At 36.0% G+C, this 508,164-nt stretch overlaps 1 protein-coding gene, 7 long non-coding RNA genes and 2 pseudogenes across 27 annotated transcripts, besides 6 other annotated features; 6 read left to right on the top strand and 4 right to left on the bottom strand.

Annotated features, from left to right (window-relative positions):
- Positions 1-22,139: 22,139 nt before the first annotated feature.
- On the bottom strand, positions 22,140-238,758 carry LOC107984685 (uncharacterized). Of its 8 annotated transcripts, XR_007064101.1 has the most exons (11): positions 238,700-238,758; positions 237,708-237,849; positions 223,511-223,647; positions 190,960-191,094; positions 188,695-188,767; positions 172,357-172,546; positions 148,125-148,251; positions 146,877-147,166; positions 112,796-112,886; positions 44,446-44,543; positions 42,465-42,601 (listed from the first exon to the last, which is right to left on the bottom strand). It is a non-coding gene; the product is annotated as an uncharacterized LOC107984685 (long non-coding RNA). The 8 variants fall into 8 exon arrangements; XR_001750699.2 differs by lacking the exons at positions 223,511-223,647; positions 237,708-237,849; positions 238,700-238,758 and adding an exon at positions 202,193-202,360 and having other exon boundaries at positions 146,877-147,001; positions 147,124-147,166; XR_001750697.1 differs by lacking the exons at positions 42,465-42,601; positions 223,511-223,647; positions 237,708-237,849; positions 238,700-238,758 and adding exons at positions 22,140-22,251; positions 202,193-202,360.
- Positions 41,530-41,824: a silencer, noted in NCBI's record as "tiled region #1682; HepG2 Repressive DNase unmatched - State 12:CtcfO". NCBI's record gives its function as "represses a minimal TATA promoter and a strong SV40 promoter by Sharpr-MPRA in HepG2 cells {active_cell/tissue: HepG2}" and the evidence as "EXISTENCE:reporter gene assay evidence [ECO:0000049][PMID:27701403]".
- Positions 144,992-234,398, top strand: LINC02326 (long intergenic non-protein coding RNA 2326). 2 transcript variants are annotated; one of them, NR_184205.1, is made up of 7 exons: positions 144,992-145,110; positions 146,901-147,017; positions 177,270-177,311; positions 180,549-180,607; positions 231,029-231,154; positions 232,806-232,910; positions 233,809-234,398. It is a non-coding gene; the product is annotated as a long intergenic non-protein coding RNA 2326 (long non-coding RNA). The 2 variants fall into 2 exon arrangements; NR_184206.1 differs by lacking the exons at positions 177,270-177,311; positions 180,549-180,607.
- RNU6-864P (RNA, U6 small nuclear 864, pseudogene) lies at positions 227,637-227,744 on the top strand (annotated as a pseudogene).
- Positions 232,179-233,378: an enhancer, noted in NCBI's record as "MED14-independent group 3 enhancer chr14:29445875-29447074 (GRCh37/hg19 assembly coordinates)". NCBI's record gives its function as "activates an origin of replication core promoter dependent on BRD2, BRD4, P300/CBP and CDK7 cofactors, and independent of MED14, by STARR-seq in HCT116 cells {active_cell/tissue: HCT116}" and the evidence as "EXISTENCE:reporter gene assay evidence [ECO:0000049][PMID:35650434]".
- Positions 238,759-241,650: 2,892 nt separating the features above from the next.
- LINC02327 (long intergenic non-protein coding RNA 2327) lies at positions 241,651-379,812 on the bottom strand. 11 transcript variants are annotated; one of them, NR_184195.1, is made up of 7 exons: positions 379,545-379,812; positions 377,987-378,041; positions 375,143-375,250; positions 372,717-372,794; positions 328,906-328,956; positions 280,053-280,107; positions 241,651-241,974 (listed from the first exon to the last, which is right to left on the bottom strand). It is a non-coding gene; the product is annotated as a long intergenic non-protein coding RNA 2327 (long non-coding RNA). The 11 variants fall into 11 exon arrangements; NR_184194.1 differs by lacking the exons at positions 328,906-328,956; positions 375,143-375,250 and adding an exon at positions 339,631-339,744; NR_184190.1 differs by lacking the exon at positions 375,143-375,250.
- Positions 333,331-333,832: an enhancer, noted in NCBI's record as "NANOG hESC enhancer chr14:29345421-29345922 (GRCh37/hg19 assembly coordinates)". NCBI's record gives its function as "activates a minimal SCP1, AML or CMV promoter by ChIP-STARR-seq in primed H9 embryonic stem cells {active_cell/tissue: H9 hESC(primed)}" and the evidence as "EXISTENCE:reporter gene assay evidence [ECO:0000049][PMID:30033119]".
- LOC100420424 (Vac14, PIKFYVE complex component pseudogene) lies at positions 351,346-352,663 on the top strand (annotated as a pseudogene).
- An 81-nt stretch (positions 379,813-379,893) lies between the features above and the next one.
- On the top strand, positions 379,894-409,963 carry LINC02281 (long intergenic non-protein coding RNA 2281). The gene is made up of 4 exons (NR_187181.1): positions 379,894-379,973; positions 385,100-385,191; positions 390,370-390,447; positions 409,838-409,963. It is a non-coding gene; the product is annotated as a long intergenic non-protein coding RNA 2281 (long non-coding RNA).
- A 5,289-nt stretch (positions 409,964-415,252) lies between these two features.
- Positions 415,253-437,343, bottom strand: LINC01551 (long intergenic non-protein coding RNA 1551). 2 transcript variants are annotated; one of them, NR_026732.1, is made up of 4 exons: positions 437,192-437,343; positions 436,614-436,687; positions 432,056-432,189; positions 431,487-431,941 (listed from the first exon to the last, which is right to left on the bottom strand). It is a non-coding gene; the product is annotated as a long intergenic non-protein coding RNA 1551 (long non-coding RNA). The 2 variants fall into 2 exon arrangements; NR_026731.1 differs by lacking the exons at positions 431,487-431,941; positions 432,056-432,189 and adding an exon at positions 415,253-418,167.
- Positions 424,260-426,556, top strand: LINC02282 (long intergenic non-protein coding RNA 2282). The gene is made up of 2 exons (NR_135255.1): positions 424,260-424,437; positions 425,080-426,556. It is a non-coding gene; the product is annotated as a long intergenic non-protein coding RNA 2282 (long non-coding RNA).
- Positions 435,257-435,756: an enhancer, noted in NCBI's record as "H3K4me1 hESC enhancer chr14:29243497-29243996 (GRCh37/hg19 assembly coordinates)". NCBI's record gives its function as "activates a minimal SCP1, AML or CMV promoter by ChIP-STARR-seq in naive H9 embryonic stem cells {active_cell/tissue: H9 hESC(naive)}" and the evidence as "EXISTENCE:reporter gene assay evidence [ECO:0000049][PMID:30033119]".
- FOXG1 (forkhead box G1) lies at positions 439,770-443,260 on the bottom strand. Its single transcript, NM_005249.5, has one exon. The coding sequence runs from the start codon at positions 442,765-442,767 to the stop codon at positions 441,298-441,300; it is 1,470 nt and encodes a 489-aa protein (NP_005240.3). The 5' UTR covers positions 442,768-443,260; the 3' UTR covers positions 439,770-441,297.
- Positions 443,605-444,129: an enhancer, noted in NCBI's record as "H3K4me1 hESC enhancer chr14:29235124-29235648 (GRCh37/hg19 assembly coordinates)". NCBI's record gives its function as "activates a minimal SCP1, AML or CMV promoter by ChIP-STARR-seq in primed H9 embryonic stem cells {active_cell/tissue: H9 hESC(primed)}" and the evidence as "EXISTENCE:reporter gene assay evidence [ECO:0000049][PMID:30033119]".
- On the top strand, positions 444,728-484,805 carry FOXG1-AS1 (FOXG1 antisense RNA 1). The gene is made up of 7 exons (NR_125758.1): positions 444,728-444,887; positions 447,573-447,715; positions 468,088-468,213; positions 471,203-471,320; positions 480,491-480,645; positions 480,796-480,872; positions 484,680-484,805. It is a non-coding gene; the product is annotated as an FOXG1 antisense RNA 1 (long non-coding RNA).
- Positions 451,580-453,178: an enhancer, noted in NCBI's record as "VISTA enhancer hs1064". NCBI's record gives its function as "enhancer in: hindbrain (rhombencephalon)[3/5] | forebrain[3/5]" and the evidence as "EXISTENCE:transgenic organism evidence [ECO:0001131][PMID:17130149]".
- Positions 484,806-508,164: the final 23,359 nt, after the last annotated feature.

Raw genomic sequence — 508,164 nt, 5'->3', positions numbered from 1 at the left:
CTCTCCCTTCAGCATGTAATGATCTAGGTTTTCCCGGTTCTTATTATCTGTCACTTAAGAAATATATATATATTTTTTTCTGCAGCTACCTCCCACAGGCCAGCTGTCTTTAGTGTTTCATCTTTTCCTTTCTTATTTGAAATGCTTTTTCTGGGTAATCTCATTGTATGACATGGCTTTATTGACCACTTAAATCTTAAAGTCTCCCAGATTTCTTTTTTTGGCCTGCACAACTTCAATATTTCAAACCCACTTCTAACTAAACCAGTACCAGATAACACCCATTATCTCTCCATCTCTACCCTCTTATCTCTTCCACATGAGTCAGTAATTAAGGAGTCATTTTAATATTCCCCTTTCTTCATTCCACATCCAAGTGAATGGCCACATCCTACATTACTTTATCTTATAAATATCTTCAAACGATGCCATTTTATAGCTATTCTGATCACTAGTGAGTAGTGGTATTTTTTTGGATACGGAGTCTCGCTCTGTCACCCAGGCTGGAGTGCAGTGGCACAATCTCGGCTCACTGCAACCTCGGTCTCCTGGGTTCAAGCAATTCTACTGCCTCAGTGTCCCAAATAGCTGGGAGTACATGTGAGCGCCACCATGCCTGGCTAATTTTTGTATTTTTAGTAGAGATGGAGTTTCGCCATGTTGGCCAGGCTAGTCTCAAACTCCTGACCTCAGGTGATCTGCCTGCCTTGGCTTCCCAAAGTGCTGCGATTACAGGTGTGAGCAACCGCAGTCGGCCACTATTGAGAAGTTTTTGACTCTCACTAGAAACTTTGCTTTGTAATTGTTCTACTCCCCACCATCATCATCGTCATCCCTTCAAAGCCATTATTTATGTTGCTGCCATCATAATCTGTTGTAAACTATGTCACTTTTCTGCTAAAATTCTTTCAATAATCCCCTACTATCAAGAAAATAAAAATAAAATTCTTCTGTGATTGCTTGAGGAAACAGCTGGAAAATGCAGAACTTTGGAGTCTATTTTGTAAGAAAAAAATATGGGTAGTCTTTAAACATAGTGGTGATCTAGACTGCTTGAGAGATGAGAGGAATGCAATAGTGGGACCACAGAATGCCTCTGCCAAGGGAAAAAGCGCAGAAATCTGAAGATTAGCCCCAACAATGACCAAGAAGAGGGGTAGTGACTAGCGTCCCCACCAACACCCAAACTGAATGGGGAGAGAAAGCCTTGCTCCCTGGAATGTCATAGTCACATACAAAGTAAGTGATTTTTTAAAATTTCAGCTGCCTTTGTTAAAGTGCATCTTAGGATTATTTTCTTATAAGTTCCATAAAAAGAATAACCAAAACTTCACTGTGACCTTTTAGAACCGCTATCCCAGAAATTGAGGGTGAAACCGACACTTAACAATGTGGACTAGTGCAGCATGTGGTCCAGGAAAAAGATGCATGACTGTTAAAAATTGCACATGGATGAAGCTGAAAAACCATCATTCTCAGCAAACTGTCACAAGAACAGAAAACCAAACACCGCATGTTCTCACTCATAAGTAGGAGTTGAACAATGAGAACACATGGACATAGGGAGGGGAACATCACACACTGGGGCCTGTTGGGGGGTAGGGGGGGCTAGGGGAGAGATAACATTAGGAGAAATACCCAATGTAGATGATGACGGGTTGATGAGTGCAGCAAACCATCATGGCACATGTATACCTATATAACAAAACTGCACGTTCTGCAAGGTACCCCAGAACTTAAAGTATAATAATAAAACAAATAAAACAACAACAACAACAACAACAACAAAATTGCACTAGCCATCAGAAATCATTTATTTGACAACCTATTCAGTTCATAAGAGAAATACAAAGAAACAATGAGATAATAAGTGAAAGGCCATGAATAGTTGTGATATATGTTTCAAGACAATGCAGTAAGGTCATGGCATACAACTAATCAGAGCCTCTCAAAGACTATTTTAACTTATTGTATTCATAATAATTCTACATCTATTTTCACAGCTCATAGAATAATAACAGTAGATCACTAGAGGGAAAAACTCTGAGGCAGGTTGCAGCAAGAAGTGACATTAGAGAACAAAGGCTAGGATAGAAAACTAATTAGACATAGGAACTCAAGCATTAAAAACTGAGGATGTTAGTGTAGAGGCAAATAGCATCAGTAATAGCCCTGAGGGTCTTGTATTTGCAAGTAGAGTTTCCAAAATGTGTAACAGAAAAAGCAATGGATTAGAGTTAGAAAGGTCTCTGTTCTAGGCCTGACTCCATCACTTACTGGTGGTGAGGTCTGGACACAATCTCTCAGTCCTCAATTTTTCCATCTACGCAGTGGTAAAAATGACTTGTCTGAATGCTTAATACATTTAATTTTGGGTATTATGGATGTGACATAATACCAAAAACCTTTGTAAATAAGTGTAAAAATGTGGCATTTTATTTCCTTACCAAAATTACTCTTAATCATCTAGTGCATTTTAAATTAACTACATTGTTTATTAAAGTCTGTAGTCCTTTTCTTTTTCCTATCAATATTTTCTCCATCAGTCATCTCAATCAGTCCCATGGATTTAAATATTAACTATTTGTAATTGACTCAAAAATTGGTCTTTATTATCCTGTCTTTCTAAACATCATGGCCAGCTACCTACTTAACATCTTCACTTGGAGATACTCTAAAATTTAATTAGCCTAAAACAAAACTCTTAATTGCACCTTTAACCCAGTTCTTCCTCTTGGCTTTCCAATTGACATAATAGCAATGCCACACTTTGTTGTTCAAACTAATAATCCAGGAGTCATCCTTGAGTTCTCTCTTAGGCACATACCCTGTATACAATCTGCCAGCAACACTTGTTAGCTCCATGTGCAAAAGTTATTTTGAGTCCATCAGCTTCTGTCCATTTCCATTGTTACTACCCTAGCCCAAGTCAGCATCATTTTTCACAAACACTATTGTCATAGCCTCCAAAATGCTTGCTCAGTCCCTCAATCCTTTCTGATTTAGCAGCTTGAGTGATCTTTTATAAACATAAATTAGATCATGTCACACTTCTGCCTAACCCCAAGTTTTCTAACACACTTCTTAGATAAATTCCATTTTTTTGACTCTGGCTCAGAAGGCCTTATGCACCCTGGCTTTTACCTACTTCCCCAGCTTCATTTCCTATCACCTCACACCAATTAGGTGCCATTCACACTAGCTTTCCTTCTCTTTTTCAAACACAATGTGACCTGGGATTATTCTGATTGGCCAGCCTGAGTGACATATCCACCTGTGTGGAGGGAAGATGAAGCCAAACCATTAACAGAGCCACTCAAATCAAATGGAATGAGAGAAACAAGAAACAATTATTAAAGAAGGGATATAAGCCCCATACTTAAAAAACCAGATGTCTATTGCAGTGCTAATCTGCTGGATTTTTCGTCATTAATATAACTTGTACCAACAAATACTGCTTAAATATTCCAGTAAAATTGATCCAATAAAAACCTACCTGGTTAAAATTACGTTTTGATTCAAAATCAATAAACACAGACACAGACAACATAAGCTTCTAATTAGGTATGTAAGTAGGCTAATACAGTCCTGTGGAGTTAGAGTACTTAATTATGTCAAAGGACCATCTAATTATTGTTGACCAGTAAAACATGTCTGTTTCCTTTCGGATTAATCTTTGTGAAAAGTTTCCAGGATCACAGTCCTGTAGTTCTGAAACACGAAAAGAAGTGTCAGAGTTGTTTATAGCACTTGAGCTTTCAAATCCTTTTAATGGCTATTTCAAGGGATTTAGCTACTTGTTCCTTGACTTTTACTATTTGATTATTAATCTTTTTATGATTCATATGGGCTGCCCTAAGGATTAGATATCCCTGAATTTCACCAAGATTATTTTCTTTAAATGAAAATTGCCACGAATCTTTCTTTTCATAGAAAGCTACATTGATGTCTTGAATTTCAAACATTTGAAATCCAAGTAATAAATAGGAAAAGCTACTAATGAAAAGTGTTATTTTTTAAATGATAAATTCAAAGATCAAAATAAAATGATTATTCATTGTACTTTACAAATAGCCCATCTTTGTACCAAAAAAAAAAAAATTCCTTTCATCTTCACAACTAAATTGACTAAAAGGCATGGTTTCCTAGCAACATTCATTGTGTTTATGACCTTTCCTCCAATCTGAGCACACAGATGTGATTCTGAAGCTAATAAATATACATCATCCAACCTAGACTATTCCACTTTCCCTAGAGCAGGTTGAGAGAAATAGCCAACTACAGATGAGAGCTAAGAAAATAAATATATATTCAAAACAGTTCTGAACATTTTCATATGAATGAGTTTATTTAACGGAGGTTAATATATCAAAGTATAATCACGTACTATTTTATTGCAGCACTCGGACATAGAGTTAGAAGGCAACATTTTTAGAACAATTTATGATACAATGGAGAGGTTTTCCTGATATTAGAAACAATTATATCTATACTCCATTCACAAATATATGCAACTATAATTTAGAATTATAAGTGATTTGTAGTCTTTTGAGAATTTATATGTTTGTGCATCATTAGATTTTGGAAAATTTTTGATAAAACAATACATTAAATATGTTTTAAGCATTCTTCCAAGAAAATTGTACCAAAATAAGACCCATAGCTTCAAAGAAGCAAAAATTCTAGGTAATGCCTCTTATTCATTTTATATTTGATATCTGTATTATCTTATTGCCCATATCTTCTATAGAAAACCAGGGATAGCAAAAACATATAGAAAAAGTACTGACATCTTTGTAACTTTGGTATATGTCAATTTCTATGAAATAAACACTCTCCAGCAGAAACAAGTCAAGAAGCACTGTGTAGTCTTTTGAAGAGAAAACGGCCTTCACTGCTGGCTAATTCACCATGAGAGCAGGAGTTAAATGACATTGAGCCATTGGTGCGTTTTCTTTGGCATTATCTAATGAATCCCTCCAAATTTATATGTTTTGTATATCACCACCACAGATGCAGGGTTTAGTGAGTTTTGCTTATGCAAAATGAAAATAATTACAGGGAAGCTTTTAAGCCAGATGTTGAAAATTGCTAGAGACGTGTTTGGGTCAGCATGTTTGACAGAGTTTACACAAGTGGCTACTCTAACTGGCAATTGACTGCCTAGTGGACAATTAGTAATATATCTTCCTTGTTTTCTAAGTATATATTTATTTCATTTTAAATAATTGTGTCTGAGGTTAAGATGGCAGTAAGAGTGATAAATACTGTACCTTAAATCTCTTAATAGGTATGATAAGTACAGTTTTGCCAAAACAGTAACTGCTTAAAAAAGAAACACTTTATTTATTCTGACATCCATATAAGATTTGTTTTGTTTACAAGTCAAAAGGATGATTTTTCTAACTGCCAAATCTTTGATCTCAATGTAAGAGTTAAGATTCCAGCTGTGTTCTTTGCGATTCTCATTTTCATTGTCAACAGTAATGAAAAGTCTATGCGTAGGACACAGCTGAGGGTTGTTTTCTTTCTTTCTGCTTTTAAAAAAATTTGTTATGATCAACTTAGAGTCAGCTCAATTTTTCTTTGATGATAAAGTCCTTAGTTAATAGGTGAATAAATTATTCTTAGGCTTATTAGTAGTTACGGTTAGCAAAGTCATCCTAGAATTAAAGGTTATAATTTTAGAAACATAATTAGGTAATGAACTTTTCTGGGTTATTTTACTGGTCACTTACAAATTAATTTCATAATGAAGTTTGTCGTTATTAATGATCTGAATAATCTCTTTCATTCTTTTCAGGCCCCAAACATCCTGTGGGATTTCAACCATCAAAATTGGAAAGGTTAGTTAATTGACTTTTATTCAGAAAACCAAAGAGGAAAGAGTACTTGGCTGCCTGATTTGTCAGTGCTGTTTTCGTATTCAGATGCCTTACACAGTGTTTTTCCTTTCCCTCATCTTACTGAGCTCACTTCTCCACTCCAACCACGACCATCTATCACTTATTCTAAAAGGAGAAAGTTGAAGCTCAGTAGGGCTGGAAGTTCAAGCTCAGTTAGGGCTCCCATGTGGAACTAAAGAAGCCTTAATTTTGGGCTAATTTATGCTCTTGATCTGGATCTCAGTCTTTTTACTTGTAAATCTGAAGAGTTGAACAACATAGTTTCCCAAATTCCATCTAGTTCAAAACTATTACAACCCTTAGAGTAAAATAAAATTTCATTATCTTAATGATGAACAGTTTACCATCTCAATAAACTTTAAGAGATTTCTTTTTAAGCTTAATTCCTTTTCTCCTCTTTCCTACTCATGCAAAGGCCTTCACACTCTAGCTCTGGCCTCTCCAGTTTAACCAATTCTCATGAAAATATCATCCATGAAGTCTATGCTTCTGACCTACATCACTTCTCACTCCTCCTAGAACATGTCAGAGAAGCTATTATATATGGAAACAGCAGGTGTCTTTGAAGAAAAATAAAACAAAAATAAACAATAAAAAATTTAGCTCTTGGCCAGGCACGGCGGCTCACAACTGTAATCCCAGCACTTTGGGAGGCCGAGGTAGGTGGATCACCTGAGGTCAGGAGTTCGAGACCAGCCTGGCCAATGTGGTGAAACCCCGTCTCTACTAAAAATGCAAAAATTAACCAGGCCTAGTGGCATGCGCCGGTAACCCCAGCTACTCGGGAGGCTGAGGCAGGAGAATTGCTTGAACCTGGGAGGCGGAGGTTGCAGTGAGCTGAGATTGTGCCATTGCACTCCAGCCTGGGTGACAAGAGCAAAATTCCATTAAAAAAAAAAATCTAGCTCTTTTACTTACAACTTCGGGAATTTGAATAAACGTCTTAACCTCTCTGAGCCTCCAATTCTGCATCTTTTACTTATAACTTTGGGAACTTGAGTGAATGACTTAATCTCTCTAAGCCTCCAATTCTGCACCTATAAAATAGAAATATTGGCAGTTGTGCAGATTTAATAAATCAGAGGACAATTATACCTATGACATATATAACACTAAATAATAGCTAATATTGTTATTTGATATGTAGTAGATATTAATATTATTAACTATTCTATACTTTTTTACTTCTCCTTTTCTCCCAAAATCTTCAGCTAGAAAAAAAATAAATTTATTCTTTAAGATTTATTTCAAATGTCATCTGTTCAAGGACATTTCTTGACTTCTCCCAGCTTAGTTTGTGGAATCTCTACATTTCCATATTTTAAAAAATTACCTGGTGTAGTATTTTTTAGAGTTTCAATTTTATCTGTTTATCTTTCACACAACTAGACCTTAGAGTTTCTGATGTTTTATTGGTATCTTAACACTTTTGTGCCCTGCTTAGTTCAGTGCCTTGCATATAGGAGGGCCTCACTAAGTGTAAATGTTTGATTGAAAAAATTCTTAATGAATAAAGTAAGAAATGTGTTCTTTATACTGTACTCCTAACATTCCTCCATCTGGAGCAAATTACCCTCTATAGGGAGCCCCAAATCTACCCTAAAATATGGAATTCTTCTTTTCCTATGTCGGTGGAAAGTAAAGGAATTCTAGTTCAGCAAATTTGTCTCAAGTAGTCCAGCTTCCTGTTGATTCCCTCTAATAATGTTAGTCAATTCCAGTTTCCCTTATTCCTGTGACCTAGTCCTCATCTTAAACTTCAAGTCCAATGGTAAAGTGCCTGCACTATTTTAGCTAAGATGTAGCCTAAGATCTCGTATTGATAACCTGCATTATACTGCATTGCTTCTATTTCTAGAGCTCTGTTTAATTGTCTTTATTCTAACTTGGAATGGAATCCCAGCAACTCTAGAATTTCAGCCCAGTGTCTAGGTCCTATCTGCCTATAGATATTTTTGTACATTACTTATGCCTGAATTTCTGCCCTGTACTCTTTTTGTCTGGCAGAACCTTACTGTAAATGTGGCTGTTCAACTGTACTGCCACATATATCTCCAGACGTCTGACCAGCTCCTAGAATTCAGTTTGTTTCCAATCACCTGTTTTATCTCAATAAATATGTTTGGTTTCCAGTCAAGAGTTCCTGGACTGATTGTTTCCCTGGTTCTTCTATTACCTCTCCTAGTTCAGTCAATTCTGCTTTTTGAAATGTCTTTCTTGGGCATGTTCACACATCCTATCTTTCTTCATTCCCTTTTTTCTTCCAATCTAAGGCCACTTAGGTCAGGAAAACTTCTTTTTCTTTTTTCTCCCCTTTCATACCAGAGTCAAAAGAGATGGTAAAAATGCCTGCTGAATACCTATTGAAACATCGAAAGTGAAATTAAACATACAGATTAATCCTTTCACTTGCTATCTATTTAAATGCTTGCGGATGTGCCAAGAAGTCCCTTCTCGAATCTCCAGAGGTAGTTTATCTTTATAGTTAAAGTTTTCAATTAAACCCACTTTTTATTAAATATTAGAAGAAGACTTTTTACTAAAGATTAGAAGACTTTATCTAAATTCCAAGTACATTCTTGTTTATCTCAAACTCCTCAAGACGAATCTAAAAATGAATAGCTGTATCATTTTATCAGAGATATGTCTGTCTTCTAATCTCTAGATGCCAGACTGAGATCTCCTCATTAGTAACTCTTGGAAAGATTGTGCAAAGAGCTTTTGACTTCTTCTACTAGGAGAGGAGAAACCATGGACAATTATTTTTTCCTTGGTAATCTTTCATTCACTCCTGGATGAAGATCAGCTGCAACAGGTATGGCCAGAAAGTTATTAAGTAAATGAAGATACACATGGTTAAAAAGAAGATGCAGAAATGAAGAGTACAGTATAAGTGATGAGGTCAAATTGCTGGAGTAGGGAGAATAAAGACACTCTGTGTAGGAAAACCTAGCAAAATAAATGAGAGATGAGATCCTGCTTTGGACTGTGAAGACAATAGTTACCATTCACATCACCTATTTGAAGGGGGCAAAAGCAGCAACAATGAACTGTCTTGGTTTGGAGTATTTAGCCATCTTATCAGGAACTCCTGCTAAATAAACATTCCAACACTTGGGAAGTTGATTTAAATTCATCATGTACTTGGACCATAGGTATTTTACTTATTATTGCATATTTAGCTCAGCACCATATAGAGACAGTTTTTGAGGCTCTTCAAATGATAATGTGAATTATTTAAAGTTGCTAGGGAATATTATTTGGTTTCTGCAAAATCAGACCATAAATTACTTTTGCAAAAATATTTAGTGAAAAAGATTTCACCTAATCTTGAAGAATTAAAGAGTTTGATTAGGTGTAAAACAAACTCAAAATAGATATATTGATCCTAGCCTCCAAAAACCAGTTTTGTGTTTGTTATTTAATTAAGTCATATTATGGGCCCATAGAGAGTAGGAGTGAGGTATTCCACCATTTTACTTGTACACACATGGGCATGTGTCTTTATGGCAGAATGATTTATATTCCTTTGGGTATATTCTTAATAATGTGATTGCTATGTTGAATGGTAATTCTGTTTTAATTTTTTTGAGAAATTTTGATTCTCAAAAATTTAAACAGCCTTCCACAATGGCTGAACTAATTTACATTCCCACCAGCAGTGCATAAGTGTTCCCTTTACTCTGCAACTTCCCCAGCATTTACTATTTTTTTACTTTTTAATAATCGCCATTCTGACTGCTGTGAGAGGCATTTCATTGTGGTTTTGATTTGCATTTCTCTAATGGTTAGTGATAATTGAGCATTTTTCCATATGCTTATTGGCTGTGCATATGTCTTCTTTTGAAATGTGTCTGTTCATGCCTTTTGTCCCATGTTTTAATGGGGTTGTTTGACTTTTGCTTGTAAATTTAAGTTCCTTATAGATTCTGGATATCAGACCTTTGTCAATTCATAGTTTGCAAAGGTTTTCTCCTATTTTGTAGGTGGTCTGTTTACTATGTTGATAGTTTTTTTCTTTTTTTACTGTGCAGAACTTTAGTTGAATTAGGTCCGACTTGTACATTTTTGTTTATGTGATCATTTTTATGGGGCCAAACTGTAGATATACTTGTTCTGGTAAGTTCCAAATGTTCATTTCCAAGTGTCTGTGGAACATCTCCATTTGGATATCCCCAACACCTCTAATTATATATGGCCAGGATTCAATTTATTATTTTCCATCCCACACATTTTCCCTACTCTTTTGTTCTCCATTTACCTTAATGGAATCACCTTACTCAATATATTAAAGCTCAGAATATAGTATGATCCATCAGTGATGAAATATCTTCCATGGCTATTTTTACCTGTTCTTAGACAATGACAACATTGTCTATTATATTAAGCTCTTACTTCGTCATATTAACACAATTGCGTTTTCCTATCAGCATGTCCCTGGTTCAACTCATCTTCCACCTTGCTGTGATATTACGCTCCCTGAAGTACAGCTCTGATCAATTCACTGTACTGTTCAAAGACCTTCAACGTCTCTCCAGAGTAGGTAACTTTTGAGATTGTGCTTGGAAGATGATGTTCTCTTAGAGAAGGTGAGGGCATACTAGTATGAACATGAGTAGAACTTTAAAAGAACTAGTATATAGTCTGATGTCCCTAGAGAGTAGACGAGAGAGAGAGAGAGAGAGAGATTGAGAGAGAAATGTTTTATACTTCATATCCGTGTGTCCAATCTAGCTCAAATACCACCATCTCCAAAACATTTTCTCTGGTGCTACAAGTGGAAATTGTTCCTTCCTCCAAGTACAACCTGGATCCCTGCACATCCTGCATTGTATTAAAGGTATTTGTGTACATGTTTTATGTTCATTAAGGTGCAATAATATATCTGTATGGAGAGTGTGTGTCAGGTTCATGTTATTCATCCCCCAAAGCACCTTTTTAAATGAAAAACTAAAAGATGCAGTTATTATGAATAATGGAGTGAATGACAGCTATTCTTGCAGGAAAGAAAATAATAAATATTAGTCTGTCCTAAGATAGAACTGATACTTTCAAAAATTCCAAAATATTTTAAGAAAAATTACCAAAAATTATGTAAACATTACACAGAAGAAAACTTTACAGAAATCATAAATTTCAGTAATAAAACCATTAGAAGCTTTTTAGGTTTCCACTGGTCATCAACTATTATATGATTGTTGAATGAACCTTAAAGGAATTAAATTCAAATTAGAAAAATGAAACAGTTCTGAATACTGAATTCAATCTAATGTAATAATGATTATCATTATGTACAAATTATGAAATTTTATCCTTTTGCATTCTTGCCATTCCATTTTTGCATTTGGGTTTGCCCAATGTAATAAGTTGGTTTCAATTTTTGAATTGCTTTATAATAGAATGTTCTTGCTGTGTTAAAATAGTCCTCTCATTATGCTATGGAGGAATTCAGTGTCAGGGATCTTGATTGGGAGTATGAAGGTATAACTTATCTTGCATATAGGAGTAACCTTTGGTTAGCTCAGACTGGACTATCCATACTGTAGGAAATTGTGCTTTAACACTTATCAACAAAACTGCAGTATATATTCTGCTGAAAGCACATGTTCTTCTTTATTGTTTTTTTGGTTGATTCAATCTCTCAGTCTAATTTTACTTTACATTCAGGCTGCACCACATTAGGAATATAATATAATGACTTAACCACATGTTCTTTCTTGAGAGAAAGTAGCTCTGATTTTGAGTGCTACTCGGCTTTATATAGTCAGTTTAACAAAGTGAAGGCTGCCAAGAACAGCTAAAGAAATCGAGATGGGAAACCTAGATAGCATACATATCCTGCTGCCTTCTCAAGTGACCCAACATGTATGAAAATGCTGTACAAATCTTAAATAACCATCCCAATATATTCCACAAAATAACCATAAACTTTCTCCTCAATCAAGTGAAACAATGGTGTAGTGGAACAAGCACTTGACTAACAATTGTCAGATCTAGGTCTGTAGGCATCTCCTGTAACAACTTATGTACCCTGGGAAATGTACTCACCATCTCAAAGCATTATTATACTCAACATCTCTTTTTAACTTTTGGTTAGCTTCCTTTTCTCCTTCTTTTGGTACAACATTCTGACCTTCGTTGAGGAATTCCTCCTCCCTTGAGTCCATGGGTTTATAAGGTGGAGTTGACTACACTTCCTTTGCACAGTTGATGGGCTTGGGACCCAGGCTGGTCATCTAATCTCAAGGACTTTTTAGCCCAGTATTACAGCTGACATTATTGGAAAAATGATATTATATGTTTGGAGTTGATAGAAGTTATGATGTTTGCTCATTGTGGGTATACCTACATTAGAACAAAGCAAACAGAACAGATAAGGCATGATCAGTCAGCTGAGTCAGTGCCCTGAGGTTGCCATTTGATGCACAGTTGTAACTGGGAAACATGCTTTGCACTTTCCAGTAGGTAAATCAATAAAATACATTTTATGTTTAACATATTTCAAATGTCTGAAGTTAGACTTTTGCTTTCCTCAAATGTTAAATAAGAATAATGCTGCGTTCTAGTGTATAATAGTGCAGCATTTTTGAAGTAGTTTTAAAAATTAATTAAATTAATAAAGAGAAAATAAAAGTAAGCAAAATAGTGTTATCATAGCATTTAGTATAAGGGACATAAATGAATATATCTTTAATGTTTAGTAAAGTTTAAGGCATCAGTTAAATAAAAACTAATATCAAAAATAATTTGATCTTCCAGGCTGATTTTATTATTATCCATGCACTGGGATATAATTGCTTTCAAATTTAAGTTAAAAATAGCGGTTTTCTTTCATTGTAATAATGGTAAATTAGGTGTTGCCTCTTGAATTAGATGATCTCTTTAAGAGGGTGGACAACTATCTTCAGGGTAGATTATTATGAAGTTAGGCATTTCTACAAGTTACAATTTTTTATTAAAGCATTGAGAAAATGTGAATTTTGTTCAGCATTTTCCATATCTAAAAACCCAACAAGGCAGCAGTAAGCCCTCCCTTCTTCTACATATTTTTTTAAAATGTCTTTTAATCTCTCCTTATTGTACAGTCTAGATTCTGGAAGTACTAGAGTGCACAATAGGTTTTTGTTTGATTAATTTCAAATTACTTTATAATCCAGTAAAATTTGGCTCCTGTTTTCACCACTACAGTGAATTTGTTGCCAAGTTGCCCAGGGACCTTCTATTTACAAAATTAAATGAACAGTTTTAATCTTCATTGGAACAGAACTCTTTGCTTCACCTGACATGCTTCTTAAATTTCTTGGTGTCTCTTGCTCCCTTGCTGCTTTTGAAGAGTCAGGCAGCCATATTGGGGAATCCAGTGGAGCTAAGAATTATGAATGGCCTCCTGAAACTAAGGCCAGAAAGAAAGCTTATAAGCAAATGTGTCTATGTATAAAAATTAAGTATTCAGTACAGGTGAAGCCACAAATCAACAGAGGTCATAGATTATTGAGTATATAATATTTAATGCATGAAAAAAGCATAACCAGATCCCTTATCAACATCCTATACAAAGATCAACTTGGATACATTAAAAACCTATATGTGTTACAAAACATTGAAGAGAGAAATAAAAAGCATCTAAATAAATGCATAGATGTTCCATGTTTAGAGATGGATGATTCAATATTGTTAAGACGCCAGTTTTTCCAAACTCAATCTGCAAAATCAATACAATTTAATCAAAATCTCAGCAAGCTAGTTTGTAGATTTCAACAAGCTGATTCTAAAATTTATATGGGAAAGCAAAAGGCCTAGAATAGCCAACACAATAATGAAGAAAAACAGAGTTGGAGGATTCACATCACCCAATTTCAAGATTTACTATAAAGCTACAGAAATCTAGAAATCTACCATCTGGTGGACGAATAGGCACAAAGATCAATGAAACAGAATAGGGAACCGATAAATAGACCCACACAAATATAGTCAACTGATATTTAGCAAAGATTCAAAGGCATTCAATGGCTAAAGGATAATCTTTTCAACAAATTGGATAATTTGTTGAACAAAATGACACTAGAAAGGGACTTACACATTTTTTACAAAATTTAAATTATAATAAACATAGACTTATATGTAAAACACAATATAAAACTTCCAGAAGAAAATTTTTAAAACGAAATATATACGTATATTATATATAACCTTTCGGTTGGTGATGAGCTTTTAGATGAAACACCAAAAACATCATCCATGAAAGAAAAAATATATGTTGAACTTTAATAAATTAAAAACTCCTGCTTTCTGAAGAATACTGTCAAGAAAATGAAAAGATAAGCCATGAACTGGGAAAAAATATTTGCCAAACACATATCTGATAGAGGATTTGTATCCATAATATACAAAGATTTCTTGAAACTCAAGAATAAGAAAAATAGCCCAATTTAAAAGGGGTAAAATATTTGAACAAACACTTCACTAAGAAGATATACAAATAGAAAATAAGGATGTAAAAATATTTTCAACATAATTGTCTTTAGGGAAATGCATATTAAAACAAGACACAACTACACAGGCATTAGAATGGCTAAAATCCAAATAAGACTGACAATAGCAATTGCTAGCAAAGATGCTAGGTAATGGAAATTCATTCATTGCTGGTGGGAGTACAGACTGGTAGCCTAGAAGACAATCTGGTGGTTTGTTACAAAGCAAAACACTGTCTTACCATATCATTGAGCAATTGCTGAATTTGCTTGGAAAAAGCTGTCCACACAAAAAAAACAATTCAGTTCATAAACAATCACCGAAAACTGGAACCAAACTTCCTTCAGCAGATAAATGGTTAAAATAACTGACACATTCACACAATGGAAAACTACTCAGCAATAAAAGGAATGAGCTATCAAACCATACAAACATACATATACATCTTAGGTGCTTACTGAAAAGTAAAAGAAACCGGTCTGAAAAGGCTCTTTCCTGCATGATTCTATGTAGTTGGCCTTCTGAAAAAGCAAAATACAGAGATGACAAACTGGTCTGTTGTTGTCAAAAGTTTGGGAATGGGTGATAGGGTGGGCGGTGGTGGTGGATGGTTTGGGGATGAAACTATTCCATCTCAGATCATCAGGCATTAGTTAGATTCTCATAAGGAGCACGCATCCTAGATCCCCCGCATGCACAGTTCACAATAGGCTTCCTGTTTCTATGAGAATCTAATGCTACTGTTGATCTGACGGGAGGTGGAGATCAGGTGGTAGTGCCACTCCAGGGGTGTCTAACAGACCACGGACAGGTACAGGTTCTCCGCCAGGGGTTTGGGGACCCCTGATATGGGAATTCTTTGTATTATTTTCATATTTTTTTCTGTAAATTTAAAACAATTCTAAAAATTTTAGAAGTTTATTAAAGATATATATTTGAAAGGAAAAATTATGTGTGCGTTGTGTGTATATTTATATTTTAGACCCAAGATTAGAAAATAACTTTAAAAAAAACTTCCAAAGCACAACCATAGGGGGAAAAAAGAGATTAATTTTATTAAACCAATATTTACGCTTTCTGTCAATGAAGGCAATTTTGGTCAAAGTTAAATAGAGAAGACAAAATAAGAGAAGGTATTTTGTAAGGCATAACATTTACAAAGGGATGATATATAATGATAAGGATTTCTTACAAACCAACCAGAAAGAGATAGCAGCTATAATGGAAGAGCTGGTAAAGACCATGACCAGGCAATTTGCAAAAAAGAAAACCCCCAAATCCAACACCCACATAAAAAATGTTCAAAACCATGAATAATCCAATAAACACAAATTTAAATTACAACATGTTATTTCCTAAAGAAAACACTAACAAACTAGAAAGCTGGATGATACAAACATTGGTGCTCATGAAACTAGGGTACATTCAGTGGAGATTGCTGATATATTTTAGTCAAATATAGGAGATGAATACCCTATAAGTCTGACTTCTTGCTCCATAGTGCATATCCCAAAGAAATCACTCACATGCCCATACATCCTTAGACAAATAGTTATATGTTTTTCTTTTTGAAGATGTTCCTGTAGCACCATTTGCATGGCGGAAAGTTGGAGGTAACTCGGGTCTGCATCGTAGGAGACTGACATCATTGGGAGAATTAAAATGTGTTGGAAGAGTGCAAGTAGAACAATGTGGACAGAGCTTAAAAACAGAGTGCTTGATGAAAAACAAGCAAAGAAACAACAACAACAAAAAAAAAAAAAAAACAAAAACAGAATGAGGTACACAACTCTGTGTTCTTTACTTGATTTAAAAATACCTAGCAAGCAATACTCATTTAGCATGAACACATACAAACAAAACACACCAATAAAAGCAAGAGATGTGTCCTGTATGCATCAGTAATGACAAGGAACCATTAATTAAGAAAGGTAATAGCTCGAAATAGTGAAACCTAATGAGCAACAGGGACATGTGAGTAGAAGTCATTATTTTAGACGGAAAAACTAGTCTATACTCAGTTAAGCAAAGCATAAACTGAGTATATGGTTAATATAGTTTTATTTTAAAATTTCAGTAGAAATTTTAAGAATGTCATTGAAACTTAATACTATCTGGACTTTTGAAATATTCTTATCGATCATCCTTATCAATATGAAATATGCTAATTAGCTTACAAGAGTTTGATTAGGGAGATAAAGAGAGCTTATATTTCATCCCTGTCTTTGTAAGTTATATATAGAAACAAAAAAAGTCTTGGGCTTATGAAGGGAATGCAAGTTGCAGATAAATGAAAAAATAAAAGATTAAAACAAAGGGATTTTAAGGATGTAGATGTCCAATAGCCTAATTATACAGTGACCTAACCAAGCAGAGGATTTGATGTGAATATAAAAGACACTAATATGACGAGCCATCCTCACAAAGACAAAGACACAGCAAATTAATTAGGTGAATACTTTCTTCTGGTGTTTTCTTAACAATATTTTTCAAAAATATCATTAAGCTTCCAGTTTTAAGAATGATTTCTCATTGTAAGTCATCTTTTTGGTAATTATTGTTATTTTGTAAATGACCACTTGCATAGACAAATTGTTATTTATGTTAGACCAGCAACCAAGAAGTTTGATGTAATTTAATTTATTAGCTACTTTTTCGGTAGATGTTTGCTAAGTAACAAAACTACTTCTAATAATTACCTCAGTCCTGGTAGCTACCCTTTTCCCAACAAAATAAATATAACTTATTCTCTATCCAGCTAGGGGGATCAAGATATACAAGACCTTTGATCATCTATCCAGTCTTTGCCTACTTCTAGTCTAGGGTTTCTCAACCTTGACACAATGGATATTTTGGGCTACATAATACTTTGTTGTAGGGGACTGTTCTACACATTATAGGATTTTAGTAGCATCCCTGGACTTTACCCACTAGAAGCCAGTGGCAAACCCTCCACCTCTGGTTGTGACCAAAAAAGTCTCTAGGCCTTGCCAAATGTCTCCTGGGATGCCATATCACACCTAATTGAGAATCACTGCTTTTAGACTCGTATTTCACAATTACTCTTGTTTTACTGCTGCCTTAAAAATGATCACAATTTAGTACCTTAAAACAACACTAAATTGTAATCTCAGAATCTATAGGTCAGGAGTTCAAAATGGCGAGGCTAGTTTTTCTGTTCCTGGTTTCACAAGGATGAAAACAAGGTCTCGGCTAGTTGGCTCTTATCAGAAGGGTCTGAAAGGAATCAGCTTCCAAGCTCATTGAAATTGTTGGCTGACTCCAGTTCCTTACATCTGCAGAAATGAGGTCCTCATTTTCTTGCTGGCCTTCAGCTGGGGGTCAGTTGTAGCTTCTAGAAGGCATCTACATGGCTTATTCCTGCCCCCCTTTCATTTTCAAAGCTATTTAGAGTGGGTCAATTCCTTCTCATGCTTCAAATCATTCTAACTTCTGCTTCATTCTCCTCTCTTGGCTGCAGCTTTCTTACTCCAGCTGGAGAAATTTCCCTGCTTTTAATGGTTCAGACAATTAGATCTGGCCCTCCCAGATAACCCAGGACACTTTCTTTATTTTCAGAAATGTAATTACCCCTGCAAAGTCTCTTTGAGTAGCACCTAAACGCGTGCCTGATTGAATAATCAAGGTATACAATTTTGGGAGGACATCTTAAGAATACAGCCCATCCCAACTCCCCACCTTAAATACTAAAAGTCAACTGAATGATCTACAGTGATACGAACATGTTTTCTCAAAGCTTCTGAGTTGTCATACCTTCTGGTCCAAGGCCCTATCTTTGCTTGACTCATCTTTAAATGTTCTGCTAAGATAAAGGCTTCAGGGAGCCTCTTCTGACCGTAACATTAGGTGATGATCCTATGCACATCCGGAGAATTCTGTTCTTATCTGAATTATAGCACTTGACTCATTACATTGAACTTATCTACTTAATTAGAACATAGTGGAAATTCAATAAATGGTTGTTGAGTTAATAAAAAGAGCCTATCTACTTGAATTTTTGCCAGAAATGCAGAGCATTTAAAGGATAAATGGAATATTTAAAAATTTCTATGCATTTTAAAGAGCATTTCAGTACTTTTACCTATTAACAAGTATCATAAGTTTTATTTACTTTAATCTAAAACTATTGTTAATATGCATTTTATCCCCATATATGAAATCTGAAGAATCTAAAGCTATTTTGAACCTATATAGGCCTCAAGATTTAGGCCACTAGAATTGGACAATCTAGCCTTTCACACCTTCTGTTGACAACTATAGATCTTGTCTTTATTTTTCTGGGTGCCCTTTAACCATAAAGGTTATTTAATTGAAACAAGACTCTTCTCTATCTGCTTTACTTTGGTGCAACCTGAAACTGCAACTGAAAGGCAATATTGTTTTAGTACTGTATTCCAACTCTGCTGATTGTTTTGTTTGTATTTTAAAACTGTAATAGTGGAACAGGTTGAAGCATGCATTTCTGCAGAAGACTTGTCCTCAAAGGACCAATTTTAAAAATTATTCTGAATACCTATTATAAATAATTTTAATATGTAGAACAATTAATAATTAATAACTTGTTTCCCTTTCTTTGTTTTCCTTTCTTCCCTCTTGTTATTCCTTTTCTTTCCCTTCCTAAAAAGCGAAGTCCAAAAGCCATTAGGTAGGGCTGAAGGGTGAAGAGTTGGGGGCTGATCAGTATAGGGCATCTAGATGAAGTAGGGTAAGGTGGCGACCCTACAGGGTGCAAACCACAGTGACATGTCAGAGCCCAATCAGGGTAGGGAGGATATCCATACAACCCACTAGCCTAGCACAAAGTGTTGGTGCCATTTTTGCTACTATAAATACACAAATCAGGTTTAAAATAATTGCAGTGAAATAAATAAGTCATACAAAAGCAACTCACAAGTTTAGTATCAGTGAGTAAAACAGTTTCATTTGCCTGATAATTGAGAAAGATTTGTAGATGTATCCAAGCCTTGAGTCCTCCCAGAACAAAGTCCCTAAATTGTTTCCTAACTCTACATGGTGACTACTTGCCCGAGAAAACACTTAGCCCAAGGCAGGTATGAAAGAACTGCCTACATTGGCATTACTCTGGAGAGGACTCTAAGTATCTTTCAACTTATCTCCCATGAAAAAAATTATGCCAACTCTTCCACCAAGACATTCAAAATTTCCTCTCCTTCAAGGTTTAATATGTCATCTGATTATTCCAAAAGTATATTATGCCATAAAACAGAAATAAGGGAGCCAGTGTGCCTATTCTAGATAATTCAACAATACATAATTCATATGTCTTCAGATCTACCTAATCTCCTACAATTTTCTGACCTTTTCTCAGAATTTAAATCATTTAAAGAAAGCGTTCATGACAATATCTCAGAATCACTCAGAAGACCTGTAATGTTCTTTTCTGAGTTTCACCTAGAAAACAAGAATATCTCTTGAAGAATTAAAAACGTGTTCCTCAGAATAGCTAAGCAGCGTTAATGACATAGAAGACTCTCAACAAGTGGCTGTTACATTAATTGAAGTAAACTGAACTGAAGCTTTTAAAAACATTTTATTATGAAAGTACAGCTATTTAGCTTATAAGAGGAAAGAATCATCTTGTGTATCTTATAAAATGGACACTATTGTTATTTGTACCTCAAACTTAATCTTGGGAAAGCATAACCAGTTGTAGAACCTTATTCCTCTTCTGCTATATTGTATCATATAATACAAGTTTCCAAAGGTGAAAAGTGGCTTCTTCTCTTATTTATTTATTAATATTATTAGATTGACACTGACATGAATGATACCCTCAAAAATCATACTGTATAAACCAGAGTTTTGCCTCATTTGGAAGCCAGATTGTCTTGGTAAAATAACAACATGCACATAATAGATGGTTTATGCATCTGAAGAAAATAAAAACTTAGATATTTTAATATCTTAGTTGAATTTATAAATGTGGCAGTTTTTACTGCACATTATCAGTCAATAGGAACAACAGCAGATTCTGGAAGTGAATTCTACAGAGTGGTATGACAATTACTGTTATATATCTCAGCAATCTTCTAATAAATAATATGAGTCTTGTTTGCATTTATCAGAGTGATCCTTAAGCAAATACCCATGTGAGAAAGCAAGCTTGCATATTTATAAGACTTAATTTACATATAACTACACATAAAATATTCTATTCCTTTGTAAAATACTTCTTTATAATTTCCATTAAAATCATCATGTAATTATACCAGAGATACAAACCTAACAAAAATTATGCCAAGCATTATTAGAGGGAGTGCTTTTCAATTGCAAGGGCATCTGTTCTGTGAGAATTTTCTGGTTTCAATTTCTGTTACATCCAAAAAAATGAGATAAATAAGGACTTTGTCCCTTACAAAGGATTATGTCCAAAAGGTCATCCACAAAATTATTTTTTAAACTGGAATAAAAATGATTGTAATAAATTATTAACATGGATATTATAAACAATAAACAGGGCTATAAAGAAAGATGGAGTTTCTATTTCAGCCTTGGAGTATAAAAAACTGTTATTAGAAATACATAGCATCACTGGTGCTTCGACAACTACTCAGTCGTTCATTTAGCAAGGCTTCTTACTGTGTTTCAAAACCTGTGCTAGGCACGGGGGAGATGGAGATGAATGCCCGAATTCTGTAGAGCCTATCCCAAGTAAATTGCATGGACAAAACCAAAAAATAAATAAATATTTGTTTCACAATATAGGGTACTGAGCCCAGTGACTTTGTCAAAGAAAGACTGAGTCTTGAAGGATTAATGAGAAGCGTCTAAAAAATAATAGAGGAGTATATTTTAAGCAGAGGGAAAAATGTGTTAGAAAGTTGCCACAGAGAATAGAATATTATCAGAGAAATATATCAGTTGAAGATGTTGGGAAAATAGAGCCCACAAAAAATATATATATATGAGAGAAGCAGATATAGACGCTATTCTAAGGAGACTGGTGTTTGTTTTGAAGGGTCTGGGACAGTACTAATGTATTTTAATTGGATGAGTGTTATATTAATATTTATGTTTCGGAGAATTATTCTGCAGAGCTGTGGTTCTCAAAGTGTGGTCCCTGCATCATCAGCATCAGCATCAATTGGAAACTTGTCAGAAGAGAGAATTCTCAGGTGCCACAGACCTCCTGTATTAGTCATGGCTGTTCAGAGGCACAGAACCAATAGGATATATGTACGTATGAGAGGGAGTTTATTAGGGGGAACTGGCTCACACAATTACAAGGTGAAGTCCCATGATAGGCTGTCTGCAAGCTGGGGAAGAGAGAAGCTGGTAGTGGCCCAGTCCAACTCCGAAGGCCTCAAAACCATGGAAGCAGACAGTGCAGCCTTCTGTCTGTGGCGGAGGGTCCCTAGAGCTACCAGTAGGCTGCTGGTGCAAGTCCCAGAGTCCAAAGACCAAAGAACCTGGAGTGTGATTGATATTCAAGGGCAGAAGAAGTGGAAGGAAGCATCCAGCATGGGGAAAAAAGAGACTCAGCAAGCAAAGTTATGCCACCTTCTTCTGCCTGCTTTGTTCTAGCCACAGTAGCAGTTGATTGGGTGGTACCCACCCACATTGAGGGTGGGTCTCCCTCTCTCAGTCCACCGACTCCAATGTCAATCTCCTCTGGCAACACCCTCATAGAAGCACCTAGAAACAATACTTTACCAGGCATTTAGGCATCCTTCAATCAAGTTGACACCTAATATTAACCATCCCACTCACCTTTGACACAGCAATCCATGTTTTAGCAAGTCCTTCATGCGATCTCATTCACTCTCTAATCTGAGAACCGCTAGTGTAGAGAATGGAATGGTGCAGGCTGTTTCAGCAGGAATATTTTCAGCTACCGGAAATTAAAAACATGATCAATAATAGCTTAAACAAGAAAGGGGTTTGTTTGCATTTAACAAGCAGCATTCCCAAGAACGGCAGTCCAGGGACGGCATGGTGGCCAGACAATGCCACTAAGAACATAGACTCCTTCTACTAAAACCTTCCTACTTCATTGTTATCAGAAGGGGTTGTTCTCAGAGTTATGCAATGGGTTCCAATTCTGGGATCTATGACTGCTATGTTCACAGAAAAAGAAGCTGGGAAAGGGTTTTGTCTCCCGTGGCTTTGCTTTTGTGACAATGAAACAAAAGTAGAAGCCTCTTAATGCACTTCTGCCCATATCTGATTGGTAAAAACCATACCTAGTGCCTCTCTAGCTACAAAGTTGCAACTTTGGTAAAAGGAAAATGGCTATTCAGTTAGTAAGCTCTCAATTTTCTCAATTACTGGGTACACACTTTTTCCTAAGCTAAATACCTCTGTGAAGTATATGTATTTTAAGTTGTCTTTTTTAATAGTGCATCCGGAATTGGTTTCTTTCGATGGGTTCTTGGTCTTGCTGACTTCAAGAATGAAGCCGCGGACCTTCACGGTAAATGTTACTGCTCTTAAAGATGGCGTGTCCGGAGTTTGTTCCTTCAGATGTTTCCAGAGTTTCTTCCTTTTGGTGGGTTCATGGTGTCGCTGACTTCAGGAGTGAAGCCACAGACCTTCGCAGTGAGTGTTACAGCTCTTAAAGGTGGCACGTCCAGAGTTCTTTGTTCCTCCTGGTGGGTTTGTGGTCTTGCTGACTTCAGCAATGAAGCTACAGACCCTTGTGGTGAGTGTTACAGCTCATAAAGGTAGTGTGGACCCAAAGAGTGAGCAGCAGCAAGATTTATTGTGAAGAGCGAAAGAACAAAGCTTCCACAGCAGATTGCGGCTGCTAGCTCATTTGGCCCCGTCCACATCCTGCTGATTGGTCCATTTTACAGAGTGCTGATTGGTGCGTTTAAAATCCTTTATCCAGACACAGAGTGCTGATTGGTGCGTTTTTACAGAGTGCTGATTGGTGTGTTTACAATCCTTTAGCTAGACACAGAGTGCTGATCGCTGCATTTTTACAGAGTGCTGATTGGTGCATTTGCAATCCTTTAGCTAGACACAGAGTGCTGATTGGTGCGTTTTTACAGAGTGCTGATTGGTGTGTTTACAATCCTTTAGCTAGACAGAAAAGTTCTCCAAGTCCCCACTCAACCCAGGAAGTCCAGCTCCCTTCACGTCTCAAGAGGACAGAAGCAAAACTTGAATAGTGAAGCCCTATTCTCCTTGCCAGATCCTTAGTAATTCTTAACTATTAGCCACCTAATAATGCCAGGATTCTCCTAACAGATTCCTATGAGGGGATATTAGAGAACTCCTGAATATGTCTATGATGATTCATAAAAACACTGTAGACTGTGTGGATTAATTCTCAAAAACCTGAGATGACAACCTAGAATTACTATCAGCGTCCCAGCAACTATCTCTGGGGTGATTCATGGAGAACCACCTAATGTAAAAATTCTCCCTTTGAATCACTTTGTTTCTCACTGAAATCTGGCAATTTCTGCTAATCAAAATGAGCTGTCCTGCTTTTGTCCTGAGAGTTGACAAATGCATGCAACAATGAACACACATTTGATTTAATAATCTTTCTTCATATGCTTCTCTATAGCCTTTTCCATGATCGGAGGTATTGGTTTCAAGTATGAAACAAGTACAATTATCTTCATGTATTAGCTAGCAAAGCTCTTGTGATGAAAATGAAAATCATTCACTCCTAGAATCTGACATTTGCAAACTGCTAAACAATTTGCATATTGGTAGAAAGTAAGAATCCCAGCTCTTTTTTCCCGCAAATTCCCTATAACGCTTAACATGAGCATTAAGAATTTAAGTTACTTAACAATCTTTGAGAGATCCTAGAAATAAAACCCCCAAGTCCTATGGGTTCATGCTGAACTCTATCACTGGCTATGATGACGAGTGGGCCTGAGTTAGTAATTAAGAACAGAGAAATAGGAGACTGTGAGCAAACACTATTTAATCAAGAAAACAAGCAGCATCATTCAGTCTCCACTGAACAAATGCAAATACCTTAAGAAATATGTTGTCCTGGATAAAATTCAAAAACATTTGGGAGACTAAAACCTTACATGTTATAATTACACACATACACTGACAGGAGGGATGAACATAAACAACAGCACTAACCATTGCTCTTTAATTGAAATTAAAGACAATTTTAAAACTTCATATCACTGAGCAAAAGGCAAGAGTATCAACTTTAATTTCAAAATCATTATCAATAGTGTATAACACATTGTCAAACAAACGCAATTCTCTTGCTGTGCAGTCTGCTCCTATTGGCATTTGGCAGTCTGAACACACAGTCATGCTATCTAACACTCATATTTCCAAACATAACAAAAGGAGAAAAAACTCTGCAGATTATTAGAAAATATTAGCCAGCATGATTATCTGTGGATACATTTAAGTGAATTTGGACAAGGGACAAACTCTAAGCCTACTTTCTTCTTTAATCATATTTTTATGATTATATGTATATCCAATGAGATGTACTTTGATCAGATAATTATAATTTATGGAAAGATGAAGAGTTTTTGAAAGAATATATTTACAGACATACCTCATTTTATTGTGCTTTGCTTTATTGTGCTTTGCAGATATTGTGATTTTTACAAATTGAAGGCTTGTGGCATCCCTGTGTCGAGCAAGTCCATCAGTACTGTGATTCCAACAGCATGTGCTGTCTTCATGTCTCTGTGTCACATTTTAATAATTCTTGCAATATTTTAAACTTTATTATTATTAATATATCTTTTATGTGATCTGTGATCAGTGATCTTTAATGTTACTATTGTAATTGTTTGGGGGCGCTACATACTACATCCACATAAGACAGTCAATGTACTCTATAAATGTTGCTCATGTTCTGAATGATCCATGGACCCACAATTCCCTGTTTCTCTTTCTCTCTCTCTCTCTCTCTCGTTCTCTCTCTCTATGGTCCTTCCTATTTCCTGAGAAACAATAATATTGAAATTAGGTCAATTAATAACCTTATAGTTATTAAGTAAGGTTATTAATAACTAAGGTTATTATTAAGTGTGGAAGTGTGGCATCTAAGTTTCTAAGTGTGGAAGTGAAAAAGAGTAATGTGACTCTCTAAATCAAAACCTAGAGATGATTAAGCTTAGTGAGGAAGACATGTCAAAAGCTGAGAAAGGCCAAAAGCTAGGCCTCTTGGATAAAACAGCCAAGATGTGAATGCAAAGGAAACACTCTTGAAGGAAATGAAAAGTGCTACTCCAGTGAACAAATCAATGATAAGAAAAGGAAATACCTTATTGCTGACATAGAGAACGTTTTAGTGATCAAGGTTGACGATCAAACTGGCTACAACATTCCCTTAAGCCAAAGCCTATTCCAGAAAAAGACTCTAACTTACTTCAATTCTGTGAAGGCGAGAGAGGTGAGGAAGTTGCAGAAGAAAAGTTGGAAGCTAGCCAAGGTTGGTTTATGATGTATAGGGAAAGAAGCCATCTCCATAACATAAAAGTATAGTGTAAAGCAACGAATGCTGATGTAGAAGCTGCAGCAAGTTATCCAGAAGATCTAGGTAAGATCACTAATGAAATTGGCTCTACTAAACAACAGATTTTCAATGAAGACACAACAGTCTCCTATTGGAAGAAGATGCCATCTAGGACATTCATAACTAGAGAGGAAAAGTTGCCTGGTTTCAAAGCTTCAAAGGACAGGCTGACTCTCTTCTTAGTGGCTAATGCAGCTGGTCACTTTAAGTTGAAGCCAAAGCTCATTTCCCATTCTAAATATCCTAGGGCCCTTAAGAATTATGCTAAATATACTCTGCCTGTGCTATATAAATGGAAAAATGAGTCTGGATGACAGCATATGTGTTTGAGGCATGGCTTACTTAATAGTTTAAGTTCTACTCCTCAGAAAAAAAAGATTCTTTCCAAAATATAATTGATTATTAACAATGGACTGGGTTTTCCAAAAGCTCTGATAAAGATATACAAGGATATTAATGTTATTTTTATGCCTGCTAACATAACAGCAATTTTTGACATGTCTTCCTCACTAAGTGTAATCATCTCTAGCTTTTGATTTAGAGAGTCACATTACTCACATACTCTCTATGGCAGTTGTAGTCTTATAATATGCATGTCTTAAATAATAAGATTTGAAAGTTGAAACAACTCCTTGGTTCATGGGCTGCCATAGAGAGTAATTCCTCTGATGAAGTTTGGCAAAGTAAATCGGAAATCTTCTAGAAAAGAATTCACCCTTCCAGATGCCATTGGGAAGAGGTCAAAATATCAACAGGAACAGGAGTTTGGAAGAAGTTGATTTCAACCCTCATGGATGACTTTGAGGGGCTCAAGGCTTAAGTGGAGGAAGTAATTGCAGATGTTATAGAAATGGCAAGAGGACTAGAATTAGAACTGGAGCCTAAAGATATGACTGAATTGCTGCAATCTCATGATAAACTTCAAAGGATGAAGAGTTGCTTCTTATGGATTAGCAGAGAAAGTGGTTTCTTCAGATAGAATCTACTACTGGTGAATATGCTGCAAACATTGTTGAAATGACAACAAAGGATTTAGAATATTACATAAACTGAGTTGATAAAATAGCAGCAGGGATTGAAAGGATTGACTCTAGTTTACAAAAAAGTTCTACTGTGAGTGAAATGTTATCTAACAGCATCACATACTGCAGAGAAATCTTTAGTGAAGGGTCAATCAATGCAGCAAACTTCATTGTTGTCTTATTTTAACAAATTGCCGCGGACATTTCAACCTTCAGCAACCACCACCCTGATCAGTCAGCAGCTGAATCCACATTGAGGCAAGACCCTTCACCAGCAAAGCCATTACAACTTGCTGAAGGCTCACATGATTGTTAGAGTTTTTTTAGCAATAAGATGTTTTTAATTAAGGCGCATATTTTTTAGGTATAATGGCATTGCATGCCCAAAGAGCTATAGTATAGTATAAATATAACTTTTGAATGCACTGGGAAACCAAAATATTCATGACACGTTATTGTGATATTTACTTTATAGCTGTAGTCTAGAACTGGACTCGCAATATATCTGAAGTATGCTTGTATGTGCAAATAAATTTAAGAAGAAAACAAAAGACAAAGAAAGAAGAAAGCATTTTGGATTTTACCTAATACAATTTGAGCCTTTCTTATATATTAGAAATCATTTAAATTTGCTGATATTTAACCATTTTTGGCCTTCCCTGCTATTTTGTTGCTCCATCTGCTATTAGGTGCATTCACACTAGTTTACTAACCGAAATATATATTATTATCACTAGCTTTGTGGATGAGGAAACTGAACTTGGTTAAAATCACAGAATTTTTACACAGAGATGTCAGGTTTAAATTACAGACTATTTCATCTAAAGCGCACCCTCTCTTATTTTTATTCTGGCAGACTTCTCCCAAAGAATCTAAACCTTTCCTAAACAATTCTCAGAAACAAAATGATGAGCTATTTACCTTATCTATTAGCACACTCCTGGTTTTTATTCTTAAGAAGATAAAAATGAGCCTCTCATACATGGTCAGACACTAGTTATTATGTTACATTTTCTCTACCAAGTTAGAAACAATAATAGATTTTCTCTCAGCATTCACGTGAGACTAAAAAGAAAAAAAAAGGTGTTTAAACATGAGGCAGGAAGCATCACTTAGATAAATTCAAAAGTAAAAGGACTCATGTGTCCAAATTCTTAAGAAGAGAAAAAAAAAAAACTAAATATTCTGAAATGTTCCTCTGTGCATACTACTTTCCATGAATTTCAGTTGAGAGTTACTATATGCTATTAAACACCATTTTAAGCAGCAGGTTATACTCCTTGGTATGACAGGGAGCACAGAAATAAAAAGTGAGGAAGAAAAAAACCGTGAAAACATAAAACTCTGAGAGCATTATTTGTCTAGTGTTGTTCATCTACTTACGGACATTAGTAAAAAGCAATTTCAAAAATCTGTGCACTGCCGATCTGGGAACTGAAAAGACATATGGATTTCCCTGGCCTGGGCCGTGCTTCATAGTGATTAGTAAAGTCCTGTTATGTGAACGTTTGAAATGATTCAATCTTGACATTAAACTAATTGACAAAAAAGAAGTTTCATTTGGCAGTATTACCACCCTTGTTGCTATTATTTAGCATTTGTGTGGCATGTTGTTCTTGCATATTTCTCCACAAAATCCTTATATAGTGAGAGCAGTTCTTTTTTTTCTTCATTTACAGATTAAGATTTAAATGATTTCCTTAAGTTAAAAAACTCAAGTATTTTATCAAATCAGGATTCGAATTTAGCATTTTCAGAAATCCAGCCATTTGTTCAGTTTCTTATTTTAATAACAAGCTAAAATGACTAGTTCATTCAACTTTACTCTTTTTAAATCTATACCTCTTGAAGTCTACGTATCTGCTTTGCTAAATATGCCATGCTTTTTATCATTCCAAGTCTTTCTTTTCGTGCTTTGTGACTTATGTATAAGGGAAAGACTAAATGAGTAGTATTTCCCAGATATTAACCAAACTACTCCTTATGGTTGAAGACTACCTGTTTCAGAATGGCATTTACAATACTTGCTTCCATATGCCCCCAGATTCAGATGATCTCTAACAAGCCAGTATTATATTTCATCTCTGTTAAAAAAAATACAAAAAAAGTGCAAACCTTCTCCCACTTCAACATTTTCTCAACATTTTTTCTTGTGAAAATTCTGAGAGCCTTCTTGTCTCATAATTGCCTTCATTTTTCTGATACATAAACTGCACCTCAATATTTCCATTCTGTTAAGGGGAAATCTTTGTGTTATTTTTTGACTGAAATTTCAAAAGCTGATTAGATTATAATTAGCTTGCTATATGCTCCATTTCTTGGTTTCTATTTTGGTTTGGAAAATAAGATTAACAATCTAGATTGGACAGTCAGGTTCCTGTTCTGAAGCTGCTGTATAAGACTTGCCCCATAGGGTAGAGGCAGAAATGTGAAGAGACTTGCCAAAGAGCAAGTCATTTCCACTGTCTCAAAGCTTTATTCTGAGTATCTACAGCCAGACAAAGAGCTTCAGTGACACTGAAGGATTTTGTCAGCTCTGGAGAAGCAATTTTGTTTGTTTGTTTGTTTTTTGAGACGCAGTCTCACTCTGTTGCCTAGGCTGGAGTGCTGTGGCGTGATCTCGGCTCACTGCAAGCTCTGCCTCCCGGGTTCACGCCATTCCCCTGCCTCAGCCTCCCGAGCAGCTGGGACTACAGTCGCCCATCACCACGCCCGGCTAATTTTCTTGTATTTTTTTTAGTAGAGACGGGGTTTCACCTTGTTGGCCAGGATGGTCTCCATCTCCTGATCTCGTGATCCACCCGCATCGGCCTCCCAGCGTGCTGGGATTACAGGCGTGAGCCACCGCGCCTGGCCGGCAATCTTTATTCTAACGAAAAGACTGAACTCTTGTCACAGCCTCAACCATAAATTCATCATCTCATTAAAAGAAACATTACAAACACCAGAATTCCAATAAAACAAACAGATTCCTTAGGAAACCTCTTTTTAACAGAGCAATGTGCCCTACAACACAGTATGAATATCAGAACAATTTGTACTTGGCAATCACATAAATAGTTTAGGGCATATAGCCCTAAAAGTAAATTGTGGATAGCTATTTGGGGGAACAGCACTAAAAGAGTGAACTCTGTCGATGAGATAATCTAGCAATCTTTCCGTTTCAGTGGTAGCTTATTATATGCCTCAATAGAGATTCCACAATTTCTAAATGATTACCAGTAGATGTTATTAAGAAAAAGTGTCTTCAATATGCCATCTCATGTATACCAGAAGGATAAGCTTATTTGTTAGCATCAAAAAGCCTCTTAAAAAAAAAAAGAAAACAACTGTATTTTCCTTTCCAAAATAATGTGAGGAATGTATTCAAAATATGTAAGAAGCTATGAAGAAATTAGTAAGTAAAATGACAATTCAACAACATATTTTATTATGGATTTCAGTTTCTTGTTAACCTAAACTGAATTGAATGGTTTATAGAATCTCCCTAAAGTGGACATATTTGTTTAATTTTGCTTTAAAAATAAAAATGTAGCCCAACTAATGTGTGGAAAAAATGTTAAAAATTTAAATATGCTTCTTGGCCTCTTCCTCTAGAAGATAAGAAAACTATTTGAAACTCAGTAGTTTTAATGATTTCTGGTTAATAATCTTTGACCTTAAGATATGACATTATTTCTACTACTGAAGAGAAAATCACAGATGTAGAATTTATCAATTTACTGCATCTATCCGATTCACATTCTGATTTTGAAAATGAAACAGTATATTATAGTGTCAAAATGAAAGAAAATAAAAAGGCAGCTTTAAGAGCATTTGGATAACTTAACTATAAGTCGCTACAGGCAAAGCTGCTAAGATTTTGTAATTTTTTTTAGTTGGTAGATTTTTTTTTTGCACTTTACTATCTTTCCTAGTTTCACATAAGTACATAAGTGAGAAAAAAGAACTATCCATTACAGAGCCTCTCAAAAAATCATGTTTTGTTCATCTGCCAGACTTTTTCAGCAAATGTGTCTATGATGAATTTTACTCTTCCCCATCCCTCTCTTTTATTCCATCACCATTTGAGAAAATACAGTTGCAGGATTGGACTTAAATAATTTTTTTTGTGGGGGGTGTTCACTGAGAAACCTGGAAGGCCAGATGAAACATACTTATTGCTATTGAAACTATGTAGGAAGAGAAAAATTCAGGAGAAGATGGCATTTATTAAGACCAAATAGTAAATTACTTTCCATTATTTTTTCTCCTCATTCTTTGTAATGAATGATCTGTTTTCCAAATTTCTTTTATAAGATTTGTGTGTGTGAGTGTGTGTGCCTGTGTGTGTTGACATTTTTGATAGTCTTCTATGTAGATTTATGAAAATAATAATGTTTAAAACTAGATTTGTAAACCCAGGAATTATGCTCTTGGACCATGATCTATGATTATGCATTACTCCAACTGGACTGTTCTTCACCAAGAACTTGCCTGCAAATCTCCTCTATTCTCTTAATGTAATAAAAGCCTCTGTTTTCTTCCCCTGTTGCTTCTATAGCCTGAAATCATGCCTACTAATCTTTCTGAGCTTATTTTAACTTTTAAGTCTTGTATTATTTTCCCTATATTTCAATCCCCGGCTCTGCAACAGTCTAAACGCTTTCTTCTCTCCCCACCCTTGGTTACTTTGTGGTGATCAAAGAAAACTGTGTAAGATAATTCACAATATTTCAATAAATACCAACATTATATGTCTTTTTAGTCACTTACTAAAACCTTTCCTTCCAGTTTCAAATGAGCAGATAAAGTAGTCTCCAAATCTCTACTTGACATACTTACCACATTTTGACTACAAATCAAAATGACCAAGACAAACATATATACCCTGTCAAATAAAAGATACTACTAAATTTCTTCTCACATTTCATCTCTGATTGTACCTTCACCATCCGCAAGTTCTCATCGGAGTCCTTTTAAATTTTGACCTCATCCACCACCTTCCAAGATAACTAAAACTCTAGCTCTCCCTTTACAGAGATCAGGGAAACTTGCAAACAATCATCTAAAATACAAAGCAGAAAGAACAATGAGATGTCTCACCTGGAAACTTTGGAATTACTTCCCAACATCTCGTTCTTATTCAGTTTTCAAACCAAATCTGTAACCCAAAAATTATTGTTGAATTATTGTTGAATTTATTTCAACAATTAAATTGATCTCCCAAAGCATGTTCTTTTGATTTCTTGCCTGAAATATTGCAGCAAGTGCATGCTTCCAGCATCTCCTTTGTTTTCATCGGACACCCACATTACCACCACTTGTTTTTTTATAACCTATTCAGTTAATTTTTTTACAAATTTTAATTTTCTAAAACGAGGGTCTACAATTTTGACTGTGTATCTCATTATTTTTAAAAAGTAGAATAGGCAATGTAAACACATATGGAGATATTTATAAGTTGCATATGTTGATGAAAATAGTCAATCTCTGTATTTATTTATTTATTGAAGAGATTTATTCTGAGCCAAATACGAGTGACCAATGGCCCATTATACAACCCCAGGAGATCCTGAGAACATGTGCCACGGTGGTCAGGCTACAGCTTGGTTTTATGTATATATATACATACATACATATATATAACATATAATATATATTTTTATATATTATGTATATTTTATATATTATATATATATTAGTGAGACATAAGACATCAATCCATACACATAAAATGTACATTGGTTATGTCTGGAAAGGCGAGACAAGTCGAAGGTGGGGAGGGGAGTGGAAGAGGGGCCTTCCAGGTCGTAAGTCATAGGTTTTCTGATTCGCAATTGGTTAAAAGGGTTATTATCTAAGACCTGTAATCATTAGAATAGAATATCTGTGTTAAAGGTTTTATCACGCACTTGAAGCCTCCAGGTAGCAGGCTTCAGAGCTCTTTCAGGCCTAACATGATGCCAGACTTTGGTTAATTCTCTCCTGGATCAGAGAAAAGACCTGGAAAGGAATGGGTATTCTCTGTATAATCCAGGTTTTTCTCACAAGAGAAAGCTTTGCAGGGTCATTTCAAAATATGCCAAGTAAGTATATTTTTAGGTAAAATAATTCAAATTTGTTAAGGGTTCACTGTCTGTCATGTGATGCTACACTGGAGTCAAGCTGGAATTTGGTGTTTTATTGCTACAAAAACAAATCTGTTTCAACAGTTTCAACAGTCTTAAGAGTTCTGTTTTAATGTGAATGCTGGTCAGCTGTGCCTGAATTCCAAAGGGAGGCGTATATAATGGGGCATGTCCAATACTGACTCCCCATCACGGCGTGGACTATATTTTTAGGTTTATTTTGAAGTGCCCTTGGCCAAGAGGAAGCATCCATGCCGTTGGTTGGGGGTCTTAGAATTTTATTTTTTGTTTACACATACATGCTGTATTAGTCAGGATTCTCTAGAGGGAAAGAACTAATCATATATATATATATATATATATATTGTGTATATGTGTATATATAGACATACATACACACACACACACAGGGGAGTTTATTAAGTATTATCTCACACAACCACAAGGTCCCACAATAGGCCGTCTGCAGGCTGAGGAGCAAGGAGAGCCAGTCTGAGCTCCAAAACTGAAGAACCTGGAGTCTGATGTTCGAGGGCAGGAAGCACCCAGCATAGGAGAAAGATGTAGGATGGGAGGCTAGGCCAGTCTCTTTTTTCACATTTTTCTGCCTATTTATATTCTAGCTGTGGTGGCAGCTGATTAGATGGTGCCCACCCAAATTAAGGGTGGGTCTGCCTTTCCCAGACTACTGACTCGAATGTTAATCTCCTTTGGCAACAACCTCACAGACACCCAGGATCAATACTTTGTATCCTTCAATCCAATCAAATTGACACTCAGTATTAACCATCACAAGTCGACCCCTTGTCAACTTGAACCCATATACATCTCCTGAGATCATACATAGTCTTCAAATAAAGACAATAAGGTCATAATTACACCTAACGTAATATAACTCTGCTTCATACAATCGGAATCACACCAATCCCCAACCCAAATACTATTACATAAAGTGAACAATACTTAAATGCTGATGTGAGGTCAATAAATCTCATGTCACATGATAAAAGAGAAAGGAAATAAAATGAAGATATTTTCTTGGTACAAGTGTATACATGCACAAACATGTTTTCAACAAAAGGAGGAAATACTCATGGTAGTTACATTCCTCGTTTCTGCAGCTGGTCACCTGGTCATAGCTGTTATCGATGACTACCTTCTTCTACTACCCAGTCTGTATTTCCTTTGTCTTCAGCAAGCACCTCAGCAGGTTGTGGTTTCTTTCCTGGTGGAGTGACCCAAACCTTCATTCCTGAAGGGGCTGGGTCTTTTATACTCCTGCCTGGATTGGACTGTTGTAGTTTCCCATTGACCTTAATCACAGGGCATGGTAATACTAAGAGACACTCTAATAGATCTCTTGTATTCCATGCATACTCTTCCTTACCTCTGTTGTGGAATAGTAGATTGATTTCATCTTCATAGTCTAGGTCAGTTACCCCAGTCAACACTGTATCTCCCTTCTTAGCCTGTTGACTTAAAGGTAGGAGGAGCCCAAGTGTCCAGGTGGCAATCTTAACTTTCACTTTAATGGAATTGTTTCTATCTCTCCTGGTGGCAGCATTCCTCCTTCTGGAACTAAGACCTCTAGGCCAGCAGAACAGAATGTTGCAGGAACAGGAGGCAAAAATTTTGCTAGTGGATCACTAGGGGTGATGGTGAGTGGTGCCACTTCCACTTCTACCCCTTGATTCCTGGACCCATGAATCCTGGCTATGGGAGAAACAGTACCATATATTGGACTGTGATTCAGAGTATACACAGCTCTCTGGAGAACTTTGCTCCAGCCCTGCAAAATATTGTCACCTAGTTGGTGTTGTAATCGTGACTTCAAAAGGCCATTCCACCGTTCTATCTATCCAGCTGCTTCAGGATGATGGAGAACATGGTAAGACCAGTGAATTCCATCAGCATGAGCCCACTGCCACACTTCTTTAGCCATAAAGTGAGTACCTTGGTCAGGAGAAATGCTGGATGGAGTACATGATGGTGGAGAAGGCATTCTGTGAGTCCACGGATGGTAGTCTTGGCAGAAGCATTGTGTGCAGGATAGGCAACCCCATATCTGGAGTAAATGTCTATTTTATGAGGACAAACCTCTGCCCTTTCCATGATGGATGAGGTCAAATAGAATCAACCTGCTACCAGGTAGCTGGCTGATCACCCTGAAGAATGGTGCTATAATGAGGGCTCAGTGTTGGTCTCTGCTGCTGACAAATCGGGCACTCAGTAGTGGCGGTAGCCAAGTCAGCCCTGGTGAGTCACAGTTCATGTTGCTGAGCCCATGCATAACCTCCATCCCTGCCACCATCGTCACTTTGTTCATGGGCCTATTGTGCGATGACAGGGATGGCTGGGGAAAGAGGCTGAATGGTGTCCACAGGACGGCTCATCTGATTATTAAAATCCTCCTCTGCTGAGGTCACCCACTGATGAGCACTCACATGGGATACAAATATTTTCACAGTTTTTGACCACTCAGAGAGGTCCATCCACATATGTCTTCCCAAATTTCTTTGTCACCAGTTTTCCAGTCATGCTTCTTCCAAGTCCCTGACCATCCAGCCAAACCATTGGCTAGCACATGAATCAGTACATAATCTCACATCTGGCCATTTCTCCTTCCATGCAAAGTGCACAACCAGGTGCACTGCTCAAAGTTCTGCCCACTGGGAAGATTTCCCTTCACTGCTGTCCTTCAGGGATGTCGTAGAAAGGGGCTGTAGTGCTGCAGCTGTCCACTTTTGGGTGGTGCCTGCACATCGTGCAGAACCACCTGTAAACTAGGCCCTAGTGTTCCCTTCCTCTGTCAACTGCTCATAGGGAACTCCCTATGAAGCCATCGGTGCAGGCTAGAAGAGAGAAGTCAGGGTGGTAGGAGTGGAGACACTGGGCGTTTGAGCCACTTCCTCATGTAATTTACTTGTGTCTTTAGGACCTGCTCGAGCCCGATCACATACATACCACTTCTATTTGATGATGGAATGCTGCTGTGCACAACCCACTTTATGGCTAGATGGGACAGAAAGCACCCAGTTCATGATAGGCAGACATGGTGACTTGATGCTTGATGACCCATAGTCAAACGTTCAGTTTCCACCAAAGCCCAGTTACAAGCCAAGAGCTGTCTCTCAAAAGGAGAGTAGTTATCTGCAGAAGATGACAGGGCCTTGCTCCAAAACCCTAGAAGCCTCCGCTGTGATTCACCTATGGGAGCCTGCCAAAGGTTCCAAATAGCATCCCTATCTGCCACCGACACCTCAAGCACCGTTGGATCTGCTGGGTTATGTTGTCCAAGTGGCAGAGCAGCTTGCACAGCAGCCTGGACCTGTTGCACAGCCTTCTCCTGTTCTGGACCCCACTCATAATTGGCAGCCTTTAGGGTCACTTGATAAATGGGCTGGAGTAACACACCCCAATGAAGAATGTGTTGCCTCCAAAATCCAAGTAAGCCCCCTAGGTGTTGTGCCTCTTTCTTGGTTGTAGGAGGGGCCAAATGCAGCAATTTATCTTTCACCTTAGAAGGAATACCTCGACAGGCCCCACACCACTGCACCCCTAGAAATTTTACTGAGGTAGAAGGTCTCTAAATTTTAATCGGATTTATTCCCATCCTCTGGCCTGCAAATGTCTTACCAATAAGTCCAATGTGTTTGCTACTTCTTTCTCACTGGATCCAATTAGCATAATGTCATCAATGTAATGGACCAATGTGATATCTTGTGGATATGAAAAGTGACCAGGGTCTCTCCGAATAAGATTATGACAAAGAGTTGGAGAGTTGATATACCCCTGAGGTAGGACAGTAAAGGTATATTGCTGGCCTTGCCAGCTGAAGGCAAATCCCTTCTGGTGGGCGTTATGGACAGGCACGGAGAAAAAGGCATTTTCCAAGTCAATGACTGCATACCAGGTACCAGGATAGGTATTAATTTGCTCAAGTAATGAAACCACATCTGGTACAGCAGCTGCAGTTGGAGTCACCACTTGGTTAAGCTTATGATAATCCACTGTCTTCAAGATACATCTGTCTTTTGCACAGGTCAAATGGGAGAGTTGAACAGGGATGTGATGGGAATCACCATCCCTGCATCTTTTAAGTCCTTGATGGTGGCAGTAATCTCTGCAATCCCTCCAGGGATGTGATATTGTCTTTGATTTACTATTTTTCTAGATAGAGGTAGCTCTAATGGCTTCCATTTGGCCTTTTCCACAATAACAGCCCTCACCCTACGAGTCAGGGATCCAATGTGGGGGTTCTGCCAACTGGTAAGTATTTCTGTGCCAATTATGCATCTGGCACTGGGGAAATGACCACAGGATGAGTCTGGGGACCCACTGTAAGTCAGACATGAGCTAAAAATCCATTAATTACCTGACCTCCATAAGCCCCTACTTTAACTGGAGGACCTCAATGACATTTTGGGTCACCCGGAATCAATGTCAGCTCAGAGCCAGTATCTAGTAGTCCCCAAAATGTCTGATCATTTTCCTTTCCCCAATGCACACTTACTCTGGTAGAAGACTGGAGGTCTTCTTGGGGAAGGATGGGAGAAAGATTCACTGCATAAATTGTTGGTAATGTAGCGGGGTCCTTCCTCAAGGGGACCCGGCCTTCCCTTCATTCAAGAGGTTCTGTTTCTGTAAACTGGCTCAAGTCTGGAAATTGAGGGGCAGTGATTCTCTGTTTTCATAATTCAAATTAATCTTTTGTCCATTTGACCTAGTAGTTTTCTGCTTGTATAAATTAAGTAGGAATGCAGTAGGCTTCCTATCAATTTCACTTCTAGGAACACTATGATTAATTAGCCAATGCCAGAGCTCTACATGTGTCAGACTATTCTGATTGCTGCTTTGCCTCTGCTGTCCATTAAGGTAGCTACACCCACCTTGCCTTTGATGGTTGAGTGCCACCACTTGGCCCCTGACACCTCGGGATCCAATTACTCCCATTGTATTTAAATTTTGTAATTGAGTGACTATTGTTCCCACTGTTAGATCTGACATACAAGAAGAGCAATTACAGGGCTTTTCAAAGATGCAGGAGCTGCCCTCAGAAATCTATTTCACAAGGCATTGGTCAAGGATATATCTTCTGGACCCTCCCAGCTAGGATTAGTAGGTCAAAGTAACTAATCCACTCCACCATCCCAATCTCCCTAAGCCTTTGGATCCCTTCCTCTATATTAAACTAAGGAAGATCAGACATTTCCAGCTCACTCACAGTTGGCCATCTTTTAATCCATATTTCAGATAACCAAGCAAATAAACTATTAGAACCTTTTTGAACTCCCCGATCTGCAACATTAAATGCACAGTTTCTACTTAGCTGGCCCAAATCAATAAATAAACCCTGATGCAGCTCTATGTTGAGGCTCAGTATCTGCTTCTGAAGCAAGTGGGTAGAACCCCTGAGTTCATCATTTTCTTTCATCACTTTGTCCACTGAACTTAGGAGCAACCAACCAGCTTCCTCATGTTCCTTCTTTTTCCACATATGGTCAAAGGTATTATGCATAGACTCACCAAACTCCTTGCCGCTAACAAGCAATGAATCAAGAGTGTCAAATACATTTATTTTGCGTAACTCTCTAAACAGTTTATGCCAAGACTATCAGTGTTCTCCATACTATTAGAAGTAGATTCCTTAGCATCTTTGGGTCTAATCATATTAAGTAGCCAACTCTAGAAATCCCAAAACCAAAGAATGAAGTCCATCCTTATTATTTTGTTTCTCCAGAACCACTCCTGGCAATAAAATGTGTATTGGGGTTTTCTAGAGGGACAGAACTAATGGAAAAAAAAATATATATATATATATGGAATATATATATATATGGAGTTTATGTTAAGTATTAACTCACATGATCACAAGGTCCCACAATAGGCCATCTGCAGGCCGAGGAGCAAGGAGAACCAGTCTGAGTCCCAAAACCGAAAAATCTGGAGTCCGATGTTCAAGGGCAGGAAGCATCCAGCATGGGAGAAAGATGTAGGCTGGGAGGCTAGGCCAGTCTCTCTTTTCACATTTTTGTGCCTGCTTATATTCTAGTTGTGCTGGCAGCTGATTAGATGGTGCTCACCCAAATTAAGGGTGGGTCTGCCTTTCCCAGACCACTGACTCAAATGTTAATCTCCTTTCGACCATCCAGGATCAATATTTCGTATCTTTCAATCCAATCAAGTTGACACTCGTATTAACCATCACACATGCATTACAAATGTATATTTTGTATGCTACAAAATCTACCTTCAGAAAGAGTTTTTAAAAGGAGATGAACTATAAAATTGTACTGCTTTATTTCTGAACCTTCAGGTATTCTTTCATCACCTGTCAGGTTCAAATACCTCATTTTGGAGACGATTGGTCTACTCCAAGGGTTCTTATTCTTGGACTGTTGAAATTTTGGGTTGGAAAATTATTTTGGGAGTGGGGAGGGTGCTGTCCTGTTTATCACAGGATGTTTAGCAGAATCCCTGGATACTCACTTCTATGCCAGGGCACCCCATTCCTGACATACTTGCTTTCATACATTGCAGTGTCCCACAGGGACAAAATTGCCTCTAGTTGAGAACCACTAGTCTACAAAGAGGATAAAATAGAGAAAGATAAGTCCTATTTTTCACCCATGTAGTGTCTCAACATACCTATCCTGCTTTGTTTCACATTATACACTACAGATATGCACCCTCCAGTGTACCTGTTTACACTTCTCAGTTTTCATTCCTGTTATTACCTCTATGAAGAATCCATTTCCATCCTTCTTTCCATGAACAAAAGACAACTCAAATAACACAATTCTTCTGCACAAAATGTTACTTCCATTCCACTTGGGGTAAAAAATTGTGTTTATTATGTATATATTATATATATATAATAATAATAATATACAATCTTTATTTCCAACTAGGCTGAGAACACTTTGAAGTTAACAGAACATGCCTGGCTGTGTGCATTAGATAGTACCTGCTTTTCAGCTGATCAATGACGTTGTGCATTGTTAATCCTTTCAAGTTACATCGTCTCTCTCAATTGCATAGAGTTACATTTTTTTCTTTCTGAGCTATTCTCTCTATATACATACTTGGTTTTTTTTCCTGTGCCAATATTCAACTTTGGAAATTAGCCTCTTAATTTTACCTATGGAACCATTTTCTCTAGACAAACATGACAAGATGTTCTGTATCTGAATTATTTAGTTTAAATGAGTAAATAATTGTCAGCACTTCCCTTTATTTGGTGTGATACTGTCGCAGGATCCTTTGGGTGTCACTGGTTTCCAGCCAGAAACCTCTATGGCCGGTGGCGTCTTTGCCCAAGTTTTGCTCAGGCCTACTGGGCTTGTTCTGTCCAATCAGCCTAGCATGATGCACTCAGCTCCTGCTACCAGCCTGGATCCCACACCTGCCAAGTGTGAGCTAGGCATGAAGCAGTGAGGGGTGTGTGAGCAGGTAAGCGTGGGGCCTGGCCACTGTGCACAGCCAGGCATGCCAGCTGTGATGGACAGGCAGCTCCAGGTGCTGGCACAGGTGCCAACTCCATGCAAGGCTGCAGCTGTACCAGATGTACTGCAGGTGACTTCTGCTGTGGGCACCAACATCTGGACAAGGGGAATGCAGTGGCGCCCGAAATCTTGGAGATCCCAGAAACTGCAGAGCCTCAAAGAGGTTGTTACAGCATGTCACAGTCCTGGCTTAAAGAGCCCTGAGGTCTGGGTTCCCAGACATAGGCTGCAGGACTTCTCTCCTTTTCGTCACCCACAAAATGGCAAACGGGTGGGTGTGTTTCAGTACTGTTTGTGTTACAGCTGTTTTAGTCTTGCCATTTAGTGGGTACTGAGTTCTTGTCCCGTATCCAGGAAGAATGAGGTATGCAGACAACCTGGAGGGTAAGCAAAGTGGAGACTAGCTTCATTGAGCGACAGAACAGCTTCTAGGAGACCAGAAGTGGTTAGATCCTTTCTGCGGGCAGGTTGTCCCAGCTAGTGTCCAGCTCTCAGTAGAGAGGAGACCTGCAGTGGGCAGCTCCTTCCTGCAGCTGATAATCCCTACCTCTGTGTCAGTCTGGCTGAGTCCCGGGATTTTTACGGGCTCAGGAGGGAGGAACTGTCTGCTGATTGGTCTATGGGCAGCCATGGGCAGGCCTGGAAAATGCACCATAAGTTCTCACTCCACGCTATGGACTGCACCCAGAACCGGCAGCCCAGCCCCCAGGCTTCAGGCTGTTCCTGGCTTGAAGGTGGAGTTTCACTGCAGACCCAACCCTTTCTGCCCAGGAACCTGTCTGCCTCCTGCCACAAACATGCTGTTCACAGTACTCAGTCTGTTTGTGCCCAAGGGGCATCTGCAGGCCTGTGCTGAGCCACCTCCAACCCCCTTCACCCTCTCTCCCTGAGCTCCTCAGTGCCCAAAGTTTCAGAGTGGGCAGAGGTTGCAGGAGGAGGTGACCTGTCAGTGCCATAATCTACACATACCCAATGGGTCATGAGAGCACCCAGGCTCAGCTTCAACTTTGCTCCGAAATTGGAGCCAGTGCTGGAAGTGGAGAGAAGCCAGGGAGACGGAGCAGGCACTTCCAAGCCTGTGCGAGCAGTGGGACTTCCTGGGCCCCTGAGAGCACAGGTATTCCCTGGTCCAGAGCTGCAGCTGGGAGGCTGCCGCTGCATCCGGGAGCATGGGGCTGTTGCCCCTTTAACCCGGTAGGGGGCAGGGCTCCTGCCTGTTCCCGGCCCCTACCTGCTCCACTGAGTGGACAACCCTGTCTACACCTCCTGTGCTGCAGCCAGCATCTTCACAGTGGACACTCCAGAAGGCTGCCTCTGCCATAATAACAAACATGTTTTACTGCAGGTAGCATCACAGCTTCATTGAACATGATCTCAAATTCCACTGTACCCATCAGATCGAGGGAAATGAATTGGACTGGACCCTTTTCTTTTTAAAAATTTTAAACATTTTTATTTTTTTTTTCTGAGACAGTGTCTCACTCTGTCACCCAGGCTGGTGTGCAGTGGCACGATCTTGTCTACTTGCAACCTCTGCCTCCCAGGTTCAAGCAATTCTAGTGCCTCAGCCTCTGGAGTAGCTGGGACTACCAGGCATCTGCCACCGCGCCTGGCTAATTTTTTGTTTTAGGAGAGATGGGGTTTCACCACGTTGCCCAGGGTGGTCTCAAACTCCTGAGCTCAGGCAATGCGCTCGCCTCAGCCTCCCAAAGTGCTAGGATTACAGGCATGAGCCACCATGCCTGTCCAAGGCTGGACCAATTTCTTTCATAGGTAGAGTTGACAACTGGCTACATTGTATTTTGGAGGTATGGTACAGTTGATCTATTGCTGCGTATTGATGTTTTATATTCCTTTAACAAATACCATAACTATGAAATAGTATTAAATTAGAGGATATACAGAAAAAAATTATGCGAATTGAAAAATTAAGCAGGATGTGTAACGATGTTCATAAAGTTATTTTTATTTCTTCAGCAAATATTCATGAATCACCTAGTTGTCAGGAACTATGCTAGGAAGCATTTATATAGCAGCCACAACTCTTGCCCTCATAATAGAATGTAGAAGTGCGGTTATAAACCTGAAATAAGTATACACATAATTATTTAATTATATTGTGATCTGAATTCTGAGAAAGAGGTATGGATTCTGATTTATTTAGAAAGATTTCTCTTTGTACAAATAAAAAAAGATATTATGTAACTATGTCTATTTGGATATAAATAAATATACATATGAATATACAGATATGGCTATATCTCCATATATGTGGGTATATATATGTGAATGTGAATAAAATAGATACAGATAAAATGTAGATAAAACCTATTAGAAAGTAACTAAACTTAAATATTAGCTATTTATGAGTTTGTTGAGGAATTTTTTCCTAAATTTTTTGTATATTCAGTAAGTTCAACATCACCATATATTATTTCTGAAAATAACTGAAAACTACATATTTAAAATAAAACTCCATTAACATACAATTCTCTAATAAGAGAGCACAAAGGCTTTAGGGAGGGTTTTACAAGATTTAAAGACAATTTTGGTGGTGGAACACAGCACAACAACACTTGGATAGGTGAGATGTAGAACTCTTTGTTACCATTAGCGCCAAAGGAGAAAAGGCTGCAGTGCCACATAAGGTGTTGTATCCAGAGACAGAGTAACAGCAAGGTGGAGCTGGATGGGGCAGCTTAGGTGTGGCAAGAGTTAGTTAGGCCCTCAGGTTCCTTGTGGATTGGCTAATTTGGGTAATTTCCAGGACTCCAAGACACAAGAGAAGTCCCTAGTTATCTATTATCTGGCCCTGGGACAGTTAGGGCAGGTGGATAGTGCCCCTAGTGTGTGGTTGGGATGTGAAATTAATCAGCTACTCATGAAGGGAAACTGACCGGCTGTTAGCCAGGGCCTCAAACTAGATCAAGACAGCATTTCCAAACAAACAAAAACACCAAAAATTATCACAGGGAGGTAACATTGACTTAAGATATAAATGCAAGTATTTTGCTACTGAAAAAAAGGAACACCTGAAAAAATATGTTATTCTGATTGGGAAAAGAGAAAAACAGTATCAAGGATATGAAAATATCAGAAATGGAAAGCTGAATGACTCAAGAAAAATTTTTTTCTCAGTATTACCTATAATTAACTGAAATCACGAGTTTTTTCATAAATTAATAAAATATTACTATATTGCACTAAAATATTTGAAATGATCTTTCCTTCAAGTCTATGACCTATTAGTTTGAAAAATGATTATTGTTTTTAATAAAAAAGAATCCTTAACATTTATTGAACATTTACTATATGTCAAGTAATATGCTAGGCCCTTTGCTTGGATTATCTTTTAATCTTCATAATATCTTAAATGAATGTTTTTATTAATAAGCCAATTAGTCTTAGAGAGGTTAATTTGCCTAAAGCCACTTAGCTAATAAGAAATGGACCCTGCCTTTAAACTCAGATATAACCGAGTCCAAAGCCCATATTCTTAAATACTATGCCACGAAGTACAGATTGATAAATTATAGATGATTAACAGATGAATAGATTATAGATGGTTAATAGACAGATTGATATATATATGATTAATTAGTGGATTAAATATGGAGATATTAAAGAGAGGAAGCACATTATGCAATCTTGTGTTCAGTTCCACCCAACCATTCAATGCCGTGTTGGGAGGGGAGTGGTAAGCAAATACTTGTCTCCCAGCTACTGTGAACATTCAGAAAAAGAAAAAAGAAACACTTATGATTTAAAATAAATTCCTAAAAATCATCTGCATGTGTTATATTTGGTTCATCAACAGGGAAAAAAATAGACACATGCATTGAAAATGAAATATCTATGCTAAATGTCTTTGATATCCTGCCAGATTTACCCACAGAAGGTCTCGACTATAAACAAACAGCTACTTACACATGTATGACCCTGGAAAGAAGACTGAGTGGGCACAAAATGGTGTCTGTTTTAATCTTGGGTTTTTGCTTCATTTTGAGCTGTCAGATTTTCACCTCCTTTCAAGGAAAAGAAAAACAGGAACTGTGATTCTGCTTTTAGTATTAAAGAGTTGCATAACCATATCCAAGTAGCTGAATTATACCTTTACTAATGAAGGGAGTTGTTTTCAAGGGTGAAATAACATTTTTGTGGCAGAAATGGCAATGTGACAACCACCGCTTCAATGAATATAGACACTTCCTACACTTGGTTTTAATCACATCTCAGTCAGATCATAATATTTATTAACTGTTCAGAACACCTCCTAAATCTTTGTGTTCGAACTCTTCTTGGTTTCTCCTTTACTTTGGGAGGGATTGCGTTTTCTTAAGAACTATTTTTAAAAGTTGAGTATCCATTGTTAGAGGGTTGCTAATAGAAGTTAGGTTTTAGTTTCTTTAAAAGCATCCTCAAAACAAAAACCACTAGTTTAGTGTTAAGAATATAATAGTCAATACATATTTACTGACTGGTTATGCTCAAAATGAATTTTCTCAATTAATCTCTATATATTTAAAAATGTTAACACAAATATCCAGCTCTAATACAATATTATCAATATTCTTTAAACCACTTCCAGTAGAAATATTTGTTTTTGCACTATTTTTACATGGAAATTGAAAAACAAACAAGCTGCTTATGTTTAGAAAAATACTGATCTTTAATATTTTCTCTTACCCCAAATGATTGTTTCATTTGAACACATTTACATTGATTATTCAGAAATACATACTAAATAGAATTTATTTCAATAAAATTTAAAAGGTGAAAGTATTAAATATTCTAATTTCACCTCTTCTGGTTGTTGTTTATGTAGCGTTCTGTTAATTTCAATAGGGGCTGTTTTTTTTTTCATGAGTGTAATTGATTTTTACTTTTGTAGGCTTCTTGGGGGAAAAGAAACAAGGAAGGAATTAAGACAGGCATTTTAACATATACTTATTAGGACTTTATTATATTTTATATGGACATCATATTTCAAAATAAGCCCTGTTATATTTGGGGCAAAAGTAAAACATTTAAAAATTAATTAAAACTGTTTTTCAAGGTAACCTTGGGGGCACATTTCTAAAATATGATTAGATTAAATGTCCTTATTTACCACAATGTGAAATATATTTTAAAAGCTAAGAAACATTATGTACACTAGCAAAATTCATTTTCTAAGTAGGTAATTAATTTGGATGAAGCAAATTCTAATGTGACTTACAAAGGGCCAAGGGAAGTAATATGTACATAAAGGACTCAATTTAGAAACTTAATGTCTTTGATTTAACACTGAAAGTTCATTAAGGCTCTCTGATTGACAGTTATTTAGGGTTCAGTGACTGCTGTACTAGAATAGTTATGGAAATAGAAGAGATCAATATTCTACATTTCTGTCACTATGAGATTTGTGACCATCCATATAAAAAAGCAGAGTTATTTAAAGCTATTGCCGATTTTGATTCAATTGTTACAAATATAGATATTAAAAAATCAACTAGCCAGCAAATATGAAGTGTGTATGCCTAGCACTGCACCTTCAATTCTTGGCTTAACATTCACTAAACTCTTCTTTTCCTTTACCACCTCAATTTTGCTTTTGTGAAATGAAAATAATAAAATGTTTCATATCTAAATGAGAATATTATAAGACAAAATAATATCATCTTATTTATTGATGATATGACTGCACTGTCACTTAAAAGAGACATAAAAAACAACTGTTCCCATTATCTTTGTTGGAAAGAATGACAAACTATTAAAAAATTATACCATATTTTTGAAAAATACTACTTAAATGAATGCAGTTTATTTTCAGTAACCCTACATAACCGTCTACCTTTTGGGCTAGTCAGTGACACTTCAGAAATTATTTTTTTTCTGACACGTTCAATAGGGCAATATATTACCCCAATTTGGACATTCCATAATATCTTTATAAGTTGTATTATTATTAATTTGTATTAGCTACAAGTAAATATGTGTTTTTAAAATCTTCCAACCTCCAACCATTTTAGTCAGCTTTCTGTGGTAAAATGTAGGGACCAAAGAAACCATTACATTGTGTCAGAGAGAACCCTAAGTGATTTATTGAGAAAATTTCCTGAATTTTTTAATATATCCCTCTGAAATTCACTTATAGGTAGAAGTGTGATTTTTCTATGTTTAAGGAAATATTTTTAAAAGGCTTCTAAGTTTTCCCCAAAGGATGCCAACCTTTACACTTACTCATCAAATTTCCACAGCCTATATATTCACTCACTTTCAAGCATCAACTCAGTAAGAGACTTAAAAACGAAGCCTTTAGTGATAATGCCCAGTGTCCTCATGGTCACCTATGACAGCTCAACAGGCAGTCATACCTACACATATGGACTGGCTTGCCTGGCCCACGGCCAGCTCCAGGCTTGGGCTTCTGCTTTCATTTACAGTTTTTCCCACTAGCCCTACTTCTTTACCTTGTTTATATTGCATTATTATTATGTTACATTTGTAATCTGTTTTAAATCATTTGTGAAAAGAAGGCTGAGTATAAACAAACAAGACCCAGTGATGTTACACATGGAGATATTTGAATCCTTCTGAGAAAAGGTGCAATTTAAAGTTCACGATATTACAGGCAGGCTGCATTATAGGTGGGAAGTGTTCCCAGCCATGTTTTTATGCAGTGGATTGAGATTCAGACTATTTTCCCAGTAAAAACAATGCTATATAAATAATGCAAACAATTGCCAGCTATCACACAACCTATTTAACCCATGATATAACTTCAGTAAACTTTATTTGCTCTGAAAAAATAATGAAACAAAGTAGTATTATTGTCAGCAAGATTGAAAATTAGTCACATTGAAAATGAGTTATTAAATGCATTGATTTTCTATTTTTTGGTCAGGAATCTTACCTTAGTCATTATGATATTGTCACTGAGTAACTCAATGTGAGTGCACAGGGCTTAAGAAATGTTTACTGAGTGAGAGGAAGGAGAATGAATGACAGCAAGGACAAGAGAGATACCTGAGGCATGCAAAAGAGACTTCTGGGGATAGCCAAGGTGACAGGAGTCAATGGCAATGGTTCTCTATTTTGTCTCATTATAGTGAAACACTTTGGGTTTCTATTTCCTTGACACCAGAAGGCTTATATGCATTATCAGACTAGATTAGATTTGTTTGGGCAAGGAGAAAAAGAAGAGAAAGCATCAGCAGCAGCAGCAGCAGCACCAGCAGAAGGGAAGGCTACAGAGAAAGGGAAAAGGGACTTTTCTTAGGTGAGTATTCAAGGCCTAGGGAAAAAAGGAGTAAAGAAGATACAGATGCTCCTCAACTTACGATGAGGTTATACCCTTATAAGCCCATCATAAATCAAAAATATAGTAAGTTGAAAATGCATTTTAGACTTAATGGTATTTCCTGTTTATGATAGGTTTATCAGGATATAACCTAATCGTTAAGTTGAGGAACATATTGAATTCATGTCTTTTTGGCACCACTGTAAACTTAAAAAATCATAAGTCGAAACATCATTAAGTCAGAAACCTCTGTAGTTATAGAGGTATATATGTCCATGTGATAAAAGGACTTCAGAAATGGAATTACTTACTTTAGGATTAAAGTGAAGAATAAATGAGAGCACATCATTTGTCTGATTTTCTTTTCTCTGAGAGAGTAGAAAGACAACAGTAGTGAGGGTTTTGGTCATATAGTATCCTATACCGGCCACAACCAGATGGTACCATCATCACGGCAACTCTTGGTTGCATACTTTTTAAAATAAAGACATTACATCATTTTCCTAAAATACACTGGCAGTGACAGCCAGGGCTAGTACTGTGGGTTCTCTAAAATCGTATTTAACACTTCTAAAATTACAAATAATTGGTAAACTACCGTACAGTAAATAAATATTGGAACAGTTTTTCAAATGAGATGATTTTTAAATTGTCATTTTTAGTAATTTGCCTGCCTTGTGAAGTTAGCTACTTACAAAGTCAGTTGTTCATTTAACATTCTATGCCAAAAGTTAAAAATATTTATAACGAAAGACATATGAGTGAAAGAGATAGGCTCTCCACATACTTTCTACTTAATTGTGAAAATGTGAAAATTTTAACTCAAGCAATTATTGAATGTTGTTTAATGTTGGAAATTAAAATCGTTTAACACAATATGGAATTAAAGTAAGTGTAGAAAATTTACAATAAGAAAACTTTTAAACTTTGATATATATTAAAATGATTAATTCAGAGAAATGAAGATAAAATTTCATCCAGTCTTCAAAATATTTCAGAAGAGATTATATTTCTATAAATACCACCTAAAGATATTATGCACCTCTTTTTATATCTATTGCATTTGTATTTACCAGTTTGGAGTTTTTTTATTTTTAATTTACATTCCTCCATGACAAGCCATTGCATTTTTCAATGTTTTCAAACAATTTAACTCTCTTTCCTGATGTAATATTATTCAAGATTGTAATAATACTTTTTGCACACCTGAAATGGGAGAAATAGCACCTGTGCTATAAATGGAGAAGGCCAGATTAGTGTTTCCCTTTTGGTTTGATAATAAAACAAAAGAACAGAGAACAGTAGTTGACATCATGGATGATATTGAGGTGGTAAGAGTCACAATGTCTTCATTTGTGTTACTAGTGAAGAACAATTATTTTTGGCAAAACATAAAGGCAAAGACATCTAAAATAATATACAGCATAGATAAAAATAACAGATAACGTGCTTTTTTGAATATACAATTACATTAAATTGAAAGAAAGGCAATAATGAGAAGCAATAGTTCTATGTTCTAAACATCTGAGTTATACATCAGTGTCTGTAATGTCTGTAACATAATGATGGCACACTACCAAAGCTATCACTGATTTAGCATTTTAAAAAGTCAGCCATTTGCTATTACAATCATTTCAAGATACTTGAAGGATGATATCTGAATAGAATAGATAATACAGAGAATATTATGCATACAGGCCTTTGAACAGTTAGGAAGGTAGGGTAGGAGAAATTGTTTAGGATAAAACTCGTCTAGAATATTGAGTTAATGTGATAGCATTTGCTAGCATATGCATGCTGAAGCATCCTATGCTTTATTCAGAGCACTTGTGAAAACTCCTTATTTTGGTTCATTTCTTTCTCATTTCCTAAATGTGTCTCTTCTAAGCAGAGAGAAATGCCTATGTGGTCTATATCTTTATTCCTCAAGTACTCATTTTGAAAAACATATCATAAAAAGAGAGAAACATGGGAGGAAAAATTTACAATTATGCTTTATATGTGAAAATAAAATTTTTACTAACTTAACTTTCAGTTACAGAGTTGAATATTAAGTACAGGTTAAATGCAAACATGTTTTAATAATTTCTCAGTGCTTTAATATATAGAAATTTTACATAGACTTGTATGGAAAGTATATACTTTCATTTCATATTCTATTTTTGAATTACCTTACATTGTGCAAAAATACACAAAACTACTAAATGACAAGAAGTAATAAAAATAACTGTAACAAAGAAGAAGATTTGGTTTCATTTCCCTTCCAATATACCCAGAAAATATTCTACATTTATGTGGCTTTTCAATAGATGTGAAACCCTGATATTTTGTAAGTTCTTGTAATTGTCTTAATTTACCCTCGATATCTTTCTGCTCTGCAAAAGAAGAAGAACGAACTGATTTGTAAGGAATATTTAAAAGTTCATATAGTGTCCTAGAGTGTTAAAACACAATCATGTACTTCTTTGAATTATGTTTAAATGATGGTATAAAGAACATAATATGAGGCCGGGCATGGTGGCTCATGCCTGTAACTCCAGCGCTTTAGGACACCAAGGCGGGCGGATCACCTAAGGTCAGGAGTTCAAGACCAGCCTCGCCAACATGGTGAAACCCCATCTCTACTAAAAATACAAAAATTAGCTGGGTGTGGTGGCGCATGCCTGTAATCCCAGCTTCTCAGGAGACTGAGGCAAAAGAATCGTTTGAACCTGGGAGGCAGAGGATGCAGTCTGCAGTGAGCCGAGATTGCGCCACTGCACTCCAGCCTGGGCAACAGAGTGAGACTCCATCTCAAAAAGAAAAAAACATAATATGATCATTGGGTGCTAGTGCTAGTTGGTAATGCCAAATGAGACAGCAATTTGGCCATTTCTAGAGAAACTGAAATAGCCTGTGCCTTATGATTCAGAAAGTTTAAAACTGGATATACAAATATAATGTAAAGAAACAGCTTCAGATCAGGTAGAAGAGTATTCATTTGTAGCCATTTTATAATAGTGAAAATTGCCAACATCTAAATTTACATTAATAGAACAATAAATAAATTTGCTCAAAGGAATATTATGCAGCATGTAAAATGAATAAATTTATGCTGTGTAAATTGGAAAAATCTTACTTGGATGAATCATAATATAAAGTAGAGTGGTAGGATACCATGTGTATACATTTTAAAAACATATATTTATGTGATTCATGTTTTAAAATTACCAAATGTAAAGGTATAAAAATATGTCTGCTGATGATAAACACTAAATTTAAGATAGTAGTTACCTTTGTGGGAGAGATTAGAGATAACTGGATGAGAAAAGGTATATAAGACCTTTCAAATATCTCTGTAAGATGCAAAGAGACACGAAGAGAAACAAGGGAGGCACATTATAGCACTATTTTGAGACTTGAGAAAGGAACACGGGTTATGTGGTTTTTCATTCTATTGTTTTCTTCCATTGTTTTTGTATTTTATAGATTTTTACAATAGCCTTTAGCTTTTTTAGAAGTGTATGAGATTTTATTTGGAGTCAGATAAATTAGTTTTAGTTCACAGTTAACTGGCTATATAAACTAGGTAATTATTAATTTTTTGTATAGAAAAAGAGGCTAATGATACAAGTTTTAATGAGGATTGGTTTGATATATGTGAATGTCCCCTATCAACTGGAGAGCATGAGTTTAAAATGTTATACATGCATATAAATAGGTAAGGATAGATTTGGACCTAGATGTTTATTCTAAAGTTCTAGATAGTGATAGAGACACCTTTGCTGTCACAGGAATGTCAGCAAATACAATGCTGTTCAGTCCCTGACTAACTTATGAATATAAATACATATATCGGCTGGGCACAGTGGCTCACACCTGTAATCACAGCACTTTGGGTGGCCGAGGCGGGTGGATCATGAGGTCAGGAGATCGAGACCATCCTGGCTAATACAGTGAAACCCCGTCTCTACTAAAAATACAAAAAATTAGCCGGGTGTGGTGGTGGGTGCCTGTAGTCCCAGCTACTCAGGAGGCTGAGGCAGGAAAATGGCGTGAACCTGGGAGGTGGAGCTTGCAGTGAGACGAGATCGCGCCACTGCACTCCAGCCTGGGTGACAGAGCAAGACTCCATCTCAAAAAAATAAATAAATAAATACAAAATACATACAAAATACATACATACATACATACATATATCTATTGCAAGCGTTACTTTACAGTATAAAAGCATTTGTAAAGTTTTATGAAGTCAGAGTCAGTACTTGTTATAATTGTGTGTTTTTTACTCTAAAAGTACAGTTTTTATTTAAATAAACATAAAGCCAATATCTAACAGCAGTTACTTGGCAAATGGTGGTACAATTGAAAATGGTGGTACTGTCTCTTGAATCTTTCCTATTTTCTATTTTTGAAGTTTTTAAACTTTTTCACCTTCTATGTCTTTTAAGGCACACTATCAGTTTTATTTAATTATTTTTGTGTTCTTTCTAGTTTAGTCTTTATTTTAAGGGCAATTTTTTTCTTTTATGTCTAATTATGTTTGGAGTTCATTCATACATTTCTGAGCATTTCTAATACTGATTTATGTCTTTCCATTAGAGAGGGTACACTTTCAATTGTACCACCATTTGCCAAGTAACTACTGTTAGGTATTGACTTTATGGGTCATTGGCTAAATGAAATTTAAAAAGGTGTTTTAGTCAATCTTAAGCTATATATAAGTCCTACAATTTTGGAAGAAATAAACATGATCTTAGCATTAATTAAGGCAACTGTTACATAATTTGGGGACTTGAATTCTTATTCCCACTCTATTGTTACATAGATACCAGCCTTTGTGCAAGTTGCTTGACTCTGGCTCTCCATATATTAGCCTGTAAAACGAGGGTTGCAAGAGTAAGGGTTGAATTGGATGTTTTATTGTCCCTAAAATATTTTCTGACTCTAACATTGTAATATTCTATTAAAAGTATAGTGTCAAGATTATAAGAATTGATAGTGTGCTGTGTTCTGTACTGTTCAGAGTTCAAGTTTTGTATTCAATTACAAATGTTACATTTTTAAGAAACATTAAAAATGAGATTGCATTCAAAAGAGAACCATCAAGATAGTCTGAAAATACATCAAATAATTTCAACCCAGTACCACAGTCCTTCTTCTTGTTCTCTCCTTGCCCCTCTTTCCATCTGCCATTGTCTTTTGCCATCCTTTGAGTATGGACCTAAGCCTGACTGGCAGTCAGTATATGCTCTGTCAGTTTCCACTACTGGATAGGGACTGGAGAATGACACATGAAGAGTTAAACAGAGGTCTTTGCAGTCTTTATAGCACTATAGCATCAATTTGCAATATTTGACAATCATATCTTTCACATTTTTGATTGGATCTCCTACTAGTATATCTCCTATACTGAATTATTGCAGGAAAATATCTATTTTTTTCTGCTTTGAGATATAGTTCAAAAGTCTTTCTTCCCAAACTCTAGCTTGAGAAGGCACCAGGCTCCAGGGAAGAGACGGGGGTGCGAACTGTAAGAAAAAGCTAGTCTACTATACTTACTCCCTATAACAACCTTCAGGTCCTCTCATAATAAGGTGCTGCTCCTTTTCCATGACTTACAATTGTAAAGACAACATGAGTGTCTAAGCCGATGCTACTCACAAAAACAGCACCCTCTAACCCCATGTGAGCCCAATTTTATGAGATGAGACAAATTCTTACCATGCCTTCAAGTCCAACTACATGTCTCTCTCCCAAAGACAGAGGGCCCACCTCCTCTTGAATACTGCTGGACAGAGGCAGAGGAGTTCTATTTTAATCATGGGGTTTGAAAATGCCCTTTGATCTCAGCTTCACTTAGCATACCACCTACTCTTCAATTAAATCATCTGTTTCTATACCATAGATGCCAATCAGGTCCAAACAGTTCAAGGATCACAACTTTCTCTATCATGTCTTTTTCCCAATGTCAGCTTATTTCATGCACCCTTATTACTGGTGCTGAGTCAAATTTCATTCTTCCCCACTCTTCTGCTAAGAGGTGGCTGCCATGCTGAGGTGCCATTTGGTTCAGTGCTGCAGTGTAGTTTGAATTGGGGGTAACTGGCTCCTGCTACCATCCAATAATCTCTTATAGCCCAAGTGCTAGGCCTTAATCATATAAAGATCAGCAGTATATGAGCTAGAATATGTGTTCAGCAGTTTCAATAGAGGCCAAAATAATAGTGGCTTTTACAAAAGAGAATATTATTAATCCCTCACTGAAAACTTTGACCTGGCAGGTGGCCGAGTGAAGTAGAATGACTCCACAGATCATTTATATTACTTCCCTGTCACTTTCTTAAGTCCTACCTGCTCTGTGCCCAAGTCTGTAGCAAGGATGAAATATAAAGTGGGGGGCAAGAAGCTTCTTTTAAAGGCATAGCTAAGAAGTCACACGTTTCTTTGCTCACATCTCATGGGGCAGAACTTAGTCACATGGCCATTGCTTGCTGCAAAGGAGGCAGGGAAGTATCATCTTATCCTGGACAGCAATGTGCCCTGTTAAAACTTAATTTATGTTAAAACGTATTTTATTACTAAGAATAAGGAATGACTACAGGGGATATTATTAGTGTTCTTCGACACTACCTGCAAAAAAAAAAAAAAATGCATTCTCACTTAGTTGGTCAAGCATACCCAAAGAGCCCAAAAGAAGTTTTCATCATTCTTCATTAGATTTTATTCTAATAAAGACTTCATTAGTAGATACCAGAAAGGTATGGAAGGTCATCGTAGAATATTTACTTTATTAAATTTAGCCCTGTGCCTCAAGCCATGGAGAATGGGACAGTTCTCTCTGAACTCTTGCGTTCTCCCTAAGTGTGTCCTTTGGGACTTTTCTCTTGTTTTCTTCTCTTCCTTCTTCCCCTTCCTTAGAACACTTTGAAACTGTTAGACACTTTCACTATCCCTTATCCTAAGTTCCACTTCCTTTCCTGGTTTGTGGCATGAAAAATTTTATGCTCTGCTATACTCTCCTGCTAAATAACAAGTGGAGTGCTTTGTATTCTGAAAGTAGAAGAGGAAAAATGAGGCACTCATGATAGTTTGTCCTTAACTTACTAAGACAAGCCAATCTTTGCACTGCAAAGACTTTCCTTCATGCCTATTTTTGGTATCTTATTACTAATATATATATGTATATATATTTAACTGATAAATTATAATCGTACATATTTATAGGGTGCAATGTTATGTTTTGATATATGTGTACAATGTAGAATGATTAAATTAAGCTAATTAACGTATCAATCACCCCATTTATCATTTGAAATATACTCTCTTAGCAATATTTAAATATACAATACATTACTGTTAATTATAGGCACCACACTGTGCCATACGTCTCAAAAATATGTTCTTCCTGTCTAACTGAAACTTTGTACCCTTTAAACAGCATCTCCCTATTCCCCTACTTCCCAGCCTCTGGTATCCACCATTCTACTCACTGTTTCTATGAGTTTGACATTTTTAGATTCCACAGTACTTTTTGTGTTAAAAGGCTGCGTGTGCTCCAATAGTCTTGAGTTCTTTCAAAAGGCCCATTTCTATTACATTAGCCTGTATATGTATGAGCATTCAGAAAGAGAGTGGGGAATTTTAATCTCAGGTCTTCACTAGTCAAATGACCTCAAGAATATTTGTTCCCAATTTGTTTTATAAGCCCGCAGCTTAGACTTGAGATTGTCAGATTATACAAGAGTTACCTTATAAATTTTTTGTGCGTTTTCACCTCTTCAATATTTATTACTGTCCCTTGATTATTTCTTTTATTTCTATTTAATTTTTTTCATTTTTCACCTTCTATGTTTTTAAGACACACTATCAGTTGCATTTAATTATTCTGTGTTCTTCCTAGTTCCATCTTTATTTTAAAAGTGATTTTTTGTTTTACTTCCAATTATTTCTGGAGTTCATTCATACATTTCTGAACATTTCTAATACTGATTTATGTCTTTGCATTTATTAGATCATTTTCTTTGTCTTTTAGTTCATTTTCAAATATTAGTTTCAGGTTGATTCTGTTTTGTGACTTTGTCTTTTTGATGCGGGTTATTTTTCTGCTCTTTATTATCTTTCTTTATATAATAATTTTGTATGGGATTTGACCTAGATTTTTATATGTTACAAATTACATGAAATTAATTTTGCCAAACTTCTAAAGTGAAGTGGGGTTTAGGGAAGTTTTTCTAATTTCCAAGAGCTTTCTTTTTTACTGTTTTTGTATAGTATTTGGAAATAGGTTGGCTTACTTTTTATTTTTTTATTTTTTTTGAGACAGAGTCTTGCCCAGTCGCCCAGGCTGAAGTGCAGTGGCTCGATCTCGACTCACTGCAAGCTCCACCTCCCGGGTTCACGCCATTCTCCTGCCTCAGCCTCCCCAGTAGTTGGGACTACAGGCGCCCGCCACCACGCTCGGCTAATTTTTTTGTATTTTTAGTAGAGACGGGGTTTCATCATGTTAGCCAGGATCGTCTCGATCTCCTGACCTGGTGATCCGCCCGCCTCGGCCTCCCAAAGTGCTGGGATTACAGGTGTGAGCCACCGCACCTGGCCGGTTGGCTTACTTTTTGAGATTTTCTGGCTGTTTTCTTCCTCCACTTGTTTATACCAGAGGTCGGCAAACTTTCTGTAAAAGGCCATATAGTAAATAATTTAGGCTTTACAAACCATACAGTCTCTGACACAAATACTCAACTCTGCCCTTTTACAGCCACAGGAGACACTTAAACGAATTAGAATGGTTATGTTCTAATAGACATTATTTAAAAAAAAAACAACAGGTTGGATTTGGCCCACAAGCTATAGTTTGCTTACCTCTCTGATTTAGACCAATTTGTCCAACAGAAATATAATAAGATCCAAAAATATAAGGCACATATGTTGTTTAAAATTTTTAATAGTCACATTGAAAAAAATGGAAAAAGATGAAATTAATATATTTTATATAATCCAGTATATTCAAAATACCATCATTTTAACACGTAATCAAGTATTTTAAAAATATTAATAAGATACTTTGCATTTTTTATTCTAAGTCTTTCATATATGATGTGTATTTTATACTTACAGCACATCTCAATTCAGACAAGTGTCAACTGAAGTGCTCAGTAGTGACTTGGTGCTACTGGCTACTTTACTGGCATCACAGTTCTGGACCTTCCCTTTCCTCATCTGTACCTCTTGCCCCTATTCCTCCTCATTTTTTATTCCATCTCTTAAATTTCTCTCCTGTGTGGTACCTGGTTCTGAAATGGAAGCTTGAAGGGTCAGTTTGATAATTCACAGATGCTGTCCTGCCTCAGCCTTGTACACCCACTTACCACCAGCCCCTGCTTCACCTGGTACTGGGAAGCACACATCCCTCCTGTTCTCAGCTGCTCTTCTCCGCCTGCTTCCCACTGAAGACTCGATGGCTGTTTCTAGGTTCTCCCATCCTCAAGTCCACTATACACCCAGTTTCGTTCTCTCCTTCCTCTTGCACAAACACGACTATCATGCCTCGTAACTGTCAACTGTTGGTCTCTGCCCACTTGTTTAAAGTTTGTGGACTATTTTTCTGTCTCATTTCATTCACCTTTCTTCTTTCTTATTACTTCCCCTGCAATCCTTGTACACCATTTCTAGTTCTTATCCTCTTGCTCTCCTTACTATAACCTCTTTAAATCTTGGAAAACAGAAATAAAAAACAAATAATATGAACCCTACCAGTATGGTAAACATCACATGGAATTATGTCTATGAAAGCACTAGGCAAACTCCAAATTATTAGGTAGATTGAATAAATAAATTTATGGAATTTCTGGAGGAAAAAAGGGTGCCAGAGAAGAAGGGCTTTCTATACTTTTGATGTCAGTTTTCTTTTGCCCTACAATTTTTGTATTTGTAAAAGAAAACAATGGTTAAATACAGAATGTTGCAAATTTTGTAAGTTCTTGAAGGTGACACTTAAATTTCTGTCTCTTCACACACACACACACACACACACACACTGCATTTAGTGAAATAAAAGGGACCCTTTTTCCAAGGGCAGTGAGTAAACAGGCATTATAGTAAATTGGCATTGAAGGCACCTGGAAAGTTTGACATAATAAATATTTTATTTTTTCTTTTCTTTTTTTTTTTTTTGAGACAGAGTCTAGCTCTGTCGCCCAGGCTGGAGTGCAGTGGCGCAATCTTGGCTCGCTGCAAACTCTGTCTCCTGGGTTCATGCCATTCTCCTGCCTCAACCTCCCAAGTAACTGGGACTATGGGCACCCACCACCACACCTGGCTAATTTTTTTTTTTTTTGTATTTTTAGTACTGACGGGGTTTCACCATGATAGCCAGGATGGTCTTGATCTCCTGACCTCATGATCTGCCCACAACAGCCTCCCAAAGTTCTGGGATTACAGGCGTGAGCCACCACACCCAGCAATATTTTCTTATTCTTACTGATTCCTGACCTTGGTTTTGCAATAATGAAGGGTATACATGATTCATTTAAATATGCCATTAAATTGTTATAACAGTAACTTACATAGTTTCATTAAAAATTAAATGTTATAAAGCTCTTCCTTTTTCATAGAAAAGTCAAAAAAATCAAACAAAAAAGTTGCCCAATTCAAAACCACTGGGCATCTATGATGATTAAAATTATTTAATAATTTGTGAAATTTTTTAAATTTTCTTCATTGTAGTTCCTGTTTGGGGAAGAGAGGAAGTTAACCATAATTCAGTTAAGTTACATTCTTATTAAAAGGGTCCTATGAGCAACCTGGGGGTCCAAGCCTTCTTACATACCTGGTAAGATTTTTCAGAGAATAATCTCCCCTTGAGTTTTTCCACAGTAAGCCAAGGAGACACTGTGGCCGGAATTGGTTTCTTCTGGTGGGTTCTTGGTCTTGCTGACTTCAAGAATGAAGCTGCAGACCCTCACGGTGAGTGTTACAGTTCTTGAAGATGGAGTGTCGGGAGTTTGTTCCTTCAGATGTTCACATGTGTGGGGAGTTTCTTCCTTCTGGTGCGTTCGTGGTCTCGCTGACTTCAGGAGTGAAGCCGCAGACCTTCACAGTGAGTGTTACAGCTCTTTAAGGTGGCGGGTCAGGAGTTGTTCATGCCTCCCAGAGGATTCGTGGTCTTGCTGGCTTCAGGAGTTAAGCTAAAGACCTTCGCAGTGAGTGTTACAGTTCATAAAAGTAGTGTGGACCCAAAAAGTGAGCATTAGCAAGATTTACTGTGAAGAGCAAAAGAACATACTCTCCACAGCGCGGAAGCGTACCCCAGTGGATTACTGCTGCTGTCTCTGGTGGCCAGCTTTTATTCCCTTATTTGGCCCTGCCCACGTTCTGCTGATTGGTCCATTTTACAGAGTGCTGATTGGTCCATTTTACAGAACGCTGATTGGTGCGTTTTTACAGAGTGCTGATTGGTGTATTTACAAACATTTAGCTAGACACAGAGCGTTGATTGGTGCGTTTACAATCCTTCAGCTAGACGGAAAAGTTCTCCAAGTCCCCACCTGACCCAGAAGTGCAGCCGGCTTCACCCCTCAACATGACAAAACATCAATCAATTCTCCTTCTAAGCTCCAGCTAAATAAACTGGTGGGACATGGGTTTCTATTCCCAAGACTTTCTAAGGCTTAGGTTCACCAGAGGGGTGCATACCATTTTGTCTAAATAAAACCTGTGAACAAATGTTGCACTTCTCTATTGCTTAAGGTGTCTCATAAATGGAACTTGCATTAAATATAACAGGAGCATAAAATACTTGAAAACATTATATTGATCAACTTCTAATACAAACTTGTTTATTTTTAATTTATGAAAGTATAAACAGTATGTTTTCTAATAGAAAAAAATTTTTACAAAAAATTGGAACTCAATTTCACATTCTTTAAGGAAAAATTACGTCTTATGTATTTCTGTAGAGCTCAGGGAAAGTCAATTGTCAGTCATTGAGAAATTTGGGATGTTGATTCTAATTTTACAATTTTCAGATTTAATACACATGGTTATATATTCAGACTATAGCTAAAATGCAAAAATGTTAAAATTGAAGGTATAGTTGATGTCAGAGCTAAGGGAATTAAACATGGTAAATATGTATATCAGCAATGGGTATGTTTGAAGGCATTTCAACACATTTAATACCAGAACCTAGATGATATATTACTCATGTCTTTATTATAAAAAGTGATCATAGAGGTAGCATACATACTATGAGATTTGGTAGTTGCCATGGTTACTATATTTTTTTTACTGAACACAAGAATAAATAGCTATACACATTCTTTGTCATTATTAAGCTGGTAATTTACAGTAGCTTTAAAGATAGTGTGCCTGTTCATCTTAAAAAATGCAAATTGGAATATACCCATTTTCATTTTTCTGAGTCTAATGAAAGAAAAATTTTAAAAGTAATTTGCTGTGTATCCTTTTAATTTTGTGATTGTTGTAAAGCATTAGGCAAAGTATAATATTTACAAATTACTTTCTGGTACTTAGTCCTAAGGAGTTGATTTTTAAGGATGGTTTATGCAATCTGTTAGGCTACTCAAAAGTAGAGTATTTATATAACAAAGGTTTGAATAACACTTATTCTGTGGCAGATAATTCTCTAAATTTTATGAATATGTATTTATTTAATTTCATTTATGAAATCTTAATATCTTTCTTGAAGTGTGAATCTCTCCAGACGTGAGGTCAACAGCAATAGCCAAACGGAGTGAAGGAAGCAAAGAAAAATAAAACCCTTTTATCCTCTTCTCTGTCTGCCCAGATAATAAAGTATTCAATATCTGGTAGTAGAACATTAAATTTGAATAATGTAGAAATGTGTTTGGGTAAAAAATAATTTTTTTCCTCTGAAAAACACACTTGTTTTTATCTTTCTTCCCAACTAACTCATTATCCTTCTCAGAACCCATTAACTGCATTTTAAATATTTGTACATATTTTTGTTTCTACACAACTTTTATTTCTACACAACTTTTGTTCTCCCTCCTTCATCCAGCTCAATTGTAAAAGTTTCTAATAGGTCTTACACACTTTTTCCTGCAGTTAGTGTTTTGTAAACTCAGAATTATTTTTCTTTGCTGGTCATTAATCTTTTATTTAGTTACTTTTATTTTGCTTTGCTTTTATTTTAAAAATCTTGAAAATATAGGAAAGTTGAAAGGGTAAGTGGTACCCACAGTAACGTTACCTAGCAAAAGTGTTGCCATCAAACTTGTAATTTCATTTTAAATAAATGCTTTTATTTATATACTTTTTATTATACTGTGGTATAACATATCTTGCTTTGTTCTATTAAAATTGTGTTACTTAATTTTAGATGTGACTACCAGTATTTTTAATGGCTGCATGGTATATGTCTACCATCATTTGATTATCCATTTCCTTATGATTGAAAATGTAGGTTTCTTCCAATTCTGTTCCTTTATAAATAATATTGCTTTGGTTGTCTTTATTCATAGGACTTGTTTTATTTTTCTTATTTTTAGTGTAGATTCCAAGAAATAGAATTTAAGGACCAAGCATTTTGATTCCAAGTCCAGAGTTCTTTGAGACCTTAAATTAGGTTATTCAGAATATTAACTAAAACAGAGAGAAGTATTATAACAAAATTTTCACCTCAGACTTTACGTCCCTTTACCTTCCCCATAGCATGGGTTCTGTATAGAAGGCTCAGAAATAGGAGACACCATCAGGGAATCTCAGAGAATTATTTGCTTATTTGGTCCACCCTCTGCCACATAATACCCAGCTACAAATGGAAAACTTGACTTGAGCAGGAAGTTGCTATGCACATAAGTAAGATAACAAATACGAAACTTGCACAAGAATTCTACAATACATTCAGAGGTTAGGTAGGCAGCAGAACTGAAGGAGAACTAAAGAGTGGAAAGTGTGATTAACAGAGAATGCAAACCCAGGATAAAATCATCAAAATAAACATATGCCATATGTTTCAGAAATCTTCTCAACTACTTTATTTCCATTTTGCATCCTCTTTTTCTCATCTTCTGCCCTGTTTGCCTTCCTTCCTTTTGTTTCTTGCCTTTAAACTTCCTAATTAAATTGGCTGTCTTCATTTTCCTCCGCTTATTTTAATATTCCATCTCTTTTAAATGGAACTGAACTTGAGGTGTTACTATTATAGGGATAAGAGTAACAGAGTAAAAAGAGGCCAATACTGCCAAATTCAGAATTTCTGAAATAACTATGAATTTTGATTTTCAATGCATTAAAAATATCAACAAATCTATATCCATCTTTAGTTCTTTAAGTTTTTTAAAGCTATTATTCTTGCATTTCTAGATTCTACTTACACATCTTTCCTTTAGGTAAATATCTCCAATATTAGTTACATTTTTCATAGCTAGATTTTATTATTTCAAACCAAAATTTGTGTAAGAGAATGTCTACGAATTGGCCCTGTCTATTAGCCTAGATGTGAAATTAAAACAAAAGATAAGTGAGCAAACAAGAAATAAAAGGGAAAAGAGAGAAGAAGAAGAGTAAAAATCTCCCTTCTAGGACAAGGTATGGTTTCTTTAGCAGATATCTTGTAGACTGGTGAATTTCAAATTTGACTATCAAGATTCAATTATCTTTGGGACAATGTGGATTTCTGCCTTATAACAATAAAAACATGGATTCATCACCACCCACATTACCACTGAACTACTAACAGATGCAGCCTTCAGAATAGTGCTTCTCAACTGGGAGAATTTTGTAACCCAGGAGACATTTGGCAATTTCTGGAGACATATTTGGTTGTCACAACTTGGGTTGGGGTAGGCACTACTGTCTTCTAGTGGGTAGAGGCCAGAGGTGCTGCTAAACAGATGCTCAGGACAGCTACTAATAACAAACAATTGTCTGGCTCTAATGTCAACGGTACCCAGGATAAGGGGTCATGCTTTAAAACGAGGCATTGATCCTATGGTTATAGAAATGTTACAGGATATTAGAAGATATTTGAAAAATTGAAAGCGTTTTTCTGTGGATAGCAAGTTTATAAAACTGTTTTGTAAGACCATAATTGCAAAGTGAATAAAGTTATTGGAGAGTTATGAGTTAGGTCTGTATCAGCTAACACTTAACATGCTTTATTATCTTTCTCCTGTCACTTGAATGTAAGATTTTAAAGGGTGGTGCTTTTTTGTTATTGTTATATTTCATTGATGGCACATCATAGGCACTTAATAAGTATTTACTTTTAAAATAAGTGAATATCTAGGTAGGGTTAAGTTAACCAGTTTTTACAAATTATTTACAGGTCAATTTTTCCTTCTTTCCTTCCTCCATTGTTCCTTTAAAAAAAAATCGTAGACTTCTTGGTAAATCAGACAATTGTTAGAATTCCTGTCTCCATCAACAATATAAACGTGTCCACATACAGAAATAATCTTACTCAATTTTTAAAATTTCATAGACGTCATGAAAATCATCCATAGAATCCATGGATTCTCAGCATCTTTGGGTCCTATGTGGAAAACTGTAAAGCCAAAAATGGTATAGTCAAACAAATACCCAGCTTCCTCAAAGTGGAAACCTGTGAAATAAAAAATGACCCTCACCAAAGCCCATTGATAAGCTCTCCAAGTATGAAATTTTGTAACTATGGAAAAGAGACGACCAAGTTTGAAAATCACTTCTGGAGGTGTTGAATAAATTTCATGTGGTGGGTACTGGTACTATTTCTGAAGTCTGAAGTACTTTATAAATTGAGAAATGCAAACTTTCATTTAATATCTTTATTCAAAACAAAGAAATATCTTAGTTAAGTTATTATATTAAGTCAGTTAATCACAAAGGTTTAACCAGGATTTCCTTATTTATGACTTATTTGCAAAGAAAAGGCAAAAGGAGTGTAATATGTCTGCAGGGGGATTATTTTCTATTGATGGATGTCTGTTGACAGAATCCTCATCATTTCTTGCCAATTTTCTCAAAGAACATTATGACAACTGCTCACAGCAGGCAGAGTCAGACTCCAGAATTGATTTTGGCAATCTATATTGATCATATTGTTGATGATCTTTAAAACATCTTGCTGTCCCAGGCTTGACTTACGTCAAAGAGAGCTAACCAATCTATCTGATATCAGTATGCTCATGCCTTTACCAAATCTTGAATTCTGAAAATAAAAGCATTGAAAGTAACTTGTAGTTGTCATCAATATTTAAGAGTCATCTTTAGCCAAAAAGCATCAGCAAGCTAACAGAACATTTTATAAAGATGCTGTTCCCACTTTACTCAGCTGCATAATGACTTCAGAGATCCATAAAAGGAAAACAAGAGTGGAGCCTATTATCTCTGAGGTTCTTATTTCACTTTTGTTCTTTGTGCAGGAAAACAGAAAAAAATTGAGGGCTGCAACAGAAGAAAAGGAAAAGGAAAGGAAAAGAAGGAAAGAGGAGGCAAAAAAATAGAATAGGGAATTTTCAACTGTTTGCCACTTTTCCTGGTAAAATATTTTTTAAAAAGATATAAGAAGACTAATAACAGAAAAATGGGAAATTTGAAGCCAAAATGACATTGATGGAAATAAATACATACATCTATCTGTATGTTTGTATGTGTATGTATATGCATATCTGTACATGTGTACGTATATACGCAAATATAGGTATATTAACGTATCTGATTTATTCAGTGTTCCTTCAAGAGCACAAGGAAACATGTTTGCATATATTTTCTTAAGTCTTATTGCATATTGCCCACCTTGCAGAAGGAAAAAATAAAGCACAGAAAGAATAGATGAATATAAAGTCACCAAGTCAGTGAAAGAACAGAGAGAATTTAGTTCCTTTGAGGTTGAATCAATGAACTACCCATTAAATTATATCGTTTTCTAAGGCACGAGAGATATGACATGTACTGCAACATAAGACAGTGCCAGGAGTCTGATGGTTTTATTTCACTTAAAAACAAATTAACCTAAAAGGATTACTTGACTTTGAAATCCAGATTCCATGGCTAAATGCCTTACACTGGTGTGCATTTCCAAGACAGATAGGGCCTAGATTTAGGACTAAGGGCTCATTTGTCCATTCTCTAGATATGCTAGTTTGAGTCAAGAATGTCTTCAGCATGTGTACATCAAGTCAGACTTGTAGAGTATATCTCAAACATAAGAGTTTTATGTTATTTCTTTTTTTTTTTTCAAATGAATTTGGACTAAAATGTTAACAAAATTGGAAACAGCTGTGTTAAGAAACTACTTTCTTTTCCATTTATAGTCTTGTCGACCAATATAAACTTCATCATTTTAGTGGAGCTTCTCCCCCACATCCAGATGTTATGGATTTCTCAATAATCTTCAGCAAAATTGCCAAAACCAACAAGAAGTTTTAACATGTAAATTCAACACATTGTTTCATGCTCATCATGGCCTTTTCTCCATCAACCCCATCCTCATCAGATTTCAGATGCTCGGCAGTTGACACAGCTACAGCAAAGGACTCTGAGTCATCATCTCATTGTGGGATGGGTTCCTTTTAAATTTTTTTTGTCTGATTCATGAACTGCTTTTTGAAAATCTAAAAATGGTTCATGAATTGCTTGGGAGTTGGCAAAAATTAATAATAATGAGCCCATTTTGAGTACACTGAAATGAACTGATTATCATTGCAAGCTGTTGCTAATTTGGATTCTTGATGGCAAGAAAGGGTTCTACAGGAGACTTTTCACTTGCAAGTAGGACAGATTTCATGGTGTGGCAGATAAAACATTTTTGTAACCTTTACCTCTATGTTTCCTTTTAGGGTTATGGTGGGATATGTAGAAATAATAGACCAGTTATCAAGACTTAAAAAATTAGTCATACTGGGAAAATGATAGAACCAACAGCCCTTTATAAACTAGTGGTAAAATGCAGGCATGTCATGTAATCCCAGAATAAGGCTTGGGTGTTTTCGCAAATGTTAGGAGATTATGTTCTGCAGAATAAGCATGGATATATCTGGTTATTTTATCCTAATTTATTAGCCACATATTGTTAGTTTTGCTCATATCAGTTTCTAATCATTTTCTCCTAAACTTTCAAAGCTATTAGCTTTAGCATCATCCTTCAGTTGAGATTTTCACAGGGTAAAGTATATGTTACGCATGAAGTAAGAATTCCTCTTGCTTTTGTTTCATGAGAAAAAAGTAGGGTAAAGGTTGGTGGGCCACACATGTTACTGGAATATATGAAATATCAGAAATGACATTTATTGAAATATCAGAAAATGTTTTTGGCATAATTTGGGGAAAAACAAAACAAATATAAAGCAAAAATAAATCCTTTTTGCCTTCTTGAACTTCTGAAATCAAATATTTTGAAACCTTGTTTTCATAGTAATCATGTACCTGGAAGATTGTTTTATGTTTTGAAACTAAGTAAATTATCTTTGAAAGCAAAAACCTATGCCTGCAAAATAATCGTGAAAGATATAATTTGACCTCATGTGGTTGAATACACAATGAGATGAGTTACTTTAATTTGGAGTTGAATTACCATGTATAAAATATCATGAAATAATTAAACTTAGCACTTAGAGAAATCATACTATCCCTCACCATATTATAGCCATGGGAAAAGTAAACCTTTTGACTAAACTATTCTTAATCCAACTACATAGAAAGGGCAATGAAAATCTCTTACAGTGCTGGAAATTTCTATTTTATGTTGCATGTGGAGCTCTGCTTCATTCTGCAATAACACAAATATTATCGAAATTTTCATTCTTGAGGTTTTATTTAGATTATTTATATTCTTTTTTTATTATTATACTTTAAGTTCTAGGGTACGTGTGCACAATTTGCAGGTTTGTTACATAGGTATACATGTGCCATGTTGGTTTGCTGCACTCATCAACTCGTCATTTACTTTATTTATATTCTTAATCAAAGGTGACAAGTAAAACAAAGCTTTGAAAATAGTCAATGCACCTTTGACAACTTGCAGGATAGCAAAAATTAACCATAATTTAGCATTTTAAATACTTTCTTTGCAAAAGAAATGTCCTTATCCTATTAAGGAAAAAAAGAAATAAAAAACATGAGAAATGCCTGTGGAAAATGTCAGCGTGATGGAAGACAGCAGAGAGAAGTTCTTGGATTAGAAATGCTACCTTTATTTGGTGTTGAGTAAAAATAGACATATGAATCTTAGCCTTGGCAAAGCAATTTCAAAATCCTTATTTATTTATTTATTTTTTGGTATCTGAGGTTTTACTAAATCCAGAAACCCTCCTAGAAATCACAATTTAAAACAGGTAGTGTTTCACTCTCTCCTACAGGATATATAAATGCCAAATCATGTTACAGTTTAATGCAGAAAACTGTTTTATTCTCAACGAGAGTTTTAAGTGTGAAAGAGAACCAGAAATATCACACAGCACACACCAAATTTTAAATACTTCTATAGTATTTCTAAAAAATTGATTTAATAGTGTTTAAAAACCCTCTAGGGTCATGAGCATAGCTGTTAATTTGAAAAACCTGAATACATTGCTCCATTATACCTAAAGGTCAAAGCATTTCATCTTCAATTTAATGTGTTAGACTTTGCCGTAAGACAACGTGGTGGGGGGCAAAGATAGAAAGAGAAGATTCTGGTAATTTTGGTCTCTTTACTCTCTACCACCTGCTAGATACAACACTCCAAATCTTTTTCCTTCAACTAATTTTTTTTTCTCCCTTAGATTTCCTTTCCAAAAAAGTAGCAGGGGAAAAAAGACTATAGGAGAATTGAGGGATTATATAAAGAGAAGCACATTAATTAAAATTAAAAGAAAATTCTACTTTAATATCTGACTTAAAAATATCAGGATGCTGAAGGTCTAGGTTCTGTGAAAAATAAAAAGATCCTTTCAAACTTTGAAAGCTAAGACTTAACAGCTTTTAGAACTATCTCTAGTTGATTTTGATAGCTAAGAGGCTGCTGAAAGGAAATATGAAGCTAACTATAATATTTAGTCTTCAAATCACACAGGGTAAGTCGGCAGATTCCTGGAGCTCATGACAAAGTGTTTCTCAGAGCAGAGGTTGAGATGTCTAGGAAGCAACAGAAAGGTATGGTTCTACAGAAACCTCATTTTAATGTTCTAAGTTACTGTTTTATAGGGAGAACAATATATACCTGCAACAAATTCTTGTACTTGACTTCATTCCTTTCTGTTATCTTTCTCTCTTCATAATCTTTCTGCCTCTGATTCTGATACCACCTCCATTCCTCAGGGTATGGACATTTCTTTTATGAAGGGATTAACTTGCCATTCCAGTGCAGGAGTCAGCAAACATACTGAAGCCAAATCTGACATGAGCCAAATCTGACCCACCACTTGTTTTTGCATGGCCTTGAGTTAAGAATGAGTTAGACATTTTAAGTGTCTAAAAAAATAAAAAAAGATTAATATTTTCTTGCCTGTGAAAATTGTAGGATATTCAAATCTGTGTCCACAAAGTTTTATTGGAACCCAGCCATGATCATTCCCTTAGGTATTGTCTATGGCTGCTTTTGCACTACAGTGGCAAAGTTGAGTAGTTGCTGCAGTCTGTATGGTCTGCATCTCTACAATATTTATTATCTGGCTCTTTGCACAGAAAATAAATTGTTAACTACTACAGGAGTCAAAACAGAAGACACTACAGTTTCCATTACCTCTCTTCAACAACACTGCCTTCAGATTGCAATTATTTCAGGAAATGGTAACAACAGTCTTCCACTAATAATTTATGATGAAAATCTTGCAGTCTCTTTCTTTCTCTCTCTCTCTTTCTCTCTCATTTTATTGGGGACATGGTCTTGCTGTGTCACCTAGGCTGAAGTGCAGTGATGCAATCATAGCTCACTGCAGTCTTGAATTCCTGGGTTCAAGCAATACTCCTGCCTTGGATTCCTAAGGTGCTGAGATTATAGCTGTGAGCCACCATGCCCACCTCTTTCTCTTTATTAGAATTTTTTAAACAATGTGCCTCCAGTGGGTTATAGTCTGTCCAGATTCACCCAAAGGAAGGAGGGGATCAACAAAACAATCATTTTTCCTTTAGCATGCTATGCTTTTAAAACGTTGAGAAACACTTAACACATATTATTTTCCTGCTCCCCCAAAAAACTCTTACAGGTTTAAATATGAATTTACAACCCTTATTTGTAATTCTGAAATCCAAAAAGCTTTTCCCTGAACTTCTTTTAGGTTAGAATCTGACTTGAACTGATTTGAGCTATTTATTATCTTAATTCATCCCATTTAAGGATGAGTATTTCTGCAGCAGATTTTAATGTGCTTGATGAAGGGATTAAGACATAGTGTCCCAGACTCTGTTAGGGATGGTATGTGATATGAATTACATGAATAATATTACCATCCTAAATTCTGAAAAAAATCTGATTCCTATTCACATATTGTCTCAAGGGTTTCAGATCAAGGACAGTCCTCTCAAAATTATCATGACCATGCAGAATTCTTTCTTCCCATCCATACCGTGCCTATGCCAGTAAATGACATACCACTCACCCAGTTGTGCTAATTGCAAAATATACCTGGAACAACTTCTTGCCAGCTCTGTTATTATCACACTATCCCAAGTTCTGATCATTTCTGCTGTGTTATTTCAGTATCTTAAAGACTATTGATCTTTCCAGCCTTGGTTTCTCCATAGTGAGTTCTCCATAGATAGTAAAAGTGATCTTTGTAAAAAGTGTATCTTTCATGTCACAATCCTGAGCAAAGCCTTCCAGTTACTTTGCATTACACTTAAACTGCAAGCTTCTTCATGTGGCTTGCAAAGCCCCAGGAGATTCCCCATGACCTGGCTTGTGCCTACGGACCTCACCTTGTACCATGTTACCTTTCCTTACAAGCTAAGGCATCACAGCCCTCATGCTCATTTCTGTCTCAAGGATTGGGAACTGCTGTATATCCGCTTTGAACTTTCTTCCTCTAGTTTTCACGTGACACCTGTCACTAACATCATAATTCTGTTCAAGCATATCACCTAAATGAGGCCTTCTGTGACTAGCTTATATAAATAATATCTCCCTTAAGGCCGCTGTTATTCTGCACTCTGACACTTAAGTTTATTTTCTTGAGTCCAATGGTTATCTCCTCCTTTAGAATCTTATCACTTCCTGCTTAGCCTGACACAGTAGCCTTTTAACAATAAAACAGAGCTGCAGATGAAACACTAGCTTAGAAGGCAGGAGACCTGGGTTTTACTGAAGCTACATCACACAAGCTCTGTGACTTCTCTTGACTTCAATTTCTTCATCCCTAAATGAAAAATCTTAAACTGCAATTTTTGAGGTCTTTAATAATCCTCAAATTCTAAGGTAATTTTCTACCTCTATTCTTTTTCTACTCTAGTCCAATATGTAATAGCTGTCAAATTAAACTTTAGAAAGTTCTCTTTTAACCATTTTATTTTCCATGATTCTCCACTGGCTGTATGTTAAAGTATAAAATATCCTCCTTAGTTTATTTTAAAGTATGTTCTCAGATCAAGTGCTCGCCTTTTCAAGTTGAATTTCTCACCACTCCTATATAAAGACGTTCTAGCTCTCAAATTGTTCTACACACAAAAATGTTTTGTTTTGTTTTCATAAAATTCCTTTTGCTAACAATGTCTATATCCTGTCTAGCCATCAGAATCTTCCTCACCCTTGAAGGCCCAGCTAATATTCCACCCTTTTATGAAATGTTATAAACACCAAAGCCACCACTTAAAAATGAAGCAATGGGTTGTAGCTAATAAGCAAATGAAGTAGACAAAATGGAGCAATAAAATAATTTTTAAACCAAAAGGAAACAAAGAAGAGAGAGAACAAAAAGAATATACTTGGTAGAAAGGTAAATTTAAACCAAGAAGATCGTTAACAACACTAAATGTATAGTTTAAACATACTAAGTAAAAAGTAAAAATTGTCAGAATGGATTGAAAAACAAGACCCGACTACCAGTTACTTACAAAAGACTTGCCTTTATTTATGTATTTATTTATTGAGACAGTATTGCTGTGTCACTCAGGCTTGAGTGCAGTGGTGCAATCTCAGCTCACTGAAACCTCCGCCTCCAAGGTTCAAGCGACTCTTCTGCCTTAGCCTCCTGAGTGCTGGGACTAAAGGCGTGCACCACCATGCCCGGCTAACTTTTGTATTTTTACTAGAGATGGGGTTTCACCCGGGTGGCCAGGCTGGTCTCAAACTCCTACACTTAAGTGATCCGCCTCGCTTTGCCTCCCAAAGTGCTGGGATTATAAGCATGAGCCACTGCACCAGTCCAAAAACTCACTTTAAATATAAAGACACAAATAGTAGAAAAAAAAAAGAGGAAATATAGGAAATATATGCTATATGACTACTAAACAAAGTAAAGCTGAAGTGTCTATATTAGTATTAGTCAAGACATATGTCAGAATATGGAATGGGGCAAAGATAGTCATTTTGTAATGGTAAAATGATTAATTTATTCAGATAACAATCTATAGTCTCTGTACCTAACAACTGAATTTTGAAATGCATGAAGTCATACTTAACAGAATTCAAAATGAAATAGACAAATCCACAATTACAATCAGGAATTTAAGAACTCTCTCAATTGCTATAAGAAGTAGACGGAAATCAAGTATAAAGAATGCTTGAACAATGCTGTCAACCAACCAGAACTAACTGGTGTTTATAAAACACTACACCCAACAATAGAAGAATTTTTCAAGTACTCATGGAGCATTTACTAAGATTGTTCATATTCTGGGTCATGAAGTAGGTCTCAATACATTTAAGAGGAGTCAGATTATACAAAGTATGTTCTGTGACCATAATGTTATGAAATTAGAAATCAATAAGAGACAGATATTCAGAAAATTCCCAAATATTTGGAAACTATATAAAGCACTTCTAAATAACCCATTGGTCAAAGAAAAAGCTAGAAGATATTTTGAACGAAATGAAAATGAAAACAACATGTCAGAATTGGTGGGATGCAGTTAAAGCAGTACTCAGAAGAAAAGAATTGTCTAAAGCCAATTACCTAAATTTCACTTTTTGAAACTAGAAAAAGAAGAGGAAATTAAACTCCAGATAAGCAGAAGAAATAAAATTTAAAAAAATAAGAGATGAAGTAAAGGAAATAGTAAACAGAAAAGACAATGGAAAATCAATGAGATCTAATGTTGCTTTACTGAGGTGATCAATAAAATTATTTATCATGAAAAATAACCAATCAGGAAGAAAGACAAAAGCCACAAATTACCAATATCAAGAATGAGAAAGGTAAGATATATAACTGTAGATATTAAAGAATAATAGGAGGATATTATTAACAAAACTTTATGCCAATAAATTTACAAACTTGTATGGAATGAACAGATTGCCTTAAAGACACACTAACAAAGTTCCTTCAAGATGAAATATGTAACCCAAGTAGCCCTATATCTATCTTTAAAAATTAATCTTCTAGATCCATACCTTCAAAATAAATAAATAAAATAGAAGCCTGGCACAAATGGCTTTACTTTTGGGTTCTGCCAAGGAAGGAAGAAATAATACCCATTCTATACAAATGCCTCTGGAAAATAAGAGAGATAAATACTTCCAACCTAATTCTATGTGCCAACATTATGCTAATATCAAAAATGAAGAAATTTATCACAGGAAAGCAAGCCACATTCCCATGTTCTTCAGGAACATAGACATAAAAAGAATTTAAAATCTTAGCAAATGGAATCCAACAGGATACATAAGGGATAATAAATGACTAAATGGGGTTTATCTCAGGAATATAAGTGACTTGAAAATCAATTAATGCAGTTAACTACATTAAATAGTAAAAAAGCAAAACTATATGATAATCTTAAGAGAATCAGAAAAAGCATTTGACAAAATCAATATCCATTTCTGATTTAAAAAACAGCAACAAAATCTTTCAGCAAACCAGGAACAGAAAGAGACTTCTTCCACCTAATAGTGGACATCCATCATACCTGATGAATAAATGACTACTCTTCCCCCTAAATTAGGAACAAGGCCAGTGTATCACTCTCATCACTTCTATTCAACATTGTACTCTTCACTGTAGCCAGTTCAGCCTAAGAAAAGAAACAAAATACATCCAGATGGGAAAAGAAGTAAAAAGTGCCTTCATTCATATATGACATGTGGGAAATATGTGACTTGATGAGGCCAGATGATGGTCTGTGGTAGGTCATATTTTCCAAAGTGAGTAAAAATACCTCCTATGATATATGCTTTCCTACAAGGCTATCTTGGCACTTTTCTCATCAAAAGATGGTATCTATGTCCCCTTCCATTATAGCTAGATGAGCTCATACCTAAAAGATTGTAGCAGAAATGATGCTTCTTGACTTTCAAGGCTAGATTAGAAAAGGTGATACAGCTTTCACCTAGGTTCCTAGAGCAATTGTGCTTAGATCCCTGAGCTACCTTGTTGGAATTTCAGTTACTCTGAGATTGCCATACTGGAAAGCATCAGGTAGATGTTCCTGTTGACGGTCCAGTTGATCTTCCAGCTTACCGCCAGTGTCAGCTGTCATGTGAGTTGGCCATTTATTTCCAGGCCAGTTCAGCCTTTCAGATGACTGAAGTTCCAACGAACATTTGGCTCAAATAGCATGCAAGAATCTAAGCAAGCACTGTCTAGCTGAGTTTTTCCTGAATTTAAGATAAAATTGAAAGCAAAATGAAATCATTGTTTTAAGCTGCTAATTTTGGGTAATTTGTTGGTAGCAATATAAATCGCAACGCTTCTGTCTAGAATACATGGAGTCAGATGACTTTTCTTTTTAGTACATTATTCTATGCACTGATAAAATTCTTAGAATAAAAGCAGGCTGTCTTTTCATTTTTTATTATACTTCAAGCTTTGGGACACATGTGCAGAACGTGCAGGTTTGTTACATAGGTATACACTTCCCATGGTAGTTTGCTGCATCCATCAACCCGTCATCTACATTAGGTATTTCTCTAATGCTATCCCTACCCTAGCCCCCCACGCCCCGACAGGCCCCAGTGTGTGATGTTCCCCTCCCTGTGTCCATGTGTTCTCATTGCATTCAACTCCTACTTATGAGTGAGAACATGCGGTGTTTGGTTTTTTGTTCCTGTCTTAGTTTGCTGAGAATGATGGTTTCCAGCTTCATCCATGTTCCTGCAAAGGACATTAACTCATCCTTTTTATGGCTGCCTGGTATTCCATGGTGTATATGTCCCACATTTTCTTATCCAGTCTATCATTGATGGGCATTTGGGTTAGTTTCAAGTCTTTGCTATTGTGAATAGTGCTGCAATAAACATATGTGTGCATGTGTCTTTATACTCGATTTATAATCCTTTGGGTATATACCCAGTAATGGGATTGCTGGATCAAATGATATTTCTGGCTCTAGTTCCTTGAGGAATCACCACACTGTTTTCCACAATGGTTGAACTAATTTACACTCCCACCAACAGTGTAAAAGCTTTCCTATTTCTGCACATCCTCTCCAGCATCTGTTGTTTCCTGACTTTTTAATGATCAACATTCTAACTGGTATGAGATGGTATCTCACTGTGGTTTTGGTTTGCATTTCTACAATGATCAGTGATGATGAGCTTTTTTTCCCATATGTTTGTTGGCTGCATAAATGTCTTCTTTTGAAAAGTGTCTGTTCATATTTTTTGCCCCATATTGATGGGGTTGTTTTTTTCTTGTAAATTTGTTTGAGTTCCTTGTAGATTCTGGATATTAGCCCTTTGTCAGATGGATAGATTACAAACATTTTCTCCCATTCTGGAGGTTGCCTGTTCACTCGATATTAGAATCTTTTACTGTGCAGAACCTCTTTAGTTGAATTAGATCCCATTTGTCAATTTTGGCTTTTGTTGCCATTGCTTTTGATGTTTTAGTCATGAAGTCTTGGGGATATAACCATCAATCCCAAGAAATACAAACTACCATGGAAGAATACTATAAATACCTCTACACAAATAAACTAGAAAATCTAGAAAAAATGGATAAATTCCTGGACACACACCCCTCCCAAGACTAAACCAGGAAGAAGTCAAATCCCTGAATTGATCAATAACAAGTTCTGAAATTAAGGCAGTAATTAACAGCCTACCAACCAAAAAAAAAAAAGTGCAGGACCAGACAGATTCACAGCCGAATTCTACCAGAGGTACAAGGAGGAGCTGGTACCATTCCTTCTGAAAGTATTCCAAACTATCGGAAAAGAGGGACTCCTCCCTAACTCATTTTATGAGGCCAGCATCATCCTGATACCAAAACCTGGCAGAGACACAACGAAAAAAGAAAACTTCAGGCCAATATCCCTGGTGAAAATCAATGTGAAATCCTTAATAAAATACTGGCATACCGAATCCAGCAGCATATTAAAAAGCTTATCCACCATGATCAGTTTGGCTCATTCATCCCTGGGATGCAAGGCTGGTTCAACATACGCAAATCAATAAATGTAATCCACCACATAAACAGAACCAATGACAAAAACCATGTGATTATCTCAATAGATGCAGAAAAAGCCTTTGATAAAATTCAACACCCCTTCATGCTAAAAACTCTCAATAAACTAGATATTGATGAAATGTATCTTGAAATAATAAGAGCTATTTATGACAAACCCACAGCCAATATCATACTGAATGGGCAAAGCTGGAAAGCATTCCCTTTGAAAACCAGCACAAGACAAGGATGCCCTCTCTCACCACTCTTATTCAACATAGTATCAGAAGATCAGGCCAGGGCAATCAGGCAAGAGAAAGAAATAAAGGTATTCAAATAGGAAGAGAGAAAGTCAAATTGCCTCTGTTTGCAGATGACATGATTGTATATTTAGACAACCCCATTGTCTCAGCCCAAAATCTCCTTAAACTACAAGCAACTTCAGCAAAGTCTCAGGATATAAAATCAATGTGCAAAAATTACAAGCATTTCTATACACCAATAATAGACAGAAAGCCAAATCATGAGTGAACTCCCATTCACAATTGCTACAAAGAGAATAAAATACCTAGGAATCCAACTTACAAGGGATGTGAAGGGCCTCTTCAAAGAGAACTACAAACCACCGCTCAAGGAAATAAGAGAGGACACAAACAAATGAAAAAACATTCCATGCTCATGGATAGGAAGAATCAACACTGTGGAAATACTGCCCAAAGTAATTTATAGACTCAATGCTATCCCCATCAAGCTACCATTGACTTTCTTCACAGAATTAGAAAAAACTACTTTAAATTTCATATGGAACAAAAAAAGAGCCAATATAGCCAAGACAATACTAAGCAAAAATAACAATGCTGAAGGCATCATGCTTCCTGACTTCAAACTATAAAACAAGGCTACAGTAACCAAAACAGTATGGTACTGGTACCAAAACAGATATATTGACCAATGAGACAGAACAGAGGCCTCAGAAATAATGCCACACATCTACAACCATTGGATCTTTGACAAACCTGACAAATACAAGCAATGGGTAAAAGATTCCCTATTTAATAAATGGTATTGGGAAAACCGGCTAGCCATATGCAGTAAATTGAAACTGGACCCCTTCCTTACACCTTGTACAAAAATTAACTCAAGGTGGGTTAAAGACTTAAACGTGAGACCTAAAAGCATAAAAACTCTAGAATGAAACCTAGGCAATACCATTCAAGACACAGGCATGGGCGAAGACTTCATGTCTTTTCATTTTTAAAAGTACATAGGAGCAAGATGAAATACTGTAAAGAGACAGCCACATAGACCCTCTAGTTAATAGTCCAGCCGAGCCTTCAGACAACATCCAGCAGCAGTTGCCATGTAAGATGATAGCCATTTTTGACTTCCATGATAGTCAATCTTTCAACTTTCCAAGTTCTTACTGTGGCAACATGAATGAAGATATATCATTTAACCTCAGGAAATTTCAGTTATTTTAATTACTAAGATGAGTACTCTGGTATTTTCTTTCTTATTGGGACATATATAGCCCATATAGGAAGGGCTAAAGAAAGAATGCATATGTTAAACATTCCAAATTTGATGCAATGAAGAAATATTACTTGTCTTCTCATAGCCTAGTCTATTTTTAATATCTTTTGATTACTTTACAACTGCATTTCTCAGTTGAGAAATCAGAGTAGTGAAGTGGGTTAGGTAAATCGTCCATTTGTTTTACAAATAATGATTAAATAGTTATATCAGATATCATGAAAAGCCCTAGGAATACATTAGTGAACTCAAATAACATTATATCTTCCTTTATAAAGTTTACAATTTAGTGGAGAAAATACATTTGTAAACTGAAAAATTTAATATACTATGATAATTAAGGAAATATTAGGCTTCTGTGTGAATACAGACAAAGTACCCATAAAAGAAAGCATGACCAGAGAAGCTTCCTAAAAGAATTAATAACTAAAAATTTTCCAAGTGATGAGAAATAATACCACACAAGGTAAACAAAGACAAGAGAGAAAAAAATAGCCAGGCAGTGAGATGATCAAATCAGTATTGATTGGTCATTTGTATTGATTGTATTTGTACTGATTGCAATAGAGAGATGGATAGTTGAAACATCATTAGAGAAAAAGAGAAAAAATTAGATCTCCAGTCTCAACCCCAAACCTCCTGAACTGTAATACCTGGGGTGGAGTCAGCTGATGTAGTTAGTTTTGTAATCTACTGCTTGGGAAAACATTGGAAATGACCTTTTTTTTTTTTTTTATTCTTTTACTTCAAGTTCTGGGATACATGTGCTGAATGTGCAGGTTTGTTACATAGGTATACATGTGCCATGGTGGTTTGCTTCTCCTAACAAACCATCATCTAGATTTTAAGCCCCACATGTATTAGGTATTTGTCCTAATGCTGTCCCTCCCCTTTCCCCCAACCCCCTGACAGGCCCTGGTGTGTGATGTTCCCTTCCCTGTGTCCATGTGTTCTCACTGTTCAACTCCCACTTATGAGTGAGAATATGCAGTGATGGGTTTTCTGTTCCTATCTTAGTTTGTTGAGAATGATTGTTTCCAGCTTCATCCATGTCCCTGTAAAGAAGGGACATGAACTCATTCTTTTTTATGGCTGCATCGTATTCCATGGCATACATGTGCCACATTTTCTTTATCCGGTCTATCATTGATGGGCATTTGGGTTGGTTCCATGTCTTTGCTATTGTAAATAGTACTGCAATAAAGATATGTTTTGCATGCGTCTTTATAGTAGAATGATTTATATTCCTTTGGGTATACACCCAGTAATGGGATTGCTGGGTCAAATGGTATTCTGGTTCTAGATCCTTGAGAAATCGCCACACTGGGAAATGACCATTTTCTTTGTTTGTTGGTATAGGTTTGATGAAATGGAGAAATTACCAATTTATTTATAATCATGTACTGCTTTGCTATGTCCAATTACAGTTTTAGAATCTTTAGGGCTTTCTTCGCACTTCTAGGACAATTTCTCCCAAGGAATTTATGACATTGAAGGCCTATTTAATATTTTCCAGAAAAGAAACTTGTCTTACTGATTTTAAGAAGACAAAAAGTATTTTTAAAACCAATAAATCACATTTATAATTATTGTAGAGAGGATGTGAAAGATTTTTTTCACTCAGTATAATGCCATTGAGAGCCACCAAAGTTTTTGTGTGCATAATAATTTGTTCCTTTTTATTGCTAAATGGCATTTCATTATATAGATATACCACCCTTTGTTTATCCATTTACCCATTGAGGGATATTTGGGCTCTTTTCATTTTTTGCCTATTACAAATAACGTTTCTATGAACATTTGTAAACAGGTTTTTGTGTGGTCCTGAGTTTTTACCTCTCTAAGATAAATACCCAAGAACGTGATCACTGAGTCTTATAGGAAGAATTTGTTTAACTTTCTAAGAATTTGCCAACCTTTTCCAGAGTAGCTGTACTATCTTACATTCCTGCCAGCAATGTATGAGAGACATGGCTGCTTCACATCCTTGTCCATATCTTCGCTTAATGAAGAGGAACATTCCCTGGATATGGTGGCTCAGCGAATGGCTAATTCTTTCCAGTTCATCAGTCAGACGGTCATTCTACCTCTCACTTAATGAAAAGGTAAGAGCTACTGCTTCTTCTCCAAGTCCGTTTCTGTTCAAATATATTGCCTATATTTCTTAGAAGTACTGAGTGGGAGACCCATACTTTATTGCGTTACGTTAAAAAAACACTAAGGGGGATAAAAATCTATTATTTTGCCTCTAAATAAAAACAAGATTTTTTAAGTGATGTGGAAAGACAGAATACACATTCTGAATTGTTCAAAACAATAAAGATGGAATTAAAAACAAAATAAGCCACCTACTGGTGAAAGGCACAGAATTTGTACCGTATAGGTAAAGATGCTGCCCAGCATACCGAGGAAAGCTCCATCTCTAACAATAGGTAAGTTTGAAAAAAAAAATCACCTCCTCCATTTAATCACGCAGGAAATTATGGCTTGAACATCAAAGAAAGATTCCCTACTTGGTTAATTTTGAGCTTCAGATTCCATGTTAGAAAAACCCATACCAAGTTGTCTTTGCAGAGTCAAGGGTCAATGAGAGTAATTTACAGGCATTTTTAACTGTGAAAAAGTAGAAACAATCTAAATGTAACATAAAAAAAGTGTTACTATGTTGATTGGGAATACACAGATTTATAATTTAATTTGGAAAAGAAATTATAAAATAATGAGCATTTTAAAATAATGAGCCTTCCAATTTAAGCAATAATAGGCCTTGTTGCTCCTATTTTAAAAATTTGAAATTATGTAATATTTGAAAAAAAGTAGTTATGTTAATTACATATTTATTAAATATAATATATGAATTCTTACTGTAAAACATAAGATCTATACACATTCAATGAAAGCGCCATTGAATCCCATGCTGTTCTAGTCTCTTCCTTAGAGATAAACACTGTTATCTGAATGAAATGTATCATCTCAAAACTCTGCCTATATGTCCACCTATGTATATCTTCATACGTATCAATATACAGTTTTGTTTTTGATAAATGGGATTATACCTTGCACATTGTTTTGTAATTTGACTTTTTAACTTAATACGTCTTGAAGAGCATTCCATGTGTGAATGCACAGGCTATATAACACACCAAATTATTTTTAACTGCTTCATATTTTATAACATAGATGCAGCATGATACTTTTATTTAGGTCACCATTCTCATATTGATACAATTTCTTCCCTTCATTTTTGTTGTTTTTGTTTGTTTATGGCTCTTAACAAATAATAGTACCATTAACAGAGATGGCCCAGAGCTGGATTTAGATTTTTACCCTCCATGAAAGTCTTTGTCTTTTCATTGTTGTAGCTGATATGTTTTATTTTAGTACCTTATCTTGGGTTTTCTATTTATAATGCTTCTTGATATCGTCTGTATTTTGCCAATAAAGATCATGCTTCTTTTATTTTTCCAGCAAAAAGTATGCATCCTTTTTTCTAGCAGTTCTATAACCACAAGCTTAAAACTGTATTCTGTAATTATCAATGCAAATAAAATATCTTCATCCCAGTATTATTTATAATGACAAAAATAATTGTGATACCTTACATTTTCTGGAATTTGTTATATTAGATAAAACAAGAGCCTTTATTTTTATAGTTTATTAGGGAAAAGAGAAAATATCACCTCTTAATCACATTATCAAAGCAGACTTGGATTCCAAATAGGTTTGGAATTTTTTAAATTCCAAATTTTTTAAATAAGGGATTTTTTAAAGTTACATATAATCTTTGAGGACTATAAAAGCAGATGTGTTTTAAACATGAGCTCTGGCAAAGACTTCCACTGGTAACACTGGGCTCAGTAAAGGAAATCTCATTAGAAACCTGCAAGTTGTGTGTGTGTGTGTGTGTGTGTGTGTGTGTGTGTGATTTTTGAAAGGTCTAAATAGAAATCTGCAAGTTGTGTGTGTATGTGTGTGTAGGGGGGTGATTTTTAAAGGTCTAAATTCAAATCAATACCTACTTGGTAAGAATATTTTTACTGCCTGGGAAAAATAATTAATTGAAACAGTAGCTAGGCCAAAAGAGGGCAGGGGGAGATAAAATGCTACTTTTGAGTGGCAAGATTGAAAAATAAATTATAAACTGCTTTATGATTGGAGGAACTAATGAATAATAAACAAATACTAAAGAATAGGTTTTTTCAGGTATCGAAAACACTGCTAATTCATATTTTGATTTCCTGGATTCAAATGAGAAGTGAGACGGTGGCTGAGACTTGAAACTTGAAAAGTGAGAAGAGATTTTAGGTCAATATCTGTGATGGGAAGATTCTCAGCAACACAGGGCCAAGCCTAGGATGCCAGTCCTATGTTGGAATTGGGTAATGAAATTTCAGAAGTGATATCTATGTGCATTCTAGATTTTCCTTTTTGTGTTGTTGTTCCTTTATGATACTACCACATCCTTAGTAAGGGAAATAAAGAAATTGATTATATCCCGGTTTTGAAATAAATCAAACCACAAAAATCTGGGGTGGTATGTAGATGTAGTATAGAGATGGCATAAGATGTGTAGAGAAACAGGAGTTATAGTTCATAGGGAAAAATATAATAAAACAGATCCTTCAGATATTAAGGTGTATTTAGGAGAGCATTGTCTTTTCTTCCAAGCTATTTGGATTAGGTCTCCAACAATAATTATTTGAGCTTTAAATGGAAGGGTAGCCTTAGTGCTCAGAGGCCTTTGGAGTTACTGAGTATCTTCAGGCTGGCTGAATTGCAGTTTTAAAAATTCTTTTAGGAAATCTATAGTTAGTTTTCTGAGTCCTATACATAGCAGTGTATGTTTATGTTGACTTCACATACTAATCTCAACTTGACTGGGTGTAAGAATCTTGGACCATGGCCTATCTATCCCCTCAAAACTATCTATACATTTTCCTCTTGTTTTCTTGCATTTATTATTGAAGATAAAAAATCTGAGTCTAATTGGATTTTGCTTCCATTAAAGATAATCTGTTTTCTTCTGATTTGATGCTTATGTAATTCTTTATTCCTGAGATATAAAATATCACCAGTTTATTTCAGATGCTAATCTATTTTACTAACTCTTCCTATAATTTGACACATTAAAAAAAATAATGTAGGGTTTTTTTTCTTCTGTTTAGAATATTTTAGATTATTGTTAGAGTCTAAGTGTTCTGGTCTCTTTTGAATAAATACATCATAAATATACTAGGTTTCTATTCTCTTTCCTCTGTATCAGTTTTCCTCTCTCTTACTGTTTTAAACTTGCATCATTTTATTTCTTTGCATCTGCAGATAGCACGTTGAGTTTGTTCACATTATTGATTTGTATTGTCTGGCTTGTAGATTTTCTTTAACAATTTTAAGGTAGTTGCTGATTATGTATGTTACATAATTTTAGCTCCTCAAAGTATTTTCAAAATATTTTAGTTCCATTTTAAAATTATATCCAATATATCTGTTTTCATCTCAGTCTTGTATAAATGAACATATAAGAGATAACAAATGACAGAAAGCCCTACTCAGTTTCAAATAAAGATTCATTGACTTATTTACTCTTCCATTCAATGGGTATTTATTGGTCTTATTCAAAGATTCAACAACGTCATCAAGGGCCTGGTTTGTTTCCCGCCCTTCAATTTGCTTCATACTGTCACCTTCATTCAAAGGTTAACCATTAATATGGTTTCAATATTATCAATATTCCTATATTACATGTTCAGGGAGAGAAAAGTTGAGTCTCTTTTAGAACCAGAAAGCAAAGGACCATTTTTCCTTGTGGCTCGTAGCAAACATTATCATCAATCTTACTGTCCCAAATCAGATTACATGGTCCGCCATCTAAGGCTAGATATGTAATTTGTAGGGCTAAATGCAAAATGAAAATGAAAAGCCTTTTTGCTTTAGATTTACTATTTAATGCCATTCTAAGCAAACAAAAATTTAAAAAATTAAATTGGTAACAAGTGTTTACCATTCATGTTCATATTGTGCAATGAATGCCAGCTTTAAATACAAATACAAGCACACTTAACTAGTGCAACATTACTGAAACTGCACAGTTCATAGCTAGTACTTGTATGTATGTTTCATTCTTACCATTACAGTCAAAACCTGCATAAAACCAACTCAAATGTTTTTATTTTACGTTTTGCTGTGCTTGCATTCCACCGACATTCTCTATCTTTGGCTTACTCATAAAGGTGGGCTGAAAGGAAAAGGAGATATGGGTTATCCTGTCTTTCCCTTTCTATGCCATCATTTTCATTAAAAGTGGTTGGTTAATACAGACAAGTTACATAAGTAAGAAAGAAAATGATAGGATTCTTTGATTATGCTTTTTTTTACTGTAAATTTTAGAAATGTTTATTTTAGAAACACACAAAGCTAAAATGCATATTTCAGTCCAACAACCTAGAGAGAAAACATAGGGAGCTACATGTTTTTGTTTAGTCTTGTTTTTTCCTCAAAATCCATCCCTAAGAGTCAAGAGCTACTTCTTAAAACACTGCCTTCTTTCATTTGACCCAAATTCCGTTTCTGAGGGAAAGCTCAGCTTCTCAGAGCTGCCAGTGCCCTCACTCAGTCATAGATGCAAAACACTTTGTACTAACTTTGAGTCTTGCTAAACTCTCATGTGATATGGGACCACTGGAATTCTGTATATAGTTCATGAGACACTGGAAATGCTATGTGTGACCATGCAGCAAGGAATGGCAATGAACACACATATGGCACATACCGCTACTGCTCACTCATGTATTATATTGTCTCACTGAACTTCACCTACGAATTACAAATTCCAAGATAAAATAATTATGGTCTTCAAGATGGAACAACAAAGCGTTAAACCAAGTGCAAGGCCTTTCTGAAACCAAATGGCTTTTCACAGCACCCTCCTTAGTTTTACTACTCACCATACTCTGTGCTTTCTCCTTCAGGTAACCCATGTGTGGATATTGAGCAAGACTTTTGATGTGCTACTGATACATAACAGCAACAAACAAACAAACAAACAAAACCTATACAGTGTGCTCTCCTTCTGCCTCTTTGCCCGCTCTCACTTTTAATTCTACCTTTATGCATTATATAATGCTGGAGGTCTGCAAGTGAGTAGCCCTTTGCTGTCTTTTTAATGCAGATAGCTGCTAAGTGACCTCAGGTAGGTTTATTGCTGGTTTCATAAGAGCATATTTGCAGGGGCAGAGAAGAATCCAGGTGAAATTTGCATGTTACCATTGTCCCCAATTATTGCTTCTCCTAATCGATGGATTTTATTTTATTTTTCCCAAGGCAGCCCTCACTCTTAGCCTAATGAATTAGATAACTTGTAGAAAGTGAAGATATGAAAGGTTCTCAATAATCACATTGTAACTAGACCCATGTGTGTTAGATTGTTAGATTTGAAATGACTTTTTTTTTTTTTTTTTTTGAGGAGTCTTGCTCTGTCACCCAGGCTGGCAAGCAGTGGCGCGATCTCAGCTCACTGCAACATCTGCCTCCTGGGTTCAAGCGATTCTCCTGCCTCAGCCTTCTGAGTAGCTGGGACCACAGACATGTGCCACCATGCTCTGCTAATTTTTTGCATTTTTAGTAGAGACGGGGTTTCACTGTGTTAGCCAGGCTGGTCTGGATCTCCTAACCTCATGAACCACCCACCTCGGCCTCCCAAAGTGTTGGGATTACACTGAAATAATTTTTTAATTATCTGTGTTGAAGTTGGCACTCTTTCCTATTCGAACTCTGTAATATATTTTCTTCTACTTTAATATTCTGTGGGGCCAGGCTTGGTGGCTCATGCCTGTAATCCCAGCTACTTGGGAGGCTAAGGCAGGAGAATCACTTGAACCCAAGAGGCGGAGGTTGCAGCAGTGAGCCGAGATGGTACCATTGCACTCCAGCCTGGGTGACAGAGTGAGAGACTCCGTTTCAAAAAAAAAAAAAAAAAAAAAAAGAAAAGAAAAGAAAAAAGAAAAAAAATTCTATAGATAATTTCAATGGAAAAGGAAGGATCAATTATGTGCCTTTATCACTATGGTCCCTGAAGTATTCTCATTTGTTTAGAGAAAAAAATAATAAATAAGTCTAAGATGAAATGAAATGCATTCATTTTTGTAAATAATCTTAAATATCTTTGGGAAGTAAAGAAAGGAAAATAATGAATACACCTTATGATATGAGAAAAAGCTTATTTACCAATTTTTACTATAAGCAGAATGTGACTAATTCAACAAGAAAGTCAACAAATGTTATTAGCATTTAAATTTAACTCATTTTGCTTACTCTCCATTTCAACCTCTAATTTGCAAAAAAAAAATCATGTGTGGGCCTAGGGAAAGTATCAAAATACTGTAAAGATAAACTTGTAGGTATATCTGAAGTAAAACTCTTGACAGTTTAGCATGATGAAATTTTCTGGAAAATGGAACAGCATTAAAAAGACAAATAATCAAGAAACTAGAGTGTGTTTTAGTAGCCATATGGTTTGGCTGCGTCCCCACCCAAATTTCTTCTTGAATTATAGCTCCCATAATTCCCACATCATGGGAGAAACCCAGTGGGAGGTACTTGAATCATGGGGGCGGATCTTTCCCGTGCTGTTCTCGTGATACTGAATGAGTCTCACAAGATCTGATGGTTTTTTAAAGGGGAGTTCCCCTGCACATGCTCTGTTTGCCGGCTGCCATGAAAGATGTGACTTTTCTCCTCCTTTGTCTTCTGCCATGATTGTGAGACCTCTCCAACCACGTGGAACTGTGAGTCAATTAAATCTCTTGACTTTATAAATTACCCAGTCTTGAGTGTGTCTTTATTAACAGCATGAGAAGGGACTAATACAAAAAAAAAAAAAAAAGTCTGACTGGAACTAGGTTTAGTGGAGTTGAAGATGGAAGGGAAGATCATATTCATGACTCAGTATCTTGCTTAAAAGTTTGGACTTCATTGGGCAGGTTGTAAGCAGCCTCTGAATTTTTTTTTTATTTCAAATGGCACAAGTCTATGCTACAAATGTGCCTATGAATGCACTGTTCTCCCTTTTTCCTTGTGCATTTACTGATTCTCACTCTTGACCCCTTTTAACCAAATCCTATCCAACAATTTTCTTGTGTGTGAGTTAATGAAGTGGCTTAATGGTCATAGTGAGAAAAAAAAGTATTTTTATATAATGCCTAGAATGTTTCAAATGAAATCCATCCATAAATAAAAAATCCATCCATACATAAAAATAGATATGTAGATATAACACGCATGGCAATCTGAATGTCTAAGATGTCCAGTAAGCAAAATGCACTCTAGGGCAAAGAAAACAAAGTGTTAACAAGAGTAATTAGAATTGGATGAATATAGAGAGTGTCTAAGACTGTGGTCATGCACTAGGGAGCAGTCATGCATGATGGTAGAAGAGTTTTATAATGAAGTTAAAACATATTTAAGATAAAGATTAGAAGTGTGAAAGCTAAAAGGACATTTTAAAAATCAAAATAAGAGTGATAAAATTGACAATGTTAAAGTTATAGCACAATTGAATTATGTTCCAGAGTTCAATACACATAATAGAATAAAAAGTTTGTAACTAAATAGAAGAAATTAGAAAAGTGGTTTCAATCTAGAGATAGTTTTTTAAGAAATTGAAAAGATTTAAGGAGGACTAGTTAATTTTAGTCAAATGAGTTCTAGAAATCTGCTTGAAGTTTAAATATTTATAAACATAAATGTACATACAGAGAAGAGTGATGAAAGAGAATAAAACATAAAGTGCAATTAATGTGTCATAGTTTTTTTCATTATTTTTCAATTTTAAGTAGAATGTAAGCCAACAAGATAACCAATCTATGAGAATATAAAATGAATGTGACTGCTTTGAATATAGTCAACTGAGAGACTCTACAGTTAATCCAGTTATGTTGCCAGTGTTTGGTTTGTTTTTAAATAAAGATCTCCTCTTTCCTAGGATAGCTGATTAGTATCATACTACTTCCTTTGAGATTGAGTTTGGATTTGACAAACAGCAAAACCACCTAGAGCAAAGGCAGCTGAAGGCACGGAGCCAATGTGTCATTGGAAATCATCTAGCCAACTTCCATTTGAACAATGGAAGGAACTCTAGAGTTTAATGTTTAGTTAAGACACTTTACAAGCAAGAAACAGTAGCAGAGCATAAATTAATTTTAACACTCAGAGAATTTATTGATTTATTGGAAAGAAACTGAAATACATTGAAAGCTCAAAAAATAGTAGTCAAAACCAGGTCAATTTTGGGGACTTCTGGGATCTATAGTGGGGTCTCTATGCTAGGAACCTTCACTTTTTGAGTTTTTCCAAGTGGTGCAGACATGGACATGGCAGATTTGTGGTGGTGATATTATAGCTTCAATAATAGGGAAGGAAAAAGGCACTCTTCCCTATTGGCTCTAGTAGGAAAATTAGCAGGGAAAGACACTAAATGGGTTTGCTTGGATCAATGTCCATTTTGAAAATGTTTGGGTGTGGGAATGAGCTCTTTAGATTATTTCAATTCATTGTGTGCTTACCCAATAAGCAGAGAAGTTAGCTCTGTTACCAGAAGAGGGCAAAGAAGTTTGACAACCCAAAAACAATAGCCACCACAATCATGTATGCCAAACACATACCCACAAGACATATCAAAGGTGGTTGGAAATGTTTGGATATCTTAACAGCATGTCCAAAACTAAGCTCATAATTTTTTTCTCTCCTCTTTTCACACAAGGTGCCACTTTCCTCTATATTCTATATAGTGACTTTTCAATTCAACAAACGAAGCCTTAGCAAGTTATTTAATCTTTGTGCTTCAATTTTTCTCTTTTCAAAACAGGAATAATTCCCCATTAATAATGGTTTCCCCATTAACAGTGTTATAGTGGATTGAGGTCAATGAGTGAAAAGCATCTAATTGATGCCTGTATAGAACAGGAATTAACTGTAATTTAATTCCCTTATACTCCTTTCCCCACTTAAAAACTCAATCCTTTTTAATCTACACTTTCTAGCTTGCCTACACTTTCTTTACTCTCTTGAATTTATTTGGAACTCCTTGCAGTTCCCCTAAATGCAGCATGTTTCCATTTCTTTGTTTTTTTTTTAATGTTTTTCTTATTTATTTATTTTTTTGGAAACAGTTTTGCTCTTGTCACCTAGGCTGGAGTGCAGTGGTGTAATCTTGGCTCACTGCAACCTCCACCTCCCGGGTTCAAGTGATTCTCCTGCCTCAGCCTCTCGAGTAACTGGGATTACAGGTGCCCGATACCACGCCCAACTAGTTTTTATATTTTTAGTAGAGATGTGGTTTTGCCATGTTGGCCAGGCTGGTCTCGAACTCCTGACCTCAGGTGATCTGCCCACCTTGGCCTCCCAAAGTGCTGGGAGTACAGGTGTGAGCCACCATGCCCAGTCAAGATTTAATGTTTCTAATTCTCCGATTTCCTTAGTTGTCTGTCCCCAGCAGCCTATCTCTGACACCACTTTTTTTTTATTATACTTTAAGTTCTAGGGTACATGTGCACAACGTGCAGGTTTGTTACATATGTATACGTGTGCCATGTTGGTGTGCTGCACCCACCAACTCGTCATTTACATTAGGTATATCTCCCAATGCCATCCCTCCCCGCTCCTCCTACCCCACGACAGGCCCCTGTGTGTGATGTTCCCCTTCCTGTGTCCAAGTGTTCTCATTGTTCAATTCCCACCTATGAGTGAGAACAAGCAATGTTTGTTTTTTTCTCTGCGATAGTTTGCTGAGAATGATGGTTTCCATCTTATCCATGTCCCTACAAAGGACATGAACTCAACCTTTTTTATGGCTGCATAGTATTCCATGGTTTATATGTGCCACATTTTCTTTTTCTTTTTTTTTTTTTTTTTTTGAGATGGTGTCACACTGTGTCTCCCAGGCTGAAGTGCAGTGGCGCGATCTCGGCTCACTACAAGCTCCGCCTCCTGGGTTCACGCCATTCTCCTGCCTCAACCTCCTGAGTAGCTGGGACTACAGGTGCCCGCCACCACGCCCGGCTAATTTTTTTATTTTTATTTTTTTATTTTTAGTAGAGACAGGGTTTCACCGTGTTAGCCAGGATGGTCTCGATCTCCTGACCTCATGATCCACCCACCTTGGCCTCCCAAAGTGCTGGGATTACAGGCGTGAGCCACCACACCTGGCCTGTGTGCCACATTTTCTTAACCCAGTCTATCATTGATGGACATTTGGGTGTTTCCATTTCTTTGTAGCTGGCATCTCCTCTGCCTGGAATGTCCTCCCTGCCAGACTTCCCTATCCCTTCTTTAATCCTTATTCATTTGGCAAACCTGTATTGAACAGAGCTCAAATACCATAATCTTTGTGAAGCACTCTCTGACTCACTCAGTAAGTCAAAGTTAAACCTTTGTGCTCTCTATTCTCATAGTATCATCTGCATAGTATTAATATTGACTTATTATTGTATGCGTCCTTACTGTTTATCACTTAGCCTCCAACATTAAACTGTGGGCTTCCTGAGGGACAACATTTTATAGCAAGTGTTGCATCCCACGGTAGGAGTACCAAGATATTTTGCAGTGTGGGTCACAACTCTTGGCATATAGTTGCTACCCAATAAATATTTAATGAATGCTTGAAATTTGTATACCTGTCATTTATTGTCTGGATTTAAGTAGAAAATGGTATGTTCATTTTAAAAAATATATGTACTATGTTAAAAATCAGTTAATTTTCCTTCTACTAAAGTGTTTAAAGGTACTAACTCTATCATTTGTTGGATTTGCTCTTCTATCAACTTGTTATCTATAGCATCATCTAACTCATTGATATAGACATATACCATTAATAAAGAAGGCCCATCTTGAGCCCAACATGCCATAGGAGATGCTTGTTTCTAATTATGAATCTACTAACTTCATTATTCTTTTATGCAAATTTATTCATTCTTTTATCAAGGTTGGTATGATAAAAACTGCCCAACACCTTGCTGAAATGCAAGTTTGATCAATTAAGCTAGTAACCTTATCAGGAAAGGAAATGAGATTTGTTTGATATAATTTGTTCTAAGTTAATCTTCTCTGACTCCTAGTACATAGTTGTTGGAAGGTATCTGTTTAATAATACAATCTGGATCTGATCAATTATGAATATCAAATTCATGGTCCATATTCTGTAACACCACCTTCGCTATTGAAAAAAATATTGTAGTATTGCCCGGCCTCAGTCTTTTGGCGCTTCCCAATTTTCAGTGGGATTCAAAGAATCCCAACAGTTGCTCAGCAATTTTTCTGCAAAGTGTTTTCACTATACTAAATTGCAAAAAGCTTCTGTCACTGGTAACTACAAAAGATAATTCTTATAATATTTTGAGATATGTTTCCTCTGTTGAGTGATGTTGCCATATCTCCAGAGTAATCAGATGGTCTCCCAGGGTGAGCACTTTGAAAGACAATATTCATCTGAAATCTAAGTTGTTGCATTTATATTTTTAAGAAGGTAATCACTGTATCTCTACATTTAAGAGTTAAATTTAGTATCCATTTTCTCAGAGCTGAAGAGTACCTTAAAAAATCTACTATGTAATTTTATGGATCAAGAATTATATTCAGAGATAAAGTAGATTATTGATCATGTACTCATTAATATTCATCTAGGATTAGATGCCTGATCTCCTAATTCCCACATATATTAGAGTTATACATATGAAATCCATGTATGACTTTAGAGAAGCTTTGAACAATCTATGCTGTGTGGAAAATTCTGTTTCCACAAACAATACATTTCTTATTGTTGAGTGATTTACAGCTTTCATTATATTCTCAAAGGAGTTCATGAACCAAAACTGTTAAGAACCATTAAACTAGATCAGACTGGTGGCTATAGTTTCAAAGATTAAACGGAATACTGAAGTATAAAATTAATTTAAATATGAGTCTTACAAATGTATTCTTCTTCTTATAAGCTACAGAGAGAAACAATATTAAAAAAATTTAAGTTTTCACCATATTAGCATTAGGTCATACTCTTAAAATCTTATGCATTCATCAGAATTTCTCCTGAATATAATGATAGCCTAATTATCACTAGAGTGTAAGTTGGTTTATGAGGATTTGCATATTTGTTTTGTAAATGTTTCATGGGAAAAATTATTAATTAGCATCTAATTAATATTTGGGTTGCTGAGAACATATTTTTTAAACTTTAGAAACAAGAAAATAGAGAATAGTTAATTATCCATCTCTGATCTCCTTTAAAATTTCTCATTGCTAAACTCAACAGCACAAAGGAGAGATTAATAAAAATAAATCTGAAGTAACTTAATCGCACTCTTTTCATTTTGCCCAATTACTGAGATTCTCTCTGTCTTTATCCATTCAAAAGCGTTATTAAATAAATATTTTGTAAGCATTAATAATCTTAGAAAAGATAATAATTGTTAATACTTGAGAATTACACTGAAGAATTTCCCCAAAATGTTGAAATGATAAAGATGTAATTGAAACTATAAAACCAACACCTAGGTGAAATACGACAAGCCCCAAAAGCACTGAGTTAAGAGAATATAATGAAAAATAATTATTTCTTTTAATCAGGTGATCTGGTCAGTTAGTACATTGTAAGTGTATTTAACAAGCAGCTATCAGTATTAAGGCTGTGGTTCACACAAGAGTATAAAAGTATACAGCTAAAGAGAAAGAAATGAAGCTCTCTATAGAAGATAAACAGTGGAGTACACACACAAAAGGGATCAGATAAAGAACTTTGCCATCACACAATTTACGGTCTCCAGAGGAGAGTCTTGGCCAAAGGGTTATTTCCATTCAGTGGCTACATGAGCAACGTTCCTCTGGCTATCCTCACTAACGACTTTGGGGAAGGTCTTCTAAATTTCTTCTGTTTGTAATTTGGCTTTCCAGATAGTTGTCCTCATTAGAAGAGAAGATGCTAATTATGTTGAACTGAATACTCTGGGCTTTGTGACAGATGAAATTTCTCATGGTGAAGTAGTAGTACTTTGGCATTCTGGAGTCAATGTCAATCTCAAGACTTGGGCCCATTTTAGTCAGTCTCTGGTCACCTCTGGAATCTAACAAGAGCAAGTCTTAGTCACAGTCCCATTAAGGGTCTATCAGCTTCCCCAGTGTCTTAATCCAGAGCATCTGACATCGTAACATGCACACAAACCATCTGGCAACTCTGTGAACATGCTGATTCAGATTCAGTAAGTCTATTATAAGGCCTCAGTTATTGCACTTCTAACAAGCTTCCAGGTGAGACACTTGCTGCTAAACTGTAGGCCACATTTTGAATAACCAGTGCCTGAAAGTAACCACCTGAACAAAGTCCTAAATACGACATATTTTAGAAATCACCTCCTACCTACCAAACTGGAATCAAAAAGGTTGGGGGCTGTAGTTTTAAATAATACCCAGGTGATTCTAATGAACCACCGGTTTCAGGACCCACGGTCTTAATTGACTTTTTAAACAAACTTTCTCTTTCAAATTTCTACAAAAGTAACCAGAAAACTGAATGCATTATACCATACCTTATTTAAACCCTTGAGATACTATTCTGGACTCTTTTTATAAGAGTTGTGCATATGAACTCTCTATTCCCATACTATTCACATGGTATCATGTGCATGCTATTAATATGACTCACTATTTTGCGCATTCTTACTGTTTATCACTTCGCCTCCAACATTGAACTGTGGGCTTCCTGAGGGACAAAATTTCATAGCAAGTGTTGTATCCCATGGTGAGAGTATATATATCAAACAAATTATAATTGATAAAATTTAGCATATTATATAAAACAAATCTCATTTCCTTTCCTGATAAGGTTACTGGGTTAATTGATCAAACTTGCATTTCATCAAGGTGTTGGGCACTTTCTACCATACCAACCTTGATGAAAGAATGAATAAATTTGCATAAAATAATGATGAATTTAGTAGATTCATAATTAAAAACAAGCGTCTCCTATGGCATGTTGGGCTCAAGTTGGACCTTCTTTAGTAATGACATATGTATATGTCAGTGAGTTAGATGATACTACAGATAACAATAAGAATGCTGTTACGACTCTTAATGAGAAACATGTTGGTGTCTACTGAAAATAATGTTGCTTTTATTTCCACCCTATGGTTTGCTATTTATTTTTACAGTTCATTGGTAGTGTTAGGCACTGTGGTATGGAGAGACAGAAAAAAAAATTTAAAAATGACAACTATTTAATATAACATAAATGAATAGTATATTGAAGAGAACATTGGATATAGTATTATAATGTAAATTATGTATTACCAATGTTTATTAGTTTGGAATCTCTATGCCAGGGATAAAAATGGGTGGCCTTTGGGTCCAAATTGAAACTACAAATATGTTTTGTTTGGCTTAAATATTGTGGTTGCCATATTGTCTCACCAGCTGTTTTGACTTGAATGCATTTAGTCAGAGCATGTACCCACAGACTCTACTAACGTCTCTTATTTTATACCAGTATTATATTACTGGCTATCTCATAGGCATTTGAGATTTTATTCCATATATATTTCTATTTCTTTTCTTCTGCAAACAAATACTACGTTTTCATATCATATTAGTAGGGGCTGAGAGGTAATTTGTAGCAATGAATACATAAAGAAGAGAAAGAAGGTAACTATAATTTTTACAGGTTAAATAAAAATATATAGTTTAATAGTTTTAAAGAAAATTTTTATTTGAGGATCTAAATTAAAATAAACTACGTGAATTACACTTGAAAAAGAAATGATTAAGCTTCAGAGTCCTTGATAATTTTTACTGATTCTATATTCTTTAAAGTTTCAAGTAACATTTCCTATCTACTCAAACACATGTATCAAAAATCAATACTGAAACATGGCAATGCCTCATTTCTTCTGAAAACTCGGTTTTGCAAAATATATTATTTTTTTCAGTGGCAATATATGATCTTTTAAGTAGCCATGTTTGATGAACCAACCTGGAAATAATCGCTTATTCATGCTTGAACTTTCTCCTATCCAACCTAATCTAGAAAACTATATATATTAAGATCACAATGCTTCCTTTTTGCTCAATATAAACATCAATTAGACCTTATGTACATGTACAAAAATCATTGTGTCATAAAGTCAGTCTTTGGTTTTTCATAGGCCAGGTAAAAAGGCAAATTCTGATACTAATTGTTCCAAGATGTATGTGTTCTTTCAGAATAGCTACACTTGTCATTTTTTGAACTTGTCATTTTCAAGGCAACTTGATGCATTAAAAATATGATTTTGGTGAAATTATAGTTTTTATTTGGTGTTTACAGCTCAGACAAGGACTTTTTAAGCTTATTATTATTGTTGTTGTTAATGAAACAGGTGTCACTTCAAGAAGCTTTTGAAAATGGCATATAAACTTTGTTTAGTTTATGATGAAATGATAGTTATAACAACGCATACAACCTTCTACTGACAAGAAAATTGTGCACAAAAATTCCCAAACTACAATGTCAGCTTCCTAAAAATGTTTTGTACTTAAACCTGAAATATTGAGAGAAATGTTGCTTATAACATATGCAGAATAAAAGCATTCTTAATTTTTAAAATGACAAGACTTTTTAGTTAAACCATGTCACATTTATGACAAGAGAAAAACTACTTATTTTGGCAGCTTGTGACTTAATGAAGCATTTAAGTATCAATACAAGGCTTCATTAAATGGAAACATATGGCAAACCATATCATTATTTAGTTATTCAAATGTTGAAGAACTGTTAGAGTTTAACAATGTAAATAATACCTTGTAAATGTATCACTTCATTGCTAAGCTTCAGAAAATATTTTAATAGATCATTATATATCTTGCCACTATATTTACAACTACAATAAAAGTTAATGTTAGTGGTCATCATATCTCATTCAAAAAATTAATATATGGCCTGTAATCCCAGCACTTCGGGAGGCCAAGGCAGGCGGATCACGAGGTCAGGAGATCGAGACCATCTTGGCTTACACGGTGAAACCCCGTCTCTACTAAAAATAGGAAAAAGTAGCCAGGCGCGGTGGCGGGTGCCTGTAATCCCAGCTACTCAGGAGGCTGAGGCAGGAGAATGGCATGAACCCGGGAGGCGGAGCTTGCAGTGCGCTGATGTAGCTAGCGCCACTGCAGTCCGGCCTGGGCGAAAGAGCAAGACTCCGTCTCAAAAAAAAAAAAAATTAAAAAAATAAAATAAAATAAAATAATAATAATAATATATGAACAACAGATTTAAAAAGATAACGTCTTTGCAGAAAGTAGGTTTTTCTGGACTTTCTGTAACTGGAATAAATTAAACACTGTGATCAAATTTATCATTGGTAAAATTATGTCTTTTAGATTTAATAGAAAAATCTTTACATTTCTAAACTCTGTTTTAAATGAATTTTCATAAAGAAATAACAATTTTCATAAAGAAATAAATGAATTTCTTTTTCATAAAGAAAAAATAAAATAATTTCTAATACAATATCAGAGAAGATATGTTTTATATTTTCAAACTAAGATCACCTACTCTATCTCTATTTACTTGTCAAATGGCAATTATAAATCATATATTGTGGTTCTTCAAAGAGAAAAACAGGTAGTCCAAATCAGAGCAATAAATAACTGGGTTGTTTGAGAACATTTGAACAGCTCTGATAACTGTGCTCTATTCCAGTTTTTTCACTCTCTTGGGCATCACAGTTTCCAAGGCTTAATTTTTAAAAATTTCCTTAAATGTTTTGTTTTGCCCACAATAAACTCTTTAGATAGATTCCGAAATATCTATAAGTGACAGCTTTTTACATACACGATATCAAAATGTCAACAAAAGTTCTTCATTATTCCACAAACACTTATTAAATCTTAATGAAGGAATGCTATATGATACAGTCATTAATATAGCTGAGTTGCTTTTAGATAATTTATATGAAAAATGGAAGCAAACTTGGATGGAGTCCGGAGGCAAATGATTATGCTCTACACAGTGTCATTGAAAAGAGAACAATTTTATTTCATATTGAATATTTAAGTGCCTTAAAAAATAACTGTAAGTAATTCAAGGAAAGAATTAAACAATGGATAACAGGAGAGGAAAAATAAAAATTAAAAGTATAATGAAATGAAAAATCATATTTCCAGCTAAGAATTGAAATGAGAATAAAAGCATTGATGTTTAAAATGAGATACAGGATAGCTGCTCTTTCCAGTGAAAGATGCATGATAGCATTGGAGTATCACGCTGGGACGAGAGGTGATTGAGAATGGCACGAAATACAGCCAACAACAGTCCATGATCACTAATATTGAGTGGTTTCAGAGCCTGTACACCCATTTTCATTTTGCAGTACAAATATCTTAAAATATGTATAGAATGAAATAGCTGTAATGGAGAAACAAATATCAAATTCAACAGTTGCTTGGGAATAATCATCCTTTTTTAGATTTTTGGCTAAATCAATATGTAGAAAATTTAAATGTATACAATTGCCTTCCTGAAGAGTGATTGATAGACATAAAGGGATGTTTGAGGGGCTGAACTGTTTGCCTGACTAGCAACAAAGCACAGCACAGGGACTAAGGGTATGGGTTTGGAATGTAGATTGGAAAGCTCAAGCCTTGATCACTCAGTAGATGTGCTGCTTCAAACATTTTCCCTAATATTTCAACTGCATAGTTTTCCCATCTAAGTATGGAGATGATGATAATGGTCTCCACCTCACAGGTTTGTTTAATATATGTAAGAATAATTAACATATTCCAAGCATTTAGTGGATAACTACTCAAAATTTCTCTGGAGACATTTGCCTTCAAATGGGGCCTTATATGATTTAGAAACCATGAAGCTTAAAAAAAAAAAAAAGAAAGAAAAGAAAAGAAAGAAAATAAGGCTAGTAGTGCCTTGGCCAATTTAGCAGAAGAAAATAAAAATGCAAAACTCCAGATGGACATTCTCACAACTCAGCCTGGAAGGAAGTCTCACACATAAAGGAAGAAACAAACAGAAAATAATCCATCCTGAAAAAGAAACAATGTCAAGCATACACACACCAAATGGGACTAGAGACCAATAACTTCATATGCTGGAGCAATCTGATGAAGATTTTAAAATAAGATTTTTTGCAATTATGAAAGATTTTAAAAAGAAAAACCTTAATAAAAGAACAAGATGATGAAAAAAGAACAAGATCATCTGAAAAAGAAAAAAAAAATCACTTTGAGAAATGAGAAATACAGCAATCAAAATGTAAATTGTAAAGGATGTGTCATGGAAAATATTGGACACAGCTGAAGGGCTAATTAGCAAATTGGAAAATGTCTCTGAAGAAATTAATCAAACAAAACATAGATATATGATTTATAGAAATTATCAAAGAAGTTAAGTGACATGAGTGATAGAAGGAAAAGATATATAGATATATGAAGTTTTAGAATACAATACAGAGTTAGGGAGAAATAATGAAAAGACAATGTCTTAAGAATTTTGCAGATGTGATAGATGACAAGTATTCTCAGACTCAGGAAGAACAAAAAGTCTCCAGTAGATAGATTAACACATATTTAGACTTCCTAAGTTAAAAAATAGAGGTAAGATCTTAATATCAAAGAGAAAGTACAAATATAAAGGACTGATTTTGAAAGCAATCAGATTTAGAAGGCAGATTGCTTACAAAAGAAAAATCATCAAACAATAGACCTCCAAATTTTAAAAATAGAGTAAAAGATCTATGCAAAACAGCCAAATGCTTAATTGTTAAGAGAGCAGTAATGAGTACAACTTAAACATATGCCCCTAATAGATCCTTGCTGTATGAATATGTAAACAATAATTCAAGAGGGAACGTGAATCCGGAAGTACAGCTAGGAATGTGGAAATCAAGAGTAAAGAATTTACTGTGCGGTTAAGTCTAAAAGAGCATGAACTTTATGAAATAATAATAATACTACTAATTTTCAACTTTGGTGGGCATGAAACAAAGTAGAACTAAAATATAGGCAACAAAACTTACAGAAAATGAGAGAAATGATTGCAGATAAAATGTTCTAAGTTTATATTATTCTTGGGATAAGGCTACAGATAGTAATGAATTTCAGACTTGTTGAGTCAAGAACTTTGTAAAAGTTAAAATTATCCACTAAAAAAAAAAGCAAAATGTAGAGCTTCCAAACTTCACAGAGAAAGAGAGAATTTATGAAATATAATTAATTTGGTATAAGGTAAGCCAAAAGAAAAAATAATGCAAAAATACAGTACATAAGGGAAATATCTTTCTAACTTAAAGGAAGCAATGTTTCCTCAGCACAGAGATAACAGTGATCATAAAAGGAAAATAGGCCTTATTTGGAAATAATGTCATGAGAGATGTAACTAATTAAGATGAGGTCATACTGAAAGAGGATAGATAGGCCCCTAATCCTTTGTGACCCATGTCCTTAAGATGACAATTATGAGAAGCAACAAACAAACCGAGAGAATGGCATGTGAAGACGGAAGCAGAGATTGTTGTGATACCTCTGTAAGCCAAAGAATGCCAAGCAATGCTGGCAGTCACCAGAAAGTAGGAGAGAGGCGTGGAGCAGATTCTCCCTCAGATAGATCCCTCAGAAAAAAGGAACCTTGCCAACACCTTGATTTGCAGCTTTTTGCCTCCAGACTGTGAGATAATATCTTTTGTTGTTTTAACCACTTAGTTTGTAGTGCTTTGTAATGGCAGGCTTAGAAAATTAATTCGACTTCTTGAAATTAAAAACTTCCACTCACTAAAATTCATGATTTAAGAAAATTAATAGGGAACTCACAAACTGGGAGAAATATTGGCAGAACATGCACCTGAAAAAGGATTTGTATACAGGATATATAAAAAATACCCACCGCCCAAAAATAAAAAGACAAACCACCCAATTAAAATATAACCAAAAGATTTGAACAGACATATGAAAAATATCCACATTATGAGCCATTGAGAAAATGCTTATTAAGACTATGATGAGATATCATTATATGACCACTGGAATAGAAAGAAAAAAAAAGGAAGAGTGAGAGAAAAAAATGACAATATCAAATGTTGAAGGGACAAGGAGCAACCAGAACTCTATTTTTTTCCTGATAGGAATATAAAATAATATAAACCTTTTGTAAAAATTTGGCAGTTTCACAAATGCCTCCCCTTTAATCTGACATTTCCACTCTTGGATATCATTCTAATTGAATTCAAAGTATATACCCACAAACAGAGTTGTACAAGAATGTTTATCAAAGCTTTATTCATGATAGCCCAAAACTGAAAGCAGCCCAAATGTCCATCAAATGGAGAAAGAATAGAACTGAAGCATATTCATACATCATAATACTACTCAGCAACCAAAACTGAACACACTCCCAATAGGTAAAACAACATGAATACATCCAAAATATATTATGCTGAGTAAAGAAAATATTTCATAAGAGTACATACTGGCCGGGCGTGGTGGCTCACGCCTGTAATCCCAGCACTTTGAGAGGCCAAGGCAGGTGGATCACCTGAGGTCAGGAGTTCGAGACCAGCCTGGCCAACATGGTGAAACCCTGTTTCTACTAAAAATACAAAAATTAGCTAGGTGTAGTGGTGGGTGCCTGTAATCCCAGCTACTTGGGAGGCTGAGGCAGGAGAATGGCTGGCGTTAACCCGGGAGGCCGAGGCTGCAGTCAGCCGAGATCGCGCCACTGCACTCCAGCCTGGGTGACAAGAGCAAAACTCCGTCTCAAAAAAAAAAGTACATGCTATAATTCCACTTATAGGAAGTTCTACAAAATGCTAAAATAATCCATTATGGAAAAAAATCAGAAGAGTATTTAAATTTGAGAGGATTAATTGAAAAAGAACAAAAGGGAAATTTCTAAGATGATAATATTGTATATAATGATAGGGTTTGGGTTCACAGGTGTAAGCATCAGTTAAAACTCACAGAATGGTAATTTTTTTGCATTTCAATGTGTATAATGTTATTTTTTAAAAAGTAGTTACTAAACTCCAGTTAATACCATGCATGCTGAGGTTTTAAGGATGCAAGTTATTTTGAACTGCATTAAAAAAGAGGCATAGAAATGGATATAGGTATGAATACATGGCTAAATACACGATATGGCAAATACAGCAAAATTTAGCTGTAGAATCTAGTTGGTGAGTATATGGTGTTCACTGTACTATTCTTTCAACTTTTCTGTATGTTTGAAATATCCATAATGAAGCATTGTGGGGGACATGGATAATAGGAGTAATAGGAACAAAAGTGTAAGAAACTCAGGGAATGAATATAGTATAAGATAAACTAGAAAATAAGAAATGTATAAAATATAAAACTACAAAAGTAAAAACAGAGGTGGCATTACAAATCAGTGGCAAAAGAATAGATCAGCCAATAAATGGTGCCAGAACAACTGGCTATCCATACAGAAAAATGCTGACTCAAAAATAAAATCTAAATGGATTAAAAATCTAGATGCATTACTTTTAGAAAAAAAAAATGAATTCTTATTTTCATTCCTGATATTGGCAAGAGTTTTCTAAAATAGCTACAGGATATAAACACATGCACACAAAATCCAATCCTGCATTAAAATTAAAATAACTTTTTTTACGACAAAGACCATTATAATAAAAATGAAAAGACCTGTTATAAACTGAAAATTATGTTTTTTGCCCATATAACTTGCAATCTGTTAATATTCCACATAAAATAAAATTCCTACAAATTTAAAAGGACAACCCAATTGAAAAAGGGACATCAGGAAATTCACAGAAGCACAATAGAAAATGACAAATAATCACATAAAAATGTGTTAAGCCTCACTAGTATTTGTGAAATGATCAATTAGATGACAGTAGGAAACCATTCACAATAGCCTGTCACACAAACTGTTGAGAAGATGTGGGGAAAACAGAACCTCTATACATCCTGATGGAAAGGCAAATCAACATAATTAAAAACATACATACCCTAGATCTGACAACCACCAATACCTATGTCTTTCTTACTTTTCTTCCTTTCTTTTCTTCCGATCTCTCTCTCTTTCTTTTCTTTCTTTCCTTTCTTTCTCTTTGTTTCTTTCTTCCTTTCTTCCCTTCCTTTCCTTTCCTTCTTTCTCTTTCTCTGTTTCTTTTTCTTTCCTTCCTTCTTTCTCCCTTTTCTCTTTTTTCTTTCTTCTCTCTCCTTCCTCCCTCCCTCCTTCCCTCTCTTTCTTTCTTTCCCTTTCTCTTTCTCTTTCTTTCCTTCTTTCTCTTTCTTTCCTTCTTTCTCTTTCTTTCTCTTTGTTTCCTTCTTTCTCTTTCTTTCTCTGTTTCCTTCTTTCTCTTTCTTTCTCTCTTTCTCTCTCTCTCTCTCCTCCCTCCCTCCTTTCCTACTTCCCTCCCTCCCTCTTTTTTCTTTCTTTTTCTTTCTCTCTCTTTCTTCTTTTTTTCTTTCTTTCTCTCTTTCTTCTTTTTTTTTTTTTTTGACAGAGTCTCATTGTGTCGCCCAAGCAGTAGTCTCAACCTCCCAGCCTCAACACCCACCTTAGTCTCCTGAGTAGCTTGGACTACAGGCATGTGGTCTTTCTTGAGAAACTCTCGCATATGTGTAACTAAAGACAAATCCATGGTGTTCATTGCAAGACTGTTTTTAACGTGACAGAATAGAAACAAATTTATTGTCTCAGATTTATGCATACAGGGAAATAGAGGAATCTAGAAGTTAAAATGAGTAACTTTATCTACATGTTGCAACATCTATACACCTCAAAATGCAACGTAAAAAAATAATAAAATTACAAAATATAAAATTTAGAAACACACCACTTATGAATAATATTAAACACAAAACTAGAATATATGGTTTATAGATACATACATATACAGAAAATATTTTAAAAATGTTTTGGAATCATATCAGTTTTATGACAACATTTGTCTCTTGGAAGAGAGGGAAGGTAGTGGATTGGAAGAAATTAGTCTATAACTTTATTTGTGTCCCTTTATTTCCTTTTTTAAGAAAACAATAAGAGATCAAGTGCAATGAATCATGCCTGTTTTCCCAGCACTTTGGGAGGCTGAGGCAGGAGTAAACATGGCAAAATATTAACATTCATATCTGGCATATGACTTTTAGTAGTTTTCTTATTGTTTGAAATATTAGAGAAGGAAATTTTAAAAATTTTTAAAGGAAAGACATTTCTTTCATAATTTATCTGGCTATTATACAAGGGAAATAATACAGAGTCTTGAATAGCAAAAATATATGCTTGATTTTAATTATTTATATCTTAAAATGAGCAATTTATTTATTTTTTGAGAAATTCTACAATGTCTTCATCAGAATTATTTGTCTTTTGCACAATATTGCTAGAAGATGCTGGAAAATGATAAGTAAAAAGCAGCAGTACTCAAATTTCAAGCAATAGCAAAAGTTGACAGCTTGGAAAGATTTAGCAAAAGGCAAAGCTCCTACTGAAAAAGCAATACTCTTTCATTCTCTTACAGTCCACCTAGAGATAGAGAAAACTAGTATGTTTGTTCTATACATTTCTTATCCAATGTTGGTTTTCATTTTTGCCTTTGTATCAAAAAATGTCCAATTAGATGGCCCACAAGTAATACTCAAGGCTTCTGATTTCAGTTTTCATCAAAAATGGTAAACTTTAAGTTCTCTAGCCATCCAATTATGTTGTAATTAGTTTGTAAATACTAGTTTTTTAAATAAATTTTAAAAATTGCTAGCCAATGTTGTTTCAGTTTTGGAATTCTTTGTATGTAGATTCCATGATGTAACCATAGAATTAAAATCTTCTTGGAAAACTGAAGGCATTTCCATATTCTCACGGCCTTTTTGAGTATCGGATGCTGTGCTTTAATTATACATCTTTTCTTACAATCATGCATAACATTTTGTAACTGAGGATATTAAGTAATTGCCCAGGGTACATATCTAGTATGCAGAACATTATCCTTTCAAATCTAGCAAGTGGCACAGCATGTAACTGTGGTCATTGAATATTCAGTGTGTTTGTTGAATGAAAAGAGGAGTGCAGGATTGATGGGTAGATGGGTAGAGGGATGGTTGAATACCTATCTTCAAATCATGGACCTTTTTACTGGACCACATTGTTTTTCTCATATATAATTGCTCATTAATGAGTATGGTATGCTGATGATGTGTTAACTTTCTAAAAGCCTAATTAAATTATGAGGAGTGCATTTTTAATCAGATTTTAAACTGTATGAGAATCTTAGTGGGTGAACAGGCACCTCTATATACCTCAGACTGAAAAGCCTCCTATCAACTTATTGCTCAATTAATTTCATATAAAATAAAACATAAGATGCCCTCTTATTTCCAACTAAGGCATTTAACTGTTAGCATAAACGTCTTATTTTATTCCATAGATATTTTGCTTTTGATAGTATATTCCAAAAATCACATACGGTCATGGTTGCTTAATAAAATTTTAAGTTGATATGTTGAAAATTAAATACACAGCTGGAGATGTATTATCTCCAACTCTATTAGTCCATTCTTGCATTGCTATAAAAAATTACCTGAGACTGGATAATGTATAAAGAAGAGGTTTAATTTACCCACAGTTCCACAGACTGTACAGGAAGCCTGGCTGGGGAGGCCTCAGGAAACTGACAATCATGGTAGAAGGCAAAGGGGAAACAGGTACCTCTTAAATGTCCAGACAAGGAGGAAGAGAGTGAAGAGGGACGTACTACACACTGTTAAACAACCAGATCTCATGAGAACTCACTCAGGATTATGAGAACAGTAAGGGGGAAATCCACCTTCATGATCCATTCACCTACCACCAGGGCCCTCCTCCAACATTGGGGATTATAATTCAACAACATGAGATTTGGGTGGGGACACAGACCCAAACCATATCACCAACATATGCCATTCTACACAATGTATTTGTTCCTTCATTTATTGAACAAATACATTTTAAATATCAAGACATTCTAAAGATGTATTATCTAGAATATGGTAGCAATCCAAAAGTTACCATTTTTGTACCCACACAACTTAAAGGTTAGTGAGAGAAACAAACAAACAAAAAAGCAACTAATGATTACAAATGATGCTTAGTTCTATGAAGAAAATAAGCATTGTGTAATAAAAGGCAAGACACTAAGAGAACGCTTACTCAGACAAGGTGGTCAGGGAAGGCTTTTCTGAGGAGCTGCCATTGAGACTGAGATGGAAGAATAGTGGACCCACTCACCTGGGTAGCAATAAAACACTGGATTATCATTCATAGGGTGGATGGCTAATAACCTGAGAGAGAGTTTCACGGACTTATTGGTGGAGACTTTAAAGGCTGTTCTCAATCCAAAATCTGAAATACATCTGCCCAAATGCCATATTCATAAAATAAAATGGAGAGATGAAGCGATCTAGCCGGTGTCTTATAAGAACATATACTGGAGAAGAATAAAAATCCTTGTAAGTATAATGCAACATCCTTGTAAATTTAATCATGAATTGAGCAACTGCAATTAGAGAGATTCAAAATATTTGGACAACTAATGTAAGAACCAAATATGATATAGCAAGTTCTCTGCAGGAAGTATGTGAAGCACATGAGGAGGAGCCAGAGACCCTGAAACTGGAATAATAAGGGGAGAAGGGATCTGAAGGAGATCAAGAAGAGCCATGTCCATAGTTTTATCTGGCTAATTGAGGGGAAACTTAACTTGAATTCTAGAATATTGTTTAGTTTGCATTAATCTGTAGGAAATATATTTTAATTTACTTCTCTGCAATGTTAAGTCATTTTGCTGACTTATGGAGTCCTAAATTGAACCTATCAGGTTTGATATAGTAAAATAGTTGAACATCTCCAGGTAAAATGACAATGCCTGTTCTAATAATCCCTCTTTCACGTTTTCTTGGAAATAATCTATAGGATGAAATTTTAATAACGTAAAAATGTGTACCATCATTGGAAACTAGTAGAGTGTGACCCACATGCTAGAAATTCTGATGGATTTCTTCTAGTACTGCAAGACTAACTCAAAAGGAAGAGATGAGAAATCTACAGATTTATCTCCTAAGAAAGCAGTGTTTCACTAAAGATGACACTCAGGCTTAAGACTTAAAGGAATCTCTACTAGGAGATGTGACGCCTGAGGGCAAGAGCAACCATTGATAGAATGAGCAGTGCCCAAAATTATGCCTTTCACAACTGCAGAAAAAAATACTCAAAGCTTCCACCCAAGAAGATGTTGGAGTTCTCACATGGGTGTCAATGGGAGAAAGCCTGCAGTGTGGTAAGACATCTGCTTAACACAGCAAGATTTTTTGGTGGACATCAGTGCGAAGAAGCAGGCCAGGCACAGCCATGCTTTGTTACGAGTATGTAGTTCAAGACAATTAGGAGGGTATACATGTATTTTAACTGATAATAGTCTATCAAAATACATTCCATATAGAAACATTTAACACTTCTGATCCCTTTATAATTGCTGAAATCTATTTTGTGATATCCATGCCATCCCACTTTTCTGGCATGGTGTCACCCAAATCGGTCTTCTTTGATCACCCTTAAATTGCAGCCTGTCCCTCCCATCTTGGTGTCCCCTTCTAGAATATCAACCTTCTTGTTCCCCAGATTATTCTGGGTGATTAATATCAACGTGGTTTCAACATGCAGGTATCTCAATGGCTCTCCCGAGCCACAGTGTGTGTGTGCACACACACAAGCACACACACCTTTTAATATCAATAAATCTGAATAGGAAATTATTCAGCCTCCATGGTATTTCCACTCTCCTGCTTCTTGAAATGAATTCTTCATTCAGAATTACTTTAATTCTCTAAAATTCTATGTGCTCTGGCTTCTGGGCCTTTGAACATATTTTTCTCACTACTTAACCCAGAACTTCTACCATCCTCTGTTGTAAAACACTTACTAATTCCTGAGGACTTAGCTTAGATATCACCTCCCTATGAAACCTCTTCTACCCCTTGACCACTCACCACTCAAGCAGATGTTGTGTATGACTTCCATTGACAAGCATGCCAGCTCTCATTATGCATTGTTCACAATGTATTGTCCTTGCTTCAAGCACTTTCTTTCCCCTTTGAGAGTGAGTTTCATCAACACAGTGATGCTGTCTGGCTTGTTTATAGTTGTTCCATCAGTGCCCAGCCAATTTGTTATGTTGAAGGTGCTCAATATATATTTTCTGGGCAAATGAATGGATGAATAAAAATAAAGAAATATAACAGAAACAAAATCACAATGAAACCCTCAGGAAAAACTGGTTAAAACTGTTTGCCTCTAGGGAAGACTGAGATAGAAAGACAGAACAGATGACTTGCTTATCATTAAATAGCCATCAGTACTATTTTTTAAAACTATCTTCATTTGGTATTTTATTTTTTATATCATAAGGATATCAGGCGGAAATCGCAGTTGCATATATGCACACTACTGTGGTACTCAGATTAGAGGGACTCAATAAAAAGATTCCCCTACAAAATGACACTTTATAAAGGTGCATTCCTAGGCATGCTGCCACACATTATGCTTCCTCAAACATTCACAAGGTCCGTGAGAATAAAGAGTTAAAAATGACCTTAGAGCAGCAGGTTTGCAATCACGAGGGAAATCATAGAATAGCAATTTAACAACCCTCTAAGAGCAGAGCTCAAAGCAAACAATGGATTAGGGCTGTATAATGCTATTATTCAATTGTTTTGCTAGAACTAAAATGTGACAAAGATGGGAAGCTGGAGAAACAAGAACAGAAAAAAGAAAGTTTAATAATGAGTTGAACACTGCAGTTTAAGATAGTATAGAAAAAAAAACAATAACCCCAAAAATTTATTTTCTCTTTTTACTTAAGAACAGGTCACGTCAGATAAACAAAGGCTTAAATCAATGCCCATATGACTGACTCACAGGAGGACTGAACATAAATTACAGTCTCTCATCTCCAGCTTTTAGTGACACCTCCATATGGTTTATCCTTTAGTGAGACCATGGAGTTCTGTTAATGAGCTTGAAAGAGTTGGCTGGTTAGCTGGCAAGAGTTACCTGCCATTAGCTATTTAGAGTTTTGTAAATCAAATGGCAGTTTCTGAGAGACCCCTCCCTCTTCACCCCAAAATGTGAGTCATTCTCTCATTAGTGGCCTGCTTTCTGCAATTTGTAATTACAGATTGTGTCTCTGTTAATCGCTTGACAAATGATACTTCTCTGCCAACAGGTTTACTGAACTTAGTTTATCTTGAAATCGTGTCAAATGAATCTGATGTAAAAGTTTGATTTTGATTGCCTACTTTGGTCTTCCAGATATATAACCTAAATTTTAACTTTTATTTTCTTCTCCAAAAGGAATCAAAATGTAACTTGCATTTCACAAATAATTTCACTCCAGGAACATAGTCTTCAACGTATGCATGGATAATATATTAGAATACACTAGTATATGTCCGTGTTTTCTGGCTAAGAGGACATCTGAAAAGATTCTGTACATAAATTGCTTTAATGTGCTTTCAGTTTCATAATTTACATCCTTCTCAAACCTTGTGCCCTTCCCCCTACACCCGAGAGTTGGGGGTATGGGGAATAGCGGAGTAAAGAATATAGTGTGCTACAAAATATGTCTTTTAGTAAGCCTGGCAGCACCCTCAATTTTTCCAGGCAGGCCTTCATTTCAAACAAAAGACCGGAAATTATGGCTGTCTGAAAATCTAAGAACAAGAGCAATAGAACGTATGCTCCAGTTTTATAAATACGGAAAGCACTATACAGTACATAAGCAACTGCACTCACAAAGCTCTAGCCTCTTCCTTATGCTGGGGTCTATGTAACATCGTATGATTCCAACACCTAATTTGCCTCACTACCCCACCCATATATGGTAGTTACTTGGATGCTGAAACAGTGCGTTTAAATTAAGCACATGCTCTAACTTTGCAAAGAAAGTATCATGGTTCTAGTATGTATCCTAGCAAATAAATAGACACACACTTAAAATCTTTCGTCTTAGTCTAGGTTGTCAGCTTTGAAATCTTTTTCTCCCTCGGCTTTTGGTTCCATTTGTATTGTTTATCTCAGAGCATTCTAATACTTAGGACCCGGGTCCTTCCAATGACAAAATCCCATAGGGCATTATTATTCTGGAGAAGAAAATAAATGTCTATGCTTTTCGTTCCCTTTCACTACAGAGCATTCTTCCTGAAATTCGCATTGAACAGAAACACCGCTAATATTAAAATAATAGAAGGTCCAGCCACTTGCACCTAAAAATGTACAACGACATCCTTTTTTACATAAATAATGACATGCAGTTTGGAGCCATCTTCACTTAATGTGGTCCCAAATGAAACACAAACTTGTAAGGTATAGGGGAGAAAGTTGGTAACATTTAAAGACTAAAACTTCAGTTTCTTAAAATAATCTGATATCTGACAGTTATTGAATCATAATATAGGAAGAATTTCCCTAGTTTTAGTGTGCAGTGTTAGAAAATAGATAGCTGATTGCTCGACAAAGTACAAGGTGGGAGGAAATAAAAAAAGAATGAGTGACTCTTCTGAAAAGCAGAATTAATCTAGAGTGCATGTTAAAAACACATGCATTAATAAATTAACACTTTTATTTTTTTCCCTTGGTCATACAGATTTTCCATACTCACATGTGAAATGACCAGCAATGACAGGTATGACAAACACCCAGGTCTAGAATTCTTAAATATTTTCATAAGTTGAATATAATAACCTGTAGCATCTGATCAAAACATTATATTTCCCAAAGTTGGACCATTTATTAAAATACTTCTTAGCCATCAGGCCCCACCAAATCCTATTATTTGAAAACCAAATTGAACAAGTGTTTTGAAATAGGTGTGATATAGTTCACCTCTAAGATTTCTAATTATTTTTCTAATTGTCTTCCTTTTGATGGTCAGTGTAGGCTTTTGGATTTTTACTAGACTAAATTAATCACACCACTCTACAGACTGTTGCTGGATTGGTGGGTATCAAATTTACCCCATTCTTTGTCTTCATTTGCTTATATTCAGGCCTCCAAAAAATTTGTATTTACCACTAATAAAGGAACATATCAGGAAGAAAGGATGATTTACAGAACAAATCATCAAATACATTTTTTCTCTATTGCCTGAAGTTACACAAATAAGTGATAACATTTCATCTGGATTTCCAGCTGGAATAATTAAGGAAAAAGTAGAAAACAGTCTCTGATATCTTTTTTGACTCAGGTCTCTGTTTAGTTATTATCTTTTCAGAGAGATATTTCCTAACCATATTTTCTAAAAGAGAGTCCCCCTTTCCCTAGTTATTCTTTATCCTCATAATGTTTTATTTAATTTCTAGCTGTTAACCCCACCTGACATTATCATTTGTTTATCATTTGCCTCTTCATCTAGAACTTAAGCTCCATGAGGGCAATATGATGAACCAAAAGGGGAACGATACCTTTTTTTGGTTCATCACTGAGTCATTAGGACCTAGAATAACACCTGACACACTGTAGAGGTTCAACGTCTATTTGTTGAATGATTGGATGTCTACTGTCCATTTAGATATGTAAAATCAGTGCATATCATTTTGTATAGTCATATATACTTTTACAAAGTGTTTGTCCTGAAACCCACTATTCCTAGCTGCTTAAATACCTAGGTCTGCTATTTGGATAGGTGAACACTTGGATGGTTGAATAAAGGAACAATTTAATGCACCATTGTCTTCTATGAACCGCATAGGATAAAAAAATTCAGGTTTTGTTATCAAGAATAACCTCCTGAGTAACTGATTTGCTTTTGTTTCATCATTTAACTAACGAATTGATAAAGTTTATCTCTTAAATTGGATTATGAATAATAAAATGTGTATAGGGCATTACAATATGCCTTTTTAATTAGCCTAATTAAGAGTTTGTTTGTGACCTCAGCTGTTTATTTCGTATCACTTTCTCCTATTTTTGTCTCCTTGCTACATTAGGCATTCAGGTAGTCAGAGTCATGGTCAAGAATACTGCCTCTGGAACCAACTAACCTCTGGCTGAGGCCAACCCAAATTTTGCTCTTCCCTAGCTGGCTGACCATGGGCAAGTTAGCCCAAATCTCTGCACCTCTATTTCCTCACTTTCAAAATAGGGATAACATTAATACCTACATCGCAAACTTGCTCATCCTCAGTGCCGTTATGAGCACCAAATGAGTTAAAACATGCGAAGCACTTGGAACAGTGCCTGGCACATGTTAAAGGCTTGGTAATGTTAGCTATTATTTTATCAAACACTTTAATTCTTCTCTGGAACAAAGTAAGACAAAATAAATGTTTTATATGCTAAACATCTCCTATGAGCCAGGCACTTTGTGGAGTGCTGAGGTGAAGATTAATAAACACATAAAGATATTTTGCATCTGGTATAGGACACAGAGGGAGACATTAATATAAACTGAGATGTCACAGAAAGGGTGACCTCGGTACTGAAGAATGAAGGGAAGATTTGGGAAAAGTAACAGCAACATGCGTACAGATTGGGAGGGGCGTCAATCATGTCTGAACAGTCGGAATATGCCTGGAGAATAGGGAGGAAGGGTGGTGGAAAGAGGTCTGAGATGTGGCTAAAATGGTAAGCCTTCACCAGATCTCAAACCAATTGCTGAGTTTCAGTTCCTGCATATTCAGACATTATTCCCCTCTTTCTGGATTGAGAAGAATCTTCCAGCATTTACTTCCTTTAGTGAAATCCAGTGACCAGCCCCTTTAGAAAGGTAGCTCCTGTGACTTAGTCTGACTTGTTCCCAGTGTATTCGAGAAGTCTTTCCCTAATAGACTCCTGTGCAGCAACTGCAAGAGGAGGTGCCATTTCAACAAGAGGTTAGAGCCCTGACTCTTGGCTTCTTGAGTGTTGCTTTTATTTCACCCTCCTGTTTCTAATGCTACTCTCCAATCGACTGCCTCCAGAAACAAATCCAGGTGTTTCTTAAACTCTTTGAATCGTCTTCTGTAGTAATTTATTCCATATGTTTATTGCTCTGTGTGTGAAATAATTTCATCAAGTTTCTTTTTTTTTATTTGTCGCTGCATTCCAATCAGCCAGCAGTAGAATCCTATCTATGAGTAACACTTTTAAAAACACCAACTCTTGTGCTCAGGGAAGCCAAGGGATGTTGTAGCACATGAGCAGAACAAGGAGAAAAGAACAACAAGCAATTGGGATTGATGACATTCGTTTAAGAGGAAAAAAAGGATTTCAGGAATACCTAGCAGGGGTTGGAGGAGAAGCTTTGCTCAAGTTCTTACTATATTTTGCATTTCCCCAGGGTGTCAATTTTATGAAACAAAGTGACGGGATGATTTCTATCACTTGAGAAGCTGTGTTAAAAAAATCTGATGCACTGGCAACAGCAAAAATTGTTATGGTAGGAATCAAATTGGTGCTTCCTTGCTGGAAATGAACGAAGCACTAGTGCCTGTCAGTTTATTTCTGAGCTCTGCTTTTCAAACTTTAATTTGAGAGGGTGGGAGGAGGTTTAATGGAAATCTGAATCGCTGTTAGAAGAGGACTATATTTTAAACTTTGATTTCATCGTTGTCTCTATGTTCAGAAGAAAATTATTCTTTATACTTAGAAGTGAAAGCACTGTCAGTTCTAAATCTATTAATGAGGGGGTGAAAGAGAGGGGAAAGAAAGGGAGTGCAGTATGTACAAAATGAATAGCTTCTGTAATTAGTAAATAAGACTGTTATTTCCAAATCAATGCACTTGCCTATGTTATACTACAGCGTGAAGGATCTTAAATGATTTACCTTTTAAAATTATCAAAATTTTGTTTTTTAATCAGCTTCTGCTAATAACATCTTCTCACCATGGAGCTGAAGTTTACTAACAAACATTTCACTCTTATCCTTTTGTTCAGGAAACTCTTGCAAAAATAATTGTCATTGTCATTTTTATTTACTGCTCTTCTCTCCAGGGAAAGAAGATATGCCACGGAGATGATGGGAACCAATGGGTTCATTGTGCTCACGGAAAACTAAACGAATGCTTGGATGTTAGTTTACTGTTTGAAAATTCATAAAATGTATATGCTGAGAGTTGATGGTTGGAAATTATAACCATCATGACAGCAATTATGATGGATTTGTTAAGCATTATTTAGGAACCAGGCACTTTGCTCAGCACTGCACATAAATTATCTCATTAGACTGTTTCAATAGCTCTAGGATGTCATTCTAATTATTACCCCCATTTTACAGATAGGAAAATTAAGTCACAGTTAAAATAGCTAATAAATGGCAAAACTGGAATTGAAACCCAAGTCCATCTGCTTCTAGAGCTGACACTTGTAGCTATTTTAAGTTGTGCTGAAAGGTATATTCCAATAATATTATTTTAGAGATACTTTTTATTATATAAATAATTGAATCTGGCTCATAACTTTCTTAAAATGTTTCTTTGAGGCTGAAATTTTCTAAACTTGGTGTCCATCCAACTGTGTGGTGGCAGGAGGCAAAGAAAATACAGCAAGTTCTGGTAGAGGCAGGAACAGATTTTAGGATTCTGTTTAGATTTTGAGACAGGCTGGAGCCTGAACCGGAATCCAAAGCCTGTTGAAACAGAGTTGCCTCTTCACAACAGCATGGAGTAAGAATTTCCATGGAAACTTAACTCAAGCACAAAACTTGACCTGAAACTAAATAAATAAATAGAAACAATTTCTGCTTATTGTTTGGTCAAAATTGATGTTTAGATTATAGACTCAATTATGTCAATTTTCTCCATCCTGTGAGCAGTGGGCTAAATCTCTGATCCTACAGTATGAATGAGCATTTACCCTCTCTTATGTATCCACAATGGGCCCTGTGGATTTTTTTTTTCCTTATAGATTATGGGAAGAGAAAAGGCGAGAGAGTTGTTTTCCTCTTGGTTTTTGTCTTTTTTCTTTCTTTCCTCCTTCACTTGTCATACCTTGTTCTGAGCTGTGTGTTAGTCTCAAAGCCGTTGGTGCACTTGCGCCCACAGCCTGGCCTGAGTTAAGGCAGAGCACTTAGTCTTCCTCCTGGGATAAAACAGACAACAAAATCTCAAGCCCTCATACATGGCTTCCTTTTATTTCCTCTCTACGTTTTCCCTGTATTTCTTTTCATATCAAAACACAGGGTGACTCTCAAGACTTACTTTGAATTCACCTGGATCATGATCTAACCACAGTAGTGTCTACCATTTTGTGAATGACTCTCTTGCATGTTAGTGTTCCTCCTTGTGCATGATTCTGCTATTGCACTCACCAATCTATACTGTGGTCTTTTGTTTCCAAGTCAGCCTCAACCACCCAACTTTGGTATTTTTGCGACATGACTCTACCAGTGTTGTACTTCAAATATGTAAGAGAAAGTAGTTGTTCATTAAATGTTTGTTGTGCCAGGGGAAACAATCAATCAAAACATTCTCTTTTTAAACATTCTAACATTTTCTTAAGCATATCTCATCAAAAAATAATATAATCCATCTCATCACACTCTCAAATAAGAAATCTATAATTAAATTGTTATAATTATGCACACATATACACTTGCATCACTGATTAGAGATGAAAAATGCAATCTATGATTTTGAATGTATTTGAACAGTGTTCATTTTTTACTGAATATTTATTGATTATCTACTATGTATCAGTTTCTAAACATAGGGACTGGCAAACAAAGTTAAAGATCCTCACCCTCAGGGAGCTTATATTTTGGCAAGGAAGATAGAAAGTAAAAATGAAAATAAGAAATAACTAAATTCCATTGTATACAAGGTGGAAAATGCTACAAAAATATAGTAAATAATAATAATAATAATAATAATTAAGAGACCTAGAAGAGGGAATGATGTTTGTGGGAGGGAGGAAATGGGTAGGTTGAGTATTAAATAGAAGGGTCAAAATAAGCCTGAATAAGTAAAGATTTGAAGGTGGAGATGTCAAACAAGTGCATATCTAGAAAAAGAACATTCCAAGCAAAGGGAATGATGTAGATGGAAGAAGGACTGGTATGCTCCTGAAACAGTAAGGGCTCAATACTGATGGATGATCCAGATGAGTAAAGGGAGAGTAGTTAGATGGTAGGGCAGAGAGGTGAGGGGAACAAGATCATTTAGAGCCTGTTGGACAATTCAAAGACTCTGGTGGTTTTCAACCTTAGTTAAATTAAGAGCCACTGGAAGGTTTGAATGATATGAGGTAATTTACTTTTTAAAAATATAACTCTGCACTGGGGAAAGAAAACTCTATTCAATAAATGGTGCTGGGGTAATTGAATAGCCATATGCAGAAGAAAGGAACTGTACCTCTGTCTCTTACTGTATACAAAAATGAATTCAAGATGGATTAAAGACTTAAATAGAAGACCTGAAATTAAAAAAAAAATCCTAGAAGAAAACCTAGGAAAGGTTCTTCTGGACTTGGTGTAGGCAAATAATTTATGACTAAGTTCTAAGAAAAAAAAAACACACCAAAACAAAAATAGATAAATGGGACTTAATTAAACTAAAAAGCTTCTGCACAGCAAAAAAAAAAAAAAAAAAAAAAAAAGTAATAATAATCAATAGAGTAAACAACCTACAGAATGGAAGAAAATATTTGGAAACAATGCATCCAACAAAGGGCTAATATCCAGAATCTACAAAGAATCAAACAAATCAACAAGAAAAAAATAAATAACCTCATTAAAATGTGGTTATAAAAATAATCTCATTAAAAAGTGGTTAAAAGGAGATGAACTGACATTTTTCAAAAGAAGAAATACATGCAGCCAACAAAGATATGAAAAAATGTTCAACATTACCAATCATCAGATAAATGCAAATTAAAAAGACAAGGAATTATCATCTCACATCAGTAAGAATGGGTATTATTAAAAAGTCTAAAAACAGCAGATAGGTCGGGCGTGGTGGCTCATGCCTGTAATCCCAGCACATTGGGAGGCCAAGGCAGGCGTATCACAAGGTCAAGAGATTGAGACCATCCTGGCCAACATGGTGATACCCCGTCTCTACTAAAAATACAAAAATTAGCTGGGCATGGTGGTGTGTGCCTACAGTTCCAGCTACTCAGGAGGCTGAGGCAGGAGATCGCTTGAACCTAGGAGGCAAAGGTTGCAGTGAGCCGAGATCGCATCACTGCCCTCCAGCCTTGCGACAGAGCAAGACTCTGTCTCAAAAAAAAAAAAAAAAAAAAAAAAAAGAAGTAGATATCGGTGAGGATGCAGACAAAAGGGAACACTTATACACTGTTGTTGGGATTGGGACTGTAAATTAGTAAAACCTGTATAAAAAAACAGAATGGAGATTCTTCAAAAATCTTAAAATAGGACTACTATTTTACCTAGCAATCCCACTGCTAGGTATATACCAAAAGGAAAAAAAACTCAATATATGAAAAAGACACCTGCACTCATGTTTATCACAGCACTATTCACAAGAGCAAAGTCATGGAATCAACCTAAATTTCCATCAACAGATGACTGAATTTTTAAAAGTCACACACACACACACACACACACACACACACACACCATGGAATACTACTCAGCTATAAAAAAGAATGAAATTGTGTCTTTTGCGATAACATGGATGGAAATTGAGGCCATTATCCTTAAAGAAATGACTCAGAAACAGAAAATCAAAACCTCCATATTCTTATTCATAAATGGGAGCTAAACAGTAGGTACAACTGGACAAACAGAGTGGAATAATAGACATTAGAGACTCCAAATTGTGGGAGGGTGGGAGGGAGGTGAGGGATGAAATACCACCTATTGGGTACAATGTATACTATTTGGATGATAGGTACACTAAAAACCCAGATTTTACCACTATGCCATATACCCATGTAACAACACATCTGCACTTGTACTCTTAAAATCTATAAAAGTTAAAAATTTAAAAAATCAACTATCAATACCAAAAGGCCAACCATGAAAGCTTAGGTCTGAGGTTATAAAAGTTAAAAATTAAAAAAAAAAAAATCAACTATCAATACCAAGAAAGACTACAAAAGGCCAACCATGAAAGCTTAGGTCTAAGGTTAAAAAGAAGTGGTCATCACAGACTATATAGAAAGAAATTGTACTCTAAATTTTAAGTACTCTAAAATTTTATGTATGGAATAAACTTGAAGGATTATCTACTACAACTCCATGATTTTGTGATTTTAAATAATTAAAAATTTTAAAAAGATTATGTGTTGAGAACAGACGTAAGATATATGCAAGGACAACAATTAGGAAAGAAAAAACGGTGACTTGAGAGTGAGGGTGGTGCCAGCTGAGGTGATGAAAACGATAGGATCCTGGATGTAGCTCGGAAGTTTCATTCTTAGATCAATGGGCCTTATACAATATAAGCATCTTTATAACCTATCATAGCAGCAAGGATTATGAGCTTTGATTTAAAGCTCCTGGTTATGTGGCTACATAATTAACATGGAAGATGTTTCTTTAACAACCAGAATTGTATAGAAACATAAAACCACAATCTCAGCCTTAGGGTCTGAGGACAAAAAAAAAATACATACATGCACAATATATAAATTAATACACATACATGTTTATATGTACATTTATATGTACATACATATACATACATGTTTATATGTACATTTATATGTACATACATATACATATATACATGCATATGCATATAGTCACATATCTATATAAAGAAATACAAATAACTGAGAAAATACTCTACACATAGAAATTGCTTTATTATTCTTCGGGTTTTGTGAATGCCTCTTTTTTAAGTGGAAGTGAAGCAAAAGCACTGGCTTCCTAAGAACTGACAGGGTGACTTTTCATGTCTATCTATTTTCATGACTATCATATTTTCATGACTACCTTAAATAAGCACAAAGCTTATTTCAGGGGGTACAAGAAGATAGGGTAGTTTTGATAGGAAATAGGTAAATAAAGCTCCGAAGAGAGCCAGGCAGGCAGGCACAGGACTATATCTGGAAGTGTTTAGCCCAGCTGAGGCCTGGGATGGGAGGTATGACTGAAGATGAACTTTACCTACCTGCCAACGTAGTGTGGCGTCATCAATGGAGGCACATTAGCTGCAACAGACTATGCAAGTATGATTTGCTTCAAAAAATTCCTTGGCTAGAGAAACCTGTGTTAACCTCCATGCATGGAAGCTGTACTCTGTAACCAGGCAGAAATTGAGTGTTGACAAATTTGTGGTAGTTTGACTATTAAAATCCCTAGTCGTGGATAATAACGCAGAGCTCCTTGGAGGGCAAAATGAAAAGCTATCAGAATAATATTTGCTTTCATCTGCTCAGATACAATGCCCAGAGCACCCGCTTGTTTGTGTTTTCTTCCTGGGGTGCATTCTGAATCCCATAAATTTCAGTTCCAGCAAGAGCACAGTACAGCAGAGCCGAGGTAGAGAAAAAAGCCCAAATTTCTCTTGTCTGATTTAAAAACTGTACCCCACAGCGAGCTTCTCTGTTTGTTAAAAACTCTAATTGGTGTTTTCTCAACTTGCTGCTTGGCTGGTTTCTTTTTATTGATTTCATTTGGGGTTTGTAAGGCTGCATTTGGAGCCCTTTCCAGAGTTTGTTTGGAAGCTATTTTTTAATTTTAATGAAAACGCATTTTTAAAAATGTATATTACACCACCCTGCCGATTTTGCTCAAATAAACCTGCTACTGTTTTCAGTGATTTCCAACCACTTTAGTACCCTTAGTCTCACTCGCTAAAGGGACCCCTGTGCTATTCCTGGCAAAGTAACAAGATTAAGGAGAAAAATGAACGTTCTTCGCTGCTTTTGAAGCCTCTTATACAACAAAGGAAAAAGATTCATTCAGGAGACTGCCTTGGGGAATAATAAATTAGGATCCAGAAAGGATCCCCGCCCCCCCACCAACCCACAACCAACTTCAATTCTAAACTGTTTCCCAAACAGAATTATTTCATTATTCTGAAGAACCCAGATCCAAAGCAATGAGCCAAGAAAGAAATTTAAGTCAGTAATGAATATTAGGTTTACACTTAAAATGTTATATACCTATGGTTCCATAAATTTGGCAACTGGAAATGTTCAAAATAACATGTCCTGTATTTATGTTTTATTAAGCCTATTCCCCCATTAGTGGCCATCCAGATCACTTATAATTTATTGCTATTACAAAATAAAATGCTGTGATAAGCATCACTGTCCATTGGTCCCTACATACATATGATTTTGTTTTTGAGAAAAGATTTCTCATTTTTCTATAACAGGTAACTAGTGAGATTGCTATGTTCAGTATATTCATATTTTTAAGTCATAATGAAAAATTATTGTTTTAAAAAGGGTTTCAGTGGTTTGTTATCTCCCCAACCTGAAGGTTTTTATCTCTAGAGATCTTGCCAATTTGATGGACAGCTTCATCCCCCTGTATACCAGAGAAGTTGAGCCAAGGACTTGGCTTCAATTTGCATATAACATAGTGCATGCCTAGTGCTAATTCACTACTATATTACTGTAATTGGAAATCTTACTCTAGGCTCAACTTTATTTGTTGAGAATTTTATCAGTTAAGACAGAATTTAAAGCCATTCTAGTAATCCCCTAGTAGTGGACTGATGCTCCCAGGCTTAAAATTACAAAAGCAATTAGGAAGAAGTATCTTATTAATAAGAAACATTTTGTTTGTTTAAACACACACACACACACACACACACACACACACACACAACTTTCTCTTGGGACCATCTAGAACGCTCTAACCCAGTAGTCCCCAAACTTTTTGACACCCGGGACCAGTTTCATGGAAGACAATATTTCCACAGCTGGTGTGGGGGTGGGGGAAGGGATGCTTTTGGAATGAAACTGTTCCACCTCTAGATCTAACTAATCTAATCCAGTTAGATTCTCATAAGGAGAGCACAACCTAGATCCCTCTCATGAGCAGTTCACAGTGGGGTTCGTGCTCATATGAGAATCTAATGCTGCCTCTAATCTGAAAGGAGGCAGAGCTCAGGTGGTAATGCTGCTGCAGCTCACCTCCTGCTGTGGGCCCAGTTCCAAACGGTCCATGGAGCGATACTGGTCTGCTTCCTGGGTGTTGGGGACCCCTGCTCTAATCTCTACTAAAAATCTTAATAGAAGTCTATGATGACAACAGACGTAATGCATTGAGACTATTAAGAAGGAAGAAGTCTTATATTATTAGCTCAGCATGAATTTGAGACCTGACGAAAATCTCTGACAAGTTCCACATGTGGTTCTTCTCAATGTGTTACCACAGAGTTGAAGTCTAGTCCACTAAACCTAGTTATTCCAGCTAATAGTTCCAACAGCTCTGCAACATGAGAGCAGGTCTGGTGCCAGGCACTCCTACTGCTAATCTCAGGACTGTCAAAAATTTTCTAGAAAAAGTACTGAGTTTTATTTATTCAAACAAACGAAATGGAAACGAACTCACTTACCTTCCTTAGTAAGAGGTATAGGAATTAACTTAAATGTTTTTGTAATCTCCTGATAAAAGATGATGTAAAAATGAAGAACATTATTATATTGCTAAGAGCACTGAAAATATTATCCTTAGCAAACTAATGCAGGAACAGAAAACTAAATAAATACCACACGTTCTTACTTACAAGTGGGAGCTACAAAATGAGAACACATGAAAAGAAAGAGGGGAATGACAGACACTGGGGCCTATTTGAGGGAGGAAGGAGAAGTTCAGAAAAAAAAAAAAAAACTTGTCAGGTACTATGCTTTGTAACTAGGAGATGAAATAATCTGTACACCAAACCCCAGGGTGACAAGTTTACCTATATAATAAAACTGCACATGTGCCCCAGAACCTAAAATAAAAGTTGAAATTTTTTTAAAAAAAGAAAATCCCACATGTATTTTCAATATACATCTTCTAAAATAGTAAAGTATATCTAGAATATCTTGTGTGAGTAATTGATACTTTTGAAACCTATTAAAATAATAAGTTAAAGCTGGTTACTGATACTGTCTTAGTTTGAAATAAATTGATGAAAAAAGGCATACACTAAAAATAATAAACAAACACAGGAAAAAATCAGTGAGAAATATCTTGTTGGCTTCTAAAAGATAACCTCTAACAGTGAAACTTTAATAGATAATGTTACTATTATATGTGGAAACTTTTATTTATTTATTTATTTATTTATTTATTTATTTATTTAAACAAGTGTTAACAAACAACTCCCATGTGCCAGGCCTCCAGAAACCTGTAAGAGTTTAGTTGTGGCAAACAAATGCACAGAAATAATTATGATAAAATCGTTTTTATTATATTTGTGGAATAAAAGCAGTGTAGAAATGATACTGTGTTGTCAGAAAGGAGAATTTCTCAGGCAATGTTAACACTCAACATGGTTACTGATGGATAGAAGAGACATCTTGGTAGGAAACCAGGGAGCTATCTCCTCCAGGGGACAGACTGTAAAACCATATTTTTAGAGAATCATGTTATCTAGGTCAGTCTGGAGCACTGGTTCTCCACTGGAGATATCTGGCAATATTGAATGATATTTTGGCTTCTCACAACTGGGGGAAACGACCTGTATTAGTCCGCTTTTACGCTGCTCATAAAGAGATACCCGAGACTGAGCAATTTACAAAAGAAAGAGGTTTAATTGGACTTACAGTTCCACTTGTGGGGAAGCCTCACAATCCTGGGAAAATCCAAGGAGAAGCAAGTCACATCTTACGTGGATGGCGGCAGGCAAAAAAATGAGAGAGCTTGTGCAGGGGAATGCCTCTTTTTAAACCATCAGATCTCGTGAGACTTACACACTATCATGAGAACAGCACAGGAAAGACTTGTCACCATGATTCAATTACCTCCCACCAGGCCCCTCCCACAACACGTGGGAATTCAAGATGAGATTTGGGCGGGGACACAGGCAAACCATATCAGGGCACTAGTCATGTGTACTGAATAGAGGCCATGGCTGTTGCTAAACATCCTACAGTACACAAAACAGTCACATAAGAAAAAATTATGCAGCACAAAATGTAAATAGGGAGTAAGTTAGGTAACCCTGGTCTGGAGTATAGGATGCAGTTGTGTCTGAGATGCCTGAGGAGCTATCAGGTGGAGAGGTCCCGAGGGAATTTTATTGTGTATTTAGGGCTGATGATACAGGGTAGACCTAGAGCTATATAGTTTTTGTTTCTTTGGGTTTTGGGATATTTTTTATTTTTAATTTTTGTGGGTACATAGTAGTTTTATATATTTTGTTTACATGAAATATTTTGATGCAGGAATGTAATGCATAATAATAATCACATTAGGGTAAACGGGTTATTGATCACCCCAAGCATTTATCCTTTGTGTTACAACAATTATACTCTTTTAGTTATATTAAAATGTAAAATTAAATTATTTTTGACTATAGTCACCCTGTTGTGCTAGCAAATACTGGGTTTTATTCATTCTATTTTTTGTTTATTAACCATTAACCATCCCCATTTCCCCTCTCCACCACCCCCCCAACAATACCCTTCTCAGCATCTGGTAGCCATCCTTCTACTCTCTATCTCCATGAGTTTAATTATTTTAATTTTTAGCTCCCACAAATAAGTGAGAACATGCAAAGTTTGACTTTCTGTGCCTGGCTTATTTCACATAACATAATGAAAGTTCCATCCATGTTTTTGCAAATGATAGAATCTCATTCTTCTTTTTGACTGTATAGTACTCCATTTTATATATGTATCACATTTGCTTTATCCATTCATCTGTTTATGGACACAGGTTGCTTCCAAATCTTAGCTATTGTAAATAGTGATGCAATAAACATGGGAGTGCAGGTATCCCTTCAATATACTGATTTCCTTTCCTTTGGTTATATAGCTAGAAGTAGGATTGCTGGATCCTACAAGTATCTCTAATTTTAGTTTTTTGAGGAGTCTCCAAACTGTCCTCCATAATGGTTGTATTAATTTACATTATGACAAACAGTGTATGAGGGTTCCCTTTTTTTCACATCTTTGCCAGCATCTGTTTTCTTTTGTCTTTTTAATAATGATCATTTTAACTGGGATGAAATGATATCTCATTAATATGGTATATTTCATTGATATTGATATCTCATTGCAGCTTTGATTTGCCTTTCCCAGATTAGTAATGTTGAGCATATTTTCAAATACCTGTTAGCCATTCGTATGTCTTTTTTGAGAAATTTCTTTTCACATCCATTACCCACTTTTTAATAGTATTTGCTATTTTTTTTAATTGTTGAGTTGTTTGAGTTTCTTATACATTCTGAATGTTAGTCTTTCATTCCAAGAATAGTTTGACAAATATTTTCTTCCATTTAACAGGTTATCTCTTCATCCTGTGTTTCCTTTGCTCTGCAGAAGCATTTTAGTTTACTATACTCCCATTTTTCTTTGTTTTTGTTGTCTGTGCTTTTGAGGTCTTAGCCGCAAAATCTTTTCCTAGATGAATGTCCTGAAGTGCTTTCTTTACATTTTCTTCTAGTAGTATTATAGTTTTGGGTCTCTCATTTAAGTCTTTAATTCATGTTGAATTGTTTTATACATATGGTGAGAGACACAGGCCCAGTTTATTCTTCCACATATGAATATTCAATTTTTCTAGCAACATTTTTTAGAGAGGATGCCCTTCCTTTAATGTATGTTCTTGACACATTTGTCAAAAATCAGTTCTCTGTAAGTACATGAATTTATTTCTGGGTTCTCTATTCTATTCTATTGGTTTATGTGTCTGTTTTTATGCCAATACTCTGATGTTTGAGTTACTATAGCCTTGCAATATATTTCGAAGTCAGATAGCATGATGCCTTCCACTGTGTTTCTTTTGCTTTGGTTATTCAGACTCTTTTTTTGTTCCATATGAATTTTAGGATTTTTTTTCTATTTCTGTGTAAAATGATGTTGGCATTTTGATGGGGATTGCATTGAATCTGTAGACTGTTATGGGTAGTATAGTCATTTTAACAATATCAGTTCTTTTGATGAATGAACATGAGATGCCTTTCTATTTGTTTGCATCCTCTTCAATTTCTTTTGTCAGTGCTTTGAACCTTTCCCTCTAAAGGTCTTCCACCTCCGTGGTTAAATTTGTTTCTAGGCATTTTTTTTTTTAATCTAAGCTTGTCTATCTTGATTGCATTTAACATTGTTTGATCTGGAATCCCTAGCCTCTCTGTCTACTCCAATCCAGTCTCCATAGAACACTCATAATTATTGCCCCAAAATCATCAAAGATAAATCTGTCATCTTCAAATTTGAAAATTTCCAGTGGTTCCAAGATGTCTGTAGGATATGATCTAAATTATGTAGTTTTGCATCTGGGGTGTGCAAAATCTGCCTCCATGTGTTCTTCTGGTCTCATCTCCTCCCACTCAGGCTATCACCATTTCTTTCTCCCACTGTCCAGCTCAGACATTCCATGTACACCAAACACTTTCATAACTTCTAGCGTATCCATAGAGCCTGATGTCTGATAAGCACTCAAGTATGTTGACTTTATGAATGAATGAATAATTGGGTGCAAACCACTAGAATCGATAGCAGAAAAACTCAACTGTTCCTTTGAAACTGTTAGATATGTGAAATATTTAATAGTTTATACCTGTATTAGATTGCTTTCCTACTTTAAAAAGGAACTGTAATTTCAGTAGTGTGTGTATGTGTGTGTGTGTGTTAAACTCCATGGTGTAGCCGGACTGTCTGTTCTTGCGTCTCTGACTGTGAACCCAGGAAAGTGGTGTCACTTATCAATCAATAATGAAGAAAAGTGCAGTGTCTCAATGTGCTGACTCCAGACCTGGGAGGGAAGCCAGACTGAGAATAGCTGTTAGAAAATTTAAAATGTTCATTTAAATTATGAGAGTCTTTGAAATAAGGGAATAATTGAATAGAATGAGAGAAATAGAATGAGAATTAAAAGATGAAGTAGCCCAGGTTTTAAATCATAGCATCTGACCAGATAGTAAAGATAATAATTATTTTTTATTTTCCAATAGAAAGTATATTTAGAATTATTGCTTAAGAATTGTTGTTGCACATAAAACTTCCAATTCAGAAAGAATGTGGGGAAGGGGAGTGGATATTTGAACTTTCATAGTATTCCATACTGTTCTGAACACATTAGATACCTTCCCGTGGGGCATATTCTGTCAATCAGCTCAGGTCTACTTCTTGATTTCAGCATAATTAAGACATGGAAATCTTTATGTCTCATTACTTTGTTTATTATTTACAGTGAGAATCCAAAATAGATTTACTGTGCCTGATATGAACTGGAGCCTCTATTACTATTTTTGTCCTGCCTGAAATCAACCTTATGCTAAATTGGTGTAGGGTGTCAGAACAAACCCCAGATCCTAGTGTCTTCTGTGGGTTCCCAGGGACTCTAGACTTAGTTGCATAGCCTGGTATTCTCAGCCCTACCTCTAGGGGAACTTGTAGCAGAGACGCGGAAGAGAAGAGGTCTTGTGTTACACGCAGTTTGCTCTGTTTTTTAAGGAACTTGATCAAAGTTTTCTAACTATCCTAAGGTATCAAACTGATATAATAATTAATATTTTAATATATGTAGCTTCTCCTTGGAAACTTTGTATAAAATTTGTATTAAAAGTCCTCTAAAAAGTATAATACAATTTCAATTTTTATTTTTGTGATGGTCAGATGAACCTGTGCCTTACTTCAGAGCACTGCAGAAAGTTGTTGAGAACACAGAAATGAGTGCTATTCTTTTTAAATATTTATTTCTTTACCATTATTTTTGCACTAGGCTATGTAGGTTAATGTTGAATAAGCAACTCTGCTGTAATCAAGATCTTTCCAACATAATGGCATGCCTCCTTTGATGATCTCTCAAAACATCCTTACAAATTATTACTTGTCAGGATTTAACCCAACACTCCCTACAGGAAGTCCTATAATATAGCCATAGTTTCCAAAGGTGAGCTTCTCGTCCCTAGAGGCAGGGCATGGAGTATTTCCAACTGTCAATGAGTCTAGATATTTTTCTGCTTGTATTAGGACCCTGAATAAAAAATATTTCCCATGCACTTAATAGATAAATGTATTCATTTATTTCTATGTGCCACATAGTAACCCTCAGAACAATCTGAGGTAGGAAGCATTTTATACCCAGTGGAAAAGATGCCAAAACTGAGGCACAGAGGGATTAAATAACTTGCTAATTTAGGTAGTAATTAGTGGCATTAATGTGCCATGATTTGAACATAACACATCTGAATTCAGATTCCCTGTCTATATATATTAATAGAATTCAATAAGCGAGAATGAAAATTGTGTTTGTTTCTGAATTATTGGAAGTTTTACATTGGCATCCGTTGGTATCAAAAAACATTTTATCATAATCAAATAGAAAGAAAATACTTGCATAAAGCCATACCTTCTTCTGAGAAGTACCAGAATAAAGATATCCTGAAGATGTTTGTAATAGTTGCGGGTACTCTCTGAGTGACCCTCCCTCTTACTATTATCAGTCACTAAACCACATGTACAAAATACAACTCATAAGACAAGCCTTGACCTTTGATAATCCTCTGAGGGAATTGGAGAACTAAGCCCTAATGACACTGGGGAAGGATAGGAATGGTTAAAATATGGTGCTACATCAAGATATATTAGACTGGACCAAACAAGAGGTTTCCCTTGAATAGCCCCTATTGTCTGTCCTTACTACTAAATTTAGAGAAGGTAGCAGCAGCAACGCTTAAGTCAGACAACTTGCCAGGGTCTGCATGGATTCCTATTGCTCATGCTTCTATTTTCTTCTGATCCCCTTTATCTCTTCTTCTGTGGCTCTTAATCTTTACAACATAATTCTGGGGGAACTTTCACTTTGATTTGTATTTCCGTCTTATTCTAAATATAAAGCATTCTGATCTCCTTGGAGAAAAGGTGCTATAGGACTGTAATATAGGGATAGACTAAAATTAGAAATATCATCACATTAACATCTTTTTCCCAATAGTTTGGTACTTTTGACAATGTACTATTTTAGTGTATCATGGGGTTTCACAGTGATTGTAAATTAAAGCTTTCCTTATGAAGACTGAAAATGTGCCTGACTTGGTAAATTCTCAACTTTCTTAGAACTCCATTTAAGGGAATCAATGTTCACTGTCTTTTTTTTTTTTTTTAACCTTAATATGTTACTGACTTAAACGAATACTAGAAAAGATTTAAGTGTAAGCAAAAAGATGAATCCAATGTGCCAGGTGAATCATGACAGTCTCTTGGACCACAAATTCCAACTTATGTTTTCAGATAAGAATTTTGTTTCTGACCTAAGGATCTGAGGCAACACAGACTGTTTCATGCCTTTTTCTCACCTCTCAAGACCCTGCAATTTAAGTGCCAATTGAAGAACTGAAGCTCAATATTTTCTGTTATTTCTCTTCAGTTTTAAAAGTGGGCATCACATGGATCATGGAGGAATGTTTTTTCAGCATGCGTATATTTGTTTTTCTATCTACTTCATGTAATCCTTTTTACTTAACATTAGCAATACATTCTTTGACTTTCAAACTTCCAAATTAGCATTTGGAAACATAAAATTGTTTATTGGCCTGCTTTGCAGGATAAATAAATGTCTGTTCAACCCCATTAGTTTTAAACCCATGATTTAGGATTCTTTTAAATGTGCTAAAATTAACAAGACTTAACTCTGTGGGTACAGAAAATGACAATACGAAATAATAAGTCATGCTGAGAATTGGACATTTGACAAGATTTCAATTTTTAATCTGGCCTCCCAGTTTGGGTGTTCCTTCCTTTGTGGCAACAGATCAGAAAATATTTGCTTATCAATAAATGTAGGCAGTTGCTACACCACGGCAGACCTGGGTAAGCCTGAAATTTAGAAGGTAATGCCAAGACAGAAGAATAGCTAGAGAGAATATGGTTTGATTTTCTAAACCACTGAGTGATTTGGTAATTGTAGTTTATACTGGCAACTGAATTCAAGATGTCACACTTTAGTACATGGCTAAGGTCAGTTATTACTTCATTATAATTGTCTTAGGGCATCATTATACTATATTTGATGGAGTTTCTTTCTTCTAATAGCTAAAGAATTGTAAATGTTTTCCAATATGCACTATCTGCATATTTATGGTAAGGTAAGTAAAAGAAAATGCTAATTTGATTCCTATTATGTGAAATTTAAAGTAACTCATATTTAAGTGAGGTTGGGCTACCTGTATATGAATTATTTTAAACAAATTTGTGGAATAAATTCATAATGTAATTAATAATTTTAGGAAAATGATTATCTAATTGGGAGAATAAATTACCTTTAATACCTTTACAATTATTTACATTCAGCCAATTAATATAGTAATTATAACTCATTCTTTTCTATTACTTAATATTGAATCACTGAATTCGTAGTTATTAATTTTACATAATTAATTGTCTGCATCAGTTTAGATAAAATTATAGCTGATTACCAGTAGTCTGTAATATGAAAAGAAACAGGTTTTTTTCAGTGTAGGGAGAGTTCACAAATGTAATATTAATCAGTAGTGTAAAGAAATTTTTACCAATCACTTCAGCACCATTTCTAGTAACTGGCAAAACTTAACTAGTAGTAGAAGCATTACAGCAAAGTGCTTACGAGTACAAAACTCTGGAGCCACAGGACCTGGGTAAAAATCCCATCTCATACTGCCAGCTTTGTGATGACCTTAGCTGCAGTGGTTGGGCCATCACCCATTCCTATTGGGAATGCAAAATATCTGGAAATGTCCTTTTTAAAGAAACATTTTATTACTACTTAGAGAAAACCATTTTATTAAAATTTAGCAGTAATTTTATTTTTTACTTTTAAACTTCCAAATCAGTATAAAATTTTCTATTGGCCTGTTTTACATGACAAAAAATATTGTCTTTTCAATCAGTCCTGATGGGCTAGAAGTCTACCACTTGTTAGCTTTGTGCATCTAAAGAAGTCTCTTAAAATCCCAGAACTGAGTTTTCTTATCTATAAAATGGGAAATACAGTAGGTGTAATACATGTTATATATTGTAAGTTGTATTTTGTGTGTTTTTTTTTACATATCCTCACACTCTTTTAATAGAGATTGTGATGAGACATTATTCAAAAGCCGACAGAAAAATTAAGATATTAAGGATTGGAATTTGAACAATCTGAGGTTAAGTAACCACCTCCTATATGACCAAAATTTGTAAACAGGCCAATTGCAAATATAAGTATAAATAATACAAGCACGCTTCAAATTATAAAAATATTTTTATTACGTTATTTAGAATTTTGAACTCTAAATGGCATTCTGTTTTAATGTTTATTAGTAATACTTTAAAATAGTAAAGTGTTTAAAATATTTTTCTAATAACACATTTACTGAAAAATACTTAAGCATATTCTAGACCATCTAAAAAACTAAAGGATATTGAAGATATGAGTGCATTGTGTTTATTTACCAGATTCACAGTCTTTGAAATTGGATATATCACACATTATATGTAATAAATCTCGGCTAAGCCAAATATAGCATTTACTTAATCAGAGTAGCTTATGTTCCAACCATTCTGAGAAAAAAAATGAATTTTAATATTTTGTAAATTCAAAACAGTGAGATTCTATATATAAAATATATATGTATATGTGTATATGTATATATATATTTATGTGTGTATGTGTATATGTAGCTATATCTATATACATATATATTTTTAAAATATATTTAATTATAATGTCCTAAGATGCTTGTGATTGAGCTAGAAGGAAATAGAGCTAAAAAAGAAAGTCCAGCTTTTTATTGAATTGCCAGATATGGTAGAGGGCAACTGATGGACCTAACTTCCTTGACAATATTATCTATATGCCCAGGATTTGGATAGCACTTCCCTTTAGTTACATTTTTGTTTGTTTGTTTGTTTTGGCATTTCCTTCTTCTGGCTCTGTTAGTTTGCCCATAACTCCTTTCTGCTGGGAATGAGATATCTCTGGAAGTACTGTCATTTCCACAGCATTTCACAACAATAAAAACATTTGGATTTCTGTGGAATTTCTTGTAGCAGTCCTTGTTTTATGTGTCATATATGAATCATATATACACACACATACAAAAACATACATAACTTTCTTTTAAATTTAACACTGCTTGGTTGCCAAAATAAGTGTGAGTTTTCTGTAGAAACAGTCAAATTTATCCTTCAGGACCTTGAACAGCACTATTTTTACCTTCAGAATTTCCTTTTGGTATAATAGTGAACACTGAAAAAATATAGTTCCTTTTAAATACACATTAGGCCATTTCACTCCACCTCTCTTAAATTCTCTTCTAAATATTATCTTTTAGCATGTAATGCACAGCTTAGAGTCATCAGTAGGAGTAAAAATATGGTTTCTAACAGTTTGGGTGACAGAGATTCTTATTCTGTGGACACCAGTGTTCAGGGTGACCATTTACATTGGTGTGATTTGCTAATGTTTCTGCATGAGGGATGCCCCTCACTCACTGAAAGGTGAAAAATGTCTTGCTTTCTGTGACGGTCAGACAACTTGTATCACACTTGCCCATTCAGCTGTCTTCTGCAAGTGTCATGATACATATGTCCTAGCACCAGGCTCTCCCTGAGGAACCTCCCTGGACTCCAGAGGCAGATCATACCCTGCAATTTTGTCAATCTGGGATCATATCAATTTCCAGAAACTCTGAATAAGGGTCAGTTCCCACCATATGTGCCTAAGTATACCCTTGTCACTGCATCCTCCTCAGTCATTGTCAGAACTGTTGTCAAGCATTTCCCTATTATCAGACACTACTACTACTATAGAGTAAGCCCTGAATTGAAGAGCAGTTTTGTTCCATATTCAGGAGTATACAAAATGACTTTTGCCTTTAGTTTTGCTGCCATATTCAGTTTAGGAGAAATATGCCACGTTTTAGGAAGGATATGGTTTTGGAAAGTGCCTTGATTTAATACATCTCTTTTTACCTGCAGTTATGAATTGCACTGAATTAATTTCTTCTCATATTTTCTGGAATAGCAAATTAGAAAAAAGGACACACCTTGAAAGCAGCCTACCTAGATATTTTGAGGTGGTCATCTCTTTGCAAGCAATTGTATATTTTGATTTCCAAAGTTAATGATAACCAGAAATAGAAACACTATTTTACATTTAGACATTATTTCGAATCCATTACTATGAGGTCCATTTCAAACAGGTTAAACTTTTACTTAAATTCAAAATAATTTTTCCAAGAATAGACAAAATCCAAATTGCTTGAAATTGAAATTGCATGATCATTAACATTTTATGTCTACATTTGTGCCATTCTTGGGTGTTGAAAGTAATGATAATACTGAGAAAACATAAAAGAAAAATAACCCTATCAATTTGTTTCAATGTTGTCTTCTTTAACAATAATTATAAGAATTTTAATATTAAAATTATTAATGATTTCTAGAAAATTCTTATTTTGACTATGCGGATCACATATGTTCATGTAATTATCTACACAAAGATATCAATTCTGGCCTTAGTGCTCTATTTTCTTTTAAATTTCACACTATTTTAAGTAGATTCTCTCTGTTGCAAACTCAGAGTTTTCTATAGAGGAAAGCAGACCCTATTCAATATTTGCTGAGACCTAAATAACCCGGGATTCTGCTAGGATCAAGGCCAAGCCAGTCATGGTCCTTATGGTCATCTTATTTACATTCGGTGTGGGACACACCCACAGGGAAGTATCCAGCAATCAAATATTGTGTGATAAAGTGTCAGGGAGGAAGTTCAGGTGGCTCTGGGAGTATACCAGGAAAAGAGCAAAACAACTCAACCAGGACTTCGGCAGAATGCGAAGACAGCTTGGAAGAAATATTCAAGTTGAGATCTGCCAAGAGAAAAGATAGGGGGATGAACAAGAATCTAATAGGGTAGGGTGAGAGTAGGAAGGGTAGGAAAAGGAATAGGAATAGGTTAAGGATGAAGCTGGTAAATGAAGATATGAAGGCTTTGAGAACCACAGTAAAGAGCATGAATTTCATCTTGAGGACAATGGGTGAGATTGCATTAGAGGTTTTCCTTTAGTCAGTATTAAGAAATGTATCATTCAGACTGCAGAGAAGGGATTATTTCAAAGGGGGAAGTACAATGGAGTGAGGCCAACCAGGGTGGCTACAGTAGTCTAGCTTAGCAATGACAACATCCTGGACTGGGGGAAATCAGTGGATAAAAATAGAAACACATTTAAGATACATTGAAACCTGGTTGTTTATGAAGGGCAGGTCAGAGAACCATCTGATGCCATACACAGGTTTCTGTTTGGGCACTGGGTATATGAAAAACAAAAGATGAAAATAAGAGATATAAGAGATAGTATGTAAGTGGAATATTTATTCTTTCAACTCCTGTTTATTTAGTGTCTCCTATTTGCCAATTACTGCTGAGTTAGGTACTGAGAATACAGCATTAAAATAAAAAAGGCAAAGATGTCTTCCATCCAGGAGCTTCACCATGTTAGAGGGTTGTTGAATGCTGAGGAGAAACAAAGCAGGAGCGGAGGATGGGGACTGTGAATGGTGGTGGAGAGGGAGCACCACAATTTTGCATAGGGAGGTCAAAAACAGGTTCACTGAGAGAAAGACAGTAAAGAAAGGGAGGGAGTGAGCTATGTGGACAGGCAGGGGAACAGCAAGTAATGAAGTGCTGATAAATACTTCCTAATTTAAAGTAGTCAAATTTGTGTCCCATTTAAGAGCCAGTTTCCAACAAGTTTATTAGAGTTTTAGTTTCCAACAGGAAGTCCAAGTTTATTAAGATTTTAGAAATATTATCTCCTAAATGCTTTATTGTTTCAAATTAGGTTCATAAATTATCAGAAATTGATTTTTGTGTATGGTATACTGTAGGAATTATGTTTCATCTTCCCAAATATATACTAATTTCCCATGTCCATTTATTGAAATATGAGTCTTTACATTCCTCTGTAATGTGATCTTCCTCTCAAATCAAGCATCTGAATATGTGTGAGTTTGTTTTGGGTTTTTTATTTTCTTCCTCTGGTCTATTTATTTACGGTTGGGCCAATGCCAGACTCTCTTGGTTAATGTGTCTTCAGTAGTTCTTGATATTCAATAGAACAGGTTTTTCCACCTTCTTCTTTTTCAAGAATGTTCTAGCTATTCTTGGTCTATGCATCTTCCTACTGTGAAACCACATTGTCAAGGGAAACCAGTGAGTGGGAGAAAATATGATATGTGTGTATGCGTATGTGTATGTGTATGTGTGTGCAGACACAACACACAGGGTGCTTATATCCAAAATGCATTAAAATAATTTTTTACAAAACTGCAACAAAAGTTATAAATATTTAAACCCATGGAAGCACAGTCAAAAGATCTGCAGACACTATGAAAGAGTAGATTCAAGTGACCAATAAAGATACTTTTAAAAAGATGGACAACTTCATTAATAATGAAAGAATGCAAATTAAATTGATAATGAGATTTCACTGCCAGTATAACAGAATGGATAAAATTTAAAAGTCTGATAATACCTAATGCTGACAAGGATACAAAAAATGGTAATTTTTATACAAATGGGTGATGGGCATACAAATGGGTGAAATAATTTTGGAAAAACAAATCACATTCTCTATCTTGATTTAAAGGTAATGATTAAGAGCAATTCCACTCCACTTTTACGCCGTTGAAAAGTGTACAGCTATGTAAATCAGTGGTGCTCAGTCAGGAGTGATTTTGTCCCCAAAATGTATCTGGTAACATCTAGAGACATATTTGACTTTCAAAATTTGGAGAGGAGGTGCTACTGGCATTTAATTGGTAGACACCAGTAATGCTGCTAGACATCTTACAACATACAGTAGAGACTCCCAACAAAAGAGAATTTTTAGACCAAAATGGCAATAGTGTCAAGGCTGAGATATCCTGATGTACATTAAAATATATGTATAGATTATTTATTAAAAACATTATTCATATTAGTCAAAAGTGGAAGAAAAAGCAAACGTATATCACAATTCAAATTTATAATTGAGATATATGCATACATTAGAATACTACACAGAAAAAAAAAACAGAAAATAAAGGTTTCGAATTAACCCTTTTTAAAATGTTGAGATAAGTATAGATTCACATGAAGTTCTAAGAAATCATATGGAAAGATCCTGTGTACTCTTCATTCAATTTCAATTTCAATCCCTGATAACCTCTTGTGAAAATAAGGAACAATGTCACAAGTAAAAAAAAAAAAAAAAACCACACACGCACACACACACAATATAATCCACTGATCTTTTTCATATTTTCCCAATTTTATACACATGTATGTGCATGTGTTTAATTAGCTGTATGCAATTTTAACAGATATGTATGTTTGTGTAAATGCCATCATATTAAATATGCAAAACAGTGCCATTGCCACAAGGATCTGTTGTGCTTCCTTTTTATAATCACATCCACCCCCCTTCTGCCATCTTTCCCATTCTTAACCTCTGACCATGACTAATCTGCTCTCTATCTTTATAATTTTGCCATTCAAGAATGTTAAATGAGTAGAATTATACAATATATTACCTTCTGGGATTGGCATTTTTCATTCATCATAATCCTTTTAAAGTTCATTGAAGTTGTTGCATTTATCAATAGCTTGTTCATTTTTATTTCTGAGTAATATTCTTTGATCTGGATGTACCACAGTTTGTTTAAACATTCACTCCATTGAAAGAGATTTGCGTTGTTTCCAGTTTTTAACTACTGTGAATAAAGCTGCTATAAACATTTGTATACTGGTTCTTACTTGAACATAAGTTTCTATTTCTCTGGGAGAAAGTGCTCAAGAGAGCAACTGCTGGATTGCATGTTTAATTTTATAAAAATAAAACCCTGCCCAACTGTTTTGCAGAATGTCTGTACCATTTTACATTCCCATCAGCAATGTATGAGTGATCAAGTTTCTTTGCAACCTTGCCAGCATTTCGTATTGCCATTACAGTTTGTTTAACCATTCTGATAGCTGTATAGTGTTGTCTCGTTGTGATTCAATTTGCAATTCCTTAATGGCTAGTAATGTCAAACATCTTTTTATGTGTTTATTTGCCATCCATATGAAAGATTTCCTAAAAAGCTTTGAGGTGAGATGTTGCCTAGCATGTCCTAGGACAGCCATTGTGGCTGGAGAAAAGATAATGGGAGGTAAAGTTGCAGGAAATGATGTCAGTGAAGTAGTGTGGCATGTGCCAGCTCATGTATTCTAGGTCATTGTAAGTACATTGGCTTTTGTCCTGAGTGAGAACTGATAAGTGGTATAAGATGAGTTATATTTTAACTGGATCATTCAATGTTCAACATTAACCAAAGGGACATAAGATGTAAAGATGGAGACTATGAAGCTGTGCAATTACTTGAGTAATAGCAATAGCTTAGATGGAAAGGGTAGCAGAAGTGGTGAGATGTTTTATTCAGTATATGTTTTGAAAGTAGAGTCAAAAGGAGTTTTATGATAGATTAAAGGTGGATGTAGAAAAGACTAAGATAACTCAAACTTTCTGGAGATACTTGTGATACATCCAAGTGGGCATATCTATGTAGCCAACTGAATATTTCAACAGCTGTCAGCAGAACTCAATATATTTCACCCAGTTGGCTTGAATCTGAAACATTCTCCTTTTTGCACTTCCATAAGAAAGTACTCTACTAGTTTCCTCTGCCTTATTGGATGCTCTTCTAAGACTTCTTTGCTGACTCTCTCTCTACCCTGCTCAGGGTCTATCCTAGACCTTCTTATCATTAATAATTAGATATCATCGATAGGATCTTGGCTCTTAAATATATATCTCCAGTATAGACAAAACCTTAAATTACAAACTAGTTTATGTGACTGCCTACTTAACCTCTCCATTTCAGTGTATGATAACTGTTTTAAATTTGGCAGACCTGAAATCAATCTTCTCTTTGCCAAACCCTGCTTTTCTCCTATCTTCCTGCAATGGCAACTCTATCTAGTTGTTCAGGAATGAAACCTATCTCTCATCCTATATATCTAAACAAATCTTATTTACTTGAAGTCCAAACATATCTCAAATTGACCCATTTATCCCCATCTGATTTGCTGCCATTCTTATTGGAGATATTATTATCTCTTTCTTAAACTTTTTATCATAGCCAGATAATTGATCTCTCTTCCTTCTACTCTTGCCCCATTTAAAACATACTCTGAGCGGCAAAGTTATCCTTTAAAAATATATATCATGCAATCATAAATAAACATAAAAGACAAAAGAAAGACTCTTGTTTATAGTAGAATGTTGAGTGCTGATTCATAAATATAAAGGGAGTGCTAGAGCTGTAAAATTATTACCTTGCAAATATCACTCCAAAGATTATTTCAGGCAGGAAACATCAACTGATGCTAAATTTAGAGGGCGTGGATTTTTTTTTTTTTTTTTCCTGAGACAGAGTATTACTCCGCTGCCCAGGCTGGAGTGCAGTGGCCGACTCTCGGCTCACTTCAACCTACGCCTCATGGGATCAAGGGATTCTTATGCCTCAGCTTCCCAAGTAGCTGGGACTACAGGTACGCACCACCATGTCCAGCTAATTTTTTGTATTTTCAGTAGAGACAGAGATTCACCATGTTGGCCAGTCGAACTCCTTGCCTGAAGTGATCCAACACCTTGGCCTCCCAAAAAGCTGAGATTACAGGTGTGAGCCACTGCACCAGGCCATTTTTTTTTTTCTGAATTTTGATGAGGAGACAGGTACTTGCATTATCTTAAAATGTGTCCCCACATTGTTTAGTAGCAAGGAAAAACTAATAACTATAATGTTGGAGAATCAGACAATCTTGAGTGGAGCAAATATATATTGTGTATCTCTCCGTGAGAAAACCTGAAAAGGATACAACATCACTTATGCATGTTGGGAAAGCATAAACTGAAATTAACCATGGAGAATTATCAGACAACTCAAAAGTGATAATTATTCTACTAAAACGTGAGATTGTGTACTTCAAAAATTTCAGTGTCATATGGGACAAAAGAAGCAGAGTAACTGTCTTAGAATAAAGGAGTATAAAAGATAAAAACTAAATGCAATATTTCAGCCTATGTTGGAATTTTAAAATGCTTAAAAGACATTATTAGTAAATTAGCAAAACTGGAATACCAGCAAAAGATTAGGAAAAATATTATGTATCAATGTTAAATTTACTTGAATGGATAACTGTCCCATGGTTTTGTATACTAAAAGTCTTAATTTTAGGTAATATATAGTATAGCATGTAGAAGTAAAAGAACATTATTGATATGGTTTGGCTGCGTTGCCAGCTAAATCTCATCTTGAATTGTAGTTTCCATAATCCCCACGTGTTGTGGGAGGAAACCGGTGGGAGGTAATTGAATCATGGGGGTGGTTACCCCCATGCTGCTGTTCTAGTGTTAGTGAGTCAGTTCTCACGAGATATGATGGCTTTATAAGGGGCTTTTCCCTCTTTGTTTGGTACTCCTCCTTCCTGCCATCCTGTGAAGAAATATGTGTTTGCTTCCCCTTCTGCCAAGATTGTAAGTTTCCTGAGGCCTCCCAACCATGCAGAATTGTGAATCAATTAAACCTCTTTCCTTTATACATTACCCAGTCTTGGGCAGTTCTTTATAGGAGCATGAGAATGAACTAATACAGTAAATTCGTACTGGGTAATGAGGTCCTGCTGTAAAGATACCCAAAAACGTGAAAGCGACTTTGGAACTGGGTAATATCCAGAGGTTAGAACAGTTTGGAGGGCTCAGAAGAAGACAGGAAAATGTGGGAAAGTTTGGAACATCCTAGAGACATATTGAATGGATTTGACCAAAATGTTGATAGTAATATAGACAATAAAGTCCAGGCTTAGGTGGACTCACATGGAGATAAGGATCTTATTGGGAACTGGAATAAAGGTGACTCCTGCTATGTTTTAACAAAGAGACTGGTGGCATCTTGCCCCTGCCCTAGAGATCTATGGAACTTCAAACTTTAGAGACATGATTTAGGGTATCTGGCAAAAGAAATTTCTAAACACCAAAGTGTTCAAGATGTGACTTGGGTGTTGTTAAAAGCATTCAGTTTTATGTATTCACAGAGATATGATTTGCAATTGGAATTTATGTTTAAAGGGAAGTTAAATAAATAAAAGAAATAAAAGTTTAGCAAATTTATAACCTGACAAGGTGATAGAAAAGAAAAACCCATTTTCTGAGGAGAAATTTAAGCCAGCTGCAGAAATTTGCATAAGTAACAAGGAGCCAAGTGTTAATCACCAAGGCAATGGGGAAAATATCTCCACAGCATGTCAGAGCCCTTCATGGCAGCTCCTCTCATCACAGGCCCAGAGGCTTAGGAGGAAAAATGGCTTTGAGGGCTGGGCCCTGGGCCTTGCTGCTTTGTGCAGTCTAGGGATTTGGTGCCCTGCATCCCAGATGTGGCTGAAAGAGGCCAAGGTATAGCTTGGGCTATGTCTTCAGATGGTCCAAGCCCCAAGCTTTGGCAGCTTCCATGTGGTATTGAGCCTGTGGATGCACAGAAGTCAAGAATTGAGGTTTGAGAACCCCTGTCTAGATTTTAGAGGATGTATGGAAATACCTAGATGTCCAGGCAGACAGTTGCTGCAGGGGCAGAGCTCTCATGGAGAGCCTCTGCTAGGGCAGTGCAGAAGGAAAATGTGGGGTTGAAGCCCTCACACAGAGTCCCCACTGGGATACTGCCTAGTGGAGCTGTGAAAAGAGGGCCACCATCCTCCAGCCCCCAGAATTGTAGATCCACCAAAGCTTGCACTGGGCACCTGGAAAAGCCACAGAAACCCAGCCAGCCTATGAAGGCACCTGGGATGGGGGCTGTACCCTGCAAAGCCACAGGGGTGGAGCTGTCCAAGGCTGTGAGAGTCTAGCTTTTGTGTCAGCATAACCTACATGTGAGACATGGAGTCAAAGGAGATCATGTCAGAGCTTTAAGATTTGATTGCCTCACTGAATTCTGGACTTGCATGGGGCCTGTAGTTCCTTTGTTTTGGCCAACTTCTCCCATTTTGAATGAGTGTATTTACCCAATGTCTGTACCCCATTGTATCCAGGAAGAAACTAACTTGAATTTACAGGCTCTTAAGTGGAAGGCATTTGTCTTGTCTCAGATGAGACTTTGGATTTGGACTTTGGGGTTAATGCTGGAATGAGTTAAGACTTTGGGGTACTGTTGAGAAGGCATGATTGATTTTGAAATGTGAGGACATGAGATTTTGGAGGGGCCAGGGCAGAATGATATGGTTTGGCTGTGACCCCACCCAAATCTCATCTTTAATTGTAGTTACCATAATCCCCACATATTGTGGGAGGGACCCAGTGGGAGGTAATTGAATCATGGGGGCAGTTATCCCTGCGCTGCTGTTCTCATTGTAGTGAGTGAATTCTCATGAGATCTGATGGTTTTATAAAGGGCTTTTCCCTCTTTGTTCGGCCCTTCTCCTTCCTGCCGTCCTGTGAAGGAGGATGTGTTTGCTTCCCCTTCTGGCATGATTATAAGTTTCCTGAGGCCTCCCAAGCCATGCAGAACTGTCAGTTAATTAAAACTCTATTCTTTATGAGTTACCCAGTCACAGGTAGTTCTTTATAGTAGCATGAGAATGGATTAATACAATCATGTATGTAAGTTACCCTCAAATGGTACAGAAAAAGTAAAATTTATATAAATAAAGACAGCAAATGACAAAGAAGATGGGGCAAAATATTAGCAATATTTGATACTAAATAAAGGAGTATGGATATTCTGTAAAACATTATTGTAACTCTTCTGTACATTTGAAATACTTTCCACATAAATAATTAAATATATACACATATATCTTTGTACATTTAAATATACATCCATATATACACATATATTAATTTTTCCATAAAGTGGATAGATTTTAATAAAAGTGAACATATGCATAAAATTTTGCCCCCAAATCCACTATTAGGTATATTTCCAACAAATGAATGCTTATGTTCAACAAAAGACATGTACTAGGTTGATTATAACAGCAGTATTTATAATTTTCCCAAACTGGGAACTACTCAAGGGCCCATTTTCATTTGAATGGATAAATGAATTGCAGAATACTCACAAAATGGACTGCTTTGCAGCATGGGAATGAAGAAAATACCACTAGACATAATGACATAGGATATTTTCAGAGACAGAATATAGAAAGAAAGAAGCCAGACATAAAATAGCACATACTGTATGATATCATTCATATAAAGTACAAAACAGATTAAATTAATCCATGTTAGAAGTCAGGATTGTGTTTACTCTGAGCAGGGGACAGGTAGTGACTAGAAGACAACATGAGAGGACATCTGGGATAGGAGTAGTGTTTCATTATTAGGCCCAGATACTAGCTACATGGATGTACTCACAAAACTTACAAAAACTCAGTGGCATCTGTAGTTTTCTCTAGCTTAATTTTACTTAAATAAAAAGTTTTTATTTTAATGTACCTATGTATTTTGGGGGGCAGAGGGTATATGGGGATATATCTGTACCTTTCTCTCAAGTTTGTTATGATATAAAACCTCTTAAAGAGAATAAAATACTTAACAACAATAATAACAAAGTGTTATTCTCTTGCCAAAAATGATTCAGTGGCTTTGCATTGTCTTTAAAGTAAAACCTAAATTCCAGATTATGGCCCACACACCCTTACGTGATTCCTACCTACTTCTTCAACATCATATCCTACTACTCCTACTCTAATTACCATATCCAGGCTTGGATCTCTGTTTACTTCCCCAAACCCATCAACTTCTTTCTCGCCTCAAAGCATTTGAGCTTGCTGTTTCATCATGGGATCTTCTTGAACAGGCATTTTTACTTGGTTTTAACTCTTCTCAGCTTCAAGCACAGTCTATCCAAAGTATCTCCCTGATTATTTGACCAGAGCAGCTTCTTAGTCCCTTTGCTTATTTATTTGCTTACTTATTTGTTGGCTGTATTCACCACCAACATGGAAGCGTTTGTCCCTTGCTCATCATGGTGTTCTCAGCATGTAGCAATTTGCTTGCACAGAATAGGCACTCGCTGGAAATTTTTTTTTGAATGAATGAATGAATAGATGTGCATGGAGCTCAGAAAAAGCAACTGGGATAGGATTACAGATTTTGGAGTCATTAACAAATAACTAAGAGCTGAAGTTTTGAAAGTATCGTAATATGTGTAAAATGAGACTTAAAGGGGCCCTGCACTGATTCCTGAGGACCAGACAGATGTAAGGGGCAGGCAGAGGAAGAAATCATAAAATATATGGAGATCGACAGGATACAAAGGGAGCTCAGAAGCTAGAGCCTGCCCAAGACAAAACGAAACAAGACAAACAAAAACAAGAAGTGTAGTATTATGGTAGCCAAGAGGAATAAAAAACGCTGTCAGCTACAAATGAATTTCAATGTAAGGGTGTGATTAGCAGTCTTGCTGGAAGCAGGTTGCTTAGACAGGAGCAGACATATCATGAAAGGTTGAGGAATGAGTAAAGGATGAGAAATTGAGAACAGTAAATGGAGTAATCTCTTTCAAAAACTGCAGAAAGACAAACTACACATATTCTCACACATTTGTGGGAGCTAAGATTTAAAACAATTATACTCATGAAGACAAAATGTAGAATGATCATTACCAGACGCTGGGAAGGGTGGTGGGGGTTGGAGGGAAAGTGGGGATGGTTAATGGGTACAAAAATATAGTTGGATAGAATGAATAAGATCTAGTATTTGATAGCACAACAGGGCAACTATAATTTATTATGTTTTAAAATTAAGTATAATTGAAATGTTTGTAAAACAAAGAAATGATAAATGCTTGGGGTGATGGATACTCCATTTACCTTGTGATTATTACACACTGTATGCCTGTATCAAAATATCTCATACACCCCATATACAGATACACCTACTATGTACCCATAACAATTAAAAATTGAAAAAATTTAAAAATAAGGAAACCAGCTGGGTGCGGTGGCTGACACCTGTAATCCCAGCACTTTGGGAGGTCAAGTGGGGCAGATTGCTTGAGCCCAAGAGTTTGAGACCAGCTTGGCCAACATGGTGAAACCCCGTCTCTACTAAAAATACAAAAATTAGCCAGCATGGTGGCACATGTCTATAATCCCAGCTACTTGGGAGGCTGAGGTAGGAGAATTGCTTGAACCCAGGAGGTGGAGGTTGCAGTGAGCCAAGATCGTGCTGCCACTACTCTCCAGCCTGGGCGACAGAGCAAGACTTGGTCTCAGAAAAAATAAATAATAAGGAAACCAAAAATATTTTTCTGTTGTGAACAGAAACACAATTGGGTTAGTGACTAGAGAATTTGAATATGAGGAGAGAATTTTGGTTTCTTTTGCTTTAAGACAGAAGATACTTCACAAGTTTAAATGCTGATTAGAGAGAATCAATGATCCTACGTACAAAGAAAGGGAACCAGAGCAAAGATGGAGGAACTAGCCCTAGATGAAAGAGGGGGAGGAAAAGTGGGAGTCAGAAATGTGCACAGAATGTAGAAGGTACAAAATAAGACAAGACGAGTATGGATGTCTTTATACCATATGCTGAGTTGTCATTGGTATGGGAAATGACAAAACATGGAGTTGAAGAGGGAAAAGGAGGAAGTCACGGAAATACATCATAATAAAACCACTGACGTACTGTAGGGCATGTAGGCTTGGCACCAAGAACATTATACACAAATATTATGGTACACTACAAGAGACGTCCATGGCTGTAAGATTAATGATAGCCATAAGCCCCACTCAAGTTTCTTGCAGGGATGACACTACATGTCACTTAGCAGTATGATGAAACTCAGTGGGGGATTTCCAGAAGACAACTCCATCTCAGCACAGCTGCAACTTTTATAAACCTTAAAACAAGCTCACCCTTACAAGAATAGGCTTAAATTCCCGTTATGAAAGAAACACCTGGAAACTGACTTAGATTGCATACAGGTATAAGAAAAGGAAAAGAATCCCCCAAATTCTGAAAATGATCTCCACATGGAGACCCTCCTGGTCAGCTGGTCATCTGACTACCTGATTATATCTAGCCCATGCCACCAGCCTGCTCTTGTGTCTTGAAAAAGCACTGCCAAAATAAACCACTGGAGCGGCAGATGGTGTCTAAGACCCATCTTTCCCATGAATCGTACCAAAGAAGAGAAATTGCCCCAGGGGAGGCTGCTTAACCAAGACTACCTGAGACCCCCAATCATGACAAACATCTAGAGTCGACCTGAATGATTTATCAAGGAAATAAATATTTTGGTGTGACACTAACTCCCTTCTTCTTTAATTGCCCTTCCCCACCCCCATTTGTTGGGTACTCAAGCCCTAGATAGAATGTTACAGAACTGCTATGTATCTGTTGAAAATTTGGTATGTTCTGTTTAAATATGCTTCAGGACAATACATTATTACTAACGAACTTTATGAAAAATATTTAAAACCATGAGAAAATGTTCATCATTTAAAAATGTAGACAATTCCAGCATATATAGTGTCATTTCAATTAAAAAAATTATTTCTAATATAAATAGTATTTTTGTGCTGTGGCAGTGCTGATAACTTTATTTGTACATATTTTCAGTGTTTTCTAAATGTCTACAAGAATTATAATATTTGTAAAATAAGACAAAAATATTAGCACATATTCATAATTATCGCCTTAGGAAAAGCATCTTGAGGTAGACTTATGTGGATCAAAGTGCATTTGTTTGTTTGCTACACATTACCAAATTTCCTTAATAAAATATTGTACAAATTTAAGATAATGCTAGCAAAAATAAACATTTATTATGAAGAAAGCACATGTGATTCTTAAAAAGAACTTCAAAGATCATGGCAAAAACAGAGCTAAATCAATCAGTTAAAAAAAAAGGCGTAAAGATTTGCATCTGACGCTCCTTAGTGGCAGGGGGGCCTCCAAAGAGCAACTCCCAGCCAGTGAGGGACAGAAGATGGTACTTAAATAAGCTAGTTTTCTTGCTCATTCATGGAACAACTCTGAGATTAGGTTCAACACAGTCTCTCAGAGGGTCCCCAAGGAGGACTGAGCCCAGGGGTGATCTACTCAATTAACATGCCCTTTGCTGGCTTGCCTCCTTTCCCGGGCTCACCTTCCTACTCCATGACTATGCTTCCTAGGCTTATCACCTTGCACTTATATCCTGCCTCACGGTCTGCTTTTCGGCAAATCCACTCTAAGATATCATGAGAATCGCATTATAAAATATAAGTTGCATTTTTGTGTCATCATTTTTATTTTCTGTTTCTGATCAGGGAAGTTAAAACAGACATCTAATTATTTCTAACATTTAATTGAGCCACTACTATATTCCTAGCACTGAGCTAAACTTGTTACCTGAACTGACTTGTTTAAATCTCCCAAGAAATGCTAAATGCAATGCAGAATTTAGAAACAGATAAATCCCTCATCTATTTATTCAACTAATCATGAGCACAAATTGTGTGGAAGGCACACCACTCCATGAAGACAGTCCTTGTCCTTATGGAGCTATAGAACAGTGAGGACAGCTATAGAACATGCGTGCACGTGTGTGTGTGTGTATGTACATATATTACATTTATGATGGAATACTATTCAGTAATGAAAAAGAACGAAACCATGTCATTTGCAGTAATATGGATGGAACTGGGGGTCATTATGTTGAGTGAAATAAGCCAGGCACAGAAAGACAAATCTTTCATCTTCTCACTCACATGTGGGAGCAAAAAAAGTTGATCTCATGGAGGTAGGGAGTAGAATGATAGGTACTAAAGGCTGAGAAGGATGTTGGGAGAGGAGGGAGGAATAAAGGGAGATTGATTAATGAGTACCAAGCTGTTAGAAAGTATAAGTTCTAATGTTTTATAGCATAATAGGGTGACTATAATTAGCAACAATGTATGTTATATTTCAAAATACAAGCAGAGAGGATTTGAAATGTTTGGAACACATGGAAATGATAAATGCTTTAGAGGAGGCCTATCTTAAATACTTTGACCTGATCATTACACATTCTATGCATGTAAAAAAAATCACATGTGCCTCCTCAATATGTACAAATATTGTGCATCAATAAGAAATTTAAAACTAGAAAAAAGATTTCAACAGTTGAAAAGAAGAGGAAAGGCATTCTAAGCAGAGGCAATAATGTGAAACTACCTGAGATGGGAAGAGCTTAACATTTCTGAAAAGCTAGAAGATTGTTATAGGTGGACCATGGCAAGCAAAGAGGACAGCAGCTTGCCCAGAAGCTGGGGAATCGGGAAGTTGCCAGATCATGTGAAGACTTGGGCTATGAAGAATGCTGGATTTCACATCAATCAGAGTTCAAAGCCACTGAAGGATTTTAAGCAGCATGATTGTTTTTGTTGCTGTTTTTAAGTGTATTTCAGTTGTGGACTAAGCTCTTTGTCTAGTCTTAGACAAATAAATGTGTTAAGTCTTCTAACGGAGGCTGTAAACTGCCTCTTGGAGAGTCAAATATGGAGTACAGACATTTATTTGTTTTTCAATACGCTGGCCCAGTTTTAAATGTTTGTTTGTAACTAACATCTGGATTTCCAGGATTTCTGGAATGATCTTCCAGGAGCTCTGTGAAAGGAGAATATCAGGCAATGTTGGTTGGCATTTCCCATGACAACAATCTTCAGTTGTGTTTAGATGGTATGTCCATTCTCCAGATTTTGAAGCTCCATATTTATCATGGAGCTACTGTATCACTGAATCTAACAGAGTTACAGATTTATGTTACCATCTAGTCTTTGTAGATAACTTTGCAATGCCTGCCTAGTAACCTTTGGTAGAGCAAACTTCTGTGTCTTTGAGTAAGCTAGTTTCTAAACTAGATTATAGATTTTTTTATAGATGATGTTTAATAGGCCAGCTGGGGGAAATAATGGAGAACAGTTAAGAGCACAAGTTTTAGATTCAGAGGCCCCCAATTCTGTAAGAAGCCCCAACCTCCAGGACCAATTTATCTCCTATCATTTGTCTTCTAAACGCAGCACTCTTATCACCCCTAGGTATTTGACACTTCTCTATATGCCAACATTTTCATGCCTTCCAAGCCTGTACCTTCGCTGTACAATTAGGGACGCTCAGTCAGATGAGGCAACAGAGGGTGAGTAAACACTGAGAAGCTTGGTGCTGGTATACTCACACAATTGACCCAAAGCAGAAGTCAGCAGGAATGGGAGCTGCAACAAGTAAGAGTGGGAGAATTGACCTGTAAATGATTAGACAGGATGAGAGAGAAGATGGGCAAGACAAGAAGCTAGGACCACAGACATTACCATAAATATTCTCAGGTCTGGTAGTACAAACAGAAATAGCAGACTCTGTGAATAATCCAGAGATGTGGTCTGGTAACGTTGATATACTTTGTCCTTACTAACTACAAGTTGATAAGGAGCAGCACTATGGACTGCATATCTGTGTTCCCCCACATTCATGTGTTGAAATCCTAGCCCCCAAGGTGATGTTGCTAGGAGGTAGGGCTGTTGAGAGGTAATTATTAGGTCATGAGAGTGGAGCTGTCATAAATGGGATTAGCACTCTTACAAAAGAGGCCTGAGAGAGTTGCCTCGGCCTTTGGCCTTGTCAGGTTACACTGAGAAGACAGCTATCTATGAATCAGGAAGCAGAGCTTCACCAGGCACTGAATCTATTGGCATATTGATCTTGAACTTCCCAGCCTCCAGAACTGAGAAATAACTCTCTGTTATTTACATACCACTATTCTATGGTGTTTTGTTATAGTAGCCCGAATAGACTAAGATAAGTAGATAATAGCAGATAGCAGATATGGTTTAGATGGTGTCTTAAGACTTTGAGGTAGATTTCAGGTTCTTAAATTGGGGAACCCAATCAGTGATAAGTGGTTTGAATTCTATTAATGTGAAATATAGTAATAAAGCCTCATTAACAACAGGGATTTGGCGAAGTGGAAGAGAAGGCTTAAAGTTCTATTTTCAGATAAAATGGTATAACCTTCAACTTCCTATTACCATGAGTTCAATTGTTTTGGTTTTTAGATCCCACAAATAAGTGAGAACATATGATGTTTGTCTTTCTGTTCCTGCCTTATTTCACTTAACATAATTATCTTCAGTTCCATCCAAGTTGTTGCAATTGACTGCATCTTATTCTTTTTTATGGTTGAATAGTGCTCCATTGTGTATGCATACCACATTTTCTTTATCCATTCATCTGTTTATGAACACTTAGATTGGTTCCAAATCTTGGCTAGAATTTCTGATTGCAGAACAATTGAAATAAATAACAGAATTGAATGTTTATTGAATGTTTTTCTTTCTTTTGGGCATTTTTAGGCTCAAAAGAGATAATTATAACTAGCATGTGCATCATTTTATAATAATTACAAAATATGTTGGCATATATTATTATTATTACCACTGCATTATATAACTTGAACATTTAGTGGTACTTTCTGGGTTGTTTTGCTTTTGCTAACAATAAAAACAAACTACAGTACACACACATGTATTTTTCTAATCCCATTTACTTTATTTTGTCATGCTACTTTTAAAATTCTGCTACTTTGCTCCATTTTATATACCTTTAGTACTCATATATATAATAATTATAATTATTTATATAATTAATTATATAATATTAGTAATTATGAAGTTTATTTTCTGGAAAATTTTATTTTTGTTATCATCCATAGACTTATAAAGAAAATAATGGCAACTTTTAAATGATTGATGAAATATTCTTTTTATAGTTAAATGTCATTTTTTACCCAAGGATACCAAATATTATAACAATAATTTCAGAGGCTTAAAATATTAGGAAATGTTAATAGGCCAGAAATTGTGTACAGACACATGTGCATTGGAGCGTTCAAGCAGGTTCACAAATACACTCGTAAGTTTTACCCTTGCAAATGATTCTGACATATCTTTTGTTGGTCTAGTCACTCTCCATTATTACGCTAAGCAAAGATTACCTTTGTTCTGTGTCTCAATTACAGAGCACGAAGAAGAGAAAACAGAAAACATCCATTGAATCCTCTGCCTCTGGTAATGTATGGCTCCCAGTATGCCTCCTTCAAGAGCATGACTGACCCAATTACTAGTATGAGCAAAAGGTATAATTTTTAAATGTATTTACTTGAATGAGTCAATAGCATCTGATAAATCATGCAATGTAAATCAGTAAGATATACCTAAATTAACTAATATACCAGGACATACCTCCCATCTAACCAGCCTTGAAATGTAGACCAAACTGTCAAATCTAGAATTAAAAAAAAAAAAAAGGAAATAAATTAGGGCCTTGCAAAGTCGCAGAGATATTTAGGATACGTAAACTAGATTAAGAAATCAAACAATTTATGATCCTTACTAAACCTGCAAATTGAAAAACATTAACATCTTCCTTGGCACAACATCGTTTTCAAATCTATATGACATCGCTTGGCTCCATTTTTAGTCAGCATAATTTTGGCTTCTATTCTTACATGGATAACAGCCAAATTCATCTGTCTTCTATGTCCAATCCTAGCATCTTTGTTTAGTTCCTCGACTGAGATTCTGTTTTAAATAGCCTGAAACATTACTCTAAAGAAAGAGATTTTCCTGAGCAATTTGAGGTATCTTTGTCAAATCATATAGTTATCTGAAGCTTTGTTTTCAATTCAGAGGTTCGAAGAGTGTAGATTTCTTTCTATAACTTGCCTAGAGATTTCCGTGCCTCCTTTCACCAGAAATTGCTTTGATTAATATAATTCTCTTTCTGCTATGATTTCTTTTGCTAGTCACTGCCCTCTTTGATGAATGAAAAATGCAGGTGCCAGATTTCTTAGGAGGGCTAGGTTTGAGGGCAAAGTGTGCATTCCTACTGCCACAAATTGCTTTTAAAGCTTGAGTTTTTACATGTGTTTATAAAACCCTGGAAGATTATTTTTCAGATCTTGAGCCTGTTGGCCAGCAAATCCATTCCTCAACCCTCTGGTCCCTGAAGGCTAGTTTCCTTGGGCTCCTAGGCCAGCTGACTTCTGTCTTGGGTCAGTCAATGGGAGATGGAAGGTGGAAGATGGAGGGCAGGAGGAGGGAAGTGGTTAGAATAACCCTCCTTAAGCAGTTTGTCTCTTCTGTGATTCCAGCCTCCACAGTATATGCCCAGCATAGTTGTATCATCAAAGGTGACCCCGGGTGTAAGGATATTGTTAATCTGTAGGTTACACTATTCTTACCTATCGTTCTCAGATATTGCATCATCTTTGCAATTAATTCCTTGCATTAGATTCCCTTTTCAGAAAATTCTTGAAGTGGATTATGTTTCTCTGGATAGATCCCAGTTGAACAAGCATCAATTCTTAGCTAAATATAAATAGAGAGATTTTAACTTTAACAAATTTGTGACTGGCACTTGCAGAAGAGAAATTTATGAGGCCTATTGTATCATCTGAATGAATGCTAATCATATATTTACAATAAAAGTCACTGCTTAGAAAAATCCTACAAAAGTATAAAATAATGGTATTGTAATTCAGAAGAAGATTAATTGGACTTGATATTTAGAAATATATATTAATTATTGAGACTTTTAAAATTTGTTAGAAAATAAATTGAGATGTTTGTAAGATATTCTTATATGGTATGTAAAAGCTTAGTAAGCTTTTCTGATTTATAGATTCAGTTTTTGTGTTCAAGCAAATCTCTCTGAATTTTTTCATCCCAGGAAGAAACCCCCAATTGAACTGATGAAAAACATAAACAGTGGCAATGAATTATAACCCAGTTAAAACTGGATCTGAAAGCTGAATAAAAGACATGCAAAAGCTAAAAATGCCTATGCCTAATTAAATCATTATTAATAAAATAACTGGATCTAATTCCAACAATACGGGTTTTTCTTTTGTAACTATTTGTTTTCCTAATTTGGCTCCTAATAATAAATGTTATTATATCACAAAAGATCACCACCTTTTTAGAATGTATCACAAGTAAATTTAGTACTCTTAAGACCTAGCAAGAATTATTTCAAAATAACATAATACCCAACGTTTTCTGTGAAGTACAGATTTTGTTTTTACTTTTGTATCTGTATTTTACCCATGGAATCATAGATTAATATACATTTTTGTCACCCCTTATATATGATTCTTACATGTCACTTATATGTACATACAGTCACATTCAGAAAAACATTTCAGAAGGAATCCCTTACTTGGTATTTCATGTGGAAGAGATAAAGTTCAAACACACTGATATAATATGCAGAGTCAAAGCAAATAGAAAATATGGCCAATTCCCAGGATGACTCCCTTCTGGTTACAGTGTCCTGGATGGTTAAAGCAATGGAAAGAAGCAGAGGGATAGTGCAAATAGACCTGATCAAAATATGTTGCTGTGACATTGGTTTTGTTTGTTTGCTTGTTTGTAATAGAATCTCACTCTGTTGCCCATGCTGGAGCACAGTGGAGGCTCAATCATGCAGCCTCAAACTTCCTGGCTCAAGAGAACCTCCCAACTCAGGCTCCTGAATAGCTGGGACTATAGGTGCACACCACCCTGCCCTGCTTTTTTTTTTTTTTTTTTTTTTTGTAGAGATGGAGTCTTGCTATCTCATCCAGGCTGGTCTTGAACTCCTGGGTTCAAGCAATCCTCCCACCTCAGCCTCCCAAAGTGCTGGGATTACAGACATGAGCAACTGTACCCAGCTTGCTGTGACATTCTTGATTCCTATATCTAGTTGAAGCTTTGCAAACACATGAAAATAATTTGAAATGCCTTAGTTTCCAAATGATATTTTTATGAGAACTAGTTCTACTTAGATATAATCTGGCAAGAGATTTTGAAGTAGAAAAGTTACCTATATTGTCACCACAGTCATAACTGAGGAATTGCATTAGCTGGCAAAGCTATTCTTAGAAGCCACCCTGGCCAACTCCTTCCCCTATAAAAGTTACAATGAATAAAACAAAAGGTAAAACTTCTTTTATATCTGGATCTATATAAACATATTTCTGTCAAACTGAAATATTAGTAACAGTCATATGACTGTTTTCCCCAATGATATGTAAACCAAAACATTTTAAAAATATATTTCTTTGAAAACATTTATTTTTCTGCTAGTAAAAGGTGCCTGACTAGCGGTCTCTCTCTGTGAAGAACAAAGTTCAGATAACAGGGTATTTTTTTCCCATGATGCCACCCCTCCTTCTTCAAGCTTCTCCATCTCTCTCTTTCTCCTAAATATTATGGAAGCAACCCTACTCAGATTCAAATTATAGTGGTGCTTCTCTAACAATAATGTACATACAAACCACCTGGGGATTTTGTGAAAATGCAACTTGATTCAGTAGGTCTGGGTATGCCCTGAGATTCTGCATTTCTAACAAGCTCTCAGGTGATAACCAGATGCTGGTCTATAGATCAAATTCTGAATAGCAAGGAATTAAAAATTTTATCTCTCTTCCTTGTAAAGTATATGCTTCTTGAAGACAAGAACTGGGTCTTGCTTACATCTTGATACATGGCATTAGTAAATATACTTCAATGAAGCATTTATTACATAACTGTTCTAACCATTCACTCCCCGTGCTCTGAGAAAAATTGTTAACTTTCTATACATGAAGAGTGAGAACTGTAAAGGCAAAATATCTTTATACATAAAATAATATATTTTGACCATATTAAATTTATGTATGTGTATGTTTCCACCATATATATGTATATATACGTATATACACGTGTGTATATACATATGTATATAATTTTAGCTTTATAACAACTGCATTGATATTCCCATGGAGAAATCATATCTCATGAATGCTTTATATATACATGTGTGTATCTATACACATGCATATATACACATATGTATATAATTTTAGCCTTATAACAACTGTATTGAAATTCCCATGGTGAAATCATATCTCATGAATGCTTTATCTGTAAACACTGGCATTGTAAAAGTACATTGCAATGAAAAGTAAACAATAAGTATGAAATGCCTTTTCTTAGAGGGAAGGAAGATATAATGGGCAAAATGTTGAAGCATTGATAATTGTTAGATATATATCATTATAGTTTAAGATATTGAATGAATTCCTATGAAATATAAAAGAAATTTTATTAATAGAATTTAACTATCTAGCTCACCAATCTAAACTTTTTCCTAGTTTTGAACTTAGAATCATAAAATAGAATTAACACTAAACATTAGGGAAACCCAAATCCTGTATATTAGAACATTTGTGTGTGTGTGTTGGTGGGGGTTGAATGAAGTTAGGAGGCCCAAACTAATAGAGCCTTCTTATTTCCATTTAATAAATTCACGGATTCTTTTGACTTCATGTGCAGAAGATGGCATCATATTAATGCTTTATATGCAAACTGATTCTAGGATTTCCTGCAAATTAAAGCATAACATGGGGAATGTGATGCACACACACATTTTCTCAATATTTTTCTTTCCTGCTTCTCTTTCCCCAATTGACCAGTAGTAAATCCCAATGCTAATGGAATCTGAGAGGATCACTAAGAATTCTGAGAGGCACACACTCTTGTTGCCCTTTAGTACTTGACTTTTCTGATTCATTCTTCATTTCCCTCTCCCATCTTTCTCTTTCGCTCACTCTCTCAGTCTTATGAAACAGAAAATGAGAATATTGAGACTATAGGCTATAGGGCTCTGGTCAAAAAGAGGTGACAAAAAGGTAGTAAAGATTCAGAAGATGACAACTGCTATTTTACTTAATCTGTTAGTATCCATATGCCTGTAAGTATGAAGTTGAATTGTTTCTATTGGAGAGTTGTTTTCTAAAATGCTAAGCTTTTTTGGTTGTTGATGGCTGAAGTACGACAGCTCATATGTATCGTTGAATACTCTGACAGCATGAAAAAATGTACTGGCTCCTGGATGTTTTATCTTAATGTACCTACAAGTGCCACATTATATTACAGTTTCTTCATACCTAAAAGGTTTTTCATTGTTGTCTAGGAGAGTTTTGTCTGGTTCCACCTCATGAATTCCTCATTGGGGTTTTCTCCCCCATCATTAAAGTAATTTATTTTCAGAATAAGTCCCAATCACTGTATGCGGCAGCATTTTCATCCATGTGTTTAAATGTGATAAATTGCTTTCTATCAGTTATATTTATAGAAAGAAATTCTTACTGCAAATAAAAACAAAATGTATCTGTGCTATTACCAATTTGAGTTTTAAAAATTAGAAACATAAACTGTCTGATTCATATTTGGAATAACATTTATAATCATAAACATAACAAAAAACAATATCCATTTATACATATCACAATGCTATCAACATATTAATTACTCAATATTTAGTGGTAACAAAAAATAAAATGTTCATATCCCCATTAATATCACTCAGTAAATTTTTCAATTTTCCTTTATCCAAATCCAAACTTTATATGGGATATATTAGATAATAAGATGTATTAGATAATAATATAAAGTCCCATTTATAATTATCTTGTCACCATTGTTTAGAATTTGATAGCACAACATCTACTAGGATATAGTAATTTAGCCCTCAGATGTAAAACCAAAGTGTTCTGCAGTAATATGTTGGCTTGTATCAAGATAAACTAAAAATCTCAAGCACTCCATTTCCAAGATCACTTCAGAGAAATAAAAAGGCACTTAACAGCTAGGAAATCCTATCCTATAGGATCACAAACAAGAATTGGCTATTCAGATCCAAAGATATGAGTTACTGCTTTTGCTGTCCAATATGTCTGAATAGGTTTCATTTATAAAGACACTCCTTACAAAGCAGTATACATTTTACGTATTCAATAATGCTTATGAAAAAGGTAATTAACTTTTCTTTGACTATGCAGGAAAAAAGAACAAACCGCTTATAAAGAAACTATAGCATAAACTTTATTTCCTTTACATATTGAGTTAAATTTACTGCAGAGCCAACATGATTTGTAATGCAAACCATTTTATCTTTGCAATATTTAGGCACAAACCATTGGTATTTAATGTCTTTTTCTGGTAACATAGACATCTAAAAAATCTTTGTAATGAAATATTTCATCCATTACTGTAGGTTGCAGGAACTACAGCAGTCAGGTGGAGGATATTTTGATGGAAAAAAAACTCCAAACTTCTCTAGATACCTTATGGGTTGAGCTGTCCTTTCTGCTGTGGGTTTTTTGTTTTTTGTTTTTTGTTGGTTTTTTTTTTTTTTTTTTTTTTTTTTGCTAAGGAATTGACGAAAATTAATTTGCGAAGATGAGAGACTAATAGAAGGAAAAAGTATATTGACTAAAGTTAGACAAATAATGGCAATAAAAAGCTTAAGATATTATGGCCAAATTTGAATCTAATGCTATTCAAAAGAATTTAGCATTTATAAGAAGTTAACAGGCTTTTACAATATTCCCAGTAGCTTTTTCCTCCATTGCTGTGGATATTTATATGGTTTTAAATCTAGCAACTGATTTAAGAATCTGGACCTAAATATAGCATTATAAAAAGCCTTAGTATTCTTCCTATACTCAAGTGCCATACATTAATATGCATTTCATAATGTTCACTGTAATTTAGTGAGTACATATATCATCATAAGTTTAATATTATTGTATGTTTAACCTGTTGGCAAAATCGAGTCTAAAAAAGAATCTAAATGGAAGAAATTTAACGTGGGTTTACAAAGAGAACGAAAGAGTTGACATTTAGTTCAAGTAAATGGTTCTTGTTCTCAATTAGAGCATCCAGTGAATATTAACCTCAAAAGTATATTTTATTTGCTGACCACAGCATTCATGAGATATGTGTGGTTGAATATCTCAACTGGTCCTGAAACTTTCTTAATTCGTTTCGTCTCTTCTTCCATGAACTTACACAGCTGTTTAGTTCTTTTGTAAACAGGGAAGGCTAGGCACTCTTGCACAGATCTTTTTAGCATATGAAACATATTGACATGAATATAACATATGTGCCAAAGCAATATTATTCAGTTAACATTTCAACGAAATGCAACATAAAATTTTAAATTACATATTTCTGCATGTGTTTGATTCTTGTTTACTGTATCTGATCCAGAAAAAAGGAAGACTCTCATTGTGAAAAAACATCTCTAATACCTTAGCATTTTAATATCATCTGAAAAGAATAGTTATAACCAGTCATACCAGTCATTTATTTTTCCATTGCTTAAAATTACCAGGTAGCAACATGGTAAATTCAGTTGATCAGGGCTTTTGATTCAATAGCGATTGTCCAGGAGAAGTTCACTGACAGACTTAGGTATATCAAATACAGAGAGCAGGTAGGATCTCGCATGATCTCACTTATATACAGAATCTTAAAAATATTGATCTCATAGAAGTAGAGAGTAGAACAGTAGTTACCAGATGCTGGGGAGGGGTGGGGCAGGGGCACTGGGGAGAGGTTTGTCAACAGGTACAAAGCTACAATTAGATAGAATAAGTTCTGGTATTCTTGCGCAGTAGGGTAATGGTAGTTAATAGTAATGTATTGTGTATTTCAACATAGCCAAAAGAGTGGATTTTCTATGTTTTTACTGCAAAGAAATGATAAATGTTTAAGGGGATAGATATGCTAATTACCCTGGTAATTATACAATGTATACATATATGGAAACATCACAATATATCCTATAAATATGTATAATTATTACCTGTCAATTAAAATGCTAAAAAATTAAGAAAGTGCATAGGATTATTTTGTTTCCTGGAGCAGCAAGGCAAAAAATAGAGGTTCTCCACCCTGGTCGAAATATATGACCTAAAGCAAGTCCATCACATCATGTCACCTTAGTTTCTACAAATAGAATGCACTGCATCTTTTCCTTTCTCAGGGAAAATAGTTGTAATCATGGATTACTTGCTGTTTACAATAAAAAAGACATGATATGTGCTATATTAAATGATATGTACCTTTTAATCATATTTTTAAAATACGCACTTATAAAATCTCTCTATGATTTAACACTTATCTTTCACTTTAGGAACAAAAGCATCCTGTACTTAAATAGTTTACATATGCCTTTTGTTTTTCATTTATTGTGTAGCTATGTAGGATTGTCAAAACCCTAACTGAAATGTAGCGTTACACTACTGCTTAGGTTTTAATAGTTGAAAATTAGGTGTTGGTTAGAATTTAATTTTCATAGCACTATGAATAACTTGAAAATATCTTATAAATACTTCAACAATATGTCTTTTTATTACTCCAATGCTCTACATAAGCAAATATCTCAGAGTAGAACATGATGGAGTCTTGCAAATTGAACAGATCCTGGAAACCAAAAAACAGGAAGCTATTTTTCTCAAAATGTTAGTATCAATTTCCAGATGTTGGATATACACTGAATGAGGAAGAAATGCTATAAAGGAGCATGGGTTATGTATTATGTAAGCTGAATAGAAAATTTCAGATTAATATTCATGACATTTCTACTTGCTAAAGTAAATTACCAATGTATATGTCCTCTGTAGGGTAACACTTTTACTTTTCCTACCTTACCTAACAGTAGAAGTTAAAAAGTTGTAATATATGTATTGCACTCTGACCTAAGAAAGGAAGTGAGGCAAGGAACTGATACCAAGTAAGCACTTGGCTCCTGGGGAAGGGGAGGTAAATGGTCTCCCTATACACCAAAGAACTGATGGGGAGGAGCTAGGACATGAGATATTTTGCAAAATGCAGTAAAAGCTCCCTCAGTAAAGTGCTGCTGTAACCTGATCTTCCTCACTGTCTTTCTTTCTTTCTTTTTATTAATAAGGCACTGGCTGACTTCCTTGCTTACATGACTGTTCCAGGATCCCTAATCTTCAGAAGATATCAGTGCTTCTAACATAAATCATGCCGGTCATCATTTAGCTTCTGTCCTTCCTTGGGGAGGACTTAACAAGAAATAGGGACTTTTAGGTAAATGAAATTTATGCTGACTCCCTCCACAGTGGGACTCACTTTGAAGTCCGATTAACAGAAGGAAGACCTATTTGGTGCAGGTCTATGACCCCTGTGAATTTCTTAATTCTCTCTCAGGTTTTACTGGTTCTAAAGGATTCTATATGACTTTATTTGTACTAAGAGAAGCCTGAGAAATATCCCTTTCAGAAATTTCCAGCCTTGATGGGCCTGAGAAGTAAAAGTTTCAAAATGCATCTTTTTTTTTTTTAACAAAAAAGTTTCATTCATCCTCCCTTGCAATCATTTGAACAACATTTTTTTTTCCCAAAACGATCCATGCAGATTAGTTGAATAGTTTTCTTGAGGAAAGAATTGAAATGGCAATTCAAATTCAGCTTCAATCAGAAACTCCATGATTTTTAGCCTGATCTTTGTTGCTCCATAGGGTTGTTAGCTTACTAAGGAGCCTCTGGTGCCATTACACAATTTTTGCTTTGTAAAAGCAGGGACCCCAATGTTTGGGCAATTCTACAATCTGACTAGAGTTTCTCGTTTGCTTCCTGGAAGGAGCTTTGTTACACACCCAGTGAAGTGGTCTTAATGAAACTCCATTGCTGGTGACTAAAGGGCTTCCTGTGTCTAGTTAGAACATGGAGAGCAGGTTAATTGAGACCCTTCTCACTATGCCCAGGGGAAGCATTGTTAGCATCCAGAAGAATTTGGTTTCTGGAGTTTCCCTTTGCACAGATTCCATACTGTGTTATCCATTGCCAGTGGGATAAAAGGAGAGGTTTTTGAAAAGAATTGATACCATGATTCTCATATGAACAATGCTCCATGTGATAGGCATGACCAATCTAAAGATAAGTATTTCAAAAGGAAAGAAAAAGTTAATTCTGTCCTGTGGGGTAAAGCTTAACAAGAGCAGGAAGATATTAAAACTTAGGTGAATTTGCATCGAAGACATGCATTAATAACAATAGCAACAACAACAAAATATTCTCATCAATGATTAGAATTGATTTGTGAAAAGTTAGCCCAAATTTGTGCATTTGCATTCTCTTGTTTATCAATAAAAATATTGTTTTTACATAAACTTTTCATCTTGTCTGCCTGTTCCTCATCTGAATAAGCAAACACACACACAGACACAGACACACACATACACACACACACACACACAAACACACAACCATTTGTCCTTAGAAATATTAGTTGACAGTTGACGGTCCACATAGAAAAAGAATAATTTAAAATGTGTGGAGATTATTTTCTTTCAAGCTAGTACTCTATTTCACAAGTTTCACTATTTTTCACTGAACAATTTTAGTATTTGACAAAGAGATGTCCACATATTTGTATTAGTTTTTTGATCTACAGGTTTCCAATTTATTGCTAAACATGAACTCAATTCCATCTCATATAAGTGAAATTCTTGGGCTTTGCATTGACATCTGTTTGCCCAAAGCCAAGAAGATAATCCTTTAAGTCACTCAGATTGTAGTATCGTGAGCAGTCCTAGATAAACTTATAGACAATTTCCCAAGTATTACAGACTTCTTCTTCATCAGGTAGTACTTTAATCATCATTCAATTTTTAAACAACATTTGATTCAAATCTGGTAATTCAGTCCCATTGGATGTGAAGATTAACTGATTATTGTTCTTTTTACAGCAACCAGTTAAATTAATAAATTGCTTTATCAAGTTGTCCCTCAATTCTTTTGTAGTTATACTCAAAATTCAGTTACAGTCTTACTAATCACATAATTATAAATGTATTTTCTTGTTTTCTTCCAATTTATGAACATAGATACAAGAAAAAAGTCTAGAAACTGATCGGAGGTTTAGAAACCTCTATATTGTTTAGTAGTGAAGACATATTTATATGTTGGTAGGGCACATTCTGCATTAGCACTCACATCTACCACTGGTCATATATCAGTATGATATATAATATTTGCATTACTGTGATAATAAACAAAGAGGATAGAGTCAAGAAAAGTAAATATTAATGTTTAATGTGTTTCCAAATATGTAAAAATGTGTAGGGTCAAATTTGACCTCAATCAGTGCTGTCTGTCCAATTCAGTACGTAGCTAAGAGACATGCTTTCAGTGTTTCACTTATCAGTGCTCCCTGCCCACTTCTAAAATGTTGACTTATTTAACTCAAATAATGAGTCAAAAATCGAGGAGCAATTAAGCTGAGTGCAATTAAATTTAGTATGCCAGTCTTATATTCAGGTCAGAACAGAAATGAAAATTAAAGTAAGTGCCAAATTTGACTGATCAATGAAAAGATAAAACCTGAGATTTTAAGTTTAACTGGTGTATGGCAATTTAAACCTCAAACTCTTATAGGCATAATGTTTTGAAATATTGAAATGATTCTTTTCTTTCTAGAAAAATAAAGCTTTCAAGCAACTATAAATTTTACATTTTTTTGTCATGTGTCTAACTTCTACTAGGATTTATGCCTCATCTGAATGGTCATCTCCTCTTCAGAACTATTCCTGATCATTCTCACAATATGTCTCTCTTTTCATGTATTAAGCTGACTCAATACCTGTCCCAGTCACACGTTTTCCATAATCACATGCTATTTATTAGGCATAAACTTTCTTATAAAAACTCTTTCATCTATTGTTGTCAGAGAACTAATGTTTTCACCTAATTGCATTTTTTAAATCCTTCTATTTATTTATTTCTTCTACCCTTCTATTTCTTTCATTCTTTGTAATCCTCCCTTCTCTATCCTTCTAATTTGGACCTTTGGGGTTATATAGATGGATATATCTAAACTTTAAGTATTATGTATTGAATTTTTATTTAGATGATGATAAAGTATCTTGTACCAATTCATTCTTCCACCAACAACTACAAGAAAAACTGTATGGAATGTGTGTGTGTGTGTGTGTGTGTGTGTGTGTGTGTGTGTGTGTGTGTGTTTTAGGACATTGGAGAACAACCAAAGCAGTTAGGACTTGAGGAGTCAGTACCTTGGAGAAACAGAAAGCGGTGAAAGATGAGCCTTGTTTTTGGCACTGCTTTTCCCCTTGAGGCGTTTGTCAACTACCAATAAGCAGCTGAGAGACTAAGAAGCTTGTCAGAGATATTGGAGGTCTCATGGGGCTGAGGAAACAAAATTGGAATTAAGCCCAATCAAGGAAAAAGGGACCCTTATCTCTAATTTTTTGGTTGGGGTTCTAAAAGTATATGCTCAAGTACTAAGAGCACACCAGAAATAAATCATCTCTCACAAGACCAAAACCCAGCTACAAATTATCTGAATCTTAATTACAGTCTAATATTCTTCTAAACTGGAAGGGGAAGCTTTTTTACAGGGTTGGGAGGCCAATAGTTGTATTGGATTAGGACAATCTGCCGCTAGCCTGACTGCCTTGCTAGAATTAGAATATTTTCTGGAGGAAGACTACATTAGTCAGATCCTGAGGCACAGATTATCTCTGCAGTGTTGTATACATAACCTGTAACATTTAATATAAAGTTTTCAGGTGTACCACCAGGAGAAAAAAATCAAAGGGCCCAAAATTAAGAGAACAAACATATAATAGAATTAGACACTCAGGCAAATGAGATACCGGAGTTGTTAGACAAGTTTTTAAGTAAATGTAAATTACATTCTCAAGAAAATAGGAGACCCTGTTGAAATTTTCAGCAAAACCTAGTCTGTGTACAATAAACAAATGAATATTCTAAGGCTGGAAAAATAACAATAAGCAATTCTGAACTCAATTGATAACTTAATCACAGACCAAGTTCTTTTAACTGTTTTACCTTCTGCAGAATGAAGGATTAGCTGTAATTAACTTGAGTTAGGTAAAGATTTCTTAAACAAGACATAACTTCTGCAGGGTAGAGGGTTAGTGAACAGAAATTTAGGTTAGGAAAAATTATCCAAACTGAAGCGCAGAGACAATGAAGGATGTAAAATACAGAAAACAACATAAAAACCATATGGGACATGGTAAAATGTCTAAAGTATATGCAAATGAAGTATCAGAAAAAGAGAAGAAAGACAATATATAAAAGGAATATTCAGAATCAATAGAAGAGGATTTTCCAAAACTGAAGACAGACACTGAGACATAAAATAAATATACAGAAAACCACACTTCAGTATATCGTTAACTGCTTAAAATCAAAGTATACATCTTAAAAGCATCCAGAGATTGACTATTCATAATCCAGATATTATGAATATTTCATATTCAAAACAGTTACAGAATGATTAATAGCTTATTCTCAACAGTTATAATGGAAAGCACAGGACAGTGAAATGACCTTTTTTAAAGTGTATCAATCTAGAATTATATTAACCGGAAAATATTCCTCATAAATAAAGGTTAAGTAAATAAATACTCATAAACTGAGCAGATGCATCTTAAAGGAAAACCTAAGGAAATTCTTCAGAAAGACAGAAGTAAAGGCTTACAAAAAGAAATATAAAAAACAAAAGGAGTAAAACTATTGATAAATCCAATGAATATGGAAGTCTAAATCAATAATAGTAATATCTTGTGGGATTTAAAAATATATTTATCTAATACAGGATGTAAGGTCTCCAAACTAAAATTTACAAAACACTATTGAAAGAAAGAAGGCTTAATTAAATGATGGCATATGTGTCTTTACCAGTTAAAATACTCAATACTGTGCCAATTGTCACTCAAAGTGGTCTAACTTTCAATAGATTCCTGATCAAAATTGCAGAATGTTTCTTGTGTAGAAATTTAAAGCCTGATTCTAATATTTCTACGGAAATGCGTAGAACCCAAAATACTCAAAACAATTTTGAAGAATAGTGATAAAACTAGAGGATTTCCACTACCAGATATTAAGACTTATTATAAAGTTATGATAATTAAGACAGTGTAGTATTAGCACAGGATTGACCCAAAGCGCTCCTACCATTAGGAAGGAAGAGTACAGTCTTTCCAAATAAATGATGGCGAATCAATTGGTATCTGCAAAGAAAACTTGAATTCTTCCCTGTCTTACACCATATACAAAGATTAGTTCGAAGTGGGTGGAACATAAAGAAATGTGAAAATTAAAACTCTATCTTCTAGAAGATGTCAAAGGAAATTACCTCTATGACTTTGGCAAGTATTTTATAGAAGACATAAAATAAATAAACCACTATCCATTCAATAAAAAAAAATAGATTTCACAAAAGTCAATAACTTCTGTTCATCTAAATATACCATTAAGTGAGTGGAAGACAAATTATAAGCCAGAAAAAGCTCAATTTGCAATGCATAGTTTAACAAAAGACCCAAACAAAAGACCCAAATCCACAACATATTTAGGACTATAACCAAAATAAAATAACCCAATTTAAAAAACGGCTAGAAAAATTCAACAGGCACTTCACACACACACACACACACACACACACAATATTCAAATGGACAATAAACATGTAAAAACATATTCAACATCATTAATGAACAGGGAAACATAAACAAAAATCACAATGCTATTCAATGATATACCCACAAGAATGGTTAGAGTTAAAAGGATGAGCAATGCTAAATAACATGAAGAATTGATCAATTGTAAATTTATACATCGCTGAGGGCAGTAAAAGTTGGTACAAGCACTTTTGAAATTTGTTTGGCATTATCTGCTAAAATTAAATATATGCCTAGTCTATTATCCAGGAATTCTACTTTTGTATGTATACCTAACAAAAAATGAGTGCTCACATACAAAAGACATATATAGATGAACAGATTGATATATAGATTGTAGATGGCTAGCTAGACAGAGTGATATAAATATACATACATACACATGAATATGCATACATACACATACACAAGCATACATAGAACTAGAAGGGGCTTCTGGACAAAATTGAAGCTTGTAGAAGAAATGGAGGCAGAAATGATAAGACCAGAATGAACAGCTTACCTAACTCAAGTTAATTACAGCTAATCCTTCATTCTGCAGAAGGTAAAACAGTTAAAAGAACTTGGCCTGTGATTAAGTTATCAATAGAGTTCAGAATTGCTTATTGTGAGCAAGGAGACAGTAATAACTTTTCTTTTCCTTCTATTTCACGTCCAACTAGAAGACATCCTACACATGGTCAATAAAAACAGGGTAGAGTGGAATAAATGTATTGTCCAGGAGTGGGGAAGTGACAAAGTGCTAAATACTCTTTTAAATCATATTAAAAATGTGGAATAAAAACTCTAGAACCAAATTGTTTATAGTGATTCCCTCCCAGGAAAACATTTTCAATATTTATATTTCTATAGTGATGGAAGTTGTTATAAGAAGCTCTTCTATGTTACACAACTTGAAATAAAAATTTTCAAAGGCTAAAAGATATGAAGAATTTCATAATAGCACAAACAAAAAAGCAGAAAATTGATAAATAGCATTAAAATGCTCTACGTATTCTAAGTCCCTGCATTGTCTGGAAAGTAAAAGTATTCATGTACATTAGTCTTTAATAAGTCAAGGATAAATATAATCTCTAAAGATTAAGATAGTTGTAAAAATGTATATAAGATAGTAGCATTGAAGAAGTTGCATAATCAAATCTATTCAAATTATGCAAAGGAAGGCAAGAAAGAAAAGGAAGGCACGAAAGAAAAGGAAGGCAAGAAAGAAAAAAGTAGATGGAACACAGAACAGTTAGTACAAACAGAAAAATACTCAGATGGTATATAAGCTCAAATATATTATTAATTATATTGAATTTAAATATATTGAATTATATTTAATTTAAATTTAACTAAATCAAAATACAGTAATTTAAAAACAAAACTATACGCTGCTTATAAAATACACACATTAAATATAAGGTTGCAGATACATTTAAAAAGAAAGGGAGTTAAAAGATACACCATGTAAATAACAAGCAAAAGTATAGCTGATGTATTTTTATTTATATCAATCAAAATAGACTCTAAGACTAGTGGTATTGCTAGCAATAGAGAACTTTTATAGTAAAATTGCCAATCCATAAAGATTTTATATTATATTATTATATTTTATCTTATATTAAAATTTTGTTTATATGTACTAACACAAATAAAGAAGTCTAACAACATAGACTTCTTGGCCAAATAATAATAAACAATAAAAATAACAAGGTCCAAAATCTCCTTTTATGAAGTAAAAAACTTGGGTTTTTCACAGATATTTTTCCCATGAAGAAATTCTTTTTATCGTTCTTTTTGGCCCTCTATTGACTCAAAGCTGTGTTCCAAAAAGTGGAAGCTGACAATGCCCTAAGTTCCAGATGCATTATGATAGTTTTGTATTTCATATATATATATATATATACACACACACACACACACATATATATACACACACATATATACACACACATATATATATATACACATATATATACACATATATATACACACACACATATATATATACACACATATATATATACACACACACACACACACACACATTTTGATTCATCTCATCAGATTAAGCATAGTACCATTGGGTATAGACCCTATTTTACAACTGGTTGTATTTTTCATATCATGTGGCAAAGTACTTATAGTTGACAAATGCTCAAAAATATGGCTGATTGACTAAATGGATGGAAATTTGTAGTATCTTCCTTGAGATCTTAACAGAAGACTAATACCAGGAGATCTATATTCCTTAAAGCCATTCAAGGGTCAAAAAAGTTTTGAGTACTGCTACATATTACAGCCTATTTCGGAAGAAGCATAACAAATATTAGCAAATAAAGGCTCTAAGAAGTAACATGTTTAAGAATGTATTATTCGGCCGGGCGCGGTGGCTTACGCCTGTAATCCCAGCACTTTGGGAGGCCGAGGCGGGTGGATCACGAGGTCAAGAGATCGAGACCATCCTGGCTAACATGGTGAAACCCCGTCTCTACTAAAAATACAAAAAATTAGCCGGGCGCGGTGGTGGGCGCTTGTAGTCCCAGCTACTCGGGAGGCTGAGGCAGGAGAATGGTGTGAACCCGGGAGGCGGAGCTTGCAGTGAGCCGAGATCGCGCCACTGCACTCCAGCCTGGGCGACAGAGCGAGACTCCGTCTCAAAAAAAAAAAAAAAAAGAAAAAAAAAGAAAAAAGAAAAAAGAATGTATTATTCAATTATATATTCCCTGGCATACACCTCTGCAAAAGGTGTGCTGGAGTTGCTAAAATTGCTCCTCCCATCTCCTCACTGTCCGCAGGACTAATCCTCCTGTCTTTACCCTTGAAAGTCCTCACTATACCATGCGTCAAAGTCCATTCAATATTTAATAGTTGTTTAGGAGAGAACAACCTGCCTCATTCATCTTTTATTTTTCCATGATGACAATCATGATCCATTTAATCCTTAAATATTTTATAAATTCTTAACAATTTCAAATTCATTGTTCTTCATGGATTAACTAAAAAGTAATATCTTACTACTTTTGAAATATGGATTTTAAAATTAATATGTAATGATCTAGATGTTATTCATATCTTTCATGTCCATGAACCTGTCAGACATTTTGAAAAAGATCTTAATCAAGTTATGAAGAAATCATAGTAAAAATTTTAGCAGATAAATAGTTCCATACTGAACTGAATGAGTTAAATCTATTCCCCAATCCCCTAAAACTCTAGGAGGAAGTGATAGATACATTTACTTTCATGAGTCCATTAATTAAGTGCTTACAATGCTCTAGGCTTTTATCAGATATAGAGATGGTTCAGCCTCTTTCTGAAGAGACAAACTTCAGTTTCTATCTCATAGTTATTATTAGAATATGAATGTGGTTTATTGGTTTCTGCCACCCCTGGGGGACAATGAAGCGTATAGCAAAGAGAAAATACTGGCACAATGGTTGTCTCCAGCTAAAATTGCCTAAGGAACAGAAGTTGCTGTCTAATAGGTTGATGTGTGCTGGCAGAGTTATGTGAGAAGCTAGAATTGCTTCTTCCTACATGACGTCTAGCATGTCAAGCTCTCCATTTCATGGGGGTAGACCTGGTATTCTCCCATGTCTTTCATAATTAGCTCAAGGTAGTCCAAATCAACAAGTTTACTGATGGTAACACCATGAGTATGTAGGCAAATATAGTAACACGATAACTTTTCTAAGAAATACAATGTTTGTTAGAGCTCTAGAGATGCTTCTGATTCTTCTGGATGCATAACATGACATTTCTCATCTATTTACTAAAGATACCATTTACTATGGGTAGAAAAGGCCTATCCTTTTAAAAGACTAAATATTTTCTTATATGAATATCTTTAACTATTCAAAGGAAAACAAGTCAGTTGGAGAAATGAGGTTAATTTCTCAGCCCTGAACATGGAAAATTAGATACTCAATGATGCTCAATTCCAGATCTGTGAATCTAAATCTTTTTACCCCATTACCTACGTACTGCAAAGCTATGGGGAATCAGGAAGTTTAAATGCTTCAGCCATTTCTTTTTAAAAACTTTTTTGTGTATTTTAAACCCATGGAATTGCAGGGGAAGGAAGAATAATCCTCCTGTAAATTAAGTCATGATGCTCTTGATGATCAGGTCAGACCAGCTGATAAGCACTCAGTAGAAATGCAGCACAGCAATTGACTGTCATAAAGATTAACATCCATTTGCTTAGCTAATGAGTGCCACATGCATAGCATATCCAAGCTCATGCTTTAAAAGGTTGTATCCATTTTTATCATCACATCTGGAAGCACATCCAGTGTGATATACAGCTGCATGACTGATTTTCATGTTTGTGGTTTGTAATCAGTCTCGTTAATTTTTAGTCATATTCCATATATACTGGTGTACTTGGAAATATATATTATTGACATCTGGAAAAGTTTCAATTTTCAGGTGTTTATAAATGCATTTCAGCACAATTTTCCTTTCTTTTTGGCCTTGAATGGTTTTTCTCTTGTTAATTTCGATAGGCATACTATTTTACAACAGTTAGCCTTTCATAGGTGATAATGCAAGAAGATTTGCACAGGGATGCCTTTAAATAGACACTTTCAATTACTAAAGAGTCACATGACCCCATTTGATCTTTTTCAGTGCTATTAAGGTAAGAAAAAAAGGAAATGAATCCACAAAATGTTAAATTGAATGTTTAAAATTAACTTTTGCTATATTTTACTTTGAAATACCTGCATGTGTACTTTTTAAAAATGTCTAAATGATGTGTCATGTTATGTTGAGTGTCCTCTTTCAAAATAAATCCTGCCCCTCAAGGATATCTATATCCAAAGATACTATGCCGTAATGTAGACTATAATAGCCCTTCTGTGCTAAGAAGAACAGGGATAGAAATAGATACTGTATGACTAAATGCTGATTGACAGCTCCATCACAGGCTTGGTGCTTCTTTAGCTAAGCTGCAATAAAGAGACTTCATATCATACCATTCAACAGATAATAAAATAGCATAAACAGATGTAACCTTATGGAGAAAAAAATTCTACTTGATTATAATGATAAAAAATTGAATCTTTTTAAGTATCTTACGTAGAGATCACAAAACTAAGTGTCGATTCACAAGAATAATTTTCCTCTCAATTATCCTTTAAGCATTATCTCAAATAGAAAATACCACAGTATCTGGGTATATAGGAAGGCAAAATATTTTCTTAATATATCAGTTTTTAAAAATGTAAACACTGATTGAAATGTCCCTGTGTTACAGGTTGGAAACAGCTTAAAAGATTCTACAAAATGTAATTTCACTTTCAAATCTTTCAAAGTTTACCACATTAGTGTATTTTTGGCACAAAAAAAAACCCTGAAGAATTCTTGTCATCAAAAGTTTTATAAGAAATAAGTAGTATGTTTTCAAAACCAAAGACCTTTACTACGCACAGAATCGCGCATGACAATGAATGGCATCATTTATTGGTAACATAGACTCATGCAGATGTACCCCTGGAATAATGGATACCTCCAAACCTGTGGCAATAACTTATATAAAAATTAATGAAGTAAACAATAATAATTTAAGCCCCTACTATTGATTATATTTAGTAATTTTTTCACATATACAATATATACTTTTAAAATTATACCCCTTTGATTTATTTTCTATGATTTCTCCAAGTAACAACATCTTTAACATCTTCAAGAGCTACTATTGGGTCAGTTTTGACCCAACCTACATGAGCTATATAAATCACCTTCCATCCAATCTGATGATAAATGTTGTGGTAAACAAGTGTGATTATGTCTATTTCTGATTGATTCAGTTTCACTGAGATGGCAATACTCTTCAATGTTCTTAATGTTAATATTGAATATATTTTTAAAATGTAAGTTAACAAGTTCTATATTAAAATTCCTACCTGTTCTGATCCACATGAGGGAACTGGATTGAGATACTTTCAATGATAGAGCATAAGAGAGTGTAATTAATGGCAGCCATACAGAATCTTTGGGACATATAGAGTTTCTGAATCTCTGAATTCAGCAATGCCGTCAGTGTTTTGGCTGGCAGCCTATAACCCCCTTTTAACCTGAGCCCAGCTTACTCAGCAAGCTATGGTAAGTGACTGCTGAGCTGTTACTTTCTTATTTCAAAATACACCTCCGGTTGAGAGAGGGACATGCTCTTTTACATATGGTATGGGATTTTGTTTGGGAATTCAATTTTTTGTTATGAGTTTTTAAAGAAATGTGCAGCAATGGCAATGTGGAAAAAAAACACACACAGAACCTTTGGAAAGGAAAGGGCGGGGGGGTTAACTCACAGAAACTGAAATGCACTACTTGTTTTGGGCAGGCACAGAGAAGTTGAGGAACACTGTGTAGGTGGGCCCAAAAAATCTATCATCTAGGACTGGGACTAGAGAGTTCAGAGCTAAAGTCTTTCTGTCCTGCCTGAAATGCCACTACCACTCATGCTAAACAGGGCAGTTTTATTCTACTCTCCCATACATTTAATAGTCAAAGAAATATTATCATCGGGTTGGTGCAGAAAGCCAGAGATTATACTAGTTATGTGTGTGACAGAGGGTGTATAAGGAGAAGTGATGAGAAAATGATGTCAAAAGTGATTAGCTATCTTCTAAAGAGTGATGATTGCAATGTCAACAAAATTCTCATCCTGAGAAACAGCTATACCTCCATACCTAATTACAAAACTGAGTCAAGTAGAACAATCAAGTAATATACCTTTATTCATTTATTCATCCATTCATGTATTCATCCTACAAATGTTTATTGAGAACAACCTGTGTTCAAGATATATTCCTAGCACTGCAGCTATAATCTTGAATGAGATGAGGACCTTGCCTTCATGAAGCTGATATTCAGGTGATATACAATAAATAAGTAAACAAATAAATACACAATATATTTCAAGAAGTGATAAGATTAGAAAGAAATATGAAGGAGGAAAGGGGGCAGATGTTGATAACATGTGTTGGGGGAGGTGGGCACTCTTTCCTATTGGGTGATATGTAAAGGCCAACCTGAGGAAGTGAAATCTGAAGAGAAACATAAAGGAAGTTAGGTGGTGAACCTTGTGAAGATCTTAGAAAGAATTTTCCAGAAAAAGAATGGCAAATATAAAGGACTTGAAGTAGAAATAAGCTTATTTTCTGGCATTAAAGCAAAAAAGGTCACTGTTGCTAGTCAGAGAATGAAAGGAAGACATGGTAGAAATTAAGCAAGTGCTAGATCATACTAGGTTTCACAAGCTGTGGTAATGACTTTGACTTTTGTACTGAATGTGATGGAAAACCATTAGAGATTTCTCTGTAGAGGAGAGATATGAACTGGTTTAAAATTTTAAACCAAGGATTCTGATCTGACCAAATAGAAGGCTGAATAGTGACATCATTTGCTGAGGTGAGGAAAACCAGAAAGGAACAGGCAGAAAGGAGAAAGAAGGTAAGAAAAAATAATTCCAATTTAAACATGTTGAGTTTTTGATGTGCAATAAACAACAGAAAAGGAATATTGAGTAAGTAGTTGAAAATAAAAACGTAGAGCTCAGGGGAGAAGTCTGTACTGGTGGAAAAGATTTAGAGGTCATCAGCATTTAGATGACATATTTAAGATTATGGGATTAGAAGATATTACATAGGGACTGGCTGTAACGGAAAATAGAACTGAGCTAAGACTAGCATAAAGAAGAGGAGCCCACACAGGAAATGAAGTACAGAGGAGAAATAGGAAAACAAGCAGCGTAGTGGTCATAAGCTAAGTAAAAAGAGTATGTCCACAATGAGGTAGTACTCTATCACATTCTGTGGAGAGATCAAGTATGAAGAGGACTATTGGATTTGGCAAATGGTAGTTCAATAATGTCCTCTACAAGGATTCAGTAGAATAGTAGAGACAAAGCCTGACTGGAGAGGTTGAGGGGAAAATAAGTGAAGAAATGATAAAAGCAAGACATTTAATTGAGACTTGTTTCCTTATTAATAAAATGCATAATGATCCTAACAATTTGGAATTTCTTCTATCTAAACAATTTTCACATTTTTATTATGAGTTTGAACTCTTCGCATGTCATTTTCTCAAACCCTAAATTTCTAGTTCATTTCATTCCCTTCCACTGCAATTGTAAATGAGAGAGAAAAAGTTATTGAACATTTGTGATTTCTCCCCAGGAGTAATCTTTTCAATTTCACCACTCAGGTAACATCCTTACCTGCTAGATTATTTTAGGCTGTTTAGATTTTTTGCCATTAAAGGAAAATACCTTTATTTCCTAATGCTCAATATTTTATTAATAAATTATTCTCAGAAAACTAGTGCCTTGAGCTACATCTGTGGAAAAGTGTAATAATTAGTAGCATTGCAAAGAAACTTTAAAATATATCTAACATAGCCTGAGGGGAGTTGATAAGAGGCTTCTCATTTCTGATCCAAAATGGACAATGGTCTTCAACAGTTAAACATTTTAAACATAGCTCTCTAGAAGATATTTCTATCTTGGTACCATAAACATCCAAGTCAGTGAATTACTTATCATGGAAATAACAGAATGAAAGCCTCCTGCTTAGATTATTTCTTCCATCGAATGAGTATTAAACAACTAACAACTCTGGCCACCCAAGCCAATAGTACTAGGACTACTACTAATGTTACTAATAATAACAAAGAGTAGGTCAGGCTAGAGTGATCTTTTGGATAAGGTCTACCTTTCAACAGAGTGAAAACAGAATGGCTAAGCAATGCTTTACTCAAGTATCTGCCCACAGTTCATGTGGCCCCAGATCTGTCAACATTAAACCATTGTTCTTGTAAAGCAGATAGAATTATGCTGCTGGAAGACAGCCTGGTTGAAAATCAAGTTGTGTTTTATTGTACAATGGGTTATGTTCTGATTTGTTATGAAGATAACACATAAAAGTGATGTGATGGACCCATTTTTCCAAAAATAATGGTTTATCTCTGACTATAAACTATTATTTCCAAATGAATCAAGGCTTATTATCAGGCCAGCAACAAGCAGAATATGATTCTGAATTGTATTTGTCTTACTCTTTGTCTAATATTTTGGGATATCATGCCTCATTACAAATTCTAGTTGGTAATTTATTTCGAAAATTTTCTGAAAGGATTTTCTTTGCTAAGGAGAAATGACCTTTCTTGTCATTTCAAGTGATAACAACATATAGTTCATAAATAAAAGTAATTCAGAATGTGGTCATATGAAAAACCACATTTCTGTCCTTTCTGTCAGAGGTGTACATATTACGGGCTTTTCTCTTAGAGTTCAGGTTTAATAAATCAGTATTTTCTAATTAGCTGGTAGGCTGGCAGTCACACCCCATCTGCTCTTCCCCCAACTCATAACACACTCTGTCTATCTCTTCCAGCCACGCATCAAACTCCTGCTGTTCTCCATTTAGCATCAACTTCCTTTCTGCCCTGATCCTAACCCATGCTTCTTTGGAGCTGTCAGCTCTGGCTCTCTGTGACTCAGCACTGAATTTCATACCAGAGTAGGTTGAAATCCATTTCCAAACCATTAAATCTGTATTTGCTCAAGTCAAGAGTCACAACCTCACCTAAATCCTCTGTGTTTTCCTCTGGGTCTTGACCCCTTCCTCTGTGGAAATTGTCAGTCCTCCCTCTACAGTCACAATAAAATCCAAATAAGGGTTAAATCCTGACCCTACTTGCATTTGAAAACTTTTCTCACTCTAGATGCATATAGAGAAAGACTTGAAGCTACAAGGACTGAATCTGATAGAACATCTCTTTAGCTAGTCATGTGCAGAGATAGATTAAAGCTAAACACAGCTCAGATCAATCAAAAGTTCAGACCACTGGCAACCATTCTTTGACTCTAAGAAATTGGTGCAGCTTGCTAAAGGTGAAAAAAAATCTATGAATGGAGAAAGCTACCATTAAGAATTGTAAGAAAGATACCCAACAAATTGATATAACCATAGATTATGATATGATAATGCAAAGTACCTTCACATATGTTGGATAAGCTCTTTTTTGGCCATGAATACACAAGAAAAAATGTACGCTTGTTTGCTTTGTTTTTGAAAGCAAATAATATGCATAGTGCTTTAATCCAATCATATTCATGTATGATGTGTGCCATTGCACTTTTTGTTTGCTTGGCTATATTTTAGTGTTTAGTTAAATAGTGATATTTGACAGCAAAACAAAACTTTGGCACATGCTTGAAGTGGACTATGTAACTCAATTGCTGACATTTTGTATCTTATTTTTCCATAATGTCTTAAAAACAGGAGTGTGTTCTACTGCTGATAGCTCTTGTATGTAGTAAGTAATTACATGAAATTAAGGTCTAATTAGAAGACAGTATTGTCCTACGCTATTAGGAAATTTATCTCCCATTCCCTTCTAATCAGACTTTTTAATAAATTTTATAATTTCATTTTTAATTAAAAGTAATTATATATCTGTCCCGGATCGTATATAAAGCTCCTCTTCAAGATAATCTGCAATGTTATTTAACCACGGTTGTTTCTTTTTTCCAAAAAGAAAGAAATCTAAACTTCCAAACTATTTGGCTGCTCCCTCAAAGAGTATGTTTATACCAGCAGAATCTTTGAGTCCTCTTCACTTGCTGCTAGCTCTGATGTGGCAGATTGGGTCCAGATTCTGACTTAAATGTCTTGGGTAGGAAAACTCAGAAGGTGAATCTTCAGTGAGGCCTCCATATACTAAAAGCTGCTGCTTAACTGGCAGTAAATGGAGCCTGGCAGCAAAATTAGTGTCTGTAAAAAATGGATTTTAAAAATGTCTTGAACATGGGCATAAATTATGAACAAAGATTAAGTGCCACATGCTTACAAACCCTTGCTTTCCAAAGAATGTGATATGTATTTTCTGATTTTAAAATAAGAAATGTCTGTTTCAAATTCATTTTTTAATTTCCTTGTTCTTCAGTCAATAAATGTTCAATAATGTTGCTGCTCCATTACCAACACAGCCTGCTCATTTTCTGAGCTGGTAAACTCTAACCTTGGCTCAGTGCTCACTGTCTTTGACCCACCCCAACAGGGCCCAGAAATCTTACAAAATATACCCTACCAACTAGATACCAAGGAAATACCATTTGGGTTACATACCAATCAGGCAACAATCTGGTAGTCACTCTTCAGGCTTTGACAGATAGAAACATTTAGCTGTGATTGTGTATGATGTCATGTGGGTGAGTAAGGATTGTGTTGTGCTCATCAGTCTGTTTACATCAGGAGCTCATAAAGAAGAAAATCACTTCACTTTATGATGATGATTTTCTCTGACCTTTTCCAGCACCTGCAGAGAACAGATCATGCAGTAATCTGATCAAACACACTCCTTCACATGCACCCCCACACATGTACCACAATGTAAACTAAGTATTCAAGGAAAAATGCAACTACTCATAGGTGTATATTTAAATTATAAAGCTTTTTTTTTTTATTTTTGGAGTCCAAGGTGTCCTTGATTTTTCAGTAGTAGAAGTGCTTCTGTTTCTCATCTGAACTTGACCTTCTGGATTCATTCTAAATGCTACTTAGGCAGCAATCTAAATGATGGAGATTATAGATATTGATAAGTGGTGACTTTTTTTTATTCCAGAGGAAAAAAAAAACTAGAAGCCATATTTGTATTGGTAGGTTATTTTTATGATTATCCATCAAATAGATGGATCTTATCAAATATATCTACTAATACTTTTCTCTTTTATTATGTATAGAAAACCTGCACTTCATCAAATTACTTCTGCCAGTTTTCTATACATACAGTAAACGATTTCAGAAATTAACTCACTAGAACTCTTTGTTAAAATTTGTCATTTATCTATTAAAATTCTTCAGCTTTTGTCAGACAATGTACTTAGCTCTGTAATAAGAGTCCCTGAAGATATGTGTGTGATTTGTCAAAAGAGAGACAAAAAGTGTATAAAACTCTAAAATGTCAGCAATCAGGAGATTTAACAGACTTTAGTAAATTTACATAGAATGAATAGAAATCTTTGATATTAATAAACTTAGCTCCGGGGAGTACAAGAAAAGGAGCAAAGAATGTTAATTTGAATACCATTTCCACATCACTTCTTCCAAAACTAAAAATTAGTATGGATAAATGTGTGATAGAGTTTAAATAACATAACTGTAATTATTTATCACCACCCCAAAGTTTCAGAGTGGGAATGTTTTCTCTGAAGTAGACCAATAAAGTATATACATTTTATGTAGTTTATTTTCTTTAACACAAAGACTAATGTTAAATGAGACAAGGCATATAATGTATTATAAGAGTGTCTGGCAAAGAGTGAATTTTGCCTTTTTTCATAACCATTGAAATAGAAAGAGGAGAATCATGCCATCAGGGAGAAGAATATTTCCTGACTTTAGGAAGCCTGATCAATAGCCAGTAACACACAGCACAGCAACAACCCCAACAAATGATAGTATTTCTGAAGTAACACAGATATACAAACACATGACTTTCTTAAGACTCAGATGTTATGAGAGTAATCAATTGGAATGGAATAAGTAGGAGACGGTCCCTGGAGAAAGTAGATGTTAAGCTACATTTTGAAGGAGAGATTGGTGGACATAATAAGAACTAATATGTACACATATTGGCAAGACTGAGCCAATTGTGTGCAAGGAGAAGCCAATAATTTGATTTTACTGAATCAAAAAAAAATACGTTGTATTAGTTTGCTAGAGCCCCCATAATAAAATACCACAGACTGGGTGGCTTAAACAACAAAAAATGTATTTTTTCCACAGTTCTGGAGGCAGAAGTTCAAATTCAAGGTTTGGTTTCCTCTGAGGGCTCTCTCCTTGGTTTGTAGATGGCTGCCTCCTTGCTGTCTCCTCGCATGGTCCTTCTCTTGTGCGCCTGCATTCCTGTATCCCTCTCTCTCTGTCCGAATTTCCTCTTCTTACAAGGACACCAATCAGATTGTATTGATTCTCACCCTAATGGCCTCATTTTAACTTCATCACCTCCTTTAAGACCTTTATCTCCAAATACAGTCACATTCTAGGTACTGGGGTTTAGGGCTTCCACATCTGAAATTTTGGGGGACACAGTTCACCCAATAACATGTGTTCTGGATTGCTTATAACTTTAGGTGCTAAGATCTGGGCAATGCTCAGTAGCAATTAGAAGTGGGGTTCTTCTTGCTTATACATTTTTAGAATCAAGAAAACGTATCTATGGATATCAGGTAAAGGGAAGCACAACTGGAAGATCCTAAAGCTATAAATGATTTGATCGTGTCTCCTCCTTCCACTGCTAGAAGAGAATACTGCAAGACACAAAGAGGAATGGAAAGAAATTAGAGTTACCCCTTTATAGTTTCCATTCCAATCTCCTATTTCTCATTGACTGCCAAGAGCCTCTGAGCATAAAAATTTCCACATCTTTCAGTTATTTTTTTCTAACCGTTTCTTCCCATGATGCTTTGTCTTTCTGTTCCCTGCCAGAATGCCAAGCAGTATATTGCTGTGGAACAGTGGGCGTGTTGGTGTGTGTATGGGAGTGGGAGAGGTTCAGGCAGAATTCAGTAGGTGGAAAGAAGAAAGATCTTTTCTTTTTTTATTCCTTAACTTTTGCCGTGAGCTGATATCACATGAGAAAATGTATTAGCTAATAAAACAAACATGCCAACATATTTTCCCATTGAAATGATTTTCTGGTTGGAAAAGACAAAGTACAAGAAAAGGAAAAAAATGAGTAATGTTCATAAAACTTATTTTAGCGTTCAAAAATGTATATTGGTGCCATTTTTTAAAATAAATCTTCCATTGGACTGAAATTGTTCATTATAAAGGCTTCCTCTGTTATAAAACTAATTTGTTGTTTTTTAGAAGTGGTTGAACAGTAGCTATAACAACAGCAAATCCAGAGTTTACTATGTGCCAGGCATTGAAATAAACATTTTACAAATACTGTTTTGTTCTTGCAGCAACACTGTTAGGTAGATAAAACTATTATGTCTGTTTTATAGATGAAGAAACTCAGCCACAGAGAGGTTAATTGATTGCCCAGAAACAGTAACTGACAGAGCCAGTAACTTTATTCAGGTGGTGTGATTTTAGGGCCCAGAATTTTAACTATAACTTTACACATCTTTAATAAGAAGACTCATGTTCCTGTGACCAGTATTCATGACAAATGGTAATTCTAATTAAAAAAAAAAAAAAAACAGGTTTACTCTACCATTAACAGAGAGAGGCTTTTTTTTCTCAGAAAGGAAAATATTTTAACTGAAAAACCAGTACCATATGGCAAGGAAATACATGCCTCTGTATAAAAGCCTCACCCTCTAATGCTCTTTACTGATGTTCTGTTTGGATATTTGCTGATGATTTTTGTATGTCCTATTTGCCCTAATACATTGTGGATCTTTATAAAGCAACCAGCACATAAAATATCCTTGCCTAGATATTTTAAGTCTAGGATTTTATAATTGTAAAGCTAATTTCCATAATAGATTCAAAAGATTTTTAAAATGAAATTTCTGTCTTCCCATAATTATGTAACTCACCAAAGCATTTTTATGTGTGTCCTTAAAAATGTTAACAGTCTGAATGTTCAAGTTGTTGCTTCACTAACCAATATAGCTAATATAAAAATATATATGGCACAAAGATTGACCTTATTCTTCTGCTCAGAGAAGCTTCTGTGATGGCTAAGACTCTAGCCAGTATTGAAATAAAGAAGATTGAAATACGAATTATGTCTTGTCTTTGCTGGGTTGGAGCGATCTATGAGAATATTCCAGAAGGTTCACTAGCCAGTTTTGACAGAGTCTGTTGGTTCTCCATGTATTCCTTTACATTTCCTAGCTTCCCCTGCAGTTAGGTTGAAACTATGTGACATGTTTTAGACACTAGACTATGAGCAGAAGAGTCACTTCTGGTTTCAGAGACGTGTTGCCTCCATTTCTCCCTGCCTCTCCTCCAGTGGTTTTACAGTCTCTCTGTTCCAGACCAGGACTACAAGATAATAGGGCCCTCTGTGCACCATTGCTAGCTCTTATTAGACATGTAAGGTTGGATGTGGTAAGGCACCGAGATATTGGGGTTGATTTGTTACAACATAACTTAGCCATGCTTAATGAAAATGAAGATGAATTTCACTTAGACAAATGTGGAAGATAGGGGTGGTGTAAGAATTTATTATACATTCAGATAAGCAAACTCAGTGGACTTCCTGTGTATATTTCCCACATCTAAAATCACATCCTTTAAATAACCAAAAAAGTACACTTAAAAAAAATCCTTTTCTGTTTCCTTTTCAACCCAAATAATTAACATCTTGGAATAGATGTTATGAAATATATAGATAATTACAGGTACAAACATGAAGAAAAATTCAAGAGGAAAACTTCTTGGAACAAGAAAAATTTCAGTAAAACTCATGTAACTTTGACTACCTGTGCCTAGTGAAACTGCCACATTTGTCTAATTTTAAATTCATCCTATGACCAATCATTGTGCTCAAGAGTTACCTTCACTTCAGTGGATGCTGTGGCACAATAGATAAATCCCTTCTTTAAAACTAAGGTGCTCACTCCTCCAGCTGCAGGAGAGTTGCTGCTGAGAGCTCACAGCTGAGTCTCTCCCCAGGATTTGCCCTCGACTGAAGAGAGCTGCCTGTTCAAAGTCTGCCCCTTCCCTGGGATAGCCTACTCCCAAAGACTTGTGGGCATGGTGGGTACAAAGGCCTTGCCTCTTTTTGCCTCTGTTTGGAACATCTTTGAACTGCTATCCCCATCAGATGTGTTGGGGCCTCTGTTACACCTTTACTACATTTTAACTCTTCCCTTGGCAAACTCTATTTTCCTTTCTACCTAGTATATGTTATTCCCAAGAGCTCTCCCCAGTAATCCTCCTGCAGATAGATCTCTGTTCTGAGTCTTTTTCCTGAGGAACTCAACTTATGCTATCTGTAAGGCACATAACAGAATTGCAGCTTACAATGAAAGGGTAGTTTGTGCATAAAGAGAATCTGAATCTTTTTCTTTTTTTAGGTATCTAAAGTAAATGGCCTTATGTATAATCCTGAATTATAAGTGAGTATTTTAATATAATTTTTACTTTGAAATAATTTTAGCTTTCCAGAGAAATTGCAAAATATTACAAAGAGTTCCTGTATATTTTAACCCACTTTTCCCAAATGTTAACACCTTACATTACCATAGTATAGTTGCCAAAACTAAGAAATGAACCTTGATGCATAACTATTAACTAACCACCAGATTTCATTCAAATTTCACCACTTTTTCCATTAATTGCCTCTTTCTGTTCCAGGATACATTCAGGATACAATATCACATAGAGACAATAGTCATTTTTGATTGGCAAAGTTAATGAAACAATTATATGCACATATGCCTGTATATATACAAATGACTTTAATGGCTAACAATATAAGAAATACTTTTTTAAATCTATATTTGTATAGCATACCAGTCTAATACTAATTAGCTGTTTGACTTTATGCATAGTTCTTCATTTCTCTGGGCCTCAGTTGACACATATATAAATAAGCAGGGTTAAATTTGATATCTTCTGTTCTTTCCATTTTTACATTCTGTGCTTCAATGCTGTTAAAGATGACGTGAAATTTTGTAGAACATTTAGCAGGAAAGAACATTTTCCTATTAAAAATTACAATTAAAACTGAAGATTTCTAATTAATGTAAATAAAGTGGGCATACCTCCATAAACTTGGTGGGATAAAAATTGATATAATTTTTATCATTAATTTGAATTTTTTAAAATGCCAGATAGTTCCCTTGAGCAACCAAAAAAATAAATAAATAAAAAACAAAAGATTGAGATAGAACAAGAAAAAGGTACACAGATGAAAAGATGAGAAAGCATTTGGAGTAATTCTTAGGAAAGTTTAGTGCAGAAGGAGAAGGCTCTTAAAGGTTCATAACTCATTAGTTAAGTATATTAATGTAGGGTTGGCAAAGAAATGGCCTGGACTGATAATGCTGGTGATTAGAAAACCTCAGAAGATGCCACATTCTGACCAACATTTAATTATTTTTTGTAAATAGAAAGCTAGTTCAATAGGTCAAAATGAGAATGGTTATTATTCTGCAGAAGAACATCAATTTCTTAAAAATAAATTATGTTAATTTCTAGGCTTGTTGTTGCAAATGAAGAAAAAACTATATAAAGAAGTACAGTACATGCTTTAATTCAAATCCTTTCCATTACAAGACTCATTTAATAAAACTCTACTTGTGACAGTCACTTGTAATTTGTAAATAAACATTAACTTAAATATGAACACTAAGTGATAGTGTGTATCTCGCTTGCAAAAGAAAAGCTGTAATATAAAGAGTGATTACTTATTTAAATATATTCTAAAATTATTGATGAAATTTTAAGTATTCATCTGAATCAATTTATTTACAAAAATAATGTGGTAAATTTCATGATTAATACAATTACAATAGGGTTCAGAGTTTAATTTCTAGCAATGAGCGTGTTTGTTTTCCTAATTTCTACAGAGCATTTTTAATATTGGTACTCTTGCATAATGGAAACCTTCTGGAAATTTGTATTTTATCCAAACACCTGTATGTGCAAATCATTAATTTGTAAGGAGCTGAATCATTTGGATGATGCAACTCTGCTGAAAGCTTTCTGTCATATGGAAATGGGCATGATATTCATGAATGCGTTAGAATTTGATTTCTTTTTAAGAATGATATTTATGTATACTAGCTAACCAATGGAAACTACAAACATATATCTCTATCCTATCCAGGAAGTGCTATTTAATCATCTTGCCTTTCAAAAGTTTATGTAAACATGAAGAAAATAATTCAAACCTGGGTCTTCCTTCTTTTCTGAAGAAGGTCAATTTTATATTTACTTCATGCCTGGCAGATGGACTGCACATGTGCATGCATTGGAAGAGATGAACTCTGATGAGGATGGGGGCTCAACAGCCTTTCAGATGTAGTTATAAGATCATCTTGAGATCTGGGTATTTTCAACAAGGAAGAGAAATGTGATTTTTAAGTTATGGCCATAGCTTTTCCTGGTAGATGGTTCAATTTTTTTCTGGAATTATCTGCAGGTCATTGCAAAAGAATCAGGCTTGTGGCTACTTCTCTGACAGAGCCAAACTCTCCAATTCAATTATTCTGAGCAAAACAAACAAGGAGGGGGACCCTCTTACGGATTAAAGACCTCTTTGTGATATGACTGGCCCAATTCAATTGCCTAAGCATCACGTAGAAACAATAGTTCAATACTTCAAAGGGTAGGTGACATTCAAATCTTTCTTATTTGGCTTTGTAATCCATGATATTGTTATTTTCCCAACACATTTGCTTTCCTAATTGTGTTTTGCTTGGATTGGTATTAAAAGAGTTTGTCTTCCCTGAGCACACACCAGCTGGGTAGTGGGAGGAAAGGGCCTCAAAGCTAACCAGGCAGTGGGGCAATACAGCTCTAAGATTCAAAATTAGTCATGAATATTCGCAAAGCAGATAATCTCCTGTAGATAAACAAAACGTACTGGAATCATCCCAGGACCATCTTATCTCTTGTTCTAATTCTTAGACTACTAAATTTTTCTTTACTTTTTTTTGGTACTGAGTAACAGGTACATTAAGACATTTCATGTCAGGGTTTTTAATTGAAATTGATAGCTCTTTGAAAACAAAAAAAAATGTATTTTTATTCTTGGTTATGTTTCCTTTTCATTTGAAAGATCGCTTATATGTATGTGAGAATAGCTAATAATACATGAGATTAATGTTTCCAGGGCCTAACACCTTGTGGATATTGGATTCTCATCTAATTTGTCATTCAACTAGGTAACAATCGTTTTGCCCCTCTGTACTTCAGTTTCTTCTCCCCGGATTGTAGATACAAATAACAAAACCTTTAAAAGACATTGTGAGGATTAATAAAATAACAGATGTCTGATACCAATAAGTAAAAGGTTTTACAAGTGTTTTGACTTTATTCTTTTCTTTGCATAGTACCGTTGCCATGGATCAGCCTTATTTAGGACGCCAAAAAAATTGTTGCTATAATGATTATTTTATATTCACCGAACAATAGTAATATTCTTGGCATAACACAGTACAATAAGGAAAATGAATTTCTTGTCCTGGGGAGGATGCAGAGGTAGTGAACTACAGGAATAACAGAGGAACCTCAGAAACATGCAGTACTGTTCAGTAGTCAGTTACTCCTAAAACAAAACAAAACCAAAATAGTGATGATTGCTTTTCTCTTCCTTTTAAAAATTCTTTATTGTGATTCCCTGCAAGATGGCTGAAGAGGAACAGCCCCAGTCTGCAGCGCCCAGGGAGACCAACGCAGAAGGCAGGTAATTTCTACATTTCCAATTGTGTGGTGCCTGGAACGCAAGTGAGACAGAACCACTCACTCCCCTGGAAAGGGGGCTGAAGCCAGGTAGCCAAGTGGTCTTGTTAAGCAGATTCCAACCCCACAGAGCCAAGCAAGCTAAGATCCACTGACTTGAAATTCTCGCTGCCAGCACAACAGTCTGAAGTTGACCTGGGACATTGGAGCTTGATGGGGGGAGGGGCGTCTGCCATTACTGAGGCTTGAGTAAGCGGTTTTTCCCTCACAATGTAAACAAAGCCTCCAGGAACTTTGGACTGGAGGGAGCCCATTGCAGCGCAGCAAAGCCAAATTAGGCAGACTCTCTCTAGATTCCTCCTCTCTGGGTAGGGCATCTCTGAAAGAAAGGCAGCAGTCCCAGTTAGGAGGTTATAGATAAAACTCCCATCATCTCCCTGGGACCTGGGGGAAGGGGCTGCTGTGGGCACAGCTTCAGTGGACTTAAATATTCCTGCCTGCTGGCTCTGAAGACAGAAGCAGATCTTCCAGCACAACATTTAAGCTCTGCTAAGGGACAGACTGCCTCCTCAAGTGGGTCCCTGACCCCTGAGCCTCCTGAAAGGGAGACACCTCCCAGCAGGGGTCAACAGACAACTCATACAGGAGAGCTCTGGTTGGCATCTTGCAGGTGCCCCTCTGGGACGAAGCTTCCAGAGGAAGGAGCAGGCAGCAATCTTTGCTGTTCTACAGTGTCCGCTGGTGATACTCAGGCAAACAGGATCTAGAGTGGACCCCCAGCAAACTCCAGCACACCTGCAGAAGAGGGGCCTGAATGTTAGAAGGGAAACTAACAAACAGAAAGCAATAGAATCAACTTTAAAAAAAATGACCAAGCAAAAACTTCATCCAAAGGTCACCAACAGCAAAGACCAAAGGTAAATAAATCCAAGGAAGATGAGGAAAAACCAGTGCAAAAAGGCTGAAAATGCCAAAACCCAGAATGCCTCTTCTCCTGCAAAGGATCACAGCTCCTCGCCAGCAAGGGACAAAACTGGTTGGAGAATGAGTTTGACAAATTGACAGAAGTAGGCTTTATTTAGAAGATGGGTAATAAACTCCTCTGAGCTAAAGGAGCAAGTTCTAACCAAATGCAAGGAAGCTAAGAACCTTGATAAAAGGTTAGAGGAATTGCTAACAAGAGTAACCAGTTTACAGAAGAGCCTAAATTACCTGATGGAGCTGAAAAACACAGGAGGAGAACTTTGTGAAGCATACACAAGTATCAATAGCCGAATAGATCAAGTGGAAAAAGGACATCAGAGATTGAAGATCAACTTAATGAAATCAAGCATGAAGACAAGATTAGAGAAAAAAGAATGAAAAGGAACAAACAAAGCCTCCAAGAAATAGGGGACTATGTGAAAAGACCAAACCTACATTTGATTGGTGTGCCTGAAAGTGATGGGGAGAATGGAACCAAGTTGGAAAACACTCTTCAGGAAATTACACAGCAGAACTTCCCCAACCTAGCAATACAGGTCAACATCCAAATTCAGGAAATAAAGAGAAGACCACAAAGATATTTTTTGAGAAGAGCAACCCCAAGACACATAATCATCAGATTCACCAAGGTTGAAATGAAGTAAAAAATGTTAAGGGCAGCCAGTAAGAAAGGTCGGGTTACCAACAAAGGGAAGCCAATCAAATGTTAGCAGCAATCTCTCTGAAGAAACCCTACTAGCCAGAAGAAAGTGGAGGCGAATATTCAACATTTTTAAAGAAAAGAATTTTCAACCCAGAATTTTATATCCAGCCAAACTAAGCTTTATAAGTGGAGGAGAAATAAAATCCTTTACAGAGAGGCAAATGCTGAGGGATTTTGTGACCACCAGACCTGTCTTATGAGAGCTCCTGAAGGAAGCCCTAAATATGGAAAGGAAAAACTGGTACCAGCCACTGCAAAAACAAATCAAAATGTAAAGACCATTGACACTATGAAGGAACTGCATCAACTAACGGGCAAAATAACCAGTGAACATCATAATGACAGGATCAAATTCACACATAACAATATTAAACTTAAATGTGAATGGGCTAAATGCCCAATTAAAAGACAGAGACTGGCAAATCAGATTAAACAGTCAAGACCCATAGGTGTGCTGTATTCAGGAGACCCATCTCATGTGTAAAGACACACATAGGCTAAAAATAAAGGGATGCAGGAATATTTACAAAGCAAATGGAAAGAAAAAAGGAAGGCAGGGGTTGCAATCCTACTCTCTGATAAAACAGACTTTAAAACAACAAAGATCAAAAAAGACAAAGAAGGGCATTACATAATGGTGAAGGGATCAATGCAACAAGAAGTGCTGACTGTTCTAAATATATATGCACCCAATACAGGAGCACCTAGATTCATAAAGCAAGTTCTTAGAGACCTACAAAGAGACTTAGGCTCCCACACAATAATAGTGGGAGACTTTAACACCCCACTGTCAATATTAGACAGATCAATGAGACAGAAAATTAACAAGGATATTCAGGTCTTGAACTCAGCTCTGGACTAAGCAGAACTAATAGACAACTACAGAACTCTCCACCCCAAATTAACATAAAATACATTCTTCTCAGTACCACATAGCACTTATTCTAAAATTGACCACATAATTGGAAGTAAAACACTCCTCAGCAAATGCGAAAGAACAGAAATCATAACAAACAATCTCTCAAATCACAGTGCAATCAAATTAGAACTCAGGATTAAGAAACTCACTCAAAACCCCACAACTACATGGAAATTGAACAACCTGCTCCTGCATGACTACTGGGTAAATAATGAAATTGAGGCAGAAAAAAAGTAACTTCTTCGCATCCAATGAAAACAAAGACACAACATACCAGAATCTCTGGGACACAGCTAAAACAGTGTTTAGAGGGAAATTTATAGCACTAACTGCCCACAAAAGAAAGTGGGAAATATATAAAATTGACACCCTAACATCACAATTAAAAGAACTAAAGAAGCAAGAGCAAACAAATTCAAAAGTTAGCAGAAGACAAGAAATAACTAAGATCAGAGCAGAATGGAAAGAGATAGAGACATGAAAGCCCTTCAAAAAATCAATGAATCCAGGAGCTGGTTTTTTGAAAAGATTAACAAGATAGACCACTAGCCAGATTAACAAAGAAGAAAAGAGAGAAGAATCAAATAGACACAGTAAGAAATGATAAAGGAGAGATCACCACTGAAACCACAGAACTACAAACTACCAGCAAATAATACTATAAATACCTCTACCCAAATAAACTAGAAAAACAGAAGAAATTGATAAATTTCTGGGCACATACAACCTCCCAAGAATAAATCAGGAGAGGTCGAATCCTTGAATAGACCAATAATGGGTTCTGAAATTGAGGAAGCCATTAATAGCCTACCAATAAAAAAAAAAAACCCAGGATGAGACAGATTCACAGCCAAATTCTACCACAGGTACAAAGAGGACCTGGTACCATTCCTTCTGAAACTTTCCAAAAATATATAAAAAGAAGGACTCCTCCCTAATTCATTTTATGAGGCCAGCATCATCTTGATACCAAAACCTGGCAAAGACACAACAAAAAAAGAAAATTTCAGGCCAATATCCCTGATGAAGATCGATGCAAAAATCCTCAAGAAAATACTGGAAAACCAAATCCAGCAGCATAACAAAAAGCTTATCCACCACGATAAAGACAGCTTCTTCCCAGGGATGCAAGGCTGGTTCAATATATGCAAATCAATAAATGTAATCCTGTCACACAAACAGAACCTAGGACAAAAACCACATGATTATCTCAATAGATGCAGAAAAGACCTTCAATAAAATTGAACACCCCTTCATGCTAAAAACACCCAATAAACTAGATATTGATGGAATATCAATGGACAAAAGCTGGAAGTAATCCCTTTTAAAACCAGCACAAGACAAGGATGCCATCTCTCACCACTCCTATTAAACATAGTATTGGAATTTCTGGCCAGGGCAATCAGGCAAGAAGAAATAAAGTGTATTCAAATAGGAAGAGAGGAGGTCAAATTGTCTCTGTTTGCAGATGACATGATTGTATATTTAGAAAACACCATCATCTCAGCTCAAAAACTCCTTAAGCTGATAAGCAACCTCAGCAAAGTCTCAGGATACAAAATCAATGTGCGAAAATCACAAGCATTCCTATACACCAATAATAGAGAGCCAACTCATGAGCAAACACCCATTCACAATTGCTACAAACAGAATAAAATACCTAGGAATACAACTTACAAGGGATGTGGAGGACCTCATGAAGGAGAACTACAAACCACTGCTGAAGGAAGTAAGTAAGAGAGGACACAAACAAATGGAAAATGCTCATGGATAGGAAGAATCAATATTATGAAAATGGCCATCATGCCCAAAGTAATTTATAGATTCAATGCTATTCCCATCAAGTTACCATTGGCTTTCTTCACAGAATTAGAAAAAACTACTTTAAATTTCATATGGAACCACAACAGAGCCCATATTGTCAAGACAATCCTACTTAAAAGGAACAAAGCTGGAGGCATCACGCTACCTGACTTCAAACTATACTACAAGGCTACAGTAACCAAAACAGCATGGTACTCGTAACAAAACAGATATATACACCATTGGAACAGAACAGAGGCCTCAGAAATAACACCACACATTGCTTGTGTGGGAATGGATTCCCACACGTTGCTCGTGTGGGAATGGATTCCCACACAATGGGGGAAGGATTCCCTGTTTAATAAATTATGTTGGGAAAATTGTCTAGCCATATGCAGAGAACTGAAACTGGACCCCTTCCTTACACTTTATACAAAAATTAACTCAAGATGGATTAAAGATTTAAACCTAAGACCTAAAACTATAAAAACCCTAGGTGAAAACCTAGGCAATACCATTCAGGACATAGGCATGGCCAAAGATTTCATGACCTAAACACCAATAGCAATTGCAACAAAAGCCAAAATTGACAAATGGGATGTAATTCAACTAAAGAGCTTCTGCATAGCAAAAGAATCTATCATCAGAGTGAACAGGCAACTTACAGAATGGGAAAAAAACTTGTGCAATGTATACATCTGACAAACGGCTAATATCAAGAATCTACAAGGAACATAAACAAATTTACAAGAAAAAAAAAACGACTCCCTCAAAAAATGGCCAAAGTTTATAAACAGATACTTTTCAAAAGAAAACATTTATGCAGCCAACAAACATATGAAAAAAAGCTCATCATCACTGGTCATTAGAGAAATGCAAATCAAAACCACAATGAGATACCATCTCATGCCATTTAGAATGGTGATCATTAAAAAGTCAGGAAACTGACAAAAAACAAGGAATGGGGAAAGGGTTCCCTATTTAATGAATGGTGCTGGGAAAACTGGCTAGCCATATGTAGAAAGCTGAAACTGGATCCCTCCCTTACACCTTATACTAAAATTAATTCAAGATGGATTAAAGACTTAAATATTAGACCTAAAACAATAAAAACCCTAGAAGAAAACCTGGGCAATACCATTCAGGACACAGGCATGGGCAAGGACTTCATGTCTAAAACACAAAAAGCAATGGCAACAAAAGCCAAAATTGACAAATGGGATCTAATTAAACTAAAGAGCTTCTGCACAGCAAAAGAAACTATCATCAGAGTGAACAGGCAACCTACAGAATGGGAGAAAATTTTTGCAATCTACAAAGGGCTAATATCCAGAATCTACAATGAACTCAAACAAATTTACAAGAAAAAAACAAACAACACCATCAAAAAGTGGGAAAAGGATATGAACAGACACTCCTCAAAAGAAGACATTTATGCAGACAACAGACACATGAAAAAATGCTCATTATCACTGGCCATCAGAGAAATGCAAATCAAAACCACAATGAGATACCATCTTGCACCAGTTAGAATGGCGATTATTAAAGTCAGGAAACAACAGGTGCTGGAGAGGATGTGGAGAAATAGGAACACTTTTACACTAGTTCAACCATTGTGGAAGACAGTGTGGAAATTCCTCAAGGATCTAGAACTAGAAATACCATTTGACCCAGCCATCCCAATACTGGGTATATACCCAAAGGACTATAAATCACGCTGCTATAAAGACACATGCACACATATATTTATTGTGGCAATGTTCACAATAGCAAAGACTTGGAACCAACCCAAATTTCCATCAATGATAGACTGGATTAAGAAAATGTGGCACATATACACCATGGAATACTATGCAGCCATTAAAAAGGATGAGTTCATGTCCTTTGTAGGGACATGGATGAAGCTGGAAACCATCCTTCTGAGCAAACTATCGCAAGGACAGAAAACCAAACACTGCATGTTCTCACTTGTAGGTGGGAAATGAACAATGAGAACACTTGTACACAGGATGGGAAGCATCACACACCAGGGCCTGTTGTGGGGTGGGGGGAGGGGGGAGTGATAGCATTAGAAGATATACCTTATGTAAATGACGAGTTAATGGGTGCAGCACACCAACATGGTACATGTATACATATGTAACAAACCTGCACATTGTGCACATATACCCTAGAACTTAAAGTATAATAATAAAAAAAGAAATTTCAAATTGAAAAATTACAAAGATTAAGCAAAAAAAAAAAGTCACGAAACAACAGATGCTGGAGAATATGTGGAGAAACAGGAACGCTTTTACACTGTTGATGGGAGTGTAAATTAGTTCATCCATTGAGGAAGACAGTGTGGTGATTCCTCGAGGATCTAGAACCAGAAATACCATTTGACCCAGCAATCCCGTTACTGAGTATATACCCAGAGGATTATAAATTATTCTACTATAAAGACACATGCACATGTACATTTACTGCAACACTATTTACAATAGCAAAGACTTGGAACCAACCCAAATGCCCATGAATGACAGACTGGATAAAGCAAATGTGCCACATATACACCATGGAATACTATGCAGCCATAAAAATAAAAGAATGAGTTCATGTCCTTTGCAGGGATATGGATGAAACTGGAAACCATCATTCTCAGCAAACTAACACAGGAACAGAAAACTGAACAGCGCATGCTCTGACTCATAAGTGGGAGTTGAACAATGTGAATACATGGGCACAGGGAGGGGAACATCACACACTAAGGCCTGTCAGGGGGCGTCAAGGGCAAGGGGAGGGATGGCATTAGGAGAAATACCTGATATAGATGACTGGTTGATGGGTGCAGCAAACCACCATGGCACATGTGTACCTATGTAACAAACCTGCACATTCTGCACATGTATCCCAGAACTTAAAGTATAATTTATGAAAAAAGAAAGAAATAAAATTCTTTATTGTCCTAATAAATGAATACATATTTATGTATAAATGTTCACATGTCATATATTTGAAGTCCGCACTGCACGTCTCTCTTTCATGGACCTTTCAAGGGGGTTTGAAATTAAAATTATAGTCCACAGACAGAACATGTTTAGTTCTGTGTTCATTCTATTCTCTATTCTGGGTATACGTACACATTTGGATACACCATCTTTCCCTTAGAACACCACTTAACTTCCTTCCGCCCACACTAATTCTTCCCAATATTGAAAGCCAGGTTAAATATTTTATATAAGAAGATTTTATTTAAGAAGACATGAAATATAACCTTTTAAAATAAAAATGTAATCACTTTTTAAGCATATTTCACCATGAAGGCAGATGCTGTTTTCTTTAATCATATGATAAGCGCACCATCCATGACCATTAACTTGGCTCTGTTGATTACATGCTCTTATTTCTCCCTTTGTATAATGACAACATATTCTCTTGATTTTCATTCTCCTTGCTAATCTTTTTTAAATATCTTTTATTGACCTCATATTTTGATCCACTCCTGTTAAGTATTATCCAAGGCTGTGTTCTACAAGTCTTGTTCTTTCATTATCTTTTGCACTTTGAGATCTTGCTACCTCACTTCTGTGTGGATGTCTTTGCCAAGGGAATATGTGCTAACCTATAGAATAAACACTGGCTCTTTATGGGGTCACCAGAGTACCATATTTCCAGGAACCCATAGACAAAATGTACTCACATTTTGATGCCATCATGAAACATGACTGGTTGACTGCAGATAAAACATCTTTGTGCTGATGGCCATTATGAATCTGTTGAATAAAAAATTGCTTGAGATGTTTATTTTTGATCATCACATCACACATTATTCTAAGATTATGTCTAAATTGTATAGTTCAAAAAAACTAAGAAAATAGATATGAAAACTCATTGAATATTTTGATGGAGAAAAACTTTCTAGACTTTACAGCAATGTTCATAAAGGAGAATTCTAGATCTGATTCCATTCAAATATAAAATATATATCTGCAAATCACAAAAACCTACAAGCAAAATTAACAAGCCAAAGAAGAACCTGAAAATATTTATAACGAACTTACAAATCAACAAACAAAATGTTAATAAGTCCCCTTACAGGAATATTCAAAGGACATGAATAATTTAGAAAAGAAGTAGTATAAATCACTAACAAACAAAATTTTTAAACCAAAGGTAATGAAGAAATAAAAATTAAAACAACAATAAAAAAACCTCTAGAAGACGCCAAAAGCTACCTTTCTAATTTTAAAGGTTTGAAATAGATGTAATGTTCAGTGCATGTATTGGGATAGGATGACAAGCATGCCCAAACACAAGCGTAACAAAGTCTTTAAAAGCATCTGTGGTATTTAACCCAATAATTCCACTTCTGAGAATCTAAGCCAATAAAATAATTAGAAATATAGTCAAATATCTATATATAAATAAACTACTCACCAAATGTTTTTAATCAAAAGAATTTAAAAAGAAACAACCTAACTGCCCAGTAATGTATAACCTAACCATATAATAAATTGCTGTGCAGTGTGTTAGTTAAAAGAAGAATTATTAAATACAGGAAAATGATTATATTAAAACATTAACAAAAAACAGAAATCTGGAAATACATAGAAACTGTCTAGACTTGTTTAGGTGCTACAATGATAGCATAGATGGTTTTGTCTAAAATGTTGAGTGTGACAATGTAACTTTCTTCCTTATTTTCCCTAGCTGTTTACATGTATTGCTTTCACTCAAAGATCTTCACTAAATATTAAAGAAGAAATTTTAGTTTTCAGAAGTAATTGATATCTAACACAGAAATCTTTAACATGTAAATCATGATGAAAGATCAGAGCAAATCAATTTACATATTTTTATCTGTGTAGAATATGGGTAAATATAGTGAGATTCTTATAAAGCAAATAGGATCGTGTCACTCCCTGCCTAACACTTCCAGTGGCTAACCAGGGCAGCTAAAATAAACTCCAAGTCTCCTAACATGTCCTCTCAAGTACTGAAAGATCTATCTCCTGCCTATTCTCATCTACTAGCCCTGTCTCCTCCACCCCTTATGTTTGCTGCTTTTCACCCACACCTCCTCATTCAGCTCCTAGGAAATACCAGACTCCTTCCCTCAATATCTTTAGGCATGCTCTTCTCTGTCTGAAATGCTCTTCCCTTTTCTTATTTCTTAGCTGACTCCCTCTCAAACTTTAGGTCTAAGCTTAAATGTCACTCAGAAAGGCTTTCTGTGAAACCAACGTAAATCTGGTTCCTTCTGCCATGCCCATTCCCTGTTTTATACATTCATAGCTCTTACCCTAATTTGGGTGGGAAAATTTTCTTAGAAAAGTCACTTAAAGGTGTTTAGAGAACAAAGGATCCAGCCAGTTGATTGAAAATCATAATAGCCTCTTTCCTTGTTAAATAGTTTGTATGCATTCCTGGCTTTTATACACTGAGTACTTTGAGAAAATGGCAGTCTCAGTACATATGAATACACAGCGCAAAAACATTGTTGATTTATAGTTTTCATGAGTGAAATGAGTGCATAGAAAGGAAAATATTGGACTTATACTTCAAAGATAACCAAATAAATAACAGAATATGCCTAAGGAAATTTGGAATTAAATAGTTGTCTATCCTTTTACTCAAGACATGTTGGATGGTGAGTTCAAATCCTTTCTAATAATAGATTATTTGATGGCTTAAAGCACAATATTTCCTAGAAGGTGAGAAGTAGCCCACCATACGGAGAACAGCAAAGGATGTTTTGGGCAGATACCTACATAAGAAGACACTCTTGGGCAGAGAAGAATCTAGTATTTGACAAATGGCAGAGGTCGATGTGTCTGATAAAATGTTGAATGATCAGGAAATTGAAATCTGATATTAGAGACAGGATTGGCCACAGAAACAAATTTAGTTAGAATTCTAAGTCTGATAGGAAATTTTAAAATGGAGAGGTGTGACAGGGCTTTACCTATAAGGAGATTCAGTTGGCTGGTCTGTGGAAGTGGACTGCAGAGCAGCAGGAAGGAGTATACAAAGGCTGGTTTGGAGGTTATTGTCATTCAGGTCGGAGATGATGGCATCCTGGCTGCTCATTAAGGTAGCCCTGTACATAGAGGAACATAGAGAGAGAGAGAATTAAGGAGAGAATTAAGGTCAATTTTGAAGAAAAGGGATTTGCTAATTGAATAAATGTGGTTGATGAAGGAAAGAAATCCCACACTGAAGTCAATGCACCTGGGTGAATGTATTAATTATACCACCTCATCTCATGACCCATCAAATCTTTAGTGCAGTTCCTTCTTAGAAGCTTTATTTTGTTAAATTTACATAGAATAACTCGATCGAAGATCCTAGTGTTTCCAATCACAGTCAGGCCTAAGATCATATAATAATTAGGTTTCAGTTAATTCTGAGACTCTAGAGACCAGCACTTGCTCATCATACCTCATATTCCTATATTGTGGCGTATCCCAAAGCACTCAACCCAAAACCCTGGATTGGCACCTTCTTTCATATATATACACACACATATACATGTATATACATACACACATATACATACACACATATACATGTATATATATACACACACATACGTATATATGTATGTATACATATCTGTATACATGTGTGTATACATATATACATATACGTATATGTGTGTATACATATGTGTGTATACATGTGTGTATACGTGTGTATACATGTGTATGTACACATATATGTGTATGCATGTGTGCACATTGTGTGTATACATGTGTATACATATATGTATATATACATATATACATACATGTATACATATATACATATATGTATATATGTATGTAGTGTATATACATATACGTATATACGTATATACACACATGTACGTATATACGTATATATACACACATGTACGTATATACGTATATATACACACATGTACGTATATACGTATATATACACACATGTACGTATATACGTATATATACACACATGTACGTATATACGTATATATACACACATGTACGTATATACGTATATATACACACATGTACGTATATACGTATATATACACACATGTATATAGGTATATATACACACATGTATATACGTATATATACACACGTATATACGTATATATACACACGTATATACGTATATATACACACATGTATATACGTATATATACACACATGTATATATACACACATGTATATATACACACATGTATATACACACACGTATATATGTATATATACACACACGTATATATGTATATATACACACACGTATATATGTATATATACACACACGTATATATGTATATATACACACATGTATATATGTATATATACACACATGTATATATGTATATATGTATATATACACACATATGTATATACATATATACACACATATGTATGTAGACATACATACATATATACAGACATATACATATACATGTATATATACATATACGTATATATACACATATACATATATACACATACACGTATATATACACGTATATACGTATATACACGTATATACACATATACATATATATACACATATATGTGTATATATATATATATAAATCTAATTTTTCAGCCATTTTATTTCCTCCAAAAACTCTCATTCTTCTTCCATCTCATTCAAACTGTGTGCATACTCTCTCCATCTATACCCAGGCAAAAATTGTCTCTCAAAAAAGCCTCTTCATCAGTGTATGCATATGTTTAAAAAACTGACTTTTTCTTAATTCAAAGATAAAATTTCAGAATTTGTTAAATCTTATGTGTAGACATTTTGTGGGACTTTGAAATTCTTCTTGTGCAACAAAGCACACCAGTGATTCTATAATACCATATGTTAAAAGCTACCTCTTCCATGAGAACACCCAGCAGCTAAATTCAGTTGTCCTCTTCATCATTACCTTACCTTTTACCACACATTTTCACAGGTTTTTTTTTTCTGCATATTATTTCATCTAATAGCAGAATATCAGGGCTTGAAGTCAGTTTAAAGATTATGAGCTAATCCAAATGTCCCAATATATACATAAGGAAGCTACATCCAAAGGAAAAACACTTTTCAAGGCCACAGTGGCTAGAAACTGTTGCACTCATATCAAGAACCTGTCTTTCAACAGGCAACACAGTCGGCCTTCTACCCGGCTGCTTCTTCCTTGAAGGCTTATCTTGAAGTGAAGGCTATGCCTACTTCTCATGCGTCTGATTTTCATTGAGCCCAAGTGTTCTCCCTAAATAAAGGCAGACAGGCCAACCAGCACAAGTATCTTTTCTATCCTATGTGGTGGCCCATAATGCAAAATGGAGAGTGGAATATTAAGATAGATTTCTTTGTCTGGAATTTCCTGGGAAGAACATTGCAGTTGCTTAACGTGCATAGTAATGCCGTGGCGACCTTGTTAACATGCAGTTTCTAATTCACTAGATCTGGGATGGGGCCTGAGATTCTGCACCGCTAACAAGGTCCCAGGTGGTGTAGGTGCTGTTGGGCTGCAGACCACGCAGAGTAGGTAGAGCACAGACTTAAGACCCTCAAAACCTGTGCCTCAGGGTGCCCTCTGCTGGCGGCAGCTGTGCAAGCAGTTTTTAGGCTCCCTGTTGGCAATCCAGGGGATAGAAAGAAGACTTAGATATTAGGTTTCTTCTCCCATGTGATGGTTAATTTTATGTGTCAACTTAGGTAGGCTATAGTGCTCAGTTGTTTGGCCAAATGCCAGGCTAGATGTTTCTTTGAAGGTATGAGATGTGATTAGTATTTAAATCAGTTGATTTTGAGTAAAGCAGATTACCTCCCATAATGTGGGTGAGCCTCATCCAATCAGTTGAAGGCTTTAAGACAAAAGACTGAGATCCTTGGAAGAAGAAGGAATTGCAAGAATAGCAGCGTGTGGGCCTGTCCGGAACATTTCAGACTTTCCAGGTCTCATAAATGCATAAATAATTTCCTTAAAATAAATGTCTCTAGATGGACAGATAGAGATATATATCTAAATCTTTCCGTATATCTACCTCAAGAGAGAGAAAGGGGGAACCAACAGACTGTGTGTGTATATGTGTGATATATATACATTCATACATATATATACACAGAGATGTATATATATATACATCTCTGTGTGTGTGTGTATATATATATATATATACACACACACACACACACACACACACACACTGTTTCCACAGCAAAAGAAACTATCATCAGAGTGAACAGACAACCTACAGAATGGAAGAAAATTTTCACAATCTATCCATCTGACAAAGGTCTAATATCCAGAGTCTATAAGGAACTTAAACAAATTTACAAGAAAAAAACAACCCCATTAAAAAGCAAGCAGAGGACATGAACATACACTTCTCAAAAGAAGACATACATGCAGCCAATAAACATATGAAAAACAGTTTAATATCACTGATCATTAGAGAAATGCAAATCAAAACCACAATGAGATACCATCTCATGTCAGTCAGAATAGCTATTATTAAAAATTCAAAAAACTATAGATGCTGGTGAAGTTGCTGAGAAAAAAGAACACTTTTACATCATTCGTGGGAGTGTAAATTAGTTCAACCATTGTGGAAGACAGTGTGGTGATTTCTCAAAGACCTAGAGGCAGAAAAAATTGACTCAGCAATGTCATTCATTACTGGGTACATACCCAGAGGAATCATTCTGCTATAAAGATACATGCACGTGTATTTTCATTGCAGCACAATTCACAATAGCACGGACATGAAATCAACTTAAATATCCATCAATGATACACTGGATAAAGAAAAGGTAGCACATATACACCATGGATTATTATGTCCTTTGTAGGGATATGGATGAAGCTGGAAGCGATTATGGTCAGCAAAGTAATGCAGGAACAGAAAACCAAACACGGTATGTTCTCACTTACAAGTGGGAGCTGAATAATGAGACCACATGGACACATGGCAGGGAACAACACACACTGGGTCCTGTAGGCGGGGGTCGGGTGGAGAGAGGGAGAGCATCAAGAAGAATAGCTAATGGTTGCTGGGCTTAATACCTAGGTGATGGGTTGGTCTGTGCAGCAAACCACCATGGCACTTGTTTACATATGTAACAAACCTGCATGTCCTATACCTGTACCTCTGAACTTAAAAGTTGAAGAAAAAATAACAAAAACTATATATTTTTTTTCTCTAGAGAGCCCTAATATATCATAATGAGATAATATCAATTTCCTAGAATAATGCTGTCATATTTTCAAGTACTGACAAATATGAAAAGTTAACACTGAGAAAACACTAAATCTGTATTTCATTCATTTACCAAATATATTTGAGCATCTATTCTGTGTGAGTCCCTGGGGATATAGATGAGAGGAATACGAAGTGCCTGCCCTCATGCAGTACATGTTCTGGTCAGGGAAACAGGCAACAGATAAGTGCACAATGAATAGAAATGCAGAAAACAATACACACCATGGAGAAAAAAAGAGAAAGATAAAAGTAGATAGTAAAGGACTTTCAGAAGAGGTAATACTTGAATGGTATTTAAACAGAGACTCTCCAAATTAATTGACATGTTTACCTGGCCAACTGATATCTGTAAGTATTCACCACGTTCGACATGATTTTCTAGAGGCTAGGGATAAAAGATAAATATTATCTGACTTTAAGAAACTTACACAGAGAAGTTGAAACACACACATCCTCAAAAAAGAGGATATTTAATAAAAGTTATACTAGAGAGGGTATCCTAAACTATAAAATGGCCAGAAGATAAACAAAGTTTGGATTGGATAAATCCTTTAAACGAGATTAGTAGTGACAGAAATATATAGTGTATGTTGGGACTCAAATCTTAAAGTAAGTTATTTTGGAGGTATACTAAATTACCTAATTAATTTTGCTTTCGGCAGTATTTCTTTGAAGATCTAATTTCAGCTCTCATATAACAAATGCTATCTAGCTATTGATCCTTCCAACTTTCAAGTCTCAACATTTGTTCCTCTGTTGTTTCTTTACGACTGGTAGCTATTAGGGCTGTCATTACACAGTTCTACTCTGATACCCATATGAAGTGCAGTACATAAAAGGAGGCATTGTTTAAGGGGTTAGAGTTTATGCTGGTTGGCCCAAATTGTAATCTTCTCTGCTTACCTCTACCTACTTATTAAGTTTTAGGCCTGGAATTTACTTTTTATGTTAAGCAAAAAGTATAAAGATAAGAAATACTATAGCTATTAAAAACAATATGTTGAGATATAAAAATGTAAGCCTTGGGGTGAAGTTTTAAATTTGAAAGTGAATGTGCTTTCTGCATAACATATAGTTATTTGCTCACCTTGTTGGGGAGAATCCAATTTGGGAGAGGTGAAAGAGAACTAATGTTTGTTAAGCTTTTTATATGTTCTTACATATCCTCACAATGTTATAGAAATGCTGGGATCTGGATTGATCTCAAGTCTGCTCAACTCTAGGTTCTGTGTTCTTCCTATACACCATGTTGTTTCCCCTAATTTGTGCAAGAAACATAATTGATCTTCTGTGTTCAGTCTAGTTTCCCTCCAATTGAGACAGAAGGACTTTTAAAAAATGCATATCTCACCATATAACCTCCTGTGCCCAACATTTAAAACTTTTCTGTGGTTTTCTATTGCCCTAAGGTTAAGGGGAAAACTCCATAATATGATCCATGAAGCTTTGCATTCTATGGTGCCAATATTACTTTCCAGTCTCTGCTTATACCCATTGTCTTTCTACTTCAACCTTACACTGGTCATTTTTTACAATCCTTCCTGCCACAGGATTTTTGCACATGTCAGATTGTATAAAATATTCTTTGCTATTCTCTTAATCTAATTAACATCCTACAGGTCCTAGTTTAGAGATCACCTCATCAAGGCAGGTAGGTAAGAAGTGGGGAATGAGTGATTACGGAAGTTTGAGAGAGAAGGCCAACCACATGCAAGGAAACTGCATGAGTCTTACTGTTTTCCATAGAGGCTATGCCAATTTACATTCTCACCAACAGTGTCCAAGGGTTCCCTTTTTCCACATCCTCACCAGCATCTATTTTTTTTTAATTAAAGCCATCCTAACAGGTGTGAGGTGATATCTCATTGTGGTTTTTATTTGCATTTCCCTGATGATTAGTGACATTGAGCACCTTTCCATATATCTGTTGGTCCTTTGCATATCTATTCATGTCCTTTTACCATTTTCTTATCTGGTTATTTGGTTCTTGTGTGTTTGCTTATTTTTGCTATTGCATTGTTGGAGCTCCTTATATATTTTGAATATTAGCCCTTTATCCAATATTCAGATTGCAAACATTTTCTCTCATTCCAAGGTTGCCTTTTAATTTCATTGATTATTTTCTTTACTGTAGAGAAACTTTAAAGTTTGATGTAATCTGCTAAACTTAAAATCCAGGTGTTTTCCCCCTGTGTTTTCTTTTAGGAGTTCTACCGTTTCAGCTCTTACATTTTAAGTGTTTATCACTCCATGTTTAGTTGACATTTTGTATGGTGTAAGAAAAGAGTCCAATTTCATTCTTTTGCATATGGATTTCCAGTTTTCCCAACACCTTTTATTGAAGACTGTTCTATCCCCATTGTGTATTCCTAGCACCCCTGTCAATAATCAGTTGACCCTATATGCGTGGGTTTATTTCTGGGCTCTATATTCTGTTCCATTGTTTTAGATGTCTGTTTTAATGCCAGTGCCACACTGTTTTGGTTATTTAGCTCTGTAATACATTTTGAAATCAGGAAATGTGATGGCTCCTGCTTTGTGAATCTTGCTCAGAATTGGTCTGGCCTATCTGAGGTTGCTTTGTGCTTCCATAAAGATTTTAGGATTATTTTTCTACTTTTGTGAAAAATACCATGAGAATTTTGGTAGGAATTGCATTTAATCTGTAGATCACTTTGGGTGGTATAGATATTTTTACAATATTAATTCTTGCAATTCCTGAACATGGGGTATCTTTCTATTTATTTCTGTGTGCTTTAATTTATTTCATCAGTGTTCTATAATTTTCAATGTAAGGACTGTTGAATTAGAGGAGTAGACATGAAGTGGAGATATTGAGATATATATGTGAAGTACTAGATTTCACCTAATGTAAGGCACATGGAGTGGACCATAGGACACAATATGTCTTTTTGTGTTACAAATAGGTAATAAAATATCTGCTAATCAAACTGGAACAATACTTTGATTGTGGCTTGTTATGATACATCCTGATTTCAGAGTTGTTAAAACATGCAGAAATATGCATCTAAAACTGATGAAAAGAGTACTTAGAGGTATTGAGTGTAGAGAGGAAAAGAGACTAAAAGAGGTTAAGAATTAGTCTTTTAGTGATAGTGGTGAAATAGAAATTGATCTTGCCAAATCAGGCAGAGAATATAAAACATGAGCCCATTTAGGGTAAAGATAGTGTTTCATTTTGGACTTGTTGAGTTTCAGGCTCTTGTAGAACATTTGTCCAAGGTAATATATAGTCTAATTGTGGAAGAAAGTCTGAGCTTGAAGTAGAGACTTGGGAATCAGGTACACATAGTTTAGATATGCTTGAAATCATGACAATGGATGAAATCTCACAGAAAGCAATATAATGATAAATAGCGGTTACATAAGGGTCAAATTGTGTGAGAGACAGAAGAAGAAAGAAAAATGGGGACAAGAAGAAGTGAGTATCATGCCATGAAAGATAAAAGAACAGAAAATCTGCAAGAGACAACATAGTCATTAATATTCACTGCAGGAATGACTGGTAAGATAAGGACTAAACTGTTCATTGGGTTGAATCACTAATGAGCTCAGCAAGAATAGTCTCTGCAGAGAAATGGGAGCAGAAGCTAGGTTGCAGTGGATGGAAGAATGAACATGGGAACATAGACAGTTGGTATGAAACCAATTGCTCAGTAAGTGTCTTTGAGAGGAAGAGAGAAAGTGGACAAAATTTGTCAGAAGAATGAAAGGAAATAGTTTTAGAGCAAGAGAAAAGTTTAGTGAAGGAAAAATATTTTTAAACTGAGGGAAAGGAACCACTAGAGAAAGAATCTGAGAGAGTAGGAGAAAGGAAGGAGTTGTTCAAAGAATGGATGTGTGCTTGACATAATTCTGAATAGCCTTAACTTCCTCCCTAAAATAGAAACAAAGTTTTTTGCTGTATGATATTGCCATTGGTAAGGGTTCTAATTATTAGAAATTAAAAACATTTTCTAACTTAATAAACAACATTTCCTATGTTTTTATATATAGGATTAAAATAGCAAAGTCCAAATAGCAAAGTTATAGTAAAAAGAGAGGGACTACTCTGATAAAGGTAGTTCAGGCAGATATGCTTTATTGCTTTCTACATTTTATTATGTTCATTCAAGGCATGAGCTATGTACTGCAAAACCAAAATCTAGAACAATAACCAAGTATTGCAGCTGAAATGGTAGCAAAGCAAAATGGCAGCATGGTTAAGAGGTCATTGAAAATGACTCACAACATTTTATCCTTTTCGTACCACCTTTTACCACACAGAGTTTCAGATGAGATAACGCAATGAATAAAATTGTTTTACCCCCAGAGAGAGCATTAAAAAATGTTCAACTGTCTACTGGAGGAATAATGGAGACTTTTTAAATTATAAGAAGGCAGCTTGATCTTTTGACTCTCTGTCATGAAATGTGAGTAATGAGACTTATTCACAAATTCTAAGAATGAAATGATAAAATAAACTTCTTAAATATAGTTAAAAATACTCTAAGATTTAAATGCTTTAATCACCCTTGAAAATTTGACTGGAAATGCATCCTCTTAAATTCTTAAAGATAGATACCCACTCTAATGTTCTTTTCCCTCTTGACAAGTAAATTCTTATTTTACACCTACTGCCAGGTAGTGAATAAAGTTTACAATGTCTGAAGAAACAATTTTGTTTTAAATAAATCCCAACTGAATATTAATGAACACATTAAAAGTGATGATCTTCCTGCATTTTTAAAATTTTATTTTATGATTAATTTAATCATTAAATAGAATATTTTATATGCAATAAAAGAATATTTTGCAACAACAGTATTCAATACTGAAATGCTTTTACAAACAGTGGCTAAATATTAATTTTAGCACCTTTTGCAAAAGATTAATATTTATTCAAAATTAGATTTTCAAAAATCTATTTAAGCTGTTATAAATATTGGTTAAAAGACCATGGTTGAGAAGTCACATTATTTAATCCATTGAAGGTGACAGCTGTGAATTACATAAATGTGTAGTTATGGACTTTTGATCATTTATTACTTGTTTACCAGCCTGTAATGGCTTTGAATAGTCCACTGTGTAAGCACATATTTAATAATTTCAAGGACTGTATTTTATTATTTGGCATACTTTGTACCAAAGCATGATGAAAAAGGTGTTTTCTTAGTACTATTCTGGGGCCATTGCAGGTATTCACAAGTGATTCTAAAACATATTATTTACTAGTGTGAGGTTTGAGAATTTGTATGTTTCCAAAGTATGCATTGCTGCCCCTGTATAAACTCTATGGAGGTTTTTTCAGATGTACTTTTCTAGGGAAAAAAATCTTATTCCTATATTTTTCAACCTTACCTTTACCTTTGACCTTGCCCTAGACTGTCTTCTTGAAAAAAAATATAGTCTTGACAGCAGCAATTACTTAATTGCCACCTCATTTCCTGTTTTTCCTGTAACTCTGATCTCAGAAAGATGTCTCCACCTGTACCACTGGCATCCTATTTCTTAGTTCACGGATAGCTTCCACCTTCTAAAGTCTAGACTTTCAAGTACCTCATAGCACTGAACTAATTACCACTATGCTGTCTATCACCATATATCACTTCAATTTCTGAGTTTGTTTTAGAAGACTAAATATTCTTTTCTCACAATTTGCCATTCTTCCTGTCTCACTCTTTTATTGTTTTAACAGAGCCTGCATTCTCTAATTCATATTGTAAAAATTGTCCCAACTTACTATTAACTCATTTACCTTAGTAACTGGGATTTGTGCATAAATGAAAAAAAAATGGCTTTAGGAATTTATAAGTACACATAATACTACAGAAGTTTAGAGCTGTACATAATCTTGCAGGTCATCTATTGAGACTCTCATTATTATTATTGAGACATCTCTTAGTGGAACGCTAAGGCAAGAAAACTCAAGTGACCTTGATCCTACTGATGACAAATGACAACACTAGGACTAAAGTTTAGGTCTTCTTAGTACTTCATTGTGTCTGCTGTGGTTATTTATTATCACATAATAAATATGTGCAAGTGGCATAGGATGTCACTAGAGAAGGAGATTCAGACCAGACTAAAAAATGTCTTGCATATGCATTATTTTCATATACTACATGTTATGTGGCCTAAGATACATTTGATTGCTAAATACCCTGTATTTGTGTGTGCATATATATATATATATATATATACACACACATATATATAAATAGGGAGAGAGTGCGCAAAACTTAACACACATATAGCAGTAATAGTTCAAATTAGTATAGAATCTTGAAATAAATTGCATTGGCATTAGCAGTACCATCTAACTTACCTTCCATTAATTTTTCTGTTAATTTTAATAAGTAACCATACGTAATTAACTGATAATCAAATTTTACATTTACGTCTTGACAAAGTAATGTTACTAAGCTGAAAACATAAACACACTGGTTTAAATTTGTGTTGCTGCCTCGCATAAAATGATATAAAACAACATTTACTAAAGGCAATGGAAAATCATGATTGCTGTGCTCAAGTAAAAGTTTTGGAATTTAAGAAGCACTTAGTTGGTGCATTAGGCCATTTAGGATGTTTCAACGTCTCAATTGACTGTAATTCCTATCTGCTCAAGTGCCCTGTTAATGACCTTCCATCTCCAAGTAAGCAGAGGAATTCAATGTTTATACTTTAAAAAAAAAGAAATCTCTACCACAAACAGATTGAAGGACAGGTTCTTTTCATTCTATCTTCACTATGACAGGAGAGAGTAAATTGTTACCACTACATCAATTGAGAGAAGCTTACCTTTAGTGGCTCTTAATGAAAGCCCTCATTGACAAAACAAAATCAACACACCCAGGTATAAGGAAGCCACTTGAGTGTTTTCTATTTCTTATTGTCTAACAGTGAGTAATTATATTTATAAGGTCTAAACAAGCAATGAAATTTACCCACACTTACACTTTAACTTTGGTGACATGTAGCAAACAGTTAGGTCTCTAGGCTTCCTGTAGAGATGTCACTCCAACATATAAATATATTCAGATTTCCATGCAGAGACAAAAAGTCCTAGTACTGGGATGCTGCTACAAAGAAGTTTCTTCTTTGATCCCATGCCTAAAATAATTTTGGAACCTAAAATACACCAATATCTAGATGAATTGGTACCAAATTAAGAAAGCAGAAAAACTTGTTTTATCTTATCTTAAAGTAGAGAAAAGAGGCAGCAGCTAACCATTAAAACTTAAGGTAAAAGACCACTGTGTCTCAGAGGTACGTTGAGATGTTGAATTTAACATCAAATAAACGATTAACAACAAACACGAGGCACCTGATATCATCTTTCTTTGTAAGCATAAAAAAGGCATTTTGTGGCCAGGCATGGTGGCTCACACCTGTAATCCCAGCACTTAGGGAGGCCGAGGTGGGTGGATCATGTCAGGAGATTGAGACCAGCCTGGCCAACATGGTGAAACCCCATCTCTACTAAAAATACAAAGATTTGCAGGGTGTGGTGGTGGGTGCCTGTAATCCCAGCTACTTGGGAGGCTGAGACAGGAGAATCGCTTGAACTGGGGAGGTGGAAGTTTCAGTGAGCCGAGATTACGCCATTGCACTCCAGCCTGGGTGACAGGAGCAAAACTCCATCTCAAAAAAAAAAAAAAAAAAGGCATTTTGTATCTCCTATCTCCTAATATTTTTATTCTCAGATAATTTTTTGTTTCCAGCAGTGTGCAATATGATCCTTCTAACCTACAGAAAGAGTATTCCATCTTATTTTGTATGATGTAATTTTTATATTCAGAATATAAATATATTGAAGCAAAATATCAGAATAATGACATTAATGTCTTGAACTATTTTAAAAAATCAAACAAAATATATAAAATTATATATTATTTCAGTTACAGTATTTTCCATGGATTTAAACTGACATAATGCAATTTTGTTATAGTATCAATAAATATTCCTTTGAGCAGAACGCAGATTTATTTTGATAGCAGCCATTTTCCCTGTATTTTAAAATAAATAAATAAATAAACCTGAATGGCAAAAATACAAGGATTCCTTTAGGAATCATCTCAAATCAGAAGAGATTAAGTCAGACAGGTCTTTTCACTGACTGAATTGTGTGTTTTCCTCTACACTACAAATAAAAGTACATTTTTAAAAATGCAAGACAATGAAAAAGATTGTCACAAGAAAGTTTTACACAAATTAATGCTAGCCATATGGACAAAATAAAGTTTTTCAAGGCATCATGTCAAACAGCTGCCAAATTTTCACCTGATGGGGTAAGAGGAAGCTGATCTGTGTTGCTGGAGAGGGGGGATGAAGGATTGGGTAGGGAGGACATGCTGGGGAGAAGGAGAAAAAGGAGCAGGTGGCGTAGGATGTCACTAGGGAAGTAGGTTCGGACCAGACTAGAAAAAAATGTCTACATGATGTGAAGTTTCTGAGGCTTAGATTTTATCTTGTAAGTCACAGGGACCAGTGGTGGTTTTTCAAGCTGGAGAGTAATTCTTGGCTTTGATTCTTCACTGTCTCATATTCCACCAGTAAATAGGAAGTGTCATGAAGAGAATGTCTCTATAATTTACAGGGTTTAATGAATATTTTAGAAGTGGATATTCTCATGGTTGTTGGAAGGATTTAAGTAGAACTGGAAGTAATCAAGGAAAGCAAAGGAAGGATATCTTAGTAGGAAAAGTGACTTGTGCAAAATCTGATAAAAGTAGACACATACGCATTTCAGCAGTAAGAATCAGAGGTGGGCTTGAGCAGTCAGTGGTACTCTGAAACAGTGTTTAAGAGCACAAGCTTTGGAGTCATCTACTTGAGTTCAGATTTCAGCCCCAACACATGCTCTAGTTGAATAAACTTGAGCAAAGTGTCAGAATTACTCTGGCTGCTTTATGTGAATGAAAAAGAAAGAAAGACAATGAGGAAAAGGGCAAGAAGAGAGTGGAAAAGAAAGGAAGGGTAGGAAAGGAAGGAGAAGGGAGGGGAGGCAAAGGGACAAACTTATGCACAGATGTGGAGTAACTAAAGGACTCAAATGGTACGTCTTGCAACAATGGGCAGGAAGCTGGCAACGCTCACGGATTTGTAGTAAAAATAATATGTCGTTAGTTTTAACCAATTGCCTTCTGTTCTACAATTATATTATTTCTAATTTTCATTTTTATGGGTGTATATAAAATTGCATCTCTATATCACACATTTTACCCTAAAATACTAATAAATATGGAATTACTGCATTATAAATACTGTACCATTTAAAACTTTTGATACATATTACCAAATTTAAATTTCAGAAAATTGTTGTCAAGTTACTCTTCCATCAATATATGAGTGACCAATTTCTTTTTTTTTATTTTTTTTATTTTATTATTATTACACTTTTACAGTTTTGGGGTACATGTGCACAATGTGCAGGTTAGTTACATATGTATACATGTGCCATCCTGGTGTGCTGCACCCATTAACTCGTCATTTAGCATTAGGTATATCTCCTAATGCTATCCCTCCCCCCTCCCCCAACCCCACAACAGTCCCCAGAGTGTGATGTTCCCCTTCCTGTGTCCATGTGTTCTCATTGCTCAATTCCCACCTGTGAGTGAGAACATGTGGTGTTTGGTTTTTTGTCCTTGCAATAGTTTACTGACAATGATGATTTCCAATTTCATCCATGTCCCTACACAGGACATGAACTCATCATTTTTTATGGCTGCATAGTATTCCATGGTGTATATGTTCCACATATTCTTAATCCAGACTATCATTGTTGGACATTTGCGTTGGTTCCATGTCTTTGCTATTGTGAATAGTGCCGCAGTAAACATACGTGTGCATGTGTCTTTACAGTAGCATGATTTATAGTCCTTTGGGTATATACCCAGTAATGGGATGGCTGGGTCAAATGGTATTTCTAGTTCTAGATCCCTGAGGAATCGCCACACTGACTTCCACAATGGTTGAACTAGTTTACAGTCCCACCAACAGTGGAAAAGTGTTCCTATTTCTCCACATCCTCTCCAGCACCTGTTGTTTCCTAACTTTTTAATGATTGCCACTCTAACTGGTGTGAGATGGTGTCTCATTGTGGTTTTGATTTGCATTTCTCTGATAGCCAGTGATGGTGAGAATTTTTTCATCTGTTTTTTGGCTGCATAAATGTCTTCTTTTGAGAAGTGTCTGTTCATGTCCTTTGCCCAATTTTTGATGGGGTTGTTTGTTTTTTTCTTGTAAATTTGTTTGAGTTCATTGTAGATTCTGCATATTAGCCCTTTGTCAGATGAGTAGGTTGCAAAAATTTTCTCCCATATTGTAGGTTGCCTGTTCACTCTGATGGTAGTTTCTTTTGCTGTGCAGAAGTTCTTTAGTTTAATTAGGTCCCATTTGTCAATTTTGGCTTTTGTTGCCATTGCTTTTGGTGTTTTGGACATGAAGTCCTTGCCCATGGCTATGTCCTGAATGGTAATGCCTAGGTTTTCTTCTAGGGTTTTTATGGTTTTAGGTCTAACGTTTAAGTCTTTAATCCATCTTGAATTAATTTTTGTATAAGGTGTAAGGAAGGGGTCCAGTTTCAGCTTTCTACATATGGCTAGCCAGTTTTCCCAGCACCATTTAGTAAATAGGGAATCCTTTCCCCGTTGCTTGTTTTTCTCAGGTTTGTCAAAGATCAGATAGTTGTAGATATGTGGCGTTATTTCTGAGGGCTCTGTTCTGTTCCATTGATCTATATCTCTGTTTTGGTACCAGTACCATGCTGTTTTGGTTACTGTAGCCTTGTAGTATAGTTTGAAGTCAGGTAGCATGATGCCTCCAGCTTTGTTCTTTTGGCTTAAGATTGACCTGGTGATGCGGGCTCTTTTTTGGTTCCATATGAACTTTAAAGTAGTTTTTTCCAATTCTGTGAAGAAAGTCATTGGTAGCTTGATGGGGATGGCATTGAATCTATAAATTACCTTGGGCAGTATGGCCATTTTCATGATATTGATTCTTCCTACCAATGAGCATGGAATGTTCTTCCATTTGTTTGTATCCTCTTTTATTTCATTGAGCAGTGGTTTGTAGTTCTCCTTGAAGAGGTCCTTCACGTCCCTTGTAAGTTGGATTCCTAGGTATTTTATTCTCTTTGAAGCAATTGTGAATGGGCATTCACTCATGATTTGGCTCTCTGTTTGTCTGTTATTGGTGTATAATAATGCTTGTGATTTTTGTACATTGATTTTGTATACTGAGACTTTGCTGAAGTTGCTTATCAGCTTAAGGAGATTTTGGGCTGAGACAGTGGGGTTTTCTAGATATACAATCATGTCATCTGCAAACAGGGACAATTTGACTTCTTCTTTTCCTAATTGAATACACTTTATTTCCTTCTCCTGCCTAATTGCCCTGGCCAGAACTTCCAACACTATGTTGAACAGGAGTGGTGAGAGAGGGCATCCCTGTCTTGTGCCAGTTTTCAAAGGGGATGCTTCCAGTTTTTGCCATTCAGTATGATATTGGCTGTGGGTTTGTCATAGATGGCTCTTATTATTTTGAGATACGTCCCATCAATCACTGTCAACATTAGACAGATCAACGAGACAGAAAGTTAACAAGGATACCCAGGAATTGAACTCAGCTCTGCACCAAGCAGACCTAATAGACATCTACAGAACTCTCCACCACAAATCAACAGAATATAAATTTTTTCAGCACCGCACCACACCTATTCCAAAATTGACCACATAGTTGGAAGTAAAGCTCTCCTCAGCAAATGTAAAAGAACAGAAATTATAACAAACTGTCTCTCAGACCACAGTGCAATCAAACTAGAACTGAGGATTAAGAAACTCACTCAAAACCGCTCAACTACATGGAAACTGAACAACCTGCTCCTCAATGACTACTGTGTACATAACGAAATGAAGGCAGAAATAAAGATGTTCTTTGAAACCAATGAGAACAAAGACACAACATACCAGAATCTCTGGGACACATTCAAAGCAGTGTGTAGAGGGAAATTTATAGCACTAAATGCCCACAAGAGAAAGCAGGAAAGATCCAAAATTGACACCCTAACATCACAATTAAAAGAACTAGAAAAGCAAGAGCAAACACATTCAAAAGCTAGCAGAAGGCAAGAAATAACTAAAATCAGAGCAGAACTGAAGGAAACAGAGACACAAAAAACCCTTCAAAAAATTAATGAATCCAGGAGCTAGTTCTTTGAAAGGATCAACAAAATTGATAGACCGCTAGCAAGACTAATGAAGAAGAAAAGAGAGAAGAATCAAATAGATGCAATAAAAAATGATAAAGGGGATATCAACACTGATCCCACAGAAATACAAACTACCATCAGAGAATACTACAAACACCTCTATGCAAATAAACTAGAAAACCTAGAAAAAATGGATAAATTCCTCGACATATACACCCTCCCAAGACTAAACCAGGAAGAAGTTGAATCTCTGAATAGACCAATACCAGGCTCTGAAATTGTGGCAATAATCAATAGCTTACCAACCAAAAAGAGTCCAGGACCAGATGGATTCACAGCCGAATTCTACCAGAAGTACAAGGAGGAACTGGTACCATTCCTTCTGAAACTATTCCAATCAATAGAAAAAGAGAGAATCCTCCGTAACTCATTTTATGAGGCCAGCATCATCCTGATACCAAAGCCGGGCATAGACACAACCAAAAAAGAGAATTTTGGACCAATATCCTTGATGAACATTGATGCAAAAATCCTCAATAAAATACTGGCAAACCGAATCCAGCAGCACATCAAAAAGCTTATCCACCATGATCAAGTGGGCTTCATCCCTGGGATGCAAGGCTGGTTCAATATACGCAAATCAATAAATGTAATCCAGCATATAAACAGAACCAAAGACAAAAACCACATGTTTATCTCAATAGATGCAGAAAAGGCCTTTGACAAAATTCAACAACCCTTCATGCTAAAAACTCTCAATAAATGAGTGACCAATTTCTTACACTCTTCACAATACTCTGTATTACAACTTTGTTTCACATATTGTCTTTGACAACGTGATAGGTGTAAATGGTATGGCTTTTTTTTTTATTTACATTTTTTGGATAATTCGTGATTTGACTATTTTATGCTTATTAGTTATTTACCCTTTTTATTTTGTGCATCTCCTGTGTGCCTCATGACATTTTTATTGGAGTATATGTTAATTTTAGTAATATTTTATTAAGTATATAAAGGGAAAAGATCAAAGGGTGAGAGACTTATTTTTGGAAAACATCCACAGTCGTGAGTATACAATAAATCAGGACTCAAAAGAGGTAAATGAGGAATGAGGACAGCCTTGCATACGGAAACAACTGGCAATGTTTCTCCAGGAAGAGTATAGAAGGTTATGGGCAGGAATAACGGGGAGAAAGTCTGTTGATTTGGTAGTGGGAGAATCATAAATGATCCCTGAGCATAAGTAAAGCCTACTATTGATGTTTTCTTACATTCTGAGATTACTTTTGGCTCCACTGAGTTTGGCATTGTCCTCTGCAGCCCTATGCAGCTGGCACAACTAGGAAATTATGAACTTGACAGAAAGATGCCAGCAAATTTCTGCAGAGTAAGAGACGCAGTCTTGCACCCAGCCAGGAGAAGGATTTCCTGGCATTCAGAGACCCTCAGCATGAGTTTCATGAGGCCTTCAAGTTGTCCCTTCTACCTTCCTCATGTGACTTTATTACCTTCCTGACTTTCCCAGCTGGCTGGCTATAGCCTCTGCCAGTACATCAGGTGGAAGAAACTAGTAGCAATTACTGCTTTTCCTTAATTATTCCTGTAACACTAGGAAAGTTTGTTGTCTAATTCACAGCAATAGGCCCAGAACCTACATCTTCTCAGGCTTTCTTCAAATGTTATTTCACTGTAATTTATAACATTTACTGAACCATTTAAAAACATTTAAAAAATAATAATATTTTCCCTATGAATCATTTCCTTTTTTTTTTTTTGCTCTGTCACCCAGGATGGAGTGCAGTGGCGTGATCTTGGCTCACTGCAACCTCCACCTCCCAGGTTCAAGCAGTTCTCCTGCCTCAGCCTCCTGAGTAGCTGGGACTACAGGTGCATGCCACCACGCCTGGCTAATTTTTTTTGTATTTTTAGCAGAGACGGGATTTCACCGTGTTAGCCAGGATGGTCTCAATCTCCTGACGGCGTGATCCGTCTGCCTTGGCCTCCCAAAGTGCTGAGATTATAGGCGTGAGCCATCATGCCCGGCCCTATGCATCATTTCTATATTTATGTATTTTCTTGTCTTCTCTCTCTTTTCTTCTCCCTTTATCTTTTTCTCACATCTTTGTTTCACTTTTTAAAAAATTCCAACTTCCATTTTAGATTCAGTTGGTACATGTGCAGGTTTGTTACATGGGTATATTGCATGATGCTGAGGTTTGGGGTACAATTGATCCTGTCACCCAAGTAGTGAGCATAGTGCCCAATAGGTAGCTTTCAACCCTTGCCACCTCCCTCCCTGCCCTGGCAGTCCCCGGTGCCTGTTGTTTTTTATGTCCATGTGTACTCAAGCTTTAGCTTCCACTTATAAATCTCACATCTTCTTTTTTCATGCCCATACTAAAAGAGTTATAGGTATCTCATGTACACACAAGCACAAAAAAGTCATGCTTTTCACAATATACAGAAACGGCTTTAAAAGGTTTTAAATCTGTCAGTGGTAATTGTTTCTGACAATAAAACTGTGGACTTTTTCTAGCTATAGCTCCCATCCTGCAGGTCCACTGATCCTTAGAAAAGAGAATGCAAGAGAAAGGATTCTCTCATCCATGTATTCCCTTCTTGGTCACATATGTCAGAAATATTCATATCTCAAATGGCAAACATGCTGTTCTCACCACTTGAATATTTTCTTATTCCATATTTCCTCATTCCACTCCATTTCTGAAGTAGAGAATTGGCATTATACAGAAGAAAAAGTATGTGCTCAAGCTCCATCCAAATCCAGTTTTGCTGCTTAATAGTTCTGTGACCCTGGAGAAGTTAACTGAACTCTCTTGGCCTCAATTTCTTTATCTATAATGTGGATTTTTTAAAAAGCTGCCTTACATTTCATTTGGAGGAAATATGAATTGCTTAACAACTGTCAGCTCCCTACCGCCTACAAATCTAGGAATTATCTATTATAGCCGAAAATTCAAATAGCATGAGCCTAAATATGGAAGTATACCAAATTGTATCATAATGCAAAGATAATTTTGAATCAGTCTAATTGCTTAGGATTGTGATATATTCCTTCCATATTTTAATTTGTAATGTACGTTCCTCTTCGATTCTTAATAGTTTTATTTCTATTGCTTTAATTACAGGGTCTCACTCTGTCACCCAGGCTGGAGTGCAGTGGCGTGATCATGGCTCACTCCAGCCTTGACCGCCTGGGTTCAAGAGATCCTCCCACCTCAGCCTCCTGAATAGCTGGGGCTACAGGTACATGCCATCATGCCTGGCTATTTTTTTTTTAATTTTTTTTTAGAGATGGAGTCTCACTATGTTGCCTAGGCTGGTCTTGAATGCCTGGCCTCAAGTGATCTTCCCACCTCAGCTTTCCAAAGTGTTGAGATTACAGGTGTGAGGCACCACGCCTGGCCTCTTAATAGTTTTAAAATAATTTTCAAATGTCTCTTATTGTCATACTCTATAATACTTATGTATATGAAGTTTTTGAAGAGTATTTTGCTCTTCAAGCAGAAGTCTCTGATATTTGAGCTTGAAAAAGTTAGTAAAATCTGTCAACTATGCTGTCAGGCACAGTAGCAAGATTTATATCTACTTATACAATACTCCCATGCCATGAAAAAGAAGCTTTAGTCTTTCAAACTACACTACTATGTCAATTAAGAATAATATTGATAATGAATATGGATAAGTTAATTCACTCATAATTTACTTAGGTCATATAACTAATTACAGATTATAGATAACTACAGTTAAGCTGATCATGAAACCAAGTCAAATGGGTGGTCTACAGAGTAATCTCACAGTTCAAATCTGTATGCTGTCCTAAGAGCCTGAAGCTAAACAGAAGCAATATTGGTTCATTGTACATAGATATAGAGTCTCTTCTCTTGGCTTAATTTTGCTCTTTTCTACAATTACCTTTTATAAGGCAGATAGAGAGATTAGGGTGAGAAGGGATGGTGGGGGCTTGACTACATAGTAAAATTGAATTCAAATTTGTTCTTCAGAACATACTGTCACCTTAAGTTTGAAAGTAAGGCAGAGAGTTAGAAGTCCAAGGTAACCCCAAAGTTGTGTTCAGAAAGAACTACCTGGAAGAAAGTCTCCTTATACACTGAAGATGGATTAGAGTCTTACCCAAGCAAAAGTAACAAAGGAGGCATAATGACAATAAGTCTCAAAACTGTGAACTGCATTTTTCTGATCTTTGCCAGCATATCAAGAGACATTGTTTTGTGCTGTGTGAAATCAGCTCAAGGGCAGGGATGAATATAAGCTCATAGTTCACACTCATCTATCTCCTTCTCATGAATACATGTTATTTTATAAAAGGAAAATTGAATATATCTTTTTTGGTATATTTTATTAACATTGTATAAAGTGACAAAAGCTAGGTTTATTTTGTTTTAACTTTGATCATCTTTGAGGTAGGGTCTTAATTACTTTTCATTCACCAAAGTAACATTTTCTCTATTTTTTATTTTTATTTTAACTTTTATTTTAGGTTCAGGGGTACATGTGCAGGTTTATTACATAGGTGAACTCATGTAACAGGGGTTTGCTGTACAGATTATTTCATCACCCAGGTACTAAGCCCTAGTGCCCAATAGTTATTTCTGCTGCGTTCATCCTCCCACTCTCCACCCTCTGGTAGGACCCTATGTCTGCTGTTCCCTTCTTTCTGTCCATGAATTCTCATCATTTAGCTCCCACTTACAAGTGAGAACATGTAGTATTTGGTTTTTGGTTTTTGAGTTAGTTTGCTAAGGATAATGACCTCCAGCTCCATCCATGTCCCCACAAAAGACATAATCTCATTCTTTTTTATGGCTGAATAGTATTCCATGGTGTATTTATACTACATTATTTTAATCCAGTCTCTCATGGATGGGCATTTAGGTAGATTACATTTCTATTCTATTGTGAATATGGTCTTTTCTATTGTGAACTGTGCTACAATGAACATACATGTGCATATGTCTTTATGGTAGAAGGATTTACGTTCCTTTGGATATATACCCAGTAATGAGATTGGTGGATCGAATGGCAGTTCTGTTTTTAGCTCTTTGAGGAATCACCACACTGCTTTCCACAATGGTTGAACTAACCAAAAATGGTTGAACTGAGCCAAAAACGGTGAATAAGCATTCCCTTTTCTCTGCAACTTTGCCAGCATCTGTTATGGTTTGACTTTGTAATAGCCATTCTGACTGGTGTGAGATGGTATCTCATTGTGGTTTTGATTTGCATTTCTCTATGATCAGTGATGTTCAGCTCTTTTTAATATGATGGTTGGCTGCATGTATGTCTTCTTTTGAAAAGTATCTGTTTATGTTCTTTGCCTACTTTTTAATGGGGTCGTTTGCTTTTTTTCTTGTAAATTTTTTAAGTTCCTTATAGATGCTGGATAGTAGAACTTTGTCAGATGCATAGTTTGCAAATATAATATTTTCTCCCATTCTGTAGGTTGTCTGTTTACTCTGTTGATAGTTTATTTTGCAATGCAGAGCTCTTTAGATTAATTAGATCTCATTTGTCAATTTTTACTTTTGTTGCAATTGCTTTTGGCATCCTTATCATGAAATATTTGCCCATACTTATGTAAAGAATGGTATTGCCTAGGTTGTCTTCTAGGATTTTTATAGATTTTGGTTATATTTTCATTTTTTAATCCATCTTGAGTTTATTTTTATGTATTGTGTAAGGAAGTTTCAATCTTCTGCTTATGGTTAGCCCATTATCCCAGCAGCATTTATTGAATAGAAAGTCCTTTCTCCATTGCTTGTTTTTGTCAGCTATGTTGAAGATCAAATTGTTGTATATATGTGACCTCATTTCTGGGCTCTCTGTTCTGTTCCATTGGTATATGTGTCTGTTTTTGTACTAGCATCATGCTGTTTTGGTTATTGTAGCCCTACAGTATAGTTTGAAGTCAGATAGCATGATGCCTCCTGCTTTGCTCTTTTTGCTTAGGACTGTCTTCACTATTTGAGCTCTTTTTTGGTTCTATATGAATTTTGAAACATTATTTGCTATTTCTGTAATGAACATCTTTAGTAGTTTGATGACAACAGCATTGAATCTGTAAATTGCTTTGGGCAGTATCACCATTTTAGTGATATTGATTCATCTTATCCATGAACTTAGAATATTTTTCCATTTGTTTGTGTCATCTCTGATTTATTTTAGCAGTGTTTTGTAATTCTCTTTGTAGAGATCTTTTACTTCCCTGGTTAGCTATATGTCTAGGTAAAATTTCTTATTTTTTTAACATCTTATAGTAAGACCCTTTTATAATGAAAAATTAATATATGGTAAAGTTTAGTAAAGCCAATATTTCTCAGCAATTAATGAATTCATAAGAAAGGGAAAAACTGAGGAGGTGTGTCTGGAACTAATTACATGTGAAAAAAGGGTAGATTCTTTATGAGCGGAGGAAAGAATGAAAATCATTATTAGTAGATAAAAGAGATAGGAAAGATGAGGAGAAAGGGAGGGAAATAGGGAAGAAGGCAGAAAGCAGAAATGAAAGAAAATTTACATAGACATAAAGGCAGAGATATGTATGTAATGCAGGCATTTAGTAGATAGAGAAGCACCTATTTAGAGCAGACTTGTGTTTTAGAATTTTGTTTTTTACTTACTTTTTCTTCATGGAGTGAACTGGAGAAGGATAGAAGAGGTTTCTAGTTTCAGCCACTTCCAAAAGAGGCAGACTCGATCTTTCAGAAGTAACTCTGGCATCTGGGTTACAGTTTTAAGACGGACATTGAAAATTTGCAAGGTAAAAATAAGTTTCCCACTAAGGTATGTACTAGATATCAATAAGATTTTATAGTTTAAATAGATCATATTCAGTGGTATTTTTAATAAGATTTCTTTTGATTTGGTATACTGCTAATCGAGCTTTAACTTAGCTGATACAACAAATCAATAAACTCAGTTTCAAACTCAAAAACTATGACTTCTTAAATTTTTTTGCATTGCAAAAATAATACAGGTACTTTAGACTCTTTTCACTTGTGCAAAAATTTTTAATGACAATAGCTACTATCCACATGGGAGAATTTAGTGGATAATAATAACATCTGAAAAATATTCCAAATATACCAATAAGAGTAATTAAAAGGGATTTATCTTATTTATTCTTTCCATACAGCTATGTTGCTCACATTGGGAAGCAAAACTTCCCATATCAGACAATATTATCTGATAAACTCACCACTTCTAAAATTAATACCCATTCAAGCATCTCTCCCCATTTAAATCTTTATCTGCCCATTACATAAGGCTTTGATCAATGTTTACATGGTTGCCTGATCTTGCAAAAAAAATTGATGAAGTAATTTTAAAACAGCCAAAAATTGATTAAAAAGTAACAGTATAAATCTTTAGTGATAAATTGATTAAAAAGTAAAAGTATAAATCTTGCAATAGACATGGTATTATAGAGTGTTGATAAAGTGAGTTTAGGTAATTGCTTGACAAACCATATCCCAAAGCCTTTGACAAGGGAGAGAATTTCAGAGTTAGATAAGTTAGAACTTGAAGAAAAGCAAATAGCAAGGGTGATGAGTCAGTTGTTACTTCATAATAGAATTACTTAAGAACCAAAAAACTCTGTGAAGAAAGTCATTGGTAGCTTGATGGGGATGACATTGAATCTATAAATTACCTTGGGTAGTATTGCCATTTTCACGATATTGATTCTTCCTACCCATGAGCATGGAATGTTCTTCCATTTGTTTGTATCCTCTTTTATTTCATTGAGCAGTGGTTTGTAGTTCTCCTTGAAGAGGTCCTTCACGTCCCTTTTAAGTTGGATTCCTAGGTATTTTATTCTCTTTGAAGCAATTGTGAATGGGAGTTCACTCATGATTTGGCTCTCTGTCTGTTACTGGTGTATAAGAATGCTTGTGATTTTTGTACATTGATTTTGTATCTTGAGACTTTGTTGAAGTTGCCTATCAGCTTAAGGAGATTTTGGGCTGAGACGATGGGGTTTTCTAGATATACAATCATGTCGTCTGCAAACAGGGACAATTTGACTTCCTCTTTTCCTAATTGAATACCCTTTATTTCCTTCTCCTGCCTGATTGCCCTGGCCAGAACTTCCAGCAGTATGTTGAATAGGAGTGGTGAGAGAGGGCATCTGTGTCTTGTGCCAGTTTTCAAAGAGAATGCTTCCAGTTTTCACCCATTCAGTATGATATTGGCTGTGGGTTTGTCATAGATAGCTCTTATTATTTTGAGGTATGTCCCATCAATACCTAATTTATTGAGAGTTTTTAGCATGAAGTGTTGTTGAATTTTGTCAGAGGCCTTTTCTGCATCTATTGAGATAATCGTGTGGTTTTTGTCATTGGTTCTGTTTATATGCTGGATTATGTTTATTGATTTGCATATGTTGAACCAGCCTTGCATCCCAGGGATGAAGCCCACTTGATCATGGTGGATAAGCTTTTTGATGTGCTGCTGGATTCAGCTTGCCTGTGTTTTATTGAGGATTTTTGCATCAATGTTCATCAGGGATATTGGTCTAAAATTCTCTTTTTTTGTGTCTCTGCCAGGCTTTGGTATCAGGATGATGCTGGCCTCATAAAATGAGTTAGGGAGGATTCCCTCTTTGAGAAATGCAAATCAAAACCACAATGAGATACCATCTCACACTAGTTAGAATGGCGATCATTAAAAAGTCAGGAACAACAGGTGCTGGAGAGGATGTGGAGAAATAGGAACACTTTTACACTGTTGGTGGGACTGTAAACTAGTTCAACCATTGTGGAAGTCAGTGTGGCGATTCCTCAGGGTATTTCTAGAACTAGAAATACCATTTGACCCAGCCATCCCATTACTGGGTATATACCCAAAGGATTATAAAACATGCTGCTATAAAGACACATGCACATGTATGTTTATTGTGGCACTATTCACAATAGCAAAGACTTGGAACCAACCCAAATGTCCAACAGTGATAGACTGGATTAAGAAAATGTGGCACATATACACTATGGAATACTATGCAGCCATAAAAAGTGATGAGTTCATGTCCTTTGTAGGGACATGGATGAAGCTGGAAACCATCATTCTCAGCAAACTATCGCAAGGACAAAAACCCAAACAACGCATGTTCTCACTCATAGGTGGGAATTGAGCAATGAGAACACATGGACACAGGAAGGGGAACATCACACACCAGGGCGTGTTGTGGGGTTGGGGGAGGGGGGAGGGATAGCATTAGGAGATATACCTAAGGTTAAATGACAAGTTAATGGGTGCAGCACACCAACATGGCACATATATACATATGTAACTAACCTGCACGTTGTGCACATGTACCCTAAAACTTAAAGTATAATAAAAAATAAATAAATAAATAAATAAGAACAAAAAAACTAACTCTTTGGAAAGTTAATGAATTAATACATATGTGTGTAAAACTCAAGCTCATTAAGATCACGTTGGAAAAGTTTAAAGATAAGTAAAGGTTGCCACATGTGATTTTACAGAATGGTTGAAAAATTATGTGCTAACTCATCCCCCAAAATTCACAAATTCTTTTTTCATGTCTAAAAATTAGTATGCAGTGGCAATAGCTTTATTGTTTTGTGGTAAATATGCTTATTTTCATAAATTTTGATTTAATTTCTCATGACAGACACCAACCATTTTTTCATTTGGTAGCATGAAAACATAATTATTCAATTATAGCAGATTTATTTTTGTTTTTTCCTGTTACTAATTATTTCAGTTTATAAAGATGTATTGCACGTCAATATACATATTAGTTTCTAATTTCTGTTACAATATCTTATTCATAAAATAGAATTAGTTGTAAAAGTAGTACGGAATAGTGGTTTGGTATAGACAGCAAGTAGTACTGAATAGTGGTTTGGTATAGACAGCAGAAGCAGCCTGGTGGGTTTCAAATCCCATATCCACCATTACTTGTAGTCCAACATTAAGCAAGTAACTTCTTCTTGCTTCAGTTTTCTCATCTGTAAGATGGGGCTAATATTAGCAACTACTCAAAGGCTTGTTTTAAAGATTAAAGAGTCACTATCCAGTAAACGTATTTATAACAGTGTCTGAACTATAGTAACTGTTATAAGAGTAAAGTTGAAAATGAGCTTTAAGTCATATATATTAGCATATCTACTATTCCTTAAACTGATGGTTCCTGTTCCTCTCTTAGATCACGGCCTTCTCTATTTTACTAATTCTTCCCTCTCTCCTATTTCTGAATATCTTCTACCACTACTTTACTACTTTAGTGAACTAAATCCCAAAATAATTTTGTTAATTTGCCCTAGATGTTGGAATTCTAATCTAACATCAGATTTTTGGAAATCTTCATAACTCACTCCATTTTTTAAATGACTCAAAATAAAAAGTATCACTTTAGTCATTGTACAAATATCCTATTTAGAATGATTATAAAACATCTTTCTTCCTTGAATTTGTAAAAAAATCATTCTCTAAATAAAGGAATTATCCATTAGAGAGATACAGGTTTAGCAAATAAAAATATAAGACACTATTAAATTCCAATATGAGATAAACAATATTTTTTTCATATAAGTATAACCCATGCAATATACTTTGGCTGAAAAATAGCTGTTATTTATCTGAGATTCTAATTTAACTGTACATATGTCTTCAATCTCACAAACTTAAATAGAGCTGGAAAAAATCTGTTAAAAACTTTTAAAATCAATTATATTGTATAAGCACATACATTTCTAATGGAATTACATTAAGCAGATATAGTTTTTGTCTAATTTCAATTCTTGCATGAATAGCATCTGAATTTTGCTCTATCATTGATGCAAGAGTAATGAGCTTCACCTTTTGTTTATAAAAAGTTCATAATTTCAAAAAATATTTCCGTATTATGTATATAGTAGCTTGAAATTATACCATCTACTGACTTTTTTTAAATAATGGAAACTTAAAACCCAATAAAAAAAATCACACCTTGCAAAAATGAGTCTTGAGGCTAGAATTCTGCTTTTTCTGTGTTAAAATACTTTGGCGAAAATGAAAAGAGATATTATATAAATAGCACTTTGTCTCAGAGGTGAATTTTGCTAGAGCAGGTATATAATACCATTAATCACTTCAATGGTGTTATAACACAGGCTTTCCAAGTCAACTTCCTTGATTTAAGTAATATCATTTAAAAGGCTACTTGACTATCAACTAGCTCTTGCCAAACATTATTTTGATTAGCAAAATTGGAGAATAATTCGCAGGACTTTCACAGATGGCTATTCACATTCTAAGTGCGTATCGGTGCTTTCCATTTTCATCTAGTCTCTGACTTGGAGAAAATTTAATAGAAATTTTTCTAAATCTAAGCAAAAAGTTTGATATTTGCATGTCTCTGGTTACCCAATAGTAGAAAGATCATCTATATCATATTCTCCTAGAGAGAATCAGAGCAGCAATAGCCCTATAAATGATATGATTATGGGACACCAGCAAGTCCCCATCAGCTCTGATAGAGCTGTTCCATCTCCACCTCCATGTTAACACCTTTCTACCCTAACTTCAAATAGTGGCATCACTCCTGAAGACAGAGAGAAAAGGCATCTGTATTGTCTCTAAATTTCACTGTTAAGGCATAACCACATAACAGTAACGGGGAGCTATAGCCTTTAGCTTTCTTATCAATTCACACAGTAATTGATATTATATTATTATACTACTTATAAGGGTGAGCCAAAAATGTCTATGGATGAAAGAAAGAAAAGCATTCCAACAAAGAGTTTGGAGCTCCTGTGAGGAAAGGGGGAGGAAAAGAAAGGCCTCAATAGATCACTGAAGTGTGGTGTCATGATCTCGTGGGGTCAGCAGAAACCAGTGCAGAAGACAGGAATTAGCTGGACCCCCACACATCAGAACTCTTAGTTAATCTAAGGGCCTGTCTTACTCTTTTCAACTCCATCCTGTCATTTTTCCGTGGCCCTTCTGACCTTGATACTCACCTTACCACTACCTCAACTATATTTGCTATATAAAGAGAAAGTGAGAATAGAACCATGCTAAAATAATTCCTTACTGAGACCACTAAGATCACAGAACTAATAAGTCAGAGTTGAAATTTAAATTTAGGTCTGTATGATCCAAAGCAAGTACGCTTTCTATTACACCCCACTGCTGAGAGGGAAGACAAAGAATGTGAAACAGCATGGAAGGAATGAATTCTGATACACAGGATGTCTCTAGTATATTAATTGAAATGCATTCATTCCACTTACATTTATCAAGCTCTTAGCTGGCCTTGAATTAAATTAGTGTTAGCCTACATTCTTGAGAAAATCTATACACATTAATTATAGTGGGGCAATACTTCTGAAGTTGCATATTGATGTTCTTTTCTACATGGGTCCTTCTCTTTATACTACTTTATACTACATTTCACGGTCTTTTTACCTCTATTCGCTCTCCTCAATATAACCTTCACCAATTTTGTGAAAAAAATATATATATATATACACACACATATGTATATGTATAAAATAATATATAATGTATGTGTGTGTATATACACATATACATATGCACTAGTTCTATAATGAAAGCTATATGCTGTTCTTGTTTTCATCTTTCTTAGAATAATTCTAGATAAAACTATTTTCAACATGCATTTGAATTATTACCAAAAATATAATAATATTTCAATGTCCTCTGTTTTATTCATAAAGAGCTTTAAATTCTGCTTGTGAGAATCACACTCTTGCTGGGCACACTGGCTCACGCCTGTAATCCCAGCACTTTGGGTGGCCGAGGCAGGTGGATCACCTGAGGTTGGGAGTTCGAGACCAGCCTGACCAACATGGAGAAACCCCATCTCTACTAAAAATACAAAACTAGCCTGGCGTGGTGGCGCATGCCTGTAATCCCAGTTACTTGGGAGGCTGAGGCAGGAGAATCGCTTGAATCCAGGAGGTGGAGGTTGCAATGAGCCGAGATTGTGCCATTGCACTCCAGCCTGGGCAACAAGAGCGAAACTCCGTCTCAAAATAAATAAATAAGTAAATAAAAGAATAACAGTCTTAAATATAGGTCTACCTTATCCTCTGAACGAAACTAGACTCTCCCTAAAATACCAACAACCAGGCCGGGCGCGGTGGCTCACACCTGTAATCCCAGCACTTTGGGGAGGCCAAGGTTGGCGAATCATGAGGCCAAGAGATAGAGACCATCCTGGCCAACACGGTGAAACCCCGTCTGTACTAAAAATACAAAAAAAGTAGCCAGGCATGGTGGCAGGCGCCTGTAGTCCCAGCTACTCGGGAGGCTGAGCCAGGAGAATTGCTTGAACCTGGGAGGCAAAGGTTGCAGTGAGCCGAGATCATGCCACTGCACTCCAGCCCGGGTGACACAGTGAGACTCCATCTCAAAACAAACAAACAAACAAACAAACAAACAAACAAAAACCCAATATCCTAATTTGGAGTGCCTCAGTCATTCCAGGTGTTTCTTCAAATTTTTAGACAACAGGTAACTTTTACTGCTTTGCAATCTGATAATGTTAAATGTATCTCTTTCTTTTCATGCTTATATGTTGACTTGGAAACCCTTAATTTTCCATTTCTTTTTCTCAGTTACACTATATGTGCTTGATCTTCTAGTCTACTTTGTCTAGAAAAATCAATTATATACTCTTGAATGTGACTATCTCAGTGGCTACATAGTATGTAAACCTCAACCATGTTTTCTTTCATTTCTATCTTGAGTCTACTCTCTGATCTCTTTTTTCTCTTTAGTTCCCTCCTCTAGAGATTTTTTTTGGAAAGAAATGTTTCAAAGGCTACCGTTGATTGCTCTTTCGAATTTCATTGTAAGTTAATAAGGATTTATGATAGCCTCCAGCTTAAGACTATTTTTCTCAATAGAAATAGAATCCTTGGCCTGTTAGCATTCCTACCTCATTTAGTTAGCATTGGCAAATAATTTGCTTCAGTATAATAAAGCCGAATATTTTGTATTTTTATTCATCTATAAGAACTGAATATTCAGTTCCGAAGGATTTGACACATTACCATATGCCTTTTTTTCCAGAAGTCATATTATTCGTCTGTTGTGTAGTTGCTATCTAGCCTTAAATGTAGAGCATAAGTTAACAAACTCACCAAAGTTTCCTTTTTTCAAAAAATAGCTTTATTAACATAAAATTCACTGGCTAAAATTCACCCATTTGAAGTAATGCATATGTTAATTTACTCACTGTAGCCATTCCACAATGTATACATATTTCAAAACATCATGTACATAAAAAAAATATATAATTTTATGTGTCAATTTTTAAAAGTATTCATATATTCACAGATGTTGTAACCATTACCACAATCAATTTTAGAGCATTGTATCACCTCAAAAAGAAATTCTATACCCTTTAGCTATTATCTCCTCATCCCCTCATCATTCAACCCCCATTCTCAGCCCTAAGCAACCATTAATCTACACTCTGTCTCTATAGACTTCCTTTCTAGACTTTGATATGAATGGAATAATGTACTATGTGGACTTCAGTGACAGGCATCTTTCACTTAAGGTAGTATCTTCAGCGTTCATCCAAATTGGCAGATATATCAGTACTTCATTTCTTTCTATTCTCCCCTTCCAAAAATGCATTGTATTGACATGCCACTTTGTTTATCCATCTTTCTGTTGATGGATATTTAGATTGTTTTCACCTTTTGGCTATTATGAATTATTATTCAATGCTTACTATAAATATTCATGTATAAGTTTTAATATGGACATGTTTCCATTTCTCTTGCATATAAACCTAGGAGTGGAATTGTTGAGTCATGTGATAACTCTGTTTGTTTGAAGAATTGCCAAACTGTTTTCCAAAGAGATTGCACCATTTAACATTCTTACCAGCATCATATAAGGTTTCTGACTCACTGACACTAGTTATTATCCTACTTTTTGATTCTAGACATCCTAGTGTATCTGAAGTGGCATCTCACTGTGGTTGTGATTTGCTTTCCTTTGCTAACTAATGATGTGGAGCATTCCTCATGTGTTTCTTGGTAATTTGCATATCTTCCTTGGAAAAGTGTCTACTGAGATCTTTTGCCTATTTTTTATTTGGGTTTTTATCTTTTATTATTGAGCTAAAAGTTTTTATATATTCCAAATGTAAGTAATTTAGCAAAGATATGTTTTACAAATATTTCTCCCATTCTGTGGCCTTTTTTCATTTTCTTGATGTCCTTTGAAACACAGAAGTATTTAATTTTGATGACGTTTAATTTATCTTTTGTTTGTTTGCTCTAATTTTGATGAAGTTTAATTTATCTTTTGTTTATTTGTTTGTTTGCTCATGCTTTTCGGTGTCATATGTAAGGACCCTTGGCCAAATCCAAAGTATGGAAGATTTACTCTTGTGTTTCCTCCTAAAAATTTAATAGTTTTAACTCTTACATTCAAGTTTTTGGTCGATTTTTATTTCATTTTTGCTTCTGATCTTAAGAGTCTAATTTCATTCTTTTGTATATAGATATCCACCTATTCCTACATTATTTGTTGGAAAGACTATTCTTTCCCCAACGAATGGTTTAACACTTATATCAAAAATCAGTTGACCATAATTATGTGCATTTATTTCTGGACACTCAATTCTATTGCACTGATTTCCATACCTGTCCTTGTACCAGTATTATATTTTCTTGATTACTGTTATTTGTAGTAAGTTTTAAAGTTAGGAAGTGTGAGTCCCCATACATTTTTCTTCTTTTCTTGGACTGTTTGGCTATCCTACATCTTTTGCAATTTTGCATGAATTTTAGAATAAGCTTATCAATTTCTACAAAGAAGTCAGCTAGGATTCTGACAGAGATTGCCTTGAATCTGTAGATCACTTTGGGGTATACTGCCTTCCTAAACATTTAAGTCTTCTGATCTATGATCTGTGCCTTAATGTCTTTGTCAACTGCAATTCCTTAGGAGATGATTTTTTATTTGTAGTGCAAATATACCTGCCAGGCCACCTGTATAAGTTCGTTTTCATGCTGCTGATAAAGACATACCTGAGAAGAAAAAGAGGTTTAACTGGACTTGCAGTTCCACATGGCTGGGGAGGCCTCAGAAACATGGTGTGAGGTGAAAGGCACTTCTTACTTGGCAGCGGCAAGAGAAAACGAGGAAGATGCAAAAGCAGAATCCCCTGAAAAAATCATCAGATCTCATAAGACTTATTCACTATCACAAGAACAGTACGGGGAAAACCACCCCCGTGATTCAATTATCTCCCCCTCCCCCACAAGTTGGTCCCTCCCCCAACACATGGGAATTATGGGAGTACAAATCAAGATGAGATTTGGGTGGGGACACAGAGCCAAACCATATCACCATCTTATAAAAGTACAGAGTATTTCCTTCTAATGACATGCTTTTTATCTTGTCGACAAATAAGAGGATTGATTTACAAACTTCCCTAGTTCATGTTGTAAAGAAAACAACTTCTGCACAGGAGCTACTTATAAAAATGCACTATATCCCCCTCCCCAAACCTCATCCAGAACAATTCTATATGCTAAAGATGCTTTTAGTATTGGATTATTAGTTTTCCATATGCATCAGCAACCAAAGCTAACAAGCGTCTACCTGCTATCTCACATGGTTTCTGCATTTCCGTACTTTCTTACCCACTTATGTGATGGTTACACATATTAAAGTTACCATACAAATTAGGTGAGGGTCATATTTGACAACTATTGTTCAGTTCGTACTTCGTAAGACTATTATGAAAATATTCTATAGCTTTTGCACATTCCCAAACTCCATGAAGCTCTCTTATCCCTATGTAAATCTCTCATGTGTTCAATTTTGTATTGTGCAAAATTTAATAATTTGGTGTCATATGCCAATGCCTGCAGAAATAAAACTTGAAATTATGGTTTTCAAGTTCCCATTGTTTATCCATGAATTTAATACATAGTTGGGTTTCTCACTTGAATTGTAACTCTGAAAGGATTGTAGCATGCCCACTTTTTATATCAACTTGACACATAAGGGTGAAATTTTATGTACTACTTTTGAGCCTTCCTAGATGGTCTGAAACACACTGGAGAGATCAGAAGGAAAATCATGATGGTTTTGCACAGTGTCCAAGATTGTATTGCAGTTAATGGCACTTGCAAAGTTGGTGGTCTAGTAATTAAGTAAGAATCAATCCACAGCTCATGTGTTTGCATACAGTGGTTCTCAATGAGAAATCCTAAGTGGTCACTTGAACTTTTATGGCAAGGAGTCAAATTCTCTGTAAAATGTGCACAAGCAATTCTTGCTGCCTTCAGCAAGCATAAATCTTATACTGAGTGAAATATTCTCTCTTCCTCTCTGTGGAAATGCTACAAACAATAATTTTTCAACACACTATAATACATTTATAGAATAGAAAGGATAGATGTAAATAGTGTTGAAGGCCAATTCTCATGTCACATAAAATGAATGTGTAAAAGAAACCAGGTGAAATCACTGATTTATCTTTCTGTTTTTGCAAGCTTATGTTTAAATTATTACATCTCAATTGCCTCAAATGTTTTCTTCTACTCTGACTTAAAAAGCAGTTCCAAATTCTATTTAATTTTAGCATTAAACAACTGTGTTGTCGCTGATAAAACATCAATGTAAACTGTGATTTTCCTACTACATTATCCAAGTAAATACAAGTTACAAAATCCACTTATGTACAGAGAGTGGATAAACCCAGGCAAATTTTGATCTAATCTACATTTCTTTGCTCTTTTTAAATGTCTGTGACCAAGATTATTTTAACTTCTTAGATTACTTTTTTTTTACTCTTCTGGCTACCCATGAATAACTACTTCAATGTGATAAGTAATTTAAGCACAACTCTTTCAGACAGTGGTCCTGTACTTTTCATTACATATGTGGATCTTCCTATAGAAAGTAGTTCAGATTTCAATTCTAAATGGTGAATCAAAGTACAGAAATTTAACTTTATTATTGACAAAGAGAAATGTAAATTAATGATTGAAATATGTTCAGCACTGAATGAAAATAAAATCCTACCTCAAAAGTTGGAATGCATATTTTAGTAAATTTATGTAATATTGCATGAAATAAGTAATCGTACAAAATATTGAATGGTTTTATGATAATATAGACACTTAATCCATAGCATTAAAATCCACCCACTTCCCTGATTTGTGGAATGAGATAATGATAACCTCTAAATCACTGGATCATAGTGAGTAATAGAGAAGAATATTATACAAAAAGTATACTATATTTATTTGGAATATTATATCATGTGCTCTCATCTTTTTATTAGACAAAACAATTCTATAACTTTAAAATATGATAGTTAATAAATCCTTATAGTACTAAACAAGCTGAGAAAGTTTGTTACACACTTATAAAACAAGAGCAATATGAAAATGTGTTTAAAAAAGTAAATGTTGCACTAAAAAGTAATTTTTTAATTTTTATTTTATGTTCGGGGATACACGTGCAGGTTTGTTATATAGGTAAACTCATGTCATGGGGGTGTGTATACAGATTATTTTATCACCCATGGACTAAGCCTAGTACACAATAGTTATTTTTTCTGTTCCTCTCCCTTCTCCCATCCTCCACCCTCCAGCAGGCCCCAGTGTCTGTCGTTCCCCTTTTTGTGTCCATGTATACTCATTATTTAGTTCCCACTTATAAGTGAGAAAATGCGGTGGTTGGTTTCATATTCCTGTGTGAGTTTGCTAAGAATAATGGTCTCCAGCTCCATCCATGTCCCTGCAAAGGACATGATCTCATTCTTTTTATGTCTTCATAGTATTTCATGGTGTATACATAGTACATTTCGTTTATCCAGTCTACCATTGATGGGTATTTAGGTTGACTCCACGTCTTTGCTATTGTGAAGAGTGCTACAGTGAACTTACATGTGCATGTGTCTTTTTGACAGAATCATTTGTATTCCTTTGGGTATATATCCAGTAGTGAGATTGCTGGGTTGAATGGTAGTTTGGTTTTTAGCTCCTTGAAGAATCACCACACAGCTCTCCGCAGTGGTTGAACTACTTTCCACTCCCACCAGCAGTGTATAAGCGTTCTCTTTTCTCTGCATCTTCGTCAGCCTCAGCATTTGCTATTTTTTGACTTTGTAATAATAGCCATTCTGACTGGTGTGAGATGGTATCTCATTGTGGTTTTGATTTGCATTTCTCTAATGGTCAGTGATGTTAAGCTTTTTTTTTTCACATGCTTTTTGGCCGCCTGTATGTATGCCTTGTCTTGAAAAATGTCTTAATGGGATTGTTTGTATATTTTAGATAAATTTGTTTAAGTTCCTTATAGATGCTGGATAGTAGACCTTTGTCAGATCCATAGTTTGTAAATACTTTCTCCCATTCTATAGGTTTACTATTTACTCTGATGATAGTTTATTTTGCTGTGCAGAAGCTCTTTTGTTTAATTAGATCCCATTTGTCAATTTTTGTTTTTGTTGTCATTGCTTTTGGCGTCTTCATCATGAAATCTTTGTCCATTCCTATGTCCAGAATGGTATTGCCTAGCTGGTCTTCTGGGGTTTTTATAGTTTTTGGTTGTAACTTAAATCTTTAATCCATCTTGAGTTGACTTTTGTGTATGGTGTAAGGAAGGGGTCTAGTTTCCATCTTCTGCATATGGCTAGCCTGTTATCCCAGCACCATTTATCGAATAGAGAGTCCTTTCTCCATTGCTTGTTTTTGTCAGCTACATTGAACACCAAATTGTTGTAGATGTGTGACCTTATTTCTGGGCTCTCTACTCTGGACCATTGGTCTATGTGTCTGTATTTGTACCAGTACCATCCAGTACCATGCTGTTTTGGTTATTATAGCCCTACAATATAGTTTGAGTCAGGTAGTGTGATGCCTCCTGCTTTGTTCTTCATGCTTAGGATTGCCTTAAATATTTGGACTCTTTTGGTTCCGTATGAATTTTAAAGCAAAACTTTCTATTTCTGTAATGAATGTCTTTAGTAGTTTGGTAGGAATAGCATTGAATCTGTAAATTGCTTTGGGCAGTATCACCATTTTAATGATATTGATTCTTCTTATCCATGATCATGGAATTTTTTTCATTTGTTGATGTTATCTGTGATTTGTTTGAGCAGTGCTTTATAATTCTCATTGTAGAGATCTTTCTGTGCTCGCTTCACTAGCACATACACAAACATTGGAACAGTATGGAGAAGATTAGCATGGCTCCTGCACAAGGATGAGATCTTTCTCTTCCCTAGTTAACTGTATTCCTAGGTATTTTATTATTTTTGTGGCAATTGTAAATGGGATTGCATCCCTGATTTGGCTCTTGGCTTGGCTGATGTTGGTGTATAGAAATGCTAGTGTGGATTTTGTATCCTGAGATATTGCTGAAGTTGTTTATCAGCTGGAGGGGCTTTTGGGTCAAGACTATGGGGTTTTCTAGATATAGAATGATGTCACTTGCAAACAGGGATCATTTGACTTCTTCTCTTTCTATTTGGATGTGCTTTGTTTCTTTTTCTTGCCTGGTTGCCCTGGCCAGGACTTCCAATACTACACTGAATAGGAGTGGCGAGAGAAGACATCCTTGTCTTGTGCCAGTTTTCAAGGGGGATGCTCCTAGCTTTTGCCCATTCAGTATAATGCTGGCTATGGGTTTGTCATAGACAGTTCCTACTATTTTGATGTATGTTCCTTCAATACTTAGTTTGTTGAGAGTTTTTAACATGAAGCGATGTTGAATTTTATTGAAAGCCTTTTCTGCATCTGAGATGATCATGTTTTTTTTTCTTTAGTTCTGTTTATGTGATGAATCATGTTTACTGATTTGCATATGTTGAACCAACCTTGCATCCCAGAGATAAAGCTTACTTGATCGTGGTGGATTAGCTTTTTGATGTGCTGCTGGATTCAGTTTGACAGTGTTTTGTTTCGTTTGTTTGTTTTTTGATATGAAGTTCTATCACCCAGGATGGAGTGCAGTGGTGTGATTTCGGCTCACTGCAACCTCCACCTCCCAGGTTCAACTAATTCTCCTGCCTCAGCCTCCCGAGTAGCTGGGATTACAGGTGCGTGCCACCACACCCAGCTGATTTTTGTATTTTTAGTAGGGATGGGGTTTCACCACGTTGCCCAGGCTGGACTCAAACTCATGATCTCAGGTGAGTCTCCTGCCTAGGCCTCCCAAAGTGCTGGGATTACAGGCATGAGCCACCGTGCCTTGTCCTATAGTTTGCCAGTGTTTTGTTGAAGATTTTTGCATCAATGTTCATCAAAGATATTGGCCTGACGTTTTCTTTTTTTGTTGTGTATCTGCCAGGTTTTGATAACAGAATGCTATTTTCATAGAATGAGTTGAGGAGTCTCACCTACTCAATCTTGTGGAATGGTTTCAGTAGGAATGGTACCAGCTCTTCTTTGCACATCTGGTAGAATTTGGCTATGAATCTGTCTGGTCCTGGGCTTTTTTTTTTTTTTGGTTGATAGGCTATTTATTACTGATTCAATTTCAGAGCTCATTATGGGTCTGTTCCGGGATACAGTTTCTTCCTGTTTCAATCCTGGGAGGGTGTATGTGTCCAGAAATTTATCCATTTATTCTAAATTTTATAGTTTATGTGCATATAGATGTTCATAATAGTCTTCTAGGGTTATTTGTATTTCTGTGGAATCAGGAGCAATATCCTATTTGTCTTTCCTAATTATATTTATTTGGATCTTCTCTTTATTAGTCTAGCTAGTGGTCTATTATCTTATTAATTTTTCAAAAAACAGCTCTTGGATTCACTTATCTTTTGAATTATTTTTCACATTTCAATCTCTTTGGTTTGGCTCTGATTTTGGTTATTTCTTGTCTCTGCTAGCTTTAGAATTCGTTTGCTCTTACTTCTCTAGTTATTTTAATTATGATGTTAGGTTGTTAGTTTGAGGTCTTTCTAACTTTTTGATGTGGACATTTAGTGCTATAAATTTTCTGCTTAACACTGCCTTTGCTGTGCCTCAGAGACTCTGGTATATTGTATCTTTGTTCTCACTAGTTTCAAAGAATTTCCTGATTCCTACCTTAATTTCATTATTTACCCATAAGTCATTCAGGGTCAGGTTGATTAATTTCCATGTAATTATATAGTTTGGAGGAATTTTCTGATTCTTGAATTCTAGTTTTATTGCACTGTGATCTGAGAGAGTGGTTGGTATGATTTCAGCTTTCTGCATTTGCTGAGGATTGTTTTATGTACAAATATGTGGTTGATTTTAGAGTATGTGCCATGTGGCAATGAGAAAAATGTATATGCCATTACTTTTAGGTGGAGAGTGCTATAGAAATCTATCAGGTTCATCTGTTCCAGTGTTGAGTTCAGGTCCCGATATCTTTGTTAATTTTCTGCCTTGATGATCTGTCTAATACTGTCGGTGGGATGTTGAAGTATCCCACTATTATTGTGTGGGAGTTTAAGTCTCTTTGAAGGTCTCTAAGAACTTGCTTTATGAATCTAGGTGCTCCTGTGTTGGGTGTGTATATATACATATATGCATGTATACGACAGTTAAGTCTTCTTGTTGAATTGAACCCTTAATCATTATGTAATGCCTTTCGTTGTCTTTTTTGATCTTTGTTGGTTTAAAGTTTGTTTTGTCATTAATTAGGATTGCAACTTCTACTTTTTTCTGTTTTCCATTTCATTGGTAGATTTTTCTCCATTCCTTTGAGTCTATAGATGTCATTGAATGTGAAATGGGTGTCATTCCATGTGTATCTTTAAGACACATACCATTGTTTTGCTTCCTTATACAGATTGCCACTCTGTCCTTATTTTATCCAATAAGAAATGGTAGAAAACATAAAATTGTCTGAAAGTTTTCAAAAATACATGCAGAAGCCATAAAATGACAGTTATTTTCTAGCCAAATATCAGCATCTAATGTATTATACCCAGCCATACCCTTATTGCAGAAAATTCTTCTGTTTTCAGTCTGTCTCATTTTTCCTGATACCTCCCTGCTTCTTGCTACTTATTTTAGCTCTAGATATAATTTAAACAATCACCCTTTTATTGAGCTCTACTGTACACTAGAATCCATTGAGAAAGTCATTGACTTTCCCAGGAAATCAGAAGTACACAGATCAAAAAGTATACTGTGACTTGCAAAAGTCTATACATATACAAAGAACAGATAGGAAGGAGCAATCAAATCTGCCTGGAAGAGTCAAAGAAAGTGACTTCACCCTATTGTGATAACAACCTCAAAACCTTAATCCCATATTCCACAAATAAGGTTTCTCTCACACAATATATATATTCAGCTCAAGTTGGGTCGTCACTCAAGAATCCAGAATAAAAAAGGTTCCACCCTTTCATAGTTTCCTCATTTAGAACAGAAGATTCCATATTCATCATGGCAGTAGAAGAGTCTACATCACTTCATCTCAGAGGCCACTGGCCAGAAACGTAGTTGTCACCCTCCTCGAGCCCCTACCACCCACTGCAAGATGGTTGACAAATATGGACAAATAGGTATAATATTTGATCAATGTTATTATCTCTACCACAGAAAGTTTCAGAAAGGTGATGAAATTTAAGCTGGGCTTTAAAGGCTACATCAAATTTGACAAATGGAATTGTGAGGAAAGCACATTAGAAGTAAAGAGTGAACCCACAAAAACAAGAGAACATCATGGTATGTAATGAAGAAATGTCCATTATTTGCTCTGTGGCTAAGACTAATAGTTATTATTCAAACATCTGTTCTCTTCTTTTCCTGTAGCAATAGAAGCTGTAGCTGGGCATAGGTTAACCTATCCGCAAACTTCATTGTGTTACCTCTTTTGCGTTTAAGCGTCACAACAGGAGTAAATTCTTATCTATGAAATGAGAGGAAAGATATGTACAATTTGTGGCATATACTTCTAAAGGAATAAATACGCCTTCCTCTTCTCTTTTCTTTCCATCACACTGGCCTACAGACACTTTGGGAAGGCATTTCTGTAGCATGTATGATAACAAACTATAGCAATGGCAGAGCAACAAGATGGAAAGGTACTACTTGATGGAAAGATACTACTTGATACTACCCAAGTGTCATAGGGTTCCTGAGTGGTGACCAAGAGAGATAAGTTTATTTCTATTGTGATTAAATCATACTCTTTTTGGAATCACTTTTTAAAGCAGGCAAATCTGTAACCTAATATGGCCTCTACTAGGTAATATTAGTTTTCTTTCTCTCTTTGTGTTATCTCTTGTACCTATAAAGATTTTTGCAATTAACATACAATTATAAATTCGAAGCTATAATTGAAAAAATAAATCTGCTTTGAGGTTATTTTCTAGTACCCAGGTTTTGTATACATAGGTGAAGCAGTACATTTGATTTCAGAGATACTTCAGAGGCTTTTAAATTCGTTTGCTGTAGGACTAGTGTGCATATAGTACAATGATATAGGTTAAACAGAATAACCATCATATTTCAGTGGCACTGTGAGATATATTTGAAAATATATCTGCCTATCACTGGAAGATGACTACACTGTATGATAGAAAATGGCATTGGTGGTGACAAGAGGGGAAGGGGGGCTGATAACTGAAGAAAATGATAAAGGGATAAGGAACCTCTTCCCAGCAAACTTGTAGTGAATTCTTCAATATATGAGTCACAGATTTTAGAGTAGGTATCTACACTGCAGGGATTGAGAAAACCTACTGTGCCCCAGATATTGGAAGAGCAGAGCAGGAAGTGTAGAAATATCAGGGAACCCAAGGATACACTTGAGAAACACCATGCTGGATTATAAATTTTGTGAAGGCGTGGATATCTTGACTTTTGCATCCCTGGAACAATGGCTAGAATTTAGTAGGTAATCAAAAATATTTGTTCTTGACATCCCTAGTCATTGGCATTTCAGCAAATGGAAATGTCAATTTACCAGTTGTTCAGGCCCAAATCTTTAAAGTCAGCCCTGATTCCTGTCTTTCTTGTACACTCTGTATCCAGGTCATCAACAAATCCTATTAGCATACCAGTCGTAATAATTTCTGAATATTATGACTCCTAAGCAGGCCCACCATTATCACTCTAGTGCAAGCTATCACCACTTCCAGGCTCCAGGCTCTTAGCTGGACTTCCAGTTTATACCCTTGCTCCCTGTATTAGTTTCCTGTGGCTGTTGTAGTAAATTACCATAAAATTGGTGGCTTAGAGCAACATAAACATATTCCTTTATAATTCTGAAAATCAGAAATCCAAACTTATTCTCCTGGGCGAAAGTTAGGTACTGGCAGGGCTGGTTCCTTCAGTAAGCACAGAAGAGAATTAATTTCTTTTCCTTTTACAGTTTCTAGAGGCTGCCTGCATTCCTTGGCTAATGACTTTGCATCACTCTGACGTCTTGCTCCCATGGTCGTATCACCTACTACTGGCCCTGATCTCACTACTTGTTGTAAGGATTGGTGTGATTACATCAGCGCTTTTGCACTTGCTCTCACCTCTGCCTGGAATATTCTACCTCCAGATATTCACATGCTTGGATTTCCAAGTGCATTCCAGTTTACGATTATGTATTATCTGACCGCAGGTCTTCTCTGAGCACCCCGTGAGATACGGCAACCTCTCCTGTCAATCACCCACCCCTTATCTTGCTTTGCTATTTTTCATAGCACATTATGTCCATCTGAAATAGTATGTATTTGTTTGCTTGACGTCTTTCCCCCACTTTGAGAACAGTGTTTTGTTCACTGTTATGTCCCTAGCACTAGAATAGTTTCTGACACAGAGGTAAACTCAAGTATTAATTTTTAAATAATAAATGAAAGAATGCATGTTGAATTAGTGATTTCTAAACCAGTTTCATTAGATACCTTCTTGAAATAGTCATGGTTCTTTTGCTATTTTCCCATTCTTCTTTTCTTAAACATGAACATCAAGATAATTTATTATCTTCTCTTCACAATAAAAACAATATAATTTTCCAATACTTTCATTGCAAGTGCTTATCACAAGATGAACATAACATCATAGGCTTGCCTAGATGACTACTGATACTGTTTATACATGGAAATATGTTCCAAATTAGAAATAAGTAAATTCCCATTAATTTTTTGAAATACAGTCTCTTTATAAGTTTGTAAGACTATTGGCATATACCTGATTGCAGAAAATACATACCATGTGCACTTACATTTATAGTTTAATTAACTAGCAGGTTTGAACTCATGGGAGGTTGCTCCAATTAGCTGATTGTGTTGAAGTAATGACAATAATATTTAGAGTTACTGTAACACTTCACCAACACTAATTACTACCCAAATTACTGTTGCATTGTCATCTCTCTTTTACAGATATGGAACAAAGGGATAAGGAAGTGACTTGCCTAAGTCACTGAGGAACCTAATATTGAGATTAGCACTCAATGATTCCTGGCTCTCAGAATGTGTGCTGCTACCACCAGGCCACACTCTTCCCTCCAGAGAGAAGATGTGTCAGCACGGAATTGTGCTGAAGCAAAGATGTGAAATAGAATGATTACATATCTACCTAGTGGGAAGATCTGGGGAAGAATCTATCAGTGCTGGCAGAGAAGCAAACCATACGACATCACTCATCCCCAGAAAGTGAAGTTAAGGGAAATAAAAAACAATCTACACCATTTAGAAAACACAGCCACCCCATACCCTTGGAAAAAATACACTAAAATATCTTCATCTGATTTGACCTCTAATAACATGAATAATTGTCTTATAACTCACTTTCTTACCTCTTGATTATTCTACAGATCCGGCACATATGAGCAAAATCTGATGAAATTCACTCATTTAATTTGAAGATTTTAATTATGTAGAAAAAGTAGGTTCGCATTCTTTCTTATTAATAGAGTTCAAAAGACTTAAGGCCTAGAGTCTAGCTTCAGCTATTAAAATTATACATCAGCATGTGTTTCTCCTTTATTAAGCAATGATTCGTTATACCTTTCCCCTTAGAGGACACCCACACTTCTTTAAAAATAAGTTGGGCGAACATCGACTGTGAATGTGTTTTTGTTTTCCTAATATAATATCAGTGGGAGTTGTACACACAGATCAGGAGCTGTACACACATTATTATCTCCAAATAATTAGTATTTGTGTATTATTTCCCTTCATCTGGCTATACATGAATACAGAGGCACTGGTACTACTCATCACAAAATACAGTGGTAGCTGGTTCCAGGGCTGCCTTTGTGAATACTCCCTGCCAGTGGCTGAAGAGACTAAGGAAGCACCCCTGCTGAGTCCCCTCTCGTCCTCCTCAGGGAGTATGCACTAATTCTATCTTCTCCTATTGGGAAGGCAGCCAAAGGCAGAAGCAAAGAAGGACAGCACTGTAGTTCCTAGAGAGAGGAAGGTGCCAATAGTCAGGAATGGAGAAGAAAAATGTAAGTTTTATAAAATAAGGATAACAGAAACAATGATTATTAGCACCTCAATCTTTCCATTATAGCCAAAGAGGAAAGTTCCATGACTGGCAGATGGAGTAACAGCATCCAATTGCAGTCTTATGTTTGCACCACATACATAGAATAGAATAGAGAAAGGAAACTACTTTAAGGATGTAAGCTGTGGAGTAGAGTCAAATGCAGACTGCGATGGTATTTTTGCCTAGTAGATTATGTGTGTCACACTTCGGCAAGCCCTTACCAGCTAGCTTGGCTCTCTGCTTGCTTTTGACCTTGGAAGTTTGACCAATAATTTAGTTTCAATTATTTATAGGAAAAACACTTAGCTATTTGAAAAAAAAGTAATAGGAGTTATTTCAAAGAATTTTTTATATACATAGGGCTACTAATAAAATGAGTTCAAGATATTTTGTTTCTATGGAGTGGGAAATGCACAGGATGAATGGGAGAGACACATTCAAATGAGCTTTTTAGAAATGAGAGAGTAAGAAATACGTCTGTTGGCAAATCATCCTTCATAAATAATAACATGTTGAAAAATATAACTAATTATGTTATATATAAACTTGAGCAGGAGCACATTTCTGAACACTAGACCTTTTTATTACAGTATAGAAAGGAAAAATATGATTTTGTAGAGCCATTTTCTCAATGTTTACAATTAGAAACGAAAGATGAATATTAAGTCTAGTTTAAAAATTACAATTCTTTAAATAGTTGAAAATCTCTTTATGATCATAAAAACATTAAATAGGATTTAAATGATCATTATGTTTATAAATATATTAATGGCACAATAAAGGTAGCATTTTTTCCCCTTAAATGCGTTACTTAAAAAATCTGTAAAATGAAGGGAAATTAATATCAAAAATTTTTTTTAATTAAAATTTCTCAGTTCCATGGTAACAATGTATTATAAGTAGCAAATGTGTAATTAAAGCAGTCACTATATGTATATTTAGATCATCAATATGCAGTCTTCAATTTATTTAACAGAAAGTAGAAAACATTACAAAATGAGAAGCTTTGTGATGTTTTTCTTCATTTAATTCTGAGCTTTAATCCCTCCTCCCCAATTGTAATGTATAAATTCTATAATTTAGCCCCAATCTAAAATCCAGGAAAGAAAATATTTAGGAGGGAGATAATTAATTCAAAGAAGGTAAAAATATTAACTGTGTTGTATTACCAAGGCAATCAGAGAATGAAGGCACTGCTGTTTGAAAGTGGAAATTACCTGTAATTTTAGGATTTTAAATGAAGAACTCTATAACAGAGAGTGCAAATTTGGAAAACTATCCACATAAACTGAAATGTCTTTTCTTTATTTTAACCTATTCTGCATGAGAGAGCACCAAAGTCAGATTATGCATCTACAAATTTGGAGGCCTTCCACTTCTGAGATCTGAGAAGGAATTGCTTCTCTATGACTTGGCCTCTGGATTTAAAAGTATAAAGAGTATTTAAATGCCATGAAGCTAAACAAGGGTTGCTAGAGTAGTCCATCTCTATGGAAAAAAATGGCTCCACCAACCTTGATAATGATGATAGCCTGGTTCGTGGACCTAGAAACACGGGCTCCAGAAATAAACTATCTTGAACAATATCTTGTGGTCCAAGAAATAGGCAGTGTAGACTTTGAAGTCTGAGACCAGATATCAAATAATGGCTTTGAGAATAAGTATTGGGAGAGTTACCCAACCTTTCAGTGCTTCAGTTTCCTTATCTATAAATATTTGGATAATAGCAGAATGTATTTCATTAGTGTTTTTGAGGGGTTCAGATCAGATGAACATGGAAAGATCTTGGCAATGTAGATTATTTAAATATTATTAAATTCACATTTGCTATTGATGCTTTTACATGAAATTGTAAGATTTGCTTAAGTATAATCATACTTTACAATTCAGGAAAACCCCATTATTTTCTGAATTAGTAGATTATCAAGATGGTATTATATGATATGACATTATATAATAGGTAAAAATAACATATAATATATAATATACAATATAACAAATAATTTTAGATCCAAAAGGAACCTTAGAGATTTTACTGCATAATCAATCACGACTCAGCTTAGAAATGTGAAGTGTATTCCCAAAATCAGTGTTGGGGTTTTTTTTAAGTGTAAAACATAGGTTCCAAAACTAAAACTTAGAAAACATTTTTTTCCTCTCAAAGACATTAAGAGATTGGAAAGTGTGCTGTTCCATCGGACTCTCTATTAACTCTTTCTACTAATTCTATTTTTATTAGTTGAAGTAATCAACCTCTGTATAAATTGGCTGGTCTACCAAACCATTTAAGAATAACAGAAGGCCCTTGTGAAAGATTTGTACTTGTGTTAATGATGTCAGATGACAGGGTCAGGAACACACAGCAGAGATGCCTACTGGCAGCAGAGATATTTTTATATTATTAATCACATCCAAAAATTATCTTAGGAAAGTAGAATTAATATTCCCACATGCCATGGAAAAGCTGAATTGTTAATAGCCTCCCTAGGGCTTTGATTATTTCTGCGGCATCTTCAACGACTTTGTCAATGTTTAAACATTATAAACTATCACAATTTTTCCTCATAAAATGAAATCCAGTGCTTTGGAGGCCTTGCTTTCCTTAAAATAAAGTATGCTAAACTGCTTAAAAATTAATAGATGAGGCCGGGCGCAGTGGCTCACGCCTGTAATCCCAGCACTTTGGGAGGCCGAGGCGGGTGGATCACGAGGCCATGAGATCCAGACCATCCTGGCTAACAAGGTGAAATCCCATCTTTACTAAAAAAATACAAAAAAAATTTACCTGGGCGTGGTGGCGGGCGCCTGTAGTCCCAGCTGCTCGGTGGGCTGAGGCAGGAGAATGGCGTGAACCCGGGAGGCGGAGCTTGCAGTGAGCCCAGATCGCGCCACTGCACTCCAGCCTGGGGGACAGAGCGAGACTCCGTCTCAGAAAAAAAAAAAGAGAGAGAGATCCAGTTCGTACTTAACTGATAGAGATTTTAAAGATTTTATGAGCCAAAATTGCCTATCTCCTAATTTCACCCTGCTCAGGAAAAATGTCAAGGATAGGGAAAGTGGTGAGGAGATTTTAGATAACTTTACAAGTAATTACATAACAAGACAACTTACAACTAGTACCTAGAATGGCCTGGCACACAGTAGGTGTTAAGCAAATATTTATCAATAAGTAAATGAGTGCTTTTCTCCACAAAAAAAAAAAAAAAAAAATGGAAGTTTCTTGTGCTATCTTGTCTCTTGACATTAATTTTACATCAGCTCTGTGGCATTAAATGGAGTAGGGAGTAAGCTAGCAAGCTTTTGGACTGAAAAACAAAGGTTCTTATATTCTTTGTTGGGACATTATTCTCAACCAGGAGGCACTCAGGATAATTAAATTATAAAGGATGGGTAATGAGAAACTTTGGGAGAAAACATATGCGTATATGGAGAGAGTGAGAGAAAAAAGAGAGACTCCAAAAGATATATTTTAAAGTATATCAAATCTACAAAAGTTAGTATGCTTTTAATTTTATTATATATACAAGGGAATTTTGGTAATCTTACACTAGTTGTCAGAATAATCTCAAACTATTTAACTTCTTAAACTTTAATAATTTTAGGAACTATTTTAACTAAACTAAATTGCCTTCATGAACAAAATTTAAATATACTTATAGATACATTGTTTTCAGACATACTGATACAAGGTATTGTAAAAGAGATTTTAGCATTGATACAAGTTGAGTGATATTATAACATCAAACAAATTAAAGTCTTCTTAAATTTATTAAATACCTTCATGTAGAGAACTGATGTCTTGGGATAGAAGGTGCATTTGTTCTAGTATTTTTCTTCATTGTGGCAGGTTGAGATGAGTGACTTTGGAGCAAATTTTATAAAGAAAACAAAGCCTTGATTCCTAGCAAATATATATTTTATTTACATTAAATTATTATTCCATGTATTCATTTAGCAAACAGTTTTTGAGCCTCCACAATATGCTAGTCATCACCCCTGAGCCCCATAAATAAAATGAAAATGAAAATTCAGGAACATGAATGGAGCTGGAGGCCATTATCTTTACCAAACTAATGCAAGAACAGAAAACCAAATACTGCATGTTCTCACTTATAAGTGGGAGCTAAATGGTGAGAACACGTGAACACATAATGGGGAATCACACACACTAGGGCCTTTTGGAGATTGGAGGGTAGGAGGAGGGAGTGGATCAGGCAAAATAACTAGTGGGCACTAGGAATAATACCACAGTGATGAAATAATCTGTAAAACGAATCCCCATGATACAAGTTTACCTATATTACAAACCTGCACATGCACCCCTGAACTTAAAAGTTAAAAAGTCAAATAATAAAGTACTTAAAAATTTGAAATTAAGAAAACTCAGGGAGTTTACTGTTTATTCGGTCAACCCTTCTCAGAGGACAGTCATGTAGCTAAGAAGACTGCCTAGGACTAGAGTGGAGTATCATTTTGGAGATGCAAAGAGGTCTCTGAAGAGAAAGCAGCATATAGAAAGGATCGTGGCTAACCACTGGGTAACTCTTTCTTGGTTGATCTGCCTTGTGTTGATTCAATAATAATAATAATAATAACACATTGCAGTGATAATATAGAATATTCATAAATGATAAACATTTTCAGAGAAGACTAGGAAATCAATGTCAATTAAGATTCAGGCTAAAATTTGAAGTTATGAAATTTGCTGGTGCCTTGAAGCTATTTGCTCACAGGAGGGTGACTTTCTGGAAGAACTCTTTGAACAGGTTTTTTTCAACCAACAAAACTTCATAATAGTGTAAAATGAATGATCCAGATTTATAGCTTCAGGCAGCATCTTTTGATTACCATTTTGTGTATTATACCTGAGAAAAAGGAGGTGTAAACAATCAATTATATAAGATTCAAATATTTTGAAATCTCTCTCTCTCTGTCACATACACACACACACACACACACACATATGAAACAAACAAAACACAGAAAAATAAATAGAAAGTGACCCAGAATTCTTGTTCTCTAATTGAAATATGTAGACTTCGGAGGTTAAGTAATCAAGATAGAAATCCTGCCCGTCCCATTTATTATTGTGTGATAATTTTTTATGATCCTCAGTTTCCTTGTTTGTCAAAATGGGGCTAATGATATTTTTGGCATTGTTTGCAAGAATTAGAAGCAATGTATGTCAAGAGCTACACACAATTCAAGTATTACTTGACCAGAGGTTTTATCTAAAAGAAAAGATGTCCATCCAGCTAATAGCAATATTTTTTTCAGAGTCAACAGTGTCTACACATTTAAAAAGTGAAAACTCCATTTACTTGATTTCAAATCTTACTCCTGTATTGTTTTAAATTCATACTAATATGCTATATTAATCACTTGGGCTTTTGAACACTTTTGTAGAAAAGACTTACAGAAGATTTGCACTTCATCCTTAGATACTTTGTTAATTTCAATTCATTTCAGAAAATGTCTAAAGTCTTTAATGAAGTGCTATCTTCATTTATTAGTTGTACTATAATTCGGTGAACTTCAGCAGCTCAAAGTAAAAGGATGACATAATCAATTATAATTGTTTTAGAAATGTTTTTGCCTTAATTTTTTTAAAAGCTCTAAGGTAATAATAGCACTTTTCATCTGCAAAGTACTTTATAAAGGTGAAGAGGAAAAAGTGTTCTCTGGTGGTTCAATAAGACATTGAGAGTTCAGAAAATCGAGGCTGTTTCTTTCTCCTTTATTGACGTCAATGATTTTTGGATAACTTACCTAACACAGGTGGTGCTCTTCATATATAATGTTTCTTGCTTTACAATAGGTCAAAGAACTATTATCTGGCTACTTCTCTTGTATAGGATAATTAGATAATTCCCCCCACCATCTATGTCACCCTATTTCTTACTTGTCTTTTCTGGCTTTATTTCCTAGCTTGTATATCTTTTAGTATTTTATATATTGGGAGATAATGATGAATATTAATCTAAAATAAAGGCTTCAATTTGGAGACAGAAGACGATCAATTTAAATTTCGATTATCTCTTAAATTGGCTGCATGGCCTTGGGCAAGTAACTTTACTACTCTGAATTGTTTTCTAACATGTAGAGTTAGTGTTAATTGTTTCTTACAGCTGATCTAAGGAGTAAATTAAATATATTTGATATGTATTATTATCACCTAACTAGGCCTCTGATTGGCTTCGTCATTTGGTGTAGTACTTGAAATCATAAAAAGGTTTCTCATCTTGCTTTTATAAAAAAATACAAAATATTTACAATGAACCACTGTCACTGAAATTTCTACCTACTTTTTCTGCTTTCCCCAAAACACACACACACACACACACACACACACACACACACACACACAGCTTCTCATTAGGTCTATTATCTCATTTCCTGCTAATTCTCTTTCTCTCTTATGAATTCCTTTTTAGCCATGCTAGCATCCTTGCCTTCGCTAAACATATAGAATTACTCCTACCTCAGTGCCTTTGCACCTATTCTTCCTTTTTCTGGAAACTTCCTCCCATGGATAGCTCACTCTCTCAGTTCCTCCAAAGTTTTGCTTAAATGTTAAAATCTGATTGAGACCTTCTCTGATGATGCTGTATAAATTACCATGTTTCTCACTTCATTCTTCCAGCACTAGCTATCTCCTTTCCCTGCTTAATTTTTCTCTATGTGTATTAATTATCTATTGTTTTATATCAAATTACTTCAAAACTTCGTGGCTTAAAACAATAAAAATTTATTTTTTTTACATTTTCTGTGGGGCAGGCAGGATTCCTGGCATAGCTTTACTACATGCCTGTGGCTCAAGGTCCCTCATGAGATTGTTTTCAAGCTTATGGCTGGGGCTGTGGTCTCATCTGAAGGTTTGTCTGGGAAAGAGTATACTTCTAAGTTTGTTCCTGTGATTGTTGGTCAGATTCAGTTCTTGTGGGTTGTTGGACTGACAGCCTCAGTTTCTTGAAGTCTGTTGCCTGGATGCCACCCTCAGTTCCTTGCCACATATGGCTCTCCATAAACTCAAAACACAGCCATTGGCTTTCCTTAGAGAAAGTGAGACAAAGTGAGAATTTCCAAGACAGAAGTTGCATTATGTTTGTAACCTATGCTCTGAACTGACACTTATACGATATTCTATTTATTAGAAATAAGTTACTAGGTTTAGCCTACACCCAAGGGAAAGACATTATACAAGGGGGTGAATACTAGGGAGTGAAGATCATTACGGGCTATTTTAGAAGCTAACTAAAACACCATGCTTGTATGGAATTTTGCCTGTTTTGTTCACTGTTATATCCCAAGAGTTTAGAACAATGCTTGACACATAGTGTATTTTCTATACATATTTGTTGAATGCATGAATCTAATACAGAATCTGCATGTAGTTGGTGTATAATAAATGATGGTTACATTATACATTCTTAAATAAGAATTTTCCTAATCATTCTTGTTATTCCTTAAATTATTTATATTGGATTTGATTTTCTATGATGCTACTAAATTAGATAATAAGAAAGAGCATCATAGGGTGCTTCCTCTAAAATTTTCATGCTTTAGAGAAAATATACTTCCTTTGGCTATCAAAGCTGCAAATTATAGGAAGATCAGGATGGCTACATCAAAGACTATAACAGACTAGTAGCAAAGAAAATTAAAGGTTGATAATACTCATCAGATTAGACTGTGTGTGTAGCTCAAGGCTTTGATGGAAAAACGAGGTTTATGGGGGAAAAAATCTGAAGATTTCTGATTCATAACAGCTGTAAAATTTTATGCTTCTATTTTTATTTTCTTTTTTGAAGAAGTCTGGATTGCTGTTAAGGAATCAGTATTCATTTCTAAAAGCCCTTCTCCTTCATTAAATAAAGATCTTACCCTCACTTAGACATAGTTTACCAGGGATTTTATAACTTTTAATGTCATTGAATTAGGGAAATCCTAGAATTAGAAATCAGCAGTACAAGAACATCCAAAGCATAAAGAACATCTTGTTCCCATTTGAAGCTAGGTGAGATTCAACTGAAAAAAAGTATACAGTTTGATGAGCTCAACAACATCTGTTTCTCTTGTTTTTAACTGTTCTTGTGAGTTAATGAATAAATGACAGGTGCTGAAGGAGAGGAATGCCAATAGAGGTTGACTAGGAATGGGCTGCTTTCCTTAATGGCAACTGTGCAATGCCAGAAGGCCTAGATGTTCATCAAGCTGGTGGAAGATACTAAGCACCTATCCTGTGTGTGATCCAGGACAGCAGCCCCTGAAGAGGAGCTGAGAACCACATCTAATGTGATACCTGTGTGATATGTCTGATGAAACAGGAAAACAATCACTCTTTGCATTTTCACTTTGATTCATCTTTGCTCTTTATACTGTTACTTCAGTTAATCAGTAACTTCTTACTTAAGTTATTCCTGAAAATAATCGGTAACTTCTTACTTAGGTTATTCCTGAAAATGTCAGTTAATAATTGGTAACTTTTTACTTACGTTACTCCTGAAAATGAGGTAGTTGTATGTTCAGGAACTGACACATCTACCTTTCAGTTATACTGGACCTGACTGCTTAAAGACCTTGTCATCATATTGAGGAGATGAAGATCCTTTTCACCTCTTGTGGCCATTGACCCCAAGAAATGGACATTAAAGTTTGTGCCCAAAACAGAAGGGTGCAACAATTGCATGTCTCAGTTGTACACTTACTTCTTCAGGACCACCGAGTAAGGGAAATCAACTGCACAAACACCTACACTCTGATGCTAATTTGGTCTATGTGAAAGTTTTAACTGAAGAAGGATGGAGACTCACACTCTGTATATTGGAGATGGAGGGAGTTGGTGAGGCTGAAGCCCCCTTCACTTCCTCCATGAACCCTATACCACAAGGAAGGCAAGGAGTGGTTGTCTAATAGCCTTCCTTTGAGAAAACAAAAGCCTTGAGGGTATTAAGTGACTTTTCTTAGAACTATACAGCTTATTAACACCAGAATTGTAATTTTAAACAAGCAATCAGGAAGTACTGGAGAAAAAAATATTTAAATGATTACACCAAGAATAAAAATAAACTTCTCTTTATCAGCAGTGAGATTAGAAAGATGACATTTTTTCTTTGATATTATCTGGAAGTTAAACTGATGAGTGTCTGAGAGAATACACTTAGTTTCTCTGCAAACAATTGAAATATTAGATCATTTTAATTATATTAAAATTACTCCCGTGTAAGCTGCAATCGCATTTGTGCAGCAGCAATGGAATATGAGAAAGTGTAAGTGCAGGGGAGTTGAAGGCTTTAATTAGAATTGAAAAACAAGAACACTGATGTACTATTCCTTTTAGAATAGATCTAGCTTCATTTAATTTAGAATTCAAAGATTTGCAAAAGAATGGGACAAATATTGTTAGGCGAGAGGTAGCAAAAAAGTGTAAAAACAGTCAGCAAAAATATGCTAAATAAAAGCTGTTATTTACATTAGCACTTAACAGAGTAAACAAGAAAAAAGATTGTTGTACTAATAAAGACAAAGGTAACAATACAGTTGTAACAATTCAGGTTTAAAACTGTATTTCAATCATTTAGAAGGCATTAATAAAAACCGCTGTTAAACCAAATATAAACAACTGTGAAAGGAAAGATGTAGCGTTGTCTTGTGGATAGAGCATTGAACTAGAAATATCTTTCCTTGAAAATTCTTTGCAGCTGGGCCTCTGATTCCTCATGAGGCATAGGGAAAGGCACTTTATTCCTCAATGCCACTGTTTTCTCATCTGCAAATCAGAACCCATAAAAAATCTCAACCCTATATAACTCCTGGACATACCATGTGATGTATTGGTTCTATTTCAGATATGCAGAAACTTGCAAAAACATATCTAAACATTTCTTCTGTATCAATTTATTTGGCCTTGCTGCTTTTTCTCTATAAGATAAGACCAGGGAAGCTTTAGCATATTAAGCAAATCAAAGTAAAGTTGCTCTTTTGGAACTGAGGAATGCAAGGAACATCACCCTCCCACCTACTCAGCTACCCTCATTTGCTCCACTCTGTCTGCTTCTAAAAGGGGCTTCACAAAATCCCACAACTCTGTTGATTACAGTTCTAAAATTCTCATCTTCACGATGCTCGCAGCTGAATATTTTGGATGAATCAAATAAATATTTTTCTCCACTTTTCATTCAGCTTTTTTCATGTATAGAGTTTTAATAGAATGATAATTTTAAACCACATTAAACCATAAAAGGTATTATTAAGATCCAAGCTTTAGAAATCATTTTTTCTTCTCAATCAAAAAGTAAGTAAAAAACAAAATTACTGAATCCTGAAGTTATGTTTCGATTTGTTGGATAAGACCAAAAATAAACATCTCCTGCAAGAATTCCTGTTTTTAAAGAATTCAATTCAAAGGAAATCCAAGTGTCAGTAAAAAACTCTTCGCACTAAAAATTAAGACTTGATACCCGAGTTCTAGCCCTGGTTTCTTCTTTAATTGACCACATGGTTTTGAAAACTTCCCAAAATACATTTCCTCCATATTCCATATTTACATAATATGTAAAACGGGAATCATACATAAGCGATAAGCTGTATAGAGATAATGTTTATAGTGAACAGTGGGGTCAGGGCTCATAGCCTCTTTGGTTATTTTAGTAAAGGCATAGCTTTTTTTTGGCTACATATTTTATGTATGAGAGAAAGAAGAGAATATACGTGTATATACACATATATACACATATACACATGTACACATATATACACATATACACATATATATACACATATATACACATATACACATACATATATACACATATACACACATATATACATATACACAATACATATATACACATACATATATACACATATACACATATATGTGTATATACACATATATATGTATAAAATTATCTACCAATAGATTTCTAATATGAAGTCTCGCTGTGTCTCTCTGAACTAAAACTGATTCTTGCATTTGTAATTTCAAATCACAATATCTGAGAAGAAACATGACCAGTGACTATCAAATGAGTCAGAAAACAAAAACAGTTATACCTCAGGACATTAAGTTACTATGAATATAGACCCAGAACCCACGTACATTGGAAGGAAAGACATGTTAAATTATAAGACTTTTCTGTTATTTCAAAATTTTAATATGTTATTCTTTAATGGTTCCTTTATACCTTCTACTGCCCCTCCTTTCACTCACACCTGCTCAAAGTCACTCCTCCTCCTCTCCGCTCCTCCCTCCTCCTCATTTTCTTCAGTTCCACCACTGAATTTTCCAGCTCACTCATGTATCAAAGTTCTAATTGGTTTCTGGATTTTCTACAAAAACCTACAGTGACTTTTTCTTAACTTTGCCCACATAGTTACAGGACATATAATTATACTAAGATGTGGATAATGTTTAAATCAGTTAAAAGAATTAATGCATATCCCATTAGATAAGCAGCTATTAGATGAATAGCAGCAAAGTGGGTGTTGGCATTCTTACACTTCTCTACTTAAATCTCAGAAAATTGAAATCATCAAAAGATAGAGCAGTTTGGCTGTCAATACTACATTATTACTCATGTCCTGACCAACTCTTCTTTGTGCAACGTTCATTTTATTATAATGACAACTAAAGAAAGGTATTGCATTAGCACTTTCTTGATCAGACCCTATTAAGGGTATTTTGAAGTAAATCCCTTCAAATTGTTTGAATGTAAAAAGGAGTCATTTTGATTATGTAGATGACATCTTCGTCATTTGAAAAGTATCAAAACAAAAATTTCTAGACTTTAAACTAAAATACACCCTTTTCCTCATTTCCAATAAAGATGCAACACAATATGACATTAATTTTTAATGTACACAAAATTTTCACCATGTTTTATATAAAAACACATCACAGTCTGATATATTGGCTATTTTACTTGTAAATAATTCATTTATGGATAAAAGCTCTTAGGTTAGAATTTTAAAGTACTTTAACAGTAAAGTGTTTTATGTATACAGGCACACCTAGTTTTATTGTGCTTCACTTTACTGCATTTCACAGATTTCACACTTTTTAAAAATGAAGGTTTGCAGTAACCTTGCATGGAACAAGTCTGTTGGGACTATTTTTCCAATGTCGTGTACTCACTTCATGTCTCTATGTCACATTTTGGTAGGTCTAGAAATATTTTAAATGTTTCACTATTATTACATCTGTTATAAAGATCTGTACTCAATGATCTTTAATGTTACTATCATAATGTTACCCCCAGCCACATTCATGTAAGTTGACAAACTTAATCAATAAATATTGTGTGTCTGACTGCTCCACTCACTGCCCATTCCCATTCCCCCATCTCTCTCCCTCTGCTCAAACCTATCTACTCCCAGAAAAACAACAATATTGAAATTAGGGCAGTTAGTAACCCGACAATGGCCTTTAAGTGTTCAAATGAAAGGAAGAGTCTCACATCTTTCACTTTAAATAAAAAACTAGAAACTATTGAGCTTACAGAGGCAGGCATGTCAAAATCCAAAACAGGCCAAAAGCTAGACTTATTGTGCCAAACAGTTAGCCAAGCTGAGAATGCAAAGGAAAAGTTCTTGAAGGAAATAAAAAGCACTACTGCAGTGAACACACCAATGATAAGAAAGCGAAACAGCCTTATTGCTGATACGGAGAAAGTTGTAGTGCTCTGTATAGAAAATCAGACAAGTCACAACATTCCTTAAGCCAAAGCCTAATCCAGAGCAAGGCTCTACCTTTCTTCAATTCTATGAAGGCTAAGAGAGGTGGGAAATCTGCAGAAGAAAAGTTGGAAACTAGCAGAGGTTGGTTAATTAGGTTAAGGAAAGAAACTGCCTCCATAACGTAAAAGTAGAAGGTGAAGCAGCAAATGCTGATATAGAAGCTGCTGCAAGTTCTTCAGAAGATCTAATTAAGATCATTGATGGAGTTGGCTACATTAAACAACAGATTTTCAATGCAGATGAAACAGTCCTATATTGGAAGAAAATGTCATCTGGGATGTTCTTAGCTAGAGAAGTCAGTGCCTGGCTCCAAAGCTTCAAAGAATAGGTTGACCCTCTTTTTAGAGGCTAATGCAGCTGGTGACTTTAAGTTGAAGCCAATGCTTATTTATCATTTCACAAATTCTAGAACCATTAGGAATTATGCTAAATCTACTCTGCTTGTGCTTTATAAATGGACCAACAAGGCCTGGTTAACAGTACATGTGTTTACAGCAGGGTTTACTGAATATCTTAACCCTACTGAGAACTATTGCTCAGAAAAAAACAATTCCTTTTAAAATATTACTGCTCATTGACAATGAACCTAGTTACCTAAGAACTATGACTGAAATGTATAAAGAGATTAATATTGTTTTAGTACCTGTTCACACAATAAGAATTATGCAGCCCATGGATTAAAGAGTAATTTTGACTTTCATGTCTGATTATTTAAGAAAGACAATATATAAGGCTATAGCTGCCACACATGGTGTTACCTCTGATGGATCTGGACAAAGTAAATTGAAAATCTTCTGTGGTCCTTAGACACAGGAAGGGGAACATCACACACCGGGGCCTGTCGTGGGGTGCAGGGAGGGGGGCATAGCATTAGGAGATATACCTAATGTAAATGACGAGTTAATGGGTGCAGCACACCAACATGGCACATGTATACATATGTAACAAACCTGCACATTGTGCACATGTACCCTAGAACTTAAAGTATAATAATAATAATAATAATAAAAGAAAACCTGAAAAGGACTCACTATTCTAGATGCCAATCAGAACATTCGTGACTCATGGAAGGAGAGGTCAAAAGAAGTAAACTGAAAATCTTCTGGAAAGGATTTGCTATTTTAGATGCCAATCAGAACATCTGTGACTCATGGGAGGAGGTCAAAATATCAACATTAATAGGAATTTGGAAGAAGTTGGTTCCAACCATCATGGATGACTTGGAGGGATTCAACACTTCTGTGGAGGAAGTAACTGCAGATGTGGCAGAAATACAAGAGAACTAGAATTAGAAGTAGAGCCTAAAGATGTGACTGAATTGTTGCAACCTCATGATCAAACTTGGAGAGATGAGGAGTTGCTTATAGATGAGGAAAATGGCTCATTAAGATGAACTCTACTCCTAGTGAAGATGCTGTGAACACTACTGAAGTAACTACAAAGTATTTAGAATCTTATATAAACTGAGCTGATGCAGACTCAGACCTTAAGAGGATTGACTTCAATATTAAAAGAAGTTCTACTGTAGGTAAAATGCTATCAAACAGCATTGCATGCTACAGAGAAATCTTTTGTGAAAGGAAGAGTCAATCAATGGGGCAAACTTCATTGTTTCTTGTTTCAAGAAATTGTCAACCTTCAGCAACCATCATTCTGGCAAATCAGCAGTCATCAACAGAAAGGCAAATCCCTCTAATAAAAAAAAAGATTATGACTAGCTAAAGGCTCAGATGATCATTACCATTTTTTATTTATCAAGAAAGTATTTTTAAATGAAGGTGTATACATTGTTTTTTTTAGACAAAATTCTATTGCTCGCTTAGACTAAAATATAATGTAAATAAAACTTTTATATGCACTGGGAGACCAAAAAATTTGTGTGACTCACTTTACTGTAATATTTGCTATATTGCAGAGGTCTGGAAACAAACACATAAAACCTCCATTGTACGTCTATATATATGAAAATTTAAAAGACAAATTATAGAGCTTACAGTTTTCAACAATGAATAACATGCTTGGGTTAACAATGACTATAATTTGCACTGTATTAGACTTTAACCAATTTTTTTCAAATCTCAAGTCTTTCCATCAGTTTCTTAATTTCAATTTTTTATTTTTATTTTTTAAATTATACTTGAAGTTCTGGGATACATGTGCAGAACTCGCAGGTTTGTTACATAGGAATACACTTGCCATGGTGGTTTGCTGCACCCATCAACCCGTCATCTACATTAGGTATTTCTCCTAATGCAATCCCTCCCCCAGCACCCACCCCCAGACAGGGCTCGGTGTGTGATGTTCCCCTGCCTGTGTCCATATGTTCTCATTGTTCATCTCCCACTATGAGAACACGCAGTGCTTGGTTTTCTGATCCTGTGTTAGACTGCTGAGAATGATGGTTTCCTGCTTCATCCATGTCCCTGCAAAGCACATGAACTCATCCTTTTTTATGGCTGCATAGTATTCCATGGTGTATATGTGTCCCATTTTCTTTATCCAGTCTATCATTGATGGGCATTTCAGTTGGTTCCAAGTCTTTGCTATTGTGAATAGTGCTGCAATAAACATACATGTGCATGGGTCTTATAGTAAAATGATTTATAATCCTTTGGGTATATACCCAGTAATGGGATTGCTGTGTCAAATGGTATTTCTGGTTTTAGATCCTTGAGGAGTCACCACATTGTCTTCCACAATGGTTGAACTAATTTACACTACCACCAACAGTGTAAAAGCATTCCTATATCTCTGCATCCCCTCCAGGATCTGTTGTTTCCAGACTTTTTAATGTTTGCCATTCCAAATGGCGTGAGATGGTATCTCATTGTGATTTCGATTTGCATTTCTCTGATGACCAGTAGATGATGAGCTTTTTTTCATATATTTGTTGGCCGCATAAATGTCTTCTTTTGAGAAGAGTCTGTTCATATCCTTTGCCCACTTTTTGATGGAGTTGTTTGTTTTCTTCTTGTAAATTTGTTTGTGTTCCTTGTAAATTCTAGATTTTAGCCCTTTGTCACATGAATAGATTACAAAAATTTTCTCCCATTCTGTAGGTTGCCTATTCACTCTGATGACAGTTTCTTTTGCTGGGCAGAAGCTATTAATTTAATTAGATCACGTGTCAATTTTGGCTTTTGTTGCCATTGCTTTTGATGTTTCATTTGTGAAGTGTTTGCCCATACCTATGTCCTGAATTGTATTGCCTAGGTTTTCTTCTAGGGTTTTTATGGTTTCAGGTCTTACATTTAAGTCTTTAATCCATCTTGACTTAATTTTTGTATAAGTTGTAAGGAAGGAGTCCAGTTTCAGTTTTCTGCATATGGCTAGCCAGTTTTCCCAACAACATTTATTAAGTAGGGAATCCTTTCCCCATTGCTTGTTTTTCTTGGGTTTGTGAAAGATCAGATAGATGCAAATATGTGGTATTATTTCTGAGGCCTCTGTTCTGTTCCATTGGTCTATATATCTGTTTTGGTACCAGTACCATGCTGTTTTGGTTACTGTATCCTTGTAGCATAGTTTGAAGTCAGGTAGCATGATGCCTCCAGCTTTGTTCTTTTTGCTTAGGATTGTCTTGGCTATACGAACTCTTTTTTGGCTCCATATGAAATTTAAAGTAGTTTTATTCTAATTCTGTGAAGAAAGTCAACGGTAGCTTGATGGGGATAGCATTGAATCTTTAAATTACTCTGGGCAGTATGGCCATTTTTGTGATATTGATTCTTCCAATCCATGAGGATGGAATGTTTTTTCATTTGTTTGTGTCCTTTCTTATTGCCTTGAGCAGTGGTTTGTAGTTCTCCTTGAAAAGGTCCTTCACATCCCTTGTAAGTTGTATTTCTAGGTATTTTATAATCTTTGTAGCAATTGTGAATGGGAGTTCACTCATGATTTGGCTCTCTGATTGTCTATTATTGGTGTAGGAGTGCTTGTGATTTTTGCACATTGATTTTGTATCCTGAGACTTTGCTGAAGTTGCTTATCAGCTTAAGGAGATTTTGCACTGAGACAACAAGGTTTTCTAAATATACAATCATGTCATCTGTGAACAGGGACTATTTGACTTCCTCTCTTCCTATTTGAAAACGCTTTATTTCTTTCTCTTGCCTGACTACCTGGCCAGATCGTCCAATACTATATTGAATAGGAGTGGTGAGAGAGGGCATCCTTGTCTTATGCTGGTTTTCAAAGAAAAAGCTTCCAGCTTTTGCCCATTCAGTATGATATTGTCTGTGAGTTTGTCATAAATAGCTCTTATTATTTTAAGATACATTCCATCAATACCTAGTTTACTGAGAGTTTTCATCATGAAGGGGTGTTGACTTTTATTGAAGACCCTTTTGCATCTCTTGAGATGATCATGTGGTTTTTGTCATTGGTTCTGTTTATGTGATGAATTACGTTTATTGATTTGCATATGTTGAACCAGCCTTGCATCCCAGGGATGAAGCCAACTTGATTGTGTTGGATAGGCTTTTTGATAGGCTGCTAGATTTGTTTTTCCATTATCTTATTGAAGATGATCACATCAATGTTCCCCTGGGATATTGGCCTAAAATTTTCTTTTTTTGTTGTGTCTCTGCCAGGTTTTGGTATCAGGATGATCCTGGCCTCATAAAATAAGTTAGGGAGGATTTCCTCTTTTTCTATTGTTTGGAATAGTTTCAGAAGGAATGGTACCAGCTCCTCTTTGTACCTCTGGTAGAATTTGGCTGTGAATCCATCTGGTCCTGGGCTTTTTTTCTTTGGTGGGCTGTTAATTACTGCCTCAATTTCAGAACTTGTTATTAGCCTATTCAGGGATTTGACTTCTTCCTGGTTAATCCTGGGAGGGCATAAGTTTCTGAGAATTTATCCATTTCTTCTATATTTGCTAGTTTATTTGTGTAGAGGTGTTTACAGTATTTTCTGATGGTAGTTTGTATTTCTTTGGGATCAGCAGTGTTCTCTCCTTTACCATTTTTTATTGTGTCTATTTGATTCTTCTCTCTTTTCTTATTAGTCTGGCTAGCTGTCTATTTTGTTAATCTTTTCAAAACATCAGCTCCTGGATTCATTGATTTTTTGAAGGGGTTTTCGTGTCTCTATCTCCTTCAGTTCTACTCTGATCTTAGTTATTTCTTGTCTTCTGCTAGCTTTTGAATTTGTTTGCTCTTGTTTCTCTAGTTATTTTAATTGTGATGTTAGGGTGTCAATTTTAGATCTTTCCTGCTTTCTCCTGTGGGCAGTTAGTGCTATAAATTTCCCTCTAAACACTGCTTTAGCTGTGTCCCAGAGATTCTGGTACATTGTGTTTTTGTTCTCAACAGTTTCAAAGAACTTATTTATTTCTGCCTTAATTACATTATTTATCCAGTAGTCATTCAGGAGCAGGTTGTTCAGTTTCCATGTAGTTGTGCGATTTTGAGTGAGTTTCTTAATCCTGAATTCTAATTTGATTGCACTGTGGTCTGAGAGACTGTTGGTTATGATTTCTGTTCTTTTGCATTTGCTGAGGAGTGTTTTGCTTCCAATTATATGGTCAATTTTAAAATAAGTGTGATATGGTGCTGAGAAGAATGTATTTTCTGTTGATTTGTGGTGGAGAGTCCTGTAGATGTCTCTTACGTCCGCTTGGTCCTTAGCTGAGTTCAAGTCCTGAATATCCTTGTTAATTTTCTGTCCTTGTTAAATTTCTGTCTAATATTGACAGTGGGGTGTTAAAGTCTCCCACTATTATTGTGTGGGAGTTTAAGTCTCTTTGTATGTCTCTAAGTACTTTTTACCACTATGTAATATCCTTGTCTTTCTTGACCTTTGCTGGTTTAAAGTCTGTTTTATCAGAGACTTGGATTGCAACCCCTGCTTTTTTTTTCTTCCCATTTCTTGGTAAATATCCCTCCATCCGTTTATTTTGAGCCTATGTGTGTTTGCACATAAGATGGGTCTCCTGAATACAGCACACCAATAGGTCTTGATTGTTTATCCAATTTGCCAGTCTGTGTCCTTTAATTGGGGCATGTAGCCCATTTACATTTAAGATTAATATTGTTACGTGTGAATTTGATCCTATCATTAATGGTGCTAGCTGGTTATTTTGCCTGTTAGATGATGCAGTTTTTCATAGTGTCTATGGTCTTTACAATTTGGTACATTTTTGCAGTGGCTGGTACCGGTTTTTCCTTTTCATATTTAGTGCTTCCTCCAGGAGCTCTTGTAAGGCAGGCCTGGTGGTGACAAAAATCTCTCAGCATTTGCTTGTTTATAGGGATTTTATTTCTCCTTTGCTTATGAAGCTTAGTTTGGCTGGATATGAAATTCTGGGTTGAAAATTCTTTTCTTTAAGAATGTTGAATATTGGCCCTTACTCTCTAATGGCTCATAGGGTTTCTGCAGAGATCCACTGTTAGTCTGATGGGCTTCCCCTTCTGGGTAACCCGGCCTTTCTCTCTGGCTGCCCTTAACATTTTTGCCTTCATTTCAACCTTGGTGAATCTGATGATTACGTGTCTTGGGGTTGTTCTTTTCGAGGAGTATCTTTGTGGCATTCTCCTGAAGTCTCCTGAAGCTGCTCCCACAGCCACCACTTCCCCTAGCTGCTCTGTCCCAGGGAGACACCTGACTGGTGCTGCTCCCTTTCTTTCAGAGATGGCTGCCCAGAGAGGAGGAATCTAGAGAGGCAGTCTGCCTATAGCAGCTTTGTGGAGATGTGGTGGGCTCCACCGAGTTCAAACTTCCCTGCAGCTTTGTTTACACTGTAAGGGGAAAATTGCCTGGTCAAGCCTCAGTAATGGCAGATGCCCCTCCCCCTACCAAGCTCAAGAGTTCTAGGTTTACTTCAGACTGCTGTGCTGGCAGCAAGAATTTCAAGCCAGTTGGTCTTAGTTTTCTGGGCTCTGTAGGGGTGGGATCCACTGAGCTAGACCACTTGGCTCCCTGGCTTCAGCCCCCTTTCCAGGGCAGTGAACGATTCTGTCTCACTGGCATTCCAGGTGCCACTGGGGTATGAAAAAAAAAACTCCTGCAGCTAGCTCGGTGTCTGCCCAAATGGCCATCTAGTTTTGTGCTTGAAATCCAGGGCCCTGGTGCTATAGGCACCCGAGGGAATCTCCTTGTCTGTGGATTGCAAAGACCATGGGAAAAGCGTAGTATCTGGGCTGGAATGTGCCATTCCTCACGGCACAGTCACTCATGGCTTCCCTTGGCTAGGGGAGGGAGTTCCTCAGCCCCTTGCACTTCCTGGGGGAGGTGATGCCCTACCCTGCTTTGGCTCACCCTCCATGGGCTGCACCCACTGTCTAACCAGTCCCAGTGAGATGAGCTGGGTACCTCAGTTGGAAATGCAGAAATCACCTGCCTTCTGAGTTGATCTTGCTGGGAGCTGCAGACTGGAGCTTTTCCTGTTTGGCCATCTTGGTCCACATCTGTATATCACTCCAATTATTTTTAAAACCTATTGTTACTAAAAGGAAACTCTGTGCTTGGTGTCAAAGACATTAAGAAATACAACAGGGTATAGCCAAACCTTAAAAACAGTTATTTTCATATGAGTTTACTGATTTTCATTGTTTTACAATGCCATTATCATTATAAGTATTATGATTAAAGTATGAAGAAAGTGTATCCGATTTCAATTTGAATGATGGTCAAAGATGTAGTTGCTCAATTTGACCTAAAAGTCTTACTATGATGAAACTTTGAGATGATTACTAGATTCTTTTCTCTATCCTTAGGTAAAAACTAAAATTCTCCTAACCCTGAGTTGTTTTCTCATTTCATTCTCCCTTAATAATATCACATTTTCACATCATCCTTTTCTGACCTTCACATTTATTAGGCCGTTGTAATGGGGTTATTCAAATATGGCCTTGTAATGTGAACACTTCCAGAAAGTAGCCACCTACCTTACATATTACTGAAGAACAACAACTGGTAACTGGTGTTCTGTTTTCTAATTCCACAGTTTAAGTCAACTCACATAAAAGATGAAAAGCATATGCTTTCCACTAGTCACCTTGGAATAGAATATTTAGAGAGCAGCAGCAGTCTTTCACTTGTACTGTTCAGTGCAGCACCTAGCACTTCTTGGGTGCTTAATAAATATTGAACAATCTAGCAATCAAGCCCTCCAGGCAATGGCTGCAGTTGTTATTCGACACATATGCAGACTGTACACAGTAGGAATTGCCAATCAAACAGCCAGATCTGAACACACAGAAAATAGCAGAGACAACAACAGCAGCATCACCTTCAAATACAAAGGACAATCTATATGTATATATTGTGCTATGTATGAATTTAATAGTATTCATGGTTGCCTTTGCATTCTACTCTGCATTTACATAACTCACCGCATGTGAAATTAGCCAAATGCTAAAAACTCTTCAATGAATATGCTTAACAAAAGGTCAACAGTCTCAAATCATTTTTTTAAATAAATGATGCATTTGCCTGAACTAAGTTCAAAATTGCCCTGGATGTGGGATATCTAACACTTTTATGCTATCAAACATGGAATTTCCTTGGTCCTACAAGCTAAAAATTGCTCACTCATGAATTCCACAAGTCTGAGAGTCCACTGAGAAATATGTCCCCTCATTAATATGTCTGATTAATAATTAATGTAAACTTTGCCTTTAGCACAAGATAGTACTTTGAATTATAAACCTTTATAATTAAGAACTATCATTTTGCTTTCAGACAATAAAGATGCCATTTAGTAGACTGCATTGTTGCCCTTTTTGCAACATTGTTTTCCTGGGAGCCTTGAAGAGTTAATGAATCTCCAAATATACCTAATTTCTGTGCAAAAATTTAGCTTTACCTAAGGGATCTGACCCAGTTCTTTAAAATAAAAATTAAACCTCATATAAAAAGCAAGATAAATGAAGGTATGACTGTACTGAGGTGATAGGAAAAGCCTTAACATACTTATCATTTCCCTTCTCACCTACATTTTCCTGTGATACTTGCTCTTGTGTCAACCCTTTAGTGAATATTGCTTGAGCTGCTTAAAATTATATATTCAATGTCAGCTTTATGCTCTAAGGAATATTTAATGTGAGACATCATTCACTTTTGCATAGCAATTAGCTCTGTAGTGTGAAAACTGGCTTCAGGTGAATTCTACTTTAAAAAAAATGCAAGCGAGAACAGGAAGAACCTCCAAGCATGCACCACTAGCAGCTGGAGGGTCCAGTATATACAGAAGATTGTCTTATACACAGATCAATGGAGTCTATTTACTGTACAAAAAAATACATCCAAATTAGGAAAAATAAGAGTCCTGGGATATGTAAGACATGGACAGAACATGTTTATTCCTTTAAATCTCAAGAACATTGTGAACTTGACTCACACTTTGACATTTAAGAAGGCACTGAAAACACACTCAGCACAGTGAAGACCTTGTCTTTATTTGCTCTTTGAAATGCATCTTGATACACTCTTATTCCTCCTGACCAGCAGGTTATATTGAGTTACCTAATCCAAACACAGCACTTGGCTGATTTGAATCATTTATTCAATATTTACTGAGTGCTTATGATGTGCCAGGCCTAGTAACAGCTGCAAACTGTAAATAAGTAAGACATGCCCCCTCCTGCTCTTAGGAAACACACACTCCAGAAGAGAAGATAGATATCCCCAGATCATTACAATGCAGTGTGGTAAAGGCCTAAATAGAAGCATGAACAAAATAGATACTTGGGGAGCAAAAGCCAGGGAGAAGCTAATCAGAGCTGGAAAATAATAAGACAGAATATGTAGGTTTTAAATACAGTTAAAAGCGTGATCAAAGTAGATCGCACATTCCAGGAAAAAAGAGCAGTTGCCCATATCCTCTAATAATTTTTCCACTAGCTCCTTCACAATATCCAATTCTAGGGACACAGAGATTTCCCATTCAAGAGGATGGTGATGCAGAGTTATTCTTCACTCTAAAAGGTAGAAACACTTAGGATATCTCTGAATAACTTAATATTAATCTGTTTGTCACTTAATAGGAGGTGGATTTCTACTAATTTCCCTAATGTCAGCAAAAGTCATAGAGATCACTCTAAGCTTGGCACTAGATATATAAAGATGAATATAATTTGCTGCATGATCATCAGGAGTTTGCATTCCAAGGAGAGAGACAGCTATATAATGATGGCATACTAACACAATCTGCTAAGTGCAATTAGGAAAAGATGCCTTCCATGCAATGCGAACATGAAAGAATGGACAATTAGCCCATCTAGGAAGGCATCAGAGAAGGAAGGATTCTTTAATCATTGAGTACTAAAGAAGAAATAAGAGATAGATAAAGAAAATTAGAAAGAGAAACCAGACAGAAGAACTGGATGAACTAACTCATAGAAGCACTAAAGAGCACTATACCAGCATCTTAAAAATCTTTTTTTTATTATTATACTTTAAGTTTTAGGGTACATGTGCACAACGTGCAGGTTAGTTATATATGTATACATGTGCCATATTGGTGTGCTGCACCCATTAACTCATCATTTAACATTAGGTATATCTCCTAATGCTGTCCCTCCCCACTCCCCCCACCTTACGTATCATGGAGCATAAGGAAGAAGGCAAAGGAGAAATGTGAACCTAGCAGGTAAACAGTTACCAGATGCTTGCACAATATTACATGTTTTTAGAAGGAGCTCTGTATTATTATGGTCTAGTCAGTGGGCAGACATTTTATAAAAGAGAAAACAGAGATGCTAAAAATTTAGTCACTGGCCAAGGTTGCAAAAAACGTAAGTAGCAGAACCAGAGGTCAGAGTCAGGTCGGTCCTCTTCCAGAGCCCACCCTTGACTACTATGACTCCGTAAGTGAGTTGTGGGGCTATTTTCACATCTTCCATCAAGTTACTTTGCCTTCTTGTTCCTCTCATTATCGATTGATGATATAGTCAGATGAGCTATAGCAAGAATGTGTTTGGGATTCACAAAGATGGAAAACATGAGATTGTTTGGAAGAAGAATGCCACACAAGTACTAATATGATGTCAGAAGCCAGTGTGATTTTTTTCCTGCTAAAGCAACAGAGTGTTTTGAAATTAAAGTCATAATTGGACCTAGAATGCTAATAGGTGCAGCTGTACAACCTGATCAGTAAACAAAGAAGATGACAAACAGAGAGAAAGAAAATAGAATGTAAGAATGCAGGGCAACTGAACATGTAGCCTAAATAATTTGAAGAAGAAGAGGCATGGGTGTAATATTAGCATAAAATATATAAAATAATGATTCTTAGGTGAAGGGAAATTAATTATATTATCTGGCAATGATATAATCAGAAACATTGGACTTCATTGATGAGAGAATAGTAGCCTATATAGTAGAAAACATTTTAGAAGTAAGATCAACTGCAGAGTAGCAAGATTTTTGATATGTGGAAGAAAAAAGTACTTACAATTTTCAATTTGCAGTTTTCCAGAGTAATTGAGTCTATTTTCTTTATACCAGAATCCTTCAACACTGGACAGGGGCTGATGAACATAGGTGACTTAACAGGGGTCCTTTCCTTTCTGCCATAAGTTTTCAATGATGCTCTGATATCATATCAAGTTTCAAGAAAACACTCTCTTTGTAGCAACTGTAAATGGGAGTTCATTCATGATTTGGCTCTCTGCTTGTCTATTGATGAATAGCAATGCTTGTGATTTTTACACATTGAATTTCTATCCCAAGACTTTACTGAAGTTACTTATCAGCTTAAGAAGCTTTTGGGCTGAGACAATGGGGTTTTCTAGATATAGGATCATTTAATTTCCAAAGAGGAATACAGCTAACAAGGGAAGTGAAGGACCTCTTCAAGGAGAACTACAAACCACTGTTCAAGGAAATCAGAGAGGACACAAACAAATGGAAAAACATTCCATGCTCATGGATAGGAAGAATAAATATTGTAAAAATGGCCATACTGCCCAAAGTAATTTATAGATTCAATGCTATTTCCATTAAACTACTATTGACACATCACATAATTAGAAAAAAAACTACTTTAAAATTCACATGGAACCAAAAAAAGAGTCTGTACAGCTAAGACAAACCTAAGCAATAAGAACAAAGCTGAAGGCATCACGCTACCCAACTTCAAACTATACTACAAGTCTACTGTAACCAAAACAACATGGTACTGGTAGAAAAACAGATATATAAACAAATGGAACAGAATAGAGATCTCAGAAATAAGACCACATATCTACAGCCATCTGATCTTTGACAAACGTGACAAGAACAAGCAATGGAGAAAGGACTCCCTATTTAATAAATGGTGCTGGGAAACCTGGCTAGCCATATGCAGAAAATTGAAACTGAACTCCTACTTTACACCATATACAAAAATTAACTCAAGCTGGATTAAATACTTAAATGTAAAATCCAAAACTATAAAAACCCTAGAAGAAAATCAAGGTAATACCATTCAGGGCATAGGCACAGGGAAAATTTTCACGATGAAAACACCAAAAGCAAAAATTGACAAATGGGATCTAATTAAATAAAGAGCTTCTGCATAGCAAAAGAAACTATCATCAAAATGAACAGACATCCTACAGAATGGAAGAAGACTTTTGTAATCTATCCATCTGACAAAGGTCTAATATCTAGAATCTACATGGAACTTAAACAAACTTACAAGAACAAAACAACCCCATTAAAAGGTAGGCAGAGGACATGAACAGACAATTCTCAAAGAGAAGTCATTTATGCTGCCAACAAACATGAAAAAAAAGCTCAACATCACTGATCATTAGAGAAATGCAAATCAAAACCACAACAAGATATCATCTCACGCCAACCTCATGCCAGTCAAAATGGCAATTACTAAAAAGTCAAGGAACAACAGATGCTGGTGAGGCTGTGGAGAAGTAGAAATGCTTTTTTTTTTGAGGCGGAGTCTCGCTCTGTCGCCCAGGCTGGAGTGCAGTGGCGTGATCTCAGCTGACTGCAAGCTCTGCCTCCCGGGTTCACGCCATTCTCCTGCCTCAACCTCCTGAGTAGCTGGGACTACAGGTGCCCACCACCTCACCCGGCTAATGTTTTGTATTTTTAGTAGAGATGGGGTTTCACCGTGTTAGCCAGGATGGTCTTGATCTCCTGACCTCGTAATCCGCCCGCCTCTGCCTCCCAAAGTGCTGGGATTACAGGTGTGAGCCACTCTACCTGGCCCCGAAATGCTTTTACACAGTTGGTGGGAGTGTAAATTAGTTCTACCACTGTGGAAGACTGTGTGGCAATTCCTCAAAGACACAGAGGCAGAAATACCATTTGACCCAGCAATCCCATTACTGGTACATAACCAAATAAATACAAATCATTCTATTATAAAGAAACATGCATGCAATTGTTCATTGCAGTGCTATTCACAATAGCAAAGGCATGGAATCAACCTAAATGCCCATCAATGATACGCTGGATAAAGAAGATGTGGGGCTGGGGGTGGTGGCTTATGCCTGTAATCCCAGCACTTTGGGAGGCCAAGGTGGGTGGATCACCTGAGGTCAGGAGTTTAAGACCAGACTGGCCAACATGGTGAAACCCTGTCTCTACTGAAAATACAAAAATTAGCCAGGCATGGTGGTGCGTACCCATTAGTAATCCCAGCTACTCAGGAAGCTGAGGCAAGAGAATCGCTTGAACTTGGGAGGCAGAAGTGGCAGTGAGCTGAGATCATGCCACTACACTTGAGCCTGGGTTACAGAGCAAGACTTTGTCTCAAAAAAAAAAAAAAAAATAGGAAGGAAGGAAAGAAGGAAGGAAGGAAGGAAGGAAGGAAAGAAGGAAATATGGTATATATACACCATGGAATACCCTGCAACCATAAAGTGGAATGAGATCGTGTCCTTTGCAGGGACATGGATAGAACTGGAAGCCATTATCCTCAGCAAATTAATGCAGGAACAGAAAACCAAACACCACATATTCTCACTTATAAGTGGGAGCTTAACAAGGAGAACACATGGACACAGGGAGGGGAACAACACACACTGATGCCTGTTGTAGGGTGCAAGGGGGAAGGGAGAGCATCAGGATAAATAGCTAATGCATGAGGGGCTTAATACCTAGGTGATTAGTTGACAGGTGCAGCAAACCACCATGGCACACATTTACCTATGTAACAAATATTCACCTTCTGTGCATGTATTCTGAAACTTAAATTAAATTTTTAAAAAGTTTCAAGAAAATACTGTCCAGGAAAATGGGTTGATGTACTCTTTGAAAGAACAACACTGTGTTAATAGAGACTGACAATGGAAGGAAACCATGATTACTCTCAAACACAACGACAACCTGACCCTCTCATTTTCTCCATTTCTAAGTGAAATGCTGGAGGCAGGGGAAGGTGTTGAAGTTAAAATAAGAATTAAAGAATTGGCACTGCCATGCATGCTCTTTGAGCTAATGTTATTACCATATCCTCTGTCCAGCAATTTGTTCAGGTTAAACATCAGAAAGGGGTAAGGTAAGTGTCTATTTTTACAATACAGCTGGGGTTTGAAAACTTATGGTTTGAACACAAAACATGTTATTAAGCTGAGGTTTTTCAAAGCAGGAACATCTCATGAAATGGATTTGCTAGGGTTTCATTTGAAAATGTAATGACAAGTATTCAGTTGAAGACCAGGACCCCGATCTGTGCATGCATATTTATCAATTTCTTTTGGGGGAAAAATCCAGGTGACTCCAAATTTAGATTTTGGCCCTGATCTTGTTTATTTTGTACCTGAAACATGTTACATACAGCCTAGGTCAATGGGACAATAAGTCATTCTTTAAGGTAATTACTGAGTGCCTGCTGTTTCAACGGAATTTTAGGGGCAGCAAGATGTATGATGAAGTACATCATATAAGGGTCTTCAAGGAACTTGTAAAATTTTGAGAAAATAGGTGACTACATTAAAAGATTTTAATGTGAAGTAGTACAAGTGATTGATACAGAATATAAGAGTCTGCGGAGTGATAGAGAACATTATTCTTTACAATCTGAATCATGTTACATGAAATGACAGTAATTCGATCCTCAACTAGAAATCTCAACTAGATGTCAGTATTGCCTGAGTATGTTCACTCTCCACAGTTCAAAACAGCCGTTTGGTATCCTTTTCTCTCTTCTCAAACCATTAACATTCCTCCCCAACTCTAGGCTCATGACCCAGCTCCGTAATTCATTAAAGAAATAAAAACAGTCATAATTCAGATTACCTCACTCTCCAGCTAAAAGCTATATAAAAGCTTCCCACTGCCTTAAAATAGAATCCAAACTTTTACCTACAAGTCTGCAAGGCTGCAGATGATGTCTTCTCTGCTTCCCTCTCCCTCCCCATTTTTATACTTCTCTCCACTCTGTACTCTTGGTTCTGACATTTTACTTCCTTGAATAGACCCAACTTATTGCTGTCTAATGACTTTGCACCCACAGTTACCTTTGCCACAAATATCCTTCCTTTCCTTTGGCTTTCTCATGGTCAGCTTCCACTTATCATTCATTTCTCGGCTCAAATTCCACCTCTTAAGAAATGCTTTCCTAAACCTGGGTGTCCATCAACAGATGAATAGATAAAGAAAATGGGGTACATATACACAATGGATTACTATTCAACCATAAAAAAGAATGAGATCCTCTCATTTGCAACAACATAGATGGAATTGGAGGACATTAAATTAAGTGAAATAAGCCAGGCACAGAAAGAAAAACTTAGCATATTCCCACTAATTTGTGGTAGCTGAAAATTAAAACAATTGAACTCATGGAGATAGAGAGTAGAAGGATGGTTACTAGAGGCTGGGAAGGGTATTTGGGAGTGGGAAGGAAGTAGGGATGGTTAATGGGTACAAAAGTGTAATTAGATGGAATGAATCAGATCTAGTATTTGACAGCACAACAGGGTGATTACAGTCAACAATAATTTATTGTATATTTTATAATAACTACAGAAGTATAATTTGAATGTTTGTAACACAAATTATAAATGTTTGAGGTGATAGATACTCCATTTACCCTGATATGATTATTATGCATTGTTTGTCTGTATCAAAATATCTCGTGTATCCCATAAATATAGACAACTACTATGTACCCATAAACTTTTTAGTGCCTTTCCTTACTATCTTATCTAAAGAAGCTCTATTGTATCCCTTCCCCTAAATTAAGCATTTTCTTTTGTATAGCTTTTGTTTTTACTTTAGGACTGTGGCTTTCTAAAATTATCTTGTTTATTTATCTACTTTGGTTTTGACCGTCTTGTACCACTGGAATGGAAGTTCTATTGGGAAAGGAACCTGTCTGACATCTCCAGTGGCTTACCCTATGCCTGATTTATGAAACTCAAAAAATATCTGCTGAGTGAATTAATGAATGCATAACTAAAAGAATGGCTAAGCCTGAAAGTAAATGTGCAAAGGAGAGCTATACAATGTGTGATATTTGTAGGTTAATCCTTAGACTTGATGGAGCAGTATTGGCTTCCAAACCTGATATTCAAGTATAGAGACACTCTTTCTCCCTTTGTTGTCAGTAAGTGTATGGTTACCTTATAGCATCAGAAAAATCCAATTTATCTGTGGTTTGAGCTGATAGTCAAAGGTGTAACAAATATTTATTAAATGATATTGACTTTATATTATTTTCACCCACTAATTTTGCACTTATGTATTTTTATAATATTTCCTGTTGTCCAGCTAGTTGGACAGTTCTTCTATCAATAACAAATTTGTTAGTGTAATACGGCACAATTACATATTCATAAGTACGCCAAAGAATGCAAATACCCTTGAGTAATTAACATTCTCTAGTTATATTACCCAGAAACCTACGGTATGACACCCTCCTCTAAACCCCTAAAGAATAAGAAGATTCTAGTTTACATGAGCTGTACTATCAAAAAGCTGAAAGAATATTTACTGCTGCATAGGACGTTATGCTTTCTTAATGAAGTGAAGAACACATTCAGTGAAATATGTATTTCTCTTAATGTTTCTTAATTTAATATTGAACATTTCTTTCTTTAAGTGGACTTTGGGAGAGTAAAAAGAAATCCAACAAATTCAAATTGGAGGAAGCAGTCAAGAGTGTTAAAATAATTCTCTACACATTTTTCTTTGCACACATTTAATTTACATGAATCTCAGCAATAGCTTTGAAAAGCAAGTACCTCTTAAGAGACTTTTAGTTACTTTTAGTACCACTCTCTGGGTTCTTATAGCCACTTTAAAATTAAGGTGGCTTGGGGAAAAACTCATACCATTCCTGAAAAGAAGCTCTTCAAGTAAAAAGAAAAAAAAACCTTTTTTCTTCTCTTAATTTTATTCTTCCCACTATTTCCTTTAATGTACTTACTAATATAACGCAAGATAATGTTGCACGTAAGTTCTGAACATGTAGTTTTGGACTGATAATTTCATAGGTTAGAACATTCAGTCAGAACACTCATTAGATTACTATGTCTTCTATCCTATTCTATAATTTTTCTTATATCCATATGTCTATCCAAACACAAAAGACAGTGGCTGCTCTCTGCTGAGAAATGAAACGGAAATCTCCATTACAATACATTGCCTCCTGTATGAATGCTCTGCATTTCCAGCTGTCTTCACTGTATTAACTGATGTCATCTTGTAGATTTGTAGCCTTGTCTAAACTGCTCTTGCAATGACACTAATAATAAAAAGATACATCATGAGCAGCAGTTATTAATATATAACACTAATTACATAAAACATTGTTTTGTCTAGCACTACGATATTACATTAAAAACTGCCCTATCATCTTCATTTAACATCAACATAGTCTATACATGGAGAACTATATTTTGAAAGGGAACTTGGTTAACTCTTTTTAAAGTCTTATGAAAAGTGGCTTTGAAATTATGCTATATCACCAACCAAGCCATTATATAAATTTGCTTTTGTGAATGAAGATCAATCTGAGTAGCAAAAGTTTAATAATACAAAACGAATATGAATTATTCAAAAAGGAGCAAGCATTTAATGTTTTTTAATGAAAATGCAGATAATAAAAGTGGAAATGTCTTACCAATTTGGGGCTTTTTTGCAATTTTGTACTTCCCACTCATGTAACTATAAAAAATGCTTTGCAATATGGAAAGAGCATGGAAATCACCATTTTGAAACATACTGAATCAATGTATGCCTTTATTGGCTAGAACTTTTCTTGCTAATTGCATGCTTCAATACCTTGCAGTCGAGAGATAGATTGGAAAGGGAGAGAATGTAACCAAATTTTATTAATCAATAATTTACAGTAGAGCATGAAATGTTTAAAATTGTATCTGGGATCACAATAAAACGTGTCAAATGGTCATGGTCCTTAGGACATTAGTCTTTCAGTAAGCCTGGCTAACTCTAGCAGTGCCCCAGAAATGGATATATGAGAAGAAACTCTAGATGTTGGCATCAGAATTACAATTGTGTTTCTCATTTTTCTGTCCTGTCATTCCCACATTTGGCTTTCCTGTTTTTTCCACCCTCCAGTTCTTTTAAAGTTACAAGTTAGATCTCAGTCCCCGCCCACCTCCTTGGTTTGTCAATTGGTTTCAATTATCCCAACATATGTCAGTATCCAAGATGCTATTTCTATTGTCTACCTGGTGGCTTTATGAACTTTGATCATAAGTAAGAGAAGAGGTACTATTCCTCCTCATCTTTTCACCGGCTCTTCATTGGACCTTCCCACTTCAAACCAGTCACTTATACCTCAACTTTGTCCTTGCTAGGTCCTTCCTTGTGTAATAGAGGAACGAACAGGTGCCAGTACCTCTCAGGTGGTTTAGCCTCTGGAAAATGGTGGGGGGATGGTGTCTAAAACAGAGGACTATCTCAAGGGCATCATCAGAGTATGCAGTGGATACTTGATTAGAGCCTGAGGAATTTTCAGTGATTCAATCACATACATTGCTGAATGAGAGGGAATGTGTCACAGCTATCTGCAAATGTCATACGAGGCAAATGTGCACATGTTCTACAGAAAAAAAAGGGGCAACCAACAGGACTTCCATTTCCATAAAAATGTTACTTATGTGTTAGATTGAATGCTACATTTTTTAGTCCAAGGCAAAAGATTAATATCTATCTTAGGTTGTATCTGAGTGGAGAGAAGAATCCAACAAACATTGTTTAAGGAACTATGAGTCTAGACAACTTGGAATGTCTAGTTCTTAGACCTGGTATGTGTAGGGTACCTACTAAATTAATGAATGCTACACGGAAAAATAAATTAATAAAATAAGCTGGCATTCTAAAAAGAAAAATACAATTTCAACAAATAGGATCTTTGAAGAAAATGCTTTTCAAATAAAATAATGAAGAAATTGCACAAACAATGTGAATTTAGATAGGTAAACAAAGCAAGAAGAAAATAATATAATCTGTGTATGGGTAGAAATATAAAGACTACAATAGTTTTAAAATCAAGGAGGCAAAATATAGAGCTGACTAGGAAAATGGATATGGCATAATGTTCTTTTTGGTCCTGTGAGCAGATCAACGATAACTTCTACTTATTCTGTACACTCTGAAAGACTGATAATTGAGGAGGTAAACTCAGTAGAGGCAAAGAATCTGTGAGTCACCAAAATAAAAAAATAAATAAAATAGTCTGATTCTGATGGATTTTGGTTGGACTTAGAATGTGTTTTAGAGATACACTACAAAATATAGGCCCTTCAAAAGAAACAAGAATTGTATGGCGCATCTACCTCCAACTCTGTAGACTACTATAAAATTTTCAAATTTGAGGAATACTTCAAAGTAACCAAAAATATTATAACTTTATCAATCTGGTAAGTTCTCTGTCAGGACCAATTCATTTGCTATTTATTGTATTACCTCATTTGCTATTCATTGTCATTTGTACTTTTATCATCATAACTTAGCATTAATTACCACAGCATTAAAATAAAATTCCATTGTAATTCTATATTAATGGCATAAATGTCTCAAAGTGACACCTATGTTTAGCAATTTATTTTATCAAAGAGATGTCCATTTATTTTTAAAGACCTTTTCCACATAATTATAGGTAATGTCTAATTATCAAGTCAATATATTGATTATTTTTCATTAGAGTTATCTAATGGAGACTTGCCATTCTATTATTTGAGAACGAGAATTTCATCATTAATTGAATCTTGATTTTATAAATAAGAAAATAATAATTTACTTTTAGAAAGGGGTATTTTTTTCTCATTAGAATACACTTAGTTAATTCTATTCATTATCTAACCAACTATAAATTATCTTCCCAGTAATGTTTAATATGGTTTGGTATGTTCTTAAAAAGAAATCCTAATTATAACGCATCTCTATGTCAGTCATCTGTCAAAAGTGGTTTTAGTTCCTAACTTTGACATGCAGAATATTCAATATTCTCCTTAATTCATTGTATATTTTGGCCTCTATTTTCTTTGCAAATATAATTAGTCAGCATATTGTATCTCTTTTGTCAGGAAAAGACAAACCTGACTCTAATCTTAATTAAATAATCCAGCCCAAAAATCAGATATCAGATCTGTATCATACAATAAGATTCACTTATTGAAGGACCCATTTTGGGAGTGATCCTTAGACTGCTCCATAATCCCTGGACTAGGGAGACCAAAAAGCACTACTGTCACTGAAAAATATCAGTTGGGCCAGGAGACTAGATCCAAGAAAATTTGACTAACAAACTCTGCAGCTTCAAACTATAGCTACACTTACTATTTAAAAAAACCCATTGTGTAAAAATTAAACACCTCTCATTTTTCTGTTAGCAATTATCAAACTTTGGAGTATGAAAGAATCACTAATTTCCAATCCCAGAAATTCTGATACTCATGGATCTGTGGGTACAGCCCAGCCACTGCATTTTTACCAATAGGTCATGGAATGCCAGTGCAAATGAATAATGTTCAACACATAGACAAATATCCTGAAACTCCAGAACATAAAATATTTTTAATAGAATAAATACATCTTATGAGGATATGCAAATTAATCATAATTTTTTCATCTCTTTCTGAGTTTAAGCTACACACTGATCACATTGCTCAAGAATCAGACCAGACTATTAGAAAGAGCTACAGAGGCCGGACGCAGTGGCTTATGCCTGTAATCCCAGCACTTTGGGAGGCCGAGGCGGGCAGATGACGAGGTCAGGAGATTGAGACCATCCTGGCTAACACGGTGAAGCCCCGTCTCTACTAAAAATACAAAAATTAGCCAGGTGTGGTGGCACACACCTGTAATCCCAGCTACTCGGGAGGCTGAGGGAGGAGAATCACTTGAACCTGGGAGGTGGAGGTTGTAGTGAGCAGAGATTACGCCACTGCAATCAAGTCTGGTGACAGAGCGAGACTCCATCTCAAGAAATAAAAATAAATAAATAAATAAAAATTAAAAAAAGAAAAGAAAGAGTTACAGAAAGACATTTGATCCCAAGGTGACACTGGACTCTCTGAACTTGAGGGAAAGTGTAGAATTCAAAAGGGTTCCAAAAAGAGCTGTCTCTTCTCCATCTACTAGGTTACTTGAGCCTATCTGAAAGGAATTTTAAAATCCATGGATAGATAAAATCTCTAAAAAATTAACTCTTGCCAGGTGCAGCGGCTCACGCCTGTAATCCCAGCACTTTGGGAAGCTGAGGCGGGAGGATCACGAGGTCAGGAGATCAAGACCATCCTGGCTAACACGGTGAAACCCCGTCTCCACCAAAAATACAAAAAAATTAGCCTGGCGTGGTGGCGGGTGCCTGTAGTCCCAGCTACTCAGGAGGCTGAGGCAGGAGAATGGCGTGAAGCCGGGAGGCAGAGCTTGCAGTGAGCCGAGATCATGCCACTGCACTCCAGCCTGGGCGACAGAGCGAGACTCCGTCTCAAAAAAAAAAAAAAATTAACTCTTGCCTGTGACTCTAAAAATTTTACAAGCAGCTTTGAGGAAACAAAGAATGTTTAAAGCTTTTCAGTCCCAGTAATATTAATTGACGAATATTATAGCACTCTATAGAACACAGTGTGAATACTGAAACCAAGTGTTTGTGAATGTGTGTGTCAGTCCCATCACCTCAATTTAAAGATGTGTTACCTGCTATGATTTACAGGTACAAGGACCTAAAAAAAAGACATTACCACTTCACACCATGAAGTGATCCAATCATACCGTGTGACGTGTGTTAATAATTAACAGTTACAGAAATATAAAGATATAGGTCTATAATTCTATGTTAATTATGTTATGTGTGAATATGCTAATACAACCCTGATTTTGTATTAAGACTTCTAATGAAATTGAACTCAAATACTTATTATTTATAACCGAAAATATTTTAAAGTAAGTTTGAAAATCTAGAGTTCCTCTATTTATGACAAACCAACAGCCAATATCATACTGAATGGGCAAAAACTGGAAGCATTCCCTTTGAAAACTGGCACAAGATAGGAATGCCCTCTCCCACCACTCCGATTCAACACAGTATTAGAAGTTCTGGCTAGGGCAATCAGGCAAGAGAGAGAGATAAAGCGTATTCAATTAGGAAAAGAGGAAATCAAATTGTCCTTGTTTGCAGATGACCTGATTTTATATTTAGAAAACCCCATCATCTCAGCCCAAAATCTCCTTAAGCTGATAAGCAACTTCAGCAAAGTCTCAGGATACAAAATCAATGTGCAAAAATCACAAGCATTCCTACACATCAATAACAGACAAACAGAGAGCCAAATCATGAGTGAACTCCCATTCACAATTGCTACAAAGAGAATAAAATACCTAGGATTCTAACTTACAAGGGATGTGAAGGACCTCTTCAAGGAGAACTACAAACCACTACTCAATGAAATGAAAGAGGACACAAACAAATGGAAGAACATTCCATGCTCATGGATAGGAAGAATCAATATCGTGAAAATGGCCATACTGCCCAAGGTAATTTATAGATTCAATGCCATTCCCATCAAGCTACCAATGACTTTCTTCACAGTATTGGAAAAAACTACTTTAAATTTCATATGGAACCAAAACAGAGCCTGTATTGCCAAGACAATCCTAAGCAAAAAGAACAAAGTTGGAGGCATCACGCTACCTGACTTCAAACTATACTGCAAGGCTACAGTAACCAAAACAGCATGGTATTGGTACCAAAACAGAGATATAGACCAATGGAACAGAACAGAGGTCTCAGAAATAACGCCACACATCTAGAACCATCTGATCTTTGGCAAACCTGACAAAAACAGGAAATGGGGAAAGGATTCCCTATTTAATAAATGGTGCTGGGAATACTGGCTAGCCATATGTAGAAAGCTGAAACTGGATCCCTTCCTTACACCTTATACAAAAATTAATTCAAGATGGATTAAAGACTTAAACGTTAGACCTAAAACCATAAAAACCCTAGAAGAAAACCTAGGCAATACTATTCAGGACATAGGCGTGGGCAAGAACTTCCTGTCTAAAACACCAAAAGCAATGGCAACAAAAGCCAAAATTGACAAATGGGATCTAATTAAACTCAAGAGCTTCTGCACAGCAAAGGAACTATCAGAGTGAACAGGCAACCTACAGAATGGGAGAACATTTTTGCAATCTACCCATCTGACACAGGACTCATATCCAGAATCTACAAAGAACTTAAACAAATTTACAAGAAAAAAAAAACCACATCAAAAAATGGACAAAGGATATGAACAGACACTTCTCAAGACATTTATGCCGCCAACAGACACATGAAAAAATGCCCATCATCACTGGTCATCAGAGAAATGCAAATCAAAACCACAATGAGATACCATCTCACACTAGTTAGAATGGTGATCATTAAAAAGTCAGGAAACAACAAATGCTGGAGCAGATGTGGAGAAATAGGAACGCTTTTACACTGTTGATGGGAGTGGAAACTATTTCAACCATTGTGGAAGTCAGTGTGGCGATTCCTCAAGGATCTAGAACTAGAAATACCATTTGACCCAGCCATCCCATTACTGGGTATATACCCAAAGGATTATAAATCATGCTACTATAAAGACACATGCACACGTATGTTTATTGTGGCACTATTCACAATAGGAAAAACTTGGAACCAACCCAAATGTCCATCAATGATAGATTGGATTAAGAAAATGTGGCACATATACACCATGCAATACTATGCAGCCACAAAAAAGGATGAGTTCATGTCCTTTGCAGGGACATGGATGAAGCTGGAAACCATCATTCTGAGCAAACTATCACAAGGACAGAAAACCAAACACTGTATGTTCTCACTCATAGGTCAGAATTGAACAATGAGAACACTTGGACACAGGGCCGGGAACATCACACATGGGGGTCTGTAGTGGGGTGGGGGGCAGGGGGATGGATAGCATTAGGAGAAATACCTAATGTAAATGACAAGTTAATGGGTGCAGCAAACCAACATGGCACATGTATACCTATGTAACAAACCTGCACGTTGTGCCCATGTACCCTAGAACTTAAAGTATAATAATAAAAAAAGAAAATCTAGAGCTCCTATTTTATCATATGTCTGATATTACTTTTTCTAAAACATACATAGTATTTAGCTATAGGCTGTGTGTCTCCTTGCCAAAGTTAAAATAATTTTTTTTACAATCTAGATAAATTAGATGAATAATAAATATGACTGATAGATCAGAAAAATCAGTTCAATAGACATACAATTATTCACTTAATTTGGGCAAGAAGGGAAGTTACTAAAGATTGCTCCCATTAAGGACTAGATAGATGCAGGCAGCAACTGATGAATCAACTAGTACATCCTAAAGCATTGTCTTCAAATAAACTACACATTTTTACTGATTATATCTGCATATGTGTGAGTGGTTATACACCCCCACACACACACATTCACATACATATATACATACACACATATACAACACACATATATAAAGAGAGAAATACTATTTTTTTTAGATTATATGAACCCCCAACAGTTTCTTTCTTAAAGTCTTGTACCAAATTGCCACAAACACCAACCATGATGTAAATAAAGTAGTATTTGTGAAAATAACTTTCACTCAAATTATTTTGGAGTAAAAATTACTAAATATTTTAGAAGCAATATTAAGAAAATGGTAATATTATGATATATTATGTTATTTTCTCCCATTTTTGAAGGAATTTGACTTCCTGAAGCCCACTAAGCAAGAAGAAAAAATAAAAGAATAAATTACTGCCTAAATGTCTTTTTAAACAATCTTTTAAAAACTATTTTTTGTTTTGTGGAATAATCCTTCAATTCAAATGAACTAAACAATGAAACTGGCAACATAAAATATAAAAATTTTTTAGCAGCTGAAATGTTTTTTAAAATACCTACCTCTTTAATATTTACTTTCATTTAAAAGGTTCAATGCTTTATGGAAAGTAAAAGAAAATATTGAACTCACCAAGCTCCAGTTTATTTCTTTAAATTTAGATTTCAGTCTGCAGTGTGATGTATAGCCTTGTAAATGTATGAGTTACATTTATATGATTAGTGTATCTGTGACAAACCTTCAACTGTCTTTTTTGTATACAGTAAATCATAATCAGCCTGTGAACTTTTATGTGGAAAGTGCTGTTCTACATTTATCAGGCTTTACATTTTCTAACTCTGTGGATCCAAGTAATTTACTAGGCACAAGATAGCACTGAGTAAACATTTGTTGAATTTTTTAAAACAGTAATTATACTTATAAAAACAGACTGAGTTAATATAAATAAAAATATTGAAGAGTAAAAATTTTAGAAATATTTAATAATATATATTAGTTAGAACAAATTCTATCTATGTAAAGTTTGGCTAACAATAATTAGCAATATAAATCCCTTGAATTAGTAGCCAGACTCTCAGAGAGTGAGCATATAAAAACTTTATTTGAAAACCTATTAAAATATAGATAAACAGTTTTTGGCATAGAACAGTGAGGAGATGCAAGTAAGGACCACGGAAGCAAGATAAATTGAGATCACTCATTCCTGACATCATGATGATATTGCAATCTTGGATATCAAACACAGAAATTAAATCTAAGAAAAAACTTGTCTGCCTGGAAGATGCAAAATTAAGATCTAGAGTACATCAAGAAAAAAAACAATTTAATAATTGGGGAACTGTTGGGGGAAAACATGGATTTTATGCTATTTTTAATATTAAGCAGGAATGCAGTTTATAATTTTTGGCATTCAGAAGTGGACCACCCATGAACCCCAACAATAGAAATTCCTGCTCATGGACTCCAACTCCAATTTCCTCTTCTTGTCGACCCCACCAACCTGCCCATCCAGAATCTATGGCCAGACTGACTGGTGAAGGGTTTTCCCTTCCAAAGCCGGTCTACAATGACTGGTAGAAGCGACTACTTCTTCAAGTGCACAGACACCAAGGCAAGGCAGCAAGGATAATAAAGAATCAGGGAAACAAAAGATCACCAAAGGGACAAAATAAAACCCCAATAATAAACCCTAAACACTAGAGATCTGTCAACTAACTGACAAAGAATTCAAAGTAATAATATTAAAGAAGCTCGGTAAGCTACAACAAATACAGATAAAGAACAATAAAAATCAGGAAAACAATACAAGATTTTGGCAAAGATATAGAAAGCATGCAAAAGAACCAAACAGAAGTTCTGGAGCTAAAAAATACAGTGACTGAACTGAATACTTCAATAAATAACTTGAAGAGCAGCTCAATCAATAATCAATAAACTCCAAGACAGGTCATTTGAAATTATCCAGTCACAGGAGAAAAGAGAATAAAGAAGAAATAAACTCTATAGAACTTACTGGACACTGTCAAGTGAACTAAAATACACATTATGAGAATTTCAAAAAGAGAAGAGACAGAGAAAGGAATAGAAAGCTAATTTAGAGAATTAATGACTGAAAACTTGCTAAAAGTAGGAAGGGAAATGGACATTCAGATATTGAAGTCCCAAAGTCCTCAAATAAGTTAAACTTAAAAAAGTCTACAGTAAGACACATTAATGAAATTATCGAAGATGAAGAGACAGTTTTGAAAGCAGCAAGAGAAAACAACTCATCACATTCAAGAAAGCTTACATAAGACTATCAGTGATTCCTCAAAAGAGACACGCAGGCCTGAAGATAGTAGAGTGATATAGTCAGTGAAAGAAAGCAAAACACTATCAACTAAGAATACTATACCTAGCAAAACTGTCCTTTAAAAATGAAGGAGCAATAAAGACTTCCCAGACAAACAAAAATAGAGAGTTCATCACCACTAGATGCCTTAGAGAAATGTTAAAGTGGATTTTTCAAGTTGAAATGAAAGAACACTAAACAGCAACATGAAAACCCATGAGAGTATAAATCTCAATGGTAATCGTAAATATATAGACGAATACAGAATAATGCAACCACTTTACCCTAGCATAAAAATTAAAAGACAAAAGTATTAAGCATGACTATAACCACAAAAACTTTTAATGAATAATAATATAAAAACAAAGAAATTCTGGCATCAATAATATCAACTGTATGTGAGGGATGTGGAAGTATAGAGTTTTGTATGTAATTGAAGTTAAGTTGTTTTCAGCTTGAAATATACAATTATAATTATAAGAAGTTTTATGCAAGCCTCATGGTAACTACAAAGAAAAACTTCTAGCATATCCCAACGAGTAATAATAATACATAGAAAGGAATAGAAGTATGTAACCTTAAAAAATTATCAAATAACAAAGACAACAAGAGAGGATAAGGGAAACAAGAGAACTACAAAATAGAAAACAATTAACAACATGGCAATAATAATTCCTTAGCTATCAATAATTACTTTAAATGTTAATGAATTAAACTCACCAATTAGAAATAGAATAGATAAATGGGTTAAAAAATTAGATCCAACTGTATAATCCATACAAGAGATGCACTTTTCATTTAGGTACACAAATAGGCTGAGAGTAAAGGAATTTCACTGGAAAAAGATACTCCATGCAAATGGTAACCAAAGGAGATCAGGAGTGGCTCTTTTTATATAAGACAAAATAGAGATATTAGTCCAAAACTGTCACAAAAGGCAAAGAAGGTCATTATATAATAAAATTGTCAATTTGACCAGAACTTATAATAAATATATATGCACCAAAATCAGAGCATCTAACTATATAAAATAAATATTGACAGCTCTGAAGGAGAAATAGATAGCAATACCATAATAGTTGAAGACTTCATATCCCACTTTTAATCACGGAAAAAATGGGCAAAGAACTGAATAGACATTTTCTCAAAGAATATGTACAAATGGCCAACAAGTATATGAAAAAATGCTCAATATCATTAGTCATCAGGGAAATGCAAATTAATATCACAATAAAATAAAATTCAAACCTCATACCTGTTATAATGACTAATATTTAAAAAATAACAATTGGTAGTGAGGATGTGAAGAGAAAGAAACTCTTGTACTAATGGTGGCACTATTAATTGCTATAGCCGCTATGGAAAAGGGTGTAGAGATTCCTCAAAAGAACAAAAATAAAACTTCCGTACAATCCAGCAATTTGATGTCTGGTTGTATATCCAAAGGAATAGAAATCAGGATTTCGAAGACATATCTCCACTCTTACATTCATTTCAGCATATTCACAACAGTCAAGATATGAAAGCAACATAAAAGTTCATAAATGGATAAAATGATAATGAAAATGTGGTACATAAAGGCAAGAAATATGACTAAGTCTTAAAAAGAAAGGCAATCCTGCCATTTGCAACAACATGAATGAACCTGAAGGACATTATGGTAAGTGAAGTAAGTCAGACACAGAAGGACAAATACTGCATGACACCACTTATATGAGGTATCTAAAATAGTGAAACTCACAGAAACAGAGTAGAAAGGTGGCTACCAGGGGTTAGGGAATGGCGAAATAGAGAGATATTAGGAAAGGGGTACAAAGTTTCAGTTGCACAAGATAAATAAGTTCTACAGATGTACTTTACAATGTAGTGCCTATAGTTAATAATATTGTATTACATACTTAAATATTTACTCAGAGAGTAGATCTTAAGTGTTATTATCACAAATAACAACAATAACAAATTAACTAATAAATAAGGCAAGGAGAAGGAAGAAGTGGATGACCCATGAACTGAGTTAAAAAGAATGCTGTATCAGTAAAGTTAGATGGCATATGGGATTGGAGAGAGTGGCACGCAATATCCATTCCATCTTCCTTTCAACGTGTTATATTTCCAAGATTCCTTTACAGATGGGTTGAGATGTTATCCATGCTCAAGCAATATGAGAAACTAACATGAGATTTGGAAGCAGGAGCATGGTAGGTCTGTGCTCCCACTGATTCTGCTGTTTCTGCTTATTGGCATGTTCATGGTAACACTGGACTTTTCTGTGGCAGCATCAGCAGAAGTCCCAGTGATGAGTGACCAACTTAATAGGTGTTGAAAGCCAAAATGGAGCACATTCATTTTAGTACATTTTCTCCTGTAATGAGAATATATGATCTGGAAATTGAGGGTGTGTTCTTTTGCAAAAATTTCCTTCTTCATCCCACAACATTGACCTCTTTTGATTTAGAGGCTATAATTTCCAAGAAAGTAATATTTCCACAAGATAGCACACTGGTTCCTACAACTGGAAGTTAAAACTACTAACAGGCTATTTGGGTGTCCTTATGACCATAAACTTTTTTTAAAAAAGAGGAGAAAAAAAGAGGTTACTCTGTTGGATAGAAGATTGATCTTGGTTTTAAGGGGATTCAGGGTTGGTATTAAAGTGTGTGTCAGGCAGCTTGTAAGAATCTGTGTTTTACAGGACTTGTTGGGATGTGTCATCAAATTACCATGTCCAGAGTTAAAAATTCATGTACAATTTCAGCAGTTCAAGATAGCCAAGGCCACCAGTGGCTCAGACCCATAAAGAATGAAGATTGGCTTTAACCCACTCACCATCTAATGCCATAGAGCTAAGAATATAACAGGAGCATGAAATTCAGAGTAGAAAAAGGATGCTGTGAATACCAATCATCATCTTATGACCATTCAGATAAACAAATGCCATATTTACTTCCTTTTTCTTTATGTATTTTATTCTATGTAGACATATTTCCTTTTTTATATTCCATTCTCCCACTTCATAGTATGTGTTGTTTTTTGATAACTTTATTAAATATGTAGACGGGAAGATAAGTGCACTGGAAGAGGAACTGACGTCATCCAGAGGAGTCTATGACTAATAGAAGCTTGGCTTCTTTTGGGAACAGTATAAGTAGGTTTTATTTGTATGGGAGAATCATTGCATTGGATTGGGTGAAAATTGATTGTTGTAGATAATATTGTTTGGAAATGTATGTACAGGAAGAGAAGCATGAATGGTCAGGAAATGGACAAACAGAAGAATAGTGGGAGTTCTGGTGGATTTGTGCTCACTGTCCACACCACCATCAATACTAAGCTTTCCTACACTTTTGATGCTAATAAGCTAAAATCCACATTTCTGAGTCTCTTTTGCAGATGAACACAGAATGTGGTTTAGGTTTGGACAATAAAATATAGTAACGTGATATTTGAAAGGAGGGTAGTTTGAAAGCCACAGGTCTACCGTTTCTGTTGGTCAGCATAATCACAGGGGCCCTGGATTTTTCTACAACAGCATTTTCACAGATCCCAGTGCCCAATAATTAATTTCTGAATATTGAAAGGCCTCCAGGCATCCATTTTTGCTTGTGCCAATATAACAGATGTAATGTGGCTCTGGAGTCAACAGTACATAGTTTTCTAATCTATGGGTTGCATACCTAAAGCAATATATTTCTAGAGCGTATGGTTGCAGTGACAGTACTACAGATTCTTAATTACAACAGAAGTAGAAATTCTCCGGGTGGGTTACTTCTGAGGTACTGGATCCTGTTATCCCGGCCTTCCAATAAATTTGTATGAACTTAATTCCTGTATTAAATCCTTTTCTGCTTTAAATAGCCAGAGTAGTTTCAGATATCTTCAACTTAAGCCTGATTCAAACAGATGGTATACTGAGAAAGAAACACAATTAACCAAATTAAACCATTCTATGTGATGAAAATCCATCCTTCCTGAGCATAATGTGAACTGGAAACAATAATGTGTTGGGAATAGAGATAATTTCAGTAGAAACGATGTTGACTGATTTATCAAGAAATTAAACAGAGTTATAATTTTCAATAAGTTCTTGCTTTTTATTGTTTTATAGCTAAGTTAAATGACTTCATTAATATAACTAGTTCTTTCTTACTTTGAACCCTGAGCTATCAGCTTTATTTATTAGTCACACATGTATTTTTATTTGAATTTGAATTTCATATTACTTTAATAGTCACAGTTTGTTATTTGCCACTTATTTGCTTCTTATAAACTATATATTTATCCACAAATTTTGACACCTGAAAAGCAATGATGCATATCCATATGGATGTTTTCATACTATAGAGATGAAAAAATGTATGTTATACAGATGATAAAATCTAACAGTTTTAGGAGAAAATGTCCTTATCTGTAAACAGAAAGAAAACTCATAATTAGGTTCAGTTAAGATCAAGTATTCAAATATAAATTAAATACTTTTATATTGATTTAATTTTTGTTGTAATCTCCAATTCTTTTTCAAGTCAAACTGAGGTATTTAAAGAAAGACACTCAGAGACACAGTAATTGGGTCATGTAAGTTTCTGAAATGGTGGCTGATTACAAAGGTCCGATCTGGGGTTAAAGAGGGCAATTTACCCACAGTTTACTCAAAACACCAAATGTCTGATCAATTTAGTAGTTATCTAGCATGGATTTTGTTTGGATCTCCTGCTTCCACTTCTTTTCTTCTCAAGATGTCAAAAATGTGGAGTTGTGCAACCTTCTTATACTACCAAGGTACATAGAATCACAGGTAATTAAGAAATATAGGTGGGCAGGGAAACATTATTAACTTTATTTAGCTTTGCCTGCCTGAACTAAAGCAGAAAGGACTTTCAGCTCTAAATAGGAAAAGAAGTAAACATCTACCTTAAGTAGCAATGCAGAATCTATTTTCCACAGATACTGAGGATTCACATTATCAGTAATTTTAGCATAAAAACAATTCTAGTAGCCATAAATTGTACATTCAAAGACAGTTCACCATCATAACTACAGGATTAAAAAAATTCTCATGTAATACCTAATATACTGTTTCTACATTCTGTGTTCTAATTCTCTGGATTTATAAATAATGATTGATATGTTCACTCTAGTTTTAATTTGTGTGAGTCTGATTTTGTTTTCCTACCATTGGAGAGAATAGACACATACATGTGTTTGGAAGACAGGAGTTTCTTTAAGATTTAATTATAGGTATAAATGTCCTATTTGAACTAGGCAAAATGCGTATTAAAAATGAAAGTTGTAATACATTACTTACCAAGTTGATTTCCTATTTTGTTAGGTATTGCTAGATGTACAACCTTTTTAAAATGCTGTAATTTCAAAAAAGTGAAAAACAATCATTAGAATATTTCTTGGAAATAATATAATAAAATATCAAATGATAGTCAGTTTTTCCCCAAAATACCAGCCCACATATATGGAATAATTTGATGTTGAAATAATAAAAATTGTATAATTAGGAAAATAATTTACACATGATGGATCCAGTGACGGTTCCTTTGCCAAAGGCTTTCTTTCCTTTCAAATGTTTCTGGAAGCTTATAGGATAGAAGTAAATTGTATGATAAAATGACTTCTAAATATCTTGGAGCCAACAGTACTTTATGTTGTCTCATCCCTACAGACAGTAGGAAACCCTCTTGTTGTCTAAGACAGTGTTTGATAATAACCATTTGCTCCTTGTTATATTACTTGAAGTGCTCATCATTTGAGATACGTAATGTGTTGGGAATCTCCTACTGTCCTCTTCAATTGCCACACACCATACCTTCCATATTCTCTCTGCAAGCCATTTTTTAAAATCCTACTTTCCAGCTGAGTAGATGGAGGCACACAATATTTTCTGAGTATCCCATGAATTTCACATATGGAATTGGCAAGAAATATGTGCTGACCTGTCCACCCTACCCCCACCCCCATGTATAGTCATAACAGACAGCAAAAACAAAGTTATAGTTGATATTTCCCCCTTTATCCATAATGTATCCAACACTTCAAATGTTGAATAGCATCTTAGAAAAGAAAAATAAAATTTGAACTAGATAAGAAATTAAGTTGCATAACTCCCAAGAAGAGCAATATCTTTTAATACAAGATTTTAAATGAAATTAAAAGCAAAAAAAAAAAAAAAGGAAAAATGTCTTGGTGGCATGGATGCTTAAATTTTGGCACTAAATGCAGTGTAATTACCTGAGTAGTTATGTGGCAATTCAGTTTCTGGTTAGCTGGTAAAAGGAACAGTGTTACTGAAAGAGACATATCTCGACTCTTTTGTAATTGAGTAACAAAGTATAATTTTGAACTAGATCTTGAAGCCAAGATACAGCTAAAATTGGCATCTCTACATTATCAACAGTCAAATATCTATATATATGCATCTTACAAGAAAAAATACATGATTTAATCCTGAGTCTTTAATCACACATAAACACAGAAATATGCACAAAAACATATATACACTCATATATATGCACATATTAATACACACATGTAGGCACAAATACATACAATTTCATTCACTTAAATATGTACACACATACTCATCCATATATATGTGTACATATACACATATACACGCAGACTTGCTCTTTCTCAGAACATATGGCAGGACACTGGCCTAGCCCTAGTTTGATGTCTTTTTATAAAAGATTTATGCCCCCTCTCCACCTTCTCTAGATTTTTTACAGCGCTAAAGCAGGGGTCAGCAAACTACAGTCCATGAGCCAAATCCTCTCTACTACTTGTTTTTCCAGGGTCTGCAAGCTAAGAACAGTGTTTACATTGTTAAATGGTTTGAAAAAAATAAAAGAGGCCTAATACTTCATGACATATGAGAATTATATGAAATTCATATTTCAGTGTCCACAAATAAAGTTTTCTTGAAACATAGCAATGGTCATTCACATATATACTTACCTAAGGCTGTTTTGAGCTACAAAAGTAGAGATATTGCTCCAGAGACTGCATGTGTCTCTCTCAGTGTTTCACAGTGATGCCCAGGACACTACAAATCCCAGTGTTACAGTTAACAATCGACAGCATTTCAGGCATCACATGTGTCTGCATACTGTGACATTTTACTATTATTCTTATTATCCATGCATATCCATTATGTCAAAACAAAAAAAAGGAAAAGCTTTTAAGATATAGTGGAGTGTGGATTTGTTATTGAATTTGGTAAAATAAAATTTATTTACACTATAACTATGCTAAAAGTACAAAATATAAGTTGACATTACCAGAGCGAGTATTCATCATAGCAGCCCCAATTCACCATGATGGTTAGAAAAATTAGTAAATGCAAAATGGAATTTATTATCACGGCAGCATTTTTATACACACACACACACACACACACACACACACTCACATTGAAATGAGCATAAAACTACAGTTTCTGAGAGGTTCATTTGTTAGCCAAGCAAGGAATGTGATTCACCAATGGCGAGTTAATTAAATCATATTTGATTGCAACAGACAAATACAAATGTTTATAGAAAATAAATTTAAGACTATTAGCCTTTTAGCGAGAACAGTTGTTCAACAAACTAAGGACATAAGGAGAAAAAAATAGTAAGTTAAAAAACAAGGTATGAATATTATACTGAAATTCCTAGCAAGAATAACATGCAAGATAAAGAAGTAAAAGGCATAAAATTGGAGGAAAAGAAGTGAATCAGCCTTTATTTGCAAATGATATAATTAGATATGTAGAAAATCTTACAGACACTACAAAAATCTCCTGGAACGAATAAGTGAAAATTGCAAGGTCACAGGATAGAGATAAACATAAAAGATCAATTTTATTCTTATATACTAGCAATGAACAATTAGAGTATGAAATTCAAAGTCATCAACCATCTACAACAGCACAAATAAAAAAGGAAGTACTTAAGTAATAAATCTACTATACAGAAAACTACAGGACACTGATGAAAGAAACACACAATATCTAAATAAGTGGAGATATATACAATGTTCATAAATTGGAAGGCTTTATATTGTTAAGATGTCAGTTCTCTCCAATTTGGTCTATAGATTCAATGCAATCTCAATCAAAATCTAAACAAGCTTTTTTGTTGGTATAAGCAAGCTCATTCTAAACTCCATATGGAAAGGCAAAGATCTAAAATAGCCAAGATGATTCTGAAAAAGAAGAAAGTTGGAATACTCACATTACCAGATTTCCAGACTTATTATAAAGCTACAGTAATGAAAACAGTGTGTTATTTAAAAAAGTATAGATGTATGTTAACAATAAAACAGAATAAAGAGTCCACACAAATATAATCAATTGATTGCTGGCAAATAGCGGGAGGTAACTCAGGGGAGAAAGGATAGTTTTTCAACAAATGTTGCTAGGAAAATGGGATATGAATATGCAAAAAAGAATAGTATAGACACATACTTAACATCTTAAACAAAAGTTAACTAAAAATAGATCATAGACCTAACTTAAAATGTAAAACTAAAATTTCTAGAAAAATAATCTGCATGACCTTGGGTTTGGTGATGGTTTTTTAGATAAAATACCCAAAGCACAATTCATAAAAAAAAATGTGATTGAATTTAAAAAAAGAAGTAGTACCTTGGCAAACTTAAATAGTTTTGCTCTGTAAAAGACTGAGAAGAGAATAAAAACACAAATCATGGGCCAGGATAAAATATTTGCAAATGACATACCTGATAAATTACTTGCACTCAGCATATGTAAGTATAATTTAAAACTCAACAATAAAAATCAAGTTAAAATAGCAAAATATCTGAGCAGACACTTTACTCAAAAATGATATATGAGATGGCAAATAAACACATGAAAAGGGGATCAACATAATTTCATTAAAGAAATGCAAATCAAAACCACAATGAGATACCACTATACATCTATTAGAATGCCTAAAATTCCAAAAGTGAACAGTAAGAAATGCTAACTAGGATGTGGAGCAATCGTGACTTTCATTCACTACTTGGAGAATGCAAAATAATACAGCCACTTTACAAGGCAGTTTGGCAGTTTCTTTTAAATTAAACATAGACCTCCCATATAATCCAGCAATTGCACTCCTAGGTATTCACCCAAATGTTTTTAAAAACCCATGTCCACACAAATACTTGAATGTCAATGTTTACAACAATTCCATGGCTTAGTAGTGGTAAAGTTTTATTGTGGTTTTGTTTAACCTCAGGGTCAAGATTGAATTTTTTTAATAAGAAGAAGCATACTCAACCAATATTATCAAATATGGCATGGCTTTGGAAATAAGCTTTTGCTGCAGAATTGGTAGTGTTTATTAATAAATTCAAGCTAAAATTACAAGGAAAACAGTGGTTAGTTAATGAGAAATATACTATGGTAAAGTTAAGACAACTAATACTGTTTGGATAACAAGTAAATGAAGCTGCTTTATACATTTCCCACAAGGACACAAGTTAAAACAAGATGTAAGATATCCATTCTCAGAAAAAAATAAATTAGTGGTTGTATTTTATGAACTCAGACTATATTTCCAGCAGTGTTTTTCAGGCTTCAATGCAAGTGCAAAGGAAATTTATATATTTCAAATGCCTTTTACCTGTGCAGCTAAAGAGTTTCCACCTAACTTCTAACTGGAAGTGACTAATCTGCAATGTAATGAAATGCTGAAGGGCAAATATCAACAGAAAAATCTAACAATTCTATAAATGCCTTATAAGTGAAAAATGTTTAATTTGGGCCATAACTAGTGGACTGCTATCAGTATTTGGCAATACTTATCTGGGCAAAAAGATATTTTAAAAGATAAAATATGTAACACTTTCTTACAGATCAACTTTAACAGACAAATATGTGAAATTGATTTGATGAGGAATACTGATTTTGAACCAAAATTCAGCAAAATACTATCCACAGATCCAATTTATTAGAAAGTACATAATTATTATTACATTTTGAAATTATCAGTAAAAATTGGGGAAATTTTTTCTCTTTTGTTTATAAGTACCTATATATCTTCATTTTTGCCTGTTGAACCACAAAGCAAGATATTTACTATCTTGCCTTTTGCGTAAGTTTGCCAAACTCTGCCATAGAGTGTTTAACATCAGTGCCTTCCTAATTAGTGTATGTATGTACTTGTGAGTGTATGTACATGTATCTTTTATGAGTATGTGTGTCTTAGTCCATTTTGCTGCTATAACAGAACAACTGAGACTGGGTAATTTATAATGAACAGAAATTTATTGGCTTATAGTTCCAGAGGCTGGGAAGTCAAAGATTGAGGGGCCAGCATCTGGTGAGCACATTCTTGCTGCACCATCCTATCACAGAAGGCAGAAGGGCAAGAGAGGGCAAGAGAAGTCCAAACTTATCCAAACTTACCCTTACCCATGAGGCTGGAGTTCTCATTGCCTAGTCACCTCTCAAAGTTCTCACCTCTTAATACTGTTACAAGGGCAATTAAATTTTAACATGAGTTTTAGAAGGGAAACATTCCAAGCATTGTATGTAATTGAGTAAACACTCAGGGACAGATCTTGCCCCTCTTCCACAAGGCATATGGACAGATGATTAATTTTGTGTTGATAATTTGGAGATGCCTATGCATTAGCTACATCTTTGCTTCATGATCTAGTTCAAAGTACATCAAACAAACACACCACAAATTGGAAATGGGTGGGCAGAAAAAAGTGGAACTACCAACTTCTAGTACTTCTGTTTCCAGGCACTGTTCACTTCCATTCATACCATAATACTGAGCTGTTTATGGAGGTTTTAATTATCATTGTATTGCCTTGGAAATTTTTGAAATGATTTTTTTCATGTTTAAGTATGTAATAATTTTATTTGTAGAAAGTTTTCTGTATTTTTTACTTCCCTATATTTGTTTCTTAATTATCTTCCTTTTTGAATAGTTTATGTCGCAGTATGCTCTGGTATATTATGAAATAAGAGTGAGTAGAAAACATATTCTTAACTTATTCTTATTTTTAAAGAGAATAACCATATTGTGTCTCAATTAAGTATAATGTTATCTACAGGTTTTAAATATACACTCTGTCATGCTGAGAATGAAATACACCAAACATAATTTTTAGTGTTTTAATTAAGAACAGGTAAAAATCATCTTCTCATCATTTATTGAAATAATTATACATTTTTTGAATTATCTTTCCTACTAATGTGAACTATATTAATAATTGCTCCTACTTTATACTAGCATTTCTTGGCTGTGCTAAATTCTATTCAGTCATAATGGAAATATACATAATTTAATTTTTTTTACTCTGTGATATGAGCTAAAATGTTACTTAAAGTTTTAATATCTCAATTTACGAATGAAGTTACTTGTCACTTTCTTTGGTTTGATCTTCTAACGTAGTTTATTCATTTTATTCCTAACTGTAACAAAGATAAGTTATATATTCTTTCTTTGAATTAGGATCATTTTCTATATAAAGAAATAATGTTCTTAATAATTTTTTCTTTAGAAAATTAAGTAACAATTTTTAAATAAATCTATCTGAGTCAAAAGTAAGACAAATAAAAAAGAGTGCAATTTCTCAAATGTGGCCTGGGGTCCACCTTCTTCAAAAATCATTTGAGAAGATTCTTAAAAATACCCCATTTAGACTTACTAACAGGGATACTTTATGATTTTTGTGAGCCATAGGCACTTCTGGAGTTCTTGATATATTCTGGATATTAACTCCTTTTCAGTCATATAATTTTCAAATATTTTCTCTGATTCTGTGGGTTGCCTTTTCACTCTGTTGATTGTGTCCTTTGGTACCCAAGTTTCTAATTTTGGTGTAGATCAATTTATCTGTTAATTGTTTTGTTGCCTGTGAGTTTGGTGCAATATCTAACAAATAATTGCTAAATTCAGCATCATGAAGCTTTTTCTTTATGTTTTCTCCTAACAGTTTTATAGTTTTAGCTTTTATATGTAGAGCTTTTATCCATTTTAATTTTCGTATGTGGTACAAAGTAAGAGCCAAATTTCATTCTTTTGCCTGTCCTTTTCCCAATGAATGATTTTGACATCCTTGTCAAAAATCATTTGTTCGTATATGTGAGTGTTTTATCTCTGGGCTCTCTCATCTATTTTACTGGTCTATGTGTCTGTCTCTTGCAAGTACCTCACTGGTTTGATTACTGTAGCTTTGTATAAGTTTTGAGATCAGGAGGTGTGAGACCACTCTGATTTTCTTTTTCAAGATTGTTTTGGCTGCTCAGAGTCCTTGAGGTTTCACATAAATTTTAGGATTTTTTTTTTCACTTTTGCAATAACATGTTGGAATTTTGATAGGGATCATATTATTATTATCATACTTGTTGCAAGATTCATAAAACATAAGCTTGGAGAAGAAAAGTTGCCTAATAAGAATCAACTCTTAGGCCGGGCCTGGTGGCTCACACCTGTAATCCCAGCAGTTTGGGAGGCTAAGGACAGTGGATCACCTGAGGTCAAGAGTTTGAAACCAGCCTGGCCAACATGGTGAAACACCGTCTCTACTAAAAATACAAAAATTAGCCAGGCATGGTGGCCGGTGCCTGTAATCCCAGCTACCCGGGAGGCTGAGGCAGGAGAATCACTTGAACTGGGGAGGCAGAGGTTGCAGTGAGCCGAGATCGCGCCACTGTAATCTAGTATGGGAGACAAGAGCGAAACTCTGTCTCAAAAAACAAAACAAAAAAAAACAAAAAGAGAGAGAGAATCTACTATTAATCATTACACTTTATTTCATTTTTATTTTCACTAAACAAGCCAGTTCATCAATTTTGTCATCCACAAGGTACTTATTGGTGTTAAAAAGTTTATATTTCTTCCAACTTTTCCTATCTCCTCTTTCTCTCCTTCCTCCTCCTTCTCCTTTTCTTACCTTCTTGTATTTTGTCTCATTTAATTATTTCTATTTCCATTTTCTCTTTAATGTTCAAGTCCAAAGGCTTTAGATATAAAAATTAGCATTTTTATTGCCATATTCCATTATTTACTTTTGTGGATTCTTTTTTTTTTTTTGGTTTGCTGCCTTCTGTAATACTTTTACTAATGCTTATATCTGCACAAACTACAATTGTGATTTTGGATTAAATGTATCAACATTATATTTCTGTTCTTTCTCGTTTTTTTTTTAACTTTCATGTCTTATGTTGCTACTATCTGGAACATATAGTTCAATATTATTAGGTTTTCCTTATTTGATGATCTATTAATATATTGTCAAATTATTTATTTCTTTTAATATTTATTTTAATATTTAAAACAGTGAAAGTTACTGTACCAAAAAGGATTATAGTAACCTCTTTTTCTTTATTTCCATAGGCTAAAGTACCTTAGATGATTCAAAAATATTTGTCCATTTGGTTTTAATAGTATCACTTAAAGGCAAAAGACTGCTAGAGCTTGTTTGCTATTCAGTCAATCATTTTTCTCTTCCAAGAGAACTATTTATATTTAGTGGGATAATTGATAGGTTTATGTCACTCTTCTCTCATAGTTATTGTTTTGTGTTGTTTTGTTTTTGCTTTGCTCTTTGCTTGTACAATTTCTGTGGTTTCTGCAGTGTAAAAGTTCATTTTAAAATAATCTAGTATTTTTCAAATATTTCTACCATTAATGTATTTTACATCAGTCCCAAATAGTTTACATTCATTTCCACTATCTTAAAAAACATTAAATTCTGTCCCCAGAGAGATAAGAAATCCAGATACTTGAATGTGTCATATTCACCTGAAAATTTCTTTTTGAGGTTTTTATATTCATATAAGTACCTAATCTTTAGTTTAAGTTAAAATTAATTCTATTTTATTATATTAACCATACTTTTTATCAATGTTATCATTTCCTTATCTCTTGTAGATGTTTTTCATTTATTTTTAGGTTTCCATTGTCTCTTCTAGTGATCTTTAAGCTGTGAAACTTTAATGTCAAATTGTCAAGTTAATTTTTATTCTAAATTTAGTACTTAGAAATACTACTGATATTTCTAATACTGGTAATACTACTGGTATTTTTTTTCCAAAATTGTCAAGTAAGGTTTAAAGACACAATTTATCTCTTACATCTGTAAAATAACTAGTTTTACTTTTTGTAACTTGTAAGGATTATCACTGCTGTTTTCAAACCTATAAAACTTGAGAAATAGTTGTGTAATGCAGAGTCCACAAAATATAGACTGAGCCCAAATCTAGCTTGTGCTTCTTGTTATAATAAAGTTTTATTGGAACACAGCTATGGTCAATCATTTTTAAATATGTCGTCTATGGCTGCTTTCATGCTATATTGGCAGAGTTAAGAAGTTAGAAGTTATGACAGAGACTACCTGACAAGTCCTAACATATTTACTATCTGGCTCTTTAAAGAAAAAGTTCTCTGTCCCTTGGTCTAAAGGGTCTTTCATTTCAAGAAAACTTTCATTTTTCTTCTTATTATTATTTTCAAATTACTAACTGCTACATTTCCTAAGAAATTTCTTGTTGTTTTTCTATTTCCATCATTTTCTCTAATATTGCAATCATCTCTTATTTTACTATAATTCAAGATCTTCTTGGTAGTAAGATTATAGCACCACTAATTTTTCACTCTACAGAATTAGTTTTGTTCTACACTTTAACATTTCTTTAAGCTACTTATGGGGTATGAAAGTTTAACACACGTTTTCCAAATGCAACTTTTTTTTTTTTTCTTTTTTGAGACGGAGTTTTGCTCTTGTTGCCCAGGCTGGAGTGCAATGGCAGGATCTCTGCGCACCACAAGCTCCACCTCCTGGGTTCAAGCGATTCTCCTGCCTCAGCCTCCCGAGTAACTGGGATTACAGGCACCTGCCACCATGCCCAGCTAACTTCTGTATTTTTAGTAGAGAAGAGGTTTCTCTGTGTTGGTCAGGCTAGTCTCGAACTCCCGACCTTAGGTGATACGCCCGCCTCGGCCTTCCAAAGTGCTGGGATTACAGGCGTGAGCCACTGCGCCCAGCCTTAAATGCCACTTTTATTTGAGGACAGTAATTTTGTTTTCCTGTCTTCAGATGATATCGTAGATGCCACCTTTGGAAGGAACTTCTACAGGGTACCAGAATCTTCCCCTTATGATGAAATAATATTGTAGTTGGACTTGAGATTTGTCAGGCTTTTCAATTATTAAGGTTAATTTCCTGGCGCTGGGTTATAGTTTTTGTTTTTTGTTTGTTTGTTTTAGTCATTTTAAGTATTGTTGTATTTCGGAGGTAAGATTAGTCAAGAGGCAGAAACCTGCATCTTTCTGAAATTCATTTCTTGCTTCTTGCACTTAGATAATGTAAAGTAATAACTTATTTTCACATGATTTGTAGTAGGCAAATGGCTAATTTTGATATTTCATTCCTAAATCCCCTTACATATTTAATTAAATGATCCAGTCAAAGCTGGAAAAGACTGACATTATTCATTTAAAGCTTTAATGTGTAATTTTTAATTGGATTTTACCCCAACTTAAAAAGTAAGTAAAATGAATTCCATTTACTTAGCTCTTGGTAAAACAAAATAAAATGAAACAACAACAACAACAACAACAAAAAATCCACAACCATTATAACTGAAAGAGTAGTTTCATCAACCCACAAAAACTTCTGTAAACTAAATACAGGAACTAAATCAAACATCTTGCTTTTCATTTAAAATTAACGAGAAGTCTTCTTTTTAGATTTGATTGACTATCTCAGTTTCTCATTGTTAATAGCTAATTTTTAAACCCTGCTATAATTTTACTACCTCTGTCTTCAAGATATGATTGAGGAAGTAAGTGCTCACCACTAAGAGACTTTTTGTTACAGATATCACATTGTTAATTGTTGGCTAGATCATCATCTTGCTATTTTTTAATTTTTTTCCAGATATCATAAAAATATGTCATTTTTACATTATTATCCCATGAAACATACAGCATGTGCCTTTTCTTCTAAAACCATCTCCAAAGATAGGAGAATAGGTAAGTTTATTATGTGTACAATAAGGAAACTAACATAATTAGAACAAGTTTCTTCAGCTAGTAGAACCTAGTAATACTGTAGTAAAATTGTAACTACAGTCCAGGGATCTCACTTCCAATGCAATGTTGATTTTGTTTTTTATTGAAGAAATCTGTCTCCCATCTTAGCAAAGTATAATAACTGCTCTCATTCCTAAAAGATTTTCCTATGCCAGGTCAACTATATATTCATAGTTATAATATAAACAATGTAAATTGGTTTTATGTTCTCACTGTAAGTGCCAAAAATGCAATGTTTACAAAACAAAATTAAACAAACAAATATCCAAAAAATCAAGTATATCATGGATGGAATTCTAGAACATGTTAGACAGTGAGTTTTCTTCTTAAAAGTTCAACTTATACATATCTTAGATTCTATTTTTGGCCATACAAAGTGTTGCGATAAAAAATCAGAGTTAAGTTTCTTAAGTACTCAGAGGTTTAATTTTTGTAAAATGTCATGACATCTATCTCCTGAGCCTTTTGAGAGGATTCTTCTCAAAAAATTAATTCTATTTAAAAATTTTGTGTGTGTTGAAATAAATCTGAAGTCAAACTTATGTTTAAAAAACTAAATCATATAGCTAATAACCAGTGGGATCTTAAAGGAAAGCTTGTTTTCTTGGGCAAAGTTTGGAATCATTTTTCACAATAATAAACCCGAAAATAAAAATTATATATCCATCTTGGACTGAGATATTATTAGGCTGCATTCCTAATCAAATGTAGTGTTTGAAGGAAACAAAACTTTCAACTAGATAAGCTCCTAACATAGGTTTAATAAAAACATTGCAAATATCCATGCACACCATTTGAACTTTTGGACGATTTTAGCATGTGTATGTACCATCCATGGAACAGTAGTCATCTTGGCTTTTTTTTTTTTTTTTTGGTGGGGGGAGGGGCAGCTACTGAAATTCTGGCTTCTAAAAAAATTTTTTTATATATATACTTTAAGTTCTAGGGTACATGTGCACAACATGCAGGTTTGATTCACAGGTATACCTGTGCCATGTTGGTTTGCTTCACCCATCAACTCATCATTTACATTAGGTATTTCTCCTAATGCTATCCCTCCCCCAGTCCCCCACTCCTTGACAGGCCCCCGTGTGTGAGGTTCCCCGCCCTGTGTCAAGTGATCTCATTGTTCAATAACCACTTATGTGTGAGAATATGCGGTGTTTGGTTTTCTGTCCTTGTGATAGTTTGCTGAGAATGATGGTTTCCAGCTTCATCCATGACCCTGCAAAGGACATAAACTCATCCTGTCTTATGCCTGCATAGTATTCCATGGTGTATATGTGCCATCTTGGTTTTTAAGAAACAACAGGCAGCCGGGCACGGTGGCTCACGCCTGTAATCCCAGCACTTTGGGAGTCCTAGGCAGGTGGATCACGAGTTCAGGAGCTCAAGACCAGCCTGGCCAATATGTTGAAACCCCATCTCTACTAAAGATACAAAAATTAGCCAGGCATAGTAGTGTGTGGCTGCAATCCCAGCTACTCAGGAGTTAGAAAAATTGCTTGAACTTGGGTGGTGGAGGTTGCAGTGAGCTGAGATCACACCACTGCACTACAGCCTGGGCAACAGAGTGAAACTTGGTCAAGAAAGAAAAGAAAGAAGAAAGAAAGAAAGGGCAACAGAGTGAAACTTGGTCAAGAAAGAAAAGAAAGAAAAAAGAAAGAAAGAAAGAAAGAGAGAGAGAGAGAGAGAAAGAAAGAAAAGAAAGAAAGAAACAAACAAACAAACAAACAAACAAACAAACAACAGGCACATTATTTTCCCAAGAAAGGAGAAACAAATATGAATTATTAAAAATATAAAACACTTAATCACCCTGATATTTATGTCTGTTGTTGCCACTTCTTTAAATAAACAATGTGAGAGGTGGTGATGAAGCAAGTACAATAATGACCACTGAAAACTTATTTCTGTCCTGCGGGATTTGATGGTATTTGTAAAAAGTGAAAGCAAATCTTCATCATAATGCCAGGTATCGGTACGTAGGAACTCGGCAGAATAATTGTTATCCACCTGCCATAGTATGGAATATTATATGTGTAGGAGATGAAATTAGTGTATGATTTGAATCTAAAATGCATGCTTACTATTTCTAAAAATTTTAAAGCCTTTTTCCTTTAATGTAAGGATTACATAAATCAATAATGAGGGCCATTATTACTTAAGTAGTAGAATTGTAGCCTTTTATTCTATTTTCTCAGAAAAAAATGCATAAATTGTCAGATACACTCTTCTTAAAAATGTTTGGTTCTTTTTGTTAAAATTTATTGATGTCAGTTGTGTCAAATTCTGATCTTGCAGTCCAATTCTTGTTACTATTAATGTATATACTTTTGTAGTCAAAATTCCTTTGTTCTGCTATACTACCCTAAGTGCAGCTTTTATTTAGCACTTTATTACTCTTTTTTATAATTGTTTATCTTGGCCATTTTTTGTGAACTGTTGACATCTTGAGGGCAGTGACAGTGTCTAGAACAGTACCTATATTAACAAGAATACAAATATTTCTTGAATTAGTGAATTAATAAAATATTTTATACATTTCTCACTTGATAATGGTAAACATAGTTAATACATATTAAGTGGCTAGACTGGGCCAGACACATTCAATAACTCATTCAGTCCTCACCACAACACTGTGAGACAGGTACCATTACCACAAATATAAAGACTTAAAAAGTGAAACATAAAGAAGCTAAAGAGTGTTCTCAAAACCAAACAACTAGTAAATGGCAGAGCTGCGAATTGAAGCCACACAGCCTTACCCCAGAGAACATCATTTAATTACTGCCCTGGGCTAACATATTAGAATACCTATCTCACATAAATCTTATTACACATATAGGGTGAGATGGTGAGTGGAGGTAGCCTTCTGAATCATTGCATTTAAAAGAAAACCCTTTTATCCATGGGAAAAGGGACTTTTAAAGCCACTTGACATACGCCTGTTTAAATGAGTGTATGGGATCCATGTTAATGTCTACAAAATAGCAATAGGTAGAGTGTCCTTAAATGTTAAAAAGGAATGGTTAATGAAAGAAATTGGCCCTACAAATATATTTTAGTTAAGAAATATAATTCCTGAAATCAAAGTTCCTAAAAATAGCACCACTATGTCATGAATTCATCGTACTATTGTGTTGTTTAACACAACAGCCCAAAGGAAACTACGTTTTATAATGTATATGTACCTTACTTTTAAAGATAACCAGAAAAATATAAATATTTTTGTTATAATATTATTGTAAAAATTATCCTAATCTCAGAAACAATTGAACCGCAAAAATAAAAAATGGTTTACTTTGTTCACAGCAAGGGTACACCGACTTTTTGAAAAGCTTCTCAATCAATGTATAAGTAACTTCAGGAATTATACCAAATAAAGTTTGTAATAATTGCAATGCTCCTATTCACTGCTAAGTACAAGAGTAAGTTCGTAGAAATCAGTTCTTCTTTATGACTTATGGTTTTAAGATTAAAATGGTTTTATTTTTCATCCTTAATGTACACCACTTGGCATTTTCTCTCATGTAATCCACAGCAACTTATAAAGTATTGTGATGGTTAATATTGAGTGTCAACTTGATTGTATTGAAGGATGCAAAGTATTAATCTTGGGTGTGTCTGTGAAGGTGTTGCCAAAGGAGATTAACATTTCAGTCAGTGGACTGGGAAAGGCAGACCCACCCTCAATCTTGGTGGGCACCATCTAATCAGTTGCCAGCGGGTCTAGAATAAAGCAGGCAGAAGAGCACGAAAGGACTTGACTTGCTGAGCCTTCCAGACTTCATCTTTCTCTTGTGCTGGATGCTCCCTGCCCTCAAACATCAGACTCCAAGTTCTTCAGCTTTTGGACTTTTAGATTTACACTAGTGGTTTGCCAGGGCCTCTCGGGCGTTTGGCCACAGACTAAAGGCTGCACTGTCGGCCTCCTTGCCTTTCAGATTTTGGGACTTGGACTGAATTCCCATCTCCTCAGCTTGCAGACAGCCTTGTGGGACTTCGCCTTGTGATCATGTGAGTCAATTTGCCCTGATAAACTCCCTATCATCTAACCTATTAGTTCTGTCCCTTTAGAGAACCCTAATTCAGGTACCATCTACAGAATAAGTTACAATTATTAAAGCATCCTCTACACAATTTCTTTGAAGACGTGTATTCCTGTCAGTATAAGACCTCAATAGTCATGCTCTAAGCTTTATTACTAGGTCTGTGTCAATGAAAATTTTAATATCTTTTCATTTTGGAGAGTCTTTTCTTATTTCATCACTTTGTTTTGGGTATATAATAAACTTTATGATTATTGCTCTGTTACAGTCATTTTCCCATTACATTTTTTATTCTGTAGCCAAACTAGCAGCTCCACAATTTGCAAGCATTTATTGATTTTAAGACATCCTGCACCAAAACTCTTTAAATTAAAACTTGTGAAGCTGTACTCACCTAAAAATAACATGTCTCCCGCAATACGGTGTTCTATTAGACATAGTGTGGATGAGGCCCATACCTTTCCAGGACTCAGCCATAGATAATCAACTAGTTAAACACTCTGTTTGGATTATTTTCCATTTGAAAAGCCAGATAACACAATTAACTGCATACTTACATTCAGGATGTTTTATGGGAAAGGGTAATAGGTGTTGATGTATTTTTAATAGCATTTCCATTGGTAGGAGGGAAAAGAATAGTCACAATATCAAATTTGGAGAGTTATGTACAAAACAAGCATCAAGTAGGGATGAGGAAAGAAAAAACAATTTTAGTTTTTCTAAACTAAATGCTAAGAATTTCATGCGTAGCAAACAATATTTATGTACTCTGAGTATTTATATTAAATGTCTCTTTGGGAAAGAAAAAGGTGCTATGTTAGATGCTTTGGAAGGATATAAACTTGGGTAAGAAAACTTTTTCTAAACTCTAGGAATCACTGTTCCAGAGGCTGAGTTCCAAACACAAACAACACAATAGCAATAGAATTCAGCAGGTGAAACTGATACTCTTCACTTAAACCTTGAGATCTGACCAGTCTGCACAGATCAGAAGCATGAAAAGGCTAAGAAAACATTTGAGAGTTTAGAGGAAAGGAATATCCCATCCTGTTAAGGAAGAATTCAAGGTAAGAAACATATGATGTGCACTCACCTATGAAAAGCTAGGAATACTAAAGTGTATCACAGAGGGAAGAAAATACAGGAGCAAACAGAAAGTAAAGACAAGACATACTTAGAGAGAGGCAAAATTATTCAATTTAAGAGTGTCAACTGCATAAAGGGGTTACTTACTACAAAATGTACATAGCATTCACATTATAGGCAGATAATAAAAAACCTTAAATGTTTTAATAGGTTAGAAGTTTTGAAACCTATGTGTAATGCATTCAGCAAGTAGTTGAAGAGTCACGCCTGGCATTTAGACCTGGACCTAGTGATCTGGACATTACTTATGAAGAAATGATTGACACATATACATAACGGTCATGTATCAAGAAAGACAAAAATGATGAAAAAAAGTAGAGATGGGCTGAGAACAGATTCATGGTTTTTCTCTTTTAAGGTTTGCCTGTTTTATTTAGTTTATCTATGTTTATTTGCATGGTTTGCCTCTTTTAAAGGACAATAGTAGTGAAGAATAAAAAAAGAAGATGGAAAAAAATAATTATCAGAGAGGTGGAAGAAGGTGATATTAGAGAGCCAAGGAAAGGCATGGCATGGAGAAGACTCAGTTGGAAAAGGGTCAAACACTCCAGAGAGTCATTAGTCATTTTCAAGAAAGCAGTATCTGAAGAGTGATGGGAAAAGAAAGGCAATTGAGTGTGGAAAAGAGAAATCTACAAATGGAAAGTTGTCTCCTTGATATTTGTATAGTAAATAAAAAGAGAAGGAAATTGAAGAAATAGAAGTATTTTTAGGCTAGAAGATACTTAAGTATCTTTGTAGACAAGTGGAGATAATCTAACGGAGTGAGATTGATGATGCAAGGAAAGGTAATAATTCACAAGGAAAAGAAGAGGGAACATAATAGGAGCATGGGGACATGATCTAGCTCACAGGGTAGGAGGAAGACCCTTTCCTCTGAGAAAGAATCTAAGTATGAAATAATAGTGAAATACACAGATATATTTTAACAAATGGAGAATAGCACATGGCAGAATATAATTTAAATGCTTTTGATTTTAAACACAGGAAATGGATACTTTGTTATCTATGCATGATGAGAACAAACATAAGTTTGGGTTTTTCAGGCTGTAAACATTTTTGAACTCATTGTGATGGAAAATTTAATGGGAAATTGAACATTTTCTGAGACATACAAATAATTGTTCCGATGTGGATCTAGTCAAAATTAGTTAACATGCATTTATAGTGGGCTTTATGTGCATAGTTAACAATACTCATACACACAGCTATCCAGCTTGGGCACAAAGTATAGGACATAAAAAGTGGAGAATTTTCCAGGTAATGATAATAATAATAGGTCTGGAGAGGTTCATGAAATTAAAGAGATCATAGATTCTATAATGTTAAGGTTTCATTACATGGTTGACTATAATAAAGATTCCAGGTATGCAAACATAGACCAGTGTATTCAACGAATGGGAAGACGAAAGTACATTGTGAGGATGTGAAGCAGATTTCAAAAAAGTGAAAAGAAATTAAGGAAGCCTGGGTGCGGTGGCTCATGCCTGTAATCCCAGCACTTTGGGAGGCTGAGGTGCATGGATCACTTGAGGTCAGGAGTTCAAGACAGCCTGGACAACACAGTGAAAGCCCATCTCTACTAAAAAAATACAAAAATTAGCTGGGCATGGTAGCAAGCACCTGTAATCCCAGCTACTCAGGAGGGTGGCTGAGGTAGCAGAATCGCTTGAATCTGGGAGGCAGAGGTTGCAGTGAGCCAAGATTGCACCACTGCACTCCAGCCTGGGCGACAGAGCGAGACTCTGTCTCAAAAACAAACAAACAAACAAAATGAAGGAAGAGGATAACAAGTAATAATTAGATATTGTAAATACATTTGTTCCTTTGTGTGCCCGGTAAGAGAGCTAGTTTAAAGGTAAGCAAAGGGTCAAAAGGGTGAAATAAAAAAAATTAATCCTGTCAAAACACAAAATATAAAATCAATAAATGACTTGCTGTATTCCAGATGATAGAACTATCTGGGGTATAGATATTTAGAGCATACATAAAATGAGGAGCAACTCCCCTCTTGCCAGATACAAAGTATCCTTAGAAAATGGTTAAGTTATGATGCAGGTATCAATTCATTTCTTTGGGTAAAAAAAATGTGGAAATTTGACTGGTATCAAATGACGTACTTGGTAAAATGAGATTGCTCAATTTAAAATTTATTTCCACATCAAAGCCCACTTGAAGTAATACAAAATTGCCTTCCATGACTTATCCCTGTACCCCAAAATCTCCTGCTAAGTGGGAATCCCAGCTTAGATCTTAGTATCCCTGGGGTGTGAAACTGTCCTTCAAATAACATAGAAAAAGCTGCTACTTTGTAAGTTTGAAATAATTGATACATTCCTTGTGATTGTGTAATATTACATTACATGGAAATATTTTGTTTTGAAATGTTTTGATTTAATTTATAGAGGAAAACACTTAGCATGCATTTTGGAAAGTGTGTCAAGGCAATGAAAGCTTCTTAATAACAGAAATAGTCTCATTGGAAATTGCCTGACAAAGTAAAACATTTTAATGATGTCAACCTTTCTGAAGCCGAACCCAGTCATTGTTAAAATAGATACAATTTGTCTTTTAATTCAGTAATAATTCTAGTCCACTTTAAACTAGTCTTTCATAATTTTAACAATAAAAGGTAGTTTGCTGAATTAATATTATTTTAAAAGAATATTTATCCTTTTTATTGAATTTTTACAGCAAAGAACATTTAACACAGTTATCTTTCATAAATTATACAAAATTAGTATTTTACCATTCCAGAATTCACACACATTTTGGTCTCCATTCAAGATACTTGAGAGCAGCATGAAATTAAATTCTTAGTAACAGAAGACTACTTCAAAATGGTGGGGAAGCCAGAAAAAAAAAAAAGATAGGCCTGAACAAATTGCATGAAACAACAACTGAGAACAAATTACAGAAAATAATTTAATAAACAACCAGCAGGATATTTTAGCGATGTATCTTGGAAAAAGTAATTTCAGTATACAGAAGATGCACAAAAGATAGCTCAGGTCTAATAAACTTACTGAAAACTTATATCCCAAATTCCATTTACCAAATTTGGATTCCACATCTAACATTGAGCAAGTGAGTATATAGATATGCAAATAAGAGATTAAGCAGAAGAACTTAAAATTTTATAAGAATTCACTCTTAAAATTGAGAATCTATATTTATTTAATCATACAGCAAATATTAATTTAGTGTCATCATGCTGGTATGGAACCTACAAAACTTAATAAGCCATGAATTGCTCACTGTTTAGTAAAGGAAAAAGACAAAGAAAAAAACAAATAAGTATAATTTAAATTTCTGTTTAGATTCCTGTTTTTTATTTGTCATGTTTATACTTACTTATGTAAAGAAATATGGTACAGTGTGAAAGTAAAATACTAGGTTTGTATAAAACAATGTAGTTATTACATAAATAGACTTCCACTGCTAACAACCTGAACTCAACTCCCAGCTCCATCAGTAACTAGTTGTTAAGTTACTTTAGGTTTCTCATCTGTAAATAGTATAATTCTTCCCTCAAAGAGTTGTTGTAATGAAGGTTGAGATAATGCATCAACCACCTATTAATGTGCATTTGTTATTTAATAATCATGTGATAAATGTTGCTTAAATAATTGTCATTATTTGTAGTATAGGTAACAGCTTTACATATGAGAAAACCATTAATTCTCTGATAGAGGCAGAGAAGGTATGACAGTGGAGATAATATGTGAATTATACTACAAAGGAGGAATAAGAGTTTGCCAAACAAATTATGGAGGTGTTAGCGTACAAAATGTAGATGTAGAAAAATAAGACGTCATGTGTGGTGACATTTTTCTTAGCCTCTTTCTTCCTATCTACTTTTAAAAACTGGAGTTTTTCAAAATCAAATCCTGGATCCTCCTCTGTTATTTTTCTACATTCTTTCTAGGACACGTCAATTATTCCCTTGGTCATAAATGCCATCTAAATGCTGATTATTGCCAAATCGTGGTTTTGTTTGTTTGTTTGTTGGAGTGCAGTGGCGCGATCTCGGCTCACTCCAACCTCCGCCTCCCAGGTTCAAGCGACTCTCCTGCCTCAGCCTCCTGAGTAACGGATTACAGGCACGTGCCATCACACCCAGCTAATTTTTTTTTTTTTTTTTTTGTATTTTTAGTAGACATGGGGTTTCACCGTGTTAGGCAGGATGGTCTCAATCTCCTGACCTCGTGATCCACCTGCCTAAGCCTCCCAAACTGCTGGGATTACAGGCGTGAGCCACCACGCCTGGCCTCAAATTGGTATTTCTAATTCAAATGTCTTTTTTGTATTCTAGTATCAAGAAATATATAACTTCCAACCATTCATTTCATTAACTGGCATCAATGTCCACACAGTGGCTCAAATCAGGGACTTGGTAATCATCATTTACCTATTCTCTGAGGCCATATATCAGCAAATCATTTTGATAACTCATTTTATCTCCAAAATATGTCTCCACTTGCTACTACCTCTTCCAATCTACTTCTATAGTTTACTTGTTTCCACTCTTGTTTTCTTCCAGTCCTTCCACAAAGAAGCAGTTATCTTTTTTTTTTTAATACCTTAAGTTCTGGGATACATGTGCAGAATGTGCAGGTTTGTTACATAGGTATACATGTGCCGTGGTGGATTGCTGCCCCCATCAACCCGTCATGTAGTATTTTTCCTAATGCTATCCCTCCCCTAGCACCCCACCCATCTACAGGCCCTAGAGTGTGATGTTCCCCTCCCTGTGTCCATGTGTTCTCATTGTTAAACTCCCACTTATGAGTGAGAACATGCGGTGTTTGGTTTTCTGTTCCTGTGTCAGTTTGCTGAGAATGATGGTTCCCAGCTTCATCCATGTCCCTGCAAAGGACATGAACTCATCCTTTTTTATGGCTGCATAGTATTCCATGGTGAATATGTGCCACATTTTCTTTATCCAGTCTATCATTGATGGGCATTTAGGTTGGTTCCAAGTCTTTGCTATTGTGAATGGTGCTGCAATAAATGTATGTGTGCATATGTCTTTATAGTAGAATGATTTATAATCCTTTGGGTATATGCCCAGTAATGGGACTGCTGGGTCAAATGGTATTTCTAGTTCTAGATCCTTGAGGAATTGCCACACTGTCTTCCACAATGGTCGAACATATTTACACTCCCACCAACTGTATAAAAAGTTCGTATTTCTCTGCATCCTCTCCAGCATCTGTTGTTTCCCAGCTTTTTTTCCTTTTTTTTTTTTTTTTTTTTTTTTTGTGGAACGGGGGATGGAGTCTCACTCTGTTGCCCAGGCTAGAGTGTGCAGTGGTGTGATCCCGGCTCACTGCAAGCTCTACCTCCCAGGTTCATGCCGTTCTCCTGCCTCAGCCTCCCAAGTAGCTAGGACTACCGGTGCCCACCACCACGCCCGGCTAATTTTTTGCATTTTTAGTAGAGACAGAGTTTCACTGTGTTAGCCAGGATGGTCTCGATTTCATGACCTCGTGATCCGTCCACCCCAGCCTCCCAAAGTGCTGGGATTACAGGCATAAGCCACCGCACCTGGCCTGTTTCCTGACTTTTTAATGATCACCATTCAAACTGGCATGAGATGGGATCTCATTGTGGTTTTGATTTGCATTTCTCTAATGACCAGTGATGATGAGCCTTTTTTCATATTTTTTTGGCCACATAAATGTCTTCTTTTGAGAAATGTCTGTTCATAGCCACTTTTTTATGGGGTTGTTTGTTTTTTTCTTGTTAATTTGTTTAAGTTCCTTGTAGATTATGGATATTAGCTCTTTGTCAGATGGATAGATTGCAAAAATTTTCTTCCATTCTGTAGGTTGCTGTTCACTCTGATGATAGTTTCTTTTGCTGTGCAGAAGCCCTCTCTCACCACTCGTATTCAGCATAGTATTGGAAGTTATGGCCAGGACAATCAGGCAAGAGAAAGAAATATAGGGGTATTCAAATAGGAAAAGAAGAAATCAAATTGTCACTGTTCACAGATGACATGATTGTATATTTACAAAACCTTGTTGTCTCAGCGCAAAATCTCCTTAAGCTGATAAGTAACTTCAGCAAAGTCTCAGGATACGAAATCATGGTGCAAAAATCACAAGCACTCCTCTACACCAATAATAGACAATCAGAGAACCAAATCATGAGTGAACTCCCATTCACAATTTCTACAAAGAGAATAAAATACCTAGGATTCCAACTTACAAGGGATGTGAAGGACCTCTTCAAGGAGAACTACAAACCACTGCTCAATGAAATAAAAGAGGACACAAACAAATGGAAAAACATTCCATGCTCATGGATAGGAAGAATCAATATCGTGAAAATGGCCATACTACCCAAAGTAATTTACAGATTCAATGCTATCCCCATCAAGCTACCATTGACTTTCTTGACAGAATTAGAGAAAACTATTTTAAATTTGATATGGAACCAAATAAAAGCCCGCATAGCCAAGACAATCCTAAGCGAAAAGAATAAAGCTGGAGACATCACTCTACGTGACTTCAAACTATACTACAAGGCTGCAGTAATCAAAACAGCACAGTACTGGTACTAAAACAGAGAGATAGACAAATGGAACAGAACAGAGGCCTCAGAAATAACACCACACATCTACAACGATCTGTCTTTGACAAACCTGACAAAAGCAAGCAATGAGGAAAGGATTCTCTATTTAACAAATGATGTTGGGACAACTGGGTGGCCATATGTAGAAAGCTGAAACTGGATCCCTTCATTACACCTTATACAAAAATTAACTCAAGATGGATGAAAGACTTAATCATAAGACCTAAAACCATAAAAACCCTAGAAGAAAACCTAGGCAATACCATTCAGGACATAGGCATGGGCAAAGACTTCATGACGAAAACACCAAAAGCAATGGCAACAAAAGCCAAAATAGACAAATGAGATCTAATTAAACTAAAGAAATAGTTATCGTCTATAAACACAAATTGTTTTGTGTCATATCTGTTCTTAAAAATTGTAGCTGGTAAAATAATCAGTACTAGTTACCGGACTAAGATCCACAAAGATCTATTTCCTGCCTAATTTTCCAAACATAGTTATTTCTCATAAAAGTTCAATGCACATTGGCTGTCTTTAAGTTTTGTGAAACAGGCAAGAGCTTTCCCATCCCAGTGATGTTCTCCTGGAATTCCTTGTACACAGTCTTCACCAGAGTAGGGCCTTCTCAGTCTACAAGGTTCTATTTAAAATATACCAATTCAAAGGAGACCAGAAATGAATCCATGCATTTACACTCAACTGATTTCAACAAAGGTGCCAAAAACATACAATGAGGAAAGGACAATCTCTTCAATGAATAGTGAATATCTACATGCAGAAAAATGAAATTATACCCTTATCTCTTACCATACAGAAAAATCAATTCAAAATAGAATAAAGGCTGGAATTTAAGACACAAAACTATTAAACTTCTAGAAGAAAACTTAGGGGAAAACGTCAATGACATTGGTCTGGGCGGTTTTTGAATATGACCCCAAAAGCACAGACAACAAAAGAAAAAATAGAGAAATGGAATTACATCCAATTAAAAATCTGCAAAACAAAGGAAATGATCAACAGAATGAAGAGACAACTCATACAATATAACAAAATATTTGCAAACTATACATCTTAAAAGGAGTTAATATCCAAAACATACAAGGAATTCTACTCAATAACAAGAAAAGACATAAGCTTATTTTAAATGGGAAAATGACCTGAATAGACATTTCTCAATAGAAGACATAAAAATGGCCAAAAAGTATATGAAAAAATGGTCAACATCACTAATCAGAGAAATAAAAATTTAAACCACAATGAGATATTACTTCACACGTTAGAATGTCTATCATATAAAATACAAAATATAACAAGTGTTGGTGAAAAGGTGGAGAAAAGGATATTCCCATTGGATGGAAATGTAAATTAGAGTAGCCATTATGAAAAACAGTATGGAGGTTCCCCAAACAATTAAAAATATGGCTACAATATGACATAGGTATCCCACTACTGGGTATATAGCCAAAGAAAATGAAATCTTATCAGAGATATCTGCATTTCCATGTTTATTATAGAATTATTTACAGTAGCCAAAATATGGAATCAGCTTGTCCCCATCAACCAATGAATAGATACAGAAAAGTTATATATACATATATACACAATGGAATACTATTCAGCCATAAACAAGAAGGAAATGTTGTCATTTGTGAACACCTGGATGAGTCTAGAGGACACTGTGTTAAGCAAAATAGGCACAGAAAGACAAATACCACATGATTTCACTAATATGTGGAATCTAAACAAGTTGACCTTATAGAAGTAGAGAGTAGAATACTGGCTACCAGAAGCTAGGGCAGTGGCAGAGGAGAGAGCTGAGAAGATGTTTGTCAAAGGAATCAAAATTTCAGTTAGACAAGAGAAATAAGTCCAAGAAATCTGTTGTACTAAGTGACTATAATTAATAATGATATATTGTATTATTGAAAAATGCTGAGAGCGGGTATTAAGTGATCAGACCACAAAGAAATAGTATCTATGTGAAGTAATTCATATGTTAAATTAGCTATATTTAGTCATTCTACAATATATATACTTCAAAACAATCTTGTTGTACATAATAAATACACACAATTTTATCTGTCAATTTAAAATAAAAGAAAATATACCTATTCAGAGTAGACTTATTCAGCCACTTTAAGTATCTACCACTTCCAATTTTTTTCTTTTATTACAGCTGATTTACAGAGATAGACTGCAGAAGGGCAAGAGTGAAAGCAGAAAATATTGCTAGTATATAACTCCAGGTAAGAAGTATCTTCTGTGTGTCCATATGTCTATATGCGTTATATGTATGTGACAATAGTTGGTAAAAAAAAAAAAAAAAAAAAAAAAGTTCTTAATTGTTGGTAAAATTTTAAAAAAGAAGGAATAGTCACTTTCACTAGGCTGATAGCAATGTGTATTCAGAGAAATGGATGGGTTTGAGCTATTTGCTGGGGAATAGAACAAATAGGAATCGCTGATGGATAGAATGTGAAATTAAGAGAAAATAAAGAATGAAGAATAGCTCCAAAGATTTTTTTACTGGAGCTACCAAATTGAAGGTAGTGTCAAAACAGGGAGTGACATTAATTTGAAGGGAAGATATAAAGATTTTCATTTTGTACATGTAAAGTTTGATATGCATTTTACATATACATATGGATATATCAAATTTATGATTAAAATATTTGTTTGAAATCTATGTGCGATATTTGAAATAAATATAAATTTGATTCTTATAAGCATAGAGATACAGGATTGAAGCCATTCCATTAGAGAAAATACTCTGGGGGAAAATTTTATCATAAGCATAATTAACACTTATAAAACACATGTTAAGTCACAGGCACTATTCTCAGCATTTTGTTCATATTTTCTCATTTAATACAATAACTCCATAAAGTATGTGGTATTATTACCCTTATTTTACAGATGATAAAACCAAAACACAAAAGTGTTAAGAGACTTGCCCACAGTCACACAGCTAGTAAGTGGTAAGGCTGGAATTTGAATGCCAGATATCTTCTCCAAAGTGCAAGGATAGAGAAGTCCCAGGATGAAACTAACAAACAGTTGAGAAATCAAAGTCACCAAACACTTAAAAAGTGGTGGAGGAGCTAGCAAAAAATAATGATAAAGGGTGAAAAAAAGGAAAATCAGAACAAAGTAGTGTCACAGAGGGATGACTTTTTTTGTTTCAAAGTATAGGTTATCCACATTAAATTCTGCTGAAAGATAAAGTACAGACTATGAAGTGACCCCTGAATCTAACAACACAGAGAACATTGGGCTGCAATTTCAGTGGAGAAGTGGCAACAGAGAGTTCCTAAAAGTCGAGTATTTGAAGACAAGGCTATTGCATAGACAGTTACTTTGTGATGCTAATGCATTTGACACATGTAGAAGAAATAAAAGAATAAATAAATGTAAGAATGTAGTTTGATAATATGGAAGCACAGAAAGAGGGAACATTTAAAAAATGAAATTAGAGAGATACTAGGTACCATATCACAAAGGTCTCTTTGTGATTCTCTTTCATGATCTCTTCATGAAAATAATTGCAGTAATTTCTATTTTGTGAGCAAATGTCTCAATTTATTATTTCAGAATGGCATACCAACCCTGCAAGGAAATCAGATCTTCATTTCTAAAGTATTTTATGGGAATATGTAATAGATAATATTTATAAATTTTAATCTCTCATCCTTGCAAATCAGAAGTTTAGTAAGAACAGATAATTAGTAAATCTTCATGTGTAGATTTTTAAAAATTAAATTTACATATAGTAAAATGCACAGATATTAAATATATCTTCTGTAGCTTTTGATTTATTATATTATTGTGTCAGAGATATTAAGTAATTCAAACTGGGATCAACCTACTATCTATTCAAAATTACTTCTCAACTATGAATCTTCCTCTCTGACCTCCTCACAAAATGAGAAAGAAAAAAAGTTATCAAATTTGGGAATAGAATGATTAGCTTTTGAAATCTGCAAGTGCTATATAAATGTAAGGTACTAAGATAAAATATATCTTAACCAGTTTTATAGTAAAATTCTTTCCAGGGAAATTATGCAAAAACCACATGAATAAACTGGATGTATATATGTAAAACTTTTATGAAAGCATCTGAAAGTGACAAATATCTCAGCAGGAAATAAAATAGTTAGAAATTCCAAGAAAGATAGAAAAATTTACAGTATTTATTGATGCATTCTAATGAAAATTTAATGTCTTCTTACTATTGAACCATTTTTAAAGGTCTTCTTGCCTGACCATTACTTTGCTATTTCTCCTCTCTTTGAACTTAAATGGTGGACTATGAGACTGACATGTTTCCAATGACTTCACCCCTGTTGTGCAATGATTAATCATCATGAATACAAGTTAAGATCAAGCCATGGGAAACTTGTCTTCTTCCATCTAATTTGATTAATGAGTTTTATGGCTGAGATGCATTGTGAAGAAAAAGGTAAAAGTACTCGAGGCAAAGAACGATTGTGGCACATCTCACATAAATTGTTAGGGAAATAAAAGCCATCTTGAACATAAAAATTATATAGTTACAAAGTGACAAAATCACCTTTCCAAGGTAGTTATATACAATTACAAAAGATTGCAATAACCTCTATACCTGGAAAATAAAAGCTAATTAATCCTCTACTATGTATTATCTCGTTGATAGCTACTACCATACTCTAGTAGTCAGTGAGAGACTCATGCTTCCTTAAATTAATTCCTTTAAAAGCCCAATAGCATCAGTCTTTCAGAAGTAATTAAGGTTGTTTGAATATTGACATTGTCAGTCATAAAGCAATGCAGTTCCTTACTTAAGTAACAGAATTGCATTTATAACATTTAATTAGAGAATGGCCCATGACAGCTTTTTGGACTTCAATGATTCAGTGAAAAATGTAATAATCTCTTAACAAGTCAATTGAAAGTAAAGAGCAGCTTTGTCAATTTTTAAAATATCAATGCAGAGCTACAAATAAGGTAAATTATTTTTGTTATGTTATGGACAAAATCCTTATTAGCACTAGGACTTACTCACTGTTTAAAATTAGCCCTGTTTTAAAACTGTTTTAAAATTAAAACAACAATTAGCCCCAATTTTTAGGGATCAGATATGTTTCTGACCTAATGTTTGCATATTTGCAAACCTATGTTTGCATATTTCTTTTAATCTATTGCTTATTGAAGCTCTTTTGGCACTTAATTCTGCTATAAGTATTCTTCCTCAAGTTTCTTTATTTTTAAATTTTTAATTGATGTTTATAGATTTCAAAATTCAACATTTTACTGTCATCATTCACAAACAAGCATCTTTTCTGATCTAACTTACATAGGAACAAAATGGAGAAGACAAGATATTACTGGTCCCTGATACAGTCTCTCTTAGTTATTAGATTCTAATATAATTGTCCAGATATAATGACCACTGTATTACTTTTCTAGTACTGCTACAACAAATTACTACAAACCTGGATCACTCATAGTAACAGAAATTTATTGTCTACCAATTCTGGAGGCTAGAAGTCCCAAATCAAGGTGTTGACCCATGCCCTCTTCAAAGGCTTTAGGGCACAATCCTGCCTTGCCTCTTTCTAGCCTCTGGTGCAACCCGTAGCATTCCTTAGATTACAGAAGCATCACTCTTGTCTTTCCCTCTGTAGTCATGTGGTGTTCTCCTTGTGTCTGTGACAAATTTCCTCTTCTTATAAGGAGACTAGTCATTGGATTAGGGCTCATTCCAATCCAGTATGACCTCAACTTGATTACATCTGCAAAGACCTTATACTCAATTAAGGTCACATTTATAAGTGCTGGGGTTCAGGATTTGAATGTATCTTTTTGTGGGACACAATTCAATGCATAACTACCTACAGTAACCAGTTTTAAAATCTATTTCTCATCACTGCAAATCATTACCTTAAACATTATTTATTAATAAGTTGATTTATATACTTTTACTAAAATATTAATTTAAAAAATGGTAACTGGTCCAGTGTATTTTGTGGAAGAAAGCTCCATAACAAAATTTTTAGTCAGTTTTATAGCTTCAATGAACACAAACCTTGGACATTTTATAAACTCTTATTAACATGGCATTGAAAAGTAACTATAGGCTGGTCCAAAGCTGGTGATTTATCTCAGTTGATTGTTCACAGTTAGTTACAGATTAAATTCTTTGTTCTACTCTTTCTTTCTTCTCACTACTACACTTGAGAAGTCTTAATGTTTTATAAATAAGTATACTAGGAAAATGAACAAGCGAACTACCGTTTGTTTTATAGGTTTTATATTTAGCAGTTAAAGGTATTTTCTATTTTTATATACTTTATCTCAGATAAAATTTAGACATGAGCTCAAAGCTTTAAATCTTTAGCACAATAGAAAATTTCACTATAACATCTGTTTAAAAGCAGATTATATCTATGTATATGTAAAATTAATTAGTAAAAACCTTATATAATTTATAATTACATATAACTATATATATAATTATATATTATACATAATTTTAAAAGCAAAGAAAAAGATTAGATCATAGGGGAAATAAATGTACAAAAAATAAAGTTTATGAAACTTGACATACATTTGGGATGTTAATCATTTCTTTGAACCAATTTTCTGATGTGCTATTAATTTTGGTCTGAGCTTTGTGACAGCCAATGCAAAGAAAGAAACTATACAGTGGATACTTTTTAACAAGCAATTATTTAGAAAATGTATATTTATTTCTGGTAGCAAGATTTGGGAACCAGTTCCCATGCTGGTGATCATAAACTTTAAAATTATGATAGAATAAACATAACTATAACTTTTCTACAGGTGTTACAATTATAATATCAAAGTAAGACCTTTTGCAGGACTTTTAAAAAATAATTGAGCTCAATTCAGATGACTGTGACCAAAAGATTTCAATCCACACAGAAATCTCTCTAAAAGACTGGCATAATTAAAAGACAAAATTTAAAGTATTTGTAAATGGTTGGAGGGTGTAAATATTAAACATTTAAATGTTCAAATATATTTTTCATGGAAATACGCTTTAGATAAGTTTTGAAAGGCATAGAATTCAATTCTATCTTGCAAATGAAATCCTGTCTATATGATTTAATAGGACCTATTTTTACCAAAGTTGAAAGGACATTTCATCAAATAATAAAGATCTACAATTGAATACAGGTTAAATATCCTTTATCTGAAATGTTTGGGCCCAGAAGTGGTTCTGATTTTTATTTGTTTCAGATTTTGGAATATTTACATATGCATAATTAGATATTTTAGGAATGGAATTCAAGGTGAACACAAAATTCATCTATGTTTCATATACACCTCATATTCTTAGCATGAAGGTAAATTTATACAATATTCTTCTTAATAATTTTGTGTATGAAAAATGTGTTGACTGAGTTTTCAGTGTGACCTGTCACATAAAGTCAGGTGTGGAATCTTCCACTTGCAGCATCATGTCAGCACTCAAAAATTTTTAACAGGCCACCCTATAAATAGTAAGGAAAAAGATAATAATAAATACAGAACATATACAAATTTTGTGAACAGGAAATTAGCAAAAGAGTCAACATAAATGACAAATAAATATATGAAAGATGATCAAACCCACAGTAAACAGGAAAATATGAAATAAAACCATAAAGAGGACCTCTCTTAACCTAAAATCAGGGTGGCAGGAATTAAAACATTGATTTCGTTCAGTTTGGCTAAAAGATGGGGAAATGAGTACAGTATTACACTAAGTGTGAGAGCATAAATTGAAAGTTCCATTTGGGAGACTCTGTATCACCCAGCAAACTTTTTTATTCTCCCTAAAGAAAAGACCATACTTATATACAAGAGGATGTATATGAGGATGTTCACTGTAGCATTGAAATGGTTCGGCTGTGTCCCCACCAAAATCTCATCTTGAATTGTAGTTCCCATAATCCCCACATGTCATGGGAAGGACCCGGTGAGAGGTAATTGTATCATGGGGGTGGTTACCTCCATGCTGTTCCTGTAATAGTGAGCGAGTTCTCATAAGATCTGATGGTTTTATAAAGGGGTTTTCCCCCTTTTACTTGTCACTTCTCTCTCCTGCCACCATGTGAAGGACATATTTACTTCCCCTTCCACCATGATTGTAAGTTTCCTGAGGCCTCCCCAGCCATGTGGAACAGTGAGTCAATTAAACCTCTTTTTTTAAATAAATTTCTCTGTCTCAGGTATTTCTTCATAGCAGGATGAGAATGAACGAATACAAGCATTGTAGCACAAAATTGCAAAAAACCTAACTATTCATCAACATGGGTATGGCAAATAAATGATCACCTATCCATATTATGAAACCCCGTGCACCAGTCAAAAAGAATGAAGTAGAACCATGTCATGTGCATTAATAAGAAACATTTCCAAGATATATTTTTGAGTAAAATTACCAGGTTGGTTACAAATTATTTAATGTTGGAGGTTATTTTTGTTTGTGGCACTGTATTTCCTAAAATTTTTTTTTTAATTTCTGGAAGTAAATACAGAGCAGTTTGCAAGTTAAGGCTTCTACAAATATGTTATAATTAAGATCTTATAGACAGCATATAGAAAAATGTTTATCTTCCTGTTGTTCATAGAAGAGAGTTATTTATCCAACTGATACAAAAGAAACATTAATTTGTATGGCATGACTTAAAGAGAAGGGATGGAAGAATGTGAAATTAGTTTATCCCACTACGACATCTGCCATTAAGCTTCTTACCAACACCCGCTCACACCATGGTGAAAGGTTGTATATAAGCATGGGCTAAAGGTTTATATCGTGTCCTTGCAGTTTATTCCAAAGGCACTTCCAGTCTGTGGACTCAAAGTTAAAAAAAAAAGGTGTGAACAAATTTATCTTGTTCTAGTAGATTTGTTCAGAAAATGATAGAGGATAAAAAGTATCAATAATAGGATAAGTGTGCCAAAAGCCTGCCTATGGTTGGTTACAGTATATAAATACCCAAGGAGTTTGGCCTGTAAGTAGCAGGCTTTAGAGATGAAAAGTCTAAAAAGCTACTGTGAGAGAAATGTAATCTTTCACTATTGGGGAAATTTCCTCAAGAGAAAAAAAGATGAGCAGCAGAAAAGCACATTATTCCTGAGTAAATCCATACATACCGATGACAGAAAAAATAGGATGTGGCCCCGTCTCCAAGACCGTAATCAGATATGTCACTAATGCCTTTGATACTTTATGAGGAGCTTTAGGTTTATAGTAATGAAATTTATATGATCCCCATTTGCTATGAAGTTAGTCAGAAAAATGCCTTTGTCACAGAGGATTTCTCACAGGGGATTTGAAAGAAAACTATTCTAATTAACACTAGTGGTATCATAAACACCAAGTAGAACAGCTTTAACTAAAACTATATGTATAATCACAGACCCTCCCACCAACAGTGAAAAGTATAGCCAAGTAAAATGAGAAATTGTACAAATAAAATAAAACATAAAGTTTTTAAGCATTAAATAATGTAGCTATTTCAAAATCATACAAGTATACTTACTTTACTTCTAATATGCTTTACTTAAGTTTGAAGGCATGATTTTCTCTTTCTACTCAATTCCCATTACTGAGTGAAGTTTGTCTAAGTGATTCACACAGAAAGTGTCAAAATCAAGAAGAATCTGAGGATATCTTCAATAATAGAGATAACTCTATATTGATACAGCAAACAGGAACTGAAGACTGGCCTAAGTTTACACAGCTAAGACATGTTTATATCAGGATTCAAACCTGATCAACCTGGGTCTAAAGCCTGTGTTCTTCAACAAGTACAGAGGTGCTAAGAGTGTTTTTTGTTGCTGATTTTTGTGTTTTTCTGACACAGAATCTCGCTCTGTCGCCCAGGCTGGAGTGCAGTGGCACAACTTGGCTCACTGCAACCTCTGCCTCCCAGGTTCAAGCAATTCTCCTGCCTCAGCCTCCCGAGTAGCTGAGATTACAGGCATTCACCACCATGCTCAGCTAATTTTGTATTTTTAGTAGAGATGGGGTTTCACCATATTGGCCAGGCTGGTCTCAACCTCCTGACCTCGTGATCTGCCCGCCTCAGCCTCCTAAAGTGCTGGGGTTACAGGCGTGAGCCACCACGCCTGGCCCAGGAGTGGTTTTAAAATAAAGTGTCTCTGAAAAACATTCAATTCAAACTTGGTCTTTCTTGCAAATGCTTTGAGAAATTTATAATACAAATATTTATTGGTCACACCCTCAGCCAATTGTTCCTAGATACTGAAGATACATCAGCAACTATATTTTTTAAAAGAATTGAAACATCCAATTTAGGTTACAGAACAATTTTGAGTGGATACAAACCAGTCCTATGCACTTTTTATGTAGGAAAGATGCTGTTGACTTTTATTTAAAAAAAAAAAAAGAAAAAGAAAGAAAACTGTTAGCCATACTAAGCAGGTACGCACAACAACGTGATTGCTTTGTAAGCTTGCATTGGCAACATAATTAATATTTAGTGCTTTAAGGAAAATATATCCAATTAAAATGAGATTCACAGTATTCCAATCAAGAAGCAAAATTAAATTAAAAGACAGAAAGCATAATATATGTTGTCATTTCCTGAAGTTTAGTAGAACTTTCCCATTTTTTTTCAGTTTCACTTTTTAATCCTGAAGGCATTACTTCAGTGTGTATACATTTATGCTAATCATATACCACAGCCATGGGTTCTTCTATCAATATGAAATGTTTTGTACTTGCTGTTTTTGTGCATCTTGTATTGTTATGTGCAATATACAAAATAATGTGTCTAACTATGCCATTTATGCTTTTGAAAGAAAAAGCAAATTACTTACTGAAGAGAATGGCATTTGCATGCATGTGTGTCAGCTTTCAAGCCATTTCCTTCTACAAAATATTGCTTTCTACACTTAGAAAATGCATCCATCCATCAGTTACAAACCATTTCAAAGCACTTTATGAATCTACAGAGCAAAATGTACTTATCTTACATTGGCAGTGTCCCCAGCTGTTACAAAATTGCTATTGTCCTAATACTTACAAGGCAATTTTAGCATCAGTTAATAATTTTACAGGATAGATAACTTCTAAAGCATTATAAAATGACAGACATTAAACAATAGCAACTTAGCATTTTTTGAAACAGTTCATGACAGCTTAAAAACTAAAGTGATTTTAATGTATAGTCTATGCAGTTTTAGTTTCTCATTGACAATTCCTTTAGAAGATAAAAATGTGAAAACCCTTTTAAATAGTGGGTAAAAGAATAAAACAAATTTATCTTTAAAAGATATTCAGTAAAAATCTCAATCAGGAATAATGTTTCAAATCTTCCTGTACAGCTAGCAGGTGACAAGAATTTGAATTTATTTAGGCAGAAAAAAAAAGTGATGGTATCATTTAATGGTGGGGTACCACAAAATAAAAAGGCATATCTATTCATTAAAGCTAATACAAAAAGAAAAATACAGTGAATAGCATTTTATATAAATCAGTATGCATTATTTCTTCCTAAACACTGTTTTCTATCAATCTTAGTTTAAAAGCTTCAGTTAAAGGAAATATCTGGGTAAATGTAACACATATGTTCTCTCTTACTCCCTTTGTTTAAGTTGTTGGGATAGCCACACAACAAATTTTTGGCTTGATACTTTACCACTCACCTTTGATAGCGAATGCCTTGATGGTAAACAAAGAAAAACAGCTCTAAACAAATTACATTAATTGGTAGTTTGATACATAACGTGTAATCTCTCAAAGAAAAAATTCTTCTGATAAGAACCAATGTGCAGCAGTGGCAATTTTCACAAATGGACTTATTAAATAAAACCAATTATTCCATGAATATTCATAAAGGTCAAGTAATTGACCACATCATCAAAATACACCACAATTTCTCTTAGTACGCACTTATCATCTTCTTATCTATCACTGAGCACACTGATGTCACCTGGGATCATTGTACACCATGCTACTTCAGAAAATCAAGAAAACATTGAATTTTCCAAGGCTGTAAATTATGTTCACACATTTAATCCTTACAGAATGCTATTTGTACATTTTAATACTGCCATTGTCTCAAAATTGTAAAAAGTTCTGTAATAGGCTTAGGTAATTTCAATCTTCCATGGCACCAATATGCCTTAAGAAAAGGGTAATTTGAAATGTCTCAACTACTTTTACATTATGCAATGCAGGACATTTATTGAACAGTTGTATATTATAAGACATACAAATCCTTGTTTTATTACTACTGGAAGAAATACCTGTGACAAATAGATATTCTACAAGGCCAGCTCCATGAAGGCAGGGACACGTCTCTAACACATTACTTCATTTCTGAAACATAGTGTGTGCACCACAGACATCTGTTGACTAATTGAGTCTCTCTGAATTGATTAAAATTAACTATTTTCAATCCTGCATTAACTATTTTTTATTTAGATTTTAAATTTCAAACTTTTTTTTATCAGTGTATGTACAGAGAATACTCCAGAAGAAACCACTAGATTCTGATTTAGAAAATCAAACAGCCACTTCTTGACAAAAATTGTTAACGAAGAAACACATTTTCTATTAAGAAAAACTATTCTATCATAAACTTACATGTCACAAATGTCAAGATATCTTTATTAAAATATAAAACTGACTCACATCTATAATGAAAATATAGAAAATGAAGGTAATATTAGGCATTTCTTTCCTTCTGCCTTTATATAGTATCAAATTAATAACAGTCCTACTTAAATAATTAAATATTGATTTACTGTTGCCTTTTCTAAGATGTTTATTAGTAATTGGTATAAAATATTGCAGGTTTGTAAAACATAACTGAATTTTTAAAACACAAAGAAATAAATCGACACTGACAGGTTTAAAAATAAATAAAACTGTAACTTTTAAGTGTCATTAAATGCAAACACTTTAAAATCTCAATCTCAAAATATGTGTCTGTCTCCCTAATTTTTAGTAGGAATGCATTTAATGGTAGTGGTAATGAATTCCTACTAAAGAAACAAAGAAAAACTTACTGGGGGACAGTGTGGATATTGGTAAGCCCCAATTTTCACAAAGAAGTAGCCAGACGTATCATTACCTTTGTCGCTAGGCTTTAAGGTATTTCAGACCCTTCAGCATTTAGTCCTTGAAGCATGTTTGTATTATCTCTTTCTCAGATAGGCCTTAGGTAGGTTGCCACTTCCCTCCTCTCACTGTTAATATGTGCATGCTTCATTACTAATAAATTTACTACCTTCTAAATTTAAGCAAATAAGAAGCCTCTTTCTAGTCCTGCTCTCAAAAGGGAAGTAGACCAGACATTTGTGCTGCAAGGCAATAAACTCGAATTTATATCCTAATTAAACCCAAAGCCAATACCTGGAGATTAGACTACCCTACTGGAGGACTCTACTGTAATTTTTAAGTGCATATAACTAGGAACTTTCCATGGATATTTACCATGTTCTTGAATCCCTAATCCTTAAAACACATTGCTAACTTAGTTTTCTTTGGTAACTTTTTATACACACCTGCATTGCATGAAATATTAATGTAAACAAATTACATTTTGAAGTGTTTGTATTATTCAGATGCACATCAACTGGTATTAGGCAAGAAACCTTGAAGAGCAAAATATGGCAATTTGAGCAGGAAAATTACATGAGGCAACTACTAGCATGGTGTTATACATTTTTAATACAACTCTAGACACTATACTATTTTCAAGAAATTTCTCCAAAATTAATTTATTGAAAATGTCCTCCAAAGATTCCCCACTGGTTTGATTGGTCTAGTCTAAAATCAGGCTGACCCAAATCTGAGGAATAATGCAGATTTTGATTTCTGAACTATCCTATACACTAAATAAACATGACCCTGCATCTCTGGAGTTTGCTAAGTCACTCCTCCCAGCCTATCCAAGACCCATTTCACTGAAACTGTCATTTTGAACAGCCGCTTCAATGCTATTGTCTACTGAAGGGAAAGATGAATACACCTCGTTAGAAATAAATATTCAACCCTGTTAGAATCTACCCACAGCTTTAAGTTGCCCCTCACATCACAGTTAACACAAGCTAAGACTTTCTATAGGTAGTAACTTGACTAGCATATCTTATCTGAGCCCTAGAAGACTTTTATCTTGACTATATTCAGCACATGTTAATATTTCAGCATGTACTCTAAAGCCAGAATACCCAGTTTTGAAGGCTGCTTTAATATTTTCGGTATGTGTGACCTTGGGAAATAACTTGACCTTTCTAAATACTTTTCCTTATTTACAAGATGGGGATGATGACATTAACTACCACAGAAGATTAAGTTTAACCAATATAATCAATCTTAAGTGCTTTGACCAGGGCCTGGCACATATTAAGTATTCCACACAAGCTGGTTATAATTTATAACATCATTTGCGTTATCTCCTATTAAGTCTATTCTTTATCAAAGTAACTCAGAAATCTACTTAACTCAGTACACTTTTGGGTATCTAGAAACTAGGAAATAATTTACTGAGTTTAGGAGATAGTACAGGGAAATAATCTTATTTGAAAGACAAGTTTTGACATTTATAATATCACAAAACTAATTTTAAATTATAAATTGTACAATTGTGTATCTTACCTCAGAAGAAAGCTTTAAAGTTAAAACCAATAATTGTTGCTTACAACTGCATATACATTTATAAAGTATATAAGATACATAATAACAATGAAACAAAGTTTATATAAACATCGTAAGCGAAGTGTGACCAAAAGTTCTCTGAACAAGAATTTGGAGGAAAGAGTTTTCCCAGTGAACAATTTGCAAACCAGGAGACACAACTTTCTATGTAAAACAAAAATGCATTTTAGAGAACTAAGAGAGCCATAGGATGTTAGAGCAAAACCTCCCACCCAGGTTCCTAATCAGGTCCCTTTATGCACATGAAGGATTGAAGCTTGCTTAGTTCTGACTGGTTGGCACAGCTGACTTCTGATTAGGCAGTACAGCTGAGCTCTGATTAGTTGATAAAACTGAGCCCCAAATAGCTGGAGCAGGTGAACCCTGGTTGGTTGGTTTCCAGGCCCAAAACCAGAAGTCTCTGTCCTACTTATCTTTCAAATGAGGGGAAGGAGTTTCCAGCAGCACCAATAGAAACTAGTTTAGATTGACTGTAGAAGGGAGATTCTGTGATACTTTTACATCTTCCTGAACACACAGATTATGTGACTGCTGGCTTACCCGGATATGGCCATATGGTTCTGTTTTAACTTTGAGCACCTCAGTTAGCCACAGGGAGTCCATTTTGTCTGTGGACCAGGGGCATACTTTAACAGAAGAAAAAACATAAACTCTTAAAGTTTGAGGCAGGATGACTAAACCTTGTAAAAGTTAAAGGAGTTTCTGGAATATAAAGCACATTTCTACTATTCTTGCAATTATTGCAAATGAAGGTGTCGATGTTGTTTTTTATCCATTAAGCTTTCATATATTTTTTTACTATGCTAGGTAAAGTTTATTTTGGGGACTTATTTACCTTGAACATGCAAACTCATGTGCTTTTCAAATAAAAATTTTAGGAATATAAGGATGAATTCAATCTTAAGCAGATTCATGGAATATCAGCATCTGATTCTCAATAAAGAGTGTATAACTTTAAAAACATCCATCATATAAAAGAATTACATTGAAAAGATAAATATATGGCTACTTATATTAACAGTTAGAAAAATTATGAAACGAATGGGTTCCAGAGAACTCTTTGAAAGCAGCTTCATGTTATGTTAGTCCTATATGAAAAATAGGTAAGATAATGTATGAAAAGGGCTTAACAGGCTGTCACAGAGTAAGATCTTAGTACATGTTAGCTGTTACCATTATGTTATATAAGCCATATTTTTAATATTTGTTTCCATTTTTAGTATAAATTATTTGATCAAGAGACACACAGGTACACTTGTTGTGTATGCTAGCGATATGCCAAATCATTGTTTTTTTCCAACTCTGCGTTCACCCAAACGTGTCCCCTTTCAGTTTAATCATAACTCCACTTTAGATTGTTATTTCAAAACTGTAACAACACATCTTTTCCTAAGTTGAAGTTTATAAACATAGTAATAGTAAAATTTATATTTCAATACTTAAGAAGAAGATACTATTCAGTGAGCATTCAGTTGGCTACCAGATAAAAGATAGAGGGGTTGTGTCTTTCAGTTAACGGAGCAGATAATAATGGTTCTGGGTTTGGCATTATTATTACTGTACATGGGGAATACCCAGTAATGCCAACAGAAGATTTTTTGTTTTTCTTTTCTCTAGAATGACCACACATAATTTGGCAAAAGAATTTTACAAGAAATTAACAACTGTTTTGCCTTTTAAAATAGAATAACTATCCCAATTGCAACTATTTATCCCAAATTAAATGGGCCAAAAGTGGTATTTTTACAGTAATCTGCAACTCTAAAATAATGAAAAGTGAAAAAAATGCAATTGCTCATCCACAGATAGTGAATAAAAGAAAATTTAAAAATAGCAACTACTCAAGGCTGTTTGTAAAAGCAGCTGACACCTTCAAGATGAAGTGTCCTCCTTTTTCTAATGAATTAAATCAGTTTACCATTTTTGTTCAGTATGAATATAGAATTTTCAATAAGATTGAAACATAATCCTGTAAAAAATACAAGTTCATTCGTAGCATGTCAGCACATAAACAGAAGTCATAGCTTAAAAAATGTAATTAAATGCACATAAAAATTAGAAAATTAAATCATTATATTTTCTAGGTAAACAACATTTTCAGAATTTACTTTCCTATACCAGCCAAAATGCCTATACCTTTGACTCTAAGGCTTTGATTTTTCAACTAGCTCTAATATTGTATGAGCTATTTTCTACTATTAAATCTTCACATATATTACACCATTTGTTACTCATCTTTTGATCCCACATGTTTTTTTAATGTCTTTAAATTGCTCACATTTCATGTGAGGGAGATAGGATTTTCATGATAGAAATAGTGAATTTTTTGTTTGTCTGTTTGTTTTTGTTTTTGACAGAGTCGCACTCTGTCGCCCAGGCTGGAGTACAGTGGCACAATCTCAGCTCACTGCAACCTCTGCCTCTGGGGTTCAAGCGATTCTCCTGCCTCAGCCTCCCAAGTAGCTGGGATTACAGGTGTGCTCCACCATGCCTGGCTAATTTTTGTATTTTTAGTAGAGACAGGGTTTCACCATGTTGGCCAGGCTGTTCGCGAATTTCTGGTCTCAAGTGACCTGCCCACTTTGGTCTCCCAAAGTGCTGGGATTACAGGCATGAGCCACCGTGCACCACTGGAAATTGGGTTTTCTTCAAGAATTTTTTGAAGCATGAAAGTTTAGGTCATGAATAGCATTTTCAATCAGATGCCCTCGAATTCCAACACAGGTTTTCATCTCCCACAGATCCTGTAGTTATTTATAATATGTATGAGCTTTAAGTAGATGGTATTTGTGATGATTTTCTAGAGCTGAAAACATTTTTGCTACTGAAAGGAAAAGTGGCAAACTTAAAGTTACCTATAGACAAACTTTTTCATATGATTGACAAACCCTTTTGGCAGGAAGGAGAATCATAGGCTTTGCTATTCATAGATCACTCCTCCACATCTTTTTCCAACTTTTATTTTAGATTCAGAGGGTACATGTGCAGATTTTTTTCAAAGGTATATTGTGTGATGCTGAGGTTTGGAGTACAATTGAACCCATCACCCAGGTAGGGAGCATAATACGCAATATGTGGTTTTTCAACCCTTGCCCCACATCATTCCCTCCCGTGTCTTGTATTCCCCAGTTTCTATTGTTTCCATCTTTACGTCCATGTGTACCCAATGTTAAGCTCCCACTTATAAGTGAGAAGAGACGGTATTTGATTTTCTGTTTTTGCATTAGTTCGCTTAGGATAATGGTCTCTAGCTGCATCCATGTTGCTTCAAAGGACGTGATTTTATTCTTTTTTCTGACTGCATAGTATTCCAGGGTGTATATGTACCACAATTTCTTAATTCACTCCACTACTGATGCACACCTGGATTGATTCCATGTCTTTGCTATTGCCCTACATTTCTTTAATACTATACTCAATGATTTGTGGTGAATGTACTTCAAATCATCAAGATAATATGCATTGACTAGTTGGTGTTTGTTAATATGTTATGGGGATACAAATGATGTATAAGATATCAAACTTGCCTTCAATGTAAGCAGAAAAAAAGTTAAACTTCTGGGAACAAAGTTGAGAGGATAGTCAGGTATTAAAATATATTAAGCTGTCTATAAGTGTTCCAGGAATAATATTTTTAAGTGCCTCTGCATCTTGAGTTAGTAATCATCTGAATTTTTTGCCCTTCCACACTTCTGCTATTTTATTCCCAGTAAAGGTTGAGGTTATGCTGCTTGAGGAGGGAGAAGGGAATGAACAGTATCAGTTCCTTCCAGGTGGGGAAATAGAAATCTCTTTCACCCATAGGGGAAGAAGCTACGAAGGACAGACAGAATTAAGGGACTGGCATGAGGTCAATCATCAGCGTCCTTTCTTAACATTCTCCCTTCTCCAAAGAATGGAGAGCTGGGAATGATACATAATGCAGTGTGTGTGTGTGTGTGTGTGTGTGTGTGTGTGTGTGTGTATGTGTGTGTAATTTATTTGATTACATTCAGAACACTAGTTTGAAATCATTAATGACTTCAATTGATACAATATATCTTTTCAAACCGCTGAAACTAACTAACCTTGATACAAATTGAAATTGTATTCTTAGAACACTTGAGTTATTTTAGAAGGGGCAAATTCATTAGAGTTCCACTTTTGCCAAGTTTTTTTTTCAAATTTTTAAGAACAATTTTCGACTTACAGAAGAGTTGCAAAATACAACAGATAATTCTTGTACCTCCTTCACCTGCTTCCCATAATGCTAACATCTTTTATAACTGTAGTGCAATTATTAAAACCAGGAGATTAGGCTAGGTGTGGTGGCTCAGACCTATACTCCTAGCACTTTGGGAGGCTGAGGCGGGCAGATCACTTAAGTCCAGGATTTTGAGACAAGCCTGGGCAACATGGCGAAACCCTGTCTCTACTAAAAATACAAAAATTAGCCAGGCATGGGGGCATGTGCCTGTGGTCCCAGCTACTTAGGAGACTAAGATGGGAGGATCACTCAAACCTGGAAGGTCAAGGCTACAGTGAGCCATGATTGTGCCACTGCACTCTAGCCTGGGCTATAGAGTGAGACCCTCTCTGAAAATTGAATAAATAAAACTAGGAGATTAACAATGATACCATATCATCAACTAATATACAGACCATATTAGAATTTTGCCAGTTTTCCACTAACATCCTTTTTTATGATCTAAGATCTGATCCAAGATTTCATATTGCATTTAGTTATCATGTCTCTTTAGGGCCCTTGATCTGTGACAGTTCCTTAATATTGTTTTGTCTTTCATGCTCCTGACACTTTTGAAGAGTTCATACAAGATATTTTTTAGAATATCTCTCGATTTGTGTCAATCTGGTGTTTTCTCATAATTAGATTGTGGTTATTCCTTTTTGGCAAAAATAAAACTGAAGTGATGTAATGCCATTCTCAGTACATCATATCATGAAACATATGATGGCATAATATCTCATTACTAGTAATGTTAATGCTAATCACTAAACATTGTCTACCAGGTTTCTCTATTGTAATGCTAATATTTTCCCTTCATAATTAATAAATATCTTGTGAGAAAATACTTTGAAACTGTGTAAATATCCTGTTTGTCATCACTCATTAATTTTAGCATCTGCTGATGGTTTGAACAATATATATACAGACAGATAGATATGACATGTATTTCTGCGGTATTTGCTTAACAGTTATTTTCTATTTTCGGTATTCCTTCTACATTATTAATTTATATTCTACCAGAAAAGGGACCTGTGTCTTCTCTCCCACTAACTTACTTTTTCATTTATATATTTATATCCATATGAAACCATGATCTTTATTTTATTCTATGAGTCATAATCCAAATCTAGCATTATTTAAGTTGTTCCAAATTAGTCCAGCTATTACCATTGTGAGCTCTTTAAATTTTGTTCTTGTGGGCTCTTGAGATTCCTCTATCACTCGAACAAGTAAGTAAATATAATGTAAATAACAAGACCCCTGTTTCTGACTGTCAGAGAATGAGGTTACAAATGAGAATGGGAAAAGACTACAATGAACCCTGTAATGTTAAATTGGGGGAGAGTACAAGGGGGAGGAGTATGTGAAGTAATACCGTGGTTTTAAAATAGGAGCTATAGAGACATACATTCACGAAGTGTTGTTTCTCCTCCAACCCTATACCATGTTTCCATTTCCCCTTACGTTCACCTCTTTCCCACCCACCCCTGATACGTAACTAATCTCATTGGTTTCTCTTTTATCCTTCTTATAGTTCTTTTCCACAAATGAGCAATACATATTTTCTTATACCTCTTTCTTTCTTAGATGAACAGTCACATAGTATAGATGTTTTTGGATTTTGTTTTTCTCATATAACAATATATTCTGAAAATATACGTGACACTCAATTGTGTGCCATAGTTTATTTAATGACTTTCTATATATGGATATTTAGGCTGCTTCCAATATTTTGTGATTATAATAAGGAAAATTTTGAGAGATTCCCAGTGAACAGATTTGTTCTTTGGTCCTCAAGTAGCCAAGAAAAACTGTAAAGACCTTAGAGAAACTCCACATAAAACATAGCATCGAAGAGTATGGTGCCTCAAGAGCAACAAATTAATAATAATCTGTGCTGGTGGTGGAGCATCAGATTCCTTGAGGCCCATACCTCTTATGAAGGACATGCAAAGTTCCACATGCACAACTGCTGGAAATACAAGTCAATAAAAGGAGAACTGGGGCCACAGCAAAGACTATAGGTTGCAAGTATTTTATGACCGGAAGCAATGGCCAAGTTAACAATCAACAGGTGTAGATTCCAGGATGATGTTCAAATGAGAGCAATCCCTCAGTGGACTTCAGTGAAAAAAGAAAGAGTCCAAGTGGAATGAGGGTCCTCTCATGCCAAGGAGAATGACCAGAAGACAGTTCAAAACACCTCCATCATGAGCTTTCCTCTGTAGCCATATACCAACTTGAAAAGGAGGTGAGAAAAAACAGACCCTCCGAGGAATATTGGAAGAACTAACCCTGTTAGGGATTTTGAATTTGGAATTGACTGGATATTAGCTGACAAAGACGATTGTATTAATTACGTATTCCTATGCAACAAATTACCTCCAAACTCAGTGGCTTATAACAACAACATTTGTTTTCTCAAATATCTATAGGTCAGGAATTCAGGAATGGCTTAGCTTAGTGGTTCTGCCTCTGGGTTTTACACGGAAGGGCAAGTAAGATTTTAGCCAGGGCTTCTATCATCTGAAGGCTTAATTGAGGCTTCAACATCTGCTTTCAAACTCATTCACATGGCTGTTGGCAGGAGGCCTCACTTCCTCACTAGTTACTGGGTAGAGGCCTCAGTTCCTTGCCACATGGGCATCTCTATAGGGCTTTTTGAGTGTGATCACGACATGGCACTTGGCTTTCTTCAAAGTGAATGATACAGAGAAAGCACAAAGACGAAACTACAATGCTTTTCTGTTTTAATTTCAGAAGTTACACGTTGTCAGTTTCACCACATTCCTTTTGTTGGAAGCAAGTCACTAAGTAAGCCTACACTCAAGGGAAGGGAATCAGGCTCCATCTTCTGAAGAAATAAGTACCAAAGAATATAGGAAATACTTTACACTCACCACAACTGTTTTACACTGGAAGAGATGAACTATCTATAGCTAAAAAACTAAAACTTCTTTTGTTCATTAATAGTAGTTGGACTCCAAAGCAAGATCAGTCCATAGTAAAAGAAATTGCTTTTTAAAAAATGTGTTATGTATAAATTGTCACCCTTAATACGAGGTAGATATGGAGCACTATGAGTTGAAGTGCTGAAAAAGACCACATACATTCTCAAATAACTTCTTCAAAGACTGAATTTATGCAACCTCCATAAAACCACGAATAACATAACTTATTCCATTTTCTTTCCCACAAATAATATTGTAGAAAGATTTAAATTTTTATTTTCACAATTCTTGATTTCTACAGTAGAAAATAACTTAGGTTTCGAAATAAACCTTAAGAGAAAGATGTGGATTTAGGTATACTTTGGTTGGAATCTCATTTCTAGTTACTTACTACTTTTTGTGGAAGTTTCTCTACACCTCAGTCTCCTTATTTGCAAATAGAGATGCAATTCTCTTGCCTCAGCCTCCCGAGTAGCTGGGATTACAGGCATGTGCCACCATGCCCAGCTAATTTTTTTGTATCTTTAGTAGAGACGGGGTTTCACCATGTTGGCCAGGCTGGTCTTGAACTCCTGACCTCAGGTGATCCACCCACCTCAACCTCCTGAAGTGCTGGGATTACAGGCGTGAGCCACTGCACCCGGCCAAAGAGTTTTTATTTGAAAGCAAGATATCCTGGGTTAAACTACTGGTTCTAAACTTCTTAGAAGTGTAAAATCAAGCAAATCAATAACTTTTCTGTGCCTCAGTTTTACCATCTGTATAATAAAAATAGTAGTACCTATCTTTTAGGGCTGTTGAGAAGATTAAATAAATTAAAATAGCAAAACAAATGCGAACCTAGAATATAGTATTAAACAGACATTTGCTTTTTTCATTAACATGATTATTACTATTACTATTATTGTTACATTCTTTTTGCTTTTGTTCTTTGGAGCAAAAACAGTTTTGAAAGTTAAAAGAAAATACCATTATTAAAATTATACATGATATTTTAAAATAATTTCCTGTGATTTTTATGTGTTATTCTTTCTGAGTTATTTTAGTGTATTAGACACGAGGTCTTGCCCTGTCACTCGGGCTGGAGTGCAGTGGCATGATCATTGCTCACTGCAGCCTCAAACTCCTGGGCTCAGGAGATCCTCCCCTCATCCTCCCAAGCAGCTAGAACAATGGGGCCATGCCACAATCCCTGGCTGTAAGAAAAGATTTTATTTTCTTTTTTTTTTTACAGTTAAAATAATATTTTATATTATATATATTTTGTCACGATTAAAGAAAATTCATAAAAGGAAAAGAACATTTGGGTTGTGGGAAAGGAAGCTGGTGTCCGGAGGGGATCTAGATGCTCTGGTGCTTGCATGATACTTGGCCCTGGGTTCTTTACATCCTCCCTTCCAGGTCCTGAAAGTCTTTAGTCATTCATTCATTCATTTATTCATTCATTCATTCAACTAATGTTTATTAAGCATGTGTTATGTGTTTAAGCTAAAACTATGGAATAGCTTGGGAACTACCAATTGTTGGTTAAATGCAGAATAGATTAGACTGAAATCATTAATACATGGAAATTATCAAATATTTTTTCTTTTTTTTAAATTAACTAGCATACTTTTATTATTTAAAAGTATTTAAAATTTAATTTAAAATTTAAAAAGTATTATTTAAAATTATGTAAAAGCCATATGTTAAAGATAAAATTACAGGAATAATTAATATGTATTTTGAACTGAAAGATAGTAAAATAAAACATTTTATAATATGTGAAATACAGCTCCTGCCTTGCTTAATGGGAAATCTTTAGCTGTAGATGCATAACATCAAAGAAGTAGGGTTTACAAACAATAATTTTTTTTTTACCTACTAGGGTTTCTACTGGGAATGCAAAGATATTTTAAAATAAAAAAGTAAATCAATGTATAGAGAGTAAGTTGGCCAGGTGCAGTGGCTCATGCCCGCAATCCCAGCACCCTGGGAGGCCAGGGCGAGCAGATCATGAGGTCAGGAGTTTGAGACCAGCCCGGCCATTGTGCACATGTACCCTAAAACTTAAAGTATAATTAAAATTTAAAAAAATAATAAAAGAAAGACACAAATTACCAGCATGCAGAATAAAATAAAGATTTTATTTTCAACCCCTAGACACTTAAAAAGAAGAATCTCAGGAAGAAGCCCAGTGTTGTGGGTAGGTAAATTTCAGAGCTAGATGTCAAAAACTCAGCATCTCTGAACCGGTATGTGAATGTGAAATTGTTACTCTGTTATTTATGCTGCAGCCAATCCGAATAGAATAGAAAGACTTCAGGGAAGAAGAAAGGCTTATAGTGACTACTGTGGTCTTGCCCAGAGGGATCACACACCCTGTCTCTCTAGTTTTCTCCCCTCAATGTTCCCTATCCTCCTGCCATCTCTGGCAGGATCACTCCAAATGTGCTATGCCTTGCCTGGATTTTCGATTCGTTGTCCCATCACTTAGTTCCAGTGCTCTGTGCAACCTTCCACAGGGGTTGAAGTTTCTGTACTTAAGAGAACCTGCCAAGAGGCTGAGGAGCACTGTGTAGCCATGAAAACTTGGAGACACCCTAGGAGCAATTACTCTAAACTCCGGGAAAATAACACTTTTTTTCATACATTTTTTTTTTAGAAAGCTTGGTTCAACTGAGAACTTTACACAAAAACAAAATCAGCTTAAAATATGCATTGTCACTGAGAAAATATGGAACTTAAGCAGGGAAATTTTAAAAGTCACAACTTTTGGCAATGTAGTAGTAGTCTCTTCTGGCTGATGGAGGTCCAGCAATCTAAGTATCAGCCCAGTCCGACTACAGCTTATGGAAAAATCAGTCAAACTCTAAACAACACCTTTTCAACTGCCTGTGACCATAAGAATGGTCACACATACACAAATACTCAAATTGTTGCAAGGGCTTATTTAATTTTACACTTCATCTTTTCCTCAAAGCTCACCTTCTGGCATTCTCAAGGAAGGGCTTCAGTTGTTTCCAGGAAGGGGTGTCACTTTATCTCTGCTCACCTCACAGAAGTCAGAGACTCGTAAGCCATTTGAGGAAGATGGCACACCACCATTATTGATGCCATTCTCTTCTTTCTCAGGAAGATTCCCCCAGATCCCTCATGATATGAATTTTGTGCAGAAGTCTATGGCCAAGTGGGGATTCAGACATAGCCCTCTGTCCAACTCCAAGTAGAACTTTGGTAATATTATCAAGATGATAATACTAGAAACTAACTTGTACTAAAATGTTAATGACTTCCATATAATAGTTCCATTGTAAATGAAGTAATTTAGTACTTTAATTCCATTTCAATATGGGTATGATGAGATTTTTTCACTGAAAAGTCACTGCAGGAGATGCTATGGATGGTGTAGCTTTATGGGGCCTTTCAAAATGGAGAATTGACTTTAACGTGACAAAAATAATAAAGTATTATATGTCTTGGCAAAAAGAAAAATTAAAAATATGGGAAGTATTTTAAAAAGAAAAGGTTAAAACTCATCTTTGCCTCTTTTAATAATTTGACAACTTCTTGAGTAAGCCCATAAACTCAAGGTTTCTCTTTTATTCTAAGCTGTAACGTGGGGTTGTCAGTATTTGACTATTTTAGATGATAAATAATAACTTTAAATAATGGGCGTAAAGCAAAATGTTTCACAAATGCATGGCGGCTTCCCATTTTTGCTGAAATTTTCTTTAGTAACTGAATAAATACCCTTTCTTATTTGCTTTCAGTTCTTAAGAAGAAAAATACTTGCACCTTCAACTATAATTTTCTTATACTCTGGAAAATCATCATTGAACTAATATAAAGTACCCTGACTTTCACCTCTGTTCTATGGTGACTTAAAGTATTCCTTTGCTTTCAGGTATAGCTCTTTAAACTCCAAAGTAGGTACTATTTGTCACATTCTAAGCTTGAGTCCATTGAATAAAAAAGAGTTTCAGTGAATTCAAAGGCAGAATCCCTCATCTCTGTTATCCTAATCTGTAGTCTTGGTACTCAGAAGAAAACTGACACTCCACATTATCATTGAAAATATATGCTTTTCCTTAACTTCAAATGATATTAACATAGCCTATGACTCAGTTAAGCTCCCTGAAGGGTAGGGAAAAAGTTATATTCTTCAAGGAGATAGAAGGAACAAAGGTTTCTCTGTTGTAACACTAGCTAACAACAGGAAAGTGACAGGCATAAAGGTACCCAATAAAGAAGGCTAATTTCAAAACTAAAATAAAATTAGAAGAGAAGACCTGGTAGCCCAGTGACTAAAACTATTTTGTGAAAAAATATTAATGTTAATATCGAATAAAGTTTTCTTGGCAGTGATTCCTAGGTTATTAATTTTGGTACACTATAACTCTGCAATAGGTTTTTTACAACCTAGTCTAGAAGATGTTCTTTATATAGTGAGCACTATGTTCCCAATTCATTTCTTACCCTTGTTGTGTTTGCCACTCATCATAGAAGACATTGTTCTCACTCTGAGACCTGTTTAAGAAAATAAATAGATCTCTCAAACTAGAAATGGGTCTGCTTTAGAAATCGCACCATCTAGACATAAATCATTGTATATGATTTTGAAGATTTTTTTTAAAAGGCAACGTGGACGATGGTCTATTCTACTGTCTCAAATCAAGGACACCAATTTGAAGTATTTCAAAATTTAAATAAGTATTTCAAAACAAAAAATAAAAAAACAGCAGAACTCTGTGGTTGGTGACATGTGGCCCAGATGAGTGTGCTAATGGAATCATTTGTACCCTTTCTATGAGGCCAAGCACTAGCTAAAATCTTACCATCAACTTAACAACCTTCCACTAGTTCTGAGCCTTCTAAAAATATCAAGTTTTATCTTCAAGACATAACATAGATGTTTTTGAAAGTACAAAACAATATGTTTCACGACAACCTATAAAATCTATATTCTATAATTAGTGAGGTTGTCTTGCAAAATAGTTCATTTTTTAAATGTCTGCCTGTAAAATGGAACCCAGATTTTTAAAAATAATAATTCGCTTTTCATTTGAATTTTTTTATTATTTTAATTTTTTAAAAGACATATCCCTTCTAAGCAAAAACTAGAAGTTTGGTATAAAATGATCTTGAAAACACAATGCCTTTGACTGCTTAAAGAGTCCTAAATTTTATTAGTAGGCTTTTAATCATTTAAAATGATAAAGAGAGTGTCTTCTATTCATTTTCAATAGGACAAGGCAATATTAAAACGAGACCATTCCATCAGAGAAGCTTGATTATTTTCTCAGTGTTTTAAATTATGCATATGATTGGTGACACAAATGCATGTTTAAGTGGTTGCAAATTTAAAAAATCAATATTCCCAAAGAACTAAAATTATGCCCAATCATAAATAACAAATTAATTCACCTGCATATTTTGATTTACAACTTACCCTATGAACATGAACATTTTATGAAAGAGAAATATCTTTTCACATCAACTTGTATTCATTATATTTCATATAAATATAGCTCAAATCAAACACAAGACTTTTCAAAGAGAAAAAAATTAGAACTGTTCCTTGTTCTTTTCTTTCCCATATGATCTGGTGTGCAATGTGGACTGCCATGTTGCACCAAACCCACAGCAACCAGGACCCATTGTTCCCAAGGGAAGCATAGCCTATGCGGGAATGCAATGGTGTGCTCTGCAAGGAACGTGGAAAATAGCATGTCACTACTGTACGGTACACAACAGACAATTATGATTCAACTGTCCAAATTATAATCAGTTTGACAAATGTCCACAAGCGTCTTCATTCTATTTTATATTTTCCCTAAGACAAGGCAATCACACAACCAGACAATTCCATCAGGGAAGCTTGTTAGCTGCTTAGTCTGTTAAACCCTGGTTGCCATAGCATCTAGAGTTGAAAAAGCTGCAGATTGGCATGAAAAAGCATGTCGACAATTGCCCTGTCACAGCATGCAAGCCAGGTCTGCTCAAAGGCAGCACACTACAAGTTTTCTTTCCCAGTTTGCACTACCCCATGCTGTTTAATAATATCCATTTACTGGTATTGGGATTGATCTAGCACAGTGTAAAATTCACGTCTAGTGAGACTTTGCTTTTCCCATGGAGTGAAATTCTTTAACAAATGGGAGTATGGCAATTAATTTAAAAATGTAATACTGTATGTAATATAAGAAGTATATTTAGATTTAATTGAGAAACTGTCCAAAATTTTAATGCACAGTTCTTTAAAGAGCCAGTCTTACTTGGCAATTTTTCAGTTGACTTTGTAGTCATTTCTGAAGCCTAGTTAGTCATACTTTGGAGATGACAGACAGCATTCAAAATTCAGTAGTATATTTTTAAACATGTTTTAATCGTGCCATAGTCATTTCTTCTTTATATGCGTGGTATAATTTAATTAAGGATATACATTTCTAAAATAACTATAATTTAATTAAAGATTAATATCATGAACATTGAAATTATAGTCTAGAGAGCAATGTGCATCAGCTTTTTTTTCCAGAGGGATCTTATACTTAATGGTGATAAATTACCACGTATTAATACGAAAAAGTGGGTTTCTACCAAAGAGTATTCAAACCCCTGCCAACTATCAGAATTACAGAGAGTACAGATTTTCATCTAAAGTAAAGTATGCTTACAAACAAGCAATGTTATTAGACTATAAAAATATAAAAATATGTACATCTATTGTAAGACTTAAAAAATAATTTTTGCTTAGAAGTTTATATTCACATTATTCAGCCCTTCCTTCTTCCATTATCTCCTTTTATTCCAATATGTCACTTCAATTTAGGTTTTCTTTGATGCCACAAAGAAAAAAAATCTGAAAGTACATCCACAAGAACACAACCTAGCAAACCAATAAGGATTTAAAATATAAATATTTGTCTACATTTTCTAAACCATATTTTATTTCCATTGATATCCATTGCTTTACTCTTCTAGTGTTACAAAACACTGTTTTGTTGAGTATGAGTGATCTCTTTTTTTAATCTTACATGTGAAAAAACTTGATAGTTTATCATAATATAAGAAAGTGATGATATTTTTTTAGAAATGCTGAAATAATTATTATTTTTCAGGTTCCTGAACTATTGAAGACCTAGTCCCGTTTTTTTTTTCCCGAAACAAGATTAACAAGTATTTTATATAAAATAATCAAAGCATAACACCTTGAGATTTAGATACACATATACAGTACCTATATTCATATATATATACATACAGATAGATACATATGAAAATAGTGTTACTGACTGGACCTCTTAAGACTATAAAATTTAAATCCCTCATTTTCTAGGAATTCTCAAAAATCTCAAAATCTTGGGATGAAACTTGGTTCACATATGGTGTCCATGAATGTGTTTTCTTATACCACATCTTCCAGTTTTTTTTTAAAAAAAGGAGAAAAGCTGTTTACTTGTTAAAGGTCTTTTTATAAGCTTTGATGACTCAAAAACACCTTCATTTTAACACATGAAATTTGGCAAAGAACTTAACCATGTTACCATTTGAAAGACTTTGATATTTGGAAAAAGAGAGAATTAAAAACAACAGAGATTGAGACTTAAGTTGGCTCTTGTGTATAGAACATAATTTTCTCAAGTATTTTTTTAGTAGAAGAATTTACTATGAAAACTTATCTGCCAGAATACCATAACATATCAAAGTCATAGTTATCTTGAATGAACAATGATAAATATAGCTGAAAACTTTCCTTCAGTGTATTAAGTTAAAAAACAAAACAAAACATAAAACTCTTGGTAAAGAGATAACACGTAAATGGATAAATATTTTTGTCAAGTAAAAAGCTTAACGAGATGTTGAGATAAAAATTACTCTTATTGTATTTTTCAAAAAAATTGTGTTTAAACTTTTTTGTTGTTTTTCCTCATTTCCTTATTTCACACTCAGTACAATGCAATGTAGTCCTTCAAGTTGGACTGAAGGAGGTACCACCTCTTAACCAGCCTCAGGACATGTTCATTTTCCTACCGTTCTCAAAGCATTAAGTTTGAAGAAGCTAAGAACTGGGTAGCATGGAAATGAGAGTTTATGCTTTAACTCAGAGTACCTTTGCTTTAGCCAGGATACCTCAAATCATCCCTGTAACCCAAATGCTTTTCTTTGTCTGTGATTCAAAAAACAAATGTTTGTCTTTATAACTGTGCTGTGTTAATATTATGCATTCCCAGTACATTTTTTTAAAAAAATTAATTATGCATGAACTACGTTTTCTTTTTATACCTGATTTATTTTGTGTTCATTTTTCTACTCTAAAATGGGAAATAAAATGATTCTTTCCGAGTTGCTTAGATTATTTTCATTGGCTATCATGATTACTTTTGGATATCCTCTACAAATACTCTATCTTTCAGTCATTTTGACTATTCCCAAATTGTCAAATAGAAATTATACAAGAAAATGTCGATAAACCTAAGATTCCATAAAAAGATAAAACAACTTGACTTGTGGTACCAAATAATAGAAATGATTTTGCAATGTTATTAGTTTCTTTCACAATACTCAGTGTAAATGTCATAATAAAGATATAACACCATTTAATTTCTTAAAATAAATGCATCCCATTAATTCCCCATGTGGAATACTACCTTATACAAAATGTAGGTTTCATACAAACACATGCATTCTTGTGTAAGGTAGTTCTTGTTTTTCTGGGTGATCTTGCCTTATTCTGAAATTTTCTTCACCTGACTGAAAGCACATTAACTGCTAGATAGGCATCACACTGATGTCTCCATACTGTAGCATACAGCCGTGAATTTGCTACGATCTGTTTAATCAGCAGTGTATTGATTTTCCGCAGCTTTCCTTCATTTTAGCCCCATAGCAGGCTTCTGTAATTTCCTTTGGACAAAGTGTAACCAAACTGTGCTAAGTGATGTTGATTTGCAGGCAAAAGTAAAGGGGTAAATATAAATTAACAAGCTATAAACATTTTACAAGTGGGGAGTCAATAAAAACAGTGTCTGCGGTTTCTTTTAAAAAAAATGATTTGAAGCAGATTGTTAACAAAGGTGTCCAAAGAAACTGACATGAGTCTGAGAATAATTTTTGTGCTTTGTGATTAAGAATTGATCAGTCTAAAAGCCTCGGATGCAACTGAATCACCCATAAGCTGCTGGCCTGAAAAGGCTCAGCAGGGGCTGGTATTTGTTTGTTAAACTCCCATGATTCCAAGTAGATAATTGGTCTGTGAAGTTCATGGCAGAATCTGAATTTGCTTTCTTGCTTCCCAGCTGGCTGAGCACTGGTTTATAGACTTCTGTGTACAAATTTAGCCAGCAGCAAACCTCACATCTTTAATATAAAAGGTGTTTTGTTGTGTTTTTCAGGTGCTGAGTGGAAAGCCCACACTCCAGAAGCTCATTAAAAGGGCCAAGTTACAGTACAGGTTTATTTCTGTCACAGCGTTTCTGAAAACAGTGACAAGGATTAATATGTTTCTTTAGTACTGGAAAAAACCTGACACAATCCCTTGTGAATTTGATCATCTGTTTCATTGCCTGTATAAGATTCAATCTCCTATTATATCCTAAAGTTACAGCTGTAAACTAAGGCTGGTAAGAATTCATAAGCTATTGCAGAAGCCTGCGGCAAAACTAATTGTTTTATTCAACAGTCACTTGTTTATTTATTATTTATTTCATACTCCCCTCCTATAATCCTTTTCCACTCTCCTTCCTCAAAGTCAAGATTATCTTGGTTCGTTGCCTGAATGCACAGAGCAAATACAGAAACGGGGAGCCCTATTCCAGGAGTTCTCAAAAAAGTTCCTACGGATCAGTGTTTTGTGGAAATACCCATTCTAAATGTTTTATAAAAATATTCTTACTCTCCTTTGATTGGCATAAAAATTCCTTGCTAAAAAGCAATATTTGCACAAATATTATAACCTTTGTTTTCTGTGTCATCATGTGACATTAAGCTTTATTTGCTAGTGGTTGCTATGTGTCTGACACATGATTTGCCATGTGGTACATGTAAATCACAGCAAAGTGCAAAGTATATTATAAAACAATTCTGTTTTACATCAAATTAGATAGGCAAATATCTATTCGCTATTTTCAAAAATTAAAATGCAATATGCTATATAGATACTGTAAAACAAATAATATTTAACATTGAGAAAGCTCTCTCTCTCTTTCCTTCTCCTCTCCCTCTTCCTTCTTCTCCCAAGTTAATTGTGGAGGAATGTTTATTCATTATCTTCCAGTTTTTGTTATTATGGGAAATTATATGCTGTATTAGAATTTTAGATAAAAATATGCATATAAATATGTATATTCAAAATTTCAAACTTTACGTAAGTACAAAATAAGACATAAACAGAAAAATCCCTAATGATCCATTGTATACACCTTATAAATATTGGAAATTATTGCAAGAGTAGGCTGAAGAAGTACACTTTTGCCCCGTTGGAAATTAGGCATTAAGCTTCCTTTACTCTTAACAGAAGTTGTGTGCCTAATTCCCTATGCATCACAGACATTTTAACCCATAATAACTGATTGTAAATACAGTATGAAACAAGCTAGAGCCTTATTTGCACCTGCCAATTTGCTGCCCTCAAGCAGTAAAAACAAAAACAAAATGGTAGCAAAAGAACTGCCAAGCAAAACACACCCTGCCCCTCATGTACACTACTTTCTATTTCCACAAACAAGACCTTTTGCCTCATGTTTTCCATCAACAAACTTAACTATGGGATTTCAAATAAACTTAAGGAAAAAGACATTTGCATGATAGAACTATAACAAAATAATTGTTAACATGGCCATCTCCTTCAAATGTGTCCCCTTAAAATAATGTTAGTACTGTAAGTGCTTTATGGCATTTTTAATTATGAAGTAACACATACTCCAGGAAATGCATATGTTGCAATGGCAGCCACTTATTTTTACTGAATAGCCACAACATTTGCGCTCAATTTTGATCATACAATAAAAGCCATGTGAGTCATTAAAAACAATATATCATAGATATTTTAAGGTTGGTTAAGTTGCATTCCCTGCTGTTTTTTCATTCCCTGAGCTTTCCTATCATACCACATTTACATAAATCATGGTAGCCTAATTATTTATGTTTCTATTTTTTTTTAGAGCTTAAAGTATCTGTTAACTTTTTAGTGAGGATTTCCCTACTACTTTGATTTAATAAAAATAATTTTTGCCAAATGTTAGACAGTCTTTCAGTATTCTACTGCGGGTAGTAGTGATTTGCATTATTATTGCATATATTACTTAACTTGCATTTTAAAAATGGTAACATAAGGCATATAATAGTGACTTGTAAACGTAATGATATGCATAATTTGTGAATCAAAGCATTTTTTTTTCCAGTGAGCTCAATATATGTTATTTGATGTTGACCCCTATTCTTTTTTTTTTTTCTTTTGAAACGGAGTGTCGCTCTGTTGCCCAGGCTGGAGTGGAACGGCATGATCTCGGCTCATTGCTACCTCCGCCTCCCAGGTTCAAGCGATTGTCCTGCCACAGCCTCATTAGTAGCTGGGATTAAAGGCACGCACCACCACGCCCAGCCAATTTTTTTGTATTTTTAGTAGAGACGGGGTGTCACCATGTTGGTCAGACTGGTCTCAAAATCCTGACCTCGTGATCCGCCCGCCTCGGCCTCCCAAAGTGCTGGGATTAAGGCGTGAGCCACCGCGCCCGGCCTGATGTTGACCCCTATTCTTAAAATATTCAGTGTATTGTGTACAAGAACCTTATACATCTTGATTAGTATTTTAAGGTTTTTGAGAACAAATATTATTTTCTCACATAGAATAAAATTGAGGAAAACTTCATGGACAAATTATAATTGATGGCTAAGTCAAAATAAGAATTCGATACTCTTTAGACTTTAGATTACACCTTGATATTTCTTGCCAAAGTCTTGTGATTTCCAGAGCTGGTAAACATGTGGAGATTTATGTTTTACTAGCTAGATCGTAGCATCCTAAGGACAGGGTGTCTTGTTTAACTTTTAACCCACATTAAACACATATTGAGTGTTCAGTAAATATGCACTAAATTAAATTAACTGAAACTTTCAGGACATACATAGCCAATATATGGCATCTTAGCAGATTACACTAATTCTTGGCACTTATGACAATGATGTTGACAGCTTTTCAGATTAGTATCATATTGCAGTTACAAATTCTTGCACATACTACATTGTGCTTTTAATGAAATATAAGATGAATAAGAATAAAAAACAGAATAGTAAGCAATGTCACATTACTCCTATATACATAAGGTTAGATATTTTAGGGAGGAAAGGGTAAAATTCTAAGCCTTTTTTGTGGTAAAAATGTAAAGTTTAGAACCCTATGAAACATTAGTGAACATGAATATAGATATAAAAAGAATGCTATAAAATATATGCTTGCTATAGGTTTATGAGACAGTATTAATTCATATCCTTCATTAAAAATTACATATGACAATATAAAATTTCAATCATGTAACTATTTGATTTGAGTAAGTATGCAGCATGGCCTTATATTTACCATGGAAATGTATACTGAGAAAGAGACCAAGGCAGATACAATTTGTTTAAACTAAGTTTGAAGCTATCTCTATGTAGCTTTAGTCAGTTAAAAATAGTCAAATGTTTCAAATTGCTAAGAACCTCTTAAAGGACAAAATAACAATTTTATTCACATTCAAACTAGAAGAACATCCACAAAACATCCTCATGGTTACTTTGGACTCTTCTTAGGGTTAGACAATTTTTCCTATCAATGTCTGCTCTCAGATGTTAAATTCTAGAGTGGTAGGTATTATATTATGTAGGTGTATGATAAAAATCTGAGGCGTATTTTAAAAAGAAGGACACAATTTATGCTAACAGTGTCAATCAAACACTTAAAAGTACTGTTTATTTAGGATGATTAATGACTATCAAACATCTTTGTTGACTTCACTTTGCAGTTAAGTAGTGGTCTCAAGTTTATTTTGGTAATAAAGCACTGTTCTGGGAAATGAATTCAAGTCTTTAGTTCTCATCTATTTAACCTTTAGATTTGTGTTAAGTGGAAATGATGCTTTGTTCCCTCAATTTCCTTTATTCTGCATTGTACTACACCTTTTCACTGAAACACATTCAAACCAGTGAATTGGATACGTACTGTAATGTACTAACAGCTGTAGCTGCCCTTAGTTCAAGTAACTTCAGAAAGTTAAAATAAGTTAATGATCAATTGTCTGTGAATAAAGACTATTGCCGATCATAGTGTATTTGCACATACCCTGAACAAAATGAACTATTTTTGCTTTTTCAGCTTGTTCTTATTCTTCCACTGTTTTTAAAGTTCTTTTATTCAATGCCAAACACATGATGCTATACAATTATTTCAGTCTTCATCCAAAGAATATACATTCCAATTAATATAAATGTCATCAGTGTAGGTGATGTGCTTTGGGAATTTTTTTTTTCTTTTTTGAGGTGGGAGTTTAGTTCTTGTCACCAGCTGGAGTGCAATGGCACAATCTCGGCTCATTGCAACCTTCGCCTCCCGGGTTCAAGTGATTCTCCTGCCTCAGCTTCCCAAGCTGATTACAGGCGCCGGCCACCATGCCCGGCTAATTTTGTGTTTTTAGTAGAGACAGGGTTTCACCATGTTGGTCAGGCTGGTCTCGAACTGCTGACCTCAGGTGATCCACCCGCTTCAGCAATATTTACATGAGGTATACTTATACATTTTTTTTTTTTTTTTGAGATGGAATATCGCACCATCGCCTGGGCTGGAGTACAATGGCGCGATCTCGGCTCACTGCAACCTCCACCTCCTGGGTTCAAGTGATTCTCCTGCCTCAGCCTCCCAAGTAGCTGGGATGACAGGCGCCCACGACCACGCCTGGCTAATTTCTTGTATTTTTAGTAGAGACGGGGTTTCACTATGTTGGCCAGGCTGATCTCGAACTCCTGACCTCATAACCCGTCCACCTTGGTCTCCCAAAGTGCTGGAATTACAAGTGTGAGTCACCGTGCCTGGCCTACGTATACATTTATCTCATAATTACAAATAATAATACCATGGATATGGTACTTACTTAGAACGATTTGTGTCCAAATCACAGATTGTTATTTTTGTTGAACTATTTGTTTATAAATTAAAAATGTGGTTATCTAATTAATTGAGTCTTCTTACAGGAAGCTATTCCTTTGGGGAGAAAATTATAACATCAGGTAGGAGATTTGCCCAAGTAACTTTCTCCCAGTTTTACGTAGTCAACAATATTTATTATGCTCCTACTTCATAATAGGATACTATGTAGATATTGTATAGGAATTGTCCATAAAAGGGGGGGGTGCAGTGCCAGATACCTGCCCACAAAGCATTTTAGTATGTATTGGAGAACGAGGATATACATCAAGACTTAGCTGAACACTTTTATTAACCAGAGTTATATAAGTACCAATAAAATGCCAAGTGGAAGCACAATTAGAATCAGGTGGGATTAATCATGGAAAACTTTCCAGAAAAAAAAATAGTTTTAAGCCAGATTTTCAAGTAATTACTATTTGATGGGAAGGATAGGGACTAAATAAGCTCACCAGAAGGGAATTAAATGTCATTCAAGAAATTTTGAATGTCTCCAATGTGCAAGCCACTATCCTCAGAGGCTCAGAGCTTCTTTGATACACACAAGATTCACACACTATGCCTGCCCTCCTGATTTCTCCAACCAGTGATGGAAATGCACAGGCAAATGACAATGGCATATGTCAAGACTCACAAGCAGAAACACAGGTGATATTTCAGAGAACAAAAAAAAAACTTGTTTGCCTACACTAATGATTCCATATAGAAGAATAAGAATCCATTTATGAAATGAGCAGGAGAGGATCACCAGTTGGCAGATGATGTTTAAAGCACACACATCAGCTAGAAACAGTTTCAGCCCTGAGAGCTATGAATCAAGAATTCCAAAATATCATCAATGTCCCAGGTTCCTTCCCTCTTTCTGCTCCATGATTCATAATATAAAGCTCTAGAACTCATAATCACAATATGTCTTCAACCCATAATACAGTGCTGGGACTGAATTCTAGGCAAAAGAAAAGGAAAGAGCAAGATATGACTGTGTTATTTTCGCATTCCCTTTTGAGGAGCTTTTATGAAAGACTCACCCTGTGACTTCCTTTTATACCTCTTTGAACCATACTGTGCCACCGAACTGCAGGAAATGCTGCCCTTGTTGTTTTTCACTGGTCATATTGCCACACCTAGCAAATTAGACTTACCTAGTAAGGAAGATGAGAATGAAAATGAGATTGTGTTTACCAGGGTAGGATTGAGAAGTTCTTATTTAGAAAGCACTGAAAGTAAGCAAGAAAGTGCTGAAGAAGCATTATGAACAGAATAATGGGCAGAAGTTATGTTAATAATTGTATATAAGCTTTGGAAAAAATATGATTGGGCACAAGATTGGTTTTAGACTATTGAATTAAACAACAGAGGTATTTTTTATTCAAATAGTTGTGTATTGATTCTGAAAATGGTAAACCTGAGAGATGACCCGAGGAAATAATCCTCAATACTTGTCAATGAAAACATATAGAAGAAGCAAAGGATATGTCTCTCTCTCTCTCTCTCTCTCTGTGTGTGTGTGTGTGTGTGTGTGTGTGTGTGTGTGTGTGTATGAGAGAGAGAAAGAAACAGAGACAGAGACAGATTATTTAAATTTATGTTTAGTTAACAATCAGCCAGTTTGAATCACAAAGACTGTGGTACAATTGTACAGATAAAGAAATCAGATATCTTTGAAACAGAAAAAAGGTAAAAATGCTTGAGTGGGAAAAAACACATGGGTAGTAGATTCCCTTTTTTTTTTTGAGCTGGAGTCTCACTTTGTTGCCCAGGCTGGAGTGCAGTGGCGAGATCTTGGCTCACTGCAACCTCTGCCTCCCAAGCTCAAGTGATTCTCCTGCCTCAGCCTCCCAAGTAGCTGGTACTACAGGCCCACACCACTATGCCCGGCTAATATTTGTATTTTTAGTAGAGACGGTGTTTCACTATGTTGGCTAGGCTGGTCTCAAACTCCTGACTTAATGATCCGCCTGCCTCAGCCTCCCAAAGCGCTGGGATTACAGGCGTGAGCCACCCTGGCCAGCCCATTCCCCTCTTCTATATTAAGTTTTGTAAGAGACTAGGATGGGAACATCTCCTCTGAGACTACAGAGATGGGTGCAGAAGTGGAAATATATTCTAATAGGCCTGAACTTCCCTCTGGCAGACACGCATGCGCATGCACAGACATACCACCTTCCCCATCTCAGCTGTCACTGCAGTCACTCGAATTAAAAATTTGAGTCCTCATTTTTTCCTTTCCTCAATACTCACATCCAATCAGCGGCAATTCCTATAAGCATTACTTGCAAAATATGTCTTGAATTTGACCACTTGTTATCCTCTCCACTGCTACCAACCTAGTTCAAGCCTTTTGCTAGGGTTACTACAACAGTATCTCACCTGATCACCCTATACTCTTATCCCTCACAATGTATTCTCCCCCTGACAACTAGAGTGATTTTCTTAGAGACTGTAAATCAGATTCTGATACTCAACATGCTTAAAACTGTTAAGATAGATTTCTACTGCAATTAGAGTTAAAACCTTCAGATTCCATATCATGGCCTACATAGTCATACAAGATCTGACCCCTCAGCACGGTTCCACTCATTCTCTCTGTATTGGTACACTTTCTATTTCTTTAGTACATTCAGATCACTCCCACTGAGTACCTTTGCACTTAACTGTTTGCCCTTCCTACAACACTCTTCTCCAAGAAGATTATACCCATATATCTGGTTCCTTCTCTCTCAGGCCTTCAGAGACCAGCCCATCTCAAGTGGTTTCCTTCCACCAAGTCATCATCCCTGTGTTATTGTCTACATTATAACTTTCACTATCCAAAATATGTGCTTTATTCTATATTGTATATTGTGTCTACCCACTAGAATGTAAGCTCCACAGAGCGAGCACATTATCAGTCATTTGCATTATTGTTTCCCTGCACGTAAAGCAGCACTTGCCTCATAATAAGCACTCAGTAAATACTTGTGGAATAAATAAATGATTAGGATTGCTACTGGAAGATGTTCATAGCACTGTTTTTAAAATGAGGGAACTCTTTTGACTAGCTGATGAGAACCATGAACTATTAATACTCTTTTGCAATAGCAAAACTAAGGCCGTAGCAGGAAAGCAATAACTAACTATAGGCTATTGGGACATTCATTCTTGCACAGAAAATAGAAGGTAGAGGAACAGGGCTATTCAAGTTTGAAACTGAAGGTATATATAAAGGAATAACCGGATCAGGAACTGTAGTCTAGTAGAGTGACTATGTAATCTGATTGTCTCAAGACAGTCTCGGTTTAAATCTATTGTCCCAACTTAATTATCAACCATGGCCCCTTGCATTCTCAACAGTGCTCCTGAGATGAAAAACTATATAGTCAATTTTAGTCTAGGATGCTACAGAGCTATCCATGGAGTTCCTACAAGCCAGTGAAAACGAAAGAAGATTCCCTGGTAGTTTTCTACCATGTTACTTTCTCCTCTGAAATACAGAAAAACTCAGAATGTTTTGCAAAGGCACAGGTCTCAAAGGGCTCAGCGTGGACATTTTCACCAGCTGCCTCGATGACTTTGCAATAAGCTATCATCCAGGGAACTCAGCCTGAGCTCCTGCTAAAGTATTTGGCATAAAAAAAAATTAACACTGCTACTTCTGATGAAAGAACAGCATGTACTTCACTGAATCATCAAGTCAAACCAAAGATGGAAGGAGTCCCAGAATGCCAGCTGGGCTAAGCTCCTGCTTTAGGAAGCTAAATACTAAAAGTTGATCTGGTCTCTAAGGGCATTTCCTTAACACACAGGTAAAATAGGCCATGTGAAGACTACATTATGGAAACAAACTATATAACTGTATGGCAGCTCTTTTACTGAATTTGTAAATATGGATGTAACAATTTTCCATTCAATTTCTGTAGCTTTCTTCAAACTCTGACTTTGGAGAGCAATATTTTGAAAACTAACATTTGACAGGTTGTCTCTGATAAACTCTTCCAATTTCTGCTATTAGCAGAATTAGTGTCGTAGATAAAATGAACATGTACTTCCTTGGAGCTTTATGAATGTTAAATCACTTAATCCTTAAAAAGGCTCTAGGAAGTAGATTCTTTTGCTATTCCAATTTTATAGATGAGAAATGTGGGCCTCAGTGAGATTAAACACCTTTTCAAAGATTAGGTAAATAGTAGAGTTAAAGTAGAATTCACATCTAGGATTGCAAACTAGAAGGCCTGTGCGGAGTTGTTGTGCTCTATTCTTTAAATTATGCTATCATTCAGTACTCAGTGCTGTAAATAGGATGCCTTAAGTAAGAAAATATGAGCACTGTACCCAAAGGGATTCTAGTCTGAATTCTTCCTACTAGTTAAAAAAAACCAAATTTATACAACAAATGATTAAAGAGATGTCTCACAATCTTTAATAGCATCATTTAAAAAAATCCCTTTAGCTTGTTTTAGCATACCGTCACAATTAGTAATCCCTCAAATGCCTTGTTACATTATGACAGCAATAGTAATAATCGTCGTAAACATGGATACACACACACACACACACACACACACACACACACACACACAGAGAGAGAGAGAGAGAGAGAGAGAGATGTTCCTCAACTTATGATGGAGTTGTATCCCAATAAACCCAATCATAAGTTGAAAATACTTAAGGCAAAAATGCATTTAATACACCTGACCTACAGAACCTCAAAGGTTGGCCTAGCCTACCTTAAACATGCTCAGAAAACTTACAATAGCCAACAGTTGGGCAAAATAATCTAACACAAAGCCTTTTATATTACAGGAGATATTCAGCATTTATTTTATAAGAAATATTTATTATTATAAAATGTTTATTTTATAGTAAAATGCTGAATATCTCATGTAATTTATTGACTACTGTACTGAAAGTGAAAAACAAAATGGTTATGTGGGTGCTCAAAGAAAAGTTTCTACTGAATGAATATTGGTTTTGTACCATCGTAACTTTGGAAAAATAAGTCAAACCACTGTAAAGTTGAAGATGCTCTGTCTATGTATATGAGTGTGTGTGTGTGTGTGTGTGTGCGCATACACTGAGTCAGGCTGTGTTCTAAGTGTGTCACATAAATTAAGCTCATTTAATTTTCTTAAACTATTTCAATTTTTCAGATGAGAAAACTGAAGTAGAAACAGAGAAAATAACTTGTCTAAGGTGACATATTTTGCGAGTGGCAAAGGTAGGATTCAAACCCAGCTCTTCTGTCTCCATAATGTGTTTGTAACCACTATTTCTGCCCCCCTATTCTACATAAATTGATTGACAAATGGCTTTCTTTCCCTTTCTGAGTCTTTTTGTTTGTTTCTGTTTTTGAAAAGAAATCAATTAGAGACAGTGTTTAATAAATGGTGTTAGCAAAACTGACTAGCCATATGCAGAAAACTGAAACTGGACTCCTTCCTTACACCTTATACAAAAATTAACTCAAGATGGATTAAAGACTTAAACGTAAGACCAACAACCATAAAAAATCCCAGAAGAAAACCTAGGCAATACCATTCAGGACATAGGCATGGGCAAAGACTTCATGTCTAAAACACCAAAAGCAATGGCAACAAAAGCCAAAATTGACAAATGGGATGTAATTAAACTAAAGAGCTTCTGCACAGTGAAAAAAAAACTATCATCAGAGTGAACAGGCATCTCCCATCCTACAGAATGGGAGAAAAATTGGGGGCTAATATCCAGAATCTACAAAGAACTTAAACAAATCTACAAGAAAAAAAAAAAAAAAAACACAACCCCATCAAGAAAGTGGGCAAAGGATATGAACAGACACTTCTGAAAAGAAGACATTTATGCAGCCAACAAATATGAAAAACAGCTCATCACCACTAGTCATTGGAGAAGTACAAATCAAAACCACAATGAGATACCATCTCAAGCCAGTTAGAATGGCGATCATTAAAAAGTCAGGAAACAACAGATGCTGGAGAGCATGTGGAGAAATACGAACGCTTTACACTGTTGGTGGGAGTGTAAATTAGTTCAAGCATTGTGGAAGACAATGTGGCAATTCCTCAAGAATCTAGAACTAAAAATACCATTTGACCCAGCAATCCCATTATGGGTCCACCAGGTATATACCCAAAGGATATTATAAATCCACAGGGTATATACCCAATGGATTATAAATTGTTCTACTATAAAGACACATGCACATATATGTTCATTGCGTCACTATTCGCAATAGCAAAGACTTGGAACCAACTTAAATGCCCATCAATGATAGACTGGGTAAGGAAAATGTGGCACATACACAGCATGGAATACTATGCAGCCATAAAAAAGGATGCGTTCATGTCCTTTGAAGGGACATGGATGAAGCTGGAAACCATCATTCTCAGCAAACTAACACAAATACAGAAAACCAAACACCACATGTCCTCACTCATAAGTGGGAGTTGAACAGTGAGAACACATGGACACAGGGAGGGTAACATCACACAAAGGGGCCTGTTTTGGTTTGGGGGTCTTGGGGAGTGATAACATTAGGAGAAATACCTAATGTAGATGACGGGTTGATGGGTGCAGCAAACCACCATGGCACATGCATACCTATGTAACAAAACTGCACATTCTGCACATGTACCCCAGAACTTAAAACATAATAAAAAAAGAAGGAAAAACCTGATGCTGCTCTTAATCTTGCAGCCCATCTCTTCTATGTCACTATTTCCTTTGTTTTCTAGCACAAAGCATGGTGGGTCACAGTGAGATCATCTAAGTCTATGCTACAGAATAAAAATCATTAGTTCACCACATAAAAATACGTAATGACATGTCCAAAACTTCTCTTTTCCTCTCACTCTCTGTATAATGTCTAGGGGGCTAATGACATCCATAGAACATAAATTTTAGTATTTTGCCTGCTTAAACTATGGGGTTGTTTTTTTAAAAAATATTTTAATATGCTCTTCTCTTTTGTACTTTTCTGCAGATGATCTCTTTCCAGTAGAATCAAGGCAGCCATCTGCAGGAAGGAGAAAAGAGAGATAAACAGAAAAAGAGCAATGAGAAATAAAAGCTTTAATAACAGAAACGCACAGAGAAAGAGCTTCAGCTGATGATATCTAAAATAAAATTTTAATTTCAAAATGTGTTTAAAAGCTATTTTCAAGTTTTAAAGTAGGTTTGAAATGAATACACTAAGAGAAAGAGAAGGTTTTATTAATTTTTCAATTTTCTCTCTTGGCTTTTTAAAAGACAGGCCTGCCCGCTTGGCCATATAACTTAATATAAGGGAGATCTTCATAGGAGGATTACGAATAAATCATCCCCTTCTCACACAAATGAATTGTGAGATGAAGGAGAAAGTGCAAGAGAAAGCAGGTATTCAGATGTGTCCTCTTCTTTCCTCTTTGGGCAAGATTAGAAATATTATATAAACTTCTCAGTTTATATACAGTAAGACATTTAAAAAATATTACACTCTGTAGGATCATTATACAAAACACTGAAATATAGGTTACATAGATGTTATTAGCCACCTAAACTATCTGGAGTTTCTATCCAGTGTCTTGCATACAAAGAAATGGAAGTATGCCAGTATTAAGATGGCCCCAACAAAGAAATCTTGGTAGGACTACATAGAAGTAAAGACCTGAGCTAATACCTCGGAGTTATTCTGAACTATTGCATAACATAGAAAGTACTCAGGGTTTCCTTTAACTTTTGGATAGGGACAGAAAACAGCTAAATTGATACTTAGACACCTACAAGTGGGCCTAAGTGGTGAGAATCAAAGTAACTCCACAACACAGATTATGGTGCAGCTATCATAGGCCAGGAGCAGAATGGAGACTTTGACATAGAAATGGAAAGGTCCACAGGACTAGCAAAAACTAAAATGAAACTTAGTTCAGCCAAGGAGAAACACTAAGTCCTGATCAAGCTAAGAGACCAGGTTATAAGTTATACTAGTGGCAGGATTCAATAACATAGGCTGAAGGAATGCCCAAGAATGACACCACTTGAGACTCAGCAGGACCTAGTCCACAAAGATTAGACCGGTGAATCCCGGCCAAATCTAAGGAAGATGCAAAGAATTTCAAAACAGAAGGGCCTGGCTACACTTGTACTAATAATCCTAGACTCCATCATGAAGGGGAAGGTCTGTCTCCAAGATCCCCGTCCCCCCGCCAAAAAAATAGTATTTACCAGATTCCACCAACCAGAAACAAAGTATACACCTATAAAAATGAATTAAATTATTGGAGTAGACAAAGCTTATATATTTGAATAAAATATAAGAGTTTTTAAAAAATTCAACACCCAGTAAAGGCAGGACCACATAATAAAATCATATCAGATCTAGAAATACAATTTTTAAATGACTCTGAATTTTGCTAGCATATGTGAATATAGTAAAATTAAATAAAATATGAAAATAAAAATACAATCAACAGAAACTTTTGGATTTCAGCAAAAGCAATGTTTGGAAGAAAATTTATGGCACTGAATGCATGCATTGGAAGAGAAGAAATATCTAAAATCAATAACCTAAGCTTCCACATAAGAAAACTAGAAAAAGAGGAGCAAATTAAATCCAAAGCAAGTAGAAGGAAATAACAGAAATTAGAGCATAAACCAATAAAAATTAAAAACAAAAATTAATACAGAAAATCAGCAAAACAACATTTTTTGTTTGGTTCTTTGAAAAATATAAACAAAATTGATAAATTTCTAGCCAGGCTAAGCAAGGAAAAAGAAGACACCAATTACTAATTTCTGAAATAAGGAATGGACCATCATTACTTATAGCATGCATATAGCAAGGATATAAAGAAATATTATGAGCATCTCTGAGCCCACAAATTTGATAACTTAGATAAAATGGACCAATTCCTGGACAGACAAAATCTATCAAAACTTACAGAAAGAAACAAAAATAAATTGAATGTTCTATATCTGTTAAAGAAATTGAATCAACAATCAGTAACCTTCCTAAACAAAAATCACCAGGTTCAGAAGGTTTCACCAGTGAATTCTACCAAATACTTAAGGAAGAAATAATACCAGTTCTCTAAAATCTCTTCCAAAAAAATACAAGTAAAGGAAACTTCCTAACTCATTCTATGAGACCAGCATTATTCTAACACTACAAGAAGACAAAGATATTGCAAGAAAGGAAAATTGCAGAGCATTAACTCTCATGAACACAAATACAAAAACTGTCAAATATTAACAAATCAAATCCAACGATATGTAAAGAGAATCATATACTACAAGTAAGTGGGATTTATTTCATGTATGCGAGGCTGGTTCAACATTTGAAAATCAATTACTGTAATCTACCTTAACAGGCTAGAGAAGAAAAATCCTATTATAATCTTATTAATACATGCAGAACATGTTCCCATATATAAGGAAACTCAATAATGTGTACATACAGACATGAAAAGTGGAATTATAGGCACTGGAGACTCAGAAAGGTGGGAGGAGGATGAAGGATGAGAAATTGCCTAACGGGTACAATTTACACTATCCAGGTGAGGGTTACACTAATAGCCTAGAGTGTAGCACTACACAGTATATTCATGTTAGAAAAAACTACACTTATAACCCATAAATCTATTTCAAAAATTTTAAATACTTGCAGAAAAAGCATTTTTTGATGGCCAACACCCATTCATGATTTTTTAAAGTCTTAGCAAAATAGAAATAGAGGGTAACTTCCTCAACTTGATAAGGAACATAGACAGATGCACACAAAAAAACTATGGCTAACAGCACAGTGGTAAGAAATTAGTTGTCTTCTTCCAAAGATAGGAACAAAACGAGTATGTCTTCTCTCACTAGTCTTACTAAACATCAGACTGGAAGTGCTAGTTAAACTCATGCTAAGGAAAAACAGATAAACTGAGTAGGACTATATTTATTGAGAGAAAAGGGGAATTACAAAGTTCTCCCCAAGATAATCAAGTCATGATTGAAGTGTTAAACATAGTCCAGGCATAAGAAAATCTTTTTATCTTTTTTTAAATTTTTTAATTTTTTTTTTTTTTTTTTTGAGACGGAGTCTCACTCTGTCACCCAGGCTGGAGGGCAGTGGGCAATCTCGGCTCACTGCAACCTCCGTCTCCCGGGTTCATACGATTCTCCTGCCTCAGCCTCCCAAGTAGCTAGGATTACAGGCGTGTGCCACCATGCCCGGCTAATTTTTTGTATTTTTAGGAGAGATGAGGTTTCACCACGTTAGCCAGAATGGTCTCCATTTCCTGACCTCGTGATCCAGTAATCCACCCGTGTCGGCCTCCAAAAGTGCTGGGATTACAAGCGTGAGCCACCGCGCCTTGCTTGATAACAGCTTTAGTGTATGGGCTTGGAGTCATCTTTAATTTCTCCTGCCCTCTCATGTGTAATCAGTCACAAAGTCCTGTCCATGCTTCCTCAGTGTGCCTCACTTCTCAGTTCTCACTGCGATGTTCCTCATCAAATCTCATGCAGACTTTTAGCTCAGTGGTTCACAACCATTGTTGCACAATACAATCATTGATTTAGTTCTGTGCCCTGAAATCAGTATTTTTTAAAGTTTGCAAGGTAATTTTAACATGAAGCCAAAGTTAAGAAACACTGTTCAAACTGACTTCTGTGCCTTTAGTCTCTATTTTCTTTAAGCCAACTTATCTTTCTAGAACACAAATTTTAAATATAATTATTCTGTTTACAACACTTCAGTTACTTTCCATAGCCAGAAAAAATTCAAATTCCTTAGGATTACATTTAAAGACCATCAAGCCTCTGAATCTAATCAACATTTTCAATTTAATGTACACAGGCTGGGGCTCTGTCAGACTGGAACATTCACCATTGCTGGAAGAGGCCATTCATTTTCATGCCTAGTCTATACCACTGATTCTCATATTTTGGTATGCATGTGTAAAATATGGAGAAGAACTTACTTAAAATGCAAAATCCAAGTCCATGTACAGTATCATGCCCAAAAATAGCCCAAAGAACCTTCCTCCTACAAAGCAACCAGATCCATGATAAAACCTAGTTTTCTATATATTGCAAGGTCACAGTATACATAAGGGAAATTACCAAGGCCATCCTTCTATGGGAGAAAAATCTGTTTGCTAAACTTGGATTGGGTTCAAATGAGAACTGAGGAGCTTTCTGAAGGTAAATGCCAATATTAGCATTTTTATCAGGAAAGTCTTGAGCAAGCCTTAAGGAAGCAGTACTGAACCCGGGGCTCTTGTATTAGCCAGAGGTTCTAGAGAAAAGTTTAAGTAGTTTCAGGCTGATACTTTCTTTGCATCAGGAAACAATCTTGATCTAACTTCAAGGAAGGGGACCTGAAACTTAAACTCTCATATTATAAAAGGACTCTAGGAAAAACCTGGAGTGGTCTCAGGTCAGTAATCTTCTCCTAAATAATGAAATGCTTATTTAATGAAGGAAAGAAGAGGTTGGTACAGTGGAGCCTTAGGTTTCAACAGTAGAGAGACATGAATACAATCTGCCCTAATAGAAGCTGAACACTCACGACATGTTGTGGTTTCATAGAGGTATCCAAGATTCTCACAAATTAAGATCAAACAAACATGAGCTCTCAATCAAAGATCCCCAGACATAAAACAAAAAACAAAACAAAAAAAAACACCACCAACAATAAAAAACAAGCCATCACGAGTGAGTCTGTAGAAAAAACAAATAACTGGTTTATTTCAAAATATTTCAGATATTGACATTATGAAAATCAAAATCTGAAATTTCTACAAATAAAATGTTTAAGAAAATAGAAGATGTAATTATAAAATTGCAGGGGAGTAATAAAAAATGAGCATAGATTTGAAAGGGGGCAAATTGAAATTTTAGAAATAAAAAAATATAATTTTGTAGTTAAAAACCCAAATATCATGTTTTATAGCATATTAGATAAAGCTAAAGTGACAATTAGTGAGTGCAAGGATAGATCACAAGAAATTATCTAAAATGCAGAAGAGAAAAATATGAATGAAAGATTTTAAATATGGATAGAATGAGACTACATCACATATCTAATTGGAATCCTAGAAAAAGAGAGAATGGATGAGAGGCAATTTGCAGAGATAACAGCTGAGACTTCTCAAAAATTTACAAAAAATATGAATCCACCATAAGTTCATCAACAGGTGTATGGATAAAAAAAATTTGTTACATTCACACAACTTATTTGTAGTGAAAATAAATGAACTACACAAATCAACATAAACAACTCCGAGTAACATAATGTTGAATTTTTATAAACAAATAGCAGATGATATACATAATTATTTCATTGTTATAAAGCTCAAGGCAGGAAAAACCAAATAGGGATATACACATTCTGATAAAACAACTTTTTTAACAAAAGGAAGAGGGGGGCTAGGTGCGGTGGCTCACACCTGTAATCCCAGCACTTTAGGAGGCTGAGGCAGGTGGATCACGAGGTCAAGAGATCGAGACCATCCTGGCCAACGTGGTGAAACCCCATCTCTACTAAAAATACAAAAATTAGCTGGGCATGATGGTGCACGCCTGTAGTCCCATCTACTCAGGAGGCTGAGGCAGGACAATCGCTTGTCTCAGGAGGCAGAGGTCGCAGTGAGCCAAGATCATGCCACTGCACTCCAGCCTGGCGACAGAGCGAGACTTCGTCTGAGAGAAAAAAAAAAAAGGAAGAGAGACTGGGGGCTCACAGAGGAAGATGGAAGCTGCTGCTGAGAGGGCTTGCAGGTGTGCCGTGAGCTGACACCATGAACTCAGAAAAAGACTTCACACTAATCACGCCCAACATCATCTGAGTCCTCATTGACAAGCTGTACGAAAGGAAGAAGGGAGCAGAACTGGACATCTAAAAGGTCGTCTGGGAGTTCCTAGCCCAGAACACAGGGCAGATCACCTCTGCCCCAGGAGTTTGCCCTGTCTTAGCATCCCCATAGCTAGAAGGGGCCCATTGGTTTGATCACCAGCTCTATGCCACTGAACAGAAACTCAGGGTTCTACATGAAGAAGTCGATTGATCTGATGCTGACCTGCTTCAATGACGTAGACAGTGGAATGCACTACTAAACTGGAGCTTAGTACATATATAACTCCATCAAGGTCGTCCCAGGCACCGTGCTGCCACACTCAGCATTCTCTCTGATGGGCTAAATTGGCTGCTAATCACACACAATATGAAAAGCAAATCCGAGCTCCTACACTTCCGTTTTTAAAGCACGTTGTGATTGAGAAAAACAAGTTTGACATAGTAGGCTCCAATCTTCTGTTGCCGGAGAGGATTTGGTCCAACAACCAGTAGGCCTGTCAGTTCATCATCACTTGGATGCTGGTTCTGGAGCCTGTACCAGATTTTAACCTGCTGGATTACCTACCAGAGATACTAGATGAACTCTTCCAAATTCTGGGAAATGAAGACAAAGAGATTCCAAAACTGTGTGAGGTGGTGTTTGGAGAATTCTTGAAAGAAATCAGAAAGAACCTCGTGTTAAGATGAGATGATCAGCATCCTGGTGATGCACTGCCAGATCGCAGGCAATCTGATCCAGCTGACAGCCATTGCTAAATGCAAGAGTTCATTTGACATTGGCAGTACCATGCTGCCCCACTCTTCTGGCATCCTGACTGCAATCTTGCCTGTTTGTCCTGCAATGAGCTCAAGAAAATCATCAAGGAGTGGCTAATGTGTGCCACCAGAACTTGATGAAGCTAGTCACTGCCAAACAGGATGGAGCTGGACAAGTCAAAGCGTTGCAGAGGCAGGCAGAACCCAACCCTGCTAATTCCCTAGCAAAACAGGAAGACACAGACAGTGGTGGTCCACACGATTCTTACGACCCTAGTTTCAGTAAAGGCATCTGTGTCTTCACTCCAGCCAGCACTGAAAGGGTCCCAGTGACACAGTGACTTCATCCCTTCACCACCACAGGGTTGGGCAAGTTCTGAATATCGCCTCTGTGACATGGCCATTGAGATAATGATCAAGATTGCCATTCTGAACTAGCTCTATTATTTCTACATCAAGACTTCCTGGAATATGCTCCAGTACATCGCAGCCTCTTCTCCACTCTGAGGTAGTAGGGGTTAGGACTTCAACATATGAAATTTTTGAGGGTACACAACTCAGCCCACAGTAAGTGACTGTGAACATGTTTGAAGGTGTGAATACATTTAATCAAATAGCCCCCATAAATTGTAAATAATAGTTCTATCCAGATCTGGAACAGGAATACAATTCTGAAATGTGGGGAGGCCTGAAATAAAGCAAAGTTACTCCTATAGTATTTTCATTTAAAGGAATGTGTAGAAGGTAATTCCAAGAAATGTCTCTACTTTGAAACTGGAGATAAGGTCTATACTGGGAACTTGTTATGGTCTATATTTGCATAGAGTGTATTTGAGGGCAAAATTTATTATACGTGTAATTTAGAAGGAAATCTTGCAGAAACACTGCCTAGTTTACACCTCTATTCTGAGGAACATAGAGGATAATCATATTATCCTAATGTTTATATTAATTTATCTTATATACATAACATACTTTATTAACATGTTATTGTTTTAACAGATGAAACACTTTGGATCAACTTCTCAAATGGTTTCTTCTGTCATATTTTGAAATGCTGCTTGCAATCAGGCAATAAATTGAAATACAACTTAAGAAAGGAAACACAGCTGAAAGCTACAGTAGCTTTAAGCTTCTGTTTGTTTCTAATATGAACTTCTAAATATTTGCTACATGTAGGTTTGGAAAATTCAAACCCACCTGCAAAGATTATTGTTTCCTTTGCCTGATGGTTCACAATCAAATTCCTACTGTTGACTTTTGGTTCAACTATTGCTACCAACCAAAACCTCTTTCCCATAAGCTAAACATTTTCTGTTCACCAAAATTCATTTATAAAACTTGCCCATAACACAATTCCTTTTTTTTAAACAAAAAAAAACAAAATGAAACAAACCAAAACAATGAAAAAACAAATTTGTTTCATCAAATATAATCCAACAAATCCCACCATTTAGGTACGTTTTAAGACCTGCAAGTAGAAATGTTTGCCCAGGTCTCATCTGCCTTTTCAAAAATGTAATACTTGTTAAAGTGAAGTAGCTGCCTGGCTTGCTTTTGTAAATTGAAACGTTTTCTTCTATTCAAAATATTTTATCTTAATGGAAATTATTATGATGCACCCACCATATGTAGTTCAATATTTTTGAAATGATGGAATACTGCATATTCTTCACAAATATTGTTAAACATTTGTACAACATCTTTGAGAGAAAAATCTGCCATATCTCTAAAGAAATATATAATATTTCTACTGTAATTCAAGAGGGGTTTGAATTGGATACAATAGATATATGCATACAGATATATGTTTAATATATTAGTAGCAGCTTTGTTTAATGCAAAAAGTTATTTGACACAAAATTGATGAACACTATTCAGCTATTTTAAAATTATAAATGACATAGCTGTATTTATTGTGACAAACATAAGTGTACAAGATATTGTGAAACAAGCAAAGCTTGTTGCAGAACTGTGTATAGAGAATGACACCATTTGTTCAAAATAGTATTAGGAGTGCTTGTTTCTGGGAAGCATGGTACTTTTAATTTATCTTTTGGAAATAGATTTGAGCACCTACTATTCTTACAGTATAAAATATATGTATTAGTCAATTCTCCCACTGCTATAAAGAAATACCTGGGACTGGGTAATTTACAAAGAAAAGAGGTTTAATTGGCTCATGGTTCTGCAGGCTATACAGGAAGCATAGCTGGAGAGGCCTCGGGAAACTTTCAATCATGGCAGAAGGCAAAGGGAAAACAGGTACATCTTACATGCCTGGAGCGGGAGGAAGAGAGAATGAAGGCGGCGGGTGCTACACACTTTTAAACAACCAGATCTCGTGAGAACTCACTATCACAAGAACATCAAGGGGAAAATCTGGCCCCATGATCCAGTCACCCCTCACTAGGCCCCTCCTCCAACACTGGAGATTAAAATTTGACATGAAAATTGGGCAGGGACACAAATCCAAACTATGTCAATATAGAAAGAGGTTTGGTTTGTTGTTCTGGAGATAGCCAGGCTGAAGGTGTAATGAATGGATGGTGGACAGACAAAAGGCCAGAATGGAAGGTGGGCAGAGAAGATAGAGAAAGAAAAAGTGGAATAAGAAGAAGAGGAGAGAAGAAGAGGAACAAAAAGCAGTGGAAGAGAAGAGTGAGAAAGTGAAGAACAACAACAACAAGAACAAGAATGAGAACAAGAAGAAAGGGCAAAAGAGAAGATAAAGAGTCCAAGTTAAGTAAAGGAAGATTCTGTTGGCATAGTGAGGTCTGCTAAATCTACCTATGTCCATCAGAATTGCACCATTTGATCTATTAAGATTTTCTTGGATAATGTAGACTTACACGAGAAATTACAAAAGTTGATTATTCAGTCTCTGAAAAGTTAAAGAACAAAAAATTAGATTCAAAAATGGCATGAGAAAATGTTTAGATTGATGTTTCCTCCCTCACGTCATGCTGGATTATGTTCATTATTCTGACTGTGGTGATAGTTTGTTGGATGCAGACCTATGTTAAAACTTCTTAAATCTGCCAGGAGTGGTGGCTCATGCCTGTAATCCCAGCACTTTGGGAAGCCAAGGCCGGCAGATCACGAGGTCAAGAGATCGAGACCATCCTGGCCAACATGGTCAAACTCCATCTCTACTAAAAACACAAAAATTAGCTGGTCATGGTGGTGGGCGTCTGTAGTCCCAGCTACTTGGGAGGCTGAGGCAGGAGAATCGCTTGAACTCAGGAGGCGGAGGTTGCAGTGAGCCGAGATTGTTCCACTGCACTCCACTCCAGCCTGACAGCGAGAGAGTGAGACTCCATCTAAAAAAAAAAATTAAAAAAATAAAATAAAATAAAAAACAAAAAAAAACAACTTTAAATCAAACACGGTAAATATGTGTCAATTGTTTATCAATTATAACTCAATAATGCTGGGAGGTTTTTGTTTTGTTTTGTTTTGTTTTGTTTTTTAATGTTATAAAAGCCAGCACGGAACTCCTGGGTTCAAGGAATCCTTCCACCTCCAGCTCCTGAGTAGCTGGAAATACAGTCAGTCACCAGCAAGCCTGGCTACTGAAGTTGTCTTTAAAATCCTCAAGGTCAGGCGGGGTGACTCACGCCTATGGTCTCAGCACTTTGGGAGTCCGAGGCAGGCAGATCATGAGGTCAGGAGATCGAGACCATCCTGGCTAACACAGTGAAAACCCGTTTCTACTAAAAATACAAAAAATTAGCCAGGCATGGTGGCACGTGCCTGTAGTCCCAGCTACTCGGGAGGCTGAGGCAGGAGAATCGCTTGAACCCAGGAGGCGGGGGTTGCAATGAGCCGAGATCATGCCATTGCACTCCAGCCTGGGGGACAGAGTGAGACTCTGTCTCAAAACAAAACAAAAACAAACAAACAAAAAACTAAAAAAAAAAAACTTTCTTTACCTGAATTGGGATATGTTGCATGGACTCTTGCAATGGCTTTCAATGGAATAAACAATGTCGATCAAATCTGTACCAGTATATATAGAAATGGTCACTGGTATTATAATATATGCAACAGATAAAAAAGAAAAAAATATACCTTGAGAAGCTAAGATTTTATTAGTTTTGGAACTACTCTGTCAAGATTTCTTATATCCTTTCTAGTATGAAGACAACACCTGAAGCAAGATCATATTCCTGGGGAACTTTATTCCAAACAGATTTCTTTGCCCAGTAGATCAGTGGTCCCCAAACTTTTCAGCACAGGGTGTAGGGGATGCTTTCATCCTCAGATCATCAGGCATTAGTTAGATTCTCATAAGGAGCACACATCCTAGATCCCTCGCATGCGCAGTTCACAATAGAGTTTGCACTCCTGTGAGAGTCTAATGTTGTCACTGATTTGACAGGAGGTAAAGCTCAGGTGGTAATGCCCACTTGCCCACCACTCACCTCCTGCTCTGTGGACTGGTTCCTAACAGACCACAGACCAGCACTACCAGTCCATGCCCAGGGGTTGGGGACCCCTTCTGTAGATCATAGACCCCACAGAGTGGTTGTTGCAATCATTAGAAAGCAAGACTTGATGAAAAAGATTAGTATTAAACAAACCTGTCCTGGATTAGCATCTGTAGAAATGAGAATTCTGAAATTTAGGAAAACCTGTCTCTATCCATGGTTATGGTGGAACTATCACCTCAGGTGGAACCTCTGATGCATGCCTTACAATTCTTGAAATCATGCAGAAAGGGGGTGATGAGACTAAACCAACTGCAAAAATTCCTCTGAAAATATCACCCTACAGTTGCTTGTCTGAAGATATATCAAGAAAAGAGAAGGATGCTTGAAGAAAATTGAACATGATGCTGGGACAAGATAAAAACCACACTGCTTCAGGATTCGAACATTTTAAACCCTGAAAAAATCCTTGAGTTCCACACCAATGATGAGGCATACAGTATTAAGAAGCTGCATAAAACCTTTGAAAGCTATCTGCTACTTGTTATCAACAGGCCAATCTGATCCCAGGGTTGAATCTCATGACTTTGGTATTCAAAATCTGTGACTGGAGTAACCTCATATGCTACACTATGTGTGTGTATGTGTGTGTGTGTGTGTACACACATACATATATATATATACACACACATACATATATATACACACACATACATATATATACATACATATATATATACACACACATACATATATATATACACACACATACATATATATATATATATACTAAAACTTCTACATTCCATTTTCCCCTCACCACATCAGCCCATTTCCTCATCATCACTACTATCCAGAATGGGATATTGGAATCTCTCCATCTCATCTGGGCTGTGGGGAACATCATGGGAAAAATGGGTCAACACATTAAAATATTTAAAGAAATTTGTTGGGCTTCTATCAACATTGTCACAGCAGAAGTTCCGGATGTCAGAGAGAAAATGGTCACCATCACAGTTTCACCTGTTTGAGGGTCAGAGGCATTATCTTTACAAAACTAAAACAACAGAATTTATTTAACCCTCCCTCCAATACTTCTGCTGAAGCAGAAATATTCTCAGGAACTCTCCTCATACCACAGCAATTGAGATTCCCAGAAGTACCAGCAAAACCAAATAGAAATGTAGTGTTTCTATGCTGACAGAATAAGATAAACTACTAGAACAGGGAATAAACCAAAGACCTTCCTAAGCAACAATCAGTTGGCCATGGGCATACAGGAACTTTAAAGAAGCCCTGAGAACACCACAGTAAGTTAAGAAGAGCAGAAAGAGAATCCAGCTAGTTTCACCAGATCAACACAGCATGAGGCAGAGGTCTGCCCAGCCACATGCCTCTCACCAGAGATTCTGAATGCTTCCAGCCATATGCACTACCATCCACAGAGTATACTACATAACTCTCATGACACTACCGTATTTAGTTGGACTGATATAAATGACCATGTTCAAAGCAAAGAAAAATTTACACTATTTTTGTTCTTATGTAAAACAGTCTCTGTGCATGTAAGTATTAAAGGAAGAAATATGTTTCAATGTGTGGTCTTAAGAATACATAAAGTATCCAAAGCATTAATACATTTCTAAATAGTAATTCCTATAATCTGAGTAACTTCAATTTTTAATCATTATTTTTTTCCTTTTAACATTTTAAATGATAAACATTTTATTTTGTTGTTTGTTCTCAAAATAGGTATTCTTTTTTTTTTCCAAGTTTTTTTTTTTTTTGAGACAGAGTCTTGAGCTATTGCCCAGGCTGTGGTACAGTGGCGCAATCTCGGCTCACTGCAAGCTCTGCCTCCTGGGTAAACGCCATTCTCTTGCCTCAGCCTCCCGAGTAGCTGGTACTACAGGTGCGCACCACCACGCCCGGCTAATTTTTTCTATTTTTAGTAGAGATGGGGTTTCACCATGTTAGCCAGGATGGTCTCAATCTCCTGACCTTGTGATCCGCCTGCCTCGGCCTCCCAAAGTGCTGGGATTACAGGCGTGAGCCACAGTGCCTGGCCGTTTTTTTTTTCTTTTTTTTTTTTTAATTATACTTTAAGTTCAAGGGTACAGGTACACAACATGCAGGTTTGTTACATAGGTATACATGTGCCATGTTGGTTTGCCGCACCGATCAACTCATCATTTACATTAGGTATTTCTCCTAATGCTACCACTCCCCCAGCCCCCCACCCCCCAACAGGCCCCAGTGTGTGATGTTCCACGCCCTGTGTTCAAGTGTTCTCTTTGTTCAATTCCCACCTATGAGTGAGAACATGCGATGTCTAGTTTTCTGTCCTTGTGGTAGTTTGCTCAGAATGATGGTTTCCAGCATCATCCATGTCCCTGCAAAGGGCATGAAATCATCCTTTTTTATGGCTGCATAGTATTCCATGGTGTATATGTGCCTCATTTTCTTAATCCAGTCTTCCATTGATGGACATTTGGGTTGGCTCCAAGTCTTTGCTCTTGTGAATAGTGATGCAATAAACATACAGGTGCATGTGTCTTTATAGTAGCATGATTTATAATCCTTTGGGTATATACCCAGTAATGGAATCACTGGATCAAATGGTATTTCTAGTTCTAGATCCTTGGGAAATCACCACACTGTCTTCCACAATGGTTGAACTAATTTACACTCCCATCAACAGTGTAAAAGTTTTCCTATTTCTCCACATCCTCTCCAGCATCTGTTTTTTCCTGACTTTGTAATGATTGCCATTCTAACTGGCATGAGATGGTATCTCATTGTGGTTTTGATTTGCATTTCTCTGATGACCAGTGATGATGAGCATTCTTCACGTGTCTGTTGGCTGCATAAATGTCTTCTTTCGAGAAGTGTCTGTTCATCTCCTTTGCCCACTTTTTGATGGGGTTGTTTTTTTTCTTGTAAATTTGCTTAAGATCTTTGTAGATTCCGGATATTAGCGCTTTGTCAGACGGGTAGATTGCAAAAAGTTTCTCCCATTCTGTAGGCTGCCTGTTCATACGGATGGTAGTTTCTTTTGCTATGCAGAAGCTCTTTGGTTTAATTAGATCCCTTTTGTCTATTTTGGCTTTTGTTGCCATTGCTTTTGGTGTTTTAGTCATGAAGTTTTTGCCCATGCCTATGTCCTGAATGGTATTGCCTAGGTTTTCTTCTAGGGTTTTTATGGTTTTAGGTCTAACATTTAAGTCTTTAATCCATCTTGAATTAATTTTTATATAAGGTGTAAAGAAGGGATCCAGTTTCAGGTTTCTACATATGGCTAGCTAGTTTTCCCAGCACCATTTATTAAATAGGGAATCCTTTCCCCATTTCCTGTTTTTGTCAGGTTTGTCAAAGATCAGGTGGTTGTAGACGTGTGGTGTTATTTCTGACGCCTCTGTTCTGTTCCATTGGTCTATACCTCTGTTTTGGTACCAGTACCATGCTGTTTTGACTAGTGTAGGCTTGTAGTACAGTTTGAAGTCAGCTAGTGTGATGCCTCCAGCTTTGTTCTTTGTGCTTAGGATTGTTTTGGCTATGCGGGCTCGTTTTTGGTTCCATATGAAATTTAAAGTAGTTTTTTCCAATTCTGTGAAGAAAGTCATTGGTATCTTGATGGGGAGAGCATTGAATCTATAAATTACCTTGGGCAGAATGGCCATTTTCATGATATTGATTCCTCCTATCCATGAGCATGGAATGTTCTTCCATTTGTTTGTGTCCTCTTTTATTTCATTGAGCAGTGGTTTGTAGTTCTCCTTGAAGAGGTCCTTCACATCCGTTGTAAGTTGTATTCCTAGGTATTTTATTTTCTTTGTAGCAATTGTGAATGGGAGTTCACTCATGATTTGGCTCTCTGTCTCTTCTTGGTTTATAGGAATGCTTGTGATTTTTGCACATTGATTTTGTATCCTGAGACTCTGCTCAAGTTGCTTATCAGCTTAAGGAGATTACAGGCTGAGACAATGAGATTTTCTAAATATACAATCATGTCATCTGCAAACAGGAACAATTTGACTTCCTCTTTTCCTAATTGAATACCGTTTATTTCTTTCTTTTGCCTGATTTCCTTGCCAGAACTTCCAACACTAAGTTGAATAGGAGTGGTGAGAGAGGGTGTCCTTGTCTTGTGCTGATTTTCAAAGGGAATGTTTCCAGTTTTTACCCATTCAGTATGATACTGGTTGTGGGTTTGTCATAAATAGCTCTTAATATTTTGAGATATGTTCCATTAATATCTAGTTTATTGAGAGTTTTTAGCATGAAGGGCTGTTGAATTTTGTCGAAGGCCTCTTCTGCATCTATTGAGATAATCATATGGTTTTTGTCATTGGTTCTGTTTGTGTGATGGATTACGTCTTTGATTTGCATAGGTTGAACCAGCCTTGCATCCCAGGGATGAGGATGACTTGATTGTGGTGGATAAGCTTTTTGATGTGCTGCTGGATTCGCTTTGCCAGTATTTTATTGAGCATTTTTGCATCAATGTTCTTCAGGGATATTGGTCTAGAATTATCTTTTTTTGTTGTGTCTCTGCCAGGCTTAGGTATCAGGATGATGCTGGCCTCATAAAATGAGTTAGGGAGGATTCCCTCTTTTTCTATTGATTGGAATAGTTTCAGAAGGAATGGTACCAGCTCCTCTTTGTACCTCTGGTAGAATTCGGCTGTGAATCTATCTGGTCCTGGACTTTCTTTTGGTTGGTAGGCTATCAATTATTGCCTCAATTTCAGAGTGTGTTATTGGTCTATTCAGAGATTCAACTTCTTCCTGGTTTAGTCTTGGGAGGGTGTATGTGTCGAGGAATTTATCCATGTCTTCTAGATTTTCTAGTTTATTTGTGTAGAGGTGTTTATAGTATTCTCTGATGGTAGTTTGTATTTATGTGGGGATCAGTGGTGATATCCCCTTTATCATTTTTTATTGAGTCTATTTGATTCTCTTTTCTTCTTTATTAGTCTTGCTAGCTGTCTATCACTTTTGTTGATCTTTTCAAAAAACTAGCTCCTGGATTAACTGAGTTTTTGAAGGGTTTTTTGTGTCCTCTATGCCCTTCAGTTCTGCTCTGATCTTAGTTATTTCTTGCCTTCTGCTAGCTTTTGAATTTGTTTACTCTTGCTTCTCTAGTTCTTTTAATTGTGATGTTAGGGTGTCGATTTTAGATCTTTCCTGCTTTCTCTTGTGGGCATTTAGTGCTATAAATTTCCCTCTACACACTGCTTTAAATGTGTCCCAGAGATTCTGGTACATTGTGTCTTTGTTCTCATTGGTTTCAAAGAACACCTTTATTTCTGCCTTCATTTCATTATTTACCCAGTAATCATTCAGGAGCAGGTTGTTCAGTTTCCATGTAGTTGTGCAGTTTTGAGTGAGTTTCTTAATCCTGGATTCTAACTTGATTGCACTGTGGTCCAGGAGAGAGTTTGTTGTGATTTCTGATCTTTTATATTTGCTGAGGAGTGCTTTACTTCCAACTATGTGGTCAATTTTAGAATAAGTGTGATGTGGTGCTGAGAAGAAAGTATATTCTGTTGATTTGGGGTGGAGAGTTCTGTAGATGTCTATTAGGTCCACTTGGTGCCAGGATGAGTTCAAGTCCTGCATATCCTTGTTAATCTTCTGTCTCATTGATCTGTCTAATATTGATAGTGGGGTGTGTTAAAGTCTCCCATTGTTATTGTGTGGGACTCTAAGTCTCTTTGTAGGTCTCTAAGGACTTGCTTTATGAATCTGGGTGCTCCTGTATTGGGTGCATATATATTTAGGATAGTTATCTCTTTTTGTTAAATTGATGCCTTTACCATTATGTAATGGCCTTGTCTCTTTTGATCTTTGTTGGTTTAAAGTCTGTTTTATCAGAGACTAGGATTGTAACCCTTGCTTTTTTTTTTGCTTTCCATTTCCTCGGTAGATCTTCCTCCATCCCTTTATTTTGAGCCTATGTGTGTCTCCGCACATGAGATGGGTCTCCTGAATACAGCACACTGATGGGTCTTGACTGTATCAAATTTGCCCGTCTGTGTCTTTTAATTGGGGCACTTAGCCCATTTACATTTAAGGTTAATACTGTTATGTGTGAATTTGATCCTGTCATTATGATGTTAGCTGGTTATTTTGCCCGTTAATTGATGCAGTTTCTTCCTAGCATCGATGGTCTTTACAATTCGGCATACTTTTGCAGTGGCTGGTACCGGTTGTTCCTTTCCACATTTAGCACTGCCTTCAGGAGCTCTTGTAAGGCAGGCCTAGTGGTGACAAAATCTCTCAGCATTTGCTTGTCTGTAAAGGATTTTATTTCTCCTTCACTTATGAAGCTTAGTGTGAATCGATATGAAATTCTGGTTTGAAAATTCTTTTCTTTAAGAATGTTGAATATTGGCTCCTACTCTCTTCTGGTTTATGGGGTTTCTGCCAAGAGATCCGCTGTTAGTCTGATGGGCTTCCCTTTGTGTTCAACCCGACCTTTCTCTCTGGCTGCCCTTAACATTTTTTCCTTCACTTCAACCTTGGTGAATATGACAATTATGTGTCTTGGGGTTGCTCTTCTCAAGGAGTATATTTGTGGTGTTCTCTGTATTTTCTGAATTTGAATGTTGGCCTGCCTTGCTAGGTTGGGGAAGTCCTCCTGGATAATATCCTGAAGAGTGTTTTCCAACTTGGTTCCATTCTCCCCATCACTTTCAGGTACGCCAATCAAACATAGATTTGGTCTTTTCACATAGTCTCATATTTCTTGGAGACTTTGTTCGTTTATTTTTACTCTTTTTTCTCTAAATGTCTCTTCTTGCTTTATTTCATTAATTTGATCTTAAATCACTGATATCCTTTCTTCCACTTGATCAAATCGGCTATTGAAGCCTGTGTATGCGTCATGAAGTTCTCCTGCCATGTCAGCTCCATCAGGTCATTTAAGGTCTTCTCTACACTGTTTATTCTAGTTAGCCATTCGTCTAACCTTTTTTCAAGGTTTTTAGCTTCCTTGTGATGGGTTAGAACACGCTCCTTTAGCTCAGAGAAGTTTCTTATTACCAACCTTCTGAAGTCTACTTCTGTCAACTCGTCAAAGTCATTCTCCGTCCAGCTTTGTTCTGTTGCTGGTAAGGAGCTGGGATCCTTTGGAGGAGAAGAGGCGCTCTGGTTTTTAGAACTGTCAGCTTTTCTTCTCTGGTTTCTCCCCACGTTTGTGGTTTTACCCACCTTCGGTCTTTGATGTTGGTGACCTACAGATGGGGTTTTGATGTTGATGTCCTTTTTGTTGATATTGATGCTATTCCTTTCTGTTTGTTAGTTTTCCTTCTAACAGTGAGGCCCCTCAGCTGCAGGTCTGTTAGAGTTTGCTGGAGGTCCACTCCAGACTCGGTTAGCGTGGGTGTCACCAGGGGAGGCTCAGTTGGAAATGCAGAAATCACCCGTCTTCTGTGTCGATCATGCTAGAAGCTGCAGATGGGAGCTCTTCCTATTCAGCCATCTTGGAACAGACCTCGATAAACACTTTAAATGTCAAGTTATTTGGGGGCAATCTAATGGTATGCAAAGAAACCTCAAAGAATTTACACATCATAAAATTTGACTAAATTAAAATTTTAATCATTATTATTTTCTTTAAACACTGAAGGATAAACGCTTTAATGGATAAAGTCATTTTGAGGTGGTTACATAGTATAGGAAAAAACTTCAAAGGCACCTATGAAAAAGTCTATGGTAGTGGGAAGGGGGTCTGGGATGGGGCTTTATTCAAGTGGATACTCATGGCAGTTCTGGATAGCCTGCACATGTCTACCAAAGGGATACCATCTCTTAGAAAAATAAACTCTCTCTCTTCATCTCTAACTCACATACCCTTTTTTTGCTTCATAGATTTCAAACTTGTTTTTGTTTATAATTGCCTGCTTCTCTATCTCTTCCTAACTCTTCTCTCTTCCTTTCTTCTCTGCCCATATTCTTCATATTCCCTCATCCTCCTGTCTACATGCACCCCAGGCAAAGCAGTATCTCATCACACAAATAAAAACACAAAAATTTGTTTTAGTCTGTTTTGAATTCAGGTAATTCAAAATCATGAATGAGTCCATGGCATTTGTCCTAAAATTTTGAAGAAGGAAACAAAAATGTATGAGGTAGGAAGTAAAAGGAGGCACATACTTAGAATATATTTTGTCTATATAAATTATTATATATAAGCTATCAATATCCACTAAAATGATTTCTTTCTGTAGAAAAAAGGGTAATAGAAAATTAATAAGACCTTGTGGTCTCAGAGTGCTAAATAAAAACAAACTAAAACAGAAGGAAGTTAGAAAGGGAAGAAGGAAAGAAGGGATGAAGGGAGGAAGGGAGGAAAGGAGGAAGGGAGGAAAGGAGGAAGGAAGGAAGGAAGGAAAGAAGGAAGGTTTGTTTTGTTTTGTTTTGTTTTTGACCTCAGAACATTACTCTTGTATTTATCATAGAGGTTTTGGAAGGCTGATGGCTGCAGCATTAAAAAGAATAAAAAGAAAACTTGAGGAAGAAAGACACCAATTGCCAACCTCAAGAAGGTGATGATCCTAATGGGCAACAATTGCTCTGAATTGTCTTCTAGTCAAGAACCTATATGACCTTCTGTATTAAACAGAGTTCTCGAGAGAAACAGGACCAACAGGATATATGTGTGGGTTTGTGTGTGTCTGTGTGTGTATGTGTGTAAGAGTATTATAAGGAATTGGTTCACACTATTACGGAGGCTAGTAAATCCGTAATATGCTATGTGGGCCATATTTCAGATTTTAAATTAAGAATTCTTAACCTGTATTGAGAAATACCATCAGGGCTTTTTGTTTCAAAGAATGAAGTTGCACTGATTTATGTCAACAGTACATACCACTGTACCAAACAGACTGTGGTATATTTCCTCTATTGCAAACAGAAACTTTTTCATTTGAAATTATTGCTTCTTGTTTTAGAAAAGTTATAAGTCAAAAGAAAAAAAGGAAAAATGGTTAGTGCCATGAATACTTTAAAAATAATTCAATAAAGGGGTTTTAAAATGAATTTATTTTTCTTTTTTTTAAATACTAGTGTTTATCTCATTCACCAACATGATCCATTTCCAACTTCAACTGAAGCAAATGAGATTGCCCTTTTCTTGACCTTCCTAATCCCATACACTCATGTGCCAAGTGGCTTATACGATCACCCAAGGAGAGTTCATGCACAAGCAATTTCCTCTCATTCCTAAATCAGATACTGATAATTCTGTGGTCATTTTAACTCACACAATAATGTTATTTTAATTTTATCAACACTTTTTCATACTAACCAAAATATTTCTTTACTCTAATTGGAGTTTCAATCTAGAAATCTGAGGCTTTCAAAGCAAAGTCCCTACCAGAATTAGTACCAGGTAAATTCCTTAACTTATGCTCTGTGTTTTCATCCTCTGTATTCTTGATTCTGACATTGAACAGACTCTAAATAATTTGTTTTTAGTTTATCAGTTTTATTAAAGTTTATCTATTTCAGTGGCCTATTCAAATTCTCACAATCGGCCAGATGCGGTGGCCCCTGCCTGTAATCCCAGCACTTTGGGAGGCCAAGATGGATGGATCACATGAGGCCAGGAGTTTGAAACCAGCCTGACCAACATGGTGAAACCCCGTCTCTACTAAAAATACCAAAAAATTAGACGGGTGTCGTGGTACACACCTGTAATCCCAGCTAATAGGGAGGGTGAGGCATGAGACTCACTTGAACGCAGGAGGCAGAGGTTGCATTGAGCTGAGATCATGCCACCGCACTCCAGTCTGGGTGACGGAGTGAGACTGAAAAAAAAAAAAAAAAAAAAAACCTCACCATCTTCCTAGAAAGACAATAATAACATTTATATTTTATTATGTTTTAAAATCTGAGTACACATATATGAGTATAATCATATTACAGATATTAAAATGTAGAAGTGTTCTAAACTTCATATATACAATTGTGCATGCTATTATATTGTAACACACATTATTCACTATAGTACCACATAGTTCAATTTTATCTACAGAAATACATTTAGGTCACTACAAGGCTGCTACTCAAAGTAGCATATTTCAAACATCAGGATTGAATAATTTTTCTACATATTCATCAATTGCTCAAAATCATACCATATTGTATTTTGCTGCATATTTATGTGCCCAGAATTGGTTCCTTCCAGTGGGTTCTTGGTCTCACTGACTTTAAGAATGAAGTCGGGGACCCTCGCAGTGAGTGTTACAGTTCTTAAAGATGGTGTGTCCAGAGTTTGTTTCTTCAGATTTCAGATGTGTCCGGAGTTTCTTCCTTCTGGTGGGTTCGTGGTCTCGCTGACTTCAGGAGTGAAGCCACAGACCTTCACAGTGAGTGTTACAGCTCTTAAAGGTTGTGCTTCTGGAGTTGTTTGTTCCTCCCAGTGGGTTCGTGGTCTCGCTGACCTCAGGAGTGAAGCCGCAGACCCTCATGGTGAGCGATACAGCTCATAAAGGTAATGTAGACCCAAAGAGTAAGCAGCAGCAAGATTTATTGTGAAGGGCAAAAGAATAAAGCTTCCACAGGGTGGAAGGGGACCCAAGCAGGTTGCCACTGGCTGGCTCTGGTGGCCAGCTTTTATTCCCTTATTGGCTCCGCCCACATCCTGCTGATTGGTCCATTTTACAGAGCGCTGACTGGTCCATTTTACAGAGTGCTGATTGGTGCGTTTTTACTGAGTGCTGATTGATGTGTCTACAAACCTTTAGCTAGACACAGAACGCTGATTGATGCGTTTTTACAGAGTGCTGATTGGTGCATCTACAAACCTTTAGCTAGACACAGAGCACTGATTGGTGCATTCTAACAGATTGCTGATTGGTGCATTTACAAACCTTTAGCTAGACACAGAATTTTTACAGAGTGCTGATTGGTGCATTTGCGATCCTTTAGCTAGACACAGAGCACTGATTGGTGTGTTTACAATCCTTTAGCTAGACAGAAAAGTTCTCCAAGTCCCCATCCAATCCAGGAAGTCCCACTGGCTTCACCTCTCATTTAGACAATTACTTCCTACAGAGCATTTTGTATTTTCTGACGTTTCCTGAAGTTTCCAATTCATTTTCTTTTTTTTAATTGTCAAAAGAAATATGTGTCTTCACATTATTACTAAAATCATCCAGAGTTTTGCACTCATATTATTTGGTATAGTACATCTTTTTGAAAATGTACTTCTCATATCAATCTGACTACCAGTCTAATTTGGACTGATTGTAAATTTAATACATAGTTGTCAAACTTCGTGGCCTTTTTTCATTACATTTCTGGAATAGGTCTGTTGCTTCTTTCATATTTTTATCTTTCTCTTTCTTTCATTCTTTTTTTTGTTTTGCTGGAGTAAATCCTCAAGTAACTCCACCAACCCAAAGTCTGTATAGCATTAAGCTTTTAGTCTGTTGCAAAATACAATTATTTTTGCCATGTGGTAAAAAGTTTGGCTTTACTCCCTTGCCATATGCCTTTGCAAACAGGAAAAACATACACGTTATGTAAATCACGGATCAAATTGCAAGTTATTCATTATCTTAGAGGTGGCTTATAAGCACCTATTCCAAGTGGCAGGACAAGTAATGGCCCAAGGAAGATATCATGCCCCAATCTCCAGAACCTGTGAAAATGTTAATTTACATGCAAAAGAAATTTTTTTCAGATGTAATTAAGGTTACAGACTTCGACAGAGAGATTATCCTAAATTACTCCAGTAGGTCAAATCTAATCACATGAGTCCTTAAAAGTAAAGAACTTACTCTGGCTAAAGTCAGAGGAGATGCAGCAGGACAAATCAGAATATGAAGATGGAGAAGGAAACATGACAAGGAATGCTGGTAGCCTTAAGAAGACACTTCCTGCTGATAGCCAGCAAGGAAACAGTACTTCATTACTAGAAACACAAAGAACTGAATTCTGCCAACATCCCAAATGAGCTTGGAATTTGATTCTTAGTGGAAAGAGTCTCCAGCTAAGAACCCAGAGTGACTTCTACCTTGATTTCGGCTTTGTGAAATCAAAGAAATTGGTTGAGCCCACCAGACCTCTGACCTATGGAACTGTGAGGTGATAAATGTATACTGTTTTAATCCATTAAATTTGTGGTAATTTGTTATGGCAATGATCGAAAACCAATAGAGCAAGGCTTGCTCAGAAGATTCTTTGGTAACTTCAAGGATCTAGAGCAGAAGCAAAGAATTTACAACAATAATAACAACAACATAATGGCTAGGAAAGTGGAAGATAATTCACAAGAAGATACATTAATTCTGTCAATTAGCACTTTTCTCTTTAAGGGTTTGTTGCAAGTTGTCTCTAGAAAGAGATGGAGATTAGTGGCTGGGTGCGGGGGCTCACATCTGTAATCCCAGCACTTTGGGAGGCTGAGGGGGGCGGATCACGAGGTCAAGAGACCGAGACCATCCTGGCTAACACAGTGAAACCCCGTCTCTATTAAAAATACAAAAAAATTAGCTGGGCATGGTGGCAGGCACCTGTAGTCCCAGCTATTCGGGAGGCTGAGGCAGGAGAATGGTGTGAACCCGGGAGGTGGAGCTTGCATTGAGCTGAGATTGTGCCACTGCACTCTAGCCTGGGTGGGAGCGGGACTCCATCTCAAAAAAAAAAAAAAAAAAAAGAAAAGAAAAAGAAAAAAGAAAGAGATGGAGATTAGTGCACAAAAGGTTCATTAGGAGTACTCTTGGTAACCACACTGCAGAAGGCAATGGAAGCAAGTAGAATTGATCAGTGGGAGAAACTGAATTCTAATGGAGTCTAAATGGAAGCCTCAGTGAAAACTACAGGGAATTCTGAAGCTCGATGACCCATCAGAATTATTCTGAGACAAGGTGAAGGGTTTGGATCTTTACACCCAAATAGTCACTTCAAGTAGTCATTGAGTTTATCAGAATTTGAACAAGAGTACTCTCTACAGTGGAGGTGATCTCTTGAGAGATTTTTTTTTTTTTCCTGGCAGCGCTTATAGCAGCAGAGGGAGTAAGACCTTCATTCCAGAAGGGGGATCTTGGCATCACTTCATACCATCCACTGCATGGCTGCTATTACCAAATCTCCCACAGTTTATATTGTGTCTTTATATTGTGCCAAAAGGTTAATTAACATAACCAAGATCCCTGATCTATTCATGCATAAATTCACTCAATCAACAGATTTTTTAAAATTAAGTACCAAAATGTTCTAGGCACTATGCTTACATAGTTCGTTATTTACATACTTTGTAAGATTTTTATCCTTTTCAGTTTATTAACACTTTTTTTTATATCCTAGCATTGGGTCTGCCTTGGTGAACATATTCTCTACAGTAGTAAGAATGGGTATTACGCCCCTGTTTTGTACCAATTAGATAAAGGCAATTGATAGTGTTGTTCCAATTCTCTAGGTCTTTACTGATGTTTGTCTGTTTTATCAATTGCTGAGAGAGAGTTAAAATCTCTACCTATGATTATGAAATTGTCTATTTCTCCCTTTAATCATGTCTCATTTTGCTTGGAATTTGCCTTGTGCTTGGATCAGCCAAAGATTTATGCAAATTTTATGCAAAATTTGATTTGGGGTTACCCTCTCCAGCTGCTTTCTTTCTAGTACATTCTCTCCTTACTTTCCAGTAGCCATGGTTGCCCTAAACTCTGTCCTCTGGTTCTTCAAATATGTAACATTTGAGTTTTCTAAAGGGATATTTGCTGCTGATCCCTTTGGAGAAAACTTGGAGGGAGATTTACAGTATGTACTTGTAGCAGTGGTGCAGGGTCCTTCCTCAAAGGGAGCTTGGCTTATCTTTCAATTAAGGGCTTCTGAATCTGTGAACTGACTTCTTTCTTGAAACTGGGTGAGAAAACTATGACAACTCAAATCAGATGTTTGGATACCAGACTTAGAGTCTTTCCCATTACATAGCTCAAGAAATAGTCTGATAGGATGCCTATCTATTTATTTCCTAGGAACTCTGTGATCAATTAGTCACTACCAAAGATTTCTATGGGCAAAGACATTTTAATTTTTTTGTAAGTCTCTGCTGCCCTTTATTAGCTGACATCCACATCTTGTCTTTGACAACTGTGTGGCCCCTTAGGCTTAGCTATTCTGGGCTCACATCATCCCCATTAAAATTAGGGAGCCCATCCCAATGTTGAAATTCCTTCCAGTCATATTGGGTCTAAAAATGAGACCAAGCACAAAGCTTTTCAAGGCTGTAGGTACTCCTCTCACTATATTAATGCCTGAGTGAAATGGAAATCTTATGAAACAATCTTGAAGAGAATAAGCATTCCCTCCCAGGGCATCTAAGTGTGGTTACCACATGGCTTTTCAAGCAGGAAAAAGCCAGTCTCCTTGGACCCCAGAGGACAAGCCACTTTCACTGATAAGAGAGGCTCGGAATGGCATGTGGATTCAAGATTGTCAGTTTCATTTGGTTCCAACCAAATGTCCCCATTGCAGATGTTGGAATCCCATTCTTTTCCTGTCAATGTTCTAACTTTTACATGAGAAAGTTAACAATAGTGTAGATTTACCTATCGTTATAATTTAACAATGTAACTTTGCACACAATTAAATTTTGTGTTTGGTTTTCACCAATATCAGTCCTGTGGCTATAAGAAATAAGATGCTTTTATAAATATCATTAAAGCATTCTAGTTCTCAGGCTGTGATTTAAGCTGAAAAATAATGGATTTGGGATTGGTGTTTACTCTATAAGCACTCAAGTGCACACAAAACAAAATTTCATCCCACATTCCTGTCATTATCAGATTCAGTCCTGCCATTTGGTCATGTTTAATAACCACTTGAATTCCCAAAGCATGTGCTTCAGTTGGTGTTTTATGTCAATCCACAGCTAGTAGCTTAAGTAACTGTGATGACATTGCACCCATTTCCCATTGGCAAAGGAAGCTCAGCACCATGCTAAAGCTCAAGGGCATGGCCAAACAATCTCAAAATGCCGTTTTCAAAGATCTACCTCTTGCAACCCAACCACTTCTGATACCAAATGTGAATCAGTTTGGATGTATTCAGGAGATTAAAACAACAGCCAGGGGTGGTGGCTCACATCTGTAATCCAAGCACTTTGGGAGCCTAAGATGGGAGGATTGCTTGAGTCCAGGAGTACAAGGCAGGATGGACAACATAGTGTGACTCTATTTCTACAAAAAATAATAATAATTTAGCTGGATGCTGTGGTGCATGCCTGTGGTCCCAGCTACTTGGGAAACTGAGGCAGGAGGATCCCTTGAGTCTAGGAGTTGGAGGCTAATGTGAGCTATGACTGAAGCCACTGCATACCAGCCTGGATGACAGAGCCAGACCCTGTCTCAGAAAAAAAAAAATGCCTGCAGTGATTTAAACATAAGTTTAACATAAATAATTACTGAGGTATGACAAAGGAGTAACTGTAAGATTTTAAAAAATACCGTAAGTCTCCCTAGGCCTGACGGAGAGGACCAAAATAAGGAAAAGCATGGAAAGGAGCTCTATCCACAAAAATACACTTCACACTTTACTGGAGAAGGCATAGAAGCATCCCAATGGAAGGCACAGAAGTTTTCTGATTTCCCAAAGACAGAACTGATCTATAGTTACTAGGCAAGCAGGAAGCAAACACATGAGGCACAGACGAATCAGTCAGGTATGAGGACATACAGAGTGAGAGGATGCCATGTGGGCTTGAGGCCTCGAGCAATGTGTTGATAAGGCTGCAGGAGGGTGATTGCCAAGCCTAGACTGGGCAATGAGATTGCTGAGAAACTATACTTTATGGACACATGGCTATTGCAAAGAGCCAGTGGATGTCCTCCCACCTACAATGCTGGTACAACCTCTAGGTCCAACAGGGGAAGTCCCTTCTTCCTGCAATGTCCATCTAGGGTCCTTCACTGAGGAAGCTTAACATTGTGTTCAACGTAAAAGAGAAATGCTGACAGGAATTCTATCCATTGGTGTAGAAAAGGTTTTGAAGGGTGAATTTTGAGCTGAGAGGCAGTAAGTTGCTATCAGGTACATCTCCTATATCCTTCACTGTCTCCTCTTTCCAATTCATTTATTATTCTTTTATTGAGCCAATCATATGAGCACTTACCAGGACTCAGGTGCTTTTATTCAGTGTGGAAATAACACATTAGGCAGGACAAAGCCTCTGGCCTCCTGACGTTATATTCTATAACAGGAGATAATAAATAAGCAAACGAATCAATAATATATTCTCAGATTATGATATAAAAATTAAAGCAAATAAAATATGTTTCTTGAGATTATCTTCTTCTTTTTTGTTGTTTTTGTTGTTGTTGTTTTTTTTTGGACAGAGTTTCACTATTGTCGCCCAGGCTGGAGTGCAGTGGTGCCATCTCAGCTCACTGCAACCTCTGCCTCCCAAATTCAAGTGATTCTCCTGCCTCAGCCTCCCGAGTAGCTGAGATGACAAGCTCCCATCACCAGACCCGGCTAATTTTTGTATTTTTAGTAGATATTAGGGTTTCACTATGTCGGCCAAGCTGGTCTCGAACTCCCGACCTCAGGTGATCCACCCGCCTTGGCCTCCCAAAGTGTTGAGATTACAGGTGTGAGCCACCACGCCTGGCAGAGAATATCTTCTTAAAAAGAAAAGAAAACAGAGCATGCAGGTAGACTGTGATTTAAGACGTAGAGCTATTTTAGATAGGATGGTCATAAATGCCTTTCTGAAGAGATAACTTGAACGGAGACCTACTACTCACCATCAGCATCTACCAGCTACCACTTTTCCAGTTATCACTTAAACATCACAGTTGAATTATGTCATCTCTTCCTCAAAACTATTTTCTAACTATCTAAAGATATGGAGATTAAGAAGATCAAGACCACATTAAATAACAAATATACCAGGACAAATTTTAGAATGGAAAACATGTGCTAAACAAGATATAAAGACAGAAAGTTAATTGTCTAAATTGGGTAAACCCAAGGAAGGTGAGAAAAAGCTGTTTATTAGTTGGAACTTTGGTGCCTAGGGTGTACATTAGAGAGGTCAGATGCCATATATATGCCATATATATATGGAAAACTACAAAATTCTGGACAGCACACTTAAATTTAGTAATGGCTTCTAACCTATTTTCTGTAAGACTTGTTCAGATTCAGTATTTGATGAGAGGGACTTAGTTTAAAGGCTTCCAGTTCTTGAAATTCTACCTAGAGAGGTATTTGAATGTGTAAAATCAGAAGGAAGAGGAACTGATGCTTACAAAGTAGCCTCTGTTAAGTATTCCAGGTCCTCCACATAGATTATTTACTCTTTAGAACAGGTATAATAGGGTAGTTTCAACATTGTACACATGAGAAACTTAGAATAGAATGTCTCTTCCCCTTTAGTAAGTTTCCTTTCTTGCGATGGTATAAAATGTTTCACTTGGGCTGGAGTTTCCCATGGGCAATTTTCTCCAGCCACAGATAGAATACTTCATAAATGAAAAAACTGTGCACAGCCTGAAATAGTCCATCAATACCTGTCTCTGGGGTCCAGTTTGCAGGTTCATTTATCTTTCACACTAAGCTCTGTCCTCCCACTGACATTCATTAGAAATAAAATGTTTTAATTTCTATCTGGCACTTATTTTATTATTTTTTCCAGAAACCTGGAAAAATAAAAGTAGATTCTGCTGATCTCTGTCAGAGGCACAAACATGAGATTGTGAGAGATTAAGTGTCTTGCCCAAGATTACATCAATTAGTTGGTGGCAGCCAGGATTCAAATGTGATTTTTGCTCTGCCATAATTCCTAAAGTCTGTACATGATAAATTTGTCCTTAGAGATTTGCATGAAAAAAACTATGGTTAAATAAATCTGGGAGTCATTACATACTGTATCATTCTCTTAGAAATTTAGCTTGTCTAGTTACATACTAAAAGTTCTGCGAAGTTCTGGATTTAAAGGGAGGAAATTATGTTTAAATTGATTGATTCTTTCCTTCATTCAACAAATATGCATTAAACCCTCAGCAAATTCAAGGTGTTCTAGGCAAAAGAAAGAGCACATGCAAAGGCCTCAAGTCAAGAAAAAGCTGGCTTGTTAGAAGAATTTACAGAAGGCTAATAGTCCCAAAGTGTAGTAGGGGCATAAGAACAGTAAGAGATGAGGTTGTAGAAGGTGGCAAAGGCCATATCAAACAGGAATTAATAGATCATCAAAAGAAATTTGGATTTTTGTTCTAAATAGAAACAGAAGCCATTGAAATAGTCAGTCTGACAATAAATGTATTTGGCCGCAATCCTATTTATTCTCATAATATTTAAATAAACATGTTATGCTGCTTTACACTCTGCTGAGCCCCTTGCATTAGACCGGAAGGTGGAAACTGTTAGTGACCAAGATGGGTTTTTAGTCTATATAGTCATTATAGACCTAACACCTAGCATAGACCATTCAAACAGTAGCTACTCAATGAAGGATTTGTTGAATGAATTGAAATCATGAAGGGATAGACAGCTATTACATTTGACAAATGTTTAAAAGAAATAGAAATGTTTTACCCTGACATGTAGAAAACATATGATCAGGGAAGAAGACGTAAGCCTTCAAATTCACAGTGGTGCCAGAAGACAAATTAGACTCACCAAGTAAGCCTCAAGAAGGTGTACCTAGGAGCAATAAGAGGTAGTTATTGAGAAGCCGACAATAAAATGCACATGTCATGAAGTAGTGCATTTCTCATCACTTGATGTTGTCCAACAGAGAATAGAAAACAGTTATGGAGAATATCACAGGAAGGATTTCTTCATCAGTTGAAAGCTGGATTATATACTTTAAAAACATCTTTCAACCCTAAGATCCGGGATTCTATTTGCAAAGAATCTGAAGACAGAAAAGAGTAGGTGAATTGAGTGTGGCCAGAGAGAACTTCTGAACAACAAAAATGTGTAATTTAGCAAACTTTTATCTAAGAGAATAAAGGTAATTATTAAGTGTAAGATGTCAATATGAAGATATTATTCTACTCCCCAGTCTGACACTAATATAAAACAAACAAAAATAATAAAATGATAGAAAAACAATATCATCTATAAAGTCCATAAAACTCCCAGAACTGCAAGTCAAAAACCTGTAAAATCTGTCGGTAAAATTAAGGGAGAATTCCAAGAGTTGATACATACGTCCCCCGATTTCATGTAGGCAGAGACATAACCAGCCAACCTTTACCTACAATGACTCATTCTAAAACACAGGGAAGCCTGGGAAAATGAGGCATGGAAACTAATTTAGGGAAAACAGGATGTGAGGAAATGATCATGAGAATAAGCTCCTTGAGAATTCACAGAATCCTGAAAATATTTCTGACATAATACACAAGAAAATGTTAATAGTTGAAAATTTTAGGAGATGGGTTAGGTGTGTAGAAAAGGGAGTACTTCTAATTTCACTTCATACCTTTCTCTACTCTTGGAGCTTTTGTCAGTAAAGATTCATACAGTTTACATTTAAAACTAATTTCAGAGGGATAAAAATGATGAAAGTAATTTTATGCTGAATATATGGAAAATGATTTAAAGGAGACATATCTTTAGAGCTATTATAAATTTGAGTAAATGAGCAAATTAAGAGTTCTCTAAGGAGGAGGTAACAGAATAGACAATATAAAATGTATTCCACTTCTAGATTCTACAATCCTATTAAAAAAACAAGTTCCATTAACCTGAACTTTAAATTTGATTGGAACAATTATATTCTCACCACTCTGTAGGAACATCTGGTAACTAGTCAGAAATAACTTGTACTCATTAATAAAAGTCTAGCCCTCCCATAAACAATAAGCATAAGTACATGTACTAGGTTTAGGTCTAGGCTGAGCAACAGCAGAGATTCTAAGTGCATGTTCTTCCTATTCTCTAGAGTTTAGGTATGTTGCCCATGAGTAGTACCTTAAGACACAGATTTCAATGGAAAAAAAATATGAGTGAGTGAGAAGATATTTTTTCCAAATTCTAAAGTTCCGGTGGATTTCAGCTGATGAGCATATTTTGTCTTATGCTAAATGTATTACTTTGAAAATATTGTTGTGATTGCAAAATATTTTAAAGGGACATTTTCTTTTAATGCCATTTAAAGAAAATGACCTGGAGCTTTGCTGAAGTAATTCCATTGGCCTTTCTCTTTTAAGAAATCTACATTCCACCCAAAGCATCTGTAGGCTACAGAATATTATCAGACAACTAATACATCCCAATCAGACTGAATTTATTTATAGACAACGTTCTTTTTGCAATGTTAGATGCCTCATTAACTTGATTCAGCTTGTGCATAGCAAAAATATTCCCTCCCTCTTCAGATTTTTGATAGAGTGAATTATAATTTCTTGTCTCACTCATTATAAACCTTTAGTTTGGAGGACATTTCAGAAATGTGTAGTGCCACTTATGTTAATCCTGGATTACTTGTCCTGGATTAATTATGTGCTGTATTTGTTTTTCTTTGGAAGAAAAATGAAGTGGCATAGTGACCATTCTTACTTTTTACTTCACATGAAAAGTAAGTTAAAATTTAATTTTGCCATAAACATCCTAAAAGAAAATGGAATGCGAATTTGTATTGGAGTAGATTTCATTATTGTCATGATAGTGGAGGTAGGAGTGGGAAGCATCCTGGAGCCTTAATAATTCAGCTTACTTTTAAAATCTGTCTATCTGAGAGCAAAGCTAAGGACATACTGTGAAAAATGAACACATATAACTCCTGTATTATGATCCACATCTTCAAATTTTGAAATTTCCTTTTGAATATATCACTATGCAACTTTGGGTTACATGCTCTTTTAATTTGGTTTGCACTTCTGTAAGTGTGGGAGGGAAAGGATTTTTCTTTCCAAATCCTCCATTAGAATTATTTTAAATGTATCAATTTTAAATGAGGTTTAACAGGTTAAATTGAGCTCAGGAAAAAGATAATTATTTAAAATACTAACTTCTATTTATCTTAAATTCAACATTCCATTTTTTCAATGAATATTCCACAAATAAGTAAGTGTATTTGTTTGTTAATATGAAGTAGTCATAAATTATACTGGGAAATGTTTCCACATTTTGTTTTAAATAAGATGATAACTTTGTGAAGAGGAAGTTTTTTTCTTTAATCACAGTCTGCAATGTTTCAAATCTACAATTTATAATTTTAGTAATCTGTTGTATATACTGGGATATACCTAATATAAAAACATCCCGTATATAGTTTTTAATTGTCTGCCAGCTAAGAGAGAACACACTTACTATCTTGTGGTTCTGATACTATCATAATTATTTTAATCAAACTTCACCACAGAATTTAAAAAGTTATTTCATAGCTGCATCTAAATACTTGAAAATGCGCAACATGACTGGGAATACCTTGTTTCAGGACTTCTGTTTCTAGTCAAGGAAAGATGTAGAAAATCTTTTCACCCTGCAAACAGAAATTTTAAATGCTTTATTATAGGTATTATAAATAAACTTCTGTTCAAATGAAAGGATTAAAAGGATTTCTCTAAGTATTAAATCCCTTGTGTTATTAAAGAAGAAAAAAATAAGAAAAAATGATTTTTACAAGCACCTCCACTCGGGGCTTTGTAATCAAAGACAATAACGTTAACTAGGACTTTTTTTTCCTCTTTCAGACCATAAGCGGTCCTGAATCCATACTGTTTGATAAAAATTCTGATTCTCACAAGAATCTGGGGATTTGTACGAAACAGTATGACCTACGTTCATCAGATGGAATACTTTTCTTTGTGATGGGAAAAGGATTGGAGAACTGAAGTGGTTTAAAATTAAGATGGAGTTTCTAAACTTGTAAAATTGCTCTAGTGCATGCCAAATGGTTTGGAGTATGGTTTAAGCATATGTGACCGGCCTGTTGATGAGCTGTCTTTTTCAGGATACATATATGAAGTTATTTGTAAGCTGGTCCTAGAGAAACTTCAAGTTTACCTGATGATCAGGCTTTGAGACTTCAGGGCACATATGGCATGCCCAAACTAACGACCATCCTCTATTCTAATCACAGTTAAAGTCAGCTGTGGGAGGCTGCCGCCCTTGAATGGTTTATAATCAGCTTGAGACATGAAACTGACTCATTTCTGGAAGTGTGGGGGCTGTTCTTTCACTCTTTTCAGTACATGAATGCCACCATAAAATAAGATTAAATGCTCTGGGGTTTTCCCCGCTGTTTCCCTTCCCTATTTGTTACCTTTTCATGGTATGTGGGCTCATACTGTATTTATGTTTTCTTAGCTTCAAATTATCTCACTCACAATTTTGTATTAAACAGCCTGCTTTGCCCTACTTCTAAAATAGGACATACATTCCTATTATGTTATATTTTCATCACATTGTTTTAAAGAAATGAACACCTTAAAAGTAAATATGTATGATACTTAAACTCGTTAAAGTTAAGTATCTTCCTTGGTGTCCCAATCTATTCAATGTCATCTCCTGGGAGATTACTTGTGAGCTTCTTTCATGTTGTCTAAAGGTAGCTGTAAACTTGTTCTCTAAAATACTATTATTAAGAAATCCCATTGAAATTATAGGCTTTTTTCCTGAGGCTTCCAAACTTCAAGCTACAGAGTTTTATTTCCTTCTCTTAAAAATGTCTTTGGCCTCCTAAATTATAGACACACATCTTCTAGAATTTTATAGAGATTTACCTTACTTGAGTTATTGTTCCTACGGATTTTGAAAAATCTTTCAAAGATCTGTCCTACTTAAGTTGCTCTTGCCTTGAACTTCAGCTAATCTTCCTGAGCAATATCATAAGGTAAGAATCTGATATGACTCTATTAGTCTGAAAATCAGACCAAAAGGCAACTGACTTGTACATATGAAGTATACAGCTTATTGTTACGATAGAGCGAAATAAATATATGAAAAGATAAATAAAAAGGTACTTTTAAAAATGTTTACCTACCATGGACACAGGAACTGGTGAACTTTTTGAAGTCCCCCAAGTTCTTAGCACAGCACTGTTGTCAAGAGTGTTGGCGGGTCGCGGTGGCTCACGCTTGTAATCCCAGCACTTTGGGAGGCTGAGGCGGGGGGATCATGAGGTCAGGAGTTGGAGAACCGCTAGGCCAACACGGTGAAAGCCCGTCTCTACTAAAAACACAAAAAAATTAGCCGAGCGTAGTGGCGGGCGCCAGCAGTCCCAGCTGCTCCGGAAGCTGAGGCAGGAGAATGACGTGACCCCGGGAGGCGGAGCTTGCAGCGAACCGATATCGCGATACTGCACTCCAGCCTGGGCGACAGAGCGAGACTCCCTCTCAAAAAAAAAAAAAAAACTGTTAGGTATATATTACGGTATATATATTAAGGCAGACCTGGGTCGGTCTCATACTGGGTAAGGTGCTGCTAGTTCTTGCTATGGTAGAAAGATATATCAGGCTTTCAGCCGGGCACAGTGGCTCACACCTGTAATCCCAGCACTTTGGGAGGCCGAAGCGGGCGGATCGCGAGGTCAGGAGATAGAGACCATCCTGACTAACATGGTGAAACCCCGTCTCTACTAAAAAAAAAAAAAAAAAAAAAAAAAAAATTAGCTGGTTGTGGTGGCCGGGCCTATAGTCCCAGCTACTCGGGAGGCTGAAGCAGGAGAATCGCTTGAACCGGGCAGCAGTTGGAGGTTGCAGTGAGATGAGATCATGCCACTGCACTCCAGCCTAGCGACACAGCGAGACTCCGTTTCAAAGAAGAAAAATATGTATATATATATATATATATATATATATATATATATATATATGTATAGAGAGAGAGAGAGCAGGCTTTCTCTTGGTTTTAAGATTCTCCTGTCTTTTTTTTTTTTTTTTCCCGAGTTTCGCTCTTGTTGCCCAGGTTGGAGTGCAGTGGCGCGATTTCGGCTCACTGCAACCTCCACCTCCCGGCTTCAAGCGGTTCTCCTGCCACAGCCTCCCAAGTAACTGGGATTACAGGCATGCGCCACCACGCCCGGCTAATTTTGTATTTTTAGTGGAGACGGGGTTTCTGCATGTTGGTCATGTCTGGTCTCCAACTCCTGACCTCAGGTTATATGCCCACCTCGGCCTCCCAAAGTGCTGGGATAACAGGCGTGAGCCACCGCGCTGGGCCAAGATTCTCTCATCTTTAGCACAGTGTCTCTGCCTCTTACCTGCCCTGGATTAATTGCTCCATCTGAATAACTGGTTTCTGCATGCTTCTCAGTTTCTAAGCAGTCACTCAACTCTGACACTTCTGCTTCCTCTTTAACCAGTATCCTTAACATTCTCCCTCATTTTTGACAATGTACTCATCCTGATTATGCAAATGATTACAAATCTCTATCTGAGATATTTGAATCTATAGTTTTAATCTCACAGCACTGATCATCCAGTACCTACAGTACATTCAAGTTATAAGTTCCATGGAGGTAAAAATTCTCTAACTTGTAACTGTATAAAGGCATTAAAGCATGACACTCTAAAGGCATTAAAGAATCAACAAAAGAATGATACTTCTGGTATGAATATAGCTGCAGAAATCAGGATTCTGCATTTCTTTTCTCAAAAATAATTGAAAATAGAAAAAATTTTTAATAATCATGCGGAACTCCAATTTTTGGCAAATTGGAAGACATTTATAATCATAGCTTCCAAATTGATGAAAGAGATCACAAAAGCTATATGGGATAAAACAAAAATTAAAAACCGTAGAGAGGAATATAAGCAAAGAGGGAGCCTTATAATATCAAATCTCAAAATTTTCTGGCAAAAGATATACTTCCTGAAGAGGAGGGATAAGCCCAGAAATGCAAAAATCTATCATCTTATTTCTGCTATGGGTGCATGAACTGGAGTAAGATAGACTGGCAGCAATAGCATTACTGGACCCAGTCTGGTTCCAAGAATAGAGGAAGCAATAATATACAAATAATGACACAGACACTGCACATGTTCTAAAGGCGTTTTTCTGTGGTATTTGAGTAGAAAGGAGACTTTTTGTTGTGAAAGCCAGAAAAATTACATATCAATTCCTATTGTTCTCCAGCACAAAAATCTCTTGCACATATTAAGAAATACAAAATAATTCAACAATAGATACTGAAAAATAGGAAGACATTAAAGGAGGAAGAAAGTAAAGTACAGGCAACAAAAGAGAAGAATACTTAACAGGAAAGCATGAAACAGCAAGTAAAATCATAGCAAATATTTTAGCAAGCATTTTAAAATATTTTATAAAGCAAACTCCACTATGAAGGAAGACACAAAGCAGAAAGACAGAACTCAAAGAATAGACAGCAAAACAATAAAAGAAAATAAATTGCAAACTGGCAGGATTTGGAAAAGAATTAGAAGAAAAAAAGCTGTCACTGATTATGACAGAATTCAGTACAGTACATGGGGTTTATGCTTCTGTCATGATAGGGTGAATGGAGCAAGACTTAATTGTGCACTATAACCAACTAGAAAAATAGAAAAAATAATGCAAATAAAGAGTTTGCAGACATCCTACAACACATATTATATGATTATAGTCAGTAAGAGAAGAAAAAAAATTTAGGTGAGTCTTGTAATCAAACTGGATTTCTCCACCGAAGAACTTTCTGAACCACATTGTCAGGAGGTAGATTCCAAGCAGAGCTAGGTGGTTACACTGAGTTGTGTAGACAGAGATCAGAGTGCTTAGAGTTTTTGAGCCTGAAATTCTGAATGGAAGACAACAGGAAAGGAGAGAACATATAAATAAGTAAATCAGGAAATCTTTACAATCATCTCAGAGTCAGTTGCTGAACACTAAGTCATGCGTATATAGGCCAAGGCAAAAAGCAAAAAGGAAGCTGTGTGTCAAACAATTTCCAGCTCTTACGCAGCTCTGGGAAAAGTTCAAGTTCTCAGAAGCCAGAGTATACATTATTCACTGAATACTCAGAACTTTCTGTAAAAATACCAAGAGGGCTATAGTAGGCATACAGTAAAGATTGTTCTAAATTCACCCTACTAAAGCCTTAAAGAAGGGCTAGAATGGACAAAACTGGACTGCAAGAAACTTAACTGCCTGCCAGAACAAAGAGCAACATATTTTGAAGGAAGACAAAAAATATGACACTCAACAGCATGAAATTCATAATGTCCAGCACTCAATCAAATACTGTTATATACATGGAAAAGCAGGAAAATTAAATCCACATCTAGGAGAAAAACCAGTCACTACAAATAGATCACAAATGACAGAAATGAGGAAATTAGCAGACACCAACATTTAAAAACCTACCAAAACACGGCTCAAGCATGTAAAGAGTAACATGAACATAATGAAGGAACACATAGAATGTAGGACAAAAAGTGTCAAACTTCTAGAGAAATAAATGTATTAAAGAATAAATTCACTGGATGAAATTAACAGTAGATTAGGCATGATAGGAAAAATATCAATGAACTTGAAGACAGTGGTAGAAACTATCCTAAATACAGATCAGAAAGAAAAAAGTCTAAAAAAGAATAAGTAATGAAGTCCCAGTAACTTGGAAAACGATATTAACTGCTGTAACATTAGTATAATTGGAATTCATGGAACAGGTGAGACACTGAGGGTCAGAAAAAATATTGGAAGTAATAATAGCCAAAATATTTACAAATTTAATAAAAATAAGAAATCTTCAGGAACAAAATTAATAAACTCCAGTAAGATAAACACAAAGAAAAACATACCAAAGTACAACAGGAGGGAGTTGTTAAAACCAGTAATAAAAAGAAAATCTTAAAAGCACCCAGAGGAAAATAGACATATTGCATACAAAAGAACAAAGACAAACATGAATGCACACTTCCAGTCAGAAACTATTGAAATCAGAAGACAGCGAAACATTTTAAAGTGCTGAAAGAAAAAACAATCATTTCAAGCTATAATTCTATATCCCCAGAAAAAAAATCCTTCAAAACTAAAGGGAAAATGGACATTTCTTCAGGCAAAGAGTTAATCTATATATTTTTTAAGTTAATAAAAGATTTCAGGGAGCTAAATATATATATATACACACACATATCTATATCTATATCATATATATATATATATATATATATATATATATATATATATATATATACCAAATGGAAACTTGTACCTATATAAAAGAATGGTGAGTACTTGAAAGGGTAAATATTTTGATGAATATACTTTTCTTTTTAAAGATTTCTTTAATTTCTTTAAAGTTGAGTATGTAAGGCAAATATAGAAACAAAATTGATTGAAATTTTATGTAGAAATAAAATGTGAGACAAAAATGGCACAAAAAAAGGGTGGGATGGAAATGGTATAATATTATTTGAAGATACTCTGTGATAAAAGTGTATCAGTCAGGGTTCAGTCATGTCAAAGAAACCATATAGAGTAAGTATAAGATAAAGTTTGAACAGCGTAAGTATAATATAAAGAAAACATTAAAATCTGTTGTGTTTAGTTGTGTAAAGAAGCAGATGGAAGGGATATGAAAGGAAGTAACACTGTTCTGACTATGTCTTTTTGAATAATTTTCATTTTGGAAGTATTCTTCATGTTCAAAAACTTAAACTAAATCAATATTTAACAAGAATGGGGAAAAGATCTAAAACTAATGCAAACAAAAACAAATGAACCCAACTGTAATTCCAAATAAAAAATACTAAATACACTGAAAAGAAAAAATAAAAGAACTAATACAAGTAACTTTTGATCACAAGTATTTTGATTATACACTCTCAATCCAGGTTAAAAAAAAACAGAACTGTTAAGAAATCTTGAACTCTTATTAGTAGGTTTGTTGTAGTACAGATGATTGAACAAATGAGCTGATGTTATTGCAAGTGAGGGTTTCCACTGTGGAGGCAGGGAGATAGAAATATAGAAAAATCTTGTAGGTTTGGTTTGCAAGTGAAAGTATTAATATGAACTTTTACTTTACTTAGATATATACATACACACATGCATATAAATATCATAGCTCTGTTTGTTGGAGAGGTCAAGAAGTAATAACACACCAACAATGAACATAATTTCTGCTCAGATCTTGTTTTCTAAATGCTATTTTCCACTAAAGATACCAGGGGAAGGTCAGGGGAAGTTCAACATGAGTCTGGATGATCTTGTTGAGTCAGGGGGATAGTGCTTAAAAAGTGATGTCAAGAACCCCTAGAATCCAGCCTGTAGGGTCTTCCATTGAATAAATCCAGGAAAATTTGAGCATCAAAACAAATAAGGTGGTAATAGAATGTAACCCAAAGATTAAAATATGAATCCATAAGTCTATACTGAAGAAAGACAGAAGGAAGGAAAGAAGAAGAAAAAGATCTTCATTATAGTAAGCTTTGACTGACGAATATGAAGAGAGTGATTGATAGAGTTAAAAAATCATTATTTTTCAAGTATCATAGTTAACATTGGGTCAGACAAGAATCATCAATGGATGCTGAATGTAGGAGCAAAATTTTAATGAAAAGCAGGTTATTTACATGGTTTTTAAATGTTTCTCTACAGAATGCCTATTAGCTGCATGAGGGGAAACAGTAACCAGAAAGTAGAGGACTGGACAACATCTGGACCAAGGGATCAAAATTAACATCAATAAGGTGAGCTTATGGACATGATGCTGTAAAAACAATATCACTTTTGTGTTAGTCAAGCCAAGTGTGCTTAACCTGAGTCTAATCATAAAACATATCTAAATTGAGGAACACGCTATAAAATAACTGACCTGTACTCTTCAAATAAGTCAATGTTGCAGGGCGCGGTGGCTCATGCCTGTAATCCCAGCACTTTGGGAGGCCGAAGAGGGCAGATCACGAGGTCTGGTGATTGAGACCATCCTGGCCAAAATGGTGAAACCCTGTCTCTACTAAAAATACAAATATTAGCTGGGCGTGGTGGCCTGTGCCTGTACTCACAGCTACTCGGGAGGCTATGGCAGGAGGATCGTTTGAACCAGGGAGTCGGAGGTTGCAGTGAGCTGAGATCGCACCACTGCACTCCAGCCTGATGACAAAGTGAGACTCCGTCTCAAAAAAAAAAAAAAAAAAAAAAGACAAAAAAAGAAAAGAAAAAAAGAAATAAATCCATGTTATGAAAGATTTGTGTATGTTTGAGAAAGTTTCCAGCTTAAAATAAAGAAATGATAATTAAATGTGATATGTAATTCTGGATTAGATACTGTACTTGTATTTTAAAATGCTACAAAATACATTATTGGGAATATTTTGTTAAAAGTCATAAGAATTTTCTATCAAAGTTAAATTTTCTAAATTTGATAGCTACACCTTGATTACATAAGAGAATATCTTTTTTTTGGCTATCAACTCTAACTACTGAAGTTTTAAGTGAGAAAAAGTGTTAATACATGCAACTGACTCTCAAAGGAGTTAGAAAATTAAATCACAACTATTTATTGGACTTACACAGATAAACCACCTTGCCACAAGAATACTCATAAATTATTTTCAAATTTTGAAGGAATCAGGACAAAAAGAAAATGCTTCCACCTTTTTTCACAAAAGTATACTTTATCAAATTGCTGTAAACTATACATAGCTTAAAAGTGAGTATTTTCTTAAATTGGAAAACAAAACATTTAAGTAAAGAATCAACAATGTTTCAAATAAAACTTATAGAAAGAAAAAAGAAAAATAAATCACATATAAGTACAAATTATACATACACATATATCTCTACAGATAAAGTGGTGTTACTAATTGTACAAATACTAATACATGTTCTAAGATTACATTTACTAATTTAATAAATATACTAAAATGTTAAAATTTATTTTTCTTTTTTCCAGTTTTATTGAGGTATAATTGACAAGACTGCATATAATTAAGATGTATAATGTGATAATTTGATATATTTATATATTATGAAATGATTACCACAATCAAGCTAATTAATACATTCATCATCTCACAGTTACCTTGTGTATGAACACTCAAGATATACTCTCAGCAAATTTTATGTAAACAATGCAATATTATGAATTGTAGTCATTGCACAATACATTAGATCCCTTTTATTACTGAGAGTTTGTACCCTTTGACCAACATCATCGCTTTTTCCACCTCTGACCCAAACAAATTCTGGCAACCACCATTCTACTTCCTGCTTCTGTGAGTTTGAGTTTTTTTAATTTAATATATAAATGAGATAATACAATTTGTCTTTCTATGACTGGTTTATTTCACACAGCATAATGTCCTCCAGGTTCATCTATGATGTCACAAAAGGCAAGATTTCCTTTTTTATGGATGAATAATGTTCAATTGTATATACAATATGTACCATAATTTATTTTTCCATTTATCCATCAATAGACATTTAGGTAGCTTTCATATGTTGGCAATTGTAAATAATGCTGCAACGAACATGGGAGTGCAGGTAGCTTTTTGAGATACTGATTTCATTTTCTCTGGACATACACTCAGTAGTGAGATTGCTGGACCATATGATAGTTCTATTTTAAATTTTAGAGGTATCACCATAGTGTTTTCCACAATGACTGTGCCAATATACACTTTCACCAAAGTGTACAAGGGAAACATACCATCTCTACACCATCACCAACACTTTTTATCTCTTGTCTTGTTTATAATAGCCATCCTAACAAGTGTGAGGTGATATGCATTTCCTTAATGCTCATTGATGTTGAGAAACTTTTCATATACCTGTTGGTCATTTGTATGTTTTCTTTGAGAATATGTATATTCATGCTCTTCACCCATTTTGTAAATGAGTGGTTTTTGTGCTATTGAATTGTATAAGCTCCTTGTATTTTTTTAATGTTAACTCTTTATTATATATATGGTTTGCAAGTATTATCTTCCATTCTGTAGGTGTCCTTTTCATCCCATTGGTTGTTTCATTTGCTGTTCGAAAGCTTTTTAATTTGGTGTAATCTCACCTGTCTATTTTTGCCTTTCTCGCGTGTGCTTTTGTTATTCTATCCAAAAAAATCATTGCCAAGACCAATGTCAAGAAACTTTGTCCCTATGTTTTCTTCTAGAAGTTTATAGTTTCAGGTCTTATATGCAAATCTGTAATCCATTTTGAGCTCCTTTTTGTGGATAGTGTAAGAAAAGAGTCCAGTTTCATTTTTGTGGATATCCAGTTTTCCCAAAACAATTTCTTGAAGAGACTATTCTTTCTCCATTGTGTATTCTTTAAACAGTGGCAAGAATTAGTTGATCATACATGTATGAGTTGATTTCTGAGCTCTCAATTCAATTTCACTGGTCTGTGTATCTGTTTGAGGGAAGTGCCATACTGTTTTGATTAGTATAGTTTTGTAATATAGTTTGAATTCAGGAAGTATAACATCTCCAGCTTTTTTATTCTTTCTCAAGATTGCTTTGGCTATTTGGGGCCTTTTGTGGTTTTATTTGAATTTTAGAATTGTTTTCTCTATATCTATGAAAAGTGGCATTAAAATTTTGATAAGGATTGCATTGAATCTGTAGATCACTTTGGGTAGTAAGGACGTTTAACAATAGTAGTTCTTCCAGGCCATAAACATAGGATAGCTTTCCATTTTATTTGTGTCTTCTTCAATATCTTATAGTTTTCAGTGTTCAGATCTTTCACCTCATTGATTAAATTAAGTCCTAACCGATGTATTGTTTTTGATGCAATTATTAAAATTTCTTAAATCAGTAAAGCTTGGAAAAGAATATCTAGGAGTTTTCTGTAATATTCTTGCAACATTGCTGTAAATTTGAAGTTATTTCAAAATTTAAAAATTGAAAATATATTGGTATCATGTCATTTACAAATATGTGACAAATACCAGTCAACGTTGTAAATAATACTGTGATAATAATAATAACATAATAAAACTAAAAAATATAATGTGAAGTGAAACAATATTTGGGGCATAAATTACTTGCACTAAATTTCTTCTCTTTCATATCAAGAATTTAATAAACTATGGCATAAAGTTTTATATGAAAACATAGAGTGATACAAATCTATTTGGCAAAGTTGAGATGATAAAAATTAGAAAAAAATATTTCATATTTGTGGTGGGAGTTTGTCATGGAGCAAGGTTGGAGAGAGACCTACTTTAAATAAATAAAGCATTGGAAATATCTTGGAAACAGATAATCAAATACCTCACGTTCTTACTTATAAGTGGGAACTAAACAATGGGTACACACGGACATACAGAGGGAAATAATAGACACTGCTGACTCCAAAAGGAGGGAGGGCGGAAAGAAGGGGAGGGTTGAAAAATTACCTGTTGGATACAATGTTCATTATTTGGGAGATGAGTATACCAGAAACCCAAACCTCACCATTATATAATATATCCTTATAAGAAATCTGCATAAGCCCTTCCTGAATCTATAAAAATTAAAAACAAAAATAAAAATAAAGCATTGGCAAATGTTCACGTGTGTGCCTCTGTGCATACACACACAAACACACACACATACACTCCTACTTAAATAAACCATATGATGCATTTGAAGTCTGCAAATAGTCACTATTTGAGCTGTAGATGTAGATCTTGGCAAATATTCTATGACAAGTAAATAAGCAATAAGAAATTATATAGCAGCTGGGGTAGACAAATAGGAGAGACAGGACAGATACATAACACCAGGGATTTTTGCAAAGACAACCTGAAGCAATTGATTCTGTCAGCTTAAGTTGCTCTCACATTATCCTTAAGCTGGTGAGAGTTGATTCTGACTGAGCTAGACCTGTAGTAATAGAGGTTTGCTGAAAATAAAAATTGGAAAACTCAGTCTGGCATTGTAGAATGCAGGAATTGTAGCAAGTAGAGTGCTTAATAAGAGTTTGTTTAAATAAACTTTTATTTTAGAACAATTTTAAATTTACTAAAGAGTTGTAAAGGTAATACAGAGAACCCCCATATACTTCATACTGTTTCTCCTACTATAAGCATCTTATTAGTACGATACATTTATCACAATTAATAAATAAATGGTGATATATTATTATTACCTAAAGTCCATATTTTATTCAAATTTCCTTAGTTTTCATCAAATGATCTTTTTGGGACTGAGAGTCCATCGAAGATGCTGCATTAATTTGTCACATGTTCTCAGGTGCCTCTTGGCTGCAACAATTACTCAGACTCCTTGTTTTCAATGACCCTGACAGTTTGGAGCAGTACTGGTCAGGTATTTTGTCAATGTCGCCCTTTGGGGATTTGCTTTATGTTTTTCTTACAATTGTACTGGAATCATGTGTTTTGGAGAGGAAGAACATAGAACTGTCTTTTTCATTACATCATATCAAGAGTAGGTATTATCAACATGAGTTGTCCCTGTTAATGTTAATCTTGATCACTTGGCTGTTTGTCAGGTTTCTTGGCTATAAAGTTACTCTTTTACCCCCATTTATGTACTGTACCCCTTGGAAGGAAGTCGCTATGCACAGTTCACACTTAAGGACTGAGGAAGAGTTATGTTCCATCTCCTTGAAGGTAGAGTATCTACATAAATTATTAGCACAGAATATTTGTTTATTCTTTGTTTGTTTACTTATTTATTTATATCAATATGGACTCCTGGATATTTATCTTATACTTTTGGCTATAATCCAATACTATTTTATTAATTTTGTTGCTGAAATCATTCCAGCTTTGCCCATTGGGAACTCTTATGTTTCCTCTTGAGTAACCCGTCACTGACTGATAGACCGTGTGTGTGTGTGTGTGTGTGTGTCTTGAGCACTTTCTTACTTTCTGACACTACAAGGTTCTCTCAGTTCATCTTGTATGTTTTCTGCTTCAGTCCTAGAATCAGGCGTTTCTTTAAGAGGCCCTACTTCCTCTAATTGGATAATTCTAGAAACCGGTATTTGAATCTGAGGTATGTTTGTTGCTCCTGAGTATCCTTGTTTCTAGACTCTCTCAGCTAATAGAATAAGGAAATATACGTGAGTATATTGAACTTTGTATATACATATATCTGTAAATATTTCTAGGTGTATCCATCTGAATCTATATTAAGCTAAAAAATGAGTTCATATCACCCAATGGATCATTCTAGTCTTCTCTCATTTATCTGTATCCTCTAGCTTCAACAGTGAGACAATGACTTCCATCATTCAAACATCCATTGACTTAAATGTTTAATTCTAATATATACGTGTAGTGGTTTTAGAATCGTTAACCCATTCTACCACAGAAAACAAATATCAACTAAAGTTCAATACTTACATGAAGTTTATTTGCTGTTAGTCTTACAGACTCCACTCATTTTCAAACTTTCTTAAGCCAGAACCTTTTCTCCTTATTTTTTTAGTGAGATTGTTTTGTACATGTTATGCAGTTAGATTCTTTTGTCACAGTATGCATTTCATTCTGAGAACTCCCAACCTTTCAAATAATTTTTTAAATTTGCGTATATTAAAGTCAGTTTTTGTGCTATAAATTGTATGGGTCTTGACAAATGCATGCTGTTGTGTATCCATCACTTGAGTATCATACATGATAGTTTCATCATCCTTTAGGAAAAAAGTCCTAATATTGATAGCATAATGCATTCACTTACTAACTGGCTCTGTAGAGCCCTACTAACTCAGGGAATTCTGTACACACATAATGAATATTTCGACATGCCTTTGCCTATGCATTGAAAATGTGAACAATTTTTTTCTTAATAGTTTAGGTTTCCTCATTTAAAATGCTGTAGGCGATTTTGAATAAGAAAATTATACATTTTTTTGCCAGGCGCCGTGGCTTATGCCTGTAATCCCAGCACTTTGGGAGGCCAAGGTGGGCGGATCACCTGAGTTTGGGAGTTCAAGACCAGCCTGACCAACATGGAGAAACCCCGTCTCTACTAAAAATACAAAATTAGCCGGGTGTGGTGGTGCATGCCTGTAATGCCAGCTACTCGGGAGCCTAAGGCAGGAGAATCGCTTGAACCTGGGAGGTGGGGGTTGCGGTGAGCCGAGATCGCGCCATAGCACTCCAGCCTGGGCAACAAGAGTGAAACTTCATCTGAAAAAAAAAAAAGGAAAAGGAAAAGAAAATTATACATTTTTTGCCCAAAACAAAAATGTGTTCACAAATTTTATTTTCCACCATTTGGAAATGCGTCTATAGGCATACAAGGTCAAGCTTATAATTTTCATAAATGTAATTTTGCAAATCTCATAAAAACTAAAACTCCTTTTACATAATGTAATGAATAGGTGATGGTGGCATGCATAATGCAATTTTCACAAATGAAGTTAAATGTGAGTTCATATTTCTGTATTCAAGAAAAATATGAACTAACTCAATAAAGATGAGCAATATTAACCTTAAGGAGTTAATCATCAGAGTGAATGAGGGAAAATAGTATAATTAGCAATGTATGAAGGTAGTCATTAAGGTGAACCAAGGCACATAATATAGCTTCCCATATAATATAAACAAAAACCAAAGTTCCCATAGCAACACAAACTTTTCTCCAACGTACACGTACTATACATTGGATTACTGGTTAGAGCTTTAATTTACAGTTTCTTTTCCATTTGTGTAATAAGGGCATATTAACATGGTTCTGAGAACAATAAGATTTATATAGTCACATTCAGCTGTGTTTAGATTTGCTACCTTCAAACTTAATTTTCTATTTAGTTGACATTCCCTAAAAATATGCTAGCATTTTAGATCAATTTCATTAAAAGTCACACTGATCTTATTTGTGGCAATGTTTGTAAGCATTTTTATTCTTTAGCTCGCATGTTTTAGGATACACATGTCATGTGGATGTGAAATTTAATTTTAAAAACTTTGATGATTAAATATAGTGATGTTAAAATATAAACTTCTTTGAAAATTAGGAAATTTAGTAGCCAGCCCCAAATTTTTTCACATAAACAGTAAAATAATAGATGCCACACAATAACATTCTTTGTTAAATATGGGCAATTATTTTTTGCAAGAAAATTTTTCTCTTCTCTAATTCTAGCTCAAATAATGTATCCCATTATAGCTATATTTTTATTTTGAATTTCTTCTCTATAAACAAAATAGGGCTACTTAAACATTTACATTTACAAAGAATTTTACAATCATTTATATACTAATATTCATAAGATTTTTGTGACTGTGCTAGATGGGTGATAACTACAATTGTATTTTATATATGGAGAAGGATGCAAACACATAAGGTCACACAACAATGATAAACTGGCAATATAGTGGTCACCCAGGATATTAACATTAAAGTCCTACATTATTTGTAGTAGATGAAGAAGACTAGGGGAGAAATCTTATGTTTTATTTCATATTCACACATTTTATTCATCTAGAGGTAAACACCTATGCATTTTTATTGAGAACTGACAATTGAATGCTTAGGATATGCTGAAGAATTTTATTGGTTCTCTACTTCAAAGAGAAATGGAACTTTTTGAGATTTAAATTATTGATATATTTTGCTCATTGTAAAATGGAAAGAGTTTAAGAGAGGCTTTTTTTTTTTAACTAATCTATCTGTCCTTAAATGCAATGCTCTCTAAGGTTTGTCTCTTTTGGAATTATATTATGACAGGGACAGAAGAATCAATCTTTAAGTGAAGTTTAGTGTGAAGTCTCAAAACTAAAATATTTTGGAATTTAAATTCTCAATGGCATATAATTGAGCATCTGATATGGATTATAATTTAAATAGGCTGTATAAAAATACAAAATTCATTGCAAACTTTCCAGAAAACATAGATTTACATTCTTCCATTAGTTAAAATATCTTACTTAATAAGCATATATATATATATGAGAAGCTGAAAATAAACTTCAGAAGCTGAAGTTTAGTGTAAAGCCTCAAAACTAAATTATTTTGGAATTCAAATTCTCAATGGCGTATAATTGAGCATCTGATATGGCTTATAATTTAAATAGGCAGAATAAAAATATGAAATCCTTAGCAAACTTTCCAGAAAACATAGATTTACATTCTTCCATTAGTTAACATATCTTACTTAATAAGTATTAATATATTTATACATAAAATAAGAGAAGCTGAAAATAAGTGTATGCCATCTATCTTTGTTTTTACCAATATTTATTTTGTTTTGTTTTATAGATGGCATTAATATTTTAGGTTTTTTTTTAGCACTTAAAGATGTTCTCATTTGGTACCAGTATAAATGGTTTCATTCATGTTGCTGTTAAAATGAAAACACAGTGTCAGAATGTGAATTTTTTTTTTTTTTTTGAGATGGAGTCTCTCACTGTTGCCCAGGCTGGAGTGCAATGGTGTGATCTTGACTCACTGCACCCTCCATCTCCTGGGTTCCAGCAGTTCCCCTGCCTCAGCCTCCCAGGTAGCTGGGATTACAGGCATGCACCAGGACACTCGGCTAATTTTTGTATTTTTAGTAAAGACAGGTTTTCACCATGTTGGCCAGGCTGGTCTCAAACTCCTGACCTCAGGTGATCTGCCCGCCTCGGCCTCCCAAAGTGCTGGGATTACAGGCATGAGCCACTGGGCCCGGCCCCAGAATGTAAATTTTTAAACCAAGATGTCCAATTTCAGGAAGATAAGATCATCTCTTTTGAAGACAATGATAAATATTCAAGTTTTCCTTCATGAAGGTAATGTTTTTTGTCTAAGTCAACATACTTTACCATTTTTAAACTTTTCTCATCATATTTTTGACAGCAGGTTTTCCAATTTTGACAGCTCTTTAAAAGTAATTTTAACAGCCGAGTGATTTCTCTTCTAAGCAAAGTCAGATTATGTGAAATGTCAATGTAAAAACTATACACTTTGACACATAATCATTTTTAGTTGAATTTACTTATTAATTTTGCTTGCTATTACTAATAAAACATAAGTGCTTAGCTAATTGTATTGCTTTTTGAAATGTTTTAAAGGTATTTAAAACTGTATCCTTTTTACTACAAAATGTCTCATTTCATCACAATCACTTGCCCTTCCAAAAATGAAGAAGTGGGGGGAGTAGCGGTACTAGGTTGATATAAGGCAACTGAAAAGCTGAGAAAAACGGCTACTGTAAAGTAAAAGTCAAGCCCACATTGGTCCTAACCAGGATTATGATAAGGACAGAAGAATCTGAATCCCCTGGGGATCTTTTACAAAATATATGCATGCCCCATCTCCCCATACCCATACAAAGCTATCGTCTCAACATTATAGCTGAGGTTCTGATATACTCTCAGGGTAGGAGGACAAATAATGTCTTTTCACCCACCCACCCTCTCACCCGGTAGAAAACCTTTGGAAACAATTTAAATAAAAATTGGCAACTACCTTGACTGAATTAATCCAATTAATTTCTTCAATTCTTTATTTCACAAAGTGTTGCAGGAAGTGAGGTAATTATATGACAAATATAAACAAATGGGTTGTCAGTTAAAAAATTATCTTCTCTTTATAATATTTGCTCTACTCGGCCTAGCGCGGTGGCTCACGCCTGTAATCCCAGCACTTTGGGAGGCCGAGGTGGGCGGATCACTAGGTCAGGAGATTGAGACCCTCCTGGCTAACACAGTGAAACCCCATCGCTACTAAAAATACAAAAATTAGCCAGGTGTCCTGGTGCATGCCTATAATCCCAGCTACCTGGGAGGCTGAGGCAGGGGAATCGCTTGAACCCAAGAGGCTGAGGTTGCACTTAGCTGAGATCTACTCTTCTGTTTCATGATCATTTACTTTGGTGATTGAAAGCTTGTTTTTTCACAAAATGACACTGTTATAATTGTAAAGAAAATAGTTTTACAGAAGAGGATTTCATTTTAGTTGATGATCCACCACTATGTGTTAAGTCTCATCTGACCATTCTTCCCTCCCCCCAACTTTTAACTTTTATTTTAAATTCTGGGGGTACATATGCAGGTTTGTTCCAAAGGTATATTGCATGAGATAATGGTTTGGAGTACAATTGAATCCATCACCCAGGAAGTGAGTATAGTACCCAATAGGTAGTTTTGCAACCCTTGCCCCCTCCCTCCATCTCCCTTCTAGTATTCCCCAGTGTTTATTGTTTCCATCTCTATGTCCACCTGTATTCAACATTTAGCTCCTACTTATAAGTCAGAACATGTGGTATTTGGTTTTCTGCTTCTACATTAGTTCGTTTAGGGTAATGGTCTCAAGCTGCATCATGTTTGTAAAGGACATGATTTTGTTCTTTTCATGCCTGTGTAGTATTCCATGGTGTGTGTATATCTGCTTTTCTTTATCCAATCCACCATTGACAGGCACTTGAATCTATCTTATTTCTTTGCTATTGTGACTAGTGCCGCAATAAACATATAGGTGCAGATGTCCTTTTAGTAGAATAATTTATTTTCCTTTGGGTACAAACCTAGTAATAGGATTGCTAGGTTGAATGGTAGTTCAACTGGTAGTTATTTGAAAAATCTCCAAACTGCTCTCCATAATGACTGAACTAGTTTACATTCCCACCAACAGTGTGTAAGCGCCCTCTGCAGCTCTGCCAACACTTATTACTTTTTTAACTTTTTAACAACATCCATTATGACTAGTATGAGATGATATCTTGTCGTGGTTTTGATTTGGATTTCTCTGAGGATGAGTAATGTTGAGCATTTTTTCATATGTTTGTTGGCCATTTGTGTGTCTTCTTATGAAAAGTGCCTGTTCAGGTCCATTGTCCACTTTTTAATGAGATTATTTGGTTTTTGCTTGTTGATTTAAGTTCTATATAGATTCTAGATATTAGGCCTTTGTCAGATGGATAGTTTGTGAATATTTTTTCTCATTCTGTAGGTTATCTGTTTACTGCTCTGAAAGCATCTCTGGCTGTGCAGAAGTTCTTTAGTTTAATTAGGTCCCACTTATCAGTTTTTGTTTTCATTGCTTTTGAGGATTTAGCCATAAATCCTTTGCCAAGGCTGATGCCAAGAAGGGTATTTCCTAGGTTTTCTTCTAAGATTTTTGTAGTTTGAGGATATGCCCACAATTCTAAGAATAAGAATTGTATCTAATGTATAGCATAAGAAATTCTATTAATAATGAACTAAGCAAAATTTAGTAAAGTCAGATTGTTTTTATTGGAAAAATTTATTCAGAAATATACACTGTCTCAAGTATTAAACTGGATTCTAAATCATCCTATGTCCCCAATTATTTCAGAAATACTCCATCTCACTTTAAATGAGTAGATTTGCCCTAGAAGAATTAGGAGCATTAATTACATTTGCAATATTATCAAGTAAACAAAGAAAAAAAAATGGGCCAGGCTCAGTGGCTCACACGTGTAATCCCAGCACTTTGGGAAGCTGATGCGCGCTGATCACGAGGTCAGGAGATCCAGACCTTCCTGGCTAACACAGTGAAACCCCGTCTGTACTAAAAATACAAAAAAAAAATTAGCCGGGCCTGGTATGGGGCGCCTGTAGTCCCAGCTACTCGGGAGGCTGAGGCAAGAGAATGATGTGAATGAGGCGGAGCTTGCAGTGAGTCGAGATCGCGCCACTGCACTCCAGCCTGGGTGACAGCGTGAGACTCCATCTAAAAAAAAAAAAAAAAAAGAAAAAAGAAATTGTAAGTTCATTTAAGCACTTCCTAGTACATAACATCACTGAGAGGTTGTACCCCATCGTCTGTCTCATTCCTTCTAATGTTGGGGAAGATATTACCACCATAAAATTTTTCCATTTTTCTGTTCAGATCTTGGTTCTACAAAATTCTTCCTATAAGGAATGATAATTTACCACCAACCAGTTTTCATTTGTTGGCCTTAGTGGTTCTAGCCAATTAAGCTATTTACTTTTCATGTTGCATTGTTCAAGTCTCTATGCTTCTCTGGGTTCATGCTTCATCCTTGATGTAGTCAGCTAGCATTCTTCATCCTTAAAGCTGATATCTGTGACTCCAGTTCTTTCATCGCTCTAATTTATCCTGAAGTCTGTGTCATCTTGCCTCCCTTCTCAGAAACCTTCAATGGCTCCCAGTTTTCCAAATGAATTAGGTACAAACTCCTTAATTTGAGTGAAAATTCACAGATGAAACTGGTAACTTGTATTGTCTCTGGAGGAGAACAGGTCACTTGGTGGGGCGTATGGGTAGACATTTTTACCAGATTCTCTGTTTCAAACATTTTGGAAGGTTTCTAAAAAGCTTATAGGACCTATGACCTGTGCCTTATAGGGCTAATACAGTTAAAAATACTTTGGTCAATTCAATTTATTTTCAACAACCAGACATGTCCCTCACTTCTCACTACCACTCCAGTGAAATTTCTCTCATTTTGGTCAGCTAAATCATTCTAGACCTCACTTTTCTTGATCTCATCATGGTTAGGCTAACTAAGCTCTTATTTTTGAAATTCTCTATTGGCCTTGCAATGCATGTTTCTCCTGCCTTTTCTCCTTCTACTCTAACTGCTTTGTCCTAGCCTTCTTCATAGGCCCTTCTTTCTTTGCTCATCCTGCAATTGGTACTTCCTATAGTTCCATCTTAGGTTTTCTTGCTTATTAGTTTATTCATTCTTCTTTTATGTCTTAATTTGGTTTTCGCCATTGCAGACTCTAAGTCAGCTACTTCAAGGCAAACAAATTATTTTGTTAGTAATGCCAGAAAGCACAAATTAAAAAAAGTGGAAAAAGCAAAACATAAAAGAATATGTTGATGAATGGGTTTCCACTGTGGGAAATTGAAGCCGAATCCATTAAAAACTCTTTAATGTATCATGTAGAGTATGTCTCAGAATTGTTCAACTGAGAGAGAACCTGAGCATTTATCCCCTGCCTCACATCCTCATTTCCTAAGGTTGCCCCTAAGGACATTAAATTCCGGCTACCCTGTATGATGTCTGAGCAAGCTCTTATGGCATTGGAAAAAGCTCTTGGTCAGAGAAGCAGAGATTAAGGAGTTTGAAGTAGAAACCTGCCAGTGATAATAAAAACTATCCATTGGGACTACAAATGAATTCAGAGAATATGAAGTGGAGTGTTACAAAGCTATATTGAATGATCTTATCCGTACTCATAGCTTCATATACTACCTATTTACCAATCACTATCAAACATTTATCTTCAGTCTAGATCTCTCTTTTGAGTTCAAAGGCTCATTGGGCTTTGACACCTGAATATCATAAGAGCATCTCAAAATCAACTTCACAAAACTAAGTTCATCATCTTTTATTTAATTGTTTTTTATCTCTAGAGGTCATCCTACACCTCTTCCTTTCCCTACTCACAATGCATAAAGTCAAAAATGTTATCAAATCAACCTCTACATTTATTTTAAAGTGACTTTAAATACCCCCATTGCCAGCACCTTAGTTTAGGCCCTCATCAAAAATGTTTAGCCTGGTCTACTACAAAAGCTATCTAGCTTGTTTTTCTGCTTTGAATCACCTCCTAGCAAACATCCTCACAGTTGCCAGAATTATTTCCATCAAGCATGTAAATTTGATCTTCTGACTTTGGCTGAAAATACTTCAATAGTTCATCATCCCCTCCAAGAAAAGTCCCAACCTTTTAAAATGGCCTCTGAGGATTTTCGTGATACTGCATTTGACTACTTCTCCAGCTTCATCTTCTGCCAAAAGCTCTTACACTTCTGCCACTTTGCATGTTCAGTCCCTGTATCTGGGGCTTTCTTACTCATCTTGTCTACCTCACTAATGTCTCCTCAGATGTTAAGACCTAGCTCACTTCATCCTCTTTGGGAAGCACTCCCTGGTTCTACCAAGTAGAATTCAGTTTGACAAACACAGGAACAAAAATGGCATGTTAAGAAAGGCTGAACAGAAAAATTTCAAATCCAAAGGAGCCTGCCTGGATACAAAATCCAACATTTCAGTCAAGCAGAAGGGAAGAGAGACAGAAGAAAGCACTTGCCAGCCAAACCCTCCTGCTTTAATAAACTTTACTAGAAGCCTTGCCTAGTGACTTGTACTTAAATTTATTTGGCCACAACTGTGTCACAAGGTCGCAGCTAGCTGTAAGGGACAAAGAGTTTATACAGATTTTTTTAGCTGTGTACCTATCCATAACAAAATTGGGACTCTGTTAACAAGGAATGTGAGAATAACGGATTTTTTTACTGTTAACTATCAGTATCCTTAGCAATAGTTGGCATTAATACATTCTCATTATAAATGAGGAAATTAAGATGTAAAGAGCTTAAGTAATCTGTCCAAGATCACAATTAATAATTAAAGATTAAACCTAAACAGTCTAACTCTAGTATCATTGCTCACAACACTCATACATTTACTTATTATAAATATTTAGGTTCTAATACTTTGGTCATCCTAACCCTTAAAATAGGGATGGTATGTTTGTTCCTTAGCATCACTACATTGCCCAGAACAGGATTTTACACACAGAAAATTTTCAATATATGTTTCTGGATGATGATGAAGATGCTTAAAAATGGTTTCATTTCTTAAAATAACTGAAAACTTTCATGTTAACACATGCACGTTTATTTGATTGAATTCATGTGTGTATTTCTGCTCCCTTCAAAAATCTTATTAATGACAAGAACAATGGGATGGGAGAAGAAAAAGATAAAATACACGAATGAAATTTAGAAATTGCGGATAGAATAAGATGGTAGAAACTGACTTGCTAGACTACATGCGATGACATCCAACGGAGCCAAAGCCAAGATGAGTTGCTGAACTAAAAAGAGACTGGTTAATTAAAACTTTGCATACCTGCTTCCTCTTCTTTGCTGACAACCCAGGTTGGCCCCTTCTTGTAGGAGATTACAAGCTTCCTCCATAAAGAATACTAAAATTTGGGGATCTCCCACAGAAGTGCCCTAATCTCTACATTATCAACTGATGTGAAACTTACTACACAGTACTCCCCAAATATACAGTTTTCAAACAGCATTTTGGTGCTCTTTAGTTCTCAAATATTAATGAAAAGCCTCTGATATTAAATATAACAATTGCAACAAAAAGAGAAAAGTATTACTGAGAGGAAACAAAATCAAGGAGAAGAAAATTTTACTATAATTAATATCCTGAGAAAGATGAGTGAATATTTGCACCAATAAACCAAAAATGAAACATTCAGAGACCAAGAAAGAGTTCTTTGAAATATTAAGTAAGACAGCCAAAATAGACTATCATAAATTCAAGTTGGGATGTATGTGAAAGAAGAAAAAGTCTTTCAGAAAGCATAACAAAAAGGCAAAGAGATAGAAAATAGTTTTTTAAAAATCCTAAAATCAAAGAGTCAGCTCAGGAAAGTAAAAAACCAAATACCAGGATTTCCAAAACAGGAAAAAAAAAAAAAAAAAAAAAAAAAAAAACCATGAGAGAGGAAACTATCAGGGCAATAATACAAAAATATTTCCCAGACCCAAAACACATGAGGTTCCAGATTGAAAGTCACAACCAAGAATTCAGCAAAATTAATGAAAAAGTCCCACACCAAAGACACATAGCATTACAGAACTTTAAAATGGGAACAAGAGACACTATGGACTACTAGAGTAGGGGTGGGGGATTTGGGTTAAAAACTCCCTGTAGGGTACTATGCTGATTCTCTGGGTGATGGGATCGGTACTCCAAACCCCAATATCTTGCAATCTTCCCATGTAACAAATGTGCACATGTACCCCCTGTATCCAAAATAGAATTTAAAAAGAAAAACATACCATAAAAAATCCTAAAAAAAAAAGAAAAGAATCAACCCCGAGAAAGAAAAAGACAGAAAATAGAGCATATACAAAGAATCAAGAAACATAATCATATCTAACATCTCAATAGCATCACTCTTAAGAGAAGGTGGAAAACAATGGAGCAATAATTTTCAAATTCTGTGAGAAAATTATTTCCAACCAGACTATCAATTAAGAGCAAGAGTAGAATACAATCATTTTTAAGTAATTCCTAAAATAATTTTTCTTCTAGGTAGCCATTCATTCTCAGGAAGGTATTAAAGGATATACTCCACCAAATGAAAGAAATAAGTCAATGAATATCAAATCCAGGAAAAAGGGAATCACATTTAGGAAAGAGAAAAAAGTAATTTCCAGGATGACGAAAAAATGTTTGAGAAAAACAGCTACACAGTAGGCCTTGGCTAAACTAAACAAAACTGCCATAGAGCAGTCTGGGCCAGAAGAATAGATATCTTCAGAAAACAATAATAAAAAAAGGAAATACATATGTTATGTAATGTATTTGGGTATAAAAAACAAGATTTATAATTTTGGTAGAAAGTTGGCTCTGAAATAACAATGGTCACATAAAAAAAAACAACTAAACAAATGTAAAGTAATGTAATTATGAACCAAGCTCTAGGAAAAACAAAAAGTTGTATTAGAAAGTAAATGCAATCAAGGGGGCATACACTTAAAAGCTATACACGGTATTTGTAGTCAAAAACATATAACCACAGAATGTTGTTTTTTTAATAGCTTTATTGAGATAAAATTCATGTATCATAAAATTCATCCTTTTGAACTGTACAGTTTGGTGTTTCCAGTATACAAATAGAGTTGTGTACAACCATCATCACTATCTAAATTTAGAAAATTTTCATCACTACACAAGGAAACCCACACCCACTAGCAGTCACTCCTTATTCCCTCCTCTTCTGACTCCTAGCAGCCAGCAATATATTCAGTATCTCTACAGATTTACCTATTCTTGACATTTCTCATAAATGGAATTATGTAGTGTGTGGTCACTTGTGGCTGGCTTATTTAAGCACAATGCCTTCATGTTCATACATGTTGAACATTGAGACACTGATACATAGCATATATCAGTACTTCATTTATTTTTATTGCGAAATGTTTCTTTGTGTGGATACACCATATTTTGTTTATCCATTCATCTGTTGATTAACATTTGTGCTGTTTCCACCTTTTGGCTACTATAAATAATGTTTTTGTATGAACATATATTTTTATTTCTTTTGGGTACAACCTAGGAGTGGAAATAATGAGTGCCATGATAATTCTATTTTTAGTATTTTGAGACATTTTCAAGTTGTTTTACAAAGTAGTTGTATGACTTTACAGTCTCACCATCGATGTGTGAGTTTCACTTTCTCTACATCCTTCTCAATATTGTTATTGTTTGTTGTTATTGTTGTCTTATTTTAGCCATCCTTGTATGTGTGAAGTGATAATTCATTATGGTTTGATTTGCATTTCCCTAATGACTACTTATGTTGAAGATTGAGTATCTTTTCATGTGCTTATTGGCCATTTGAATATCTTCTTTGGAGAAAGGTCTATTCAAATCTTTTGCCCATTTTAAAATTGAGTTACTTGCTACTGTTGAGTTGTAAAAATTCTTTACATATTATGGATGCATGTTCCTTAACATATATGTAATTGATAAATATTTTCTCCTAACCTGTGAGTTAGAATATACTTTTAACCTAAAAATTTAATATAGTTATATTTTTAGACTAGAGTTGTAGGAAGTGATTTTATGTGTGTGTGTGTGTGTGTCTGTGCAATGTTTGTATGAATTTAGGGAGGATGTTTACTCATCCAGCAACTAATTGCACTTGAGAACAGAACAACAGCAAATATAATTCGTGCAATTGAGTGCTATGATGGTTTTCATATTATAGCACAAATAATAGGAAGTTGGTGAAAAGAAATTTTCAATGCCCCTTAGTATCTCCACATTCTCTACTCTGTCTCCTCTACTCCTTATCCCTTACTCTACAGATGTATAGTAGGGAGCTGAGAGAGAAAAAAAATTGGATATTTCTTAAAATGCTACAGTAATGACAAAATAAAAATTATCTACTAAAACTGAAGAATTAAACAAGTAAATTTGACAAATCAGGCTTTTTCAGATTAGCTTTTGAGAAAAGGATTTTCCTCAAAATGTCCTAGAGGAATACAACTTCTTCATGAAAAACATTCTCAGGCTTTTAGGAGGAAACAAGAGTCCAAAAAAATTAATAAATAAAGATTTTTATGATGGAAACTACCAAAAATCTAGGACAGTGTCCATAGTCTAGTATCAGTAATCTAGGACAGTATCCATAATCTAGGATATGCTTACTTTATGTTAACAGAATATGTTTATCAGATGATGGTTCTTGAAATCCTCTTGAATCTTACCATTAAAGATCATAGGAAGAAATATTATGTTTTTATGTGCCTATATTCATTTTTAATTTTCCAATGTAAAATTGCATTTATTAAACATCCATGTATTAAGTACTTATTATGCACAAGCACAAAATGTAAGCATGAACAAAGTAGACACAGCCCTTGCTGAAGTCCCATCCCTGGGGTCATGCCTAGCAGAGTAGACCCTTATTAATGTTCATACCTTGGGGACTAAATTATATGATGTGTATACAAAACAGAATAAGACAAACAACCTGCCTGCAGTAGGTTTAAAGTGTGTCTGTAATAAGAGGCTGAAAAACAAAAAGATACTTTTACAAAGTATGATAAGTGTCGGAGTACGGGTAAGTATATCACTTAACAAAGCCTGCAGTTGATGGAAGTGGTCAGAAGACTATTAAGAAAGTATCTGTGCTGAGACTTCAAGAACAGAGGTTGAAAAGTTGAAAAAGGAGTAAAAGTACACAGCACCAAGGGAAAAGTAGGTGCAAAGGTCTAGAGGGGAAAGCCATATTCACACATTCCTTCCAACTATACATATTTTTTTTCTCTTCTTTTCTTTTCTTTTTTTTTCAGATGGAGTCTCGCTCTGTCGCCAGGCTAGAGTGTGGTGATGCTATCTCGGCTCACTGCAACCTCCACCTCCCGGGTTCAAGCGATTCTCCTGCCTCAGCCTCCTGAGTAGCTGGGATTACAGGCGCCCGCCACCACGCCCAGCTAACTTTTGTATTTTTAGTAAAGACGGGGTTTCACTATGTTAGCCAGGATGGTCTCCATCTCTTGACCTCGTGATCCATCCACCTCAGCCTCCCGAAGTGCTGGGATTATAAGCGTGAGCCACCGCGCCTGGCCCCAATTATAATTTCAAGTATTTCAAACAAGGAAGTTTATCACTGACAAAATAAGATTAAAAAAACAAAATTATTGACATCATGGGGCATGCATTCTAGTGAGACAGACAAAAATGAACAAGATAAATAAATAAAATATATGTTAAATGGTAAGAAGAAAAATAAAACAGGAAAGGTCATAAGAAGCACGAAGGAGTGGTTGAATATTTGATAGTGGGTTAGGGAATGATGCATTTGTATCTGCATAAAGGAAAGGAGGAGCGTGTGTATGTTAGTATGCCTGTGGAAGGGGACGTGTTCCCAGCAGAGAGAACAGGAAATGCAAGTTTCCTGAGGCATGAACAGTTTGCGTATCCTTGAGAAAAGGAGGCAAAAGTGGCCAGACAGAGCAATGAAGAGACAGAGTAAATGAACACAAAGTCAGAAAGGTAAGTAGGGACTTGCCTATCTTTGCAATGATTTTGGCTTTTATCCTGAGTGAGATGAGGAAAAAAAAAATAGTGAGAAGTCGAGCAGAAAAATGACATTACCCACTTCAGATTTGAACATTTACTTGCTACCAGTTGAATAAAACCTAAAGAATGAGAAGAGCAGAAAGTAGCCTATTGTAAAAATCCAGGCAAGATATGATGATGTGGACTTGGGTTGTGGCAATAACAGTAGACGTAAAAAGTAGATGAATTTGGGATACATTTTGAAAACAGCCACCAACAAAAGCTAATGATAAAGTGGGTGTTTAAGTGAAAGTTAGCAGCCAAAGACTAGTCTAAAGAATTTTGGTCACTTTGGGAGGCCGAGATGGGTGGATCGCAAGGTCAGGAGATTGAGACCAGCCTGGCCAACATGGTGAAACCCCGTCTCTACCAAAAATATGAAAAATTAGCCAGGCATGGTGGCGCACGCCTGTAATCCCAGCTACTCTGGAGGCTGAGGCAGGAGAATCGCTTGAACCCGGGAGGCGGAGGTTGCAGTGAGCCAAGATCGGGCCATTGCACTCCAGCCTAGGCAGGAAGAGCAAAACTCCGTCTCAAAAAAAAAAAAAAAAAAAAAAAAAAAAGAGAGAGACAGAATTTTGGTTAGAGCAATTGGATGAAAGGAATTGCCTACCCCTGCAAAGGAAAAGACTAGGCGAAGACCAGGTTATGGGAGAATAACAGTAAGTTAATTCTACACATGTTGAACTTAAGATGTGTATTTGCTACCCAAGCAGAGGTATTTTATTGGCAGCTATAAATAGTGGAATTTAGAAAAGAAATATGACACATTTATATATTTATTTATATATGTGTATAGATTTATATATTTTATACTTCTATATTTTACATAGAGTATGAATATTTTATATATTATCATATTAAATATACTTACATATTATATCAGTGTATCAATGACAAAGTCTTGAGAAGAATGAAATTCAGCAAAATAATTATTAAGCATAGAAAAAAGAATTGATGTGAGTTCTGAGCCTAGAGACTCTATGACATTTAGAAGCCAAGGAGATTGGGAGGAAATTAAAAAATCTAAGAGGGAGCATCCAGAGAGATAGGAAAAACATAACAACGGTGTAAATTTATTGTTTTGGAAGCCAAGCAAAGAAAGTGTTTCAAGTAGACAGTAATCCATTTTGTCAAATGTTAACAAGGGTTCAAGTAAGATGAGGACTGAGAATTTAGCAACATGGAGTTCATGGGTAACCTGGATAAAAGCAATTTTAGTCGAATTTTGGTGCTGAAAATTCCTTTGGAATAGATTCAAGAAAGAATAGAAGGAGAGAAACTGGAAACTTTATGCAGAAGCATCTTGATATGGTTTGGCTGTGTCCCCATTCAAATCTCACCTTAAATTGTAATAATCCCCATGTGTCAAGGGTGGGTCCAGGTGGAGATAATTGAATTATGGGGGCAGTTTCCCACATACTGTTCTCGTGGTAGTGAATAAGTCTCACGAGATTGGATGGTTTTATAAATGGGAGTTCCCCTGCACAAGCTTTCTTGCCTGCCACCATGTAAGATGTGACTTTGCTCCTCATTCACCTTCCACCATGATTGTGAGGCCACCCCAGCTGTGTGGAACTGAGTCAATTAAACCTCTTTCCTTTCTAAATTACCCAGTCTTGGGTATGTCTTTATTAGCAGTGTGAGAACAGACTAATACACATCTTTTTTCAATAAATTTTGTTGTAAATGAAATTAGAGAAGAGGAAAGATTGTAAAGGGAATAAGCTGGAAAGGGAAGTGGAGTCAAAAGGGAGGCCTTTAGAAATGGAAGTGACAGAAACATGTTTACGTGCTATGTGAATCATCCAGTAGTAAGGGCAGTATATGTAGCGTAAGAAAGAAAAATATGTGTGGTGCAAGAAAGAGAGTTGCTGGATTTACATCTTAAGGTAGGCGGGAAGGGAACTGAATCCAGCACAAAAATTGAAGGCTACACTTTGTTAGGAGTATGGAAATGAAAGTTCAAGTAAATTAGCACAAGTATACTTAGGTCAATAGATGTCGATACAGAAGCTCATGCGAAGTCTCTCCTGTTTACTTCAAATTTCTTAGTAAAGTGGAAATCATGGTCAACCACTTAGGATAAGGATGGGGAAAGAGGTGTAGGAGATTTGATGGGAGAAGGTATAAAATAATCATCTAAGTTTTAGGAAGGAGCTAGAAAAATATAGTGTGATTGCTAGACAGCATAAAGGAGCCACTTGAGATGAGTGATTCTAAACTTAAGGTGAGGTCAGCATTGTTTTGTATTTTTTCTCCAATTGCATTCAGTTGCAAGTGGGCAAATGCAGAGTAGGTTGAGGGTTTGATTTAACAAAAGTTATATTTTATCCAGTTGATCATAATGAAGCAAGAGTAGAGCAAAGAGGTAGGCGGTGTTTTCAGGGAAGTGATTATTGTTGACATAAGGTCTTTAGAAGGTCACACCAGTTTAAAACCAAGACACATTTTAAGCATCTTTGGATTTCATCAGTTGCTGTGTTTTATGGTATTCCTTGATAGCATGGGGAAACAGCATAGGGGGAAAAAAACACAGTTTGATGTGAAACTTTTCATTTTGTGGTTCTAAAATAGTTGCTTTTATTCTCCGCAGGTCTTTAAATGGATTCATTTGAAAATCAGAGTCCTCCATTATCAATAAAAGTATTATGATGTGGCTGCTCTAGAATAGCAGAAAGTTAAAAAACAAACTTAAAATCAGACAACCAGTAATATTAAATTTTCTCCGGGTGCACATTATTTAGTTCCTCATTAACTTAATTGTTTTCCAGTAAAAGTGAAGTGCACAATATGAAAATTAAATAATATTACATGTCAGAGTTTAAAAGAAATATTCATTTAACATTGGAATAGGTTTTTTCCCCAGGAAATCTTGTTCATTTATTTTGTGAGAATTTTTGTTTGTCGCTATTTGTTCAAAACATAATACAATTGTGAGACCCAGTGCCTGCTGGCAAAGTTGGAATAGCTGTCAGCAGGAAATGGCAAACTAATAATAAGTGCTGGTAAAATATTTATATTATAGTTTACTGGGAAGCTGAGTGTAGTTTTGTATTTCATTAGTGCTTGAGGCAGTACATAGTAACATTTTTTTTTTTGCTCCAAAATAAGTGGATAGAATTCTAAATGGTATAGTAACTTATCTTTCAACTATCAGCTGGGGAAAGAAAGAACTAATAATAATAAAGTCCTTTACTAGTTGAAATTTAAGAAATTTTAAACGAGGTCTATAGGGCAGTAATTAGCAGCATCTCACAGTCAGTGTTATTGGACACTAGACTGCTGGATCAGCCACTTCTGTATGCAGACTAGTAATTTAGCTCTGGTTCATAATTTTCAATAACAGAGCTATTCAAGAGGGAGGGGTGGTCTTAAACTACCAGAGGACTCAGAAGTATGGTGATGTTCAAGTACAACACTATGTTTATGTACTCCCCAAAGTGTATCAAAGCTCAGATCCAGAGAAATAAAAGAAAAGTCAAACAAAACAAGCATTAGACTGCGTAAAATAAGGTATGGACAAGGCAAACAGGTGAGGCATTGTTTAGGTGGCTAAGGTAGATCAATATCTATTCTTACAAGCCAGGAATCCTGCCTGCTTTCCTCTGGCGCTCTGCAGATCATCTTACGGCTTGCAGACAGACTGTCGCCTAACCCCAACTGACAGACAACCTATTTCACCCCTGTACAAATCATACCCATCTTCTTTCTTTGTGGTTCACTGAGGGGAGAAAAAATATAACTGTCAACATAAAATAATACCAGATTGGTTTTACTACACTTTAACATCCCTGTTCATTAACTTAATTTCAAAAGGACTGGTCCCCAATTTCTCTTTTATATATAATTTTAACCTACTTAATAAAATGCAAGTGTATTGTGAATATAACTGTTTGTGTGTGTGTGTGTGTGTGTGTGTGTTTGTCTGTGTGTGTTTGGCTAAAAGAAGTGGCCAAATTTATCCAAATAGTGAACATACGTAAGTGTCTGGCACATAATAATCGCTAAATAAATACTAGTTTAAAAATAAAATAAATAAACATTAGTTATATCAATATTTCTATCATAATAATTTTGAAAACCTAACAGAGGAATGCACAGAGAATCAATTAGAGACTGAGGGAATAAGGGTTTATACGCACCTTGTATTTCATAGAACAGGGAGGCAATATTTCAGCAATTTTGAACACATGTTTAACAAGCTCATGATAGCTAAACTTTGAACAAACATGAGAAAGTCAGATTGTTGGTGGGGCGCAGTGGCTCATGCCCATAATCCCAGCACTTTGGGGGGCCGAGGCGGGTGGATCATGAGGTCAGGAGTTTGAGACCAACGTGGCCAACCTGGTGAAACCCCGTCTCTACTAAAAATACAAAAATTAGCCAGGTGTGGTGGGGGGTGCCTGTAATCCCAGCTACTTGGGAGGCTGTGGCTTGAACCCGGGAGGTAGAGGTTGCAGTGAGCTGAAATCGCGCCACTGCACTCCAGCTTGGGTGACATAGCAAGACTCTGTCTCAGGGCGGGGGGAAAAAAGAAAGTCCAATTGTTTATGTTTTGTGACATAGTAACGTCAATTTGTCTTGTTCTGATAAAGTACAAATTTATGTATAACTTTTTGTAACCTTTTAGTTTTTCTGTACAGTGTTCTAATTCCAATGGGAAAACCAAATACAGGAAATTGTTCTCTAAAAATGTATAACACTTTTGCTCTATCAAAAATAGTCAAAATATAAAATCTGTTTTCTAATTCCATCAAATTTAGATTATCCAGACTTCCATGCAAATTAATCATTATATAAATATTTTACTTTACATATATAATTCTTATTGAGTTTCTTTTCACTTCATAGGTTTAACTAAAGAGAATACCTTCTACTGATGTAACAGCAATGGTAATTGGTATAAAGGCAAAAGCATGTGCAAAGGAGAAATCACAACAAAGGCCACTTATTGAAATAAAACCTATTAAAAATGTACATTATCCTCTTGATTCTGCTTTGGCAAATGGGGGCCATTTTGTATGTTTCATTCTTGAGCATAGAATTTACTGAGACTTACCATTTTTCATGTTTGTGTAATAACTTAGATTTTAATATATTCAGATTTTCATACAGAAACCCATCCTGTTCTTTTTTTGTCCTCTGAGTTGACTAATAAAAGGAATGGCAGTTTTAACATCATATTAAAAGTACTAAAAGCCAAAACTAAGATCCTTATTATAGTGGTTGTAAAAACTTTGGCTGAATCTTGAAAGTGGAAAAGGTCATATTTTGCAGACTGGTGCATATCATATCACTAGATAGTAAGAATATGTCTTTTCATTGCTGCTACAGTTTTCTGCTTACCTTTTTATGGTGGAAGAAATGTAATTTACTTGTCAGATTGAAACATTTGATATAAATCCTTATCCTATCTTTTGAACTAGTATTTCTGAAACACTACATTATAAACAAATATCATGTTTAATTAAACAACTACTTTACTCCTAACTGAACAAGAGGGTATGATTATATTAATTTAATAAAAAGCTTTTGACTAGAATTTAAAAAAACATTTCAACTCAGCAAGAAATATGATTTTACTAATTTAAAATTGAGCTATATGATCAGAATGTAAACAGAATATTTTAAGTTCCTGTCTTCAAGATATAAAAAATACTTTTAAGAGAGAAAACTAATAAGATTTAGAAGATATTCATTTACATTAAAATTTCTTCTTCAACCTACTAATCTACATGCAAAACTAAATTTAAAAGTCAATTAACAGTTCACTATAATGCTAAAAACCTATTTTAAATATAAACAATTGTGATTTTACCAAGAGATTCATTTTTCTTTTGTGTGTGTGACTGATTTTTCACAGCTAAAGCTTAGCAATTCTGAAACATGTTAGTACAATTCTAATAAGAATAAAAATAAGGTGAGGTAAATTGAATAATTAGGCACACTATACCGTATATGATTATGTGTGTGTGTGTTTATGTGTGTATGCATAAAAATATATATTTAAATATATAATGTACATGATTCTTTGAATTCCAGGAATTAATTTTATCTTCAGACTTCAACATAGAAAATAATAGATTTACTGTAATCACTCAAAGCCACTTAATGCTGAAGGTCAATTCATTTTTACAAATTTGTGGGAATAAAGAAAAACCAAAAACTGGATTCTGACCTAATCAAAGCCATAAGTTGTTTGTTAAAATATGCATTGCTAGCATCCTAATTATCTCTATTTGTGTTTGTTTAGTTAGATAAACAAATGAAACATTTCTGATCCAGATGTGACTATCTCAGCGCTGTCATTTACCTTTCAAGGATCATAGAATTTTTGCTTTTAACACATTCCCTTGAGTACCTACGTGTTTTCATTATAAACTAGAGTTGAGAAAACATGTCAGATGCTAAATTCAAAATCCACCATGCAGGAAACATGGAGAAATATAACAACTGTTTTGGAAGAAAATGTCTTGAAGTCAACTTACATAAAATCCTAAATGATTTGCCAATGAATTTTAATTAACATTTACATTACACACAACTTCAAATGCTAAAATAATTTCTGCATAACTACTATAGAATTGAAATTATTTTTGACAAATATGCATAAAACCTTAAGCTGAAATGTATATGTTCTATAATATAAAAGTTTAATGATAAAAATGTAGAATTTATAATGCCGATTTAAGATATGAAACAAAAGAAATAAAGTAGTTTAAAGTCTAGAGCACTTAAACCCTTTTAATACTTAACACATGATATAAAATCTCATACAGAACATGCAGCACTCAAGGTAATAATTTTGTATATGAATATTCAATAACTTGTATGTCCAAGTAGACTGAAAACTTTAAAATTCTTTAACAGGCTCACATTCGCTAGAGTAGATGAAAATGAAAATTTTACGATGGTTGTGTAAAGGGTAAAATAACTCAAATTGTTTTCTCAGTAAATGCTACCACATCTTCATCAATCAACTGCTATTCTTAAATATCAAGAAAATAACTTGTATAATACAAACAATATAGTCAACAAAAAGCTATATACAAAGATAGCTAATGCAAGATCACTGAGCTTATAATACATAAGGCCAAAAATATTTCATCCCAGTTCTTTTTATTTTTTATTTTATTTTATTTATTTATTTATTTGAGATGGAGTCCCACTGTGTCACCCAGACTGGAGTGCAATGGCATGATCTTGGCTCACTGCAACCTCCACCTCCTGGGTTCAAGCAATTCTCCTGTCTCAGCCTCCCGCGTAGCTGGGGCTACAGGTGTGCACCACCTTGCCCAGCTAATTTTGTGTGTGTGTATTTTTAGTTGAGACGGGGTTTCACCATGTTAGCCAGGATGGTCTCGATTTCCTGACCTTGTGATCCGTCCACTTCGGCCTCCCAAAGTGCTGGGATTACAGGCACACACCACCGCATCTGGCCTTATCCCAGTTCTTATGTGGCTACATACTTAATATATTTCTACTTAACAAAATAGTAAAATGCCATTTTTTACTATTTAATGTATATTTGCAAACATTTTCTCTCACAGAATTGTTCAATTAAAAATATGCATTTCTAATTAAATAACTAATGTATTTATGAACATTCATTTTCAACTTTTATTTATTTAATAAAGGCTAAAGTTGGTTAGGCTGGCATAAAAAACAAAATTATGATGTTACAATGAACTCTCTAGCCTCCTTTAATTTGCAAACAGGTAATTATATGAAAAATTATAAAATGCATGCACTAAAAAGCAGTTGGAAAAAAACAAATATTTTATATAAGAATTAATAGTGCTATAATCACTAGAAGCAGAAGTATGTACATGAATGTATAATCATCTAAAGAATGTCAATCTTTTGTTTCTTTTATTTCAGGAGGCCATAATCCCAAACAAATTAATGCAGTGATAGAAAACCAAATACCTCACGTACTCACTTCTATGTGGGAGCTAAACATTGAACACATATGGGAACAATAGACACTGCAGACTACCAGAGTGGGGAGGTCGAGATGGGAGTGTGGATGGAAAAACTACCTATTGGGTACAATGCTCACTGACTGGAGGCAATGTATTCATGTAACAAGCCTGCACATGTACCCTGTACCGAAAATAAAAGTTGAAAAAAAAGTCTTTAACTTCACTTAATAACTAAAATGGCCATTTAAAACTGTATCTAAATATGTATCACAAACATGTCTTTTATTAAATATGGATAATAAGGGATATTTTAATCTCTATTAAAAATATCAAAATATAATGCCAGTTTCATATATGCATATTAATTATGAGAAAATAATTAAAATAGTGATTTCTTACAAAGTAGTATCAATATAGTTGAAAATACTCTCAGTGGAAAGGAAACCATTAAATATACACAACGAGTCTCCAACAGATTATTGGTATTAATAAGTAAATTGTTTAGAGTGCTATTTGTTATTATTTGGAATTTATTAGGCAAAGTGTCAAATAAGCAGGCAATATGAATCTCTTTCCTTAACCATAATGAGTAAACACTGTCATGGAAACATTAAAAGTCTTTCATTTGGAAAGACCCCAAGAATTCATGAGCTGAAAGGGTTTTAATATAGGGAACTCTCATCAGTAAAGTGGAACTTTTGAAAAAGCATATTTTGGAGAATCATAGTAAAGTTTTACATTGTTTGTAAAGTTTAACGTCACAGCAATTCTTCATAGAAAAAAATCTTAAATCTAAGATTGTCAATCCACTTCTTTTCGAGTATTGTAGTCACTTAGAAATAGCAGTTAAAATTGAAAAAAAACCTCTTAAAAGCATTGACTTTTATACTTCATTCCAACTAAACAATTCACTATTTACTTATTTCACAGTTAATCTCTATGCTAAATCTGAAAGTATGCTCTCAATAACAACTATAATAAAAGAATGTTGGGATAATGACACAAGATGATAAAAGCAAGGAAATGCTCATTTAAGGATATAATCTCTGTCATATATACGAGCTTTAAGTAGAAATGAGGTAGGATAAATGCTTCACAAAAAGTTATCCAGAGAATTCCTATAGAACAAAGACTTATCAAAAGGTGATACTTTCCAATCCTTGTTGACAAAGACTTTCTAATATAAGATATATTGTTCTATAAAACTATGTGCAAATTAATTTCCTAGGCAAGAGTTCCTCACCATCTTTAGGTAACTGAAAATTTATAGAAGAATCGTAAAACTAATTTTGTTAGTGGCAGTGTTTGGTTAATTAGTAGGGCAGAAGTAATGCTGTGTGGTCAGCAAACCCATTTTTTTTTTCCTTCAGATAGGATCTCACTCTGTCACCCAGGCTGAAGTGCAGTGGCACCATCATGGCTCACTGCAGCCTTAACCTCCCGTGCTCAAGCAATTTTCTCGCCTCAACCTCCTGAGTAGTTGGGTCTACAGGCGCATGTCACCACGTCTGGCTAGTTTTTTAATTTTTATTTTTTGTAGACACATGGTCCCACTATGTTGCTCAGGCTGGTTTCAAACTCTTGGATGCAAGGTATCCTCCCATCTTTGCCTCTCAAAGTGCTGGGATTACAGGCGTGAGCTACTGTGCCAGCCCATTTCTTTTTCCTCCAAAATACACAGCTAAATTATATTCCCACACCTCCCCTGCAATTAGGTTGGGCCATGTGGTTGACTTCAAGTTAATGGGATTAAGGAATTATCCTGCTGGCTCTCCAATAAGCTTTCTTCCCTCCTTACCCAATGTTGTGTATCCTTTGGAAGACTCCAAAGCCCTAAAGAATGGCAGAGTCACTTCCAGGGTTCCTGAATGACTAAATGGGACTCAATGAAACAGATTCACCCCACTCTTCACCCAACTTGCACTGGAATGTGATATGAGGGAATAATAAGTCTTGATAGTATTAAGCCATTGAGAGAGATTTGGGAGAGTCTAGAAGATTATTCATTCATTAATTTATTCCTCAAATATTATAAATGATAAAGAATTACAAAAAATAAATATAAGATCTGATACTTCAGAGGACGGCAATGGCGGGACCGTAATCTATCTAAATATTAGAGTGGAAATAATTTCTAGAAACTATATGATCTCGAGTATTCTGCAATTGGTCCCTGTGAAAATTTTGCTGCCCAAATCATATCCTGAATCAACATCATCTTATTATGATAATAATATTATTACTCTTAGTGATAAAATGTCGAGGCATTATTTTACATTCATGTCCATACTCTGGGCACAGTGCTAAGCATTTATGTGAATTATTTATTTTAATTTTGAAGTGACCGTACGAGGGAATTTTAATAATACACTCTTTACACTGAGGAAATTGATGGTATAAAAGTAAAGGTGATCTCACATCAAATAAATAGTGAATCCAGGATTCAAAAGAAAGTTTTTGACTCTATGGCCATTCTTTAAAGGTAGACAATTGCATTGTGGGTGATATTTGGTTCCAACAAATTATTGTTTGAACAATGATAACTTATTTCAACAATTCTCCTACCCATGTAGTTGTATGTGCACTTTGTATATCACAGAAAAGGCTAGCAAGAAAACCTGAAGTTGACAAATTTATTATAATCCTGGCTTTACCCCTCATACTGGATACTTTACACCCTGACGTTTATCAACATGCCAAAAAATTATCCATCAAATGGGGGTACACAGCAAAGAAATCACAGGTTGGGCTCCATGGCTCATGCCTGTAGTTCTAGCACTTTGGGAGGCCAAAGCAGGCTGATTGTTTGAGCCCAGGAGTTCAAGTCAAGCCTGGACACCATGGCACAACCCCTTCTCAACAAAAAATACAAAAATTAGCCGAGCGTGGTGGAGCATGCCTGTAGTCCCAGCTACTCAAGAGGCTGAGGCTGGAGGATCACTGGAGCCTGGGAGGCGGACACTCCAGCCTGGACAACAAAATGAGATTCTGTTTCAAAAATAAAAATAAAAATAAATAAATAAAGAAAAAATGAAATTATAATGTTTTACCCAGAAATTATTCATTTATGACAAATTGTTATGAGAAAAACCTCACTAAAGGCCAGGATCATTGCTCACTAAAATGTTTCTACCATTATAAATAGTATATTTGAAATTTGTGTGATTAGTTTATTTTCTTTTAATCTTTTCTGAGACAGGGTCTTCCTATCTTGCATGAGCCAGAGTGCAGTAGTGCAATCAGCTCACTGCTACCTTGAACTCTTGGGCTCAAGAGATCCTCCCACCTCAGCCTCCCAAGTAGCTAGGACTACAAGCATGTGCTACCATGTCTGACTAATTTTTTGGGGGGTAGAGGGGGATAGAGACAGGGTCCTACCATGTTGACTTAGTTGGTCTCAAACTCCTGGCCTCATGTGATCCTCCTGTCTTGGCCTCCCAAAGCACTAGGATTACAGACATGAGCCACTGTACCCAGCCCTGACTGATGTATTTTCTAAGAACACAGCTACTTTGACAGCTAAATAATAATCCAGAATGTTGTTTGAAAAACAAGAATTCTGAATGAAAAATTTTATGGATAGAACATTTAATAACATCAAGTTTAATTAGCCTGATATTAATTCACAATAGTAGTGGCCTTGTCACTGGGACTGAAGTCCAGTGGAATAAAGTCCCCACCCTCGTCTCTGAATCATATTTGAGTAGGGAATTCTTACGCTGTTTCTGGCTTTTCTTTAGTAGCTTTCATGGCTAAATTTTTTTTTCTGTAAATATGTAATAGCTTCTATTAGTTTTTGTTAAAGCCTGCTGGATAGGAATTAATCTGTTAAGATAACTTTGCACATATTTTGCTGATCTATTTTGTTAAATCTGCAATTTTAACAACCAAAGGGCAATCTCATTTTGTGTTCTTTATTTCAAATTTCTTGCTCGTGCCTTTCTCATTATAATCTATAAGAATCAACAAGAACTGAAAATAATTTCAGGACAAGAGAATGTACACTGAAAAATCCTGGCTATCTATGAGAAATGAGTGAAGATAAATAATTGCAGCTGTTCTCTTTTTCTTTCACTTAAGGTAGAAACAGTGTGTTCACAGAATTCAGTTAATTATTACAATACACATCTTGATTACCATACCAAAACTCTCCAAATTCTTCCTATAAGAGGTACAATGTTTCTTTATAATGGTGCCAAACTGGTACCAATGGTAGGCAACAACTGCTGCACTGGAAGGAAGTAGTTCATAACTAAAAGCTAATATACAGTGTCAGAGAAAAGTGGTGCTACATCAGTTGCACTCCATCAATAAAAAAACTAGGTCTGTTCAAGCTTTATGCTGCCACAGTGCCGTGAACTTCAAGAACATTATCCAGTGGCTATAGTCTTAGTGTTCCTTTTTCCAACTAAGCAAATGCCAAGAGGAGTGCCTTCCCACAAACAAATGTGTAGGTGACAGTAAATGCAATAATAAGACTAATTAATCCACTGGGTGCTTCAAAAGTGGAATGAGTCAGCCCGACAGAAACATATAATTTTTTTTTTTTTTTTTTTTGAGACGGAGTCTCGCTCTGTCGCCCAGGCCGGACTGCGGACTGCAGTGGCGCAATCTCGGCTCACTGCAAGCTCCGCTTCCCGGGTTCACGCCATTCTCCTGCCTCAGCCTCCCGAGTAGCTGGGACTACAGGCGCCCGCCACCGCGCCCGGCTAATTTTTTGTATTTTTAGTAGAGACGGGGTTTCACCTTGTTAGCCAGGATGGTCTCGATCTCCTGACCTCATGATCCACCCGCCTCGGCCTCCCAAAGTGCTGGGATTACAGGCGTGAGCCACCGCGCCCGGCCTGAAACATATAATTTTTGTTCCTTTATTATTATTTCTTCTTTACCTGTGGAGCCAGAGGCAAGGAAGATGACCAAGAATTCAGACATAGGAGAGATCTGGATAAACTTAGGAACCTGTCTAATAGTTTAGACCCTGGAAGATACTGTAGAGGAAAGTTGTTTATTGTTGTTGTTTGTTTGTTTGTTTTTTTTAGTGCTGAAGTAACTTTCTCTGGAGACACATCATGAGCACTGTAAAGAACGTTGTTCTTCCCCAAATGCCTTTCTTCCTGGATCCAGCTACTTTTCTTTGAGTTGGAGAACTCATACTTGAAAATCTCTGATTGACAACAGCACACTGATGAGTAGATATTATTGGATGGGAAGCTGATGATCATGCCAGCCTTCACTGTATTGACTAATGAAAAACCTCTGAAAATAACAACATGAAAAGGACAAGGAAAAAGATTATCAGTATAGAAAAGGCAAAATTTCTTAATAAGAGAAATAAAGATAAAAACCTGATTACCAAAGCAAGAACAATTTTAAGGTATATTAATACCACGTTTGCAATTTTAAAATTGTTATGGTGATTTGCTATGTTGTTAAGTTCACCAAGTTTTATTTTTTATTATAGAGTTAATTTAATTGATAATAAAATGAAAGAAATTTTATTTAAATAAGTATTGTCTATCATGTCACCATAAAAATTTGGTAAGGTCTGAATACTCAAGCTATTTCAGTAAAGCAAAGAAAGGTAAATTACTTGTGCATAACCGAGCAGGTGCAATGTTATCCCACACACACACAAAAATATGATTAAATAAATAAAAGGAGCCAGATGCAGTGGCTCACAGTACTTTGAGAGGCTGAGACAGGTGGATCACCTGAGGTCAGGAGTTCGAGACCAGCCTGGCCAACATGGTGAAACACCATCTCTACAAAAATACACAAACACACACACACACACACACACACACACACACACACACACACAGTAGCCAGGCATGATGGCAGGTGCCTGTAATTGCAGCTACTCGGGAGGCTGAGGCAGGAGAATCGCTTGAGCCCAGGAGGTAGAGGTTGCAGTGAGCCAAGATCATGCCACCGCACAATAGCATGGGTGACAGAGCGAGACTCCATCTAAAAAAAAAATAAACAAATAAATAAAAGGAATTTAAAAGAGAAAATTCCAAGGAAGTCTTGGAAAAAAAAAATCTTACAGATTCTACACATCTAATTGTATTACTGTATTTGATTATTAGCAATGGTACAACTATAAAAGATATGACAATACAAACCAAACTCAGCAACTATATGGTTTCATTTGATTCTGCTTAAAAAGTTTCTGTAGTCAGCAACAAGATGAGCCATATTAATGGAGAGAAATCAGAAGAAACACAAAATTCTAAAAGAAAAAATACATATACTCCAAAGAAAAACTGGAAGAAACAGCTGACAAAACACTTAAAATAAGAGATCACTGCTATCTGGCTAAACTAATGAGTGGGAAAATAACTCAAAGAAGAATGAAAACTTTATTATGTCTCCACTACTAATGAACAATAGCTTGGGATACTTGTCTAAAAACTGTACTTTTTTTTTTTTTTTTTTTGAGACAGGATCTCTTTCTGTTGCCTAGACTGGAGTGGAGTGGCACAATCATAGCTCATTGCAGCCTTGACTTCCAGGGCTCAAGTGATCCTCCTACCTCAGCCTCTGCAGTAGCTGGGATCACAGGTGCACACCACCTCAAAAAACTGTACTTTTGGACAATGACTTTTGGTTAGTGGTTGTTTTGAACTCTGTAACTTAATAGTATGTGCATAATAAATAAATAAATAAATAATGGGCCAGTAAACTTTTCCTGATTACTTTCAAGAAAGAATCTGAAGCTTGATTATAATGGTGGAGGAAGCTTCCATTTTAGAGAATAACTTGTTAGTCCTATGTAATTATATTCTGAGAGACAAGATTTGACTTTCAAGTCCCAAAAAGTCATTATCATGATGCTCTACTTTAGTCATGTAACTGCAGATTTGTAAGAGTTTTCTTTTTTAAAAACAGGAAATCAAAAGGAATAAAGTACTAGCCAAATTGACAATGATTTCTTTAAATTTATGGGAAACGCAGTGCCTGTAGTTCATTATTTCAGTGACACATTTGGTTTGTCTTGTCAATAACTATTAAATGGGGGCAGTATATAAAGACGAAGAAGCATTTCATCTTTTTCCATCAGAAAAAGAAAATGCATTTATCCTGTGAATTACCTGTACTATTTCATGCATAGCACCTGTATTGCTGCCACACATCTGTGGAAACACAATATCAGCCAACTGTTAATCAAGGATCACTTCCCTTCAAAGTGACTGATGATCCACTGTTAAAACAGCTTATAAAAATAACTTCTTTGAAAAGGTGCTTCAGGGTTTTCAGACACATCTTACCAGTCCTGCTAGCTTAATGCATGTTTGAAAGTTAATTTCTCATTAATATTTAAAGAAGAAATGGCTTCAGAACAAAATTTAAATAATCCATTTTATTTTAGAAATACAACATTATTGGCATTATTTTCATTTCGATTACAAGGAGTGATAATGTCCAAGATTGGCTTTTAAAACTGTTAATGAGCCCTGGCAATGCGAAAAAGATATGGATTAGGTAGATGTAATGAGATATGATTAAAGGGTGCAGGCACTGAAGGGTGTTGGAGAAATTCTATTCAGAAAGCGTATAATTAGTGTCTGATAAAACTACTTAGTAGATAAGGTTTTTGAAGAAGAAAGGTTAAGATAAACACATACTTTATGACAAACCTGTTTAATTTTTCCCCTTTGGTTCTCTTACATACTCAATATTATGTTGAAGTTTCATACATAAATAATGTTTGTCGAATACTTGATGCAATTCTACCAGACAATTAGAGTGTTTTAATTGCCAGACAGGAGAGAAGAAAATGTGTTGAAACATCTTATTCCATTTTCAGTGTACATTTCTTTGTTGATTTATGTAATGTGGCTAATAATATGCAACCTATCCAGGTTTTAAACAAACAAATGAACTTCTAAAAAGCAAGCTTTCCATAAGTTGCTAAGCAACTCCAAAGGCACATTTTATTAATTTAATAAATAACATTTAGATGAAGACAAATCCTTAAGAAGATTTCTAACTTTATTTTATAAAAAGTAGAAAATCCAAGCAGGTACCCTTCTGATTTTCTTGTCTCTAAGGCCTCAGGGGTAGGCAAAGTTACTGGGATATTCAGTTATATTTGTCTCACTAAGCAAAACATTTCTTCGATTGAAATTGTTGCCATAATAGAAGTTAAGACCTGGGACTCATGGTGCAGCTCTCCAGAGTTGGAGCTCATGCTTCATTCCCATAACTGAGGGTTTTCCAAGCTCAGAATGACTGACATTTTGGACATAGTAGTCTGTGGTTATGGGGGTCCATCCTGTGAATTTAACATGTTCAGCAATACACTGGTCATCTATCTACCAGACGTCAGTAGTGGCCCCAGAGGTGCTGTAACTAAAAAATGTCTCCAGACATTGTGAAAAGTCTCCCAGGGGAGGAAAGGGACAAAAATCACCCCAGTTGAGAACCACTGCAATTGCATAATGGGTGGATATGCTAAATGCAAAAAAAAAAAAAAAATATCTAGAGCTTAACTGGTGATGAAAATATTTTGGGGTTAGTTGCCTTCTCTCAATGTCTAACATCCCCTGTCACTATCAATAATGAAGAATAAGGGGGTAGTACTGATTCCAGTGGTACTCTGGCTTTTGTTCTATGCAAGATTCATTCCTGATTTCATCATTTCAATGCAATTTCAATTGTATAAAAATTGAGGAGAAGGGACGTAATGATAGCTCTGACTATAGCCATTCTCTAACAGTACCACATTCCAGAACTGCACTAATCTTTTCTCCTGCAATTTTCCCTATATTCAGTTGCTGGCTAGAATCTTTATTTATTTATTTATTTATCTTATTGAGACAGTCTTGCTCTGTCGCCCAGGCTGGAGGTCAGTGGCACAATCTCAGATACACTGGTAGCCGCTGCCTCCCCGGTTCCAGCTATTCTCCTGCCTCAGCCTCCTGGGTAGCTGGGATTACAGGCTCATGCCACCGCACCTGGCTAATTTTTGTATGTTTAGTAGAGACAGGGTTTCGCCATGTTGGCCAGGCTGGTCTCGAACTCCTAACCTTAGGTGATCCGCCCACCTCGGACTCCCAAATTGCTGGGATTACAGGCATGAGCCACAGCGCCCAGCCTAGAATCATTTTTAAAATAAAACTCAATTTTAGTAATGTCATCCTCTGCTCGTAGGGCCACCATGGGTCTTTATTACCTCTACTATCAAATAGAAACTCCTCTGAATGGTCTTTAAGTTTTCCTTCAATTTACCACCAAACTCCATCTCATCAAACGTCTTTCTCATCTTTATTTATGCCCCCTTTATTCTTCTTACACACAATCAACTTGCATATTCCAATCTCCACGTGTGACATATACAGGACAAATTCATTTCCTAAAGTTTTACTAATTATTCCTTCCTTTACTTCTTATCAATATCATATTCTACTATAAGAATGACAGGACTGCAATTATTGTGAGGTAATTATTTACTGAATGCCTTCAATATGCCAGACACCGAATATGGGTTAGTAGCTGTTTCTATCAATTTACATTTCATTATTTTGCCCAACCAGATTGTAAGTTCCCAGAGGGTAGGAGCAGGTCTTATTTGTATCCCTCTGACACCTCTTAATAATGATGCTAATAAATATGCTTTATATTGACTTGCAACTATAACATTTCAAATCACTGTCATGATTACTAGCTCACTGGTTATATATTTTGAGTATTTTACAGTCAATGAACGTGGGTCATTAAATGCTCTAGGGAACAGACTGTGGATTACACAACCAGTGCTGAGTAGATATGCATTTAAAACATGATGAGCAACTGAATTCAGTCTCACAACTTCACAACTCTTAACTGGTTACAAAAAAAATTCTTTTGGCATTTAAACATAAAAGTTATTATAGAGAACAAGAACTGCCGAATGAGGCAGAAGACAACACGGAAGTGAATTAAACTATAATACAGCAGCAGGAAAAATAAAAGAGGAGTCGTCGTTTCTGCCTCAAATTCACTACAAGAATTTAAATTCATTTCATAAGGTCTTGACCTCTTATCAAATAAAGCTGTTTTAAAAGAAAGCAAAATGCTGGGCACAGTGGCTCATGCCTGCAATCTCAGCAGTTTGGGAGGCTGAGGCGGGAGGATCACTTGAGGTCAGGAGTTCAAAACCAGCCCGGCCAAAATGGCAAAAGCCCGTTTTTACCAAAAACACAAAAATCAGCCAGGCGTGGTTGTGCACACATATAATCCCAGCTACTCAGGAGGCTGAGGCAGGAGAATCGCTTGAACCCGGGAGGCGGAGGTTGGTTGCAGTATGCCAAGATGGCACCACTGCACTCCAGCCTGGGTGAGAGTTGATAAAACTCAAAAACCTAAAAATCACAGCACTTTACCTCATATGTAGAAAGAAGTCCAAGAAAATATTTTCAGCACAGGTGCGGTGGCTCAGGCCTGTAATCCCAAAACGTTGGGAGGTCCAGTGGGCGTATCACCCGAGGTCAGGAATTCCAGACCAGCCTGGGCAACATGGTGAGAACCCCTCTGACAAAAAATTAGCTGGGCATGGTGGCGGGCGCCTGTAATCCCAGCTACTTGGGAGGCTGAGGCAGGAGAACTGCTTGAGCCGGATAGGCAGAGGTTGCAGTGAGCTGAGATCACGCCACTGAATTCCAGCCTGGGCAACAGGGCAAGACCATGTATCAGAAAAAACAAACAAACAAACAAAAAACAACAAAAAAACCCTATATATATATTTTTCCAACAATTTGTGGTGATTTTCCCCCACACCTGTTTTGGGGAGTCCCTAAATAAATAACACTTAAGTGCCTGTAAAAACCATGTATTTATCAACTTTTCAACTAAATTCAGCCAAAAACAGAAGTCACCTGATTTGAAGATACCCATTAACCCTAGGCATGATATGCCTAAAGACAGAATATCATTTATCCAGTAATTCTTTCAACATGTATTGCGTGCCTACTAAGTGCAGACACTGGCCTAGGCCCTGGAGGCCTAAATCTCAGTTACTGGTATGAATTTGTACAGGGAATTCAGAAAGGGGTAAGTGATCTGAAAAGCCAAAAAAGATTTGTCTTCAATGAGCCTTTTGTCTCCACCTCTAGCTTTCTCGACCCTCAAATTTAAGGAAGTGAAAAAAACTAAAGGACATTCAATTTTTAAAGAGAAATTAAAGAAACAAGTTTAGGATCCCAGCAGCCACCTGGAAGATAGAGAAAACAGCTCCCAACGCTATCCATCATCCATGTGACTGGGCGGAAGTGCAGGAGAGCAAGGGGGCCGGAAATGCAGGGCCCGGCGCGGGGGAGGGGAAGAGTCACGGCCCGCGAGGGTTGGAGACCGGAAGTGCAGGTTCTCCCGTGCGCGGGAGAATGTCGCTGGGCAGGGCGTGACTCTAAACTCAAGCCGCACGAGGCTTCTCAGAGGTTCCTCTCACCACAAAGCCCCATCACAGTACAGAAGGCTTTTTGCAAAACAGTGATTTCTCAGCTTTTCCGAAGAGGTTCCTAAATGTGGCTGTAACCCTGACGTGAGGTTTGTAGTGAAGGGTCCGCGCTCTTCTGCCAGGGTTTTCTTAGGCGAATTGGCGTCCCCCAAACCGGACGGGGAAGTGAACGGACCCCTGGGCCTGGAGCCACGCGGGTGGGGTCGGGGTTGCTGAACTGCCCCGCTAATGCGGAGCGCCTCCCCCTCCCTGAAGACTGAAGGGGAAAGAGGGACGGGGTCCCGGCGGACGCGATCGCAGAAAGCGGTCACTCGGGGGCACCGGAGCTCTGGCGGGGGACCGAAAGTGTGTCTGTTGGAGTGGTTGGCAGTGGCGTTTATTGAAAGAGGGGCGCATTATTCTCCCCTCCCTCCTTCCCCGAAGCCTGGGCGGCTGGCGGCGATCAGGGCTGAGAACTGGCTCCGGCTTCTGCGGGCGCCCGAGGCGCGGGTGGCGCTTTGTGAGCGGCCGCTGGGGCGAAAGGGGTGCGGGGACGTACGCAGGGGGGCTCTTTTTAAATTGAGTTGTTAGAATAAGGCTGTCTTCAGTTTTTTATCTGAGGTATAGAAAAGAAGCTAGAAACTCGGAGTCTTTCTGTCTCTGCCCCAAATTAATTGAGAAATTGTCAGCCTGCCTTGCAAATACACTTCTCTTTCCTTCTCTCAATCTTTTTCTCCCTTCTCTCCCCACAGAGTCGCTCCCGCCCCTACCTACATCCCACACATTTCAGGAGTCCCCTACGTATTCTACAAAACACAGAACGACCATATGAGCCACTTCAGTCCTTCTCAGCATTAGGTGACTGATTTACATCAGAATAAAACAAGAGTTTCTTGCTGGTTTTAATGTAATTAAAATGCACCATCCCTGTATGTTCCCAAAGGAGTGGGAGGAAAAGTGTTTGGACAGGGGACTGATCGTCAGTAGGTTTTCACAGCGTGGTTTATAAAATCACTTTTAAGCTCTCTTCCACCTAGCTGTCACTGAGAATTCGGTTTGAGAGGAAATGACTTTCTAGACGATTTTTCATCTAGATGATTTTTCATCATATTCAACCAAGAGTCTTTCTCATCCTCTAGCTCTCTGAATGTCCAGAAATGTAATAGAAACTCTGCATTGATTTCCAAAGGTCTAATTTCCGGAGGAGCCCTAACTGTCCTGTCCTGCCTACATTGCCTGCCCTCTAACATCCTGGGAATGGGAAGTAACACTGGGATCGGTGGCGGCAGAACTGCGGACCCTAACAACTTCAGATTGTTGAAAGGGGGAGGGGAGAATGGAAGAGAGGAATGGAAAGGCAAAAGAAAAAACATTTGTGTTCATTTACACATTTCCTGTGCAGAACAAAAAAGTCCCACCATCAGCAAAAGAAGTCTCTTCCTCTAAAATAGCAGCCAAAGAGAGAAAATTAGAATATGCATAAAGTCTTTCATTTTCATTCGCACAGAGCACGATTTCCAATTTCCGGCAGATTTGTATTTAAACTGCTCGATTAATCCCAATTTCTGAACAGCATTTTACTTAGCATTTTCCCAAAACTCACCTAAAGAGTTATTATTCCCCTCCCATCACCCTGTTTTGGAGCCTCCCTTTTCCCTATTCTCCAACTGAGAATAAGAATTTCATTGATAAGACTGCAACTTTATTTTTCCTGTCCATTGTTTTCCTCTTAAAACTAGACTGATGCATTGGACCACAGTTGAATGCAAGCTGGTTGTTGTCTGTGAAGCCGCGACTGCAAACGAGAGCCTGTTGGAAAGGATATGTTTTTGAAATGTGTACCTAAAAGAGAATAAACATGATAGGGCCAATAGACTCTTGCAGATCCTCTCATGTCATCAAAACCTTTCCCATTCTACCCAGGTCATATCTTTTCACCACTAGCAATAGCTGAGATGCTTGGACATAATCCACCCTCCAAACCTTTCCTTCCCTCACCCCTTTTAAGGAGCTTGATAGACGATCATGCAATTCTCTTCAAAGGAATATTACTCTTAAATATTCAGAGTGTCAGTCCATTAAATCCCCCTACAGCCCATTACTAAAATATTTTGCTTTGCCACTTGTGCAACAGATCTGGCTGTATCTGCCTTGAAATTTTCTTTGTTGGAAAAAATGTTATTGAGCTTCATTTGAATATCTTTTCTGAAATATCATCTCTTGACTTGGGCTTACGGCTCCTGCTTTTGAAACTGTATATGTTTATTTTACTTAGTAGTAGAATGTTAGAAGAAGAAAATTACTGCATCTTGACTTACGGAAAAAAAAATATATATCTTAATTCTATCAACCCCTAAATTCCTCACTCTTGCACACCCCAAGACAGAAAGAACCCTTTATTTGATTCATAATGTAATCTAAGCAAAATGTAGTGGTTCTGGCTTTCCTTCAGTGTTTATAGATCGCATGTAAATCCCAATTATGAGTAATCAAAAACTTAGAAATACTACTATTTGTTCAGCTTTCAGTTTCTGTAAAGAACATACATATTTGAACCATATGCAGCATGGTATATGTAATATAGGTGCATAAGCATTTAAATATATGGTTTAAGTATCTGGTTAGCTAAACAGTCATTAAGATACTGGGATATAGAAGCATATTAATTTTGTTAAATGGGTCCATAAACTCTGCATGTGTAATAGTGTCTGCATGACTTACTACTTTGAAATAACTGCTTTTATTGTTTCTTTTTCTGTCATGACAAAAGTATTACACTATTTTAGTTATGCATTTTTCTGTTGAGTTGGAGGTTCTCAGTTATATACTATTAAAACCAAAATGTTGGAAAATAAATTCTCAAAAGCCAGTCGGGAGTAAATGTAACAGGATTGAAGGCCACATTTACTGGCAGTGCTGATTTCTTTTCATTTTCTTATTGAAACAAATGTTTGTTTCTTAATCAAAGGAACAATTCAAACAAAGATGAAACTATCATAATAACAGTATTTTTCTTAAAATACTATTTTAATTAGAATTTCATTTTATATGGAAAGCTCCTGTTTGATTTCAAGCTGCAGAACTGTACTTCCAGAAGAGTTGGAGTGAATTTAGTAGTTATGATTAGTGCAGTGAGAAAGCCTGGGGGTATCATTGAAGAATAGATTGATACATAGTTACAGCCAGAGCTGCATTTCTCCCATTGCAGACTTAGGCGAGATAAGACTGAACATCACCTCAGAGAATTTATCATGAAAGCTCCTCATTCTTTGCTGATCTTTAGTGAAATAATATTCTCATGAGCTGGAATTTTTCTCATACTTTTAACAATGAAAAGACTAGGAAGAAATGAAATGAAAGAGGATTGTTCAGCCTCCCTGCCGTGAAAGGTGAAAAGACAGATGCATGGTACTACAGCAGGGAAGTTGTATCCTTTCCCCCTCACCCCCCTTTCTTCCTTCAACTACTGTTTGGTTTTGGGATAGTGTGTATATATAAGTTTGAAGACAATATCTTCATTAAAATTTTCTAAAGGATAACACTTGCTTTTGATATTTATGCCTTTCTCTTTATAATTTTTAAGGTGTACAGATCTTGCTTTTACATACATTACTAGGCTATATTACTTTTCAAGTAAACAGAACAAAGAAAATATGTTCAATGGTTACTCTTCCTTGACCTAAAATTGTCCTTCTATAGCTAAGATCCTTCTCCCTTTGGCCTTAGCTGCTGGACTGCCAAAGAATTTCTGTCTCAGTCTCTGTTCTCTTTCATAATCACCCTTCCTCTCCTAACCAGCTTTCTTTTCCCTCTCACAAAAGAAGGAAGTTAGTTATAAAACAACCTGCTTTCACCTCAGTATCTTCCTGATAAATATTGAGTCTAATTCCCTCCCAATCCATTTTTTAATTTTCGTTCATTTTCTTTTTGGGGGGATAATGGTGCCTGGGGGTTCATGAGATGAGAAGAACATGGGGCTGAGAGGAGAGTTGGATTACTGCAGACACAGACTCGCTGGCAGATACTTTCAAGCCTAGTCCTAGGAACTGATGGCTGTTCTTTCACCTAAACAATAAACCTTGGCAAGTTTACAGCTCACAAAAGCATTTTTCCCTTCTCCTGAAGAAATGGGCTGAGATTTACTTGCCAGACCAACACCAGTTACTAACATCTTTAACCTGCTGTCTTCCCTCCAGGTATACTGCCTTCACTTCATTATCCTCTTTATGTCTCTCTATCCCTAAAGGAATCAAAAGAGTTCATCTGGGGGATCTAATTCCTACTTCTTATGTCTTGCCCTATGGGCTGGCTTCCTTAGGGCCAGTGATCACTTTGGACTCACAGGAACCTCAGTGACTCAGCCCTTCTCAAACTCCTCAGCTCTGTGAACTTGCTTCCCAAATAGGACAACTTGCCCACTCACCAGCAGGGCTCCAGTCAGAAGGCACCTGGTCCTTCTACCCAAGAATCCTTTCACATGTCTGCCTCCGCACCCAGTTTCCCGTCCCCGCCCCCCGCCAAGGTTGGTTTATTTGGGAATGTCATCTGCAGGGCAGCATGTCCATAGCAATAAAGGGGAGTGGATACAAAAATACTCAGTGCCATTAAAAAGACATACCATATTAGACCAAGGGAGTCTCTATTAGGAAACTTGGGTTGGAATAGATCATCCATTTAACCAGTGAAACAAGAAATCAGAGAAATGCCTGACTGCAGCTGTGAACCACAAATTTCAGACTGAAATGGATTACATCTTCATCCTGTCAGCCAGATAAATTATTTTAAAATTGTTTCTGCTATTATTTGCATTATTATTATTAACAGTTTATTTTTGTCATTATTGTAATTTTTGTTATTTATTTTTGTTGTTGTTGCAGCTATTATACTATTCAACAGAAGTTTAGAAAGATTAGTCAGATTAATTAGTTTATTGGTAATTTAAAGCTGAAAACTAGTAATTAAGCCAAAAACTAAAAATGATCAGGGATGATTCATACTAATGTAGGATTTGGGAGGAAAAGAACCTAAATTTTGGACATAAAATTTGGCAGCTGTGAAATAAATAGGACTTGGGGATAAAAAAATATGATAACTGAAATTTTCTTAGTCATTCAGTCACTCCCCCTCCCCCAAATTCAGCTAAGATTATTCTGTATTTGCTTGGTAGAGGAAAAAAAAATTCTATTTGTTTTTGTTGACAGGGAACAAAGATCCCATGTATGTTCTTCATGTGGTTTGCATTTTCATGTGGATTCCCGCTGCTCAGGACCAACCAAACATTTAAGATCACTCCCCTCCAAGTTTGACTCTTTCATCTCTTTGCTCTTGTTAGGCACCTCTCTGAAGAGGGTGCATCATATAAGACAGGTATACAATTTCAGCCCTCTCAGACAGATTCTGTGGAATATAAATTCAATATTGCAATTTTCTTCACAACATGCTCTGTTCTCTTTCAAATATAATTAATGTTTTGATAGCATAGTTCTTTAACTACATATATACACACAAAAACAGACATACCCTCTAGCTTTGCTGTTTGTGTATCTAAAGCAGAAATGGATGCAGTTCTTTGAGTGACTCCTGAAATTCCTCAACTCCAGTCCACAGAGAAGAAATCTGTTTAGGTAAAAACTGCACAGTCTGTTGCCTACCCAAAAATATTTAAAACAATTAAAAATTGTAAGCCCCTAGGATTTAATACTAATTTTTCTGTTAAATTTCCTACAAAATAAAGGATATTCTGAATTGATAATCTGATACGGATATTTACTAGAGAACAGTTAAAATAAACAAAAACACTGTCCTAAAACCCTGGTTGTCTTTTCCAAGTTTTGATGATGGAAATTGAATTTCAATCTCTTCCATTTTATCCAATTGGTGCTAAATTGACAGATGTATAAAAACTAGCAACCACAATAACATAACTACAATGACTTACATAAAAAATTGCTTACTCTTTCAAATACCTCAGCTGTATGTTTTAGTTGAATTAACTCTCTTAATTGCTATCAGTTGTATATAGACATATTTGTATGTGAAGTAGATGGTCACAACAGACAGACACAGATATGTAGATAACATTATGGCCAATAGGAGTTAAGTGAGTAAATGCTGAGCTTCCACATTCAAGTGTACTATATCCCTAAAATTTCATTTCTCCAAATGGATTACAATTAAAAGAGAACAAATAACCTTGCAGATTGCAGGGAATCATATATTTTCTGTCTTTCATATAGAAAATATGTACTATATAATACTTAATCCAACAAAAATATAAGCTTTGGTCTCCCTATGTTGTTACTGAGTTGAAGAAGCTAGATCTGTGGCACTAGAATACTGATTTCCAAGCATCATGGCCATTTTGTTTGAATTGTGAATATATAAAAAATGCTGGTAGGGGAAATATTTTACACATTTCTTCTTTCCACAGATTTTTTAGAGGGAATGTGTAAAAGATTTTATAAAAATCTTTTGAAGTTTTTTTCATAATCTTCATGTGATATTTAATATTTGGAATTATGAAAGAAGATAAAAGAATCAAAAAGGAAGGGAGAACATGTGACTGATTTCAAATAAGTCTTCTTACTGAATGAGAAAGAAAATATTTTCCAGTGTAGTTTTGCAAAAAAAGGGGGAGGGTATAATCAGTGAAAATCTCATTTGTATTTTTTTGTTATGATTTTAGATAATAGCCAAATAGGGTTCCTTTTCCATTACTTTCCTCCAAACTCTTTTCTTTGAAAGCACAAATGTGCAAACGACTTATACCTTTATTCTCTCACAGGCTAATATACAAACAACAAATATTTTCGTTAAATATTTGATAGAAAAAGCCCTTACAGGTCTACAAATTCCATCTTAGTACAAGACTAAATTACCAGTCCAGTTGTTTGGATACAAGTAACCTGACATCTGCCTTTAGTGAGCTATAAAGCAATATATAAAAGGAAGATTTTTACAACATTGATCAGCAGTGATATGTGAGCTATCAAGAAGAAATTATCCCTCAGACATTTTATATTTGTTCTGATTTCTTTCTCCTTATTCCTTTCTTCCAATTTGTTCTTTGAGAGAGACACGACTAATTCTCTGATTCTCCAAATGAGGTTTTGTTTGGCTCAGATTAATATTAAAGAAGATCACATACACGGTCGAAAAATATTGTTATTTTTCTTTAATGGGGAAAATTGGACTCCCGCGTGTCAGATCTGTGGATTTCCGAAAGGCAATGGAAATGGTACTGACATCACTTTGCACTTTAACAATCGGATTTGGTCAGGGTACAAGTTGTTTGTTTAACCCGACAGCTCGGTGCACCCCGTCGCACGCTTTGCACACTCATTAAAACGATTATTCACGACCTGTCGAGTGTTTTCGGGTTCATTCACAGGAAAGGCTTGGAACGAGGGACAGCAATTCAAGTCAACACTGTCCACTACCCCTATGCACGTGAGGACGAGTTGCTGCGTGCGTAAAAAGACGAAGGGAGGGGTGGGTGAGTACGCCTTAGCTATAAGTCCCGTTCATCCGATGCTCTGGAATCTCAATCTCGACAGAATGCCAAGAATGCTTGGTCCTACAAGGACCACGTCGTCGCTACGTTAACTTCAAGGGCTTGGCACAAGACAAAAAAAAAAAAAGGAAAATAAAATAAATAAACTCAAAACTCTCCCTCTGCTCCTCTTTTCAACCTTCTGCAAAACTTTTTAAGTCCCAGGACTCGCCCACCTTCTGTCTGCAGCCACCCGCGGGACTGAGCGGCTCCACCTCTTACAGCGCTGACGCTAAGGATAAGTAGTTTCAGGAAAACTCGCCAGGGTGAGAAGATTAATTCCTTTTCCATCTCCCAAGGCCCTATCGTTCTAAAAAAAAAAAAAATTGTTATATTCCTGCACGGACTGGGGGTGGTTGCTTGGCGCAAAAGATGAAGAATAGGGCTGTTAACAGTATTTGCTAAATGTATCCACACTGTTAACAAGGAAGAATTACTCCTCCAGACTTCAATAAAAGTCCTATAACATGAGCATTAAATAGCCCTCAATAAATTAGGTCACTTTTTTCTCTCAATTTTAAAGTTATCTTTCAATATATTGTAATGGTGATAAGAGAGGCACAGACATTAACGCATCTCGATATCCCACTGTTGCTCTGTGCTTATAAAAGGCACATTACGGGGTCTTTAGTTTTCCTATTTGTTCAAATGAATTCTGATATATAACATTCCTGTGAGATATTAGTTCAAGAGAAATGTCTATCTTTGTAAGTTATAATCACACATAATGCTAAATAATACAAAATATGAGTATATATATAAACTATATACTCAAGAACTCCAGATTGTCTCATTCAGCCTAAGCACCCCTGGCATAATTTAGAGTTAATAGATGTTTTAAAACACATGTCTATATTCAAATGATTGCTACTTGATTTTTCATAAACAGCATTAATAAACCCAATGGCCAGCTTATTGTTATGAGGGTAACTTCATCATGCCAATGGAAAAAGACAACCAAGCTCATTTAGCAGTTTCATTCTATTATATCTGACATCACAAAATCATCTTTTTCTATTTTATTGAAGCACATCAATACAATGTATGAAGAAAAGAATGGAAGTTTTCAAGCAGCATGAGGTTTTAATCAGAAACAGATTCCTAATTGCTAAAAAGCAAGTATGAATAAGTAATTTCATAATCTCCTTGGGTTGCCATAATTCACTATCAGGTTTACTTAAAATGGATCTGTCAAGTGTGTTTCGCTTCCTATATAAGCTCTTTCATTAAAAGCAACCTACGATAATAATCAAGAGGCAGATGCTGAAATATGTAAGTAAATAACTGAAAGTCTCTGCATAAATAAACACAAATCAATGTAGTAATAGACAACACTATTGATGTAGGAATGATCGATTTTAGTTTTCTAACCTGCAATCAGAGCTTGCAATGTATAATTAAAAGTATATTTTTCAACTCCACTAATACTACTACTACTGGAAAAAAAATTCTTTCTGCCAGTTCTACCTGAATGTACTTTATTCCTTCTAGTGTATTTCTGATGGGATGGGAGGAGTACTGTTTTTTCTGCAAAAGCTTTGCCAAACTTTAAAATGACATCATTAATTATATAAATTGTAAAAGTATCAAATAATAAAATTACCACCTAATTCTTGCTCTGAATTTTTCAACCTTTATCCCAGCCTCTAATTATTCATTCAGCACATTTTAATAGGAAAAACACACAATAGTGCTTATTATTTTTAAAGATCTTTTTCAACTACTGTAGTACATTTTGGTTTAAAGATTCTTTGGGCCTTTTGTTAAAAAAAAATAAGTTGTCATTTCCTCAGTACACTATGGAAGCTCTCACACTTATACTTGTATATGGAAGCACCATGAAGCAAGCAAGGAGAACAAAAACTGCATTGTTTCAATATTGTTTCATATAATGATTGCAAAACAAACTAGTATCTGACTCAAAGAAATAAATATACTTTGGATTTCTAGAAATTCACATCTGAAACAATGTTTTAGATTTTGCTAAAAGTTAAATTTTCTTTTTGAGAATATGTATCCCTGGAAGGCCGAATTGATTTAGATTAGCAAGCACCAGTATGTGATGAGTTTGAATATTTAGATTCTGGAGAGTAATGAAAATACAGTGCTCATATTTTTTCTTCATCAACAAAGATGCTTATTTACATTCATTCTTGAATCCAGGCTTCTCAAGCACAAGCCTTTAAAAGAATGTCTTCTTTATGAAATTCAGCTACTTTGAAAGGGATTTTTTCCTATGTGATATCACTGGCACACAAATATTGATTTTGATTGTCTTTATAATATTGTATCACAAAACACTCTCTCAGACTTCTCTCACATCCAGGGCCAAGAATTCAAGGGCAACCGAATCCAAAAGGAAAATATCATCAGTTATTATTTAGGGCTAATTTAACAGATAATTTAACTTCAAACAACAATGATCAGGTCATTAAATTTCAGAGCAATGAGAAAATGAAAGAACTGAGAGACAAGTCTCCATAACCCCATTACAGATTTTAGTCTTCGTGCTCAATCAACGGAATCAAAAACGTCTACGCAGGAAGATACGTTTTCACCTTAAACGCATTGATTCAAAGAATGAGACAATAGGAAGAGATGAGGAGGAATAAAGTTGAAAGCGAGGACTCCAGTTTCTGGGAGTGCCAGCGGAGTAGGCAAATTCAACCTAAGCCGAAAATGAACACCCAAATATGTTTGTTAATTAAACACTCCCTCTCTTTCCAACACGAATCTCAAATCTGTAAATGTCCAACATGCTTTCCTCCTAGCGGCTTTTCTGCAAGATAGGGAAGATAGGACCGAAGATAGGGAAAAAGATTACATGTGCTAAGCAACAGACCACGAAAAAAACATGGGGCATTTTATTTTCCCTCCCACCCTCACAAACATAATTTGTGAGTTATTTGTTATCATTTTAAATGCCTTTTCTGATCACAACACTTTCAGAATGTCTGCCTACCTCAAGGTTTGATAGAGGAGCTGGTGAAGGCGGTGTTGAATCATAGAAATTGAGTCTTACTTGCAGGGGAGGGCGGGTGAGGGGGGAGTCAGAAGTGGACCACCTCTATTCTGCATCGCCCTTCCTTCCCATCGCCTTTCCCAGACTGAAGATTACAGCCTGAAAATCTCCGCACTCGCGGGGTACTCTGCCCACCGGAGTCCCGGCCTCCCTCTGGCCAACAACCGGCGCCTTCAGTGCTCTGGGAATTCCCACCCCGAGGCTACCTGTTTTCCTGTGAGATCCCTGCACCTTGGACCACAGGCTTGGGCAGAGAGAAGCAAAATGGGGTAGAAAGCGAAGGGCGAGTGGGGTAACAAGTGGAGAGGAGAAGAGATGTCCATTACAGAGCAAATAATTTTATCTACTAGCTGAGAAGTGCTGAGATCTGAAACCGCACCGGGTAAACAAAAGGAAACAACTTTGGGAGGGGAAAAAAGGTTGGGGGGAGGTGGTGGCACACAGAAGATTAAGAAGAAAGGGAAAAGGTAGGGAAGCGCGCCAGCCAAGGTTCTGAAGTCACTTTTCTTGGCATCAGCCAATATGAGCTACCCAAACGTACAGCTCTGCTTGTCCTGGGCAAGAGCGCCCTCATGTTGCTGCTCCCTGCGCAGCGCCCGGCTTCACCCTCTGCGGGGATCGCCGCCGCAATGTCCCGAGAGCGCTTCTCCTCTCCTCCTCCGCCACCGCGCAGCCAGGGCGGCCCCAACTCAGCAGCTGAAGTTACTTCTCCACACCGGTTCAAAACCCGAGAAAACAACGCTGCCAGGTCCCTGCCACAACGACTTCAAGTCCCGCCATTATGCCACCTCTCCATCTTCACCCCGGAGTCCCTGAGGCGCCGGGAAAAGCTAATTAATAGGACACCGCGACGAGAGTCCCAAATTCGCTTCGGGCCGAGCCAACCTGTGTCTGGCGCGTGCTCTCAGCCACTCTGGGACAGAGAGGCTCTCGAGCGTACTACCGACGTCTCCTAAGTGTGCATTAAGAATCAATTATTTGCCTGAGATTTCCAAAGCCAGGAACTGGGATATTCCCAGCAGGGACAAAGTCAAGCCCAGAACGGTGTTCATTTCCCTAGTCTTTCGAAGAGACAGAAGAGAAGACTCCCACACGCACCCAGTGCCTCACCCGACCCGGAGCAGCCCGGCTAAATCCGACCGGGACCCTGGTGTGACCCAGGCCAAGGAGCTGGGGGCGGAGGGCCAGCTCTGGGGAAGGTTGGCTATGTTAGTGTGCAAATAGAGAAGGGCGATCCAAAGAAGAACTTTAGAGAGAAGCAGGTTCTTGGCTCTGGAGCAAAGAGCTTTAACTGAAATAAGGATAGCTAATAAACCTGTCTTTGAGCGTTAAGAACGTCCCGGAAGTTCCTGTAGCAACCATAAGACTCAGAAATCATATTTCCACGAAATGAATTAATTTACACTTTAGGACCTATTTCAGTCTCCCACTACCCCTTCTCCGTATAATTTTTTCTCGTTTTCTCTCCATGTTCCTTTGCCGTGTCTACATCCTTTTGACCTGGGGATTCACCGTGATTTCTGTCAACGTGGAAAAAAATTATGCATCCTTTCAGCTACGTCTGTTGGTAGCGAGCCTGCTAACATTTTCTAAGAAAAGATGAACACTTAAGGCCAGGACCCCAAAGTCAGGCGTTAAAACTCAGTCCAAAGCAGTCAGTTACACATATTCCCTACCCTACCCCTTCCCCTCTGAAAAGCACTTTCACTTACGGATCTTGCTGTAAGAGCCATTCCAGTCCTGATATCCTTTTCCTCGGCATCCTTCGGACAACCTCAGGCAGAGCCTTAGGTGGTGGGGAAAAACAAAAACAAAACACAGTAGAAATCGGGAGGGAGACAAGAGGCACAAAACATAACAATACATCATCTATTTGCCAGCCTGGAGCCCCCTTGGCCTACATCCTCAGGATAAGGTCCCTAGAACTGACCGCTAGGGTGGGGAATGGGTGCCTTTGGGAGCCAAAATCTGAGGTGGGTTATTTTAACTGCTAGTGATTGAGGGGAAAGGGCCCTGAAGGGAGAATAGAAAAGGGGAATGATTGGTATAGAGAAAAGAAATCTTAAAAAAAAAAAAAAAATGCACGCAAAAGAAAATCTAGCATGAAGTACTAACTGGGAAAGATCTCTAGCACCTTTTAACTCTTACAGGTAGGTAGCTCTTAGGAAGAATGCAGACGTGTGTGCCCAAAAGAGAGAATCTAGATGACCTCTATTCTTTCCATATCTCCAGGATCTGGACTTAAGTAGAAAAATAAAGAGGGGAGAATTTTAATTCAAGTTTCACCTACCCTGCTTGTTGGAATGGCTGCGCAGATTTTCATGCTGGAGAGTTCCATCTGTCTGGCAGAAGCTGAAGTGGTGTTGGGGGCAGGTTATCTGGTGAAGTAGGAATGTACAGGAACCCCGCCCTCTAGGCACAGTTACACAACCCCAGCAACCCATCTCAGCCAGTTCTAAAACCTCTAATGATCTTCACCTTCACCCTTTGTTAGTCTAATTCTCCAACAGGCTTTTAGTCTCAAACACAACCAACCACTTTAGCTGTTCATAAAATTAATTTCTCAAAACCAAAATTTTCCCAGTGCATGCAAATTCCTCAACAATGTTGTAGAAAATACACTTTTTAAAAAACTACACTTCTATAGACTTCTAAATATATTGAATTTATCCACGTATTTGGGTGAAATATGCACCAACTTAAATATATATTAAAATCAATACACTATGAGACTAAATTTTTGCCTCTCTGCCTTTGATTTTATGCAAGTCACATAAACTACATGAAGGCTTCCATGACCATAAGGATATTTGTATTAAACCTTGTTAGTTCTAGACTTCATGTTCACTTGGTTCCCAATTTTGTAACAGGCTGAAGAAACATATTTGAAATAATACTTTAACTCCTCTAGTTCAATTACATCATTTTCTCAGTGTTTTACATATTAATATTTTTTGTTAACTTTACAACAGACAAATTCAAGTAAAATACTTTAAACCTGGAAATAAACTTTAATTTGGGATTTCAAGTTTTAAGTTGTGATCAGTTTCAGTTCCAAAATTTCACAAAGGACAACCTTCATCTTATTAAAAACAATTATAATATGAAAGAAAATAATCCTCAAAAGTTTTGAAGTGTATTTCTGACATAAACTAATTTTAACGGTCAAAGTTGGAGACAACAAATAACACAACATTACAACCCGTTCGATGCAAAAATGTATTATATGCCATGCCAGACTGTCATGTGTTTTTTGAGAAGATAAGTTGAGGGATGATAAGATAGATCAAGGGAAATGAGATGTTCATATTGGGCTTCAGGAAGCCTTTACAAAGTTCTCTCTCCATATATCCACCTTCGTGTCTAGTACACCTAACAAACTTCTAGTCATATCCATTATATGTAATTTGGACATGGGTCCAAGCAGAACTCCCACTCCAATACTTCGTTTCTATGAATTCAAAGAAATCAGTTTTACTCTTGACTTCAAAGTATGATGTTTGCCATTAAAATTCTATTTATCTGTCACCCAAATAAACACTTATAAATACAAATAAGTATACTTATTTAATGTGGCCAAAAAAAATACTCATGCAGGAAAACTTTCTTCTATATCTATACCCCTTTACCTTAGCACAAGAGTTCAACTTTCTTTTTAACGTTTGGTAAGCAAAATTCTATGTTTCCCCTGTGATAATACATTCTTATTCCACAAATAAAATCCATGGCAAAAGCAAACAATAAATCATCACCTTTTTTTCAGCTTGGACACATGTCTCTCTTTGAGCTATTTTGGTTCAAAATGTGTAATGGGGATTTCCTTTGCATAAAACCATTCACTTGGACTTTATTACTATTTTTAATATCAGCCATAAATTTGACTTTTAACACAATAATTTTTTGTGAAATATTTTTATGCTTCATTCTGAAGAACTTAAATTTCAAGAAAATTTGGACCTCTGGTGAAACTGTTTTTATACTAAGAAAATAAAATCATGTCTAATTGCTTAAAGGAGATAATTAAACTAGCTGTCTTGGCTTATTTTTGTCCATTCCCCATTTGTGTATATTTGGTTCCAGCTCTTTTAATTTTCCTGGCCCTTATATATTTTTCTTAGGCCTTTCTCTCTCTCTATCATTCACCTTATGTCTCTCTCTCTCATGCATTCTTTTTGGTGGTAATTATTTTTTCACCATAAAGATCCTCTCTCTCTCTCTTTCCCTCTCTCCACTCCACAGTCCACCCCCTTCTATTTTCCAATATTAAGTATTCAGCATTTCAGTTTCAAATCTATTCCAGTAAGCTTGCTTCTCCCTTAGGCTTTTTTTTTTTTTCCTCCCCCTGAGCAACTGTCTAAGTGTTTGCTGATAACATCTTAGGGCCAGATTATTTTTCACTGGGCCCATTGTAAGAAGTAACCAGCTTATTCCAATACTGCAGAACACATTTCAGACTATACAATTGTAACAAATGAACAACTTGTCCTCCACAGATTCACCACAGGATCCAATTAGTTACTAAACCTTTTACTAAGGTTTTCTAATTATTTTCTGCAATTATAGCGATTGGGCTGCCTGAAACAATTCAAAAAATGTTTTCATTTTGTCTCACATATATACGCATATACAGTATATGCATACATATGCATATGGAAAGTTAAAATTATGACTAAACAAAAGGAACAAATCTCTAGATTGAATTACACAGACATTTAAAAGGGAATCAAATAAATACCTCTACATTGTAAAAATTAAAAAAAGAGGCATTTTACTTCTGAATATCTAGAATTCTAAATTGTTATAATTTTAAAATAAAATATAAACATTGATCTGCAAGTCATTAAACAGGTGATCACTTCAGCAAAATCTATATTGCAACTTCAGCACATCTTTATTAGAACTCTTTCATTGTGGGTAAACAGCCACAAAAATAAATGCTGACTTAGAAAGTATAAATACAAATATTTAAACAAAAATGTTTGCAGCATTCATAGCGCAAATTGTACCTGAACTGAAGGGCTCTGTGTGTCTATATATATTACATATGTGTGCATTATAGTCACTTCTATCTAACCATATACATATATTTATTTATAATTTGCCAAGCTCTATTAACAATATACCTGAAACAAAATATATAAATGGCATTCTATTAATGGATTTGGAAATAAACACAGGGTAAAGAGCTATGCACAGAAAATTAAATTATATCTCTTTTTGCTGTATATCCACAGAAACTTACAGGTATCAGCTGAAAAGCCTATACTTTGTTTAAAGCTAGTGTTTATTAAATAGGCTGCTCCTTGTAAAATTTGTTCACAAAGGGAAAAATACTATTTTCATTTTTAGAGTCAGTTCAAATTAAAGGAGCAGTTTAAATTTTAGTTTGGCTGAAAAAGCCTTTGAATTCCCTATAAGTTGATTGGTCTTTAAAAAATTAGCTCTACTTAATAAAAGAGACAAAAGTATCAAGATATATATGAATTTAGCCTATTTTTTATTTCTGTGTGTTCATAGTAAACATTTTTGTAAGTGACAAACACGGGCATATGACCACAGTATCACAATCAAGAAATTTTAAGACAACATTAACAATCACTCAAATTTATGCGGCATTTGCGCAACACAGGTTACATATTTGCAAGGTTTACCTATAAGTACAATAGGTATTAACATTTCACTACATTTAGAAAAAATAAAAGTGACCTGTTAGTGACCACATACATCAAAATATACACAACACAAACTGAAGGCAATCGTTAATTTTGTCCCCTTCTGATTCAATTGAATGGGCAGTGTTGCCAACTGAAACAACTTTCCTTTTTGTTTGTTTTAATACTTAGTATACCAAGTGCATTTTCTAGAACCCAATCTTTGGTCTAAAAGTAAACAAAAGAAAAAAAAACAGTTCTTTAAAGAAAAGGACAAAACAATAAATGGCCAAAATAATTTCTTGGGCACCTTTACTACGAATGCTTTTTAAATACAAATTACAGTTTAACATTTTAAAATTCTCCCCATAATTTAGGTTGTTCTCAAGGTCTGCGTCCACCATATAGTTCCATGATAACTTATAATACTGCACACATGGAAATCTGGCGGCTCTTAGAGATAGACTTGTCAGGTTTGAATGAAATGGCAAAGCAGTCACTATTTAGATACACATTCTACTATAATTTGACTTCCAAACCTTATATTCTACAATGTATTCTCCCCACATTGCACCTCGCTGACACTCCACACCTTGTTAGAATAATAAACAACCCTAGAGACTGAACAAACGTACAGAAATGGGAGGGGGGGGCTTAATAAAAAATACCTGGACTTATTTTTTTAATTATCATTTACAATGCAAATGTGTGTAAAACGTTCACTTACAGTCTGGTCCCAGGGATGTTAATGTATTAAAGGGTTGGAAGAAGACCCCTGATTTTGATGTGTGAAATAATCAGACAGTCCCCCAGACAGTCCCGTCGTAAAACTTGGCAAAGAGGGTCTTAAAGACTCACAGGGCAGGGTCGAGGGGGCCTGCGGCGACGTGGAGGAGGACGCGGCCCTGGCGCTCATGGACGTGCTGCTCTGCGAAGTCATTGACGGGTGCGGGACGTGGGGGAAAAAGTAACTGGTCTGGCCCGCGAGCAGGTTGACGGAGCAGGGGTTGAGGGAGTAGGTCCCAGAGCAGGGCACCGACAGGCCGCAGGGCACCGAGGCGGCTAGCGCGGCGGCCGTGAGGTGGTGCGTGGCGTACGGGATCTCCCCGTTGACCAGCCGGTCCACGCTCAGGCCGTTGGCGGTGGAGAAGGAGTGGTTGTTGCCCAGCGAGTTCTGAGTCAACACGGAGCTGTAGGGCATGGGGTGGCTGGGGTAGGCCGACGTGGTGCCGTTGTAACTCAAAGTGCTGCTGGCGCGGGGGTGGTGCAGGGACAGGAAGGGCGACATGGGCCAGTAGAGGGAGCCGGCGCGGTCCATGAAGGTGAGGCCGGTGGAGGTGAGGCGCGCACCGCGCTTGAAGGCCAGCTTGGCCCGCGAGGTGGTGGAGCGGCGCCGCAGCTTGCCCGTGGTGCCGCCGATGAACACGTCGTCGCTCGACGGGTCCAGCATCCAGTAGTTGCCCTTGCCCGGGTCGTCGTAGTGGCGCGGCACCTTCACGAAGCACTTGTTGAGGGACAGATTGTGGCGGATGGAGTTCTGCCAGCCCTGCTTGTTCTCGCGGTAGTAAGGGAAGTTCTTCATGATGAACTCGTAGATGCCGTTGAGCGTGAGCCGCTTCTCGGGGCTCTGCCGGATGGCCATCATGATGAGCGCGTTGTAGCTGAACGGCGGCTTCTCGTACTTGCCGTTCTTCTTCTCGCCCTCCTTGCCCCCCTCCCCGTCCTTGCCGCCCTCGCCCGCCCCCTTCTTCTCCTCCCCCCCGGCGCCGGCGCCCTTCTCCTTCTCGTCCGGCCCGACGGGCGCCAGCTCCCCCGGCCCGCCGCCCGGCTCGCCCTTGCCGCCCAGCCCGTCCGCTTTAGCCCCGTCCAGGGCGGCGGCCGGTGGTGGCGGTGGCGGCGGCGGGAGCAGCAGCTGCTGGGGGCCCTTGTCGTCGTCGGCGGCCGGGGCGCCCCGCGTCTGGGGGGGCTGCGGTGCCGGGGGCGGCGGCGGCGGCGGCTGCTGCTGCTGCGGCGGCGGCGGCGGTTGCGGGGCGGGCGGCGGCGGGTGGTGGTGATGGTGGTGGTGGTGGTGGTGGTGCTGGGGGTGGTGGCTGTTGTGGTGGCCGTGGCTCGCGTGGTGGTTGTCGTTCTGGACCGCCTCGGGCACCAGGCTGTTGATGCTGAACGAGGACTTGGGGATCATTTTCACCTCTTTCCTATCTCCCATGTCCAGCATCACCCAGTCGTCGGGGGGAAACGGCGGCGGCGGCGCGGGAGCGGGACAGCGGCGCGGCGGGCGGCGGCGACCGGTGGGTGCCGAACGGGGCGCGGGGGGCGCGGGCGGCAGCGGCGGCACTGAGCGCTCCGGCAGCAGCGCAGTTGGACCGCAGGCTCGGGCGCTGGCAAGTCATGTAGCAAAAGCAGCAACCACCCCTCAGGAATTAGAAAAAAAAAAAAAAAGGAAAAGAAAAAAGAAAGAAAGAAAAAAGAAACAACCACCGCCCCGGGGGTGAAGCTCCCTCGCTCCCAACTGTACTTCTTGGTCTCCCCCCCCACCCCCCGCTCCCCCCCCCGCTGCTTCCTCCTCCTCCTCCTCCTCTCGCAGCAGCAGTCACAGCAGCAGCAGCAGCAGCCCAAAGGGGGGGAGAGCCGGGCGGCGGGCGGGCGCGTCCCGGAGCGGCCGCGGCGAGGCTGGGGAGACAGCGATCGAGGCGGCTATAGCCACAATTAATTTTCCGAGCTACAGGCGCACACTAGGGCTGTAAAAAAATTTTTGGTTTAACCTTTCCTACCGCTGGGCCAATCAGAGCTGGCGGCGTGCGGGAGCGTCTCTCTCGCCGTCGACCAATCGGAGGGGCCGGGCCCACCCACCCCCGCCCCGCCCGCCGGCTGCCGCCCCCTCGGGCGCTCGCCTCCCCCTCTCCGCGGGCCTCGGACCCCGAGGCCGCGCGGAGCCGCGTAGGGATACGCCGGCGGGAGCACGCGGTGCCGCAGCCCTTCCCTGCGCCCCCGCCACCCCCTCCACCCCGCCGGCTCCGCTCCACCGAAATTCCCCTCCTAGGGCCAATAGCTCACATTTCCGGCTTCCTCCTCATTGTACTGGGTCATTTTCGTTTAAGCGTCAATATTTGTCCTTAGTGATTAAAGTTTGTATCCAATTTTATTTTTGAAAGCGGGGGTGGTGGTGGTAGTGGGAAGAGTGGGAGTGCAGGGAGAGGATGCGAGAGGGCAGGAAATGGAGGAGGTAGAGGCGAGGCACTACTTTTCCGAGTCGGCCTTGCAGGCCAGTGTCTGGCATTTCTGAGCCAGCAGGAAAATTGTGCCCTTTGTAGGTAATAGTCTAGCGCAGCTTTGGATAAGGGGGGAGATAAGGCCCACCGCTGGCGTGTGTGCGGGGGTGTCCTTTACTTCGGGGGAGGAGGGTGTGGGAGAGCTTTGGGAGCGATGAGATGAGGAGGAGGAAGTGGGCAGAGGAGCGCGGGGCCAAACAGGGGTTACTTACTCGATTCCTGAGGCCTGGGCGGCGGCGAGCTCCGGGCTCCGGCACCGCGGGGAAACCGGGACTGGGGCTCCGGGTGCTGCTGCGGCGGCCGGGGCCGCTCAGTAGTGGGCGCCTCTGATGGCCTTCCGAAATGAGAGGTGCCCAGAGAGAAAACAGTACCAAACAATCTCGAAATAAATCAGGTAACACATGCTATATACGTGTGTCTCTTCCTTTTCCTTCTCTCCTGCTCCAGAGCGTCGCTCACGCGCGGGGTGACTCGATGTCGTTTTCTCCTCGCCGCTCCAGCCTCAGCTTCTAATCCGAATTGGAAGCGGGTAGCTGCGAGCGATCACCCTGGAAATATTTTCGTTTTGCTTGTTGACATTGGAGGGAAAATAAGGGTGGGCGTCTATTTCTTTCCGGTTTTTTTTTTAAGCCTTCCTATTTTCACTCCTTTTTTTTCCTTTCCGTTTCTCAAATGCTTTTATTTTGTGCGGGCCTCATTCCTGAAATAACAGTATACTGAAGCCAGCTCTTGCCAACCCTGAGTGCTGCTGGAAAGCACCGGGGAGCCTTGGGAACGTGGATCTCACAGTCCCAGCTTCTTGGGCTTTGGAACTGGGAAGGTTCGGTTGGAGGTTGAAGTGAATGGGGAAATTGCGAATCGGGGGCTTTAAAAGGATCCCGTGGCCAGGGGCAGGGCTAAGGCCCAGCATTTCCCAGGGATTGGAATTTAGTGGGGAGCACATTGATCAAAGGCTGTTTCATCCCACATGGGCACGAAACATACCACATTTTACGGAGGATGTAGCCCCAGAGAAGAGGGAGGTGGAGAAGCATAAATGAAAGGCACCTTTTCCTTCCTCTAGAAGGTAAATAATTATAAAATGTAAGCATTTCTTCACTTGGATAAACTTTCATTAAGATATCTGGCAGATTTGGTATTTAAGAAAACGAAGGAAGGAAAATTGGTGCTTATGCTTGATCCTAAAGTTAAATTGTAACATAAAGAATGCGGTTGATGAATACTCAGGATAATAGGGGGTTATTCCATCCTCCCCACCCCCAGTCTTAAGAAAGAGAAAGAGAGAAAAGGTTGGGGGGGGGGGAGGAAACTGGAGAGAATAATAGATAATTACAAATAGCTAGTGAATTTTAAATATGCATCTATTAGGAATGCCACAAAGGAGCTTTGAATATTGGACTAACCTCAAATGTCCTTCCACTGTATGTATGTATCTTTACCTATGTCTACATATCTTCTCACTTTAAAACAAACTGTATTTACATGTGGAAAAATTCAAGGGTTCCAACAATCAGTGTTGATAGTGACATGGTCCCAAACATTTATTTCCAAGCTCTGGATTTCTCGCAGGGCCGGGTGAGCTAATGGGCTTTGCCTACCGGCTGGAGAGATTTGTGGGCCTTCCCCTTCCTACTCACTTTTCCTCCTCCCACTCTTCTCCCCTCTTCAGGCCCGTTCTTCCTACTTTTCCTCAACTCTCCTTCCTCCCTCCTCCCTCCTTCTCCCTTAGCTCCCCCCGCCCCTTCCCCCCACCCTCCATTCCTCTGTCTCTCCATTCCTCCACCTACTCCTCCCAATTTCTCCTCTTACAGCCCCCCTTCTCACCACCACTTATAATGGCACACAGGGCTCCCTCTGAGGTGGACGGCCCGGTACGTTTTCGTAGTCGGTCTAGCGTGAAATGATTCGGTGTAACCGGATTCTTGGGAAAGGACAGGTTACGTAAACATTTACTGATGTGGAGTAACTATACTATTTGTACTCTGATATGCAGGAAGGAAAGTGTTGATTAACACAGAAGAAAAAAAAAACGAAATTAGCTGATTGCATGCTCATAAGTGCAAGCTGTCATTGAACTGCTTTTAAAATAGACACAGCTGGGTGTTTGTGTTGAAAAATTTCTTGTGTTTTTGCTAATACTGAAATAAGCATGATTTTGTATACCAAACATTTTCAGATCATTAAAATTTGTAATCTGTGCTGGTTTTAAACACAAAGAAAAGAAACAGAATCATTTCGATGTAAAATTTGCTGATATTATATTAACTCAATCAGGTCTGTACAAATTGTGCATTGTGCCTCCTAAAATCTGTTTGATCAATTTAATACACAAAGTGCCAAACGTGGGTATTGTTTGTTAACATTGGACATTTTATTCAAATCCGAGCTCAGCAGCAAACTGGAGGAGCTTTCCTTCAATACAACACCAGCTCTGACTGATGAATTTTTAATGTTTTAAGGTGTTTCTTAGGTCAAATCTGAGCGTGCATTGTTTTGTAATCCTGTATAAAATTTTAGCAGGTGGAAATAAGTTTTTCTTCTGTTTACTTTCAAATAGCAAAAACTGGGGTTTGCTAATGAGCACTGTAATAATCTGATTTTATATGCTAGGAGCTCATATTGACTGGGAAAATGTTTTTCATTCAAATTAAGGCTATGTTATATAGTTTAAGGATTGCATGAATGCAAGTCTCTCAAAATAGGATATTCTTATGGGCATAAATAGTATATAGTTTAATGTAATATTTAAAAATCTATTCTTCCTAATGACAAAAGTTATTTGTAATCTGGCAAGAAGTGAGTTTTAATTCCTTTTAATAATTTCAATTGCACTTTATGTCGAGATGGTGATATATATATATACTCACACACATATATATGTGTGTGTGTGTATATATGTATATATATATAGCTTGTTCAACAAAACATGCACTGTTTACTCAGCACCCCGTGTTTGTCTCAGCAATAGCTTTTTTAAAGAACTGCTACTATTTGAAATGGAGGGGGAGGGGGGTCCTGGACAGAGTATTGTGCAAGTTGAAAGTCTCTGGATGGGGCTTTGTATATCCTACCAGCCAATTTGGGTGCAAATTGGATTTGAAGGCCTGCCTCTGTCCACCTCGGGCCTCTTCCCTAAGCACTGGAAGCCCAATCTTCAGCCCCACTCAGTCACCGTGATTACCTTCAGAAGACAGAGGGAATTCAGTTGTCTCAGACCTGAAACAAATTCTCTATCATTCTAATTTTTTTCTCATGATGGATCTAACCTTGATCTCTCACACAGACATCTACAAATGTGTACTATTAATGAATAAAAGCAGAAGTCAAAGTAAATGTAATTTTCTGGTATATATCACAGTAAACTTCTCTCTTGCTCTGTCTGCAGTCCCCCAGCTCTCCCAAAGAGGTCAGGCCCCGTAAAGAGTGAGCAGTTCCAATGGAAGAATTGGTTAGGAAATGAATTAGATTATTCCTTCTGGAGTTTTAATTAATAACCAAGGCTACACAGCATACTTCATCCGAGTAGGGAGCAGAACATTTCATTTTTCCATTTGGCGGTGTTATTTAAGTATTCTTTAGGGCCTCTTTCCTGTTTTCAGTCAGTGATCCGCCTCTTTTCTTCTTGCTAGCTGCTGGTTAAAGGAAGGTGGGCCCCATTTACCTAAAATCCACTCTGCTCTCCATTCCCTGGACAGGGTGTCCTTGGAGTGGCACCCAGCGCCAAGCTCTAGCTAAAGTTCTCTTCCTGCAGATGCACAGAGAATTTCTGACCTTGTGACGTTTGGGAGTGAGGAGATCCCATACAGAGGCATCCAGGTATTTCCAGAGATCCTGTGGCAGGTGAGGTCTGCCCTCGCTGGAGCCAACTCGTCTATAATATCTTCCTAACAGCAGGTAATGGTGCTAACATTTAGTGATTAGAAGTTACTCTTTAGCGTGTTGTATCCTCGTTCTGTGGGTTTTGGTTACAGGTTATACGATTAGGTTTGCGAGAACAGTAGTGAACTAAACTTCTCAGTAAGAGGTCTTCACACCAGGGAAGTGTTACTTTTCTGCAGCAGCCCTGCCTCGTCACTCATTAGGGAGCTGCAGGTTGTCAGTGGCTGCTCTCAGCGCGCGCACGCGCACCCTCAACGTCCCCGGGGGCGCGCACATTCGCGCGTGTGTGTACACACACACACATACACACACACACACACACACAGCACTAAAACTAAATTAAGAAGCCGATGATTAAGACAAGCGTCTACTAGGCCTGTCATTTCAGCATCCTTCCATCATAACATTGTGGCACCGGCAATTTTGCTTGAGAACCTCGAGTAAAAAAATCTATGGGAGAGCCTCGTCTATGAGAGTGGAAATGTTTAGCTTGTGTAAGCTAGGGAGCCACTTTAAAAGGGAGAAAGTCCAAGGCGAAGAAGAGGAGCAGGAGGAGGAAGAGGACAAGGATGAGGAGAAGGCCTTGACAGAGACCCCTGGGACTCTCCAGGCAAGTCTCTGTGACGCTGCCAGGTGTTCCAGGCTCTCTGAAGCCAAGTACGTACGCAGCCAAAAGAAAAGTCCCGTGATCTTCAGCAAAATGTGCATGGGAGAAGCTTTGTCCCGACATTAGCCAAGGGAGAGCCAGGCGTGGAAAGATCCATGACGAAATACCACCAGAGGGCCAAGGGACTTTAGTCTCTGGAAAAACTTCTCAGTCGAATACTCTGTACATCTCTTGTAAACATTGTAAACATAATGTCCACTACCCTTTTACTTGTTTCGCGTTCTTTGCCAGTGCCCTCCAGAGGGTGAGTGATTTGCTGAAGGACTTGAGTCCCTGATAGTGTGAGGGCGGACCTGTTCCATTTTTAGACCTGATCCAGTTGTGAGAAATGGTCCCACACAGCCTGGGGAAGTGCCCCTGAGAGGCCGATTCCTATTTTTCCTCTAGTTACCCAAGGAAATGGTGTAGTCAGTCTTTCAAAGGAGATAGGGGAAGCTCCACAAACAACCATAACACAGCACAACAAAACAAAACAAAGAGCTGAAGGGGTGTTGGTGAACTAGAATGAAGGAGGCTAGAGCTCAGGTTCTTAGTTTTAACCCCCAGCTCTATCCCATAAGGAAGAAAGTGAGACTTGGCAAAAGCCAGCCCACAAACAATATTACCTCGGATTTTCCATCAGTGGGGCACCAAAACAGGAAAAAAGAAAATAACTATATATATCTATATATATATATATATCTATATATAGATATATCTATATATCAAGCTGAAAGAAAAACTTACAGGGCTAAAAATGCTGAACTCTTAAGAGCTGGAACTCCTAACTATCCCATCATTGTTCTTACTTAGTTGGAGCTTCAATGTGATTTCTAGTAGAAGCCTCAATCTTCTTCTGGAAGTGTTACAGGACCTTTTAGAGAAGGGGTGTGTGTGTGTGTATGTGGGGGTGGGTGGCGGGTGAACCAAGACTTCTCTTTTGAAGCACACCTCCAAATGGTCCCCCAAATTCCAGTTGTGTGAGAAAAGATGGAAAGGTCTGACTCCTTCGCAATTTTTAGCCGGTCACCTTCGAACTAGTCACCGCTCAATATTTAAATGTACACGGAAAACATTGAACAGTTCAAGGTCCGTATATGAGATTAATAAGTATCTTATAGGAAATGCTTGCACCCACTAAAGGTCTGAAGGAATGAGAGGAGAGAAAACTTCATGAGTGGGGTAAGCAAGCCAGGAAGCACGCAGAGAACCCTTCACCCCAAAGTCTCCCTTTGCGTGGGGAAAGTAGTATCTACTAATCAGATCTATCTGCTTCTTTCAAGAAACCTGCGTGGACAAACCAATGGGCAAGTTTTTACTTTGTGCTCATCTTACACCCACCTGGCCCTCACTCTCCGGAGTCGGTTCCAGTAGGTCTTCCTACCCCAACCCTCGCTCCTCCCCCGCGCCCCTTCTCCAACACGAGGCCATGGAAAATCTGTTGGAGGAGCGTTTCTCAAGAGGTCCAGCTTTTCTCCCTCCCCTGCCTTGCCTCTTGAGGCTGTAACTGCGAGGGTTCCCTTCGAGGAGCTTCGCGGAGCTGGGGCTCCCAGGTCTGCGCGCCGCTGCTCCCTGCGCATACCCGCGAGCTTGCCCGACGCTCCTTTGTTGCAGACGCTTGCCGAACGCAATCGAGCCAGAGGCCTTGATTCTAGGCGTCATCTCTCTAGATGTCCCCCCTTAAAGTTGCCTTTTCAGCCTAGGTATCTCTTTTTTTGGCACATAAGACCGGATACACACCAAATCAATTTTGGGCTAAGAGGTCATCTGCCACGGTAAACGCGGGGATATAGAAAACAGTTAAAGGTTTCAAGTCTGTATTGCTATAAAGCACATTTCAGAGTTAAAAGACTGGGGTGCATGCAGGTGACGTTAATTCGAATATTCAATTACATGTAAGGGGTATTGAACCCAGTGGGGGATAACAGTAATACCCGTATTTCTCTCTCGCTCTTTGGAAGGAGTCGCCTGCGGGGAGGAGAGGAGAAGACAGACTAAGCTGCGCGTAGAGCGGCATCAGGAGCAAGTTACCGTTAGCATGTGTAAACAAAACAACTCGACTCCTCTGTGTCAGAATCAACAACATCAAAGGTGTCTGTGGGGGGTCACTTTTATTTTTAAAACAATCCTAGATTCTTGTTCGGCAATTTTAGTGTCTTCCTTCTGGGTTTGTCCTAAGGCACGTAGGAGAGAAAGTAATGTTCGAGAAAAAAGCTGGGTCGGCAAGTTTGGCTCCGGAGCCTATGAACTATGAATCACCGCGGTGAAGAGGTTTTCTTTTTTCTTTCTTTTTTTTTTTTCTCACCCTCTTCTTTTCTCCCGGAGCGTGAACTTGTTAGATAAGATAGATGAGGCTACAAGGAAACAGAAACGCTGAAAAAGCCCAGCTCCTTTGGAGAGCAGCCTGTGGGGCTGGCAGGCGGCTGCCGCGCGCCCTCCCCCAGCTGAGGGGCACCGGGGTAGCTCCGGAGCTGTCCCAACTTGGGCCTCCTGGGCCCCCCGCGGGGCCAGACATCACGCTCAGATCGCTGCCTTGGCCATCTTACCTTTTGGCCATAGAATAAACACCCCGAAAGACGAGAGAAAGGCCTCTATTTGAGCTGAGTGTCTGCTCTCCCGCTCGAAACACAAAACAGGGCCCGCAGGTTTTCCTAGAGGAAGTCCCAATCACAAAACAGTCGGACAGTGGGAGACGCTAGAGAATTCTGGAATTACACATGAAACATTATTTTCCTAATTAATTAAAAATAATTCTCTTTTCCTATTTATATGCATACACACGCTACTGATTACACGTCCCTATTTACTTGAAAAAATGCTTGGAGTATCTTTAGTACACAATGCTCATTCTTTGTCCCCTTGAACATTTACAGCTGATAATGTGGCTGGTTGGGATCAATTAGCACTGGATTTTGCCCCAGGATTGCTCCCCAGGGCGGACAAGTGGAGCCAACTCATCTCCAGCGACTTTTACTTCGCTCACGTGCATATCCACGCCAGGGCTGCAGAAGCATTTCAAAATCCGCAGCCTTGGTTTCACTTGATTTTGTTGTTGTTATTGATAAATATTGGGTCATACACAAGCCACTTGTCAGAGCCTTTGGCTCCACCTCGCAGCTGCAGCTCCTAGCGGGACGTTTGAGTCTTGTCCTAGGAACTGGAAGGATTTACTGGGAAAAGAATTACACATTCTCTGCTCCTTCAGTTTTGGAGATGGTCCCTTAAGATCATATCATATCGTCTGTCTGCTTGCTGTCACATTTATTTCTTGATTGTTCTGATATGTGAACAATGGGAAGGTGTGTGCATCTTTTCCCCCTATCTTTTTAAAACAATTATTGAAATGGTTTAAAAGTGGGGGAGGGGAGAAAGTATTGATCCCAGTTCTTTCCGTATATTTGGAACCAAAAGAACATAGGCAAATAGATAATTGTTTTAATTGTCGGGGTGGGGGGTGGGTTGGTAGGTAGGACCTTTGGGGTTTGTGTAATTGGAGTAATAAATACAGTTTATCTTTTAGCTCCGCCGTATATATTCTTTCCCTTGATACATATTGCACATGAAATGAACCCATGGTCTACTTGTCTTAGCATGTTTGAAGCCCCAGACACCCAACAGTATCATTACAGGAAAAAGACAGAGCCCCCAAAGACTGCATGCAGGCAGGAAGGTGACTGCCTTTGGGGCCAATGGGGAATTTATCTTGACGTTGAACTTTTCTGGGAAGTGCACCCACTCGCTCAGGCTCCCTTGCTGCGCAGAGTTCAGGTCTTCCCCATGCTGAAGAGCAGGGAGGAGGTGTGGAAAAAAACAGCTGATTTTTGACATTTCAAAGGGACTCTTTCTATTTATCAGTGTTACCGAAGTGTACGTTACTGGAGAAACAACAAAACAAGCATAGAGCTGCAATTTTCAAGAAAATAGGATCCCCAAATATAAAAATAAAAAAGTAGCAGATAAGATGTATAATTCAATCAAATTACACAAAATTGCTTGAAAATCTAGAACAGTAGCGATCCATTATGCCTCTGTTTTATTAGTGACAAGTACAATTACTCTAAAATAAAGAACACTGGTGAATATATAATTGGCTGTAATCATGTTAGTGTTTGAATAAAAATGACGGGAACATTTAACACTTTGACAACAAAATGTTCAGAAATAACTTATTTATTCAAACAGTTTTTATTTTCCACCAAGTGAAGGAGAAACACAGTTTGCTTAGGAAAATCAATGACTTTTCCCTGCAATAAATAAATATCCAAAAGGGGGAAAAAACAGCCCCACACCTCTATATTATTACTGTTATTATTTTTAACCAGCAAGAAGCTTAATCCTGTGTTTGAAGTCAGCGCTCATCTAGCGGTTGTTTGGTGCCAAAGTCCGCCACCTAGAGGAAGAGCTCTGCAGCCCAGAACCCCTTTTCCCGCGGTGACCTCGGGAATCAAAGTTAATATTCCTTTGCAAATTGCTCTCCAAACTAACTCCCCCTCCCTTTCCTCCTCACGTCCCCTTTCGCCCTACAACATCGTCACAATATTTTCTTAGTAATTGCTCTGCACAATTGACAGAAGCGCCGCGTCTCCGGCAGCGCTGTGCTCTCCCAGGAAAGCGTGAGGGCGCGTTGGGGAAGCAGGTCAGGGAATATTTGGTTCTGGAGAGACAATCCACTTTCATCCACAATGGTCTAGAGCAGCGTGACTTGGGAACTTATAAAGTGACGGCTGATGGAGGCATCGCCACATTCCAATGCATTTTTTAACCCCGGGCTTTCTTAGAAAAAACAACTGGGATCCCCAGGTACCGCGGGGCTATTCCCGACTTTTCCCCAGCGCCCCCACTCCCCACCCCAAACGCGAAGATCTGAGATCTCGGCTTTATTTAATCATCTACTCAGTTATTGGAGCTCAGTGGGTCCTTTTATTCTCCTAGGTGGGTTGCTTGAAGAACTGAGTTACAAAGGTATTAAAGAGGAGGCCGTGTTTGCAGGGGTCCCCCTGTGGTCAGGGAAACCGACTCAGGAGAACCCCCATGTTTTTACACTGAGCTGAGCCTCCGAGTTTCAAGAAACTTGGGCAGTGTGCGAGAGAATTTGGGGTTGTACTCGCAAGCACCAGGAGTCTTTTTGATTTTAGTGTTGGTGGATCCTATCGGCTCCTCACACAGAAAAGCCAACCTCACTCTTCAATCTCGAGCTCATCCTCTCAAGTAATTATTGGGGAAGGGAGATGCTAAACGAGGGAGCATGGGGCTCTGGGAAGAAATTTAACAACAGCATTCGAGCGCTCAAATTCTCCTTAACACCAGTGCTGCAGATTCTGCTGCGATCCCCGCTCTGGCCCTCCAGGAATGTCTCCCCGCCCCACTCCTCCAAAGTTTTGTTTTAATTGCTTTAGGGCACTTAGAATATTGTTCAAGTTGAGGATTTCCTAGAAAGGCGAGGAAGATAGAGTTGATTTAGTTTTGAAAAAAAAAAGTTATTAATCATAAGACTTCAGTTGGGTTTCATTTCTTCTAATTTTCCTTCCTGTCCCCTCCTTCCCTCCTTCCCTCTTTCCCTCCTTCCCTCTTTCCCTCCTTCCCTCCTTCCTTCCTTCCTTCCTTCTTTCCCTGCTTTTTCTTCCCTTTTCTCTTTCCTCTCTCTCCTTCTCCCTTTCCCTCTCTCTCTCACTATCTCTATGTGCGTCTAACTGTATCTCATCTACCTCCCTAAATGTGAGAGAAATGAAGCCTCGTGAAGGTGATGGAGGTGACCATTTTCATTCTGACTTCCAGAACCTCCTTACTTGTCAATTCTTAGTCTCAATGCTGGAGTTTGAAAGACATCTCGGAGGTGATTCTTCTCCCTCCCAGAGACGACCTCAGAACCATGGTCTAAGAAGCTATTTTTCTGACTGTGAAATTATTTTTTAAGGCAGCTGAAATAAATATATATTTTTAAAATAAGCCTCTGAAACTGATGCCCCGGTGCATGCTTCCTCTATGGATTGAGGCGCTCCCTAAATTCACTCCACCCAACCCCCTAGGAGCTTAAGTCCTCAGAAATGTTTTGTTTTGTTTTATGCAAAACTAGCGCTTCCACTCTCTACTCCCAGGTCTATCATTCCTCTCCCGCATTATATTAACGGCGATGTTAGCCTTCCCCTACGTGTTTAGGCTGCTAATGCCGGCCACTTAACGCAACAAAAATGCTCATCTGTGGAGATTTTCCCAAGGCTAGCTGCAATGTTGGCTCCTTTTTCTTTTCTTTTCAGGGCACGTCCATTCCTCCCTGCCCCCTTCTTCTTTTCTTGAGATGGGGACTGGAAAAGGGGTCCAACAACTCTAAGCGAGTGTGTGAAGTTTCCCCTCTTTCTCTTGCCTGCCAATCCGTCAAGCGGGGTGGTGAATTTTTGGTTTTCTCTAGAGAGCAGGACTATGGAAGCTTCAGCGTAGATTGGTTGCCTCTCTTAGTTAACTTGCCTTCTTCTTCTTCTTTTTTTTTTCCCCCAGTCATGACTTTCCTTTCTCCTCACCTTAGTCGGTGAAAGCAGTTGGGGATTGCCCTCACAGTCCTTCTGCACCCTTCCTAGCCCCAGGCTTCTGAAGAAAACTCCACTGGCTTTCTTTTGTATTGACAGGGAAGCTGGGTTGGAGATCTCCTCTGTATTGGATTGTGTGTGGGTGTTGTGTATGCTTGTTTAGTTTTAATAACTTTATGAGGGAGAGTCTCCTGAGCTTGTTGACATTTTTCTTCTATGGGGAGATTTTCTGGAGCACGGAATCACCTTAATTTAGATAATGACCGTCTATTAGGCTTCTTACCCTTTCAAGTAAATTTAGCCTGGGAAAATCATCTGCCCTCATGATTAATACATACCTAGTGTCCAAGGAGAAGACCATCAGGGGCAATGCAAACTGAAACTGACTTAAAGGGTAATAAATATTACCCAGTGGGTTTTGACTTAAAAAGATGAATATCGTCATTGTTCACAGCTGGAACACGTTTACTTCTTAAAAGCTGGTGAAGTGTAGACACGAGAACTGTTTTCCCGACTCTGGCTCTAGCACTCTTTTCCTATGGATCCTTAGGCAAGTTACTTCATCTTTCCAGTTTTTTCTTAATCTGGAAAATAAGTGACCTGCAATCACTAATATATAAAATATCATTCATTCATCAAATTCCCAACAACACTACCACTAAAATATAACTTTAAAAACCATAAGAATCTTTGGAAAAAATTTTTGGGGAGGTGGGGCTGGGAAGCAGGAAGAAAATCTCATTCTAACAGCAGCAGCGACATCTAGTGCCCATAATGCTCAATAGTAGCAGTGAAGGTGTGGGATTGTTTACTGAGTTTTTGGAGGGGAGAGCCATGGAGGCTTTTCTAATAAATCTTGACTGTCTGTCGGGCACACAATAGTCTTTTGATAATAAAAAAAATTCTAAGCTTTGATTATGGTAATAAGACATAGAGAGACAACGGTTTTTACCTCAAATCTGCACATAGGGCAATTAAAGTTTGTTATGAGTATTCTTCCAATGCTTTAAATTCCATGTCAAGGAACTAGTTCTAAAAAGTAATTTTATTTTGAGGGGGGTTGCAATTTATTTACCTAATTTTCCAAATTATCACTAAATATGTTTCTACACAAATACTTAACAAAATTGAAAAAAATTTATTTTTGATATTTTCTTTTATCTGAACTAACCACTTTGATTGGAGATAATTATCTAGTGAATAGCAGGGAACATACTAAAAATAACACCATGTTTTAAGTAATCACATATATGCCCTGTCTATATTACCTTGGCTGAAAATATTTTATAATTCAAAGAAATGGAATTCCTATGTCTATATGGATTCTGTTTCTTCTTCTTACAGCAAAGATTAAATGAACTATCTGGGCACAGGAAAAATCTTAGCAATGGTAGACTGCAGAGCCCCAAACTTTTCAGAATAACAATTTCGGCATTTGCTTGGCATTTAAGATGTTAGAGAGAGAGAGAGAGTAGACCTCTTCTCATTCCCTGTGACTGTAAGCTGGCCATGTGCGTGGGTGTAGTTTGTGCATGCACTTGCTGAAGTGTGTGTTTAATTTCCTAATAGCAAAGCAGCTGATGACTACTGGTATATGGATTCATGTTTTGTAACTTTAAGGGAAACCAATTTTGTTTATTCTATTTTTCACCAATATTTCCTAGATTTTACTATAAAATTTGGTCACTGGCATGCTATCTAGCTAGTTCTAGAATAGTAAGATAAATATACAAGTTGTTAACACCTAGGGGAATTTGAGGTAGTCACAACACTTCTCTTGAACCTTAGTTTTCTTATGCACAAAATCAGAAAGTTGAATCTGCTATCCCTTATAATTCAAAAGATTTTTAAGTCAATAAATCATCAACCTTCATTTGAGAAGACTCTCTTGTGGTGTCTTCATTGTTATTTGCAACTCTTCTCTATCACTCCTGAGTTCTCTAGTTAGGCATCTCATCAGAAATGAGAATTGATGAGCCAGCCCTCCATCTTCTCTATCTTCCTGTCTTGTTCTTTCCCTTTTTCTGCTTTTAAAAATAACAAAAATCTCAGACACTCTAGTCACCATTTACTAACTCATTGGCATGCACTCAGCTCTCCCTTGCTATCCATCCAGAAAAATCATAATGTGAGATAGGACCAAACTGAACACAAAGCTGAGGCAGCTGTATTCAAGTTTTCTAACATGTTCCCATATCCTCATGGTGATGATTAATTATTATTATTATTATTATTATTATTAGGAACCAGAGCCAAAGTATTCTGGCTGCAGATAGCCCACATTTTTCTCTCTGCTTCTGTGTCCCTGTGAATAAATTTCTTCAGGAGGATGCAGTAAAATGTCTCCAAATTCAATCTGACTAGGAACATCATTACACACTTTTAGCAATAAGAGTGTTCACAGAAGGCAAATATCACTCCGTGATGCAAATATGCTCAGCATTTAATATAGACCTCAGGGAAGCTGAAGACACACACACATACCCATGCACACACACACACATGCATGCGTGTGTGTGTTGTATATAAAGTGTGTGTGTGTATATACATATACACACATATGTGTATAAATATATGTATATGGAGTATCATATCTACATTGACCTGGGTTGATAGAAACAAACAAGTTTGTTACAGGGAAAATTCTAAATATATCAAAGGTTTCTTTCTTAGATGCCTTTTTGTTGTTCCCTAGAAAACTTCTTAGTTCCTACTACTTGGACTTTTATTTAAAATTCCTTATGCTGTACGAAGTTCATAAGACATGTTTTATTCTGCAGATTTTTCACAGACCTCATAAACACAGGTATTATTCTATTTTAGAAGTGAGGAGGCTGACCCAGACAGACTAAATTACTTGCTTAAGATCACTCCACTAGGAAGACACAGAAAAGGAGTGTGAATCCTGGCTTTGGACAGGCCGCAACTTACACTTGGTCATTTTTAGGGTTGGAGCCTTCAAACTGGGAAACAAGGGGATTGACTGAGGCTGTTCATTAAACTTCACCAGGATTCCACCGCATATATTTGAGAAATCTCAACTTTTAAAGAATTTTGGGACCCCTAGTCTGTGTTTGCTACTCCTCATTCATGTATGATTTTCTCCTCTTAACACTAACAATTTTATATTCTTTCTACAGGAAGGATAATCTTTGGAAAAAAGGTTGTACTCTAAACATTTTTGTTAATTATCTTGGGAACTAAGATTTTAGAGTTGGAGGGAATCTAAGACATTTTGTGATTCAGCAGCTCTGGAGTAAGATGATTGTCCGAATCAATGGCTCCTGAGAACTGTGTGAAATGGGAGTCCAAATTATTGTCAGTTCTCTGGTGTTGCTTCCTACCCATCTCCCTGGATTTTTGGCTTTATGCATTAATACATTTGGTTACTTCATTCTTGCTGGCCACCCTGTGGACTAGTTTTCCAAGCGGCTGCATTTTCAGCAGCACACTGTGGACTTAGCCAAGCACTTTAAGCTGAGAGCTGTTAAGCCTTCCTGGATCTATTTTCTCTCAAGTAGCTCTCTGCTGCCCTCAACTGGTGTTCAGCCACCAGAGCTAGCTAGCCTTCAGCATTTACACGAATCCACCGTACCCTGGCTTCAAGTCAGATATGGGAGCATCATTAACCACACTGTTTATGGCTTTTATAGCATGGAAAAATAGAACCCAGGCCCATTCACGTCCACTTATGCCTCAGGTTCTCACTTTCTACAAGTTTGCAGATGGGCCATGAAGGAGAATATCTGATTTTCACTTATGTGTGCTGGAGTATTTGGAAGGGCTTACATGAAAATGTAAACTTTCTCTTTAATTATCAAATTGAGATACACTTCAGCTGATAGACCAAATTTTTGAACATGTTGCAGTTAGTCTTAAGAAATACGAAACATTTTGTCTTTGATGTAAACAAGATATAGAGAATCATATGAAATCCATGAATTACTTGTAAACTTTCTCATTTGTTCAATAAATACATAGCGTACACATACTGTACGCTAGACATTATTATTGGTGCTAAGAATATAGCATTGGATAATGGAGGCAAAAACCTCTTCTGCCTTTATTAAGCTAACTTCCCAGTTAAGGAAAATAGACATTAAACAAGTAAATAGGTAAAATACATTTTAAGGGAATGTAACATTTCCATATCTATTTCCTACCCCAAGTACTGTAGCGATTGCATGTTTTTGTTTTGTTTTGTTTTGTTTTGTTTGAGACGGAGTCTCACTCTGTCGCCCAGGCTGGAGTGCAGTAGCGCGATCTCGGCTCACTGCAAGCTCCGCCTCCCGGGTTCACGCCATTCTCCCGCTTCAGCCTCCCGAGTAGCTGGGACTACAGGCGCCCGCCACCACGCCCGGCTGATTTTTTGTATTTTTAGTAGAGACGGGATTTCACCGTGTTAGCCAGGATGGTCTCGATTTCCTGACCTCGTGATCCACCCCCTCGGCCTCCCAAAGTGCTGGGATTGCAGGCGTGAGCCACAGCGCCCGGCCGCGATTCCATGTTTTTAAGAACATTTGTAGTAAAGTTAAAGAGGCATAACTAGAGTTTATACAGGGACCATGCATGCTATATAAATATTGGATGCGTTATTTATTAATGAATTCATAAATTTCTTGTGAATATAGAGTAGATATATGAAAGTGTTTGATGCAGATGAGTGTTTGAACCTTTCAGCTGAAGAGACGTTTTGTCTTTTGTTTCTATACCAATCTCTCCTGTTGAATTGCCTTGTGGTTGGAATATCACTTTGTCACCCCCTGTAATAGCTGCCACTAAAGTCCTTGCTATTGCTGCTATTGACGATGGTCTCTGGTTATTATCTTTACTTTTCTCTTTGTTTTTATTCTGTTCTCTTACTATGTCTTTTGCTTTCTTCTCAGATAAACTCTGATAGATACCACTGACCAAATAGAATAAGTTTTCCCTTTCTTATGTGGTGGAACTACCAGTCATAACTAGGGAGGTTTAATCACCTGATTTTCTTTTCACTACCAGGTCTATTTGAAATGGGTATTTGTCCTAGGTAAAATGCAGCTGATTTGGAAGAAACCAAAATATTAATCAAATAATAACCAAGTGGTAGTGGCAATTACAGATACACAGCTTCTAAGTAATATGTTTGTATTTAAATAAATAAAATAGTCCAAATTCTGAAAAAAAAACCCTATAATATAAAACTGAGTTTGAGTTGCTGGGTGAGAAGCTTCATCCTTGCCGTGAAAAATTTTTCTGTGTGGAACTTTCCAGTTTTGTTTTTATGATGCAGACGTCTTCTGCTAGGCAGACATGACACCATCTCAGTGAACCATGTAGGTCAGCACAGGGTTAAAAATATGACGTACCTATCCTTATATGAATTAGAAATGTTTATATTTATTAACACATTTCTTGAAATATCTTTAATTTTTGTTTACTTCTGATTTTATATATCACAGACTTGCTGTAAAAAATTTCTAGTATATTATAAAGAAGAAAATAAACATAAATCATCTATTAAAGTAAAACCTATATTCTAAATAATTTGGATCATCTTGTGGGTATATTTTGTGTTCAGCCTTTTGTTCATTATTGTTATACTGTGAGCATTTCCACATAACTATTTTTAAAACCTATAGTTACAAATATCTATATTAACCTATGGATAATGATAAACAATTTAACCACTGTCCATTAACCATTGCTTCACATTTAGGTGGTTTCTAATTTTTCATTATTAAAATGACTTGAGATATATAACTTTGCACATAAGCTTTTTCTCCAACTTTGATCATTTATAATAGATTTTTTAAGGGCAAGGTTTTTTTTTTTTTTTGGTGGGGAGGGATCACATAGTATGAATTTGTAATAAACATTTACCATATACTGGTGAATTGTATTTCTTTAAAATTTCATTACTGTGGCTGGGCTTGGTGGCTCACGCCTGTAATCCCAGCACTTTGGGAGGCCGAGGCAGGTGTGTCATCTGGGGTCAGGAGTTCAAGACCAGCCTGGCCAATGCAGCAAAACCCCAACCCTACTAAAAATACAAAAATTAGCCAGGTGTAGGGTTGCATGCCTGTAATCCCAGCTACTCAGGAGGCTGAGGCAGGAGGATCCCTTGAACCCAGGAGACAGAGGGTGCAGTGACCTGATATAGTGCCACTGCACTCCAGCCTGGGCAACAGAGCGAGACTCTGGCAACAACAACAACAACAACAACAACAACAACAACAACAGCAACAAAGATTGTATTAGTGTACATTTGCAGTGATCTATAAAAGTGACTGTTTTGGCCGGGCACGGTGGCTCACACCTGTAATCCCAGCACTTTGGGAGGCCGAGGCGGGTGGATCACGAGGTCAGGAGATCGAGACCATCCTGGCTAACACAGTGAAAACCCGTCTCTACTAAAAATAGAAAAAATTAGCCTGGAGTGGCGGAACGCGCCTGTAGTCCCAGCTACTCGGTAGGCTTAGGCAGGAGAATCACTTGAACCCGGGAGGTGGAGGTTGCGGTGAGCCAAGATTGCACCACTGCACTCCAGCCTGGGCAACAGAGTGAGACTCTGTCTCAAAAAAAAAAAAAAAAAAGTATCTGTCTTAATGAACCCTCACCAAATTTTAAATTTTCTTTTGCCAGTTTAAAAGGAGAAATATAATACCTATAACTAGCTTTAATGTACTTTTCTTTATGTACCAGCAAGATTGAAAGAAGTTTCTACAAATATTTATTACATTTTAAATTTCATCTTTTATGATCTTTCTGTTGTCTTTTGTGCATTGCTTATTTGAATTTTTGTGCTATTTTTATTAATTTTAAGGGCTTTTCTAGATAAAAATATTAACCGTTTGTCATCTGGCTCAAATATCTTTTATAGTTTTTATTGGTCTTTTTAGCCTATTTACAATATTTAGTTATACACAAATGTAAGTTTTATGCATATTCAGATATTGAAAATGTAATGAGCTTGAAACTTAAAACCTGGGTTTGAATCTATCACTTTGTGTCTATGTGAACTTGAGTAAATTATTAAACCTCTGTACCTTATTTTTATTTGATATAAGATGGGGTTAATAATGCTAATTCTCTCATAATGTTTTCTGAGGATAAAATGCATTAAATTTATAAGGAATATAGTTTGAAGTGTACCAGGCAAATGGTAAGCCCAAAATTAAGATTGAACATTTTTATTATTGTTTACAGTATTCAAATTTACAAATGCAAAATGATTTTTATTACTTTAATATTAGTATTTTACATATCTAAAATGAGTTAAATACTAAGTAAAGTTTTATTAACTAAATATCAAATATAGCTAAGAATTTTGTATACCTAGTTTTTTAAATTATATAAATGATTAACTTGAGTATTCTGAGGAAAAATACTATTATGTCTTATTCATGTACTTAATACTAGTTTTATTCATTCAAGAGATATTTGTTGAACTTTTACTACATGCCAGAAACTGTAGTTGAACAAGATAGCGAACAAATGGATGAAAACCTTTGCTTTTCTGCAATTGACGGAGAAACCATAACAAAATACGTTAGTATCATGAAAAATATAATAGAGAAGAATAAAGGAGATAAGAAGTGCAAAAAAAGTGCTTGCAATTTCAAATATGTTAGCCAGGGGAGATCACTGAGTGTATTAGTTTTCTGTTGGTGCCTAACAAATTACTACACATTTAAGGCTTAAAACAACATAAATTTATTTTTTTTTCCAGTTTCTGTGGGTCAGATCAAGAGTCTAGACACAAACTACCTGGGTCCTTTGCTCAAAGACTTACAAAACTGAAATGAAGGTATTGACTGTGCTCTGGTTCTCATCTGGAATTCAGGTTGTTGATGGAATTTAGATCCTTGTGGTTGTAGGACTGTGGCCTCTGTTTTCTTGCTGCCTCTCAACTAAGGTCACTCTCAGCTCCTATAGGACAGATCCATCCATCATAATCTGAATAATCACCCTTTTGATTAGCTAAAGAAAGGAGTGTTGGTGATCAATTGCATCAAATGTTGCTGATAGGCCAAGTAAAATGAGAAGAGAAGATTGACTGGATTTAGCAATACGAAGGTCATTGGTAATCATGAGGAGAACAGATTTGTTAGAATGGTGGAGGTAACAGCCTCTTGGGTGATGATTAAAAATGAATGGGAAGAAAAATTTGAGATAGTGTATAGACAGTTTATTGAGCAGGTTTGTGGAAAGGGAAGCAAGAGAAGAAACATTAGCTAGAGAGGAGGTGGAGCCAAGAGAGGGTTTTTTTAATGGGAGAAAAGTATGTTTAATTGCTGATGGAAATGATACAGTAGAGAGGTAAAAGTAAAATCTGATGGCATAGGAGAGAAGGGGTAGAATTGCTGGAGGAAGTGAGATGGGATCAAGTGACCAAGTGAGATGGTTGGACTTAGGTGGGAGTACTGATAATCATCTTTCATTCCAGGGGGACAGCAAAGTACATGGATTCTGTAGGTTGTGGGTATTCTCTTCTGATTACTTCAGTTTTCTCAATGGACTAGGAAGCGAGCTAAAACTGAGCATGATAATGGAAGTGCTTGAAATATGAGTAGGAAAGATTAGGCATGAAAACGCCATCAAGAAGAGTGGGAGAGTAAAAGACCAGGCAAATTTAATATGATTGCCAGACAGTGTTATGGACATACATGAAATGCATGCTCATGAATGTAAATGAAACCAGTTTACATGCTGTGTGTTTTCCTAAGTCATGTTAGTTTCAGGGCCTTCAGAACTAGCAAGACAGAAAGTAATATGTAACCAGGGTTGTGATTCAGACAAATGACTCTGAACAAGACAGGTAAGGGAATTGGGGATGCAAAAAGGAGTCACTGCAATGATTGGTCATGGAATTTAAGGTAAAAAGGGGGGAAAAAGGAGAGAAGGGGGAGAGAAAAGTGAAAAGCATAAATTGAAGACCTACCAAGCACTATGGTAAATTATTAGAATAAAGTAATACAAGCTTTTCTTTAAAACTGGCTTTCTGATGACTCTAAGGCTGTGCTGTATAGAGAGGTCAAGTGATCCTGAGCTTTAGCTCCTCATGAGCTGCAGGTAACTCCCATCACAATGACTTATTTTGACAAACTCAAAGCACTTTCATAGCTCCTATCCCTTGGTACACTTATGAAGAAAGCAAGGGCAGGAACTAATATCTTTGCTTTTTATATAGATGTAACATCTTTATTTTATATCTAGATATGCATAAAGAGAGGATCCCTGGACACAGTTTTTAATTTAATTTAATTTAATTTAATTTTATTTTATTTTATTTTATTTTATTTTATTTTTGAGATGGAGTCTTGCTCCGTCGCCAGGCTGGAGTGCAGTGGCATGATCTCAGCTCACTGCAATCTCCACCTCCTGGGTTCAAGTGATTCTCCTGCCTCAGCCTCCTGAGTAGCTGGGACTACAGGCGCATGCCACCACACCCAGCTAATTTTTGTATTTTTAGTAGAGATGGGGTTTCACCATGTTGGCCAGGATGGTCTTGATCTCTTGTACTGTGATCCACCCACCTCAGCCTCCCAAAGTGCTGGGATTACAGGCGTGAGCCACTGCGCCCGGCTGACACAGTTCTATAATATACAGAGGTGAAATTATTGCTAACTCAAATCACTGTTTCTCTGTGTGACTGCTTTCAGCTTCCTTAGTTCTAGTCCTCAGCAACTCATGCTGCCCTATGGTTGTTCCACATTCCCCACTGCAATCTTCTTCTCAGGATTTTAGTCAGCAGCCATGCACTGTAATTTTCTCTTTTCCCAGGCTTCCTTCATTGAAAACTTCCTGTGAAGTTCTCAGTTCTATTGAGTAACCCATTAACCACTTTGGTAAACGAATTCCAACTTGACCTAAGTTCTTAATCTTGTTATCTGTCTTAGAGTGGTAGTTTTCAGTATGCTCTTCCCTCAACCCACAGTAAGAAACACACATCATGACCTAGGCCACAAATACATGTATCTACATACACACATACACAGCTGAAACAAAAAATTTTCCAAAATACCCTTATTACTTGTGATACACTCTGATAGTTTCTATTCTATTATATTCTATTTAAAAATTTACTGGTTGAGACTCACTAAGCTATTTACCAACTACTAATGGTTGATGGACTGCAGTTTGACAATAAAAGGGGCTTTTGATGCTTATAATGCAGGTAGGCTATAATCATGGCTCATAACACATTTAAGTATTTTACAAAATAACTCCTAATTGAGACCTGATAGGATATGTGTATTTTAGTAGCTGAAAAGAGCTGGAAGTTAGCAGTTAGTAGAAAGACTATAGAACTTCAAAAGACCCAAATCCTATACTTCATTCTAATACTTAATAACTTTGACATTGGTTTCTTATTCTACCCTCTCTCATGTTCTGTCTATCTAAAATGGAGTTCAAAACACCTGCTACGTGTAACCCTGAAATTTATTCTCAAGAGCAAGTGAACTGTAAGTAATGGAGGTTTATAAATAGCAAATGTAAGACTCTCTAATTTTATTTCTGGATTGGGTTTATGTTGGAACTCTGAAAGTCAGGCAAACCCTCCAAAGATAAGAATATTCCCTGTCACCAACTGCTTTGATTGATCTTAAGTTGCCATATATTATTCAAATATGTTGAATTATTTGAATATTATATTGTTTCTTATGTATTCAAATAAAATTTATCATTTATCAGAAAAATATTTTAAAGTTAAAAAATTATCTACTTGATATGATATGGTGTATAAAGCTTTTTATGCACTTTAACAGAAAATGAGTCATGGTTTTTTATTAGGTTTTGAGATAAATCCACACACCAACCTGGAAGGCATAGTTCTAATACAGCTGCTGTACATTTTCTTCACAGCTTATTTGTAATGTCTTTAGTCATTGTTAGGTCTGTTAGTCAGAAGTTTCACATCTATAATGAGACTCACTTGTGGTCATCATTTTTAGTAATTATTTAAAAAAATGTTGACATACAATTTTGTGTGTTGAAATTCAGTTCTATTCACAGATTTCTCCTTCTGTTCTTCTGCAAATCAACATGGATAATCTCAAAATAACAGTGCCTCTCTACACTCTAAGGATTTAGGTTGTGTCATCATATTAATATTTTGCCCTTTTACTATTTCCATTAATTAATTTAGCCCTTTAACTTTTACTGATCAATGTGGACCAAATTTTAATTGCAACATTGCTATGAAATAATACCAAATTAAAGCTGATAGTGTCATGCTGTGAGCTAGTGAGAGATATTAACATTTTTGAACATGATAAGTTGATTTAAAACCAGATGGACTTGTAACCAACTTCAGAATAGTGTTCAAAATCTAGTTGTGAAGAATTTTGAATATTACATTAATGGTTCAAGTTTGGGGTGTCTGATAAAATGCTGGTGGCTTGGAAACATGTAGCTTTACATTATCTCTATCCCATTATACTGTTATTAGAAAGTTAAAACATGCAATGATGTAAAGAAGGAATTCAGTAGTGTATCTGATGAATATCTATTAATTCCCATAACGGATTTAAATATTAACTTTAATATAGACTGTGCAATATGGTTGATTATTTACTCATTAACTAAACATTTAATCATTATCTACTCTGTACAAGATACTACACGAGGTGATGAAGACAGAGTGTTGAATAAAATTTAGTTCCTACTCCAATGGGACTCACAGTCTGGTGGAGGAGATGAACACACAGTCATATGTATAGCATAAAATCAGTGCCACACTGGAGGTATGTACTGGGTGGGTTCTATGGAAGTACAGAAGAAAGCCACTTAAGTCTTCAGATTGTTTCATGGAAGAAATGTCATTAAATCTCTGTCTTCAAAAATTATCTTAAAAATTTATCGATATTGTACATGAAAACATAATAATAAATAATTTAGAAGAGCTTACGATAAAAATAACAGAACTGTTTCTCTTCAACAGCTGTTTGGATTCCCGGCTGTGAACTCTTTTAAATACCTTTTTAAAATTTTCTTTCTTTTTTTTTTTTTTTTTTGAGACAGGGTCTCACTCTATCATCCAGCTTGGAGTGCAGTGGTGCGATCACAGCTCACTGCAGCCTCGACCTCATGGCTCAACTGATCCTCCTACCTCAGCCTCCTGATTAGCTGGCACCACAGGTGCAGCCCACCATACCTGGCTGATTAAAAAAAAATTGTTGAGATAGGGTTTTGCCATGTTGCCCAGGCTAGAGTTTTAAATACTTCGTTTGCATTTCTTTTTGTGATTCCTTCATGATACTAATTATATTATACTTATTATGGGTGGTTTAGAGTTATTTATCATTTCATTACTTCCACAGGTTACTTTTGTGATAATAGTAATACCCTAACACATTATGAGATATTATCATCCCCACTCTTTCATCCACCTTTTACCTCCCTTAGTTCCCACCATTTATTAGCTAACCTAGTTTTATTTTATTAAGACTATTATAATTTGTACTTTGAAATTAAACAGCAACCAAATCTCTCACCCTTTCTCCATGAATTAAGTCTGGAAATTTACATTTTTATGACTATGCTGAGTCATGCATTGTGCTATGACAGAATACATTCTCTTTTCTCACTATCAATTGCTTAAAACCATGCCAGAGATTTAATTTTTTTCCATTTGTATCGTAGCCTTTTACACAACTTTCTTCCTTTATTTTCTTTAGGTTAGCCATCAACTTTTCTTTCTTTCTGTCTCTGTCTTTTTTGGCTTCACTATATTAGCACATTATTGTTTTAAAGAGGTAACATGTCTTTATTGCGTTTTTCACACATTCTCCCAGTGATTCTCAAATGGGGAGGTCTTTTCTCACATGCCTTCCTCCTGACACCATCAATCCTTCCTGCCATACAGGAATATCCTGCATTGCTTTCCTGGGTGTGACCCACACTTTTTTCCTGTCTCTCCTCTTCTTTCTTCTCTTTATTTTCTTCTTTTTTTTCTTGTTTCGTTTCTTATTTTTCTTTATTTTCTTTAATTTCTTTATTTATTTTCTTTAAAAGGTATGTGGTAAATACATACCATATTACCAAATGCTTTTATTCTGGTGTGTATGTGTGTGTGTATGTGTGTGTATCTGTATGCGTGTGATTGAACTGTGTATATCATTTTTAAGTCAAAAATATTTTCTCAAAAACTGTAAGGTTTTGGTCTATTTTCTTAGCATTCAGTGTTGGTGATAAGTTTAAACTAATCCTTTCTCTCTCTCTCTTTTTTTTAATAGAACCTGGGTCTCACTCTGTCCCCTAGGCTGGAATGCAGTGGTGTGATCATGGCCCACTGCAGCCTTGAACTCCTGGACCCAAGCAATCCTCCCATCTCAGCCTCCCAAGTAGCTGGAACTACAGGTGTAAGCCACACCTGGATAACTCATTTATTTTTAGATAACCTGTTTTTAATATTGGAAGCTTTTATGATTATCTCTGGGTAGGGGTCTTTACATTCCACTTGGCATTTTTCACTTTAAATTCTCATGTCTTTCAACTTGGAAGAATTTGATTCTATCAGTTCTCTGTTGATTTCTTCTACTCCATTTTCTGTATTCACGTTGTTTTTGGGTTTCTATTACTCAGATATGGGGCGTCCATACCACTTCTATAGGTCTTTTATCTGTTCCCTCATGCTTTCTGACTCTGCATTTCTGCTTTACACTGTAACAGAGTTCTCTATTTTATTTTCTAGATCTTTACTGTTAATTCCGTTTAGTAGTTTGTTCTGCATTTTCCAGTTGTTAGAAATCTGTTATTATTCCTCATTTTTTGAAAACTTCTTTCCTACATTCTTCTTAGTTACGTATTAATTCTATTTTTGTGCATTTATGTTCTTATTTTAGTGCTGTCTCAGGAGAGATAAGATGTATCGCTAAGACCTAGTATGAATTTGAGTCAGAACTATAAGCAGCAACAGGTTGTTTTAGGGTTAAAGTAACAAACTAGAAACAGTAGGGCCACAATTTGCTTTTTTTTTTTTTTTTTTTTTTGATGGAGTCTCAAATCTCGCTCTGTCACTCAGGCTGGAGTACAGTGGTGCTATCTCAGCTCATTGCAACCTCTGCCTCCTGGGTTCAAGCGATTCTCCTGCTTAGCCCCCCAGGGTAGCTAGGAGTACAGGCACACGCTACCATGACCAGCTAATTTTTAATTTTTGGATTTTTGGATTTTTAGTAGAGATGGGGTTTCACCATGTTGTCCAGGCTGGTCTTGAACTCATGTCCTCAAGTGATCTACCCTCCTTGGTCTCCCAAACTGTTGGGATTACAGGCGTGAGCCACTGTGTCTAGCCTGCTGAGATAATTTCTAGGTGTCATATCATGGAGGGTCTTGTAGATACACTCTACTAAGGACACTGGACTTTTATCTTAGAGGCACTGAATGTTCTAATTGTGAAAATAGTATGATCTTGTAAAGAAGGTATATTTAAAGACTAGAGGCCAGGAGGACAGTTAGAAGCCTGTTGAAAGAATTTATGTTAGTGATAAAGATCTGATCCAAAGCAGAAAGATCAGAGAGAAGATGAGGCAAAAATAATAGAGATACTACAGAATAAATTTCCAAAATTGAGTAAAAATATGAAGACAGGAAATGCTAAGAACGCCAAATAGGATAAAGGCAGAGAAAACCACATGTAGTCACATCACAATAAAACTTCCAAAAACCAAAGATGAAAAAAAGCAACCTTAAAAACAGCCAACAGATAATCAAACAATATATATTACCTTCAAAGGAGCAATTAAAGGCAAAATAAGAGTGTTACCTTTCTTCTCAAAATTAGTAATGAAATCCAGAAAATAATAGAATGATAATCCTAAAAAAGCTAAAATAAAATACGGGACAGCTTATAATTAAAGCCTAGTCTCTCTCTACTTTTGCCTAATGTACTATGTCCCTGTTCATTAAGGCAATATTTCGTCTTAATGAAATGTCCCTGTTCATTAAGAAAATATAAGAAAATACTTTATTCTCTTATAATTTTGTGGAGCTGATGTTCATAAAATGCATCATTTAAATAGTTAATTTTGTAAGATGATGGGCTTGGCAGAGTAACTGAGATTTAAATCCTTGCTGTTTAATCTGTTCTAATTGGTTAAGGGTAATGCCCAATTTAGAAGCAAAAAGTAAAATTGCAGATTTGTTTTTAACTCCCTTCAGTTCTGAAGTTTAATAGTTTCAAAAACATCTCCTTTATTATACTTACCCTAAGAAAGTTGACTCAGATTAATTGTGGCAATATTTGATAAACATAATAATGCCAATATTAGATGAAATGAAAATAATTGTGAATAGAAGGCTGTGTGTAATAAGGGGATTATAAAGACGTAGGTTCAGAGCAGACCTTTATTTATTTACTTAATAGGTGAGTACTGGTTCTGTTGCCTAGTAGAGTGCAGTGGCTATTCACAGGCATGACCATGGCGCACTACAGTCGCACTCCCAAATACTGGGACTACAGATGGGCACCACCACACCCAGCTGTAGAGTGGATCTTTTTTTTCTTTTTTTTTCTTTTTTTTTTTTTTCCCCGAGACGGATTCTCACTCTGTCGCCCACGCTGGAGTGCAGTGGCGCGATCTCCACTCACTGCCAGCTCCGTCTTCCGGGTTCACGCCATTCTCCTGCCTCAGCCTTGTGAGTAGCTGGGACTACAGGCGCCCGCCACCACGCCCAGCTAACATTTTGCATTTTTAGTAGAGATGGGGTTTCACCGTGTTAGCCAGGATGGTCTCGATCTTCTGACCTCGTGATCCTCCTGCCTTGGCCTCCCAAAGTACTGGGATTACAGGTGTGAGCTACCGCGCCCGGCCAAGTGGATCTTTGTAAGAACTGTGGGATAGCAAATATAGAATTAGGGCTGTGCAATTTTATGTCCAGATAGACTATTATGAAAATAAAATTGACCTCCATGAGCTCTGGAGTTAGATTTCCTGTGTAAAAACTCCAGCTCTTCAATTTACCAGCTGTGTGACCTTGGACAAGTTTCTTAATGAATCTGCATTTCACTTTCTGCATCTGTAAAACCTTTTCAAGATTGTGGCATAAATTTGTAAGCATACTTCAAATGTTAAGCCTTTATTATAATAATGAAAATTTGGCAAAACAAAGCTGATGCATTCATAGTAATTGTGTAATGTATTTATTAATATTTTATTGGATTCTGGTATTTGGCTTAGGCAAAGGAAGTATCTGAAAATATTTACGTTTTATGTAATGTTAAAAGAATGAAAAGAAAAACAAAAAAAATTATCAATATATGCTAAGAATTTTGTTGACAGTCCACATATATAATTTTCTTAACCCTAAAATGAATTTATAATGTAGGTGTTATTTTTTGTTATTTTACAGACGGGAAAACTGGCTTAGAGATGTTAAATATCCTGGATTATTGTCAGTTTAACAAAATAATTTCGGCTATCAAAGATCAAGTGGGATAAATTTCAGAGGAAGAAACTGAGCTCCTTGCGTAAGTCCTAGAAAAAACATAAAAGGTGGTTAACTGCCTCCATATAAAGCTGATTTTTTAAAAAGCTCTCATTTTAGGTTTAGGGGTACATATATGGAGTTGTTATACAGATAAATTGTGTGTCATGGGGGTTTGGTGTACAGATTATTTCATCACCCTGGTAATAAGCATAGGACCCGATAGGTAGTTTTCTGACCTTCTTCCTCCTCTCACCTCACCCTCAAGTAGGCACTGGTGTCTGCTGTTCTCTTCTTTGTGTCCATGTATACTCAATGTTTAGCTAATTCTAGCCTGTAAATTTAATCACAAATCTCCTGTTAACAATGCTGTGTTGCTTCCTTCTTTGGCTATTTCAACTATCTGCTGATTTCTTTTCTTTTTACTACTATTTCATTTGCAGTGGAGCCAACCAATCCTAACAAAATTGAATAGTAGATAAATTATACCATTTCATCTGAAGAAATACCTGTCTCATTTTTACTTTTTCTCTCACTCTATCCTCTACTAAAAACTGTTTTCAGATAAACTTCTGAAACCAATCATTTATAACTGGATATAAATTCAAATTATTTTTACTTCTCAGAATATTATCTCAAGCTAACTTGAATTGGGTAATAAAAGACATTTTACTCTATTAAAGAAAAGCTAGGCATTTCCTGAAATATCAATTAGTTTGGAAGCAATTCACCTATATGTCATGTGAACCCTAAAATAAAATAAAAAAATCTAGACTGGTTATGTATATTTTCCTGTTGAAAAAGATCTAGATGATTTTTTAAAATGCTACATGTTACTTTCTAATAAATATTTTTTAAAAAGTTGGTCACCAGACTGCCCCTAAGCAATAAGAGATTTCCAAATTTTTATATAAAGTGGAATTATGAAACCTAATTATGTACAACTGCTGTTCTACCATGTTTGGGCTACATTGGTAGGAATACCTGTTAGCTGTGCATTGTCAAAGATTGCTTATACTTGGAGATATGAATGTTTGGCCACTCCTAGTTGGAGCCAGGCCTATATTGATCAAGGATAATGAAAGGAAGTACTGATGATGGTATTTCTTTGACAGTTTCAGTTAACAGGAAGTATTAGTCTGAATTAGGGTGTAACAAAGGGAACAATGATTCAGTAAGTTAAAGAAGATAGAACTGGTTTTGTCCTTTACATAACAATCCAAATTGAATGGTTCAATTCTGCTCCATGAAGTTATTCAGGAATTAAGGTTCTTTCCATTGATTGCAGTATTATCCTCTAGGACTGTCATCTTCTGCATGGCAGAGACAGGGTCAGCTGCCATTCCAGCTGGTGATAAGGGGAAAGATAACATGGAAGCATACACACGGTCCTAAGACTTAGGTCCATAAGGGACACCTATCACATTAAATTCCATGGGGAAAAGAAGTCCACTATGAAAAGGAGGCTGGAATATTCCATTTATTCCTGCATGCAGGAATAAAAGGAGAGTATCTTTTGGTAGACAACTAATACTCTCCACTTTATGGTTTGTGCTGTTTGTTGACCCTATTGAAGTTTCCTGATGATGTGCAGTCTTTTCTTTGTGAAAAGGATAAAGATTGATACGGTTTCTGAATGGACCCTTAAATTGGACGAATAATACCACCCTTATTTTTCTGTAGACTGTGTTTTACACTTGCCTATACTGTGAAAAATAATAATCTTTTATTGGATAAGAGTCTCTCCATTCTTATTTTCTTCAACTTATTTGGTCTCGGGAAAATAGGACCAATATTAAAGCTGTCTTGTGATTTACCTATGCCTTGTGAATCTGTTTCTAGTCAGTTTCACTTAGAAGGAAAAGGGCCAGATTCTACCTCTAATTCTGCAAGGAAAAATACATTCTTAGTAGATCAGAATACATTTTAATCTACCCTTTTCCTGAATTAGATTAAAAAAGCTTTGCTTACTAAATAGCTTACAAAGTGTCTTCTTTTGAAATAACCTGTACAGATAACTTTGACAGGGAATTTACTAGGGAAATTAAACAAAGCTGCCTTTATTGTTAATGAATAATTCTTCAACTACAATTTAATATTAGATATACTATATTTAAAATGAAGAGAGTAATGTTCATTCTTGTAGGATAGTGATTATTTTCTAATTTTCTATTAGGACCAAACTTATGTTTTGATGTAATGTTGGGTTTTGTATGTCACAAGTCTCCAGCAGATCCAGAAAGGCCCTTTTCACCTGTTACTATGCTCACTTACTAGCTGATGTCTAAGTTTCTCTGCTAGAAATTATTTATCTTGGCTTAAGGCTGTACCTTGCTAAAACCCAATTATCTGTGAAAAAATTAACCTTTTAAACTTTATAATCATTTTATATTTTGTTCTGGCTGAATTTGTTGTTGAGATTTTTGAAAATGAGCTAGAAGAATCCTTGAGGTGGCTGTGAGAGGGTCCACTGACTATGGAAATGAACACAAAAAGATTTTTGTTTAAAAGATGAATTTAATTTGTGAATTTTCTCTCCATTGTAGGTCACTTTGAGTTCTGGCTGTCTTACAGAGGAAAAAATAGAGCTGATCATGACCATTATAAAAACGTATTATGTGCAAAAGATGTACATCATTCCCTGAATATTTTGGTTTTTACTTCAAATTAGAAAATTACTGTTGTTGATTTAAATAAAGGACAGCATCAACAAAATCATCATGAATTGGAAATAGTGAAATTTAATTTTTATAAATCTGTGCTAAACATTTTAATGGAAATATATTTTTAATATATATTTTAATGAAAAAATTTTAAAATATATATTTTAATATATATTTTAAAAATATATTTTAATGAAAAATGTAGTGGTGACAAATTCAAACAAGTAAAATAGGATTTAAGTTATATGTGTTAATAAGGATATTGATCTACTGTTGATATTCTGAAGCTATTAGCAATCAAATGTTACCATTAATTTTCAGCCCTTGAGCTACTACTTAGTTTTCTACTCACCAGTTCTACCTTTTAAAAAATTGCAAACAACATGGCTGTATGATGAGGGAAAAGCTTTACCCCTACTTGGACAAAAAATAGGCCCTGCTTGTAAGATTAGTTGAATGTTCAGGTCCTTGTAAGTTGTAAAGAATGAAGTTTAAAAATTTGTGTTAGGGGCCGGGAGTGGTGGCTCACTCCTGTAATCCCAGCACTTTGGGAGGCCGAGGTGGGAGGATCACGAGGTCAAGAGATCAAGACCTTCCTGGTCAACATGCTGAAACCCCGTCTCTACTAAAAATACAAAAATTATCTGGGCGTGGTGGCATGCACCTGTAGTCCCAGCTACTCGGTAGGCTGAGGCAGGAGAATTGCTTCAACCCGGGAGGCAGAAGTTGCAGTGAGCTGAGATCACGCCACTGCACTCCAGCCTGGGTGACAGAGTGAGACTCTATCCCCCCCAAAAAAAGAAAATGTATTAGGTACATTTTTTTATACTTTAAATTTGATTTAAGACATTATCTTGACTACCAATAACTCTACTGCTGTGAATCCTTGAAATTTAATGTTTAGATTTAGATCTAATAGATAACTACATTGTCAACTCTGTAAATGCTTGGCCATTTTATTAATGTTGCTATTTTCTAGTGCTTGCATATAGTAGACAGTAAATAAGTATTGAGTGGATGTCCAATAACTCTTTGTCATTTTAATTTGTAAGTAATTATTAATTCTTTTTCTTTAGGATACAGGCTAAACAAGAGTCAAAGGTAAGCCAAATGAGCTGGAGAACAGAGGAGAGATTAGACAAGGGCAAGTGTGTATAAGGTGGTAAAAGAGTACCCTGAGATAAATGTAAATGGTGTGCAATAGAGGTTTAAAGGATAGAGCGCTTGTACACAGTTTGGCAATTCAGGAATGCCTCCAGTAGGATATGGCATTTGAGGTTGAACCTCGCAGGGTTTGTGTGGCTGAGTGGTGAATTGTGAGGATAGTCATGGCAGAGAGCACATTCTATAAAGATTAGAGCAAATTCAGATGTTTTCCATCTCTGACCTTGTATGGTTATTTTACAGCACTTGTGTCACACACTGTTTTAATTATTTTGTACTGTTTATACCTCTCATGCCATCCACTAAATTATAAACTTCTTGAGGGCTATGTGTTAGTAAGTCTTGTATTTTCTGCTAAGTCTATGAGTGCTCTGTATACATTAATATTTTTAAAAAATTACTTTATATCTTTCAAGTTATCAAAGATTTTATAGTTTTCCTAATTACGTTGAATCTAGTGATTAACAAATGAAATAGCTCCTTGAATAGGCTGCACAATCAAGCATTTCTAAAACAGCAGTTTAGAGCTAAGGCGCTGGAGTTAGAATTGCCATCTTTAAATACTGGTTTAGCTGTTGACTAACAGATCTTGACAATTTGTTAACCACAGTGGACTCAGTTTTCTTATCTATAAAAAGGGATAATATTCATACATACCTAATAGAGCTCTGTGGTAGAATATAGATTGCTATAAATACTTTGCTACTCTTCCTTTTGAAAGATGGAGTCTAATATTCATCCCTTTGAGTCTGGGCTGGCATTTGTGACACTCTTAACCAGTAAACAATAATGGAAGTGATATTGTGAGACCTTTGAGGCTAGATCATATGAAGCTCTGAAGCTTTTGCTGATCTCTTTTTGAATGCTGCTCTTAAAAATCTTTCTGTTGGAGCCTTTAGCCTCCACATAAGGAGTTTGATTACTCCGAACCTTTAGCCATCATATAAGAAGTTTGACTACTCTGAGACTCATGAGACATGGGATCTCATGCTGGAGATCCACGCGTGGATTCTCTGGTTAACATTACTAGCTGAGCTAAACTTTTTGGCCATTCCAGGCAAGGCATGAGACACGTGTGTTAAGCCTCCTGGTATCCTTTATAACAGCCCATCCACCAGGTGAATAGCATCTGGTGATCTCAGCTGACTTCATATGTAGAACTAGTATCACCTATTATAACCCAACTCAATTTCTTGACCCACTTTCATTAACCATAAAATAATGGTTGTTGTTTTAAGACACCAAGTTTTGAAGTAGTTTATTACATGGTAAAAAATAACTGGAACAGGCTATTATGAAGATTAAATCATTTGCTGTATATAAAACAGCACAGCGCTGGGCACATATTATGTATTCTATAAAAGTTATTGCTATTATGATATTATTACACCATAACCACAATTATAAAGTCTGCATTTGTGTGTGTCTGTGTATGTCATGTTTGTGTATGTTATTTGCAAGTATTGATTAAATGGACTTGAAATGAAAGCCAATAATATGCTGCACTTTCATATAAGAGAAGCTTTAAGTCATTTTTTTAAAGATAGGGTCTTGCTATGTTGCCTAAGCTGGACTCAAACTCCTGGGCTCAAACAATCCTCCCGCCTCGGCCTCCTGAGTAGCTGGGACTAAAGGTGCGCAGCACTATGCCTGGCTGCTTTAAGTCATTATTCTATAAAGAATTCTTTTCTTTTTTTTCTTTCTTTTTTTTTTTTCAAGATGGATTCTTGCTCTGTTGACCAGGTCAGAGTGCAGTGGCATGATCTCAGCTCACTGCAACCTCCGTCTCCCGGGTTCAAGCAATTCTCCTGCCTCAGCCTCCCGAGTATTGGGGACTACAGGCATGCACCACCATCTCTGCCTAATTTTTGTATTTTTAGTAGAGATGGGGTTTCACCATGTTGTCCAGGCTGATCTCGATCTCCTGACCTTGTGATCCACCCGCCTTGGCCTCCCATCGTGCTGGGATCATAGGCGTGAGCCAGAATTGTTATCTTTCCCTGACTAAGAATTAAATGTTTTTCTTCTTCAGGTTTTTTCTTTTTTTCTTCTTTTTTTTTTTGGTCTTAGTGCCTTCTCATGTCACTCTATACTGCCCATCTGAACAGGCCATCTGACTGATCTTCACTACTTCCTTCGTTTCAGTTACCATAAATTCTTAATGAATTCTAAATATTTACCTTTAGACCAACTTATTTTTGAATTTCAGATGTGAACATTCAACTGCTTACTGAAAATCCCCATCTTAACGTCCCACAGGAACCTCCAGACCAACATAGTCAAAACTGAACCCCTTAGCTCCTTATCAAATTTCCTTATTTTAATTCACTATCCATTATTTGTGTAAGTCAAAACCTAGGTTTTTAACAAGAAGTCTGGCTTAACATCACAAATCACATTGGCACATGTTCATTAAAATAGGATCTGGTCTAGGTAATTGCAAAGTTTAAGGCTTTCATAATGTAGCTTATATATCATGATACTGAACTGTGTTTTATGAAGCAATAATACATTATAAATAATGCAGAAAATTTTATAAAGTGCCTGATTTTTGGGATATGCTAAGCAAACTACAAAAGTTTGGCACATCTTGGGATTTAAGCCTTTTCTATCTATTATTTTTCCTGCTCTAGCTTATTGAAACTTGTGACTAGAACCTTCCCATAAATTTTAATCTGAAGATATCAAATAGCCTTATAGATTTAATTTGTTTGCATGTTTCTTAATGCTTTGAAACCCGTGAAGTAATCAAGACTATTGCTTTTTCTAGTTGGCGCATAGCACCTTTTGTCTCCTCTCCATAGCATTGTCAAGAAAGACATTTTATTCTACGCCAGCCATTTATGTCCAGTCCCACTAGTACTCAAAATCTTGAAATTTTAAATTAAATTTAATCAGGCTGTTGTACAGAATTATTTCCACTATCCTAATGTCATTATGCTTCATATCATTTTAATTTATATTTAAGTACAATTTTTGTTTGTAATTTTTGGTGCTCTGATCTTTAATACCTGGAAATAATTTTAGCAAAAATTTATGTGGTTTACATTTGGGAAATGCTTTATCTTTCTGTTGAAGATTCACGATACATGCTAACATACGTAAACTCTGAAAAGTAAAAGCTTGTGGAAAATTATACTTGTTCAGGTTGTTTAATCCAGCAGTTCCCATGGAATGTAAAAAATGAATAACATTTGTCATACTATTTACTATTTAGTTTGAGAGACCTGCAACTTTAAAATTGATACTCAGCTTCGTGAATACCTTTTCTACTTCAGGGACTACATAAGAGAGGAAATCTTTCATTTGTAAACATTCTACTTTGTAGATAATATGGGAGTCTTTTTCCTTTTCTTAAATGGCTTCCCTCATTGCTCACCATTGCGTCAGATGACTTCCAAAATTCCTTGCTAATCAGTTTTAGGTGGGCTTGCTTTCTGAAGGTGAGTTTCTCTCTTTCCCCTGTCCCTATCCTTACATTGCCAAGTCTGTGTGTCCTCTTTCTTCTGCCTTTTTGCTTTCTTCCTTTCCTTTCTGACATTCTAGATTTTGTCTTGCTGATATTCTTTCAGCTTTATAGAATATTATTATTTTTGTGCTACCACAATGATTTTACAAGAAAACACGCGTTAAGGGATAGCTGTTTACCTCGGGATGCTTCAGTTAACAAAGTATTTTACGTAGATTTCCTTTAGTCTGAAATCTCTGTACTTCAGATTAGTTCCATCCCCTGACTTTTCAGAAACACATCAGTTGTATTAAAACGAAGCATATCTGTAACATGCTTACAAGTATGTGCTAATGTAACAGCACTAAGAGAAGAATAGTATTTTGGCAGATAAATTTTTAATTAATTGCTGTAATAAAATCAGCTAAAACTCTATCCTCCTCACAGCATAGAACATGTACTTCAGTTTTTAGGTCAGCTCCTACAAGACAATTAACTGGCAAGGAAGTCAGTGCTCTTCATTACATGGATACAACAATATCAGAGAACTGTTAGAATAACTTAAACTTCTCTAATGAGCTTCAGAGCTTTAATGAGAAGATTTTCTATTCTTATGTGATTAATATTGCTCTGTGATAGAAAGAGAACTTTTTTTTTTTCTGAAAGGAAATGTAGAGCAAAAGAGTTCAAGATAAATGATTCAGAGGAAGTTAAGAAGTGGTTAATCCCTTATAGCCCAAAGGGGCTTAATTATTGATAACTAGTAACTGCCACCAGCATAGGTAGGCTCTCCAAATAATCATTATAGCCTAGAATAAAGTAACAAAAACTATTTTTAAACTACCAGCATTTTAACAATTTATTTTCTGAATTCAGTCTATCAAGCAATTAGCTTAGATGGCTATAAAACTGTGTGAGCTTGTGAACCTATAAGTTTAGAGACACTTATGATTCACGATTAGTCTTGAAAATTTTTTATATAAAAATAGTCCCAGTAAATCACTAAGTCAAAATGGACGAACTGGTTCGATGTGTGTGTATGTGTATGTCTAGGTACACAGCTGTGTGTGTGTCTAGGTGTGTAGCTGTGTGTGTGTCCACACACATTTTGAAAATCAACAGGTTAGCAGAAACAGGATGACGAAGGAAGAATGAGAAAAAGAGATAGTTATAAAGAGTCACTGATAATAAGCAAAACATTCTTAGGATATGTGGGTGTATGTAATCAGTGGCCTTTTTGTACAAATACATCTTTTTTGACATATTAGCTTCCATCGACATCAACCGAAGCTGATTTCAGAATGTCAAGGAGAACTAGTGAGAAGTAAAAGTGACTGTAAAAGTAGTGGAAGTAGAAGCAGTGAAGATGTAGAGAAGTTTGTGAAAGAAGTAAAATAGACGTAGATGGTCATCACATTTAAATAAAGGTTAGTCATGCACTTTGAACAGACACTGGTTAAAGATATTTAGGAAAATAGAATGGATTTTAAATTTTAATTGGGGAAGCTGATTGTAAAGAAGAAGGAGTAAAAGCAAATACCAGAATAAAAACACTAGAGAGGGAAACTATTTCGTTATTAGTTTCAGCTATCTCCGAATGTGTGTTTAGGTTTCAACTTCAGCAGGAGACATCAAATTTATTCAGAAGAAGAGCTAAATTGATGATGGCATATCAATTCAAAAGCTATGCTTTTTGAAGCTTTTTGGGAAAGACATTCTCCTGTGTGCTGTCTTTTCACTCCCACTGGGCCACATAAGAATGGGCATGGAACCCTTCCTTACCAGTAGGTAAGGGGGCCCACACAGGAAGTACTGGGCTTATGGCCTTATGTGGGAATATCTTTTGCTGTTTCAGAATCAACGTGTAGTTCTTTGTTCTGCTTAAGTGGGTGTTTCAATAGTCCTCAGACATGTCCTCTCCCCACAATTTTTTTTCAGATACCATAGAGGAGAGGTCGAGGTCCTTCCACTGAAGCACCAAGTGGGGTATATAAAGCCACACTGCCCATGAGGGCTGTGGTGTGAGTCTGCTAGCCGTGAGAGACAGATGCATTACAAAGGGATGGATTTAGTGCACTCTTTCCTCTCTTACTGTGAGTAGATGCTGCACTTCTTGAACCTGGTGGGAGTGTGTGTTGTCTGTTCTCAGAGACCTTGAATCATACACAGTTTTTTTTTCACCCCCGGGTGACATTTACCTCCTTTTAACATTGGCTACACTCGTGTAATATTCTGTCCTGCAGCACAGCCTGAACAGCCAGTGAACAATGAAACAAAACTTCTTCCCAAGCCTCAATGAGGATTGTGCCATAGTTTGAAGGTAGGAGAATTTCAAGCCATTAATCGTCTATGAATACTGAATACCAGTGAGAATGGCTCCTTCAGGTCTATCAGCTTATTGCTGCTTCTGTGTTATTCTTAGGCCAAAGAACAATGGTCAATCCAGCAATCAACTCATTTTGGCTGATTTGTGCCTTTAGTCCAGGCTTCTCAGTTGTACCACACAGCCGTTCTTCTCTTCAATTTCAGGGTCATTCCTTCAGGAATTCTGTCAGGAATAAGCAGCAAGTTTCCTACTGCTCTGGGTCCTCCTTAGACCCTTCTTATTTCATGTTCAGAGGAATGAACTCCACATCCTGTCCTAAACTCCACCTTCCTTCTATTATTTTTTCATATTTGACATTGATACTCATTGAAACTAGAATCTGAATTATTACCACCAAAGATATTACCTTTTTTTTTGCACCGGAGAGCTTAATCTTTAAAATGTTCTGTGAGAGATGGGAATGGTGTACTATCTTTCTAGTGTGGCAAAAGAAGAGAGAGTAACAAAATAATTGTGTTCATATTAAGATTATTTGAATATAAATATTTTGCCAAATTTGTATTTAGGTGTCCATGTTATTTTTAATAATTGGATTGATATAAGTAGATCTTAAGAAATATCAAAAAAAACCGTTTTGTCAAATTGGAGTCAAGGAGGCATGGAAATTCTCTTCATTTGCAGTACTCCTAAATTCCTGCTTATTCTGTGGTTGAATTTATATCAACAAAGAGAATTGGAGATTAAGGCAATTAATCAGAAATTTTAATTAAAAAAGGAATGGAAAAAATAAGTAAAATTTCCTATAGAATTCTAGGGTTTGACATCTACACAGATATATTCATTAGGTAGAATAATAAGTCTTTTCTTTGCTCTTATGAAAATATTGTTCTCTAATTGTCAATGAGCATAAAGTAAAATGAAGATAGATTATACAAATATCCTTATTGATTAAAAGTTTAAAATTGCCAGTGCCCAAGAAATATGCCTGAATTCAAGGATATCTTATTGCAAAGAATATCTTACTGCAGTTTGTTTTTTTTCCTTACTGTAAATAAAGGGTCAACCAACAGCTAATAACTCACAACTGCATCTTTTCTTGTTAGAACATGTCGCCCAGCACTTTTTGATTAGATGTTCTCAGATAATAGCTGGGGCAGATTGACCAAAGGAGAGCAATTTTTTTTTTAATCAGGATAACATAATGATTCCATCACAAACTTTAGAAAGGGCTATGGATATCACCAATTTTCTTTTTTTGTCTATTATTAGTGCTGTATCTTTAGTGGAATTGAAGACATGACCTTCTGCAGGTTTCAATACAACTTTATAAAAGGCTGTAACAATGCCTTTAAAATCAAATCTATTAACTGTTCTACAGAGAAGCCAGTTTTCTAGTAACTTGGCCATAACTTAAAGACAGGGACCCTGAAAACACCAAGCATCTGCCTGCAATCTGAATTATCTCCCTGACTAGATTCAGTAATCTTGGCTCTTCCCTGCATTTAAGTCATTTTGTGTACATCAATTTTCTCACCTATGAAAGAAGAGAGTTGTCCAACATGTTCTGATGTTCTTTCAGTTCTGAGTTCTTTGGATAATTTGATTGGAGCCCAAGAGATGTCCTAAATCTGACTGGCATGCAGTAAATGTTTGTTGATTGTGAAAAAATATTTGACTTCCAAATGGGTTGTAAAATATCTCGTGTGGACATACTGCAGCAAGTTAACACTTATAATTTTGGGAGCAGAATAAATGTAATTAAGTCACAAATGCAAATGAATTCTCTGCTTATTTAATTCAAAGAGAAATAGTTGTCTAAAAACAATCTGACCCATATACTGGTTGAAAATAGTAAGCATTATTTTTTTATGAAGGGCCAAGTAAGTGGCTTACATATATTAAATGTAATAAATGTATTCAAAAAGATTTTCACCTAGTTGAACTGCATTTATACTTCATGAATATCACTAGTGTAATCATTACTTTAAAAACATATAGCTGGAGAAATAAGCATTTAGACAGGTAAGAAAACAGACTGAAGTTTTAAATTTTATTTTTAACAGTCATTCTAAAAGAATTATTTATCATTATATATTTGTATGACTGTTAAAAGTTGAAACAGAAAACATGGAAGTATGCTTTTAATTGATCATTGTTATATATAGAGAGTGAATTAAAAAATTTATGCATATAAAGTTACTAATAATTTTTTGAGCACATATAGTTTCCTACATACTTACCTATATCTATTCTTTAATCCTTGTAACAGCCCCATGAACTATCTACTATTATTATCATCATTCCATCTTGCAGGTGAGGAAGCTGAGGTCTAGAGAAGTTCATTAATTTGACTAAAGGCACACAGTCAATAAATGGTAGAGCCAAGGTTTGAACCCTGGCATTCTGGTTTTATGCTTTTAACCAGCTGCTTATTATTGGTATCTTATTGTGATGATTTTGGAAAACACTACTAATTTATTTGAAATGTATTAATAGTCTTTATTTATTTACAACTTTAATAAAGAAAAAGTTAACCTTTCCATATGTTCAAACAAGATGCATAATTTTCTCATTTATCATCCGCAGTTTCTATTTCTCTATGCTTTGTGAAATGAAAAGCTGTAATATCAAATTTTTATTTTGTTTTAATCATTTGTATGATTTGCTGGCCTTTGTGCTATTAAATAGAATGTATGAATGCTTTTTTAGCATTTAGTATTTAATATGTAGGGAACCCATTTCTAATGAATTGCCATGAGTTGAGAAATACTCTGTATGTACTCCCTGAAATTATAAGTAGCCAATACATGTCTCTATACATTCCTTTAGGAGGCCTTATTTTGTTCTGTTAGAATTATTTTAACTCAAAATATATTTTGTTTATAAATGATTGGATCATCTGTTTTACTCAAGCAATTGACATTGAATCACATTAATATTACTTCATTTTTTATTCAGAGGTTTTAAACATCTTTCCCTTTTACTGTTTTTAAACACTTAACACTGACAATTTTTATATCTTGTGATATAAAATATAATAAATTATAATCAAGTCAAGAATAAGAATGAAATGAAAGGAAGAAAGTTGAAAAAATCAGTCAAATGGTGTACAATGGTTTCTTCTTTAAGTAAGGGAAATAACAGTTTGTTTACAATGGAATCTATCTATTTCAAGACCCTTTAAGAATAATTTGTGTTGCAAAGTGAGAACATTTGAAGTTCCATTTGAAAAATGCAGTACTTCTGCCCTGGCGAAAATAGATAAGCTTCCGAGATTCTTCTTATGAAAAAGATAAGCCTGCTGCTACTACTGTTGCTGCTGCAGGTGCCGCAAAAAGGAAAAAAAAAGTCTTAAAAATATGTTAGTAGACACATATTAGCAGGAGAACACATATTAGCAGTTCCCTAGGGCTGTAAAAACAAGCATCTGCCATTGATTTTGTACTCAATTGAACTTCACAGAGTCACAGTCTTACATTATTAGATGAGGAATTATGTGGGTTTTAGTGAATTCTTAATGAAACCTATATTTTAAAAATTAAAATATTTTGATTTGATCAATCTTAAGTTGTATCACGTTAGTCTTATCCAAACTCATTCAAAATGTATATGGGATTGTTTCATGAAATTTTGATTTTTTTTTGAAAATTTTGCATTTCAGAGTTGTAAATATAGCTTATCTGAACTCTAGAAGTCATATTGTTCAGTGTTCCTGAAAGTAATGAAAAAAGTTATCTAGAATATGTACATATCAGTTAGAATGTTTGTGAAGCAAGTGATTGAAAATTTATTATCTTCCAGAGATGGCATCAAGGTGAGTTGATTCAGCAGCTTAACCTTGTCATCGAGCATTCCAGTTCTTTCAGCCTCTCTACTCTGCTGTCTGCAACAACAGTTTATACAAAGGCTGGTTTCTTTCTCATGTGAGATGGCTTTGTGTTTGCCCAGTGTGTGTGTGTGTGTGTGTGTGTGTGTGTGTGTGTGTGTGTGTGGCAGAGGGGCTTCTCATGTGTATAGGTGAAGTAAGTTGGAGTTATTTAGGAAAGGGAAGAGCAAAAAGAAAGAAAGAATACTGGGTAATCATCAATGCCCAACACAGGAAAGAGTGTAAGTAAATGAAACCTCTGTTTTTTAATGATAAATTTTGCATGTAGCATGTTCTAGTAAAGTTTGGCTCCACTGAACTTGTATTACTTTGTAAAATATTCAAAGTCATATTGAAAAAAATTCAAATGTTCTCTATTTATTACTTCCCTTTTGGAATTCAGTTATGACTCCTTAACATAGAGGCTCTAAATTCTTAATTATATAGCTGTGAAATAGACTTTTAAGTGGATTGTAATTTTATACATTTGTGAGCTTTTATTGCATTCATTTCTTATGGCAGAGATTGCTCCTTATTCTCACAATCTTTATTTGGGCCATGGCTGTTCTGCATATAGACTACTTGGCAGCCTCCCTTAGAACTAGGTGTAGCCATATGATCAAGGTCTGTTCATGGGAATATAAATGAAAGTAATGTGTACAACTTCCAGCCAATGCTTTCAAAGGAAAGGTGTGACACTTTAGGGCTGGTAGAAAGAAACAACAATAAGGAGCCTAGATACCTGGTAAGTTTTAAACAGAAGACCTAGTGTATCAGCCTACATAATTATGTCTATCTTGTATAAGCCATTTTAAATTTAGGCTGAACTTATATCCTAATGCAGTAGATAACCAATATCAATACATTGTCTAGAAATAAAACATAATTTTCTGTTGTTTTTTGATTTTCTTTTAGATGAAGTCTTGCTCTGTTGCCCAGTCTGGAGTGCAGTGGTACGATCATAACTCACTGAAGTCTCAAACTTCTGGGCTCAACCAATCCTCCCGCTTAACCTCCCAAGTAGCTGGGACGACAGGTGCATGCCACTACGCATTGCTATTAAAAAAAAAATTGTAGAGATGGGGTCTTACTATGTTGCCCAGGCTAGTCTTGAACTCCTGGCCTCAAGCAATTTTTCCATCTTGGCCTCTGAAACGCTGGGATTACAGGTGTGAGACACCACAAGGCCTGATTTTTTTTTTTTTTTTTTTTTTTTTTACTGGAAATTGGATTACAATCCTTCTGAGTACAATATAAAATACATTGCTTGTTGTTGAATAATTTTAGGAATGGAGTAGCATCATATGGAGCTTCCAACATTCTTATTTTGATTTTGTAGTTTTTTAATAAACACAGAAGACTTAACTGTTTTGAATGAATTTACCCATTGCAAGCAATTAACATCCAATCACTTTACTTAAAATAATCAAACCATTTGTGTATATATATACAGGATATATTTCTACTGTTTACTGTCTCAAAGCATTTTAACAAGCTATTGTGCTGGCAGAGTTAATTAGATCTGAAAACTGGTATAATAAAAACAATAAAAAACTGTAAGAATGCATTAAAATAGAACACCAAAATAATAGAACCTAAGGTTTCTAAAGTTGTATTTGACAAGTCAAATGTTCCTTAATAACTGGATGCATCAGAATACATTGTTCATTATAATATTAAAGGCATGTAATGAAATGAAAATTGAAGCAATAGAGAATTCAGTATGCACAATTATTTTAAATTTAAAATCTTACCCATAATGAACATAGCTAAAAACATAAAAGACAAATGATAGAGAAATTAAAAGCAATTATCAAAGGAATTCTCAGCAGAAATTTCTGATTTAAATTAAAGCCTATGATTAAAAATCTCCTGCCTCTTTGTCCCTCTCGCCTCTTCCCACAATTCCTTACTGCCTCAGCACCTTGTAACTTACATTTCTTTTCTTTAAAGACAATCATACTATGCTTGATCTATGTGGCAGGAATGAACATATCAACTTCACTTTTCATCAACTTCACATCTTTCTGGATCCTGTCTCTGTAAGCCCTAATGCTTAACTTGTGAAAGAACAAAGATGGAAATACTATTGAGTAAGGTCCATGAAAAGTGGAATTATTTTTCACCTACATAAATGTTAATTTTGTAAATAAAAAAGAAGACCATTTCAGATTTTTTTAAAATTGAGGCTTGAAATGGAGTACAGTGTATTTTGGTGGCCAGGCCTGGATTGTGATTATCTAGGTACCCTAAGTAGCAAAAAGATTATGGTCCCTCATCCCCAGATAATAAATGTGATGCATTTATTTATTCAATCAAAATCTGTTTTTGAATATTTGCTCAGGCACTCTTCTAGGCACTGAAGACACAATAGTTAACAAAATGACTTTTCTTATTATTTTCACATTCCAATTATTTAAATCAGTACTAATGATAAAAGAAACATGTGGCAATTCAAAAAAAAAGTCGCATTTCAGTTGATAAATCCTTTTTGCTTTTTTGGGAAATATCAAATTATTTTAAAAAATTTCTGCTCTTCTTTTTGCTTCTACATTGTGCATGTACTTAAATTTCATATTGGCTATTAAACACTGACACCACTTCTTTTCCAAGTATTTTTTGTTCATTTTTCAGATGCCACTGGTAATTAGTTATTTTTCTTTTATAGTAAAAAAGCTAGTATATTTGTTTACCCTTTTTGAAGAAATTGTAACTTCATAAGCTCTAAACTGAACAACTTGAACAAAAAACTAGGGAAACTTGATGTGGTTTTAAAAGTTAAAACCATTAATTGTGTTTTACTGGAGGATGCTGCCAATTAATTTTGTCTGAGATTCTTTATTCTTATGTTTATATAATACAGTGCGTACTTTAGAGGGACATATCCCAGATTTTTTTCAATGTAATATCTGATACATACAAAAGAATATATGTAATATATGGTCAAATTATTAACCATAACAACAAAACAAACAACAAGAATGCAGCATATTAGCCTAAACACTACATCATTAACAATATTTTTATTTGAATTATTTAAAGAAAAAATAACCTTTTTTGTCGGAGACATTTTTCCAGGTTATACGACCCACCCCCAAATTTTTTTTTCTTTCTTTCTTTTCTTTTTCTTTCTTTTCTTTTCTTTTCTTTTTTTTTTTTTTTTCTGAGACAGGATCTCACTCTGTTGCCCAGGCTGGAGTGCACTTGCATGATCGTATCTCACTGCAACTTTGACCTCCCTGGCTCAAATGATCATCCCACCTCAGCCTCCCAAGTAGCTGGGACTACAGTAGGGTGCACTATGCCTGGCTAATGTTTTAAAATTTTTGCAAAATTTCTGGCTGTGTTGCCTCCTTATATTTTATCTGATGTCTATACAATATTAGACTAGGCTAGAGTGTTGCCTTAAGGAATATTTCATTTTCTACTTTTTAAAATGCTAAAAGTAAGATTTATTCTGAAATAAGTCTGAGTGTATAGAAAAGTTGCAAGACCAGTATAAGTGACGTTTTATCTAAACCACTTAAAGTGAATTATCAATGCTATGCCCCATCATTCCCAAATACTTCATTCTGTAATCCTTACAAAGACATTCTTCTACCAACACAGTAATGAAAAAATTTTAAAAAACCATTGAAACATTACTATCATCTAATTTGTAGTTCCAATTTTTTTTGCCAATGTCAGTGACAAAAAGTTCAATGACAGATTGTATATTTCATTTAACTGTCACTTTAAAAAATTAAATAGTTTTGTTTTTAGAGTAGTTTTAGCTTCACAGCAAAATTGAACATAATGTACAGAATTCTCAAGTACCTTCATCCTCCCCCGATAATCTCCTGTGCTACAACTGTTGAGATCCTGCAACACAGTGATGCGTTTGTTATAATCGATAAACCTGCACTGATACTCAAAGTCCGTAGTTCATCTTAAAGTTCACTCTTGGTACTGTGAAATCTACGATATTTGACAAATGTATAATGACATGTGTCCCCCTTTGTAGTATACAGAATAGCTTCACCACCCACAAAAATCTGTTCTCCATCTATTCCTCCTCCCCTCCCACCTAACCTCTGGCACCCACTGATCTTTTTACTGTCTCCACAGTTTTGGCTTGTCCAGAATGTTACTTAGTTTGAATTACATAGTAAGTAGCCATTTCATAATGGCTTTTTTCCCCCTTAGTAATATGTATTTAAGTATCCTCCATGTCTTTTCATGGTTTGATAGCTCATTTCTTTTTAGTGTTGAATAATATTCCATTGTCTGCATGCACTCTAGTTTATATATTGATTCACTCGCTAAAGGACATCTTGATTGCCTCCTAGTTTTGTCAATTATGAATGAAGTGGCTGTAATCTGTGTTCAAGATTTTGTGTATACATGCATTTCCAACTCATTTGGATAGACACAAAGGAGTGCACTTGCTGAATCATATGGTAAGAGTATGTTTAATTTTGTGAGAAATTGCCAAGCTGTCTTACAAAGTGGCTGCATGATTTCACATTCCCACCAGCAACAAATGAGAATTCCTGTAGCGCTTTGTTCTCACCAACATTTGTGTTGTTGGTATTTTGGATTTTCACCATTCCAATAGATGTGTAGTGGTATCTCAGTGGTGTTTTAATTTGCAATTCCCTAATAATGTATCATTTCATATGATTATTTTCCATCTATATCTTCTTTGTTGAGGTGTCTGTTCAGGTCTTTTGCCCATTTTTTAAAATTAGGTTTTTTGCTTTCTTACTATTGAGCTTTGGGTAACCGTCCTTTACCAAATAAGTCTTCTGCAAATATTTTCTCCCAGTCTGTGGCTTGTCATCTCACTCTGCTGACTTTGTCTTCTGCACAACAGATTCTTTTAATTTTAATGAGGTGCAGTTTATTTATTATTTTCTTCATAAAATCACACTTTTGATTTTGTATCTAAAAAATCATCACCACCCCCAAAGTCATCTGGATTTTCTTCTGTATTTTCTTCTAGGGTTTTATAGTTTTGCATTTTACAGTTTAGGTCTGTGATCCATTTGGAATTAATTTTTGTAAAGAGTATAATGTCTGTGTTTAGATTTATTTGTTTTTAACATGTGAATGTCCAGTTTGTGCCCATACCATTTGTTTTAAACCTATATTTTTTTTATTGTATTACCTTTGCCTCTTTGTCAAAGATCAGTTGACTGTATTTGTATGGGCCTATTTCTGGGCTTTCTATTCTATTCTCTTGGTCTGTTTGTCTCTTTTTTTTTTCTAATACCATACTGTCTGGATCACAATAACTGTACAGTAAGTCTGGAAGTTAGGTAGTGTTAATCCTCCAGTTTTGTTTCTTTTTTTCTATATTGTGTTGGCTCTTCTGGAGCCTTTGTTTCTCCATATAAACCTTAGAATCACTTTGTTGATATTCACGAAATACCTTTCTGGGATTTCAATTAAAACTGCATTTAATGTACAGATAATTTTGAGAACTGGCATCTTGACAATATTGATGCTTCTATTCATAAACATGCAACATCTCTCCATTTATTTAGTTCTCCTTTGATTTCTTTCATCAGAGATTTATAGTTTCCCTTTATATAGATGTTGTACAAACTTTGTTGGATTTACCAAAGAATTTCATTTTTTGGTGCTAATATAAATGATATTGCAATTCTAATTTCCAATTCCATTTGTTCATTGCTGGTATCATATGTTATTTTTTAATCTTCTTCAAACTCAGTCTCTCAGTCTTCCCTAGACTTTCATAACTTCTACATTTTGAAAATTTTATGTCAATTATTTAATAGAATATCTCTAAATTTAGGTTTGTCTCATTTTTCAATGTAATTGGATTCAGGTTACGCATTTTTGATAGATTAGAGTGGTGCTGTGTTATTCTTATTGCACAGGTCTGTTGGGTTGAGTGGGGTGAGTTAAATCATTCCTTTTTGGCCTCTCATAATACTGAATCAAGTGAAAGTTGGCCTGAGTCATCAGAAGACTTGTCTCGGCTGAATGTACAAGGTGCTCACTGACATATACAGATCCAAAGTTGAGTCGGACTGGTCTGACTGTTGGCTGAAAGCTCACCTGGGGCTGCCAGAGGTCTTCAACCATAGCGTCTCCACGTAACTTAAGCTTCTTATATCATGTGCCTAAATTCTGAGACAGAGGAATAGAGAAGAGAGAAAGGAAGAGCAAGAGAGAGAAGGGGAGTTCCGAGTGTCCATTCCAAGAAACTGAGGTGGAAACTGCAAGGCTTCTTATACCAGAGCATTACTTTTTGTACCAGAACATTACTTCCAGTGTATTCTATCTGTAAAGCAAGTTATATTTAGTTCACATCTTGATGTGAGAAATAGCATTGTGTACAGGGAAAAAGAACTTGATAGCTATTTTTGTAGACTATCTGATAAAGATGTTTCTGGGCTGAGTTAATAATGCTATGTTGGCTATTTATTTCTGATTTTCTAGTTCTGTCATTTCTTCTACATTTATTAGTTAGTCTTTGTGTCAGTTGGGGTTCCCTAGGGAAACAGAACCAATAGGATATATCTATATCTTTACCTATGTCCCATACAGATACACACACACACACACACACACACACACACATCCAATCCACACACACATGTACATTCAATCTGTTGATAGCCTGACTAGAACAATAGGCAAAGGCAAGGGGAAATTCGTATCTCTACCTGACTGCTTCAGCTGAAATATCAATCAGTCTCTTCCTGCCCTACACTGGGACCAACATCATGAGCCCTCTGGTTCCCAGAACTGTAACACTAGCTTTCCTCTTTCCGGGGTCTCCAGCTTTCAGACAGTAGAATCATGAGACTTCTCAGCCTCCTTAACCATGTGAGCCAATGCCTTATAACAAATATCCTACAAACATATATATATAAATGTATACATACAAATATAATAATATCATACAAATATATATATTTATATGTATACATGTAATTACATTTAAGAACATTTAAGGCTATTTACATGTAAAGAAAGGAAAAATAATGTAAATATTTGTTTTCACCTGAAATAAATGTCAGACACTGTCTTTGTTTAAAGAAATAGTCCTCTTAAACTTTGGGCAATGCTGCCAATTACATTAACTTACAATGTTATTTCAATTGCATCACCAGAGTAAAATCTTAGAGTATTATTTTTATCTAATAAATTAATAACATCCACATGGCTTTATTGTGCTGTTATTTCAACTTAAAATGTAATTCCAAAATTCATAGTTAATTTTAAGGTAGACTAATTCTAAGCTGAAGCAATCAATAAATAATCTTTTGTTATTTGAAATTTATCTCCTTAGAAATTAAAATGAGTATTGACAGAAAAGCAGAAACACATGGTAACCACACAATAGTTTTTACTTATGTATTCTTGGCTAATGTAAATGTACTTGTTCTTCATTCAAATTATGATGGTAAAATCATTCCTGTATAAACAATATTTTAATATATGCTTTCTAAATTTGATTAGATACATATTTTAGAATTAGGGAAATTTATTATGGCATTTTTTTTTCTTTTTTTTGAGATGGAGTTTCGCTCTTGTTGCCCAGGCTGGAGTGCAATGGCATGATCTTGGTTCACCACAACCTCTGCCTCCTGAGTTCAAGCAATTCTCCTGCCTCAGCCTCCTGAGTAGCTGGGATTACAGGCATGCACCACCACACCTGGCTAATTTCGTATTTTTAGTAGAGATGGGGTTTCTCTATGTTGGTGAGACTGGTCTCGAACTCCCGACCTCAGGTGATCCTCCCCCCTCGGCCTCCCAAAGTGCTGGGATTACAGGTGTGAGCCACTGTGCCCGACCTATTATGGCATATATTAAGGAGTCCTTGGGAAGAGTAGCTCCAACAAGCTCCAGGGTTGGCTAATTAATTGCATCAAAAATATCAACAACCCAGACTCTTCCTCCCATTTAGTTCTCTCGTCTTTGGATGTAACTACATTTCTCAGATGTGTTTCCGTTAGAATGGCAGGATGGTTTCCACTGTTCCAAGTATCACATCTAGACATAACAATGCATTTTCGTTGGATTTTTTATTTAAGTCACCATTTTCAGATGTACTGTAATTTTATCTATACTCTCATATAAACCACAACCAAAGTCTAGATGTAGAATATTTTCATCAGTCCAAAGCGATTAACTTTGTTGTTAATCATTTTCCCAAAATATAAAGCCCTGGCAACTGCTATAATTTTGTCCCTATACTTTTCTTTCCCAGAATGTCATATAATGGAATCATGATGCATGTGGTCTTTTGTTTAATTTGTATCTTTCAAGGATTCCATTTTTACATTATCAAATTTACCTGTATTTATGTCTCCTCTTTCATTGCTGCTGTTAGTAATTTGTCCTCTCGCTCTCTGTCTATTTTCTTCTCCCTCTAAAGAGTGGTTACGTCTTTATCAATTGTATCATTTTATTCAAAGATCATTTTTGGTTCATTTTTACATGTTGTTTTATATATTCTACTTAACTGATTTCTGAGCATGTTGATAGTGTTCTCTTCTGCCTATGTTGAATTTAATTTGTTCTTATTTCATTGTTTTTATAAGGAGACACTTTGATTATTGATTTGGAATTCTTATTTTCTTATAAAATCATTTAACACTATAAAAATGTTCCCTAAACTTTCTCTTAACTTCATCACACACATGTTGATATGTTGTATTTTCATTTCCATGTATTTAAAAATATTTTCTTTTTCTTGTGTTTTTATGGATTATTTCAAAATGCTATTTAATTTTCAAGTATTTGTGGATATTTAATGGTATACTTTTGTTATTTATCTTTATCTTAATTTTTGTGAATTTAGAACATATTTTGCATGTTTTCAATTCTATTAAATTTGTTAAGACTTGTTTTATAGTCCACAATATATTCTACCTTAGTAGAGTTCCATGTGCAGTTAGTAGAGTTCCATGTGCACTTGAACCTCAATTAAATTCAGGTTCCAATATTGTTGTTCCAGTCTTCTGTATCCTAGTTAATTTTCTGTCTGCTTATGTTATCTACCACTGAGAGAGGAGTTTTTTTTTTTTTTTTTTTTTTTTTTGAGACGGAGTCTCTCTTTGTCCCCCAGGCTGCAGTGTAGTGGTGTGATCTCAGCGCTCACTGCAAGCTCCGCCTCCCGGGTTCACGCCATTCTCCTGCCTCAGCCTCCCAAGTAGTTGGGACTACAGGAGCCCGCCACCACGCCCGGCTAATTTTTTGTATTTTTAGTAGAGACGGGGTTTCACTGTGTTAGCCAGGATGGTCTCGATCTCCTGACCTCGTCATCCGCCCGCCTCGCCCTCCCAAAGTGCTGGGAATTACAGGCATGAGCCACCGCGCCCGGCCTAGAGAGGAGTATTGGTGTTTTCTCGTGGATGTTTTCTATTCTTTCAGTTCTACAGCCCTCTTTAAGAAAATAGCAAAGCTCTGCTTTGTGTGATACACTGTGAAATTTGTCATTTTTTTGTTGAATTAATCCCTTTATCATCATATAATGTCTGTATTTCTCCCCTAAAATATTATATGTTCAGAAGTCTACATTTCTGGTAAAATGTAGTAACTCATTTCATTTGGTAGTGTTTGCATGATATATATTTTCCATATTTTATTCATCTTTTGTATTTTTTAGTATCAATTGTGCATATATTGGCTCTGATCTTTATTATTTCTTTCCCTCCACTAATTTTGGGTTTGATCTCTTCTTGTTTTTTTAGTTCCTTGAGGTGCATCGTTAGGTTGTTTGTTTGAAATCTTTCTAGTTTTTTGATGAAGACATTTATTGCTATAAACTTGCCTCATAGTACTCCTTTTGCTGTGTCTGAGGGCTTTCAGTATGTTATGTTTCTATTTTCATTTGTGTTAAGGTATTTTAAGAGTTCATGTTGTTCAATTTCCATGTATTTGTACAATTTTGAATCTTCCTCTTGTTATTGATTGTATTAGTCCATTCTCACTGCTACAAGGAAATACCTGCAACTGGGTAATTTATAAACAAAAGAAGTTGAATTGGTTCACCATTCCATGGTCTGTACAGGTAGCATGGCTGGGGAGGCCTTAGGAACCTTTCAATTACGGCAGAAGGCAGTGGTGAAGCAGGCACGTTTTCACATGGCTGGAGCAGGAGAGAGAGATAAGGGGAGGTGCTACACACTTTTAAAGAACCAGATCTCCTGAGAACTCATATCACTACCTTAAGAACAGCAAAGGGGAAATCCACCCCCATGATCCAATCACCTCCCACCAGGCCCCTTCTCCAACATTGGGGATTACAATTTGACATGAGATTTGGGTGGGGACACAAATTCAAACCATATCATTGATGTTTAGTTTTATTCCATTGTGCTCAGATAAGATACTTGATATGATTTTGATTTTTAAAATTTTTTTGAGGCTTATTTTGTGTTTTAACATATGGTTAATCCTGGAGAATGCTGCATGCATCAATGAAAGAATGTGTATTCTATAGCTGTTGGGTGAAATGTTCTGTAATTGTCTGTTAGGTCCATTTGTTCTATGATGTAGTTTAAATATGAGGTTTCTTTGTTGATTTTCTGTCTGGATGATCTGTCCAATGCTGAGAGTGGGATGGGGAAGTCCCCAACTATTATTGTTTGGGGTCATCTCTCCCTTTAGATCTAATAATATTCACTTTATATATATGGGCACTGTTGTATTGGGTGCATACACATTTACAATTGTTATATTTTCTTGCTGAATTGATCTCTTTTTTATATAATGTCTTTGTCTCTTTTTACAGCTTTTAACTTGAAATCTGTTTTGTTTGATATAAAAATGGCCACTCCTGCTGGTTTTTCGTTTACATTTACCTGGAAAATAATTTTCTAGTTGGGTCTCTTTCTGTTTTTGGAAGAAGAGCTACAATAATTTTATTGCATCTATATAGTATGCTATAATACACTTCAGTTTTTAAAAAATGAGGAGCTGAAATGAAGGTACTAAATTAATGAAGGCACTTAAGGTACTGAATGAATTAAATGAATATATTGAAATGGAACAAAATTCCATGTATATTGTTAAACTACCTAAACATTGTGGGCAATATGCATAATGTTATATCACTTGTCTTAAAAAGAAATAAATAATATGCTTATTGATACGTTTGGGCTGTGTTCCCACCCAAATCTCGTCTTATTCCCATATGCCCATGTGTCATGGGAGGGACCTGGTGGGAGGTAATTGAATAATGGAGGAAGTTACCTCCATGCTGTTCTTGTGATATTGAGTGAGTTCTTACAGGATCTAATTTTTTTAAAAAATCCATTCAGCCAGTCTACATCTTTTAAAAGGGAAATTTAATTTATTTGCATTCAAAATTATTATTGGTAGATGAGGACTTACTTCTGTCATTTTATTGACTTTCTCTGGTTGTTTTATATATCATTTTTTCTTTTTTTCTTCACTTACTGTTAAGTTTTGTGGCTGAGTGGTTTCTGTAGTCATAAGTTTTGATTCCTTTCCTTTTCTTCTTTGTATATTAAGTATACCAGTGAGTTTTATAATTTCACATTTTTATTTTTATTATTTATTAAAATTTTAGATTTAGGGGGTACATGTGCAGATTTGTCATATGGATATATTGCATAATGCTGAGGTTTGGGCTTCAATGAAACCTGTCACCTAAATAGAGAACATAGTATCAAATAGGTAGTTTTCCAACCCTTGCCACTCTCTTTCCCTCCCCCATTTTGGAGCTCCCAGTGTCTCTTGTTGTCATCTTTATGTCCATGTGTACCCAATGTTTAGTTCCCATTTATAAGTGAGAACATGCAGTGTTTGGTTTTCTGTTGCTGTGATAATTCACTTAGGATAATGGTCTCCAGCCACATCCATGTTGCTGCAGAGGACATGATTTTGTTCATAAAAATGGTTGCTTCGTATCACATGGTGTATATGTACCAATTTTTTCTTACCAAATCTCCCTGTGTGGGCAACTAGGTTGATTCCATGTCTTTGCTATTATGAATAGGGCTGCTTTATCATGTTTTAAGATGGTGGCTATCATCTTTTCATTTCCAGATGTAAGACTCCCTTGAGCATTTCTTGTTAGGCTGGTCTAGTGGTAATGAATTCCCTTAGTGGTTTTTTTTTTTTTTTTTGGTCTGTGAAAGATATATTTCTCCTTCATTTTTTGAAGTATAGTGTTGCTGGGCATGATATTCTTGTTTGACGATAGTTTTTTTTTTTTCCAAGACGTTGACTGTATCATTTCATTCTTTCCTAGCCTGTAAGGTTTCTCCTGAAAAATCTATTGTTAGTCTAATATGAATTTCCTAATATGTGACTTAAGGCTTTTCTCTTGCTGCTTTTAAAATTTTCTCTTTGTCTTTGACTTTGACAATTTGGCTATAATGTATGTTGGAGAGGACCTGTTTTAGGTTCTGGGCGGTTCTTTGAGCTTCTTTACTTCATCACTGTACTGACACTTCGGATGTTTTCTGCTGTTATTTTATTAAATATGTTTTCCTCAACTTTTTCCTTCTCTTCACCTTCTGGAGTGCCCACAAAACAAATGTCTGTTTGCTTAATGATGTCTCATAAATTCTGAAAATCTTCTTCATTCTTTTTAATTTTTTCTTTGTCTGCATGTGTTATTTCAAATGACCAATCTTCAAGTTCAGAAATTCTTTCTTGTGCTTGATCTAATCTGTTGTTGAATCTCTCAATAGATTTTTTTATTTTAAATATTACATTATTCAGCTCTAGGATTTCTGTTAGTTTTTAAAAAATAATATCTATCCCTTTGTTGAATCATTAAGTCATGAATTGTTTTCCTGATTTCATTTATTTATATGCAGTCTCTTGTATCTCACTGAATTTTCTTAGACTGTTATTTTGAATTCTTTTACTGGCATTCCAGGTATTTCCTTATGATTGGGATCTCTTACTGGAGAATTATTGTTTTCCTTTGAAGGTGATATATTTTCTTGCTTTTTCATGGTTGATGTGCATATACAGTGGGTTAGCCAACTTGAGGTCTGGCTTGTGGGCTTGGAGCCATGGAGCTGTTACTCTGACTGAAAGCACAGGCACACTGTTGTTCAGCCAGCATGTGTGCGTGCATGTTAGGAGCAGCCTTGTGGGACCACTTACAGGCCTGGTGAGAAACTGCAGGGCTGTTTCTCAGGCCCGAGACACAGAAACAAGGCTGCTCAGCTGGCCTGGTGGTATGTCTCCTGGGGGCGTCCGATGGGGCTATATTCTATGTGGCTGGAGTGCAGTGGCGCAATCTCGGCTCACTGCAAACTCCGCCTCCCGGGTTCATGCCATACTCCTGCCTCAGCCTCCCGAGTATCTGGGACTACAGGTGCCCGCCACCACGCCTGGCTTTTTGTATTTTTAGTAGAGACAGGGTTTCATCGTGTTAGCCACGATGGTCTCGATCTCCTGACCTCGTATCCACCCACCTCGGCCTCCCAAAGTGCTGGGATTACTGGCGTGAGCCACGGCGCCCGGCCAAGGGGCAGAGTTTTAAGCCTAATCTTGCTGGACAGAGTTTTCCTGAGTTTCCAACATTGTGCTTACCTTATAGCCAACAGCAAATTCTGGTTTTCCAGTCTTTTGTTGAGAATTTTGCATCTATGTTCACCAGGGATATTGGCCAACAGTTCTTTTGTGTGTGTGTTTGTGTGTCCTTGTCTAGTTTTGGCATTAGGGTAATTTTGGCCTTATAAAATGAGTTTGGAAATATTTCCTTCCCTTCATTTTTTTGGAGGAATTTGAGAAAAATTGGCATCAGTTATTCTTTAAGTTTTGGTAGAATTCAGCTGTGAAATCACCAGGTTCTGGGCTTGTTTTTATGAGTTTTTTTTTTATTACCAATTCAATTACCTTACAAGTTTTTAGTCTCTTCAGATTTTTTATTTCTTCATAATTCAGTCTTCTTGGGTTGTATGTATCTAGGTATTTACCTATTTATTCTAGATTGTCCAATTGGTTGGTATATAGTTATGTATAGTAGTCTCTTATGATCCTTTGTTTCTCTGTGCTATCATTTATAATGTCTCTTTTTTCATGTCTGATCTTATTTATTTGAATGGTCGCTTTTTTTTCTTAGTCTAGCTGAAAGTTGTTAATTTTATTTATCTTTTGAAAAAACATCTCTTTGTTTTGTTGATCTTTTCCATTGTTATTCTAGTTTCCATTTTATTTATCTCTGCTCTCATCCTTATTTCCTTCTGTCTATTAATTTTTGGCTTAATTTGTTCTTGTTTTTCTAGTTCCTTCAGGTGCAAGGTTAGAGTGTTTATTCGAGATCTTTCTTCTTTTTTTATGGAGATATGTATTGCTATAAACTACTCACTTAGAACTTCTTTTGCTTCTTTTGCTGTATCTTATAGGGTGTGGTATGTTGTTTTCCCATTTTCACCTGTCTCAAGACATTCTAAAATTTCTGTTTTATTTCTTCATTGACTCATTAGTTGTTTAGGAACATGTTGTTTAATTTCCATGTATTGGTAAATTTTTCAAAGGTTTTCCTGTTATTGATTTCTTGTTTTATAGTATTGTGGTTAGAAAAGATATACTCTGCCTGTATATTTTTAAATAATTTGTCTTCTAGTTCACATTTTCTTTTTTCTGGTTGATCAATTTTGCTATTGGTGATCTCTGTTGCATTTTTAAATTTTGTTCATTGTATTTTTGACCTCTAATATGTTTAAAACTAATATTCTCTCAGTTAAATTTCTCGATGAATTTCTGAATTGTTTCTTTGTGTTTTCTTGACATTTGCTGAGCTTTTAAAAAACAGCTATTTTGAATTCTTTGTCAGTAATTTAACTCATCTTCTTAATTTTAGGGTTAGTAACTACTGGTCCCTTATTTTTTCTGTTTGGTTACAGTAAGTTTCCCTGCTTCTTGTTCCTTGTGGTTGTTTGTTGGTGTTTGCTATTGAAGAATTAGGTGTTTATTCCAGTTTTTGCAATTTGGCTTTGTCTAGAAATGTCTCTCAACAGTAAGCCTGCTCAGAAATTCTGAACAGATCATCTTGTGTAGTCCCTAAGCCCGGGACTCCTGCAGCTGGTGCTGACTGGGCTAGCATCCTTTGATTTTCCATGGCTGGAGCAGTGGCTGACTAGAATGAACTTGGGAAAGACTCAATGAGACCACCTAGGTTGTTCAGAGAAGCTGGCCAAGATTTGAGCTTGGAAGACCTGTAGACTGTGTTTCTTACAGTGTAGTACTGTTGGCTAGTTTCCTTGGTATGGTGTTTCCATTGGCCTGAATGCACAAGGCAAACACTGAGAACTGCACACTTGTTGCTGTGAGCCCCATCACTACTGTTTGTTTTTAACTGACCTCTGCTGGTCTAGTCTTGCCAGTACTTTCAAGTATTCTCATGGAACGACATAGGAGTGAGCATCCTGCAGTGACTTCCAGAATAATGGGCATGCTGAATGTCTGCCTCTAATTCACTTTTCCCACTGTAGAAACTGTGGGTACTGAAAAATTCTCTGTGTGTGATGCTTTGCTGGCTGGGTGGAGCAGTGACACAGTCAAAGAAAATTGTTCCATTTATTCTTTGGCTGTGGCTTTTCTTGGTTTTGTGGTCCAAGCAAGTTTCTTAGCCTCCCTCCTGTGTTCTGAGATATTCAGGGTGGTATTCTTGCCTATGATTGGTTGCTAGTTGAATTTCTGTGGAAGGAGGGAATAAAGTTGGAGAACTGTCTTCCTGACACCACTGTGCTGCTGCTTTACTCTTGACTATTTAAAACATTTTAATTCAACCTGAAAGTCTATTTCTTTTGATTGCAGTAATTATTTAAGTCTTTAGTGTAATTATTAATAGGTTATGTTTAAATCTGCCATTTTTAAAGATTTTCCACCTTGTAGTTCTTTCTATATTTTGTTCTTTTTTCTTCTTTAGTGTATCTTTGGATTAATTAATTTGTTTGTAATTTAATGTTCTACTGTTGGCTCATTAGTTATAACTCATCTGTAGTTTTGGTAGTTGCTCTGAAGTTCACAATATGTATCTTTATCACATTCTACCTCTAAATAATATCAAAAGCTTCATGTACAGTGTAAAAATCTTATACTGGTATATTTTTATTTTCTCCTCTCTGCTACTACGCTATTTTTGTGATACATTTTACACTGACATGTATAAAGAAGCTCACACTAATTTACTTCTGCTTTACAGGAGGGGTTGGCAAACCTTTTTGGTAGTTGGTCATATAGCAAATATTTTAGGCTTTGCAGACTATACAGTCTCTTTTTATAACTGTTCAACTCTGCCATTGTAGCTCAAAAGCAACCACAGAAAATTTATAAATAAATATTCAGGCCTATGTTCTAATAAAACTTTATTTACAAAAACAGGTAATTAGCTGCATTTGACTGGCCAGCCTTAGTTTTCTAAGTCCTGTATTACACCACAATTCCATGAATAACATTAGTGTAGAAATGCAATGAGACAAACCTTACCTGAACAAGAGAGATTATTAATGGTAGCCTAGATCAAAAAGAACTGTTAAAGAAAAAAAGATCCAAATTTGGTCTATGATAAAACCTGCTTGTATGCTATAATTGATAACATACTTTTAGTAAAGTGTTAGAATTCCTAATAAAAATGTTTACACTCTTTAATGTCATTAATCTTTAGTAAGATTGGAACTTTTCTTGGGAATCCATTTACTTAGTCAAGGGACTAAAAGTTGAGCCTAGTGACTTTTAGCTGAATATATATTTTCTTTTGTATCTACTGTGCCATGGGGTGGCTGAGAATTGAGGCAAGCTGCCTCACTAGAAGAATCTTATACAATTGGTTGTTTGAGATGAAGGTTCTTAGAGGGTCATTGCTATGCAACACAAACGTTTGTACACTTTGTGCCCATTCTCTTAGGTCCATCCACATGCTTCTTCTGCAATCCTCTTTGACTCTGATCTTTTAATTTTGATTTTTCTAAGCCCTTAAACAACCAGATAAGCCATTTGTCACATTCCAGGAGTTCATATATATCTTTACCTCAGGTTACTTCATCTTTCTCACCAAACTGATGATCAATTTTACCCTTTAAAGCTCTTCCCAATGGGAAAATTTCTCTTCAATGTTGTATTTCAGCATCACTTTTGAGTGTGACTGTAGTGTGGGAGGAGTATATTTTTAGTCTGCACAGCTTATTGAGCTGATTGATCCATGAATCAGGCCTGAGTTGTTTCTTCATTTGTCAGCCAGTTGTTGGAAATTTCCCATGAAGTCATAGGTGTGAGATGAGGGGGACATTGGTTAAAAAAAATTGGTAAAATGGGTGTCTAGGACAATCCATTTAAATTATGTGTGTCCTTTTGTCCTGCTCAAGCTAAACCCTGGAAAGAAAATTTCCTGTGGTATGATGAATTGATGCTTTGCCTGCTCGACATTATGAATTGGTGGGTTTGTAATGTGCTTCTGACTCATCACCCTGGCTGCCTATTTACTTGTTATCCCATGTTAAAAAAAAGTGCTTAAATTCTACTAAGACCGAGTACATTTCACAAGGTTCCTTTTGAACTGTGAATAATTCTTTACTGTAGAAAACATAGCCTTGCACCAGAATTGTAGGGGACTTATCTGTGACTTTCTTACTGTTGCTTAGCACAGACTCCATCCAACACACTTATTTCCACAGATATCTCTAACATCAAGTGTACTACTGGTTAGACCACTCAAATTCAGGGCGGTTTATACTGCATCTTGAATTTTTGCTGAGCCCCTTCTTGCTTTTGGTCCCACTGATAACCTGTTTCTTTAAAATGGTAAAAGAACTGAAGTAGTATTCTCAGGTACCAAAAGTGCTGTCTGCAAAGTACAAGGAAGCCTACCAGTAGCATTGTCTCTTTCTTCGTGACAGGAGGTACAAATTTGCAATAAATTCTTCTTTATCCAGCATGTTCCAGACAACTAAACCCCTGAAGCTTACTGATATGGCTGCTCTCTTAAGTATTGGTTGGGGTTATTTTCCATCTTCTAGTGCATATATGTCCGGGTCATCCAGATGTCTTGCTACTTTCTGCTCCCCAGGCCCAACAATATAATATCATTAATATTGTGTACCAGAGTGAAGTTCCACAGAATGTCTGTATGATTAATGCCTATGGTATAATAGAGAGCTAAAGAGTCAATGTAACTCTAGGGGAAAACTGATAATGTACATTGCTGTCTGTCTCAAATTAATGGGAATAGTTCCTGGTCCCTCTTTATGCTGGGGATTGAAGATAATGTAGTTGAGAATTAATAGTCACATATTATGTGTTAGAAGCTGAGATGATCTGTTCTAGTAGAGATATCACATCCGGAATAGTACATTATTTCTTTATGGAATGTACCATAATTTCTTTATTTTCTGTTTTTGAGACATTTGGTTTTTCTAGTTTAGGGTAATTATAAATAGAGCTGTTATAAACATTCAGGTACAGGTTTTATTGTGAACAAAGGTTTTCACATCTCTAGGATAGAGATTCATAAGTGGGATTGCTGGATCATATGGCCAGTGTATGTTTCACTTGATGAGAAACTGACAAACAACTTTCCAGTGTGGCTGTACAATTTTACATTCCCACCAGTGAGGCATGATAGTTCCAGCTGCTCTGCATTCTTACCAGCACTTGGTATTGTTAATATTTTCTTCTCATGCTAATCGGTGTGTGGTTGTGGCTTTAATTTGAATTTCCCTGATAAATAATGATGTTGAATGTATTTTCCTGTGCTTATTTGCCATCTGTGTTTGTTAAAATATTTTGCCCACTTAAAAAAGTTGAGTTTTTTTTTTATTTTAGGATTTTGAGAATTATTCATATATTTGGGGTACAAATTCTTCATCAGATAAATGATTTGTAAATATATTCTTCCATTCAAAGGCTTCTACTTTCATTCTCTTAACAATTTCAAAGAGCAGAAGTTCTTTTTTTTCTTCTTCTTTTTTTTGAGACAGTCTGGAGTGCAGTGGCGTGATCATAGCTCACTGCAGCCTCAAACCCTTGGGCTCAAGACATCCTCCTGCCTCCACCTCCCGAGTAACTGGGACTATAGGTGTGTGCCACCATGGCTGAGTTTCTTGTTTATTTTTACTTTTTGGAAACAGAGGTCTCGTTGTGTTGCCCAGGCTGGTCTTGAACTCCTGGCCTCAAGCGATCCTCCTGCCTCTACCTCCTAAAAGTGCTGGGATTGTAGCATAAACCACGACACCCGGCTCAAAAGCTCTTAATTTTGATGAAGTTTAATATCATTTTTTTCTTATAAGGATAGTACTTTGAGTATCGTATCTAAAAAATATCTGCGTAACCCAAAGTCACATGGATTTTTATCTTATGTTTTATAGTTTTAGATTTTACAACTGTGAACCATTCGAATTAATTTTTGTATATAGCGTGAGACAGGGATTGAAGTATGCAGTACTACCCCCTTATCCATGGTTTTGCTTTCTGTGGTTTCAGTTACCTGCAGTATAGTACAATAATACATTTTGAGAGACAGAGAGAGAGGTAGCATATAAGCATATTCACATAACTTTTATTATAGTATTTTGTTATAATTGTTCCATTTTATTAGTTATTATTGTTAATCTCTTACTGTGCCTAATTTATAAATTAAACTTTATCTTAGGTTAGTATGTATCATTAAGAAAATAGCATAGTATATATAGAGTTCAGAACTGTCTGCAGTTCATATATCCACTGGGGATCTTGAAGCATTTCCCCTGTGGATAACTACTATATATCATGTAGTATAAAACTACTATATATCATTTAGTAATATAACATTTATATGTGTACATATGTGTGTGTGTGTGTGTGTGTATATATATATATATATATAAAATACCATGTATTCTTTTACATATGTCAAAACTTTGTATGTCTGAATTTTTCTGCACCATTTGCCAAAAAGGCTATCCTTTCTTATTTGTATTACCTTTAAAATTTAGTAAAAAAATCAATTGGTTAAATATGCATAGATCTGTGTCTGGACTCTCTGTTCAATTGATTTATATGCATGTCTTTTCTCCAATACTACACTATGTTGATTATTGCAGCTTTGTAATATGTCTTTTTTTTTTTTTTTTTTTTTTTTTTTTTCTGAGACAGAGTCTTCTTGCTTGGTCACCCAGGCTGGAGTGCAGTGGCAAGATCTTGGCTCATTGCAACCTCCACCTCCTGGGCTCAAGCTGTTCTCCTGCCTCAGCCTCCTGTGTAGCTGGGACTACAGGTGTACGCCACCACTAGTTAGCATGCTAACTGGGCTGAAAACCCAACCTAAGAACTGATTATAAAAGTGGTAGAATTACAAAGAGGCTGAATTCACAACCAAAACAAGTATCTTATGCTAAAGTTAGGGAACTCACAGGGAAAGAACAGAAAGGAATAATATAGAAAGAGACAGACTCTGAGAACTAAAGTGAAAATATTTGGGTGGATAACCAATTGGCTAATTTTTTGTATTTGTAGTAGAGACAAGGTTTCACCATGTTGACCAGGCTGGTTTCAGACTCCTGACCTCAGATGATCCGCCTGCCTCGGCCTCCCAAAGTGCTGGGATTACAGGCGTGAGCCACCGTGCCCGGCCGCTTTGTAGTATGTCTTGAAACCAGGTAGTGTATGTCCCACAGCTTTGTCTTTCCTTGCCACCTTGCTTCAGATGGTTAAATACTGTTACCTTGACTCTGCTATTTCAAATTTTTATATTCCCATTGAATCTACGGAGCTCATTTCTGTAGCAGACTCCCCTTTAATTGACCCTGGCTTACAAAGGATAGCTACTTATGACCTTCCCTTCTCTAGTACATTTCTTACAGCTTTAGTGAAAAGAGTCTTTTGGGCCTTCCTGGGGGAACATAGTAAGCTGGAAGATTCTCTGGTCTTATCTTTTACATTCACTTCTACCTGTCTGCATCTCTGAGTCATTTCTTCCTTCAGTATTCTTCCAACATGGTTTTTGCATCTTCACTTCACTTATCATTAGTCATATTTTTTTTCTTTGAAGCTTTAAGGAGCTTTCCCAGCTCAGCTGTGTTTGCCCAGGCATTATATCTGAGTCACAGGAGAGTGCCAAATTATTAGTAAACTCTGTCTTTTATTCTTTCCCATTTCCCACTTTGTTCAATATTCTTTAGATGCATTTCCAATTGTGTTTTCCCACTCAGTTGGATCCATTTTCAACTCAGTTTCTGCTAGCATTTATTAGCCAGACCCTGAAGATTTTGGGAAACATTTTTTTTTCCTCATAGCAGAGATCGTATTTCATCTTTGAGTCCTTCGGAGACATGTCCCTAGTTATTTCCTAGAAGCAAAATGGGAAAGTAGGGTATTTGATGAGAAGAGAGAGAATAATATTTTCAGGCATCCTCTTCAACCAAGGACAGGCTACATATTCCTCAAGGCAAGAGGAATGGGCACTTCTTGACTAGACATTTCAAGCCAATGTGTTTGATTTTTCAAGTGTATCCACCCAAATATTCTCACTTTGGTTCTCAGAGTCCTTCTCTTTCTATATTATTCCTTTCTGTTCTTTCCCTGTGAGTTCCGTGACTTTAGCATAAGATACTTGTTTTGGTTGTGAATTCACCCTCTTTGTAATTCTACCACTTTTAAAATCAGTTCCTAGGTTGGGTTTTCAGCACAGTTAGCATTTTGGCTATAGGAAGTGCGGATGTCCTTAAATGCTTTTATGGATGCCTTTTGACTTGCACACTGCGTCCTGAATTGGTTAGTGGCTCCATCTGTACCTGGTCACTTTGTTCTTTCTGGCTTCAATGACAGTTAAAAACAGCCAATCAACTCTGCAATCCTAATAAACACCGTTGCTTTCATCCTGTATTTCATCCCAATTCAATATAGGTATAACTCTTAGACATTTTGTTACTACAGCTCACCATGGGTTACTACCACCTTGCTTCCTATTGGCAATGGGATCATTTTAACCATCTGACCAGAATGATCTAATTTCCAGAATTTAATTCACAGGGTCCAGCTGTCTTTTATTATGTGTCTTAGATCAAGTTTTCCCAGAATTAGACCAAGATATAAGAATTTGAGTATAAATAGGTTATTTGGGGGTTGATCCCAGGAAGCACTGATAGGAAAAGAAGTGAGACAAGGAAGAAAAGGAAGCTAATAAACGGTGTGCTTTTGAGTCTGTTATTACTATGGGCAATTCAGAGTTAATTTTGTTGAAAAATCTGGAAAGCAGCGCTTAAAATACTGCAGGTATCCTACTAGAGGAATGTGAAGCTAGGCTATTTATACTCCAGCTGCTGTCTATCATTTTCTGAGTTTCAGGAGTGTTAATTTCCTGGCCCTTTTAGGCTGTGTTATAGATGGGTATCTGGAAGCCACTACTATGTACTAGAATAGCAAACCTTGACACAAGTGAGAAACACTTAACAGTATCTACCATAATTCAATTCCATAAATGGCTGTTTTTAGTATTTGTAGTATGTATTAAAGTTATTTTTTAACATTTCTTTTTTAATTGGCTACATTAATTTCCTGGCTGGTGTTTATTTTTGGATTTTTAGGTAGAAATCCTGAAATCCACAAATAATGATGATGGTAAAACTTTCACCCCTATGTTATAAAAATACTTTCTATTTTCCTTTATTTCTTCATCAATTAAGTCCTCAGAGAAAACTGTTGAATAGTATTGATAATAGTGCCTCCTGCTGTTAATCCTGACTTTAGTCAGAAAGTCTCAAAATTTTATTAAGAACAATGTTTACTTTTTATTTTTATATACTTCTGAAATATTAAGAAAATGCCATTGTATTTCTGATTTCATATAAGATTTATTTATTACTATCATTTTATGATTTAAGAAATGTTCTCATTCCTCTAGTTGTGTATGCATCTTCTCTCTCCTCTCTCTTAATCAGGTTTAACAGATGTTTGTTTACTGATTTCTCAAAAAATCGGACCCTGGTTTTTATTTTATAGTTCTATTGCTTTATTGGCTTCTAATAACTATAGTATATTTTTAAATTTTATTGAGTTTTTCTCCTGGTTTATTTCACTTTTCAGACATTTTGAGTTAAATCCTAAGTTAATTTGTTTGTAATTATTTGTTCTTTCTTAATAGAAACATAACTGTCCTCTTCTCTCTCAATTTCACACATATTTAGTGCATGACCAAGAAAGATAGTGTTCACCAAAACTTTAGTCAGTCTCTTCTGAGTCTTCTGCTTGGTGAGGCCTGAACTTGGACTTTCCTCTCTGTCCTTATAGAACCCAGTTTGGGCAAGAATCCCACTAAGCCAGTTCAATAATTACCTATGTGGAAATGGTAATCATATGGATTTGGATAAGAAAATCCTTCACCTATAGTATCTGACCACCCTCAATACCTTATTAACCTGGCCAGCCTTCAGCAATAATTCTGTCGAGTCAGCTTGGCCAGAAACCAGTTATCCTTGATGTTTCAGGAATTTTGCA

The sequence above is a fragment of the Homo sapiens genome, chromosome 14, assembly GCF_000001405.40.
Source record: "Homo sapiens chromosome 14, GRCh38.p14 Primary Assembly".
Taxonomy (NCBI): Eukaryota; Metazoa; Chordata; class Mammalia; order Primates; family Hominidae; genus Homo; species Homo sapiens.
This window is presented reverse-complemented; position numbering and strand designations above follow the sequence as displayed.

Bases quoted from the DNA above. Each gene is read 5' to 3' on its own strand.
- FOXG1 (NM_005249.5), bottom strand. From the start codon at position 442,767: ATGCTGGACATGGGAGATAGGAAAGAGGTGAAAATGATCCCCAAGTCC.